This window comes from Lynx canadensis, chromosome F2 (assembly GCF_007474595.2).
Source record: "Lynx canadensis isolate LIC74 chromosome F2, mLynCan4.pri.v2, whole genome shotgun sequence".
Classification (NCBI taxonomy): domain Eukaryota; kingdom Metazoa; phylum Chordata; class Mammalia; order Carnivora; family Felidae; genus Lynx; species Lynx canadensis.
This window is the reverse complement of record NC_044320.2, coordinates 19,035,483-19,597,469: the sequence shown is the minus strand read 5'-3', so window position 1 is coordinate 19,597,469 and position 561,987 is coordinate 19,035,483. Positions and strand designations below refer to the sequence as shown.

The 561,987-nt window shown below is 39.7% G+C and overlaps 5 protein-coding genes and 1 long non-coding RNA gene across 11 annotated transcripts; 3 read left to right on the top strand and 3 right to left on the bottom strand.

Moving 5' to 3' along the window:
- The first annotated feature begins 3,065 nt into the window (after nucleotides 1-3,065).
- On the top strand, nucleotides 3,066-140,257 carry DEPTOR (DEP domain containing MTOR interacting protein). 2 transcript variants are annotated; one of them, XM_030304582.2, is made up of 9 exons: nucleotides 3,067-3,362; nucleotides 46,000-46,178; nucleotides 47,419-47,542; nucleotides 72,693-72,871; nucleotides 95,346-95,531; nucleotides 97,681-97,815; nucleotides 103,358-103,428; nucleotides 105,439-105,543; nucleotides 135,227-140,257. In XM_030304582.2, the coding sequence occupies exons 1-9, from the start codon at nucleotides 3,235-3,237 to the stop codon at nucleotides 135,353-135,355; spliced, it is 1,236 nt and encodes a 411-aa protein (XP_030160442.1). In that variant the 5' UTR covers nucleotides 3,067-3,234; the 3' UTR covers nucleotides 135,356-140,257. The 2 variants fall into 2 exon arrangements, with proteins under 2 accessions (XP_030160443.1, XP_030160442.1); XM_030304583.2 differs by lacking the exon at nucleotides 97,681-97,815 and having other exon boundaries at nucleotides 3,066-3,362; nucleotides 135,227-136,675.
- LOC115506562 lies at nucleotides 135,675-144,554 on the bottom strand. The gene is made up of 4 exons (XR_003966420.1): nucleotides 144,489-144,554; nucleotides 143,970-144,147; nucleotides 141,472-141,536; nucleotides 135,675-135,738 (listed from the first exon to the last, which is right to left on the bottom strand). It is a non-coding gene; the product is annotated as an uncharacterized LOC115506562 (long non-coding RNA).
- A 45,623-nt stretch (nucleotides 144,555-190,177) lies between these two features.
- Nucleotides 190,178-402,483, top strand: COL14A1 (collagen type XIV alpha 1 chain). 4 transcript variants are annotated; one of them, XM_030304294.1, is made up of 48 exons: nucleotides 190,178-190,255; nucleotides 206,699-206,821; nucleotides 212,465-212,581; nucleotides 215,927-216,070; nucleotides 221,165-221,254; nucleotides 243,016-243,171; nucleotides 244,008-244,127; nucleotides 245,226-245,390; nucleotides 248,413-248,574; nucleotides 255,227-255,378; nucleotides 256,785-256,914; nucleotides 257,830-257,975; nucleotides 260,510-260,639; nucleotides 262,992-263,131; nucleotides 269,354-269,480; nucleotides 271,531-271,670; nucleotides 272,161-272,293; nucleotides 273,607-273,666; nucleotides 275,471-275,622; nucleotides 282,105-282,234; nucleotides 285,964-286,086; nucleotides 290,233-290,382; nucleotides 293,098-293,214; nucleotides 300,968-301,114; nucleotides 304,983-305,039; nucleotides 306,416-306,555; nucleotides 310,131-310,254; nucleotides 310,466-310,609; nucleotides 311,963-312,127; nucleotides 312,712-312,750; nucleotides 312,885-313,023; nucleotides 317,215-317,357; nucleotides 320,605-320,714; nucleotides 322,801-322,959; nucleotides 333,049-333,126; nucleotides 336,239-336,325; nucleotides 346,743-346,796; nucleotides 350,145-350,240; nucleotides 351,410-351,463; nucleotides 351,855-351,908; nucleotides 366,053-366,106; nucleotides 366,572-366,643; nucleotides 376,109-376,144; nucleotides 377,171-377,237; nucleotides 380,815-381,003; nucleotides 398,100-398,177; nucleotides 399,814-399,969; nucleotides 401,618-402,483. In XM_030304294.1, the coding sequence occupies exons 2-48, from the start codon at nucleotides 206,734-206,736 to the stop codon at nucleotides 401,695-401,697; spliced, it is 5,394 nt and encodes a 1,797-aa protein (XP_030160154.1). In that variant the 5' UTR covers nucleotides 190,178-190,255; nucleotides 206,699-206,733; the 3' UTR covers nucleotides 401,698-402,483. The 4 variants fall into 4 exon arrangements, with proteins under 4 accessions (XP_030160154.1, XP_030160156.1, XP_030160153.1 ...); XM_030304296.1 differs by lacking the exon at nucleotides 190,178-190,255 and adding an exon at nucleotides 190,289-190,473 and having other exon boundaries at nucleotides 275,471-275,613; XM_030304293.1 differs by lacking the exon at nucleotides 190,178-190,255 and adding an exon at nucleotides 190,289-190,473.
- Nucleotides 402,484-410,114: 7,631 nt separating this feature from the next.
- Nucleotides 410,115-413,042, bottom strand: LOC115506019 (phosphatidylinositol 3-kinase catalytic subunit type 3-like). Its single transcript, XM_032591894.1, has 3 exons — nucleotides 412,973-413,042; nucleotides 412,317-412,473; nucleotides 410,115-411,542 (listed from the first exon to the last, which is right to left on the bottom strand). The coding sequence occupies exons 1-3, from the start codon at nucleotides 413,040-413,042 to the stop codon at nucleotides 410,453-410,455; spliced, it is 1,317 nt and encodes a 438-aa protein (XP_032447785.1). The 3' UTR covers nucleotides 410,115-410,452.
- A 13,226-nt stretch (nucleotides 413,043-426,268) lies between these two features.
- Nucleotides 426,269-475,666, bottom strand: MRPL13 (mitochondrial ribosomal protein L13). 2 transcript variants are annotated; one of them, XM_030304288.1, is made up of 7 exons: nucleotides 475,580-475,666; nucleotides 472,359-472,482; nucleotides 460,442-460,535; nucleotides 454,169-454,229; nucleotides 446,883-446,969; nucleotides 440,893-441,014; nucleotides 426,269-426,545 (listed from the first exon to the last, which is right to left on the bottom strand). In XM_030304288.1, exons 1-7 carry the CDS (start codon nucleotides 475,604-475,606, stop codon nucleotides 426,524-426,526), a joined length of 537 nt encoding a protein of 178 aa, XP_030160148.1. In that variant the 5' UTR covers nucleotides 475,607-475,666; the 3' UTR covers nucleotides 426,269-426,523. The 2 variants fall into 2 exon arrangements, with proteins under 2 accessions (XP_030160148.1, XP_030160150.1); XM_030304290.1 differs by lacking the exon at nucleotides 475,580-475,666 and adding an exon at nucleotides 474,122-474,533.
- Nucleotides 475,667-475,957: 291 nt separating this feature from the next.
- Nucleotides 475,958-554,456, top strand: LOC115506163 (MDM2 binding protein). Its single transcript, XM_030304031.1, has 22 exons — nucleotides 475,958-476,101; nucleotides 476,908-476,988; nucleotides 481,434-481,507; nucleotides 481,604-481,752; nucleotides 484,029-484,087; nucleotides 485,528-485,672; nucleotides 486,851-486,968; nucleotides 489,298-489,432; nucleotides 491,228-491,322; nucleotides 492,127-492,199; nucleotides 497,509-497,626; nucleotides 511,888-512,061; nucleotides 513,478-513,585; nucleotides 526,541-526,702; nucleotides 532,627-532,744; nucleotides 537,591-537,746; nucleotides 540,524-540,619; nucleotides 547,364-547,630; nucleotides 549,551-549,800; nucleotides 550,367-550,480; nucleotides 553,626-553,691; nucleotides 554,246-554,456. Exons 1-22 carry the CDS (start codon nucleotides 475,984-475,986, stop codon nucleotides 554,282-554,284), a joined length of 2,715 nt encoding a protein of 904 aa, XP_030159891.1. The 5' UTR covers nucleotides 475,958-475,983; the 3' UTR covers nucleotides 554,285-554,456.
- Nucleotides 554,457-561,987: the final 7,531 nt, after the last annotated feature.

The following is a 561,987-nucleotide window of genomic DNA, read 5'->3' as shown; positions in this document are numbered from 1 at the left end:
TCACAGACTCAGCACTGGTGCTCACATGTCCTCAGGAGCAGGACCAATCTTTTCCTAAGTTAGGAAAAACGGTTTGTCGTCTAGCCCAATAGAGCACGGTATAGCCCATATGTCAAAAGAAAGGTTGAAACAATGATAGCAAACCAGTTCCCACTTCCCGTAGACATGTACACACACACACACAAACACACCCACACACACACACACACACACAGAAAACCCTTCTCATTGAGCAAAAGAAATAAATTCTGCTGTATCTCACTGGAGTGGTGTGAGGTATTTTCCTGACTTGAATTTTTTCCCCCTTATGTCAAGGTGTTTTTCTAATCATAAACTTTCATGATAAAAGGTTTTTATCATAATTTTTATCATAAATCATTAAACAATAAAGTATTTTACAAAAATATACTTCTTTTAATTTTTAATTTTTGGATAAAGAAAGTTGCCTGAATTTAAATGAAAACACAACTAGATTTATAGGAAGAAAAAACAAAAGACAATCACAATAGTGATACAATTTACAACACAGAGTCAGAGTTTTTGGATAAAACAGTGTTGAACACTCGATACTTAGAAATGTGTAATAATTTTTTCCATTTTGCACTTTCAAAAAGATTAAAAACATTATATAAAAACAGATTTAGGGAGGTCAGTTCTGCACTTCTCTTTTCTTCATTTTTTTTTTTAAGATTCATTTTACTTTTTGAGAGAGAGACAGCACACATGTGTGTGAGCCAGGGAGGACAGAAGGAGAGAGAGAAGAGAAAGAGAGAGAGAGAGAGAGAGAAGTTTAAACAGGCTCCACACTCAGAAAGGAGTCCAACATGGGGCTTGATCCCATAACGCTAGGATCATGACTTGAGCAGAAATCAAGAGTTGGAAGGATGCTCAACCAACTGAGCCGCCCAGGAGCCCCACTTTTCTTCATTTTAAAGGCCCACTAAGAATTAAAAACAATAATTACAGATGACTTGAGAAAAAGTGTTTTGCCTTGTACCAAAAACTCCTCATGGAAAGTATCTGGTAAGAATATCTTCTCCTTCCTCTTTCCTCCTCCTCCTTCTTTTTCCTCTTATTATTAAAAGCAGTAAAGACATTAAAAAGAACAGCTATTGAACACACATCATGTACATGAAAACCTTACATAATGTTATTAATAAGGCACACAACATCCCCATAAGGTAAGAATTATTATTCTTGTTGGGAAATTGAGGCCCAGAGAAGTAAGTAACTAGTTACTAGCATAAAGTTGCAGAGTCAATAAATGACAGAATCAGTATAGAAACCGCATGTTCGAGTGTGAAGTCCATGCAAACTCTTGATATTCTATAATATAGGATTAAAACATGAGTGACAGCCAGCTGTTAAACTCATTAATTCTGCGACTACTGCTGATGTTAAGTTATTTTTATAGTTTATGCAAAATGAAGCTCTTAGAATCACATTCACTTAGAACTATGTCTTGCTTGGTCTACATTTTTGTCATGGTCTATTTAAAAAGTTAAGAAAATTAGATAATTTCTTTTGGTGAAAGAATTACCTAATACCTTGGTGTTGAATGCACAAGGTGGTGGGATAATTGTTCTTTTTCTGGAGTACGGCTCAGCATAACCTTGAGGATCTACAGACCCAGGGTTCAAGGGCTGCCTAACTGACTTTCCAGGTATGAAATTTAGGCAAATTACTTTACCTTTCTATGCTTAAGCTTTTCCACTTGTAAGTTGACGATAAGAATACCCAACTCTCAGGGGTCAATTAAATAATATAAACAAAGTGCTTAGCACCATGTAAAGCACAGAATAAATGTTCAGTGAATTGTGTAAGTTAGGTAATGAACTTGCAGAATATTGGAAAATGCTACAATTATCTTCTTTAAAAACAAACGACAAGAAAACAGAACAATAAAATATAATAAACCTGCAGGATTGTGAGTATAAATATTCTTGAATAGCAGAATTGGTATAAAATGTACAAAGAAGAGAATTTGTTATTCGACAGACCTCTCATTTTCATTTTTATTCTGTAAACTTACTACAAATCTTCAGTTGAAAGATTGTCTTTCCATACAGTATTCACTAAAAAAAAAAATTCACAGTAAGGGCGCAGAGACCTGTATATATGCAAAAATTGTAAAAAGTTGCAAAAACCGCCAACAAGCAATATCCCTTTAGTACAATGACCACTACCATTAGCATTACTGTTTTCCTCCAGACCGGGCTCTGACCTTGCATGAGACTGAATAACAGGACATTTATTTGGTATTAGTCAAAGTTCCTTCCATCCTCCCTGTAGACAATGCCATCATATCCTCGTTTTAAGAAGCAATCTTTTAAGAACACAACTCTGAAGCTAGAGTGTCCTGGGTTTGATTCTTCTTGCATTTATTACCTGCTTGCCTTGGACAAGTTACCCCATCTCTCTCAGCCTGCTTCCTGATACAAAATGAGGACAATACCCATTTTATGATTTGTTGCAAAAATTAAAGAATTTCTTCCTCTCTTTCCTCTGAGGCATCTTTAATGCAGTAGAGGTCAACAAGTGGTAGCCATAATTATTTTTATTTTGTAAAGGAAGAAACTGAGGATTAAGCACATTTCGGTAGGAATTTATAGGCGTGGAGCTGGACCCTAGCTCTGCGATTCCCTGGCCAGCGTTCTTTAGTGATTACACCATAAGGTAAATAAGCTATCTTCGGTGAAGGGCATTGGGACGAGAAGAACGCCTAATTTCACCAACCCCTGCAGTGACGTGTATATCAGTATATCCTTCATTGTTCACTGTCGAGCTATTTCATTATTATTTTTACTCTGCCAATTTGGAGCACAGGCGGTATAATAAACATACCTTTACACTTGTTCGGTAACCTCCTAACCTTTCCCCAAGGTCCCAGGGCATGAGCTCTGTGGGTAACGAAAAATGAGGTCACCTATCTAACCTCCACCAGCACACACGACGCAGAACCGGCGCCCCGCCCAGATGTTTATATTTTCCTCCCTTGGCCCCGCCCCCCGACCACGCGGGGCTCCAGCCGCCGCCCCAAGCTGGAGTTCCTGGAGCGGACTTGCCCAGCGCCTCAACCTACCCACAGGGATTCCCTCTCTAGCCAATCGCATTTGAGCAACGGGACTGCCCCTGACAAAGATGGCGGGGGAGGCCTCCGTGAGGGCAGGCTGATTTAACACCCAAACCCACGGCGTCTAGGGAAGACAGTGGTAGTAGCGGCGCGGCCCGACCATGGAGGAGGGCAGCAGCGGTAGCGGTGGCAGCGGTGGCAGCGACAGCAGCACCGGTGGGAGTGGTGGAGCGCAGCAAAGGGAGCTGGAGCGCATGGCTGAGGTCCTGGTCACTGGGGAGCAGCTACGGTAAGGCGTGGGGCAGTGCCGGTGGGCGCGCGGTGGCACTGCCAGCCTGTGTCCGCAGCAGTCCCGCGCTCACACGCTTGTGCCTCGTGCCTGGGAACTCGCGCTGGGCTCCCGGACCGCTGCGGGCGCGTGGGCGGTCGGCATTGCGCCCTTGCTTAGCTGCTGCTGCAGCCGGGCGTCCGGCGACGCGGGACTGGCGCGAGGCTCCCCAGGCGGACGCATGGGAGCCGGTGGTGCGCTCTGCGCCCCGGCCCCGCAGCTGCAGCCCTGCGCTCGGCAGACGCGCAGGCACCCGCCGCGGGCTCCCTCTTCCTGGGCACCTGGGCACTACCAAGGCCTGCTGGCTGCCAGCCGACCCCTAGTCTATCCAGTGAGCGAGGGGTGGGCGGCCCCAAGCCGTTTGCAGCCCCAGACTCTTTAAGATGAAAGGGCCAACCCAGTGATCGCCTTCACTTGAGGTTTTCCTTTTTGCTGGCAAGTCCTGCTTCACTCCCCTGACCCTCCGCGTTTTCATCTGTAAAATGAGGCCGAACACCGGATCCCCCTTGAAGGGGTCTTGTGGGGGCTAAACCCCAGTTTCTGAAAAACTACCTATCACTGAATTGGCACATCCTTATCAATCGTCATTCGGGTCCGCAAGGGGGCGTGGAGGCACCTTGCTCCGATGCCCTGCTGCTGTGCCAACTCCCCTAGCGCGCACATTTTGGAGAACAGAGTCCACCGGCCCTAGGCTGCTGCAAGAATTAGGAATTGACGGGTCTCATCGCGCCGAGGACAGGCAGTGAACCCCAGATCTCCCCCTTAACATTCGCATCCCATCCAGGTCCTTGGATTCATGTTTGAGTAATGTACTTACACGGTCTGATCGGTTCCGCAGTTGCCCGTGGTGTGGTCATAAATCAGTTTGCCAGGGGAAAAAAAAAAACCTGGCTCTGAAACGTTGTGGCCACAACTTGCGTGCCTGCCCCTGGCCCAGCTGGAATGAGGCGCTCACCTCTTCCTTCTAATGCTTGGCCTGAATCTCTAGGCTCATTTTGGTTTGAAAAAGCTGTGTTTCAGGACCTGAAGGAGAGAGATTCTTGCAAAGATCCCTGAAGGTTTTTAGTAACCACCCTGCTTGCAGCCTTAGATTGAGGAAGTAAAATTTTGGAAGTCAGTTTGAGTTTAACGTTACAAAAGGCAAACTGCACATTTCTGTCCCTTGATGATTTTTTAATATGTAGTCAAAATTCAAGGGAATAAAAGCTTGTTTTTCCTTCATCAAGAGCATTTTCTAATTGAAAAAATTAAAGCTTTTCAGATTCAATCTGAAACACTTGCTTTTGAATAATTTGCTCCTCATTATTATATCACCTTTTTAAAAGTCCTCAATTTCATTTCTTTTTAAATAATAAATTGCAGGGTGCCTCTCTTTGTCCAGGAAGCACCGTCTCCTTCAGGATGCAGCTTAAATGCCCCTTCCCTGGGGTCTCCAGAGCAGTTGTTACTCCCCTCTTCCTAACACCCCTCTGCACCGCAACAGGTTTGAGAGCCATGCTTAGCCTGTTGGAAAAAAGATAGAAGGCACTGTCTCCCGGAGCCTGGGTCAGTGGGTTAAGTGTGGGAGTTCTGCTTAGTTCATGATCTTGAGGTTCTTGAGTTCAGCATAGAGTCCGCCTACTTCAGATCCTGTATCTCCCTCTGTCTCTACCCCTCCCCCACTCGCACTCTCTGTCTCTCTTTCTCTCAAAATGAATAAACATTTAAAAAAAAAAAAAAAAGACCGTCTTTCACTCTCACTCAGGAGGTGAGCCTGGGTTTGAATTTCTGCTCAGCCACTTTGTAGCCAATAACTACCCTGAAGTTTTGAGGCTGACATTTAGAGTGAATCTTGAGTTTGCCATTTACTAGTGGGAGATCTTGAACCAGTTACTTAACTAAGAATGGTGGGTAATAATGGAGCCTACCTTATAGAGTGTTGTGAGGGTTAGATGAGTTAGTGCTTAGAACACTGCCTGGTACATAGTAAGCACCATGTCAGCATGGACTATGGTAGCTCTGTGACCTTGGACAAGTTAATTCACTTCTTTTTTTTTTTTAATTTTAATTTTTTGTTTTTATTTTATTTTTAAGAGAGAGAGAGAAAGAGACAGTGAGAGGGGCAGAGAGAGAGATGGAGACAGAATCTGAAGCAGGCTCCAGGCTCTGAGCTGTCAGCGCAGAGCCTGACATGGGCCTTGAACTCACAGACCGCGAGATCATGACCTGAGCCGAAGTCGGACGCCCAACTGACTGAGCCACCCAGGCGCCCCAGTTCACTTCCCTTGAGCCTCTGTTTCCTCATCTATTAAGTGGAAATGAAGAGAAGCACTTAATGGGTTGTTGGGAGAATTTGCCCCTGAGCTTGTGTTAATGAGCATTCAACAAATGGCTGCTGGAATTAATCTGTATTGTTGGTCTCTGTGCGTCACCAGAGTCACCACGTAAGACTTGGAGCCAAGCAAGATCTGGCAGGAAGGGTTGGGTGGTGGTTAAGGACACAGCGTATAGAATCAGGCTGCCTTGATTCTTATTCTGCCTCCACCATCTAATAGTTTTGTGACTTTGGGGTCAGTTCACTCTCTGGGCCTGTTTCCACATCTCTTACAAGAATTTTGTGAGGTTTAAATGAGATGCCACATGTGAAAGGCTTTGAAAATGTTCACTTTTAATTTTACTTTGGAAAAGCGTAATCACTGCTTTTTAGAAGTCTCAACCATGTTAGTACTGTGTCTAGCACGTAGTAATTACTCAGTAAGTATTAGAATGACCAGTGCATATGACTATTCTACTGTAAGTACAGATGATATATTCAGAATTTAGGGATTTTTTTTTTTTAAGTTTATTTCTTTTGGGCACGCCTGGGTGGCCCAGTTGGTGAAGCATTTGACTCTTGGTTTTGGCTCAGGTCATATTCTCATGGCTTCATGGGTTGGAGCCCTGCTTCCAGCCCTGAGGCTCTGAGCTGACAGTGTGGAGCTTGCTTGGGATTCCTTCTCTTTCTGCTCCTCCCCTACTCACGCCGTCTCTGTCTTTCTCAAAATAAATAAATAAACTTAAAAAAAAAAAGTTTATTTATTTTGAGAGAGAGAGAGAGAGAGATAGTGCTGGGGGGGGGGGCGCAGAGTGAGTGGGGGAGGGGCAGAGAGAAAGAGAGAATCCCAGGCAGGCTCCACACCATCAGTGCAGAGCCCCATGCGGAGCTTGAACTCTGGAACCACGAGGTCATGACCTGACCGGAAGTCAGGTGCTTAACCAACTGAGTCATCCTGGTGCCCCCAGAATTTAGGGATTTAAGTATACCCTGGCTTCTTCATTACTGGAGGGACCTCTCATGAAGGGGTGGGAATGCCATCCTTGCTGTCACTGTCACAACATGTTCATGCATCCCTAGCTGCCTTTTCACAGTCTGATTGTGGGGACTTTACGATGTGCAGGCTTCCTGCCTCTAACTGCTTCACAGACATGCAACTCCCTTTTGCCTTCTCTTGCTTTTCCACTGCTTTTTTGGTCATCAGCAATAAGGCAGTAAGGAAAGCGGACACCAAGGATTGGGATTTGAGATAAAAAACTCGGGTTCCAGGCCCAGCTCTATGCATCTTACTTATTTAATATTTACGAAATATTATAATATTTAATGTTTATTAGACACATATGTATGTATATATTTAAACTTCTATTCCCTTGGTCAAGTCAGCCGCTCTGGGCCTCTGTGCTCTTACCTGCAGAATGGGAACAATAATACCCTTCCACATAAAATTTGTGTTGGTGGATCAAATGGGCTACAATATGGGAGGGAACTTTGTAAAATAAACCATAAACCAAGATTAGTTATCATTGTTATGATTATTATAAGCTCCAGATGTGAAATTGAGGGCTGACTCCTCAATCCTGACACTTTGAAAGGCAGTTGGTTGCATAAGGACCTGAAATGAATTAAAACTTCCTTTTCCAGCCTGACTGCGGTGTCCTTTCCCTATTGTCTTCATTCTTTCCCTTTTCATAAAAGATTTACTTCTGTGTTCAATGTACTTTTATGGTTTTGCATCTTTTTTTTTTTAAACATTTATTTATTTTTGAGACAGAGAGAGGCAGAGCATGAACGGGGGAGGGGCAGAGAGAGAGGGAGACACAGAATCTGAAACAGTCTCCCGGCTCTGAGCTGTCAGCACAGAGCCTGACGCGGGGCTCGAACTCACGGACCGTGAGATCATGACCTGAGCTGAAGTCGGCCGCTTACCCGACTGCGCCACCCAGGCGCCCCTGGTTTTGCATCTTAAAAATGCATTCAGATACCACTTCATGCCAACAGGATGGCTGTAGTGAAATAGTAACAAGTGTTGGCAAAGACACGGAGAAATTGGAACCTTGAAACACTGCTGGTGGACAAGTAAGATGATACAGCCACTTTGGAAAACAGTCTGGCGTTTCCTCAAAGATAAAACATGGAGTTAACATACGACCCAGCAATTTTACTCCTAGGCATATATTCAAAAGAAATGAAAACGTATGTTCACATAAAAATTTATACACAACTGTTCACAGCAGCATTATTCACAGTCGCTGAAAACAACAACTCAAGTGCCCATCCACCGACGGATGGATTAACAGTGTATGGTGTATCCATGCAATGGAATGTTATTCGGCATAAGAAGGAATAAAGTACTGATACATGTTACAGCATGGATAAACTTTGAAAATATGCTGAGTGAAGGCAGACACAAAAGGCCACATATTGTATGACTCCTTTTATATGAAATGTCCACAAGAGGCAAATCTATGGAGGTAGAAGGTGGTTGCCAGCAGCAGTGGCGAGGTCGAGAACGGAAGATGAGTGCTGAGGGTTCTAGAGTTTCTTTTGGGGAGGAGGAACATGTTCTACACTTGATGGTGGTTATGATTTCATACCTCTGGGGATATACTTAAGACGATCTCATTATATACATTAAATGGATGAACTATGTGGTGTGTCACTTATATCTCAATAAAACGATTACAAAATAGATTTGGATGAAAATTTTTATCAAAGAATGATAAAAGGCAAAATATTAGATGTATTTACACAAACTTTTGCTTTTCTGATTGACCAAAGAATGTAGTGATATTTATCACTAACTCAATAACACATTATTACCACACCAGATAGAACTGATATTTTACATATATATTTTTATAGTATTTTTCTTGATACAAAACAGAAAAGGTGCCATAGTCAAGAAAATCTTAGAACATTCCTAACTTGAAGATAATTAACCATATGTAAGTCATTCATGAGTAAGGTTTCATATTATGAATTTTCAAATCATTTGTTATTTTTATGTGTTCTATTTATGTCTTTTGTCTTGAAATTTGTCCGTGCAGTCATAACTGTGACACTAATTAAGACATCCAAAATACACCTCATGTTTCTTCTCTAGGATAATCGCAGAGATACTTAACAAGAAAGTAGTTTGTGATAGAGCGTTTAAATAAAGAATCCCCAATAATATTACTGTCCTCTTTGTGGTAATGGTAGGTGTGGTAATAATAACAATAATACTCATTTATATGCCATTTATTACCTACCAAGGAGATGGAGAGATATCTACATATCTGTAGACATTTATATGCCATATATATATATATATATGTATATATATGTGCCTTTAATCTTTATAGCAGCTCTATGTAGAAGATATGCATCACCCACATTTTACAAATTTGAAAACTAAGAAACCAAACATTTAAACCAACTGGCTATAGGTTATCCAGCCATAAAGTGGGAGAACTGAAAGTACCTGTTCTTAGGCAGGATGCTAGACTACAATTTAATGATGTCCTCAACTAGTAATTTAGAGGGTTGCAAAGTGTAATGATGAGACAAATGTAAAACGGAATCATGTGTATAAGACTTGTCACATTCTAGCATGACTACTTTTTGCAAACACATAAGCAGACAAATGATTTCTTTTCCATTCTGTTGGGAAAAATTCGATGTATTTCTAGAAGTGTTTATGTTTTCACAAGATAGAGTGGTCACTTCCTCTACTATTGAACCGGGTCTTCCTTGCCATGTGGTTTTGAAAACTTAATTAGAACTCCATTCTGAATCTGTAATCATTTTAACGGGAAGATGAATTGCAGTTCACTACTTTGCCAGCTGTGAGGATGCAGGTGGGGTGGGGAGGAGAGTTAAGAAGGTGATGAGGAATGCTTAATTAAGAGAGAAAACGTTTCAAGCATTCCAGTTATGCTCCTCTACCTAGACTAAATATGCTAATTACAGCGATCTCATCCAATCACTAAATGCTGGTTCCCTACAAGCAATTTGCTAAGCAATGAATTTTAGCCAAATTGTAGGAAATTGTAGTTCTTTCAGATTGTTGGATGTATTTGCCTTTTTGCTATAACAGACTGTCTTTCCAGACTCTCACGGCCTTGCTATTTATTGCCTTTTTCAAAAAAACACGTTCAATAAGTGTTGAACTGCTTCCTGAATTTGCTTGGCAAACGTTAATGCAGTGTGCAGGTATGAAGTAAAAATCAGCTCATCGAACAAAAATCAAGCTATAATAGGGGCGCCTGGGTGGCGCAGTCGGTTAAGCGTCCGACTTCAGCCAGGTCACGATCTCGCGGTCCGTGAGTTCGAGCCCGCGTCAGGCTCTGGGCTGATGGCTCGGAGCCTGGAGCCTGTTTCCGATTCTGTGTCTCCCTCTCTCTCTGCCCCTCCCCCGTTCATGCTCTGTCTCTCTCTGTCCCAAAAATAAATAAACGTTGAAAAAAAAAATTAAAAAAAAAATCAAGCTATAATAAAGTAAACAAGAGGTGAGGAATTTAGAGCATGCCGAATAGAAAAAGGACAAAGTGTCCATTTCATTGCATTTGAACACAAAGAATTTTAAGGTTGGCCTGGAGATTTTCTTAGGGGGTAGCCCTACTGGAAGCCATTACTATGGAAGCTTAGCTCTAGCAGACACTGTAGATGAAGGGAATAGCCGGAAACTACCCCCCAGACGCTACTACTGAAGTCTAGAGATCCAAAAAGAAGGAGAACACTTGTTTTCTTGTATTCTTCAAAACAGCAGAGATATCCTGGAGTCAGGAAATTATTGCCTGTTTGCATAAAAAAAAGGGGGAGGGGGTTGTAGGAAACAGAGTCACTGTATTTGGAATCAATGCAGAGAAGCCTAGTGTAGGGTGTTAAATTGCCTTTGAATCAGAGGCTCCTCCAACATACAGACCCTGTTCCTGTGAACCTCTTTTCCGCTTCACAAACGGGATGTGAGGGCAGGGAGCAGAACCCTGGTACATAGCAAACCCTTGGTAATGATTCGTTTCGTAACCTGGAGAGAGCACATGAAGGGACTTTGTCACTTGCAAAAAACATCATGCAAATAGAAGGCATTTAGTAAGTGCTCAATAAATGATTATGGAATTATTTTATATCTTTATGCACTTATTCATATGTAAACCTTTTTCTGAAATGACTGCTGTTAGCTGTGTTTGAGTAATATATTTGTGTTCCTCAAAAGCCAGTGATGATATTTCAGTTATGGCTTCCGTCTTTTGGAACCAATAAACCTGAAAGTAAGTTAAATACATCTCCAAAGAAGTGAATGGAAGGGGAAGGAAGATCGTTCTCTCCTCTTATTTCCAGTATTCATTTGTATCAGGAATTCACTTCCCTTTAGTAAGTAGTGGCTCTTAAATGATTGGTTTCTAGGAGTTTAGTGATTAGGAAAAGACTGAGAAAAACGACGATCAGCCCTCTTTATACACAGTGGGTCATCGCACTTTTCTATCCCCCTCATTGTCTACTACAGACAAGTGGAGTCTAGATCCGAGATCCTTGTGCCAGTATTTATCAGCCTTAACCAAACTTGGAAGCTTATGTCAGTGATTCTTTTTGTGGATCATTATATACTTGAGGGACAATAGTGGAGACAGATTGGGGGCAGAGGACTTAGTAGGCCAGACGGCGTGCTTGCACACAGCTGTTCCTGGTGGCAATGCCAGCAGGGGCCATGGGAGCTATTTTTTCAGGGCTGGCTGCGATGGTTCCATCTTGGAAGAGTTCAGAGAGAACACTGACCTACCTACTCAGGTCTGCACAAAGAATCACTTTTTTTTTTTTTTTTTTGGTGGCTTTTGGAATAATTTTAAAGGTGGATGGGAGAGATGAGATGAAACAAGAGAAAACACACCCAGCAGTGTGGGACAAGATGTTCTTTTGTATCTGTGGTTTTCAGATTAACAGCTGTTGCTAGGGTGTGGCAAGTGGGGACACATGCCAGGGCTCTCCAGCTCAGGGAAGCCCATGGCAGCTGCAGAGGAGGTAAGAAGAGGAGGGAGTTAGCAGCTAGTGTCACCAGAGAAAGTCTCAAATCTCTCCACTCTTACCCCTCAGCTGTGACTTGTGGCTCTCTGTTACTGGCAGTGGTGGTGGTTCGCTTACTCGTTTTAATGCTGACGACACAGTCTCCTGGGGATACTTGTATCTACCCACTTCTGATTCTGATATTTACCCGGAGATTATTTTTTTTTTAACAAATTAAAAAAATTTTTTTTTCAATTTTATTTTTGAGGGAGAGACAGCGCTAGTGGGGGAGGGGCAGAGAGTGAGGGAGACACAGAATCCAAAGCAGGCTCCAGGCTCTGAGCTGTCAGCACAGAGCCTGATTCGGGGCTCGAACCCATGAACTGTGAGATCATGACCTGAGCCGAAGTTGGACGCTCAACCGACTGAGCCACCCATGAGCCCCCAGAGATCCCTTTCACTGAGAAAGCTGTGGCCCAGCACCCGCCTCCATGTTGGCCCGATTAGATCATCCAGCTCTGAGGTGGCAAAACCATCACTGCCACAGAGAACTGAGCCTGGAGCTTTGTGGGGAGATCAGGCAGGATTCAGAGGACCAGTCCCAGCACAGCAGCTACTCTCATCTTGCCTTAAAGAGTGAGAAACAAATGAGCATTCTGATGAGCACTCTCTCCTTACGAGGGAAAGTCTCGTTTCATGCTATCCTGTTTTCATTAGGGTTGGGTTAGTCACTGCATTTTATTATGTGTGAAGCTTGGCCATTTCTAACAAGCTGTGAAATTTTGAAAGGCTATTCTGTGAGTGGTGTCTTGACAGAAAAAGCGAGGGGGATTCGGAAGGGGACGGTGTAGAGATACAGAATTATGTGCCGCTCTTAAGGTGGTCTTAGGCTTACCCATCTGTGATACTTGTGGCAAGAAAGATGCCATTACCCTGCCTGCCTTGGGTCCCCTTGGGAAGAGGGGAGATCACAGCTGTTGTACTTTGGAGAAAGGTTCATTGAGTGTTCTGGAGATAAGCTCCACGTCCTCTGCAAAAGGATATTATCTTGTTCTTCATACGAGAATATATGAAGGTTCATATATACGTGTTTTTTTTCACGTTAAAGAAGAGTTTAGCACATATTTCTTTTGTGTATCCTGAGTTAGTTTGCTATTTAAAATGCAATCCTCTTATAAGATTTGCACACTTATTTTCAGGCACATACATTGAATGCACTAAAGTGTGAATTACTTAGATTGTAGAAGTGCTGTTTTCCTTCCCGATTCCTTTTCTCTTCCCTAGGAGAAAAGAAGAATGGAGTAAACTTGGATCTTCTTTTCACCGAGTTGTTTTTAAAGTTCTACTTACCTTTTTACTTTCTAACTTTTCCATAAATGAAAGTGACTTTCACAGAATATAGTCACTGAAAAAAGCAACGAGTTAGTCCTGTGATGACATAGGACTGTTTTACACTGAGGTGTAGAGAGCGCCTTATATTACATTTAGCTAAACTACAATAAGGTAGATAAAGCAAGACTTTACCAAAGCTCCCACTTATTGTACTATTTTTTTTTTCTTGAGAACTGACTACAAAAAGCAGTTGAGGGGATGAGGTTTTAAGGCAGTATGATCTAATGCATAAGCATGATTCATTTTCCTTCACATTTATTAGAGTTGATTTTTAAAAAAAAATTTTAATGTTTATTTTTGAGAGAGAGAAACAAAGAACAAGCAGGGAAGGGGCAGAGAGAGAGACACAGAATCCGAAGTGGGCTCCAGGCTCTAAGCTGACAGCACAGAGCCTGATGTGGGACTCGAACTTACAAACTGCGAGATCATGACCTGAGCCGAATCGGACGCTTAACCGACTGAGCCCCCAGGTGCCCCAGAACTGATTTTGTTAATGACTGGGTTGTAGAATCTGGCAGTCAAATGTAACAGTGGGTAGAACTGAAGCTATCGTGGGGGAGGATGCACAGACCTTGGCTGCCACAATAAAGGACACTTGTCCTGCTGCCATTCTTCTAAGAGCTAAAAGATATCACAAAAGTATTTTAAGAATATCCAAACATAAAGAACAAGACTCAACTAAAGCTTTTTCCTGCCAACTATTTATCATGAAAAGTTTCAAACATACAGGAAAGTTTAAAGAATTTTACACCTTATCTCCACCACTTTGATTCCACAATTCACATTTTACCACGCTTGCTTTATCACTTAACTGTCCTTCTGTCCGTCTTTCTGTCCAACCATCAATTCATCTTATTGTTCTTAGGCACTTTGGACTAAGTTTCAGACAATAATATACTTCCCCTAAAATCCTCAACATGCAGTTTACTAATATTCAGTATTTCCTGAACAAACGAAGACTGGATTTGGCTGCCATCAACTACCAGCAAACGTCTTGAGCTTGGATGAGTTGGTACCATCTTAACTCACAGACTCACAAGATATTACAACAGAGCAAAGCTCTTCACTGGTGGTCTTGGGCTTACCCATCTGTGATACTGTGGCAAGGAGGATGCTTTTACCCTGCCTGCCTTGGGTCCCCTTGCGGGGAGAGGGGAGATCACAGCTGTTGTACTTTGGAGAAAGGTTCATTGAGTGTTGGGGAGATAAGCGCAATGTCTTCTGCAAAAAGTAATTTGGGCTCGATGAAAAATCAGTGAAAATTTTTTGAGTAGAGTACAATGTGATTAAGCCATAATTTTAGAAGAAATAAAGTTCAGAGAGGGAGCTTATACAGAGAAGAAGAAAGTGTCTACAGAAAAGCCACAAGAAAGACACAGCATAGGAGAGGTTAGGAGACATTGGTATGCATCTTGGACTCTGCTCCTTTCTACATAATTCCTCCCGAAAACCTCCCCATAATGGTGGTTACATGTTCTGTATCGATACTTCCTCCTTCATCTCCTACCCCTCACCACCCTCTGATTTGGAAGATATGCCTCTGGTGTTCAGGATTCCTTCAGTGATAGAGTAAAATAGAACTCTCAAGATACGATTGAAATGGCAAGTTTAGGTTCAAATTGCAAAGAATGATTTCTGTATCACTTGGATTTTGATGACTTTCCAAGGAACACCTCCATCCACAGATAGCCAAAGCTGTATAAAAGTCATCTCTTTGTTTAAGCAAAGCTGTTTTCGGGATAATTAAGAGGCAGCCTTTTGGAAAAGTTGCAAAGCATTTTGTACTTACATAGCTCAACTAAAAAATATCTTTCATGTCACATGTTCAGTACATTTTGTCAATTTTCCCCCTCCGTTCTCCATAAATTGGAAATGGGAGCTACCTTTGGTTATCAAGAAGGCAGGTGTTCTCACACTGGTAATATGGTTTAAGTTTATATTTCAGGGCATGCTGTGTTGACTTTACAATAGTGACTCGGGCATTGATTTCATACTGCATCTTACCATAAAGATAACTAATAGGAATAAATCCAAATAAAAGTTGGTTTTATTCTCAGATAACGTAGCATGAATTTAGTCTTTTATTCTTCAAAATGGGTGGCACATGTGCAAATGCAGCAAAACTTTTGTACTCAAGTATCGATAAGAAACTGTGATATCAAAATGCGACTTTTCTCTTTCGCCTGTGTTGACTACAAAAGAGAGCAGCTCCAGTTAAACCCATTGAGAAGCATCCGTGAAATCTAAGAAGCTGGGCCTGGAGCCAACACATTTGTCTACTTGCTTGCCACTTGCTGACTATGCACTAATGAGGGCGTGAAGCCAAGGAGGGCAGAGTCTGATTACTCAGGGCCTCATTATAATTTCTAATTACACCTTTCAAGGGAAGGTGTAGCGGTTAGGGCCAGGAATTCCTTACAAACCACCGTTCCGATGCACCAGGGTTTGTTGAGCCATTTTGTTTATTATGGGACAGAACGATTTGATTGTTTCCATGGTTAATTAACCAGAGAGAATCTCTTCAATTGTCTTCCTGTTCGCTCCATTTTGGGTGTTTTGCTGCTAGATAATGTCATTTCCAAAAGGGGAACACAGAGAAGGAGAGGAAGTTGGTTTGGCTATTTGTCAGCAGTTCTGGGAGAATGTTTACTCAGGGAGGAGTTTGAAAACTGTGAGAATTTGGGGGTTTATCTGGACATTTTTGGTTCTTTTATGTATCTGTCCCATCTATAGTCTAAGGTTTCCTGACTGAAGCCAGGCCTCTGGAGGGTCCCTGGGAAGGTTTTTGGAGAGTGGGAGTGACCTCTTAAAGGTCTTCTCTCTCCCAGTTCTTGAGATTCGAAACATCTCTCACAACTTGTAACTGTTCCACGTCACCAGTGTTCCTCCGTTGAGCATATGGACAAATGTGTTCGCCTCTGCCAGAGAAAACTTCTAGTAGCCAAGAGTCAGTGTGTTCTTTATGAGCCTCTAGATGTATGGATAGGGGAGGGGGGCTGGGAGGAACCCTAGCATCAGCAAAGCAACCATACTCGTAGAATCTAGGATACGTTTGGGGAGACCCTTGCAATCTTTATTGGTAGCTTATGTGAACGGAAATTTCATCATAAAACTTAGCCTGGCGGTCCTTAAAAGGACATCCACCTATATAATATGACAATTTGTTTAGCTTTGTAGCAAAAACTGCTCTTCTTGATAGAGCCTAGCAACAGTTATTCAATTACATTGTCTGGGGGTTCCTGGGAGAGGGACCTTCATGGGGATGATAGTACAACTGGTAGCAAAGAGAACACTTACTTAAAACGATACTGTAGTCTATTCAGACAATTGTTCCAAGGTTACTTTTGGCCAATTCAGTTAGTCACTTAAAACCACATCTGCAAGAAGGCGGACATTTTACGGTATTAGACCATGAGTCCTTTGAGAATCGCATCTTACCTATGTGGCCTAAAATGCCTCTCATGGCAGAAGGGATTGTTAATGTGAAGTATGTGTTTCTCATAGGGCAGGTGTTTTCTTCTCTGAGGGCCCTATGTCCTAGTGTGATAATAATTTTTCTGGAGAAGGGTCAAGGTGATTGATGGCAGGCCTGTCTTCCCTTCCCGTCCAGAATTTTGGGAATGGGAGGTGTAAGCAAAAGCTGGCACCTTCTAAAGGGAAGGTCCAACTGCTAAACTTCTTCTTCCAGTGACTTAAAAAAACGGCTCCTTGTCTTGCTTGGAGCCTTCCCTCATCTTACACGCTTCCAGCAAGGCCTCTACAGCCCTTTCTGTTTTTGTCTCTCTGGTGTGGTGAGGGAGGTGAAGGTGAATCCCAAGTATGGGTTAAGGAACACTTTTACTAGAGACCCATAGGTGGGAAGGGCCAGCAAGAAGGTACAGGGCCTTCCATTCCTCATTATCCTACAAGTTGGGCACGAGCATGAAGCTGCCTGACATGTAGGATGTTTCTATTCCATAGGGTGGGCCCTGTCCCCAGGCCACTCGGCCTTTCTATAATGCACACATACTGTGAAGTCAGGCACCGACGAGACCAAGCTGGGAAACAGCAGGTGCGCAGCACCTGGAGACCTTGGGGCCTTGTTTGAAGTTGTGGCCAGGAAGGGCCACAGTCCTGGTGATGGCTGGGTTTGGGTGAAGCCACTCCTGCTGGGGAAAGGCCAGGCTCCCGGTCTTAGCCAGCTCACTGCCTGGCAAGTCAAGCTGGGCCTCTGAGGTCACCTCCACACATCCTGCGTGGCCCTCCACAGGTGACTCATCTGCGTTCTTCGGGGTGAGGTATGGTGCCTTATTTATTCCTAGGTCCAGAACTTCCATGCCTCAGTCCAGGAAGAGGCATACCATATTTTAATGCTGCAAGTGCATTTTGATTTACTCTGAAGTTTGGAAACCACCATTTTAAATTTTTTTTTTTCAACGTTTATTTGTTTTTGGGACAGAGAGAGACAGAGCATGAACAGGGGAGGGGCAGAGAGAGAGGGAGACACAGAATCGGAAACAGGCTCCAGGCTCTGAGCCATTAGCCCAGAGCCTGACACGGGGCTCGAACTCACGGACCGCGAGATCGTGACCTGGCTGAAGTCGGACGCTTAACCGACTGCGCCACCCAGGCGCCCCTGGAAACCACCATTTTAAATGTTACCTTATTTTATAAGCGAGGGTGTTTAGTTCAAAGGTTAAACTAGGTTATGTCTTCTAACCTCTGAGTCCTTTTAGTTGCTTAACATTGAACTTCCATCTGTTTTCCTTCTGCCAAGATAGATGGATAAATCATCCCTTGGCAGTGGATTTTAAGTTTCATTGCTGTGCTATTTACCGTGATGTTCATTGGTTTTGTATTATTCTGATTTTCTTTTAGCCTCCCCAATAAATAACAACAAGAGTAATAACAGTAATAATAACCAGTATTTACTGAACCCTACTGTGTGCCAAATAGTGTGGTAAGCATTTTACATGAATTATATCATTTAATCTTCCAGTAGATATCATTAGTTCCATTTTAGAGATGGAGACACAAAGCCTTAGAAACAAGTTAAGAAACTTGCCCAGGATCACAAGACCAGCCAAATGAAAGAGCTGGGCTTTGTAACACACTAGTGTTCCATCAAAAGCCAGACCCTTAGAGTTTGTGGGTTGAAGACACAGTTGGACTCAGCCTGAAGCCATTGGAGCCTGAAGGTCAGGGGCAGAGAATGCCTCAGCTGTTGTGGATGTGGAGCCTGGACCTTTGAAATTGGACTTGTTTCAGGACATTTGCATCTGTGTTGAGTAAACATTAAACGTTCATACACAATAAGAATTATATCAACTATGTACATGCAACTGATGAATAGCAATGTTAGTATCTGTAAAATTAAAAAAAAATTTTAATGTTCATATTTGAGAGAGACAGAGAGACAGAGCATGAGTGGGGGAGGGGCAGAGAGAGAGGGAGACACAGAATCCGAATGAAGCAGGCTCCAGGCTCTGACCTGTCAGCACAGAGCCCGACGCGGGGCTCGAACTCACAAACTGTGAGATCATGACCTGAGCCGAAGTCCGATGCTTAACTGACTGAACCATCCAGGTGCCCCAATACCTTTAAAATTAATGAAGGACTATTTAAAGCGACAAAAACTTGGCTTAGTTGTGTGAATAATCCGCTATGTACACTACGCCATATGCCTAAATACCAGAAGTATACTGATGAAATACGTCAGATTGACTTTTGTGTGTTTTATCCTAAGATAATAGTAAATATGCTTCACCTATGGATTGTTTATTAACCAGAAATGAAAGTTCTGGAATGTGAATCCAGCTGGTCATATTTTAGGCTGTGGGAGGAAACTTATTTATTGATGCTTTTTTGTGGCATGGAACTCTAGGAAAATGCATATCCCTAGGCTTATGTTTTACACATAAGGAATAGATTAGTCAGTAGAATCTCATGCAAGCAACATTTGAAATGTTCCAAATATTATTTGGTACATTGTAGCCTGAGAGCTCTTCAAGGTATTGCTCAATTTCTGTTGAGAGCCAGAATAAATTTTTACTTAGTTAACTATAGATCTTTACTTTAGACCCTTATATAGAGCCTTTGATTCTTGTTCTCAGAGTGTAAGTTGAAATAGCAAAATAAGCCTGGGCATTTGGTTCCAGACCCTCTCTTGCTTCCTTTGTAGGAATGGAGAGGACAATAATTTTATGATCGTAACTGATTTTTTCACACTAGACATTGAGATTTGGTGGAAGAAGGGTCTTGTAGTTTAGATGTTGATTTTAGGATTAGAAGAATGCAGAACTCTAAGGGTTGGGGAATCTTGGATTCAAGACAGAGTAAGTAGAAAGATTTTCTATGCTATCAGGGGATATGTAGGCTTAATGCTAGAATTTTCAAGTATCCTGAGACAAGACTTGCTTTAGCAGAAGACTAAGGATAAGGGATAAGGACTATTTAAAGGGGATTATGCAATCTTGGCATGGTTTCTTGAATAAATGGACTCTCAGGAGATTCAGGGGCTCTAACTCAGTGCTCTTGTTGACTAAATCAGTTTAAAGTTCTGTTTCCTGCGGTGCCTGGGTGGCTCGGTCAGTTAAGCCTTTGACTCTTGACTTCAGCTCAGGTCATGATCTCATGGTTGTGAGATCCAGCCCCACATTGGGCTCCACACTCAGTGCAGAGCCTGCTTGGGAATCTCTCTCTGCCCCTCCCCCACTGGCATACGGTCAGTCTCTCTCTCTCTCTCTCTCTCTCTCTCTCTCTCTCTCTCAAAATAAATAAATAAACATTAAAAAAAACACTTCTGTTTCCTTTTCTATAAAATGGGAAGATAAATAGTGTCCTTGAGGTAACATGCATGTAGAGTACTTAGAATAAAGCCTGGCACATAGGGTAATAGTAATAGTAAATAGGTCAACATGACTTGGAGTTAATGTTCTGGAAGCACATTTTCTTCAGTTATGAAATGCGAGTGTACACATTTATTCGTGATGTCAAAAACATGAAATTTTATTTTATTAAAAAAAATTTGTTTTAGAGAGAGAAGGGGGGTAGGGTCAGGGGAGAGAGAGAGAGAATCTCAAGCACGCTCCACACTCAGCTTGAAGCCGATTGTAGGGCTTGATCTTGCCACCGTGAGATCATGACCTGAGCCAAAATCGAGAGTCACTCAAGCAACTAAGCTACCCAGGTGTCCTGAAAACATGAATTTTTTTTAATGTTTATTTTTGAGCAGGGGGTAGGGGCACAGAGTGAGGGAAACGAGGATCAGAAGCTGGCTCTGCACTGACAGCAGACAGCCCCACGTGGGGCTGGAACTCACAAACTGGGAGATCATGACCTGAGCTGAAGTCGGACGCTTAACCAGCTGAACCACCCAGGTGCCCCCCAAAATACGTGGATTTTTAAATGATGCATGAAAATCAATCGCATATGTTGGGAACAGGCAAAAACTATGGCTAGTGGGCCATCTCTGGGCCGCTGCATGTTTTTGGAAATAAAGTTTTATTAGAACACAGCCATGCCCCTTCATTTACTGCTTTTGTACTGTAACAGCAGAGTTATTACAATTGAGACTGTCTGATCTCCAAAGCCAAAAAATATTTACTGTTTGGTCCTTTATAGAAGAAGTTTGCCAACTCTTAATGTATATCTAAGAGAGAGAAAGTGTGTGTGTTGGGGGGGGGGGGCGTGGGGGATGTGCATGGTTGTATTAAGGAGCACCTACTAGAAGCTGGTAACATTCTTCCAAATGAGAGATGAGCATTTTGCAAATTTATAAATTGACTTTGAGAAGCTTTGGTGTTTATTACTTTTGTTTACATTTTTTATGAGAATGATTTTTTTTAACGTCTATTTATTTTTGAGGGGGGGGGAGGGTAGAGAGAGGGGGAGACACAGAATCCAAAGCAGCCTCCAGGCTCTGAGCTGTTCGCACAGAGCCCGACACGGGGCTTGAACTCACGAACCATGAGATCATGACCTCAGCAGAAGTCGGACACTTAACCGACTGAGCCATCCAGGTGCCCCTCTTTTGTTTACATTTTAAAATACTTACATTTTATAGTAGGAAACTAAGTTTAGAAACATTGCGATAATTTTGATCAAGTGTAGAGAATTGAATAGCCATATGGAATCCTAAACCACTTGTTTTCTGATCATTTTCCCCCCATGATGAAGGCCTAATACCTGTTGCACAGAACATGACATTAATAATGTATATGCAGTTGTAGACTAATGGGTGTTCTCTGTGCAATCTTCCTTTTGGTAAAACCCATATCAAGACTGCATGTTGCTATTTTTAACCAAATGTGAAAAGCTGGCTTTATTTTCCCCTATCTTTTTAAAAATCTTCACCTCGCCCTCTGTCAGTCACTATAAATTTAAAAATAACGTTGTAGGTATAAAGTCATATTATTTTTTAATTCCTCCTTATCTTGTGATATAATGCTTTCTTCATTTTGTCACACATTGAGTCGCTCCTTGTTTGTATTTATGTATTCACGCTTCTTCCTGTCACTAGAAATGTTATTACTTAGCTGATTGACACTTTAGCTACGTACCTGGGAGTCTCTTCCCCCTCTGTTAGTTCTTGCTCGTGGTCTCAGGACCTAATCTGGAGCTGAATGAAGCCTGAGGAAGGAATGACCTACTCTGTTCATTCATTTCCATGTCTTCTCCTAATGAGAGAAGTTGTCTATCAGGTGGACAAAGAAGACTGCATGCACATATTCAGACACTTCACAGAGCCTGAAAGCAGTTAATGCTTTAAATCTATGCACAAATCTGTACGTATTTAAACAGTTGAGAATCTCAGTTCAATGTGTCTTTGGTCATTGGCAATTGGAATGGCTTATGCTTTTTTTAAATGACAAATCTGTTATGAAACAACCATAGTTTGTACCTACTGAATCACTATATGGCTCTTGGAAGGTTACTAGCCTGCTTCGAGAGCACTGTTCAGAAGTTCTTGGAAGTCTCTGGGAATCTCCTGCCTATCTAATTTTAAATGCTTTTGGTAGTTTCCTGATTCCTCAATGAGACTCCAGAGCATATTCCCAGAGGTACACAGTTCCTACATTTTCCAAGCTTCCTACTTCAACCTTCCCTTGCATTTGTGGTAGCCTCTATCTGTATCCTTTCAGTGAAATCCTCTTTTTCCTAAATTAGCCAGAATTAGTTGCTGTTTCTTATAGCCATTATTGACATAGAAATTAATACTAGGAATGAGGTATATAAATACTATGTGATAAAAATTACAGATATCTATTATACTCTTTTTAGTTTTTGCTCAAAGCACAGAATTGGGGATATTAACATAAAATTTTTGCCGGCTTTAGAGTGTAAACAAAGGCTTATACTGCTTGGTATAGAAAATCATCTTATGATCAAAACAATCATCTTATGATTTGCTTGCATTTGTATAGGCTTTAATACGTAAAAATATGTTGGATTTCTAACAACATTTGTTATATAGATGGCTGTCTGTTACTGTTTTGATGGCTCTCATTGTATCTCCACTGTTCTAAGGATAGGGTAAGACTATAAACAAAGGCTTATTGATTGATCCCTTATAGAAAGTGAAATGCTTTTAGTTTCCAAGTAATGAAATTTCATTCTCCCCTTTCTTACTTTAAAAATAGAGAACTCCCCCCCCCAAAAAAAAGAAAATAAATAAATAAATAAATAAATAAATAAATAAATAAATAAATAAAAATAGAGAAACCCTCAGGTTGTAGGAATTGGACTTCTCTGTGCTTTGGAGTAAGAAGCAGAAAGTATTTTATTTCATTGATTTCATTTGGTTGTTTTCAGTTTTCGATATTTTCATGGATAAGGACACTTGTGCAATTCTATTGTGAACCAGTTAACATTTTTAGATCTTTTTATATTTAGTCTGTCACTTCGGTACACTGTTAAAATTGCTAAATATTTAGGTGCAGACATAAAATCTCATTTCAGAGTCTGCTGATTGATTGTGTCATTGCAGGTTAGATGACATGCAAACGTATGAATATTTGTAGCTTTCACAGGTGCTATTAGAAAGATATGGTGAGCTTGGCCTCATGAATTTACAGCAGTTATTAGTTGATGGTCAGATGCCTTCAGAAAAAATTGGCGTGGGTCACACTGGGAGCCTTTGGTCTGTAGAGTCACATAGACATTTTCTGGGTGCCATAAATATATAAAGAAATTCTATTATTTCTATAACAATTTTTCTTTCCCTTTGTATAAGCTTTGTGATGAGTTTTTGTGATACAAATTATGAACGCCAGCTAACCTTTAAACAGATGCAATGAAATTTTATATTTAGAAAGAGGTAGGGGCGCCTGGGTGGCTCAGTCGGTTGGGCGTCCAGCTTCGGCTCAGGTCATGATCTCGCGGTCCGTGAGTTCGAGCCCCGCATCGGGCTCTGTGCTATCGGTTCAGAGCCTGGAGCCTGCTTCGGATTCTGTGTCTCCCTCTCTCTCTGCCCCTCCCCCACTCACGCTCTGTCTCTGTCAAAAAATGAATAAACATTAAAAAAATTTTAGAAAGGTATTATTTTTTATTTTTTTAAATTTTTTATTAAAGTATAGTTGACATATAATATTATATTAGTTTTGGGTGTACAACACAGTCATTTAAAAAGTTTTTTGTTTTTTTTTTAACGTTTATTTATTTTTGAGACAGAGAGAGACAGAGCATGAACAGGGGAGGGTCAGAGAGAGGGAGACACAGAATCTGAAACAGGCTCCAGGCTCTGAGCTGGCAGCACAGAGCCCGACGCGGGGCTCGAACTCACAGACCACGAGATCATGACCTGAGCCGAAGTCGGCCGCTTAACCGACTGAGCCACCCAGGTGCCCCACAACACAGTCATTTAACAATTATATACATTTCAAGATGCTCACCATAAGTATAGTTACCATCTCTTGCCATATAAAGTTATTACACTATTTATTGACTATGTTCCCTCTATAGTCATTTTCATCCCTGTGGCTTACTTACTTTATAACTGGAACTTTGTATCTCTTGACCCTCTTCACTTATTTTGTCCATCTCCCCATCCCCTTCCCCTCTGGCAACCACTGGTTTGTCCTATATTTATGAGTCCGTTTCTCTTTTTTGGTATTATTGTTTGTTCAGTTGTTTTGCTTTTTAGATTCCACGTATAAGTGAAATCATATGATATTTATCTTTTACTGTCTGACTGACTTCACTTAGCATAATATTCTCTAGCTCCATCCATGTTGTTGCAAATGGCAAGATCTCATTCTTTTTCATGGTTGAGTAATATTTCATTGGATATATATACCACGTCTTCTTTACTACTCATCTATCAATGGACAATTCGGTTGCTCCCATGTCTTAGCTATTAATAGTAAATAATGTGCGATAAACATAGGGGTGCATGTATCTTTTCAAATCAGTGTTTTTGTTTCCTTCAGGTGAATGTCCAGAAGTGGAATTACTGGGTGCTTCTGTTTTTAGTGTTTTGAGGAAACTCTGTACTATTTTCTAGAGTGGCTTCACCAATTTACATTTCTACCAGAGGTGCACAAGGATTCCTGTACAAAGAGGTATTATTGATTCTTAACATTGTAGTGATCCTTAGCCTGTGAGATGAGAACATGAGTGATTATTTTGATTCCAATTGCGAGGTGAGGTGGTTGGCATGAAGTCCTGTCAGGCTTCCTTGTTCATTGCCATGTCCAAAACGTTCAGCCCAGAGATGGGTACCTAGTTGACACGGAGTGAAAATTCGCAAAGTGGCAAAATAAATGTAGCTCGGAGAGATAGTCTGTGGCTTGGCCACAGGACGTACGGTTACTAAGTGATGGAGGCAGAGCTCAGATTTAGGGCTTTTCATTCCTCTCCAGGTGGGGTCCAGAAAACTGGAGTAGTTGCACCACGCACACCTAAGCCAAGGTCTTCCTGAAAGGTTGACCATACCACAGTTGGCCGACACTTCGGCTCCAGGGCATCGACATAATCAAGTTGTTGAACCTCAGGCTGGAGGGACCTTGGTGGTAATCTAATTCAGCACTTGTAAATGACTGTTTCTCAGCCATTTGACTCTGTGCCAGAGCAAGAAAGGAACTGATGGTCTTGGCTCCCCTCCCCATTCTCTGCTTCCTCGTGCAAACCCGGAAAGTCTTTGTGGGGAGTCAAGACAGTCTCCTTCTCTGGAGACCGAGAGGCTCTGAGGTAGTTAGTATCTGCAGAGCTGACCCAGGACACGAGGCTCTCACTTAGTCCTGACCACCTTTCCTCTGTCCCAGAGGTGTCTTCGCGGGATTCCTCCACCCGCACGCAGCGTGTTGCCGCATTTCTGATTTGTTCTGCTCAGACTTAGAAGTCTTTGGTCCCCATTTTTACCTGAACACTGAGACCTCCCAGACCTCACTGGTTTAAAACGTATAGCTTTCTCACATCCCAGCTCTACATTTTCTGGTAGCGGCAGTAGTCATGCCTTGAACATGATCACCTCTCCCCAACCTCGAAGCCCCTCTGCCCCATCCGCAAGGAGAGAAAGGAGGAAGTACAATGGACTCTGATGGCCCACGTGAAATCCTGTCGTCTTCAAGTCCATTGCGACTAGCAAGAAAAAAATGATGAGGACACTCTTCACCTAAGTGAATACATTTCTCGGATGAATTGTGGGTGTCTCTTGCATGCCAGACATTGTGCTAGCTCTTAAGAAAAATAGGTGAATTATCCCAACCCTGCCCTCAAGGAGCTCACCACCAGTGAGTCCAGCCAGCGAGTGCAGAGATGGAAGTGTGGACAGTCCCGCTGCAGCATGGTGATCTCTGCAGTAGAAGGGTGTGTAAGGTGCGATGGGAGCCGTGGGTGGAAGGACCCGGCTCTCCCTGGTGGAGGGGGTAATGATTTCCTTGAGCAGGTACGCACGGAGCTGGGTTTTGAAGTTTAACTCAGGATATAGTGAGGGAGAGGAGGTTCATTTGAGGAAGAGAAAATAGCAAGTGGAAAGACTTGAAGATGAAAAATGTCATGGCATGTTCAGGAAAGTCCAAAGAGTCTTGCTGTCTGTTGGTTTTCAAATGTTTCTGCTTGCCCATCCCAATCTGTAAAAATGGTTTGATTATAGGGGCGTCTGGGTGGCTCACTTGGTTGGGTGTCCGACTTCGGCTCAGGTCACGATCTCACAGTTTGTGGATTCAAGCCCCGTGTCGGGCTCTGTGCTGACAGCTCAGAGCCTGGAGCCTGCTTCGGATTCTGTGTCTCCCTCTCTCTGCCCCTCCCCTACTTATGGTCTGTCTGTCTCTCCCTCTCAAAAATGAATAAATATTAACAAATTTTTTAAAATGTTTTGATCATAGAACCCCCCCAATATGAGCATATTAACAGCTATATACATGCCCTACTTCACTAATGCGTTATGTGTGTCATAAGCATACACAAAAACAGAAACTGCAATACTTTTAAATTTTTTTAATGTGTCTTTATTTTTGAGAAAGAGAGAGAGACACACAGAGCATGAGTGGGGGAGGAGCAGAGAGAGAGGGACACAGAACACGAAGCAGGCTCCAGGCTCTGAGCTGTCAGCACAGAGCCCGACACGGGGCTCAAACTCAAGAACTGTGAGATCATGACCTGAGCTGAAGTCAGATGCTTCATGTACATTTAGGGTGCCCCTAAATTGCAATACTTTTAAAGGTGAGATAAAATAAATGTAGACATTCTCATATTTAAAAAAAATTTTTTTTTCAATGTTCATTTATTTTGAGACAGACCATGAGCAGGGGAGGGGCAGAGAGAGAGGGAGAGAGAGGGAGAGAGAGAATCCCAAGCAGGCTCTGCACTATCAGCCCAGAGCCTGACGCAGGGCTTGAACTCACGAACCTGTGAGATCGCAACCTGAGCCTAAGTCAAGAGTCAGACCCTTAAACAACTGAACCACCCAGGCACCCCTGCATTCTCATATTTTTGTAGCTGCATCCAACAGATTGTCTTAGGCCCCTCCTTTGTAAGCCACTCTCTACAAGGGTGTCATATTCACTGCTGTATCCGTGTGTCTGGCACAGTTTCTAATTACTAGGCACCAGTAAATATTTGCTGCATTGAGTTGATTTTTAGCATTGCCGGAGTCAGCCTAAAGTAGTGGGCTGGTGACAAGTGTGTTTCAGCTTTTCTGAAGAAAGACCTTGCTAGGTTTCTCCAGGGCCCCAAGCAGGATACTAGAGCTTTGAGTTCAAACTCTGATTCTCACTGTTTATCTCAGGGCGGTCAAGGCCCTTACATAACTTTTCTGTGTCTTAAGAGGGCATTTATGCTGTTCAACAGGGGCAACAATATTCCCGCACATCACATGGCGCTTCTGCTGAGTGACTAATAAAAGTGATATTGTGAAGCACGTGGCACTGATGAAAAGCTTATCAGAATGGTAATTGGCACCAGTGTGAACAGGGGGAGAGAAAGAGAGCCATTCTTCCTCCTACTGCTCTTTCTGCTTAATGATAACAACATCAAAAGCAGATTTTTCAGTTTGACTTCTGAATCCAGAAGTCGATGACGCTATAGTAACAGAATGTCTTTTCCACATGGCAACGAACAAAACAGAAAGTCTGTCCCAGTGCCTTGTGATTAATAGAGAGGTTTGAAAAGATTTCAGGCAGTGTATGTGAACTCTTTGTTAAAAGTGCATGGGGTGCCTGGGTGGCTCAGTTGGTTAGGCATCGGACTCTTGATTTCAGCTCAGGTCATGATCCCATGGTTCGTGGGTTTGAGCCCCACATCCGGCTCTGCACTGACAGTGTGGAGACTGCTTGGGATTCTTCCTCTCCGTCTTTCTCTCTGCCCCTCCCCTGCTTATGCCCCCCCCCAAATAAATAAATAAAAAAATAAAAGTTCAGTTAATATTTTATTAGAGATCAGTTAAGATTATATACCTTTAGGTGTATGTAGAGCACAGATTTCTTCAGCAAATTTCAGAGAAACCTGGATGTATCCCTTTTTCATCTTTTCCTCCCAGAATAATTTGCTTATACATACGCTGCTGACAGTATTTTATCTCTAGTTACTCAGCCTATAAATATTTATTGGGAGCCCCTGGGACCAGCTTTTGTTTGTATCACAAGATATCGAGAAATAAACAGCATGATTCCTGCTCTCAGGAAGACGACTTTAGGTAGAGAAACAGTAAGAATCCATGAATAAATGGAGAGCAATTGAACAAAATATTGCAAACAACCCTGGAGAATTAAAGCAACAGTTTTAGAAAAGAGAAATCCTTGTGACCCATGAAAGGAGGAGATGGCTTCCTGGTGAGGTGGGACATGGGCAAAGATGATTAGGTTTTGTAAAAGTTGTAGGGAGGAAGGACGGAATTCCTAGCAGTAGGAATGCCGTGGCAAAGACACACGAAGTAGGATAGACATAGGACGTGTGCTTGATTGGAGCAGGAGCCTTTGTTTGGGAACAGGGGTCAATGTGGTTGATAAAGGGGAGAGGCAGAGTGAGGAAGGGTCACAGAGAGCTTTTATTGCTACACAGAGGACTCAGGACCTGTACCATGTCAAAAGTGAAAGAGAGCCTCTGAATGTCCTTATGTAGATGTGAGTCCACTGGAAGAGTGGAGTTCTAGAAACTGAATGGGGAGACTCTGGACTAGAAAAGTAGCCATGGATTGAAGGCAAATCAAGGGATATTTCCGGGATGTCAACAGCAGAATTTAGTAACAGGTTTAGCACAGAGGATGAAAGAAATGTGAGTACAAGGAACATTTACTGACCTCCTGTCAGCACTACAACGAGTGCTGGGATTACAAGAAGGGACTAAGTCCTCATTTCTGTCCTTGAAGGAATTCTTAGTCCACGGTAGCTAGGAATATTGCCTTGGTGGCTGGACTATTTGGGGACTCATTCCTAGAAATCAGATGTTTGGGAAAAGGAACTAATTTAGTAGGGAAGGATGATAAGAGAGAATGTGTGTGTTTATGGGTGGAGGTAGGGTAGGGACATGCTGAAATGATGAAGAATTTGTGTCTACCATGTCTTGTGTATGTTGAGTTTGGAGGGAGGTACTAGGCTCTGGAGACACAACAGTGAATGCCATGGCTTGAAAGGCCTGTCCTCATGTTGTTCCCTGGATCAAGAGAAGTATCAGAAGCACTGATGTTTAATAATCTAGGAAGGACTGTGAAGTATTGTGATTCTCTGAACATAGACATGCCGTTTAATTTTATTTATTCGATAGCTTATGTTCACTGATCAACTATGTGACAGTAAAGGGAGGTTTGAAAGTACCATGGAGTATAAAGTAATATTGAAGAATATGCCAAAGAAAACATGCGTATCCCCAAGTGCAAGTAATGTTTTAATATCTGGATTTGAATGTATCACTACTGATTCCTTAATTTAAGATTTTGATCTTTCTTTTAATTCTAATGGTCACCTCCTGATCCTTAGCTCATATATTCAAGAAATGCAGAATAAACATTAAGGTAAATTTCAACAAATCTGCTACAATATAGAACTCTGATGAAGTGATGTATTGCAAAAACAAATGGAATTTATTCTCAGGTATGATAGTCTCAACGTGACCGTATGTAATACAACTAATTGTGCCTCCAAGAGGTACCTGGACTTAAGTTATTCGTGTATGAATAATTGGTTGTGTGTTTTAGGTAAGAACTTTGCCATCCTTCAGGTTAAATGTTCAGAGAAGATTTAGGGAACTTAACTGCAGCACATTCTTGCAACAAATGAAAGAAAATAAATTAAAAATAAATTTTAAAAAACAGGAGGAAGAAAGTTTTTTGATGGAAAATAGTTTTAGAAATAACCATAATAATCTAGGAAGGACTTTTAAAGTATTGTGATTCTCTGAACATAGACATGCTGTTTAATTTTATTTATTCAATAGCTTATGATCACCCACTAACTGCATCGATTCCATTCAGATCATTGTTTTTCTATTATCAAACTAATGCAAACCCCTATTTGGTTTATGCCCCTTTATTAAAATGCAGGTTTCATCATTGTTTTCGTCTGAACACCTCTTGTTCTGGGCTGGCTCCACTTTCTGTCTGCAACTCCTCCCTCCAAACAAAGAAGTTGAGAACTTGACTTGCTATTGAAGCAAATAGCAATCAAATGACATGTAGTCAAATATTTATTCCTTCATTGTGTAACCAGAGGGAAAGTTACAAGTCTGATAAATGGAGACTGATTTGCAGGGCATTTTAAGTGTTCTCAAGAAACTAACTAGATAGTTAACTTGTTAGCGGCCCAGGGAAGATGTAATTGTGGTGTAAATCAAAGTCCCCTCAGAGCAGACCTCAGGCTTACACAGATGCCAAGGCTTCATTAAAAACCAGTACAGACAGCTCACCAACTCACAGAACACAAGTATCATTTACTTTTTGGTACCTAGAGTGAGAATTTGTCAAGTTTGCTTTGTTTCCTACCCTCTTGCACACACGAAAACAAATGTTGGGTTGGATGGATATGGGAGACAGGTGCAGGCGCATGGTCACACTCAACTGAGAGCAGTCTTTCAAAAGCCGTCTAGAATCTTAATGACTTCCGAGGAGTCTGCTCTCACCTTCCCTACCCTGCCTCTGCTAGCCTAATTAATAGAGTGTGACTTTTTAGCTGTTGCCAAGTGCCACTACCATTCAAGCAACAGCTGTCAGGAGAATGCGGCCAAGAGCCGATGAGATCTTTAGTTATCTAGCTGTCTTTAGAGAATACAGTCCTGGGTTTAAAAAGTGCTATGGTTCATAAGCAGCCTCAGGTATTTGGAGCCATGCTAGGCGTCCAGGGCTCTTTAATAGAAATTGGTTAAGTTTTCAGATTCTTTGTATAATCATCAGCGTGGTTTTAAATACCAACTCATCCACCATAACAAAATGGGGACTTAAGAGAGAAAATGGAGGTTTTTAGTGTGCTTATCAAATAATGGAAGACCCATGAAAAGCATAAATATGCAAATAACACTCCAGGTTCAACCACTGATATCACCAACTATAATTATGCAGAAATATTCTTATTGATGAGGTTGGATATACTCTTTCAAGTGCAGAGTCTTGGTAAGTGAGAAATCTGAAATTCTAGATGCTATGTGAGGCTCTGCCACTTGTAAACTATTACGGTGACAATTCCAGGCACTGTAGAAAACCTCCTTCCCATCATCTAGAGACAGGGGTTAACCATCTGTCCCCCAAGTACCGTACAAGGCTGTTTGCAAAAATCAAATGAGATTAAGTGTATGGAAGTGACTTATAAGCCATATTGTGCTATAGGCACATGAAATGTGGCATTGTCATCATGTCAGATGTCAGCGGGACTCAGATATATAGAAAACTGGATACTCCAGAGTTACCATCTAGACTCTTTCACGTTCAGTGTAATTCCTTCTTGGCTGGTGATGGTGGCTTTTGCTTCTGCTTTGGCCCCTCTTCTCTCTGCTCCTCAGTCTGAGTGACCTGGGATGCAGGCAAGTGTCGGTCTAGATGTTTGAGGTTATATGCACCAAAGCCTCCTTAAAGGGGCAAGCATATACACCATGAGTATTCAGTGACTACATTGGTACACACATAGTCTGGAAATTTAGCTGTAAGTGTATTGAGTTCCTGCAAGGGTCACAGTAACTATGTTAAGAAAGGGAAAATGCAAACCTGGAATAAGCCAATAACTAGATTGCTAGTAGTTTCTTCTCACTACCTGAGTTTCTGACAGGTCTGCGAAGATTTCCTTGAAAGTGCTATTAGATACCTGTGATAGCATTTTATTATGTAGCTCAGAGAAGTCTTTCTATTTTCTACTAGTCATAAGTGAAATACAGAGTTTTAGGTTGAGTTCCTCCCAGGGTTTCACTTTTATTTTCTTTTTTGAGCATAGTTGACGCACAACATTACATTAGTTTCAGGTGTACGACATAGTGATTCGAGAGGGTTACACATGACGCTGTGTTCACCACCAGTGTGGTTACCATCTGTGACCGTACAAGTCTATTATAGTATGATTGACTATATTCCTATGCTGTGCCTTTTATTCCCAGGACTTATTCATTCTCCTAGGGTTTCATTTTACTTGCATTCTGTTAGTCACAAACAAACAAATAAAATCACAATACCAATGGATTTGGTGTCTACACTAGGTATGAAAGGTGGCCTAAACATTTGGACATAAGTGTATTGAGTACCTAAAAGGGACTACTAACCCCTGAAAGTGCTTCTTTTAGTTTGCATATTTCTCAACAGCCCTTCTTGTGATCCTTCTTGCCTTCCAGTGTTGTGTGTGTGTGTGTGTGTGTGTGTGTGCGCGCGCGCGCGTGCGCGTGTGTGTGTGTGTATCACTGTCCTGAGACTCTCAGCATTCTCTTTTTGTGTTTACTTTGTCACCTTTCCCCCACAGCACAGCTGTGTCTGGTCCATCACTTCACAAAACTGCAGTGAACACAGTACCTTCAGATTCAGCTCTGTGTCCTTGGGGCTGACCAGGTACCATAGCCTTCTCACAATTTGCCTCCTCTCTGGTGGTCTGGCTTCTTTGCTGAGCTGTCAGTGGATTCCTGGAGGGCCCCGTCCACCAGCCTGAGCCATATCTGTCAAGACCTGCCTGGATCTTGACAGACACACCTTCAGCTAAAGCTCAGACACCTGCTATCTACACATTCTGTGAAGAATCAATAGTGTGGGGGTCTTTCTGAAGGAGGAGTCATTTAACATAATTTATCTGGCGAAACCAAACACACAAATGTGGTCCAAATACTCCTTCGTGTTAATAGAAGAAATGCTTTGAAGTGTTGCCTGGATGGGTGCACAGCCACCAAAGGGCCCAAGACGAGAGGTGCAAATTTGCATTCTGTGCTGAGCTAAGGCTTCTTTATATCAGTCTGAAAACAAAGATGAAAACCCAGACCCTGACACCGAGTGCCATTTACCATTGCCCTGTCCCAGATGCTTTGGGAAATAAGCAAGAAGAATGAAATAGTTCTGTCAGCATAGAATTTGTAGTGTAGTTGAAGAGAATTAATGCAAATAAGAGTAAAAAAAATAATATGTGGGTAGACATGAGCATCATAGAAAATGTATCAGAGGAGTCAGGGGAATGAGGTAGTATTTGGCTGGATGAGAGAAGACATCGTGGAAGAAGGTGGAGATAAGCTAGACTTTCCTGGATGGATAGGAAAGGAGGGGGGGAATTTCCTGGAAAAAAAATAGCATAAATATAGGGACAGAGGCAGAAATGAAGGTGATGCATTTGGCTACAAAAGAGGAAATAGAAGAAAAGGAAAGTAATTGGACAGATTCAGGTTTAACATATGATGGAGACTTTGATGTGTGTGTGTGTGTGTGTGTGTGTGTGTACGTGCACACCCTATATACATAGAATAAAACACTTCCGTTTTGAAGAAACAACACCTGTTTCACTTACGTGGTCCCTGAACTAGTTTGCCATGAGCAGTTTTTCCAGCTACGCCTGGTATGCAGTTGGGGCTCAATAAATGCATACTGGTTGAGAAATCTTCTACAAGCCCCTTAACTGAAAGCAGCCTCCACAACAGCTGCAGACATCCCTGAAAACACCTTTGAGGGCCTTTGAAAATACTTTAAACCCAGAGAAACTTTCTATTCTCACCTCACAGACCTGCATACCCAAAGCCTATGGCGCTTTGACATCTGCCTTGTGAGCTGAAAATAGACGATCGTAACCCTAGACAGTGTTTGTACAGCATGCTTAGCACAAGATTCGTTTTGATACATTCATCCTTGTTTGGAAACCCAAAGGAAATGAAATTGCTGTTTGTGCTCCCAGGCCTTGTGGTTTGTGGTAGATCTTTTCAGTACAAAATGTGCCCCAAACGGCCTGTTCTATTTTGATCTCGTTAGTGAGGATTTACCCTGGAGGCTCTTCAGGGTGTCCATAAAAAAAAGCAGAGAAGTAAGAGTTGAAAGAGATTTTAGAAAGAACCTAATCAGTTTCCTCATTTTCCAGATTAGGAACCTCAGGTCCGCATTCGGTAAGAGCCCTCCTCTGGGGCCACATTACCTGGACAGAGACTCCACACACTTTGGGTGCCCTGACTCCTCCCACAGAAAACACAGCACCTGGGCTCTGTTGCTCCCCTCATACTGCGAGCAAGGACTGTGAGGTCTACTTTCTGAGCCCAGCTTCCGCTTTGGGCACCCTTCCACCAGCCAGACCAATTCTTTCCTCTTCTTCCCTCAAAGCCCTACACCTTCCTACTTTAAACTTCCTCTGCATCAAAATGGGAAGAGATACCATGTCATCATTTATACTTGCTGCTTAACTGATTCCATTTAATATGAGTGGGTTGTCACCTGCTCCTCAGCCCAAGGTCTGTCTTAAAAAAGAAGAAGAAAAAGACTTTTATGCCTTCTCATTGGACAGAGAGCCACCCTCTTCCTCAAGGAGGAATGAGCATCAGGGAGCAGGTGGGGAGATACATTTAAAGGGAGGGGGGGTCCCTAAGAATCACACCATAGGGTGGCCCTGGGGGCAGTTCACTTGTCTGCCTTTTAAAGGTTTTTGGCAAAGTGTGGGCTGTAGACTCACAGGGTTCCGATTTCCGGTGCCTGGAAAACAGACGCCCTGAGAGGAAGTCCCACCTGGACCACACTCTGCCCCTCGCAGGTCTCCTGGCTCAGTGCTCATCTCATGGGCCGCTCTCCCCCCTGATTTCTCCCCTTACTCTTTTCTTCTTTTTGTTCCACAACACAATGTTGACTGTTTCACTCCAGTCCGGTGGTTCGTAATGTGTGCTCCCTAAAAAACAGCATCAGCATCGTCTGGGCCTTTGTTAGATACGCAGATTCTTGGGCCCACCTCCAGGCCTGCTAAATTAGGAACTTTGGAGATGGGGCCCAGCCCTCTGTGGTTAGGAGGCCCTCCTGGTGATCTTACTGAAGGCTCTCTTTGAGCATCTCTGCCTTCACCTTTTCTAACCTGAATCTCTGCCCCTGTCCACAGAAGAGCTGGCAGGTATTTTTCAGATTCCACTGGGGAGGGGGGGAGGGGTCCAGTGAACAGTATTTAGTTATTATTTCATGATCTGTGTAGTTCAAGTTTTTATTTTTTTCATTGTTTAAAATAGGCCCTGAGACCGTTTCTTCTCCAGGAAAGAGTGGTGGTGGAATGCAGTGTCTTTCTCAAGAGGGGGTACGGGCTGCGTGTGACGAACAATGACTTGAGAAGCTGTCCCAGACAGAGTCTACTAGGCCAGCTCGCTCATCAGTGGGCCACTCCTCCATAAAGGCTAGAGTGAGTTCAGCAGGTCGTCAGATTGGATTCAGGAGGCCAAGTTGAAGTTCCAGTGGGCTGAACACGGGCAAGTCGCCCACCTTCTCAGTGTCAGCTTTCCCACCCGTGCAGCAGTGATGTAGTCAGGAGGGCTTGGCTGGATAGGCTCAAGGTTGTTTCCTATGAAAACAAGTCAGTGATCTTAATTCTCGGTTTGGTTGACACCACAGAAGGGGTGAGATTTGTTCTAGTAATCTTGCAGGGGGAGAGGCCTCCGTGTGTTTTTAGGGAGTGACGGAGCATTCTCTCCCCTTTTCTCTGCTTTTACCTGCCACCCGCCTGCAGGGCTTTTTTCTCCTCCTTGAACAAAGAAGAACAGCTAAGTCTCTCCAGGAGTTGCTAACTCACCTTAGTTCCCTGATTTGCTCCCAGAGATATTAATTAAATTTAATGCAAAGTTCTGCACCCATACTGGAAAACAATGGTCAGCAACTTAAGGGCTGCATTTGTTCTATAAAGTAACTCAAATGCATAGTTAGTGGCCTCTTGATGGTGCTTCTGGCAGAATCTGACAGTGAAATATGTATTGCATAAGAACGGCAGTAAGGGTTGACATTTATTGAGAGCTTATTATGTGCTAAGCACTTGACACAGTTTCTTGTTTCATCCTCACAATATGAGACCTACGTTGTTATTCCTATTTTGTAGATGAGAAAGCTGAGGTACTGAGAAGTTGAATGTTTTGTCCAAAGTCACACAGCAAATGATGGATGGAACTTGGATTTAAGCCCCAGTCGTTCTGGCTCCACAGCTCTGCTATGAGTGAATGACTAGTAGAGAATGAGGATACTGACGAATGCAGCCGAGTCCCTGTTCCTACCTGAAAGCTATACTTTCTTATTCCCCACTTGCTGCCACCTATTCAGTTGACTCAGTAACCAGAACTGGTCCGTGAGTCACTCTGTGTCCTCAGTGAGTTCCGTGAACCAATCTGGACTTGTTTCTTCACCTGTAAAATGGCAATTAGAAGCCTGATACGCCTGGGTGTGGTGTAAACAAATAATGGCCTACTTGAAAAAAAAAATCGCGGAGCTTCTTGGAAAGGCGCTTTGTAAGCAGGAAGAACACTGTCCTTCTGACTTATCAGGGAAGAGATCAGAGCTGGGGATTGCTGATGCAGTTGCTCTTGGCTCCTCAGAGCAGGAGACCTCTTAGGAAAAAGCCACAGGAGAAAGAAGACAGTGAACATCTCAGGTCTGATGAGATAAGGAAGGCAGACTTAGGGGCCTCCCCGTCTTGACCCTGTATTTACCTCTTATCGCCAGGATGAGATGAAGGGTTTGAAAGGGCCTCTTGAGCTCTTATGCACTGTCATTAAAAGTGTTTGTTACATGTGCTGCGTGAACGGATGCTGACTCTCTGAGATGGTGTAACTCACCAGCTCCAGCCCCTCCCCCCTGGAGTGTCACCTGAATTCTACAACATTGGCTCAACACAGGCATGAAGACAATGTGATGACTTTTGTGGGCACTTCTGTGAGCCCTGTCTGTATTTATATTGGTAGCATCTGGGTGATGTATAAATTGCATAAACTCTCACCTTTCCATGGCCATTGAGCATGTTTTCTCTTTCTTTGTCTACGTGAGCAAACCACAGGCAGAAGACAGGTGCTTCTGCCATTTAAAGGGTGATGGCACAGAACGCTTTTTTTTGAAATTTTTATTTATTTTTGAGAAAGAGACAGAGAGTGAGTGGGGGAGGGGCAGAGGGAGGAGACAGAATCCCAAGCAGGCTCCACACTGCCAGCACAGAGCCTGACACAGGGCTCGAACTCACAAACCGCAAGATCATGACTTGAACTGACACCAAAAGTCAGACACTTAACCAACTGAGCCACTCAGGTGCCCCACGGAACTCTTTCTAAACACGGAAGTCAGAAAATCTGGGTTCAAGTGCTGACCCTGCCCCTGGTTGAAATGTGACTTGAGCATGTCACTTTAATTTTTCTGAACTCGCTTCTCTATCTGTCAGTGAATATGACAATGCCTTCCTGATCACAGGGATGTCATTGGGTTCAGTTCTGAGCGTGTGGCTGTGTTCAGATGTCAAGTATAAATGACTTACTATTTTTGCTTATACTCCTCATCAAGATCTCAAATATAGTGAATGATAAATGGGACTCAGAATCAAACATGCTTCCCTCCTGGGTGTGTTTACCATCTCAATTTGTTGTGGTGACAAGATACCCAGCATATACAGGACTTTTCTTTGCACTGACTTGACCCATGCCCTGGAAGGGCTCTGTATAGAACTTATGGCTCTGACCTTGTTCCTGATTCACAGAGCCATTTCTTATGACCCTCCTGAAAAGGGGTCTTGCTGGTGGAATATTTGACATCACGTGCTCACTGCAGCTTTCTGTACAGCGTGCCTGTGGGGGGGGGGGGGGGGGGGGATGGGGGTGTGTGAGACCAGTTCCCTCTGGCTTTCCAGAATCACATGTGCTCTGTTTACATTAACCAGTTTCATGCTCTTTCCTTCCTATCACTGTCTGTTGTTCTGATCAGGTTGGGAGAATTCAAGCATCTTCTTGAAGCAAAACCTCATGAAATGTGTATTATGATCCTATTTCACATAAATATATATACATAAACATAGCCATACATGTGTACATAAGAAAATACATAAGAAACTATTAATGTTGGGTTCTTTTGAACAGTGGGGGTCAAGAAAAATTTTGAACACACCCCAAAGTAACTACAGTAGTGAACCCCATGCACCTGTCTCCCAGCTTTGACAGTTAGCATCATCAGTACCCAGTGTCGTGTTATACATATTGAGCTTCTTTTTATCTACTGTGAGCATATATTATTTTGATAATTTGAAATATTAATTACAAAGTAAATTCAAACATTAAAAGGAAATGCAGTAGGTTAGATTTCATTTGTTCCTGTCTTTTTTCTCATCCTTTTAGATTCGGGTCCTTTCAGGGGTAGGTGATCAAGAGTGATTTTCTCTGAGTTCTCTGATCCCCAATGACAGATATGAGCTGGTGCTGAACATCTGGCAAAGACAAGAGCTTTGGTTTACAGCACATCTATGTCAGGGCTATTGCTCAAGTCACAAGGCTCACACTGTCAGCCTCACTGTTTGGCTTGCTGTGTTTTTTAATTAAAGTGTTTACTTTGGCTGAGATTTATGACGCTGTTTTTAAATGAGAATATGTGCTTTCTGTCCCCCCCCCCTTTGTTCCCTGGGCCCCACAACCTGTGCGGTTCCCTGCAAGCTATTTTTCAAAAAACAATTTCTGCATTTCTTATCAGATGGACGGTAATTTTGCAGGGATTATTAACGCCCTGCGCTCAGTAGTGTTTGTTCTCCTGGGGCTGGGAGAGGAAATTGTCTGATGCAAGTCCCACAGCTGGTTTGCTGGACAGGAATAGAATCTTACAAAATCACCTTGAATCTAAAGCCTGTGAATGAACCAGCTGTGTCAGATGAACGTCGGGAAGGTGGTTTTTGTATTTAAATTTCTTGGCCAGTGGTATTGAAAATGCAGCTAAAATAGGGATGGTTATTCTTCCCAGTGGTTCAATGTGGAGTGATTTGGACTCTGTTAGTCAGAAGACTATTCTGCTCTATGCCTTCTCCGTGCTGAGCGCATTGTATGAGCAAATTGATTTTTCATGTCAACAAGGATCTATCCCCTATTATGCAGTAGGCACTAGAATTACAAAAATAAATAAGCAACTCTCCCTTTGTATCCTTCTCATCTAAGTGGAATGCAGCGAGATGAATGTTTTCCTACCGGCACTAAAATAGTGTGGGAGAAGGGAGGGAAGAAGGTGTTGTGGCTTTTGGAGGCTGGGGAAATGTTCACAGAGGAGGTGCCTTTTAAGCTGAAGAGCAAATAACATTTTTTGAATTATTGAAGGCAGAAGAATGATCTGTGTCTTGAGCAGAGGCATGGAAGGTGATGGCATGTGCGGGGGATGGAGAAGAGCCCAGTGTATCCAGACTTTAGGGCAGGTGCATTCGTGGTTAGGAGGTGAGAAAGGTGAGGAAGTTTGGAAGAGGCCTCTGGCCAGGATGGAAGGACCTTAGTAAGACTGGGTAGCTGTGGTTCTTTTTGATTCGGGGAATCGAGGCTTATTCAGTCACCTGAAGGGATTGGTACTGTTCTGCTTATTATTAAGGTGGGCACAGCTTGGAAGAAGAACTGGAAAACTCTAAGGGACCGACGCACTCCAGGGACAGGCATCTCTTGCTGTCCCTCTTTTGTGACTTAGGGGCTCTTTCTCCTGCCCTCGTAGCTTCGCTCTGCTTGCTTCTCATTCCTGGTTGGCCAGTTTCTTCAGTATCTTCCAGTCTTGGGAATTTTTCACCTTTGCTCTAGGAATTCCGTGCAGACTGTGTTGGGGATGTGGAGGGTGTATGTGGGAGAACCGAATGGGAAAACAAGGAAATACTCTGGACCTGGCAGCCCTTTAGCTAGAATGCCCCACGTTGCTCCGTCTTAACACAATTACACCTGGGTAATTTGCGCTCGAAGAAAGTGTTCCTTGGCACGAATAGAGTTTGAAAACTTCAGCTCCAGTTTAAATCTTGGGAGGGAGCCGTTCTGCTCGGATAGCTGATTACTGTCACTTGGGTAGGATCTTGTGCCTCTGGTCGCCTCACTGAATTGCCTCGGGGCATGTATGTGCAGATGCCACCTTAGGTCAAGGGCTCTTTCAGTCAGGAACTGCCCCAGGCATAGGAAACAGGTCTAGGGTCATGAACTCTGCCTGAACTGAGGTGGGTAAGGTGTGGAAGGCAGTTTTAATTTTTTTTTTTCAACGTTTTTTTATTTATTTTTGGGACAGAGAGAGACACAGAGCATGAACGGGCAAGGGGCAGAGAGAGAGGGAGACACAGAATCGGAAACAGGCTCCAGGCTCTGAGACATCAGCCCAGAGCCCGATGCGGGGCTCGAACTCACGGACCGCGAGATCGTGACCTGGCTGAAGTCGGACGCTTAACCGACTGCGCCACCCAGGCGCCCCTGGAAGGCAGTTTTAAATGGAAGGGGATGTTGGACATGGCAAACAGTGTGACCAATGTGTCCAGGAAACATGGTTTAAAAGTGTGGCTTTTAGGAGGCACCTGGCTTGCTCAGATGGTTGGGTGTGTGGCTCTTGATCTCAGGGTTGTGAATTTGAGCCCCATGTTGGGTATGGAGATTACTTTAAAAATGTGGCTTTTAGGCCCTTGCTCATCATTTTATGAAGTCGTTGTATTCCGTGAGAGGCTTAGCTACTCAAAATTTTCATTTTTCCGTAAGACTTTGAAATACTCCTTACTCTAATCCGTTTTTGGAGATCTCCATGCATATTAGCATATTAAAAGTTGTGAAAACCAGGGGCACCTGGGTGGCTCAGTGGGCCAAGCGTTTGACTTCAGCTCAGGTCATGATCTCACGACTCATGAGTTCGAGCCAATGTGGGATTCTGTGCTGACAGCTCAGAGCCTGGAGCCTGCTTCAGATTCTGTGTCTCCCTCTCTCTCTGCCCCTCCCCTGCTCGTGCTCTGTCTGTCTGTCTGTCTCTCTCTCAAATATAAATAAACATTAAAAAAAAAAAAGTTGTGAAAACCTGTAAGGGGTAAAGTTTAGTTCAGGTAAAAGGAAAATTTTTTTTGGAAAACACTCATACATGTACAATAGGGATTAAAACTTTGGAAATTGATTACCCGGGAATTGAAAGCATAGTTTTGTAATAATAGATGTTTACTACTAAGTTGTGGAGTGGGACTCCTATTAAGTTACTTGAGAAGCCTCCTTACCTTTTTGAAAATGGCGTCATTTCTGTTAGTGTCCTTGGACATTCATTTGTTCAGCAAACATTACGTGCCCACAATGCTACATGGAAACACTTGGTTATGTGTTGGCAGTGTGAAAATTCTTATCTTTTTATTGGGGTAGTTTTTCTGGCATGAACAATTTGTCTTACAATTTTATTTTAGACAGAGAGCACAAGCAGGGAAGGGGCAGAGGGAGAGAGAGAATCTTAAACAGGTTCCACACTCAGCTTGACCTGGGGCTCCATCTTACGACCCTGAAATCATGACGTGAGCCAAAAATCAAGAGTCGATGCTCAACAGACTGAGCCACCTAGGCGCCCCTGGAATGTATAATTCTTAATGCTCGTTCTTAGAATTCTGTATTTCTGGCTATGAAATAAAAAAAGATGGTTGGGGCGCCTGGGTGGCTTGGTCGGTTAAGCATCTGACTTCGGCTCAGGTCATGATCTCACGGTCTGTGAGTTCGAGCCCCGCGTCGGGCTCTGTGCTGACGGCTCAGAGCCTGGAGCCTGTTTCAGATTCTGTGTCTCCCTCTCTCTCTGCCCCTCCCCTGTTCATGCTCTGTCTCTCTCTGTCTCAAAAATAAATGAACGTTAAAAAAAAATTAAAAAAAAAAAAAAAGATGGTAGCACGATTATTGACCCCGGTAACCTGTCTAAAAATATCAGTATCTCCTGGATCCAGAGTTCTTTCCCCTCCATCATCTGTCTGCTCAGGTTTCTAAACATGGAAATGTACCAGGCCCCGGTAGAGCTGAAGAGGCAGGGGCTTCTCCCCTCTGTGCAGGGTGAGGATCGGCGGGAATCAAAAATGCTCGAGAATTAGCCCCACTCTCAGGGTTCAAGAAAGGATAGTAACCAAAAGGTTCTATTTTGTAGTATTTAAAGATAAATATTACCTAATAATTTTTTTTTAATTGGAAAGTTTATAGGAGCTGAATCTCCTCTCTTGGCTCATAACATATTCCTCCTCCACCAAATTAGATGGTAGCTTGTTCCACGTTTCAATTTCTAAATAAATTGGTCTTCATTATTCTTGGATTCCTGACAGACATCGTGTCTAAGAATTAATGTTTCACATTCTGCCACTTTGAGCATGTTAAACAAATTACTCAGTGTCATTGCCACTGAATTAATTAGAAGGATTCATGTGAGGCTTTAGCACCCCTATGTGAACATGTTTTTTATTAAGCTTCATTTATTTTTTATCAATAATTACAACTCCGTTGGTATTGCAGTTTTAGCATTACCTGCGTCAGAGGGTTGTCATGAGGATTGATGGCCAATAAAGCAGGTAAAACAGTGCCTAACAAATAGTAAGGGCTCAAATGCTGTCTTTATCTTTGTTAATGAACTTTGTAACTGTGTGATGAAGTAATCATCATGGATATAATTGTCCCCATTTTCCCAGTGAAGATTCTGGTGCTCAGAAGTGTAATCGTCTGGAATTACTGGCGGTGTCAGGACGAGAGCCTAGTGTTCATATTCCTAGTCTTGTTTCTGACTGCCCTCGTAACTGACATTTTGAGGTTTAGGATTTTGATATATGAACTTGGGGAGCATGCAACGTTCAGGCCATAGAAGTTAAATTAGCATATGTGTCGGGGCGCCTGGGTGGCTCAGTCGGTTAAGCGTCCAACTTCAGCCCAGGTCACGATCTCACAGTTCGTGAGTTCAAGCCCGGCGTCGGGCTCTGTGCTGACAGCTCAGAGCCTGGAGCCTGCTTCGGATTCTGTGTCTCCCTCTCTCTCTGCCCCTCCCCTGCTTGTGCTCTGTCTCTCTCTCAAGAATAAATAAAACACTTAAAAAATGAGCATATGTGAAAATGTTTAGTATAATATGGAGCATATAGTAGGAGCTCAATTAAAATGTTTTTTTTTTGTAATTTATTTTGAGAGAGAGCAAGGGGGGAGGGGCAGAGAGAGAGGGAGAGAGAGAATCCCAGGCAGGCTTTGCACCATCAGTGCAGAGCCTGATGTGGGGCCCAATCTCACGAACCACAAGATCGTGACCTGAGCCGAAGTCAGACAGTTAACTGCCTGAGCCACCCAGGTGCCCTGGTTTTTCTCTTTCTGTTCAGCTTACAGGAGTTAGGACCCTCATTTCTCTCCTCCTCTCCCTTCTCCGTGCTGATGTCCCAGCCGAGCACTTCATTTCCGGACCACTCAGGTGCCTCCGGTCTTAAGTACTTTGTGGTTGTCTTAGCTTAGGCCACCATTACAGGGAATCACAGACTGAGCAGCTTAAACAACAGAAATGTATGGGGGCTAGAAATCTGAGATCCAGGTGCTGGCAGGGCTGGCTTTTCTGAAGTCTCACTCCTTGGCTTGGAGGTGGCCACCTTCTCTGTGTATCTTCACATGGTTTCCTCTCTGTACATGAGCGAGTCCTAATTTCCTCTTTTTATGAGGATGCTAGTCATATGATATTAGGGCCACCCTCATGACTTTGTTTTAATTACCTTTTAGTTTATTTTTAATGTTTATTTTTGAGAGAGAGAGAGACAGCATGAGTGGGGGAAACACAGAATCCAAAGCAGGCTCCAGGATCTGAGCTGTCAGTGCAGAGCCCGACATGGGGCTTGAACTCATGAACCATGAGATCATGACCTGAGCCGAAGTTGGACCCTTAATGGACTGAGTCACCCAGGTGCCCCTAATTTAATTACCTTAAAACATTTTTTTTTAATTTTCTTTATTTATTTTTGAGAGGGAGAGACAGAGAGTGTGAGAGAGGTAGGGGCAGGGAGGGAGGGAGACAGAATCTGAAGCAGGCTCCAGGCTCTGAGCTGTCAGCACAGAGCCTGACGTGGGGCTGGAACTTGCAACCTGCGAGATCATGACCTGAGCCAAAGTCAGATGCTTAACCGACTGAGCTACACAGGTGCCCCTAATTTAATTGCCTTTTAAAAGAGCCCCATCTCCAAATATAGTCATATTCTGAAGTACTGGGGTTTAGGGCCTCAACATATGAATTTTAAGGGAACATACTTCAGCCTAGAACAGTGGTCTAGCAAGAAAGAGATCTAAGCCTCAGAGTTCTCCCAACATATACTATAACCCCTGGGGTATCAAAACCCGTTAAATTTCATTAGGTGAGCTCTTTTCAAAAAGCAGGCAAGAGTATCATCTACTTTTTTCCTTAGGGAGTAGAAGAAAGGAGGTCAGGACCTGTTCTGTGCCAGGCACTATGCTGGGTGCTGGTACTTAATAGACATTATGTCGCCCAGTCTCAACGTGGCCAAGGATAGGCTGAGCATAACTGCCTTCATTTTACAGAGGAAGAAAGAGACATTAAGCCACTTGCCAAGCTCATACAGTTATTGTGCGACTTACTGATGTGGCAGTTAAGAAAATGAGGTTAGGGGCATAGGATGATGGGGGTGAAACAGGAAGAAAACTGATCTTGTGTTTCACCCAACTCAAGAATTAAAAAGTAAATGCAAGGATGATAAGAGAAGGAAAAACAAATGGAAGAAACTGTTTTTCTTTTTTAAAGGCAGGTTTAAGACTCCTTTGGAGGGGCACCGGGGTGGCTCAGTCGGTTGAGCATCTGACTTTGGCTCAGGTCATGATCTCACGGTTCGTGGGTTCGAGCCCTGCATTGGGCTCTGTGCTGACAACTCAGAGCGTAGAGCCTGCTTCAGATTCTGTCTCCCCCTCTCTCTGCCCCACCCCCCCAAATTAAATATTTTTTTTAACCTTTATTTATTTTTGAGACAGAGAGAGACAGAGCATGAACGGGGGAGGGGCAGAGAGAGGGAGACACAGAATCCGAAACAGGCTCCGCTTTGAGCTGTGAGCACAAAGCCCGACGTGGGGCTCGAACTCACGGACCGTGAGATCCGAAGTCGGACGCTTAACCGACCAAGCCACCCAGGCGCCCCATCTAAATTAAATAAACATTAAAAAAAAGACTCTTTTGGAATAAAGCCACTGAGTTCTGAAGGGAGTAAGGGAAGGTTCTGTGTCAACCACTTTTCTCCACACTAATCCATCAGCCTGTAAATAAATTGTGTTTGTCCAACAGCTTTAATCTATCTCTCCTGGATTTTTTGTTTATCCCTCCCTGGCTAAAATCAGCAGGATGTGACACTTGGGAAGTTGGACTCTGAAGGGAGACCAACAGGTTCAAATCTAATTTTCATCACTTTTTAGCTGTGTGGCAAGTCACTTAATCTCTCTGGGGCCTCAGTTCTCTCTGCTGTAAAAAAAAAAAGAAAAAAAAAAGGAGATGGTAATAGTAACTTCTGATGAGGTTGTTGCAGACACTAGTGCATCTGTGGAAAGTGCTCAAATAAGCATCTGGAACCTGGTAAGCGTCACGTAAGGATAAGCTATTGCCCCTGTAGAAAGTGGGACAGGCGAAGGCCAGGATCCCTGTGCACTTTCCCACATAGGTCTCTGATTCCTGGAAGTGCATAGTAGCAGAGGTCGGAACACTCATTTGTTACGTACGTGAACGAATGCAGACGTGGTGACCTTGAGCAATCTGTGATGAAGAGGAAGTACCTGGTTGCAGCAAGTTCCTAGAGTTTTTGTTTGCTGTTTGGTCGAAGCCATAAGCCCACTGGTGGAGGAATAAAGAGAAGGCAGTGAGAGCAGGGGTGAGAAAGCTTTTCTCGGTTTCCAGGCTGGCAAGAGAGCTCTAGCTTCTCCATGGTTGTTTTCCCCTCCATTTGCTTGCATCATCTCTAGATCTGGGGGTGCAATCACTGTCTGGGGCCTCTGGGCCCTGACCGTGTAGAACCTCCCCGCCCCCTCCCCCACTGACATACAGGGATGTGAACGGCACTCGAATGCATTTAGAGCTTCCACTTGTTACTGAGCTCTGCAATCGGCTGACTGATCTGTGTTGTCATTAAAATTCCTGAAGTGATTGCCAAACTTTCTTTCCAGGCTCAGGCTGCATGAAGAAAAGGTTATTAAAGATAGGCGACATCATCTCAAAACCTACCCAAACTGCTTTGTTGCCAAAGAACTGATTGACTGGCTGATTGAGCACAAAGAGGCTTCTGACAGAGAGACAGCAATCAAACTCATGCAGAAGTTAGCAGACCGGGGCATCATTCATCACGGTGAGTGAGGTGGCCACCGACCGTCAAGGTAGCTTGGGAGGAAGACACGGGCTGCGTCTTCTATTCCAGATACAAACCTACCCATTTAAGAGATAAAACACTTGGTCTCCTGTGCACCTCTCGCTGGTGGCATTCCCTTCTTTCCTCCGAGAGGCATTTGGGCTTATTTCCATTTACTGCTTCATACTTTTTCCTTTCTGTAGATGCATCTCTTAGCAAAGTATCATACTGTTGCAAGTGCTTTAAATCATTATAAAAATGCATGATTATTCTTGTACAACTTGATGAACATGCTGTTTGTGAGATTCATCCATGTTTGCTCATTTTCACTGCTGCGTATACCATGTATAATTATGCCTTTGTGCCTTTACCCGTTCTCCTGCTGATGGACATTTAAGGGGTTTCCAAATTTTTGCTGTTACTCTCGACATCTCTACGAACATTCATGAACATGTCTCCTTGAAATCTCTAAAACTGACCAAGACCTTTCATATGTTGATGTTCTCTTGGGCTGAAATGCCCTTTCTCTTCACTTTTGCCCATTTTCTATCCATTCTTCAGGTCTCTAACTACATGCGAGCTCTTCAGAGAAGTGTCCATTCCTTGCAGCTAGGCGACGGGGGTTCTTTGGTCTGTCACTTCAGTATCGCCTCACCTCTTTCATTGCCCTGTTGTACCGTATATATATATTTTTAATGTGTATTTATTTTTGAGAGAGACAGAGACATAGTGTGAGCAGGGGAGGGGCAGAGAGAAAGGGAGACAGAATCCGGAACAGGCTCTAGGCTCTGAGCTGTCAGCACAGAGCCCGACGCGGGGCTCGAACCCACAGACTGCGAGATCATGACCTGAGCCGAAGTTGGACTCTCAACCGACCGAGCCACCCAGGCGCCCCATGTTGTACCATATTTTTATTACATGCTGACATTGCTCTTTATTTCACTAGCCTTCACATTCTTTGAGGCTGATACCTCCCCCATTGTGCTCAAGAAGAGTTTGTGGAATGAATGATGAATTGAATTTTGTGACCCTTTTACTAGACAGTGAGGTGATGGTGATGGTGATAGACTCACTCTATTCCAGGTACTGTGTTAAATACCTGTATTAAATCATAGAGGAGTGTGCTTGAGAAATGAGGCAGTGAAACAAGTCTTAATTAGCATCTCACTGCATGTGAGGAATTAAATGAGTTTTGTTTTGTTTTTTTCTTATGGGCCTCTCTGTGTATATTGTGTTTCAGTGTGTGATGAACATAAGGAATTCAAGGACGTCAAACTCTTCTACCGCTTTCGGAAGGATGACGGCACCTTCCCGCTGGACAATGAAGTGAAGGCCTTCATGAGAGGACAGAGGCTGTATGAGAAGTATGTTGCTCGTGGAATCCCCCGTGTGATCTTAACTTGTGGAGAGAAGCAGGGCTATTTCGGGCTTTTATCATTCTGACTTCAGCCTGGCTCTTCACGCGAGATGGTTACATAACTGTTCCCTTTAATATGGGAAGACTCCATCACTCATTTGCTTTTCTCTTTGCCAGGGATAAAGTCGATTTCATAAGATTCTTAATAAAGATTCTATTTAAATATAAAATATTTAAATACTTATTTTCTACGTGTAAGTCGATGTGACAAAATTCCAACATAAAAAAAAAAAAACACAAACCCTGCAAAGTTGCAGCTTGCTGTTTGCCCTCAAGTCATGCAGTTGCCTATTTTCTCTTTTGAACACCGTTGTGTAACTTGGAGGTTTGATCTTGTCAATGGCTGGAGAAGCAGTGTCAATTACAGGGGAAGTTCAAGTTCAGGTTAAGAGCTGAGTCGTGAGAGGACTTCAGGAGGCAGGATGGTGTAAGAGGAATAATCTCTCAGCTCTTTGAAGAGGGGAATGCATTGTAGTCAGGAGGATTCAGAGGCTGGATCTCAGATCTCCCTGGCGGTCCAGTCCGTGTCTGGGCAGATCTGCTGTTCCTGTGGTCCCTTTTCCATCCTGCCTTGTTTTGTTTTGGTTTTTTTTTCCAGGGCAGCCATTAGAGCAGACACTACCTCCTTAACTCTGGCTGCCTTTCAAGGCTTGAGGGAGTTGGAAATATGTATTTATCGCACAAAAGAGCCTTCTCTGTGATGGGTGGGTTGGTGCATGGGGAGGTAGGTCAGGGGGGTCGGATCAAGCAGCATGATGGCTAGGAGCCAGACGAGTTTGATTCTAGCCCTGTCACCTTACCTCTGTAAACCTCCTCTTTTATGACATAGGAGTGGTGATGGCACTTACCTCCTAGGTGTTTAGTGCTATTGTGGGAATTAGAATAAATTGTGTCAATTACTTAAATATTTAGCTCAGTAGCTCGGTGTGTCAGGCCCCAGAGATGACAGTCGTTTCAGATATTAGCCTGACAGCGATGGCCACCCTGGAGTCTGTCTCTCCTGTGTTCTGCCTCCATCCCAGTTCTGTTCACCTGTTTCTGGTGCTGGTATTGTCCAACACATGCCCCATGTGCGCTACTTCTCTCGTCTCTTGCTTTCTATACCGAGGTATACAAAACCCCTCATCTCCTGGACTCACATGAACTTGAATGGAAGGGATCCATTAGCACCTTTGTTTGTACATCTGAGTATATGTATATGTGTTGTTGCTGTTTTCTTTTACTTTCTTAGCTCCTTTCGGAAAATTCTAGCAGGTGGTAAGTAATTTGATCACTATGATGGTCCTTTCAAATCGTAAGATTCTATGTTGTCAAAAACATGTCATTTCCACGGATCAATATTGCTATATCTTTTTTTCTGTGTGCAATTAGTGTTCAGTATCTCAATTTCCCAGTAAATTTATTCCTCAAAATGCTCGTGAAATTAGTAATAGGAAAAGTTGTTTATTTATTTATTTTTAATAAAAAAAATGTTTATTTTTAAGAGAGAGAGACAGAGTGCAAGCAGGGGAGGGGTAGAGAGAGGGAGTTACAGAATTCGAAGTAGGCTCCAGGCTCTGAGCTGTCAGCACAGAGCCTGAGGTGGGGCTCAAACTCAGGAAACATAAGATCATGACCTGAGCCGAAGTCCACTTACCCAAATGAGCCACCCAGGTGCTGATGCTAGGAAAAGTAATTTAATCAGTACTTAACCTTGGGTGAACTAGCTGCTGCCTCTCAGTCTTGGCCCCTATTGTTGGTTGCTGGAACATACATGGAACAACCTTTAGGGCCTTTGGAATTGATGGCTCAGTGTACCTACATGATCAGTTTTGTTTACCGTACCTTTAATCATTTTTATTGTATTTCTCATGTCTCCCTGGATATCTTTTCTATGAATGTCAGCATGTATATTCTTTTGTAAGTTTTGGGTACTTTAAAAAATAATGTGAAGAAGTAAATAGTTTTGTGCACAGCTCACCTCTTCAAGGATTTTATTTATTTTACTATTGAAGTTTTTTTTCCTATATTTTTAAAAGCCAGAATACTTGTATTAGGATATCTCTAACATTTATGAAAGAAGGCCTTGCAAAATATATGTTCCTTTTTTTCTTTGCCTTTTAAAATAATAACAATTGATAATATTTGTTGGTTGATAACTATGTATCAGACATCCTGACTAGCCCATTTTTTTTATTATCATAATGAACCTGATTTAGAAGAATTGTATCCATTTTATGGACGAGGAAAATGTGGTAGGGAGAGATTCAAGCTCTTATTCAAGGTCCCTTCACTAGTAAAAACATCTGGGATTCGAACCTAGGAGCCCACAGCCCAAACTTATTGCTACTAGGTTGTTAATAAATTTTAGAAAACATTTTTATTATTAGGAAAGATGTATCATTATTTATCACTTACGGAAATTAAATTAATGAAATCAGTGTTTTCTTCAAAATTTTAGAAAACATTTTTATTAGGAAAGATGTATCATTATTATTTGTGGAGATTAAATTAATGAAATCAATGTTTTCTTCAAAATGTAGTTTATAGTAAAATATAACATGGAGTTTGTAAATATCTGGGTATGGAATTTTCTGTAAAAAGTAACTGAAATAATTCTAAGTAGACATTGGAAAAGAAGAGTAAAGCAATTTTCCTTCAACACAAATCTACCTATAGATTTAGGGACTAAAGAACACAGGGAATATAGTAAACAGTATTGTAAGAAAAAAAAAGAGATACATTTTTTTTAAAGAATTTATTAAGAAAAAATTTTTTTAACATTCATTCATTTTTTTGAGAGACAGAGAGAGGGTGTGAGCAGGGGAGGGACAGAGAGAGGGAGACACAGAACCTGAAGCAGGCTCCAGGCTCTGAGCTGTCAGCACGGAGCCCAGCGTGGGACTCGAACTCACTAAGCGTGAGATCATGACCTGAGCCAAAGTCGGACGCTTAACCGACCGAGCCACCCAGGCGCCCCTTAAAGAATTTATTTTTAAGTAATCTCTACACCCAACATGGGGCTCGAACCCACAACCCTGAGACCAAGAGTCCCACAGTCCACTGACTGAGCCTGCCAGGCACCCCCAAAAAAGAGATGAATCTACATGGTATGCTAAAAGTGTGATAGAAACACCTTTTATTTGTAAATTAAGCTCTTCAAAACACTTCTACTAGATTATTTTATTTGAACTCTCTTAATGGAGTAATAAGAGAATAGTAAATGATAATAGAAATAATAGCGTAGTAAATAATACTATAAAATACAATATAAATTAAATGGGACGTTACATTATCACCCTGGTTTTCGGGAGGAGCATTTGGGACCTGAGGCAATAAAATCATTTCTGTGTGATGGCGATATGGCTCAAGAGGGACACCTGAACCCAGGCAGCAGGTGCACAGGCCGCTGCTCTCCACACACTCCCACCAGCTCTGGAGGGGGCTGGCTGTGTTGTCAGTACATCCTTTTTGCCCTCCTCTTGCTTGCTTGTTCTGGGTTATTAATAGAACGTTGTGAAACTGGGTGGTTTCTGCCTGGGGTTTTGGTGAACCGGGCTGATTTCTGGGCACCTTGATTTCCTATCCATAGAGACGTTTCTCAGTATGCTATTTTGTAGGACACAGCTGTGTTTCAAAACTCACAGTGACTCTGCTACCTCTTAGTATCCATCTTGCTCCAGTTAATTCAACTCAGAGGTACTCAAACGAACACCAGTTAAGGGGCAAAAGCTGGCCTTTTCAGGGTGTCCCACCATGAGGAAGGTTATGGGAGAGCTGGTGACCGGAGTCCTCTGCATAGTGAGTGACAGTGGGTGTGGGTTTTCGGAGTCACCCAGCCCTGCTCTCCAGTCCTGGCCTCCGACTAGCTTGCTCTGCGACCTTGAGCAGGCTGCTGAAACTCTCTGATCTGGGGTCATAAATGGAGGCAAGGCTGAGACCCACTTGGAAAGGCTGTTGGGAGGAATTTACAATCTGTGCATTGCTGAACACAGTGCTAGGCACAGAGTGAGAGCCCAAGAAATGTTAGCAGCTGCTATTAGAGTAGTAAATCAGTATATAAATGAACGGTATCTATTCTTATTATCATATTCTTTTAAGATTTAGCCTAGCCTAGAAGTTAAGAGCCGGGAGCCAGGCTGCCTGGGTGTGGATCCTGGCTCTGTGCCTTGTTGGCAAGTGGCTTCACCTCTCTGTGCCTGCCGTTGCCGTCCTGGTATATGGAAATATTGATTGTATTGACCTCGTAGACTTCTTGTGGGGCTTAAATGAACTAACATGATGTATGAGCACACAGGTCAGGGCCTACCTCAGGGTATGAGCGTATCTTGCTGACCATCTACTGCTGCCAGCTGGACAGAAGTGTGAGGAGGATGTGTGCCCCTGGATCAATGCCCAGAATTTGTCATTTTGAGCAATTCATCTGAGAACATTCAGGTCCCACTGCACTTCCATCAACAGGCGTTCATCAGACCTTCACTATGGACTGAAGGTGCATAGGATAGGGCACGCCGTCTCCAGGAGGGGCATACCGTTTCCCACTTAATTTTGCATGGGCCCAGATACCTCAGACATGCAATGCATGAACAAAACTCACGTTGTCCCAAATAGTGCAATTTTTAGTTTTCATATGAAACCTGCATCATCAGGATAGAAATACCTGTGACTTAAAAGAACAACGGTGGATCTGTGTACTCAGCCTTCACGTGGCAGAAGATATTTAAGATATTTCAGGTGCATATTCCAAACGACGAAGATTGATTATCATCTAGCAGTTGGCAAAATAGATCTCTTTAAGGAAAAAGGTGAACTCAGGATTATCAAGTGTTCTCTCTATATATTGATAAATAGAGTTAGCTATAAAAGAGAATATAAGTTCGAGGTACAATCTGGACTTTCCTTACTAAAACCAATATTTGAAATGTGCATTTTAAAAACTAATTTTTTTTTTATCTTAGAGCATGAGCAGGGGAGAAGGGTAAGGAGAGAGAGAGAGAGAGAGAGAGAGAGAGAGAGAGAGAGATAGAAAGAGAGGGAATCTTAAGCAGGCTCCACACTCAGCACAGAGCCCAACACAGGGCTTGATCCCATGACCCTGGGATCATGACCTGAACCGAAATCAAGAGTAAGAAGCTCAACCAACTGAGCCACCTAGGCGCTCCTAAATGCACATTTTAAACTAACCCTGATTTTCATCTTGAGACCTAGAGGAGACTTCTCAATTCTAATTTAACCTCAGTCTTAACATGGAGGTAGGTCCCTTCTAGGTCTGGTTCATAAAGACGTTAGTTTAGTTTTTCACCTAAAGGGCCTTTGGTCTGTTCAGCAGCAGGAATTTCTCTCTCCAGCCACTCATGGTCTATTTAGTTTGCTTAGGAGTATAAACCTGAGTGAAGAACTGGTTTACAGTGCCTGCATGCCATTAGATTTCTGTTGAAGTCCCACGGCTTCCTTTATATTCTCTCCTCCATAGGACTGAAGGGAAATATAAGGGAGAAACTGTATCCAAAGGGGAAAAGCCCTTTTGTGTGTTTTATCTTATCAGAGGTTTCTCTCCCATGTGCCCCTGGGATCTTTTTCCTGTTCCCTCCCAGTGCCTGGCACAATAAATATTTATTGAATGAACAAAGGACTCCGCGTGCTATGATCGCTGTGAGCTGCTGAACTTGTTCCATGAAAGCGCTACAGAGAACTTGCTTTTAATGGCAAACAACACTAGCCAGAGGTTCACCTTGTCTTGCCTCTTTAGGGTTTAAAAAGCATCTTACGCATTATCATATTTGGCCCCCTGCCCAATGCTGGGAGTTATTACACAATTAATCCCACTGTAGAGATGAGGAAGATGAGCTAGAGAGAGGTTTAATGACTGATGTAACCCTAAAGCATGGAGCTGGAGGAAAAAAAAAAGTCTTTAAAAGTTTTTAAGCTTTTGACTCCATCTTGTTCCATTTCTGGGATAGAAGTGCTTTTCAAACTGAGATACTGAGTCCTATGAATTGATTCCAATTTTGTGTTCAAAATACATTTTAATTATTTTGCAAACTTTAATAAAAATACTTCCTAATAGGCTATGTATAACATTTTCACAGTTTACATGTGCTGCTCAGTTTGATAGTGATTCATACAATCTTGGAGTGAACACTTCCTGTCTTCTTGGTTTATTTGAAGAGTGTCCTAAGATTGCAATGTAAGTAGGTTAAAAGTTGTTTCCTTTCACAACTGCTTGTCTGAGTGACAAGAAATGATTTCCATGCTGTATAACTAGTGTCAAGAACTGTTAAGAATCTTGGATTTTATTTTATTTGCAAGCTAACAAGTTTGCGTGCCATCACTTCCTGGATGCCGGCAGAAGACAGGAGACCCCTGGGTCAGAGACAAAGGACAGTTTGTTACTCTCAGCAATAGTAATAACCAGAGTATCGTCATTTTCTGGAATGAGTTCTGCAAGCTTTGGTCCCTATAGCGGAGCACAATGAGTGCCAGATGACACCTGCCAGGGTTGGGTTACAGAAGAGGATCGAAAGCATGAGGAACCTGAATTTTTTGTAATAGTCTTAAAGCAAACTGCTCTCTAGCACAGAGGGAGACATTATCTTTATTATACAGGACAGTAAACCAGTCTGCCCTTTTGCTTCAGAGAGAGACACTATCTTCCAAGTCTGCTCATTAGGCAAACATTGAAAAGATAGTTTAGAACATGGGCTGTCAGTGCTTCTGCTTGCAAGATATGAGGAGATGTGCACAATCCACGGATAATTATACCCTGGCAACTGAAACAAAATGCACAAATTAATTGGATTTTGTAGCTGATTCTTGAGGGAGCAATAAATATCACCACTTCTCATATTTTTGTATTTTTGTGTGTATGGTAATCAAAGCTACCATACAGGTTTCATTGCTTAACGTTTGTAAGTATATGTTGTGTTACAAACATGAAATTTTTAAAAAAGGGATTTTCTGTAAAATTTTACTTGAAAAAAGAGATTACTGCTTTAAAAAGTTTTAAAATGATGCTATTTTTAAAGGACTTTGTCTTTAAAGTCTTCTCACAGGGTGTTTAACAACAATTTTAGAAATTTAAGGGGTTTTATTATATGTGCAGCTGTATGTGGAGTCATGGGAAACTTTTGATCTAGAACTGCATCCTTGTTAGGTGCTCCTAACCATCTATTCTTTCTTTTCATTTATTTATTTTTTAATGTTTATTTATTTATTTTGAGAGAGAGCGCACATAAGCCAAGGAGGGGCAGAGAGAGAGAGAGAGGGAGAGAGAGAATCCCAAGAAGTCTCTGTGCTGTCAGTGCAGAGCCCCACGTGGGGCTCGATTCCACAAACCATGAGATCATGACCTGAGCCCAAACCAAGAACCAGACGCTTAACTGACCAAGCCACCCAGGCGCCCCTCTTTCCTTTCTTTTTAAAAAAAGTTTCTATATAACAGGCCATGCAAAATTGTGGGCTTCACCTGACAGGTTATTAAAATGTTTAATAATTTGCCTGTCAGGGACCTTGGACTGGAGAGACTATATAAAACAAACTCATTGTTTTATCATTTTCAATATCTACAAAAATTTTATACTGCAGTTATTTTCAAACATTTTCTCTGTCTAAACATTCCCTTATAAGTTCTAAGTGTAAAGTATGGAAAAGAGTGTGTATGTATGTTGAAAACATCCAGCCCTGGTTCACCTAATTTTGTGGGTTTTCTAATTTTTTTACAGCTTGCAGCTTCAGCCTGCCAGAGAAGGGCCATCTAGGAGCCAACCTCATGGCCAGTTTGGTCATGTAGCTGAGCTCATGCCTGTTCTCTGGGAACAGAACTAGCCAGGGTCTATACTTTTGGTTATGCCCCAAGACTGGGAAGTAGGGGTAGTGAAATGCATCTGGGAACACAGATCCATTGGAAACACAAAAAGTGATGATGTGGTCACTTCATACTCATCGGGGTGGTGATCACAAAAACAAACAACAAATAATAAGTAACAGTGTTGGTGAGGATGTGGGGGAGATGAACCCTTGTGCATTGCTGGTGGGAATTGTGTAGCCACTATGAAAAATGGTATGGGGGGGTCCTCAAAAATTAAACGTAATATTACCATATGATCCAGCAATTCCACTTTTGCATATGTACCCAAAGTAATTGAAATTAGGGACTTGACCACATATTTGTACAACCCTATTCATAGCAACATTATTTACATTAACCAAAAGGTCAAAGTAACCAATGTCCACTGATGGATGAATAGATAAACAAAATGTGGTACATATGTACAATGGAATATTATTTAGCTTTAAAAAGGAAGGAGATTCTGAGGCACCTGGCTGGCTCAGTCGGAAGAGCACTGGTTCTTGATCTCAGGGTCGTGAGTTCGAGCCCATGTTGGGTGTAAAGATAAATAAAATAAGTAAACTTTAAAAAGGGAGGATATTCTGACACGTGCCACAACGTGGATGACAGCATCATGCTAATAAGCCAGTCATAAATGGACAAATGTTGTATTATCCAACTTATGTGAGGTCCCTAGAGTAGGCAAATTCATAAAGACAAAAAGTAGGTTGCCGAGGACCGGGGGGAAGAAGGAACAGGGAGTTATTATTTAGTGGATATAGAGTTCCGCTTTGGGAAGATGAAAACGTTCTCAAGATGGATGGTGATGATGATTGCATAGTCAGGTGAATGTACTTAATGCTACTAAGCTATATCCTAAAAATGGCTAAAATGGTAAAATATTATGTTTATTGACCACAATTATAAAGTAGATAAGATAAGTTACAATATTGTAAATCACTAAAAAAGCTGGTGGGAGGTGGGCAGGAAGCATCAGGCTTAACGTAGAGTACCAGCAAGCACGAGAGTGACAGAGCAAGGTAACATCCATGCTGTTAGGGCCAGATGTTGACCAGAGGAATTGGAGAGACAGTGGTGTGTGCCCTGCAGATTCGGACGATAACGATGAACTGGATACCAAGCACTTCACCAAGTTCACCAAGGTGAACTACCAGAAAGCATGGGGACCATCCCAACCTGGGTTTCCAGCTCCAGAGCCCGTGATCGTAACTGCTTTTCCGTCTGCAGTTTCCACTTTGCAAAATTTCTGTAACTTCAAGCCAGGGTGGTAGCGATAATGAACGCCACTAGATGATAGTAAACAGTATGCAGCTGAACAGATTTTTAAATGGGGCTGAGAAACATCTCTGGGTCTGGTCTTGGAAATCACATTCCCCTTACTGTTTCTTGGCAATGCTATCCCCATATAACGTATGGCAGTAATATTCAAGCTTTGTTAACATGCGGAACAGGCAGCAAGCCAGCTGTGCCTGTCAGAAGCCATCAGCCCTAGCTTGTCATCTACAGATTTCTAGCTCTAGGTGTCATTTAGAGCTGATTTAAAGGTAAACACATTGCTGCTTCAACGGCAGACTGGGTTCACTGACGGTGGAGGTTGACTGTGCTGGTTATTTCTGCCATGTTTTCCTGATCCCGCGGAACTGCTGGGCGGTGAACCTTGTCGTTGTAACATTCACTTTGCCAATCTGTCTCTGTTGTTACTTTTCAACTGGTAAAATGAAAGAGCCATTTGAGATTTCTAGAGTTGGGGAAGCATGTGCCAGAGCTCTTCTCCTGTCTCTCATCAAAACATGCAACCTTTCTGAGCCTGTTTTTCATCTCTAAAATTGCAAGAAAATGCATAATTCACCGATTTGTTGTGCAGACTGAGGTAAAGCCCAGCAGAGCCTCGTCTAATGCAGAGTGTCAAAATGCATATAGTCCAAAGTATCCTTGTGTTACCCCGGATTACCTCTCTACACTAGAATTGCATCCAGCATGCTGAGATGTCCAGCTTGTACGTGAGACATTTCTGTTCGTCCTCCAGATCCATTCTCTCCCCATTCCCAGCCCTCCGTGTTCCCCAGAGACTGACCTACAGGGACTGACTGCATTACTAGGCTGCATTGCCATTGCCTCAGTCAGTGGGAGGCATGAGCAGGAAGTAAGTGGGAGGGAGGAGCGTGAGGTCAGGATTTTATTTCTCTGTTCCCTCCCCCCCATTGGAGGCTCCAGCTGATGTCAGGCAGCCCTGTCCTTTCCCACATCTCTTTTAGGCTTTGGAAACTTCCCTCCCTCTAGAATCCTCAGACCGAGAGTTGTTAATGATCACTGCTGTTGCCAGTCTGGGAGCTTTACATTGTCATTTCCTTTAACCCTGCCCATAGATCAGTAGTTCTTTTATTATAAACTACCTTTCACTACCCATGTACACATTCCTGTAGTTTCCTGCTAGGACCTGGATTTATAAGCCCTGGAGACCCACCTGGGAACTGAAATGAGTGATCTTGTATCTCCTTGAGTGGACAGGCAGGCAGAATTGCCCACACTCGGTCAGTGGAAAATTGACTTGCTCTTTCTGTTGTCGCTGAGAGTGTACCATGTATGATGTGATGGTCGGAATTGGCACAGGGTTCTTTCAGTCCCCACTGTTGTGCAAGTACGGAGTGTGGTTGAATCGTAATGGGTTATTCTGGCTCCCTTTCTGCACCTGTTTCATCCTGGGTTCTAGCCCAGTAACTACAGCAGCCATCTCTCCAAGGTGATTGTGTTTCATTTCTCCAACTTGGCCAGAAGCTCTTTGAGGTCATGGACCTTGGTCATTCTTATTTAGGAAAGAAGTCAATGGTTAGCCCCTTTCCCTTTTTCCTAACCTGTGGAATGTTCAAATTTGAGTAAAACCAGTAATAGATATTTGATAATCTTAGATCACTCTATTTGTATTTTCTCATTGTAGGTTCTTATCATAAACATTCAAAGAATAAGAATACTAATCAGCCATCATTTACTGAACACTCCTTGCTCTAGGCAACATCATGAGTATTTTTCACACATTATTTCATTTAATTCTTCCTATACCCTAAGAGGGAGAGATTTCCACCATTATTTTACAAGTAAGGCAAGTGAATTTGCGATGGGCTAAGTAATAAGCATTAAACCTCCAGTTCGAGAAGAGTGCTCCTACAGAAGTTTCTCACAGTGTATACTCTTCACTTTCCCACAATAAGCATTAAAAGTTAAAAATTTTAATTCCCTGAATGAACCTATAGAGATTGAATACCATCTCCAATATGCTTTGAATCCAATGACTCTCACTTACATCAACTGTCAAGTTTATTCCATCTGGAAGAGATTAAGAACTCAGAGTCTTTTCTAGAGGAAATAGCTTGTTTGTTTTTAAGTGCTGAGATTCTAGAGTGAATGGATCAAGAGGGATAGGGCATGATGAGGCTGTGCCAGACATTCTGCAGCAAAGAGGAAAAAGAACACACACAGAGTAGAAGAGGGGGCAGGACCTTCTGAGAGAAGAGGCACATATTGGAGCAAAGTAAAAGTGGATTTTTTTAAGAGTGATACCAGGGGAAGGCATGGCTGGGACTTTTTCAGGAAGGAGGGTGTTCTTCCATCATTAGAGGCTTTGTGTGGAACTCCCTCCCCACTGTAGGTGGCTTTGTCTTGAAATGTAGAGATGAGTCCAAGAGGTGTAGTTGCTGTGCTGTTTTTCTTGCTTATTTACTAAATGGAAACATCCCTACTTAATTATAGTCTCTTCACACAGAGCTGAGGAGTGTAAGCAAAGGCATTGTTCCGCCAAATGAAAACAGCACTGAATTGACAGAAAGCATTTATTAATTTCAGAGCCCCTGACAAAAGAGTCTTTCAGACCAGAAAGAAAGAAAATCCAGATATTTTTAACTGTATTAAAGTTCAATTTGTAGTTAAACTTTTGAAGTTTAATACACATAAAATACACATATCCTGAGTGTGCAGCTCAATAAATTTTCACAAGCTTCACACACTTAGGGAAACCACCACCACCCAAATAGTACTTTTCAAAGATTGTCCTCTGTAGCCTACTATAATTTAACACCCTAAACAAAATTGATTTTTATCAGTGTTAGCATTCGTTAGAATATAACATTTCTTTTGAAGAAATTAAACTTCTTTGGCTTTTATGTGTTTCACCTGTCACCTGAATGTCACCTCCTGTCCCCAGATACTCGGAATTGGTTCTTCTGGTTAGTTTGAACTGTTGCCCAACCTGATGAGGATTGACAAGAGTCAACAAGGGTCTACTCTCATGGTGCGTGTATGTACCTATGTGTATTGCTTGTTCACTGCTACTTGGTGCCAGGCTATTTGCTAGATGCTTTTATAGATTAGCTCTAATTTTTATGACCCCATTGACGTAAGCATTATTATCTTTATGACCTGCAAGAGGAAATTTAGGATCGTAGAGCCCAACCACAGCTTGGAAATCACAGTTCAGAGATTCAAACTCAGGGTTGCTTCTCATTGCCACTGTCTCTGGAACCATTTGTGTTCATAGGCAGGAACAGAGGAGGAGGTGATCAACTGGATCACTCCTAGATGCCTTTCTTCCCTTTCATTATCTATATACTTCTACTAACTTTTTTTTGGTATTTATCTACCTTGCATATAGGTTTTAATTTAATTTTAATAAGCTTCCCACTGACAAGCAATTTAAGGTCAAGGGCTGTGTCTTTTCATTTCTGCATCTCCTGGGACATAGAAGATGCTCAATAAATATTTATTGAACTAATGAATGAATAAGTGAAATGACCAAAGTAGTGATTTTTTAACAGCTCTATTGAGATGTAACTCGCCTACTATACAAATGACCCATTTAAAGTATACAAGTTAATAGCTTTTAGTATATTCACAGATATGTGCAACCGTAACCACAATTTTAGAACATTTTCATCACTTCATTAACTCTTAGCTGTCATTTCCCTGGCCTTTCATCTATCCCTACGCAACCACTGGTTTACTTTCTGTCCCTGTAGCTTTTTCTGTTCTGAACATCTCATGTGAGTGGAATGATACAGTACGTGGTCTTCTGTGACTGGCCTCTTTCATTTGTCATGTTTTCAAGGTTCATCCCTATCGTAGCATGTATCAATATGTCCTTCCTTTCTGTAGCCAAATAGTATTCCATTGTGTCCACGTATGACGTTTTCAGTTCTATGAGTTGACAGATATTTGGTTTGTTTCTGCTTTTTGACAGTAATGAATAATGCTGCTGTGAACATTTGTGTAACAAGTTTTTCTGTGGACATATGTTTTCATTTCTCCCGGACATAGAGAGAGAAGTAGAAGGCTGGATCGCGTAGTAGCTTTGTGTAGAATGGCTGGATCGCATAGTAGCTTTGTGTCTAGTGGTTTGAGGAACTGAGATGTTTTCTGAAGTGGCCGCACCATCTTCCATTCCCACCAACAGCTTATGAGGCCTCCAGTTTCCCCACATCCTTGCAAACAACTTATCATTATCTGACTTTTTGATTCTTGCCAACTAGAGGGTATGAAGTGGTAGCTCATTGTGGTTTTGTTTGCAGTTCCTGATGACCAATGATGCCTAGCATCTTTCTATATGCTTATTGACCATTTGTGTATCTTTTTTTGTCTATGAAGATCATTAGTCCACTTTGAAATTGGGTTATTTGTCTTTTTATTATTGAGCTTGAAGTCAAGTTTTTATTTGGATTCAAGTTAGCTAACGTATAGTGTAGTATTGATTTCAGGAATTGAATTTAGTGATTCATCACTTACTTACAATACCCAATGCTCATCCCAACAAGGGCCCTCCTTAATGCCCATTACTCATTTAGCCCACCCCTCCCCACCTCCCCTAAGTGTTCTTTATGTATTCTGGATGCAAATGCATTGTCAGTCATATGCTTTGCAAATATTTTCTCCCATTCTGTGAGTTATCTTTTCACATGCTGGCTGGTGTCTTTGAAGCACAAGAGTTGTAAATGTTAATGTCCAGTTCATCTATTTTTTCTTTTGTCACTGGTGCTTTGGTATCCTAAGAATCCTTTGCCCAATCCCAAGTCACGAAGATTTACCCTTATGTTTTCTTATAAAAATTTTATGGTTTTAACTCTTCTACTTAGGTCTTTAATATACTTTGAGTTATATTTTTCTACAGAGTATGGGGTAAGGGTCCAGCCTCTTTTTTTTTTGCACGTGGCTGTCTAATCATCTCAGCATAATTTGTTGGGAAAATGATTCTTTCTGATTGGGTGGCCTTGGAACCCTTGTTAAAAATCAGTTGACCACAAATTTAAGGAGAAAAATAGATGAACATAGGGAAAAGGGAGGGAAAAAAAAAAAGAGAAAGAGCCAAAATGTAAGAGACTCTTAACTGTAGAGAACAAACAGGGTTGATGGAGGGAGGTGGATGGGGGGGATGGGCTAGACAGGTGATGGGCATCAAGGAGGGCACTTGTGATGAGCACTGGGTGTTGTATGTAGGTGATGAATCACTATATTCTACTCCTGAAACTGGTATTACACTATATGTTAACTACAATTTACATAAAAACTTGAAGCAACAACAACAAAATCAGTTGACCACAGGTGTATTAAAGCAGTGATTTTTAAATCTGTTTCAAGAGTGGAGTCTTACGATTGTCCAATGTAAGATCTTGCTTGAAAAAAGAGAGCAGAGACTGTTTTTCCTCCTCTTTCACACCACTTCCACAAATGTACAGGACAACGTTGTCCTACTGTCACCTGGCTCATTAACCTGCACAAAAGTAGTATCCACTTCTCATTGTGTTCAGTTTTTTTTTTATCACTTTCTTACTTTTGTACAGTATATTTATTTTCCCTAGTTGGTATTGTCCTCAATTTTTCTTCACTACTTCATCTGCTTCCCCTAAACTTCTTTCTTTACCCCTTTTCTTTCTTTGTCTTTGGCCTCAAATGCTTCTATTTTCCAATAATTATGGAAGCATCCAAACTAAATAATAACCATTCCTTTAAAAGGAGCCTTTATGGTATGTTTTAGAACTAAGCTTCCCCTGACAGTTGTTTCAAAAGGCTCACAGAAGTTGGAATTGTTTTGAATTCATTGTAAAAGTGCTCAGTTTCTCTCCTTCTTGTGTAATTTTGCAGTTATGAAACCATGGCTGAATGTGGCCATTTAGGACTGTGGTCTTGCAGTTGCATTCGTATTCTGTCTAAAGCTGACTTAAGTTCTGAAAATGTTTACTGCAGTAACACTAAAAACCATGGGCAATGTGAAAATTACAACTCAGGTTCCAGAATATCAGTCTCTTCAGAGCATAAAATCATCACGAAAAAGTTCTAGTTTTTCTTCCATCAGATTTTAGGATAGCAAGTGAAGAGGAAGGGATTTCACCTTTCAAAGGCAAATAACTTTCTCTATTTCTGTCGCTTGTGATATTTTTAGTTTTTAGTCGGTTGAATAACAAACATTTGTTGAGCGCTTAATGTATATATGCCTTCCCTAGGCTCAGTTTGGTTTTTGTTTGTTTGTTTTTTTCTTTTTTAAGAAATAAAAGCATTTAAGACATGGTGTCTTATCTTTCAGAAGCTTCTAGCTTATCTTGAGTGCATTAAAAATCCAATGGATATATAAACCATGGTATTGACTTTAAGTTCAAATCAGAGAGAGATCTGCCTGGATTGTGCTTTAGTTGGGATACTTTCAAAGAAGGGTTAGTATTTAATCCAGCCCTTTAAAAGAGCCCCACTGTGTCATTTAGCCCCTAGTGCAAATGACAACCAGTGACCTTTTTGTCCTGTCCTTCAGGTTGGTGTAGTCCCTCATCTGTGCACAGGACTGCTCCTGAGGAATCGGGGCTGGACTTTAACCCTCCTTTTTACCTGAAGCCAGGCTTCCTTGTACCTGAACAAAGTACAAGTGATGCAAGTGAATGACCTGTTCACTGTATCACTGTGCAATGAACACCTCCCCTGCCTCCTTTTGAAGAGTAGAGAATGGAGAAATAGATTTCTCCAGAGAAAGAGAGCAGGGGAGATGTCAGGGAATAGCATGAGTAAGAAAAAAGATGAGAATCAGTATGTTTAATTCAGTGTGTAATATGGAGACAAGTTAAGGATGGTAAAAGGTAATGTGTTGGCAAAGAATGGGAAATGCTGCTTTTCCTTTCTTTCCCTCACCCTTTCTAATAGGTAATGTTTTCACTCAAAAATATTAACTGAACAGCTTTCTGTTTACTCGTTCCAAACCTAATTATTATGAAAACGATGTCAATTTGTCTGTATGACATCTGTTCTATAGATAATAGCATAGCACATAAGAATACCAATGCTCATGGAAGCATTTCTTCCTTATTAATATGTTCTTGCTAATCACAGAAGTCAATGTTATACATTCAAACTAAATGTTGGGAGAATACATCTAAGTATATTATTGATACATTGGGAACTACTTTATTATATTAGATATTAATATAAGCATTTTGTCAGAAACAAGCCATCTGGTTAAACAAGACTTAACCTCAATATAATTTCTTTATTGATAACATTTTTCCCCAGTTACAAAAATAGTGTATACTCTTTGGGGAATAATTTGAGTAATAGAGAATTCCATTAAGAAAAGGAAAATCATTCACAAACTACCCCCAGGAGTCTTAATATTTGGGTGAGTTAATTTTTAATCTTTAATGGTTATCATGTGTATAGAGTTACATATTTTGCCTTTCAAAGTAATTTATCATTATATTAACACACGCCTTTTTAAAAAGCTATCTCTCTATCCCTCTAAATCCTGAAGCACCTTTTTGGCCACATAATGCATATGGGTCGTTGTGAATCTCCCTAGCTTGTCCCCTTGAGCACCATTTACGTGTGTTCTCATGTTATAGAGGGCCTTCTCAACTATTTTGATTTTTTTTTTTTCCGTACACAAGGAGATCGTTATCAACTTATTTCTATTTCTGTACTGGCCCCTAAATGTAGCAGTTCCTTCCATTGTAATGCTGCCTTCCCCCTGGCTTAAAGTCAGTCTGGGAAATCTGACTCAGATATATATCCAGGAAAGGTGGAAATCAAACTCACATGCACGATCAAAATCTGTTGAGTGCATGCTTACGGGAGGCAAGTATTGTTGGTGCCTAGCACCATATTTGGTATATGGCTTTATGTCATGATTACAGGCCATAACGGGACAATTTTGACTAAAAAATGAATATGTTCTATAAAATGTAAGTTTCTGAGCATCGTATACACTCCTGATTACTTATTAAAATAGAGTTGTTATTCTTGTCTGGAGAAATGCACACAGAATCTTAATTCATTTTGTCACAAAGGGGTTTGATTATATCAAATAGTGGCTTCTTCTAGAAAACTTTTATCATCATCACCATCACCACCATCATCATCACCATCATCATCATCATCATCATCATCATCATGGCTAAAATGTATTCAGTGTTTAGGGGGCAGCTGGCACAATGACTGAAGTATTTATGCATTATCACACTCATATTGCACAACTCCCCAAGTTGTCACTGTTATTACCCCCAGTATACACATGGGGAAGCAGGGTCATGCGGCTAACACGTATGCAGAGTTAGGATTTAAGGCTGGATTTGCCTTTAATCTCATGCTTTCAAAACTACCCTACACTTTAAGTAAAGTAAAAACTAATAAATAAACGAGGAAGAGAGAAGACAAAACCATGAATGAGCTACAAATATTGAAATTGCCTTTCAGCTAGTAAATAAAAATAAACCAGTGTGGTACCTACTCTCCAAGATGGTTCCAAATATACGTGCATGTTGCTCTTCCCATGAAGGGGTGCTGCATGTATCCCCTCCCCTTGAGTCTGGCCTGAATCTGATGACGTTATAAATATAATTCAGGGCAGTTGACATTCTGTGACTTCAGAACCTAGGCATGAAGAAGGCCCGGCAGGGTTGATTGATTTTTGATGAGTGCCAACGTAATTCAACAGGGAACAAATGATCTTTCAACAAATAGTGTTGGAATGACTGGAGAGCCACATGCAAAAGAATGAAGTTGGACCCCAGCCCCATGCCTTATAGAAGAATGAACTCAGAATGGATTATGGAACTAGATGTAAGGACTCACACTGTAAAACTCTTAGAAGACATAGAAACATAAATATTCACAGGCTTGGGCTGGGCAGTGGTTTCTTAGTCATGACACCCAACACACAAGTGACAAAAAGAGAAAAAGGGATAATTTGGACTCCTTCAAAATTAAAAGCTTTTGGTTACAGATAATACCATCGAGAAAATGCAAAGACAACCCACAGAATGGGAGAAAACATTTGCAAATCACCTGTCTGATAATGGACTTGCATCCAGAGTATAAAAAAGACACTTAACATTCAATAATAAAAAGACAAGCTAATTTTCAAAATGAACAAAGGGTTTGAATAGACATTTTCCCTGAGAATATATACAAATGGACAATAAGCACATGCAAACGTGCTTAATACCATTAATCATCAGGGAAATGCAAATCAAAACCACAGCGAGACACAACACCCACTAGGATGGTCCTAATGAAAAAGAATGGATGATAACAAATGTTAGCCAGGAGGTAGAGAAATTGGACCCCTCGCACGTTACTGGTGGGAATGAAAGCGGTGCAGCCACTAGGACAACAGTCGGGCAGTTTTCCAGAAAGTGAAACGGAGCTACCACCTGACTCAGCGACTCCACTGCTAGATGTGTATCCAAGAGAAATGAAGACATGTCTCTGCACAAAAACTTGTGTGTGGATGTTCACAGTAGCATTATTCATAAGAACCCAAAATGGAACCAATCCAGATTCCATCAACTGATGAATGGATAAACAGAATATAGTCTATCCAAAAAAAAAAAAAAAGAAGAAGAAGAATATAGTCTATCCATACAATGGAATATTATTTGGCAATAGTAATTGTGGAAGGGATGGAAATACTAATACATGCTACAGCATGCATGAACCTCGAAAACATTATATTAAATGAAATATAATTGGGGGATAGCTTGCTATCTAGCAAAACATCATCGGAATAAGTGGTAAGCCAAACTCTTGCCTTAACACTAGGACAACGTATTAGTAGTAAAATCAGGGCGCCTGGCTGGCTCATCCAGTTAAGCCGCTGACTCTTGATTTCAGCTCAGGTCATGATCTCACAGTTCATGAGTTCCAGCCCTGCATTGGGCTCTGTGCTGACAGTGTGGAACCTGCTTGGGATTCTCTCGTCCTCTAGCTCTGCCCTTCCCCTGCTCATTCTCTCTCTCTCTCTCTCTCTCTCTCTCTCTCTCTCTCTCTCTCAAAATGAACAGTAAAAAAAATCCCATGAAAGGCTTTATCTTAAAGAGAGGAACCTGTATAGGGACATTAGTTGATTTTAAAGAGAAATGAGGAAGAACTAAGGCTGGTGGGGTATGTTTTAAATGGCAAGCTGAACCAGTGCGGGCAGACCAGCCAACAGTCTCTTTTCTAAAGCTCATATTGGCGACAGCGGCTCACCAGTCACTTGTCCAGAGGCCACTGGCTACTTAGCAGGAGCTCTAGAGGCCTGGCAGGTCATGTTTCTGGTTACAAGAAGTGACACAAGTAAACCCTATCCACTTGTCCTCTCCACACCCTGAAAGGAAAATTGTGGAGCTAAAAGGGGACAGAGTGGTATAAAGAGAGAGAAGAGCCAGGCATCTGCAGATGTGTCATAAATGGAGAGTATTGGTAGGGCAGGAACTCTAGATTCACCTCATCTCCACACAGGTTTTATAGGTTAGTTTTTGTTGTTGGTGGTGGTCTGTATTTCTTTTCATAGTTTGACTAGAGTCAGGGATTATATGGTCATATTCCACAGAATTTAGGAATCCATGCTAAATCAAACCTTCTGTATCAGATAATGGCTTGGCAAGAATTATATTTAATCTAGATTATGTCTTTTTTTAAGTTTATTTATTTATTTTTGAGAGAGAGAGAGCAGGGGAGGGGCAGAGAGATAGGGAGACAGAGGATTGGAAGCAGGCTCTGCACTGACAGCAGAGAATTTGACATGGGGCTTGAACCCATGAACTGAGATCATGACCTGAGCCGAAGTCTGACGCTTAACCTGACTGAGTCACCCAGGTGCCCCTAGATTAGGTCTTTTTTATTTTTTTATTTTTTATTTTTTTTTAGATTAGGTATTTTTTAAAAAAATAAATATGACAGGTAATATTGTGCTAATTTAAAGTGTGTAGTGTGTTACTTTAGTACATTTATATATCATAATATGATTACAGACATAGTGATATTTGTCATACTACATAATTCTAGTATAATATTATTGTCTATATTCATTATACAGTGCATTAGCTCTCTATGACTTATTTACTACTTGTTACAAGTTTGTACCCTTAAATAGCATCAGTCTTATCCATCTCCCCCCACCCAATCCCCTGGTGAACCACCCTTTTATGCTGTCTTTTTTATAGATTTCACTTTTTAGATTCCACATACAAGTTATATTATTCAATGCTTGTCTTCCTCTGTCTGACTTACCTCACTTAGCATAATGTACTAAAGGTCCATCCTTGAGTACATTGTTGTTGCAAATGGGAGGATATCTACCTTTCTCATAGCTAAATACTATTCCATTGTATATATGTACCCCATCTTTTTTATCTGTTCATGTCTTGTTGGTCATTTGGGTTGTTTTCATAACTTAGCTATTGTAAATAATGCTGTGGTAAACATGAGAGGGAAGGTATTTGTTCAAACTCCTGTTTTCATTTCCTTTGAATATATACCCAGAAGTGGAATTGATGAATTATAACGTTGATCTATTTTTAATTTTTTGAGGAACCTCCATATTGTTTTCCATACCAGCTGGACCCATTTACATTCCCACCAACAATATAAAAGGGTTCCCTTTTCATCACATCCTCACTACCACCTGTTGTCTCCTGTCTCTTTGGCGATAGCTAAAGGGGTCATTTTTAATAGTCTAGGGTAAAGATGTACAGTAAGGGAATGCATAGAAATGAGCTTTATTTATTCACTCAGCATATACTTTTTGAGGATCTTTTATATTAGGAAACAACCATGAACCACATAGACAAGGACACTCATCTCAAAAAACTTAGGTGAGTGGATGACTACCCTAGGGCTCGAAAGGCCTTGCAGGGAATTATGGGAGTCTTTCACAGTGGCACATGGTCCAGATCTGTGGGATCAGAGAAGACTTCTTAGAGGAAATGATGTCTAAAACTGGAAAACTGAGGAGACTAGCTTTCCTCTATTTTCATGCCACAATATCTTATTTGAGAGCCAAAATAAATGAAGAAATGGTGGCATTCCCAATTTGGAATGCACGTGAGCCCTTCAGGGATCTTTTCTAAATTCTCATCTGTCCTTTTTTCATCTTCTTCGAAGGGCTTGGTCATTAAAATATTAGACATATTTCTTATTGCTCATCCCAACTCAGCTGTTACTAACTCTGGGAAGGCAGCCCAGGAGCTTTTTCTAAGGATGGATTGAAACACAGAAGAGGATTGACTTGGAAAAAGGTCTAAATAAAAAGATTTTTTCAAGATTTTGTTACATGCTGAGCAAGAAGGTTTTTTTTATGAGTTCTGTTAGATGATAATAGCTTTTATAAATACTCTTAATATAAAAGCATACACTTATATACGTGGAACTTCTCTTTCCAAAGATTTTTGATGATGATAGCAATTCAAGGAGGGATGTAGAACAGGCATTATCTTCCTCATTTAATATGGGGACACAGAAGCAGTGAGAAACTACGTCATTAGTTTGTGGCAGAGCTGTGCGGGGCCTCCCAATCCTGTGCCCTGCCATGGCTTTCATATGATAGGACTCTGAAGAATCTGCTGCAAAGACTGGAGGGGGCACCAAGGAGTTTCCCTTGTCATTTCATAGCTGTGGGGCACAAGTTCATCCTGCGTGGAGTAGGCATGTAGGCACAGTGATTGGTTAAGTAGTGTAACCCTTGGGATATACCTTGCCTTTTTGTACTATAAAACTGTTTTATTCACACTCATATATGATTCTCACAGTCATGGGTGAAGATAGCATTATACTCTCGAGGAAAAGGAGGCTGAAACCAAGCAAAGTGGCTTGTTTTACGTCTTACAGCTAAGTGATTTTGAATAAACTGACGTCTTCAAATTGCTAGCCTGGTGTCCTTTCCACAGCAGATCGGGGCTCCAAGTCTGAAAAGCATGGAAAATGCACATCCTATGAATGGACATTCAGGTATGGAGGTTCAGTTACCCCCAAAGGAAATGATTTATAAACATGTATCATGAGCTTCTTTGCATGACCTTAATCAAATTTCCTACCCACAACACTGAATGCTGCCATACAATTTTTTCTCATTTGGATGCAAATTATGTTTTGTAAATTCAGATATAATTGACACATAATATTGTATTAGAGAATTACATTTTTCTCGAGTGGATGAAGAAGGGGTTGGATTACAGTGGTCTCTAAGGTTTCTTCCTGCTCTAGAATGAAATGGTACAATTTGTGTTGCATATTATTGTTAGTTTGAAAAGAAATGAGGATTTTTGAAAGAAAGATGTAGAAGACAGGAAATTTATCAGAAATGGTTTTAAAGAGGAAAATGACCCAATGATTTTGGCATTTTATGGAGTTCCATTTTTCATTGAACAAAGTGTTATGGGCAAACATGGACCCTACCCTATTGGACCTTATAGTTGAATAGGGGAGGTAGTCTTGAATCTGGTAATCACATAGACTTTACAGGGAATGATGAGATGACCTAACGGAGACCTGAGAATAGCCGAGATACAAAGGATAAGGAGTCAAACAAGCTTAAGGAGTAGAAGAGTGACAGGGAAAAGTAGCGGAGAGCATTCCAACTGCAAGAATAACATATTCAAAGGTCCTGTGGTAGATGGAGTATGATATGTTTGAGGAGCTATAATAAGACTCTCTCTGAAGCAGACAGAGGTCAGAGGTGAAAATGGTCTGAAGGGCGTACACGGGAAGGATCGGGCATGCATTAGAGACCATATAAACGATTTCAATCTTTAATTTAAAAGCAACGAGAAACCTTTGAAGTGTGTCTTCAACAGCAGTAGGACATTATCAGGTTTGAGTTTTAAAAAGATAATTTTAATTGCTGTGTTTGGACTTAGATGCTTGAGGCTGGGTTGAGAACAAGAGTGAGTACATAGTAGAGTCTAATTAAAAAACGACTTAATTAGGTTAAAGGTGTTGGTGTTTGGGCTAAGGAAATGGCAGCGTCAGAGAAGGGAAGAGCTAGACATACACGAGCACGATTTGGGACATAAAATTCACAATTTATACTGACTGGGTGGGTGGATGCCACCTTTTTTCCTGGTGGGATGACGGAAGCACCACTGGCACAGGACCAGGTTTGGGAGAAGAACAGGAGTTCAGTTCTGGGCTTGTTGGTTTTGAGGTATCTTTGAAAGGTCTGTGTGGGTACAAAGGTCTGGAGTTGGGAATGTCGGCCTGATCTAGAGACATAAATTTGGGAATCCTGGGGGGCGTGGATGGCAGTTAAAGCCTTTCCCTGAGTGACTATGGAATGAGAAAAGAGGTATTTGGAGGAACTGAATCTCAAGATATTCCAGCCTTCAAAGTCCAGGGAGATGAGGAGCCAACACAAAGGTAGCTGAGAAAGAGGTAAGAGCTGAGAAAGAGGTAAAGAGCTGAGAAAGAGCTGAGAACAGAGGGACGGGACAGGAGGGAAAGCAGGAGAGCGTGATGCCCTTCTGGACGAGGGAAATGGTCAGTAGCATCTAATGCCATGCTATTAACATCAACCAAAATGGGGACCTACAAGGTGCCCATCATGTGTGGACGCAAGGGAGAATGCTGTGGCCCCGTGGGAGCTATTTCGGAGTGTAGTGAGGACAGAAGCGGGGGGAGTTGGAGGATGCTGGAGAAGGAGGTGTGAGAAGCAGTTTCTGTGGGGAGGGGGTGTTGTGAAGGAATGGCTGACGTCAGTTCGGTCTACTGTAACAAAAACCGTAGACTGGGTGACTTAATAGACTCTCATGTCTCACAGCTGGGAGGCAGGGAAGCCCAAGACCAAGGCACCAGCAGTTCTGCTGTCTGGTGAGAGTCCGCTCCTTGGTGTGCAGACGGTCTCCTGTTGCCTCACCAAGAAAGAAGGGGGAAGCAAACTCTGTCTCTTCTTGCAAGGGCAGTAGTCCCATCATGGGGGCTCCACCCTCATGAAATAATGACTTCCCAAAGTTTCCAGCTCCCAGTGCCATCACACTGGGCATTATCGTGTCAATATGTGAATTTTGAGGGAACACAAATGTTCGGTCTCCAGCGGTCATCTTATTGGCTCAATGATTTGGGAAACCGAATACTTGCTTTAGGAAAGAAATACTAGCCTTTTTAGAAAGGTGGGATGGGGCTTGGTCAGTAAATTATAACTCCTTTTCAAGGTGGCTAAACTGCATGCCATGTGCTAATGTGGGCTTTAGATTACATATCCAGTTTTTTCCGGTTTTTCTTTTTTTTTTTTTAATATATTTTTTAAGTAATCTCTACACCCAACTTGGGGCTTGAACTTACAAGCCTGAGGTCAAGAGTCAGCATGCTCTACTAATGCAGCCAGCCAGGCACACCACCGGTCTATTTTTTTTTTAAATTTTTTTTTCAACGTTTATTTATTTTTGGGACAGAGAGAGACAGAGCATGAACAGGCGAGGGGCAGAGAGAGAGGGAGACACAGAATCGGAAACAGGCTCCAGGCTCTGAGCCATCAGCCCAGAGCCCGACGCGGGGCTCGAACTCACGGACCGCGAGATCGTGACCTGAGCTGAAGTCGGACGCTTAACCGACTGCGCCACCCAGGCGCCCCAAGTCTATTTTTTTTTTAAGAGAGAAAGAGAGTGTGTGCATGAGTAAGGGAGGGGCAGAGAGAGAGAGAGAGAGGGAGAATCCCAAACAGGCCCCACACCCAGCAAGGAGCCCAACACGGGGCCCGATCCTGCCACCCTGGGATCATGACCTAAGCTAAAATCAAAAGTCAGAGGCTCAACCAACTGAGCCACTCGGCATCCCCCCCACCTTTTTTTTTTTTCTTAATTACCAAGAGACAATGCACCTTATTCAGTCCTGAAGCAGAACCTTCTCTTAGAAGTTATATCTGTAACAGCACACGACAGCCACATCTGTCTGTCTAATAACTTTGCTGTGATACGTCACAGAAGCCTGTGATACAGGATTTCAAATGAACTACTTTCCTTCCGTGTAGGTTTATTTTTCTTCCCTTCCTTCCTCCCAGGCTGATGAGCCCTGAAAACACACTCCTGCAACCCAGGGAAGAGGAAGGGGTCAAGTATGAGCGCACCTTCATGGCGTCTGAATTCCTGGACTGGCTGGTGCAGGAAGGCGAGGCCACCACAAGGAAGGAGGCCGAGCAGCTGTGTCACCGGCTCATGGAGCACGGCATCATACAGCATGGTGAGCACATGGGTCAGCTCTTGCCGAGGTAACAGACAACCCGGAGACCTTGTGACTTTTACAACAACAAGCATTTATTTCTCACTCGTGGGTCTGTAAGTCAGCTGTGCCTCTGCATGGGGTTGGGGTCGGCTCGGCTTGTCTCCAAACTGGGCTCAAGTTCAGCTGGGTTGGCCTTGCGTTCTCATTCTGGGACCCCGGCTGAAGGAACATCTACTCTTTGGGATATATTGTTTTCATAGAGGAGGGCAGAAGCTAAAGAGAGGAGGCAGATTCTTACAGTGTCTCCAAAAACTTCTGTTCGGATGTGATTTGACATCCCCAACTCCCACATCCAGTCGGCTACAGCAAGCCATCTGGTCCAGTCCAGATGGGAAGTTGATGCTTCTCACAAAGTTGGTTGCGAGGGGAGAATGAATATTTGCTGAACCACAGTACAAGCTGTGACAATGAAGAGGTGATCCAAAAGGCCTCGTAAAAGTTTCACTTTCTGTTTAGGGCTGAATCATAATGATGCCATATAACCTGTTGGTTAAGAACTGTATTAGGTATCTATTGCTCCATAAGAAATTACTCCAGAAATTAAAGGTATAAAACAATAATAAGTGTTTGTTACCTCGTAGAGTTCCTTTGGGTCAGGAAGTCGGGAGAGGCTTAGCTGGGTGGTTCTGGGTTGGGAGTCTCTTGTGAGGTTCTGGTCAAGATGTTGGTCAAGGGTTACGGTCGTCTGAAGGTTTGACAGGCTACAGGTTGGCTTCCACGGTGGCTCACATGTGTGCCTAGCAAGTTGGTGCGGGAAGTTGGCAGAAAGTTCCAGTCCAATGTGTATGGACTTCTTCATGAGGCTGCTTGAAAATTCTCATGACATGGCAGCCCGGGTTCTTGCAGAAGGAGTGACCTAAGAGAGTGTAAGACAGAAACCACAGTGCCTTCCAAGTGAGCCTTGGAAGTCACACACTGTCATTTCTTCAGTGCTCTGCTGGTTACCAGGTTAGCCCTATTCGGTGTGAGAGAAGACTGTCTAAGGGTGTGAATCTCAGGAGGCCAGGATCACTAGAGCCATCCTGGAGGCTGTCTCTCACAAAAACATAGGCTCTGGAATCCCAGCTGCACTAGTTACAGCTACTTGCCTTCTCTCATCTGTAAGATGGGGATATCTACACAGGCGATTGTAGGAGTAAATGGGGTAGATGTAAAGCACTCAGTTCAGTGTCCTGTTCTTAATAAGCACTCATTTAATGTATTAGCATAAAGTATAAGCTTTAAACAGTGAGGACAGGGCTAGGAACCAGACAGGCACATCAGCCTCCAACTTGCTATGAAAGGCAATACTTGAGTTATTCCTGCTGTGAACTCCCCTAGCCCTGCTTCTGCATAGGCCTAGGATTTCTATCCCAAGGTTAGGAATATAATAATGGAATTATAGAGATGAAAGGCACTTTCAAACTTAATTGGAGCAGGGTTTTACAACTGCAGATTGCAACCCTTTAGTGGGATGTGAGATAAACTTAGCCATTCCCAGCATTACTTCTACTTAAAGTATGGTCTGGGGACCCACAGTGTCACCCGGGAGCATGGTAGAAACACGGAATCTCTGATTCTACCAAGTGCTGCTGAATCTACATTTTCACATGATCCCCAGGTGGTTTGAATGCACATTAATGTTTGAGATGCAGTGGACTGGATTTAACTAGAACAGAAAATATCAGAGCCTGTTTTATCTAGTGAGGTTATGCATTGCTTTGTAAAACTTTGATTTCAGCTAGATAGTTGTATAAACATATGGACATATTCATGTGTGTATTGATTTGCCACGTAAAAATTGTCACTGCGCACTGGCGTCAAGTATTTTGAAAGCCACTGACCTAGAGGCATTCCTTAGAGAGGCCCTCAAGCCACTGTTTTCCAGGATGGTTTCTCCTTGCAATGCTGCCACGATTGAACTCATAGCTGTTTGTTGATGGCCTCATATGTCTGTTGATGTGCTAAGCTCACTGACAGTAAGAAGCTGAATAGAGGGAAGAGTGCCAGTGTGGCCTCTGGCTTTAGACAACTCAGTCTTGTTTGAACTAAAAGATGGATCTAAAAGCAATTAGCAAACAATAGAAGGTGTACTTTTTATTTGTCTATTTTATACTCTGTGCTGGGCACTATTCTAATGATGTCACAAATATTAACTTATTTAAACAGGCAGATATTCTTTTTGTTATTTAAAAAAAATCTTTTTTAACATTTTAATTTATTTTTTATTTTTAAAAAAAAAATTTTTTTTTTAACATTTATTTTATTTTTGAGACAGAGACAGAGCATGAACAGGGGAGGGGCAGAGAGAGAGGGAGACACAGAATCGGAAGCAGGCTCCAGGCTCTGAGCCGTCAGCCCAGAGCCCGACGTGGGCTCGAACTCACGGACCGTGAGATCGTGACCTGAGCTGAAGTCGGACGCTTAACCGACTGAGCCACCCAGGCGCCCCATTTTAATTTATTTTTGAGAGACAGAGAGACAGAGCGTGAGCTGGGGAGGGACAGAGAGAGCGGGAGACACAGAATCCGAACCAGGCTCCAGGCTCTGAGCTGTCGGCACAGAGTCCCACATGGGGCTGGAACCCACCAACTGTGAGATCATGACTTGAGGTGAAGTCGGACGCCTAACCGACTGAGCCACCCAGGTGCCCCAGATATTCTTTTTGTTATTGTTGCTAAGTGTATTTTATTGTGGAAAGAACACCTAACATGAAATCAATCTTGTTAACAAACTTCTAAGTGCACAATATAATATTGTTGACCATATGGCAGGTGTTCTTATTTTCTCCATTTTACAGGAAAGGAAACCAAACCACCAATAGATTAAATAGTTTGTCTGAGGCCACTCAGATAGTAAGGTCCAAATGGGTATTTGCCAATAAGTGTGAACTCAGAGTTTTAGTTGGAGTGTGGGGCTTTCCACAGTGAAAAACAGTGCATTTGGGTTAGAGTTAGTTCTGTTGTCTTTGCTACAGACAGAAAACTTGGTGATACCAAGTTCCATACACAAATAGCCTCTTACACTACAGTTCACTGGCTGATACTATAACATCTTCAGAGAGAGGACAGAGGATGCCACACATTGTTTCCAAATGATTCCAAAGAGTGAGCATTACACTTCAACTACGGTGTAATTTTGTGATGCTATAAACACAAACACCCTGAAGTTGCAATGTGAAGGATAAAATAAGGCATCACTGTTGGCAAATCTTAACCCCCAAAGTTTGCTTTCCGTGGTTTCAGGAGGATTGCATATTCTCTGTCTGTAGACATCAGAGTTTCCAAGGAAGCTCTAGTTTTCCTAATACAGCAATTCATTGCTAGATTACAGGTCCTAACTTTGAGTTATGAAAATATGGCTACCACGTATGTGTATGTTAGAGCTAATCACAAATGCCAGTTGGTGTCTTAAGCAAAGCTCTGAATTCTCTAGCTAATAATTAACTTCACAGGTTAAACATTAAAGAAGGTCAGACGTTAGGCTTTGAGCAGAAGGTTTCTAGATAAAGGTGGTTCCCTAGACTGAAACCAGTAGGCATAAAAATCAGGCCCACTTACGAAATTCTAACCATTTATGAAGGGTGAATGATGCTGTGTAATCCAGAAGGAACTTGTTAGATGCGTCATTAGCTTACAAGCATATGTATGTGTGTATATGTGTCTGTGTTTATATACACACATGCAGGCATATATTTCCATATTTATACAAATGTATGTAAGTTGACCACATAGCTACATATTTATCCAGCTTTTCCATTTATTAAGGTTTACCGTATATCAGGCACTGGGCTAAATACTTTATAGATTTTAATATGTTGTATACTTAATATGTATGTGTTTCACACACAGGACACACATATATATATATAATCTTATTAAAATCTAGCAGCAATTCTGTGACATTGTTGTTATTAATATTATAGTTTTCCAGGAAAAAAAAGCGTAAGTTCAAAGCCTTTAAGGTATTTTCCCAAGGCTGCATAGCTAACGAGTAGCTACTAGGTGTTGTGCCTTATTCAGATGTTTTCCTTGGCCCCGGAGGTAGTAACTGGGTGTGGCCACCTACAGTGGGATGAACACTGTCTTGGGAGGGAGACAGACAGGAATTAGATCCCAGTTCCTCCATCTACTGAGTAGCCATGTTGACATCTCAATTCTTCCATTCTTTAGGTTTTTAGATTTGTGAAATTAGAATTCTATACCATTGAAAGCTATGTTTTCATTTTGGGTGGGGGGGAGATCATATGACCACCCACATGTTCCAAAAGGACTCAACGTATAGTTGGATTCATGGCTAAAACTTATCAGAATGAAAGGACACAGAGAAGGATCATCCAGGGAAAAAAGACACATCAGATGTTATCGGGAGAAATCCAGACACAGCTTTCCTGTCCTCCCTCCCAGGGCCACACAGACCTGGCTCCTTCCTCCAGCAGGGACATATACTAACACATGTGCAGTGTCTCTGCCCAGGGGAGCCCATTTGAGACACAGAGTACGAGGTTTTTGTTGGGGGTTGCTCACGGAGGTACACTCTGCCTGCTTGGCCAGCCACAACTCTCAGCATTGCAGACTCCCAGTAGGAAAACACGTATTCTCCATAAATCATAGTGTTTGTACAAACAATGTAGGCAGGCTGGCAGAGCAGAATTCAGGTCCCCAGGTGGGTGAAGTTGCCTTATCGTGAAGTTACCTAGGGAACCTTCCAAAAGGCAAGTTCCCAGATGCTAGTCACAGGCCAGGCCCCCAGGCGAGCCCTTCTGTATCAGGGCTGCTATGGTAACCCTCCACCCCGCACAGAGCCGCCGTGGAGGTTACATAATAGCAGTTGGCCAAAGCTTTCCACAGGACGTCTACTTCTTATGGCCCCCAAATGCCTGCTATGGTAGGCGATCTGATCCATTGTAAATAACAGTTAGCATTTATAGAGCCCCTACCACATGCCAGCCACTGTTGTAAACACTCTACTCATTTACTTACTCCTCTCGAGTTAGGTATCATAATTATTCTCCTTTTAAAGATAAGGTTAAGAAACTTGCTGAAGACAAGAGCTAGTAAATGGTAGACTCAGCATTCAAATCCAGGCAATCTGGCTCTTCATCAGCAACGACGACTGAACGCCGGTTATAAGCTCCACTAGGTGAGGGAGAAAATTCCTCGACTTGTATTGCGTCAGCTCACACGGCCTGGCACATGTCGTAACCATAAAAATTGCTGGTTCATAAAATACACGATTCCCATGCCCCAAACAATGACCAGGTGCCTGGAGATGTTTGTATGACCTTCGCAAAATGCCGCGAACACGTTTCTCTACTCGCATAAAGTATCTCCCTCAACTGCCTTAGCTGCTCTCCAGCTCTCTTTTCCTTACGTGGAGGGGGATAGAAAGCAGATAATCACACGGGTAAATTGTTCACAGCTGCAGCAGTTGACCCTGGATAATCAGGCTACTGCTGTTCTGTCCAGGCGTATAATTTCCTCTTTTAAAGATTTAGTCAGAGCTCTTCAACAATTTCAACACTTCATCAAGCCCTCTTTCTTTTTCTTTTGTTTTAAGAATATATTTATATAACATTTTGCAATTCCCAAAGTGGTTTTATGTATATTAGCCTTTTAATCCTCCCAGCTGCTCGGGGGGTAGTTGTGATTATCCCATTCTGCAGCGGAAGACAGTAGCTGAGACGTTCGGTCTGACAGCCATGGAGAGAGAGCTTGGAACCTGCCACCCGGGAAGCTAGATGCCAGAGCCAGACAGGAATTAGCCCCATCTTACCAGTAATTACGATCACTGACAAGAGTTCAGCCTGAGCCTGGAATAGCCTGCCTAAGAAAGGATGAGAGAGAGAGAGAGAGAGGATGGGAGGAAGGGAAGAAAAATGGCCCTGATGATTGAGGCTGAAGGCAAGATTGCGACTGGCCCAAGACTGAGTGATACTGCGGAAAAGAAAAGTATTCTGACAGTTAGAACACTAAGGAGGACTTGCCCCAAGACTGTTTGCAATAGGAGTATTGCAGTGGTGAAGGGAGATGGGGCCAAACTCTGAATACTGCGAGGACAGAACGAAGGGGTCAGGAGATGGAAATTTATTAATAGGAAGACATCAAGCATAGAGGGATTCTTTTCTTCTTTTTTCTCTTTTCATTTCTTTTCTTTTCTTTTGAGAGAGAGAGGGAAAGAGATGGGGAGAGGCAGAGGAGGAGAGAGAATCTTAAGCAGGCTCCATGCCCAGTGCGGAGGCTGACACGGGGCTCGATCTCCTAACAGTGAGATGATGACCTGAGCTGAAATCAGGAGTCAGACGCTTAATCGACTGAGCCACCCAGGCAGGCGCCCCTAAGGGGATTCTTGCTAAACCAGTTTAAGAGAATTCTTAAGGAAGGTAGGCCAAGGACTTACAAGCAAAGATGGAAGAGGAGAAATTTGGTCAAATATCAAGAGTGATTGAATATCAAGGGTGGGAGGGGGTGGTTCTCACCAGACTGACTTAGGGGGATTCTTTAAGACTGGGCTGGGCAAGCCAAAGACAGGATGGGGGCCAAGATCAAGGCCTAATAGAAAAGAGGGTTCAGGAGAATCTGACTATAGAGTCAGAAAAGGAGAGAGTCTCTGTCAATAGCAACCTACCGTTGCTGGCCTACCCTCCCTTCCTGTCCATCAAGACTCTCCTACTCACGTTCTCTTACTTTTGGCCTTTGGTAACTTCTTGCTACCAACAAGAAGATTTTTATATTACAGATGGCATCCAGTCAGTATCTTCATTTTTCTTTACCCTTAACTAGAATGTTCAGTGCTTTGAGTACAGAGAATTGGTTTTCTCTCTCTGTGTCCCCAGTGGCTTGGCATTGGTATATTGACTATTCAGAAAAAAAAGAAAGAAAGAAAGAAAGAAAGAAAGAAAGAAAGAAAGAAAGAAAGAAAGAAAGAAAGAAAGAAAGAAAAGTGTTAAATGAATGGATGGATGGCGGTAGTGACCACTTATTGAAACCTTACCATTTGCTGGGCACAGTGCTGAGTATTTATACCAGCTAGCGTTCTTTCAGTATAAGCAGCCCCAATCATTATTTGCTTTAAACATAGGCAGAGCTAGCTGACAGTTAAAGGAAACATTGAAAAACCAGATGCCTGGAGAAGTACTAGAGCAGCTCTTGGGAATCCACTTGCCAGGAACTAGTGACGAAAGGGCCATCTCTTCCAGCCACCTAGAGCCAGGAAATTAGCTCCGTGCTAAACCCTAGGGAGTGACTCTGATTGGCTGAACCCGGGTCACCTGCCCACGTCTTGACCCTAGATGGGCAGAACCCTTTGACTGACAGACTCACCAGGTAGGGGAGGGATGCTTTAGGTAGGCACAAGTGATAGACTGTTCTTTACTGGTGTTAGTTCATTTCATCCTCTACCCTCAGATCAGTGCACTTGGTATTGTTATTCCTGTTGTTTTAGATGACAGTATACAGTATTTGGCACTAGTATAATCATTCTTAGCTCTTTTATGTTAAACTTTGAATAGGAACAAAAGTACTGCTTGGAGAGACTATTTTCTCAGTCCACTTTCAATAATTATTTCAAGCACAATCTTTATCAACAGCCATCGTCTAATAAAATTGTTTTACCTTCTCAATTTAGAATCTCTGGGAATTATCCCACTGTGCCTTCTGATATGCTTTGGCTCCGTTTCACTTTTTATTGTAGCTGAATCCAAAGCAAGAAGAAACGTGTACACAGCCATAATGTTGTTGCAGTGTAAACATAAGCGAGCAAGGTTGCTTGGGAAAGTCAAGGGCTGATGCATTGGCACACATTGAAGTGTTGATTTTGGTTAAAGGAAAACAGGTCTTGTAGCTACACATAAGAGATACCTTAGCTCATGTAATCTTCCAAAAGAGTGCAATGCATAAGGAACAGAGGCCTTTTGTCGACAGTGTCGGAAATGTAAATATTTCAGTCTTTAGTTGACATTAGTATAACTTGTCAGGTCTACAGACACTGATCTAGCTACAGACAGCATTTGGCTCTGAAACGTGCACTCCTACCAACTCCTGCCTTGCTCCTGACGGCTTGTTGTCCAGTGTCCCAGCTGTACATAGTCCTCAGTTTATCCAAATGCAGCATTTCTTTAACAACACGAGGAAGTCTTAAAACAGAGGCACACAATCTCTGTGCAGTTGAAGTATATGGAAACTATGCAGTCTTGTATTAAGTACTACTCAGTTAGGTGTTGTGTGGCAGTTTAAGGACTCAGCTGGTTTTCAGTGGTCATTTTTAGTGGGACGTGTAGACGAGCGTCTCAGGTATAGTAGAAACACGTATCAGGGTGGAATGGACAATTCAGATTTTGGATCAGGATATGACTCTTCTCTCTCCCACTGGTCAGGAAACTGTGGTGTTAAGTCCTGGCTACTGATGGACACAAGTTTGACCACAGCCCTCCAGGCAGGGTGGAGGCAGGTGGGACAGAAAGTTAAGAGGCTCTCCTTTAAGGAGTGAAATCTCTCCATTCTCTTTTACATCACAGACCATTCTTGTAGCTCTAGAAAGTCCCCAACTTGCCGCCTCTCGTTCTAGATTCTCAGCCACTCACGTGAACTCACTTCTCTTAGCTGAGGGTCCCCTCTCAGACAGTCTGTCTGGATTGTCTTTTGTGTTCGGACCTATAGCTCCTCCTCCTCGCTCCCTCCTCCCCTCTTCCACCAGGATTGGCCAAACAAGCTGAAGCATATTAGTACCCTGGAGTGATTGCTAGGTGTAAAACTGACCATATGGTCAACTCTGATCGGTGTGACTATGCAACAGGATTAAGTTAAAAATTAAAGAAGGAGTTACACACACACACACACACACACACACACACACCACATACATATCCAGATTACAGTTGGGAAAATATGTGTTAATTAATATTCATAACCAATTTTAATCTAATTTGGAGAATAATGTTTTTATAGAGTTATTTAAAAAGTTATTTTATTTTATTTAATGTTTATTTTTGAGAGAGAGTGCGAGTGGGGGAGGGACAAAGAGAGAGGGGGGAGATGCAGAATCTGAAGCAGGCTCCAGGCTCTGAGCTGTCAGCATAGACCCCGATGCAGGGCTCAAACCCATGAACCGTGAGATCACTACCTGAGCCGAAGTCAGATGCTTAACTGACTGAGCCACCCAGGTGCCCCTATATAAGTTATTTTAAAACTGACATAAAATTCTAAAGTCTCTAACATTTTATCTAGCTTTTTTCTCTAAAAAGCTCTCCTTCACTTTCTTCTCTGTCCCAGTGATGACATTGGACCCAGTAAGGAGGCCCCCCCCAACCCCTCACCACTTCTTCTATCCATTTTATTATAGCCACTCCTTTGGCTCCTGCCCAGGTTTCAGTGTGGTTGGAAATTACCAAAGCCACCATGTCCAGGGAGAAGGGGAAGGTGCTGGTTTTTAACCACTGGCCTATTCCCGTCTCTCTGAGGTCCTCTTTTTTTTTTTTTAATATAATTTATTGTCAAATTGGCTTCCATACAACACCCAGTGCTCATTCCAACAAGTGCCCTCCTCAATGCCCGTTGCCCACTTTCCCCTTTCCCCCACCCCCCATCCACCCTCAGTTTGTTCTCTGTATTTAACAGTCTCTTATGGTTTGCCTCCCACCCTCTCTGTTTGTAACCTTTTTTTCCCCCTTCCCTTCCCCCATGGTCTTCTGTTAAGTTTCTCAAGATCCATATATGAGTGAAAACATATGCTATCTGTTTTTGTCTGACTGACTTATTTCACTTAGCATAATACCCTCCAGTTCCATCCACGTTGCTACATATGGCAGGACTTCTGAAGTCCTCTTTGACAGTTGCTGAGAGCATAATCTCGAGCAGGGATTCCTATCAAGTCGGAACATAATGTGCTTCCTCATCAAAATGAAGGAAATAGGATGGGGGACATAGCGTGAAGGGGAAAAAGACTGCGGTAAGAACAACCCTCGATTCTTTGGCTATCAGAAGCTCGGGATAAGAGTTACCTTCTATGACAGATAGCTCTCAAAGTGTTACACTTAAAGGGATGAACTTGTTCGGTGCTTAGCTGGTCTGTTCCTATGGAAAACCAGCCCCTACTCTAGACCCATCGTGCTTCCAATGGAAACATGATGTGAGCCACAAATGCAAACCATAGATATACTTTTAACTTTTCTCATGGCCACAGTAAAAACAGTAGAGGCGGGTGAAATTCATCTCAGTAATATATTAACTCACTGTCTCCAAAATACCACTTCAAAATGTAATCAACATGAAAAATACCAATCAGCTATTTTATGTTCTTATTTTTCATACTCAATATTTTAAGATCCAGTGCAGATTTTACACTTACAGCTCATCTCAATTCAGACTCGCCACCCCTCAAGGCTTGGCAGCCACATGTGACCTGTGGCTGCTATTCTGGAGAGCCTCCCTCTAGACCTTTTTGAAACCAGTGCAGGGCAGGGTGATATCCTGGTGAGTGTGTATGTCATTTTTCAGTCCCTCATCTCAGAGATCTTTGTCTGTGGCTAAATTCCTGAATGTTTGTGTTAAAGAAGCACCTTGTTACCTATACTTTGCAGTGTTGGTTTGGACACCCCCATAAAGCTGGGTGCCAGCGACACAAATTTCTGGAATGGTGACGACAATTCTCCCTTCCCCAGCACACTGATTTCACAATCATATTTTCTTTCACCTCTGTTTTTTTAATATTCCCTTTGATTTTTAAATATTTCCACAAGTCAGAAATTGTTGACTGCCATCACTTAGACTGGTTCTCTCATTACTCAGAAAGGGCTTATCCAGTATATAACCCAAAGTTCTGGAGCACTTTCTTAAATTTCTGCTCTTCATTGTGGGATCCTTTGGATTTTCGCTGACAGCAGAACAATATTATTAATGGTGCATTGGCGTTATTGTGACCTTTCAGACATCTATGTGTCCCTGTATGTTTATTAACTTCACTTGTGTTGGTTAAAAGATGAAGTTATTGTAATTTCTTTTCCACAAATGTAAAAATTGAGGCCGAGGGACTGTCCATAACCAGTTCAATCACAGGGGAGTCAGAGATGAGTTGCTGGAAGGCATATCTTTTGTCTGTGTGACTTTATGTCTTATCCCTCTTGGCCTCTGAATCAAGCATAGTTTGTTACAAGGTGTGGGCTGCAAATAAACAGAAAGCATTTGTTTTTTGAGCTTTTAATTTCATGTCTCTAAGCCTGGGTTTGGAACAGCATCAGGATTCTGTTTTGCCGCAAATAATGGCAAATGTAGTAATGACGGGCTTGAATAGAGCAGTTCCTGGAACAGCTCAGGCAGCAAGCTGTTCCAGGTGGAGAATCCTGGGCTGGTAAGAGGTGGATATAGCCCCATCCATCTCTGTGTGGCCCTTCCTAATGGATGCCAGGCCTCAAGTCTGCACTGTGGGCAGGAAGAAGATAGAATGGCCGAGAGCTGTCACCTAGCAAGACTTTGCTTTTCTTTAGGAGAGGTTGCCTTTCCCAGGGAATTATACCTATATCACATGGGCCAGAACTATGTCACATGGTCACCCCTTGGTGGAAGGCAATCAGTGAACTAATGCTTTTACCCAGGCACACTGCTACCCTGAGCAAATAATAAAGGCGGAAGAAAGAGAGAATGTGTTTTGGACAGCAGCCAGCATTGTCATCCACAAGGACAAATGTCTTTATCATTAAGTGACTGTGGGATCTTCCCTGTGAAACATGGGCTTCCAAGGAATAGTTTTCTTCTTTTGTCCACACACGGAGTTCCTTATCGCTCTAAATGATACTTGAAATAGAAGGGAACCAAGGTTAATGTCTTAGTTTGGACCACTGCACCATGATTATCTTTTTTTTTTTTTTAATTTTTTTTTTTTCCAACGTTTTTATTTATTTTTGGGACAGAGAGAGACAGAGCATGAACGGGGGAGGGGCAGAGAGAGAGGGAGACACAGAATCAGAAACAGGCTCCAGGCTCCGAGCCATCCGCCCAGAGCCTGACGCGGGGCTCGAACTCACGGACCGCGAGATCGTGACCTGGCTGAAGTCGGACGCTTAACCGACTGCGCCACCCAGGCGCCCCGCACCATGATTATCTTAACATTAGGGGGCTTCTGGGGTGAATGGGAATTGTCTGTGTTATGTTTTGCTGCCTTTCTATGAATCTAAAATGATTTCAAAATATCAAGTTTATCTTTTAAAAAGTAGGCAAGGATTTTCCAATATCTATATCCCTTTTTGGTATAAGAAAAGGTGAATACAGATATAAATGATATAGAAAATATAGGAAGACAGTTTGTTTTTTTTTTTTTTATTTTTTTTTCAACGTTTATTTATTTTTGGGACAGAGAGAGACAGAGCATGAACGGGGGAGGGGCAGAGAGAGAGGGAGACACAGAATCGGAAACAGGCTCCAGGCTCTGAGCCATCAGCCCAGAGCCCGACGCGGGGCTCGAACTCCCGGACCGCGAGATCGTGACCTGGCTGAAGTCGGACGCTTAACCGACTGCGCCACCCAGGCGCCCCAAGACAGTTTTTAAAAAAAAAAAAAAAAAAACAACCTAAATCTCACCACTGATTTCTTTCTTTTTTGAATATCTTCTTTTTCCTATTTTGAATGTACCATACTCTTCAGTCTGGTAGGAGCAGACTGATAAATTGCTCTACAGTAAAGTTACAGCACGTTCTGTGGTAACCTTTCTGGGAAGAGTTAGAAATTGCCATCTGGGTGGCATAACGACAGACACTCAGATCAATAGAACAGAATAGGGAACCCAGAAATGGACCCACAAACGTACGGCCAACTGATTTTTGACAAAGCAGGAAAGAATATCCAATGGAATAAAGACAGTCTTTTCAGCAAGTGGGGCTGGGAAAACTGGACAGCGACATGCAGAAGAATGAACCTGGACCACACAAAAACAAACTCAAAATGGATGAAAGACCTAAATGTAAGATAGGAAGCCATGAAAATCCTCAAGGAGAAAGCAGGCAAAAACCTCTTTGATCTTGGCCGCAGCAACTTCTTACTCAACACATCTCCACAGGCAAAGGAAACAAAAGCAAAAATGAACTACTGGGACCTCATCAAAATAAAAAGCTTCTGCACAGTGAAGGAAACAAGCAGCAAAACTAAAAGGCAACCGACAGAATGGGAGAAGATATTTGCAAACAACATATCAGATAAAGGGTTAGTATCCAAAATCTATAAAGAACTTATCAAACTCAACACCCAAAAAAAAAAACAAATAATCCAGTGAAGAAATGGGCAAAAGACATGAATAGACACTTCTCCAAAGAAGACATCCAGATGGGCAACCGACACATGAAAAAATGCTCAACATCTCTCATCATCAGGGAAATACAAATCAAAACCACAATGAGATACCACCTCACACCTGTCAGAATGGCTAACATTAACAACTCAGGAAACAACAGGTGTTGGCGAGGATGCGGAGAAAGAGGATCTCTTGCATTGTCGGTGGTAATGCAAGCTGGTGCAGCCACTCTGGAAACCAGTATGGAGATTTCTCAAAAAATTAAAATAGAACTACCTACGACCCAGCAATTGCACTAGTAGGTATTTATCCAAGGGATACAAGTATGCTGTTTCGAAGGGACACATGCACCTCGATGTTTATGGCAGCACTACCAACAATAGCCAAAGTACGGAAAGAGCCCAAATGTCCATCGATGGATGAATGGATAAAGAAGATGTGGTATATATATACAATGGAGTATTATGTGGAAATCAAAAAGAATGAAATCTTGCCATTTGCAACTACGTGGATGGAACTAGAGGATATTATGCTAAGCGAAATTAGTCAGAGAAAGACAAATATCATATGGCTTCACTCATATGAGGACTTTAAGACACAGAACAAATGAACATAAGGAAGGGAAGCAAAAATAATATGAAAACAGGGAGGGGGACAAAACATAAGAGACTCTTAAATATGGAGAACAGAGGGTTACTAGAGGGGTTGTAGAAGGGGGATGGGCTAAATGGTAAGGGGCATTAAGGAACCTACTCCTGAAATCATTGTTGCACTAAATGCTAATTTGGATGTAAATTAAGAAAATTAAACTAAAAAAAAGAAAGAAACTCAGCACCATGGCCACCAAAAAAAAAAAAATGCCATCTGGGAATCGGGCTTTGGTGGGTTTTCACCTGCCATGGTTCCTGGGTACCTCTAGCATCACACTGGATATCCTTCTCCATGTTGTTGGCCCAGCTGAATTGATCTGGTGTAGGTTGGATGCCTCCTTTTCTTCCAGAACACCTAAAGTTGCTTCCAGATTCTTCCCCTACATGGGTGATGTCTGCAAAGTCTTATACCTTGGAAAGGTATCTTTTGGGTACTGATACCTTGGGCCCTCAAGGAGACCCACACATGGCCAACATTAATGGAGTGCCTGTAAGGACCAGAAACTATAATGGGCTTTTTTACCTATGTTATGCAATTAGTTCTTCAACTCATATTACAGATGAATATAATTGAAGCTCAGGGCAGTTAAGTAACTTAGTAAAGACTAGGCATTCAGCACTGAACAAAACATGAGTATCAAAGATGAATAATCTTGAGGATTCTGCCAGTGTTTTCTCAGGCTGAGTAAAATGGAAAGTGAAAAAAATCATCTGTATAATTTGGACAAATACAATGCAGTTCATCATTTAAAAACAAAACAAAACAATACAACAGAGTGAAGCTGGTGTTCAACCCAGGGCCATCTGAGACCGTCATCGTTCTGTTCTTTCAATAAGCAATTCCAAGGTAATAAATGTTTTGGCCTGGTGAAGAGTTTTGTGGAAATCTGCCCATCCAAATTGCCTTCTGTAAACTATAGACAGGAATAAATGAGAGAAAAGCAAATTCTGTTTTGTGTGTGTGTGTGTGTGTGTGTGTGTGTGTGTGTGTGTGTGTGTGTTTGTAAGCTTATTCACTTCCTCATTTGGCATTGTTATATCTTTGGTTGGGAGACAGTCTAGCCAGGAGATTACAAGATGGGGTTCCAGAGTCAACCTGTCAGTGTTTCTGTCTTGGACCTTCCAGTTAATAACTATGGAACCTTGGGTAAGTTTACCTTGTGTAATCCTGTTTTCTCATCTGTAAAATGGGAATAATCATAATAGCTCTCCCATAGTGCTGCTATGAGAACTGAATGATATAATCATGCATGTGCTATTAAGCATAGGACCTGGCACAGAGTGTCACTCAACAAATGCTAGCCGATTCTTACTCTCATTATTGTTATCAATATTCTCAGCATCAGATGCCTTGGTGGGGTAGAGCTTAATATAAGTGTGATGGCTTCATCCATGCTGGCCTTACACAGTATGTTATACACACTCCGTGATGAATGTATACATGTGAAATAAATCAACACTGAGGTGCTTTCATTAGGCCTTTGGATTTACTCCAAGAAGCCCAAAAGATCTAGAACAGAGTTACAGAGTTTTTTCATTGACTTTTGTATGTGAGATACTCCATTTCCTGGACAAAATAAATTTGGTTTTAGACCTCTTTGTGCTCTTGGTATGATTTAGTCTCTGAAAAACATACCCTTTGTTCTGAGTTTTGTCACTAACAAAGGTTCTAGTCCTTGGAAGGCACCTGGCTATTATTTAATGATGCATAGTGAAGAATAAAACATACTTTGACCTGCCATCTGTTTATTACCTTTACATTTCTGGCTGTAAGACATGGAGGCTGCAGAAACCTACACAATCACAATACTATGTTTTGATTTTCTTCTTTTCTGCCATCTTTACTAGACTCACTTTGATCCTGGTTCCTCACCTCCTTTCAATCAATTAAATTGGTGTAATTGGGTTCTGGCTTTGTGACTGTGTTTTGTTTTAGTATTGTCAGCTAATAGGACTTTATACTCTAAAACCAATTTCCTGTTTTCATATCCTCTTATTACTGTTGTCAGTGCTCAGGAAGTAATTATTTTAGTTCTCTGACTCACTGTTGTTATTGCCTTTTGAAGAGTTTTATATTCCAGGCACCTAGCACTGTCCTTACATGGCATAGGCACTTAAATACAATTGCTCAATGTTCTTGAATCAAGGACTTTTGCTCCTTTGGGAAGCAGGGCTCTTTCAACTCCTGCATCCCCTTTAGGATGGTTTGAGATGGGTGGCTACAGCCTTCAGTATATCTCAGATTAAAAAAAAAATAGCTTTGACCTTCTGTTGTATTTCATTCTCAGTTCTGGTTTTCCACCAAACACATTAATAAAAAGCATTATATTAGTATTTTTTTTTTTTTTTAGTCTTGACAGTCTGTCTGTAAAATCTGCAATATACTAAGTGACCTGAGATGCTTGGACTCTGAAGGACTAGTCTGAAGGACTGTGTATTAGCAAGAGCAGGGAGACCAAAGCGTGCAAAGACTTCCCTGGATGCGTGAAACAGCAGAAAGCCTTGGTCTTATTGGCAGAGAGGGTGCAATATTTTCATACAGAGAACTGATTAGCCTTTTAGAAGTGCTAAGTCTGAGGACTAGATCAGCCATCTGTTTATCCTTGAGGTTTGTCAATACTGTTAGGCAAGGTCTGCAGGTGCTAAGTGGTCCTTTGGGGAGGAGGTACAGGGATGTATGAGGTAAGAAAGCAGGTGAGGAGTGGGATAGAGTGACAGCCCTGATGGCCCAGAATGATCTTTCACCCACCACTGTACCCTGGGGGAAGGGTGAGCCACACCCACCTGTGCCACTGTGGAGGACGATGATGATGAAGATGCCAGTCAGGCAGCTGGTGAGGGTTTCCTCTCTTTCAGGTGACCTTGAAGACCTTTTAGGTTTGACACCAGTTTACATGTGTAGTATGGTCCCCCCATCCTCATCCTTGCTGATCTTTCTTCTTAACCTCGACAGCCATTATCCTTATCTCCCCTCTGCTTAAGCCCTCTTTTTACACTGCTAAATTGCTTACGTGATCCCAGATCCAAGACCACCCTTTATTTTGTTGTTGTTGTTTATTTATTTATTTTGTGTGTGAGTGAGAGAGAGAGGGCACAGGAGAGGGGCAGAGAGAGAGAGAGAGAGAGAGAGGGAGAGAGAGAATATCCCAAGCAGGCTCTGCACTAACAGCTCTGCACTAACTCCACAGTGTTAATGCAGAGCCCGACACGGGGCTTGAACCCACGAACCATGAGATCATGACCTGAGCTGAAATCAAGAGTCAGATGCTTAACTAACTGAGCTACCCAGGTGCCCCGAGACCATCCTATAAAAAGATTTGATGAAGTGCATCCGGGGAGCAGTTGGTGTCTGTGCATACTCTCCCCTCACTCCCGTCCATCTCCCCTTATCACACGGCCGGATTCAGTTCACTTACTTCACGATGCCTGTTGTGTTAGGTCATTTGCCAGCAGACATTTCAAGGATAGATGAAAGTATGTGACCTTCCTCCCTTCAACTAGATAAGTAGCTTAAAATGTCTTCTATATTCAGCTGAGTTTGTAGGTTTCAAGATGATAAATGTTTATATTCATCCTTAGATTATATGTGTCAGTAGAGTAGAAGCCAATTTCCCCTCTTGTAGATAATCACTTTTTTTAAAAAAGTTTATTTTCAGAAAGAGAGAGAATGAGTGGAGGAAGCAGAGAGAGAGAGAGAGAGAGAGAGAGAGAGAGAGAATCCCCAGCAGCCCCACGCTGAGAGTGCAGAGCCTGATACGGGGCTCCAAGTCATGAATCGAGAGATCATGACTTGAGCCAAAATCAAGAATTGGACACTTACCCAACTGAGCCACCCAGGTGTCCCGATAATCACTTTTAAAAATCTCTTTGTGTTTGTTAAAGTCATCCTAACAACTTATAAGAGAAAAACATAGCCACATTATCCACAAAAAGTCAACTATGTCACTTTGTTATTTTGGTAGATTACATGCCATTTCCTTCATGCTTTCTGAAAAGTAAAGGCACACTGTGAATCAGGATCTATTTTCTCTTACCAAATATCAACAACATTGTGAGCTTAGTGCTTCTAGAACCCCCGCTTTCATAAGCAATTAGACCCTCTTGTATTTAATGGCTTTAGCTTTCTGGCTGTGGCTGCTTTTTCTCCTGTTTTATATCTATTTTGATACCAAGCCAAGTCAAGTCCTTTGGGAATGCCACCAGTATAAAAGGGAAGTCTTCATAAGTCCCAGGAATATAAATTGAATGAGTCAATAATTATCACTTTTTAATTACAACTGTAATTATAAGAGCACAACCAGAATATTGCAGGATTATTATTTTTTTTTTTACCTCAATACCCAGGATTTGTGGTCTCACTGCTTTGAAGAATAAAGAGGTGGATGCAAAATATAATGAGCAGTAGGCAAAAGTTTATTAGAGTATAAGATCAGGGTATGAAAGCTCTCTGTACTGAGGGGGGAACCTCTGAAAGTGAATGCTCATGGCAATAGGCAAGGGTCTTTGTTTTCCAAGGTTCTGGTCAGCACCCCAACCCTTCCCCCTTGTTCCTTCACAGGTCCTACCCTTATTGGCTTGATAGCTCTGGGTGCTGAGTTGTCCATTCCTGATGGGCTCGATTCCATTATATGAGGGGTGGTCTATGGCCATACCTTCCTTGTAGGTCATACTTTAATGGTCTACTAGTTATTTTTAGTTAGGTCTTTTTTTCAAATTCCTGAGAGGAACCTGAGGGGGAGAAGTGGTGTCTGTTACATTCTTAAGATGAACCTTACCCCTGAGGGGGTTTGCTGTGGTCAGACACTCCCAGCATTGTTCCAAAATAGGTGTTTTTCCCCACCCAGGGACCTCAGGTCCTATCCTTTCCCTCTCTACCTACTGAATCCTATCTTTTCCCATAATAATACTAGATCTTGAATGTTCACTTTGAATATTCTCTCTTCTTACTTATTCCTGTTTACAGCTTCATATTCTCAAGGAGCAAAGAATGAAGTTTATTGAATTGTTCGTGACACCACATTTACTCTAAATAAAAGTCCCGTATAGTGTTGAGATCTGAGAAGTGAAGGACTGGAACAGTCTCCAGATTTAGAGACACCAGTCACAGTCTGCCAATTGATTTGTCTTTCCTTCCCTTTAATTTTTCCCCCATAGTTTAGGTAATTTCTTCTGTGTTTAGCAAAAAGCAAGACTCCTATGTAGCAAATGGTTTTGTATTTAATATAGAGAATGTCATGTTAAAGTATGGAGAGAACCAATTCCTTTTTCTTTCCAGAATACGAACTATATGTCATTTAGCCATTGTGTATTTCTTGAGACTCTACGTATGTAATTTATGGCTATAAAAATGGCTTTCTTCATCTAGTTACTTCCTAAAACGTCCTGTGTCTTAACTCACTCCCTACTTCTTGTTTTTGTCTCTTCTGAGATTTAAACATCTCCCATTGGGATAGTTGCCAATCTAGATCTGGATATCTGGTTAAGATTCCGTATTTTTCATGAGTGAAAAGGTGACAGACCTGTGTGTGGGAGATGGGTGAAGTGTTCTTCGAAAGAAGGGCAGAAAAGGCAGAAGAAACAGGTTCTGTGCAGAAACTTAAATGACCAAAGACTGCAGTCAATCTTTATGAGTCTAAGAACAAGAAGATTTAAACCACTAGATTTCAGTAGATTCCAGATGACATTCCGAATCTCTCACACCAGTTATTCCATTTCTTCTTCACAGCAAAGCCGTACAAACTTAAAATGTTTAATAAACTGCCCAAATCACTCTGCCAGTCAAGTTGGTGAACTGGGATCAAAACTGACGTCATCGGATTCTAGAACAATTGCTTTTTATTGCATGCTACTCATTTCTAGAAGTTATTCGGCATAAGAAAATGTTGAGTAAAGTCCCAGCTTACTTGTTTTGTTATTATTTGAAACAGGGTATGGGCTTGAAAGGATGAACAGAACAGGTGTCGCATTGCAGTCACCACGCTAAGATAGATGGCTGGGATAGCGTGTGCCACTTAGCAGGTGCTCACATTGTCGGATACATGAATGATGCCTTGTGTGACTGGTTGATGCTATAGTATGGCTTCTACCTGTGCTCTTTAAGCTTTTGTAACTATGATTATCTGTTTTATACCTAAGGCTACACTCACAAACAAAGCAAGTGCGCGGTATTCAGTGTTCATGTCATTAAACTTTTAATAAGAGAGAGAGAAAAAGAACCCTTTTAGAAGCAGCATAATTCATTGAAAACAATGCGAGTGACACATGCAATTGTCATTTTTCTATTCTGAGAGGAGAATTGGACTCCAGCTATGCCAGCCACACAGCTGGGGGATGAACACATGGAGATACTCAGTTCACAGTGTGGCTGCTCCTCACACACTAAAATCCAAATAAGTCCTTGAAACTTGCAGTGGGGTGTTAAATATGGTGCATCATAAAATTGAATTCCCAGAAGCCAAATGGCAATATATCATCAGTACATGCTGGTAACTTTAAAAACAACAGTGGTTATGAAATAATAAATGTATAATTGTTTGAGTTCTTACAATCTGCTTGCATTATGTTAAACAGGTATGGTCTACTATCGAATCCAATTTTTCTTTTCTGTGATTTGGTCACGGTTAAGGTCATTTACACTATTGGAGAGAGAATGTGATGAATAAGGATTATTTAAATTTAACCCTTTTATCTTATCTTAGGTGCTCAGTTTATCCTCTGAGCCATAGGTAGTGGAGATCTGGGGAGGTGGAGAATGGAGAATGGGTATGACTTTAACCCTTGGTCAGTATTTAAAGCCTGAGGAGATTAAATTGATAGTCATATTTCCGCTTCAATTAAAAACACTTTTTAGGGGCACCAGGGTGGCTCAGTCCGTTAAGCATCTGACTTCAGCTCAGGAGGTGATCTCATGGTCCATGGGTTTGAGTCCCACGTCAGGCTGTATGCTAACAGCTCAGATCCTAGAACCTGCTTTGGATCCTGTGTCTCCCTCTCTCTCTGCCCCTCCCCCACTCATGTTCTATCTCTCTGTCTCTCTCAAAAATAAATAAACACTAAAAAAATACTTTCTAAGGTACTTTTAGCCATTATGGAATTTGTTTGGATTCAGAATTTTTTTCTGGATTTATTTATTAGCAGGGCTAATGTTTCATATAATTCACAGTCCAAAGAGAAAACAGTAGATGTCAATAGATGTATATAGAACTGTGTATTTTCAGGTTGTAATTTAAGATACTGTTGCCAAGGTCAACTTGAGGATTCAAAGAATCTTAATAAACTCAGAAAAGTCTGCCAGAAATAAATAACTTACCTACAAAATTTTATTATAGTATTTTCGAATGTAGTGATGTAGTAAATTTCTATAAAAATTTGACTATCCAAAAAAGAACCACTTTGTGTAGATATCATATCAAAGTGTAATTGGCTTATCTCTTGGTTCAGGATGCATTCAGCATCTCCCAAATCCAAGGATGCATTATTTATTAAGAACATGCAGAACTACCCCTGAATTAAGTATATTTGTCTTTGGGGCCAACATCATTCACTTCACCAAAGTGACTAGTTTATCACCATTTGAAGAGTGTGAAACACCCATATGAATCATTAAGTTAAACGTTGGCAGTGGACTCTCTTAATAGGGACCCACCTTTTTGAGATTCTGATATCCATGTAACCAGAAGAATTACTCATAACAAGTGTGCACAATAAATACAGCTACACCCCAAGCTTGCATTTGCTGACCCAGCACGGTCATACCACGAGCCCACAGATTGGTTTAGGGGGAAGTGGTATAGACTAGCCGCTAAACAGTTTAAAGTTAGGTTGTGTTCTGGATATGCTGCTTATCTACCTGTCACAGACTATTCACTTCCAGCCTTTTATGGAGTACCTACTCTGAGCCAAACACATGGTAGTCTAGGATTTCAAGATGCCGGAATGATTAACGGTCTGGGCCCTTAAGCAGAGTGACTTAGTTGGGAGAAAAAGATGTGCTCTCCCCACCACCAAAACAAACAAGCAAACAAACGGTATGGAGTCTCTATTATTTTTGCAACTCCCTGAGTCTTTAATTATTTCCAAATAAAAAAGTTAAAAAGTAATTGGATGTGTTGCTATGGGACTAGCACTTTGCTGCGTACTGGGGACACAGGGCTAAATGAAGCCGTGATCACTGCCCCAGAGAGCCTAGAGTTGAGTGGGAAAGGCAGGGAAGTGAATGGATAATGCAGGTGCAGTGTGGTAAGTGCTCAGATGGAGGGAGGTTCAGTAGGGGCTGGGGCAACACCAGGAAGAGTCTGACTTAGATCAGGGTTGAGATCAGGCAGAGCTCCCCTGGAGGAATTGATTAGTAAATTTCTAAAGTGCACGGTACAGAAGGAATTTGGGACCATGTGTGGATTACAAGCTCATGGCGGCATCTGTAGAATTAAACTCTTTCTTAAGACTTTTGTCCCCATTGGGTGGAATCTTCTGGCTGCAGTGCTCAGTGGCCAGGATGCCAGTCATGCTTGTCTGTTCTTTCTCCTCAGTGTCCAACAAGCACCCATTTGTGGACAGCAACCTTCTCTACCAGTTCAGAATGAACTTCCGGCGGAGGCGCAGACTGATGGAGCTGCTCAATGAGAAGTCCCCCTCTTCCCAGGAAACTCACGACAGTCCCTTCTGCCTGAGGAAGCAGAGCCACGACAATCGGAAATCCACCAGTTTTATGTCCGGTATGTCAGTTTCACCATGTAACTGATCACATGCATTTGTCTTTTGAGAAGTATTAGGGTAGTAACTCAGCATTGTGAAATTAGTTTCTCCAGCACATTTTTTTTTTAATTTTTTTTTTCAACGTTTATTTATTTTTGGGACAGAGAGAGACAGAGCATGAACGGGGGAGGGGCAGAGAGAGAGGGAGACACAGGAATCGGAAACAGGCTCCAGGCTCTGAGCCATCAGCCCAGAGCCCGACGCGGGGCTCGAACTCACGGACCGCGAGATCGTGACCTGGCTGAAGTCGGACGCTTAACCGACTGCGCCACCCAGGCGCCCCTCTCCAGCACATTTTTATTTATTCATAACCAAGAAGTATGGGGTGGGGGGCAGGGAAACCCAGCATTACCAAATTGTTCCTGGGCTGTCAACTTAGATGTCATGAAGATCGTTTTATAAAATAAGTATTTACATTATACAAGACCTCTTAACCTCTCATTTTGCCTTACTTGCTTTTCATTGATAAACAGTTCTTATATGTCATTAATTATCCAGTTTTCTAAATCACAGCACTGAAAAACTGTGTGCTTTAATGGTAAATAAAGACTTCTGAGGGCATAGACAAGTCAAAGGCAACTGATTGTCAACCTGTCAGGAAGGGGTGACCCAGAACAAAGAAAAATTGTGAAAAGCAAACAGAGGAGCTCGTAAAGCCTTGGACGTTACATGGAAGGTCAAACAGTCCCATATTTACAATGAACCTTGACAGAAATGATGCTGACAGATGTTCACAAAGATAACCCCACTCGTCCGGAAAAGGTTAACTTGATGTGTCATTTGAAGAAGAGGGGTACTTAAAGGGATATCTTCAACTCCTCTGAAAACTTGGCATTGACTCAAGGAACTGGTTGTCCTAAGGTTTGGAAATTCTGGGCTTCACCTGAAACTCGGGGCACAATGAAAATGTGTGTCTTGAAAATGTGGTTATTTGTGGGAGGTGCAAGAGTACTTGTAGCTATATCGAGTCCTTTCTGTGCCCCTGGCACTGAGCTAGGCTTATGTGCCTGAATTTTATTAATTCTCACAACATCCTAAAGAGAAAGGACTTTTCTTATCCCCATTTTATGCATGGAGAAACTGAGGCTTGGAACAATGGAGGGGCTTACCCAAGGTCACACCATTAGAAAGTGGTGGACAGAGCTGGATCTCACACCGGTTCTGTCTTAACTCTCTCTATTTCTGCTCTCTCCTCCCCAATCTCCCTCGCCCTGGAGCTCCTCGGACACAGCCAGGGTGGAAGAAAGAATGAAGCAAGAGGAGAGAGTAAGCACTAGAGGGTCAGGTGTGTGCACACACACATCACGTGTTCCTCAGGGTCGCAGGTCGCAGTCTCCCGCAAATGCCGAGTACCTGTTCACGTTCTTACTAGCGCTAAGGTTTGCCGGTTTCTTGTGGACCCAATAGACCCGAAAAGTGACACTGATGAGAAAGAGGATATAGTGGCCATGGTCACCATAAAAGCCAGTAGTTATTTTGTGCTTTCCATGTTCCAGGCGCTAAGCGGGATGCTCTCTACCTACGGCTTCTTTCGTTTGAACACACACCTTCTCCTCTCCCTGTTGAGAGCCACCGGCTCTGTGGCAAAGAGAACCAGATCAGATCACAAAACTGCTGCCTCACATACACTTCCAAAGCCGAAATGTTAATGTGTGTTAATCTCCTCCTTCCACAGCTCTGGGTGATTCATGACTTGCTATTAGATCGGGAGGCATTTATTATTACTGTTAATCCATTAAGTGTATAGCCAGCAGTTAATTTACCCCCTTCCAGGGACTGCCTAGCATGGATGGGCTCGGTCCTTCTTGAAATAACGTTTTATATGGCTGCGTACTTTCACGTATATTATATAACCCACTCCTTGTACCGATCGTGTTGCATTATACCCACTTCACAGCTGGGGAAATTGAGGCTCAGAGAACTGAGGCGAGTGGCCCCAGGTGATGCTATTAGCGAGTGGAAGGCTGCAAGTCGGATTCTTGCTCCTCTGACTCCGAGGCCAGGGTGCCTTTTTCTGGCACGCGTGACGCGCCTGCTGTGTCTCATGGCTGAAAACCCCTGTGTCTCATGGCCGCCGCCCTCCTGACTGTGTGTTTCTGGCCCGCACAGTCAGCCCCAGCAAGGAGATCAAGATCGTGTCTGCGGTGCGGAGAAGCAGCATGAGCAGCTGTGGCAGCAGTGGCTACTTTAGCAGCAGCCCCACCCTCAGCAGCAGCCCCCCTGTGCTCTGCAACCCCAAGTCCGGTGAGTGGCCGAAAGGCAGCCCCGTTTCTGGCTGGGGCTGTGGGGCACTTGGGACACGTGCGGGCTGCGTTCCCCGGAAGCAGATTCTCAGACGGGGGAGGCTAGTGCGTGGGAATCTTGTGACAGCATGCTCGTGGAGCCAAGGCCTGTCGAGAGGAAGGGAAGCACGTGGATGTGGGCACAGGGAGAATCGGGCTGCAGTGTAGCGTCAGGGAAGGCTGCACTGACCCCAAGGGGAGCCCTGGAGGTGGGATGGCCCTTCACAATTGTCCCAAATTGGGACTCAACTCTGTTAAACCCTCATGTTAACCAGTCATTTGATGTTGGCTGCCCCGGGAGGAGGGCCTGACCGTGGGCAAGGCAGCTGTCTTCAGAGGTCGTTCCAAAGACAGTTGAAGGTATCAGCTGGGAGATGCCCCTCGGTCCTGAAGAGAGTTTGAACAGATGCAGAGGTCTTTGGGTCCTTAGCACCCCCAAGGAAGAAGCACAGATCTGTGCAAAACCCAACTATCCCCAGAAATGACTCTTGGTGCCTTGCAGTTTCAAAATCTACTGATCAAACTGCATGGCCTTTACATTCCAGGAAAAAAAAAATCTAGGTACAAAGATTGTCGATGAGCTTGTGCTTAGACACAATTCCTCCTTGACCCAATCAGTTCTTCAGCCCACAGGAACCTGTAACTCACAGATACGACCACCTTCTCAAAGTCTGTTACCCACCTCTTTCCTAGGATTAGATTGCGTGGTCTCTGATGGTAATAATCACTGCCTTGAAAACACCCCCGACTCCATTTGTTCAGTGCCCTGTTCACCCTCAGTTCAGTATATCACCTTCAGGGAAGGGAATTCATTCCTTTTGCTCTTGTTCCCTCATCGCCAGATTTGGGGGTACAAAGATGGAAGGTCATGACCGGTTCCCTCAGTGAACGTATCCTCTCTTTGGGGCCGGGGAGCATGTGTTAGAATAAGGACCAATAGATGTTGTTCAAAGGGTTTTAAGAGAAAACTCTGTTAGGCAAGTGGTATTTTACTTAATCTAACGTTTTGCTGCGTTCTGGAGGATTAGCTAAAGAATAGAGTTGTAACCTGCAGCAAATGAATGAAGAAACTTGTTTCCACACTGACTCTGGCTGGAAATCATTGAGCACCCATATGCTACCAGGTTTTCAATTAATGAAACACTGGTGATAAGGCAGAATGAGAAAGGAGGGCTATATTCTTAGAACTAGGCTTTTTGAAGCCCTGATCGAAATCTGATAGGTGTATCTAAAGTTAGAAGCAAAAGAATTCAGCTTCCGGAAGGGGTCAGCTATGCTAAAGCCATTTTGCATGCTTTCCACTGCATACAATAGTAGAATGAGAACAGAGTGTTAATTGCTTAAATGAACTACACATCTGCATTCCCTGAGGTGGGTTTGTATTGTTTCCTCTTTCTCCTTATGCCTAGTCACAAAGGGAAACGTTTACTGATAAGCAGGCAGCAAAGAAAGGTCAGGTTGCCTTTTCTGGGACTCTGCTGTGGTTGTCTCTATTGTTTTGTGGTTTGTAAGTCCTACCTCTTACCTATATTCTGACAAGCTTCTCCCTCACTCTTAAGAGGGTTCCCAAGGTACAGTGAGCTTATGTGTGATTATTTTTCTCAAGCAGATAAACAGACCTTCACAGTAAGGCATTTAAAATTAATCATTATATTTATATCTGGATGTATTTTTTAGAACTATGTATAAAAGCCCTAAACCAGACCAAAAAAAAAAAAAAAAAAAGTACTAGAGATATTACCATAATTGGTGTCCTTGTGATGAGTAAATAACTTCCCAAGGATTCAGAAAGAGAAAGCTAACACATAATTCCCTGGGCTTCAGGGTTTCTATCTTTTTTCAACAGAAGAAGGAGAAAGTGTATTAAAATAAATACTTTTATTTATAATTTATTTTATTTTATTGGTATAGTGATCAAATATTACAGTATAGTGTGATTCAAAACCATGATAAAATATCATCTCACACCTGTTAGAATGGCTATTATCAAAAAGACAAAAGATAACAAGTGCTGGCAAGGGTGTGGAGGAAGAGGGACTCTCATGCACTGTTGCTGGGAATGCAAACTGATGCAGCCACCATGGGAAACAGTATGGGGCTCCTCAAAAAATTAAAAATAGAACTACCATATGATCTAGCCATTCCATTTCTGGGTACTTATCCAAAGGAAAGGAAGTTACTCAAAATGTTATCTGCACCCCATGTTCCTTGCAGCATTATTTACAATAGCCAAGACATGGAAACAAACTAAGGGTCCATTGATCGATGAATGCATAAAGAAAATGAGGTGTATTTATACACAATGGAATATTACTCAGCCATAAGAAGAAGGAAATCCTGCTGTTCGCAACACCATGGATGGAATTTGAGGGCATTATGCTATGTGAAATAAGTGAAACAGACAAATATGTGGTCTCACTAATATGTGGAATCTAAAAAGAAGAAAAACAAACTTACACAGAGAACAGATTGATTGTTGCCAGAGGAATGGGTGAGGGTGGTCAAATGGTACAAACTTCCAGTTATAAAATAAACAAGTCCTGGGGCTCCTGGGTGGCTCAGTCGGTTAAGCCTCGGACTCTTGGTCTTGACTCACATCATGATCTGGCGGTTTGTGAGTTCGAGACCCGCATCAGGCTCTGCGCTGACCATGCAGAGCCTGTTTGGGATTCTCTCTGTCTGCCCCTCTTCTGTTCTTGCTCTCTCTCTCTCTCTCTCTCTCTCTCTCTCTAAATAAATAAATAAAGCTTTAAAAATAAAATAAATAAGTCCCGGGGGTGTAATATACAGCATGGTCACTATAGATAATCGTACTGTGTTGTGTATTTGAAAGTTGCTAAGAAGATAAATCTTAAAAGTTCTCATCACAAGAAAAGAATGTTGTAGCTATGTGAGGTGAGGGGTGTTAACTAGACTTATTGTGGTGATCACTGCACAAAACATATACATATATTGAATAATTATGTTAAAACCTGAAACTAATATAATTTTATATGTCAGTTATATCTAAGTAACAGGAAAGAGAATGTGTATTAAGGTAGGTGGTCACTACTGTCAGATATTACAGTACGTGTGATTTCTATACCCGAATTCATTCACCCAGACAGGATTATCTTGGGTAGGGAGAGAATTGTGTGACAGGGAATTGAAAGGTCTCAGTCCTCAACCAGGGACCTCTTCTCTTACATCCTGTTTATCTAAGAGGTTCTTTTCTTGGTTTTGACCTACTCCCTCTTTTTGGGGGGGAACATAAATTCATTTTCTCTTTTATGAGCTACCTGAAAGCAAAAGTAAGCATCTGGCCACCTGTCATCTCAACAAGAAGCATGTCATTGCCTTTAACTGAGAGGGTGTTCGTTAGGGCCAGACTACCTGGTGGCTCATCTGGGTCTCACCCCATGCTGCCTTTTCTTTTTCTGCTGCGCACGTGTTCTGGGACTGACATCTGACCTCTGAGTGCTGCCGGCAAAGGGAATTGGAGGCTCACACTTCGCTGGGTTAGGGGCCTGGCCATGGCCCCTCCAGTTTCTTTGTGATACCCAAGTTCATGATCTCTGAATAACTGGATTAGTATGGTCCCCGGCTCCCCATTCGCTGGCTTTTCTAGACCACCGAAGCAGTCCCCTCTCCAGTGCTTAATGAGCACAGGATGGTTGGAGAAGTTCATTACATGGTCCCTCTTTTCCCTTTCCGTGGGGTCAGTCACCCAAGTCAACCGCAACCCAGAAACGGATGATCCTCCTTCTAATACAGTGTCAGAAGGTCAATAGTGGCCTCAGGCTCTGTCACTTACCTTACTTTGTCTCATCACATAAGCATTTTATGATCTCACATCATCACAGGAAGGGTGAGTACAGGACAATACGATATTTTGAGAGACAGACTACTTCACATGACTTTTATTACCATGTATTATTATAATTGTTCTATTTTATTGCTAGTTATTGGTACTGATCTCTTACTGCGACTAATTTATAAATTAAGCTTTATCATAGGTATGTATGTATAGGAAAAAAAGTAGTATATGTAGGGTTCAGTACTGTCCACGGTTTCAGGCACCCACTGGGGATCTTGGAACGTATCCCCGTAGGTAAGAAGGGACCACCATATTGGCAGGTTTTTAGGCAGCCAGCAAGTCCAGAATTGGCTGCTGTCTTTGCTGCCTTGGTGGGCAACAGCAGTCAGCTGATAAGAACAGATGTCTGAGGAGGACAACACATTACTACCTTCCAGAGATTTTGAGTCCTTTCTTCTGCTTACAGAGAGGGCAGAGCATGGGAGGAACCATATTGTACTGTGGCTGATGGGTGCTGGCATCTAATGCCTGAGTTGGAATCCTGATTCTGCTAATTAGGTTGAGACCTTGAACCAAGCTATTTAACTTTTCTTTCTTTTAAACATTTTTTAAAGTTTATTTTTGAAAGAAAGAGAGAGCGCACAGGAGGGGAAGGGCAGAGAGAGACAGAGACAGAGACAGGATCCCAAGCAGGCTCTGTGCTGTCAGCATGGAGCCCAATGCAGGGCCAGATCTCATTAACTGTGCAGTCATGACCTGAGGCAAAATCAAGAGTCAGATGCTTAACCCAATGAGCCACCCAGGCATCCCGAAGCTATTTAACTTTTCTAAACTCATGTTTTCCCACGAATAAAATAGGGACAACCAAGAGCCTAATAAAATAGGGACAATAAAGAGCCTAACTAAACAGTACTCGTGATGATTAAATGACATAATATATTTGAAGTCTCTGGCATAGTACCTAGCACATGCTGCATATGTGGAACATTTCTCTAATATCACTACTGAGGGAAAAAGGCAGTGAATGTGTACACGCAGCCTGGATATTGATCAGAAAATAAGTGAAGCTTGGGTGAGTGGTTGTGTGCAGTATGTTGTGTGGGGTTAGCTCTTGAAACGTGGCTATCAGACTGCTAGAGGCAGATTTTTCTCTTAACTTTGACCTGTTGAATACGTATCAGGATTCCAAAGAAAGAAATGTGAGAACTAGAAAACCTTTTCTTTTTTTTTTTAATTTATTTATTTTTGAGAGAGAAAGAGCATTTGCAAGTGGGGGAGGGGCAGAGGAAGGGGGACAGAGGATCCAAAGTGGGCTCTGTACTGAGAGAACTATGCGGGCTTCGAACTCATGAGCCATGAGATCATGACCTGAGTCGAAGTCGGTCGCTCAACCAACTGAGCCACTCAGGGCCCTGAAAACTTTCTCTTTATAGAAAAATAGCATCCCACTCCTTATCCCCACCGTTGGCATCTGGCTTCCCTTCACCCTGTGCTGTTTCTTCTTTCTGTGGTTCTGTAAGTTAGGCTTAGGGTTTTTCACGTTTGCTAATATTTTGTCTGTATTCAGCCAGAGTATAAACTGTGAGGCAGGGATCTTTGCCACATGTGCTCAGTGATGGTCATAGATGAGGCAATCAGTAAATATCTGCTGAATGAATGATCAAGGGACCAGAAGGGTTTGCACCTTGACCTTGTGTCTGTCTTACAGTGTTGAAGAGACCCGTAACTTCAGAGGAACTCCTGACTCCCGGGGCTCCATATGCAAGGAAGACATTCACGGTAGGCTCATCATCTGGGTTTTTTCTCCTGCTCGTGCCATGTCAGCATGTCAGTGTCTGAATGTGTAGCTGAGGGACAGAATTGAAAACCTTCTAATTTTCCTTTTGTTTTGGGGCATAATTATAACAATGGATTTTCTTGACCCTTAGGCACTAAAATGCATTAGGACCTGACATGAGTTATGATTCATACAGCATTTTAAACTCCTTTTGCTGAGGCCTAAAGAAAAAATTTCCATTACTTAGTCTAATATAATTACAGACTTTAAGGCGAATGGTGGTGCAAATCATGCCAATAATCCCTTCTGTGTTGCAGTTAATCCTAACAATCATTTAAGATATTAGAGGAGTCTTTAGGGGAAAAAAGAAAACCAAGAGACAGTTTGTTCTGCCATAAGGAATGTTGCTTCTGACGATGCTAAGCATGTCTTGAGTTATATAAACAAGCACAGGATTTTGGAACACTGTGTACCTGTGAGCTCCTCTTGGCCACCTGCTGCTTCTCGGAGGTTCTCCAGCCTTCTTTCTACAACTACCTGCCCCAGTGGCTTCCTTCAAATGGAATCGGAGGGCTCTGCTTGACAGCATCTTGCCCTCTCTCCTTGCTCAGCCTCTTTCTCTCAGTCTCTACCCAAAACCACATCAACATCCTCTTTAAAACACTTCTCCTTTTCCTCCAGCTTTCTAACTTTTGTTTTATTTCCCCAGGGACCAAAAAAAAAAAAAAAAAAAAAAAACCAAAAAAAACCTTCCCACACCCATTCGGGCTGCAAACATTCATCGTGGACACTGAGGAGTTTAGATAGGATGGGCCCAGTCATAGCCAGCGAGTATGAAGAAAGCACCAGAAATATGTCTGTACCAGGGGAAACGATAAACGATACCTTTGGAAGTGAAATTAGGTATAATGAACTAATAGCAGTAAACCCTTAAGCCGGTGAAGGGCCTAAACATCTTTTTGAGATTGTTTACAAAAATTGCATTTGCTGGGGTGCCTGGGTGGCTCAGTCGGTTAAACAGCCAGCTCTTGATTTCGGCTCAGGTCATGATCTCACAGTTCGTGAGATCGAGCCCCTCATCGGGAGCCTGCTTGGGATTCTCTCTCTCCTTCTCTCTCTGTCCCTCCCCCACTCGTGCTCTCCCCATGTCTGTCTCTCTCTCAAAATAAATAAACATTTTTAAAAAATTGCAATTTCTTCCCTGCCTTGCCCTCAGTCTCCAGCAATTGAGAAACAGTTGATTATAGTTTTAAGTATTTTGGGGGGGGGGAGGGTCTTAAATTTAAATGCCAGCATTGCTAGTGATTGTGAACGTGTGTCATCTGTATTTCAGTTGGGGTGTATATTAAAGACACGTCTGAGAGCTGCACAGGGAATGTAACTGCCAATTCTAATGATTCTCTAGGGAAAGGCACCCTTCAGTTTCAAACAGCTTTTGGACTAGTACCCACTTGTAAATTGTGGACTTTATGTACTTTACTCACTTTCTTTTCTTGGTAGAGGTTGTGTTTCAAGAAAGCCCAAACTTTTCCTGTTTCCCACTGTTAAGTAATATAAATGGTTTCTTCGGACTCGAAGGATGTAGCAAGAACATCAAGAAAGTATCTTTTGGACCCTGGGGAAAAGAATAAACTTGGAACAGAAATTGGGTCTGGAGAGAAATTTCAACCATATTTTCATAGTCTTCTAAATTTTCCATTTGAGCCTGATATTAAATTGCATAGCAGCCTAAGAAGAAGGCAATCTGCCAGTTATTTACTGAGTAGTGCCCTCGCAGAGGAAGCTTCTTTCTGCCTAACAGGTGCCCCCTGACCACCTTTTCTGCATAGATATGCCTGTGTTTGTGATAGAAACAAAGTGTTCTGTTCTCCTGACAAGCTACAGATGGAGTTGAGGAGAAGAGATATGCCAGCGCATATACTTAACCCTGGGCTGGTTTTCTTTCTCTTGGAAGGACAGGCAAATTGCCAGGGACCGTCTTCTAGATTGCTAATTGTGGTTTTCCTCTCCAGATTGTTGGTGACGCCGTTGGTTGGGGCTTTGTGGTGCGAGGAAGTAAGCCATGCCACATTCAGGCCGTGGACCCCAGCGGCCCTGCGGCAGCGGCGGGAATGAAGGTACCAACAATCCAGCAATGTCTAAGTACCTCTAGCCTCATTTTCTTGCTCTCTTGATCTCCCTGAGTGTTTTGGTCTCATTTTGGACCAGTTTCCTTTTCCCTTTCTGGAGAGGGTTGAAATGAAGCCAAGAGTGTGTCATGTAGCAACTAGGAGGAAAAGGTTTCCTATTGCTCTGATGGTACATCATTGGTCTCCAGCCCTTCCTTGGTTTTTCACATCTCTCCCCTTAACCAATACTGAGTTTGAACATAAAATAGTTGCTTTTTGCTGAAGTCTTATATAATAACTCTACTGCTTCGATTATATACAAAGTGTATTCCTGGAGGATTTATACAGCCAGTGGAACATGCTTAGACCATATGAGATGGCAAATAGTGCGAAAAAGAAGGCAGAGGTGATTGAATTTGGAAGAGGAGATCTGGAGTCCCATTTTGGTTCTGCTAATTTCTAGCTCTTTGACTTTGCACGAGTTCTGGAACTATCTCAGAGCCTGTTTCCTCCTCTCTGAAACAATAATCATATTTCCTTCTGCTGTTGTGTGGATTAAATATGTGGAAACACTTTATAATGCACAAAGCAAGACACAAACATCAGAAGAGTTGAATGAATTGTGAGAGATTTTTGAAAATAACTTTTAGATATTTTTTGGTGCTAAAATAATGCATATAGAGTTAAGATTTAGAAAATACAGACCAGCAGAAAAAAAATTATAATTGCTTATAAATCTTTCATAAGTAAGAGATAACCACTGTTAACATTAAGCAGCTTTACTGAGTATAATTGACATGTGTATCTCTGTTGACACTTTGATTTATATTCTTCCAGACTACTTATACATACATATACATACGTACATGTATAAATATATATGTATTTATATCTATGCATTGGTTTCTTAAGCTTTTTTAATTGAAACGTAATTAACATATACATGTACACAATAAGTGTACACGCAGTGATTTGACAATCCTATAGATTACTCAGTGCTCACCAGCGTAAGTGTAGTCACCATCTGTCACGTTGTTTTTATTTATACAAAAATATGATATGCTATGAGAGGATGTTGAGAGCATTGGTTTTCTGCTTCAAAAGACCTCTACCTACCCCAGTTTTGTTGTGTCATCTGTAAAACAGTTCACAGAGTACGCTTGATGTCTTAATTATCTGGGCCCTTGGGAGGACGCACAAGGCTAGAAAGCAACAGATCGTTCCTCTGCTCATGTCTTCTACACCCTCCACCTCTCCCATCAGTCCTTTTCCTGGAGCAGTAAACCAGTAAAGCAATAGGCATGACTTGGTTCTGCACAGCTCTGATTTCTAGCACTTACCCTCTGGCACCGGATTACCCAGTGGCAGAGAAAGGGGGGCGGCAGAGACCAGCTCAAGGGTGCACAGAGCACAGATTACAGCCAGTCTGGGTAATCAGTGCTGTGTGATGAGGGGTTCACTCTGCCCCCTGATTTGAACACGTCATTCATGCAGAGAGCCAGAGGCTCACCGGGTCCTGTGCTCTGGACCAGCTGCAGAAGCCTTGTTGGCCCTGTGTGTCTGTGTGACAGGCCCTTCCTTCCTACCTCCTTGGTCTGCAGTGGGCACAGCACCAAAGATAGTCAGAGCAGGAAAGTTGGCCGGGAGCATAAAGGGCGGGCATTTGTATCTGTGCCGAGGCTGAATTTATCATTTTCTAATGGAACTCTTGGCCAGGGGAAGAGTTTTATGCTTTATTTCCATAGTAAAGCACCTAGTATAAATTATTTTTGGCAGACTCTGCTTTACTGCTGAGCATATGCACTCACTCTCATGGGTCTCTAACTTAAAGCATGTTTGCTTTCGGGAAAGCAGTGGATTTCTACTGCAGCTGAAGACCTTGTTTTGTTTGGCCATGTACCTGATTTTAGCCCATCTTTATTGATCAATATGAATAACTTGTAGGTATTGTCAGTCAGTCGGTCAATTAACTCCTTAATGTATTTACTCTGATAGGTGGGTAACCTGGTATAATTTTTTCAATTTCTCAAGCCAGTACTTCACAAGGTTTATATTCTTAGTTTCTCAAGGGGTACAGTGGTCTCCATATGTTTTAGAGAAGTACAGAATTTTTTTTTTAACGTTTTATTTATTTTTGAGACAGGGAGAGACAGAGCATGAACGGGGGAGGGTCAGAGAGAGAGAGAGGGAGACACAGAATCTGAAACAGGCTCCAGGCTCTGAGCTGTCAGCACAGAGCCCGACGCGGGGCTCGAACTCACGGACCGCGAGATCATGACCTGAGACGAAGTCGGCCGCTCAACCGACTGAGCCACCCAGGCGCCCCGAGAAGTACAGAATTTCTTAGAGCAGTCTTTCCTAAAGTTGTATTTTACAGTTCTCTGGTCCAGCAAAATACCCTGACCTGCGTTTCTGTGATCAAAGCAGTTTTTAACTACTGTTAAAAACTTTACCCCCTCTTTGAAAATTCACAAAGCACATTAGCATGTTGAAAATTCTGGTAAGGCCAGCAAGCAAAAAAAGAAAAATGTGTTTAAATTGTCTACCATAACATTTAATCACTTAATAGAGACACTCAAATGGAATCTTAGGATTGTTAAGATTACTGCATCAAGACTGTTCCGAGAAGCTCCTATTGGCCAAAGTCTTGTATTGGGTTGAATGTATAGAGATAGATTTTTGAACTGTACTGCTGGTTGAATGAAAGTGACAGAGAATACCATGCTCTTCCCTATAATTTAACTGTGTAATATACTCATTTAAATTACTTAGTACATTATTTTCTCCTAGAAAACACTAAATTGTTTCCTAGTTTACCATATCGATTTGCCATGGAATAACTCCACTTATGTAAAACTCCATTTGTATAATCCAGTCCTAGAGGCTTCTTGCCACGGACCTGTCACATTGCTGTTGCCCTTTGCACCTGTCCAGGAGAACTGCAGGGTGGTGTGTGTGTGTGTGGCCGCGCAGCACTCTGGGAGGGTGGGAGCAGGGAAACCACCCCACGGGAGGGGCTTGCCTGCTGACCTGGGCAATGATTGACCTGCTTGGTCGGGCTGGGAGAAATGATCCAGAATTCTGGCCAGAATCCTTCTTGTAGCGCCTGTGACTGGCAGGAGCCACCCCAGCAAAGTGTCAAGTGCCTCACTTTGTCTTCAATGCCGTTCTCTCTGTGGAATGCCAGGCTCACCCCTCAGGTCACCGTCCTGGTTTTCTCCTGCTTTCTGATGTGGACAAAGCCTTGTGCCTGAGCCTTTGTGACTGTGGCTGCGGAATGTCACTACTTTACTTGCCAAAACAGAGATCATTTTGTGGCTAAGTTTCTCATGTGTACCGTGTATCTCTCTTATTTCGCCTTTTTACGGGGATTGGAAAGTTTTAAGATGTGGGCCACCAGCCTGTGGACAGGACAGACCCCCAGACCGAAGAGACTCAGGACCATTTTCCCCTATGAACATTTCTAGACTTTCCCAGTCCCAAAGGAGAGCTCCTTGCCCCGTTTAAATAGAATCCTTAATCCATAATGAGAGGAGACCCTCACTTGTATTAAAATTTACTTCTGGAAGAATTTCAGAGATTATGTGTCCTCTGGGGGTGTGATAAGGTCTGCCTTCACACCCTTTTCTAGACTGAGGTAGAGTAATCTAGGATCTTTGTGCCTGGGCCACCTAGCCCGCTGGCCCCACGTGTCTTCACCCCGTCCCTCTGCACTGCTGACTGAGGCAGGTGGGGCTGATCAGGCGGCTAGGCTGCGGGGTGGGACTGCTGAGATGCAGGGCAGGGGATCTAAAAATATGTAGAACAGGGAGGGTTCCACTCTGACCTCAGTTGTAAATGGAATTGAGTTTTAGATGTTTTGGTCAGTTATTAGACTTTTATATGATCTCAAGCTTGTTTGAAAAGTTTGTCTTGGGCGCCTGGGTGGTTCAGTCGTTAAGCATCTGGATTCGGCTCGGGTCATGATTTCACAGTTCGTGAGTTCGAGTCCCACATCGGGTGAGCTCCAGCCCTGCTTTGGATGAGCTTGAGCCCCTAGTGAGCCCCATTTCTCTCTCTTTCTGTCTGTCCCTCGCTCACTTGTGCCCTCTCTCTCTAAAACAGACAAACAAAAAACAACAAAAAAACCAGTTTGTCTTTACTCCAGTACGTTCCTCGCCTTCCCTTCTGATTACCTGCTCTCCCTGCAGTGGGAACATGCTTATTCTTGGAGACTTAAACAAACAGGGATGTTACAAGAGACCCCAAACTATGACTTTATTTCTACTTTTGTCTGAATCCAGACCCTTATAAAAAGAGAACAATGAGTCACATCTTTTCTAATCAGGTTGCTGCGTTGTCTCATAACCACACTCCTCGCTTCCGTGCCTACAAAACAACAGCTGTGGTGTCATCAGAATCCTCACCTGTCATGACATCTTTGGATCTGGAGCTGTTTTTCTTTAGATGGTTCTTTTGCTTAGAAGATGAAATCTGTAAACCTCCAGCTCAGGGGACCTTTCATCGCACATTACAACCCTAGAAAGGAGCACGAAATACAGCAGCCCTCAAAGTTCAGTCATCGAATGCATTTTCGATTAGGGGAGGTTGTTTGCTGTACTCTCTCTTTGGCAACTCTTCACTCATCCATTAGGCATTCCATAGCAGTAGACTGTGGTTCATTTCAAGGCAAAGGGGGAAGGAGGAAAGAAGAGAAGGAACCAGAGTTTATTGTCTTCTGTGTGCCTGACCTTGCACCATGCTAGGCCCTTTCTGTGCATAAGGCCATTTAATATCAGCATCTGAACACTAAAATCCTGGAGGAAGGGACTGCTCCAGGAGGAATAATTCTATTTCTTACCTCTTTTCTTCTACTTTGAAAAGAAATAGTTTCTTCTGCAGGACCACAGGCTACAGTCTAATGACTGTCACTTAGTTTTTTTTTTTCTAATGTGTATTTATTTTTGAGAGAGAGAAAGAGAGAGCTCGAGTAGGGGAGGGGCAGAGAGAGAGGGAGACACAGAATCTGAAGCAGGCTAATGACTCTCACTTAAACATGGCTTCACGTCACAACCTTGAATGACACCACCCCTTTTTTTGTTAATCCTGTCAAGTTGAAACCCATTTCTGGACCACATGATCTATCAGAACTTCATTTTACATGATCCTCTAGTAGCTGTCCTCCACTATAGTCAGGGAAGAATTTTTACATTTCACAAATACATCATAATTGTATTTATGTCTGCCCTCAAATAAATCGAATTAAGCAACTCTGGCACTTAAAATCCTCTAATGGCTTCCCATTACAATGAGAATAAGTTCCAGATGCCTTCCCATGGACTACAGTGTCCATGATCTGGACCCTACTGTGAATAACATTATCTCCTACCCTGTTTTGCTGAAAGCTCCATTGGCCTTGCCTCTGTCCCTCCCAAATACCAAGTTTTCCTGCCTAAGGCTGGATGACTGGTCCCACCGTTGTCACTCGAGTCTCAGATTAAATGTCAGTTTTTCAGAGGAGCCTTCCTTAAATACCCTGTGATATTCTCTGTATCTTCTCCCAGTTAGTCTTTATCATATTACCCTGTCTTATGTTTTCAAGACATAATATTTATCAGAATCTGAACATAGTACTTAAATGTTTATTAGCTATCTGTCTCTAGTGGCTCCGTCAATGTAACAGACCTTGTCTGTTTTAAATACTATATTCCCAGTACTTAGCACAATTCCTGACAATTTAGGCCATGCTGGAAACAAATTTGTTGAATGATCCAGTGAATCGGTGCTCTCATAGAAAGGCTGAGGAATTCACCCATTGAACACCTGCATTGTGTCCTCACACATTTCACGTGCGTTCCCTCTTTTGTTGTTCTTCTCACTTTTGAAGGGGGATTGGGTTGTGTTCTTCTGACATGGCAAATGAGGAAACTGAGACCCAGTTAATCTCTTTCCGGAAGCCACCCCGTTTACAAACGTCAGAACTAGATACAAACCCGGTTTCTCTGCCCCAAAGCCCTACTAATGCTTCATATTGCATTATTTCAGAAAATACAAACCCATGAGGCAGAGCCCAATAGATGATATATCCCAATAAAACCTTGAACCCCTCTAAACTGCTCATGGATGTATGACCTTTGATGCCTCTTGTGGGAAAAAATTTGTATTTAATTCAAAATGAATTGTTTGGGTGGTCACATGTTCACCTGTGTTGGCTTGAAGATCAAATAAGTAATTTTTATCCTTGGCACCAACCTCTCACTTGGGTCAGCACTAGCTCTTACAAGGTCACCAAAGTGATACAGAATATTCACTTTTGTTAGTTGAATCAAATACTTGTCAGAGCAAACCATTCAGCCTTCACACTGTGAAGGAATTTGAGCCATATTTACAAATAAGGAACAAAAGATATCCTTGCTCTTTTCTGGAGAGTTTGTTTTTTTCTGGTGGGAATAATTAAATCGTGCGAGAAACAGTGTTCAAGTTTTCATGCAACCGGTGCCAACTCTGGGAGGGATTTCAAGACTCCTGGCTTCTTCTCTTGTTTCCTGCTGTGATGAATTGATGGATGTGGACTTATGGGGCCTCTTTTCTCTTTGTTTGTTTCTTTGCATGTTTATATAGAAACAGAACTATCTGAGTCAGAGCAAGACGTTAGTGATCATTGTGTTCTCTTTTTACCCCGTTCAAAAATTCTTATTTCTTACATGGAGGAAAAAAGTAACGGTTCTGCTTTTGGACTTTCTTCCTTATAGCAACAAACCTGTACATCCCATGGAATTTTCCTTCTGAACTGAGAGAGGCCAGGCTGGGCAAATCATCTGAAGTTCCTAATTAATTTAGCCAAGACAGTTTGGGCATGGCAGCAGCAACCTGTGGGATGATGATCAACACAGATGAAAAAATGCATCTGTTAACTGTATTAAACGTGGTTCCTTTCCAGTTGAGTTCAGCAAAGTCATGGGTGGAAATAAAAGGTGATGTCTTACGTCCCGTGCTGCACCTCTGGCCATGTCGTCCCTTAGTTGACAGAAAGCAGTAGGGTCAGTGTCCCTTTGTTCACCACTGGGTGTGACTGGGGAGGGAAGAGAAAAGGCCACTCTGCCGGGGGGGGGGGGCAACCCTGCCTGCACGAGAGGGGCCTCATCTCAGACCTCTTAGCTGCTCTGTGCCCTTCCTGAGGAGGGAGCTGTCTTCGTGTCAGGCTCTGACCGCCCTCCAGAAGACAGGGCAACTCCACACCTTTGTTCTGTCAGTATTTCCTCACCTTTGTTCCGTCAGTATTTCCTGACCACCTACCATGCACCAGACCCCATTTCAGGCCTTCAAGAGATCTTCAGTGTAGAGAAAGAGAGACATTAATCAAACAATTCCACTCTTAAATATATAACTATGAACAGATGAGCGCAACGAAGAAAAGGACAGGAGTTTCTGATTTTTGTACAACAGTAGGAGGAATGACAGGGAACACTTACCCCAGGAAAGATGCTTGAGCTGAGATCTGAGATCTAAAGAATGGAGAGAAATCAACTGAGCCTGAGTGTGTCTGTGTACTCTGTGTGTGTGTGTGTGTGTGTGTAGGCATTGTGTACACATGTATGTACATGTGTGTTTACAGGGTTGCAATTCGTTCACGTGTGTAGGTGCGTGCACACACACACACACACACACACAAACACAAACATACATGCAGGGCATATTCCATATACAAGAAATCTAGAAAAGCAACATGGTTCCTTGGAAGAAAAGAATGGAAGCCATGACCAGACTGTAGTGTGAAGAGAATTTTGGAAGGAGGGGTAGCAATGAGTTAGGGCAGAGTGTTTCTTTCTTTTTTTTTTTTTTAATGTTTATTTATTTTTGAGAAAGAGAGGGCGAGTGGGGGAGGGGCAGAAAGAGAGAGAGGGAGACACAATCTGAAGCAGGCTCCAGGCTCCAAGCTGTCATCACAGAGCCCGACGTGGGGGCTCAAACCCATGAACCGTGAGATCATGACCTGAGCTGAAGTCGGACGCTTAACAGACTCAACCACCCAGGCACCCAGGGCAGAGTGTTTCCTAACCTGTATATTATTATCTTTCCCTTAAGGAGCCTTTTTAAGACATTTTCCCCCCCTTAATCATCCCTCCCATGAGATTTGGATAACACAGATACCCTATATACCTGTTTATATACTCTGTGTATGTGTGTGTAGTGTATGCTTTATACATAGAAAGAGGAATATTTTTTCACACTCCATCGGGGAATTTTTCCCCTTTGGGAGAATGCATGAGTTAGGGAGAGAAGCTCAAAAGCTTTATAAAATTGTGTTAAATTCAGGTGCCTGGGTGGTTCAGCTGTTCATATGACCACATATACAGCTTTTAGGTATATAGTTTAACAAGCTTTGTCAAATGTACACACCTGTGTAACTACCATCAGAACATAGAACATTTCCAGCGCTCCAGAAAGTCCCCTCCTGTCTCTTTCCAGTCAGGCCCCTCCCACCAGAGGCAACCACTGTTACGATTTCTGTCACCAAAAACTGGTTTAGGTTTTTAGAGTCAGACAGAATCCTGGAATCCTGGATGTACACGTCATGCTTCTGTGATGTTTGGCCAATTATTTCATTTCTTTGGACTTTTTTATCATGTGGTAAATGAGGATATATGTGGAGTCTCACAGGGTTGGTGAGGGAGGCATGCTTCCTTCCCCACTTTCCCACAGTATGAACACATGGGCACCTCTAAGAGGCATCCAGCGGTATTGGGCTTGTAGAATAAGCCTGAGGATTACTTCAGGACTGGAAATGGTCTGAGTTCCCTGAATGCTGGCCTTCCCAGTCTGCATTGCCCTTTGCTTTGTGACCCACGAAACCTGCCTGCTTCTCCCATTTCCCATATGTTTCTGTTTCTGTGCTCTTCTAGAAAGCTGCTGCCATACTGGGGACATAAGTCCTTTCTCACTGGTTTCCGCCAATGACTCTACACAAGCATCCTGTTCCCCCCCCCCCCCACTTCTAGAATCTCCCAGAAGCATATCTGACTTACCTTGGCCTGTCATTCTCCTTCTTTCCATCTGACCCATCCCATTCCTTATCTTGTGGCCCATCCCATGTTTCCCTGAGCGCTTGAGTTTCCTGTTGGTCCTATGGTGAAGAGCCAGGCTTCAGTGCCAAACAGCAGGTGTCTGAGTCCCAACTTCACCACTTCTACAGGACCCAGGATAACTACTAAAGCTCCAATCTAAGCTTCAAGTACTTCACCTTTAAAATGACACTTATAATAGTCACAAGTGACAATGAAATGTGTCCTAGCACAGTAGCTGGCTCATAATAAACAATAAATGCTTGTAGGTGTCATTGATTACATTGCTTGTTGCAATTATTGTTTACATCCTGAGTCTTATGGTTAATTTTTGCTTAAATAAGTTTATATTTGCAAACATGTAACAAAGCAGTAGCCAAAATGGGATACCGTGGGGCGCATGGTCTATGTAATGGTCTGTTCCTGCCATGTTGCAGCATGCTACTGTGATTTCCTCACTTTCTTAGAAGTGCCAGACCTCCTCCATTTCTCATCTTAAAATGGCAATGATTATTGCTTTGTGGTATAACTGCGCAGGCAGATAAGAAAATGTGTGTGTGATATCAAGCCCATAGTAGACATTCAGTGAGTGAAATATTAAGCCAATAGTAGACATTCAGTGAGCATCATCTAACGTATTTCATCAAATATAAGATGCCTTGATTGAAAGATGGGATCTGATTTCAGAGTTGTTAAAATGTGAATCTTAGAATCAGCAATTACGGGCGTTATATCAAGTTCTGGCCACTGATTACTATACTTGTATCAGTGGGTGTGTTTTTGCTTACTGCTAAACTTGTTTAACCTTGAATTGAAAATAAATGCATTTATTCAGAACTGTTGAAAAAGTAATCTTTGCTTGATAAAGGAAAGACATGTCAAGTTTTAGAAATGTCTTGGTACCATTCTGAACTGTTCCTAAATTGACCTACTGTGGGCTCTAATATTCCCTTTCTTTGTGCTGAATCCCTGGAGATGGAGGAAAGCTAAGTACCAAGAAGTGAAAGCCTTGAGATCCTTCAGGCCTCTATGAACGGGATGGTACCCTATTTTTCTGGGTCACACCTGAATAGTTATGTGAGGCCAAATCCTGTCAACCTTCTGAAGGACTCCTCAATATCCGATAACCCTAAGACTGCCTCCAAGTATAAAGTCAGGGACCCCTCCCTGCCAAGACTCACCTATACCTGGAAGAAATTAAAAACTATCACACTGGGTGTTGTATATAAGTGACTGAATTCTACTCCTGAAACCAATATTGCATTGCATGTTAACTAACTAGAATTTATATTAAAAAAAAAAAAAAGACCCTTACCAAGGCTGAGCATCTCTTTATAAAGCCACACTCCTGAATTTCTCCATGACCAATGCAAGTATCTTGAGAAGTAAAGATAAATATAATACTGTCTTCACTGTCTCCACTGGTATATGATTTACAGAAGATTCCACAGGTTGGGGCTTTAGATCAGTTTCAATTAGGTTTCTTTATGAGTGACATAAAACTCTTCAAAACAGTGGTTAAGACTAGTATTTCTTTTTGTTTGTTTATTCATTTATTTTGAGAGAGACAGCACAAGTGGGGGAGGGCAGAGAGAGAGAGAGAGAGAGAGAGAGAGAGAGAATGAATCCCAAGAAGGCTCCCTGCTCCCAGAGCCTGATGTGGGGCTCAAACCCATGAAGCCATGAGATCATGACCTGAGTAGAAACCAAGAATCTGACACTCAACTGACTGAGCCTCCCAGGCTAGCCACCAAGACTAGTATTTCTTTGTCATATAAAAGCTAAAAGGAAGTCAGTCCAAGGCTGAGATATGTCTCTGTGGTCTCTGATTCCTATTTTGTATTTTCACTTTGCTCGGTTTCCATTGCCAAGGTCACTTGAAGGTCTAGGATGGCTACTGGGACTTTAACCATTAGGTTTGCATTCCAGCCATCCATAAAGGAAAAAGGGAAGGAGAATGGCACTATTCCTCCTTTCAGGATATTTCTTGGAGGTTATTCTGTTTATATCCCTTTGGCTAGAACATAACCACACATGGCTGCACTTAGATACAAGGAAATCTGGGAAATGTTGTTTATTCTGAATGACTATAAGGGGTTGAATTGTCCCCCCCAAAAAGATACATTAAAGTCCTAGTCCTCAGTACCTGAGAATGTGACCTTATTTGGAAATAGAGTCTTGACAGAAGTAATTGAGTTAAGATGAAATCATTAGGTTGGGCCATAGTCCATGATTGGTGTCCTTATAAAAAGGAGACATTTGGAGATAGGGACTCATATGCACAGAAGAAATACAGAATGAAGAAATACAAGGAGAAGGTGTTCATGTGACTGGATGATGCGTCTATAAGCCCGTGGATGTCAACGATTTTCAGCAACCACCAGAGGTTAGAAGATGCAAAGAAGAATTTTCCCCTGGAGCCATTGGCAAGAGCATGGCTTTGCTGGTACCTTAATTTCATACTTCTAGACTCCAGAACTATGAGACAATGAATTTCTGTTGTTTTAAACCACCTAGTTTTTGGTATTTGTTATGGTAGCCCTAAGAAACTAATAGTGGTCATGTGCCCAAGAAAAACTGGAGGTTCTATTAAGAAAGAGGGAAGGGACAATGGATACTGGAGGACAACTAATAGTGTCTGTCATTGACCAGAAAAAATCTGTACAAATGTCCTTCAGCAAATGTTTACTGAGTGCCTACTGCATATGGTGCCCTTTGGGGATCCAGTGGTGAGCAAAACCAGTGAGGTTTTGGCCTCGTACAGCTTCAGGTCTAGTGACAAGGAAGATACTAATGATTCACACAAATATTTAATTTAAACTGTGATGCAAGACTTGAGGTCTCAGATGCAAATTTTTACACATTTCGTTCCTTTTCAGAATTTCATGGTGAACTCTGGAAAGTCATGTGCTGAGTCCCTCATTTTGCCTTTAGCTTCAGAGTCTCTTAATTCCACCCACTAGTGGAATTCATCTCCCAGATGAAATCAGATGTTGCTAGTGTTACAGCTTGTGGTTCTCAGGGGAGAGCCTGTGAAAGTAAAATGATGGAGAGCAAAATGGGAAAACATCCGTTTGGCAGAGGGTCGTATCACTGAAACAAGAATTATGGATGTTGAGTTGATGGAATGCTTTGTTTTGCACATTCCTATTCCTCCTCCAGTCTCTTCCATCTCAGTAAATATCATTGCCATCCACCCAACTGCTTGGGCCAGAAACCTACAAGTCATGCTTGCTTTTCTCTTCTTCCTCCAATTCAAGATACTTCCAAAATGTATTTCAGATGCATCTGTTTGTCTTCATGTCCCCAAATCCCAACCATTGTCATCTCTCACCAGGACTACTGTGGCCCTAATTGGTCTCCTTACATGTATTCTTGCAGCCTTATCATCTGTTCCCCGTCTAGCAACCAAAGAAAATCTGGTTCTGCCACTCTCTTTCTTGAGATCCTTGAAGCAATTGCTTCTGCATTGCTTTCAGTATGAAATCTAAAAGACTTACTGTGGCTGACACAGTCCCACATGATCTGACCCCCACCTGTCTTTCAAATCTTACCTCCTTGCTCACCTCCATTATCCCCTTTTAGTTCCTCAAACCGGTGATTGTTTTCTCTGTATTGGAGCTTTTGCATTTGCCATTCTTTCCTCCTAGAATTCTCTTATAGCTTTTCACAGGATCCCTCTTTATCATTTATTTATTTATTTATTTGTTTGTTTGTTTGTTTGTTTATTTATTTTTAATTTATTTTTTTAGTTGACATGCAGTGCAATACTGATTTCAGGCCTATAATTCAGTGATTCATCACTTACATAATATACCCAGTGTTCATCACAAGTGCCTTCCTTAGTATTCATCACCCATCTAGCCCTCCTTATCTTTTTACACTTGACCTTACATGTCTCCTTCTCTTTAGTTATGATGGAAAGTCTTTGCAGCATTTTTACCCACATCTCAATGACTGGAATTGTGTGGCTTGATTGTTCCCGGGGGTGCTGAGAATTTGAGTATTTTAACTTTTATAGGGCAAGAGAAAGAGAGGTAGGGAGGGTGAAACCCACAGAGCCCCTCATTTCTCCCTTCTTACCTCCCTACTTATTTTCTTCACAGATATGTATTTGTCTTCTTTTAACCCTCCTCTAGGATACATGCTCTATGAGTGCGGGGATAGCATCTAATTTTTTTTTTTTTTATGGCATGCCCAATAAAACTGACTATTTTTTGAGTCAATAAATTAATTTCTGTGGCCAGGGACAGTGGAGACTCTGATCTAGGCACTGTCTCTGCTTTCCTAGAATAAAAAAATCTTTTTTAGAGTGGCAGGTAGCCAGTGGGATTTCATTCTAGCACTTAGCTCACCATATGATCCCTAATAGGCGCTGAAAGTAATTTTTAAAAATCTCAGTTAATTGGATTTCATTTATTCAACTCCTACTATTTCTAAGATACTAAATAGAATTCTTGGAAATTGATTACCAGAGACCCATCTTTATATTCTACAATAGAAGGACAAACATAAAATGTACTACAGACCAGCAGCAACAAGTTAAATCATGTGAAAATCCCTAGCATCTTGCCTGATACTAAGTTGGTACTCATTTTTATTTTTTAAAAGAATTTGAGCATATCGGTGGATGTCTAGACAATATATTATTTCAGTCAGATACTGAGGCAGTCAGCACTGAACATATTTGCATGAGAAAATATTTTTCCATTTAACATTTTTGGGCACATGTCCCACCCTTTCAGTAGATTTAATGGAGAAAAGTGAAAACAGCTCTAAGATAAATTAAAGCAATATTTGTTGAGTGACCATACATGCTAGGCCCCATGCTAGGTGCATGATCTCTGCTCTATCTTGTATAATTACAGTCCTAGGACAGAGGTATTGTCTTCATTTTTGTAGATAGGAACAAATGAGGTTTTGAGGGATTAAGAATTTTGCCTGTGGTGAATACTTGTATTTGAATTCAGATATGCCCAGATGTAGATCATATGCCTTGGAATCGTTATCGTACATGTGTGGAACTGGTTACATCCAGAGAAGATATAAGCCAGAAATACCCTTAATAACACAGGGCTTTAGGGGCGCCTGGGTGGCGCAGTCGGTTAAGCGTCCGACTTCAGCCAGGTCACGATCTCGCGGTTTGTGAGTTCGAGCCCCGCGTCGGGCTCTGGGCTGACGGCTCAGAGCCTGGAGCCTGTTTCCGATTCTGTGTCTCCCTCTCTCTCTGCCTCTCCCCCGTTCATGCTCTGTCTCTCTCTGTCCCAAAAAAATAAATAAACGTTGAAAAAAAAAAATAACACAGGGCTTTAGATAATCCTGTGGACAGAAGCATAATATTGCATGTGGGGCCACTCTGCCTTGGTTCTTACTGAATAGCTGTGTCATCCAGTACCATGATACTGATAGACGGCATTCTTGCCAAGTAAGAAATTCAAATCACTAAAATGTTGAAAAGTGAAAGGGCTGAGCTTCGGGAACTAGGCAAAAAACCATGTCCTCCTCTCGGAACTTTCTGTATCCCAAGGATTTGAGCAGCCCAAATCTGTTGGTCTTTAGGATATCGTCTGACACTGAATTTGAGCTGGGCTCCTGAATGAATGTTTTCTGTCAGCAGGAAGCCCCAGAGCATGAACACTGGTGTCTCATGATAGCAAGCATAGTCCCTAATGATGTGACTGCAGATAGCCTCCAGCAAGGTCTGTTCTGAGCCTCATTAGACACCTTGTTCCACTCAGGGCTTTAGTATCTGGTTTTTCCTCATTCTGGGTTTTGTGTGACACTGGTTCAAGTGCTTGTTCTAGTCAAGTTCCAAAATTTAGACGTGTCTCTCTCTGCCCTAAGACTTTAGTCTCTGCTCCGCCTGTCCTCCAGCCCCCATGTAAATACAGATTTCTTTCATCAGTACCACACAGGATCTGCAGAGCCTTTGACTGGCAGAGACCAAGGATGCTCGGACCCCACAGGACCTCTCTAGGCCAGTGCTCGTTTTATGGGTCTTCTGTGATTGATAACATCTTCAAATCAGTTTGACTTCTGGGAGGTGACAAAAGCGATTGGCAACGATTACTGCTTATTGATTCATCTTTTATTCTTGGCTCTCTTAAAGGATTTCCATTGAGTAGCTTTGTAGATGAAATGTGTTTGAAATTCAACATTATGTAAATGTCTGTTGAATTTCCAACACCAATGGTAGGTATTATTTTCTCTATTAGTAATTAGAAACTTAGAGCTGGAAAGATTTCTGCTTATTCTTAACATTATCTTGGGGTCATATGCCTCTTTGAGAATTCAGTGACAGCTATGGGATTCTCTTCCCAGAAAAATAATGGTGTCTGTGTGTGTGTGTGTGTGTGTGTGTGTGTGTGAGAGAGAGAGAGAGAGAGAGAGAGAGAGAGATTTGTACATAGTTTGTTGTTGTTCACAGATTGTCTAAAACTTGTTCATGGACCCCAGGATAAGAATCTCCCAGTCTAACCTTCTCATTATATAATTAAGGCCCAACTAAATGAAGTGACTTACCCAGGGTTAAGTGAGATAACCTGAACTAGGAACTGATCACACCAATAAATGTGTGAGGTGTATCAACGTCACCCAATTAATACTATTTCTAGGGGGCGCCTGGGTGGCTCGGTCGGTTGAGCGTCCGACTTCGGCTCAGGTCATGATCTCACGGTCCGTGAGTTTGAGCCCCGCGTCGGGCTCTGTGCTGACTGCTCAGAGCCTGGAGCCTGTTTCAGATTCTGTGTCTCCCTCTCTCTCTGACCCTGCCCTGTTCATGCTCTGTCTCTCTCTGTCTCAAAAATAAATAAACGTTAAAAAAAATTAAAAAAAAAATACTATTTCTATCCCTCCTGCTCCCCACCCCTACCATCATAGTCATTTTAGTAGCTAAAATGATTTGGGCTGTTTGAGTTTATCCTATGGTCAACTACATTTAATAATGCTGATTATAATAATAGTGCTTAGCTTTTGTAAAACGTGTACCAGAAACTTACTTTTCTCATTGGACTCTCACAACTTCCTGAAATAGAAGTGAGGATGTGTTATAACCTCCATTTTACATGTAAAAAGATCGAGACCCAAGCAAGCTGTTCATGGCCAAGTGAGAAGTGAATTGCTGCTCTTCGTGTACCATGAATTCCATTTCGGGGAGCTGGGCTTGCATAGAATCCTCTTGTTTAAAACAAGCCATAGGCAAGGACACAAAGATCCTTGAATTAATGCCCAGACCAGTGTTTCTCCAGCCTCACTGTACATCAGAATCACCTGGGAAACTCCTCGAAAAATACCCAAAGATATGGACACAGTTGGTGTGGGGAGAGGCCCAGACATCGGCGCTTTTTGGAAACTCCCAAGTGACTTTAATATGTAACAGCCAAGGGTGAGAACTATCACCCAGACTCCATAAAAGATGGATATAATGCTTCATAATTCCTTCATGTGTTTAGATAAGGGGCTGCCGTGATTTTCACGCCTCAAATTCAAAGGAAGACAGTGTTCCGTAGTTTGTTTTGCAATACGCTGCGAAGGCATTTGGATGGTGTACTTTGGGTATTGAGGTATTGCCTTGCAGTGTATCAGTTACAAGCACATTTGGAAATGGATTAGCTCCACTTGATACCAGAATTTGCCCAAAGCAAAACAAGCCAAGAAGCAGTCCCCAAACCTCAGTTAACGCTTTTTCGAGCACTTATTCTTCATGCTGTCTTCTTAGCTGCTTCGAATCATTACAGCGGTGCCGTGTGGCATCCAAGAAACCCAGCTTCCCCTCCCTGTCAGGCTAAAACACGGCTCTTGTTGCATGTCCCATACCTAGGGTGGAATTTCAGGATGGGGCTTTAGCCCCATTTGATGGCAAGGATGCCAGTGAACAGCTGTGGCCTTTTACCACGGGAAGATTCTGCTGTGTTTTGCTCTCTGTGAGCAGTAGAGGCTTTTTGAAAGAAAAGGAAAATATATTGCACACTGTCCCAAGGAAAGGTTAAGGTGGTGGAGGTTAATTTCTTTTTAATTCAAATATACTTTGAGTCTTTAGTTTTTTTATTTTTAATTTAAAAAAAAAATTTTTTTTAACGTTTATTTATTTTTGAGACAGAGAGAGACAGAGCATGAACGGGGGAGGGGCAGAGAGAGAGGGAGACACAGAACCGGAAGCAGGCTCCAGGCTCTGAGCCATCAGCCCAGAGCCCGACGCGGGGCTCAAACTCACGATCGGTGAGATCGTTACCTGAGCTGAAGTCGGACGCTCAACCGACTGAGCCACCCAGGCGCTCCGAGTCTTTAGTTTTAAAAGATGGGTGTTTCTCTGCTGAGGAGAAAATGTTTACTCCCCCCCCCCCACCTTCTCTTCACCTAGAAGAGCCACCCAGATTTGGCAGAAGTGTGTGCTGAGGAGAAGTTCACAAAGCAGGGTTTTTGAATGGGGCTTTTTTGCTGGGGTGGAGAAAGCCAGAGATCTGCATAAGGAGGGCCCACAGAGCCCCTCTGCACCTCAAAGGAAAAGGCGGCCTTTGTCATGGCTACGTGTGACCAGCTGTGTTACCACAGTGGGATCATGGTACCCTAACTAAACTGTGTTCTGGGTGGGGTGGCCACCTGCCCATACCCACAGCTGGAGTTGAGGAGGTCAAACTCCACTTCACCGAGCCAGAGTAATCGGGACCAGGCACACACCATATCTTTGTCATGATTGTCTCCTGCCTTAGCTAGCTAAGGAAGAAGCAGAGTGACCAGGGTCCCCATTTCTGTGAATGCCGGAATCCTGGGCTACAGGCCCATGTTTGGAACACAACTTACCTGTCTCAGACCCTGTGGAGAGTTTGAAGTCATTCTTGTCAGGGACTTCTGATCTTGTGGAAATAGGATATATACAGAGAAATTGCTGGGAAAAAAATATGTTTTCCGTATGTATTCCCTCAGCACATACCTCAGTGAGGTATGGTTCCCAAACCTTTATTTCTGGTTGGGTGGCCTGAACTTTCATTTCTAAAGGTTCTAGAATGAGGCTGTTTTCAGGAAGCTGGTGATGAAATCTCTGGAAGGCTATGACCTCGTCGGCTGGTGGGGGGATGCCCTCAAGGACTTGTACCTGGTCCTTACTACTGCGTATAGAGTTGAATTATGTACAGAGAGAGTGAGGTTGTTTCTACCATGGCCTCCGTGAGCAAAAATGATCTCTTTCTTCCCTCTGGTTCCTTGGGGGCAGGGAACCAAGGCAGAGGAAGTGTTTAAAATAGGAGTCCTGTGTTTGGTCTCCGCCCTCCAGCCTTAAAAAACAAACCAACAAACACCTTGTTCTAGCAAACTCTGCTTTGGTACATCACATGGCTCATTGCAGGGACTTTATGAAAGACAGAAGGAATATGACCAAACTGGCCACGGCCATCTGGAACGCTTTCCTGGACCATTTCTGAATGCTCAGAATCCAAGTCCATTTTCCAGGGTTAACCTATAAATTAATCACTTTCTTGCATAAAGACTTAGCAGAGGAGTTTAGTCCCGGCTCAGAATCCAGTAGTTTGGCATTAGAGTGAAGACGCACAGGGGTAGGAGGTGGCACAAGAGCGTAGACCATGAAATGTAATGTAATGTCTAGTATGTTCTTTAGAGATAAGAGGAGGAAGGAACCCATTTTTGTTGGGCATCGTGCTGGGCACAGTGATAATTGCTTCATATGTATCATCTCTCTGATCTTTGTCACATCCCCATAAGCTGGAGATTAGCTATGTTTTATAGCTGACACTGTCAGAGTTTGCATCCTAGCCTCTGGTTGTGCAAGAAAATGGCCAAAAGCCAAACTAACCCAGGTCTGTTTGGTTCCAGAACTCTTGGTCTTTCCATTATATCATGGTGCCTTTCTTTTTTTTTTTTTTCCTTCTAGGTTTTTTTTTTAACTTTTTGTTTTAAATATATGAAATGTATTGTCAGATTGGTTTCCATACAACACCCAGTGCTCATCCCAAAAGATGCCCTCTTCAATACCCATCACTCACCCTCCCCGCCCTCTCACCCCCCCATCAACCCCCAGTTTATTCTCAGTTTTTAAGAGTCTCTTATGCTTTGGCTGTCTCCCACTCTAACCTCTTTTTATCATGGTGCCTTTCACATGTGTTGAGATTATTTTACTTTTCTGGTGTTCAATTTCTCCAACTGGCTAATCTTGGCAAAGGCTGTTGCCTACTCTGCCAGGGATTAGGTGTTTCTCCAGGGATGGAGATACTAGAGGGAACCCCAGTCTTCAAATCCAGACAGTTCTATTATGAGCCAGAGTATAACACACAGGCCACGCCTCCTGTTTATTGCTAGACCATGGGAGGCGGGAGGCAGGGGGGCTTTACTCCCAAACTTTAGCCAAATTAGCGTGGAACCTCCCTAGATCCTTCAGCACAAGTTCCTAAACTGAGACAGTCCTGAGCAGGCTGACTGGCACCCCTTCCCCTGGCCCACAGATTGCTTGGTCCCATCTATAGCCCCAGGGACTGGTAGAATAAGGAAGACATTCTAGAGTAGAAACCGGAAGCATAGTTCCCTTCCCTGGGGGTGCTCAGCTCCCATTCGCCATGACAAAGAAGGTCTCAGGTTACTTAGTCCAGATAACACATGCAAAAAGAGGTTGTCCATCTAAGTCCTCCTTATAACGCTTTTACTTTTCCCACCAAAACACTACCAACTAGATGGCAACCTGTGTTGTCTCTGCAAAGTACACACACACACACACACACACACGCACAATTTTGTTCTTAGCTCAGATCATAGCAGCACCACCTTGGAGATAGAATAAAAAGAATGAAACTGTGGGTCACTCTTCAAGGTTAGATAATGCCCCCAAGACACTACAGGTCACCCCCTAGGAGTGAAACAATGTATTATTGCATTTGTGGAAACAAAGTTGTAATGTAATTATTTGCCTGATGAATAATCTTAGTGCGTACTGCCTCTCATTTAGTAATCTGTCTTCTAAAACCTTTCTATCAATTTTGCTTTTTAGCATAATCCAGAAAAAAACATAATAATTTCTGGGTGTAAGTGCCTAATAGTTAAAAAACCTAAGGGCAAACAGCTAATTGGGTAAAAGTTTCCTGTGTAGGAAAGAATTTGGGGTCAGGGAGGAAGTCTGACCTTCTGGAGCCTCTTTCCTTTTAGCCATGAGCTCCCGTGGGAGTTAGTACATGCACTGAAAGTGTGTCTGCTGCTGCTGAAAGCCCCAGTTCACAGTTACGTGGAATTCTAAGGAACTTTCTGTACCTACAGTATAAGCCAACTTTGTAAGAAGGGGGTAGGAGTGATAATTTGCATACCCCCTATGGTACGAAGGCTCCCGGATGACAGATTGCTTTCCTTCAGTAGTAAAGGAAGTCCAGGGGATCTTGTGGTTGTGATGTGTGTATGTCGCTTCTCATCAGTGCCTGAAAACGTCCTATAGCCTTGGGGAAACACCAGGTGAAGAGTGTGCTGTCTGTCCTCAGCACAAGCAGATCTTGGAAGTGGTCCCAGTGCAATCAAGAGCTGCATGTGGGAAAGTGACGGAAGCCACCAGGGCAGGTCACAAATCCTCCATTGATCGTTATCCCCATCTCTGAAGGGAACCCCCCGGAAGGCAAATTTTTGTCCTAACTTTTGGAATCTAAGTTCTGTGGAATGAACCCGAGCTCCCCATATCTCTCCCTCCTTTAATTCTTTCTCTTTTAGTTTATTTATTTATTTTGAGAGAGAGAGAGAAAGAGGGGGAAGAGAGCGCATGAGCGAGGAGGGGCAGAGAGAGAGAGAATCCCAGGAAGGCTCTGAGCCATCAGTGCAGAGGCAGATGGGGGGGGCTTGAACCACAAACCGTGAGATCATGACCTGAACTGAAATCAAGAGTCTGACACTTAACCGACTGAACCACCTAGGCGCCCCTCCCCCTCCAGTAAGGACACCATAGTCCCCCTTGACTGACCCCTCCCCCGCACACTGAGCAAAGTGGACTAAGGGCGAGCCTGCATCTGAAGCTGACCTTTGGTCCATTTGGGCTGGAAGGGGGCAGATTCTGTGTGAAACCAGCAGGCACTTTGAACTTCTCAATTTGAAACACACATTCTCAAGTGTTGCTTTTTGTTGTTGTTGTTTTATTACGAAAGTCATTCTTATACACGGTTGATTTTTCTTCAAGGCTAATAGCACAGTGTGTTCTTTGGGGACACCCCATAGCCAGCGGTATAGCTTACTGAAAATTCATAAAGCTTAGAGGAAAACTCATTCTCTGGAGAGAGAATCCAGTGTTTGTCCAGCAACTGGATCTCTGCCTCCTCCTACACCACTCACTCTCCAGCCAGTTGCATACTTGGTGGAGAGATTTATGAGACTGAACATACAGCTGCAAATCTTTTTTTTTTTCCCCCAAGAACAATGTTCTGCTTTCAAGGCTATTATGCACTAACTACAGACACACAACTTACTGACTATGGCAGCATCTAAAACTCCCAAGTTTTATCCTTGCTGAATGTGAATATTTTTGTAAACCTAAAGCATTCTATGGACGGAAGGAATTCATTCTGTAGAAGTAACTAGCAAATCTTGAGTCAGCTTACTGTAGTTCTGAAGCAACTGTGTTAAAGTGAACATCCTATGGATAGGACCAGGGATTCCTTAACCGAATTACGCACTCGATTTACCTTAAAATCATGCTGATTGTTTACGGTGGTTTCTGGATTCTCTATTCTTGTGACATTCTCTTAGATTGGGAAAAATCTCTCTTGGCACCTTGTATTTATTTTTATTTTTCATATTTCTTTTTTTAATTTTTTTTAACGTTTTTATTTATTTTTGAGACAGAGAAGACAGAGCATGAACGGGGGAGGGGCAGAGAGAGAGGGAGACCCAGAATCCGAAGCAGGCTCCAGGCTCTGAGCCATCAGCCCAGAGCCCGACGCGGGGCTCGAACTCACAGACCGTGAGATCGTGACCTGAGCCGAAGTCGGACGCTTAACCGACTGAGCCACCCAGGCGCCCCTTTATTTTTCATATTTCATCTCAATAAATAATGCCAGCTCAACGTCTACTTCTGTCCCCCAGACCAGAACCCACAGTGGGCTTTCCTGGGTGTGTGCCATGCCGTGGTTAGTTTGTCTTCAGCAATCTGCATTCATTGAGCTGTTTAGGGGGAGAGACTGTGTGGGAAGAGGGAAAGAAGAGAAAACCCAATTATTTATTTAATGTTTCACTGATACTAAACACTGGGCTTAGTTCTTAATCAGATTTGATTCTCATCATAAACTTGATCCCCACTTTACAGACGAGTAAAGTATAACTCAGAGAATTTGCAACTTGCCCAAAGTCACATGACTAGTAAACTAGGTAAGCGGTGAAACAATTTTATTGCATTGTAGAGAAAATGAACAAATTATTTATGCTCATCTCAATTGATCACAAAATGAACTACTCGTGAAACTACTGGCCAGGAATTCTAAGACCACGGGTTAGTTGTCTACTTTTGAAATTGATATAAATTAATCATATTATAATCATAGTATTGAGACTTTATCTCTTTTGGTCCCTGCCTTGCTAAATGTTTTGTTATTTTGAGGTAAACCCTGAAGCAGTCTTACCCTCCAATCCTTTCTACGTCAAGAACACAAAGAAAACAAGAGAGAAAAGCTAGAGTGGCTTTCACATGAATGGAGTCATTTCACGGATGCAAGTGTCTTGGTGAATACAGATTTCCGTGGCAGCAGGGAGACACTTATGTAATCACAGGTGTAGTGTTTCTTTCCAACCACACCCCCTCTTTGGATAACAATTGAATAATTGTGATGGAACTCTTGCCGTGCAAGGACTAGTGTGCAATTGCACAATCCCATGGGCACGCGAGTCATCTGTAAGGTGATCATACATCTACCAGGACAGGCACAGCGTAGGAATCAGAGGCAAAATTATTTAGTTGGTTTGGCTCCTTATCAAGAGAGAAGCTGGAGTCCAGCGTAGGTATTCACCCCAACCTGATCACACCCTGAAATGTGCTGAGTCCCTACCTCTGTCTTCCTGCTAACTCTTATCGGACCTATGGTGATTTTTAAGACTTTTCCCCACTGCCCTCAATCTCAGAAATGACTTACCTGTGACTTATGAAGGCGTTGTTCAACTTCTTCATTAAGGATAATGTCCTTCATATATCCCTTCTTTATAAAGTCAAGGTTTGTACGTATGTGCTTTTTAATACAGAAGAGAAATAATTTCCCTAGGCTGTATGCTTCCTGGTGTTACTTGTAATGTGTGTTGATTTGCAAAACACAGTGTACCATTGATGCTAATTCGAAGTCTGTTATAACTGAATACGTTACACAATTCCACCTGCATTTCTGAATCATTCTGTACGTTTTTAGTAACAGGACATTGGAACTGCTGGAACCACAGCAGTTGTTGGGACCACTTAGGGAGAGATGACGTTTTTACTAACAGCCTGATTCCAAAAATATTCCCTTGAGTACAAGCATGATAAATGTTTGGAAGGCTTTTATTTCCCCCTCATCATTCAAGGAAAAAAATGTTGAAGTAAATATCTACATTCACATACTGTTCGGGATTTTAAGGAAACAAAGAGAGTTATTCAGTGTTAACTGAGTGAAAACCTTCTTTCGAGGTTGGGGGAGCCTAAACATCAATATCACAGATGTCTGAGTGGACCTAGGCTGTTTAATTAGCAGTTAAAGCGAAGAGAAAAACATGTTTGTCTTCTACTCTTCTCTGCATTTCCCAAACTTGCATCTATACATTGTACTTTATAAACCTGTAAGTCAAATGGAGTTCAAATTCCAGATGTGGCACTTAGTTGTGTGACCTTGAGCAAATAATTTAACCTCTCTGAGACTCCATTTGTTTATAAGGATTGTATTGGTGATCGTGGGTGGCCAGTGACAGAAACCAGCTATCATACTAGAAATTGGATAAGGATATAAAGGATGTAAGGGAATGAAATTCAGGTCTAGAGAATCAAACTTGATCAAGGTAGCAACCAGGGCAGATCTGGGGATTTAAGCACCAGAGCAGACAAACTTTCTCTCCTGTGTGACTCAGCTCCAGCTTCAATGGTCCAGGAGAGAGAATCTGGTCATATTGGAGTCAGGTGACCCAATGGATAGGGGAGGACACTGTGGTTGGCATTCCCATCCACATCACCTACAGCAGGGGAACATGATACTCGAAAAGTATTATCAAGTTTCTTTTGGCAGAATTGATACCTGGATGGCCTAAACCCAAACTATGTCACCCGTAGCTATTAGGAGAATTTTTTATAAAGTATGTGAAGTACTTAGATTGCTAGTTTGATTTAAAAAAAAAAAGATTTCAATAAATGACAGAACTTACTGAGAAGTTGCCTGCTTTGAAACTTACCTTGCCAATAATAATCTCCTCCCAAACTAAATTGTAAGCTTTGTGAAGGCAAAGGCTCAGGTATTTAAATTTTTATTTCATTTAAGTTCTCCAGACACACTAGTTGGTACAAGATGTCTTAGAATTTCCTCCCATCACCCTGTGACAGAAGATCTTCACATAATCTTATGTTCTTAAGAGGTGCTCAGGTGACCGCACAGGTCAGAGGGTTAATCGGCTATGAATGATTCCTGGTGCCCTTGTTCTGTCCCCACTCCTGCCCTCCACTACTCTGGAGAGCATGTGGGGATGCAGGGGATGAGATTGCCTTTATGCCTAGGGTAGCCCTGAATCAGCCTTCTTTTATAAAAGAACATACCAAAGTTTGTGACTTATTAGTCACAAACTTTGGTATTTTAAAAATGTGTGTGTGTGACTAAATGCTAAATTAAAGGTGATCCCTGGTGATACACACATGTGCATGCGTGCATGAGCACACGCACGGACATACACACGCATCCCCAAAACGAAATGACCTGCTTCTAAACTTAAGTGCAGTTCAAGTCACCAAGGACGGAGGTTGATAACAGGACCAGTATAAAATTGTTTTGGTGCCCCTTGCCCCAGGCCCTTCCCCTTTCGGATTATAGGTTCCCCCACCCCATCCCGGGGTTTAGCCAGTCCAATAACATGGGCTTTGACCGTTGTGTTGCCAGTGGTCCTTGCCCGGCGGGCCCTGATGGCTGCCCTTTTTCTACCCCTAAACTCCTAGGCATAGGTCCTGAGCAGAGGCCACTGAATGCTCATCCCCCCAATCACACAGCCCCCACCATTCAAGTTCTGTAGCCTCCAAGAGCCCCTGCAATCAGGAGGTCCAAAAGACTTCATCTTCGAACTGATCCTGCAGCCGCCCTCTCCAGTCCACAGAGATCTCTGCACTGCTGATATCAGCCCCCTTTCCCTCCAGTTCTTCTTTTGAATAACAGTGTTACTGAGATAGAATTTGCCTTCTTTGTCAAGTGTATATCTCACTTACTTTTGGCATATTCACAGAGTTATGCAACTGTTTCCACAATCAATTTTAGAATATTTTCACCACACCTAAAAGAAACCCCATGCTTTTTTAAAAATAAAATATTTATTTCTTGTCCACATTACATGAGGACTGCAAGTTGGTTACAGTTTGGGCTAGAAATCCTGTACTTCTTAGCAGCCACTGCCATACCTGCCCCAGCCCCAAGCGACCACTAATCTACTTTCTGTCTCTGTGGGTTTGTCTATTCTGGACTTAGAATATAAATGGACTTGCACAAGATGTGGTCAGCTGTGACTGACTTCTTTCACTTAGCATAATGATTCCGAGGTTCGTCCATGTTGTAGCATGTAACTGGTTCCATCTGATTGCTCAATAATATTCCATTATACGGATATACCAAATTTTATTTCTCTTTTCATTAGTTGGTGGACGTTTGGCATCTTTCAGTTCTTGAAGCACTAAGTCCCCCTGTCTTCAGCTCTTTCCCTCTGGCCCCAGATCAGGGATTGCGGACTCAAATGTCTGTCTGCTAGGTGGAAGGAAAAGAGGAAGCGGTGAGGACACATGGCAGATGTGCCCATCTAGAGAACGTGTGCCCATCTCGTATGGGTAGCCCCTACTTCACCATTGCCAAGTGGCCATTCTGACCTAGTGCTTTTGGAGCTGTAGGTTGCTCCAGAGGGGCTGGATTCTGGATTTTTATGTGGAAATCTCCTGTGTTTTTAGTAGGAAACAAACCTCATGGGAGAGAGACGGAATACAATTCTGCTTGAGACTAAATGCTAAATTAAAGGTGATCCCTGGTGATACAGAGACACATCTCACCTTCAGGAGCCCATGAAGAGTTAGCTGGAGTGTGGGCTCACCTGGAAACTACTGCCTTCCCATTTGGCAACACAAAACAGCTATTCATCCTTTTGGAGGAAACAAGGACCCAGGTCGAAAATCAGTACTGTGCATCGGGAGGGAGTGGAATTTCTCTCATTCTTTGGCTCATCAGTAGGCTGGGGCAGGAAAAACAAAGCACCACTAATGTCAACATTAAATTAGTGCTCGGTTGCCCTGCAAATTACTTGTGGCCTACTTCAGGATGGATTATAACCTGCTGGCATGACTTTGATTATGATTATGACTTCAACCATGGTTGAGAACTGCTGATTCTGCACAAGCTGTGCCCTGAATCCATAAGGACAGATTTATGGAACCGGGAAGGAAAAAACAGTAATGGTGTGGTCTCCTCATATACAAAGATGCCATGGTAATATATGTTGGGGTGTGGAAAATACTGAGGTTCGTGACAACAGCCAAGTGTTTATTGAGGAAATAACCACTCTGCTTGCCACAGTCCGTTTTCCATTTTGTTTTGCATGTGACTACAAAGGAAGTGGGTATTTAAAAAAATTTTGTCTTTAAGTTTACTTATTTATTTTGAGAGAGACAGAGACAGTGTGAGTGGGGGAGGGGCAGAGAGAGAGGAGGAGAGAGAGAATCCCCAGCAAGCTCTGTGCCATTAGAGCAGAGCTGGACACGGGGCTCAAACCCACGAGCTATGAGATCCTGACCTGAGCTGAAACCACGAGTCGGACGCTTAACCCACTCAGTCACCCAGGTGCCCCAGAAGTGGGTATTTTTAAAGGGAAAGAAGTGAATAAAAACCAGCAGTCTAGTGCCTGACATTGGCAAAGAGGTTTTAACTTCATTACCTAATTTGAGCCTGTGGGGATAAGCGTTTTTACCTAACCCTGTTTTATAAATTGAGACATGATAGAGGAGAAATGACATGATTAAGGCCATCAAACAAAGGAGCCAAAGACTTACATCCTTATCATTAGACTCCAAATCCCCTATCTTTTCCATAAATATATAGCTGCCCTTCTAATACTTTCCAATTTTGGTTTAAGTAACAGGTATAGATATTTTTACACCTAATAATATAGTGTTTTAAGGGCGCTTGTGTGGCTCAGTTGGTTGAGCATCCGACTCTTGATTTTGGCTCAGGTCATGATCCCAGGGCTGTGGGATCAAGCCCCATGTCAGGCCCCATGCTGAGCATGGAGCCTGCTTAGGATTCTCTGCCTCTGTCTCTCTCTCTCTCTCTCTCTCTCTCTCTCTCTCTCTCTCTCTCCTGCCCCTCTTCCCCACTCATGCTCTCTCTGTCTAAAATAAAACATAATAATAAAAATAAAAATAGTGTTTTATTGTATATTTATTTTACATATTTTATTTTATTGATATATTTTAGATATAAAATATTTACTATAATTTGTATTATATTAATAGTGTTTGAGTTTATATTGTTATTACCCACTCAGAAAGGAAATGGGGATTTTCAAAATGTTTTAATATTTTTTATTCTTTGAGTTATCAACATTAAATTAACTATATAATAAATAATGGGGATCAGGTGTACATCTCATTTACCCAGGCATTATAAAGAAATTTGATGATAATAACAGATATGGGAGACATTAATCAGTCTCAGCCAGTCTCCTTTGCTTTCCCTCTCCTCACCTTCTCTCCCTTCTTTCCTCCTTTTTATTTTCTTATTTTCCCAGTCAGTGAGGTGATAATTTATAAGAAGCAAGAAGTCCTTCAGACTCAAGAAAAATTGGTGCTTTTTTGCTTAATGCATTTATACATTCAATTCATTCAACAGTGAATATTTATAAAGTTACTACATTGGTTTCCTATTGCTGCTGTAACAAATTAACACAAACTTGGCAGCATAAAACAAAGAAATGTTATTGCCTTAGTTCTGGAGGCAGCAGTCTACAGGTGTCACAGGTCTGCATTCCTTCTGGGGCTTCAAAGGGAAGAAGCCACTGCCTTGCCTTTTTCAGCTAATAGAGGCCACCTGCATTCCTTGGCTCCTGGCCCCTTCCTCTTTTCTCTCCAACTTCTTGCTTCTCTTGTGCCTTTACTTTCATGTCTCTCTCTCATAAAGAACCTTGTGGTTACCTTGGGCCCACCTGAATAACTCAGGATAATCTCCTGATGTTAAAATCAGATGATTAGCAACCCGTTCTATCTGTAGCCCTAACTCCCCATTGCCGTGTAAACTATGCACAGGTTCTAGGGATGAGGACATAGACCTCTTTGAGGACTGGGGATATTGTATCTACTGTGTACCGGGTACCATATGGACTTATATTCTGTTGGATTCAGTTTTGCTAATTAGATGTACTTATCACTGACAGCTGGAGAGCTGTGTGTCCATTTTTCTGTTGGAGTGCTCATATGTCCAATGTCTGCCTCTTCAGACACACAACAGATATACCATAATGCCCAGCATCTGATGTCACCACTAACCTCAAGAGAAGTACCTCCATTTGAGGCTGTGCCTGTGGATCACTATCAAGCTCACTACGACATATCCAGAGAGGCCTCTCGTTACTGAATGATGCTTTTTGTTAGAATTCTCTCACCTATCACAGGTTAACTAATACTGAGTGTAAAAGTTGATCTTTGTTGGTCTCATCCACTTTCACAAGGATGGGAAACAGGGTAATGTGTGGAATTTAGCATCTCAATGGGGCACCTTGGCAAGTGAAAGGAGGCATTATTAATATTCATGCAGGGGGCACCTAGGTGGCTCAGTCAGTTGAGCATAGACTTTGGCTCAGGTCGTGATCTCATAGTTTGTGAGTGCAGTGCAGAGCCTGCTTTAGATCCTCTGTCCCCTCTCTCTCTGCCCCTCCCCTGCTTGCACTCTCTCTCTCTCAAAAATAAATAAAACATTAAAAAAACATAATCACGCAGGAACAGTTGGTGTAAAAGAGGACTATCTTGGGAATAGTGGGCCATAGGGTCTCCCTAAATATCGAGCCCAAATGAATAGCAGCCATAAACACTGGCTGTAAAAGCATATTGCATACTCCGTTGGTTCAGAGCGCTGCGATACAAGCTTGATGTCCTTTGCTTCATTTAATTCTTACAACAATCTTATAAGGTAGGCATTATTATTATTATTATTAATCCCTAGTTTAGAGTTGAGGGAAACAAAGCTCAGAAATTTAAATACCTAGGTTAAACTAGTAAGTTGCTAAGTTAGGATTTAAACCTAATTTTGTAAAACACTAAGCCAAATGCTTTTTTCTATTATCCTGCCTTCCAGAAAAAGTATAGATTCTTGGAAATTGTTGTTGCCAGCTGGGTAAGGTTGGGTATTTTAAGAGAGGTTAGATATTAGAGATACACAGTGCCTTTATTAGAGGTCTATGAAAAACCAGGAGCTATAATAGATACTTTTTCTTTGTCTTTCCTTTAGGTCTGTCAGTTTGTTGTCTCTGTAAATGGGCTCAATGTGCTGCATGTAGACTACCGGACGGTGAGCAATCTGATTCTGACGGGTCCTCGGACGATCGTCATGGAAGTCATGGAAGAGTTAGAATGCTGAGCAGGTGGACATCCTGGCCCTTAAGTGGCCTGAGGATGATCAAAGCCAGGACAACACAAAGCAATGCAATGACAAGACTTCCATACAAATGGATGGTTTTGGACACACAAATTTTTTCTCCCTACATACACATCTTGATTTGAGTTTCGTACACTGTTTGAATGTGGAAGAACCGGGTAGATCATCTTTAAAACAAAACAAAACAAAACAAAACAATTTATGTCAGTATAGAAAAACATTGAGAAATGGAATTTTCTTACATAGTAGAATTGCCTTACTTGATTTCCATGTGTTGGTCTCACCTGTTGTTTTTTTAATCTTAGTTTGCAGAAAGTTGTTGAAATGCTTCTCTGGCCAAAATAGCAATGTGCTAAAATCCCCTCCTAGGAATCAATAGAGTAGTTATTACAGATTTTAAATGGTTCTCTTACCAAAATGATTATGGAACTGTTTATTAAAGGATCTGAATCTCACCAACCTTCAAATAATGCAGCATCCAAAGGAATATTACCTGTTAACTAGCATTTTGAAGAAGGTTCTAAAGCATTCAAGTGCTTAAAAGCCATTGAAAAAATGGCTTTTTAATTCCTGCCTTTAGTATCAACTTGTAACATATGATCTCAATTATGGCATTAGTTAGAAAACAAAAACCACGTGATAATATGGGTGAGAGAAATAGGGAGATAATACAATTTTGTGCTCTGACTTCTTTCTGACCCTAAATAATTTTGTTCTGTCAATCAGCTACAGAAGCCTTCTAGAGTTAATCCAGAATATGTTGAATGTCAAAACAGAGGAATTTGTATATATACATATCAAGCCTCTGGCAAGATTTCACTTTGAAGTTGTCCCTTTTTAAGTGAAGTGTTCTAGGACTTGGCCCATATGTGATAAAACTTGAAATTAAATTGCTTCATTGGCCTGAATTTTTACTAGCTTTCTAAGCATGACATATTCTAGGGACATAACATGTCTTGCTTATTTGGTGGGATTATTTTTCACCCAAACATCGTCTTGCATTGTAATTTTTCAACTCACTGTGTATACGCACATTTCTTCTTTTGTTTTAGAAAGGAATGCACTTGGGAATTTGGTGTGTAGAGGAAATTCCTCAAAGTGCCAAATTAGGTAGTCAGGGAACGCAAAATTCCATTCTGAACAACCAGGTTTCTTTCTTATCATGTATTCACAAAATAAAGTACGAATGCTGTACCTCGGCCATTCTTTTTGTGATAGGTTATCATAATGTATTGGTACTGGTAGGATGGACATGCCATGCTAAAGATGTTACGTATATATGTTTCCGGTAATCCAACTTTTCTGATCTGTAGCGCTAGTCAGAGAGCAGGATTTTGAAGTAACATAAAAGGTCTAACAATAGTCCCGTCGATCTACGTTTGGGAACTAGTATCGTCTGTGTGTGTGTATGTGTGTTTATACTGTATGCCAGGCTTTGTGCTACGGCACTTAACATATGTGATCTCTTTGAATCTTCATCAAACCCTGCAAGATAGGTATTATCACCCTCATTTTTCAAGTGTGGAAACTAAGTCTGAGCAAACTTAAAAATAGTCTCTATGTTCACACAGCTGCAAGAACTCGTAAGATTCAAACGTGGGCTTATTCAATGCTAACGCCCGTGTTACCGTCCCTCCCCGAGCGTCTCCCCATTTAGGGACCTAATGTTGTGGGCTTCTTTTGTATCCAGTGCTGTGCTAAAACTATACGTCACTTATTCCTCCTGACCTGTGAGGTCAATATCGTCATTTTCTCCATTTTACATCTGAGGAAAGGACTCATAGACAGCTTAGTCATGTACCTAAGGCCACACAGCTAATAAATGGGAGACCTTATGGTTCAGCTTTAAAAGTTTTTAGAACATCTTTAAAAGATGAGTCTTAAACGCTTTCTGTGACCAGGGGTTCGTTAAGCGACAAAAGAGGAAGAATGGCTTCTTCTTGCCAGCCGTCTGTACTTTGTACTCATGTCCCAGTGTGCATCATCTCAGGCCCTGGCATACACCATCCCTTCCCTTTAACCAGTCTAAGCACCAGAGAAGCATCTGCCTGTCTGTCTTCCACACAGCCTCCTTCCTGCAGGTAGACTTTCTTTGACTCGGAGAGTGTTATTGATATCTTTGGTCAAATGAATACTGAGGGAAGGAGAGAAGGAAAGAAAGGGAGGAACTATTTCTCCCTTTGGCTCTCATAGCCTTCAGTTTAAAGGCCAAATGACGGATAATTCAACCGAAGGCCAAGAGAGCTTTACCCTAGCTGTTCTTCAGCCCATTTTTGACATCCTTACAATGTGATTAAATGAATGATCCCATTCCTGTAGGGGCACTAGTTAGCTCCCTCCTGCCTTTGCACAATTTCTCCTCTCCGAAATATTATTTCACCTTCTTTGCCTGGGAAAATCTGTCTAATTAACCCCCCTTAGATATTATCTTCTCTGAGAAACCTTTGCCCACTCTGTAGTTCTGGGATTGACTCCCCTTCTCTAAATTCCCATGGACCCTTATGCATCAACACCCTCTAATTACAGCATTGGTATTTGCTTTGAGGTGGTCCATCAAGTGTCTGTCTCCCTAACTGCACTCTGAGTATCTGCAGAATGTTCCCTTCACCTAGCCCAGTTTGTGACACAGTAGTGTATCAGCTATCCACGCTGCCCAACAAACCACCCGCAAACATGGCTTATAACATTCTATGTGCTCATGATCCTGTGGATTGGCAGTTTGGGCAGAGCTCTGCTGGGATGGCCAGCCATTACTCAGTGTGGTGCTGGTTGGGTTCCCACAAACGTTTGTGGTCTGGGATGGCCCAGCGCATGTGTCTTGCAGCTGGCTGAGGTGCCTCCATTCTACCCCGTGTGGCCTTTCCCCACAGCTGCCCGGCCTTCCACGTTAGGCCTCATGAGTTCAAAGAAGGTGAAAATGAAAACTGTGGGACCTTTTGTGGACTCGCCTGGAAAGTCACAGTGTTACTTCTGTAGCATGTTGTTGGTCAAAGCACGTTCGCAAAACTAGCTCCGAGTCAAGAGGTGGGAAATAGATCTACCTTTAATGGGAGGAGCTGCAGAGAATTTGTGGCTACTTTTAATCCACCAAGAGTAGGCACTCCCCATTCATGGAATAAAGGACCTAAGAAGTTACCTAGTTATTGAAAGGCGAGACGCAGATAACTGACCAAACACTGGGTAGAAGTTTGATAGGAAGTTGTAAAGAAAGCCCAGTGCCTAATGAAAACTTCAAAGTTGGAAAATCCTGAAATGATAGTGCCTCACGGAGCCACGGACAGCAGTTTAATCTTCTGCTGATGGGGAACTGCCGTATGGAATGATCAGGGGCCACGCCCAACTCATGAGGCTTGTTGAGGCTGGAGCCTGGGCTAGACATCAGTCTTCTGCCCTCCCATGACATGTCCTTTACAAGATAGCTTTCTGTGGTGGATGCAAGTATGGCGAAGCTAGGTCTTTGGCTCTGGGGTATTCATAAAATGCAAGGGGCACCATGTACCCATGAAGGTGAAGGGCATACATTTTAACTGACTCAGGCCTTGGGTTGTTAAATCGTATCATTAAAAAAAGTATTTTGTGTGATATTTTAACAGATGAATTGCTTTAAAATTTAGGAACTTCATTCCTGAATATAACACCAAGAATTATTCTAAATTAACAGTAAACAATATTTCTAAGAGCTTTTATTTCCTGTGTGTTTGTGTGTGTGTGTGTGTGTGTGCGTGTGTGTGTGTGTGTGTGTGTGTGTTTATCAGTGTGTGTGGTTTCACTCACTGAGAATCCCTGAAATGGCTTTCTTTGTTCCCAGAGAAAACACTTTGATTTTTCAGGTGTTTGTATAATGTGTTCATGTTTCTGTGATGGAGGTGGAAATCTTTTTTGTTTCCTCATTAGCATAATATGTGCTATCAGTGCAAATTTCAAAGCCATGTTTGTTATTTCTGCTGTAGAGAGAAAAATGCAGTTGCCTTTTGGGTTGGTCCTATTGTGTGGTGTTTTATTATTAATCTCTGATAAATAATTGCATAAACTGATAGGGGGACTAGTTGAGTAATGATGGGTGACAGGAAGAAGATATCCACGTTTGAGTAGATGAGATGCAGTCAGCTTCATATCATCTTATAAAAGGTGAATGCACTGGGGTGGTGGCAATTAGCAACTAAAAATCATTGCTTTCAGTTCAAAATGGAGTCTCACATTTCCAAATACTCTTTTCAAATATTTGTGACAATAACCTACTTTCAAGACCCATTTTAAACTGACATTAACTATTCTCTCCTGTTGAGTATTAATCCTGTTTCATTTTTGATCAGTATAACTCTGGAATGTTTCAGTTTTGCCAACTGGTTAGAGTCCATTGATACCATTGTTTTAGCCATTTATGGTAGGATTTCAGGTGTCATATGCTTTTCCTCAGTTCAACACCAAAAGGACAAATCTACAGCGTACCAAAATGAAATTCATCATCAAAGTTACCTATGATATTGTTAAATGCATTAATATATGTACTTAATATATATGTTTATTTTTAAATTAGGTTGAATTTATGTTTTCCTTTCTTAAGAATTATAGCAGAATACTTAAAATTGAAATATGAAAATAGATTGTATAGAGTGAAATAAATGTTAAATTTTTAAAACAATGACTTTACGTTTATAGCATTTCCTGTCTTTTAGCACAAATTAGCCACTTTTTATCCTAAGAAAGGGTTGCATTATAAAGTTGCTCTACTAGTAACCTATCAGAGAAAACACATGGGATTCATATCTACTTCTCTAATGTAGCCAAAAGTGCCATTTGTAACACTACTTAATGATGGATGTTTTCTGAAGCTCTTTTGCCTGAAAAAAGTGCATTAAAAAGCTTTTTCCGTACTGTATTCAATTTGGAATCATTTTCTGCCTGGTATTTCATCCTGGTATTGCTGAGTATTATGGAATAGTCTATATGGAAAAATGTTATATAGTTATTTACTACTCTGGGAGAATGTTAGTTCTTTTTCTATTTTCAACTAATTAGGAAATGGATTACATAATTCAGTATGTGTAAGGGCAGGGTAAAATATGAGGGTAAGTGATTATTTGGATTGCACTCAGTATTAACCAAAAGAACTTTACATTTTTCTCTCGTGTATTCCTTCCTTCCTTCCTTCCTTCCTTCCTTCCTTCCTTCCTTCCTTCCAGGAATCTTGCTGAAACTATGTTTTATTAAACACTGAATATAGGCCCTGGGTCTACAAAACTGAGTAGGTATGACCTTGAATCCATCCTTTGAGTCACTTTTAGGCCTGCCTCCTAAAAGTGTTCTCTCCATGGAGGAGTGGGGGATATGAAATCATGATGTTCAAGCAGATGGTTTCATGTGCCAGAAACCACCATCTGACCCAAGAACCAGAACACTGACAATAACTTACATTTAACTGTATCTTCCTTCACAACCATGTCCCCCACTTGCCCTTACTCAAGGTAACCACAGTGGTGAGTGTTGAGTTTACCATTCTTTTGTTCTTGATAATTGTTAAGATTTTTTTTAATGAACTTTATTAAAAGAGCGTCAAGTTTTATATAATATTCTGAGATTTACCTGTTTTCATTCAGGATTATATTACTAAGATTCTTCTAGATTTTTTTGTATGTGGTCGTAATTAATTCGTTTTTCACAGCTTCATAAATTTCTAGGGCACAAGTTGTCTATTTTCTTGTCGTTAGGCATTTGGTTTGTTTCCACTGCCGTCGTCATCATCACTAATGGGGCTGTTATGAACGTTCTTCCACCATCTCCTGGGAATAAGTGAAGGAGTTTATCTTAGGTATTTACTTGGGAGAAGAACTGCTTAGTCATGGGAAACGTGAGTGCTGACTTTACCAGATCACATCTAACTAGTTCCTGAAGTGGTGAACAGATGTACACTCCCATCCAAAATATCAAAGTGATATGTGTTGTCAATACCTTCTCCAACACTTGATATTCAGAGACGTAATTTTTGTCAAATAAATGCCTATTTGGTCAATGACAATGAGAGTCTGAATTTGCTGCAAAGCTCATAAATAAATTTAAAGCACAGAAAATGCAATTAGTAGTTTGTAATACTAACTTACTATATCAATGTCTTCATGATGCCCGGATGTCTTGAAACTTTTTATCCTTTAACAACTCTGTGATTCTGATGAAGCAAGGATTATTGGAAGTTTGTAAGACATACTTAAGAACATCCAACAAATAATTATTAAGCACCTACTATGGGTCTGTCTCTAAGTCTTTGGCAAACAACTATAAATAAGACAGGTCCTCATCCATACGAAGTTTACATATTCTTGGGAGCCACAGACAATAAGTAAGTTACATAAAGAAAATAGTTCATTTTTGGGGCACCTGGATGGCTCAGTCGGTTGAGCATCTGACTTTGGTTCATGTCATGATCTCGCTGTCTGTGAGTTCAAGCCCCGCGTCGGGCTCTGTGCTGACAGCTCAGAGCCTGGAGCCTGCTTTGGATTCTGTGTCTCCCCTTTCTCTCTGCCCCTCCCCCTCTCCTGCTCTGTCTCTCTCTCTCTCTGTCAAAAACAAATAAACATTAAAAAAAAAATTAAAGAAAAAAAAGAAACTAGTTCATTTTAGATAAGGGTAAGTGCTAAGAATTAACTGAAACCAGATGGGGTGATGGGAAATGACTAGGATTCCAACGATGTAGTCTGTAAAAACCATGTTACTCCGTTCCAGTGAGGCACCAGTCACGTTACAGTCTATGCGAACAGTGCCCTCTGAAGTTATGCAGTGCAACAGCCCTTTACAAAAGCCTCTGCAAACCTCTTTCCAAACCTGACTGAGTTACTACCTGAAGGATGGGATTGAGCCAGCCTTAGGGAAATCTGGAAGAAGAGTATTGCCGGCAAAGGAAACAGCAAGTCCAAAGATACTAAGGCTAGAAAGGTCAGAGGGGTTAAGAGCATGGGATCTGGAGACATACAGACCTAGATTCAGATTCCAATTCTCAGGCTTGAGAGCCCATTCAGTTGCTCAACCTTTGTAGGTATCAGTTTCCTTATCTCTATAATGGAGATTACAGCACTGACTCCATTTGACCACTGTGAGGATTAAATGGAATAATGCATGTAAAATCTTATCCTGGTACCTGATCCAGAATAAGTAAGCAATAATTGAATGCTTCTCTTTCTTTTCTGCCCACAAAACAGGAAAGAAAATGAACTCTGGAGAAGTTATGACTTGCCCCAAACTCATGCCAACTAAGGTATACATGGGACTGAAACCCAGGCCCCAGAATGTTCAGTCAGTGCTCTTCTCAGTGCATCTTTCTTTTCTTTTCAAGATTTTATTTTAAGTAATCTCTACACCCAATGTGGGTCTCAAATTTACAACCCCAAGATCAAGAGTCAAAGGCTCCACCAACTGAGCCAGCCAGGCACCCCTGGTGTATCTTTTTGTGTCCTGGTTTTCTCATTTTTAAGTGATATAATCATCTTAGAAAGCTATCGTGAAGATAAATTAGTAATATATTTGAAGGTCTTAGTACAGTGCCTGGTACATAGTACTTTAAACATAACTATTGATAGCTATGACTATTATTATTATTACCATGTCATGCTAATTATCAGTCATGTTGAAAGACCCACACTAATTCATAAGATTGTCTATACATAGATATCTTCATCACTAACCATATACATTTTAGTTGTTTTTGTCATAAACGAGATAACAGAAGGGTTAGAAAACACATACATGAGGGGCACCTAGGTGGCTCAGTTAGTTAAGCGTCCGACTTCGGCTCAGGTCATGATCTCACAGCTTGTGGGTTCAAACCCAGTGTCGAGCTCTGTGCTGAGAGCTCAGAGCTGGAGCTGCTTCGGATTCTGTGTCTCCCTCTTTCTCTGCCCCTCTCCCGCTCACATTCTGTCTCTCTTTCAAAAATAAACATTAAAAATTTTTAAGAAAAAAATACATGATCATCACTATATTCAACTGAGTACATTAAAAGAAGTCACCCGCTCTGTAACTTTTTTTGTTTTTTGAGAAAGAGAGAGAGCACACGTGCTGGGGGTGGGGGGGGGGGGGCAGAGGGAGGGAGAGAGAGAGTATCTTAAGCAAGCTCCAAGGTCAGTGAGGAGTCCAACTTGGAGCTTGATCCCAAGACTGCGAGATCATGACCTGAGATGAAATCAAGAGTTGAACACTCAAGAGACTGAGCCACCCAGGTGCCCCTGTCACTTTTGCTATGCTCCTCAGGTACTGAGGAGCAAGGAGATTCACAGGTTGTGTAGAAAACATAGCTCTAGATTCGTGGCTGTAAGTTGGGAGAGAGCAAAAATCATTTCACTTTGGATCTTTACTCAGCCACCTCACTTTGAAACTAAAAATGTAAATAACTTACCAAACACAATCTTTAAAACTCAAGATCTCATAAAAGTAATTTCACAAAACTGCATATTATCTCTTTACTACCTGATGCATTTCCCCAGTGGTCTTATAGCCTGTTAGGAAAACAATGGATGTAGTCAGCTGTCCCAAGGCAAACATTATTTCAGGGTTATACCGGTAACTTAGTCTTGATTATAAAGAAGTTGCAAATGTTTCCTGGGCAAACCTTAATGGAGACATCATTCTGTTTCTCTTCTGTGGGCAGCTTCTGGAGTCCAGAGGCTTAGGAGAGTCATGCTGGAATTATGTAAGCGAAACCACCACTCTGGGCTTCTGTTAGCACCAGCTCTCCGCAGGCAGTGGAGGCACAGGCTGCTGCTTGCCTGCTGTATCTGACGAACGCACTGGAGGAAAAGAAAGGAGCTCTCTGTAAAGAACTTGGCAAAGAGTCTCATGTTCTTACATCCTGGATTTGACAGCTACCCTTTCCTTTGCCTGTCATTCTTCTGCCTCTATGACTTTCTCTTTGCCTCCTGGGACTCCATATCTTATTCTAAATGCCCCCTTGCTCCCTTGGGATTAAATGTTAAACTTGTTTCCCTCTGAAGCCTGAAATGCCTGGGTTCACAAAGGCTGATTCATAATACAAACTTTATGGAAGAGGGTAGTGACACCTCTTGAGTCCAGCTTGAGGGGCTGGGTGGAGAAAAAGGAAGAGAGAAGAAAGAAACGTTTGATCTGTTACCTCAACTTTGAAAATGTCTGTATGGGGGGCGCCTGGGTGGCTCAGTCGGTAAAGCATCCAACTTTGGCTCAGGTCATGATGTCGCGGTTTCATTAGTTTGAGCCCCGCATCAGGCTCTGTGCTGACCGCGCCAAGCCTGGAGCCTGCTTCAGATGCTGTCTCTCTCCCTCCTGCCCCTCCCCCGCTCATACAGTCTCTCTCTCTCTTTCAAAAATAAGTAACACATTAAAAAATATTGAAAACGTCTATATGAGTGTAGCCAAAACTGAGATGAACTCAAATTTTGAAAGATCTGGATGTTCCTGCCACTGAAAGGTGACGAAGTACAATAGTGCCCTTAGTCTTGAACCTGGGGAAAACTTGGAGCATGTGACATGGGAGCATGAAGGTTAGTTAATTATGAAGCAGGTGTGGAGTTTAACAGCAGAAAGCGAGGAAACCAGGGCTGTGAGCTCTAAGGAAGATGGGAGTCCGTGAACGCCAGCCCAGCCAGCGTGTTAAACAAAGAACCCCTGTTTTTTGTTTTGTTTTGTTTTGTTTTGTTTCCAGATTTTCTCTCAGCCAGTCTGAGCCACATAACATATGAAAAAACTGCTTCTAGGGCTTTTCTTGCTTGAAGTGGAATGGGAGGAGGTAGGACCCTGTCTTACTTTTAAAGTACAGTTTGTCTCTCACTGAAAGCACATGGTCATCCGCTCATTTGCATCTCCGCGTACCAGTCCACCTTTTTTGCTTTCCTCCTTCTTGCGTAAGAAAACTGGCTTACCTGTATGCACTCTACACACTCCCATCTCGGGACATAAATGGAAACAAAAGTGTGAAAGCAGAATCTTTTTTTTTTTTTTAATCTGTAGGAGGCCTTGTAAATTTGCTGGTTTCCTCTGTCATTATATGGTTGGAGAGACAGTCCTAGTAAAACCAATAACAATAATAGCTAATATTTATTTCACTCTGAAAATAGGCCAGCTACTCTGATAAATGTTCTCTATGGATGATCTCAATCCTCACATGACTCCATGATGTAGGTTCTAGTAAGATCCTCATTTTGTAGACAAGGAACCTGGCTCTCTAGGGAGGTGAAGTCATTGGCACAAGGCCGGACTGGAACCCAGTCATTCTGACTACTGACAGTATCTGCCTCCCATGGCCACCCAGTTTGTCCAAGAGCATAAGATCACATGTGCACGTGGTGGCAGAGAACCATCTAGAGCCAGATTTTGCTCCTCGAGAGCATTCCATTCTAGATGTTGCTGTCGGGACCACACAAGGCCCCCTCCTGAGCAGCCATGATCCAGGGCTCGCCCCTCTTGCCTGGTGGCTGCCTTAAGGCTCTCTTTCCTCTTGCGGACATGAGAGACTCCTCTTCCTCTTCTCTTTCCTCTCCACATCACTACCTATCATTTGGTTCAGTCCTATGATTTCCTTTGCTCCAAAACTGGGGGTATAGTGGCTATTTCTCCAGCCCCTTTCTTAAATGCTTTCTGGGGCACAAATACCCGGACACTTTTGTTTTCATGCACCCATTTCATTTCATTCATTCAATACCTAATAATATGTGCCTCCTATGCTATCTAGTTTAAGTGCAAATCACAACAGGTGGGCAGCCAAAAAGTAACTTGGCAGCTCCAGAGGGTAGGAAGGAGCTACAATGAGTCCTGTATCTCTAGGACCTAATACCGTACCCCGCACACAGTAATCTCTTCATTAATGTCTCCTTAACAAAGTATGTGTTTGTAAAAATCTCTTCAAATTCATAGTGTACTTTCCCAAAATGGAAATTGGCCCAGATGTCTTCTTGATGCCTCCTTTCTTAGATGACCTGTGAAATGCACCCCACCCTCCTTTTCTTCATTCCTGGAGGCAGTCTGGCGTACCCTGGTTTCCCTAGGTCCTCCAATAAGGCCAGACTGACATCTGCTGGAGCACAGGAGACCTTCAATCTGGCCTCTTTCTTGGAGCTTAGTAGGAGAAAGTGGTCTTACAGCAAGGACCAAGGAGAGGCAAAGAGACTTCCCTCTTTTAGAAAGAGAGACATTTAAGGTCAAAAACCCATCATGAAAGGAATCAAAGCAAATCCCTGTGATTCTGGATTTCCAGAAAGAGTTTCTCAATGATTGAGAAAGTATGTGCTACGCACATGCTAAGTGTTTTATGTACCTTATTGTTTGATTTACTTTATGCACATTGTCCCAAGTAACCACTTTACAATGCATCTCTTCACAGTGTTTCCTGAACTCCAACTTCACGTTTGAGCTTCTAACCTTCCCTACAACCACCACTGTGCAGAACAACTAGGTTATAAGGCCAGGGCTCCATGATATAGCTGGACTTTGTACTCAAGCCTGCACACATGAGCGCACATACACACACACACACACACACACACACACACACACATGTTTGAAGGAAAAAAATTGGATGAGGTCTGTGAGAGTTGTTGTCTTTTAATTCCTGAGAAACTCTTCATTCTTAGAGGTGCTGTGCTTTTCTCATGTGAATTACAGGTCAAGAAAAGTGTGTTCAAGTTTTCCCTTAGAAATGGGAACACGTTGGGGCACCTGGGTGGCTCAGTTGGTTGAGTGTCCAACTTCAGCTCAGGTCGTGATCTCACAGTGTGTGAGTTCGAGCCCCACGTCCGGCTCTGTGCTGACAGCTCAGAGCCTGGAGCCTGCTTCGGATTCTGTGTCTCCCTCTCTCTCTCTGCCCCTCCCCCACTCATGCTCTGTCTCTCTCTCTCTCTCTGTCAAAAATAAATAAACATTAAAAATATTAAAAAAAAAAAAGAAATGGGAACATGTTGGGGTGCCTGGGTGGCTCAGTCCATTAAACGTTTGACTTCAGCTCAGGGCATGATCTTGTGGTCCGTCTGTGGGTTCGAGCCCTACGTCGGGCTCTGTGCTGACAGCTCAGAGCCCAGAGCCTGCTTCGGATTCTGTGTCTCCCTCTCTGCTCCTCCCCTGCTTATGCTCTGTCTCTCAAAAATGAATAAATTTAAAAAAATTAAAAAAAAAAAAAGAAATATGAACATTTCAGAGCCTGCTTTTGAAGGCTACCTCGAGTGGCACCTGGTGGCTCATGGGTTAAGTGTCTGACTCTTGGTTTCAGCTCAGGTCATGATCTCAGTTTGTGGGTTCAAGCCCCACATCAGGCTCTGTGTGGGCAGTACAGAACCTGCTTGGGGTTCTCTCACTCTCCTTCTCCTTATGCCCCTCCCCTGATCATTCTCTCTCTCTCTCTCTCTCTCTCTCGCTCTCTCAAAATAAGTAAATCAATTAAAAAAAAAAAGTTTGAAGGCTCCATCGATATTCTACCTGAGTTACTGACTACAGCAGAGGTTCGTCCGGAGAGAAAGTGTCTATTAACAACTCAAGATCATTAATGCCCAGAACAAGAAAAGCTCAATGGCTATGCATTTTTATGGTTGCTTAACACAATGCGGGTAACTGTTAGGGGGCTTCCTGACTTCAGGTCCCCACCATGTGCAGGAAGGACAGCATACACACATCCCCCTTCAGCCATGTTCAACCATGGGATGAAGTACCTCTTTCTTACTCTTTGGAAATAGCTTCTGTTCACATCAACTACATTGTGGATGCCTTGGGATGATGTCAGCCTCTTACTATGAAAAAGAGCAAGTCCGGAAACAAAGCACGCATTGGTTTGTTTGGCAGGTCTGGTGGGGTCAGACAATCGGAGGGTTCTGTGAGGGCTGAGACCACCCATTGCATGAACAGACACTGTCTCTCATTTGACAACTGGAGTCTTCCCCTGGTAGTCCAAAGGGAATTCTATAAAAAGTAAAAATAGTGCACATACAGCTTCTCATTTAATACTGTTCTTTTTTTATTTTTTATTTTTTGGTAAAAATTTCCTTTACGGTTAGCGTCTAGACTCTAAAATCAGGTAAAGCTTCCCTTTTTAAAATTTTTGCGGATGTAAGTTAAGAGTACAAGCCATTTCCTTTTGATGCTCCTTGCCTTTTGTTCCCGTAACCACCAACTGCCTTTCCCTCTCTCCTACTCTTTTCTTCCCCATTTTGACTTCAAACCTGGTATGTCTCCTTATCAGCTTCTAGCAGCCTCTTCTACCACTTACTGAATGTTGAACCCTACCTGAGGGAGGCTGGCTGGAACAGGGCAAGCATAGACCTGAGAGTGGGTGCAAAACCATGTGATGGAAAATGCAATGGAGCATCTCTGTGGAGAGGCTATGTCTGTTGGTAGGTCCACATAGGATGACGTATAGGAACAGAGCCAAAGATCAGCACCTAGGCAACAAACAGAAAGATCTGTTGCTGTCGCAGGATCTGAAATAGGAGACAAAATAAGAATGGAGACAAAAGTCATAATCTAGACAAGGCAGAAATGTGTTAGGAAGACAAAAACTAAAGCCAGAAAGAGAGCCCTAGAACTTTAGTCATGAGCAACAGCATCCAGAACTTTCTTCTAGTCTGTATCAGCCAGGTGATGATCAATCCCAGTTCAATTAAATCGAGAATGCAAGTAGACTTCTCTTTATGCTCTTATGATTTTCTGCCTCATATTAACTGTATTTATACAGTTGTCTTAACTTCGAAGACCCTAGTCCACTCGTCTTGGTGTGATCCACAGTCCCTAGCATGTAACTCTGTAACAAAATGATTCATCCGCAAACATATGCATTAAAGACAGTGCCAGGACACTGGTTTAACATCCTAACTTAGGCAGTTGCCATGTGGAATATAAAAGACACACAAAAAATGAAATGAATAATTACCAGCACCAGCTGTTTCCACCAGCTATTTCCACACCAGCCATCTGGAACCTCATAAAGTTGTTGTGAGAATTCAGTTAAATGAGATAACCCGTGTAAAGAGCTTATTATATGCTTGGCATGTAAGTGCTTAATATCATTATACTTATCATAATAGGTAATATCATCATGCAGTTTTATTTTCAGCACACACCAACTAGGAAATGTGATTGTGGTAGAGTGACTAGAGGCTTACTTGCCAATCCTGCTTCCTCTTCCTGGATACACAGGAAGTCTACATTTTCCAGCCCACCGTGCATTTGGGTGGGACAATGTGACTCGATTCTGGTCAATGGCATGTGGGTAGAAGTTATATACACCACTTCTGAGGCTGGCTATAAAAATCTCCTGTGAAATCTTACACTCCCTCTTACATGGGGCCAAAAGAGAAGGATTCTGTGATAGAGAAGCCACATAGTGGAAAGATCCTGGATCCCTAAGGTGTCTGTGGAAGACAGCATCCTGACTCAAATCACGCTATGATGTGAGCAGGAGACAAACTTGTATTGTTTAAGCCCCTGAGATTTGGGAGCTTATTTGTTATTGTAGCATAAATGGCCTTGTTCTAATACAATGGTATTGGAGAAAAGAAAAAAGAATGCTTTAAATTAGTTATTTGAAAGCAAGCAACTAATTACCAAAAAAAAAAAGGCAGAAAAAAAGATTTACCCATGAAACCAATCTGCAAAATGGTATGGAGGTTTTGGAAAGCTACAAGGCACCATTGTCTGCTATGAGGTAGTCCCAGGCTTTCACACTGACATAATGGCAGAGCTGGGACGTGAATCAGGTGTGTCCAACTCCAGGACCAGTACTTTTTATTTTTATTTTATTTTTTAACTACATCCTTCATCACTTTGGAATTAACCAGCAGAAGTGCCTCCTGCAAGTTAATGATAACATACAGGATCTCAGTGGCCAAACTACATTAAATGATGAGTTAGCCAAAGGCTTTGGCAGGTGGTAGAAAGGATGGTGGAAAAGAAAGAACCAAAATGTTACGCAGTGCAGAAAGTTCAGCATGGAGATGTGCCACGAGCAGGAAAATGTGTCACAAAGCCAGAAGCTAAAGGAGGGGAACAGGGCAGAAGTGTGGAGGGATGGAATCAAGAAGAAAGGCTCAAGCTGGATACTGAATCATAGGGGGTTGTTGGAAAGTGGCTGTAATGTGATTTTGCCAAAGGGAACAGTCCTGATGGACAAGGCTCAGCAGGATGGACTTGAGGCATGAGAATGAGTACAGCAGGAAACTTCCGCCAAACCCCCTTCAAATACCAGCCCAAACTGTGTCATGACTATGGAATGTAGAGACACACAGTATGTAAAGACTAGCTCCATTATCACTCAGGGTGGTCAGATTTGAGGTTCACAGTTATTCCAGGAAGGTCGATGATCTCATCTCCAAGTTTCCTTAATACCAGTCACATATGTTTGAAGAGCTCACTTAGCTCTCATTGGCATAGACATACAAATAGCTGGCAAAACTATTGAGTAGCATCATTAAAGGCACATTTTCGACTGTGTTTTTGGTCTCCTGGCATCCACTACCACTTTTTCTTTGCTAACAGCACCTGTATTTTGGTGGTGAACTTGCCTCTCCCTCATTTTCTATAGTTGTCATGAGATGTCTATCATGGTGCCCTAGTCTCTCCGAATGAAAGAATGGGCTCCAGACCCAAGATAAATCAATACTATCTTCGAGGGATTTTGAGCAGAATGCAAGGATGGGGAAAAAAATAGTTGAATTTCATTAACCCAGGTGGTCCCTCAGGCCCACCCTGGATCTTTTCTTCTGTAAGCCTGATTCTCAGAGCCTTCTGATGAAATCTGTAAATTCTACTGGTCTTTGGTGAGGTGTGGAGTAAATGGACCCAAAATCAGGACAAAGTGGTTGGGTAGGCTTGGAAGAGTACAAGGTGTCAATTCCGCAGAACAAATGGAAACCAAGAAGCAGATACAGAAGCAGGTATCTGCTGAGGAATTCAAGCATGTGGAAATGATCAGCTTTAGGGGTTATGCTGTGAAAATATTTCTCAATTAATTTAGAAAAGAGGGAAGATCAGTCAGCATGGTTTTTGTTTGTTTTGGTTTTGGTTTTGGTTTTGGTTGCAAGTGACAGAAAACCAGCTTGAACTAACTTACAGGGAAAAAAAGACTTTACTGCTTTATTTAACCACATTGCAATAGGAACAATGATTATATAATTTATCATTCACCTGGAACACTTCTGAGACTGTAAGAGGGAGCTATTAATGATTAAGCCGGAACAGCAGGTGTAAACCGGGACTGCTTAGGCAAATTGGGAACTGGCAAAACTCCATGCGTGTTAGGAAATCAGGATGAGTAAAACCTAAAAGACTGCCAGGGATCTCACTCTCTGTGTAGCTGTTACTTTTCTCTACTTTCTACTTCTCTTGTGTGGGCTTTACTCACATAAGCTTATATCACAATGGGCATAAATTCTTACAGCTTACCAATCAGAGAGGAATGGATGTTTGTCCATTGGCTTCAGTATGAAATACCCTGCCCCGGAATTCCAACTCGGTTGGCCTGTGTCACATGACCATCCCTGGACCAACCTTTATGAACAAAGGGATAGATTCCCACTACTGGTTCACCTTGGGTCATATGCCCTTCCTGTGTCAAAGACATAGGAGTACTATGAACCAATAGTCCCGATAGTCTGAAGAGCATTTTTCCAAAGAGAAGACCTTTTCTGGGAGAAAAAAGCCATACATGTCCACTATAATGGCCTTTTGTAGCGTGCCTACTGCCACATCTATTGGCAGTGTGGAAACATAAAACACAGCTGTTGGGTAAAATACATGCCATATAAACCACAGCTGCTGATGCTGGGACTACCTGGGAAGAGTGTTAAACCATGAACTCTGTAACCCTGGAAACTGTTGGATTGCTCTATCCCTTTATAATCTAATATGTAATAGTCCATTAAGCGACATGTAAGGAAGGCCCCAGGACTCAGTGTTCCTATGAGCCTCTAGCACCCCTCAAGTGAAGTGAGCTTACCCCCCAAAAGCCTTTGGCAGTGGACACTGGACACCTCAAGTTTCCAGCGGGGATTTGGGGAACAGAAAGGAAAATGAAGTTCCCATAGAAAAGGATTGAGAAGGATCATGTTAGGGGTGGACTTCCTTTTCACCCTAGCTTGGCCATACTCCCAGTTCTGCTGCTCTAGCCCCTGTTCCAGCCCCGTTGTTGGAAAGCACAACCATTTATGATGAAACTTGGAAGAGATATTATCTTCTACCTACCTTGCAGAGGACCTCTTGGTGGCTAAAGCTCACCAGTAGTGTGCTTTTCCCTGGCCTAGCCCTCCCCAGGGAGAAAAAGAGATGGATGAATGTGTGGAAGGCTGACTGGGTGACCATGGACTCCCATCCAAAGAAGCAATTCAGCCAAAGGGCAGGGTAGAGAGTTGGCCCAGTGGAATTCGATTTCACTCCAGAGGACACAGTGTTTACTGGAGAGAGCTATTCAACCTCAAAGTTGTGCCTTCCAGAAAACTGCAGCTTTTACTCTAATAAATAACCAATGAACTCAACCCAAGCCCTGTTGGAGTGGGTAGGACTATCCTTACCACGGTGTTGATCAGCAGGAATGTCACCTGTAAGCCCTGCACTTTGGAAACAGTTGGCAAGATTGAAAATGCTGGAAGCTGTAACCATTCTTTGGAACTTCACATAATAAATGGGATGGGGCGCCTGGGTGGCGCAGTCGGTTAAGCGTCCGACTTCAGCCAGGTCACGATCTCGCGGTCCGTGAGTTCGAGCCCCGCGTCGGGCTCTGGGCTGATGGCTCAGAGCCTGGAGCCTGTTTCCGATTCTGTGTCTCCCTCTCTCTCTGCCCCTCGCCCGTTCATGCTCTGTCTCTCTCTGTCCCAAAAATAAATAAACGTTGAAAAAAAAAATTAAAAAAATAAAATAAAATAAAAATAAATGGGAGATTCCACAACAGGCTACTAATAGGTAAATTCTCCCTTGCTGAGCTGCAAGTATATGAGCAATTCACAGGAAATTCTTCTTAGAGCTAAACAGTATAAATAAATAAACACGCACTAGCATCTGGTTCAGGATAAGTAGCTAATGAAACATGTCATAGTTCACCCTGGCTCAGAGTTCAGGAACATCAAACAAATTACTGGAAGTTGATATGATCATTTCAGCGCTGGTCTTTGGTCAGTGTACCTATTGCCTGTCCTATTTTGCTCATTTGTTCTTTCAAATGTTTCTTCTCTCTTCTTTCACCGTCCAAGATGGAGTATTTCTTTTTTAACTTTTTGTTCAAGTATGTAGTGGTTTTGTGGTCCTGTTCTAGACTGAGGCAGTCATTAGCCTGGCTGCTGGGAGGGCTGGTGACCAGTAGTGCTTGGCTGGACCTCCTTTAGTCCAAGCCCTCTGCTAATGAGAGCTACCTCACATTATTCACAATAGCCAAGCTATGAAAACAACCTAAGTGTCTGTCATTGGATGAATGGATCAAGAACATGTAGTATAGGGGTGTGTGGGTGGCTCAGTGGGTTAAGCGTCAGACTCTTGGTTTTGGCTTAGGTCATGATCTCACATGAGTTCTAGCCCTGCATCAGGCTCTGTGCTGACCACACAGAGCCTGCTTGGGATTCTCTCACTCCCCCTCTCGCTGCCCCTCCCCTGCTCATGCTGTCTCTCTCTCTCTCAAAAATATATAAACTTAAAAAAAATGTGGTATATATGTATAGTGTGGTATATATGTATAGTGGAGTATTATTCATCCTTAAAAAAGAAGGAAATCCCTAATTTGTGACAACATGGAAGAACGTGGAGGATATTATGCTAAGGAAATTAAGCCAGACCAAGGAAGACAAGTACTTTACAGTATCACTTACATGTGGAATCTAAAAAGGAAAATTGAACTCATAGAAATGGAGAGTGGAAAAATGGTTATCAGGGTGTGGGGTTGGGGAAAATAGGGAGAGATGGGTCAAGGGTACAAACTTTCAGCTCTAAGATGAATATGGTCTGGCAGTCTAATGTATAATATGCTGACTATAGTTGATAACACTGTCTTGTATAATTGAAATTTGCTAAGAGGGAAGCACTTGTGTGGCTCAGTCAGTTGAGCGTCTGATTTCAGCTCAGGTCATGATCTCACTGTTCATGAGTTTGAGCCCCACGTCAGGCTTGCTGCTGTCAGCCTGTTGGCACAGAGCCAGCTTTGGGTCCTCTGTCCTGCTCTCAGTGCCCCTCCCTGGCTTGCGTTCTCCCAAAAATAAATAAATATTTGAAATTTGCTAAGAGAGTAGAACTTAAGTGCTCTCACCAAAAGCATTGGGAGGGGGAGGGGAGGAAAGAGAGAGAGAGAGAGAGCTGCCTCATTCAAAGTCATGCCCCCTTCCCCGGAGGCAGTCCATGTCTTTGAAGAAAGAACCAACTTGCTGAACAGAAAACCCACACACACTTAAAAGAACACTTCTAAAAAGAGACTATGTGCTCAGTTCAGGCATAAAAAGGCCTGACCCCTCACTCTAATTTGGGGTGACTCTGAAGGGCCATTTAATTCCTAAACTCCTTATAGGACTGGCTGAGGCCTTAGTTTGCACTGTTTTCCTGTCATTCGCTCCCTCTGCTCCATCATGCCTTGACTGTCACAGATACTGTTTCTGAAAGCACCCACCCCAAAAACTTACTGTATGTAAGTCTCCATCCTGGAGTCTGCTTCCAGGCAACCTGACCCCTGGTAACATATAACATAAACAGAAAAATGCATTGATCATAATTGTACAGTTTCATAAATACTTACAAAATGAACACACCCATATAACCAGCTCCCAAATCAAGAGACATGCCACGTGCTCTCTTCCCATCACTAATGGTAACTATTGTCACTTCTAATAGCGTACATTTGCTTAGTCTATTTTAGTGCTTTATCTGAGTAGTATCATATGGTGCATACAGTTTTCATGTCTGGTATCTATTGCTCAACATTCTGTGTGATTCATTCGTGCTGTTGTATGAGGTTATACATAATTCATTCCCAGTGCTTATTGCAGTGTGAGATTGGAATTCAATGAACTTTTCTACTCTTGGGTTTATGGACATTTGGATTGTTCCAGTTTGAGGCAATTAAGAATAGCACCACAATGAATATTCTAGAACATGTATTTAGAGGGGCATAAAGACTCATTGCTGTAGGGGATGGCATATATTTAGTTTTAGTAGATACTGTGTAACCGTATTCCCAAGTGGTTGTACCAAGTTACACTGCTGCTTACAGTGTATGAGTTTGAAGACCCACACTTGGTGTTTTCCGTCCTCAGTCACTGTGGTGAGTCTATGGTAGGAATATGTTGTGGTTTTAATTTGTATTTCCCTGGGGGCCAATGAAGCACATTTTCATATGTTTATTGGCCATTTGGATATTCTTCTTTGAGAATGTTCTTTCAAGTCTTTGCCCATTTTCTGTTGGGCAGAAGAGAGAAGATAACCCTCTCTTTGCTGTTTTGGGAGATTCTTACAGAGACCATCTTTGGTAGAGAGGAAAAGGGAAATGTTTTTGTTCGAAGGACGAGTAAGAGACAGATGAAGAAAGCATGCAGGGAGGTATGTAAGAGATGATAAACATGGGCTTCAAAGCTGCTGGATGAGATTCATCCATGGCAGCAAGGCCACAGACGCATGTAGGGAAAAGTAAACTGAGGTGGGGTCAAGGAAGCCATGGACACAGATGGGGTCCAGCTGTTGGATGCAGGAAAGTCAAAGTGGTGGCTTGAATGGGTGCCAGGAGGAACCACAAGAATCTGCTCAAATGATGCATGAGAAATAGTATTCACAATTGCCAGAAAAGTTGGAAAAGGCTGTGTTTCCAAAAAGAGGTTAGAACGAAACAGAACGGTTATTGTTAGTCTTGTGTATCCAGGCAGAATCTCAAGACCGTCAAGTGGCTCACGTGGTTGTAGACCAGAAGGGAGGATGCGCGCTTTTTTCCAGGTTCACCCAACCACCACATGTGAGAAATAACAAGGGCAGAGTGACCTTGGACACAGAAAACATGATCAAGGCAGCTCTGTTTCCGGGAGTAGCCCACAACCTCAAATAGCAGGAGGGGCTGGAGTCAGATCCACTGTGACTTTGTCACCTCTTCCTGCATGTCGGCAGAATGCTCCCTCCCCAACATCCCAGTTCCAGTGCCAGACCTGTTGTTCCCTTTACTGCGGGAAATTTTGAAACAATTCTGGATCCTACTTTTCTGTCAGTTTGACCTGAAAGGGGTTCATTGTGCTGTCTCTTGAGTCCCCATGGCTGACCCTAAAAACTGGGACCCTGTTTTACCCTTTTAAGATCTGCATCTGAAGACTTGTTCCTTGAAAAAGACTTTATTATTTTTCAAGAATAGGCTTTCTTTAGGGAATTTTTATTTTAGAGATGGGGCAAAGCTGGAGAAAGGAGATACTTTCCGCAAGTCTACCCTATTGATCCTGTGGGAACCTTGTTTCTGCTGTTAGTAGATAGGGAATGCAGGAAAAAATAATGTCATTGCTTTCACTCAGTGTTGTTTTTATTTTTTATTTTTTTTAAATGTTTATTTATTTTTGAGAGACAGAGACTGAGCACGAGCAGGGGAGGGACAGAGAAAGAGAGGGAGCACAGAATCCAAAGCAAGCTCCAGGCTCCGTGCTGTCAGGATACAGCCTGATGCGGGGCTCGAACTCGCAAACAGTGAGATCATGACCTGAGCCAAAGATGGATGCCCAACTGACTGAGCTACCCAGGCGCCCCTCAGTGACATTTTATTAAGCATCTGCTCTGTGCTTGGTGATATGTGCTATGTGTACCCTAGAGACAGAGCAGGAAACTAGGCACATACAGTGCCTTCATGGAGCATTTATTCTCGTATGTCAGATAGACGTTAAGCAGATAATGCCAATAAAGTACAACAATAGGGAAGCCCATCGTTTGCAGCAACGTGGATGGAACTGGAGGGTACTATGCCTAGTGAAATAAGTCAGTCAGAGAAAGACAGATACAGTATGTTTTCACTGATGTGTGGATCTTGAAAAACTTAACAGAAGACAGGGGGAGGAGAAGGGGAAAAAATAAGTTACAAACAGAGAGGGAGGGAGGAAAACCATAAGAGACTCTTGAATACAGAAAACAAACTGAGGGTTGATGGGGGTGGGGGACAGGAGAAAGTGGGTGATGGACACTGAGAAGGGCACTTGTTGGGATGAGCACTGGGTGTTGTATTGTCAAACCAATTTGACAATGAATTGTATATACACACACACACACACACACACACACACACACACACACACACATATAAAGAATAGGGAACCCCAGAGACCTTTCTCTCAGCATAGTTGACCTTCTTTCAGGTTTTATCTGTTTACTACGGAGAAGTCATTGAAAAACCTGTGCAACAGTCATTTTCAACTGGCACTGATTTTGCCTCCAGGGGACATTTAGCAATGTCTGAAAATGTATTTGTTATCCCAACTGGGTGCTACTAGAATCCAGTAGGTAGAGACCAGGGATGCTTCTAAACACCCTCCAGGACCCATGACAGCCCTCTACAAAACGAAGAACTATCAAGCTCAAAATATCAATAACGCAAAGGTTTAGAAACTCTGACTCATACCATCTGGCTAATATTTCGATATCTTTCCTAAACATCCTACTGTGCACAGGGCAGCCCCCCATAGCAAAGAATTATCTGGCCCCAAATTTCAATAGTGTTGCAGTTGAGAAATAGTGCTTGTTCTGCTCTAAATCCTGGCTCTTTCGAAGCACAGGAGTGGCTTTCTTCTACCTTTTTTTTAAAGCCAAATTCTTTGGTATTATATTTACTACAAATATAGTATCAGCATTTATTATGGGCCAGGCACTGTGCTAAGAACTTGTGTTGAAAGCTTAGGGACGCCTGGGTGGCTCAGTTGGTTAAGCATCTGACTTTGGCTCAGGTCATGATCTTATGGTTCGTGTGTTCAAGCCCCACATAGGGCTATCCCAGAGCCCGCTTCAGATCTCCTGTCTCCCTTTCTCTCTGCCCCTCCCCAGCTCACATGCTCTCTCTCTCTCTCTCTCTCTCTCTCTCTGTCAAAATAAAATAAACATTAAAAAAAAGAACTTGTGTTAAACACTACATTATCTCATTTACTCATCAGGAAAATACGAGATAAGTAAGGTTATTCTCACTTTATAAATAAGGAAAAAGAGGTTCAAAGAGATTAAATTGTGTCTTCAAGGTCACACAGCTAATAAGTGAAGAGTTAGCATTTAAAACCAGGTTTACAAAAGCTAGGCCCTTAACCACCTCATTCCCCTGGTCTCTTGTGATAATGTCATTACTTTGCATTTTTATGAGGTTTGGTAGTTTTCAAGGCACTTGTATAAGATTATCCCTGAAGTGTGGTTTATGGTAAAGTGCTGGCTTGAAGTCTTATGTGTGTCTGAGTCCTTACTTTGTGATCTCAGATAAATTACTTGACCTCTTTTGGCTTCAGTATTCATTGAACTAGTTGATTTCTTCATGCCCTTCCAGTTCTAATCTTTTTGCTGATAAATGATACAAGGGAACACTGCCATCTATACCACTGGCTATCAGACTTCTTATTCATAACACATAGCAAGAGATTCGTTTTGCATCATGGCTCATTACACATACATACACATATGACTGAAATACAGGTTTTAAGGAGCGTGCTGAAATGGTCAGACCGAAGAGGTTATACTGCAGTAGTGAAAAATCGCCGAATGACAAAACCACAGAGATTTTGTTGGCTTATGTCACGTGCATCACGAGGCAGCTGGGGATCCTGCTCCACTTCGTCTTCATTCCAGGACTCAGGCTGACAGAACAGCCCCCATCCCAGAGGCCACCAGTCACCGCAGCGGAGGGAAAGAGCGTGGGAAATCCCACACCGGCACTCAACACCCCCACCTGGAGCAGCACATCGCTTCTCATGTTTCTTTGGCCAAATTCACCTGGCCATACCTAATTTCAAGGGTGTCGGCAAATGTCATTCCATCATGTGCCTGGGAAAAGTACCAAAAATACCTGGTGAACATTATGGGTGACTACCACACATATGGTTAACTTTATGTGTCAACTTGGCAAAGCCATGGTGCTTAGATATTTGATCAAACATTATTTCTGTGAGGGTGTTTTTGGATAAGATTTACATTTATCTTTTTTTTAAGTTTCTTTATTTTTGAGAGAGAGAGCATGAGCAGGGGAGGGGCAGACAGAGAGGAAGAGAGAGAGAATCCGAAGCAGGCTCCACGATGTGAGCGCAGAGCCCGATATGGGGCTCGAGCTCATGAACTGTGAGATCATGACCTGAGCTGAAACCAAGAGTCAGACCCTTAACCGACTAAGCCACTGAGGTGCCCTAAGATTTACGTTTACGTTAGTGGACCTCAAGTAAAGCAGACTGCCCTCTACAGTGTGGATGGATGTCATCCAATCAGTTGAAGGTCTGAGTAGAACCAAATACTGACCATCCCTGAACAAGAGGGAATTCTGCCAAGAGACAGCCTTTGGATTTGAAATGCAACATTGGCTTTTCCTGTGTCTCTAGCCTGCTGGCCCATTCTGCAGATTTTGGACTTGCTAACCTCTATATAAGCTTATTCCTTAAAATAATTCTCTTTATACATATATATTATATATATAGAATGATTATATATATTCTCTATATGTCATATATACTATACAAAATTATTAATATATATTCTACATATATTATCTCTTCTAAGTATGTATCTTATATAGCCTTAAAATAACTCTACATATTCTATATATACTACTTTTGTTAAGATAAATATATCATATTCTATTCTATTCTATTCTATTCTATTCTATTCTATATACATCCTAATTCTGTTACTTTGAACAACCCTGACTAATACATATACCCATACTATGTAGGATGCAATCTCTTGTTTTTTCTTTTTAACTTTTTTTAACATTTATTTATTTATTTATCTATTTATTTGTTTATCTATTTATTTATTTATATTTTTTTAATATTTATTCATTTTTGAGAAACAGAGAGAGAGCATGAGCGGGGAAGGGGCAGAGAGAAAGGGAGACACAGAATCCGAAGCAGGCTCCAGGCTCTGAGCCATCAGCACAGAGCCTGACATGGGGCTCGAACTCACGAACCGTGAGATCATGACCTGAGCGGAAGTCGGACACCCAACCGACTGAGCCACCCAGGCGGCCCAACATTTATTTACTTTTGAGAGACAGAGAGAGAGCATAAGCAGGGGAGGAGTAGAGAGGGAAACCCAGAATCTGAAGCAGGCTCCAGGCTCCAAGCTGTCAGCACAGAGCCCGACGTGGGGCTCGAACCCATGAACTGTGAGATCATGACCTGAGCTGAAGTCAGATGCTTAATTAAGCCACCCAGGAGCCCCCTTTCTCTTTCAATTTAATTGAGTTCTATTCTATCCAACCTTATTCTATTATATTTCATTTTTTAAAAATGCTACTTACAATCCAATAAACCTATTTCAAACTTGATCACAATCATAAACTTAAAAAATATTGTTTTATATCCAATCAGAAGTCAACAAGCTAAAGGTAAGCCCTAATTTTAGCCAATCAGAGATTATTTTACTAGTTTTACATAGGAAATGTCATAGTGTCCATGGTTCTGCTTGAAGGGAAAAGATAACAAAACAGAACACTGTTTTATTTTAGCACAATCAGCGAGGCTCTCTTCTCATCAGAAGAAGCGGACTCTAGTCATGTTCATTTATACAGCAGGAGCAGATTATTGATCTGGCAGAACCCATGCAAACCCCCACTGATTTAAATGAGCACATGCTCAGGGTCAGATTATAATATTTAGCAAACATAGAAATGTCATCCCTAAGATAATGGATGTTGTGGGTTGATTGTTAGAAAATCCCCAGTACTTCAGAATTTATGAAACAATACTAGAATCCATAGGGGCAGAATTAACCCACATTCTAGAATGAGAATTATATATACCTTACTATACAATTAACATTCCATAATTATATAGCTCAAAATTCAGTTACTGTACAATGGTATTCTACCAAAGAATACCAATTGCTTCTCACCAAGGAACTGCTGGAAATCATTAGTTTGTGTAAGTATGTCCCAACAAATTCTATTGTCATTTTATAAAGTCCTGAGTTAAACTCAGTAGGAATTATGATTATAGTTATTGTTTTTTTTTTGGAAGAGAGCGCATGATCAAGGGAGGGCTAGAGACGGGGAGAGAGAGAATCCTAAGCATGGCATGGCACGCAGGGCTCGATCTCACCACTGTGAGATCACGGCCAGAGCCAAAATCAACAGTTGGACGCTTAACCGACTGAGCCACCCAGGCACCGTGAACTTAGTAGAAATTATTAAAAATATATATATGTGGAATGGACAGACTTTATCATTTTTTAAATTTTTTATTAAAATTTTTTTTAATGTTTTTTTATTTTTGGGAGACAGACAGACAGACAGACAGAATCTGAAGCAGGCTCCAGGCTCTGAGCTGTCAGCACAGAGCCCCACTCAGGGCTCAAACTCATGAACCACAAGATCATGTCCTGAGCCAAAGTCAGCTGTTTAACCGACTGAGCCACCCAGGCGCCTCTGTACTTTATCTATTTAAAATAGATATATTTAGGTACAAAATAGGTAAGACCATGTTTTATAGAGCCCATGCTTATTGCATTGTGCACAAAAGTAGGAGACAGATTCACACCAACTTTGAGGGATCGCGCCTCCTGGTGTTGTACAAGATGGCGTTGTTGGCCAGATAAGCAGTCTTCCATGTAGAATGTGTGTTCTAGGGCTTTACCCCTTTGGCTCTACGAGGTAAGCAAAGCTCTCAGCATAAGGTGATGGACTAAAAACATCACTTATCTCCACTTGAAAGGAAATGAGGCTTTGTGAAACTGTGGTGGGGACACCACCAAAGTGTCACAGCTGATAAGAGGCAAATCCATTATGTAATTATACCAGTGTTCTTCTGTCTGCTCCTCTACGATATTTCACTCCTTCTGAATGAAGAGCAAAAAACAAAAAAACACAAACCAAAACAAACAAACAAAAAAAACAAATGGCAATCTTTGAGACAACATAGGTATATAAAGATGGAAGAAGTGTCTAAAGTCTCAGTGAACATAGCAGTTCAGTTTCTGGGAACTTAGCTTATGATGCACCTGAGTACGGGAAATGAAAACAGTGCCATCAAGAGCTCCTGCTTGCTATGAAGAAACATGGAAGCAAGAAAAGGAATCCTGGAAAATCTGGAAGCTTCTCCTACCTAGCCGGAAGCTTGGAGTTGTCTTTGCACTTACAACTTCCCAAGTGAGTCAGAAGATACCTGAAGGTTGCCTTGTGGTTTACTAAGGATAAATCAGAGCCAAGAGTCCCATCATTTAAAAACTGAAAAGAAACAAGTAATTCAGCTTGCCTGTTAAAAAGGTGAGAAACATTGAAAAGACTAAAAGAGCCTTCTCTCTTCTGTTGAATGTGGGTAGGAAGGACAAAAGTGGTGAGAAAGGGAGACAGGGACAGACAGCCCCAGATTCGAGTCTGTGGGTCGCTGCTGTGTGTGGATTCTGCGTTTGGGAGAGAAGACACATGACAGTCATTCTGCAGTGAGAAGGTGAGATGTTCAAATACCTAAATGACAGGTGGGTAGTGGCCATATGTGGAGAGACTGGGACTAAGATGAGAGTGTGTGGTGGGCTGTGGTTGGTGCAGCATGTGTGCTCCTCCTAAAGTGTGTAACTCCTGTCACTGGTTGAAAACAAAATGGAACACGTCCACCGCCCTAACAAACCAAAACGCCTCTGTAGGCCCTGAGCTCCCCGCAACCCACACGTTTGTGTGTCGTCCCTGATTGAAAGAGGCCAGAAGCTGGCCAGAGCTGCACCTCCGTGTTCTGAAGGTCACAGTTCTGCCACTCAGTGTTCCTTTCATGGGCCACCTCAGGCTTGCTGTAAGTTCAGTCTTGCTCAGGCAATTCGCCCAAGCACATGGTGATAATTCTTCCTGGAAACAAATGTACAGTGAATCATATTAATTATATTCAGGTGTGGCTATTTAGAAGGTTAGGGTTTAGAATCAGTCAGTATAAATGAAAGATGATTTTGTATTGATCAGTACAATCTGGGTGTGAAAATGTGTTCATTTCTGGAGTATTTAAACTTTGTCTTAGCAAGCAAAACCATTAAGCCAATAATAAATAACAGGTAACATTTGTTGTGCTCCCTATGAGTCAGACACCATACGCTTACGTAGGTTATCTCATTCTGTCTTATTAAATGTTGGCAATGACTCTCTAAGGTAGGTGTTGATGTTACCCTAATTTTCCAGGTGAGAATGCTAGGTTACAAGGAGGTTAAGCAACTTTCGCAAAGACACGCTGTAAGTGGCAGAGATGGGATTTGAATCCAGGGGGGTGTGGTCAAGTCACCACCCTTAATTCTAAGTAACCAACGTGACATCTCTTGCCCCACCCCCCACTGGACTCCACCAATTCTTTTGAGTTTTTGCCCAGGGCAACGGAGGGAGACACTTCAGAGCCTTAGACCTGCAGCCATCCCCACTCTCACTGCCCGGCGGAAAGAGATTCATGAACGATGTTCTTTGTAGTCCCCTGAATTCTTTTTCTTTTTTTTTAAAAAAAGTTTTAACGTTTATTCATTAAAAAAATTTTTTTTAACGTTTATTTATTTTTGAGAGGGAGAGAGACAGAGAGCAAGGGAGGGACAGAGAAAGAGGGAGACACGGGATCCAAAGCAAGCTCCAGGCTCTGGACTGTCAGCATAGAGTTTGATGCAGGGCTTGAACCCATAAACCATGAGATCATGATCTGAGCCGAAGTTGGATGCTTAATGCACTGAGCCACCCAGGTGCCCCAACGTTCATTCATTTTTGAGAGACAGAGAGAGACAGAGCATGAGTTAGGGAGGGGCAGAGAGAGAGGGAGACACAGAATCTGAAGCAGACTCCAGCTGTGAGCTGTCAGCACAGACCCTGATGTGGAGCTCGAACCCACAGACCACAAAATCATGACCTGAGCTAAAGTCTGATGCTTAACCAACTGAGCCACTCAGGTGCGCTAGTGAATTCTGTTTCTAATTGGAACATCATTATCTTTGTTGAAATTCCTCAGAACAACGGCGAGAACCTCAGAGTGTAGCTGCATATTTATGGCCAATTGGAGCATGGAAGAGAATGTCCAGCATGGGCTGGCAATTGAGAGTTCTACCAGCATGAAAGTTTGATGCATCCTAGGTGCAGGAGTTATAACTGATGTCTGGTCCCTAGGGCTAAGACTCCCCAAACTGGTTTCCTCTGATCTCCCAGGCACTGTGCCAGATATGGAAGGCATGCTCCCTGAAAAGTAAATGTGTTTTGGGGTACAGAAGCTTGGGACACTTGCTGGGGATTAACAAAGAGGGGTTTTTAAATTCAGTGCCATTCAAGTTGTTTTCTGCTTCAATACCGCAGAGATTTGGTGTAAGTTCCTTAGAGAAATAGGGAGATAAAGGGATTATTAATGAATCAAATAGCAAAGGAGAGCGGAGCTAATATGCACCCTGAGGACATGGAGGGATCAAAGCCATCTTGCTTGTGACTTAATAAAGGAGTTTGGCCCCAGTAGGAGGACATTTCAATTATCTTCAGCCTCTAACAGACTGTAGCCATAGTAATTTGTAATCTGCTTTTTCTCTGGCTGGCTGGCGCCCAGGCTCCTTCTTGCCTTAGTCTCACTTTGGCTCCTTCTGGCCCTCTAGATCACCTGAGCCTCTGCCATGTCTTCTGCCTTGCCCTCTGGCTCTGCCCATCCACCCCCAGGCTCGGCCTCAGAGCACCCCCATCCTTTGCCACGGTGGGCGTGTGTTAGGTTGGCAAGCTCTTCACTCTGCTGCCTTCCAAGGTTTCCTGGAGCTGCAAGAACTCCTGGACCCTTGGACAGGGAACTACCCGGAGAAGCTCAAGTCAAGGCTTCCCTCTACTAACCACAATGGATCACCAGGCTTACTTTGACGTGGCTGTTGCCAAATCAGGAGGCCTGGGAAGTGGCAGTCACTTTCCAGGGTCTTAACTGAGAAGGAAGTAGACATCTTCTTCCAATTGGCTTTCTTCTCCAGGTTTTAGCCTTTATCCCAAACAGGAGAAAACAGGACACACGCTGTGAGCAGTTCATCTTCCTTCTCCGTCCCACAGCCCCTTCTGTTAGAAGAGGTGAGCTTCAGTCTTATTTTCCTGACATCGTAGTCCCCTTCAACATGGAACTGCAAGCCTTCTGTTCTGGGTGGCAGAAAGGGTGGCTTTTCTATATGATGAGGGAGTCTGTGAGTTAGTCCTAACCTTGATATAGTAATGGGCTCTATAGCTAAAAGCTACAGCAAACTCTCATTTTCTCTCCGTATAAAGTCTGATTTTACTGTCCTGATAAAGAAGACAAGCACCTTACATCTACCACCCTGAGGTTTAATAATACTTCTCGTAAGAAGTCAGAGAATGCAATAAAACATGATTTGAGGGTGTAACTAAAATGCACATCTTTAACATTTGCAAACCATATTTTAAAAACTATCACTGTCTAACCATTCCCTCGAGGTCTCCTTTCTGTTGAAGATTAGCACATAATTAAACTGGAAGCCTATTTCTGCTCTGGACGTTGATTCATGTTTTATTCAAATTGAACTACTCATTCCTCATCTTTAGGAACAGGCGCCAGGCAGCTATGCCCTAATCTGTGTCCACAATCAATGGAGACCTTGTCCATGGGCCTTTTGGTGAGAAGTCAACCATTTTCAGCATGCACCAAGTGATCTCGAAGCCAGAAAGAACAGTTGAATGATGTGAGTTTTGGAAAAGGGTCCACCATCGGGAAACATAAGTGGTGATGCTTGTGTTGCTGTTTTTGACCTCTGGTGATTTAAAGGAACTTAAGGTAACCCACTTAATAACCTATTTGGACTTTAGTTTCCTCACTCAGTAAGACGCTCTCGCTAGGCTCCCTTCTCAAACTCTGGATCTTTACTAAAAACACTTGGTCAACATTCTTTATAACGTTATGAAATGCTGCCCTCTTGTGTTTTTCAGGGTCCATCCAGTTTAAATAAAAAAAAAAAAATCTGAATTTTAAATGAAGCCTGATTAAAAATTCCTGATTTGAAAATTGACCCATTAGGCTCAGCTCCCGTTGTATCAAATATTACAGACGCATGGCTTCAAGAAAAAAAAAATCCTCTTCTAAATGCCAACCCCATCCCATTAAGTCGGTCATCCTTTCATTTGGAATGAACTGATCCAGACACAAATTCCAGTGCTTAAGAGCACTTAAGGAATTTAAAACGATTGCAGTTTTTCTCAGTGAGACTCGGCATAAACCATATTCTTTAAATAAATGTTTTAACACAAGTATAACATGCACAAAGGAAACACAAGCCGTAAGTGTATAGCTCGATCAGTTATCAAAAAATGAACCCAACTGTATAACCAACACCTGAGTGAGGAAAAGGAGCCTTGCTGGGGCCCCAGAAATCTCCCCAGGCCCCTTCCGAATCACTACTCAATTCTTTCTCCTGACTTTTCAGGCTAACCACTCTCCTGACTGCTGATACGGATTCATGAGGTGAAGGTGAGGCAGGCATTCTATACTTTGATCTGAGTTGGGTGTGTTGGGGGTGTCACATCTTATATATCACATGCATAAAAATACATTGAGCTCTATACTTAAGATTTGTGCATTTGGCTGCATGAAGATTATGCCTCAGTAATCTATCCTAGCTTTTCTGATTGTTCTCAATGGTAGAGCTAGCCCCAAATAACCTTCCTTTTCTGTTAACACCTTACATAACCATAGGACAGTGATCAAAACCAGGGGATTAAAATCGGTATTCTGCTATTAACTAACATGCAGATGTTATTCCCATCTCATCAGTTTTCAACTATTGTCCTTTTTCTATTCCAGGATCCCACCCAAATTCCCATTTACTTGTTATTTCTCCTTCATCTCCTCCAGTCTGTTTCAATTCCAACTGGAAGCAGAACTTTCCAGTTGGAATTGAAACAGACACACAAATCCAATCACACCTGGAATTTTGTGATGCTCAACAGCTTCTCTGGAGGTTGGACTCTAGATTTCCACCATTTCAGTAGGGCCTCTCTTCAAGTTTTTCTTTGTCCCAATACGATAACTATCACCAAGAAAATGTGGTTCCGTCCCCTTGTCTCATTACTCCTCTCAAGGAGTAGCTGTGTCACTGGACTCACCTCCTGGAATGCTAGTAAGTAACACTGTCTCTATCTTTTGAGCTTAGAAATTCAAGAGACATCTTTACTGTCACTTGAAGGCTGGCTCAGGGGTGGCACTGATATACTGATAGCTGCACCCCTGCTTACCTGTATCAGTTTCGTTGACATGTCACAGGATATGGTGAGCTTAGACATCATTGTTGGAGCTAGAAACCATCCAGTTGTGTATGGCCAGATAAACAGGATGGTGGGAAGGATGTACAGTTGTGTGGGGGGGGGGGGGAGAGAGAGCAAGAGAGAAAGAAAGAGAAAGAGAGAGAGAGAGAGAGAGAGAGAGAGAGAGAGAGAGAGAATGCTGAATATAGAGCAGGGCAAAGGGTAAAATAGGAAAAGCAGCAGCTTAGACAGAAATCCAGCAACATGGTGAACACTATGTGTCAGGCACTCTATACGCCCTATCTCATTTAACCTTCACATCAACTCCATATAGTTAGGTATTTTGCTATCCATTTAGTAATGAGTAATCTGAGAGAGACTATATAATTTGCTTAAGTCAGACAGCTAATAAGTGTCAGAACTTGGGATCGAAGATGTGTGTGTACAAATTCCCCACTATATGTTTGCACCTCTAGGCCACCATGAGAATTACAATATGATATGATATGATATGATATGATACATGATATGATATAACTAGGAATAAGAAGCAGAGATTGCTGATGTTCCCAGGAACACTTACTATGTGTCACCCAATTGATGTGTGTTATCTTACTTAGTTCTCATAATGATGCTGTAAATTAAAGACTACCATTTTGACTATTTCATAGACAATGGAATTGGGGCTCAAAGGGTGATGTTATTTCCCCAAGGGCACATATTTTTTAGTAGAGCAAGAATTCAGATTAAGTCAACTGATGGCTGAGTCATTTTCTCCCACTTCCAGGATGGCATCCAGCCCTGGAGAGGCCCTAATGTAGATGCCAGAGGGTAACAGCGGAGCAGTGTCCTCTGTACATGGAACAGGAAAGGAAAGATGCACTACCAATGCACCTGCTTAAACAAGCAGTTAAAGGCAATACTTAATTGCAAAAGGTTGAGAAGACTATCTGAATGAGGAGCTTATTAAAAATGTAGAAAACCACAGAACAAACACTCTTACCTTTTTATAGTGATGGTGCACTGTTGGAGAGTATTGGCAGAAGATAATTTTGTATGGAAAATAAACCCATGAAAATTAAGGGTTAGTTTCGGAAAAAAAATGCTTGAAGCAGCTTGTGTAAATGAGGTAGGTAGGATTTGATCCCTTATTGGGTTGTGAAACACATTGAGTGGGTTGAAACCAGCATGGAAGAAGAAACAGAGTATACTATAGATGATCTATTGGCACACAGCAAAAATGTGTATTATTTCACGAGGCTCTTCTTTGTAAGTGTATGTATTAGAGTGTGTGTGTGTGTAAGGGATCATGATATAAGTTTTCTCGTTGCAGTGAAGAATGTTTTAAAAATACTAAGATATTTAATGAAAGTATTGCATAGTTTAGAAAACAAAACAAAGAAAACATGTTTTTGGAGCCGGAGACATCTAGGTTCAAATAGCTGCCCAGCTATAATTTTTGTAAGAACCTAAGTCTAGTCTGCATGCTCACTTGCTGCTTTCCATTGTGAGAGTCTTGTGGAAAAGGTTTAGAGAATCTCCTATATTTTCTTTTCATGAAAAGCCCATCTCTCTTACTGCTTACAAAACATCACTGAAATGCATTTCTTGGGGGCTCTGCTCCAAACATGCTTCTGCACATGATGGACTGGACCCCACAGACCTTTGCACGTGCTTCTCACACATCATCCATCATGGCATCTTTTTCACTTTCTCTACACCTGGGAGAATCTAACCATTGTTGAGGGGTCAGGGCTAACACTTGACTCAGAGAGTCCGACATTGTTGGTGTAGAAAGGTTTTATTTTCAGAATAATTTCTTTCCAGATGGTTTATACCTGAGACCTACGTGCCCAAATTTTAGGGAGATTCTTAGGAAGGAGAAGACCAGGAGGTCATCTAGCTATGGAGAAATGGAAAATGATTAAACTCTGAAGGAATTTGAACTCCCTTTTGGCAAGTACCCTCCATTTTTCCAGGCTCTCTGCCCAAACATGGATTCACTCCACCCCTTGCAGGTGTCTACATGACGCAGTGGGAGTCGTTTCATGGCAGGAGTGTGGGCTGCAGAAGACCTGGCTTAATATCGGGACAGATAGTCTGAGGAAGGGGAGGGGACTCAACTTCTTGATGTTTCCCCAACTCTCCCCTTTGCAACTAGATTCCTCCTCCCTGGAATTCAATTTCTAGAGCAAAGAACATTACTAAGTGTTTTCAAAGTCAGAAAAGAACCATACCCAAAATTAAAAAAAATAAAAATAACCTCTGTGAAAATTACAAGAACAAGGCATAATAACGATAGAAAACATTAACAATAGAGAACAACAGAAAGAAGAAATTATTTTAATGTTTATGTTTGAGAGAGAGAGAGAGAGAGACAGAGAGAGACAGAGAGAGACAGAGAGAGAGAATGTAGAGGGAGACCTAAAGCAGGCTCTGCACTGATAGCACAGGGCCCGACACGAGGCTGGAATTGACAAACCAAGAGATCATGACCTGAGCCGAAGTCGGACGTTCAACTGACTGAGCCACCCAGATTCCCCAAAAGAAGAAAATTTATATTGTCTAGTATCTCATGACCCAAGAAAAACCCCGGTTTGCACCTTGGTATATATTCTTCCAGACCTTCTTTATGCCTATGAGACACGGTTGTCTGCTTTGTGATTATCCTTGTCACTTAAACTTCACATAGAGCCATTATCATTCCTTAGGTCAATTTCTACAAGTAATTGCTGCATTGCCTAAGTCAAACGGTACACAGAGTTTGAAGGTCCTCTCTTTCAGAACCAGTTTTCATACACATTCCTGTCCTGCCCCTGCCCTGTAACATTCCTATGCAACCTGGACACATGTTAACACTCATAGCAGTGTTACTGTTCTGCTGTAGTCCATAATATCCCCATTTGCTCGGAAATTATTTGATAAAAGACAGTGTCTGGTATGAAAAAATGCTCAACATTAATCATCATCAGGGAAATACAAATCAAAACCACAATGAGATACTACCTCACACCTGTCAGAATGGCTAACATTAACAACTCAGGCAACAACAGATGCTGGCGAGGATGCAGAGAAAGAGGATCTCTTTTGCATTGTTGGTGGGAATGCAAGCTGGTGCAGCCACTCTGGAAAACCTCGTATGGAGGTTCCTCAAAAAACTAAAAATAGAACTACCCTATGACCCAGCAATTGCACTACTAGGTATTTATCCAAGGGATAGAGGTGGGCTGTTTCAGAGAGGCACAAGCACCCCAATGTTTATAGCAGAGCTATCAACAATAACCAAAGTATGGAAAGAGCCCAAATGTTCATCAATGGATGAATGGATCAAGAAGATGTGGTATATATACACAATGGAGTATTACTCGGCAATCAAAAAGAATGAAATCTTGCCACTTGCAGCAACGTGGATGGAACTAGAGGATATTATGCTAAGCAAAATTAGTCAGTCAGAGAAAGACAAATATCATATGACTTCACTCATATATGGAATTTAAGATATAAAACAGATGAACATAAGGGAAGAGAAGCAAAAATAATGTAAAAACAGGGAGGGGGATAAAACACAAGAGACTTAAATATTGAGAACAAATAGAGGGTTGCTGGAGGGGTTGTGGGTGGGTGGATGGGCTAAATGGCCAAGGGGCATTAAGGAAGACACTTGTTGGGATGAGCACTGGATGTTATACATAGGGGCTGAATCACCGGACTCTACTCCTGAAATCATTATTGCACTATATGTTAACTAACTTGGGTGTAAATTATAAATAAATAAATAAATAAATAAATAAATAAAAAGACAGTCTGGTTATTCCTGTGAAGGGTATCAGAATATGCCACCCTCAAATATGCCACTTTGGTACGAGGATTATTTTGAACTAAAAGCTATCGAGAAGTAGACACAAGAAAAACTCTCTGCCTTCCCCCGATTTGTCTAAACCCAGGACATAAATTGATAAAGCACCCCCCGCCCCAACCTCTCTCTTCTAGGAAGGACAGAAGTCAATCACCAGAGACAATTCTAGATCCCTATCAGTCTAGAGACGGCACCGAAGGAACCTATATACCAACCCTTGCGAAAGTTAGCCCTTATCCACCATTCGTTTTCGCATATATTTGCCTTCCCATAATTTGCTGGCCTTAGAAGCTCAAAGCTTTTCCTTTGGCTTGACACCTCTAAACACGTATTGTTCTTTTGTTAAGATGCTATGAAAGCCCACGTTCAAATCACCCCTTTGAGTTCCTCATCACTGGGTACTCCCACGTGTATAAACAATGCACAGGTTAATAGACTTCTGTTTGTGTTTCTCTTCTTAATCTTTTATTAACCTGTTAGAGCCCCAGCTGAAGAACAGAAGACAGGTAGAGAAAAAAAAAAAAAAGATTCTTTTTTCCTCCCTGAGACCTCCAAATGCAAATATTTTTATCCATCTACTATATGATTAAAATGAGTTCAGGGGACAACCTTGATAAATCTTAGATATAATTGAAGGTCATGGGTACAAGTGCTTGGAAGTGTAAGTATAACCAGGCAGCACAGAGGAGTTAGCTTTTTATGGCATGCAACGGGGACCAACAGTGAAAAAGAGACAGGGGAGTTTGTCTTCTAAGAGGTATCCCTAAAAGGCAGCATTGCAGCAAAAAACAAACAAAAAGTTACAAGATAGGAGAGGTGATTGATTTGCACAGTAATACTTATCAAATTTCACATGACAAACCCAAGTCATTATACTTGGAGGTACACTTTCATTTCCTTGGTGGAGCCTTCTGTATCAGTCAGGGTGCAAAGAGGCAGAAGCCTGAGGAAGTAAACACGCCTGTAAGAGCTAGTTAAACAGCCTTTGTGACACTATCGTCTGGATAGAGAGGGCCATTTTGCATACCTATCAGCAATGTGTGAGACTACTAGTGACCCTACAGCTTTGCCAACAGAATACATCATCATACCTATTAACTGGTAACTGCTCTGTGGTGTTTCTCCTTTTAATTTGAATTTGTGGTGAGGTTGAAGTTCTTTTTTTTTTTTAAGTTTATTTATTTATTTTGAGAGATAGGGTGTGATCAGGGGGAGAGGGGCATAGAGTGAGACAGAGAGAGAGAGAGACAGAGACAGAGACAGAGAGAGAATCCCAAGCCGGCTCCATGCTCAGCATGGAAACCGACGCTCAGGGCTCAATCTCATGACGGGGAGATCATGACCTGAGCCGAAATCAAGAGTTGGTCACTTAACCAGTTGAGCCACCTAGGCACCCCTGAAGTTCTTTTAATAGTGTAAGGAATATTTTATATCTTTTTAGGGGGCTATTTTCTTTAAAAAATTTTTTTTAACGTTTATTCATTTTTGAGAGACAGAGAGTGATGGAGCACAAGCAGGGGCAGGGCAGAGAGAGGGAGACACAAAATCCGAGGCAGGCTCCGGGCTCTGAGCTGTCAGCACAGAGTCCAACGCTGGGCTCAAACTCACAAACTGTGAGATCATGACCTGAGCCAAAGTCTGATGCTTAGCTGACTGAGTCACCCAGGCGCCCCTAGGGGGCTATTTTCTGCGTCACATGTTTTGCCCCTGGGTTTTATTTAGTCTTTTCTCATTTGATGTCTAAGAGTTCTTCACCTATTAGCGATACTAGTTCTGTATCTATAAGACATACTACAAATACTGTCTTCCATTTTGGAATTTGTCTTTTGACTTTGTTCATAGAGCTTTGTACCATGCAAAGCTTCCTTTAATTTGTTTTTTATTTTTATCTAGTTGAACTGATGAATCTTCTATTGTATCTGAATTTTTAAACATATTTAGTTAGCATTTCCTTACAGGATTCAAAAAAAAAATTCTACATGTTCTGTTAGTACTTGCATGGCTTCTTTTTTGTAATTAGGCTTCTTATCCACTTGGTCTTTTCTGGGTTTTTTTTCCCCCTGTGTATAGTATGAGTTAGGGATGCAATTTTACCTCTAAGTAGATTTCCAGTTGTCCCAAGCCAAGTTTGGTCTCAGTGCCTAGAGATGCCAAGATGCCAACTTTATCACACATTACATTTCCATATGTATTTTTCTAGTCTATTCCATGATCTATGTGTCTATTCATGAACTAGTGCAACACTCCTGTACTTATAACAGCTTTCTGACATATTTGACTGATAGAGATTTCTTTTTCCCTCACTCGTTAATGGTTCTTGTTCAGTGTTTCCCTGGCTATTCTTGCATGTTTATTTTTTCACGTGACTTTTTTTTTTTTTTTTTGGGGGGGACAGAGAGAGACAGAGCATGAACGGGGGAGGGGCAGAGAGAGAGGGAGACACAGAATCGGAAACAGGCTCCAGGCTCCGAGCCATCAGCCCAGAGCCTGACGCGGGGCTCGAACTCACGGACCGCGAGATCGTGACCTGGCTGAAGTCGGACGCCTAACTGACTGCGCCACCCAGGCGCCCCTTCACGTGACTTTTAATATTAACTTATCTCATTTTAAGATAAAAGCTTCTTGGTATTTTTATGGAGGCTATATGATTAACGTATGGAAAACTGACATCTTTATAATGTTGAGTCATTTTATTCAAGAACAAGGGAAGTCTGTCCATTTGTTTAAGTTCATAGGTCTTTTAGAAGTATTTTGACATTTTTCCCATATAGATTTGGCAAATTTCATGTCAGCTTATTTCTAAGTATTTAGTCTTTTTTATTGCTACTGTAAATGGAATTTCACTCTTCTATGATTTCATGTATATGAAGGATATTGATTTTTATATGTTAATTTTACATTTTGCTACCTTTCAGATTTTATTGTTTGTATGTGTTTTAGTATTGGTTCTCTAGATTTGAGTTTTTAATTTTTCAAGTATTAGGATTTTCTTTTCTGTTCTTTTTTTAAAAACATTTATTTATTTATTTATTTATTTATTTAGAGAAAGAGCACACAAGCTGGGAAGGGATGGAGAGAAAAGGAGACACAGAATCTGAAGCAGGCACCAGGCTCTGAGCTGTCAGCACAGAGCACAACGTGGGTCTGGAACCCACAAACCATGAGATCATGACTTGAGCCGAAGTGGGACACTTAAGCAACTGAGCCATCCAGGTGCCCCTAGGATTTTCTTTCCTAAAAGCTCCCTTTTCTTTCCAAATCTACTTAGCCATTTTTATAATTCCTTTTTCTTATCATATTCTCAATTCCATGTCTTATTTTCTTGAACATAACTTCTTTTGTGCTTATTAATTTCACCATCTAAAGTTTTTGCAGATCTGGTTCTATTGTCTGTTTTATTTCTGCTGTCTGTTGCTCATGATCTCTTATTTCCTGATGTATTATGAGATTTTTTTTAATGCATATTCATATTCATTGGAACCTTATCAGTGGAATTATTTGAGGTCCGTGTTTAAAGTGAGTTCCTCCAGAGAGGATCAAATTTATTTCTGCTGGATGTTTGGGGATAACATCAACATGTGACCAATTCAAAATAACTCTTAGCCTTGGGCTTTTTAATTCCATGGAGAGTGTGAATTCAGGCCATAAACTTTGATGACTATCTTTGGGCTATAGTTTCTCAGAGAATCTCTTTCTCCATCCATTCACTCATTTCCAAGATTAAAAAAAAAAAAAAATCTTTACTGTCGGCTTCTCAGAGTGGGTGTATTTCTGGATCTCCCTTTCATTGGTGGTGCAGCCATTAAGATTTCCAGCTGTATGTGGGAGTCACCTAGAAGAATTCTCCCTTGAGAGGCCCTGGCCTTGAGCTTGAGAGACTGTAAAAATAGATCAGTCTCCAGGAGTTGGCAGATGTGCTAGGACAAAAGCATGCTTAAGTGCTTGCTCACCTCTGGATTCCTGCCTTTTATTAATTTTTGGCTTCTAAGGATTTTTTTTTTTACTTTCTTACTAGCTTAACAATGTATTTTAATAGATCTTATTTAGATATGTTTATATAGCTTTTGAGGTTTTTTCAATGGAAACGTTGTTAAGAGTACCCAGGCTGCCAAACTTCCACAAGACTTGGAGGCTGCAGGTGATTTTAAAAATATCAAATACATTTTAAATTAATTAAAATTATGATAAAGATATCTGTTTAAAACATGGAAAGATGGTAGTAGTATGATCAGTGAGAAGAAAGAGTTACAAAAGTGTAAAAAGCATGAGCTCATTGTAAAATATTCTCAGAGATCCTTACATACAGAGGAAATAGTTTTTATTTTATTTATTTATTTATTTATTTATTTATTTATATGTTTATTTTTGAGATAGAGACAGAGAGTGAGTGGGGGACGGGCAGAGAGAGAGGGAGACAGAATCCGAAGCAGGCTCCAGGCTCTGAGCTGTCAGCGCAGAGTCAGATGTGGGGCTTGAACCTATAAACCACAAGATCATGACCGGAGCCAAAGTCGAATGCTTAACCGACAGAGCTACCCGGCCGCCCCTAATTTATTTACTTTTTAATTTACATCCAAGTTAGTTAGCATATAGTGCAACCATGATTTCAGGAGTAGATTCCTTAATGCCCCTTACCCATTTAGCCCATCCCCCCTCCCACCACCCCTCCAGCAACCCTCTGTTCTCTATATTTAAGAGTCTCTTATGTTTTGTCCCCCTCCCTGTTTTTATATTATTTTTTGCTTCTCTTCCCTTATGTTCATCTGTTTTGTATCTTAAAGTCTTCATATGAGTGAAGTCATATATTTGTCTTTCTCTGACTAATTTTGCTTAGGATAATACCCTCTAGTTCCATCCACAAAGTTGCAAATGGCAAGATTTCATTTTTTTTAACATTTATTTATTTTTGAGACAGAGAGAGACAGAGCATGAACAGGGGACGGTCAGAGAGAGGGAGACACAGAATCTGAAACAGGCTCCAGGTTCTGAGCTGTCAGCACAGAGCCCGACGTGGGGCTCGAACCCACAGACCGCGAGATCGTGACCTGAGCCAAAGTCGGCTGCTTAACTGACTGAGCCACCCAGGTGCCCCAAGATTTCCTTATTTTTGATTGCCGAGTAATACTCCATTGTATATATATGCCACACCTTCCTTATCCATTCATCCATTGATGGACTTTTGGGCTCTTTCCATACTTTGGCTATTGTTGATAGTGCTGCTATAAACATTGGGGTGCATGTGACCCTTCGAAACAGCATACCTGTATCCCTTGGATAAATACCTAGGAGTGCAATTGCTGGGTTGTAAGGTAGTTCTATTTTTAATTTTTTGAGAAATCTCCATACTGTTTTCCAGAGTGGCTGCACCAGCTTGCATTCCCACCAACAATGCAAAAGAGATCCTCTTTCTCCGCATCCTCGCCAACATCTGTTGTTACCTGAGTCGTTAATGTTAGCCATTCTGATAGGTGTAAGGTGGTATCTCATTGTGGTTTTGACTTGTATTTCCCTGATGATGAGTGATGTTGAGCATTTTTTCATGTGTCAGTTGGCCATCTGGATGTCTTCTTTGGAGAAGTGTCTATTCATGTCTTTTGCCCATTTCTTCACTGGATTGTTTTTTGGGTGTTGGGTTTGATAAGTTCTTTATAGATTTTGGACTCTGACCTTTTATCTGATATGTCATTTGCAAATATTTTCTCCCATTCTGTCAATTGCCTTTTAGTTTTGCTGATTGTTTCCTTCACTGTGCAGAAGCTTTTTATTTTGATGAGGTCCCAATATTTCATTTTTGCTCTTGTTTCCCTTGCCTGTGGAGACGTGTTGAGTAAGAAGTTGCTGCAGCTGAGGTCAAAGAGGTTTTTGCCTGCTTCCTCCTCGAGGATTTTGATGGCTTCCAGTCTTACATTAAGGTCTTTCATCCATTTTCAGTTTATTTTTGTGTATGGTGTAAGAAAGTGGCCCAGGTTCATTTTTCTGCATGTAGCTGTCCAGTTTTCCCAGCCCCACTTGCTGAAGAGACTGTCTTCATTCCATTGGATATTCTTTCCTGCTTTGTCAAAGATTAGTTAGCCATACATACGTTTGTGAGTCAATTTCTGGGTTCTCTACTCTGTTCTATTGATCTGAGTGTCTGTGCCAGTGCCATACTGTCTTGATGATTACAGCTTTGTAATACAGCTTGAAGTCTGGGATTGTGATGCCTCTAGCTTTGGTTTTCTTTTTCAAGATTGCTTTGGATATTGGGGGTCTTTTCTGGTTCCATACAAATTTTAGAATTGTTTGTTCTAGCTATGCAGAGTTAATAGTTTTAAGCAGTGGCTATTAACAGTAGCTGTTTTGGGGCACCTGGGTGGCTCAGTCGGTTAAGTATCTGACTGTTGATTTTGGCTCAGGTCATGATCTCAAGGTTTGTTGAGTTCGAGCCCCACACTGGGCTCTGTGCTGGCAGTGCAAAGCCTCTTTGGGATTCTCTCTCTCCCTCTCTGTCTTTGCCCCTTCCCTACTGGTTCTATCTCCCTCAACATTAAAAAAAATCCTGTAATAATAAAAAAAAAAGCAGTAGCTGTTTCAAGGAGGTTGAATTTTAGGATATTCTTTTATTTTTTTTTCTTCTTATATAGTTTTTCATAATGAACAGGAATTATTTCACTAAAAAGATATTAAAAAACTATTTTAAAAATTATATAAATCAGGGCCCCTGGGTGGCTCAGTCAGTTAGGCATCCGACTTTGGTTCAGGTAATGATCTTAAGGTTCGTGAGTTCAAGTCCCACCTTGGGCTCTGTGCTGACAGCTCGGAGCCTGGAGCCTGCTTCGGATTCTGTGTCTCCCTCTCTCTCTCCTCTTCCTTTACTCCCACTGTGTCTCTTTGTCTCTCAAAAGTAAATAAACATTAAAAAAATGTTTTAATAAAAAATTTTTAAAAATATATAAATTTGAACCAAAGCATTTCAGTATGAAGCAGGAATGGTGTTAGTTTTTTTTTCATAGAGATTTTGGAGTATCTTACAACTTATTAGCTTCGACTTAAAGTCTCTCTCTTTCTCTCTCTCTGGATGTAGATGTAGATGTAGATGTAGATGTAGATGTAGATGTAGATGTAGATATACACACGTGTTTCTGTTTGTTTTCACCCTCTCTGGGAAAAATCCCTTGAGTGTAGGTTTCTATCTTCTGGAGAGCTATTTAGTATCTAGGAATGAAAAACTTTCCCCCAAATGAGGATGTCAGTACAAAGGGAGGAGATGAGGGTGATTTGCCTTCACTAAAGTCTTAGCAAAAGTATGAGGGTAGTTTGAGGAGTTGAAATGACTTAGATGATTTCTTCCCTGAAAGCAGAAAATGGAGGAGATAATCCCACAAATCCTTCCAGCGGATGATTCTTTTTTTCTGTATGAGTGTTCCCCGGCTGGAATGATTTCTCATCCCCCCACCCCCATCCCACACTACCTCATTTAACTAACTCCAGATGAAGACTCTTACAGCTTTCAACTCTTTAAGAGTCTATGCTTTTAATGGGTCTTTCTAGAATTGATTAGAAAGTCTATAGACAGAAACTTATTATGGAAATCAGTAGATCATGAACTCCAAGGACACTGTAACAGACTTTTTTCTGGGCAAATACACAAGAAAATGCCACTCCAACGAGATCAACTGTGCATAAAAGCAGCTGCTGTAATACAATGAAAAAGTTTGGGAAAAACAAAAAGAATACACTTGAGACTCCAGGAAAATTCCACTTGCATGCATCACACAATTAGATTAAAAAAAAAAAAAAAAGGAAGACTGTGTAAGGCCATCCAAGTCAATTCTTGTGTTTCAGTTTAGCCCCACAGACTTGGTGATGACCGACAGTCATTTGAATTGTGAAGTTCAAACATAAAAACTATATTCACAAGTTTTAAAGGGAACTGCTTTTTGAGACATGCTTCACGTTTACCAGAATTTCACACCTTCACCAACAGAATTTTTGCTTCTTCTAGATGTGGCTGGGTTTCAGTATCAAATAAAATTCCTGAAGCTCTTACAACGTTATAAATGAATATAAATGGTATCCCAGGAGCAAACCAACCATGCTGCATCTAGTTATTTCAAAGGTTCGATGGATATGTTCATTCTGATCGTTGATTTGAAACCTCTTAGATGAGAATGCATTTTTGTCCTATGTAGTTAAGAACATATTTTGAAATCTTGATCAGTGCTATCATCACAGGCAGTCAAAAATTACTCCATTATCACAAGTGCTGACAGATCAGACTTGGCAAGTTCCCTTCGCAAGAGGTTCAGAATGAACTGAAGGTTTGTGAGCATTTCTTCCCCAGTTTAAGGTTGGGTCTCTGTGCCAGACACCTCCTCTAGGCAAGGAATATATGTAACCCTTTATGGTCTTGGAGCCTCCTTTGAGTCTCTAAACAGAAGTGTTTTTGTGGTGTTTGAGAATTTGAATGAATTATGCAGTGAGTTGAACCCCATCCTAAAGTGGTAGTTCTTCCTGGAAATCTGCCATGGCCTACAAGAAACATTTTTCTGGGGCGTCTGGGTGGCTCAGTTAGTTAAGTGTCTGACTTCGGTTCAGGTCATGATCTCATGATCTCATGGTTCGTGAGTTCGAACCCCACATTGGGCTTTGTGCTGATAGCTCAGAGCCTGGAGCCTGCTTTAGATTCTGTGTGTGTGTGTGTGTGTGTGTGTGTGTGTGTGTGTGTGTATCTGCCCCTCCCTGGCTTGTGCTCTGTCACTCTCTCAAAAATAAATAGATGATACCATGTGCTCTTTCTATAACAATAGCTTTGTGGTGAGGATCATACATAATTGTTTATTTCAAGAAGTTTTGAAAGCAAAATGGCTATCCTATAAAATTCTTCTTGTCATCATTCTCAAAAACAAGATTTTCAGGGGTGCCAGGGTGGCTCAGTTGATTAAGCGTCAGACTCTTGATTTTGGCTCAGGTCATGATCTCATGGTTTGTGAGTTTGAGCCCCACATCAGGCTCTGCACTGAGAGAGCAGAACCTGGTTGGGATTCTCTCTCTCCCTCTCTCTTTGTCCTTCTCTTGCTCTGTCTCTCTCTCTCTCTCTCTCTCTCTCAGAATAAGTAAATAAACTTTAAAAAATGGATACCTTATTTTAAAAAAAGCAAGATTTTCAGATAAGGTAAGCAAGTGAGAAAGACACATCTGGATGCTGAATGGTCTTGGTAGTTAAATCCAACCATATCACTCATATGTTTAAGACTCCCCTTCTCACGCAGAGTAAAAACCCAAAGCCTTTGCCTGTGGGCTTTATGCTATGTGGACCCAGCAGCCTCTCTGATCTCATCCCTCAACCATGTCTATCTTTCTTACTCCTCTTCTCTCTCAGAGGCATCCTGCCAGTCCCTCCAACCTCACAGGCTTTGCACTTTTGCTTTTCTCTGCCCTCCAGCTAGTTCCACAGTGGGCTCCCTGCCTCCATTCAGTCTCTGCTCAAATGCTCTGTGCCGGGGCTCATCCCTGAGCCTCCATCTAAAAGGGCAGCTTTTGTCCATTTCCATCCCCATCTTTTTAATTTAAAAAAAAATATATATATATATCAATTTGTTTGAGAGAGGAGGGGCAGAGAGAGAGTGAGAGAGAGAATCCCAAGCAGGTTCCATGCTATCAGCACACAGCCGGATGCCGGGCTTGATCTCATGAACTGTGAGACCATGACCTGAGCCAAAATCAAGAGCTGGATGCTTAACTGACTGGGCCACCCGGACACCTCTCCACCCCTGTCCTATTCTTCTTTCTAGCACTTACCAATGACAATATGTTATATATTTATTGGTTTATGTGTTTTCTGTCTCTCCCCATCAAGGGTAAGTTCTAAGAAGCAGGCACTTCTTTTCTTTACTCTGTATCCCCAATACCTTGAATATTGCCTGGAAGGTCACAGGTGATGAATAAGTATTTACTGATTAAATGAATATATAAATAAGTGGATGGCTCCTGAAGTTTCTATCACCTACCCTCTTAGTCAGACAGTCACCATGTGCTATGCATATGGATTTAGGTGGATGACTTAAAACTGATGATAGCCGTATGGGAAGAATTGAGGAGGCATAATTGATTAATTTCATTCAATGCAATGTAGCAAACCCTTATCAAGCCCCTATTAAGAGTAAGGCCCTATGTTGTTGTTGATATTAGCACATCTGCTTCTCCACAGAGGCCTTGTAATTGATAGTTTTTACACAGGAAGAATCAAAGCAAAAAGACTTCCTCAACCAGTTGGAACCCTGCTTCTGATTCCTGTTGAAATAACTTACACTGACAAGTCTTTGTTGAATCCCTACTATAAGCAAAGTGAGAGGCTATGGGTTATCCCACTGATGCACTTCACAGTGGTGTCAGTCTTTAAGGTTTAAACCATAGCAAACCTAGTACTCAGGAAAAAGAATTTGGTCCAGCAATACAGCACACGATTCTAGACTTTTGCAGGGCTGCATTACCCTGAATGCTCCTAGCAGTGCCAGTATTAAAGCAATTACAATTCTATTAGGGTATTGCTCCCACACTGCTCACTGAAGTGAATTTTTGACCAAGACAAAAGTACGTATTACAAATTAAAAAAAGTACATATTACAAATTAGTAAAAAAATATATTTTTTTCTAATTATTGTCTGAACATTTAGGACTAATTTTTTGTGCAAATAGGTATAGAGTTTATTTCTGGCATATTTTATCTATATAATTTTCTAATAGTAAATTTTAAATGCACACATATATATTAAGACCTCATTGTACAAAAAGATGGAATAAAAAGAGTGGATGATACAAAGAGGTATCTGGTGCAGTTAATATCAGTTAGCAGTGAGGAACTTACTAGGTGCCTGACACACTTCTTAGGTTTTTCATGGATTAATTAAGTTGGATAGATTAATTCATTTAATAGTTACAATATATCCATGAGGTACATACCCTTACTGTTCCTGTTTTAGAAATTAGGAAATGGGAACAAAGAGCTTCAGTAACTTATCCAAGGTTACTAGTGGTGCCAGAACTCTGCTAGAATCCATGCTTTTTTGTATTGCCCTATTTTATTGTCTCCCAGAAAGCAGACATTCTACCTGGGCAGGTAAGAAAGAAATATATTAAATATCACCCAGAGTTGACAGCAATAGAAGAGCTCTCTTAAAGTAAGTTTTTTTTTTTTTGCAAAAATATACAATAATTACAATAATAGTTTAAAGGTTAGGTCTGCTTGGAATGGAGTTGATTAAAAGTCAGAAATGGCTTCTTCATTATACCAGCAATGCTAGAAGCAAGAAATAAGGGAGAAATGTCTTCAAAATTTTGAAGGGAAATTACTTCTAAGCTAAAATTCTCTGCATAGCCAAACTAGTAATGAAATTTAAAAGTAAATACAAACAAAATCTCAAAAGTCTCTCTTCCCTCCTCATGTACCCATGTTATGATACCACTAGAGGATGTCCTTCTTCAAAACAACAGAGTAAAATTAGCTCTAGGAAGATGTGCAACATGGAAAACAGTATATTCCGCATAGGAGAGAAATAAAGAGAACCCCCAGGATAATACTTGGGCTTCATGTGCATAGGGCAGCCATTCAGATCGAAATAGCATGATTCAAGAGACAAACTATCATCACCATGGCTGCTACTGCTGAACCATCTTTTCACCTGGAGAAAACTCCTGGAGGATGTAATCAACCAAAACAAGAAAATATACTTGAAGAAGACATGATTTCCAGAAAATCAGGAAGCCAATCTTGGAGAAAGACCAAGGGAATTCCAAGTAGTTAAGCAAAGGCCAGGATGACACTGAACAGCAGGTCTAAAGAGAAATCTGCCTGGAGAAGGAGGGATGTTTAAATTTTTTTCTTACCCAATATATGTGGCTTTATGAAACTGTACTAAGATGTTATTGGAAATAGTTGGAAAGATCAGCAAAAAAGCAAAAAGAAAATGTAGCAGATGAAAATCAAGGCAATAATTAACTCCTGGAAAAACTAAAAGTAAAAAGGGAAAATAATCATAATGCATTATGATGATTTTATATGAATAATATTTGCAAAGCATATGAATGGAAACACTGAATACGGATTTAATAAAAAAATGTAATCTACTCATATTGGAAAGATAGAGGAGAAGAGAGGATGGAAGCCTAGAAGACTACACCCTCTTCTACCATAATAGGAAACATAAGAATGATGCTTAAAATTGATTAATAAACATATAGCAGTACATGTGTTTTATCTAGAAATATGGAGATTTGAAAATGTCAGAAAAAAACTGCTAAGAGTTAAAAGTGACTACTTCTGGAAAGCAAGACAATATTTTAAAATAAGCTGTTAGTATTATTTGAGTTTTTAAATTACATGTATGAATTACTTTACCAAAATAATAATTTAAATAATTAAAATTGTCCCTTTGAGTCTTCTCAAATATTTGGTATCCAAAAGACTCTCAGTAAAGTCTTTTCTTATTATTACGGTGTTACTATTATTGGAAAGAGTCGTGGCTTATTGTCAGATGATACTAAATCTAGTAATATCTGCCACTGACTCTTTCTGGGGATTTGGACAGTGGATTTGATTCACTGAACCTCAGTTTCTTCATTCGTAAAGGGGAGGGGTTAGCACACATATATAATCCCTTAGGCTTGCTCCAACCCTATTATGCCATGAATAGAACCTTTTATGCAGCACACATACATTGACAGGGTGCTGTCACCCATGAAAAACTTGGCTGCTTTTAAAGTCCTGACTTTGATCTGGGCCATGGAGATGAGAAGAGGAGGAATGTCTTAATCACTGGTTCAGGAATATGAAAGGTGTTTGTGTGGAGCTGGGGTGACTCCAGCCCCACAAAGGACAGAATAAGACAGTATGATTTTAACCTTTGGAATGATTCTTGCCTTGCAGAGCCGATGTATTAAAATAGGATGAGATACTTGAATGTACTTCATAAAGCAAAAAGCCTATATATGCATAGGAGGTATCACCAGTATTGCTTGGAAAAGGGTCAGTGCACTCTGGTGGGGAAAAGCTCTGGTCTAGGAGTTAAGACATTTAGGAATTCTAGTGTTGACTTTGCTATTAATCCTCTAGGGAAGGTTGGATGTGCTCTCTTCTTTGTCTCAGCTTCAGGGTTGGTAAAATGAAGATTGACTCCATTGGAGTTCTTTAGTTAGCAGGAAAAAAAAGCAGATTTAGAAAAAATGGGGTAGCTCACAGAACTGAACAAGAACTTCAGGAAGTACAGAAACCAAAGATATTCTGGAGTTCTGTGCTGATATTTAAAAAATTGAACAACAATATGGCGCAGGCACAGCCCAGTCTGAAGGGGTGCCAGTGGCCACACTTGAGCAGAGACCCAGAGGCCCTTAGCTGATGTAGGGTGTTTTATCCCTTCCTTTTGGGCTGCTATAACAATATGCCATGGACTGCACAGCCAATAAACAACGGAAATTTATTTCTTACAGTTCTGGACACCGGAAGTCTGAGCTCAGGGTGCCAGTACGGTGGGATGAGGGTCCCCTTCTGGGTTGCAGACTTCTGCTTGTAACCTCACATGGTGGAAAAGGCTAGGGATTCCCCTAGAGCATTTTTTAGAAGAGTGCAAATCTCATTCATGAGGGTTCCAGACTCATGATTTAAACAACTTTCAAAGCCTCCATCTCTTTTTTTTAAACACTATTTTTTTTTTTAAATTTTTTTTTTTTCAACGTTTATTTATTTTTGGGACAGAGAGAGACAGAGCATGAACGGGGGAGGGGCAGAGAGAGAGGGAGACACAGAATCGGAAACAGGCTCCAGGCTCTGAGCCATCAGCCCAGAGCCTGACGCGGGGCTCGAACTCCCGGACCGCGAGATCGTGACCTGGCTGAAGTCGGACGCTTAACCGACTGCGCCACCCAGGCGCCCCCAAAGCCTCCATCTCTTAATACCACTACATTTGGGGGTTAGGATTTCAACATGTGAATTTTGAGGAGACACAAACATTCAGACAATAGTATAAGGGTTAATTCTACTGTTGTTGGATCAAAGGGAGACCTGGGATAATGGTCCCGGGAAAGGGATGGTGAAGAAGACATTCAGGGGTGAGGGAAGGCAGTTATCTACTAATTGCTATGGAAGTATTTCAATAGTTTGGCAACAGGCACAGCTGTATCGGTGAGTTTCTACTGGATGTTAGAACTATGTCTAGGTGTATTTATTAGTACCTCAGGCCTCACTGCTAGGATGATTTGAGATAAAAATTTAGTAAACACTTTTTTTCTGCCCTGTGTCCCACCACTTTCTACTCACATTTTAGGGACAAAGCATCTGGTTGGCCTAGTTTAGAGTTTATGCCCACACTTGGCTAGAGGAGACTAGAGAACTCTGCATGACAGCCCATCACAACTACATCCAATGGAGTAGAAGCAATTTCCTGAAAAGAACTCAGAGCTCTGTTACTCTAGGGTGAGATGCAATATTGATGGCAGGGACATCCATCAATTAGAAGGTACATCAGCCCTTGACTATGGGGCAGGGTCGTAAAGGTTCCCTGCTGTGCAGGAGGTTAATTCTCTCTTACTAGCTGTGCTGATGCAAGATCATGACAAACACTGGGAGTCTCAAGAGCAGGGATGGGATAGTCAGCATGGAAAGGGGGAATATGGGAGCAGGGGCGTGGGCCATGGGTATGGTTTGAAGGCATGGTGTATTGTCAGCTGGTGCCTGCCTACTGGCTGAGGGTGAACGCTCTGTTAACAAAAGAAGGGGAAATGGATGCTAGGCTGAGGAAAAAAAAAATCATAGCTGCCTGTTACCGGGGGGTTGGAGAAGAATTGCAAATAACTCATGAAGCTGGAAACTGTGGTTTGCTACAGAGTGTATGAGAAAATGCATGGTGGTATTTTGGGTTTTCATAGTGACTAGGTGAAGAGGAGAGTGCTACTGGAAATTGGTGATGGAGTCAGAAATAATTAATATCCTGCCATGATGGGGGCAGTCATGCTGTCCTACCAAAATGCCAATAGCACTTCTGTTGAGAAACATAGCAAGGAGAATTTTCTGGAAGGGGCTGCTGAAGAGGGTATAGCCATATGCAATGGGCAGAAGAGGGACAGCCCTGGTTTGGGTGATACAGCTACCATTTATTATTATCATGGATAGGTCCATAAACCCATGTGTCCTTTAATCCACATGGCCATGCCCTGAGATGCAATTAATGACTCCCTTCTTATACACAAGGAGTTAGGCTCAGAGAGGCAAAGTAACTTCACCAAAGTGACACAAGCAAGAGACAGAGGCCCTTCAATTCAAGTTTGGATGCATAGTCTTCTTGTAAGTTTTCAGGTGATTGGCGGGAGAAGGGAAACAGTGTGTGTGGGGTCCTTAGGGAGAAACAACGTCACGGTCATGTCAAGCTCAGGATGAGAGTCTAAGAAGAGTTGCTGAGTCCTGAAATCAATTACTGTGGGAAGCTGATGTTTTTTGGATATCTTTGGGAAGGCCCAGATGTTCACATGTTCATTCAGATATAGTTTTTTCTAGATTGAGAGAGGAGACCATCTAGTCTTGTTTCTATGATTCTGTTCTCAGTACTCTACCAGGTTCTGAGGGCTGACCTTAAGATAAATGTTGAATAAACACCCCTTTGAAGGGGCTAGAAATTTACACACAACTGCAACCTAATGGACAGCTGATTAAAACCAGTCATTCTGATTCAACATTAACTGAAATTTGTTTACATTCAAAGCGAAATGCCACAAGTCAAAAGTTAAAGAGATGAAGGTAGGATGAGTTAAACTTTTAAAAATAACATTTTGTACCATTACAAAATCAATATTCATTATTGTATAGGATTTTTACCAAATAGTATGCTCCTCTATTTGCTGCATATGGATTCTTGTGCACATATTTCACATTTAAAAATCATTTCTACTTTTCTATAGTTTTATCCTAAATACTTTTTTCTCCCTCTGCCTAAAACTTTGTGCTAATATGCCACTACCTCTCCCAGTGGAATTGCAGGAGAAGCTGATTTTACACCAGTCATCTACATCTTGGTAAAAATGAAAGACATGAGTAGATTTTTTAATGTTTATTTATTTTTGAGAGAGAGAGAGAGAGAGTGTGTGTGTGTGTTTGTGTATGTGTGTGTGCGTGAGTGGGGGAGGGGCAGAGAGAGGTAGGGGACAAAGGATGCTAAGTAGACTCTGCACTGACAGCAGCGAGCCCAATGTGGGGCTCCAACTCAGGAGTAGTGAGATCATGACCTGAGCCGAAGTTGGATGCTTAACCAACTGAGCCCCCCAGGCACCCCAACATGAATAGATTTTATTTAAAAACAGAAATATCATACAATCATGATCCCAAGGCTCTTGAGTTTGAACCAAGCGTCGGGCTTTGTGCTGACAGCTCAGAGCCTGGAGCCTGCTTCAGATTCTGGATGTCCCTCTCTCTCTGCACCTCCCCTGCTCACGCTCCGTCTCTGTCTCTCTCAAAAATAAACAAACATAAAAAAATATCATACAATCCAGTAATTCCACCACTGGGTATTTACCCAAAGAAAATAAAAACACGAATTCAAAAAGATATGTGTACCCCTACATTTACCGCAGCATTACTTACAAAAGCCAAATTATAGAAGCAAATTAAGTGTCCACTGATAGATGAATGGATGAAGAAAGTGTCACACACACACACACACACACACACACACACACTGGAATATTACTCAGCTGTAAACAAGAACGAGATCCTGCCATTGTGACAATATGGATGGACTGAGAGGGTATTATACTAAGTGAAATAAGTCAGAGAAAGACAAATGCCATATGATTTCACTTATGTGTGGAATTTGAAAAACAAAATGAAGCAGAAACAGGCCCATAAACACAGAGAACAAATTGTTGGTTGCCAGAGTGGAGGGGGTAGAGGGATGGGCAAAATGGGTGAAGGGGAGTGGGAAATAGCGGTTTCCAGGTATGGAATGAATAAGTCCCAGGGATGAAAGGCACGGCATAGGGAATATAGTCAATGATACTGTAATCGCATTGCATGGTGACAGATGGTAGCGACACCTGGGGTGAGCTTAGCATAAGCTAAATCACTATGTTGTACACCTGAAACTAATGTAATATTGTGAGTCAGCTATACTTAAATTTTACAAAAGAGATTTTATTAGTGAAAAGAGGGAACCGGCACTTGCATGGGGAGGTGGGGCAGAGGAGCAACCAAAGTGGTAGTTGTCTCCAGGAGTAAATTTTGCATTTCAGGAATTCTGGTCTCTTCAAGGCAAGGTGGATGGCTATCTTTGCAGTTCCCGCCCTCTCCCAAACTCCCAGACGGAACCACCAGGTGGCGCTCGCACCCTTGCAGTCTATCTGGAGCGCTCGGACGCGGTCGGCCTCCTTCAAAGTTGCACCCGTTGCCTGACCCCCGAGAAATGAAGCCCAGTTTGCAAAACCGCGCATAGCTTGGGCCCCGCCCTGTGGCAGAGCCAAGGCCAATTTGAAAAGGCACCAATGGAGGCAGAGCGTCGGTGCGCAGGACCAGCGAGGAAGTTCAGAGCACTGACAAGGAGATAAAACAGCACGCAAAATCGGGGAAAGGGGAGTTGGTGGCTGACAGCGGTTGGGCCGGTTAGAATGTCCAAGGGACCTCCCTCTAAAGGTTTCAAACGCCCCTCTTTCTGTATTCTCAGCTGGGCTTATGGGAAGTAGGTTAAGAAGACCGCTTGCCCTTTCTCTTCTATCATGAGCCCTTAGCTGTTTTCCAACGTGAGAGAGCTTTTTCCTGCACAAATGAGTTCTTGCTAAATTGTTTCTGTAACTCCCTCCCCAACGTTTGTGTGCACACAAGCTGGAATGTAAAGAACGCCGAAGGGGACTTGTGCACGGTTCAAAAATGGGTAACGATGATGACTTTTTTAGGGGGCCCAGAGGGTGACTGCGCAGCCCCAGTCCCTTGACACTGGACACGGGGTCTTCATATCTCAGGGTAGAGACCCTCACAGGGTGGCCTGCATGCATCAGAACCACCAGGGCGTTTGAGAAATGCAGAGTCCCGGCCTCAGCCCAGACCTGTTGAAACAGGATCTTTGCGAGTGGGAATCTGCAGTTCGGGAAGTTGCAGCTGTGGACACTGCCGACATTCGTCCTCATAAGCCTACAAAAACATCCCTTTCAACACCCTCAGATGATTCTCCTGCACGTCACGATTTGAACGTCGCTGCGTTGGCAGCCCCCGGTTCGGACAAGGAAGCGAGAAGAGGGGAGGAAGGGTACCTTCCGCGCTCAGTGGGTGCGCGCTCCCAAGCTCAAAGTCCTTGACGCGGGAAGACAAGCCGGGTTTGGGGGACGGGTAGTGGGCGCACAGTAGCTGAGTCCTGGAGGGGGTGCCACACCTCGCAAAGCGGCCGCAGGGCCTGGCTCAGCAGCCCCACACTAGCCACGGTCCGAGGGGGCTCACGACACCCGGCTGCGGCGCGCACCTGGGGCCGCAGCCAGGTCCGGGGCGGCGCAGGGGAGGCGCGCGGGCGGGCTCCTCTAGTGGGGAGGGGTGGGGAGAGGAGGAGGAGATAAGGTAGGGGGCGTTTGAGACTTAGGCCTGCCTCCCACCTCCCCAACCTCCGCCCCCGCGGCCACCTTCCGCTCTATAATTGGCCGCCCGTTGGCCTTCCTTTCCTCTTATCTGATCCTGGGCGCCTGGCAGGAGGGAAGCGCCGGAGAGGAGGTAGCTCCGGGTTGCCGAGTGGGAGCTGGAGTGGGAGAGGGAGACGGGGAGAGGGAGTAGGGAAGAGGGAAAGGGAGAGCGAGAGGCTAATTAAAAGGGGCACAAGGCGGGAAGCGAGTGAGAGCAGTGCGCCGCCAAGAACCAACTCTCGGCGGAACTTGGATCCTACCTAGGCATCGAGAGGTCCCCAACCTGGGCTAGAACATTACCCTGCACAGGTCAGTTCTGATGTTTCTCTGCCCTACTTCGGGTCGGCCTTGAAAAATCTATTCGTGAGGAAGGAAAAGTGGAGAGAGAGGGTGAGCCACCTGCAGACGCAGCGCAATTCCATGGACCTTATCAGAGCGGGCTCCCCGGATGGCCGGGGACCTCTGGGGTGGGATGGGCTGGTGCACCCAGATGCCTCCTAGCGGGGTTCGCTGGGCAGGGAGTTTGGAGGTGCTACGTGCTGCGAATGCAAAGCCAGTGTGATGCCTTGTGTTGCCCCCGGGAACTTTGCCCTGTACGTGGGTGCCTTGAGCGCGCGGCGGCAAGAAGAGGTTTTGGCTTGGAGACACGGGCAATTCCAGCATTTCCAAGTGGAAGCGGCTTAGTCAAGGCGACAGTCTGGTGAGAAAGGGGTTTAGGAATTTGTCTTGGAGGGCTGTATATAAATAGACAGCACGGTCTTTTTATTTAGATTGTATTTGGGGGCTCTTGGAAGAGCAGTCGATGGAGGTCATGGGAGACCAAATTTACCCAGCCGCAGATCAGCGCTGGGGTCAGGCGCTAGACGCAAAGAGGAGCAAAAAGAGCGCATAGATGGAGGACGTTGGCGGTAGCTGCTCTTCTGTGTCTGCGCCAGGAAACCCGGATGCTGCGGGCTTTTTTTTCTCGCAGGAGGTTGCGGCTTTGACACGCACCGCCAGGCTGTGGTGTCGGAGGGTCTTCTCCGCCCTGGCTTTTCCGCCCCTCATCTTCTCCAGGTTTATCCCTCTGCACCCCTTCCCTGCTTGAAGCCTCCGGGTACGCACGCTGCCCCCGGGCAGGGATGCATCCAGGAGAGCTGGGCTTTGGCGTGCTGCGCGCACCGGCAGGGCAGGGTTAGGGAAGGGCCAGGAGGAACCAGCGTGGGGCCACAGGAGTGCCTTCTGTCCTAGGCGAGTCTGGACGCCGCCCGCAAGTCCAGGACTAGAGGCACTCGGACTGTAGTAGTGGGTTCTTGGGTCCTCTGTGTGAAGCACGCCCTGTGGCACACGAGCTCAGGGTTGACTGGGGGTCTCCCTTCCTACGTAGGCCCAGGCTTTGGACTTGTCTTTAGGGAAGATGCCCAAATGGAGCCCGTGTGCAGCTCTCACCGGGGGCCAGGATTTCCCCCCTGAAAATTGCTTCTGGAGCTGCTACTGAAAGCCTCATTCCCTCTGGAAGTTTTGGACTCCCTTTTGGAAGTTTTAGAGAGTCTGCTGGGCAGAGGCTGAAGGGGGAGGAACAGGGAGAGGGAGGAGCAGAGAAAGATAATGGGATAAGACTTGGTGGCAAAAATGCAAACAGATGTTCCTGAAACTCCCCTTTAAAGACTTTGGGGCCCCTCACCTAGGAAGGGCTTAGGAGGGCACTTCCTAGTTTCAGCCCGTGATAAAGGGGTTGTATTCAAATCCAGCAAGCAGACTCGTTCTGGGTGCCATTAGGAAAATTGGTGTTCTGTTTCTGATAAGGTGGTCCAGTTGTGCACACAGAGAACTCACTGGTAAATTTAGAATGAGTGAATGAAGGAGTGACTGAATGAAGGGATAACATTTGGACTTTTGCTTATTCCAAAAGGGCAACTTGGATGGATTTGCTCTGAATCTGGCCCTAATGGCTTGGTTACTGTAATAGGCTTCAGGATTTTTTTTTTTTAAACAGCTTTATTGAGATATTAATTCTTATACTATACAAGTATACAATTCCATGGTTTTTATATTCAGAGAGTACATTCACAGAGTGGTGCAGCCATCCCCACAATCAATTTTAGAACATTTTTATCATACTTATCATATTCCATACTTCTTAGCAGTAACTTCCCATTTCTTCTCAATCTGACCATCCCCCACCCCTCAGCCCCTGGCAACCACTGACCTATACTTTCTGTGGACATTTCATGTAAATGGAGGCATACGATATGCACGTGGTCCTTGTGACTGGCTTCTTTCACCTGGCAAAATGTTTTCAAGGTTTATCCATGTACAATATACACACTCACTAAACACTGGGCATCTCTGCTTCTGCCTGGAGAGCCCTGTGCCAGGATGGACCTGAGCCTCCACTGCAGCCCTGGCCTCCTGGGGGTCCCTTTGGAAGGACGGGAGCCACACTGGTGAGGCCTCTCAGTAAATCCCCGAGAAGGCTTTCTTGGAACCCATCAGAATTCCTGGAACAATTTTGGGCAGGTCCCAGGCTTCAGGATTGATGGGAGGAGCCCCTTGGCCCTTTTCCTGCTGCTAACGGTCCAGCTGAGGATTTCGGAGAACTCTTGGGGCCTTCCACGTGCGCGTCTTGGTTTTCCAGATCAGCCAGGGCTGCCTGAAGAATGGGCTGAGCAAAGCGGTATGACTTAAGGGGCACTAGGTCAAGCCCCAGACCACACACCAAAAAAAAAAAAATTCCTTGGGGTGTGTGCCCTTTGGCCCTTAAATACTTCCTAATGTCACCTAGTAAAGCACAAAAATCTTTTGCCTGTTTTAAGCTGACAGACAATTTTAGCAGTTATGTGACTCCAGAGCCACATTTGCTGTCATTTTTATCCAAACTCAGCCAAATGACTGCTGTTTTCCTGGCCTGTTGTGTGTAACCCAAGATTCCTTTAAAGGACAAAGGCCTTCCTGAATTGCCGCAGGCTGAGGTGGTATTATTTGAGTACCGCTGAGCTAACAAATTATCTGAGATGAGGACAGTTTATATAGAACAAGGTTGTTGTTAAATGAGACACTAGATGGTGCCCCCAAGGTACAGAGGAGACAGCTGGAGTCCGGGGTGGGGATTGGAGAGCTTAAAGGAAAATGACAAAAACAAACTTCCTCCTTGGCAGTTTTGCCCTTGATAGTGCTGGGTGTCGGGAAAACAATCCCTTCTTGCTTCTTCTATAACTAAATACAAAGTGGCAGGGATCCAGTTACTCTTCTGTATACAATAAGCCTTGAGTGGAGACCAACCTGTTCCAGCGGAGGTGGTGAGTGTGTGTGTGTGTGTGTGTGTGTGTGTGTGTGTGTGTGTGAGTGTGAGAGAGAGAGAGAGAGAGAGAGTACTGGCATTTTTTTTTTTTGAATACCTATTGAATACCTGCTTTTTTGTCTTTCAGAAACACATTTAAGTCTCTCAAATACTTGCAGAAGTAAATATTATTCTTCTTTTAGAGTTCACATCACTGAGCTCCCAGGATAGAACTACCTTGCCTGGGGTCACAAAACAGACACACGGTTAAGGAAAGTCTGTATAAGATTTGAATGGGAATGCCTGGGTGGCTCAGCTGGTTGAGTGTCAGACTCTTGATTTTGGCTAGGGTCATATTCCTAAGGTTGTGGGATTGAGCCCTGCATGGGGCTTCATGCTGGGCATGGGTCCTGTTTGAGATTCTCTCTCTCTCTCTCTCTCTCTCTCTCTCTCTCTCCCCCCCGTTCCCTCTCCCCTGTCCCTGGCTTGCTTTCTGTCTCTGTCTCTCTCTCTCAATCTCTAAAAATTAAAAAAAAAAAAAAAATTGAACCCAGATCCCACTGGATATATTCTTCATCAGCTTCTTTGATGGGGTTGGGGAGGGGTGTGTGAATGACATGGATGATGTCAACTGAGGCCATACAATCTCGTAGCTGAAACAGGGGATGGAACTTGCTCCTCTGTGCCCCTGTCCATGTTTCTTAACCTCTCTGAGCTTTATTTTCGTCATCTAGAAAACAGGGAAAACAATAGCCACACTGGAGAGTCAAGATCTATGATCCAGTACAGAGCCTGAAAGACAAAAATGGCTGCTCTCATTCCTTATTCTCCCTTCTTCCTACTTTCCCCCTTCTCTCTTTCTTTTCTCCATTTTTGAGAGGGTGGTGACTAGAAAGGCCATGGGAATTTCTAAGAGTTGAGGGTCTAAGTCAGGACTTGGAGACTAGACTCCCCATTTCTTCAAGGTGATTTTTTTAATCTATGCTCTTGGCGAACTTAGCCATCAGTGGGCCTTTGTTGGATCTATCCAGGCAGGTGTCTCTAACTTTCAATTTTAGGGAGCAGCGCTTGGTCTCTTTCTTCCCAGAAATTACCTGGATTGTTTATGAAAATTGATCTAGAGGGAGGCTGGGCTTTGCTGAGTCCGTCGATTGTCTTAGGATGTGTCTATAACTAGGGGCACTAAGGGGACACTATTAGACAACTGTCTGTTCCTTCCTGGGTGGCTCTCTGTCTGTTTTTATAGACAGATTGATAATCTACATTGAAATGAATTGATACCTAAAAAGAGTTTACTGCAGGTTTTTGGCTTCCATTCTTCCTCGACTTCCCTGAGCTGCCCTCTGCCATGTACCAAAATTGTGCCAACCATTCAAAATACAATACGCGTTGGTAGGTAGAAATGCAAATAGCCAATTACAGTACAGTGTTAGGTGCTTCAGAGTGCAATATAAAGATTACTACCATAGGAACCATGGTGGAACATGTGACCCACACCTGGGAGATCAGGGAAGCCTTCCTAAAGGATGAGATACCTACACTGAGATGTGCAGCTACCCTTTATACTGCTTATAGTATAGAGTTTAAAGACAACCCTCCATTTCTTTGACCAAGGAGTTATGTCAGTCCTTAAAAAAAGAAGGAGGTAAAAAGAAAGAGCCAGCTCACGGATCATTCCTGAATCAAGGAGCTGTCACTCTAATTTGTCATGCTTTGGGGATGGCTGTGCCTTCTATCCTGTAGAACTTACAGCACCTAGTTTAAGATTGAGCGGTCTTCTGAGGTCAATTTGCAGTCAAGTCCCTTGCATTTGAGTCACTCACAGGACTGCTGTTAATCTACATAGGGTCTTTCTATGAATTAGAAAAAGGTGGTCTCTCTGGGCATACCCATGCCATTGGAAGAAGAAAATAGTACCCTTTCCTCTGAATAACACAGCTTTGCATTCAACTCGGAAAGCAGAGTGCCAGTTTCAAGCATCGCTCACTCTCGGCCAAGTGCAAATTGTACAGTGCATCAACTGTAACCTATACACATCAGCCCTGATCATTCAGTCATCTATTAATCAATCTACACTTATTCATGACCTGTTATGCACTTTGAACCTTTCTTATTATGGGCTAAGCTGCCATCTAGATGTCTTATAGTATCCAAAACCCAGAAGGTAAAAATAGTTACCAAGGCTCTGTGGTTTGCTGGAGAGTTACGGTGGACAGAGGGGCAGATGCAATCCGTTGGGAGGTCTGCAGTGAGGGATCTAAGCCAGTGCTAGGCAAATTATAGTCTGCTGATTGGTGTCTATCCACAAACTGTTACTTCTGCCTGCTGAGATAAAACTGTACCAGGATGTAAATCAAATATGTCAGTAAGCAAACTGTTAGTTCAGCAGAGATATTTTTTTTTCATAGCAAAGCTTTCTTGAAGAAGAAAGCAAACCAATGCATTGATTTACATTTTGGCATAATTTCCTTATCTCATAGTTTATAGACTGAACTATTTTGAGGTTATTTTGAGGACTACCAATCTAGGCAACACTGGCCCATATTTGGCCAGGAAGGTGATCTTGGATCCTTTCTGTCTCTCTCTCTTTTTTTTAATGTTTATTTACTTTTGAGAGAGAGGGGGAGAGAGAGCGAGCAGGGGAGGGGCAGAAAGAGAGGGAGACACAGAATCTGAAGTAGGCTCCAGGCTCCGAGCTGTCAGCACAGAGCCCAACGTGGGGCTTGAAATCATGAACTGTGAGATTATTACCTGAACTGAAGTCTGATGCTTAACCCACTGAGCCACCCAGGCATCCCCTTTTTGTCTTTATACTATGTATGAGTGTGTGTGTGTGTGTGTGTGTGTGTGTGTGTGTAGAAGTACTGCCTTTTTTCTTTTTTTGAGTACCTGCCTTTTTGTCTTTCAGAAACACATTTAAGTCTCTCAAATACTTGCAGAAGTAAATATTATTCTTCTTTTAGAGTTTAGATTGCTGAGCTCCCAGGACAGAAACTACCTTGCCTGGGGTCACAAAACCAGCAAGTGACAGACACACTATTAAGAAAAGTCTGTATAAGATTTGAACACGGGGCAGTATGTACTGTCTTCCTCTTTCCCTTGTTTTTTTTCTGTATTTTTACTACCTTCTTATCTTGTCTTTATAATTTTTCCTCTCCTCCCTGTTTCCTTATTTCTAGCTTATTGCTTCTTTTCCTTCTACTTTGATGTTGTGAATTTGATACAGTTTTTTTAATTTTTTTTTTTGTAATTTAAGAAGCAAAGTGAGAGGAGCCCAAATGTTTAAGTAATGAAAATAGAAAACAATCACAAAATTACAGGAATTTATAAGAATTGAATACTAATTACAATTATTGTATGTCGATAAATTAGAAAACAAGGATGAAATGGATTACTTTTAAGCAAAGTACAAATTAGTAAAACATCCTAGGTTTATAGAAATTATAAATAAGACAACAGGCATAAAAAATTTGAAAAAGTTGTTGAAAAGTAGCCTCCCCCTTGGGGCACCCAGGTGGCTCAGTCTGTTGAGCATCTGACTTCGGTCCAGGTCATGATCTCACAGTTCGTGAGTTCGAGCCCCGTGTCGGGCTCTGTGCTGACAGCTCAGAGCCTGGAGCCTGCTTCAGATTCTGTCTCCCTCTCTCTCTGCCCCATCCCCACTCATGCTCTGTCTCTCTCTGTCTTAAAAATAAATAAAACATTAAAAACAATTAAAAGAAAAAAGTAGCCTCCCCCAAATGCCAAGCTTCCATGATTTTGTAATTAAATGGTTAACAAAAATGTACAAGAAATCAATAATACCGATACTGTTATAACTGTTCCAAAGGACCATTTACAGAAAGAAAGGAAAAATCAAAATTAAATTTATGAAATCAGAAAAATAATGCTGATATACACACTTGACACAGCATAAAAAGAAAGCTACAAACTAATCTCACTTATTAATATTAGTGTATTTATTCATATGAAAATTTTATTAGCAAATTTTATCAAAGAATAATCTGCCTCTCTATTGTCATTGCAGTTGCTTTTATAGTAAGGCTTGTTATCAGGAATTATGAGTCATCTGACTTTGTCCTCCTTTTCAAAGATTGTTTTGATTGTTCTAAGTCCTTTGCATTTCCCTGCAAATTTTTTGAATCAATTAGTTAATTTCTATAAAAAATGACCTGAAATTTTGATTAAACTTGCTTTGAACATATAGATTAATTTGAAGACATTTTAACAATTGGGTTTTCAATCCATGAACATAGTATACTGGGTTTTTCAATCCCAGCATAGTACTACTCGATGTATTTAAGCCTTTTTAAATTTCTCTCAGGAATTCAGTTTTGTATTTTTATAGTTTTTACATCAAAGAGTGTAGAGCATACCATGTCTTAATTGATTTTTAAGTATTTTGTGTTTTTTGATGTTATCATATATGGAATTTTAAAAACTATTTTCTTTTCCATTTGTTTGTTGCTATAAGAATATGATTAATTTTCGCCTATTGATCTGTGTTCTGCAGACTTCCTAAATTTACTTATTAGTTCAAGTAGGTCTTTTTTTTCTTTGATATGTTCTTTAGGGTTTTCTGTGCAAAAAATCATGTTGGTTTTATTTTTTTATTTTTTTTTTTTTTTAAATTTTTTTTTTCAACCTTTATTTATTATTTTTGGGACAGAGAGAGACAGAGCATGAACGGGGGAGGGGCAGAGAGAGAGGGAGACACAGAATCGGAAACAGGCTCCAGGCTCTGAGCCATCAGCCCAGAGCCCGACGCGGGGCTCGAACTCACGGACCGTGAGATCGTGACCTGAGTTGAAGTCGGACGCTTAACCGACTGCGCCACCCAGGCGCCCCGTCATGTTGGTTTTAAATAAAGATACTTTTACTTTTGCCTTCCCATTCTTTCTGCCTTTTCTTTTTTTTTTTTTTTTTTTTCCCACCTTATTGCCCTGGTTAAGACCTCTAGTACAATGTTGAATGAAATGGTAAACATGTTACAATGCTGACATCCATTTCCTTTTTTTTTTTTTGTTTCATTCAGAAGGAAATTTTTTTAATTTCTTTTTTCAATTAATTTATTTTTTATTTTACATCCAAGTTAGTATATAATGCAACAATGATTTCAGGAGTAGATTCCTTAATGCCCCTTACCCATTTAGCCCATCCTCCCTCCCACAACCCCTCGAGGAACCCTGTTTGTTCTCTATATTTAAGAGTCTCTTATGTTTTGTCCCCCTCCCTGTTTTTATATTATTTTTGCTTGCCTTCCCTTATGTTCATCTGTTTTGTATCTTAAAGTCCTCGTATGAGTGAAGTCATATGATATTTGTCTTTCTCTGACTAATTTCGATTAGCATAATACCCTCTAGTTCCATCCACATAGCTGCAAATGGCAAGATTTCATTCTTTTTGATTGCTGAGTAATACTCCAATATATATATATATATATATATATATATATATATATATGTACACATACACACCACATCTCCTCTTTCCATTCATCCATCGATGGACATTTGGGCTCTTTCCATACTTTGGCTATTGTTGATAGCTCTGCTATAAACATTGGGGTGCATGTGACCCTTCGAAACAACACACCTGTATACCCTGGATAAATACCTAGTAGTGCAATTGCTGGGTCATAGGGTAGTTCTAGTTTTACTTTTTTGAGGAAACTCCCTACTATTTTCCAGAGTGGCTTCACCAGTTTGCATTCCCATCCATTTCCTATTCTTGATCTTAGGAGAAAAGCATTCAATATTTCTCCACTATATATGATTTTTTTTCATAGATGCCCTTTGTCAGATTAATAAAGTTCCCCTCTATTCTTAGTTTGCTAGGTTTCTTTTAAATCATGAATGGGTAGTGAATTTTCTCAAGTGTTTTCTCTGTTTCTATTGAGAGGATATGTATATTTATTTATATATTGTCTAACATGCTGAGTGATATTGATTTTAAAATATTAAACTAGTCATAACATTTCTAGAATATACCCCATTTGGTAATGATTTTTATATATATTGGTGAATGGATTTTTGTATCTATGTTCATGAAGGACATCCTGTAATTTAAATTTTTTGTAATGACATCGGTTTTTGATAAAAAGATGCTAGTTCACCTCTGTTTTCTGAAAAGGTTTGTGTGGAATTGATATTATATCTCCCTTAAATATTTGATAGAATTCACTAGTGAAACCATCTCTAACTTTGCTTAACATATGTATACATATATATACATATATATTCATAAAAAGAAAAAATATATATATATTTGAGTATAATTGACACACAATGTTACATTAGTCTCAGATTTACAACAGGTGTGATTCAACAAGTTTATACATTATACATTATATTATGTTATCTTATGTTCACCACAAGTGTAGCCACCATCTGTCCTGATACATTACCATTATAATGTCACTGACATATTCTTTATGCTGTGTCTTTTATTCTCATGACCTATTCATTCCATAACCACAAGCCTGTATATCTCACTCCCCTTCACCCATTTTGCCCAATTCCCATTCCCCTCCCCTCTGGCAACCATTAGGTTGTGAATATTTTTAATAACAAATTTAATCTCTATAATACATATAGGGCTGTTTGGATTTTCTGTTTCTTCATATGTCTGTTTTAGCAAGTTCAGTGTTTCAAAGATTTTTTCCAATTAAACTAAATTCTTGGACTTACTGGCATAAAGTTATTAATGTTTTTCCTTTTTATCATTTGTTGGTTTGTGAAATATGTAGTGATATAATTTCTTTTATTCCTGGTATTGTTAGTTGTGTTCCCTATCTTTGTTTCTTGATCACTCTTTCTTAAGATCTTTCATGTTTATTAATATTTCAGAGAAGCAAATTTTGGCTTTGTTAATTTTCACTAATATTAGTTTATGTAGTTCCTTGGTTTGTACTCTTCATTAATCCCTTTCTTCAATTTAATTTGGATTTAATTTGCTCTTCTTTTCCTGGCTTTTTTAGGTAGAACATTAGATCATTGATTTTAAATGTTTTTTCTTTTTTATATAAATATTTTAACTTAGAGATTTCTCTCTAATCCCTCAACTGCATTCCACAGATGTTCATGTGTTGTCTTTTTATTTTTATTGACTTCCAAATATTTTTGATTTCCATTGTGATTTCTTCTTTGACCTATGGATTAATTAGAAACATGTTCAATCTCTAGACACTTTGAATTTTTAAAGATATTGTAATATTTTTGATTAAAAAATTTTTGTTTTAAATGTTTATTTACTTTTGAGAGAAAGAGACAGAGACAGAATGTGAGCGGGGGTGGGCAGAGAGCCAGGGAGACACAGAATCCGAAGCAGGCTCCAGGCTCTGAGCTGTCAGCACAAAGCCCTATGCAGGGCTCGAACTTCTGAGCCATGAAATCATGACCTGAGCTGAAGTTAGACACTTAACCAGCTGAGCCACCCAGGTGCCCCTGATATTGTTGGCTTGTAATTTAATTCTGTTACTGTCAGAAACCATACTCTGTAAACTTTCAAGCTTTTGAAATTTTTTTGAATCCCATTTTATTGTCCAGTATATGGCCCGTTTTATAAAACTTTCTGTGTACACTTAAAAAACAGAAGTACATTCTGCAGTTGTTGGATGTAATGATCATTACGGATTAATTTGTTGATAGAGTTATTCACATCTGCTGTGTTGTTATTGATATTTTGTCTAGTTTTTCAGTCAGTTTCTGAGAGAAGTGTTAACATCTGTAATTTTGCTTATTATTCCTTTCTTTAGTTTATCATATTTTGCTTCATGTATTTTGAAGCTCTACTATTAAATGCACACACATTTATGATGGCTAAGTTTTCTTGATTATTTGACTCTTTATCATTCTGAAGTATCCAGGATTTGAGGAGAGTTTTTATGCTGATTTTATTTCTCCTCATTGTGGCACACTCGTCTCTGACATGTCCCTTCTCAATTTGCAGTTTCTAGAGTTCCTGAACTCTTTTTGCCCTTTGATACTTTATGCTAATAAGACTATGGCTTTCCACTTGATTTCTGGTCACAATGCCATGCGCAATGGTGAGTTCACTGGGGGCAGGGGTGGGGGGTGGGAAAGGCTAATCACCAAGCTAATAGCATCAAAGCTAGGTCTTCTTTATTCCTAACTTAGAGTTGCTTTCTACTATGTCATGGTGCTCACAGATAAGAGTAATAATCACTAACTTCCTCTGGGGCTTAAGTCAACCTCATTAGCCAATCCTGGAAACTTCTTTGGTTATTCTGGATGTGAGGAGGGTGGTATTTTCACTGTAGAGAAGAAATAAAGAATGCTAAACGATGTTAACACACTGGACCAAAGCAATGGATCTAAAAACTATAGACCTGTTTTTAGTCTTTGCTTTTTTATCTGCAAATCTGTATGACCTAGATCATCAGTTGACTATAAAATTGTCCTTTTATAAAGTGAACATTAAAGTATAAACAGTAGAGGGTTGGAGAAAGCATCTTAGAGGTCATTTTGTCCAGTTCCCTTTCCCTTCTATAGTATCTCTTATAGGCTACTGCCTCAGAACTTCTAGTAAAAGAGAAGACCCAGTTCTAAGTTAGAGAATTTTTACATCTAAATCCACATCTCTTTGGGTTGGTTCATTGATTCAACTTCGATTTGCAGGAGTTGCACAAAATAGCTTGTTTTATTTTCTACGTGAAATCTCTTCAAGTATTTGAAGACATTCATCAGATGCCTCTGATTCTTATTTTTCCTAGGCTTAAAACATGCTTCAACATCCCCATTTTTTTTCACATCCTCATTTCTTTTAAATCTTTGCATGAACTTGTCAACTAGAACTGCTAAGTCTTTTTTTTTTTTGAAGTCTATGAGTTGCTCTTAAGTCAAATTTTTCACATGCTCGTATGGTTGATGATTTTCAATCTATATAGAGCTGTCATGTAGGAAATGATAAAACATGGATAGGAGCATATTTTGAAAAGTTTAAAGCAGTTCACTCATGCGAATAATTGTGTCTCTGTCATTATCTGGGTCTTCGGTTTTTACCTAAGCCTTTTGCCAAGTTAGTCCTACAACCGTAACATGATGGGATAGATAAAGACATCCTGCATTTCCTTCCTCCTTTAGTGTCTACTCCAGTAGCAAAATTTATTGATTCTATCATTCCCTTGTCCTTCATGTTCTTAGAACGTGTTGCTAACTTGGAACTAGTTAGAACTTTCTGAGAGCTACCTTTGTTCTAAATACATTATCTGCATTATCTCAATCACTGTATCAGATAGATGCTAATTTGCACATTTTGTATGAAGAAACCAAGTCAGAGTGGTTACACCAGTTAGCCAAGGACCCCTAACAGATTATTGGCAGAATTGTCTTCCTAACTCCCAGTTTTCTATTTATATTACCACTTTGTGCTAAGTCTTTCTTCTATTTCATACTTACTCTCATTAAGCTTTGCAATGTATTTGCTCGTGATCTTTCTTTTCAATAAAATTGTGAGATCGCTGAGGGCAGGGATTGTATAGTATAAAGTTTTGTATTTTCCTTAGTAGCAAGTAGAGAGCTTTGGTTATATAGTGGGACTCTCAACAAGAGATTGTTGGAATGGAAATCTCAATACTACAAATAACAAACTCTCTCAAGACCAAATGCCAGATAGCTAGCAAAGATTTTGTTGAAGTTCATGGTTTGTTTGGTTGGGTTTTTTTTGTAAGTCAGCACTGATTGAAGAGAACATTATGCAAGATTGGAATGTACATGTGTGTGTAAGTCTGTACAAGTGTTTGTGTGTATGTACGTTTGTGTGTGTATCAGTGGTTTACAAAACCTTTAGAATAAATATTTTAAGGAATTTTGATAAAACTGGCTATACTCAGGGCCTTTGCTCCTTATTAATCTCAACTCTACAAATGAGATTAAATAAAACGGAACACATGAAGTAGAAGGGCAAATTAACCCTAATTGGGATAGTTTTAAATTATGGACCACAAAATTGTGACAGTGTTTTGAGAAAACTTATACTAAACATTATCAACTTTCCCAGAATTGGGTGTATACCTTCTGAACTTAGAACTAAGTACCCATTTTTAATATGATGTTTTTAAACCAACAAAACAAAATGAACGAACAAACAAAAAAAAAACCAAGGCAGAGTTATTTGTGTTGGGCAGGATTTTGGGCAAAGTTTCAACAAATTAGGCTTTGACATTTTGGTAAATGTTAAAGTGTCTCATGGCACTTTAATAGGAATTGGGATTCTTCTTGCCCCTATTTTACTGTCCAAAAATTTGGAGACTTGGCAGAAAACCTTGGGAAAACTAAAATTCCACTTCTCTCAATATGGTATTACTCATCCTAATTTAAAGTAAACAACAAAAAGGAAGATTTAAAGATAAGCTATGGCACAATTTTTTCCATCTAAATAATACTGTTTGTTTTTAAATTACCAAGAGTAGGGTAGAATAGTTGATTAGTTAATTAATTAATTAAAATTAAATTTTGTGAAATGCAAATTAGCTTCCATTGTGTTGCGTTAATTATTGCTTCAAAACACCTGGACACTGGACTTGTGTTTTGAAGAGAACAGAGAAAGTTTTTTGGCTTATGGTTTGTAAAAGGATCGTTTTCTCCTATGTTAAAATCCTATCGTGTGGTATCTAACCAAAAGTCCCCTGATCTTAAAATGTATGCCAGAAACACAAATGTGGCCTATTTCCTTACCTTTCTTCCCCTTGCCTGGTTCTGGTTGAAACCTACAGTTATAATGTTGGGGTACAAAATCTTAGAATATTTTGTTTGAGTTGAGAGGGTGATTCTGCTGGTATGGTTTTTTGGGGGCTGTACAGGACAGCTGTCTGGGTGACTGGCAGATTTATTGATTTCTTGGTTGTGTTAGGGCTGAAGCCCACTCCCATATCTTTTGAAATCCTCTGTATTCATGCCTTCTGTCTACATAAGTGCCACTCATATCTCTTTGGATAATCCATCTAATCTTATTCTTGCCTTTGTAGAGTGAGGGTTCTATATATGCCCCAAGGTCTTTGCTCCTTTAATTTATCAAAATTTGCTCACTGTTTATTCAATTTCCTTTGTGTTCTGACAAATGGTTGGTTTACTAATCTGTGGTGAATCAACCCATGCTAAAATGCTAAATATATATATAATAAATACATATATTAGTCACTTAATGTGTTGCTTATTCTTTTAGAATAGGCACTTAATGTATTGCCTTTCCATTTGGAATTTTAAGGAGCCTCCAGTATGTGAATATTTCAGTCCAAGGAAATATTCTTTGAAAAAAAATTTTTTAATGTTTATTTTTGAGAGAGAGAGAGAGAGAGAGAGTGTGTGAGCAGGGTGGAGCAGAGAGAGAGGGAGACACAGAATCCGAAGCAGGCTCCAGGCTCTGAGCTGTCAGCACAGAGCTCAATGCAGGGCTCGAACCTACGAACCACGAGATCGTGACCTGAACCGAAGTTGGACGCTTAACCAACTGAGCCACCCAGGTGCCCCAAAGAAATATTCTTTTGTAATTAGTATTTTGGAACTATGGTAGGATGATAGGAGAAGATATTTTTTGGGTCTCTAGGCACAATTGAGCACATTTTAAAATTTTTATTACAGGATCTTAGCTTGTTTATTTACATGAATATCAAAGCTTACAGATTTCCCTTTTATTGGCAACACAAAAGAGTTGTACACAAGACTATCATTGGGTATTATACAAAAAGTACTTGACCCCCAATTTGTTTTTGAATGATTGCCTGAGGGAAATACAATTTATTCCTCTGAATATACACTGTATTACTCTGGAATTACACCAGAATTTCAGAGGTTTAAATGCATTAGTCCTATTGCTTTCTCTGTTCATAGACTTTTAGGCTTTACTACATTCACTGAAATAATTCTTCAGTTAAAAAGGAAGTTGAAGCTTATATGATGTGGCCAAAGCATATTCAGAGGAAAATTAATGGCCTCAAATAAAGAATAATATTACATTAAGATTTGACAAAAAACAAAATCACAAAGAAAAACAAAAAGCAAATAAAACAATAAGAGAAAAGCAAAAAGAAGCAATTCCTGATGATACGCACAGAAATAAATCAGAAAACAAAACATAGCATTGATGAGTAAACAAAACAAAACAAAACAAAAACTTGTTCTCAAAAAAACCCCCCGCAAAGTGGAAAAATATATAGATTCTCTATTCTGGAGGGAGAAGAGAAGTCAGAAACACACCCCTTGAATACTGATAAGGGAGCAAGAACCAAGAAAGATAAGGTTTAAGCTGAGAGATCACACAATTTTGCTAATAAATTGTGTAATTAAATATGTTCTAAATATCACAGTGGACATACTAAAAACATTATTTGCTGTTTATCTGAAATTTGCCTCAGATCTTTTGTGAAACAATATTGGAGAATGAATGAATGAATACATGAATGAAAAAATGCCCTAGGTAGAAGAAAACTTTTCAGACGTCTTTTTATCCTTTGAGGAAATTTCTTGGAATTTCTCCTTTGTAGTGGCTTATAAAATAATTATGGTCAACAATTTGTAGACTGCGCTCGTAAATTGACGAGTCACTCTTGCTTCTTCTCTCTTCACACTTCTTCTTTCCCTCCCTCCCTCTTTTCTTCCTTATGTACCTTCTTCTGCCCCTTTTCATTTCTCTTTTTCTTAGAGTTTTTCTTTCATTGATTTCCTCGTGAAAAAGAAAACCTTGGAAGAGTTTTTAGATTTACACGTAGGACAAAAAAAGTTAAAAGAAAAGGTGAAAGGATTATAGATTTTTCAGCCCAGTGAAATAGAGGCAGAACAGTGATTTAGTATTAGCACAAAGTAGTTTTTCAAATTCTCTTTAATTACCAGAAGAAAGGTCCTATATATCTTTACTTTGTAGGCAAATAGAAGGACTTTTGACTTTATGTGAAAAATCCTGGAGGAACACATTCCTGTCAAGGAAATTGTGATTGTCTCATTTATAATGCTCATTTCACATAAACTTTTGGAATTTAACCATTTGGAAAATTCACTGTGCAATTTATGCCTTACAAGGAGTCACAAAGTACTTTCTGAACTTCTTTCCCAAATCTTTCAGATCATTCTCTCCATTTACAGCATCTTCTCAAAAGGTTTTCTTTTATCAGTTCATATTTCAGAGTGAAGTATACGGTGCCCGGGAGAATGAATTACTTCCTGACATTACTAATCCATGTTGGGTGCTTGGCCCGTCTTAGAGGATGCATATACATTATTTTCAGGCTTCTCAAAACATTCCTGTGCTCTTTATTTCCAGGATTGCTGCATCTCATGTGAAAAGCAGAGGATAAAATGAAGATTTTTCAGTGCGACATGCAATACTGGTTGTTTCCAGCTTTTCTGGCAATTGCTTATTTTTGCACCATTGTCCAGGGTCAAGGTAACGCAAAACTTTAAGATAATCATTAGGGCTGGGACTCTAGCTGCACTGGTTCCGATTATTATTTTTTATTTTACCTACCCTAATAGTGTTTCACTGGTTCTACTGTGTTTCTAGGCAGGGTCATATGTTGGCTTTTACTCAGTTTTACCAACTGTTTGCCTTGTAGAAACGTGCCACACAACTTTGATGATGGTTAAGACCTCACCAGTGACTGAGCATAGTCATTTTGTGGTGGTTTGTTAAATAGCTCATTCTTCACTTGCTTCTTTCTGAAAAGGCTGTGCAGATTTAATCGGCAGAAGCCAAATTTGCATGCTACCAAATCAGTTCCATTAATGAGGAGCTATAATGTGTGTATGTAGGTACCTGAGTCATGCCTTGTCTCTTAAATAGAAGGTCTACAAAATATTTCTACCACTTGATACCTGGTCCTTATTTTGTTCCTTTCCTTAAAAATTGAGCACACAATGTAGAGTTTCCTAAGAGTCTGACACAAACTGCTGATACACCATTTTAAGCATTTCCGGCTATTTCTAGCTTCGTTTTCATCGAACTTCATTTTTGAAATCTACTGTTTGTATTACTGGGATCTGCACCTTTATTTTTGGTTTCGACTCATTTTTCTAAAGTATGTTAAGAGGGGGTAAACTACCACTCATGGGCCAAATAACAGAAGACTGCTTGCTTTTGTCATTAACGTTTTATTGGAATGCAGCTATCTGTTTACATATGTCTGTGGCTGCTTCACATTGAGAATTTGAGTAGTTGTGACAGAAACTGTATAGCCCCCAAGGCCTAAAATATTTATTATCTGGCCTTTTGCAGAAGAAGTGTGCTAACCTCCGGAGTAAGTGCACAACGCGTATAAATGAGCAAAACTACCTTACTGGGTAAACACGATAATCTTGCAGAAACAGAAATGTTGGTACAGAGATCGTCATTCATCAGCTTAGCAAGGAAATGTAAATGAGATAAAGAAAGTTGTTTTAGGAGTGTTTATGTCTAATGCTTGGAATTTACAGTCGTAGAAAAGTCAAATGTTAAGAACCACCACACCCTGCTTCCTTAAAGTGAGGCGTGCTTGTTTGCAAAGGCATGGAACGTGACCCTTGGCAGGCTCGAACAGTGTTCAAACACTGAGCAAAAGACCGTATTTCTGACTACTTCATGCAACACACAGGGAACAGTTAGACAAATTCTGCTTACCCTGTTTACATTAATGTAAGAACACTTTCCGCAGTGGTACTAGAAATCTCAGGTAACTCACCATCGAAACTGTGGGATACAAGCACAGGTCCTTAGGAACAAAGAGCAGGCAAATCGCAAAGCCCTTCAGAGCCACTATCTTAGTCTAACTTAATTCAGAAATGGTCACTGGTGGAGTAACTGATCGCACAGAGACCCTTCTGGGGTGCTTTCAGGGATGCCGTCAGTTAGGCAGATAACTCACAATATAAGTTCTGTGTGTGGGGTGGGGGTGTAGCAAAAGACAAAGCTGGAAAGGCAGATTGGAGCCAAATTGTGGAGGATTTTAAACAGCTCTGTTTTTAGAGACACTGATAGCAATTTCGCTGCTACTCATATTTGTGACCCATAGTGGCTTGGGGAATAAGAATTAAGTAGGAGAGACCATTGGAAGATTATACTAACGTGTCTGGGAAGTAGAGGTTGAGTATCTGAGCCAGGTGGGGGAACAGAGAGAAGAAGTGAATCCAAGAACCATTTCAGAGGTAGAAGAGAGAAGACTTCCTTCCTGATTAGATATGGAGGGAGGTGTAAAAGGGAAATATCAAAGAGGACTGTAAGGCTTTTTGCTTAGTAGACGGGACCTTTAATTTCAACTCACGTGTTATTATTGCTTCTGTACCTTTGCGTCATAATTGCTTGTTTACCTATACTTCAGTACTTCTCTTATTGGTGTCTATATCTCTGATGCAGACCAATGCCTTAGTCATAGTAGACATTTGTTGAAGAGATTAATAAAAGAATAGGGGTGACTGAGTAGCTCATTCAGTTAAGCGTCTGACTCTTGATTTCAGCTCAGTTCATGATCTCACGGTTCATGGATTGGCCCCGCGTCAGGTTCTGTGCTGACAGGGCAGAACCTGCTTGGGATTCTCTCTTTCCCTCTCTCTCTACCTCTCTCTGTCTCTCTCTCTCTCAATATTAAAACAAAACTTGAAAAAGAATAAATGATGAAGCAAGTTTAATCTGAAGATGATGTCAGTCTCAGACACATATGTGGAGCTTCCACTGTTTGTGGAACAATCCAGGACAAGATGTCTGGTGGGTAGTGGGTGGTCTGGAGCTTAGGTGAAAGGGATGAGACAGGGGATATATCTGAACTGTTTTGTGCTTGGAGGTTATCTGATGGGGACCTTTGAGGTCTCAGAGGTGAATTGAAAAGGCATGGTCCAGTGGAGAAACTTTCTAGAAGGAAGATGGTGGGCACCTGCTGGAGGAAATCCCAGTAAGAAAAGACTTCAGATGTCATTGGCTTCTTTGGCTTTTAGGAAAGTACGTGAGATGTTTGAGAAACTGAATCTTATTTCTATCTACCATGACACCATTTATTTATGTGATTGATTTTGAGCAGAGAATAGATAATTGGAGTTGCTTAAAAAAATTTACTTTAAGTTTTATCTATTTGAAAGGGAGAGAGAGTGTAATTATCACTGGAAGTTAAGTGTACGTATAGAAGGACCTCCTTGGGGCTGCAGAAAGAAAAAGGATGGGTCTGGCATTAAAGATCCACAACTTTTTGTTCCATGAGACATTTATTTGTGCACTGGATTTACAGTGTTTCTGTCAGTCTTGCTACCCTTGCTCTGGCACAAGTCCCAGTGTCTTCCATACAGAGAAAAAGGAGTTAATTTTGAAGTTTGATACTATGACCTCATGCCTTCTTCTTTCTTAACTAGCATTTTTTCTGTTCACTGTTTTTCCCCGATAGGCAAAAACCTAAAGGAAATGTGAACTCTGTGTCTACCCAAGATTTTCTTTTAATGATTGAGAGAGTATTTTTGCATATATAGGCAATAGGTGTGGTCTGTTGATGAAAGAAAATGGTGGTATTGCTTGTTGCTAGCAGTTGTAATGGGACTGTAGTCATCCGCATCATTTATAAATTGTTTAAAAAGTTGAACGTGGATGGATATTGTTGTTGCAGTTGCTTCACATTGTATTTCTTTGAGCAGTTCAAAGGAAGCCAGTGCCCTCTGGGTCTGGAGCACCCTCTGTATTTTCTGGGCATGGAATCAGAGCATGGCCATTGTTATCCTAATCACTTTCTCCTGGAGGTTCAGAAGGCTGTGGCTGTTGACTAAAAAAACGTGTCAGGCTATAAACTCAGACCACATTTGAAGAACAGTGGCCTGGCCAGAGAATGCTGTAAAGATTTCTACTCTTTAACCTAGGAATCCTGGGTTGACTTATTTGCCCTCCTTGAGAAGTCCGCACACCTGGGGTACCAACAGAATGGGTTGATCCTCTTGCAACTGCCTAGACCTGAGGCCCTCATCCTATTTACTGTACTTTTCCACTTGACGATTCCCAGGCATGTCAGCTGTCTTTCACCAGGGTGTTCAGGCAGAACTCTGTCATGAGCTTGGCCCATGATGTCTAGCAGCCCACTGGCAAGATTTGGTGGAGACACTTGATATATTGTTTAAAATGGTTTAATTCTTATTTTAAATTTTCTTCCATAAGTAATAAGAGCCTACCTATGAATACATTATTCTCCCCAAGTTCCAGACTGAGCAAAATAGTAATAGTTTTTCTGTTCATCCAAATGTTGGGTTCAGCTATCTTCCTCTTGAATTGCAGTGTAGTTGTTCTTATGATAAATCCATATTATCCCATAAACCAGAGAAATGTAAACTCTTCCATTCATGTATGGTAAGCTAATGTTTTTGTTTTGTATGGCTAGCAATCTCTGCTAAGAGGCAGTAAAGGACAACAGGAAGAGAATAATTATTCTTTTTAAAAAAATTTTAATGGTTTTATTTATTTTCAAGAGAGAGACAGAGCATGAGTGGGGCAGGGGCAGAGAGAGAGGGAGACACAGAATCTGAAACAGGCTCCAGGCTCTGAGCTGTCAGCACAGAGCCCGACGTGGGGCTTGAACTCGTGAACCGTGAGATCATGATCTGAGCTGAAGTTGGACACTTAACCAACTGAGCCACCCAGGCACCCCAGAGAATAACTATTCTTGATTGTGTCCTTCACTGCTCATTGATTTTGAATGAGTGGATAGTTTGTAGAGAGGTAAATCACTCATTCACCTAGCTCAGTAAAGGGTGCCTTCTTACTATGGCTCTTCTGCCAAAGAAACAGAGCATTTTGCTTGGGGTCAGAGCTTGTCATTCACCAGTATGTAAACTTGGACACATCTCTAGCTTCTCTTTGGTTCCTTTATATGTAAAGTTGGGATAGCTGTGTATTTTTTGTGAGAATCCAGTGAGCTTTTGAGATCACCCATTAGTTGAAGTGAGGGCAAGAGGAGCAAACATTTACTGACCACCTATTATAATACATTGTATCCATTATCCTATTGTCTATTGCCGTCTATGTTGTGCAGAAAGTATTGCTGTCACCTTTTCTAAAAATAAGGCTTTGGAAGAAACAATCACTTACTCAAGGTTCTTTATCTAATAAGTGACAGAACTAGAATCAAATTTGTGTCCAAACTCCATGTCATGCTACATCCCTGTGAAAGAGAATGTTTATTTCCTCCCCCTCTCTGTGTTTTCTCAAGCGAGAAAGAAAAGCAGGGCATAAAAATGGGTAGAACGTGCTAACTTTTGTGTTACACATTAGCTTTTCTTTTTTGACAAACTAATTTCGATATTATATCATTAAAATCTTCTTCTTAAAGGATTTCTTTTGAAATTCTGGGACACTGATAGTAGGGTTCCAAAAACATGTTTTGAAGTTTGAATGACATACGTAAAAAGTAATATAGACGTACCCATTGTGTGAACTCTCAGAAAAGATTAAATATACTGGGATGAGTCATGACCATGTGCTATGGATCTTGCCAAATGATACAAATCAGCCAAATTTCAAGAATGGATCAAAGTTTATAAAACATAATTATCTTTTATTGGTCTTTTTTATTTTGGTCCCTTTTAATCTCTTTCTCAGATGTTTTTAAATGAAGATCTTATTACTCTAATATGTCCATGATAGCCTTCTTAAATGACCTTATCATAAAATATATTGGATTACTAAAGTAAAAAACCTGAAGGCATAAAACAGGCCCCAGGAGAGTAGATTATAAAAGCTCACATGTTCCAAGTAGGGACACACACACACACACAATGTTTGTAACATAATGAACACATTTTGCAAGATTGCCTTCAGTTTAAAGTCGACCAGATTATTAAATTTTAACCCTAAGTCACAGTTTTTTGTCATAAGGTCAATACTATTTGACAAATGCTTATCTCTTAAGAAACAGATACTCTTGGGTTTGTATCATTGTGCAAACTGATCAATTCATTAATGGGGTTATAGAAAGAGCATATTTTGAGGTTGATGAAGTCATATATTTTGATTTCATTACTTTGACTCTTCAGTTTAACTAATGGAAACTTAAATGTTTCAATCCTTAAGCAATTTTTTGTTTTTCTTTTTCAGTGGCTCCACCCACAAGGTTACGATATAATGTATTATCTCAGGACAGTATACAGATTTCATGGAAGGCTCCAAGGGGAAAATTTGGTGGATACAAACTTCTTGTGACTCCAGCTTCAGGTAAAATAGAGCTGTTTGTATTTTGTGGAGTATTAGCAACTTTTTACACATAGGTAACTAAAAATGTGAAATACTGAGTGTTGCTTTAAAATCATTTGTAAGAGGATTTTTTGAAAGTTTTCTTTTTAAGTTAATATTTGAACTTGAAATCTCACCCTCTAATCAAGGAAATAATGTTCCTAATAATGTTCCTAAAGTCTAAAGAGTCACTATTGAGCTCACCATAATTCTCCGCAGGAGAAGTTTCCAGATTAAAATCTTCACCACTTCTGTTTTGACATAGGATGAATATTTTTGGTGTGTTGACACTTAAAAAAAAATCCAATACATCTGGAAGGCCGATGGTTGTGACCAGCTGAGCAAATTATGATTAATTAACTTGATAGTATATTATTCAGCAATTACACGTTAAAATTATAAAAACTAAGTATACATTATAAAAATAAGTGATAAGTTAAAACAGGAAAGACAAAAGTTAAATTTATTGATCATGAAGATAAAGTAGTTATGTACATTTTTATACATTAAATTTTGGTTGAATTTTTTCTTCTATTTTATGTTTTTACTGTACACATCGATCAACTAAAATAATACAGAGTATGTGGAAGAATCTCCACTGTCACATGGTGGTCATGGAGACAAAGAAGGGATCAAGAAAACAGACTGCTTGCTTTTAGAACTTGGTTCTGTGGGGCGTAAGATGTCATGTGGGCAAGTTATTCAGTCTCTCAGTTCCTCAGTTTCTTCTTACACAAGATGCACAAACAGCACTAGTACCCACCTCATGGAGTTGTTGTAAGGCTTAGAACTCAAAATGTGGTCTGGGAATCAGCAGCAGAAGCATCAGTTGAGAGCAAATGCAGACTATTGGTCCCCACCCCCCACTTACTGAACTGGCATCTAATTTTTACCAAGACTCACAGAGGATTCCTATGCGTATTAAATTTGGGAAGCACTTGTTGTAAGGACTAAATTAATTTATAAATGCCAAGCACTTAAAAGAGTGACTGCCAAATGGTAGGAGCTCAATCATATTAACCCATGATTGATTTAAAGATGATCTTGAGTACGTCTCTCAGACCTCAGTTCCTTTCCTAGGATACATTTTCACATAGTACGTAACAAATATTTCATATAACACATCTGTATAATATATATTTACATAAGTATAATTTTTTCCTCTTTATTGGTGATAAAGAGATTTATAAGAACCTGGACTCTTTGCTGTTAGACACCTTTCTGCAACTCATTTAATGGGTCAACAGATGCTCTGTTGTTCATAGTTGTGGACATTTTACCTAGTGGTGGATTTAAAACAAGCAGATGAAACACCTGGTTTCTTGCTCGGCCACTACTAAAAAAGAACCTTCTTCTATTAACAAATATTACCCATAGGCTCCTTAGAATGATTCTTGGTTCAGTGTTACCGATGCCAGCTTTTCCCATGGTGGCCCACAGAAGTGACTCACTTGCAGAAAACGGTATTTCATTCTCAAGCCTGGTTCAGAATTTTCATTTTGAAGCATGGCCCACTTTTGAAATAACTTTGACTTCTGAAAATGCAGTTTACATTCTAAAATAAGTCCTCATAGGAAATTCAAGTTAAAGAGATTCTTAAACATCATGACTTTAAAGGTCAAAATACAAATTTCCAATTTGTGGTACCTCTGAGAATTCCCCATATTGGATCTTGAAAAGTTATTCTTTTTTTTTTGTTTGTTTCCTTCAGGTTATCAGTGTTTTAACTACCTGATTAATTGCTGATAATACTAAACTATTGAGTACCTCACGTAGGTGTCATAAAGGAATCAGGGAGTCTTAGAAGTGACTCGTGTAGCTTTGGAACCAAAGCTCAGCCAGATCTTTCAATCCCCTCCACCACAACATACCCACAAAGCAGACCTCCAGCTCTTGCTTAAACACCTCCAGAGACAAACTAAAAATTGAGAATGAAAGCAAATGATTTCTTCATGAATACTCGTTACATTTTTTCCAGTGACCCCATGTCCTTGCTGCCGTGACCCAAGCCAATAACACAGTGTCAACACTCTGGTATCTCTTTGATAAAACATAAACAGAGTAAATAAAGAGAGTAATAAACGTGTCTAGACACAAAATGTAGACATTTGAACACTGCAAGAGATGTTCCAAGTATTGTTTATATCAGTCTTTCCCAAAGCATGGTCCATGGTAATCTGAAAGATGCTACAGCTCTTAATACAACCTAATGGTTTAATGGTCAAATAAAGTTAAGAACTCCTGTCTTAAAGAGTTTAAAGCTTTTTTATTGTAAGATTCTCAAGGCCTTTAGTAAAATAATACACCCTATGCCTCTCAGAGTGGGGCTCTAATACAAAGTATCCTAAGACACTTTTTTTTTTTTTTTAGTGATGCACACATTAAGAAAGATTTATTTGTAAGTATTTGTAGGAGATGAGTTTTAAGCAATAGAACTTTGTGAAACCAGGTTTAACATCTCGGACATAAATGCATTTAAAGAAATGGGTTTTGGCAAGAGAAAGGTTTCAGATTTCAGACATAACATCATTAATTTTATGAGAATATGATTAAAATTTATTATAATCTGTGTTATGTTTAATTCATTCAGCAAATTTCAGATGCTTTTTGCTATTAGTGTTAGTGAGGCAGAGGTTTTAAATTTCTCCTTTCTCAGACTTAGTAAGTGCTATTAGAAATCAGAAAAGAAATCTGTCTTTGGAATTTTTCATAAAAGTTGAATATTTAATCAACAGTATTTCCAAGAAAGCCTTAGATGTTAGTCTAATTTGATGGAGAGATCATGGAGGTTTGAAATCTTTTCATGAACCAAGCTAACTTTTAAGTAGCCAGGCAATGATTGGTTCCATCAACATCCTGAGCCAGTTATGCTCAGATTTGAGATAATTAAATTGCTAGTGCTTCAGGGATGCTCTGACTCAGTTTAGAGAGACCATAGCAAAAATTCCACTGTAGACAATGACATTCAGTCTGCCCATACCTTTCCCTGCACTCTTAAGTGGAATTCTTTCCTTGAAGAATATATCTGATGGGAAGGGCTTACTGTCTTCTGATCCTGTACTATGACTTTCCCTAGCATATAAAAGCAATAATGCATTGTGATGAATGATTTTTCTGAATGTGTTTTGTCCTATTTAGACAACTGTTTAAGTTATACAAAGAGTAGAGCTAAGAATGAGAAGGAACAATATATTAAAGTTAAGTGCAACGTACGTATGCACCATCGTATATATTTTTAAATGTCTTGATTGCTTGATTAATACATTTTCTTAATGTATACAGTTAACCTGTTTCTTAGTACTGATTTATCTTTCTGTTTTATTATAGGTGGAAAAACCAATCAATTGAATCTCCAGAACACTGCAACTAAAGCAATTATTCAAGGTCTTATGCCAGACCAGAATTATACGGTTCAAATTATTGCATACAATAAAGACAAAGAAAGCAAGCCAGCCCAAGGCCAATTCAGAAGTACGTATTTACAGTTCTGAAAGTGTCAGCATGGGACTCTGTTCCAGCTCTGAGTTTGCCTGTAGTAAACATTGTAACAGGTTAAAATTGGATTGTTTCAATTTGAGGAGATCTTGAAAAGCATTTAGTACAATCTTCCATGAGTTCCTTCTGTCACTGATGCACCTCTGCTTCTCCCTTTACCCATTTCACTGCACGCCTACTTAAATCCGTTAATTTTTACTTTTTTTAAAGTTACATCACACTTTTTTTTAATGTTTGTTTATTTTTGAGAGAGAGAGAGAGAGAGAACACGAGCAGGAGAGGGGCAGAGAGAGAGGGAGACACAGAATCCAAAGCAGGCTCCAGGCTCTGAGCTGTCAGCACAGAGCCCGAGGTGGGGCTCGAACCCATGAACCACGAGATCATGACCTGAGCCAAAGTCAGACACTTAAGCAACTGAGCCACCCAGGTGCCCCTAATTTTTACTTTTCAAATGCTCTTCCTAACACTGTTCCCTGAACCTTACCCAGGCAACTCATCTACCCAGCACGTAGCAGGTGCTCAATAAATACTTGCTGAGTGACTCAATAGATGATGCCTGTACCTTCTTTATAGTATCCCTAGCAAATGCCAGTCCAGCCTCTATGTAAACAGTCTATACAATAAGGAATTTAACTTTTTCTAATAATTAATCAGCTGATTTTTATCATCGGCCTGTTATGTGCCAAGTCCTATGACAAACAGATTTGTGAATATGGTAAGTATTGGCTAGAGACATACATTCAGGGCTCTGTGAAGGGAGGTGATCTCTCTGCCCCAATAATGGGCTAGGATGAGAATGGACGGGGGATGGCTTCGTATTTGAGACAGTTCTCAAATAGTAAGTTGGGCAGCCAGGGAAAGGCAGGGCCTGCAGAGATATTCTAAGCAGGAGAGAAAGCTCCGAGGTAGCCCAATCCGTGTCTGCATTAGAAAGCCTTTCCTTATACTGAGTTTAAAAGTTGTTCATACAGACAGTGATTCTTCTTTCAGGAAGATACTCATTCATTCATTCATTCATTCATTCACTGTTTTTTTTTATTTACCAAATATATACTGCATGACTACTAAGTGTCAGGCCCTATTTTAGGCACTGGGAACATGGCAGATCCCTTCCCCTGTGACCTTATCTTCTCATGATCAGAGACCACAGCAACTCCCTCTTCCTGGGAGGGGCCGTTTAAATGTGGACGGGAAAGTTTTGTGTATCGTGAATGAAAACAGAAGAGGCCTGTCCTAGTTAACTTTCTGTGTTACTTCATTGTTAATATAGACTCTTTAAAAAATCCAACTTATTAAAGGATAATTTTAAACATTTTAAAAATCAGGATAGTTATAATAAATCCCTAAGTATCCGTCCGTCAGTCACTTCAGCAGTGAGCCATTCATGGCCAGTCTTGTTTCATGTATTATCCCCCCTCCACCACTCTGCCCTAATTTTGAAGCAAATCTAGACATTTCAAATAACAATAGCTTTTAAAATCATGCCATTAGATTAATCCACAAATCTGGGAGGCTGTGGTTTCTAAAACTCTGTGTGTAGCAGTGTTCTATCTGGATTTTCTGCCCCTCTTTCCTTTTTTTTTTTTCTTCCTCTTCTAAGTAATGGTTTAGGACATGTATTTTGTGATTTTTTTTTTAATTAAAAAAAAACTTTTTAAACCAGCTACCTGTTAAAACTTCTGAATAAAGACATTTGGTAAATCCACCTGTCAATAGGACAGGGAGATGTTTCAACATGCCATTCTTTTGAGATTCACATTGTCTGGAGCCTCTGGAAAAGGTTTTTATGTTATTCCATATAAATCAGCCTCTGTCTCCCTTTATGGCACTGTACTTCAGTTTCTGGCCTTGGACATTCCGAGTAAGCAAAATAACACTTCTTAAAATTTGTGAGAAGCAGTAAAAAGACAAGGAGACATTCATTTTAGGCTGAAGTTTTTGCAATTGATTATTTCAGGTAGTTCACTGATTGAGCAGCGTAAGAAACAGGTGACCTTAAAAAGCTTTCCCAATAGCTATTTACTCAAAACACAAAAGGAAATGCAGTTAGGGGTCCCTGGATTACTCAGTCAGTTGAGTGTCTGACTCCTGATTTTGGCTCAGATCATGATCTCAAGATTCTGGGATCGAGCCCCACATCAGGCTCAGCACTGACAGCACAGAACCTGCTTGAGATTCTCTCTCTCCCTCTCTTTCTGCTCCTTGCCTGCTCATGCACTCAATCTCTCTGTCTCTCTCTCTCTCTCTCTCAAAATAAATAAACATTTAAAAAAAATTTTTTTTTTCAACGTTTATTTATTTTTGGGACAGAGAGAGACAGAGCATGAACGGGGGAGGGGCAGAGAGAGAGGGAGACACAGAATCGGAAGTTGGCTCCAGGGTCTGAGCCATCAGCCCAGAGCCCGACGCGGGGCTCAAACTCACGGACCGCGAGATCGTGACCTGGCTGAAGTCGGATGCTTAACCGACTGCGCCACCCAGGCGCCCCTCAAAATAAATAAACATTTTAAAAGAAGGAAATGTAGTTTTCAGCTTGCTTAAACTGAAATAATCTTAGTGAGACAGTCTAACTAAGACTAGTGGGATAACTTATATGTAAGCATATATATTTCTTAGCTGCATTGTTTTTATTGTCAAGCTGGAGGGATTAGTTCTTCCCAAATAAAAGTGTGTAACAATGAAATTAAAATAACTTTGGTTGGTTTTCTTTTTTGTTTTGCTCCTTGTGAAATGGATCTATCAGTCTGGTCTCCCCTCCCTGGAAGACTTTCATGGCTGGGTCCAAGAAAATGATGATCCAGACAAATGCTGTGCATATGGGTTTATAATTAGTGTAGAGACTTGAGGTCCTCATGAGTCCATCTTCTGAACACAGGGAAGCATGAGAAACAATATTTGGAGTTTGAAGATAGAAAAGCATGTCTGATTTGGTGTGTATATTTGGCCAAGCAAATTAAGCATGGCCTCAGTTTTCAGCAAATGGGAGTAATGATATATGCCTATTACTGTGTGGATTAACTCACTTCAGCACATACTAGGGGCAAGGTTGCTGTTGTTATGATTAATGCCACTTTGCTTATGACAGTCTGTTTTCCAATTTAGTCTGCCTGCTGCATGAGGAAGACAGCAGCTTGGTATGACATATGTATTACATCTTATATGTAACCTAAGGGCAAAATTGAAAGATGACTGCTGTAGATAGATAGATAGATAGATAGATAGATAGATAGATAGATAGATATAGATGATATAGATATAGATATAGATATAGATATAGATATAGATATAGATCAGAATGGTTTATGGCTCTATTTGGCAAACTTTCTTTTTGGCTACCATTTTCCTGTCATTTTGGAATGACATTTTGTTAATCTCTGCCTACAAAATTGTGTTCATCTTTTCATCTTTCCAAGTCTGGCTTAAATGTCACCTTCTCTGTGAAGTTTCCATGAGTCTCCACCTCTGGAATTATTCTTTGCCAGATCTATTTCTGCTTCTATCACTACTCGGCACAATTGTTCTCACATTAAAGTTGCAGCCTTCTTTTACAGAATGTAAGCAATTTGAGGCCATGGCCTATGGGTGGGTGGGGTTGAAGATGTAGCTTTGGAAAATTTCCACAAGAGGGTGAGCATTACACTTGTGGGATGATAAAAGTGTAGGCGGGCTGTATGGAGATGCAAGGCAACTTTAGTATATGATCATGTTTCAGGAATGGAAAACAGAAAAAGGAGCCAAAAAATGAGAATGTAAAGGAGGGGTCTGAGGAGTACAAGAAAATCCAGGATAGTGCCTTTGTAAAAACTCGCAAGGAGAAGAGGCAAGAGTCACTTAGAAGTCACTTAGAAATGACTTCTTAGAAGTGGCCAAGACTCATAAAAAAGCCAGAGAGTGAGGTCTAAAAACAAAAAAAAAAGGATTTAGAAAATTAAAGGTTCAGTGGGAATAGCAGGATCAAGGCATCTTATACTGTTATTTTTATTTATTTTTTATTTTTTTATTTTTAATCTTGGAATTTAACCTCTAGGGTACCAGAAAGCCAAGGAAGGTTTATAAGGAAACAAATAACAGAACTAGAGCAACATGACTTTGGCAGTTGGCATGTCTCAGACTCTTTCAGCAAAGGGATCGAAGCCAGTAGAAAGAAGAGGAGGAGAGGAGGGAATGATAGCGATAGCATTAATGGAAGAACACCTTAGAGAAAGCAGGAATAATGGTTTGGAGAAAATCATTCCTTCCCCTCCATAGTCCACGGTGCAATAAATTTGCTGATTTCTTTGAAGTGAATGCAACAATTAAATGAAGTATCTCATCATAAGATAGCTTCTGCCTTTTCGTGGGGGTTTTATTTGTGCAGAAACCATCGCCATTAGTGGTGGTCTTGACTGACTCAAGCAAGTGAACGTGCCAAGCAATAGCGGGAAATGGCTGTGGAGTTTCAAGTAGTGGAAAGTGAAGCTATGAGGGAGTAGATTGGTACAGATGTATTAATTAATTCAGTATTAATTTTATACTGAAATTGACAAAGAAATACTACTATTTATTAGTAGGGACCCTTTTTTTTTTTAAGTTTGAAAGAAAATTATTTTGGATTCTCCACCTTCTATCGCAGATAGCCCGACTCCAAATGAAGATATTTCTGGACATGATCTTCCTAGAACAAAGGCCAACTCACTGACCTTGTTCAGAGACCAGAAGACTTGGCTTGAATCCTGAGCCAACACTTTCTGGTTTTATGAAATATGTTTTAATTACTTAGTCCTTTGTTCCCTCATGTACAAAATGGGAATAATCATGCTGATTTCATAGCAGTTGATGAAAGGTTGAATTTATTAGATACAGCTGCCCATAATGAGTCCTTGACCAAAGTAATTCCTTAGGTGTTTTCCACACCTTCCCATGACAAGGTTAAAATAAAATAGCAGTTCTAATCTTTGGGAGTGGAATTCTACCATGGAGCTAATTTCTACTTAATACTCTCAATACTTGCAAAGGTTTTAGTAAAACTCACTGAATATTTTCTTTCAGACATTAACATAACATGTTGCTGTGTTTCTACTTTCCTTCCAGTTAAAGATTTGGAAAAAAGAAAGGATCCAAAACCCAGAGTCAAGATTGTGGATAAAGGAAATGGGAACAAACCATCTCCACCAGAAGAAGGTCAGATTATTTTTTTTGCTTGCTTATTTGGCAGTTGAGTTTTAATAACACAAGCAATACACACATACCTGGCCGTCACCCCATCAGAAGAGTGCAGATCTAGTATGGAACTCTACTTCATCCCCATGTCACTCCTGCCTTCCTCACTTGTAGAAACTGTCAGCACTTTTCTCTCACTTCCTCTCCATCTTTAATACATCACCAGGTTCTTGTGGATTTTTTTTTTTTATGAAATACTGACAGAATCTGTTCATTTCTTTCCATGTCAATTGCCATTTCTTTTCTGGTGTACAGGATTATTTAGCAAAATCTCTATTTGTTTTCTACCCAGAAGTTTGAGCAATCTTTTCAAAAACAAATCTGAACTTATGCTCTCCCCACACACATCTTAAAACCCATTCAGTGGCTTCCAACTGCTCTTAGGATACAGGCCAGAATTTTTAACTAGACCTCCAAGCCCTGCCTACCCTTGGAACCTACCTGTATCTTCCTCTCCTTCCTCATCTAACAGCTCACTGCTTTCTAGCCCTGCCGGCTCTCTTTCAGATCCTTTAAAGATCTGGTCTCTCTCTGCTGCACTGTCTGCATGAGATACTCTCCCCATCACTATGCTGCTTAAATACGTTCTCTTCTTCCTGCAAAGCTCAGTTCGATCTCCTCCTTCACATGCCCTCATACAACAACTAGCTTTCCTTCATAGCATTTTATATTTACTTATAATTTGTTTTTTTTTAATATTTACTTATAATTTGAATGTCTTTTCCACTAGACTGTAAGATCTGAGAGAACAACGATTTGTCTGTTTTTGCTCGTCACTCACTCCTCAGTATCTAGAACTGAGTATCTAGTAATTTCTGATACATAACAGGCATCTAAGTAAAGATTCACTGAATGCAAAGATACGTAAATGGTCTACTAAAAATGTAGAATACTAATGGATAAAAAATATTGTCACCCAGCAATAAACACTCAGTGTTTATTTTCATGCTTTGGCATATGACTTTTCAGTCACTTTTCTGTGAATATACAGACACATATGCAGAGCCTGCCATATTGTATTTCTTATTCTGTGCATTGACAAAACTTTCCATGTGACTGCATATAGGAGGTATGACAGCCTAGTGGCAAATTGCATCAGCATGCCATTTACCTGCCTGAATTCAAAGCCTGCCTTTGCCTTAAGTTTGAGTGATTCATACTGGTTATACTAAATTCTTTCCTTTTTTTTTTTAATGTTTATTGATTTTTGAGAGAGAGAGAGAGAGAGAGCAAGCAGGAGAGGGGCAGAGAGAGAGGGAGACACAGAATCTGAAGCAGGCTCCAGACTCTGAGCCGTCAGCACAGAGCTCAACATGGGGCTCGAACTCACAAACTATGAGATCATGACCGGAACTGAAATCGAGTTGGACACTCAATTGACAGAGCCACCCGAGTGCCCCCAATTTTTTTTTCTTGTTTTTTTTAAATACATTTTTCCCCTCTGCTGGACTTAAAGTCCTTTTGTATTTTTTGTATGGTTATAATTAAATTTTAACATACATATAAATCAAAAGCTAAAACTAATCCATATCTTTACTCTTTCCTAACCAATACAAAATTCTGTAATACTTTAACTTCCAACTATCCATCTCCTGTATTTTACACCACTCAAGGCAGATACATTAAATTTAGCTTCTTTTTTTGCCTCATGAAGTATGCAGTTTAAAATAATTATTATTTTAACAGTCAGGGTTTGTCCAGATATCAAGATTTCCCATGTTTATGAATTTATTTGCTCATCATTCCATCTTGTATCTCTGATACAGAGAGAGGATCTCTGTTGGTAAACTCAATTTTATTCATACAAAAATATGTTCACCTGCCACTTGGTGTTGAAAGATTAGCTGTCGTCTCCGGTTATTTAGAAGATGTGTCACTATCTTCTGGCTCCTGTTTTTGACAAGCCTGTTGTTAGTCTAAATATTATTCCTTTTCAGGTAGTTTCTCTTTTCTCTCCAGATGACTTTCAGACATTCTGCCCTTTTTCTTTGGTGTTCTCTTGTTTCACTATAATAACCTAGTTACAGATTTCTTTGTGCTCCCAGAACTAAGAGCTCTATCTTTCACCAGCTTTGAAAACTACTTAACGTTTAGCGCTTCAAATATTTTTTTCTCAGTTATCTATTCCTTTTTCTCTCCTCTCTTTCTCTGTATTTAAATTAGATTTATCATAAATAGTCTCCTCCAATGATCTATATCTCTTCATTTTCATATTTTCTACCTCTGTGACTTTATCAGTGACATTTTGGATAACTTCCTTTGCCTTTCTATTAGTGCACTAATTATCTCTTTTCCTTTTTCAAATCTGCTTTTTAATGTGTACTTTCCAATGAATAAATCTTTCATTTCTAGAAATTGTATTTAGTTCTTTAATAAATTTGCTAATAATTTTCATGGTACTTTGTTCTATTTTAGTGCTTTAAAATTATTACAATATTTCTTTAAAAATTTTTTTGTAAGTTTATTTATTTTGAGACAGAGAGAGAGCATGAGCAGGGGAGGGGCAGAGACAGAGGGAAAGAGAGAATCCCAAGCAGGCTCTGCACCACCAGCCCAGAGCCCAATGCAGGGCTTGAACCCATGAATCATGAGATCATGACCTGAGCTGAAACCAACTGTCAGACTCTTAACTGACTGAACCACCCAGGCACCCCGAATTATTACAACATTTCAAAAATATTTCTTTTATATTCTGAGCCCAATAATTATATTATCTAAAGTATTTTGGAGCTAAATTCTTCTTTTCTTTTTTTATGCTGGTTTTCATTCCTGGTGCTTGTTTTCTTGTTTGATGTGTCACATTGGTTTGTGAGCTCATTTGTGGGAATTCTTCACAGTATGGTTTAGGGGTGTGCCTTTCCAGAGAGGTACCCTTAGGTAGTAACTATTTATGTTTATTTCTTGTCTTAGAACACTCAGAATTTGTCCATGGTTACAAATTCATAGGAGAGACACTTTTCTTCCACATAGAGCTTAGGCCAATACAAACTCTTTGTTATTGCCCTTGCTGGAAAGTAGATATTTTTCTAGTCCATCATTTCACTAAGTGTATAGCCTTTTGAGGGTGCTTCCTTTACTTGGGAAGTATCAATTTCAACCGCCCACATAGAATGCATGCAAGGTCTTGTTCTTATATGAGTATTAAAGCTAAACTTCTTGACTTGCAAATTCCTGGTTGATATGAAATCTATCAGATATATATTTCTCATTACAATAAATAATTTGTGAGAAGAGATTTTTGAGACTATGCATATGTTGCTTTTCTCATTAAATTTTTACCCACTTGTTTTAACATTCATTGATGATTCTTGCCTCAATCAGTTACTACTATAGTGTTTATAAAAATGGTAATTTTCTGCACTCCATTGTTTATGTGTATTAACTGGCTTTCTACTGTAAGGGCTATCTTTCCCTTTGCCCACATATATTTGTCTATTTGTATCAAAATGGACTCATGGATTCTTATTTTTTGGGATGGATTAAAATCCATTACTATCATTATTTATTTTGATGCTCAAATTCTTCCAGATTTGTTCAGTGGGAGCTATTTCAAGCTGTGCTCTATGCCTATCATTCTTTAAGCTTTTCTTACTTTATGGCACCAACCTTACATTGCAGAGTCTTCTTGTATTTTTTCTGTCCTGCTCTGAAATCAATCAGTAATTCAAGAAATTCTGGTTTCTTTTCATAGAATGGTATTTAGATACCAAGATGTGGGCACTAGATGTGCTCATTGCTTCTAGGTTGTTATTGTTTCTAGGTCCTCTTAGCTGAGAGTACACATGCACTGCACGCACACACTCCTCTGTTTATCTATCATCTGTCTTAAAGCTACAACTTGTATCTACTTTAGACTGATATCATGGGGTTCATTCTAGCCCCTCCCCTTTCCATATTTATAATCCCTTTGCAAGGGATTTGGGAAACATGGCTCCCAAAATCTTAAATATATCTGCTTATATGCTCAGTCATAAAAGTCATTTTAGGATTTCTAATCTATACACACTGTAAAAAATATCTGTTAATTAGAGTTCAATATTTGCCTTTAGTGTGGGTCTACAATAAAACAAACATCTGTGTTCAAAAGGATCTTAGGTTAGTTCTTTTCTTCCCTATTCACTGTGGTTTTGTTATTCATTTTTAATACAGCTAGGTTAATTTATGAGTATGTAAAACACTAATGTGGTTCCAAGAGCAAAAAAAAAAATTATACAAAAGGTAACACTCAAAAGAAGTATCAGTCCCCTTTTTTCATCTACCTAGCTTTACTCACCCATTCTAAGTAACCAAACTCATTAGTTTTGGATTTGTCTTTCCTATTCATTTTTGAAAAGATAGATTTGTAAATATTTTTATGGAGGATTCTACATGTAAGCTCTTAGCCGAGTTTTAGCTTAGCATTCTTCACCATGCAGTGTTTAAAGAATGGCACTCAAGGTGAGATCTATCTTCCATCCATGGATTAGAGTTGGTCCCAGAATTTAGGTATATCTAGATATTACTAAATATCCTAAGTTCTTCATTTTTTCCCCTGATTCCCCTTCCTCCTGCCCTTCTAAAATCAAGGATTAAATGAAGTGAATTAAATACAGGAAAATGGACAATGAAACAGTAAGAGTAATGTGGACACATGTTTTGATAACTGTAAATGAACATCTGGAGGACTGGTCCTTCAGCAAAGCATTTGCTTTACTCACTAAACATGATTATGGAAGGACCTTCCCTTAGCCCACTGTCAGGCAGAAGCTGTTTCAAGGTCTTTATTGCAGTGATCAGGACGTGGGCTAAGGCAAACACTCTCAGCAGTTTTGTGGAAACAAAGATGGCTTCCTCTTTTAGGCAGGGGCTCCTGTGAGGTGTGTGCAGAGACAGTGTGGATTCTGAGGGCACTGGCTGTGGAGAATTGTCTTAAGACATAAATTGTAAACAGTGGTGACAGTCCAGGCCAGAGTTAGGGCTCCCAGGAGATTGAGGAGGAGCGTTCATGGGGCCCACTGGCAACCAGAAGGCCTTCCCCACCCAAGTGTTAATGTACCACTTGCCATAGCCCCTCTTCTAAATGTGCTAGCCCCAGAATTCACGTTGAACCGTGTTGCTGTTTGTTCTATTTATGGTCTACAATTTTTGGTACAAGAGTTGACATTGATAGTGGCTGAGATACAATCAGACATATTTCACATAATTTAGAATTTTAGTTTCAAAGGTTAAGAGCCTTAACAGAAGTTGCTGTGCAGTGAAATAGTTACGTGTTTTCAATCTACTGTACGTTTCTTCAATAATCCAAAGCAAACTCCCAAACAAAAGTGGTATTTGCCTTTAAGCATAATATTGGCATTTTTGCCTCAACAGCTATTTCTCCATTGTCCAAACAGCTTTCTTCAGTTATTTTTGGTGTTTTGAACAAGAATGCAGAGCCCAACTGAAAAAGATTATGAAACAGATAGGAAAAGTCACATAAAGTTTTCCCCCCCTCTTAATGGTTTTTAAAGGATCTGACCCTCTTTGTTTTCTTTTAATAAAAAAAAATTATTTTAAGTTTTTTACAATGAGAAGATAAAGGTAAAGTCTTTTTTTTTCTTAGGAAAAAATATGAGCTGAGCACAAGTTACTCTTCCAACGATTGGCAAACTGTGGCTCGCAGTCCAAGTGCATCCTCTGTTTTCTTACACCGTATAAGGGTTTATTGGCATACAGCTATGCTCAATCTTTTACATACGGTCTATAGCTGCTTTCCTGCAAAACCAGAGTTGAGCAGATAGAACAAGTATCATAGGACCTGCAAAGACTAAAAGATTTTCTACCCTGCCCTTTTCATAAAATGATCGCTGTTCCTTGCTTTTGAATGTGCTGGAACAGAATCACTTGATGAACTGAGTAATTTATCGCTTTTCTGAGGAGTGCTGGTCTGTGTTGGTATTTTCAATAAGAATTGCATAGGATGGGGTACCTGGGTGGCTCAGCTGGTTAAGCGTCTGACTCTTGATCTTGGCTCAGGTCATGTTTGTGAGATAGAGCCCCACATCGAGCTCTGTACTGACAGGGCAGAGCTGCTTGGGATTCTCTCTCTCCCTTTCTCTCTGCCCTTCCCCCACTCTTTCTCTCATGCATGCTCTCTTTCTCTCTCTCAAAATAAATAAATAAACTTAAAAAAAAAGAATTGCATAGGATGTGCTCTTATATATAAACCTTCAGTGGATCCTACTTCTCCTACAATCACATTTGACCTCTTAAAATCTGAAACATGACAACTCCCAAAATTTAGTTGTGAGGACTAAATTTGTTAGCATGCGTGAAGTGCCTAGAACATAGTAAGTGCTACATAAGTATTTGCTACTGATATTGCCATGTATAATTTGCATGAATCAATATAATCACAGACCAAACTTTTATGTTATTGATTTAACAATAAATGCATAGAGGAGGTTTGGTGATTGCCCCTTAGTGCTGAGCACTGAGTTAGGCACTGAGACTTAACTAGTGATCACAGTTGAAAGGATTCTACCCTCAGTCCACTCATGTAGTCTGGCAGGGACTCAGCACTCTTGGAGAAGAGTCAGTTTTGCCTTGGGTATCATCATTATGGTTGAACAATAGCCAGGGCTCACGATTGTTCTGAAGGTATGTTATTACTAGGACCACCTATTTCCCGTTAATAGTTTCATGATTTCTGGGCTCACTGTTAAGAGATAAATTTGAAATGTTAACACCTTTTCCACCAGTTATTCTGGGTCTTAGATCTGCCAAACCCAGGATTCTGAGTTCGGTTCAACAGGAGTGGGGATGTGAATTTTGGTAAGGCAGGAGTGAGAAGATCAGCCACAGTATGGGAGAATGGGTGGGGTGTGTAGGCTAATGCTGGCTACATCTTTACTCTTAGAGATTAGAGGGAATGGGTTGGGTCCATTCATAAACCGGACACTGGAGTTAGGTTGTGGGCTGGAATTCATGCGTTAAAGTATTTAGGAGGGTGCCTGACCCCCAGAGCATGCTCTGTAGATATTCCTCTTCCTCTTCCTTTTCCTTCTTGTGCTTCACTATTCTCTGACTCCTTTTCATTTTCCTCGTTATTGTTATAATTACTGTTATCTAGACAGTGGATACCAGCAACAGCACTAGGGTGGACTGGAATATCTCTGCTCATAAGCATAGAGAGAATTTGAGGAAGCACCTCTGTCTATCTGTGCCTGTGCCGAGTGGGGGGAAATGTCTTGAGAATTCATAACGATGGGCCCATACCGTGTTCAAATTAAGCATTCAAATTTACCTTCCTCACATGCTCTGGGAACCTTCCATTCAAGAGATTAATGTAAAAAGTTGCTCAGCGTTAGTAAAAGTAGGGTACCTGGCAGAAGTAAACACAAAATCACATTTGAGGCACATATGTATGACTCAAATTCCAGAGATTGCCACAGATACAGCAATGCCAAGAAAGAGCTCAGAATCCAAACTTGTGAAGCATAGAAGTAAACCATGTGCTATGAATAACAATCAGAAGACACAGAAAGGGTGGTCTCAGAATCCCAGGGGTTTCAATTGTGGAACGATTACATACAGACTATGAAATAAACAATATTATTAAAGTCATAGAAATATTCATTTAAAAAATGAGAGAAGAAGAGATTGAGAGACTATGAAAAAGAGAATATCTGGATTTGAGAAGTGATCAAATAGAAGATAAAGAATTGTGAAGAGCATAAATGGGTAGCCATACCCTGAATCGTGTTGGGGAATCTTTGACCAGAGTCAAAGATAAGACTTTGAGAGACAAAATCGGAATGAGGAGGGGTGAAGGGACTGGTTGAAGCCATTTCTAAATGACAGAGAGCTAGCTGCGTGCTGTGGTATGTTCTTCAGGGTTTTTTGTATATTAGATACACCACTCTTTTTAAAAAATGATGTTAAGTAATTTTATTTATTAATTCATTCAGAAAAAGGTTGAGAAGTTTAGCAAGTTCAGCTTGCTCAATAAACTGGTGACCTGTGTTTGAGGAAGAAAAGAATTACTGTGTTAATTTTAAAATAAATCCTGATCTGTTACAACTGTGTCATAGAAAAGCTGTGATATAATTATGGCCCTGTTTCTCCTCACTTCGCTCTAAGCATTTCGTAGCATTTCATGGAAGCACAGAACAAGCAAAGATAGTCTATGAAGCATGAGGCATTAGACACATCATAGGTTTCTGGAGTCTGTGTAACATGCTCAGAGGAGACGTCAGAAGGTGATATGAATTGCTTCCCAGCCTGAGGTTTCAGAGAAGAAATAAAAAACATTTTCATCAGAATACTTTTTTCTTCCCATACTGAACCTTCCTTTTTCCATCTTGCTTTCCTTTTTACTTACTGAGATCACTATGACTTAGAATACAGCACAAAAGCTTTGTGGTCAAACATCTCTTGATGTAAAATCTTCCCTGGCTTGTTACCTAGGTCTGCAGCCTTAGGCACACAGCAGTGCGCCCTTATCTGCAGGAGACGCGTTCCAATACCCCCAGTGGGTGCCTGAAAGCACAGACAGTACCAAACTCTCTACATCTGATGCTTTTTCCTATATATGTACACCTATGATAAAGTTTAATTTGTAAATTAGGCACAGTAAGAGATCAACAACAATAACTACTAATAAAAGAGAACAATTATAACAACATATTGTCATAAAAGTGCTGTGAATGTGGTCTCTCTTTCTCTCTCCAAATTACCCTGGTGTCCTGTTCTCATTTTCTTCCTGGGACGATGTGTGATGATAGCATGGCCGCCCACGTGGTGAGATGAAGGGAAGGGGATGACGTGTAATGAAGTGATAGGCTGTTGTTGACCTTCTGATGATACCTCAGAGGGATGATCATCTTCTCCTAGACCGAGTTGACCTCAGGGATAAAGGAGGACCATGGATAAGGGAGGACTACTCCATTAACCTCCCTATGCCCTAGTTTCTTCACTGGAAAAAGCAGCATAGTAGTCAAAATAAGCATATGCCTAGTTGTGAGAATGAAATGCTAGCACATATATGACATGCCTGGGCACTTAAGGAATGTCAGGTTCTACCCCATTTTCCATTTCCTTTTTTAAAAAGTGTATTTATTTATTTGGAGAGTAGAGAAAGAGAGAGAAAGAGAGAATGAGAAGGGGTAGGGAAGAGAGAGAGGGAGAGAGAGAATCCTTAACAGGCTCCCCTCTGTCAGCACAGAGCCCAACTCGGGACTCAGTCCCACAAACCATGAGATCATGGCCTGAGCCAAAATCAAGAGTCGGACGCTTAGCCAACTGAGCCACCCAGGTACCTTTCCGTTTATTTTTATTATTATTATTTTAATGTCTTGATTTCAAGGAGAAAATAGCATACAGAATTCAACAGATTATCTTACATGATCAACAACTATTTGTTGAACATTTGGATGTGGCTTCTTTGAGACTCGAGGAGAGAGTCACAATTCTGTGGAGAAGATTAAGAAAAACTGCGTTAATGAAAAGAATGTTTTTATCACAAAAAAGGCAGAAAGTTGATTTCTGTTTTTCTCCTTGATGTGAAGCATTACAATTCATGTTTTCAGGAATTCAGAGAGACACGAGGCAGAATCGGTCACTCAGAAAATAATCATTGAACACCTGCAAAGTACGTTATACCTGTACATGAAATGACAAGATTTCCTGAGGGCAAGGGGATGAGCTTCACCTCTCAATATACTTCAAGTTTTCTTAGTCTTCCCCTCCCCAGTACTTAATGAGCCATTTTAGAAGGATTTTGACACCTTGTCTGTGGGCTGTTGGCCTCCAGCAACTTTTACCATTCTTAGCCTGTGAATTCTCCAGTGGTAAGAAATCATAGTTTTTCCTTAAATAAGTTTTCAAATGTCCTCATTTTTAAGAGCTAGTAATGTGTGTGTGTGTATGTGTGTGTATACACACACATACACACACACATATAAATATATATACACACAATTTATACACACACACACACACACACACACACACAGACAATTTTTCCATCGGGCACCACTATGGGCATTGCTATAGATTTTGGCAGTCTGTCCCCCTTAGGAATGCTTGGACTCATGTGATCGATACCTTCCTTCTTGTCTAAGGATTTTGTGTTAAACATCTTATTTCTATACCTGCAGTCCTGTTGAGCAGGTGTTTCGACCTTAGAAATTGCAAGATGTCAGGATCTGTTCTTTATGGATGAATCGGAATTACAGGGATGATTGAGTTATTGCAATTTTTCAGAAAAGCAACAACCAAAGTAAACACATACCCAAATCATGTCGTACTATCTACAGAGGTGAAAATAAAAGAGAAGGTAATACACTGGCTTCTGAGGTTGAGCAAGTTTTATTTTTAAACCAAGATAGTAAGGTGAAATAGCCTCTCTTGGGTCAGTATTATCTTGGAAAAATCAGGAAATAACCAGGTAATTGTACAAATAAGTTTTAGAGTAAACTCTATATAAAAGTATTTTAAAAGGACCATATATTTTCACTGGAAGTAAAACCTATTTTAAGTATTTTGCATTGGGGTAAGTAAAGCTTGGAGAAGGTAGTGGGAAGAAATGGTGGGGGGCAAGTGGAGAGATAAAAATTGAGGCAAAAGTCTCAGAGATGCAACTGTTTTGTGGGGAAAGAAGGGTAATTTTATTGGGATGAAGAGTGAGATAAATATGGATAGGTCAAGTGGATTTGAATTATGGAAGGTTTTGAAGAGTACAATGAATAGTTTAGGTTTAATTTGGTAGGTGAGGGAGGGAAGAAATAATCTTAAAATTTAGAATTGGGAGGTACTTTGAGAGTTATTTAGGTCAATCAGTTGAGAGGTTGGTTGAGACTCCTCGGTCATGCCTTTGAAGGTTGACCTGCACCTGCTTTTATTGACAGAGATCTGTGGAGGATCTCTGTCTTTCCCAAGGCAGTATCTATGGAAATCTTGACCGTTAAAAAGTGTTTTCTTTCTTTTTTTTTAAGTTCATTTATTTATTTTTGAGGTGTGTGTGTGTGTGGGGGGGAGGATGAACAATCGGAGGAGGGACAGAGAGAGAGAGGGAGACACAGAATCCGAAGCAGGTTCCAGGCTCTGAGCTGTCAGCACAGAGCCTGATGCGGGGCTTGAACTCACGAACCACGAGATCATGACCTGAGCCGAAGTTGGACGCTCAACCGACTGAGCCACCCAGGCGCCCCTATTTAAAATTTTTTTTAACGTTTATTTATTTTTGAATGACAGAGACAGAGCACAAATGCAAGAGAGGCAGAGAGAGAGGGAGATACAGAATCCGAAGCAGGCTCCAGGCTCTCAGCCGTCAGCACAGAGCCTGACACAGGGCTCAAACCCATGGACCGTGAGATCATGATCTGGGCTGAAGCCAGACCCTTAACCGACTGAGCCACCCAGGCACCCCAAAAGTTCTTTCTTGAATTGAGTTGAATCTGTCTCCTGTGGGCATACAGAGCACTCCTAATCCCCCTTTTGTATGTCAGTCATTTAAATAGTTGAAGACAGCTGTAGTGTCTTCTGGTCTCTTACAGCTTTTGAGCAGAGAAGAAATGTAATGAATGTGATGTTTATGGGATTGTCAGTAACTGTTAAGATGCAGGGCTCTGAATGACAGCTGAAATGCTCTTTTGGCTCTGGTTCAGGGATTGGGCTTTACATACCTGCAAATTGTCATGGTATCATTCATCCCAGGTTGGATATAGGACAAGTCAGTATGACTTTGATGTCATGTTCTTTTTAGTGGCAAGGCTTGACATTCTTTCCCGCCCTCCCTCCCTCCCTCCCTTCCTTCCTTTGTCCTCCCTTCCTTTCCCCCTTCCTTCCTTGCAAATACTTCTTCTCTTCTGTGAAAGGAGTTGCATAGCACAATGGCTAAGTGGTTCAGCCCTTGGAGTTGGTCCTGGATTTTAATTTCAGCTTTCCCAGCTGCTCAATGTGTGATGATGGGCAAATTATTTAACTTTCCTAAGTTTCTAACATTTCTTTTTCAATGGAGTGAGAACACCTACCTTGTAGTATGAATATCAGGCTTAAATGGAAAAGACACAAAGAAAGCATCTGATGAAAGTGGTCACTAAATGGCAAGTCTTTTTATTATTGTAAAAAAAGGAAACCATGACAACTGTTTGCCTCAGTCGATAAATAAATAACTATATATATTTAAGCTTAATAACTAAATAACTATATATCTATATCAATGCCTATCGAGATCTATATCTCTCTCTCCCTCTTTATCTCTATAGATAAATAGATGGATAGATAGATAGATATAAAGATATATTTATATCTATATATCTCCTTATATTTATTTTTATTTTATTTTATTTATTTTTTTTTTAAAAAAAATTTTTTTTTCAACGTTTTTTTTATTTATTTTTGGGACAGAGAGAGACAGAGCATGAACAGGGGAGGGGCAGAGAGAGAGGGAGACACAGAATCGGCGGAAACAGGCTCCAGGCTCTGAGCCATCAGCCCAGAGCCCGACGCGGGGCTCGAACTCACGGACCGCGAGATCGTGACCTGGCTGAAGTCGGACGCTTTAACCGACTGCGCCACCCAGGCGCCCCACCTTATATTTATTATAAGGAGTTGGTTCACATGATTAGGGAGGCTAAGAAGTCCCTAGGTCTGCAGTCAGCAAGCTGGAGACACAGGAGAGCTGATAATGTAGGTTTTAGTAGAGAAACTGTTAGGTTCCAGGTCCCAAAAGAGCCAGTGTTGCGGTTTGAGTCCACCCCGTTGTTCCCTTTCACTTAGTCTTCTGTTCTGTTCAGGTCTTCAGTGCATTGGATGAGGACCACCCACATTGGGGAGGGCAAGGTACTTTACGCAGGCTGTAGATTCAAATGGTAATCTCATCCTGAAACACCCTTACAGACACACTCCGAATGACATTCGGTTCCATTCAACCAAATGTCTGGGCATCCTGCGGACCCATCAGGCTGACCCATAAAATTAACCATTCCACTAAATAACAGACTTCTAGGAAGTAAGAGGTTCCGCAAACAAATAATAAAAACAGAATAAAGGAAGAGAATGATGGAGGGGTGCTGTCGTAGATAGGGCAGACATCTGTAAGGGATGCTCTGAAAGGTAAGCCTCTGCCAAGACTGGACTAAATGAGTGCTAAGCTCACTCTGATTAATGTGAACAAACACAGCTGACAGGAGGCTTCTGTTGCTCACCTGCTAGAGGGACAACTTGTAACATTAATGTGACAGGTAACCAGTGGCCATCCATGTTGCCTTAGGTGAGCACATTTTCTATGGTGGTGGTAGCATGGACCAAACCTTTGGAAGACCTGGAAGCCAGCCCTGGCTGTGCAGAAACCACTGATTCATTCGCTTGTCTCTCTGAACCTCAATTTCTCTTCTGAAAAATGAGGATGACAATGGCACCCCCAAGAGTATTGCCAGAATCAGAATGTGCCTATGTACTGAAAAGCCCTTTTTAGAACCATTGGTAAAATAATGTTAACTCTTAAAAAAAAAAAAAATCTTCAGTGATGCAGCTGAAGCCAGTCTTGGAAATGAGCTCTTGGTTTGGAAATCTGAACTTAACCTCATGAGAGACTTAAGTGAAAAATTGTTCTGTGACCACAGTTTTCCTTCAGATGTCTTGGTTAATGAATGGCCTCGCTATGTATTTTGCTAGTGGCAGAGAAAAAATAATTTGAAGCCACTAAATGAATCTGAATCTGATCAGTTGTAGCGAAAATCATCATGAGAGTTTTTTGAGTGCATACTCAAATAATATGAGTAAAAATAGTACAAGCTCTCCTTTCATTCGGCCTCCAGCATTGGAAAAATAGCAAGTCAGGCAAACCTGATACAATATCCCTGATCCCTAAGTAACTTTCCCAGCGTGATAGAGCACCAGGGTGGGAGGAGAGACCATGTTTGGGCTGTCGTCGTTCATTTTTTTCTAGTGCTTTGCCAGAGGTATAAATTATGTGAGAAGAGGTATTCCTTTTTAACAACACAATTCAATGTAGTTCCCATTCACTGATGTACTTCATGCCAAAAGCGGAGCCAGACAAAGGAGATGGAAAGATAAGATGCAAATTTCTCATCTCTCAATGAGTTCAGTCACATCGGAGAGGCAGAAATGGAAACAAATCGTTTGAGTCCAGCACTGTGAATACAGCAAAGCATGTGCAAATGCAGAGACAGTGAAGAGGGGCAGATAATGAGTCCTATCTGAGGACTGTTGGAAAAGCTGCATGAAGTAGTGACGTGTGACCTGGGTTTTGAAGGATGAATAGGAGTTTATCTGGCAGAAAAAGGCGGTTTCTGGCAATTCTCTCTTTTTTATTTTCATTAACTATGTTGGTGAATACTTTTATCCGTAAATACATTGTACCTATTTCTATATAAAGCATACTTAGGTCACTAATTTGAATGCTATTAGAACAAAAAGAATAATATGATATAAAAGGAAGAGTTTTAACTTGTAATTTCCTGTCATTTTAACCAGAGTAGTACCTCCCCCCCCCACACACACATACACAACTCTCTTTATATCATTCTGTTTATTTTGTTGTTGTTTTATTTTGTTTTTATGAGTAAGTGCCATACCCAGTGCAGAGCCTGGTGTGGGACTTGAACTCACAACCCTGAAATCAAGACCTGAGCTGAGATCAAGAGTCAGATGCTTAACTGACTGAGCCACTCAGGTGCCCCCTGATTCTGTTTATTATTATAAAGCACTTTAAAAAAAATCTGAATTCGGGGTGCCTGGGTGGCTCAGTCAGTTAGGTGTCTGACTTTGGCTCAGGATGTGATCTCATGGTCCATGAGTTCAAGCCCCGCATCGGGCTCTATGCTGACAGCTGAGAACCTGGGGCCTGCTTTGGATTCTGTGTCTCCCTCTCTCTCTGCCCCTCCCCTGCTCATGCCCTGTTTCTCTCTCTCTCTCTCTCTCTCTCTCTCTCTCTCAAAAATAAAGATTTTAAAAAATCTGAATTTATGTTATCTTGTTAGATTTTTTTTTCCCCTCACTGAGAAATTAAGCAGCTGGAAGGCAAGAACGTTATATGTTCCTGGTTGCCCGGAACAGCGCCTGATATGTAGTAAATATTAAATACATTTTTAATAAGTAAATACATTTTATCCAGAAAATTAGTCTCATAATACCAAATTAATAAACAAGTTTAGACTAGACTGATTTATACTAATTCAGGGTTGTTGGGGTTTTGTTTGTGATCCACTGAAAAGCTTTTATTAAGCACTCTGGGGCAGTGGTGGAGGGGGAAGGTTCAGTTCTGCACCTTGTCTGGAGCAGCTGGCCTGGAGCACAGCCCCTGCAGACAGGTAGGGGTGCTTGAATTAACTTTGATTTTCAACACAGAGTTCTACCATGATGTCAGTAGCACAGTAAAATTGGGATAAAATTATTGTTAAAGAGACACTTTTCAAAAGGGGTGTTTAGGTCCTAAATGCATTTACAGTTGGAAGGGAAAAAGTTTTAGAGGGACAATTGGAAATGTTTGCAAATGGCACATACTAGCTGTGGATGTCACAGCAGGGGGAAGTTCTGTGGGGACACTGCTCCATTTTGGAGACTTTTTCCCCTACTTTCTAAATTTATGTAATGTTGAGTACCTCACAGAAGTCTGTATAGCCCTGTGGCTAAAGCTCAGATTTTATAATTTTTTTAATGTTTGTTTTTATTTTCAGAGAGACAGAATACGAGTGGGGGGGAGGAGCAGAGAGAGAGGGAGAGAGAGAATCCTAAGCAGGCTCCACACTGTCAGCAGAGAGCCTGATGTGGGGTTTGGACCCACAAACTGTGAGATCATGACCTGAGCTGAAATCAAGAGTTGGATGCTTGGGGCGCCTGGGTGGCGCAGTCGGTTAAGCGTCCGACTTCAGCCAGGTCACGATCTCGCGGTCCGTGAGTTCGAGCCCCGCGTCAGGCTCTGAGCTGATGGCTCAGAGCCTGGAGCCTGCTTCTGATTCTGTGTCTCCCTCTCTCTCTGCCTCTCCCCCGTTCATGCTCTGTCTCTCTCTGTCCCAAAAATAAATAAGCGTTGAAAAAAAAAATTTAAAAAAAAAAAAAAAAAAAGAGTTGGATGCTTAACCGACTGAGCCACCTGGGTGCCCCTAAGAGCTTAGATTTTAAAGACATGTTACTAGGGTTTGCCACTCCTTCACTGTGTGACCTCCCCTGAGAAAATCACTCAGCTGCGTGTATCGTACTTTTCGTCCTGGAGTGGGACTGAGAATAATTATATGTGTCTCATAGAGCTGTTATGACGTACATCACTAGACGAGAATAGAGGGCTTAACGTTTAGTATCGTGATGTACCTGTCAGATAGGGAGTTGTCATTTTCTCCTGGGGCCCCTTGTCATGCACATCCAGAAGCTGTAGGACCTAAAGGGAATTGCTCCTTTGGATGCTATCTGTGACCTCAGTGTTATGTTTGTGACCTAGCCCATATATTGGGTGCTTTCCTTTTTTTTCTTTTTTCTATGTTTATTTGTTTACCGAGAGGGAGAGAGAGAGGGAGGGAACAAGTAGGGGAGGGGCAGAAAGAGGGAGAGAGAGAATCCCGAGCAGGCTTTGGGCTCTCAGCACAAAGCCTGATGCAGGGCTCCAACTTTGAAATGTGAGACCATGACCTGAGCAGAAACCAAGAGTTGGTGGCTTAACCCACTGAGCCACCCAGGCACCCCTGGGTGCTTTCCTTTGATTGCAGTTAGCTGCTTGTTTGTTTGTTTTTCTTTTTTCTTTTTACACTCCCTGCATTTTCAGAATTGCATTTAGACAAAGACCATGTTAAGCCAAGAGCGGAATTAAAATACATTCAAGAAACCATTTTCCCTGCCCCTTTTCTTTAACTTTAAATACAGTGTAAATTTAAATACTTTAAATGAGAGCAAAAAGGATTTATTTTACTAAAATAACTAATTATAGAATAATGTTTTAACAATAAAATGATATGTACTTACCTCTTTTAAATGCTGTTTTAAATTACATTTGACCGCAGAGTTTTACACAATTATTTACCTGGGCTCCCAAGTGTGTCTGGTTTTCCACCACTTGATTCCTTAACACATTTTAAGATGCTTAATTTTTGTGTTTTTTTTTTTTTCTGATTGGTCTCTCTCCATTTGAGAATGCTGACATCGGTCACATATTTTCCAGTGGAAGGAGATATCATTTGTCATCAGTGCTGAATCTGGGCTGTTATTTTTTATTTTTTATTAAAAAAATTTTGTTTTTAACGTTTATTTATTTTTGAGACAGAGAGAGACAGAGCATGAATGGGGGAGGGTCAGAGAGAGGGAGACACAGAGTCCAAAACAGGCTCCCGGCTCTGAGCTGTCAGCACAGAGCCCGACGCGGGGCTTGAATTCACGGACCACGGGATCATGACCTGAGCCGAAGTCGGCCGCTTAACCGACTGAGCCACCCAGGCCCCCCTGGGCTGTTATTTTTAATAAGATTTGAACATATTCAAAATTTAATAAAATTTGAATATAGTTTGAATATAGTTTTTAAAAGATTCACTGCAACAGCTGGAGTTATGTTTGAGATGTGTGATTGTTTTTAAAAACATTTTTTCAGTTATCCATTTATTTATTTTGAGAGAGACAGAGACAGTGTGAGTGGGGAAGAGGCAGAGAGAGGGAGACAGAGAATCCCAAGCAGGCTCTGCACTGTCAGCACAGAGCCCGATGCCAAACTGTGGGGCGCCTGGGTGGCTCAGTCGGTTGAGCTTCCAACTCTTGATTTCAGCTCAGGTCATGATCTCACAGTTTGTGAGTTTGAGCCCCACATTGAGCTCTGTGCTAAGAACACAGAGCTTGCTTCAGATTCTCTCTCTCCCTCTCTTCATCCCTTCCCTGTTTGCATGTTCTCTGTCTCTCAAAATAAGCAAACTGAAAAAAAAACTAAGAAAAAATAAAAGAAACTGCCAAACTGTTTTCAGAATCGTTATAACATTTTATATTCCCATGACACAATGTATGTGATCAGTTTCTACACATCCTTGTCAGCATTTATTATTATCACTGTGTTTTATTTTAGCCATTTGATAGGTATGCATAGTGAAATCTCATTGTGGTTTTAATTTGCATTGCCCTGATGGCTGATGATGTTGAATATCTTTTCATGTCCTTACTTGCCATCAGTATATTCTCTTTGGTGAAGTATCTGTTCAAGTATTTTACCAATATTTTAATTGGCTTGCTTGGTTGTATTTACTAGTGAGTTTTGAGAGTTCTTTATGTATTCTAGAAACTAATCCTTTGTCAGGTGTGGTTTGCAAATATTTTCTCTGTCCGTAGTTTCTCTTTTACTCTTATTTCCATGGGCTTTCACAGAGTACAAATATTTTATTTTGATGAAGTCAAATTTATTGACTTTTCTTTTTATGGATTTGTACTTTTGGTATCAACTCTAAACATTCTTTTTTGTTTGTTTGTTTTTAATGTATTTATTGTCAAGTTGGCTTCCATACAACACCCAGTGCTCATCCCAACAAGTGCCCTCCTCAATGCCCATCACCCACTTCCCCTCTCCCCCGCCCCCCATCAACCCTCAGTTTGTTCTTTGTATTTAAGAGTCTCTTAACTCTAAGAATTATCTTGCTCTACATTCTATTTTGTTCCTGAGTTCTGTAATTTTTACTTTTTACATTTAAGTTGATAATCTACTTTGAATTTTGATGTAAGTTATGAAGTTTAGGTTAAGTTTTATCTATCTATCTATCTATCTATCTATCCATCTTTCTATCATCTATCTATCATTTGTCTATCATCATCATCTATCTGTTGCATGGATGTCCAATCGCTTGAGCACCATCTGTTGAAGTAGTTTTGCACATTTGTATAAAATCATATTTAGATTTAAAATCATAGAGTTGTGGGGCGCCTGGGTGGCGCAGTCGGTTAAACGTCCGACTTCAGCCAGGTCACGATCTCGCGGTCCGTGAGTTCGAGCCCCGCCTTGGGCTCTGGGCTGATGGCTCAGAGCCTGGAGCCTGTTTCCGATTCTGTGTCTCCCTCTCTCTCTGCCCCTCCCCCGTTCATGCTCTGTCTCTCTCTGTCCCAAAAATAAATAAACGTTGAAAAAAAAATTAAAAAAAAAATAAAATCATAGAGTTGAGCATATGTGTATGAGTCTATTTTTGGCTTTTCTGTCCATTTCATTGACATATGTGTCTATCCCTCTCAAATATCACATGTACTGATTACTATAGCTGTATAGACAATAGGCTCAATATCTGGTAAAATGGTTTCTTCCACCCTCTTCTTTTCTTCATGATTGTTTCAGCTATTCTAGGGTCTATGACTTCCCATGTAAATTTTAGAATAAGCTTGTCTATTTCTAAAACAAACAAACAAAACTTTTCTGGGATTTTGGTAGGAATCACATTAAGCCTGTAGATCAATTTGAGGATAATTGACATCTCTACTATGTTCAGTTTTTTAGTCCATGAACACGGTAAACCTCTTCATTTATTTATATCTTCTTTTATTTCTTCAATCAGTAGTATAATTTTCAGCACACATATTTTGCAAATGCTTTATGTGCAAATATTTCATTATCTTTGGAGAAATTCTAAATGGTATTTAATTTATTATTTTTTCCCACTGAATGAGCACAAATTATATCCCATTGTGATCTTGATTTTTTAATTACTGTGATCACTAATGTAGTTAAATATTTTCTTCATTCATTTATTGTTCATATATATTTCTTATTCTCTATTCTTATTGTCTATTCATGATTTATTTGTTCTCAGTACTGATTCTTTTCCAGTTTCCTATACTGTACTTGTCTACTCCCAGTTGTAACTTGTCTTTTTATTTTCTTTAAGGTGTTTTTGATGAACCACTTTAAAAATTTTAATATCATTAAATTTATCAATCTTCTAACGTATAGTCAATTAATTTTTTTGCTTGCTTTGGATCCATATAGAATTTATATCTCCAGGTCAAAAAGACCTGAATGAGCTAAATAAATAGAAAATTTTTATTGAAAATAATTGTAAGATAGAAAATACCAGTTTTCATCATCCTCTTCTAAATGAGCAGGGGGAAATTGTTCCTTTTTAAGAAAGACCCAATGTACCCAAACAATTAATTAAAAAGTAAAACAGTATCCACCAATAGTTTTGGAAATTAAAGAAAAAGACTCTCCATTTGAAGTTCCCCCATAAAAACTGAGAGAAAGAGATTCTTAAAGCTTCAAAAGATTTTAATTTTCCTTGATTATTTCCAAAAACTAAATTAATTTTTATTCCATGACTTCTGGCAATACTACTATAATATTTCAGTGTAGTAGCTTTGTATTTGGTTATTAAGGAAGGGAGATTTGGTGCCCCAAAATGTAATATATAAACTTTGGATTGAGCTGTTCTGTTGAGCTTTCATAATGAGTATCTGATTATTTCATTGGCAAATACATTTTTTTCCCCTTCTAGTAAAAGGATCTAGGTATTCCATGCATATTTATGTCTGGGGGGAAAAGAAAAACAAGATTTTTTTTTTTTTTTAGCATAATGTAGCCTGGTAGGCCTAGGGACATATACTGAATTGCCTACTCCAACCATATAGGTTGATTATGTTTCCTCTGGGGGAAAATATATTCAATTTATTCATAATCACTTCTGTGTTTTGGTTTTCATTATATGAATGTATTTCAAATATTTTTTTATTGTCATTTTAATGTTAGATTACAAACAAAATAGGGATTTACTGGACAATTTCAAGAAGTTGACATGGTCACAAAGAAACATGCACCCACTATTCGTGATTGCCAGTCTTAATATGAACATTGAGCAAAGTTATGCAGCCCATTTGAAAGCACAAACTAGGGTATGAATCAATGCCGCTGAAGGTACTACCAATACTGAAGAACTCTAAGGGTTCTGAAATACACTAAAGATATGTTAGTATCTTGGCTCTGTGTGACGGTTAAGTGGTGGTTTTCACCTAGTCAAGCACAGACCACCCTCCATCAGACAGCTCTTGCTTTGTCGCAAAGATCACTGCCAGCTGAGAGTTTCCCTGAGTGTAAAGCTCAGAGTGTAGCACTCTGGCCGCAGGGCATCCTTTCCTGGCTCCTTATTCTAAAGCCTGATTGAGCTATTTAAAAAGATAAATTACGAAGTGATTTTTAGGGACAAAATCTTACCGTTACATAGAGACAATATACGAAAGAATTTGAATTTGGGTAAACTCCTGGGCCCTTTCCCAATTTTCTTCTTCCACAAACCCTCCCTGTGTATCTTTCTTAGATTAAATGCATGGCTGCGACTTTTCCGTGGACTCAGGAAGCCCGTGTTTCTCTTCTATCACTTCCGCCAGCACACTTATCCGCCCAGGAGAGTCGCCTCTCTGCTTTCTGGCCATCTTCCCATCTGTGCTGACTCTCCCACACTGGTTGCTAAGACCTTTCCTGGAAAGAATCTACAGGCTAAAACCCAAATCTGGATGATTTTTCACAGACAGTACTTTCTAAAATACACAGAAGTCTTGAGTTGCCAGGACGGTGTGAACCTGCCAGTGTTTTGCTAACTATTTCCAGAACATTGGCCCTGCTGCCAGCTGTAACCACAAGTTTTCCTAGTAAGAATGCACTTAAGGGAAGAGTTGTAAAAACATGGTTGCTTTCATAGGAACTTTATTGTGTTCTTAGCACTAAGTTATCTGAAAGGTGTAAAATAGAATCACTCTTTTCAAAGTTCCAGCAGTGATATACTTCTCTGGTTTGTGCTGTGCAGAAGTGAAGTTTTTCTGTGAAACGCCAGCTATCGCTGACATTGTAATCCTGGTTGATGGTTCCTGGAGCATTGGAAGATTCAACTTCAGACTGGTTCGGCTTTTCTTGGAGAACCTGGTTACAGCATTCAATGTGGGCTCAGAGAAGACACGGATTGGTATATGTTCCATTATTAGCAGAATAATGTGTAAATGTGCTAGGAAGCGTCATAAGAGATTTCAAAAATTTTTTACAGAGCAGCTTCCAGAATTCCAGGATCAACTATCATGATATTCCCAAGAGCGCAAGTTTGGATCAATTAATATTTATTCTCACTAATTTATGCTGAATGATGCTGTCATTCAGTTAATCATTAAACACATTTTAATTTCCTAAAAAGTCAAAATCTTCTCTGCCTAATAATAATAACTTTTAAAGTTGCAGCTGGTTTAAGAATTTATCAGGTATAAGCTTTCTTTTTATTTAAAAGAATCAGCTGAATCCAGTGGAATTTTGAACTAAGAAAATTGGAAATTGGAAATAGTCTTATAGTACAAACTAATCTTTGCCAAGTTAATTCCAGCCAAGATAAAAAAAGAAACACAAGAAATGTTATGAATCTTTGAGCAATATGTCTACTTTATCGTATACAGTCTTATAGTTCCACTTTTAAATAGCCATTAAGGAAAGCCATTCCTTTGAGAATAAAAATGAACCAATAAATCTAGATCGTTTATCTACAAATACAATCAGATTTGTTTTTTAAATACCAAGTGCCTAATTAGGTGCTCACTTCTAAATGGCTAGAAAATATGTACATTCCTCCTGCCCCAAGATATGTCCAAACTAATTCCTTAAATTGATGCCAAGAATTCTCTTTGAAAATACATAGTGAGGCAGAGCAAAAAATTGTTACAAAGATCAGGCCCTTTATTATGCTAGTTTCACGAACAGTCCACTAGATCTTTGAATAACTCATCATTTCTGGGTGGGCTTTCTCGTCTTTTTTACCAGGTCTTGCACAGTATAGTGGTGACCCCAGAATAGAATGGCACCTGAATGCCTTTAGCACAAAAGATGAGGTCATCGAAGCTGTCCGGAATCTACCATACAAGGGAGGAAATACATTAACAGGTATGTTCTGTTCAGTTCATGTTTTAGCAACATACCTTGCCAAAGATTAGTTTCATTATTTCTTTCTGCCACTTTGTAAGTCTTGGCATAGTGCTTCTAAATCAAACTAAAATCTAAACTTCTTAAATGGCTCTTTTCTCAAACTCAGCATTAAGAATTAAAACCCAGACACCCCATTATTTATGCTTTATGAATATAATATCCCCAGAATGGTTTGGCTGGGCCAGAAGGAGACAGAATGATCCTGAAGGCTGACAGTCTTTGCCAGCTGTTCTGGCTTTTGCCATTCATTCGCTTCTTTTCACCTGTTTTCTCCTCCAGCCACCCCTTCATTTAAACAAAAACACATTTCTACCTTATTTTCAAGGAAGGTATTTTCTTTGGCCTTGTTTTGCCATAAGTAGTTATCATAAAAATATTTGTGAATCTTTGGCTCACTGGTATTTTTGATATAAAAGGAGTGTAAGAATATTGAGATTATAATTATTCCAGCCACAGAGGTTGTCACAGGTTTTAACCTTGGTACATGCTATTTTCTTCTATAGACGCACAACGTACATGATTGTTTTAAACAGTATTGATGCTGTCAGTGGCTTTTAAGTAAACTGTTGAAATCTTGATAATTTCTTTGCCAATCTGAGGCATAATCTTTTTGTTAATACAACAGAAAACTTTATGAAACATAAATCTTATAATAATATTGCAGTATTTCTTTTTTTTTTCTGGATGAAAAGTGTCCCACTCAAAAGTCAGGAATTCAATGATCATTTTGGATCTGTCCCCACTATTCCTAAAAAAAGAGAGAAAGAGAATCTTTGGTTCTTCAGCCCAACGTGTATTGGCCATGGATTTAATATTCTTTATAAATGCTAGTTACTGAAATGATGGAGTATTCAGTTATTTGTCTTACCTCTATTCTGGTGTTATATTTTTCATCAGATCTGTTGAGTAAAGAGTCATTGTAAACGGGAAGATGAAAGTTCATACCTAGTAAAATATTCTTGTAGCTCAATAAGTTATTCATCTTATTGTTATATTTTGCAGAATTGGAAGGCTTTTTATTAGAGATGGTTGGTGTGTGTTTATTTTTTCCCCCAGGTCTTGCTTTGAACTACATTTTTGAGAACAGCTTTAAACCAGAAGCAGGAGCAAGGACTGGAGTGTCCAAAATTGGCATTTTAATCACAGATGGCAAATCCCAAGATGACATTATCCCACCATCCAGAAACCTTCGTGAATCCGGTGTAGAACTGTTTGCCATAGGTATGTGCTATTCATGGTCCTGTTTCCACCATGGCCACAGACACACAACCACTTAAAACAATATATAATGCAAAGTGCACTTCACTGAAAGCCAGAAGACCTGGCTAGTTTCTACTCCTGGCTCTAGGGGGAGCCAGTCTTGTGATCTGAGCCCAGTTTGATTCCATGTAAGATGGAAGTGGTGGGAACTTTCATGCGCCCTACAGTGCGAGGCTCTCTGGGTGAGATACCGTCGATACAGTGTTGTGAAAAGCAGCAAGTGGAATGCAAAAGTTAGGCACATGTTTGTTAGCTTTTAGTTAGTGACGGCTTTATCTTTAATACCGCTTGATGCAGGTCTTTTCTCTGGTAGTATAGGGAGAAACCAGTTCACTGTTTTCGCGGAATTAAAGTCCCACAGCTCTTTAGAAAGCAGGAAGTTCTAGCTACGCAGTATTATTTCTTTATAAGGTATCATTCTCATGGAAAAGGAGACGTATGGCACACATTCAGAATAACTGCAAAACATTTAGATGATGTCACTGCTCTTGATTAAAATGTTTACGTTCTCTTTGGCAGCAGCAAGGTCTTTTACTAAGTAGAGACCAAACAAAACAAAGCAAAATAAAATACAGTAAAACAAGGCAAAACAAAATCCCCAAACAAGCAACAATTCCTCTGACCCATTCCTAGATTTTCTACTGGAAATGTGGTTTAAAGAGTGTTCCATTCAAGAAGTTTGTGTATCAGCCATTGTGGTGGGTGCTGGGGCGCAGAGATGAGCTGCGCAAAATCCTTACAAGACAAATTCCTTCCAAGTCATCATGACCTTTTCTTCTGTTTTCCAAGCTGTTTGCAACAAACTATTTAGTTTGGAAAGGTGAGAGAGAGAAGAGATGTGGGGCTATCTTCCCCAGAATATACATGTTGTTGTTGTCAGGGTTTTCTTTTTTCCTAGAATATTCTTTTTCTTTCCTTTTTTTTTTGTTTTGAGAGAGAGGGAGAGAGAGAATGTGCACACATGCATGAGCGAGCAAGGACCAGAGACAGGGAGAGAGAGAATCCCAAGCAGACTCCATGCTGTCAGCACAGAGCCCTACATGGGGTTCAAGCTCATGAAGGAACTGTGAGATTGTGACCTGAGCCCGACACCAAGAGTCAGATACTTAACCACTGAGCCACCCAGGCGCCCCTCCCTAAAATATTCTTATATAAATACAAACTTGTTGGTTTTACCTAAATGCCATCAAAAGCATTATTGACATGAAGCTCATTGTCTCTTCATGCACTCAGTGTTATTGTGCTCCTGTGGACACAGATCCAACTGTACAGTTTTTAAACATTTTTGTTAATTTTTTTTAATGCTTACTTATTTTTGAGAGAGAGGGGCGGGGAGGGGCAGAGATAGGGGGAAAGAGAGAATCCCAAGCAGGCCCCACACTGTCAGTGCAGAGCCTGACATGGGGCTCGAACACACAAACCGTGAGATCATGACCTGAGCTGAAACCAAGAATCAGACGCTTAATATGCTGAGCCACCCAGGTACCCCAGCTATACATTTTAGAAGCTTTTGTTGAAGTCCTTCAGGCAAGAAACATCAGAGAAATTTACTTAGTTTTTATTTTTTATTTTATCCTTTTGTCCAACAGAGGAAATCCTTTTGGATGACCAACTAATGGGGTTAATTTATGTGTTTAGTCTCCATCCTGTTGTCTTATTGGTAATGAATGCATGAGTTTTTAAACAAAACTTTCAGTGACCTCATACAGATGTGATTTGGGCTTTTTCTCTGGAAATTACCTGGAAATCATTAGTATTTATTATCTTATAACCCCCTGAAGCAAATAGCTTGGAGACAGCCAGCACTTTGTCACTTAATATGCCGAGGTTGGAGAATAAATTACATGGTACAGCCAGGCATCTAAGAAGTAATTCATGCTGCCCTAGGTAATCTCTCTTCCTTGCTTCCACAGTACCTTTTTTTAAAGAAAGTACACTTAGATGATTACAGTGACAGGGATTTATAAAGAAAGGCTCCTTGTTTGCTGAAGACTGGGGAAGAGAAATCTGCCTCCGCACCCATAAGACCCAACCCTGTGCCCACCTTTTCTATTTATGCTTCCACTTACTCATTTTAATGTGTCGTCTTCTGAGAAGCAGCATGAGGAAGTGGTTACGGGCACATGACTTTGGATCTAGACTACCTGGGAATCCCAACTGTCCACTGACTGGTGTGTTTCCTTGAGCAAGCTAATTAACCCCTCTGGGTGTCAGTTTACTGATTCATACAATGGGAGAAACAATAGTGCCAGACTCCTAGGGTTGGTTGTGGGGATTAAATATGTTCATGTAAATGAAACACTGCAGTTCCCAGGACAGAGCAGGTACACTCGAAGTGTTAGCATCCGCTGCTAAGAAAGACTGGAAAAGTGGCATGGGGGCTGAGGATTTTCTGTCCCCCTCTGTTCCCTGCTGCATTCTAAACACCCAGCACTGGGCTTGACTTGTAGCAATGGAATTTCACAAACACTGTGGGAGAACCAGAGCTTCCCTATTTGCATTAGCAAAATTGCAGTGGTTTCTAGTCAGCCAGTTGTACTTAAATATGTTAAAAAATTGTTTTGCCCCCCAAGCTTTCCTTTAATGCTATATAATAATACTATAAATAATCAGAACGGTTCCTTTATGTATATAATTTTTATTCCAATAGTAGCTCTCAATTTAAGTAAACTTATTTTATAGAAATTTAAACCTAAGGTTTTGATAGTTCACAAAGCTGCCTTAATTACTTGTTGCTTTGGCAATATTCATGCAAGACAAATGTTAATTTCACTAATACATCTTCTTGCTAAGATATACCGAACAAAATTAGGATATAATCATTTAAAAGAGATTCTGAAGGTGACTTTTACAAAACACTCTAACATAAGATGCACCTCTTTAAAGTAGCAGATGCTTTGATTGAAGCAGTGGGGGGCACTGATGGCTGGTGTTTCAAATGGGGCATGAATGTCACGACCCTCCCTGTTGTCTTCCACACAAGGGGTGAAAAACGCAGATGAGAATGAACTGCGGGAGATTGCCTCTGAACCAGACAGCACTCATGTGTACAATGTCGCTGAATTTGACCTGATGCACACAGTTGTGGAGAGCCTGACGAGGACAGTCTGCTCCCGGGTAGAAGAACAGGACAGGGAGATCAAAGGTAAAACAAGGAACAGAGGGCGGTCATTCTATGCATGTGGATATTACCCTGTGCAACAGTCTATCATGGATTATGAAAATTTTTACCATTTTTTTATGTTGACTTTCTAAAAGAGTCCTTTATTCCCCTAAGACGTGAATCATCAGAGTAGAAAAGGGAATATACTGACATCCCACTGAGAGAGGAATAGTTTAACCACTAGATAATTTTCTCCATGGTGTTGCATTTAGACCATCATGTGTGTTTGCTTTTTTTAACTAAGCTTTGGGTTTTGAGATAATTGTACATTTATATAAAGTTTTAAGAAAGAATGTAGAGAGAGATCACGTATACTTTACCATTTCCCCTTATGGTAACGTAACAAAAGTACAATACAATATCCCAGTCAGGATACTAGCATTGATAGCCACAACACAGAACATTTCCATCACCATGGAGATCATTCCTGTTGTCCTTTTATGGCCACATTCACTTATCCCTCCCCACAACCTCTCCCTCACCCCTGACAACCACTAATCGGTTCTCCATCTCTAAATGTTTTCCATTTTGAAATTACATAAATGGAGTTATGTGGTATATAATCTTTGGGGACTGGCTTTTTTCCTTCAGGATAATTCCTGGCCATTCATCTTTCTTGTTGCATGTATCAGTAGCTCTTTCCTTTTTACTGTTGTGTCATATTCCAGGGTACAGATGGACCACAGTCTGTTTAACCATGAACACATTGAAAGACATCTGAGTGGTCTCTATTTTTGGCTGTTAGAAACAGAGCTGCTATGAACATTCATGTATAGGTTCTTGTATGAACATAAGTTTTCTTTTCTGTGGGATAGTGCCCAGGACTGCATTTGCTGCACCATATTGTAGAACCATGTTTAGTTTAGCTTAGTTTTAGTTAAGAAACTGCCAAACTATTTTCCAGAGTGGCCGCAGCATTCTACATTCCCACCAGCAATATATGAGTGATTATGTTTCTGTGCATTGTCACCAATATTTGCTGTTGTTACTATATTTTATTTTGGGCATTCTGATAGGTGTGTAGTGATATTTCACTGTGGTTTTCACTTGCATTCCCCCGATGACTAATGAAGTTGGACATCTTTCCACATGCTTATTTTGCATCTGTATTTGCTCTTTGCTTGTTCATGTCTTTTGCCCATTTTCTAGTTAGACGTGTGAATGTGTGTGCATGTGTATGTCTAGTTTTTAACTGTTGAGTTTTGAGAATTCTTCATTTATATTTTAGGTACTTATCCTTTGTTAGATATGTGGTTTGTTAACTATTTTCCCCCAATCTGTAGCTTGTCCTTTCATCCTTTTAACAAGGTCTTTTGCAGAGCAAAAGTTTTAAATTTTAATGACGTCCAGTTTATCAATTTTTCATTTTATGGTTATTGCTTTTGGTATCAAACCTAAGGATTCTTGGCCATAAATTGTAAAAATCCCCCTTTGTATTTTTATTCTAAAAGTTTAATGTTTTACATTTAAGTCCATGATCTGAGTTAAATTTTGTAAAAGATTTGAAGTTTAGTTCAAGGCTTTTTTTTTTTTTTTTTTTTTTTTGCCTATCAACGTGCAATTACTCCAGCACTACTTACTGAAAATGCTCCATTTCTGCTGCTGAATTGCTTTATACCTTTGTCAAGTATCAGTTAGGCAGATCTGTGTGGGTTATATCTGGGTTCTCTAATCTGCTCGTTTGAATCTATGAGTCTAAACCTTTTCTAATATCATACAATCTTGATGTACTGGAGCTCCAGAAGTCTTGAGATTGAACAGACTGTGTTCTCCCTCTCGATTCTTCTGTTTCAAAATTGTTTTCACTGTTTTACTTTCTTTACCTTTCTATATAAGTGTGAGAAGAATCTTTTTTTTTAGTTAAAAACATTTTTTTACTGCTTATTTATTTTTGAGAGACAGAGACACAGTGTGAGTGGGGGAGGGGCAGAGAGAGAGAGAGAGAGGGAAACACAGAATCTGAAGCATGCTTCAGGCCCTGAGCTGTCAGCACAGAGCCCGAGGCAGGGCTTGAACCCACCAATGGTGAGATCATGACCTGAGCCAAAGTCAGAGATTTAACCAACTGAGCCACCCAGGTGCTCCAAATGTGAGAAAAATCTTTATCCTACAAAAAATCTTGTTGGGATTTTGTTTGGAATTGCATTAAATCAATTCTCAATTATCAAATATTAATATGAGAAGAATTGACATCCTTCCTGTGTTGATTCTTCCAGTCCTCAAACTTGGTAAGTCCTTCCATTTGTTTAGATGTTCTTTGATTTCTTCATCAGCATTTTATAATTCTCAGAATACAGGTTCTATACAGATTTTGGTCTATGTACATCTAAGTGTTTCAGTTTATTTTGAGTGATTTTTATTGTATTTTATTTTTTAATTTGGTATCCACATGTTCATTGCCAGTATATACAGATCCAGTTATATTTTTGTATGTTTATTTTGTATCCTATGACCTTGTTATTTGAACATGCTAATTAATCCTAGGTTTTTTTTTTTCCTCTAGATTTTCAGGAATTGTCTATTTAGGAAATAAATCATACCCTTCACAAATAGGGATAGTTTTATTTCCGTGGTTTTTATCTCTGTGCTTTTTATTTTCTTGCCTTATTTCACTGGCTAAAATTTCCAGCACTGTGATGACTAGGAGTGATGAGATGAACATCTTTGCCTTATTCCTCATCTGGGGAGGAGAATTTCTGCTTTTCAAGGAATTAGTTCATTCCATAGAATTTATAGAATGTAGGTGTGGAGAGTTATTCATAGTATTCCCTTATTATTTATGTCTGCAGGGTCTATAGTTTTTCCCCCGATATAGGTAATTTTTGTGTTCTCTCTCTCACTCATTTTTTCCTTTTTCAGGCTTGCTAGAAGTTTGTTCTTAAATGAAAAAACAAGAACTTTTCAGAGAACTGGCTCTTGGTTTCATTGATTTTCTCTGTTTTTCTTCTGTTTTTAATTTCATTGATCTTCTCTTATTTTTCTTATTTTCTTTCTTTTACTGGTTTTGAGTTCATCTTGCTCATACTTTTCTAGATCGTTGAGGTGAGAACTTAAATTACTGATTTGAGACGTTTCCTCTTTTCTAATGTAATTACTTACATGGGATAATTTTCCTTCTCAGCACTGCTTTAGAAGAGCTCTACAAATTTCAATATTTTGTATTTTCATTTTCATTCATTTCAAAATATTTTTTGATCTTCTTTGACATGTCCTCTCTGACTCATTGATTATTTAGAAGTGGTTGTTTATAGTTTCACAGTGCTTGCATGTGAACTATTCTATTACCTGTCTGTGATTAGTTTCTAGTTTGATTTCATTGTCATTAGAGAACATTCTCTATGTGATTTTTACTGTTTTAAATTTTCCGATGTGTGTTTTATGGCCTAGAATGTGGTTTATCTTGGTACATGCTCTGTGGGTACGTGAAAAGGGTGTGTATTCTGCTGTTGTCATGTACAATGTTCTATAAGTTTTGACTGGATCCCGTTGGTTGATGGTCTTGTTGAGTTCTATATCCATGTTAATTTTTCTGTCTAGTCATCTTATCAATGGTTGAGGGAGAGATGTTGAAGTCTCCATCTATAATTATGGATTTGTCTATTTCTTCTTTCAGTTCTATGAGTTTTACTTTATATATATTGCAGCTTGTTGTTTGTTGCACACATATTTAGGATGCTATGTTTTCTTGGTGGATTAGCCATTTATCATTATGTAATGTCCCTCTTGCCTTTACTAATTTTCTTTGTTCTGAAGTCTGATATTAATATATTTGTCTGATATTAACATAGCCATGCCTATTTCCTTTTGATTAATGTTTACATGATACAACATTTAAAATCTATTTATGTTCAACCTACCTATATCATATTTGAAGTGAATTTCATGTAGACATATGGTCATATGTTTTAATCCACTCTGATAACCTCTTCCTTTTAATTGGTATGTTTAGGCAGTTTCCATTAATGTAATTACTGATATATTTGGGTTTAGGCCTGATATTTATTTGTTGGGTTTTTTTTTTTTTTCTTATTTTTTCTCTCTGGTTTTCATTTCTCTGTGATCCTTATCTTTTTTTTCCTTTGGGTTTCTTATAGTTCTTAGAACTCTGTTTTTGTGTATTCATAGTGTTTTTTTTTTTTTCTGGAATTTCTTCGTATGGCTTTTTTAGTGGTTGTTCTGGGTATAATGTTATATATACATATAAATTATTCTAGTCTGCCTGTGTTGACATTTGGCATTTTGAGTGAGGTGTAGTTATTACCTCTTTTCAAGTTCCTTTATCACACCTGTGTATAATATAATTGGCTTAAATGTTTCCTCTCTATATCTTCAGAACGCATCAGAAAATATTATAATTCTTTAACTATAAAACATAACTTAGGAAACTCAAAAAGGGAAGTAAAATATATTTATCCATATTTTTATGCCCTCATTCTTTCTTCCTTTCTGTGGCTGCAGGGTTCTTTCTTTTCATTATTGGGTTTGTTTTTTTTCTATTTAAAGAACTTCCTTTACTCATTCTTTTAGGATAGGTCTGTTGGTGGAAAATCCTCTGATTATTAATTTTATTTCATCTGAGAATGCGTTGATTTTCTCTTCATCCTTGAAAGCTATTTGTGCTAGATATAAAGTTTGGGATGGACAGCTCTTTTGTTTTAATACTTGAACAATGTGCCACTTTCTTCTGGCCTGCATGGTTTCTGATGAGGAATCTGCTGTGACTAGAATTTCCCACCACCATAGATAAGGTGTCATTTTGCCCCTGTGGCTCCTAAGATTTTTCTTTTGAGTTTAGTTTTCAGAAGTTTGGTTGTGGTATGCCTTGGTGTCAGTTTCAATGGTCATTTTTGGGGGTACCCTTATTTCCTTGAATCTATAGTTTATGTATTTATTTATTTTGCCAAATTTGGGAAATTTTCAGGCATTATTTCTTCAAGTACTGATTCACCGCTAGGTGTCCTCTGACACCATCCCAGAGGGGACAGGGAGTGGTGTTTCAATACTAGTAGGTGGGGTTGGAAGTCCAGGCTTTTCATATGGTCTCCACTGATATCACAGATGGGGGTGTGGTGGAAAGATTTGTTACCACCTGTCAGGGGTGATTATCTCTCTTCCCTACTTGACCTTTTCTCACACGGCTCTGGCTGTGGGCTGGGAGGGGGAGAATGTTGGGGCATGCCATTACAGCCAAGAAAGTTGGAAGTGTTGGCTACCCACTTAGTAGCCTTTGCTGACATGAATAGGGGTGGGGCCACAGGTTTTTTTGTGTAGTATTTGTCGAGAATAGAACAGTTATTGCCTGAAATTTTTCTGTCTTGGCAGGCTGACCCTTTTCTTGTCCTTTGGCTGGAGAGAGCAGGCTTTGTTGGGGCTTTTTTTTTTTTTTTTTTTTTTTTTTGGTCTGTATCTATTGGTGTTTCTAGGTTGCTGGATTCTTTAGTTCCATGTGCAGGACATATGAGGTGAAAGGAAAACTCAGGAACTCATCACTGTAGTATTCCTTGGGTCCTGCCATCCCTTATTTGCCATCCCACATACAAGGTTGTGATCTGAGAAGAGGGTGATATCCATATCCTCCTGTGAGAATTTGGTTTTATATCCTGCTTTCATTGTATCCAGGGTGTGGAATGATTCTATTTGGCTACATGTCTTCCATCATTCCTCTTTCCCTGGACCAGATCTCTTGGGACTAGGTTGGACAGCCAAGTGGTAGTTTCTTGAACACATTTTTCTGAGTATCTTAATGAGACTACTTTAGAGACTGACTTTTCCCACAAAAAAAACTCTGCATGTGGTTCTCGATAAAGCGTAGAATATAGTTCCTAACCACAGTTAAGTATTCAATAACTATGGTTTCCTCCCCCCCCCCCCATCATTATTCTGGTTACTAAAGTCCCTAGATGGTAAGAAATCCTAAAGGTCAAGGACTTTTAAATTTACATGTCCCAAATCTTTTATAGAATCATTTGTTTTAACATGTATATAATACACACAAAATGCTAATATAGTGTCTAGCTCATACTGAGCTATTCAGTATATGTTAGTTGCCTTTTCTTCTCTTTTTACTTTCAGATACTGATCATTTGTTGAATTGAACTCTTCGGAAAAGACTGTACCCCTTGATGCTTAAAAATATAGACACTTAGGTCAAAAACTCAAGTACCAATCTCAGCTCTGATATTTACTAATTGTGAGAGTTGGTCATTATTTAACTTCATTGTACCTTGGTTTTCTCTTGTACCAAATGGAAACAATAATAGTAACTATTAGAGTTAAATAAAATAATACTTCTAAAGAACTCAAGAGAGTACCTTTAGATACACACATGCTCAATCAATGTTGTGTTTTTTTTTTTAATTGTTACATAGCAATGTCTTTAAGAAAGTATTTTGGAGTCAAGGCCTGGCTTATTTACGTCCATATCCTCAGAACCTAGCATAGTGATTGGTATATAACAGGCACTTAAATGTTTCAGTGTTTCAAATGTCAGAATGAATAATTGAATCAACTTGGCTAGAAATGAAATATTAGAGGTAGCATGAAACCAAGAGGCATTTCTAACTAATGGGGTTTCCTGGGTACATAAGAAGTAACTTTGGGAAAGAGGTTCACTTTATGTGTTTCTCTACTCTAGCGTCAGCCCTTGCCACCATTGGGCCGCCTACACAGCTGATTACTTCTGAAGTCACTGCCAGGAGCTTTATGGTTAACTGGACTCATGCCCCAGGAAAAGTGGAAAAATACAGAGTCGTGTATTATCCTGCCAGGGGCGGAAAACCAGACGAGGTAATAAGGAGACGATATTTTCAAACCATTATTTTCATTCCCTCTAGTCTTCCACTGTAGTGAGGACAAGACAGAAATGCATATATGAGGAGATGATTCTGTCACAAACATTTAAAATTCTTTGGACTGAAGTACATTTGCATGTGTCCACTTTGTTCTCCCATCTCTCTGGTTATGGCATTTATACCTTCTCCTCCCACCTCTGTCAAATAACCCTCGGGGCTGGTCATGTGTTCATTTCTAACATGACTTATTTTGACTTTTCTTCTTTGTAAAATCAATACGTTCTAAAGCAGAAGGAATCAGTAGTTAATTATGTGGCCAGAGCCCCTTTTTGCTATTCATGTATTCTTTCTACTTTGGGAGTGGTCTGAACTTTCTGCCTTAATGAAGTATGCACGTTCCAAATTATGTGGTCATATCGTCCTCCAGGGTTCGGGATTTCCTAGACATTTGTGGAGAGATTAGTGCCATAGAGAAGCCACAGTAAAGTATCTGTAGCCAGCTTTTTTCATGGTTCGACCATCACAGGAGAGAATACCTATTGCCAGATGACTGGGTCTTTCCCATTTCCTACCTTTGACACAGTAGTCACAGGGAATATGTTAAAATGTGATGAAATTTCCCTTTCTTGCTTTCTTTTTGAAGTGCTGACCTTAACCTTTTGTTGTTCCAACCTCTGATTGACCTCAACATGTCTCACAATTTTTTATGTATTATGGCAGGATTTTTAATTTTTTTCTTGAATGTTAGAGAAGTAGATCTGGGAGATTTAAATCATCTGGACCCCCCCCCCCCCAAAAAAAAAAAGTGCTTCCAGTGGTTCTTTTTCATGACTACTAAATCACTTAAATGCTTCCCAAAACTCCATGGAAAAATATCACACGTCAACTGTTTTAAGTAGAGGTGGTTAGGGTAACAGTTAGCCAGGGAAAGACACTCTCCTTCAGGTATGGATTACTAAGGGACTTTTGGATATATTCCATGAAAGGTGCCTCGCTTCACATAGGAATTCAAGGAGAATTAACTGCCACAGTGGAAAAGAGGATGTGGCACAAGTAAGAAAATATTTAATGAGGGGCGCCTGGGTGTCTTAGTCAGTTAAGGGTCCAACTTCGGCTCAGGCCACGATATTGCGATTTGTGAGTTTGAGCCCCACGTCAGGCTCTGTGCTGACAGCTCGGAATTTGGAGCCTGCCTCGGATTCTGTGTCTCCGTCTCTCTCTGCCCCTCGCCTGCTTGCACTCTGTCTCTCTCTGTCTCCAAAATAAATAAACCTTTAAAAAAAATTTAAAAAAAATTTAATGAAACATTCTTGCTAGAGATATTTTGCTGTTTGGTTTCAATTCTGCATGTCAATTCAATGCAATTTCATATTCTCATTCCTTGAACTGTTCTTTGATCAGGTGGTGGTGGATGGAAGCGTATCTTCTACGGTGTTGAAAAATTTAATGTCTTTAACTGAATATCAGATAGCAGTCTTCGCAATATATGCTCACACGGCTAGTGAAGGCCTGCGGGGAACTGAAACCACACGTATGTATTGAACGTCTGACTTTGTTTTTTTTTTTTTTTCAACGTTTATTTATTTTTGGGACAGAGAGAGACAGAGCATGAACGGGGGAGGGGCAGAGAGAGAGGGAGACACAGAATCGGAAACAGGCTCCAGGCTCTGAGCCATGAGCCCAGAGCCTGACGCGGGGCTCGAACTCACGGACCGCGAGATCGCGACCTGGCTGAAGTCGGACGCTTAACCGACTGCGCCACCCAGGCGCCCCGAACGTCTGACTTTGTATGGCGTTGCTTCAGTGGCCTTTCCTAAACTGGAATTCCTCTCAGGTTGTCCTGATGGCCATCCTGAATCAAAGTCATAGAAAATAATAGCGGTGCCATACGTGGTATTGGCCCATCCTGTAATTGCACTTGGCAGGTGCTGCCTATTGAGAGGGATATCATAAAACTTGGGTATGTTTAGGTGGTTAAGGGTGCAATACATGTATTAACTCAACAAATGTTTGGTGAATGTGTATTATGAACTAATTTAACTGCTGACTCATTCACGTCTCCTCACTGTCTCTGATTGAATGCGTTGTTTACGGGTATCTGTTCACTCATATATTTGTTCATTCAACCACCCATTCTGTCATTTACTAAGTGACATGACTGTTTTTAATTGCTGCTTTATGTCAGACTCTATGCTTGGTGATGGGTATAAAATAATGGTCAGAAGAGTCTCCTTGCTCTTGACTGGCTCCCAGAGAAATGTGCCCATCACTGTAGTGGGTTATAAGAAACTAGAAAATGTTGTTTCTGCTTTTAAACATTCACTGTGTTTTCCCTCTCAGAAGGGGTTTGCATGGCTGTACGAACATATTTAAGGATGAATATCATCTGAAAAATAAGCAAGCACGCTGATAAATGGCAGAGGATTAAAAAAAAATTATCTTGCAGTTGCTTTACCCATGGCTTCTGACCTTGAACTGTACGATGTGACTGAGAATAGTCTGAGGGTAAAATGGAATGCAGTGCCCGGAGCCTCAGGATACCTGATCCTCTATGCTCCTCTCACAGAAGGTCTGGCTGGGGATGAAAAAGAGGTAAACACCTGCTGTCTACTAGAGTCCCAGAATCTTTGACTTCCTGAAAATGAATTTTTTAATTATAAAAATTTAATGTATAATACTTAGAAAATTCACATTAGTAAAAAGGGGAAAAAAATCACCTGTAATCCTGCCACCTAGAAATCGCTATTGTTAACATTTACTTAAGTCCTTTTCAATGCATTTTTAAACACAGCAAATGGGAATGGTTTTGTAGTCTTCTGTTTTCATTTTGTTTATTGTGAATACATTTTCTTACCATTAGAGAATATTTTATATGTTCCTTTTAAACAGTTGGTTCGTTGGTTTGTACCAGGTCATGTTTAATTAATTGCATGTTATTGGACATTTAGATAATGTGTTGTATAAATATGCTTTTGTGATCATTCTTAACATGTAACTTCGCAAGGTTGTCAGATTATTTCCTTAGGATACATTTGTAGAAACGGAGTTTCTTTTTTCAAATGGCATGCAAATTATTAAGGCTTATGCTAAGCATTAGCAAATGATTCTAGAGAAATTTGTTATAATTTATATTGCTATATGCAATTCACAAATGGCTATTTCCCTCTATGTTCACTGACTTAGAAACTTTTTCTTACCAATTTGAGAAGTAGAAAATGTATTGCATTGGTATGGATTATTTTTTTTGCATGTATTCTATTTTAAATGTTGAATCTTTGACTTTCAAATGATTTCATCTTTGTTTTTAATTTATAGGGAATGATGAGTATAATATAGATATTCAAGGAATAAAGAGGAAATGTCTGTAACACTTGGGAGTGTGAGACCAGGCAGATAGAGTGATTAATAGGGGGGAGTTCAGAACTCAAGTCTTTGATATTGTCTAACCATTGTCTTTAACATTGCCTCTGGCGACAGAAATGTTTAGGACGAAAAATGTGGTGAATCTGAGTATCAGGAACAGAGCATTGGTGACATGTGGGTTTTTTCTTATTTCCAGGGCTTAGACAGCTTTACTTCATTTGGATTTAATGTTGATCTGAATTATTTTGGCAGAAGGGAGACTTCAAAAATGATGCTAGAAAGATGATCAGCTTCACCAAGAAGGAAAAAAATAAGAAAGAAAGGAAATACCAGTTCACACCCAGTAGATTAGCAAACAGTTTTTAAAGTCTAATAATAACTGCACATTAGTGAGTGTACAGGAAACAGAATCATTCATGTAAATTGGTATGCAAATTGGTACAGCTGCTTGGAGAATAATTTGAAATAATATCATCAAGTTGAAGATGTGTACCATTTTTTTTAGGAATATATCTTAAGGAAACCTCCTGCAAGGCTTTTTTTGGATGCAAGCACTTGGTCAGAACAGAATGTTGCAAACGACCAACATGTTCATCAATAGAGGAATGGAAAATAGCAACATATTTATACAAACAAATACCATAAAAAATATAAATATCATCTCTGTCCCCTTATATCAATGTGGATAAACATAGCATTGACAGAGAAAAAAATTGCAAAAAATTATGTTCACATGGTTCCATTTATGTACATAGTTAAACATACAGAACTATATATTATTTACAGATATAAACACAGTAGAAGTAAAAAACTGGATCAGTAAGATGCATCTCATCCCTAGGGTGGAGGTAGTGAACAGAAAGAACGAGACAGAACTTTGGTTTTATCTGAATATATTAGCTCTTTTTAAAATAAGATCGGAAGTCAATATGACAAAATGTTCCTATCTATTAAATTTGAGTGGTGGGTGGAGGGTGAATTATATTCTTTTCTCCACATTTATTTTCTATATGTTGAAATACTTCGACATTAAAATTTCTAATTTGACAATAACATTGGCAGTTGTGTGGCTGGAGACTATGGAGATATTTTTCTTTCTTCCAAAACAAAAATAAAACCATGCTGTGATGCACTTGTCACACTGCTGAGAATGTTGGCTAGTTTCTTTGACTTCAAGGGTCAGAAAAATCATTCTGGAATCAAAAAGCAAATTGCAACATTGGAGGTCAAGGTGGGTTGATTGTTGATCTCTTCTGAATCCTGGGAGAAAACTGCGATCCCAAGTGCACGGGCCCCTTTGTTGAATGGAGTGACAAAACTGGTCCAGTTCAATCAGGCTTGAGGCAAACACTGGGCACCCAGCCTAGGGAGTGGTTAGAATTAGCCAGTGGTGAGAGGTGCCCACTTGGCTGTGTCCCCAGCTTGCTTAGAGCTTATACTCTTTCTAGACAACATTTGTGACTCAGTTCCACCCACACTCCTTTGAGGACTAAATTTTTGACACTGTTATCCTTTCTGAGATTACTACTTGTCCAGATGTAAAGAGTTATCCTAAAACAGCACGTGTGGTACATTCATTTTTGTATGGTCCCATGGCATCTGTTCCTAATATAAAGTGACACAAGACAGTGAAAAATTATGACTGAAGCCTGTCTGAATAAGGGGTTGCAAGGAGACAAAATTCTCACCTTAACTCAGTTGCACTCTGATCACCAGGAGTGGTGCACACTGGCAAATGATCTGATAACGTGTGTTCTTTTCAGATGAAAATTGGAGAGACCCACACAGATATTGAATTGAGTGGGTTGTTGCCCAATACGGAATACACAGTTACAGTTTATGCTATGTTTGGAGAAGAGGCCAGCGATCCTGTTACGGGCCAAGAAACGACATGTGAGCAATTCAATTGTTCAGAAGAAATGCTGTAATAAAAACCCAAATAAATGTTGGGATTCTAAATTGGAAATACTGGTTTAAGTTGAAACTTCTTAAGAGCTAATTGTAACTTTAGAAAATGTAAATTTTATTTAGGGGAAGGAAATGTACTAGTTGATTAAAAGAAAGGAGGGGGCAGTCCTAAAAAGTGATGTCCCTGGGTACCTGTTCCTAGGACGGGCATTGTTTTTTTGCTTGTTATCAAAAAAAATTTTTTTTAACATTTATTTATTTTTGAAAGACAGAGAGACAGAGTATGAGTAGGGGAGGGCCAGAAAGAGAGGGAAACACAGAATCTGAAGCAGGCTCCAGGCTCTGAGCTGTCAGCACAGAGCCTGTTGCAGGTCTCAAACTCACAAACCGTGAGATCATGACCTGAGCAGAAGTTGGATGTTCAACCAACTGAGCCACCCAGGCACCCTGAGGACTGGCATTTTTAATGCAGTAAGGAAACTAGACATTGTTCCACCATGCTGTTGTATTTAACTGGACTCCAGAAAATTTTAGAGCAAAGTGTGCACAATTCTTGAAATCATTCTATTGCTTTTCTCTCTCCTATACTTTCTCTCCAGCCCCTTAAGTATTAAGAGAGTCACTAAGTTCTATAGGCTCTTTAATGACAAATAATCAACGTGTATTGAATTAATGAAAGTAATCGGCCTTTGGGGTGAGGAAGCATTATACTTTGTGGCTATGGCTGACAACCATGGTTATTTGTCTTCTAGGTTTTTTTTCTGCTGGCCCTTTCAGCACTATGTCACAGGCTCTCACATCAATGATCGATTGCCTGGGTTAAACTCTAATTGCTCTTCTGCTCCAACTGCGACTTTGGCCAAGTTACCTCAATCTTATGACCTATATAATGGGGATGTTGTAATCTCTTTGCAGTCTATTGTCAGGGTTTAATGAGATACATGAGTTATTATAATGATCAGTTCCAGATCTTCTCGGATTCATACAGAGCACGTGATAGACCTTCACAATTGTTTTTACTGTAAACCTGTAAAAGCTCACGAAACTGTCAAAGATTATTGATAAATTTTAATCTGTTGAATTGGAAGGGGGGCCTTGAAGAAGTACAAAAAGCTGTGGAATTGATGGTCAAGAATCTGCAGAAATACCATTACCTCTTTAAATAGTTTTAAAGCAACAGCAAAGTGTTTTTTTTATTTTTTTTATTTATTTATTTAAAAAAAATTTTTTTTTTCAACGTTTTTTATTTTTTATTTTTGGGACAGAGAGAGACAGAGCATGAACGGGGGAGGGGCAGAGAGAGAGGGAGACACAGAACCGGAAACAGGCTCCAGGCTCCGAGCCATCAGCCCAGAGCCCGACGCGGGGCTCGAACTCACGGACCGCGAGATCGTGACCTGGCTGAAGTCGGACGCTTAACCGACTGCGCCACCCAGGCGCCCCAAAGTGTTTGTTTTTATTTAGTTTCACAAATCCACTGGGATTTATCCAGGGCAGGACTCCTACTCATTGAGTCAACAAATATATATTGAGAACCTGCTATATTGGGGATAAAGCCAAGAACAAAATTAATCCCTAATCCTCTAAAATTACAGTATATTGAGTGAGAGATATAGTAGACCAATAAAAGTGCAATATAAAAAATAAACCAGGGGTAAAAGGTAGCATTGGAGTGGAAGGATTACTTTACATACAGTGATCATGGAATACTTCAGTGAGAAGGTGACATGTTCAGAAACCTGAATCTTCGATGACTCAAAGGTTTCTGGCCTAAGCAGTGGGAAGAATGGAATTTCTATTTGCTCAGAGGGAGAGATTGAGAGAAGATTGGAAGAGATGGCTGAGTCAGTGGTTCAGTTTTGGACAAGTTAAGTTGGAAGTGCCTAATGGATACCTAGATGGAAAGGACAGAGGCCATCAACCTCATTTTACACATGGGAAATTGCAGAGAGGAGGAGTAGAGTGACTTTGCCAGAATCATATGACAGTTGAATGAAATAGCTAAGATTTAATTTCAGGTGCTCTGGTTTTTGATCCATTAGGTTTCTTATTTACAGCAGGTCTTAATAATAGCCTTGATTGGAGAAGAAGGGCACAAAGAATTTATCTAAATCTTACTTATTTCTTAGCATGTATAATTTATCAATACTATTCATTCTTTACAAGGAAATTTTTTTTCTTTGTTAATTTGTTAATTTTCTTTGTTATAAGTTATTATCTGGGTGAAATTTTTCATATGTAAGTAGTTGAGAAGTCAAAGATACTGGGGGTTTTGTGGCTTTTTAACATATATGTTATTTAACATTTTAATTATGTTCTATTCCTCTTACTGCAAAGTGCCTTTAAGTCCACCAAGAAACCTGAGAATCTCCAATGTTGGCTCTAACAGTGCTCGGTTAGCCTGGGACCCAGCTTCAAGAAAGGTCACTGGTTATCGAATTGTGTATAACAACGCAGATGGGACTGAAATTAATGAGGTAAACTGTGGATCACAATGTCTTTTTTTTTAAATTTTTTGAAATGTTTATTTATTTTTGAGAGAGAGAGAGAAAGAGAGAGTGGCAGAGTGCAAGCGGGGGAGGGGCAGAGAGTGAGGGAGACACAGAATCTAAAGCAGCGTCCAGGCTCCGAGCTGTCAGCACAGAGCCCAACATGGGGCCCGAACCCATGAACTATGAGATCACGACCTGAACCGAAGTTGGAGGCTTAACCGACTGAGCCGTCCAGGCACCCCACAATGTCTTTTCTTTTGGTGGTTGTATATTAGTTTTTAATGGCTGCAGAACCGAATCATCCCAAACTATAATGGCTTAAAACAATACTAATTGTTTATTTTATCTCATGGTTTCTGTGTGTCAGGAATTAATGTGTCAACTACTTGGACATGTAGTTCTGGCTTGGGGTCACTCATGAGATGGTAGCCAGAGAGTGGCTGGAGCTGGTGTCATCATAATGGCTCCTTCATTCACATGTCTGGTGCCTGGTCTGGGAAGACTGAATCAGCCGGGAGCCAGCGCAGCTCTCTGTATCTCTAAGTAGCCTCTTCACATGATCCCTCCAGCATGGCAGCTGTAGGGGAACTAGACTTTTTGCATGTTTGCTCAGGAGTCCCTAGACATGTGTCCAGAGAGACAGGGAGAGAGACAGAGAGAGAGAGAGAGAGAGAGTGCAAACATGTGCTAGGTGGAAGCTGTGTCACCTTCTGCCACACTCCACTGGTAGGAGATATCACAAGTCTCTACATGGATTCAACATAGGGAGGAACACAGGTCCCTCCTATGGTGGGAGGCAGGAGGGATGGGAGACATATGTTGATGTGGCCATCTTTGAAGTATATAGTCTGCCCCCGTGGAAGGAGGTGGAGAAGTAGGTGTCTTCCTAGATGTTGTAAACGAGAAATAATGACAGTGTTATCCAGAGTATCCTTCTGCTGTTGAGTAAACTAACATCTGAAAGATGCAAGTCAGATGAGTTAAATACAAAACTGAAGAATTCAAGTTTTGTGTAGGAAGATGCTTTGAAATAACAGAACTTATTAAAACTCATGATGATGCAGTATCTTATACTCAGTGACTAATACTTTTCATTAATTCTTTCCTTGGGAATATATTTTAACAGGATTGATAGCAGAGTTATTATTATTTTTCCTCAGCTTGGTCCAAGAAATTAAGACCAAGAGGGAAGTATGTTGGATTACATCACTTCTAGTTTCTGACCAAGTAAAGAAACTATTTTCATTTGCAGAGACAAACTGTTTCCTACAATTAAATCCAAACAGTAGTTTGCAGAATGGCCCCTCATACAGGACATTGGGTAATGAATGGACAATACTGCACATTTGCTGTTATTTGATATTTGTATATATTGTAAAATGATCAGCACAAGAAATCTACTTAACATCCACTTAAAAAATATATAGCTGTTGTGGCCTCTTATGATATTTTATTTATTTGCCTTAATGAAGAATGACCCCAGGCTATATATTTGTTGAGAGCTACATATGCTTTTTTGGTAGGGTTTTCAATCTTGGAGATGCCTTTGGCACTTATCTACTTTGTGTTGTGCTGGAAAACTAGAAAACTGTATTTAGTAAAACTGAATTTAAAACATGAGAAAATGGACTACAAATGAAAATCTGAGAAAACATTGTTTGAGTAAAATACATAAACAATGTGTGGTTTTGTAACATTTCCATCTTAACTGGTGTGTGTGTGTGTGGGTGTGTGTGTGTGGGTGGGTGTGTGTGTTCTTATTTCTTAATTCTTAACCATGCAATTGAGATTAGATGTGGCTAGACAAATATCTTTTGTTTACATGTAATATTACTTTGCCTAATTTGTAATATTACTGATTTGCCTAATATATGATTTTAAGGGTGAGTATTCCTACCATATTTTAATAACTTTAACTTTAACTTCTATTAATTAAGCTTTTACTTATAGGTAATACTACAATTAGGCTTTTAGGAAATTTCCAATACATTCTGAAAGGAACTTTAAAATGTCCCAAATAAAATCTACTTCTATGTAACATGCAATTGATTGTAAGCTTTTGTTTACATGTTATATATCTGTGCTTTACCTCCTGTTCCTCCCAACTTCCTTCCTTCACTTCCTCTTCCTTGTATCCTTTCTGCATTACCTGTCTCCCCGACTGCTTGGAGACCAAGGAAGAAAAATAAAACAGAGCACCCAAATGTCAGTGATGATGATGATGATGGTGGTGGTGCTGGTGGCTCACAGGTGTTGAGCACTTACCTTGAGCCAGCCACTGTTCCGAGAGCCCCCTCATGCAATCCTTAGAGAAACGTGCTGAAAACATGTTGTCAAACGGAAGACAGAGCCGTCTTAGATAGCATGTGATAGGAGGGTATTTGGGGAAACGTACAAGCATGATGGAAAACTAAAGTGCTGCCATTTGAGTTTTATACACGAAAGGCCAGTTTTCAGACTCCAAGGCAAGTCCAGTTCCCGACAGCTATGACTCAACAACAGAGCCCAAAGTGGAGCCCAGTCCCTCTTTCCTCATCAAGGGCTCTATCTTCATCCCTCCCAGAATTAGGCTGAAATTAAGCTTTTAAGCCAGACTGTTTGAAAAATTTTCAAAACTGGTTGCATAACCGTGAGATCATGGTCATTTGTTACCATTTTCCCAAATTCTTCTACATCTTGAAAGTCCTACCAACAGAATCAGTTCCAGAACTTAGTCTAAAACATAATATAACTAACAAAAATATATGACGCCTTAAAGGTTTCATTTGGTCAAATAAAATAATCAATAGTTAATGCATAAAATATGGTCTGTTCAGAGTCAAATAAAATGCTTTAATAAATAAAATAGATCTTTTCAACAGATACAAGGATATATGTAGAAACATATTGAAAAGGTATACACTTACACATATATGCTTTTATATATATAAATACGTATATAAAGGGGCAAAACTGTGTGTGTATATACACACTATTCCCCTTTTCATCTCTTGGTGTACCTGAGAAACTTTAATTTTTAACTGCTTTTGTGGATGTTTGATATCCTCACTAAATTGCTATTGGTCACAGATTTGAGACTTAGAGGTCAAGGCATAAGTATCCATTCCAGTTAATAGTTTTGTATCTGGAAAGCTAGTTAAAGATCTTTGGGCCTCCTATTCCTTCTTTGTGAAATAGCTATTATAAATACCCAGGGTTTGGTGGGGGGAGGAGGAGGCTAAATAAGACAATGAATGTAAAGTTCTTGACACATCGTGAGTGCTCAGTAGATAGACTCAGCTATTATTTTTTTAAGTTTTTTTTTTTTTAATATTTGTTTTTCAGAGAGAGAGAGGAGAGAGTGCGAGCAGGGGAGGGGCAAAGAAAGAGGGAGACACAGAATCCAAAGCAGGCTCCAGGCTCTGAGCTGTCAGCACAGAGCCCCACGCGGGGCTGGAACCCACGAACCACAAGATCATGACCTAAGCCAAAGTCGGATGCTTAACCGAATGAGCCACTCAGGTGCCCCTAAACTCAGCTATTATAATCCAAAACAACAGAAGCAATATGCAAATATAACTTAGAAGAACATGTCTTGAACTCATATTTTAAATATGCATTTGTCTTTTCTGTGAGTTGAAGTAATGAAGCCATACTGTAAATAGTGTTTACAAGCATAGGATTTAGAATCTGAAACATTTGTGTGGAGGTACTAGGTACTAGCTGGTTTTCCACTGGACAAGGTCCTTAACTTTTCAGAGTCTCAAGTTTACTGTCTTCAAATTAAGCATAAAGATTAGCTAGACTACAAGACTGTGGGCTAATGATTAAGTGAACTAATACACGTGAACCATACAGACAATACCCGAACCAAAGTAAACATTAAATGCTAAGGATGACCTATAATATTATCAGGCCCAGACTCAGAAGAAGATAACCCCGTATCTTCAGTTAACTCCTGCTGTGTAACTAACACCCCAGCTGAAAATGACAACCCATGATTATGTAACCTGGGCAGAGCTCAGCAAGGACAGCTTGGCTCTGCTGCTCCTTGTAGTGTCAGCCGAGGTGACTCCTGCATTCGTGTGGGAGCTTGACTGGGCCAGACCTTCCAGGATGACTTCACTTCTGCGTCTGGTGTCTCAGCTGGGGTAGCTGAGAAGGCTGGGGACGGTTGGCCCTCTCTGGCAGAGTGGCTCAGGGCTCCGATTGTGTGAAAATGGAAGCTCCTCCTCCAGAGCTGACCCTCTCCTTTTTGACCTGTGGTTGATTTCTTAGTGATGCATATGGTTTCTGGATTGGTTCTTAGTTCAGATGAGCCCTTTATTATCTCTCTTAAAAAGGAGATTTGGTGTCTCCTCTATGTACTCAAAAGCAAATATAATTCAACACACAGTACTGAAGGAGCAAAGCGAGGTCCTGCCCTGAGGGGGCTTACACTCAATGCATAGGATATAAAATAACTTCAGGCTGTGTTTAGTAGTGGGGAGGAAACAAAAAAGGACGATGTTAGGGGGTAACACTATGAGACAGGTGGAAAGAGAAACCCCCTGTGAGGAGGTAAAAGTTAAGCACAGTCCTGAGAGATGACATAAGTCTAGTTTTGAAAAGAGCTAGGGAGAGAGGGTCCCAGACAGAATGAATTGTGCATGCAAAGGCCCTGAGGTGGGAAAGACATGGACCTGACAGGTCAGTGTGACTGGGGCTCAGCAGGTGATTAGAACTTCGGCAAGAAGGGTGCCTGGGTGGCTCACTTGGTTAAGCGTCCAACTCTTGATTTCCGCTCAGGTCATGATCTCATGGTTTATGTGATTGATCCCTACATCGGGCTTTATGCTGACAGCAGAAGAGCCTGCTTGGGATTCTCTCTGTCTCTGTCTCTCTCTCTCTCTCTGCCCCTCCCCCTACTCACGTGTGCTCTCTCTCTCTCTCTCTCTCTCTCTCTCTCAAAAATAAAGAAATGATTTTTTTTTTAAAAAAAGAACTATGGCAAGAAAAAGGATCACTGCTCCAGATAATGCAAAGCCCAGGCTGCGGGATGCTCTGTTTTGGTTTGGAAGGCAATTGATAGCCAAGGAAGGTTTTAGGTAGGAAAATGGCTCATTTTAGATTTTGATAAAGGTCACATTGACTGCTATGAGCAAATCCCTACAGGAAGCTTAGTCACTTTCCCCTTAACTTCAGGTACTCTCAAGGTTAGTCATCGTTAGTATCATAAATAACAGATCTCACTGACATTGCTCTGAATGTCTCTTGAAAATATTTTAAGTGGGATCTTTTTTTTTTTTTTTTTTTTTTTTTTTTGGGCAGAGTCTGCTTTCAGGTAAATAGATTCATTTCTTCAATTCCCCAGAGTCTCTTTATAGCTAGAGTGAGTGTCTTATTGTTAGTACCTCTCTTATAGGGGTTTTGTGAGGGTTAAATGAGAGAATGTATACAAAGTGCTTAAGCGGGACACCACTTACTCGGTCTATAATATGCCCTCATTGCAACATACGTCAGAGGCCCAAGATCCAACCTTTCAGTGATAAAGCTGCATCTATTTTTTCTCTTAGTCGAGGATGGTTTTGCTCAGGGTTCTGTATTCTAGATCCTGCTTCCATTTCTTCTTACTTTATGGTTTCTTTCTTCATTTTTTGCTGTTCCTATTTCTAATCCTTCCCTTTCCTATACCCTAGGTCCTTATCGTTGGGCTTCATCCCTTATGCCCTCTAAAGAGATCGGTACATATCTTTCCCAAATATGTCTTTCTGTGACATAAAGATAAAGGAATATTTCACATATTTACTATTATCTTTGTATGGATATCCCCTGCATGGCTGCTCATCTGTGCAGCTTGTATAGAAGTTATTGTGTGTTACTTAATCACAAGTTAGTGGAGACCAGGCTGTGAAGCCAAAAACTGGCCACCCCTAGCTGATCAGGCTGGACACATTAGATTTATTTCTAGTAGCACTGTAAATTGTGTGCACTTTCCTTTCTATGTCTTTAACGGGTTGGGAATAATATTGGTTGCAAAGACATCCTGAGAATTAACTGATAGATAACCTATTTAAAGTTGAAGATTAGAAATGTGTAATATAGAAGTTGTTTGTAAAATTCAGTAATTTTTGAAGTATTTAGAGCTCAGCTGCCAGGCCAAATAAACTACAGACAATAATAAAATGCCTATACTTCTTGTGTCTAGAGAGTATCCTGTATAGCTATTATGACTTCTCTCTTTTGCAGGTTGAAGTCGACCCTGTTACCACCTTCCCTCTGAAGGGCCTAACGCCACTCACCGAGTACACGGTCGCCATTTTCTCTATCTATGATGAAGGGCAGTCAGAGCCCCTGACTGGAATTTTTACCACAGGTAAGTCTTATTACGGTTTGAAATTTTATAAGAGAAACTATATAGAAACCAGAAGCTGGAGCATCTTCTTCAATTGTGATTTTGAAGAGACTGCATTTTAATCTTTGTTTGCATTGTATTATTGTTAACAAATGAACAATTGGGCGACTAGAATGTGTACTGGCTAATTATTTTCTGTCAAAGCAAGGGAAAAAGAGGAAAGATTATCTGAATTCCAAAGGTCCCAGTTAAGTAAATGCATGTTCTTTTGTTTCATGGATCTAAAAATTTCACAGCTTGTATTTTCATGTGTGTGTATTAAGTTGAACTTCTAAAATTGCTGATAACCAATAATGTTTTGACCTGCAGAAATGTTAGTTTCATACTATTTAATGTTTTATTTATTTTTAAGACAGAGAGAGACAGAGCATGAGTGGGGATGGGGCAGAGAGAGAGGGAGACACAGAATCCGAAGCAGGCTCCAGGCTCTGAGCTGTCAGTGCAGAGCCTGACGTTGGGCTCAAACTCACAAGCCATGAGATCATGATCTGAGCCGAAGTCAGACACTTAACCAACTGAGCCACCCCAGCGCCTTTTTTTTTTTTATTAAATTGTTTAAAAATGTTTATTTATTTTTGAGACACAGAGAGACAGAGCATGAATGGAGGAGGGTCAGAGAGAGAGGGAGACACAGAATCCGAAGCAGGCTCCAGGCTCTGAGCTGTCAGCACAGAGCCTGAAGTGGGACTCGAACCCACGGACCGTGATATCATGACCTGGGACAAAGTGGGACACTTCACTGACTGAGCCACCCAGGCGCCCCAGTTTCATACTATTTAACCTGAAACATCAATCTATAGCCAATAATGTATTTTCATGCAGACTGAAATACTAATGCAACAATATGGGGTCTTTTAAATACTAAAATAAAAAAAATAAGGCATGACTGCATGAGTTTCCTTTTTGATATATACCCTGGAGTCAATAAATATAAAGCTTTTTTGCCTCTTGGTGGCAACAATTCTGTTGTTTGCTTTCTGAGCTTAACATTGATTGCACTTGGGAAACAGGTGAGTGCTATACTGAGGAGATGAGAAGCTATTTTGGGGACATAAGAAATATGCCCCACTGAGAAATAATGTTCACAGAAAAAAGTTCAGTAAGTTCACAAAATCTCCTGAGGGCTAATTCCAGTTGGGATTTTCCTGGTATCCTGTGAAAGAGTTTTAAAATCTCTGATTTCAGAGGTGCCTGGGTGGCTCGGTTGAGCATCTGACTCTTGATTTCAGCTCCAGTCACAATCACCCAGTTTTATGAGTTCAAGCCCTGCATCGGGGAGAGAGAGCCTGCTTGGGCTTCTGTCTCCCCACCCCTCTCTCTCTCTGCCCCTCCCCCGCTTATTCTCTGTTTCTCTCTAATAAATAAACTTAAAAATTTTTTTAAATAAATAAAATCTCTGATTTCATGTCATAAAAATCAAAATGACTGACAATGACTGATAATGGTTGGATGCTGTGCTCTAGCCGTACATCCCAGAAGTGTGAAACTGTGGAAGGTCTGGTAAATCATTTTTCACTTCCGATGACACCCATATATACAAGATTAAAAGGATGAAGGTTCTTCTTTAATTTATCACTAGTGCATGAGTTAGGCATAAAAGCAAATAAAACTAAAAGGGGCATATCTCAGGCCTCAGGGGCACCAATTTGTTAATTTCGTCAACATATTAAGAAAATAATGCTTTTGGAAAATAATGAATACAGCACTCTCACTGTTTTTTTTACAGTTAGTGAAAAGAACCAATAGAGAATCTAAGAGTTCTGGAAATTAGTGGAAGACTTAAAAAATGTGCTGTGTCCATGGTCTTCCTAATTATACTGTGGGTAAATGCTGGCAAAAGAAACTTAAGGCCACACCGGACTGATGGGCGATGCTTTCTCGGCTCCCATGTGTTTTCCTAATGCTAGAGGTTCTTCAGAGACTCTTTTCTTCTTGCGGTCCCGGGAGCTGCTTGAGTTTGGCTTTCCTGCCTTCTCTATTCCCTGACAAAGTGTCCTTCCTTGGCTCACAGAGGAAGTTCCAGCCCAGCAATACTTGGAAATTGATGAGGTGACGACAGATAGTTTCAGAGTGACCTGGCATCCCCTCTCAGCTGATGAAGGGCAACACAAGTTGATGTGGATTCCAGTCTATGGAGGGAACACCGAAGAAGTGAGTTGTCTGAAACAGACTGAAAAGTAATCCGGAGCATTTTCTCTGGAAGTGAATACCACTGCTCCATTTGAGGTGGTCTCCACTTTAAAAGAGATTGAGAATCCCAGAAGTAATTAACATTTTGCCTGGCATCGAGTTTTAGAAATGTCAAATTATATGATTTTTGTAAGATTAAAATGGCTTTTCTAAGATTAAAATGGCTTAAGCCTGTATTTTATATATTTTTCACATTCTTTGACTTTCATAAATGTGAATAAAACTTCAAAATGGCACTTTTACAATACTAATACCTTATTTGTTGAGGGAATTGAAAGGAATGAAGTCTCTGGTTTGACTTTAAAATTGAATTCAATGACCCTGGAGTTCTTTATGCTCAGTTGAATCTTGCTTATGTTTAGGATGACATTTTTCCTTTTTATTATTTTTTCTTAAATTTCACCTCTGTTTTTCAAGTAAATCCAGTTACTGAGCGCCAAATGCTTTCCAGGTCATCCTAAAAGAAGACCAAGACTCACATGTAATTGAAGGCCTGGAGCCCGGCACTGAATATGAAGTCTCGTTGTTGGCTGTACTGGATGATGGAAGCGAGAGTGAGGTGGTGACCGCTGTAGGGACCACGCGTAAGTCTCGGTCTGGCTGAGATGGACTTCATCAATTCTCATACCCTCCCTCCTCCGAGGTTCCCTTCCCATCCACCTCATCCGGGGCTACAGAGGCTTCCATTTCTCTGTGTCCCCCAGAATTCTTCCTGTGTCTCCACTTTTTGTGAAACTGATACGTGAAGCATAGTAGAATCTTGGCTATTATCACCATAAAAGCAGAGGTCATATCTGTCTTGTTCACCATTATGTCCCCAGTACTGAGCACAGTACTTGTGATATTTTGACTGTGTAATAAACACTTATTGAATGGATGGAGGGATGGGTAAAATAATTTATAAATGAATAAATGAGTGAACGAATAAACCTAGGGCAAGCATGTCCAAGAGCTTTTGGAATTTCCCGAGTCAATCTTGGTTCCAAGAATCTTGTATGAAATGCACTTACTGATTCATTCATGCCTTCATTTTTTAAATATGAGGTATTAACCACATATTAAATTTTCTTTGATTGGGTTCCCTGGAATCAGATTCTGAAACAGCAAATTGCATCCAGAAGGTTAATTGGAGAGTGTAATTGGGAGGTACATCTGTAAGGAAGTAAGGATGGCAGGATGAGGCACAGGGAGAAGCTAAAACTGAGCGTTTGGCTAATTCTATTAGGACTTCTGGACCTGGGATGACCCTCCCGAGTTGTCCAAACTGAGTCAAAGGCGGTGAGCCTTTGTGCCCCTGCGTCCCCAGTCACTGGAGATAGGCCATCCCCTGACAGAGCCTGTGACCTCAGACGAGGCAGTTCCCAGAGCTCTGAGCCATTGGCAGCCAGTATTTCAGAAGCTGGTGATGAGTGTGTTGACCCCAAAGAGGGGCTCTGGGTGGAGAACCACACAACTGCTCCATTCCACTGGTTGTCCAGGGTGAATACAAGGAATAGAAAACGTGCTTATTTTCCTTCTTGGTGGTCTTGTTTGAAAGCCCTTCCCCAAGGTGATCTTCAGCACTGTTTATCTCCCCTTAATTACCATGGTTATGCCCCATTTCACAGTAACTGGGAGGTTTCACAGTTTTATATGTGTAATTCAGATGTTTATATGAAGGCTGGTGTCTGTGATTAGAAATGTTATTTCTTTGGGTTTTAGTTTCCTTAGCAGCAGAATAGGTATCATGTCTGCCTTATTTACAGCTCATGTCTTCATGCTTGCAACCATCGTCAAGGTGGAGGGAAGAAGCAAGTGAGATAATATAGGTGAAATTTTCCTCAAAAATTATAAAATGCTATAAAAAATATGTAGTTGCTATTATTACAGAATTTTAAAGTAATGAGTATTTTTTTAGTTGACAGTATTTGGACAGAACCAGCTACGACCATCATCCCCACCAGACCCGTGACAACAGGTAAGGAGAAATAGAAGTCCATTTCCCCATGAGAAAAGTTTGATTAGAAGTCACGTTATCCCAGTTTTATTGATATGATATGATATAATATGTTTATATTATTATCATTTTTTTGGTATTCCAGTTCAAATTTTACCCCCTCAGAACCTCTCAACATCTTCTTAGCTCTAAATGCCAATGAGTCTTCTCACCTCATTGTTACATCTCTCTACATTTTCCATCTTTGTTTTGGGTTCCTATTTAGTCTTTCAGAGGATGTTAGCACAACAAGCCCCAAGAGTTTCTCCCTTCTCTTGATCTCAGTGACTTGTATTGCTGTCTGTTGAGAATCACTCACATCATGGCCTCCTTGCATTTCTGTGGGTAACAGAGACCTGGCTGGTCTAATGGGCTTCCTACCTCTGCTGTTTTCTCCTTCAGCTTAACTTTTCCCCTGCCTTTATAATACACCTTTCAACTAGCTGTCAAAGTCAACTAAGTAAAACACAAGTTCAGTTATACCATTTATTTCCCTACCTAAAACCCTTCAGTGGCTCTCCATTGCCCATTCATTCATTCATTCATTCACGGATTCATTCATGTTCCAGTTAATCTTTATTGAGCCCTTCTTTATCACAGTGCCCCACAATCTCTTTCCATAACATCCAAGATCCTTCTGCTTTTCTTCTTGGACTCTACCATATTTTTCAAGCTCTCCCATTTCCTGCTGCCATCCAGAACTTCTAGCCCTCTGAAGGTGAGACCTTGTCTCCCATTCCCACTGCCTGAAACCTCCCCCAGTTTTTCCTGCTACATGTCCTGCCTCTTCTGTGACATTTTTAATATTTTTATCAAGTGTTAATCACTGTGTATCCTAAGGCCTAACATGATCTGACATACAAGAAAAGCTCAATGAATGTTTACGGGAACAGCTCAATGAATGTTTGCTGGATGAATAAATGAATGAATGAAGAGAAGAAAGAGTCACTGGAGCTGGATAGAATGACAGGAAGTCAGATGGGATAAATGAGGGAGCCGGCATCTTGGGAGATGAGAAAGAATGTGTCAGAGAGCACAGGTGAAGGAGTTTGGTCAGATATCAGAGAATGGATAATGTCCACGTGGGCTGAGTGGATAGAGGCAGCCATGGTGAGAGATGCGTGGTTTGAGTGATGAGCGTTGAAATAGAAATGGGGGAACAGGGGAATAGGATGTATGTTGGATGGCGAATCGTACACTGAGGCTGACCACATCTGCCCCCCCCCCCATTTCTGCTTCTCCAGTGGAATGGTGAGAGGGCATGCTGCCCTGTAGGCTTCCCTAGTCTAAGGGTTTCTCCCCTGTTCCCTTTACTGGCTATATACAGAGCTGATAGTTTTGAGGGGTCCATAGTCTCACCTTGTAAGCATCATTCAAACTAATTTCTTTTTAACATTTATTTATTTTTGAGAGAGAGAGAGAGACAGAGCATGAGTGGTGGAGGGGCAGAGAGAGAAAGAGAGATAGAATCTGAGGCAGGGTCCAGGCTCTGAGCTATCAGCCCAGAGCCCAACATGGGCTCAAACTCATGAACTGCGATCATGACCTGAGCCAAAGTCAGATACTTAACTGAGCCACCCGGGTGCTCCCAAACTCATTTCTATTTGCTAACAGGAAGTATGATGGCCCCCCATTAACCACTAAAGCTGAGTTGTTCTTCATATGGCTCTACATTAGAGAAATACATTCAGTGATATTTGTTGCCATGCCCACCAATGGTGTCTGGAGCTCATTTTTGAATATGATGAGTTAAAAGTTCTTTAATCCTTGGTTGTGCTTATTCCAGTTTTCCGGACAGGAATCAGAAACCTGGTTGTAGATGATGAAACCACTTCTAGCCTGCGGGTAAAATGGGACATTTCAGACAGCAGTGTGCAGCAGTTCAGGGTGACCTACCTGACTGCTCAAGGGGACCACGCGGAAGAAGTGGTAGGAACGGTCTGTATTCAAACAGCTGGCTGGAAACCACACAATTTCCCGATTAACAGACCTAACAAGGCTATCTCCAGAGATCAGTGCAAGCTTTTCTGCTCATTTATTTCTTGGTGACTCTACCGTCTCCAGAAACTAATGTTTTCTGTTAATCCAAACTTTACTGGTTTCTTGATGACCTTTCCATCTCTGAAACGTGATCCACATGCAACTTACTTCAAACAGATAAAGCTTCTGAACCTCGTTTCCTGTGCTGCTTCTGTGGCCTTGATGGCTCGTTAGAGCACCGAAGCTGAGTCCATTGCACACTTGTCTCTATGTATAAATATGGTTCACCCTTGAACAACACGGGCTTGAACTGCACAGACCCACTTACATGTGGATTTTTTTGATAAATATAGTACTGTGTATGTATTTTCTCTTCTTTCTGATTTTCTTTAAAAAATTTTTTTTTCAGTGTATTTTCAGAGAGAGTGTGTGCATGTACAGGTGTGCACGAGTGAGCTGGGGGGGTGGGGGTTGTGGTGCAGAGAGACAGGGGGAGAGAGAATCCCAAGCAGGCTCTAAAGTGTCAGTGCTAGCCGATGAGGGGATTGAATTCCTTGTCATTTTCTTAATAACATTTTATTTTCTCTAGCGTACTTTATAGCAAGAATACAGTATGTATGCATATGTAATATATATATAACATACGTATATATATATGTAATATATATATAACATACGTATATATATATGTATATATATATAACATACGTAAATATATAACATATGTATGTGTTAATTGACTGTTTATGTTATTGATAAGGCTTCTGGTTAAAAGAAGGCTATTGGTAGTTATGTTTTGGGGGAATCAAAGGTTATACATGGATTTTGGACTGTGCAGAAGGGTCTCCAGCCATAACGCCCATGTTGTTCAAGATCAACCATATATAATAAATAAATAAATAAATAAATAAATAAGCTTTATATATACGTTAAATATATATATTTAATTAAATATGTATATATATATATATATTTTAAACTTCTGCTCTTGGGAATATGATTACAAGTTTCTAAGCAAAACATGCATGAAAGGTCATCTTTATGCGGTTGAAATGTTCCTAATAAAATAGCCTCCATTAACACATATTTACATTTTTCACTGACATCAACTCATTTTGAACAGCTTTATAGTAATTTCTAACTTATTCTTAAATATGAATATCTCCCTTAGGGGATCTGGATTTTTATATGCTGAGTTTTCTTTGTTTTATCTAATTTGTTTTTCTGCATTAGAAATCTGGGTACACTTTTAGTCATGGCCTTCCTGTATTTTCTTTATTTATATATATTTTATTTATTTTTGAGAGAGAGAGAGAGAGCAAGCGAGCATGAGTGGGGGAGGGGCAGAGAGAGAGGGAACAGAATTCAAAGCAGGCTCCAGACTCTGACCTGTCAGCACAGAGCCCTACCTGGTGCTTGAACTCATGAACCATGAGATCCTGACCTGAGCTGAAGTCAGAGTCTTAACCGAGTGAGCCACCACGCGACCCCTGTATTTTCTTACTTTACACCATATCATTCCTTTTACTCAAGAACCTGAAAATTGTTTCCTAGACATGCTTCCTATCAGACCAGATAACTCCAGTTTTCATTGAAATGAATTTTTTCTTTTTCATCATGGAATATGCTTTAGTTAGCCTCATTACTTGCATTTCTTGCCCTCTGGTGCATTATTTGAGACACTCTAGGAAAGGTGTCTCCAAATTCATTATTGCTCAAGAATAACATTATTGTCCTTTCTTCCTCCTCCTTACTTATAAAGCCTTTGATGGTAAATTATTTATGTGCTTACATAAACAATTATTTGAGCCCAAATTCTCTCAGCAAAGTACTTAATTTCAGGCTGATAGAGGAATGACTGCAGAACACAGTGATAACCCTGAGAATAGACACATCCAGTGTGAATAGCCAGAAGGTCCATGAAATTGGTCTGGGAGGACTTTTAGAAAGTTAATGGACACTTAAAATAAATTGTGTTATAAATTCACTCAGATCATACATTTCAAATGACCCATGATTGAAAAATTCAAAAAAGGGGCGCCTGGGTGGCGCAGTCGGTTGAGCGTCCGACTTCAGCCAGGTCACGATCTCGCGGTCCGCGAGTTCGAGCCCCGCGTCAGGCTCTGGGCTGATGGCTCGGAGCCTGGAGCCTGTTTCTGATTCTGTGTCTCCCTCTCTCTCTGCCCCTCCCCCGTTCATGCTCTGTCTCTCTCTGTCCCAAAAATAAATAAACGTTGAAAAAAAAAAAATTAAAAAAAAAAAAAAAAAAAAAGAAAAATTCAAAATAAAATTGTACCTAACAATGGGAACTAGGGACATAATTTAGATGTTTTATTTTCCCTGTCACTGTCCCATATTTCAATTTAGTTCCTAAAAATGAGATCCTTAAAAACTTCCCAGAATAAAAGTTTTATTTTTTATTTTTTGTTTCTACTCTTTCCAAGAAACACATTAAACATCTTGCTAAATTATTCTTGCTAATTTGGAAAGAGTAACAATTTAATCTCATGCATGCACTTGTAAGCTATGCAAGGTAAAATAATAATAATATTTAGTTTGGGTTGTCTCTAGATAATTTTCCCTTTGCTAGTTTCTTTCATTTCACACTGTTTATTTTGAAACACTTGGACACCTACATGCAGGGAAAAAAAAAGATCAAAAGTCTGAAACACCCATGTGCCCCAGTTAAGCAAACCCTTCATAAAAATGAAAAATATTGATAAATTTGGTGGTGATTATTTACTGCATAGAAATGTTTTTGCTAAACAGAAGAAAGTACTGTAGAATTCTTTAAATATCATGCCCCCTTCCAGTCAAATTGGATTTGTGCACACTTAATTTACAGGCATATTTTCAGGGACCCAGTTGAGGATTAATTGAGAATTTATATCTCAGTGTTTTAGGAACTGTTACTTCTACATAAGTGTATTATTATTGGAGACAGAAAGTGGGTGCATCTAGATTTAGATTGTAAAACAAAAGTAAGGCAGACAGCTACAGATCTCTATCAAAATCCAAGGGCCTTGAACTCCTACCAAATGAATATCTTGAAATAATAATGCATGTCAGGGAAAAGAAGATAGCCAAAGCCCATTATATATATATATTTTTTATATATATATGAAATTTATTGACAAATTGGTTTCCATACAACACCCAGTGCTCATCCCAAAAGGTGCCCTCCTCAATACCCATCACCCACCCTCCCCTCCCTCCCACCCCCCATCAACCCTCAGTTTGTTCTCAGTTTTTAACAGTCTCTTATGCCAAAGCCCATTATAAAAGTGAGAAAGGAGATATGTCCAGATGAGAGAAATGCCTCTTATCATCTTTCCAAATTTTCCTTAACTATAAAAGCTAATTAGATTTGTTTCAGGAAATGATGGATCAAATGAGAGAATGGTTGGTGTATATAACATTTGTAAACCAAAGTAAAGCTTCGGTACATGTAAAACAAGAAGAATTCAACTTATTTTTCCAGTTGAGTAAGTGAAGTATTAATATATTTTCTCCACACAATCCAACCTACCAAGTCTTTCCAATGAAAAGATTTTGAACTATTAGAAAGTAAAGCTACCCGTCCAGTATTTAGTAAGGATTGACTTCTAACTCTGCTTTGAAATACAGAGGAGTGGCAATGACTTTGCCCTGAGTTTGTTGTCAGGGTCTGGAAGTCTCACATTTCTTTATTTGTGAAAGGCTGATCAGGATTTCAGACTTTTCTAGAGCCCACATGTCAGCATCCATAACCATGACCTGAGTTCTGAGTTGCAAGAAATGTTCCAGAACACGTATGCTCAGAGTGTGGCTCTGTCTCCTATAAGACAAGTTTAGTTCTTAAAATTAAGCTTTTAGAAACATTTACAGCAACTTGGCATTGTGCAGCATCCAATAACATAATCATTTTTTTCTAGCAATTTTGTTTTATTGTATTTTATAAAAATATTAGTCTTCAATACTTTGGAATTAAAACAGCAACACCAACACTACCTAGTTCTCTACTGCAGATAGAATGAGAATCACTATTTAGACACAGAACTTTATAACATGGGACCACAATGAGATGCAGGGAACCCTATTTCTACTGATGGGATCCAGGCTGCTCTGACAGCTTTGGGCAATATGGAGCCAGACATGAAGTTCCATTTCTTTTTTTTTTTTTTTTTTTTTTATTTATTTTATTTTTGGGGACAGAGAGAGACAGAGCATGAACGGGGAAGGGGCAGAGAGAGAGGGAGACACAGAATCGGAAGCAGGCTCCAGGCTCCGAGCCATCAGCCCAGAGCCTGACGCGGGGCTCGAACTCACGGACCGTGAGATCGTGACCTGAGCTGAAGTCGGATGCTTAACCGACTGCGCCACCCAGGCGCCCATGAGGTTCCATTTCTAAAATAAAAAACTTAAAACGTGGAAGTTCACGGGTTAGATTTGCATCTCATTTAACCATAAGCATCTTTTACAGCATTGTTTTATAAACAAAACCACCATCTGCAATGATCTATGGCATCTGTTTTTAGTAAGAGCCCATCTTTACCCTGCTTTGTGCAAACAAGCAGAAGCCAAGTAGAAGGAACTTTGCATTCCCAAGAGGAGATTTACATTTTATTCTTGGAACTGAATATCATTAGTGTAAAAAGGTTCAAGCGGTGTAGTCACACTGAACAGAGTGCAGCCTTTAAAGCAAGGCTCAGACCAGATATCCAGGATTTCCATATGGCTTCTTTACTCACAAGCTGTGGGCCTCAGTTTCCCCATATGTAAAATTAATGTAATGTTCCTCCTTACCTGAAAGGGTTGTGGTGAAGAGTAAGTGACTTACTGTATTAAAATTCTTAGGGTAGCACCTGGTGCATAATAATTGCTAGGTAAATGATGACTGTTACTATAAACCATAGCAACTATTTCCTGGCAAGCTGAGGGATTCCTCCAAAATGGCCCTACCACTTTTCAGAATTCCACAGTCTAGATGTGATAGGTTCCAAGCCCATGTATTTCTCAGCTTGAGTGATGATGACCTTATTGAAGGAGTATCAACATGGGTGGTTTGCTAAACAGACAGCCTGGACTGAATGACCGGCTCTGTACTCCGAAGGAGTTACATTTACAAGCAGTGCCCTGAAAGAAGCTACATTGACAGGGCAATGCAAGTTAGGGCAACCACTGTTCTTCCTTTACCTGTCTTTAATGCCCTGGTTATCGAATTTATTATAAAGCAGAGCTCTTTTTAAAAAACCTCCCTCCCAGGTCCACATCAACACGTCCCCTAGTGTATTTCAATGTCCCTTTCATATAAGGAGTAAAATCATACTCATTCAATGTAAATCACCTGATTCAGACTTCCTTTTTAACAATATCATTTAGAAAATTGCTTCTAGAGCTTAGCAGTATCTTAGCAACAGCTGCTTCTGGGTTCAACTCGAGGCTTCCGAGGGCTTATTCCATGATTTATAGGTCTCTTCCCTGATCCAGAAGTAGACAGCACAGCCCTTTGCCTGCTGGCATTTTATCCAGCCCTTGAATCAAAAAGCATCTCCAGCTGTCCCAGTCTTGTGACTCCTTTAAACGCGTTTGAGTCAGTGCTTAGATCTTACATAGCATTTTTCCAGCCATGATTAAATTCCTTAAATGGCCCAGAGGTGTGCCAGCATCTGACTGCTGAAGCAGAGGCAGAAAGTTTTGTGGTTTTAACATTGAGAACATGTGGCTTCCCTAGTCCATATGTTCTTTGAGGGATGACAGAATTTGCACCGTGGAGCCACATGGCACATTATGCCATGGTGTGGACCTCACCACTGCATTTCAGTTTGTGCAGCCTTGAGAGGTAGAGTGATGATGATTTTAGACTGAGGAAGACCTCTCCTTTCAAAAAAAAAAAAAAAAAACCAAGCTGCCACATTTTTTAGTGGTAGTGGTAAATCTGTTTCTCTCTGGAAAACTTGGATTTAATCTGTGGTTAATCTGTCGTTCTTGGCTGGCTTTCAGTCTTTTCTAAGATGCTGGGAGTAGATTATCTCTGAAAGGATAAAGAATGGAAGGCTGAATTTTCAAGAGGATACTTAAGTAGAATAAAAAATCATAAGCAGGCTGTGTTAGAGAATGGACACTCCTAAGCTATAAACACCCACTTTCCAAAGCAATGATTATTCTCACTCCTGAATACTTTGCAAAAGCTGAAAAGCTGTGAGCAGACTATTCCTCAGAACCTACATGCTTCAAAGTTAAACCTGCATTAGAGATTCAAAGCTGAGGGCTGCTGTGAGGGGAATTTCAGGGAGAGATGATTTTGCATGGATGCCTATTTTTCTGTCCTATTTCACTGTCCAAGCGCATCGCCTTGCTTCTGATGATTTCAAAGTGCCCCGTAGTAGTCCTGCTCCATTGGTTGACCAAAAGGAACAAAGGTCTTAATTAAGACCATCCTCCTTTGCTTTTCCGTTCAGGTGATGGTGGCTGGAAGCCAGAACAATCTCCTTCTGAAGCCTCTGCTTCCCAATACCGAGTACAAAGTCACGGTGACTCCCATCTATGATGATGGAGAAGGCGTCAGCGTCTCTGCCCCTGGAAAAACCTGTGAGTGAAGCTTTCTCCCTGTGCATACTAGCTGGCCAATTAATTGAAAATGCTCACCCCCTGCAATGTGCCCTGAATGCCACGGTGTAGTGTAGTGAGAAGAGCGAAAGAGATCGGGAGACAGGAAATCTGTGTCTGAATCCAGGGAAGCTGTGTGGCTTTGAGCAAGGTGAACTAGCTGCTCTGGGCTTACGTTTTCTTCCGCATAAAAGCTAAGACTTAAGAAACAACTATGTCTTCCTCAGCAGCATCTGATTCATCACAAGTCCTGCTGACTACCCAAAATGTGTTCTGCAGACCAGCCCTCTCTGTCTTCGTCTGTCTGCTCCGCCCTGATCTACGCCTCACTCTCCGTCACTAAAATGAGTGCACCAGCCTCCTCCGGAGGCTTCCTGCTGACACTCTTGAATCCTCTATTCTCCTCCCTGCAGCCCAAGAAGCTTCTGAAAATATAAATGATCTCATGTCAGGCCTGTTTCAAGTCTCCCAGTGGCTTCCCACTGTGCTCAGGATAAAACCCAACATCCCTCCCATAGCCCTACAAGGCCCTCCAAGACCTGGACCCTGCCGATTTCCTTAATCTCACCCGCTAACAGGTGCCCCAGCCATCCTTCCTTTCCTGCTCTTCACATTTAAGCTTGTCCCTGCCTTAGGACTGATGTACTCGCTGTTCCTTCCATATGGAATATCCTTCCCAGATATTTGCCTTTCTGGCTTTTTCTTGTCATGTTGGCTGCAGCTCAAAGCTGCCTCCTCAGACTTTGCCAACCACTCCATGCAAAATAGCTCCCAATCTCTGTGCTATCAACCTGTTTTTTGGTTGTTGTGTTGTTGTTGTTGTTGTTGTTGTCGTCTTATCATGTTACGGCACTAATTACCATCTGATATTTTCTTATGTACTCATGTATTTGTTCATCGTCTGTCTCCCTTCCTTGGAGAGCAGCATCACGAGAGCCCAGGACCTCATCCGTACTGTTTGCCTCTCCATGCAAAGCTCCTCCGGTACTGTGTGGCACAGAGGGGGCACCACTCAATGTTTGTTTGGGGCGAATTGGCCCTGATGATCAAGCGAGGAGCACGCACCAAGGAGAAAACGCTTGGTCAAAGCACCACAGAGTCCTTACCGTGCGGTTATCTGTACTTGCATGAACTACCTCAGAACCTAGTGGCTTAAAGTAGGAGCTATTTTATTATATTGCATGATTTTATAGATCAGGAAATTAGGCAGGGCTTGTTGGGAGATTCTTCTGCCCCACAGGGTATGGATTAAGGTCACCTGGCAAGTGGGTTGGTCTAGGGCGTCCAAGACAACTTTATCCACATGTCTGGCATGTTGGTGGGGACACCTGGAAGGCTGGACTCAGCTGATCCTGTCTCTCTCCATGTCGGGTCGGAGCCTCTCCATGCGCTCTTTCCAGCGGTATAGTCATACTTCGGACATGAATACTTGTTTCGAAGACAAGAGTTCCAGGAGGTGGAAAGCGGAAACTGTCAGGACACTTAAGGGCTATGCTTGGAACTGGAATGGTGTCATTTCTGCTATAGTCTGTTGGGTGAGGGGGTCATAGAACCCACCCAGATTTAAAGGGAGGGCCATAGCCTCCACCACTCAATGCGAGGAGGGTTAAAAACCTGCACCCATCTTTCGTCTACCACAATTACCAAACAGTCATGTGCGATTAGGAACAGAATGGTGGCAAGGGCTGAATGAATTCTGTACCTGGGCACTTAAGTGTGGAATTTTCAAGTAAGTGTACACGTCATTAAATTTCCGTAGCTGCAGCCCCAAGACCTGACTCTGCTCTGCTGAGAAAGTGGATATTATTTCCTTAGTTAACAGTGCTGGCACCTCTCTCTCTTCCTGGTGCCCATGCTGTGAGTGCCTCCACCCAGACTCCCACCAAACTTGCACATTTTGTTACAGATCATCCAGAGTATTAGGAGCCCCGGGATCTGCTACAGTTATTTCCTCTGGGGTCATGTGGAAGGAGGGAGGAAAAGGGGGGGAAGAGCAGAGCAGTGGGAGAACACTGAGCCTTTCTTCCACTCTTACCAGGACGCTGGCATCTTGATCTTGACTTGATCTGCACGTTCAAACTTTGAGCAAACTTTGATATTTTGCTGCTACACAAATATTTGGGAACCAAAGACTTAAAGAACAATTAAAGAAGAAAGTCAAGTAGTAGATAGTATGGAGCACCTATACCGTATGCTTTTGTTTGTCTCAAATCCAGGTTATTAGGAGAAAAAGAAAAAGCAAGCCAGAATGGTTTATTTTTATTTAGTTTTTTAAACACTTTTTTTAAAAGTTCCTTTATTTATTTTGAGAGAGAGAGAGAGCAAGAGCAGGGAAGGGGCAGGGAGGGAGAATCCCAAGCAGGCTCTCCACCACCAAGCACAGAGCCTGATGTGGGGTCACAGGAACCGCAAGATCATGACCTGAGCTGAAATCAAAAGTCAGACGCTTAACTGGCTGAGCCACCCAGGTGCCCCAAGAATGGGTTCAAATAAGCATAGTGAATTCTGCTCTGCTGAGTTGGTTTGGGATTGTTTTTAACTGTCTAATGTTTCATAAAGTTACCATAAACCCTGCCGCTGTGGGGAGAGGTAGGAAAGGGAGGAAAGGGGGTGATGGGGAGGCCGAGGGGCTCCATCTAACTACTGCTGACCTGGGCTTAAAGATCTCCTTTTAACTTTCACATGTTAGAAATTAGCATAATATGTAAAAGGCTTCCATGATAAACAAATATATATACACTTACACAAAACCCATTTAAAGACTTTTACTCTAGAAATATGACTTAAATCTCATTGCAGAGATACCACCACATGTAACAAAATCCATGTAGTAACATTACTTTGAAGTGTTAGTGGATGGTCTCTTTATTTTATTTAAAAAAAAATTTTTTTTTAACGTTTATTTATTTTTGGGACAGAGAGAGACAGAGCATGAACAGGGGAGGGGCAGAGAGAGAGGGAGACACAGAATCGGAAGCAGGCTCCAGGCTCTGAGCCATCAGCCCAGAGCCCGTCGCGGGGCTCGAACTCACAAACCGCGAGATCGTGACCTGGCTGAAGTCGGACGCTTAACCGACTGAGCCACCCAGGCGCCCCGAGGTCTCTTTATTTTAAACAGTGGTCAGCACAACTACATTCTATCAACAATAACAAAAGTGGTAACGATAATATATATCAGTATGCACAATGGTTTACAAAGGTTCTCTATATAAATGGCTTAATGTTGTGATAGAAAATAGGTGAACAATAATATAAAATTTCAAACAATATAGGCAACATGAAGATGAAAGAAAAAAAAAATTACCAGAATCTAACCTCCTAGAATTACCATCGGTACCCTGGTGTGAGCCCCCTCGATATTGCTGTACAAATATACTTTGATAGTGGAACATGGTGTGTAGACAGAAATTTTTGATCAACACGATTCAATCCAACTTTACTCAAAATAAGTTAAAGAAAAAGGAACCGGAACAACCGTGAATGAACAACTGATCTTCAGATGAATGTGTTTCACCAGAAGAGCAGTAATTTCCTGTACATTCCATTTTTAAAACAACCATAGACTCTCCAAAGATTCTCACTGTGTGTTATAATGCATTTTTTCTTGTAAATACTTTAACGTTATGGGAAGATAGCTTAGATTTTGTTAACAGCGTAGTTTGTAAAACTAGAAACCACACCAAATCACTGTTTTTCCTTTTCTCTGCTCAGTGCCACCCTCTGGTCCCCAAAACTTCCGGGTCTCAGAAGAATGGTATAACAGGTTGCGCATTACATGGGATCCCCCGTCTTCCCCCGCAAAGGGCTATAGGATTGTCTACAAACCTGTTAGTGGTAAGTAACGCTTTTAAAAAAAATATTGTTACCATGATTAGACATCTAAAATGGTTTCTTTTTAAAAACATTTTTTTAACGTTTATTTAAACAGAGAGAGACAGAGCATGAGTGGGGGAGGGGCAGAGAGAGAGAGAATCGCAGAATCCGAAGCAGGCTCCAATCTCTGAGCTGTCAGCACAGAGCCCAATGCGGGGCTTGAACTCAGGAGCAGTGAGGTCATGACCTGAGCGGAAGTCGGACGCTTAACTGACCGAGCCACCCAGGCGCCCCTAAAATGGTTTCTTTGTTTTAAAGTTTATTATTTATTTTGAGAGAAAATAAAGTGAGATCACTCGTATGAAGAGGGAAGGGGCAGAGAGAAAGAAAGAATCCCAAGCAGTCTCTGTGCTGTCAGTGCAGAGCCCTACATGGGGCTTGACCTCACAGATTGCAAGATCCTGACCTGAGCCTAAATCAAAAGTCAGATGCTTACCTGACTGAGCCCCTCAGGTGCACCTAAAATCGATTTTAAGATGTTATTTTTGTTTTGTTTTTCCATCTATCTTTGATTTCATCTTTAGTTTTGAGAAGTGGGAAGAGTCCCACCTTTTATGAAAAAAACTTTTTTTCCTTGTATGATCATTGTTAGGATAGATATTATCATAACGTTAAAGTTATGACCCCACCTAAAAAATGACTGGGACCCGAAAAACAAATAATCCAGTGAAGAAATGGGCAGAAGACATGAATAGACACTTCTCTAAGGAAGACATCCAGATGGCCAACAGGCACATGAAAAGATGCTCAACGTCACTCCACATCAGGGAAATACAAATCAAAACCACACTCAGATATCATCTCATACCAGTCAGAGTGGCTAAAATGAACAAATCAGTAGACTATAGATGCTGGAGAGGATGTGGAGAAATGGGAACCCTCTTGCACTGCTGGTAGGAATGCAAACTGGTGCAGCCACTCTGGAAAACAGTGTGGAGTTTCCTCAAAAAATTAAAAATAGACCTACCCTATGACCCAGCAGTAGCACTGCTAGGAATTTACCCAAGTGATACAGGAGTGCTGATGCATAGGGGCACTCGTACCCCAATGTTTATAGCAGCACTCTCAACAATAGCCAAATTATGGAAAGAGCCTAAATATCCATCACCTGATGAAAGGATAAAGAAATTGTGGTTTATGTACCCAATGGAGTACTACATGGCAATGAGAAAGAATGAAATCTGGCCTTTTGTAGCAACGTGGATGGAACTGGAGAGTGTGATGCTAAGTGAAATAAGTCATACAGAGAAAGACAGATACCATATGTTTTCACTTTTATGTGGATCCTGAGAAACTTAACAGAAGTCCATGGGGGAGGGGAAGAAAAAAAGAAAAGAAAAAAAAAGAGGTTAGAGAGGGAGAGAGCCAAAGCATAAGAGACTCTTAAAAACTGAGAACAAACTGAGGGTAGATGGGGGGTGTGAGGGAGGGGAGGGTGGGTGATGGGTATTGAGGAGGGCACCTTTTGGGATGCGCACTGTGTGTTGTATGGAAACCAATTTGACAATAAATTTTATATTAAAAAAAAACAAAACAAAACAAAACAAAAATGACTGGGCACGTTTATGAGCAGAATACATACTTGTTATGCACCTAACCTAGGCACATCCCAGACAAGGAACCAGCTGAAGGAAACCTTGACTTGGTAGGAGTAGGAAGCTTCCATGGCTCAGTGGATATATAAACCCTAAACACTTAGAATCTCTAATTTCTAATTCCTCCTCTACCTTTTACTTCTTGGATTAGTAGGAAAAGTTTGACTTACCAACTTCTTAGTCTCTTCATTTTGGAAGCTGTGTTGGGGTATAAAATTCCTTGGGGCGCCTGGGTGGCGCAGTCGGTTAAGCGTCCGACTTCAACCAGGTCACGATCTCGCGGTCCGTGAGTTCGAGCCCCGCGTCGGGCTCTGGGCTGATGGCTCAGAGCCTGGAGCCTGTTTCCGATTCTGTGTCTCCCTCTCTCTCTGCCCCTCCCCCATTCATGCTCTGTCTCTCTCTGTCCCAAAAATAAATAAACGTTGAAAAAAAAAAAAATTAAAAAAAAAAAAATTCCTCAAAGCCCTGAGGTCCTGGTAGTAAAAGGCTTTTCCATTAGCCCCTTAGCCACCTTGATGAGGAGATCCCTCCCTCCTTACCTGCCACATCTTTACATCCTGAAAACAGGAGAATGGTGCAAACGGGGGCGGTTGTACCCTGGATCCACACGTCTGTGGAGATGAGGCCATGAATGACTTCACCTGTTACAGTATCAGCGCCCGACACTTAGCACTTGTGTGAAGTTTAAACAGGAGACTAAATATAGATACTAGAGGGATTTTGTCCATTTTCTGGACCTGGGCCTTCATACTCTGATTATTCATAAGAAAGATCTTCTCTCCTTATGTTTACTTATTTGGCAAGAAAACGTAAAGAGTATTTTGGGCCATTAAAAAACTTTCTGCCCTCAAAGAGCACATTAGGCTCGATGTGTCCTCTGAGCTGTTGCTCTTGCCTCTGTAACACTTTTCAGCTTTTTCTATTGTGTCCTATTATCCAGGTCCATACAAGTAAAATACCTGCCCCCCTCCAATTTCTCCGGACAAACATCTCTATGAACCATGAAGGTGAAATAGCAAGAATATACCATGGGTGAATTAGCCTGATTAAGACTGGTTCTTTAGGATCCATCACAGTTTTTTGGTTTCTTTTCTTTAGGCTCGAGGCATGTGTTAATTTGTAAAACAGCGTTGCTGGATTTGTTCTTGGACCATTTTGTAGATGTCTATCAGATTTTCTGAGGGAAAGTAGCTTTGTGTTGAGCCAGTGGTTCTCAATTGATGGAGTTTTGCTGCCCAACAGAGATGTTTTGGGTTGCTACAACTTGGGGGGGGTAGGGGGTTGCTATTGGCATCTGGTGGGTACTGTTAAGCATCCTACGAGTCACAGTACCTGCCCCCCGCTGCCCCAGAGTTAAGAATTATCCAGCCCAAAATGTCAGTAGCACTGAGGCTGAGACATCTTGCTCTAAATCAAGTGGAATGTGGTATGTGGTCATTTGAATGGAGAGTTTGGTTCCTGAGAAAATCTCTATGGAGATAACATGTACGTACAGAAATATATAAATGCGTTGTTGGAAGGGGGTTCTGAAGTAAAGTCAGAAGTATTTTAGGAACTTGTTACTAACTCAAAACTCTTAAAGAATGAGTACAGATGGGAAAAGGCAGGAGGTAAATAAGTTTGTAGAGGACTTATCAAGGAATGTTTTTAATGCTAAAGACTCCACTGGGCTGAAAAAGAGGGGAAAAAGGTAAAGGCTCAACAAAGCTAACTGGTCAAGGGCCTTGGAATAGTAGTAGTGTCATCTGTCTATTCTTAAAAATGCTAGGAGAGGGGTGCCTGGGTGGCTCAGTAGGTTGAGCCTCCAACTCTTGAATTCGCTCAGGGTGTGAGCTCATGGTTTGTGGGATCGAGCCCCACATCGGTCTGTACACCGACAGCACAGAGCCTGCTTGGGATTCTCTTTCTCCCTCTTTATCTGCCCTTCTCCCACTCATACTCTTGCGCGCTCTCTCTCTCTCTCTCTCTCTCTCTCTCAAAGTAAATAAATAAACTTAAAAAAAATGTTAAGGGGAGGGGATAGAACTAATAGTGGCAACATATAGGCTGAACCCCCATGTGGCAAAGTATAGCATAGCGTCTGTGACAAATTTGCTGCTACTGCCACTTGCATGCCTCCTGGAGACAAGGGGTGTCTCAAAGGGGCAATTGAGAACGGCTTCTTTAGTTTGGCAAGTGCCCCAAAGCCTATGACTAGACAGTAGCTCCACTGTGAAGGCTGCACAGTATGGCGGATGGTGGATTGTGAGGTGGACCCGCTTCTCTGAGTAAGCACTAGGGAAAGAACTATATTTGAGAAGAAGGAGTAGGTTCCTAAAAAGAGCCCTAGCATGGTAGTCAGGTATGTAAGTTCCAGAGCCACATGGGGCTAGGTTCAAACCCCCAGCTCTGCTGTTTATCTTCTATGTAATTCCGAGCAACTGTAACACAGTCGAATAAGTACAATTCCTGTCAAGAGTGTTTCCATTTTTCCATCTTCTGGTGTAACTGAAATATACTCTTTCTCCCCTAGTTGCTGGCCCAACCCTGGAGACGTTTGTGGGATCTGGCATTAACACCATTCTTATCACAAACCTCCTCAGCGGAATGGACTACAATGTGAAAATATTTGCCTCCCAGGCCTCAGGCTTCAGCGACGCTCTGACAGGCGTGGTGAAAACACGTAAGACCGATGTCCCATTGCCTCAGCCCCTGCATGTGGTTTTGCTGCTTTGTTTTCACTGTAACTCAACCCCTGCTTTAACTTGGCGGTTGTTTTTTATTTTCCTCAGCATTGCCCTTTCTGGATGGTGTTTCATGGAAAGAAAGGTGTGCTCCTTACTCAGGGCTGTAGTTCAGAGTCCTGGTTGGCAGGCGGAATGTCAGAACCTGGCATGCAAATATACTTGATGGTGGCGGATAGGATTTCCTTCTGGAAAGTCTTTGTTGGCATTTTTCACATTAGGTGAAATTTTCCAACCAGTCTGTAGCGACATGGCCAACACCAGTCAAAGTTGGACCAAAGTTTGGCTTTTCTCAAAGTCTTTGCCCCTCCCCACTTATGTGAACACACACACACACACACACACACACACACACACACACCATCCGTAAAAGATACAAAAAGGACTTCCTTCTGTACCTTTTAAGGGTTTTCACGCAGTCTGCATACCATCTGGGACTCCTCGTTGGCCACGCCATCTGTTTAATGTATTTCTTTAAATCGACTTACATTTTTTTACTTAAATACTTTTCAAAACCCACATAATTACTCTAAACAGAAGACCAGGATTTTCAATACACACGAAAGATGATACATAAATGACAAAAATAAAAATGGTGTGGCTGTGTGCTAGTTGACATCATCCTTAGTGCTATCAGCTCCACCTGCCCCACACTGGAGAATGATACTTACGGTATAATCAAAAGTAGAAACCTTAAATTTGCTACTTAATAGCTGTGACCTTGAGCAGATTACTAAACTTCTCTGAGCTCAAGTTCCCTCAACTCTAAAATGAAGACAATATCCTGATTGTGAGGCCTCCAGAAATAATGTGTAAAAATGATGTGCCATATGGCAAGCACTAGTGAGTAACCATTATTATTATTGTAATAATTGTGCTTTACACCTTTGGCCCATATGTCATTGTCATCCCTAACCAAATAATTAATCAATGAATGGAACAATCAAGAATGAGGCATATATTAAACCAGACCCCAAGCCACCTCTATTTGGCCACCTAAAGTTTAGATAGGTCCAGGCTTTTCGTTAGAGGAGGCTTCCTGAACCTTTTTTAATGGAATACCTTAAGACCTTAAAGGCTAGATTACAGAATCAATTTAATCTCAAAAGAAATAGTCTATCTTCAACAGATCTAGGAAGGCCTTGGTCTATGGTTCTGATCTTGTACTTGGCTGGTAAAGTAATGCCATTCTGGGCATTACAGTAACCTCCAAGTGCTTTCCCTCTGTTGTTCTATTACAGCAATCCCATTCCTTAGGAGCACCCTAGAATCCCCTGTGCACTTTCCCACTCAGCTTCTCCCCTTCACTAGCTGATTTTAATTTCCTCCTCTAGACTAATTACCCTTTCTGTCTGGGCCACCTTTTCTGTCTCTGTGATTTTTTTTATTGACCTCTCTTCTCCCTGCTCTGTCTTGTTTCCATTTATCTTCCTTTCTTTGCATCTTTCTTTCTTCTGTTCCATCCCTCTTCTCTTCTTCAAGAAGTATGTTGGGTATTCCAAATATATTTTAAGACATTAAGAGTATTGAATTGTTTTATATTCTGTCTTTAAAGGAAAAGTTAGATGGGCTTATTATTTGTTTTCTCTCTTTCTCCCAAGCAAAATAAAAGCCCATACAATGGCAAATAAGTTAATTTAAGGTTTCTTTAAAATTTGGTGTGGTTACATAAATCAATAACAATTTCCTTTTTTTTTATGGAACAACAGGGCTCATTTATTTGGCCTTTGGAAAAGAGGTCTTCTCTCTCTGGTCTAACAGAAAAGAACAATGTGAAAATGTAAATTTTGATTAGATAAGATTTTTTTTTACCATTTTTAAAAATAATTTTAAACTATTTTTATTATAAAGGTAGCTAAGAGAGAGGGAAAAGTAAGAAAATGATGTGGATGAAAGTCAGAGGTCATTGGAGAATATACATATTAATTTTTAATTGTGTTCTTTTTGAGTCTAAATGATAAATGCCAGATACTCCTTTGTTGTATTGGAGAAATACTATTTTTAGTGCTTCCCAAAATAACCTTTCTGTGAATCATTTTTGTATATCACAGTATTCTAAAATTAATAGGAATCTTTGTGTTTGATTTTTATAATTTTTTATCTGTGTTAAATCTTGCATTTTTTTACATTTTCAAAAATATGTTCATTTCCCTTCAATCATGTTTTGAAGGCCGGTCCTTATGAAACTCCTGTTTGAGTAAGACTTCCCTTTGTCTATTTTGCTTTCCTTTTTATTTAAGCCAAGGCTATCCTTCAATGGTTGACAAGTGCATATTGTATTTGATTTTTTGTTATAAAAGTATTATATATTAATTGTGGAATATTTAGAAAGCATAAATAAATAAAGAGAGATTAAAAATCAGATAAAAAAACAGAATTTCACCATCTATTACATCTGGTCTTTTTTCTGTGACTATTTCCCTTTTTGTTTACAAGTGTAAAACAGACCATATTTGTACATGTTTTGCAACTTCTCTCTCAAGTAATAAAATAGTTATCTTTTGTGCACTAATTTATTGTGAGTTCATGGATTTCCCACCACTGGCTATGGGAACTTTGAATTAGAATGTTATTGGGTTAAAGTTAATTTCAGACTTGGGGACATTTGTGGCGTTGTCTGTAGTGTGACATAGGTGTGTTTCTTTTGATTATAGTGTTTTTGGGTGTGACCAATCTTCAAGCAGAGCAGGTTCAAATGACCAGCTTGTGTGCCCGGTGGCAGGTGCATCGCCATGCCACTGCCTACAGAGTGGTCATCGAATCGCTCCAGGGTAAGTGCCACCTATCACGGATGATTTTGTCAAGCGCTCACGTACTTAGTTCTGTGCAAATCTCTGTGGACAACATGCAAGTAACAGACTAGAGCTCTCTTCTTGAGGAGCCAATGTTATATGATGGATCATGCGGGGTATGGAGTCAGAATGGCTAGGTAATCCGATTATTTAACCTCTCCAAATGATTGTTTTCTCATCTGTTAATGGGTATAACCACAGTGCTGATCTTGTGGCATTCTGGAGGATTACGTGGCGATAACTCTGCGTGCAACATGTGCAACAGTGCTTTGCCCACCTTAACCTCCAGAGAGTGCAAGCTGCTATTGGCAATAGGAGACAAATAGCCATGACTAACGTACGTTAAAATGATATGGTGTTATTATTTTAGTGTTACTCCATGGGGATCTCATTTTGATTTTAATGGTTTTCTTACTGACTGACTCTCTTTATCTTGGAGGATAAATGGTGAACAATAAACTCTCATTTAAGAGATGGTTTAAGATCTATGCCATCATAGGCAGGTTTTTCAGCATTACTGTTCTCAAGAACATCTAAATTTGGAACTTTGTTTCAAAGTTGAAAAACTAGAAATGTCTGCCTATTTTCATTAAAAGTTTGAAGAACAACAACAAAAGGCTGATTCCCAAAAAGTAAGTTTGTAGGGACTATTATCAGCTTGCATAATATTCAGAAGATGAGATCAAATAATGAAAATTACTTTAATCTGATTTATCAGATTAAATACTGTATTATCGGTGCAAAAGATAGATCTTGTTATTTGGGGGAGACTCTAGAAGACGCTGGAGAATTCCAAGTGATTCTTTTAATCTTTCAAAATTGGTAATAAAATTGTTAAAAAATTTTCTTTCTGGACAAATAATCATGGTTTCCCCATGATTATTTCTTATTCATTCTTGTTTAATTGAAAAAAGCAGGCTTTTTTTTTTTTTTTGGCTCAGTCCATTGAGCATCTGACTCTTGATTTCAGCTCAGGTCATGATCCCAGGGTTGTGGGATCAAGCCCCACATTGGGCTCCACTCTGAGCGTGGAACCTGCTTGGGATTCTCTTTCTCCTTCTGTCCCTCGCTTGTTTGCATTCTCTCTCTTAAAAAAAGCAGGAAAGTGGAAAGCACAGGTTAGTGGAGAGGTGAGAGCATTTGGAAATATGTTGAGAATATGAGAATAGAATACGAGTGACACAAAAAGAGACTTCTGCCAACCCCAGCCAAGGCATTGTCTCAATCGACATGCTAAGCCACTAATTCCTTGATTCCCTGTGTGTGATACTTCAAGGATCCCTTTAGCCTGGCATGACTAAACATATAGGAGTGGCTTTATGCTGAAATAAACACTGAGTGAGGAAATGTCAGGACAAGTCATATGGATTTTGTGGTTGTATTTAATATGATTTATGAGATGTTTAAGCAGAAGTACATGAAAGGTATGCTACTGTTTGAGAAATGACTACAAAATCTCGAGGAGTCATGTTTCACATATCTTTATAAGACAGGCTAAATCACATTTTCATAGAGAAGGGTTGACATTTAGTGGTATTTGTTAAGCTTTAAAAAATTACTAATGATAAAAATCACACTCCTAAACTGCCCCACAATACTTTTATCCTTTTGTGTCATTTAAGAAGTTGACATGAAGGTACATAGGCTCCTATGGATATTCACTGGCTTTCATAAAAATTTTAGTTATATAGACTGACATAAACATACATTGAAACTGACTTTGTCAATGGAATTAGTAAGCTCTATAAGTATATTTTTTATTTAAATGTTTTCATCGTAGCATATTTGCAAAATAGCACTGGGATTGTCATCAGAGGACATGATAGATGTGTGTGATAGCATTGATCTGGTAGTCTAAAACCTCACAAAGCTCTTTTTTGAAGCCAAGATCTTTGTTAACAAACAAACAAACAAACAAATGAGTCCACATTTCCTTCTGTCTTCAAGTGAAGTTAACTTGTCCTCCCTTGGTATTATCTCCAGGCTGCCAAAAACCTCTTCAACTGAGCCTTACATTCAAGGCTCAATTAAACAAGAATGAGCAAAGTGTTGCTCAATTGGTTTTTCATCAACATTTATAGCTGGGAGATTTATGAGCCCAATTAGCTTACATCTCATTCATCCAGTTGTCTAACTGAAGAATATTAATTAGTGGGCAGCAACAGTTTCTAACTGACAGTCTACCTCAAAGAGGACTGTTGGGAGTGGGGAGGGAGTATGGGGATAGCAGTAGGGAATATGTTTAAATGGTTTAACATATTGTTTATTTAGATCAAGGGATAGTCTTCCTACTTTAGAGTAGGGGAAAATTCAGTTGCGTTTCTTTTTTTCTTTCTTTCTTTCTTTCTTTCTTTCTTTCTTTCTTTCTTTCTTTCTCTCTCTCTCTAACATTTTTTAACTTCCTTCACCCATTTCTCCTACCCCCCCCCCCAACACCTGCCTCTGGCCACCATGAGTCTGTTCTCTGTATCTAGGAGCTTGATTTGAGGTGGAGTTTGTTTATTTTACAGAGAAATAAAATCATTATCCTGATTGGTGCCTTTGAAGGACTTGTGGTCAGATGCAGATTCTTCCATGGGGAGATGAGTTTCAGGGCCCCCTCTGTTTTAACTTTGTAATGTCTCCCATTGGCTACATATGCTACCTGTGCAGAATGTTTAGTCCTTCTATCCCAGAAGAGATACTAGAGAGAAATGGGATCTGATTCCTCCATGTGATGGAGAAAAGCTTTATCCCAGAGTGACGTATTTTTTAATGTTTCTGATAAATTCTTACTGTTTGACAGGTAATTTTTTCCAGTTTTTTAAAAAATATAATCCCCATCGTCTGGTCACATGCACTTGTATTCTGAGATGAAGTCAGTGGAGAGGCCCTCGGCTTTGACCATAATTGCTGGTCAACTCTCTGGGCTTCAGTTTCTCTAAAATTGAGGCTTTTTTTGAGGCTTTTATCTAAGGTAATACCTACAAATTTCCAAGATTTTTGTGAATAAAGTGGCCAGGCTGTATCATTCAGGTTTGTTTGTAAATGGTAGGGATGCAGATAAAAGGAGCTTAAACAAAAGGGTCAATTTATTGACTACTGAGAAGTTTAGAAGTGTCCGGCACCAGGCACATCTGGATATAAGTGTTCAAACAATGCCATCAAGATGAAGTCTTGCTCCCTTCTCTTGCTCTGTACTCATCCTCGGCCAGATTCTCTGAGTTGGCCCCAGTCGGATCCAGAATGACACCTCCCAGTTTACAGCTTAACCAGCCTGAGTAAAAAAAGAGCTTTTCTTTCTCAATAATTCCAACAAAAGTCCAGGAACTGAGTCATACTGGCTTGGCTTGGGTCACATTCCCCTAAATCTGTCATTGAGTTCAAGGGCATGAAATAAACTGACTGGCCGGACCTGGTTGCCTCCCACCTCTGTATCTGGAGGGGAGAAGGGTTGTTACTCAGTTTTTTCCCAAATCATAAAGACCAAGAGTGGGGAAAAATAGATTCAAAGAAAGGGAGAATGGTTGCAAGACAGGCAAAAACAACAGATGTCCTCTACCCATTTGATATTATGACATTTTTTTGTAGCCAAGAAGGAAAAAAAAAAAAGAAAGAAAGATTACCAGAAGGATGAGGTCCTCTCAGGAGAGACTGAAATAAATCTGTGTTTGAGTCACTCATCCATTTGCCAAATTAAATTGTAGGCTTTTGGTTAATGATAGGACAGACCAAGTCAGAGACTTTTGGTTGGTCTTAGGTAGCTCAGAACTCCAAGAGAGTTTCCGTTAGTTCTGTGGATGCTCTGGAATTCTGTCTCGTTCTCCAAGCTATTTTTGAGTTGACTCAAAGGTTGAGTATATCATTTGGGTTGGGTATATCATTTCCCTTTAAGTTCATATATTTAGACACCACATGATCCCAAATACTTTATTCCCTTTGTAGTCCCCATAACTTGGTGAATTTCTTGTTAGACTGCTTAAGGAAGATTTCAAAGAATGCTCAACTTGTCTTCTGTCACTGAATGTTGAAATGCCAATTTTGCAGTATCATCAACAGAATCGCAGCATAGTAGAGAGCCTGCCTTACCAGACACCAGATCCAAAACAAAAGATCACATGAAACAAAACATAGTCTCAAGATTAAGCTTTTTGAGGCAGTGACATTATGACCATTTTATTTATTTTTCAATGTTTATTTATTTTTGAGAGAGAGAGAGCGAGTGAGCATGCAAATTGGGGAGGGGCAGTGACAGGAGGACAGAGGATCTCAAGTGGGCCTTTCCCTGGCAGCAGCCAGCCTAGGATGGGGCTCAAACTCAGAAACCACGAGATCATAACCTAAGCCAAAGTCAGACGCTTAACTGACTGAGCTACCCAGGTGCCCCGGCAGTGACATTATGATTGTGTGTCAGGATATTTGAGAGACCTAGGGATTGGAAGCATTTATGTCATAAAATTCCAGCAGAGTATCCTGGATCCTAGATATTCTTTGCTTGTGCATCTCAGTAACTACTCATAGGACATTTTGGTGAGTCAAGCTGGTGGCATCGTTTTCAGCACAATAACCCAGAGAATGTATTTAGCCATGGTTCATAAGAATGAATGCACAAAGACAGAATTTCTTCTCCTGTTCCAAAAAAATAAATTAACTCCTTGCTTTTGGCACAAAGAGTTGAGGAAATCAGTCATCATTTGATCAGTTTAAATGTTTTCTTTTAAGGCTAAGCCATTAGACCTAAATCACACATGCCAAAAGCAACATGGGTACATCCCCATTCATGTAACCCCTCTTTGTTATTATTGGGAATTAAAGTAATATCATTTCCCAAAATTTTACAGTGCCTGTTCCAGTTTTGCCATGGCTTTGAGGTTTTTATGTTGTTGCTTAATAGTAAAATCAATTTATATTCTATTGTTGAGGGTTGATAAAGTGCATGAACATCCATGAGAAATAGAGATGACAGAAAAGCACTTTTCTAGAATTGATTCCTGTAGAGTTCCTGGAAGCTTTTATGGAAATGGATAAATATCCATGCCATAAGTGTTTAGAAAATTTTTGTTTTATAGGTGACTCACAAAAGCTTGCAAGAGGCTCCAAAGTTGTGGGTAAGGGTTAGAAAGAAACAGCTCATGTGGGGTCCTGAACCTGGGAACCACAGACTGAACTGGGACAGCAACAAAACAGAGTGCAGGGTTTATGAACATTTCCTTACTATCAAATTCCTGTCACAGCAAGATGTAATCTGACAAACACCTGGGAAAATTTTTAAGTCATTTTAAAAATTTTATTTTGAGAGAGACAGAAAAAGAGAGAGAGAGAGAGAACCAGCGGGGGAGAAGCAGAGACGAGGGGGCTTACAGAGGATCTGAAGCGGTCTCTGTGCTGACAACAGAGAGCCTGATGAGGGCTCAAACTCATGAACTGTAGATCATGACCTGAGCCAAAGTCAGATGCTTATCCAACTGAGCCAACCCGGTGCCCCAACAATTTTTTATTTCATCATTTTGTCACATAGATAAGAAAATTTTTGAAGTAGACCTTAAGTCACTCTGAACAAATATATTACTAAAGATTATATGAAGTTCACTTTTGAAACTCCTTTATATTATCAATCATAAAAATAAAAAAATAAATTTCATGTTCCATTTAATAAGTGGCTTTAATTTACTTATAGTTTTAAAAATCTTATTTGTATTTTTCAAAGAAGGATTTTGTCCATGGACAAGTTTTAAATGACATATATCATGTCTGTTCTAATAAATGTATGTTATAACACATGTATGTTTTGTTCCATTATATATTAAATTACAGATTGAAATTTAATAGTTATTATTCTTTCAAAATAGAAAAATTAACATTTTTATATTTTGTACTGTTCTGTTTTTGTTTTCTATATTTTATTTATATTTAATAAACTTCAATTAACAGTTTGAAGGAGTTCTTTTTTAACCAGCAAATAATATGTGTAATGTGTTTAATCAATGCAGTTTTTTAACACTGGATTTTTAAATTCCTAGAAATAAAGTTATATAAGGCATTAAGTAGATGGATACAACTTATGGGTAAAACTAAGATCAATCTAGATCTTTTTAAGCAATTGTCCTTTTCATGGTAGCATCAATTCTTCCTCTTAACCAATTAACTATGTAGTATAAAATAATAAATGCTCTATGCCAATGAAGAAAACCCATTTGGGACTCTTCAGTAATTAAAGCCACCAAGGTAGGCAGCTTTGTCCAATGGAGTGATAAAGCCCCGACTCGTAAGGGGTCCTCATCTGATCTCTGCAAGCTATCATGTTTGCTCATTTCATATGCACTCAGCCTCTCTGAAACTTTTATTTAGAAAAACCATTTAACTTAAATTATTTTATGATATATTAATGGAAATTAAAGCAGTGTCCTCTGAGACTGTGATTTAGAGTTCTGAATTTAATTTCAGTTCTGCTACTTAGCCATATGGACTTGATTAAGTTACTAACTTTTCTGGCCTTCGGTTTCTTGTCTCTAGATTGGAGCAATTATAACTATTATAAGGATCAAATGAGCCGATACATGTAAAATCTTTAGGATAGTGCCTGGCACATGGTCAGTGCTCATTAAATGCTGGCTAATATTATCTTTCTGGTTATTGTATCACTAAATACAAAGCACAGAACCTGGCACATAGTAAGCCCTCAGAAAATGATGAGTATAATAAATCCAACTACCCTAGACTCCAGACCCAAGGGCCAGCACTAATTTCTCCAGAAAGGTGAAGCAATCTTGCTGTGAGTATGGGAATAAAGAAAGTAGCCAACAGTTAATCAGGTCTGCTAGGTTCTTTGTGCTTCTGACATGGTGAAGTCAAGAAAGAGAAGGTTCTTTGTGGAGATGGCTGTATACTGCTGTCTTCTTCATAGAACAAAAAGAACTTTGGAACTAGGGCCTTGAGCCACTGAAGCACCATGGTTTACTTACTCAGTTGTGATTTTGAAAGAATAGAAAATGATTTTCAGAGTAGAGGCAGCTTTCTCCAAGCTTCCTAGGAGTCTTTATTGCAGTTGAAAGAAATCATGAGTGTTGGTTAAAAATTAAGGCTGAGAGGTAGGAAATCGGACATTCTGAGGACTTCCTGGCTGTCTCAGTGACGCTCTAAGCTCTTGCCTGCATTTGTAGCAGTTCTGAAAATAATCTGGACCTGTGGATGAAGTTCTGGAAACCCTGGAGGAGCACCTCTTCATCCACAGGCATAAGGATTGCCTAGCATCCTATAATTTCTAACTCCATACCTATATTTTTAGGCCACTGCCAAGAAGGGCATCTTTTTGCATGGTAGTAAGTTGTATGGGGCCAAAAGGATGTATCTTTTTGTCGATTTGTAACTGGTTGACTGTATTCTGGAGAATCATGTTTGTAAAAGAATATTCTAATTTCTAAAAAATACACTCACCTCCACACCAAGAGATCCAAGAGATCAATTACGATGTGCACACACAATTATATGCATTAATAATTTTCCATTAAAGGGTTGATCTCTGGAGTCTTTTATTCTCATTTTTTTTTTAACATAGAAAATGTGATTTTCAATTACAAAAAAATCAGTGGATGTATTAACTCTTTAGGAAAAGATACAGCACCTAAACAAGTGTAATTCGTTCTGAAGTTATCTGATTAGGCCATGCATAGTAAGTGTTTCAGAAGCAAGTTATCTACTGGTAGCTGTTTTTAAAAATTTCATGCATGTACATTTTGTTCTACTTTTATTTTAGATACAAAAAAGCAAGAATCCACTGTGGGCGGAGGGACAACCAGGCATTGCTTCTACGGACTTCAGCCTGATTCAGAATATAAAATCAGTGTTTACACAAAACTTCAGGAGATTGAGGGACCCAGTGTCAGCATAATGGAAAAAACACGTAAGTTAAGTGTGTCCTCTCCTGATCCCTGTCTCTGTGAACAAACAGTATTTTAGGCATCCTGTTTTGATTCAAAAACCTTATTCCATTTAGAAAAATGTTAGCTATTGCTGCCCAGGAATATCTGTAATACAAGTTTTTGGTCCTCTTCTCCAGTCCCATAATTCACCGCATGTGGCCCACTGATGTCATCTGTATGGGTTTTTTCCATCCTCCATATGCTTCACAAGGGACTATAAGGCCATATGATAGCAAAGTGCCTGAAACAATGACCTATATTGTGATCTATATCCATAAGAAACTTTTGTGGTATGTGGAGTGTGAAATGAAGTTTAAGGACCGGGTCCTGACATTCAAACAATGGCATATTACCACAGCTATGAGGTGGGAATGGAGCCAAGATGTTCCAAATGGCTGACCCTCGAGTTATTGCCTACTTAAGAGGCTCTTGCACTTTTTCCAAGTTGGCTGCAGATCTGATGTACTGAAGGGAAAGGCAAAGTATAAAATTAAAACAAAGCACTTTTTACATGTTCTAAAGACCAAGGAGAGTGTCAACTTCTTGGAATGGCTTTTAATAAAGGATTCCTGACGTAAAGGCCACAAACATGAGAATGGTTTTAATTGTAGTGAATTCTGGGAAAACGTTTGTGGGCTAACTCAGTATCTTGAACTTAGGCTCGAAGTCTCTGACGATTTAGGTCTGAATAGGTGGAAGGCGATGGGTTTTCTTGGTAGCCCCTCTATCATGTATCTGACATTTGGAAAGTTCTATTGTCTATGTGGTCTGGCATAAGCAGGAAGAAATCATCAACAATGCGTGACCTTCAAATGAAAGCGTAATAAATGGAATCATCCATTTTTTTTTCAAATATAAAGACTTCATTTCATAACTCTAAAATAGAGTTTGCATGTGCACTATATATGCATTTTATATTGCGTATGTAGTTTTGAGGTGTAACCTATATATCATAAAAGTCACCCATTTTAAGTGTACAATTCAGTGATTTTTAGTACATTCCAAGAGTTGTATAGTCAATACTACAATCCAGTTTTAGAACATTTCTGTCCACCCAAAGAGATCTTTCATACCCATTCACAGACAATCCTCTGTGTTTAACCTCAGGCAACTTGCTTTCTTTTCTTACACATTTGCGTTTTCTGGACATTTTATTTAAATGGAAATAAGGAATATATAGTCTTTTGCATCTGACATCTTTCACTTAGCGTGTGTTTTTGAGGTTTATTCATGTTGTAGGATGTATCAGTAGTATGTTTCTCTTCATTGCTGATTAGAGTTCTGTTTTTTGGATAGAGAGGATCATATAATTTTAAAGTTATTAGGGTCCTGGTAGTGCACAAGATTTAGAGTCAAACAGGCTTGATTGGGACTCTTTCTCACATTTACAGCCTTGGGCATTTGTACATCACTGAGCTTCTCTTTGCTCGGCAGTAAAATTTAATACCTACTATCTCATGTCATATGGTGGTGAAGATCCAAGAGAACATGTTGAGGAAATTTTCTACCTGTATCTTATTGAACAAGTATTTGTTATCACCATGACTTTCTTCTTAGAAATCACAAACTGATACTCATGGGTCAGATATCACCATCAGATATGTTTTCTCTGAGCCATACTTCCCTGCCCCCTGCCCCCCCCCCCCAAGCTTTAAAGTATTTGTTGAAGGTTCAAAAGATTTGACAACACAGGACAGGCATATATCCTCATGGTGCTAATCTGCTGAGACCAACTGCTGTCTCTTTTTACACAGTAAATGTGCTCTCGAGTTTGCCACTCAATGTTTAGGCTAGTTCTTTGCTCATATTCATTACTTGCACGACCTCTACAAATTTTTGAGTTTGCGATCCCTGGTCTATTTCAACTCCCCCTAACCCTAACTCCACAACTGTTAACTACCAACCCAGGTTAATTTGGATAGCTCTGTGTGATGTAAATGTTTTCCTTATATTGGGGATGTCTATCTTCTTGGAGCTTCTACCCACTGGTTCTAGTTCAACCTTTGGAAGCAATGCAGATCAAGACTGCTCTGTCTTCTATGTGGCAACTGCTCACATACTGAAGTCAAGGGCCATCTGTATGCCACACAGAGAATATAAATATGTGTTAATAGTTCGTTGTGGTTCTTCCCACCCAAAGGATTATTTGGCCAGATGTTCTGCCCAAACATATTGATCTGTCTGCCATTGCTTCTCATTGATTTGGTTCTTAGGATTTAGAACTTAGGATATGCCTCAATTTTCCACATTAAAGAAGATGGACAATTATAAAGATGACCCATTACTTCCACAGATTTTAAGATAAATAAATCTGGCTATGGAAGCATTTTACGGTGTTTTCAAGAGAGCTTTACAATCCTAGTTTTGGTATTAAGATATCTCAATTTGTATTTTATTTTTGAAATGTTTTAGCTTCAAAAATTGTCTCTAAAAGCTAAAAATGATGTGTGTGTATATATATAGACATATATATGTATATACATATATACATATATATACATATACATATATATATGTGTATATATATATATATATATATATATCCATAATAATGCAACAAAGGTATAAAGCACTTTGTTGACCTCCCTCTTTCCCCATTTTTCTTCCCAGCTTGGTCTCCTTCAAGAAATTCTACCTGATAGATTCTATCCAATCTACATCTATATAGACATATATAGATATATTGATATATATCAGATATATATATATATATATATATCAGATTTTTTTATGTTTCACAAATGGGATCATACCATGGTATTATATGTCTTGCTTCATTTCACATACTAATTAATCTCAGTTTCCATGTTAGTAATATACAGTTATCTCATTTTTTAATGTTGATTTTACTTAAATAATTTCATTTGATTGTCTCTTAGAATTGGAAAAGACCTTAAAATTAAAATTCATCTCTTCCAACCTTCCTGCCAGTGAAGGAATTCTGTTTACAACCATCCTGAAAAATAATCAGTCTGCCTGAACTCAAATCTTTCCCGCTGTTTGGTGCTTACTATCTCCAGAGTGAATGGCTATGCTTAGTTGAGAGATTTCCCTCAAATTAAACTAAGATAATAAAAAGACATTTCTCAGTTTTCCTTAAACTTTTAGTGTCAGATGAGAATAAGAAAAGAATATAGTAACATTTAGGATGTTTACCTAATGATGCCATAATTTTCTTGCCCTTTGCCACATGAACGGCTATGATAGGCACCGCTCTCACTGAACTTTCCTCTGTTCCTTTCGCTAACCACACTTTGCATATTACATGAACTTCTCATCCCTCCTCATCCAGGTTAAACTGATGTGGCCACACGGTAGTCTCCCAATGTCCTGCCATTTGGTCCTCAGAACTGAAAGTTTTCCAGATTCAGTCTGAGCAGAACAGAGAGCAAATTAGATTCCACTGGGGACCATATCTGGGGGATGCAGGGTGAGAAAGGAGAGAGGGCTATTGAGCGAGGATTGATGGTCAGTCCTTAGTTAGGCAGAATGGAAATGACATTTATTATATGTGTGAAAGCAGCCAGAGACTAATCTGAAATAGGTTGGCAAGATTCTTGCCTTAAATCAGCATTAGAACCACTTTGTAGTTGACAGTTTGATTGCATTGACTCCTGCTGGGTAAACTGAATTGTGGCAAAATGGTATTTCAAGCTTTCAGTCTGAGTTTTAGGGGATGGAGGGAGCCAGTTTTCACAGGCTGAGGCTGATTTATAGTAGTCGCTAAATTCTCCAAGAAGACAATAGTCAAAATCATTGACTTTCCTGAAGAACTATGACTCCATGACCTCCCTCTCTTCGCCACAGATGTGATGGCTAATTGATGTTCTCTTGCCCTCTCCTTTACAGAATCACTTCCTACTCAACCACCTACTTTTCCTCCGACCATTCCACCAGCAAAAGAAGGTAAAAGAATAACATGATAATGCTGTGATTTTAGGTTTAGGGTTTCTGTTGGGTTTGTTTATTAAACAAACATTAAAAAGTAGAAAAGAGTACAAAGAAGAAAATTAAAAACACAATTTCATATCCCAGAGGTAATTCCTTCGTGCATTTTGGTGTATTTGTGCCCTCTGATTAAGTAAAATTTTCATTTTGAGTATATTTTCAAATAGATTTTGCTCTCATTTCAAAGTTGGAATCTAATCTTGATTTAATTTTTCCTTGGAAACAGAGGACGGGGTTTTCTTTAATAAGCTTATAATTAGCATATCTTGGGATCCTTTTTAGCTTTAAATTCAAACCATAAATTTATAAAATTTTATTAATCTCAGAATTTAAGAGAACAACCACACCAGATCCTGGAGTATTACCTCACCTGGAGATGGTTTATTCTATATTATAAATAGCTTTAAGGGAATAAAGTTGCACTTAATAAAATAAAAACCCAGTATGTTTTTTTCTCCCTAAAGAAAGGAGAAAGGCACATTATCTCATAGAATATTTGTGTGCAGCTGGCCTAAGATTAAAAGATTCAGATTATTGAAGATTAAATTGTTTGTTTCATCATAAAACAGAGTTAGCCACAATGATCCATACTAATAAGGGGAAGAGAGGCATAGATAATCTGAAACAACACAGGATACCAACAAAGGACTACTAAAAAATGCTTTCAGTAGAGTAGGTTTTTCTTGGTGTGTTTTTTGCTTGTTATGTTGAAATCAGTAATACCCACTGATAATAGTTTCCCTGGGCTAGCGTTAGGGTACATTTCTTGACATGTACCTATGGGTGGCAGGAAAGTATAGAGAGAATTGTAGAGCAAGGCTGAAATCTTGCTTATGGCCTCAGCCCAAATGCATACCACGTTGTAGATTAATCTGCTTCCAATGTGTCCCACGGTTTTCTTCTGAATTTGAATCTCTCTGAAGTTACTGACTCAATAAGCAGAGGACAGGGTGCTCAGAGTAATAGTTTGGGCTTTCTTTTAATAAGTGAGCACTATAGAGCAGTTGTTGATACTTCTGTCTCTAAATTGCTTTAGTCCCTCATTTTTCTATTCTTTCATTTTCTGTTTTTGGGGACTGAGATTGGTGGATTTTTTTTTTCCTCTCCTGATTCCACCTGTTTGATAAAAGCTTCTCAGTCATGAATAGGAAGTTGACCATAGGAAAGAAATGATTGTCAGGAAGTGTAATGATTAAAAGCTTAGAATATTATTTATACCTTTTCTGTGGGAATGGGCTCTAGTTACCAGAAGGAAAAGATCGTCTACTTTGTTGATTTGACAACTACTATGTTTTCTCCTTATCTCTGATTCAAAATTCATTCTTGGTCTTTAGTATGTAGAGCTGCCAAGGCAGACCTGGTGTTTATGGTGGATGGATCCTGGAGTATTGGAGATGAAAATTTCAATAAGATCATTAACTTTCTGTATAGCACTGTTGGAGCCCTGAACAAGATCGGTGCAGATGGAACTCAAGTAAGGCTAATAGAACAATCTTTTTTTTTTTAATAAATTTTTTATTAAGCTTATTTATTTATTTTGAGAGAGAGGGAGAGAAAGAGCAAGTGAGCATGAGTGGGGGAGGGGCAGAGAGAGAAGGAGAGAGAGAGAATTCCAAGCAGGCTCCGCACTGTCAGTGAAGAGCCCAACATGGGGCTTGAACTCACAAACTGTGAGATCATGACCTGGCCCAAAATCAAGCGCCAGATACTCAACCAACTGAGCCACCGAGGCACCCCCATAGAAGAATCTTTAACTCATTCTATGTATTAAAAAAAAGTATCCCAAGCTATTGTTAGGGCTAGTTGATATGGGTAATATAATGATCGGATTTGACCTTGAATGAGAGAATAGACAAGTCTGAGTTTGGAAGCAGCTTACTCATGCCTGACAGAGCTTGGGAAGATGCTAATCCTTAAAAGCTATTGAATTCAGCAAACTAAGACAGGTTGGAATGGCCACATCAGTAGATGTTTATGTACACAACAAAGTAGCTCCTCTAAGGATATACCCAATATTTTCCCTGCCCTCTCAAATTACATTAAAATCTTGAAAGAGAGGGTTATGGCCACAAATTACTGTAGATCAAGTAACACATAAAGCAAATCAAATTTATTCATTCAATCAAATAAATATTTATTGAGGATTTATTCTGGTCAGGTATACTGTCACAATGGTCATGACAACATCCCCAGTTTCAGAGTGCTCATCTTCTTAAAGGCAGGAAGAGGATGAGGATGAGAGGCAGATGTAAAACAGGAAACAAACAAATTCATAAAGTAGGGATGCAAGCGGGGTGCCTGGGTGGCTCAGTTGGTTGAGCGTCCGACTTCAGCTCAGGTCATGATCTCACAGTCCGAGAGTTCGAGCCCCACGTCGGGCTCTGTGCTGACAGCTCGGAGCCTGGAGCCTGCTTTGGATTCTCTGTCTCCCTCTCTCTCTGCCCCTCCCCCACTCACACTCTGACTCTCCTTCAAAAATAAATAAACATGAAAAAAAATTTAAAAATAGGGATGCAAGCTATGAAAACAGTTATATGATTTAAGTTCACTGAAGATTCTCTTAAACTGCGTGGTCAGCAAAGACCTCTTTGAAAGGTGGCCTCCAAACTGAGATGTGGATGATGTGAGGAGGAGCCCGAAAGTAGAATTTCCAGAAAGGGAAGGTAGGAAGTACAAAGGGCCCAAGATGAAAATGAGTTTTGGGGCTTCAGATGCTAAAACTTGTGGCTAGAACATAGTGGGTAGGCATGTAGGGGGTAGGAAACAAGATGGAAGGAAAAGGGAAAGCCAGATCATCTTAATTCTTGTGAAACATTGAAGGAATTGATGTCATCACAAATGCGGTGGGAAGCCACTGGAAAGCTTTAAGGAGACATCCGATGTGCCTTTTTTTTTTTTTTTTTTTAATGTTTATTTACTTTTGAGAGATAGGGAAGAGCACGAGCAGGGGAGGGGCAGAGAGACACAGAATCCGAGGCAGGCTCCAGGCTCTGAGCTGTCAGCACAGAGTCCGACGCGGGGCTCGAACTCACCAACTGTGAGATCATGACCTGAGCCGAAGCCAGACGCTCAACCGAGTGAGCCACCCAGGCACCCCCGGTGTGCTTTTTCAAAAAAGGTCATTTTTGGCTTTTGTGGAGGGAATAGTCACACGGGTAAGAGTAAGAGTGGAAGCGCCAAGACCGTTTGGGATGCTGCTCTCATGGTCCAGCGCAGAGATGAGGGAGGCCTGGGGGTGGGTGGTAGCAAGGAGATGCATGGATAGGAACAGATTTGGAATAGATTATGAAGGAATGGCTGAGGAACGTGGGATGTAAGGGGAACCATAAGAGAGAAATAGATAAAGTGCTGAGGCATTTCGGGGAAGAAGAAACTTGTTGGGAAAAGCAGAGACAGGGCCAGTTCTCTAGAGATGGTGGCCTCCTCGGCTGTGGACCTTGATAAGCTGGTGGCAACTGAAGTCTCACACGATCAAAGAAAGCACTTTGAAGATGCTGTATTTACTCCCTCCATCATCATTCTGAAAAACAAACAAAACCCCAATAAATTAAAAATGGCTCCAGAGTTCCACTGGAATAAAAGCAAACTGTAAGAAATGAAGCCAGGGAGGTTTTATTGCAGTGTTTAAGAACACAGATTTTGAAGTAGGATTTATCTGGCTTTGACTGTGGGTTCTGCCAGTGGCCGCTTTTGGGATTTGGGGTAAGGTAAGGGGCTTTGAGTGCCTCCATCTCCTCGTGTGTAAAACAGTGGGAGAGTAGTAATTACTTTACAGGTTTGCTTCATGAGGAAAGCCTTGTAAATAATCCACCTCCAATTATCTGACATTTGTCCAATTACAGGGGTGCTTTTTTTCCATCTGTCAAATGACATAGCAAAAGGCCTACATACTATAGAGAGAGTTTTGTGAGCCCAAGGGAGATTTTAAAAGATTAACTGCTTCCACAGGGCGCCTGGTTGGCTCAGTCAGTTAAGCATCTGACTTTGGCTCAGGTAATGCTCTCACGGCTCTGGAGTTCAAACCCCATGTCAGGATCTGTGCTGACAGCTCAGAGCCTGGAGCCTGCATCAGATTCTGTATCTCCCTCTCTCTCTGCCCCTCCCCTGCTGACAGTCTGTCTCCCTCTGAAAAATAAACATTAAAAAATTTAAAAATAAAATAAAATAAATTGCTTCCATGGAATATTACTCGGTGATCAAAAAAGAATGAAATCTTGCCATTTGGAACAACATGGATGGAACTAGATTAGAGTGTATTATACTAAGTGAAATAAGTCAGAGAAAGACAAATCTAAGATTTCATGCATGTGTGGAATTTAAGAAACAAAACATATGAACACAGGGGAAGGGAAGGAAAAATAAGATAAAGACAGAGAGGGAAACAAACCATAAAAGACTCTTAAATACAGAGAACAAACTGAGGGTTGATGGAGGGGAGGTGGGTGGGGGGATGAGCTAATGGGTGATGGGCATTAAGAAGGGTACTTCTTGGGATGAGCACTGGGTGTTATATATAAGTGATGAATCACTAAATTCTATTCCCGAAATCACTATTACACTATATGTTAACTAACTTGGATTTAAATTAAAAAATAATAATAATAAAATAAAATAAAACAAAATAGACTGTTTCCTGGGGCGTCTGGGTGGCTCAGTTGTAAAGTGTCTGATTATTGATTTCAGCTCAGGTCATGATCTCACAATTCGTGGGCTTGAACCCTGTGTAGGGCTCAGCGCTGACAGCGTGGAGCCTGCTTGGGATTCTCTCTCTCCTCTATGCCCTTCCCCCACTCTTTCTCTCTTTCTCTCTCTCAAAATAAATAAATAAACTTAAAAAAACTGCTTCTTGAAAAATACTTAGAGAACAAACATGCTCTTTAATGTGTTGTCAGATTTGGTATGTAACCTGTGTAAAATTTTAAGCCAAGGAAATTGTGTTTGGGTTAAAAAGGAAATTAAAATTATAGGTGAATCATGCCATTGTGTGTGCTCTTTGGCCCAGGGAAAGTTCTTTATATATGTGAAAACAAATACATCTTCTCTCTCCAGGTTGCAATCGTTCAGTTCACTGATGACCCCAGAACAGAATTTAAACTAAACGCCTACCAAACCAAAGAGACCCTTCTTGATGCAATTAAACATATTTCATACAAAGGAGGAAATACCAAAACAGGTAAGAACAACAACAACAACAAAAACTCAGCAAAGACCCAAAGTAATTAATTACTAGTAATTACTGATATGACAATTTTGGAGGCATAGTAATAAAGATTTTTTTGAAAAAGATTTTTCACTCATCTAAGAATTTCCTTCCCACCCTTCCCTCCCCAGTAAAACAAAAGTGGGAAGGAATAAAATTGAACTGTTGTCTTCCTTTGTTTCAGGAAAAGCAATCAAGCATGTCCGAGATAGTCTGTTTACTGCAGAGTCAGGTACCAGGAGAGGCATCCCAAAGGTCATCGTGGTCATAACTGATGGCAGGTCACAAGATGATGTGAACAAAATCTCTGGGGAGATGCAATCAAATGGTAAGTTTTACACAGATAAATAGTAGTGGCCACCAGTCATGTTGCCATTGTTTTGTGAGTACAAATTTATAGGCTACATCGGAATGACTTTAATGTTTCTAAATCTTTCTTTTTTTTTTTTTTTTTTTTTTTTTTTTTTTAATTTTTTTTTTCAATGTTTATTTATTTTTGGGACAGAGAGAGACAGAGCATGAACGGGGGAGGGGCAGAGAGAGAGGGAGACACAGAATCAGAAACAGGCTCCAGGCTCTGAGCCATCAGCCCAGAGCCCGACGCGGGGCTCGAACTCACGGACCGCGAGATCGTGACCTGGCTGAAGTCGGACGCTTAACCGACTGCGCCACCCAGGCGCCCCTCTAAATCTTTCTTAATATTTAATCTAAACCTTTCTTAATGTTAACTGGACAATGTAGGTTTTAAAAACTTTCCAGGTTATAAATCTATTATTTTGCTGTATTTTCACTAATACTTTATTTACATACAGGACACCCTATATAAGAAATTATAGCAATTAAGTGCATTACTGTGAAAAGGCCCATTATAAAGGGCCAGGGAGGGACCCTGATCACAGGAACTCCTCAAGCCTCCTCATCTGTAAAATGGAAATTCTCCTTGGATTATCATGAAGATTACATTATTTTTTTAAATTTCTTTTTTAATGTTTATTTTTGAGAGAGAGAGAGAGAGAAAGAGAGACAGAGACAGAGCATGAGCCGGGAGGGGCAGAGAGAGAGGGAGACACAGAACCCGAAGCAGGCTCCAGGCTCTGAGCTGTCAGCACAGAACCCAATGTGGGGCTCAAACTAACAAACCATGAGATCATGACTTGAGCTGAAGTAGGACGCTTAACCGACTGAGCCACCCAGGCGCCCTGAAGATTACGTTATTTAAGACATGCCTGGCAAATAGTAGGTTAATATTTATTTGCATTGAAGCATGACCCATTTCAGGCTGCTAAACCTATTAATATCTGGGCTTTTACATGGAAAAAAGAAAACTAAGATAAAGTTTCTCTGTTTCAACTCCATTTCATCCCATAAATCTTAAAATAATTATTATATATATGTAGAATAAAGATGTTCCTCCAATGGCAACGATATTGTCTCAAGCACTAATTGGGGCATTGACCACCCTGGGTTTCTTTAAGATGGAAAACTGCCTCAGGGATGATGGAGTCATCATCATGTAGTGAAATATGTGCATGCAGAATTCTGGTGGACTGTGGAAAATGACTTTTCCACCCCCCATCCGGCCTCCTTCATAAACACATTTTAAATATTGGAACGTGTCTTATATTGCATTATTTGTATCTTGTACAGTTTGAAGTCATCGAAATCCCTTCCCCTTCCCCAGGCTACAGCATCTTTGCTGTTGGTGTGGCTGATGCGGATTACTCAGAGCTGGTTAGCATTGGCAGCAAGCCCAGCTCACGGCATGTCTTCTTCGTGGATGACTTTGACGCCTTTAAGAAAATTGAAGATGAGTTGATTACTTTTGTCTGTGAAACCGCATCAGCAAGTTAGTTCTTTGGAATTTGTACTTCACTCATGTTGCTTAATGGTTGAAATATTTAATACTGGTTAAATCATGAGTCCTGTCTTGATCCAAGGAAAGGGTATTGACTCGCAAGCTGTTTATTATGCGGACATGAAGTTTTGTGGTTTTGAGCATTGGGAAGTAAACCTCCCCTCTCCCTGTTTTCGGGTTTTAGGTAAAGACTTTTCCTAATGAGGGGAGAGTCTGTGCCTAAAAACAGCCCTGCTTAAAAGCTGCAGCAAATGGTTTCAAATGTATTAAGACTGCTCATCAGGGAAGCACATTAGAAGTGAGACTTCTCCCAACACGTGCTCTCAAGAGACCACCAGAGATTTTAATAGACGCGTGAGAGGAGAAGGAAGCCTTGTCCTTTTGGTTGTAATGGGCCAAGCGAGAGCATTTCTGTCTTTAGGAATCCACAGAAAACCATAGCCACATCTGGTTTGGATTCCCTTCACAGTTGACTTCCGCAAAGATTATGTTAGCTTCCTGTTCTCAGGATGGGGAAAGAATATGTTTGGAAAATATCTAAATTAGTGTTTTATATTGTTTGTTTCGTTTCCTAGCCTGCCCACTGGTGTTCAAGGATGGCATTGATCTTGCAGGTATGCATTATCACAATTTTTCCAAAAGCAAACACATTAGCTCTCATTTGGGGTCCAGAATTTTTTCATAGACTAATTTTGAAATTTAAAATCCTTAAATGCCTGTGTTTTTCTTTCTTTCTCTCTCTTTTTAGGATTTAAGATGATGGAAATGTTTGGTTTGGTTGAAAAGGATTTTTCATCTGTGGAAGGGGTTTCTATGGAGCCTGGTACCTTCAATGTGTATCCCTGTTACCGAATTCATAAAGATGCCTTGGTTTCCCAGCCAACCAAGTACGTTTCCATTGCAAGATGTTAAAGCCAATCATTTGTTACTATAGCTCAATGTGAAAATTGTGTCAACTTGAAATACGCTATAATAGTTCCCAGTAGGATTTTCCATGATGATAAAAACAGGTGATGTTCAGATTGCTTTGTTTAGAAACCTCAGACTCATGCATAATGCTGGTTGAATTTTAATATCTGTTAGTCTGAGGAAATGTATATAGATAGTTTACACTTACCTAGTGCTGCTGTATACCAGGCATCGTTCTAAGTGATTATGTATATTAACTCACTCAAAGCTCCAAACATTTCTATGGATTAGATTCAGTTATTGTCTCAATTCTGCAAATAATAAAACTGAAGCACAAAGAAGCTAAAAGACTTGAATGAGATCACATGGTTTGTTTACTGAAAATACTGGGATTTGCACTTGGCAATCAGGCCCCAGGGCCCACACCCTGAGCCATTTCATGCCAGTGCCGTGAATTCAGCTGATTTTTAATCTTTGAGAGATCACAACAGCAACTCCATATAGTTGAAAAGTAGTGTCGGGATTATGTAAAAATCACATTATCTACTCGCTTTACAGTTTGTGATGCACCTACAGATTCTTGCCCATTTATAGCAATTCTGCATACTCTGGGGGTACTTGAGATTGCAGGTTGGGAATTCCTGGTTCAAGGAACCATCTCGCAAGATGTTGGATATTTTACATTCCATATCAACATTTGTTTTTGTCTCCAAATGCCTTCTGTATTGTAATGTGAAACATTTTCAAAGTCCAGATTTTGATGTAGTGCACACGTGTGCATGAAAAAATGGGAGAGAACGTATTAGAGTATTAAACTCATCTATCCAATTTATCCACAAGTTGCTTTTCCATCTTCTTCAAAATATTATTTATTAAATTCTAGCCTATTACAGTAGTATCCAAATTATTGTGTTGTGCTTCATTTGGGGGAATAATATTTGAAATGAGATCTCTATTAGTAATTTAAACTATTTACTGTTAAAAGTATAGCTTCATTTTCTAGAAAATTGTTATAAATGCCTTTGACCTATATAGAATATATGTGGTTTTTGTTTTTTGTTTTCTTTTTTTACGTAGTCTAGGAATGAATATCAAATTTGTTTTTACATTTATTTATTTTTGAGAGACAGAGAGAAACAGAGCACAAGTGGGGGAGGGGCAGAGAGAGAGGGTGACCCAGAATCCGAAGCAGGCTCCAGGCTCTGAGCCGTCAGCCCAGAGCCTGATGCGGGGCTTGAACTCACGAACCGTGAGATCATGACCTGAGCCGAAGTCGGACGCTCAACCAACTGAGCCACCCAGGAGCCCCTAGGAATGAATAGTAAAATGGATATTTGAAAAGTTCTTCCTGGAAGCCTAGCCAAAAATGAGAATTGTCAAAGGGAAGATCCTCTGCCCCACTGAAATGGCTCATCCAGTGGGCAATGCCGTCCAGTTGCTAAATCCATTCAATGGCTCCCAGCCCTCATCTCACTCCACCTGTCACCAGCATTTGACAATTTCTCACTTCCTCCTCCAGGTTTCACTCTCCTCATTGGACTTCTGGGACACACTCTCTTGAGCTTCTGTCTACATTACTGGCTGTTCCATTTCAGTGCTGCCTCTTCTTGCCTCCACTTCTTCATGTTGGAGGGATTAGGCCTGGATCCTTGTTTTCCCTGTCTATACCCTGATGATCTTTTGAATAGTACTCAGCATTGTTTATATGCCAATGACTCCTAAGTTTGTATTTCCATTCTAGACCTATTTCCCCAATTTAGACCTGTGTGTGTAATGGTGTACTAGACATCTTGCTTGGATATCTAAATGGGCATTTCAAACTTTGCATGGTCAAGACCACATCCCTGACCCTCACTCCAGAACCAGCTTCACTTACTACCTTTTTCATCTTAATGACAACTACATCTAATTAGTTTCTCATGCAAAATATTTGACACTTGCTCTCATGCTCTATATCCATTCTACCGAGGAATCCTATTGTCTGTGCCTTCTCATCACCTCCATTGCCTTCACCCCATATGAGGCACTGTCATCTCTTCCCTAGATCACTGCAGCAGGCTTTTAATGCTTCCTGCTCCTACCTTTGCTTTCCCAGAGTCTGTTCCCCAAGAAGCAGTCAGAGTGATTCTTTTAAAATGTAAATCATGCCATTCCAAAATCTGAAATTGATTCTCCATTCCCCTTGAATTAAAAGTCAAAGCTCTTGGGGCGCCTGGGTGGCTCAGTCGGTTAAGCGTCCGACTTCAGCTCAGGTCACAATCTCGTGGTCCGTGAGTTCGAGCCCCGCGTCAGGCTCTGGGCTGATGGCTCAGAGCCTGGAGCCTGCTTCCCATTCTGTGTCTCCCTCTCTCTCTGTCCCTCCCCCATTCATGCTCTGTCTCTCTCTGTCTCAAAAATAAATAAACGTTAAAAAAAAAATTTAAAAAAAAAGTCAAAGCTCTTGAATGGCCCATCTGGCTCAACCTTATTTGGGTACCTATCACCTCTTTGACTTTACTTCCTTCTTACCTGTCTCCTTCAGTCCATTCTCCAGACACATAAGGCACACTCCGTTTTGGTGTCTTTGTACTAGGTGGATGCCTTTGTCTTTGAGTTTTTCTTCAGATATAACCTTTTCAATGAACCTTTGCTCAAATGTAACCTTCTCAATGAGGCTTTGAAGTGAAACCGGCAGTGAGGACTTCAATTAACATTGCAAAATAGTACATTCCAGCATTCCCAATCCCTATTAAACGGCTCTATTGTTCTTGTTTTGTTTTTTGTATGGCATGTTTGCCTTCTAATACACTGTTTAATCCATGCTGCTGGAATTTAATGTTTCTATAAAGAGAGGAACATTATTGGTTTTATTCATTGACATAGCTTAAGTGCCTATTACAATGTCTGGCACATAGTAGGCACACAATAAATGTTAGATGAATGAATGAACTAATATATAAACAAAATGAATGAAATGAAACATTTTTATTTATTCAAATCAAACTTTCATTTTCAAATTCATGCTAAATTCCCATATTCTCAAATTTATCCACCGTTATGGGGCTCCTACATGTGGAAAGGGCTATATTTGTTGCTTCAAGGAAAAAGTTTAAAATATATAAGAGATCCACTTAATTGTTAGAGAGAGATAAGCTGGCGTTGCAGGTGTGGTTTCCTGGAGGCAGATCCAGAGGTGGAGACAAGTATGCAAGGAAGTTGACGTGGGTATACTCTCCTGCAAGGGAACAGAAAGAGGTGAGATGAGACAAAAGAGAGAAATGAAGCTATGAAGCAATATCAGTGAGACTCTCAGTTGCTCCACATACAGGAGTTCTGAAAATGGAGCTACCTCGATTGGAATGAGAGGCTCTGGTCTTCATATGCCCTCAAACACCAGCTATTGAAACAGCTGCCAAAAAAAAGTTGGCATGACTTTGGGGGAGGCTTTTCTTCTGCTGAGGCAATTTTAGAAGCAAGTTGGTATTTGAGAGTTGTCTACACACATCACTCCCAGAAGCAGGAGTTACATATTCTCAATTCTTGAAGGTAGATCTGGAATGGTACATCCCAGCACGAAGCATGGACAAGAATGCAACTAACTACAACTTACAGTAGAAAGTGCAAATGTCTTTATAAAACGACTGTAGTTGAGATGAGCACTAGGTGTTATATGTAAGTGATGAATCACCGAATTCTACTCCTGAAACCATTATTACATGATATGATAACTAACTTGGACTTAAATAAAATGAAAAATAAATAAATAAAAAGTCTGTACATAAACATTATTTATAATACCAAAACTTTTGAAATGACTTAAATGTTTGATAAGAAGTGACCAGTTAGATAAATTACAGAACAGCCAGACAAGAAAAGATTGTACAGACGTTAAACATCATACTTTAAAAAAAAAAAAAAATTGAAGGAAATACGAACGGTGTAGTAATTGCTGCTAAGAAGAAAGAAGGGGTAGCATTATATAGATTGGAGAAATACTTACAGACATTCTTTAAAAACTGGAGGGAAATGTACTGCATCAAAACAGTGGTCACCTCCATGGGATTAATGGTGATCTGTTTTTTGTTTTTTTTTTTCTGTTTTTCCTAAATGTTTTAAGTGTATTTGCTTTTATAAACAGATAAATAACTTTTTTTAAAGGAATGCAATAAATGTTTTTTTCCCATTTTCAGGTATTTGCATCCAGAAGGATTGCCCTCTGACTACACAATGAGTTTTCTATTCCGGATTCTTCCTGACACTCCAGAAGAGCCATTTGCTCTTTGGGAGATTTTAAATAAAAATTCTGACCCATTGGTTGGAGTCATTTTGGATAGTAAGTGTATCTATTTACATATTTGCACCCACATGTGTGAGTACTGTGTATAACATACCATGCTGTCTTGCCTGTTTTGTGTACGATTGGCCTTGAAGAGCATGGGTTTGAACTGCCTGAGTCCACTTCCACAAGGATATTTTTTGGTAAATGTAGCGCAATATTGTAAGTACATTTTCTCTTCCTTATAATTTTCTTCATAACATTTTATTTTCTCTAGCTTCCTTTATTGTAGGAATACAATATATAATACCTAGAACATACAGAATATGTGTTGATGGACTGTTTGTGTTAGAAGTAAGGCTTCTGGCCAACAGTAGGCCATGTGTAGTGACGTTCGGGGGAGTCAAAAGTTACATGTAGATTTTCTGCTACTTGGGGTGTTGGTGGCCTTAACCCTCACATTATTCAAGGGTCAATTATATATTGTAGAGTAACTCATTTATCTTAAACCCTGAGTAAATACTGACAACAAATTATGTGCCAGTTGATTCATTCACTGATCCACTCATTCTTTCAACAAACATTCATTGAATTTCTACTATGTGCCAGTGCTAGGCTCTGGGATTCGGTAGTGGGCAAGGTAGAGAGAGAGAGACAATTACTGAGATAGTAAAGGTTTTAGGAAGAGCAAAGTTGATGGTGGGGGAATGGGGAAGGCCAGTGGGAGGGGAGAAACCAGAATCATTTTTTGTACATGGATATGATAAGTGGAAGATTCTTCTTTTGGGGTTTCTTGACCCAGTTCCAGTGTGTGTGTGGGAGGGGTGTCGGGAGGGTGGAGAGTTTTGCACACAACATCAAACAGTTCTCAGATACCAGCAGGATGTCTGAGAATTCAGCTCAATTCTAGTACTGTCAACCCAGACATAGCATCAGATTCCGTACGTTAACGGTTCAGTCCCATAAGACTGTATCCTGCCACCCCTCTTTCAGACTCCAGTTGCAAGCCAGGCTGTTACCTGTGTTTCTGGTTGGCTACAAATCAGAAGTTTTCCCGCAACACGCTCCCCACCCCCTGCCCAAAGAAAATCAATCAGTCAATCAATCCCATGAGCTTGTCCTTGGATTTGATTAATTTGCTAGAGTGGCTCATGGAACTCAGAGAAATATTTTGCCTGCTAGATTACTGCTTTATTATGAAACGATATAGCTCAGGGACAGCCAGGTGAAACAGATGCATAAGGCCAGGTATGTGGGAAGAGGCACAGAGGTTCTATGCCCTCTCCAGGCATGCCACTTTCCTTAGTCTCCATGTAGTCAGCAACCTAAAAGCTCTCTGAACCCTGTTGTTTGGGTTTTTATGAGGTTTCATTAAACAGGCGTGATTTATTAAATCATTGGCCATTGGCAATTGAACTCAATTTCTAGCAACTCTCCACTCCCAAGAGGTGGGGGAAGAAGTGGGATTGAAGGTTCCAACTGTAATCACAGGATTGGTTCTCTTGGCAATCAGCCTTCCATCCTTAGGTTGCCTAAGGGCTTTCCAAAAGTTACCTCATTAATGTAACAAAAGACATCTTTGTAGCTCTTATCACAGAAAATTCCAAGTGCTTTAGGAGCTGTGAGCCAGGCACCATGGACCAAGACCAAATACATATGAGAAATACTTACTTGTTCATCTGAATGACCAAATATATATCACAGTGCCTATTTCATATCCCAGAAAAAAATGCCACATTTGCAGCAACATATTTGGGGAAGAATTCTGGGATGGGGATATAAATTTGCAAGTTGTATATGTGTGGCATATAAGCCATGATACTGTGTGAGATCATCTAGAGAGTGAGTGGGAAGAGAAGAGGTCTGAAGACAGGGGCATCCCATTGTTTGGAGGTTAGAAAGTTGAGGGGAGCCAGTGAAAGAAGCTTCTCAATCACATGCTCTTGGATGTCAATGTCACCCATGATGATCATTTAAGAGGATCATCAGGTTTTCGGTTAATGTCACTAAGTTTTCTAAAGACGTTTTTAGTTTAGGATTCCAATCAAGCTAGGAACCAAAATTTGGTGGCTATTGTTAGGTGCTAACTCACAGCCAAATATGATATTGTGAAAGCATTTTGCATGCATACTGAAACTAAGGGAAAGCTGTAGATTAAAGGGGTATAAATAATTAGCTCCCTATGCACATGAAACTTAAAAATCAAGAAATCTCTCAAAATGATTAAGACTAGCTCATTCCCTTTGATATCACAATGAATAATTACCGTGTAACCTAGGAATTAATTAGTGAAAAAAAATGCCTTTTTAAATTTTTTGTAATATAGTATTCCTTGTAACATGAAATCCTGAAGATTAGGAAGATTTCATTTGTTTGTGGATTTAGTTTGTTCATAATAAAAGGCATACTGGAATATCACTCTTCTGGAACAGTATAAATTGCATGTCCTAGAAAAGCTGGTTGCTCCAGTGGGTCAATAAAGCAAAGGGTCTGGTTTCTAGGTCTTAAGATATGATTAGCTTTATTCTCCCTTTTTGTCTGCCTCTAGTCCCAGCTTCAGACAACCGTCTCTGAGCAAGGTGTTGGGGATGAAAGTACAGGGAAGAAAGTACAGAGGAAGAGTATATGTAGGGGCCCAGCCTCACCATCATCACCACATGGTTAACTGGCCAGCTGAAAGCCTGGGGCAACCCAAGGACTATAGATCATTTCCGTACTTACTCATCACTCTGTTCTAAACACAGCCTTAAGGGACGCCTGGGTGCCTCTGTCGGGGCTCAGGTTGTGATCTCACAGTTTATGTGTTCAAGTCCTGCGTCGGGCTCTGTGCTGACAGCTCAGAGCCTGGAGCCTACTTCAGATTCTGTATCTCCCTCTCTCTCTCCTCCTTCTCCTCTCCTGCTCATGCTCTGTCTGTCTGTCTCTCTCTCTCTCTCAAAAATAAATAAGCATTAAAAAAATTTTTTTTAAATACAGCCTCAAAACAAAGGATGCATTATTTTCAGTCTTGAATTTTTTGTAAAAAAATTAAAATTTTTATGTGTTTATTTTATTACTTATTTTTGAGAGAGAGATAGAGTGTGAGTGGGGGAGTAGCAGAGAGGGAGACACAGAATCTGAGGCAGGCTCCAGGCTCTGAGCTGTCAGCACAGAGCCCGACGTGGGGCTCGAACCTACCAACCACAAGATCATGACCTGAGCCAAAGTAGGATGCTTAACTGACTGAGCCACCCAGGCAACTTGAATTTTAGAAAAATTATTTACCCATTATAATACTTTCTAAACTTTATTTTTCTTTGATTAGATGGTGGTAAAACCTTAACATATTTCAACTATGACTACAGTGGGGATTTTCAAACGGTTACTTTTGAAGGACCTGAAATTAGGAAAATTTTCCATGGCAGCTTTCACAAGGTGAGTAATGCTTTGTACACATATTTTATTTGTTTGCTGTGTGCAAAGCAACAGAGACGTATATTCTTTATTCTATTTATTGTGGACCACCAAGCAGCAGAGAAGTGTAAAAAAAAAAAATCCCACGGAGCTTTAGATCTCATATTTTCATTGGAGTAAGAATTATCTGTGGGCTATTCTGGTTTGGTGGTTCTAAGATGCGACCCCAAGCTGTGCATTTTTATCAGGTACCCAAAAAGTGGTCCAGGCTCACACTTGGAGGAACAATTACAGGGTACTGTATTACTAGGAGGACAATTGTTAATTTGCTACATGATGTGTGATGTGGAGAGGATTGCTGGTCTACCCAGCCACCAGTGTAGATGAAAGCCCAGTCAGCTAAATCATGTTAAAACGTGAAGATAGTTTGTACTGATATTTTTACACATACACAGATAACCCCTCACCTCCATTATAAAAGTTATTGTGAGGAAGAATTTTGTAAAACCTGACTGACTGTAGTTCTCATTTCTACCTGGTATTTGTGATAGAACTCTGCCCCTTACCACTTCGTATCTCTGAAACACTTAGTTTTGGGGTTGCAAGAGTGGATCCCACATTTACTGTTTCCTTTGTGCTTAGCAAATGACCCCACTGATCTCTGGGCTGTGAAGGAATGCAGTCTGCCAAGACCACAGGGAGAGCAGCATTTAGAGGTGGTGCTGCAAAAAGCCTTGCCTCTTGACCCTCCTTCTTGTGTGTTCAGTGAAGGAAGGGATGTTGCAAGCAGTCTTCCTCTTGGCTTCTGTCTCCTGACCTAGATCACGGTCAAGTCCTAACTGACACAACTTTGCTACTTTTTGGAGTTTCAATTACCATAGCTGCATAAGAACAACTGCATACCAACGTTCTTAATCGTCTTTGCACAAAAAAAGTTGCATACAAAAAACTGTTTATGTTTAAAAGAACTGTACAACCGGAAGTAAAGTATCTTAAAAACATGAGATGCAGGTAGAGATTTATTAGTTCATGATTGAAAATAGTTCCATTAGCATCTCTTTGGATTTATTGTCATTTACTCACCACATTCCTCTGGGTATGATTTGTTCTTGGTTAAGAAGAGTCTATTGCAAAGCGGTCAAGAAAAATTATAAGGGAGATGAAAGCATGTGAGATCCGTGAGTATTAAAAACCACATGGCCGGGGGTTCTTGAGACTGCTGCTTTGGATTCTGTGTCTCCCCCTCTCTCTGTTCCTCCCCTGCTTGCTCTCTCTCTCTCTCTCTCTCTCAAAAATAAAAAAGATAACACATATTTTTACAAATCCTTACAAAGAATGTATACGCTCCTGAATATATTACTATAGACCTGAAAATTCTAGAAATTTCACTTTGAGAAAATTGTGCCACACATTAAGCCAAAAGGCTTTATTTCTTTTGGTCCTGGAGTCACCAGAAAGAATTCCTCCTTCCTCTTTAGATTCTAGATCTCCTCTCTTCATCTTAAATTAAATAAGTATTATGAAAATGAGGTTTGCGAACAACTGGAAAGTACCATAGATAACTTTTGCTGGTAAATCAGTTAGCATTTTTTATTTTAATATTTTCATGTTCATTTCCACGTGCATTCAGAAAAGGTATAACTAGTGCACCCATCCTGTCATTTCAGGATATTGCTGCTTTAAACATGTTTTTAAAATTTTTTAATGTTTATTTTATTTCTGAGGGAGAGAGAGAGAGAGAGAGGGAGGGAGGGAGAGAGAGAAACAGCATGAGTGGGGAAAGGCAGAGAGAGAGGGAGACACAGAATCTGAAGCAGGCTCCCAGGCACCCCAGGATATTGCTGCTTTAAAGAAACACTAGATTGGGAACGCTTTTGAAGTCATTTTGAAAGAAAATGTTAATTAAATAAAGATAGAAGTGCTACCTGAATGTGGGACAGTCATGGTGGTAGTAAAAGTAGAACCTTTCTCTTGTAGCAAAATGCATAGTGCCAGAATTCCTTCCCTTCCCTTTCCTACTTTTTAATGATGAATCATGCAGTTATGTAAGTTTGGTTGATATTTCTTCCTGCCTCTTACCTCCTGAAACATCTTTACTTTTACCCAGATACACATTGTTGTCAGCAAGACTTTGGTCCAAGTGGTTATTGACTGCAAGCACGTGGCTGAGAAGGCAATAAATGCCTCAGCTAATATCACGTTGGATGGTGTTGAAGTCCTGGGAAGAATGGTCAGATCAAGGGGACCAAATGGAAATTCTGCACCAGTAAGTGGATAAACAAGTGAAGCTGTGCTGTTATAGGGGGAAAACAAGGGTTTTCCAGGGGGGAAATTTGGTAAGAGGATGGATGGATGGATGGATGGATGGATGGATGGATGGATAGATGGATGGATGGATGGGTGGATGGATAGATGGATGGATGGATGGATGGATAGATGGATGGTTGGGTAAATAGATCACAGCCTCTTTAAATGAATGAAAATATACATTCAAAGTTCTTGGCAGTAAACCTCTGCTATATTGTAATAAGGATAATGTTCCAGGAATTAGACTAGTGTGTTTTCTAAAGGCATTTTAAAATGCATATGGTAAAATATTCATCAAATGGTTTATGGCATAAATGGTTTGTTAATGAGAATCGAAACTGTAAATCAGACCTCTAAATAAGCAAATATAAATTCGTACAAAATATATGACTATAATACACAGGAGATTTATGTAAATTTCTCATTTGGGTTAGATTTGGACATTTTTAAATGAGATTTTTATTATTGGTAATGTGAAGTTTACCCTTTAATCATTAAGTTATTTAAGTAACAAATCATTTTAAGACAATATATTTTCATCATATAGCATAGAATTTAAGACTAGGAGACTTCCAATTGGCAAAGAAATCACATTCCTTTCTTTCACTACCCACAAAAAAGAATAGTGTACATAAGCTTTTGTTTTTACACCTTGTGTTCACAGCCAATTAGCGACATTCTCTCATTTGAGTCATTCTATAATTAGAACCAATTAGCCTAGAAGGCATTTTATTCTTGGAAGCAATTCCAACTATTTTAATGAACATTTCTATGTAACAGAATAATCAAGTTAATTATGAGTCACTATTATTGTCTTCTGCTTTCTAGATTTGTAGAACTAGCCAGCAATATGGAACTGGAGAATGCCTTGATGGTTTTCAAAGTCTTTCTAAGCTGAAGATCACTTTATACAAATGAAATCTTCTAGTATGTCAAATAAATAAATAAGATTAAAACAGTCTCATGCTAATTGAAGGGGAGAGAGGACATGGAGGAGCACGTGTCCCCACGCTTCAAAGCAGTTCTGTTCAAAACAGTTTCAGAGTGGTCAAGTGATTTCCTCCCAGACACTTCGCTATTTAGTGGCATTTCTCTTTGTAACAATACAAAGGAAATCTTTGTGTATATAGGGAAACCTTAATGCTTTCAGACCTTGAGAGATGTGTGCTGATTAGCTTAACAATTAGTGTTGATGTGTCTTTAAAAATACTTTTGTTTCTACTTTCCTTTGGAGAAGCATGGATTAGATGTTCAGAAAGAGAGACTATGAAAGCTATGGAAGGCTCTCTTATTTTCGGTTATGGTAAGGGACTTTTAAGAATGTTCACATTAGTGCAATTGTTGGGTCATAGGGTAATTCTATTTTTAATTTTTTGAGGAACCTCCATATTGATGGGCAGTAAGGAGGGCACTTGTTGGGATGAGCACTGGGTGTCATATGTAAGTGATGAATCACTGGGTTCTACTCTTGAAACCATTACTACACTGTATGTTAACTAACTTGAATTTAAGTAAATAAATTTTTAAAAAGTATGTTTACATTATAACCTTTTGCAAGGATAGTGCCTAAAGTGAAGAAGGAAGCCCCGTGCTCCTCCCAAAGCCGAAGTCAAAACAAAGGCTTTGAGGGGCAAGAAAGCAGTGCTGAAAGGCATCCACAAACACATCCACACACATACACACACACTTCCTAACCTTCTGAGGGTCCAAGACATTGTGTCTCCAAAGGCAGCCCAAATATCCTCAAAAGAGTGCCCCCATGAGAAACAGGCTTGACCAATATGCCATCCTCAAGTTCCCCCTGACCACCAAGTCAGCTATCAAGAAAATAAAAGTCAACAACACACTTGTGTTCATTGTGGACATCAAGGCCAACAAGCACCAGATCAAACACACTGAAGAAGCCATATGGCATTGTCTTGGCCAAAGTCGACACCCTCATCAGGTCCAATGGAGAGAAGAAGGCATATGTTTGAATGACTCCTGATTATAATGCTTTCAATGTCGCCAACAAAATTGGGAACATCTAAACTGAGTCCAGCTGGCTAAATCTAAATACAGGTTTTTTTTACCATAAAAATAAGAATGTTTACATTATATTGAGGAATTATCAACTCTTAATGTTTTGTATTTCATACTGATTAAGAAACACACCATCTTCTGCTTCATAGAAGATACCTTTTGTTAGCACACTCCAGAATTTATAAGTCTCCATAATTAGCAAACTAAGGATATCTTGTGGGGATAAATGGATGTCTACAGATAGATGCTTGGATGGGTGAACGAATAGACTGCAATTTAAGAAAGAGAAATAATGCTAGCTGTTTGAGATTCTGGACCCAAGTCACTTAGTACTATTATTTTTTTTTCATTTTAGAATAATGCATATAAAATCCCTGACACACAGTGCCATTCAATGAAGAGCAGTAGTTATTATTAATGTCAATATTACCTCCTCCACCTTACCTTTTCTAAACCTCTAGTGCTTGTTTAACACTAAATTATTTGTAGCCATCTATTATGTTCTTGCACTTCTATTTATATACATTTTGCCCCTCTAGCCAGAGTATAAATCCCTTAAAAGAGATACCATGCCATGGTCTTCATTTACAACTACCACCTTCTACCCCACATCACAGTATCTATTAAATTCAGATCAAAGGAGTAAGCTCTCAAGACATACTTGATAGACATTAAGTAGAATGTCATCTATTTGAATTGTATCGTGTCTTTTCTTAAAATGTTGTTTCATATATATTGTATTCCATATGTGGCATTGACGGTAGTCTAGTTATATATATATATCCTACCTGCTTCTAATTTGTATTTTACAATTACAGTTTTATAATTATAATTACAATAATTACATTTCAAATTAAGCTCTCTGTAATAATTGTACTCCAAGTATATGACCAATTATATATCAAAGAATTTATTTCTGAAAGCAAACATGCCTGTAGGTTTTAAATCTACGGGCAATAAATCTTTACTTTTGGGCACGAAAGAAAAGCAATTAAACTGAGCACTCTCTGTGGTAACTTCCAGCCAGTAGCAGACAAAGGGGAATTTATAGAAGTCAATAATTAAAGAGTTCTTTGTAAGGCTCCCAAGGAAAAAGTTGTGGCTTTTGTTAGAATCTGGAAGTCTACAAAGGATCACTAAATAGATTTTCAGTGTGCCCACTTATTAAAGAATTTGATTACGTTGAAATGGATAATATTAGATTAGATCTCAAGAATGTGATCGGAAACTCACTTGTTCTTTTGGGTGATTACTTCATTGTTTCAGTGCAAAGCAAAAAGAGGTTTCAGTCTGCAGCTTTCAACTTAGAAGTCACAAATTAGTAACAATTTTGATAGATATCTGTACCCCAGTACTCAGCAAAAGGGAACATGTAATGTGCAAGTACTGGATTATTCCAGGTGGAGTAATTGTCATATAAGAGAGATGAGTAGTTTATAGGCCAGCATTCGCTAGCAAATTCCGCAGTGATTAAAAAAATGCCAGATGATGGGAAAACTATAATATTCAGTCTTTAAAGAAAATAGATTCTTCTTAAACCAAAGTTGAGTGGAAGAGAGATGAGTGGATTTAGGGATACAGTAACTACTGTATTAAAATTGCTCACATTCGTAATAAAAACAGCTTGTGTTCAGTAATGTGAGATTTTATAGTTCCTAGTGGGACTAAGCTAAGAAGCTGGCTTAACTAAGCTGTCAAAACACATGTGGGAAGAAACCTAACAACTGTGCTTCTCCTTTCTGTTCTCTCTCCTAAGAAGTTTCTTCTTTTTTGATACCTGATAAAATTATAATGCTGCCAGATGATCCTAGAAATATTTTCAGCTTCCTGGCATGTGATCATGTTCTTTGTGCCTTTCTTGCCCCCTTTCCAAATCTAACATATATAACTATCCAATTGACATTTCTTTAGTCCTCTGCTATATAAATAAACACGAGTACAAGTTATGTTATGGAGTTTTTTTATAACATAATTTACTGAGTTAAAGCTTTTATGTGGGAATCAACAGTAGACTAGTCAATGATGGTATAGAAACAAGTGTTTTAATTTTTTTTAAAAAAAATTTTTTTTTCAACGTTTATTTATTTTTGGGACAGAGAGAGACAGAGCATGAACAGGGGAGGGGCAGAGAGAGAGGGAGACACAGAATCGGAAACAGGCTCCAGGCTCTGAGCCATCAGCCCAGAGCCTGACGCGGGGCTCGAACTCACAGACCGCGAGATCGTGACCTGGCTGAAGTCGGACGCTTAACCGACTGCGCCACCCAGGCGCCCCTTAATTTTTTTAATGTGTATTTATTTTTGAAAGAGAGAGAGAGAGAGAGAGAGACCGAGTGTGAGTGGGGGAGGGGCAGACAGAGAGGGAGACACAGAATCCGAAGCAAGCTCCAGGCTCTGAGCTGTCAGCACAGAGCCTGATGCAGGACTTGAACTCACCATGAGATCATGACCTGAGCCAAAGATGGACGCTTAACTAACTGAGCCACCCAGGCACCCCGAAACAAGTGTTTTTAAATTACAAGAAAATGATCATGTTTTCATATGAATTATGTATTTTAATCCTTAAAATAATAGTAGCTCATATTTATTGCATGCCTGCTATGGACCAGGGAGTGTGTGCTTTTCTGAGATTATCTTGTTTAATCCTCCAATAACTGTAGGAAGAGATCCTTATATTATACCCACTTTATAGGTTCAGAAACTGAGACTTCAAGAAGTTAGAGAGAGATCCCCTTTCAAAAAGTGAGGAAAGCAAGATATGAGACTGTATGTGACTTGCCCAAGATTACCTGCCTGCCTTGGTAAGCTCTCTACCACTGGGTCAGACTGATTCTTATAGAATTTAAAGCATAGGAGGGAGTCTGGTCTGTGCCTATGCCCTGTCTGTTCACGAACATGTTCAAAGACTCGTCATTATTTAAATTCTGACCCTGAAAGTAAATGCAGTCAAGATGTCCTCCCGAAGGGATGCCTACACCTAAACATTTTAATTACAACCAATAGGTACAACAGCTGTTAATTTTCATCTCCTCATTTAATTAGTGCCATTATGGTTTCCCTTAAATTCAATAAATTGACTGAGACCAAGTAAGACAACCATGCTCAATAGCTGAGAAGGGGTCAGTGCTTAATAAATCTTAGCTTTGAGATGGAGTCTGTAAAAGTTAAACACCAGCTTAAAGCAGAAGATGACTGAGGTCCTCAGTTGCTCTTTCCCTAGTATTCCTGTGCAGTGTAAATCTCTCTAAGTATTTGTATAATTTCAGGTACAGCTTGACTTCAAGTTATAAGCTTAGTTATGCGATGCTGGAGAAAAATCAGAGGATAAAATCTGGTTATCAGTGGAAAGTTGAGCCAGGCTACATTTTCATTCCCATTCACATCACAATGACTCAACCGATGAGAAATATTTTATTCTCATTTTCGTGTTAACTTTTGACCCCAAATGACTTGCCTTTTGTGTTACACCCAGACCAAAATGTCCAATAATGAAAAAAGAGCATTTGTAATTGACTAAGCATTCCCCTGGAAGGTATTATAACAAATGAAAGTAGGAGCTTATGCACCCCTGTCTCTTTTCTCTCTTTTTTCACACATATATTTTTTATAATGTTCAGTTAGTTACAAAAGCAAAAAGAGGCTGACTCTTGCGTTAGTTGCTTAAAGTATGATTGATTTTGAACCACATTGTCTTGTATTTTCAGGCACTCAAATATAAGATCTTTTGACATACTATGTTTGTACCGTTCCCTACACAATTTCTACAAATATGTATGTCATTGCTTTTGGAATAAAATTCAGAGGGTTTTTTTTTAATCAATCTTCAGAAATGTGCCTTGGAAAAGAAGTCCCTAAATAAAGGCTGAGGAATCCAAGCAATTACAAATACAAAACAATTATGAATAAATTTGTTGTACTCACAAAAAAAGGCTGCTGACTTCATCAAACTTGAAAAAGAAAAGACAGCCCACAGCATTCCACAAATGATAGTATTGGCTTCATTCAGCACTTAGTAGGCATTAAACCCCTTGAATAAATAAAGTAAACTCCTAAGGATCCCAATAGCTCAATGGGACAGAAGGTTAGCTAAAGCTTTGTTTGTAGACATCATCCTGTTAAAGGTGATTAGGTAGTGAATGTTTATTTGAAAAACATCAAGAAAGCCTGGTCCTTACTGGGGTTCATGACCCTTCTTTCTTTTACTTACATCTTTCCATTCACTAAAAAGCTTTTACACTGTGGGCTCTATTCAGAAATGGGGAATTTCTTAATGGATGAATGACTAACAGACTGAACTGAATCTAATACTGTCATAATGGGGTCCATTTAATAAATGCCCCAGACAAATAGCATTGTAAAGTTAGGCTGGGGTGTCTGCATTTTAAACATGGGACCAAAGATCCTTTCACTGCAAAATGAAGCACAAGAAAATGAAATGTGCTGTTCACATCCCAACCAGAACTCTGCTTTCAGCTCGTGCTTACGTTTCTTAGGCTCTTTCTTCCCAGGTCCTGATCAGCAGAATGGGGTTGGCATTGCTATTATACCTCACAGTGGTGAGCTGAGGATTAAAAGATACATGCAGGGGCGCCTGGGTGGCTCAGTCGGTTAGACGTCCGACTTCAGCCCAGGTCACGATCTTGCGGTCCGTGAGTTCGAGCCCCGCGTCTGAGCCTGGAGCCTGCTTCTGATTCTGTGTCTCCCTCTCTCTCTGCCCCTCCTCTGTTCATGCTCTGTCTCTCTGTGTCTCAAAAATAACTAAATGTTAAAAAAAATTTAAAATAAAAAAAAAAGATACATGCAAATTCCTTAGGATAGTGCCTGGCACATAGTAGGTTTTCAGCAAATGTCCACTGCTATTGTCATTATTTGCTTAGATTTTTCTCAATCGAAGTGTTAAACAGATATGATTAATGTGGAAACAGACTACTGTTATATTTCTGTCCTTGATAATACCACTTTCATTTTGATTCCATTCTTTTGGCCTTTGTATGATAGACTCCTAAACCTTAAATAATTCAGTTATGAAAGGGCTGTACATGCTTCATTAAAATAATATGTATTATTTATAATGACTGTATTCTAGGCACTGTTAGAAATATTTCACTACATTAACTCATGTTATTGTTTTTTTTTTTCAATTTTATTTAAATCTAAGTTAGTGACCATACAGTGTAATGATGATTTCAAGAGTAGAATTTAGTAATTCATCACTTACATATAACACCCAGTGCTCATCCCAAAAAGTGCCCTCTTCAATACCCATCATCCATTTAGCCAATCCCCCCATCCACCACCCTTCCAGCAACCCCAGTTTGTTCTCTGTCTTTAAGAGTCTCTTATGGTTTATCTCCCTCTCTGTTTTATATTATTTTTGCTTCCCTTCCCTTATGTTCATCTGTTTTGTTTCTTAAATTTCACTTATGAGTGAAATCCTAGGATATTTGTCTTTCTCTGACTGACTTATTTTGCTTAGCATAATACACTCTAGATCCATCCACGTTGTTGCAAATGGCAAGATTTCATTCTTTTTGATCGCCGAGTAATATTCCATTGTTTATTATACACCACATCTACTTTATCCATTCATTAGTCAATGGAAATTTGGGCTCTTTCCATAATTTGGCTATTGTTGATAGTACTGATATAAACAATGGGGTGCATGTGCCCCTTCAAATCAGAATTTTTGTATTCTTTGAATAAATACCTAGCAGTGCAATTGCTGAATCATAAGGTAGCTCTATTTTTAATTTTTTGAGGAACCTCCATATCATTTTCCAAAGTGGCTGCACTGCTGGTGGGAACTCACTTTATTGTTATAGCTATTATTATTATTACACTAATGTCTAACTATAATTAAAGAGCTACTATTATTACATTAACTTTACAGATGAGGGAACTTGAGACTTGAACACATTACATCATCATTCAAAATGACTTTGTGAGTGATTCAAGGACTACACCCAGGCAGTTTAGCTCCATAGCCTCCTAACGTCTATGGTCCTTGAAATCTCTTTGTTGCTATTAATCATAAAAATCAGCATCCGTGTTCCTTAAAAATGTTTTAATTTTAAAAACCTATTTTTTCTTGGTTTGAAAATCTTAAAAGCCTAATTTTTTTTAAACGTGAAATTTATTGTCAAATTGGTTTCCATACAACACCCAGTGCTCATCCCAACAGGTGCCCTCCTCAATGTCCATCACCCACCATCCCTTCCCTCCCAACCCCCATCCACCCTCAGTTTATTCTCAGTTTTTAAGAGTCTCTTATGGTTTGGCTCCCTCCCTCTCTTAACTGTTTTTTTTCCGTCCCCTCCCCCATGGTCTTCTGTTAAGTTTCTCAGGAACCACATAAGAGTGAAAACATCTGGTATCTGTCTTTCTCTGTATGACTTATTTCACTTAGCATAACACTCTCCAGTTCCATCCATGTTGCTACAAAAGGCCATATTTCATTCTTTCTCATTGCCAAGTAGTATTCCATTGTGTATATGAACCACAATTTCTTTATCCATTCATCAGTTGATGGATATTTAGGCTCTTTCCATAATTTGAAAAGCCTAATTTTTAAATGATCATTATTTTGCTGTATGGTTGCCCTCCACAGACTCGGATATCATACCCATTGGGAATTTTTTTTAATATGGAGAAAAATGAGCAGTGAGCCATGCACATATTTCTTCAAACAACTCAACAGTTGTATATAGAAACAAACAAACAAAAACCCTGTGATGCTTTGATTCATGAATGTGCTTTCAATATTTAAGCTTTATTTTATTAATCTTGCAAAACTCTTGGGAAAGGATATTTACAGCAAAGCACAGTTCTTTCATATTACAAAAGAAAGCCTGATTTTATTTTCTGTACTGTCAGAGCAGGCTCTTCTGCGATGCTGTATGCATTGTTAACAACCTATTTCAGGAGTACTGTCTTTTCGGGCATTCTCATTCTCATCCAGAGGACCCCTGACAGAGACAAGTAGTATTCCTTGGGAGAAAATAAGGCACCAAAAGAGTTTCTAGAACTTGCTGAAAACACCACTCCCTCAAGGAAGGTTGTAGATATAAAATGAAAAGATTTCGCCCTTCTCCCAGCTCTGTAATTGGTGACACTTCTAATACTTGAAAATAATATGGGAAGAAATATATTAGAAATGATTAGGTCATGAAGCTAATGTTAGCCCTCCATAATGTTATAGTGATATTTCTGTATATTTCAAAATGAACACTGAGTTTCACCAACATACATGAGTAGAACAAGACTAAATATTTATGGCATGATCAATGGCTTACATAAAAATAGACTTAGCACGGATTCTCACAATTCCATTTGTGAATTTGTCATGACATTTACAATGTTGTATACAGTATTCCTGTGCCTACCTGTCACTCCCAGTAAGATCTTTGAGGGCAAGATTTTGATTTTGTTCATTTTCATATTCTAAAGGTTGATGTAATATCTGGTTTTCATTATACACTAAAGAAAAATCTGTTGAACGTATGCGTAAGTGATTGAAGTCAGAATTCATTTGACAAGGCTTTGTGAATACCTACTACATATCACATATTATGATGGGGACACAAAGATGAATTAGTGGTTCTCTGTTCCTTGAAGAGCTCACAGTCTAAGGAGGAGCTAATATAAATAATCATACTGTATGGTGGGTGATATGCTGTGAAAGAAACATGTGGAATGTTGTAGGATTACAGAGACCCTGGTTGTAACCATGAAGACAGTACTGGCCGACTTTTAACTGAGGTACTAAGCTTCTTTGGGCAGAAATGAGAGGTGAAGTTGTGATAAATAAGGGAATTTTTGATGGATTAATTATACATGAAATCTTAAGTCACTGTGTGCTTGAGGAACAAAATTAGTTTTATATTTTGGAATGACTTTCTTATTTATTTACTGTAATGTTACGTTACAAACATATCAGTGTTCTATTATGTGATGCAGAATATGAAATCATAATTCTAGACACAGTGTGTCTATTTTTAATTAAATGACAATTTCATTTTAAATTGCAGTTCCAGTTACAGATGTTTGATATTATTTGTTCCACATCATGGGCCAATAAAGACAAATGCTGTGAACTTCCAGGCCTGGTAAGAATTCTTCTTTTATTAGTAGGCCTGTTCTTTATTGAAAAGTTCTAAAATTATATTTAATTTTCTCTGAAAGTTAAATGTGATTTCATAACATTCATAACAAGATAATTCATTGTGATGATCACAATGAAAAGCCGAAGAGATTGAGAAGGAGGCGTGTCTGACATCAGCAGGATATACTGACTTACATGATGGGGACTGCCCAGATCCAGGCGTGCAATTTACCCATAGTCCAGAGGTTCTCAAATTTCCTGGTTCACGAAACCTTTAGTGTTGCAATCATTTTGTTCATGGCACCCCTAAGCCAAAGGAAATGCCTAACAAATCTCTATATGAAGGAATTAGGTCCAAAAATCTTAAACATTGATGCTCTAAACTCAGTAGCTGCATAAAAAAAAAAAAAACACATGAATTGAAAGCAAAAAATGGTATTTTCATTTTATTCTTAAAAAACCACATTACTTACTAATGGGATGCACATGCCTATCAAGAGTGCATGATTTTTCATATGTTAGAATCTGATTGGATGTCGCCACCCTCACTTCTTTTTTTACATTGATGTTTCCCATGGTACTTGCTTTCCATCATAGCAACTGCCAAAACCCCAGATTTGCAAGTATCTGACGTCATCAAAAAGAGTATTTCAGTATCTGATGTTAAGACTGTGAACTACCTTGAGCTAGTTGTTCATATGAAGTCCTATGGGTGCCGAATATTGCTATTTCTCTTGAGTTTTTAAAAACATTCACCGTGCCCCTGTGAGTTTGCTAAGGTGCCTCAGAGAATCTTGACACAGTTCTGAAATCACAGTCATAATCTGTTCGACATATGCGATGCTACTAGAAAATCAAATGTTTTTCACATTATTAATAGCAAGTGTGGTTCATGGGGTTATACCTGTATGTATAAAACCAGATTCATATTTTAGGATCCTTGAAGACAGCGAGCCGAAATGGATGACCCTGTAGTGGTTGGGTAATAGTCATGTCTTAATAATTAAACTTGGAGAATGTGCATGGAGTAACCTTCATGAAGTCTAGAGATTTGCCTTCTTAACTACTTCCTCCAGATCACATCCTCTGTTGCAAGCATTACATTCATGGTGACTATGTTTGAGAAGGAAATACAGTTGGCCTTGAACAGTGTGGGGGTTGGAGTCATCAGCTCTCCTCCCCACTCAGGAAAACGTCTGCATATGACCTTGGACTTGCCCAAAACTTAACTACTACTAGTCTTACTGATAACAGAAACAGTTGATTAACACATATTTTGTATGTTATATGCATTATATACTATATTCTTACAGTAAAGTAAGCTAGAGAAAAGATGTTATTAAGACAATCACAAGGAAGAAAAAATATATTTACAGCATTGCACTGTATTTATTGAAAAACCAATCCACAGGTAAGTGGACTAGTGCAGTTCAAACACGTTGTTCAAGAGTTAACTGATGGGGCGCCTGTGTGGCTCAGTTGGTTGAGCATCGGACTTTGGCTCAGGTCATGATCTCGCAGTTCATGGGTTTGAGCCTCGTGTCCGGCTCTGGGCTGACAGCTCAGAGCCTGGAACCTCCTTTGGATTCTGTGTCTCCCTCTCTATCTGCCCCTCTCCTCCTTGCACTCTGTCTCTCTCTTCAAAAATAAATAAACATTTAAAAAAATTAAAGGGTTAACTCTAACTTGCTCTTTCTTCATCAAAATTAATTTCCAAGTAAACTCTGGTGAAGAATTAAATCAGAGACACCGTGATATCACGCTTAAGCACAGATGGATTGGAAATTAGAAGCAGAAACACTCAGAATCCTATGCTGTCTCTAGCCAAATGCAATCACCACTTTTCCTAGGAAGGACTCAGGCCTGATGAGAGCTTTTCTTTTCATTTCTATCACTGAAGATAGGCCAATTCCATAGTAGGAAGGCATGTATAGTCAGCAACAGTGGCAAAACCATTATGGCCTCTGGTCACAAGAGGCCTGGTATCAGCCTTGTTAGGGGGCTCTTTCTGGATACTTAAGTTTGTATTTCACTCTAGCTGCCCATATGTCAGGCCGGATGTGGTAGCAGTGGGGTTTCCTGTAATGAGCTGAAAGCTTTGACTATTGTCCAACATTTAGAGAAAAGTATATACAGTATATATAGATCCCCTGCTCAACCTTTTTTGGGTTTCTGTTGTGAACATTTTAGATACTGAGATTATTTTCAACTTGATCACTTAATTATCATCTGTGTTCTATTCAGTCCCAGCTTTGTTTTTCCCCAGTCTTAAATAATGATGTTTATTTTCTCTCTATCCAATGGGACTGATGAACCCTATGAAGTTCTGTAGTGTCTTATCCCAGTGCAGACTTCATTTTTGGCTGGTGCTTCAAATGAGATATTCATAAATTTTTCGATAGCTGTTAGCAGGTACTCTGTCTTCATACCCCGGTAACTCATCCAGAGATGTTCAACCAGGCATTCATAATCTATCTTTAATGTCATGTGGCAACAAAACTGTGCTAGAGAAGCAAAATGAGCCTCTGTCCCAAAGCTTTAGATTGATGCTATGATGTTTCCTAATTTCAACCACAGAATGTGAGTCGTAATTAAAGTTGCTGTGGGGAATTGACAATACATTTAAGCACTGTTTTTACTTTGTTTTGTGTGTTTTAGTGTAGATGCAGTTCCGAGTGACTATTCCAACACATTTTTTTTATCCTTTTGAAAGGAAAAAAAATATCCTTTGAAATAGAAAAAAGAAAATTTTCAAGACCTGTAGTTCATAGAGTACTCCTACTCAAACTGAAGGAAATAGTAACCAGGAATTTTTTCTGCACCCACTTCTGCCTTTCTTTCTTCGCCTGCATTTCATTTTTCTTCACCTCCAAGCTCATTTTATCAACATCCTTTGGTAAGGGTGATGATCAGTGACTCACTAGACACTCATTCATTTTTCTTTAAGGAAAATATTTTGTGAGCAGGAGAGAATATTCTTTGCCTTTCCACACCAATGTTCACTTAAAAGTTTTTTTTAAGTGTCTTAAATCAAAGTGTTTTCCTTGATCCATAAAGCCATTTGTATTGTCTTGTTAACAGTTATGGTTTGGTTTTTTTTTTTTTTTTCCTCTCAGAGGGATGAGGAGACCTGCCCGGAGCTACCACATTCCTGCTCCTGTTCTGAAGTCACTACAGGGACTCTGGGACCAGCAGGCCCACCAGTAAGTCTTGCCTAATTTAGACTTAAATGTTCTTTAGCAATATTTATAGCTATTATCTATTGTGTGCCTAGTATGTGTTTGCCGCTGTGCTAATAAACATATACTTAATTCTGTGAGCAAACTGAAGCACAGAGATGTTAAGTAACTTGCCTAAAGAACACATCTTTTCTTCAAATCCAGGTCTCCATGACTCCTACAGATGACCCTCTTTAACCTCTATAGCATACTTATCTCTCAAATGGTTATGCATTTCAAAATCTCCCCTTTAAACTCCTGTGGTTCATTTTCAGTGTGAATGTTTCAAAGATTGGCCCTCTACTTGTAACTTTAAGATTTGCATACCCTCCCTTTGCTCATTCTGTATTACAATTGATCCGTGAGGAAAATTCAGCAGGAAAATTACCCTATCTGAATATGAAGTTCCCCACCACTGATGGGAACTTCCTGCAAAAAGGAGAGAGAGGGAGGCACGTGGGTGGCTTAGTCGGTTAAATGTCTGACTTCGGCTCAAGTCACGATCTCACAGTTTGTGAGTTTGAGCCCCACGTTGGGTTCTGTGCTGACAGTTCAGATGGCCTGGAGCCTGCTTCAGATTCTGTGTCTCCCTCTCTCTCTACCCCTCCCCCACTCGCACTCTGTCTCTCTCTCAAATATAAAAAAAATTTTTAAAGAAGAAAAAAAAGGAGAGAGAAGGAGATTGGCCAGGGTGAGGGTGAGGGGGGAGGAGGAGGAAGGAAGGAGGGAGACACAGAAAACATCATTGTAAAACATAAAATGTATGTAATTGCACTGTGTGGGTCTTCAGATTTGCCATGATGAATTTTTCCATATAATGTGTTTAAGTGCTCATTTTATGTCTAATCGCCTAAACTGGGGTTATCGGTGTTTCCTTGAGGTGAGGATGATATAGTCGGTCTGTGGCTAGGAAGTAGCTAATGGATCAAGGCAGAAAGACAAAGGAAGCAGGGAGAAGAATCCCAAGCAAATAAGGAAATCCAGACCTTGCAGGAGGAATGTTCTGATGCCCGAGCAGCCCTTGCACGCTGGCCTTCCAGAGGAGGCGGCCCCACCAAGATGCGTGCAGGAGATCACGCAGACCGACCACTGTCTCACAGCGTGAAGGTTCACTCCAGTGTGGCCCCACCACCATGGTTTTCCTTCATCTGTGCGCCACATTTCCTGAACTGAACAAAAAGGAAGAGAGCCTACTGAACGTATCTGAAATATATCCCAGCAGTTTCTCCTTTACCTTTGGCACAGAGAACATTCTTTCAAGTGCAGATGTGGAACCCAAGTCCCCCCCCCTTTTTTTTTGGAACAGGAGACTCTTTATCCCAAAGAAGCAAATGTGGAGTGATGGTAAAAGCATTAAGTTTAAATCATAAAACTGGGCAAATCTTGGGGCACCTGGGGGACTCAGTCGGTTAAGTGTCTGACTCTTGGTTTCAGCTCAGGTCATGATCTCACAGTTGTGTGTTCAAGCCTGGTGTCTGGATTCTCTCTCTCCCTCTCTCTGTCTCTGTCCTTCCCCCCCACCTCAAAGTAAATAAATAAACTTTTAAGAAAAGGCCAGGCAAATCTTTGAACTACAGTGAATCTCCATTTCCTCATATGTCAAATAGCACCCTTCTGTGATGTTATGAGGAATACGTGAGAAAAAGTGTATGTAAGTATTCTGTGCATTACAAAATTTAAATCAAATGAGGGGCCTGGGTGGCTCAGTTGGATACGCGTCTGTCTTCAGCTCAGGTCATGATCTCAAGGTTCATGGGTTCGAACCCCGCATTGGGCTCTGTGCTGTCAGATCCTCTTCCCCTGTCTCTCTCTGCCTCTCCCCCGCTCATTCTGTCTCTCTCTCTCTCTCTCAAAATAAACACATAAACTAAAATAAAACTTAAATATAAGGAGTGGTCTTTAGTTTAATCTTGGAATTAGAAACACAGATTTATTTTCAACTGTGTAGCTTGCTTTTTTCTTAACCCAAAAGCATGTCTTTGAACTTTATCAAGGGTAATACACATTGTTCCATTATATAAACTACAGTTTATTGACCCACTACAGTGGAGTATTTGCCTACTGAACATCCTTTGTGTGTCTCTGCAAACATAAGTCGAGTGCTCTTACAATAACACTTAGAATCAGATTTGTTGGAGAATAGGGATGGTGTACCTTCAGCTTCATGAAGAAGCCACTAATTGCCTTTCAGGGTGGTTGTCCCAATATCTTTTCCCACAAAATCTAGAAGAGTTCTGGCTTTTAAGCATCTCACCAGCACTGTCTGTTGTTGCCAAACATGAGAACTTTTGCTTATCTGATGACTGTAAAACCCTGTGTGGCTGTTATTTGAAATAAGACTTGCCCTCTCTGCTAGTGACATGGGGCAGTTGTTCATTTGTGTCTGAGCCATTTGGATTCCTTTTTTTTTTTTTTTAATGTTTGTTTGTTTGTTTATTTATTTGTGTGTGTGTGTGTGTGAGAGAGAGAGAGAGAGAGAGAGAGCGCGAGCCAGCAGGGGAGGGGCCGAGAGAAAGGGAGAGTCCCAAGGAGGCTCCATACTCAGTGCAGAGCCAGACGTGGGGCTCAATCCCACAAACTGTGACATCATGACATGAGTCGAAATCAAGAGTTAGATGCTCAACTGACTGAACCACCCAGGTGCCTCAGATTTCTTTCTATATAAATACCTGTTTATAAACTTTTTTCTTGGTTTTGTCATGCAGGTTTTTTGCTCATTAGTATCTAAGAGATTTTATGTATTCTGGACACTAATCTTTATTAATGAAATGGTTTGCAAATATCGTTTCATGGTCTATGGCTTTCTTGTTGTTTATGGGACTTTTTATTGTCTGTACATTTTAATTACAGTGTAGTGAAACTTAAGATTTCTGTGAGCTATCATCCTTTATGTCTTTTTTTTATTCCTCTTTTAGCCATGATTTACTTAAAAGTGTCTTTTTAAATTTCCAATTGTATGTGCACTTTTTACTGTTTTCTTGGCGGATTAATTTTATTGTACCTTATCATGGGAGATAGTCTATATAGTACCAATTTTTTGACATTTGTTGATTCTTTGACATTGCCTTGTGGCCTTGGTCAGGTTTTACAGATGTTCCATGCATGCTCTAGTAGAATGTGTGTGTTCTAATTGTGGAGTTCAGAATTCTAAATATAAATACCCAGTAAATCAAATTGTAAATTGTGTTGTTAGAATCTCCTTTGTCTGCATTATTTTTTTATCTTTCAATTAGTGACATAAGTGTTTAAAGTCTTCTACTTCAGTGTCCTTCTGTCAAATTTTGTTTGTAATTCTGCATTGTATATCTTGAGTTTGTATTACAGTGTGCAAAAAACTGAGAACAACTTGCTATATCAACATTTCTTGCTTGACTTATTTTCCTGGTAGGTATTTTCTCCAGCCTCTTAGTTTCAGCCTTTCCATGTCTTTATGTTTGAGATGTGTTCTCTTTAAATAGCATATGGTTAGATTTTGTTTTCAATCTGGTTTTGCAATCTTTCTTTTTAGAGTTTAGTCCATTCTGTTGTTTTTGATCATTAACCTCTTGGGGCAAATATTCCTATATCCATCTATCACTGCAATTTTTGCTATTTGTCCCACATGATATATGTGTGGATTTCTTGGTTTGTTGAAGTTTTATCTACTTTTTGACTTTTTGTTATTATTCTCATTCTTTTCTCCCCTCCACTAATTCAGAAATTATTCTCTCTATAGCTGTTTTTTCAGTAGTTAACCAAGAGATTTTAACAAACATATTTAATGTGACAAAGTCCAAAATGAACCATAATTTCTACCCTTATTTCAACCAACACAATATTCTTGGAATTTTTTTTCTCTTGGATCATCCTTTTTATAATTTATATGCTGTTGCTATCTGGTATTTTAGTACTTTTTTAACATCACAAATTAGACATTTTATTATTATTTGTTATAAATTAATATGTGGTAAGACTTGCTCCATATTTGCTATTTCTTGGCTTACAATATCTTCTAGTATCATTTTTATTTCTCCTGGAAGACACCCCTTGGGTATTCCTTTAATGAGAGACTATTGGTAGTAAATTTTCATTTTTTGTTCATCTTAAAATGTTTTTATTCCCCATATTATCAAAAGATAGTTTTGCTGGTCGTTACAGAGATTGTTAATTGCACCCCCCCCAACCCCGTATTCATTGCCATGGCTTCTTTTTCATAGTAGAATTCCCTGAGTTTTAGCTAAGTACATGGCCATTCAGCTAGTGACTTGATTTCCTAGCATCTATTCAAGTAGGTATGACCTTATGACTAGGTGCTGGTAGCGAGAGGAAAGGTGTATGTAATCACCCTAGACATTGTTCTTAAATGAAAATGAAGGGCCCTCCTTATCCATGCTTACCTTTCTCAACAGACTACTGTGGGAACTTGTGGTAGGGAGTTCACTTTGGTAAGCAGTGTCCTGGAACATAGCAGAGCAATAAAAGGAAAGCAACAAAGCTTCCACATTGTCTTACACGGTAAGGCTTCTCTACTATACTGAACCATTATCAGCTCAGATGTTAATATAAGAGAATAATAAGCCTCCTGTCTTGCTTAAAATTTTTAATATTGACCTCAATTAAAGCAGTCAGACAACTTTCCAAACTAATAAACAGGAAGATCTTGGTTTCAAGATCCCTTTGTCTTTAGTGATCTGAAGTTTCACCACAGTTATGTTTGGTGTGGGGTTTTCATGTTATTATTCTGCCATTTTGGAAAATTTATGACTTCATGGCTTGAATACCAGTGTTCTCATTAAATTTGGAGTTTTCTTAGTCGTTATCTCTTTGAAGATTGCCTCTCTCCTGTCATCTCTATTATGTTTTTCTGAAACTCAATTAGAAGTACATTGTAACTTCTCATTTTACTGTCATGTCTCTTAACCTTTTTTACTTATTTCTCCTTGTGTTTCCAGGATTCATTCTGTGTAGTTTCTTCAAATCTACCTTCTGGTGTACTCTATGTTTAGCTATATGTAATATGCTATTTAACCTATCCATTGTATTTCTGATCTTGATGGTAATATTTAGCATATCTAGAAGTTCTGTTTGGTTCCTTTTCAAAACTTCTGGGCATTTCTTTTTGGTTGTTGTTTGTTTGTTTCAGGAGTATAATTTAGTGATTCATTACTTACATATAACACCCAGTGCTCATCACAAGTGCCTTCCTTACCACTCATCACAAGTGCCTTCCTTACCACTCATCACCAATTTAGCCCATCCCCCACCCACCTCCCTCCATCAATTCCCAGTTTGTTCTTTATTGTTAAGAGTCTCTTATGGTTTGCTTCCCTCTTTTTCCCCTCGTCCCATATGTTCATCTGTTTTGTTTCCTAAATTCCACATTTGAGTGAAATCATACGGTATTTGTTCTTTTCTGGCTCACTTATTTCACTTAGCATAATACACTCTAACTCTATCAGCATTGTTGCAAATGGCAAGATTTCATTTTTTCATGACTGAGCAATATTCCATTGTGTGTGTGTGTGTGTGTGTGTGTGTGTGTGTGTGTGTATAAAATCTTTATTCATCAGTTGATGGACACTTGGGCTCTGTCTATAGTTTGGCTATTGTTATAATGCTGCTGTAAACATTGTTGTGCATGTACTCCTTTGAATCTGTATTTTTGTATCCTTTGGGTAAATATCTAGTAGTGCAATTGCTGGGTTGTAGAGTAGTTCTATTTTTAACTTTTTGAGGAACCTCCATACTGTTTTCTAGAATGGCTGCACCAGTTTGTGTTCCCACTAACAATGTAAGAGGGTTCCCCTTTCTCTGCCTCCCTGCCAACATCTGTTGTTTTCTGAGTTGTTAATTTTAGCCATTCTGACAGGTGTGAGGTGGTATCTTATTGTGGTTTTGATTTGTATTTCCATGATGATGAGTGATGTTGAGCATCTTTTCATGTGTCTTTCAGCCATCTGTATGTCTTCTTTGGAAAAATGTCTATTCATGTTTTCTTCAAACCTTGTGGGCATTTCTGTAGTATTTCTTCTTTTGTAACACATCAAAACTATTTTTTTCTTTCAGTATTTTAAATACAGTTTATTTTTTTAATCTGATCATTTCAATATCTGCATTGTATGTGGTTCTGATTCTGCCATTTTTTTTCTGCTGATGTTATTCATGTTATCTTGTTTTCACATGTATTTTGAGAATTTTTGGGGGGTGGGGGGTGTATATTGGAGTTTTGTTAGATCCTGACAGGCAATATGAATTCTGTCTCTAGATTGTATGAGAATCAGCTTCTGTGTAATATTCTTTAGTAGAAATGTTTCTTACTCCTCCAATAGCTAAATTGGAAACAACATCTTTGTCATCCACCTGCTAGTTTTTTGGGTTTTTTTCCTAGCTGATTCACAGTGCAGCCTTACAAGTTCCTCAGCTTTAAAGAACATTTAATTTTCCACCCTGCCCCCACTTATCTTTGGCCCTAGTTCACATTTCTGTGCTTTGTGTGAGCTTTAAAATACAAACTTTGCAGCAAACCTGAACCATTTTCCCCATGCTCCCCCAGGGCGATCTCCGTGCACATGTCTGCTTCTCTGTTTTTGTTTGTTTGTTTGTTTCTTCTTCATTCCTAGTGCTTATGCATTCAGTTCTTAATTATAATAATGTTTATTTTATTTTAAGCAACATTAATAAGCTTTTTTAGCTGGAGGGTTTTCACATTTTTTTCATCTGTGATACTGCTGGAACAAGTTATAAAATATTTACATATGACTTAGAGTCAAACTTTGTAATGAGAAAAAAGCAGCAGAGAAGCAAAAGGGAAGAGTTGAGTTCTGACTTGGAGAGAAAGATGTAAATTAGGAGAAAAACTATTGAAATATTTGAAGGTTTAAAGTATAATAAACTATACTTTTATAGTTTATAATATAACTTATAAACTATTCAAGAGATAGTATCCCAAACAATGTGCAATAAGCCCATCTAATGATTTAACATAGTTGTGATTATTTTCTCATTCAAGAATTTCCACAATGGTGTTTTGTGCCAGGAAAGCTATAAGAGAGCTACAAGAAGGCAAGGGTGAAAGAACCACATTTCCTTGGCCTAGACTAATAACCCTTTTTTATTAAAAGGATAGAAATTAACATCCAAAAAAATATGTTGAATTCTTATGTGCTCAGTGATGAAGGTTAGGGAGAAGGTACAAAGTAAGTTCGAAATATAAAAAGGTTTGGGGCGCCAGGGTGGCTCAGTTGATTAAGTGCCAGACTTCAGCTCAGGTCATGATCTTATGGTTTGTGGGTTCGACCCCCACGTCAGGCTCTGTGCTGACAGGTCAGAGCCTGGAGCCTGCTTCGGATTCTGTGTCTCCCTCTCTCTCTGCCCCTCCCCTGCTTGTGCTCTCTCTCTCTCAAAAAATAAATAAACATTAAAAAATTTTTAAAAAAAGAAAAGAAATATAAAAAGGTTCTAGGCTTTTAGACGTGGTGCCTTTGGTGTGAATATCCATGAGTCACTGGAACAAAACCTGTAGTTAAAAACCAATCATTGAAAATGCGCAGACAAGAAGAGTGGTGCCAGAATGGTATATTAATTGGGGTGCATTGGGCTTGCTGCAAGGAACATACGATATGACTGACACAGTGGTGTAAACCATTGGGACATTGAGACATTTATCGTTCTCACAGCAAAAGCTGTAGAGGTGGATGATCCCAAAGCAAATGTGGCTGCTCAACAAATTCATCAAGGACCCAAGCTTGTCCCAGCTCCCCAGTTTCCTTTTGATAGGCCTGTGGCCTCTTCATCAAATTGGCCCAAAGTGTTTAATGTGCCCATTCTTGGGTGCAGAAAGGGGGCTGGGCAAGCAAATCTATCTTCTTTAGCCCTTAAAGTAGGAGAAATAAAATGGAGAAGGGAGTCAGGAAAGATTCTTTGGTAGCCAATCAACAGTCTGCCACTCTGGGGAAAAAAGATTTGCGTCTCATAACAGTGAAAGGTGTGGTATCCAAATATATGAAAAATTTCTGCACAATAAAAAGAAGAAGACACTCAGCCCATTAGAGTATATATAATAGGAAAAGAATATAAATAGGGAGTCGCACTGAGATAAAATGCAAATGGACAAATGTTATGAAAAGATGTTCTGTGACAGTAGTTTCAAGGGAAGTGAAAATTCAAATAAGAGTAAAATATTATTTTTACCTTAGTTTGGTCAAAATGTAAAGTTTGACAATATTATAGGAGAGGAAAAATAATTTTTCCTCTATCCTTCTGGGTTCTTGGCTAAGATACCCCTGTTATAAAAAGACAGACGAACAGGAGAAAAACAGTCAAGAGTTTAATAAGACATATATCTCTTGAATACATGGGAGATACCCAGGAAAGCTGAGGAGCCACCCAGTGTGGCTGAAGCCATCACTTTCAATGTCCTCTTCAGCTAAAGACACAAAAAGGTGTTGGGGGTGGGGATTATTACCAGGAATGGCATAGCAAATGAGGGTGAGGCTGATGTGCAGACCCAAGTCTCTGCTTTCTTCGTAAGTAAGTTTCTAGAGATTTAGAGGCATCCCTTCCTTCCTGGTAAAAAAAAAAGAGAAATGGAAATTTCCCTTACAAATGCAAATGCATAAATATAAATGTCTCTTATCAAACTTTTACTAGGTTTTTGGTTTTCAGGGTTTCTCCTGAGTTTCTTAAGTAATCAGACTAAAATAATCCTTATGCCAGAGAGGCATACTGTGAAGTACCAAATCCCACTCCCCTTCAGTATCAAGTGGTGACTAAGGTTTAGAGAAGCAGGAACTCTCTTAAACTCTTGGTCGATGAATCAAGTAGCACAGCTCTTTTGGAGCACAGCTGGACAATATATCTGCTGATCTGCACATTTCATTTATAATCCTACTTGTTGATATACTAAATATTAACATTTGTTCTTAAATATTGAGGTTTATATTTAAGGGATATATAGGGATGTTAATTATAGAACTGTTTAAACAGCAAAAAAAAAAAATGTGCAAAAAACCCCTACATTTCCCATAAAGAAGAATGGTTAGACAAACAATTATATAATCCAAGGTTTGGAAAACTATGCAAGTCATTCAGAATGAGCTAAATCATATGTTATGTCATGGGAAAAATCTCCAAAATACATGAAGTTAAAATATGTAAGTAAGAGTAAAATATGAGAAATATGTAAAAAGTGTGATATCATGTATGTAAATTCTATTACATCATGTAATAGCACAAAAATACTATAGGCAATATTCTCTATAGATACATGTACACATAAAATGCAATTTTATAATTGTATTTTAAAAGTCTGGAAAATAAGCAACCTGATGTTATTGGGGAGGGAAGTGAATTTAAGTGGTGAAAACAAGTTGGAAGAAACCTTGAAAGGTCTCCTGATCATTCTTTCCCCACGTGCTGTAAGCGTTCCACTGATGGTAACAAAACGCTTTCTGGTAGTCGCATACGTAGCAGGAAATGAATTAGAATCACACACTGAGAAAGTTATTCCATTTTTAATGAGCTTTTAACCCTTCTGCTCAGGTGAAAGAGATATTCTGTATTCTTACTCACCTCCCTTTTTAACAGAGCAAGTCCATGGCTCGCAGACTTCAATAGGAACAAAATCTAGCTAAATTTAATAGCATTATTTATAGTATATTTTTAAGGTTACCTTCTATTCTTAATAAGTAATACGTTTTCCCCTTAACTTTAGAACTATAATGTTTGCTTTTAAGATCAGATTTAAGTGAAATAGTGAGTCAGTTGGAAAATAGAGTATAAATGCCCATATGTATTTATGCACATATATACAAAGACTGTGTTCACAAAGAATACATATACACATACTTACATATGTATATATTATGTATGTACATATATATCTAGATAAAGAAAATGCTATTAAGTAATTGTGCAGATGATACATTAATAGGGCAAAAATATTAGGGAAATTCAAATAACTGAAGTTTCAGTAACACTAATTAGCCTTTTACGGTGTAAATAAAATTAAATTGTTACTATTTTTATAGTATATAATAATGTATGGTATATATATCTTTTATAATTTAATTGAAGAATCTCAAAGTTGTGGTATAAGACACACGCAATTTTAGATTAGCAGTGTACTTTATTATTTGCATCCATTAATAGCAGTAGTCTTACACACTAAAGTCCCAAATACTGTAAGTTTTTTTAATTTGAAAGGATTTGGCATTGAAAGCTTTCTCAAAGTATGAGATCATCAGCAGGAAGAGGGGAGTCTGGCAGGTTTTCAGTAAAAGATCATAATGAACATATACCATTACACAATGAGCTGGCCTTTATTCAAAATAAGAATTACATAATCCATATTATTGAGGAAAATGGATGAAATATGCTACTTTAAGACTTGTCTTTGTGCTAATAGTTAACATCTGTTTGCCAGGGTGGTCCAGGACTCCGAGGACCAAAGGGCCAACGAGGTGACCAGGGTCCAAAGGTAATGTTCTTTCTGTCTCTCTGCATCTCTGTCTCTCATAACTGACAATAATGTAATTTTGGAGCCTAGTACCATCTACCCTTTGTGATCCAAAACTCATTATATTTTTATGAAAGTTGTATCTAAGTCTTTTCCCTTATTCTTAAAGACTTCATTTTTTTCATAAAAATATTTAATAACTTAGTAAAAGAAAGGTTTGTTTCTGGGTCAAAAATCGGATGTCGATGTTCTGAGTGGTTTAGTTTCCAAGGTAGTATTCCCTCGTGTGTGTTCTGCTCTTCCTCGACCTGCAACAAAGTAAGGAGAAAACTGAATCACAACTAGGGAGCACTGCATCCCAGGTGATTTCTCAAGCTTTAGAGTCCTCCTCCCTCCCCACTATGTATAATCAAACACACAGCTCTATTTTCCTTTCTGGCTGCCCAGGGCCTCCAACTGTGCTGGTTTAGGCCATGCACTGTACAAAGGCACCAGCTAAGAAGGCCAAACCATGCCAAGCCATGTCCAGGGACACGTTTTACTACTTTGCACAAAGGTGCCCTAAAGGATGGGCAGGAGCCCAGTCAGTAATTGAATTCAGGCCTCACCATCTTCTACCTGGCTTTTGGCAAATCTTAAAACTGGTCTCCTGGCTCCAGTAATTTTGATTTTCTGACTGATTCTTCACATCTGCCCCCAGATTTATTTCTTTAAATTTCTGATAGGTCATATCATACTTTTAAACTTGTAGTCATATGTTATTGCCTTGAGAATACAATTCACCTTCCTTGGCACAGCATTCAAGGCCCTCTATTATTTGACTCCTTGTTTCATTTTCACCCTGTCGCCCCACATGATCTCCCCTCCACCCACCTTGCTTGACTCACTGACTTGTTTGGTCACTTACTAAATTTGCATGGTATTTATTCATGGTGAAGAGAACATTGCAAAAATGTTTACTATAAAATTGGAAACAAATGAAGCAAGGTGAGAGATAATATGGGGTGGGGGTGGGGGGAGAAGTAAATGAAAGAAGACTGAGAATAATCAAGCACTAGTCAACTCAAAACTCAGACCATGAGATATCTCCTTTTTTGTTTGTTTAAATTTCTGAGATTGTGACACATATCTTAGGCATAGACTTGATGTTTCTTATGGTGCTACAAAGAAGGCCAGTGATTTGAGGGCCTCTTCTCAGACAGCAATACAGTGGGTCTTCCTTGGTTCCATCCCAGGGCACTGCCCAAGAGCCCATGTACATTCTGGCTTCCTGTTCCCATTAGGATCCCAGCACAATCCCATTGTCTTTCCAATGTTCCCTCTGGATGGTGTTTCTGATCATGAAGACACATTAGGAGTTCAAAGATGTTTGATGATCCCAACATTTACCCCTTACCTCTAATAATCCATTTATTAGACCACTGGACCACTACTGATGTGGCTATTTTTATATAATGATATTGATGAATCACAGATACAAATATGAAGTGGTTTTAGGAAAAGATCTTGTTGGACAAAGGATGCTCACATGTCCACCAATGTGGTAGTGGAGGAACAGATAAAGTATACCTCCCACATGGAAAGCCCCACTCTGTATTATTTTCCATTTTGTGGCTCCGTATTTCAGTTGTAGCAAGCAGATAAAAAGAATTTAGAACCGCAAAGCAGCCATGCTGTTGATCTCTCTGAGTTATCTTTGTCTCCTACCATCCAGAATGAAATGAGACCCTTATTTGCTGCCTTCCTGCTCCATTCTCCATTCCTCAATATATTTAAGTGACATATGATTAAATGATTGCAAGTCTTAACTAATATTTGTCAATTACCAGCTTGTCTCTTCCATATTTTTAAATCTAGCTACCTTGGTCTCCCCTCCTGTTATATACTGTGTTTCTTTTAAGAATAGTTTTCATTCAGTTTCTGCATTCTACTTATAAAATAGTTCTTTTTTTTTTTTTTTTTTTTTTGGTGCATAAATGTTCATAGCGCCTTTATTCACAATAGCAAAAAACTGAAAACAATTCAAGTATTCACCTGCAGGTGAATGAACAATTTTCTATATTCATGCAGTGGATACTACTCACAAATCAAAAGGAACAGACTATGGAAACATGCAATGAAATGTATGAACCTCAACAACACTCTGCCACACAAAAGAGGCAAGAACCAATGAAGTGTATAGTGTATAATTCCATTTCTGTACAACCAGCATCATACTTAACCTGCAGATGATTTCTGTTCCTATAAGAATTCTGTAAAATTGTCATGAAGGCCACCAATTACCTCCTTGTAATCCAATCCACAGGCTATGGTTTAATTCCTGTCTTACTTGAGATCTCTACAGCATCCGGCATGGTTGAACACCTCTCTCTTTGAAATGTTCTCCCCCTTTGGCCTTTCCTACACTGCTCTTTCCTCTTCTCCCTCCTACCCACTTTTCATCTCATAACCTCACCTACAAACACACCCTGAACTACTCCAAAATCCAATCCGGCTCAGATCTCTCTTGATCCCCAGACTACTGGACATGTCCCCATGGCTATTCCCCTGCACCTAGAACTTAGACTGCGCTCGTTATTTATCCCCACTTCTGTATTGCTTGTCTCAAGTGATGGAATCGTCAGTCTCCCATTTAATACAATACCCAGGTGTTGGAAGTCTTAACTTATACTAGTTTTCCCTGGAGTCACAGAACCAGAGAGGGGAAGGAAGAGGTTGAGGTAGTTTTTCTGGATCGGAGATTACAGAGGTGGTATAGCTTTAGCTAAACCACAAGGTCCAAACTACAGAAATAAGAGTTGCTGATGTGAAGGAGTGCCTGATCCCGAGAAGAAAGAAAATCAAGTAATATTGCGCTGAGGACAGGTCATTAAGCAGACAGTCAAGAGGCACAGAGCGGTGGTACGATCAAGGTGAGGAAGAAAGGGACTAGGTGCAAAGTCTTCAGTAGTGCAGGCGTGCCCCTGAGATGAGTGGCTGACAGCTGTGGAGGTGGAGAGAATGTAGGTCAGCTAGATGGTATGAACCTGCACAGACCAGGAGGGTGGTCTTGAAACACTTTTGTCTTTTGGATTTGTTATGGAGTATGGGGGGTCTAGTTACTCACATAGTTGGCACAGCTTTCTTATTTATGGAAGCAAACAATTAAAGTTGCAGCAACCCCTGTGTGTTTACTCTTTTGGTTTCCTGATGACATCTTACCTGGGAGGTGCACCCTTTGAAGCATGTTGTCTTACCATCCTATCAGTGTCCTGTGTCTTAGGGAAATTTATTTAAGGAAATAAATCATAAGTGCTCTAAGCAGAAATATCTTTTGAGTACTGAGAATCTAACTTACCTCTGGAATGACTTTTTTCTCTTGTGTTCCAGGGACCAGAGGGCCCTCGGGGTGAAATAGGCCTTCCGGGACCTCAGGGTCCCCCTGGACCCCAAGGACCAAGTGGTCTGTCCATTCAGGGAATGCCTGTGAGTTGTGTGTAGACATTTGGGTGGATTGTATTGTGATCACTTTTTCATGAGTCACAGATGAACTTTTGTCTTCTATACCCTTTATAATGAGCCTCAGTTCCTTCCTACTCCTAAAAATAAAAATTGAGAAATGGAAGTAGTTACTGAGAGTTCATTCATCAGCCAGTTTTGTTGTTATTGTTGTTAAATGATGAGTGTCTTTTACAAATAGATGCCTCCACTCAGAGTAAGCATATCCATAAGCAATTTGTCTATAGAAGAGAATCAGGGCTGTGACATGTATTGTCCTTTTTCGTGTTGGATCAAGTCCTTAACAGATGTAATAAAATCTAGAAAGTAACAAATGCTACACAAATTTAGGCTGTTCATTATGTCTTTGTAGTAATCATGGATACAGATTCATCATTTATTTATGATTTTTATCTCAGTGGGCATCAAAGTACAACACACTTAGTCGAAGTTTTAGATTATAGACAGTGTACTTTATATAGGCACTTTGTAAAAGCTGTTCATATCACTGAAAGCAAATTTAATGCAACTTACTGGTTTTCATTAATCTTGCTAGGATCTAGGTTTAAAGAATAAAACCAACTTCTATCAATTAAAATTAATATTTGAAGCCAACAAGCCTTTTAAGCACACGTTTCACAATCTTTCTGGGCATACGATTGTATCTCCCTAGCTGAGAAGTTTTCTGCTCCAGGGTTATTTTCACATGTTAGAAAGCATTAGCATGCCAGATATGTAATTACTACTACTACTAAGCCTTTGGTAAGGTCTTGCTATGTGCCAGAGTCTATGTTTGCTTCTCCATTTTTATAAATTTCTAGCCAAAACGAAGCCAAAACTCTATAGATACGAACTTTAAAAATCTAAACCATAAATGGTATTGAACTGTCCAATCTCTCCTCCACCTATCTCCAGGATGGGCTTAGCCGTAGCAGACTGTATGTTCTGTGTTTGAACTGCTCTGCTGTATAAACGTTCAACTCCATAGGAATGCTTACATACTTGGGGTAGTGGATGTGAGAAGTGAAACATGCTGTATTGGATGCTAACATCAAAGCAAGTTAGTGGTAAAAACGTTAGAACAGTCCGTGGAGAAGATGAAGAGACTAAGAACTTACCCTATGTGAACTTAACCCTGTGTAATTTTGGATATTCAGGGAATGCCCGGTGCCAAAGGAGAAAAAGGAGAAACTGGCCTTCCTGGTCCACAGGTATTATTACTGTTATTATTATTATTATTATTATCGTCATCTGCTAAAAAATGCTCTTAGGTCTAGAGCATTGCAAAGGGGCAAAATAAAGGCTGTCGCTTCTGAAGTCAGCTTTGATTTTAGCAATAGGTGGTTTCTATATTAAAGACTGTTAGCCTGTATTCATTTATGTTAGCCCCCACTGAGCATCATACTGATGCTCTTGAGGACAAGCCCGGGGCGGGGGGGGGGGGTACATTTCTTTCCCATAAATAACTTCAGGGTTCTTCATTTGCCTTTATGCTATTAGGTGTGTTTGGAGGCCTTACTCTATTTCAGGGAAGCTGGGTGGAAAGGGACTTGATTGCCAATTTCCGTAGCTCTGACTTTTTTTGGTCCTTGCTCTACCTAGGGTATTCCAGGAGGCATTGGTTCACCAGGACGTGATGGCTCTCCAGGCCAGAGGGTAAGGACCTGCCCGAGGTTGTTAGCACAGTAGATTCCTTACCAAGGCATTCTTTTCTATGCAACAAAATCAAACAAGGTTGTTTTTTCCCCCTTATTATCCCTTCTGTCTATCTATATCCTACTATCCTGTGTCTATTTCCCTATCTTCTATGTCCGTTAGTTTCATCAAAACCTGAGAACTTTTATCAAACCTTTCCAAATGAGCAACACCTTTTTCTGAATGTTCCCATAACCTGAATATAATTTGCACTGAATTGTGTGCATTGGCTTAGCAGATTTTCCAGTTCTTTTCAAATTCTCAAGGCATAAACATAAAGGAAGGATCATATAGGTTCATATGGACCATATAGGTTGGAATTTAAGTACTATGCTATCTACAGTATTTTTTATTTATTTAATAGTTGTCACTTATCTCTTCTTTTAACCTGTTCACATGGACAGCAGCAAAAGAAATTATAAGGATGGTCAGGAGAGGAATGAGTTAACACCCAGTGTTTGTTTAGCCAGCACATTTTCACTGAGCCAGGTTTAAGGTTCTTATCCTCAAAGAGTTTATAGTTCAGTGGAAGAAAATATCACCAAATAAGAAACTGTAATACATGCAATAATGGGGGTATTTGCAGAGCCTGATGAGAGTATTTACAAAGAATAGATAACTAAGCCAGACTTGGAGGGTTGGGGAAAGCTTCCTGGGGGAGACACCATCAGGGCTGAGCCTCAAATGAGAGCTAGAAATTAACCAGGTGCATGAGGATAGGAAAGCTACTGCAAGCAGAGAACAGCATGCACAAAGGTGTGGTGATGAAGAGAAGGCGGGGCATTTCCAGTATTGCACAGAGCTCAGTGTGGCTGGAGAGTAGAGTACAGTGTGTGTATGTGTGCGTGCGTATCATGTACGTACACACTCAGATCTGGGCAGATTGTCAAGAAATGAAGCTGTAGAAGTAAACACAAATCCAAGTAAATATTTTATTTTTAGGCTGAGAATTGTGTGCTTTATCAGGAAGGCAATAGGAAGTCATTAAATTTTCAGCAATGGCTAGTCTTTCTTAAATGGTCTCTGATTTAGGATTTGGGTAGCTCCACAAATTCTGTCAAGACTGAATTATATGGAGTGGCAACTACTTGGATCTGATCCAATGAAGGACAACACATTTGGCATGCCCTGGTTATTGTTGGTACAACTTACCCACTGGGTTGGCAAATGACCGGCTGAAAGACTCACTTCTCTACTCAAACAAGATCCGCCTTTAGCTCAGGATAGTTATACGGCTCAAGAATAAGGAAATTGTTTTTTCTATAGACATGTAGGTGTGGGGCCTTAAATTCCTTCCATGTTCTTTTTTTTTTATTACGTCAAACTTTCATTTGCTTAAAATCTGTTTAGTCTCTGCCCATTAAATGGAACTACTCAGTCTGTAAATCATATCCAAGTAACCGTATCTAAAGGAGGCATTTTCTAAAAGTTAGATTTATGTAGGTTTCTTGTGAATGTACAAAGAGTGTCTAGAAGTATTTATATGTTTTGGCAAAGGGCTTAGGCTAAGATCCTGCTCCGTTGCACATCTAGGTTCTTTCATGATTCCTGAAGCTCTGAAAATGGCAATTCTAAAGATTTGGTGCAGAGAATTTACTTGGTTTATCTATGCAGGGAGATGAGTCTTGGCAAAGAACTCCCAAATCAAACGTATCGTATTGGTGTTTGGATCATTTGGTTTGGGAATACTTTCTTTTAAAAATTCACTTTTTTTTTCTTTTAAAGCTACTTTTTTTTTCTTTTCATACCAACACAGGCTTTTAATAAAAATTTTGCTATTCCTTCAAACATGTTTTCTTTTAGAGAATGAACAGCCTTAGAGCTGTAATAAAGTGATAAAATATCTACATGTGGATTTTATTGTCCTCCCGCCTTCAATCTGGAGGCAAAACTTTCAGAATGCATCCCATTCCTATTTTGAAAAATTCTTGGATAGAAATGGACTTATTCCTAAGTAATCCGCTTTTCGGGAGGTACTCATTCTTATAGGGTCATGTTTTAAAAATATTACACAAATTCTGTGACAATTGTTTTAGAAAAGGACAATGCTGTTTCAGCGTATAATTTGAGGGGGTGCCATTCACACAGAATAGAATATGCTGGTGCCTCCTGGAATTGTGTAACATCGTTGCCCTGCTTGCAGGGCTGGGGGCACTGCCTATATCTTATTTAATAAGATATTACTTGAGCACACATCTTACCTGAGGACATGCTATGTGCCACGTGCTGTGCTCAGCCTAGAGAGGGTTGTCCATTACTGCGACCAAAGGGGAAGGATCCAGAAGAGGAGAAACTTTTAATAGCTAAAGGAGGCAATTCCTAGACCATCCACCTAGAGGTCAGGGAAGGATATGGTGGCGTCAGGGGCATGACACTTACCCTGGGCCGGGAAAACAAATGGGTGTTCCTCAGAGACAGTTGGAGAAGGAAGGGCAAGTGGGTGAAAACAGTTACTTAGGTGGCTCTGATGTGTTTAGTCAAATATCTGGGAGCTTAAGGAAAGTGAAACGTCCAAAACGATGAGATAGTTACTTCGCAGCACTGCAAAGGAGGAGGTCCGGAACCAGTGTTCACGGCCATCGTGGCAGATCCGGACACAGAGCACCTTCATGAAGCGCCGAGTCTCTCTGGAGCAGCAGCAGTATCTAGGTCTCTGTGGCTCGGCAGTGAGAGAGGGTGTTGCTGAGAGCACTAAGGACAAAACTTGAGGATTATTCCTGCTCTGCTGTTGGCCATCTTCAAAGGCAAAGCTGCAATCAGAAAAAAGTAAAATAAACAATAACAACCATGGTGTAGAACAGACTGAAAGCAAACACCGGATGATGAAACTTCCCATTAAAATGCCTGGAAAGCCACTTGCAGAAAACTGCCCAGTTAGAACTCAGGGAGGCAGAGTTATTTTGTCTTTTCTTCTCACTACCCCCTTAAATCACTTCCTATTACTGTACCTTCATTGCCCCTGATCCTGAGTGAGGAAAGCACACTCGAGACAGAGGAGGAAGCAGCTGGGATAAATCTGTGTGATGACGTCCAGTTTGTGCTTCTACATCCTTGGAGAGCCTCGGCAGGAAGGGGAGTGAGTGGGATTTGCTCTAAGAGTGGTAGGCTACTCATTACTGCCCATTCGTCTTCCTTTTCAATCTTTGTCTTCTCTTATTAACAGATAAGAACTCCCAGCCCAAAGCTAGCACCAGCACCTTGACTATCGGCTTACAGGACAGTTAGCACTTCTTCCCTGGGGCCAGTGTCAATGTTGCCCCTTAGTTTAGCTGGAAAGAGGGAAAGGTGAGCAAAAATAAAAAGGAGAAGATTAAACCTCTCCTCTTTAAGCAAGGAACATGTTTTCTAATGTTTCTAGCTTATTCTGGCTTTTCCCGTGAGGAATCTTTGACTCTTAGAGGCAACTCACATTCAGCTCTGGGCCTGGGGCCATAAGCAAGTCCAGCAAAAGTTGGACTTCCTCACTGAACAAGTCTCAGCCTCCTGCTGGCAAGTGATGGAGCGCAGTGCAGAACCACAGTTGATTTGATTTTACTTTTTTATTTTATTATTATTATTTTTAAATACCTGAATTGTTTTTATGAAGTGTAATGGATGCATCTGGAATTAGGAGCATACTTAGCTCCTAAAGAATAACAAGAAACAACTTATTTATACAACATGTGGCAAAAATGCAGCTCCATTAGAAATAACATCTTTAAAAACACAGCATAAAGGTGATACATTATTTTAGCATCTAACAGTCACTCTAATTGTGTTGTCCAATTCTATCACTGAGGTTGGAAACATATTTTCATAGAATGTTTCCCATGTGTACATTTAATCTTTCCACTTATTACGCACACTTAGTTGCGTAATAAGAATATAGCTTATTTTTTCTTTATTTTTAATTTTTTTTTTTTAATTTTTTTTTTTTAACGTTTATTTATTTTTGAGACAGAGAGAGACAGAGCATGAGCGGGGGAGGGGCAGAGAGAGAGGGAGACACAGAATCGGAAGCCGGCTCCAGGCTCTGAGCCGGCAGCCCAGAACCCGACGCGGGGCTCGAACTCACGGACCGCGAGATCGTGACCTGGCTGAAGTCGGACGCTTCACCGGCTGCGCCACCCAGGCGCCCCTATTTTTAATTTTTTTTAATTTGCATCCAAATTAGCATATAGTGCAACAATGTTTTCAGGAGTAGATTCCTTAGTGCCCCTTACCCATTTAGCCCATCCCCCCTCCCACAACCCCTCCAGTAACCCGCTGTTTGTTCTCCATATTTATGAGTCTCTTCTCTTTTGTCCCCCTCCCTGGTTTTATATTATTTTTGTTTCCCTTCCCTTATGTTCATATGTTTTGTCTCTTAAAGTCCTCATATGAGTGAAGTCAGATGATATTTGTCTTTCTCTGACTAATTTTGCTTAGCAGAATTCCTTCCAGTTCCATCCATGTAGTTGCAAATGGCAAGATTTCATTCTTTTTGATTGCCAAGTAATACTCCATTGTGTATGTGTGTGTGTGTGTGTATATATATATATATATATGTGTCCCTTCAAAACAGCCTACCTGTATCCCTTGGATAAATACCTAGTAGTGCAATTGCTGGGTCGTAGGGTACTTCTATTTTTAGTTTTTTGAGGAACCTCCATACCATTTTCCAGAGTGGCTGCACCAGCTTGCATTCCCACCAACACTGCAAAAGAGATCCTCTTTCTCCGCATCCTCACCAACATCGGTTGTTGCCTGAGTTGTTAATGTTAGCCATTCTGACAGGTGCGAGGCAGTATCTCATTGTGGTTTTGATTTGTATTTCCCTGATGATGAGTGAAGTTGAGCATTTTTTCATGTGTTGGTTGGCCATCTGGATGTCTTCTTTGGAGAAGTGTCTATTCATGTCTTTTGCCCATTTCTTCACTGGATTATTTGTTTTTTGGATGTTGAGTTTGATAAGTTCTTTATAGATTTTGGATACTAACCCTTTATCTGATATGTCGTTTGCAAATACCTTCTCCCATTCCGTTGGTTGCCTTTTAGTTTTGCTGATTGTTTCCTTCGCTATTCAGAAGCTTTTTATTTTGATGAGGTCCAGGACCACATTTTAAAAGGCAGCTTTAGCTAAGGGAGTAGGTCCCAAATGTTCATACCACAAAAAATAAGTGGTCATTGTGTGATGGGATGGAGGCGGTAGCTGAAGCTATGGAGGCAATCACTGTGCACTATATAAATGCATCAAATCAACAACAAGTTGACACCTCAGACTTACACAGTGTTATATGTCAATTATATTTCAGTATGGCTGAGAAAAAAATTGTGTCTTCAAAAAATTAGAATTTAAGAAAGTAAAAATCAAAGCAACAGTGCACGTCCACAGTGGAATGCGTTCAGCTTCATTCTGAGCTTTTCCCACCAATAGCATTCAGGTCTCATCTTCCTCTCTCACTGTGTATCCTGCCACTTCCCTCTGGCTCCTTCCTCTTCTTTCCTTGGTGTCTGTGACCTGAGGGCCTTCCTGTGATCTTTGAGCTCTTCTGATGTAGAGTGGGTCTCTCAGCCCCCACCCTGGGCGTCAGGTGATCCTTAGCGAAACTACAAAGAACAGGCAAGATGTGGATGATAAATATAAGAAGTGAGAGAAAGAATTTGAAAAGGGAAGAAAGAAAAGAAAACACAACCTCTTTTCCAGTTCGGGGCTCACTTACTTCCAAGAGCATGATCTTTCTGTCAAACACTCCAAATAGAAATAGTAAAAATTATTTTTATTTTCCAGTTCTTAATATGGTTATATAAAAAGTCGGAGAGACAAGAAACAAAAATGACAAGGAGATAGATACTTTATGGCACCTGGTGGATAGTAATTCCTCCTTAGTACGGAGGGTATTCATCTTTAAATTCCAAGTGAACTTCATTTGGAATGCGTCCTTTGCCCCAGGTTACTGGTCCTCCCATATCCATGCCATAACCACAGCTTCCCTTTCTCAGCTGGAAAAGATCGAATAGTAGAAAAAAAATCTTCTACACATGAATTCTGCTGAACTTGCGAGGTTATGAGAAGCAGGGCCAGTGGTGAATATTGTAGATTTGGTCTGTTCGCCAGACCTGAGTTTGAACCCCCGCTGTAATGACATTGGGCCAGTTACTTGCTATCTCCAAGCCTCACTTTACTCATCTGTGAAGTGGAAAAAATATTTGACTCCATAGAGTTACTGTGGGAATTGATTCATATAAAGAATTTCTATATAAAAATTTAATTTTAGCTAATATTAGTATTAACTATTTTCAATGTAACCTAATAAGTCAGGACAGTATATTTTATAATGCCTGTGCTTGCCATATCAAGATGCCTTGGAGGATTTTAAAGAACTCTAAAAAGGAGTCTAAAGAAAAAGCAAGTGGTTTGTTGCTGTTGTTTAACTTTCTTGGGTTCCACATTGAAAGTACACTGGGAACGTGCTTCCTTTTGATGTGGCTTTGATGTATATAAAGGCCATTTTTGTGATGAATGTTCCATTTCATCGAAGTGAATTAGATTTAAAATATTATTGACAAATGGAACTTGAGTCAGTTATCTGGATTTAATTCCTATCATAAATGCTAAGCAGTGATAAGAGATTTATCCAAGGAACATTTTCTTAAATACGAAGATTCATGACACTATCCCCCTTGAGTATTTTTCCTCCTTCAGAAGAAGAAATGTAAAAAGCCATCACAAAGCCAGTGGAGAGGATGATTTGGTTTTCTTTTTTGTGGGTCTAGATGGGTTGTTATAAAACCCAGGGAAACATTCTCACAGTCAGCCACAGTGATGATAGTACTTGCCGTTAGGACTTGGCAGCTTATCTGAATAAAAATAACAGGAATCACTATTACTAATTATTGACTAAGTGCAGGTGCTTTATGATGTTAGTTCTATAATCCTCAGAAAACCCACAAATGCTGAGCACTTTTACCCCCATTTTACAGAGGAAGACTCTGGAGCTTAGAAAATGGAAGTCTTTGAACAATGCCACACAGCTAGTAAGTGTTGGAACCAGGATTATAATCCATCCCTGTGGCTCCAACACTGAGCTCTTTATTTCTAAACGTTATGTTTAATAAAGGTCACTATGGGATCATGTTCATGTAGGAAAGTCTTGCATTAAGGATATTTAATAAACAGGACTGAAGATACCTCGCCTAGAATTTTTGGGCTGTAAGAACCCAGTTTGGGTTACTTTCTTGGTGAAGTAGAAGTTGATAGTTCACACATAGGAATATGTTTCAATTAGTTTTCACCTTCATTTGGATAGTGGCACATCTGGGACACATTTGAGAACAGTTAGGGGATTTGTTGTATGTTATTACTGGCTTTACAGATCCTTCTGTTGGAGCATGGGGTGCAGATCATATCTGCCTTGCACTCTGTTTCCAAGGCCATCCTTCAGGGCCAGGCCAGACATTTCATATTCATAAACCAGCAGTTCTACAGCTTAAGGGATCAGGTTGTTATTTCAAGTTTTGCTTTGTTTTTAAATACACTGATTCCTGGGCTTAGACCTCAAGATTCCAATACACAAGTTCTTGTGTGTGACTTTGGAATCGATCGTTTTAAAAAGCTTAATGATTCTGATAATCAGCTAGGTTTTTAGAAACACTGGATAGTGTAGTGGGTTGCTATACTATTACGCCTACTGTATAAGTAATTTCTTTCATAGAATTTTACTGCTGTTTCAATTCACTGAATTTTTAGGTTATTGAAAATATGTTTATATATGTGTATATATATGTTTATATATGTGTATATGTATGTGGAAATTTACATACATTTAAATTTATGTAAATGTAGGGGCAGCTGGGTGGCTCAGTTAGTTAAGTGTTCAATTCTTGATTTCGGCTCGGGTCATCATCTCACATCTCATGGGATTGAGCCCCACATTGGGCTCTGTGCTGACAACGTGGAGCCTGCTTGGGATACTTTCACTCCCTCTATCTCTGCCCCTCTCCCCTGCTCACTCACTCTCTCTTTCAAAATAAATAAACATTAAACAATTCTTTAAATTACATATGTAATATATACATATATGACTATAGTAAAAGGTATATTGTGTATATATATGTAAATATATGCACATGTTTATATATACATTTATACACACATAGATTGTGTGTGTGTGTGTGTGTGTGTGTGTGTGTGTCTGAAAATTCCCCAGTGTGACTCAACGTGGTACCAACACTTAATGACTGATCTAACCTGGGCCAGTATTTACAGAGTCTGTGGCTTTTTGGTGCTTGGCCTCTTAATCTGGTGGTTGGTCTTAATCCTTTGCTGCAAGTAGCAACCTTATTTCCCATGGCTGACTGCCATGCTGGTACATTGGCTGGTGCTCACAGCAGTCCAGAGCCATGCCACAGGGTTGAAATTGTGCAGCAAGAATGTCTTCAAGTTTTTCTCTAGGCCTCACTAGAGAGGTTTGGTTCCTCTAAACAAACCCATCGGATGCCTGTTGCTTAAAGATCCCCACTGTACCTGAGGGTGTAGTGTAAGAGGACCTTAACAATTGGCATGTTGCAGAATCTTAAGGTTAATATTTGTGACTCACCATTTAAGTCTTCAAAAAAGGCATGGGTGGTGTGTATCAGGATTGAGTCACCAGTTCTGAACACTGATAGCTACCTAAACATAAATATTCTAGCTTCTGACTTTAATTTTAGTTACAACACTCTTTGTGGGCACATTGGTTTCATCCTTTAAATTTCATAGACACAGAACTTAGAAACTACAGACTTTTTAAGACTCCATAGGAAATTCTTGCCACCTCAATATGTGTATATATGCTCCAGAACATGGAAAAGAAAACAGTGAAATGGAAATGAATGAATGGTTAATTAAATGTCTATAAAACAGTACACTTTGCCAATTTCAGCCATAAGTAAATTTAGTATTCATTCAAGTATCAGTGATTTTGAAAGCAAATGTAGGGGGAGAGTTCCTTTTGCTGACAAATCATAGCCAACCATAACTTAACAGCTTGCTCATAGCCGACTGTTTTCAAAAACAAATTATAAAAATCCTTTCAAGCTTTTATAGCAAAACTTACTTTTAATGTGGGTTGTGGGTGCATATTAATATTTTAAGGTGGGAATCTCAGGAAAAGAAAAATGCCTGGATCTATTCATGTCATAAAACATCCCTGTTTGTGGGTGGCTGATTTCATGCACTTGAAAAAATATATTTGTCGGCTTCAGTGAATGTCTATATTATGCTTATCACTTAATCTTCTATTCCTTACTCTTCATTCTTCATTGCTTAATTAGGGGCTTCTGCTTTTTCTGGGAGTGCTTAATTCACAAACATACGTCTTCTCAGATTGGCTACCTAACATGAAATGGAAAACGTATAGACATAGAAATGTTCTGGAAAATGCAAACACATTTTTAGTTGGTAAGGGTTGATGGCCATTCATTCGATGAGCTTTGATTTAGATTAAGCTGAATCCCAAGGCTAGGATTTGCCAATTATTTTGCCTTGTAACATGCGGACATTTTACAGAGTTTTTCTCTTCACCAGGTTTATTGCTCTTATATAGAAAAGGTCCTGCCCTTGCTCCTCACCCTGAGGTGAAGGGATGAGAGGCAGGATCTGAGCCCTGGCTGTATGTTGCCTGGTTTGCAAAGATGAGCCATAATGTGGTGTCATGGCGGCCCACAAGCAGGGAAACTAATGCAGTGGCCCAGTCATCCTAGGTCCCTTGATTCAAATGTCTCTCCAGTCAAGCCCTCTCTCCATTCCCTTGCCAGGATACTGTGTTCTTCCTACATGTTTCCATGGAACTCTTCTCATCCATCATCATAGCACATTGTCATTTTCTTTCAATCATTGACTTTGCTCAAAACTGGAAACTTCTTGGAAAGACTGTGTTGTTCCTCATTAGCTATCCAAATTCTACCAGAAAGCACAGCACAGAGTAGCTCTGCAAATAATTTTCTAATGTGACAAATGTGAGGCTTCCAAGTAAAAAAACATGTTTACTCATGTGATTAAAAAATTAAACTGCAAATCATATTTACATGATGAAAAATGTGAACTTTTTATTTTCTAGGGTTAGGAAGAAAATTTGGGGAAAATGGGTTGGATAATGATTCTAAAATGGTATTAATTTTAATATCATCTTAGTTATAACAATATGGAACGAGTGCGTTTTATTTTGGAATCAGAGAAGCCGGTAACCCACGGTAACCTTAAGAATGCTTTTATTCTTGAACTGTCATATCCAAACATGCTCGATTCAGAATTGGCCCTTCGATTCAGATTCATGCTTGGTTCAGAATTGGCCCTTCCACAGAGAATTGCCCTTGGAAATGCCACCTTGGTCCCGGTTAATGACTAACTGATAGGAATGAATAACACCTTACCATAGGTTATATCTGGGCTATAACTCCCACTCCAGCTCTCCTCATGGGATAAGCTGAGGCCAGACTTCAGTGATAGCCAATTCTTATGCCTCTTCCCAGGCCCTCTCCTGCCTCCTTTCCTCCCTAGCAGGTGCCTCCCAAGTACAGTCCCTCTAGATATCAAAGGCATAATATCCAGGTCTGCTTCTAGAAAATTACCCCTAAGATATTCACTGAAATGAAATTTCAGCTTCTGAAAGTCCCTGACTCCTGATGCCTTTCTCCTGCGTTGTGGACAGCTCAGCAGCAAGGGCGATGACACTGGCATTTCCTCCCTGCCCTACACACATTTCCAGACTAATTGTGCTTGAGATTAATACTTATTTAGTCAACCCGGTAATCAGAACACTTCTTCCAGCATCCTCAATTTTATTCGAATTCTAACTAACATTTTGCTAGTGCCTAGTTTTGTGCCAGCAATGTGCTAGGAAAATATTAGGAATGGAACAATGAGTAAAACTTAATGTCTGCCCTCTCAGCTTCTGGCAGGTAGAATGACACAGAGTAAGCAAACATCTTGTCTAGCATCCTTTTTTTTAATATGAAATTTATTGTCAAATTAGTTCCTATACAACACCTAGTGCTCATCCCGACAGGTGCCCTCCTCAGTACCCCTCACCCACCCTCCCCTCCCTCCCACCCCCCATCAACCCTCAGTTTGTTCTCAGTTTTTAGGAGTCTCTTATGTTTTGGCTCTCTCTAGCATCCTCTTTTGATCACACTCAACCATGAGCCCCTCCGCCAAATTTAGCTCCTGTGATGTAGGAACATTGCTCTGTCTTCCCTTCCAGATGAGTCACATGTGGGGGTCCAGAAATCAGGAGAATTCAGAACTGTTCACAAGAACATCCTTCAGTGCCGCTGTGGAGGACAGAACTGATGTGTCTCTTTTTCAGCTCCTTCCTCTTGATTGGGAGGGGGGCGTAAATGTGTTATTTCCTGCAGATCTTCCTTGGAATCATGCAGTTTTCTTATTTTTTTTTTAGGGTTTATTTATTTTTGAGAGAGAGACAGAGTGTGAGCAGGGGAGGGGCAGGAGAGGGAGTTACAGAATCCAAAGCAGGCTCCAGGCTCTGAGCTGTCAGCACAGAGCCCAACACGGGGCTCGAACTCACCGGCTGTGAGATGATGAGCCAAGGTCGGAGGCTTAACCAACTGATCCACCCAGGTGCCCCTGATGCACTTTTCTTTTAAGAAAATATGCCATGGCTTGCCTCCCTCTGTGAATAAACTTACCCCTGCTTGTTTTGGGGAAGGCCTCCTGCAGCAACGCTACGGTGTTGATTGCTGGGCGTTGTGTTGACGGTGTGTCATGTGTGGGTTACACACGGGTCCGTGTTTGCTTCCCATCCACTGCTGGAAGAGTTTTACGGCAGGAAGCAAAAAATTTTCTTTTTAAAATGTCTTCTTAAATTATCGAATACGTGCCCAGAGTCCATTTTTTTCTTATGTGAACTTCATTGAGAAAATAACACATTTTTTAAAATTCCTTTTTATTTTTAATTATAAGGTCTCCTAACTTCTCTTGGTCTCATGTTTTCTCACTTACACCATAGAGGATTGAACTGAAGGAGCTCTTAGGTCCTGTTCATCTCTCACATATTCTGATCTTTTATGCTATATTTAAACAACATGCAAAATAATTTCTTTCAGACTATGTCAGCATTAATTTTTGCTATTTAGTTAACAAATCCCCAAAAGGGTGTGTGCATGTGTGTGTGTGTGTGTGTGTGTGTAACTTAATCTGTATCGGGGTCTATTACTGCAGCTTTTTGAATTAATTTTTTTTAAGTAAGTTCTAAACCCAACATGGGGCTTGAACTCATGACCCTGAGATCAAGAGCCATGCTCTAGTGACTGAGCCAGCCAGGTGCCCCCTGACTTAATATTTTTGACTGAATGTCTTAACTGAAAAAACAGAAATAGTAGTAAAAAAACCCACAACTAGCGGCAGGTATATTAGTGTAGGATAACTGATGTCACAAACAACCCTAAAATCTCAGTGGTTTAATGCAATGCAATGCAATGCAATGCAATGCAATGCAATAAAATAAAATAAAATAAAATAAAATAAAATAAAATAAAATAAAGTCTATTGTTGGCTCACAACTCAATGCTATCAACAAGATAGACAGGAGTGGGGAGGTCTAGTCTCTACTCCATATGGTCATTTAGAAACTCGGGGTCTTTCCATCCTGGGACACTTTAATCTTTAACATGTGGGCTCTGAAGTTGCTACAAAAGGGGAAAAGAGAGTGGAGGATTACCCACAGGAAATTTTCATAAGCCAGAACTGGAACTGGCCCCTTTCCATTGGCCAGAATTCAGCACTGTGGCTCCAACATGATTCCTGGAACCGGAGCCTGGGAATTTAGCCTCACAATGTGCCTGGGCAGAAAAGGAAAATCACAAATATCGGTGAGCTCTAGAATCATCAACCTTATCTAGTTTTCAGAGTGCCAGTATTTGAGCTTGAGAGCATGAAAGGGCCTTGCTGGCCCTCCAGTGCTGTTCCTACATACTTATCCCACCCCCTCATCATGCCCCCTTTGGTTCCTTTCTTCCCAGTCACACCCCGTATCCTTTTGTCCAGTCTCATCTTTACTCTTCTATTTGATACCTTGAAGTAGGGAGAGAGAATGGGAATGTGGACAGGAACCCCTAAGAAGATGATTTTCATGGACAAGACAAAGTGGGAAAAAACAGCTCACTGGAAAAGTGGCACAGATTTCAGAAAAGGAATTGGGAGAGACAACAAGTGAGCCAAGAGAGGTTGATTTGACTTGGGTTGAGTTGGTTTGAGATGGAAATGGATTTTATTCCGAAGAGAGACAAATCTCAAGACAAAAAGTTCACTTCTCCATGTAGAAGGACACGATGTTTTGATTAATATTTTATTAACCTGTTATAAAATTCAGACTGAAGATCCTTTTTCCTGTCTTTAACTGGATTGGAAGGACCGGCATCCACAGTTTAGAACCATAACCATTCAAGAATCACTCATGCCGACGGTTATATTTTTCACATAAAACCAACACACACTTACCCACATTAAATCATTTAGGAAGATACTTTCAGAAAGAATATCATTTGCCTTCTGCCTTAAGCCCTTCCAACATGGAATGGGAAGCCAACATGCACTCATTTGTAAGCTCGTGATGACACATTGAACAAGTTGGCCCAGCAGTCAAAACCATATCATTGCAACAGGAAACCTACCCCACTGTTCTCCAGGCTGCTCCTGAAGAGTTGCAGTTTCAGATATTATAGTAATTTTGTAATGTCGATTTCTTTGATAGTCCTTGCCCCAAATGCTCTCTGACTTCAGATCATGAAGGATACTGACTCGTCTTTTTGTCTTTTTGTCTGATTGATTACCAAAACTTCATCTCCCTTTTCATTTGTTATGCTTGGTTTAAGAAAAACACTTTCTGGAAACAAGTTCCTGTGTAAGTTTGTAAGTGGCATGTCTTACTTAGACCTAAAATTCTTGTGCTAGACAATTTCACAGAGCCAACAGACACAAAAGTCTTGCCAAGAACAATTCTTATGAAGGGTTTAGAAGCGGTGAATCCTTAGAAGTCCAGAGTAAGCAACAGCACTTTCCCCCTCCAAATATTAAATGGGATTAAGTACATCTATCTGAAAACCATATAAAGCAATTGCATAGTTAACACACTGTTTCTTTTCCCCAGGGCTTTCCTGGAAAAGATGGGTCCTCTGGCCCTCCAGGACCACCTGGGCCAATTGTAAGTATTTCCGGAAACTACTAGGATATTTTCTGCTTTAGAGCATTTCACTTCTTTTGAGAAATTTTCTTTTGCTCAACCTTCACCTTGGCAGCCATCTTTGCTCTGGGTTAACAACTCACTCCTTGGTACAGAGCTCTACCTAATATATCCATGTTGCTTGATAATTCTATCAGAGCCCCTTTGCCTATACAACCCCCTGCATTGATTTAGTTTTCCTTAAACATAGCTAAGGCTCAAATTGGAACAAACTACGCCTAATAGTGTGGCTTCTGAAAAATATCTCCCCTACTTTTATGGTAGTTGGAAACAGGAATGAGCAATGGATATTGCTCCAAGTCTTGGTGTTGAGGGAGAAGGAAGCTATCTCTGTGTGTGTTTGTTACTCCTTCTTGAGAACTGGCTGTCTTCGATGAGAATGTATGAGTACTCACCTTTGTTCCATTCTCCTCTCTCTCTATTCAGGGCATTCCCGGTGCCCCCGGAGTCCCAGGGATCACAGGAAGCATGGGGCCTCAAGGTGCCCTGGGGCCACCTGTGAGTATGCAGCAGTAGCAGTTGCTCAGTCATCCCTTGGTTTATGTATGTGTTTAAATTTACCAGCATCTGTGTTGGCCAAAAATGTTTCTTCAGTATTGGACTCTGTGGGAATGTATGAAGGAAACCAGAGAAGCTTCTGGGGGAAAGAGGAAGATCAGACTGTGCATATATCATGGCTAGAGACAGATGGTCCCCATAGGGAATAATCAGCTATGCTTCTGCTTATGTATATTTCCATTGTTTGCAATTCTCTGTTTGTCTAGGTGAGTTCAGTGTCATCTTTACAGGGATTGGGTGTAATAGCTATGTGTTAATTAGGCCTGTCTCCTGGGGAAAAAATACAAAGTTGAGAAATTCAAGCATTAATAAGAATGGGAATAGATTTTTCTTTCGAAATCCTGCAAGAAAGACAAGATTTCTCGTCGGAACACACACTCACACGTAAGCAAATAAGTGAAAGCCAGTAAGTGGACCTAATTACCTCCCATTTTTGTGCTTCTAGTTTCTGAGGGTTTTTAAGTGTGATCAACGGGAGGGATAGAGATAGACTCAAGGAGAGAGAGAGATAGGAGAGAAAGAAATGAGCACATCTGGGTCGGTTTCCTCATCTGTAGGCTGAGGTGGTTACATTTAATGGCCTCCAAAACCACATATGGCATCTTCTGTGACTTTTCAAGTTGTTCCTTCTACGTGTCGGTATTAGTCAGCTTTCTGACATTATCTGTGACACACTAAATCTGTATCCGTAAACTGAAGTAATTGGAGATGCGTAAATGTATGCAGTACCGCAAACAGGTGAAGAAGTTGTGGAAGAGTGAAATCTGAAGGGTGAGGGCGGAGACGTTAACGAGCTAAGATTCTATGGCTGCCATAACAGATTACTGCAATCTTGGTGGCTTAAAACTACACAAATTTATTAATTTATAGTTCTTTAGGTCAGAAGTCTGACATGGTCTCATTGGGTTAAAATCAAGGTGTTGGCATTTCCTTTCTGGAGCTTCTAGGGGAGAATCTATTTCTTTGTCTTTTCTAGTGTCCAAAGACCCCCACATTCCTTGGCTTATGGCCTACTTCCATCTCCAAAGTCGGCAGTGTTTCAGCTCTCTGGCCATTCTTCCCTAATCACATCTCCCTCTGAGCACAGTCTAGAAAGGTTTTTTGCCTTGAGGACCTACATGATTATATCTGGGCCACCGGATAATCCTAGAGAGTGTCCCTAGATAACCTCAAAATGCTTGACTAAGTCACATTTGCAGAGTCTCTCTTGCCACATAAGGTAATATATTTACAGGCCTGGGGATTAGGACATGGACACTCAGGGGGATGCTTTTTCTGCCTACCACAGTCAACAAAACATTACAGAAACATTGGTTCTCATTTGGAAAGACACCACTCTCCCTCTGGCTACCCAGACTGCCATACTACTTTTTGTTCTCTAAACTTATTTCAGTATAATTATTTCATCCTCAGAGTTCTTTCCCAAGCTAAGATTTACATGACACATATGCAGGTGTATACACACACACACACACACACACACACAAGATATGAACATAAAAAATGCCTCCAGATTTTAGCAAGCACATCCTCATTTGCACACCCAAATGAATGCTCTTCTCAGCAGTTACTTTACAAAGCCATATACTCATTCCAAATACAATGTCATTGTTCAAACGCTTTTATATCTCCTCTTTTCAAATCCAGCTGTAATGGGTCACAGAAGAAAATTTGATTGCTTTCTCTTCACACATATAGTTTTAATCAAAATGGTATTACTAATTATGGTCATGCATGTGGAAACATACTCTAACACTCACCTTCATGGTCATGCACAAGCACACATGCAGGCACATGTGCATAGACACACACACACACACACACACACACACACACACACTCCTGTCTCTACCATCCTTTCACTGTAAACTTTTCCGTTCATTTGGTCCTAGTCTATTCCTCACCAGAAAAGAGATTTGAAAACATTATCTCTCCTACCAGGCTTTAGTCTGCTTCCCAAACTGTTCTTGGGAACAAGAGTTCTGGAATATGTCAGTGGGGCTCGGAGAGTAAGGGGTGCTGGTTAAAGCAGTGTCAGAGACTGTGCATACTAAATCTGTTTCTCAGAAAGTCATGAGGGATTTCAGGACATCAAAGACTTTGAGGCATCCTGAAATGAAATGAGAAAAAGCAAGAGCCGGTTAATTTGGTTAATAAAATCACGTGTGCACGAGCTGATCTTTTTGTTCCTTGAACTTTTGCTGACACCTCCTAGAACTAGTTTCCCTTAACCTGAGCCTGGTTCATATGATCTATGAGAGATGGGATAGGAGAGAAGAACCAGCTCCAGGATCCTACGGAGAAGAAAATGGGGTGTACGAAGGGTGGAGAATGTGTTAGGTAAGCAGAACCCCACTCTGCTTATCCACCTGGCCTGTTGTAGCTCTTGAATATGGCCATACAGAAATGCCAACAAACTATCTCCCGGAAAGAAAGCACTCGTTAATAATATTGTCTTCGATCATTGTAAATCAACAGAAAAGGGCCCCCGTGGCCCTGGAATTTTTATCCAAGACAGAAACCATTTAGTGTATAGGCACTGGGCGGGGACGCCACAGTGGTAGGCTGTGGGTATTCTGTCAAAAGCCAGTTGTTCTCTGAACTGTCCCGCCCAGACTTTTCCTCGTGCTCCGTGCTCCGGGAGGTAAGCAGCCAGATGCCTGCTGGCTGCCAGACTGGCGTGACTAGTAAAGCAGGCTCGGTGTCGTGGTGTTAAGGCCTTGATTGATTTCCCATGGATGTCTGTCTAGGAAGGCAGGAGGGAAAGAGACCAAGAAAGACAGACTGCCCTACTGAAAATAGCAACGTGTTTCCTAGGCCGGTGCCAGGAACGTGTGCTTTCATGCACTCTGCCTGCAGCCACCGACTTCCCTGGGTGGACCGTGCTTTGCTGCGGCTGCCGGCGTAGCTCCTACCTGAGGTTTAAGACTCGGCTAAAATACAGTGCCTCCCCTGCAGGGGAGCACACAGAGATGAAGCTCATGTAAGAAGGGGCCATGAGTTTAGCTTGAGGCCAATATAGGGAGACAGGTCCACTACATCATTTAAAGAGCGCTGCATTAGAAGTCAGGATTCCTGGGTTCTAGATGTGGCCCTGACATGACCTTAACTAGCTGTGCGAGCCACATCACTGAAGCCATTTATCTAGACTCTCAGGACGTCAGTTTCCTAAGTCACTCATGTAAAAATATTTGCTGGGTAGTCACAATATATACAAGAGACTTGGGGAAGAGGGGTTCCGAGGGGTACAAAAGATGACCAAGGAATTTTCCCACATTCATGGAAAGTCTAGAGAGTGATTTTGTTTTAAGATTTTTTTTAAGGGACTCCTGGGTGGCTCTGTCAGTTAAATGTCTGACTTCAGCTCAGGTCATGATCTCCCAGTCCATGAGTTCAAGCCCCGCGTTGGCCCCTGTGCTGACAGCTCAGAGCCTGGAGCCTGCTTCAGATTCTGTGTCTCCCTCTCTCTCTGCCCCTTCCCTGCTTGTGCTCTGTTCTCTCTCTCTCTCTCTCTCTCTCTCTCTCTCTCTCTCTCTCAAAAATAAATAAACATTAAAATAAATTTAAAAAAATACATAAATAAATGATTTTTAAAGTGTATTTATTTATTCTAAGAGGGAGAGAAAGCACGAGTGGGGGGAGGGGCAGAAAGAGAAAGAGGGAGACAGAGGATCCCAAGCAGGCTCCACACTGTGCGCACAGAGCCCAACTCGAGGCTCGAACTCACAAAACTGTACGATCATGACCTGAGCCCAAACCAAGAGTCGGATGCTCAACCGACTAAGCCACCTAGGTACCCCAAGAGTGATTTTTTTTAAATGTAAGTAGGTATAATAAAAGGCAAAAAATGAGAAATGGTTTAAGGGAAAGACAACAAAATTGCTGTGAAAGTCCCATTGAGAGACAGAGAGACCTACAGAAAGACAGAGAGGAAGAGGCAGAGAGGGAGCTATCCTCTGAACTGATGCGATGGGGAGAATAGCTCCTGAAGGAGGCAGCATTTCCTTTGGATCTTGAAAGGAGGGTGTGCTTTGCTTCCACAAAGGCAGGGAGTTGGCATTGTTTCAATGGGGATTGCGGTAAAACATAAAGCCAACACAAAGCACTGCATCTTTTGTACCTTTTATCTTTTTCGACTCTTTCTCTTGCTTCTTGGCACCTGCCACAATTATATTTTGCACCCTTGTTGTTTCTCACCGAGTTTATCACAGGAAGCTCTAACCTGCTCCCTGGCCTCTGCTCTAGCCCCGATCTCATCCATTCCCCAGTTGCTGGACGATCCTTCTAGTATATCTTTGATGTGTCATTCCCTGGCTTGAATCTCCTCACCAGATCCTGTTACCAGAGGATGGGTCCCACATATTCAGCCAGGTATATGTGGCCCTTCATGATGAGCCCTTCCTTTCCCTTCGAACTGACCTCCCACTATCCCTTCATCTGCAGTTGAGTCATTCCAAGTTATGTAAAGCTCTCCCAATCAGTCTTAATCAGTCTTTGTTAAAAGGAAGAAAGAATAAGGATCAGTGTTTATTCTAGTTAGGCTGATGTGCAGGGGAGTCTAGGAGATTATTCTTAGACATGGAGGGTCAGACCATGGAAGACCTTTAGAGCTGAGTGAGGATGTTTTGATTCGTGTTAACAGACATCTTTAATGTGTGGGACTTGGACCATGATGAGATCATTCCTCTTCCCTCAGCACTAAACTTCTGTGAACCTATGAATGTAACTACTGTAGTTTCTTTTCTTTACATTTCAGCGATTCCTAAAATTATAGGAAAATGTGCCACTTTTTCTTGCCTACGTTTACAGGGAATATGTGTTTTCCCTCAAAGCATACTTTGGTGGAGTTATGGACCTTCCCTTGCTCAGGAATTTTTATTTTGTTTTTGTTTTACTTTGCAAAAATCAAAGGAAAAGATGTCAGAGACGTTGGAATAACAAATAACTTCTTGCCATACAGATATTCTACTAAATGGATCTTTTACTGAAATTGCCTAGCTGTGCCCTGTAGCTACTTAATAACCTGCATCGTGAGGCTGAGTTTGAGGGATTTCAGGCCGGATTAAACATATCCATCCCTATGTACCAGAAGGGGCTGACCTGTCAGGTTTTGTTATCAGTCAGGTTGGCCCTCTAATTCCTAAGTTTTAAACATTTGGAGGAAGCCAATTTAATAAACAATAGCTAGCAATGGAGATGTCAAATAGTGTATTGGTTCAAAAATAAATATATTCTAGACCAACTGGTTTTTAAGAAATGACTCAAGTTAGGGGTGCCTGGGTAGCTCAGCCAGTTAAGTGTCCAACTTCAGCTCTGGTCATGATCTCACAGCTTGTGGGTTTGAGCCCCACATCGGGCTCTGTGCTGACAGCTCAGAGCCTGGAGCCTGCTTCAGATTCTGTGTCTTCCTCTCTCTCTGCCCCTCCCCCACTCACAATCTCTCTCTCTCTCTCTCTCTCTCTCTCTCAAAAATAAATAAACATTAAAAATTTTTTTTTAAAAAAAGAAAGAAATGACCCAAGTTAACACTGAATTCTGAATTGTGAGGGTTAAGTTGGAGGGATGCATGATTGCTTTTTTATTATTGTGTAATTAGGAAATGGAATGGAAGACACTGGCTGGCAAATTGTCGAATAGTGTTCTCATTCACTTTGCTGAAAGCACACTTTGCTGGGGAGGCAACAGACTCCGGAGACTGGCTGATGGGGTTCTGGTCCCAGCTTTTCCATTTTCTCACTGTGTGACCATGGGCGAGTTGAGTTGTTCAACCTCTTCCTGCATTACTTTTCTTATATGCAAAATGGAAATAATCTCTCCTAGGTCTGCGACAAAGAATAAATTAGTCTACTTTCTAGGAGTCTTACAAGGATTAAATAAATGAGTTAATCTTACAAGCCTGTTATAGGGTTAAATAGGTTAACACGCCGAGAACAATCTGGTATTTGCAGATGGTGTCTGAATATATTTAAAAAGCGGAATATTTACTTTTTTTTTTTGCTAATTTTTGGCTTTTGTTGTACATTTAATGCTTGAAAAGCTGGTTCCATTGAAGTTTTATTTTATGGTAACATAAGTAGCTCTTTTCTCCAGTTAGACCTATAAGGGGACATTGCTGCATCTTTGGGGACTTGGCCATTTGTGGAGTCTAAGAAATGAAGAGGACAACACCAGTACATCTATAAGAATCTGAAAAGAATTGTGAGGGAAGGATGCCTTGTAAATCTTTCTTAAGCCAAAAAAAAAAAAAAAAGTTTTATAAAGGAAATTGGATACTTCTAACAGAATCAACTCTTTTTCTAATGGTCTAGGAGCTCAATGCCTGAGAATGTCTTAAGTATTTTTTTTTTTTAATCAAGGAAGTTAAAATGAAGCTGCCATCCAGATTTGAAGTAAAATTCAGCCATTTGTTCATTCAGTTAACATATTTTTGAGCACCTGCTATGTCCCAAGCATAGTCCCAAGAAACGGGGAGACAGGAGTTTGGGAACTAGACACAGACTGAGTATGGAACCTACATGTGGAGAGAGGTTATAGTGAGGATATGCTTTCTTTGTAGAGTCTGAGATTCTGCCCTGGCAAGCCCAGCTTGTATTTTTCATAAATCCTGTTCCTTGAGCTACCTCATTCCAAATAATGACGACCTTGTGAGATGCTAGCACGTTAGCCTTGTAAGGAACCCCAGAGACCATTTAATTTACTGGCCTGATACTACAAAGAAAGAAGCTCAGAGAGTTTAAGTGGCTTACAGATCCCATGTCTCATCTATTTTTTTCCAAAAATACTAGTATGAAAAATTTCAAACAATCACAAAGTGGTAAGAATTTAGAGTGAGCACCCATGTACCCAGAACTAATGTTCATTATGTGTATGAGTGTGTGTATGTTTTTAAATAAAGTTCTCTCGGGCTTTGTTTTTTTTTTTTTTTAATATTTTTTAAATGTTTATTTTTGAGAGAGAGAGACAGACAGAATGTGAGCAGGGGAGGGACAGAGAGGGAGGCACAGAATCCAAAGCAGGCTTCAGGCTCTGAGCTGTCGCACAGAACTCAACGCGGGGCTCAAACTCAAGCTATGAGATGATGACCTCAACCGAAGTCGGCCGCTCAACTGACAGAGCCACCCGGGTTCCCCATCTTGGGCTTTGTTGATTGTAATCTTGAAAAATTATCATATGGTACACTAAAGGGTAGGTTTATTTTTATGGTTGAAGTCACTTAATATTTTTCTTCTCACTTTATTAACATAACAAAAGGAAACTCAAGGTCAGAGGAAGCAGACAAAAGTCCTAGATTTATAATAAATGTTTCAGTTTAATATTGGACTTAGTTGAATGTTTGAGCAACTCTTTTATGCAGGAAACAGGCTAGGTGGTTTTAGAAATATAAATAGGGGTGCCTGGATGGCTCAATCGGTTGAGCATCTGACTCTTGATTTCAGCTCAGGTCATGGTCTCGCGGTTTGTGGGATCAAACCCGCTGTTGGGCTCCACACTGATGGTGCACAGAGCCTGCTTCTGATTCTCTCTTTTCCTCTCTGTCTGCTTCTCCCCAGCTCATGCTCTCTCTCTCAAAATAAAAACTTTAAAAAAAGAAATATAAAGTAATGTAAGTTATGGTTTCCAGTTTGGGAGATCCTACCATCTACAGAGAGACAAGAAATCCATAAGCTGATTTGCAGTTAAGTAAATAGGACAAGAAAACATGCAGTGTCAAATAACTGATATTAGAATATTCCTACCGTTGATACTTCACCCATAAGATTTATGTTTCTAAATAATATTTTTCTTACATTTCAAATGTTTTCATGCACTGGGTAGGTCAGGTCTGTGAGAATGAGAAAGTGTAATTTTGAGGAGTAGCAGATAGGGAGGCTGGAGGTAGATAACAAAAGACTGAAGAACCAACTTTGTCTCATGGGTGTCTAAGAACCAATGAGTGATTCTGAATAGAGGAGGAGCTGCCATCATTCAGTGGTCTCTGAGCTTTGTGAGTTGTATGCTGGTGGTATCTGAGGAAGGACTAGTGGTTATGTGGGGGAGGGTTTGGAAGGGGGGTCTTTAGTTAGGAAGTCAGTTAGAAGGAAGTTGCAAATGGCCTGGTGTGAGATTGTGACATGGTAAGGGTAGCACTTGGGTCGTGGAATAGAAGGAATGGCTATGAGAAATTGCAATGCAAAAGTGTGTGTGTGTGTGTGTGTGTGTGTGTGTGTGTGTGTGTGTGCTGAATAGACATGCGAGATGCAAGGGGAGAGAGGAGAAAAGACAACCAGTGGTGGGCTCCAACTGCTTGCAGCTGCTCAGGAGAGTAGGTTACGTGCTTCTCTTCCCATCTCATTTCCGTCTTGAGTGACAGCACATTTGTAGCTTGAAATCAACCACAGTAGATGGATTTACACCTCCAAAAACGGCTAACACTACAATTCAGGGCATCTTATTTTTCCAGAAAGTCAATATCCCTGCACACCATGGGGTGAACCACAATTTTGAAGGTGACTGTTGATCCAGTAGAGATTCTGGAGAAGATACTTGGGTAGGACCTGTTGAGATTATTGTAACAACTCCAACAGTCTGACCATGTGGGTACATTCCATCTGTAAATGCCATTTACTATCCTTTTGGTAGAGACTATAAAAATGTTGTTCAGTGAATTCTACTACGTTGTTTTAGAGTCGAAACAATAGGTGGAATGCTCTGAAGACAGATGTTTTGCTTATTAGTGTCACTTCATTACAGATACCTTGAAAACTCCCTTATCTTTTCAGTAAAAATGTGTGCCGTAATAATAGTTTCTTATGGGTCAAAGAGTAGCTAAGCTACGGAACAAAATAATAATTTAACTGAGAATTCATGTTAATATGAGTTCCCGTTATCAGGGAGAACTGTGGGGAAGGAATTGTGTGCTGTGACGCCAGACGGAAAGCGGAGTCGGGTTATGGGGTTTCACAAATGTCATCTCTTACCCTGAACTCTTACGGTCGAAGATCTTTTACTTCCTTCTTTAAAAAATGGAAACAATTTAGCTATTCAGCAGAGGTTTGTAAGATAAATCAGGAAGCATCGGTAGAGTACAATCTGTGGGCGGGAGGTGTTTAGTGTGAAAAGATGTGAGCGATCTATTCAGTGAAACTACATGGCAAAACAGCATTGCCCCATGATCCCAATTTTGTGTTAAAAAAAAAATGCTCTCTCTACCTATTCAAAGGCTGGGGGAGCAAAATGTTTCAAAGAGCTACTTCTGTTTGCTGGGTTTACAGGTCGCTGTTTGTTTATTCCTGTTGTGTACCTGTTTGTGCTGCACAATCGCTAGAGCTAAGAAAAACATCTTAACAAAATAAGAAAAGATGCATCCTCATTATGCCCAGCTGAATGCAGTGTGATAAGTAACTTGACAATTTACGTTTTTTACAGGGTATCCCTGGAGCAAAGGGGGAACGAGGAGAAAGAGTAAGTACCCTCCGGCTCTGTTTATCACACACAGCTGGCTGCACACCTTTCATCACCAAAGCCTGATAAAGGATGACCATTTATACTGTCATGATTATTCATTGCTCTTATTTCATTCCCTCCCTCCTCGCTCTCCTCAACTCATTGGACTGTGAGCACATTGTCAGGTGGAAAAACACCCTGTGGGCTAGAAGTCAGGAGAGCAGGTTTCTAGTTGTATATCTGCTGCCATTCAGCTAAATGACCTCAGGCCCATTTCTTTAAGGATCAGAGGGAGAGAATCAAACTCCTCTGAACTCCAGAGTGAATTTGAGGACAGACTTATACAATGGATGTAAAAAGGCATCAGAGAAACAAAAGCCCTGTACATTTGCCAAGTAGTAGAAATGGGGCTTGTGTCTTGCCTGATGGGCCAATATTAACAGCCAATGGCAGACATACATCAACGAACTGGCTGTGTCATGTAAGTCAGTTTGTTTTAGGGACCTTCTCTCCCTTTTGAGAAACTGTGCAGCTGCTGATAGAATTGTGCTGTTGCCTGATAGAACTGGGCTGGGTAGTAGAAACAGCAGCGGCTTTGGGCTCATCCAGTCAGTTACCTTTGTGAAACTTTGGGCAACGTGTTTAACTCTGTTCATCTATAAAATGGGTTTAATGCCTTTCCTTTGAGTTGTAATTGATAGTAAATAAGCCACGGCCTGAAAAAGTGCTATATTTTATAAGCTCTAAATAACTATAAAGGAGGCATTAAATACATATGGGTTTGTTTCAAAAATTAAATTTTTTAGAATCTGGGAACAGAAATAAGTACTTGGGCCTTTACATTTAATATAGACTCCCAGGAACCTGACACCATGAGTGTCAAATTGCATGACCTTCTCTGCACATGGTGGTCAATCCTGTCTGTCGAGGGAGCCACAGGGACCAGGCGGGAACAGCTAATGAAGCCAGGTCTGCATCCTGGAAGTATTGCCGTGCAGCTGGGCTTGGGCCTGAGAGTCAGGAAGATGCTTCTTTTTCATCCAGGGCGATCTGCAGTCTCAGGCCATGGTCCGAGCAGTGGCGCGTCAGGTGTGCGAGCAGCTGATCCAAAGTAAGTGCGTGACACGGGGCGCCTGGGTGGCTCAGTCGGTTAAGTGGCCGACTTCAGCTCGGGTCATGATCTCGTGGTCCATGAGTTCGAGCCCCGCGTCAGGCTCTGTGCTGACCGCTCAGAGCCTGGAGCCTGTTTCAGATTCTGTGTCTCCCTCTCTCTGATCCTCCCCTGTTCATCCTCTGTCTCTCTCTCTCTCTCTCAAAAATAAATAAACGTTAAAAAAAAATTAAAAAAAAAAAAACAAAGTAAGTGCATGACAGTTTCGGATATTGTTCTCTGTGGTTCGTCCAGATGGGAATCTGCCCCTCCCAAGAGTTAGTGGCTCAAGAGAACACCTCCAAAGCTTTGTCTTGGTGCAGATGGGTAAGCTTTACAGATGGCCATAACTAACCCATTACAGAGGTCATTACAGATCACCCTTGAGTTCTGTGTCGATGTCACAGATAACTAATTCCTCTGTGGCATCAGTCCAAGAGCTCTCCTTTTGCCCATATAGATCTAACTTGACTGCCCCGATCAGATCTTTTGTTCTTTCTTCATCTTCAAGTGGATAGATTTTTTTTCCTCAAGTACTCAGCACTTGAAATCTGCCGGACGAAGGAATCCGAAGCTGCTTTCGAAGAGATGATTCATGGTGTTGATTTCTATCAACTCGCTAGATTTAAATCAATACCTCCTTTTTGTCCTTTTCTTTGGACTGGCCTAAGGCCCTTCACTTTATTCTGTAACATTTATGTAAATACAACATAATAATGCCCCTACACGCACACAAGGGCGGCCTTCACGTGACATTTTTGACGTGACACTGGTGCTCATGCCAAAAATTACACCGGAACATGCTTTATATGACACCCAACTTTCCCACAGCACAGTATTCCAATTACTGATTCGTGTTCATTCACTTGTATATCTACCCGTTTTGTGTTTCTCCCAGGCCCTCTGACGTTTTGTCTCAATAATCTAACCAGAGGGTTACTAGTGTGGGCCCTTCCTTCTGCCAATGATTTGTTCGATTCCAGGAAGATCTAAGGCCTTGTAGAGACGAAATATTCAAACCCAGCCATCTCTGGCTTAGCTCTAGCTGTCAAGCCCCCTACTCTTGTGCGTGCTACACACGCCCCTCCCATGAGCTGAGTGGCTGCCTCAGCTCTGAAAGGTTACATTTTTTTTGACCCAAGGACGTCTAGGAGTCTCATAAGCATCCAGGTAGGCCTTTTGGCTGGTAGCAGATATCCCAAATTCCATCTGTAGTAGAGAAACCCAGACCCATCTTTGGGAAGGCATGGAGTTACTGTCCACACCATCTTGGGAGCGTTTTCATTAAGACATAAATCATGCAGACCATGTACAAAGCTACAGTCTTCAGGCATAGGAGTAATGCTTCCTATATTATAACTTTATTTCATTTTATACATTGCCCAAACTAAATGTGTGTGTGTGAGTTTACCAGTTTTATTTTTTTTATTTAAATTTATTTATTCTGAGAGAGAGAGGGAGAGGGAGAGACAGAGAGTGTGTGTGTGGAAGGGGCAGAGAGGGAGGGAGAGAAAGGGAATCCCAAGCAGGCTCTGCACTGTCAGCACAGAGCCCGATGTGGGACTCGAACGCACAAACCGTGAGATCATGACCTGAGTGGAGATCAAGAGTCAGATGCTTAACCGACTGAGCCACCCAGACGCCCTGAGAATTTACTAGTTTTAAACGAAACTATTAAAGTTTAATGCCACCATAAGATCATTAAAAACATAGTAAATTATAAAAGCTAAATGGAACATTAAGTGGAATATGTCCAAAGCTAACCTGTACCTTGGATTATCTTGTAGGTTTCTCATTTCAAGTAAATGAAAGTAAATGAGAAGGTAATTATTTTAAGGAAGCCTAAGGGTTAAATCCAAATAGGACTCACTGACCACAAAATGTGGAAGATTTCACAATAGTTGTTGTCATATTCCATGGTAGAATAAAAATCTTTTAAAAGTATATGATTATTTATGACGTGCCCTACAAACTCAGAGTTCAAAATGGAGTTTTTTCCCTCAGGAAATCTTAGATTCTTGTGAATGACTTAGAGGAAATGAAAGCCAGCAGGGAGTTATACGAGAAAGCTGAAATGAGCCCGTAGAATAGGGAGGCCCTGCCTGTGAGTGCCGTTGTGAGAGAAGAAATAGAAAAGATGGCGTGCAACTTTATGAGCAAGCCCCGACCTGCCCAGAGGCTGTTTCTGGCACCTCAGCCGTCTTCCCACATCCCGCCTCAGGTCCTTCCCACGTGCCGCCTCAGGTTCCTCTGGGCTCCTTACTTCATGGCTTAGGTTTCTGCTCAGAACTTCATTCATCAGTTAGCTTCTAAGTATAATAAAACCATGAGTTATCTGGTTTTTGGTCCAGAGCTGGTCAGAAGAATGACTCGAGGAAAGGTTATGTGGGGAACTGTGTGAGGTCAAAGTGATGACAGGTAGAGAAAGTGATGAAGGATGGCCCCTTGTCAAAAGAGAAAGGTGGAAAAGCACACGCCTACAGGTGGCCCCTGAGTCACCAGGAAGCCAATCCTAGTTGCGGTCATGGTCCTATGCTTAGGAATGCATTGAATGTATTCTAGAAATAATCCCTCTAAAAATGGTTACTATTCTTTATTTAGATTTGAATGTTTGAAAAGGGTGAGGTTTTCATCTAGGAAATTCACTTATGTGGGAAATCTTACCTTCTGATGTTACCGGAAAACTGAATGAAGCATTATGGTAGCAAGCTCTTTATCAATCTATACTTCTGATTATTAAGATACATTCTTCCAGGGGCGCCCAACTCTTGATTTTGGCTCAGGTCATGATCTCGCGGTTCATGGGTTCGAGCCCCACATGGGCCTCTGCGCTGACAGGACGGAGCCCGCTTAGGATTCTCTCTCTCTCCCTCTCTCCCTGCCTCTCCCTCGTTCACGCTCACTCACTTGCTCTCAAAATAAATAAATAAACTTAAAAATAAATAAAATAAAATACATTCTTGCAGCCATAACTGAGTTAAGGGATTATAGGAGAGAGCGCCAGATTTTCTTTCTTTTTTTTAATAAAGCTCGTGGGAGTTTCTGCAGCTGGGACCCAAGTAAAGGTTCCTGCAAAAAGGCTTGGCGACGAAGAGACGAATTGAAACAGAACACTTGTCTGGGGATTTGTGAGCAAGAGGGTGGAGCAGTCTTTGTGGGTTTGGAAAAAAGGCAAATAAATTGGTGGGGTTGTTGCTAGAGAAAAGGGGCAGCTGGGTGAGGGTTTGGGGGTCAGATAAATGTAGGGGGCGAAGATCAAATTTATGACTTCTGCCCATTGATGTTTACTGGGATGCTGATGTGAGCTGTAGGATTCCAAACTATTGAGATGTGTCTTGAATACAGTCCAGCTGTTCATATCATCCAGAGTAAAATGTAATAATTTTTAACTTGGAAAGCAACATATTTCAGAGGGGTGTGCTTTTCCTCTTGTGGTTATCTGACAGAATCGTTTGGAACCTTGACAAATAAAACCACTTGTCTCCCCTTTCTGTGTGTGACAGTTCATTGAATGTTGTCTTTGCCCTTTGTGTCTCAGGTCACATGGCCAGGTACACAGCCATCCTCAACCAGATTCCCAGCCACTCCTCATCAGTGCGGACCATCCAGGGGCCTCCCGGGGAGCCTGGCAGACCAGGCTCACCTGGAGCCCCTGGTGAACAAGGGCCCCCCGGGACCCCAGGTTTCCCAGGAAATGCAGGTGTGCCGGGGACCCCAGGAGAACGAGGTAAGCTGGGGCACCTCTCTCGTTGGAACACCACTGAGGTGTGTACAGTGAAGCAGAGTGGAACAGTGGTGCTCATGCAATGACGAAGTCCAAAATAATGAATGTAAATTCGTTTCACCCCATCTATTCTCTAGTTTCTTATTTATCCATCTCCAAGATTGAGAAATTGAGTAATCTACAAAGCATTTCATCAAAAGCCACGTCTGCTCGTATGAAAAAGGAGGATCAGGACCCTCAACTCACCTCTAAGAGGCTTTTGAGCTAATGAGAGGAAGGTATCCCCTCTTAGATGGAGGAATTGAGAACAGGTGCCCCTTCCAGGTAGAAGAATTAGAAAATGGTGCCCTCCTCTGATGTGGCATCACACATATGTCATGCTAAGCCAAGAGTTCACTTCGTAGGTCTGGTGCCTTTTTTGTGCAGTGCCCATACCGGGCAACAGTTGGTGGCATCCCTCGAGTGAGTCATGAGTTGTATCGACCTATGATTTACATATGTCTATGTAGACCATGCCAACTATAAACTTCGGATGAAAATACTGTTCGTGGTTCCTCTTTCTATAATATAAGGCAGCATTTTATTTAATAGTTTCACGGGCCAATGTTTTGTCTTTCCTACTAAAGTTTCTTGAAAATAGAAATACTACTTAGCCTTTGCTGTTATCCTCTACAGGTTTTAGCAGTGTCGTGTAATACAATAATAAGACTGGCTGAATTTCACCCAACTCTATAACTGGCCAAGGTCTCCCACTCCAGAAGCAGATTAAAGAGATGTGGGAAATTGGAGTTCCATATTAACCACAAAGAAAGCAATGGGGAGAAAGACAACCGATACAAGTATTTTCTAAGACACAATTTTATAGAATGTGGGTCTGGGGAAGAGCTAAGTATTATGTTTGCCCTGTGAATCCTACTACTTTTGTGAGATGGATAGGATATATTCCTTTTGTAACATCGGAGATGTAAAATGCGGATGACAAAGGTGATACTTTATGTTCATTCTTGATCCGTGCCAACAGGCCACGTGCGTTCTGCCTCTGCGCTTTCGTACGCATTGCCCCCCGCTTTGGAAATGTCCTTTTCTTTGCCTGTCTTGTGCGTGTCTTACTCTTAGCTCAGGGCCCGACTTCCCTTCTGTTTCAGGAATGAGGTTGTTGTCGATCACCCCAGACCACAAACGGCTTCACCCCCTGAGCACCTGCCACACCAACTGTCTCTCCCACCCATTTGAGCACTCATCAGGGGTGGGCGAACAGCTAGACTGCCAAGACAGGGTCAGGTCTGAATTGTATTGCACACTCAGTAGCTGTTGCTCTAATGGGAACCCAGCTCTGGGTTTCCTTTCTGAAGGTTTTTCCTGGGCCAGGGCGCTAAATCAGCACATGTAGAGAGGGGCATAATTCCCTCACAGCACATGGAAGATCTGGCAGCTAGGAAGGTGGCCACCTCTGTCAGCCGGGCACCCTCTAACGGTGTCAGTGGTGGATCACCTGTGACTCAGGGGGCACAGGGCCAGCGCCTGAGTCACTCTCAGCAAGTCACAAGTTGTGTTTGTTCTTTTTGGAAGTCCTGTTCTTGTTCTTGCCAGACTGAGTCTCTCCTGCCCTGCAAGAGGACGCGAATGCTTAGACTGGAGGAAAATCATCCAGGAATTCTCAGTGACCCAGACAAACTTCGAAATAAGAATTTCCATGATGTAATTTTCCTACCTACCTATAGCTGTACAGGTATTCCTAAAGAGTGTAGAAGACAAAGCAAAATCCTGTCCTGCAATTCACAAATACGTGGAGGATGACAGTAGGACAAGAAAGTGAGAAATGCCCTTTGCACATGAGGGAAAGTGATTTTGGCTTATTACCGATTGAGGGGAATGGGTTGGGGCTTAAGGTTAGGGTTTATTGACCAACGCCTAAGGACTTTTTATTCCTAGCAAAGTATTTCAGTCTCGTTGCGCTCGGGATTTGTTGCTGCAAGGAAGAGAGTGATTTTTTTTTTTTTTATCTTGTGGTCCAAATGCCCAGAAAGTATTGAGAGAGACAAGTATCTACTTTTCCACTAAATCAAAACAATAGAATTTTAAAACTGAAGACACTTCAGCCATCATTTCTCCTAACACTCTCATTTTGTGTAAAACAAAACATATGAAGATATTGAAGCCCAAAGAGTCTTGAAATCAGCCAACATCAAGACTAGAGAGAAAACCCAGACATCATGGAATTTCTTTGTTGTTGTTATTGTTCCTTGCTATATAAAATATGATTATCATGGTACTCCCTATAATGTAATTTTAAAAGGACACTATGTTATAGTAAGTAAAAATAAGTATTGTTACTCAGGAGTGTATTTAGCCAAATACTGAGCTACAAAAGCAAGGCAAAAAGCACGATGCAGTATGTACGTGCTTGTGTATGCATGCACACATGGGTAACTGAGGCAAAAAGAAATACTACTGACCCTTACTATCATTTCTGTTCTCTTCTAGTGTTAAAAGGCCAAGGGGCAACCTTGGATTTTATGTCCTCTTCGAAATACACTGTTCTAGTACAAACGTGTACTTTGATTAATCCAATCATTATCATTGAACTAGCCAAAGAGTATGCATTTTGGAAAACAGAAAAGAAGTGACACTCTCCCCATATTTGCAGTGTAGACATTGTTCATGACTTTCCTGACATTTCCATCACCTAACAGAAGCCTATGTTTTGCCTCCATTTGAATAGCTACCTCCCTCTCATTAACCCTTTGTCTCCTTTAACTTAAACAAAGTATTTTTCATGAGTTTGTGTGGAGCAGTCTTTTTAGCTACGTTCTCACATGGATTGCAATATATACGGAATCCTTAGAATTTAAGGATTCGTTCGAAGGATTCCTGCAGCTCCCATTGTTCTCTAAAGAACATTGACTCCAACTCAGGCTTGTCTAATTATTAGCACCCAGAAGTGAAGAGGTCCCATTTCCATAGCATAAGCAAAATATCATGTAGCCCAATTTCTCACCCACTTTTCTCTTCTTGTCACTGACACTACGTGGCTCATTGGCAGCAAAGAAAAGCTATCCCTCCATTGGCTACGGTTTCGTGGCTTCTCCCCATTAAACGCTGTGCTGTTTTCAGGTAAATGGCTCTGTACCCTGGCTTCCAAAGTTCACCAGAGCTCTACAGTTCCCCGTTAGTCCCCAGAACTGAAACAACAGCGTCCTGACTTTTCTGACGTGAACTCACTCTCCAGTCACAGCCTTGCTTCTAACTAGACCCCTAGATCATCTCTCCAGTGCTAATTCTGATCTTCGTGTACCATTCCCAGAGGATGCACCTGTTACTTCCTCATTCCATTTAGTTAAATAATGTTTGTATTCCACGTTGGTGTCTCGAACCATATATTAACCCAAGTCAAAAATAAGTTCGTTGGTCTGTAGTTGGCAAAATTAAATTTCTTTATTTGAAAAGAACTGGGAGCGTTTTCTGATTTCAGTCTTTAGGCTTCAGTTTGTGTCATTACCCAGAAAGTATTGGATCACAGGAATCATCCAACTGAAGATTTTCATGTTCAGGTTGTACACCCGTAAAGCTGGAATTTAATCTGGTTTATTTTGTACAATAAATCAGTAAACATTTATTGAATTCAGGGTTCACAAAAGCTTGACAGTGTGTGAGATAATACTATTATTTACGGCTTTCACTTATTAGGCACTAAACATATCTGCCAATGTTGTGCTTATACTATATACACAGTCTCTCATTTGGATAAAATAGAAGACATGGTTTGGGTAAGGAAGGAACACGGAACATTAGTGGATGCGCCAGTTAGGAGAGAAGATAGATGCTAAGTGAGTTATGTAGAGAGTACATGCTGTCAGAGTTTAGAGGAAGACATCACGCAGCCGTTGAAAAGAAAAGGTGCCAGCACTGATTAAGCAACTACTGTTGTGGAGCGACTGTTAGCTGCTTCGCACCTTATTAGTGCTCATAGAAGTCTTACGAGGTCAGTATTAGCTCCATTTTTAAGTGGGGAAACAGAGGCTTAGCTAGTTTGTCAGTTGTCCGAGGTCACACCGCTGGACGGGGGTGGGGGGGGGACTAGAATTCAAGTGCACATCCGCATGGTTCCAGATTATCTGTGCTTGCTCCTTTCCACCCTCTTGCCACCTTTGAGTTCATTGTGTAGCAGGGGAATCACGTGGGAGAGGCCAGTACCGTGCAGCGTCTGGTGGACCCCTGTTTCCTGATGGCTTCTAATCACCACAGTTCACAGCTCAGTTCACAAAAACCAGTCAACTGCCAGACTGACCAGAAGGCAGAAGCGGGTCATGGTTGTACTATTTGCAAGCTCTTTGCACACTCCGTTCTGTATTTGGAGAGCCTTGGGACACCCGTGACCCAGCAAGTGACCAGCTTGGAGGTGAAGCCAGGTGATTTGTAGGATAAATATGAATGTGAATAAATTATTTTCCATGATTATACATTTTGACACTTGAGGAGTTTTTCTAGGATTTTAACATGTTCCCAGGCTATATAAGAATCCAAATAGGGAAATTGCCTGAAGGAAAACTGGCCATGGGTCTGGCAATAGAATTATACTTCTATTATAACTTCTCACCCTAGGGGACATAGAGAAGAAACCTAGAGCAAGGCAATTCAGTCTTGTTTCACTTGTGATATTTTAGGTGAGACACCAATTTCACTTCACTATTTGTGATGCTGCTTTAGCCAGAAACATGTGATGAGATGTGGTTTGGGGCATCAATCATATATATGTCAGGATCTGAGCTTTGCCACTTGCTACCCGTGTAAGCTTGGCTGCTTAGTCGTACAACTTGATTGTTTGGGGATCTTTATTCATTCATCTAACCAGCATTTACTGAGCATCTACACCACATCGGGCATGGTGCTGGGTGTTAATGACATAGTGGTTAACCGGGCTTATATTTCCTACCTTTCATGTACCTAACATGGAGACAGATATTAAAGAGACTAATAAAAAAATACATGAATGGTTTCATTGCGTTACCATCAGTGTAAGTGCCATGAAAAAATACATGATGCTATGCAACCTAGAAGAGGGGACTCTGACTTACTTTGTCAAGTCAGGGATGTTTTAGCTGAGACCTGAAAGTTTAGCAGTTTGGCATATCAAGAAGAGAGTCAGAGGAGAGCATTCTAGGCAGAGACAGCAATAACGTGTATAAAGGTCCTGAGGTGGAAAAAGGCTTGAAACCTTTAAAGCCATGATTCTCAACACCAGTAAACATATCATCTCTTTTTCTTTTTTTAAAATTTTTTAATGTTTTATTTATTTTTGACACAGAGAGAGACAGAGCATGAGCAGGGGAGGGGCAGAGAGAGGGCAAGACAGAATCTGAAGCAGGCTCCAGGCTCTGAGCTGTCAGCACAGAGCCCGACATGGGGCTTGAACTCATGAACCATGAGATCATGACCAGAGCCGAAGTTGGAGCTGAGCCGAAGTTGGACTTCAGACATATATATATTTTTTTAAAAAAACGAGAGTGCCATCTAGTGTAATAGAAAGAAGTAAAAAGAAAATAATGTATAGTTAAATCATTTATTCTAATAGGCAAATTCTCAGCATGACTACACTGGAAACATAATGAAGAAGTCAAAATGTATTTATATTAAAGAACTACTGGGAATACAACAGCTATAAATTCAGGCTGATGTAGCTGACCTTTATCAATAACATGTCTTTCTGGGGCGCCTGGATGGCTCAGTTAGTTAAGCATCTGGCTTTGGCTCAGGTCATGATCTCATGGTTTGTGACCTCAAGCCCCACTTCAGGTGAAAACACTAGCCCTGCATATCTCTCTCTCTCTCTCTCCCTCTCTCTCTCTCTCTCTCTCTCTTTCTCCCTCTTTCTCTCTCCCCCCCCAACCCCTGCCCTCGTGGGAGTCTCTCTCTCTCTCTCCCCCTCTCTCTCTGCCCCTCGCTCACTTGCGTACCCCTCCTCAAAAAAATTGCCTTTCTGTATTGGTCTCTGTTGTGTTCACAGTGAAGATCGTTTGATAGTAAATACATCATTGGCACTGTGCAAATAAATGTAAATTCTATTCTATTTTTTTTAAGTTTTCCATTATATTTTGTTTTCCAATGTGGGCAGAGAAGCCTTATACTACCCACTATCTCCTCCTACCCATCGACAGTGTCACTGTCTTTATCCATGTTAGTGCCTGGCAAAAGCTGAGTGGAAATGAATGGGAGGTATCATTCCAAAGATTTTCCCCACTGGAACTCGTTAGTTTCTTTAAGTGTCATTAGCACTTGTACCCACTCTGTGGGATCCAATATTTTGGGTGCAATCTTACTATTGAGGCTCAAAAAAATAACAGTGTTGGGATGTCATCTTTAATCACAACAAAATTGCATGTCTTTGTGTAGAGCTTGATGCCAGGGCAATTCTCCCCTCTGTTTGTTACCCAGGTTAATTTTTTATAGTCCTTTGAGGATAAAATCCCTGAATGGCTTTTGAAGTTGGAAAATTATCCCCCTCGAACGTTCCCTGCCACAGGAGACTGAATTTCTAAGGATTGAATGTAAAGAAAGACAAGATTTAAGGATCAATTTTGACCCGTCCTGAGGTTCTGTGGTTAATTTGAAAAAGATGGACTTTGTTCCAGAAAATGAGAAAGGGGGAATGTGAAAAGAAGATGCAACCCAACCAAGTTCCCCCGAGCAAACACAGGTAGGAAAGGAGTCCGCCACTCTCCAGTTGCTGAAAGTCCATGATAGCGCCGCTCAGGGACGTAGAAATGGCAGTCAGAGCAGAGAAATGTTTGCGGACACACAAAAGCTAAATCCGAGTCCCTAATGCTCATGCCCATTTCCTGTGAATCAACAAGCCTGAGAAACCTGGAGAGAAAACTGGGTCCCAGGTTGGTTCAAAGCTGGGAGAGAGAAGTAGGGTCCTTGTGTTCAATATTTCTGTGGTTGAGAAGAGCTGTTGGCACTGAAGATACATCTGACTGAAAACTTTGGCCACAAATTCAGAATAAAAGTGTAGCAGTTGTGAGACAGGAGTGCCTCAGTGGTAAGTGTCCGTAGAACTTCTTAATGTCCCTTTTCTCCTGGTTTATTCCTGGAAAAATGATCTTTATGGGACAGGTCAACTTGATTAAAGATAGAGGGTTGGCAGGGCTCTGGTAATAATTTTCTGGCTGATACTTAAATATTTACAGGTCTTCTCTGTGATGTTGTATTATATTTGATATTCAGTTGCATGAGGCATAGCCTTTTCATTGCTGTCAAAATCTGCTGAAATGCATGTTTCTTTTCTCATCTCCTGCTTCCCCATTCCCTGCCTCTCATCTCCTGAGAGGTAAACTCTGGATAAATAAAGGTAGTTTTCTCTTTCCTCACCCCATAATTATCTGATAAAGTCCAATGCGAATGTCCTTTGGAACAAGACTCTGTTCTCTGAAGGGTTGGTGGATTGTTTTCTCCTAACGTATAGTAACCTTAGTGCATTGGAAAGGAATGCTCTTTTTTTTTCTTGTATCATCTTTTATTTTGTAAGCGTTTTTTTTCCCCTATTACAAAGTGACTCTGTACATTCAACATGACTGCAAAGAGAAGCTCTATGTGTTAGTCATTTATTACTATATAATAAGCTACTGTAGAATTTAGCAGCTTAAAACAATGAAACATATATGCTCATGGTTTTTATGGGTGAGGGATTCAAGAAGGGTCTAGCTGTGTGCTTCTGACTCAGGGTCTTTCACGAGCTTGAGTCAAGATGTCAGCAAGGCTGTGGTCTGTTTTGTCTTTTTTTTTTTTTTTTTTTTGCCGTGAAAGCTATTATAATTGTTTCTGTGGCTTAAAATATTTTGAAACCCTTAATTGGAGGGTCTGTATAGTAGATCTTATCAGATTCTTGCATTGGATTTCAGTCTCTGTCTGGGGTAATGGGTATCATGTTAGAAATATCACTCTGATATTGGAAGGTTAATGCCATCTCAGTTAAGATGTCTTTATATGGTCCCGGTTTATATTTTCTGCTTCACTTCAAGTATGTACTTTTCCCTTTGGCCAAACTGAACTGCTCAGTGCTCTCAGTATTGGTCAGCTCTTGCTGCATAACAAACCACAAAAATCTCAGTAGGATACAACAATAAATATTTTTTTCACCACATATCTGTGGGAAACAGGGGCAGTTCTGCTCTGCTGGGGCCATGGCTGGAGGAGCTAATAGTTTCCTAGAGGATGTAATCCTTATGGCAGTGGCAGAAACAAAACAGGGCAACCCATCCACCTAATCATATTTCAAGCCTCTGTTCCTGACATCGCCACCAACGCCCCATTGGTCAAAGCAGGTCACATGACTGAGCCCAACTCCAAGAAGTCAGGAAATACATGGACCTGAAGTAAGAGAATGCGGGGGCGTATAAGTCTTTTGCAGAGTAATGAGGAGTCGAGACCACTAATTCGGCTTACCGCATTCTTCATACGTGTCTTTTCCCTTCCTACAGCCCTCAGTGCTAATCCCTGTTGTGCCCTGTTCTTGTACCATTTCATGGATTTTTTCACCTGCTCTTCTCACTCCCCAGAACCCTCTTTTTTCCTCTGGCTCATTCATACTCAAACTTCAAAACTCATCCTAAGACTCACGTCTGCCAGACCACTCATTCCTCCCCATGGTTTATTTGTTTGGCCAGTGTATTGGTTGTTGCTACCCTGCTCGATTCCAGCTGAGCCCGACTGAGTAAGATCTCCCTGGTTTGTGCTCCCCAAGCACATGTCTCCACCACAGAAGTTTCTCATTAAACCGTAATCGGCGATGTACTTGTTTGTCTTCCCACTGGACTGCGAGTTCCTTGAATGGGGCTGTGCCTTTCATCTTTACATACCACCCTGCAAGAAGCCTGAGCAAATATTTGATAAATGAATAGACACCTACCTCATTAGACCATGAAACATATCATTTAGCACCCAGGTAGAATATACTTTCTTGAATTGTCTTTTAATGATATCACTTCTGTTAATCCTGTCTCACCAGTAAGGCCACATGCTCCCCAAAGACCAAACTTGATGTCTATTTTCCTTTTGTTTTTCATCGTACCTGAAGTACAATAGTCATTTCATGAATCATAAGTGATTTATGGTGTTGATTACTACTTGGCTAGCTTTTTTGGCTGCCATTTGTCCTTCACCCTAAAGTCATGATAAAAACAGAAGTCCATGTGGCTATAGTACATCAATCCTAAGACATCCTGTTAATAGCCAGTTACTGCCAACTTGACAATGTCAGCATTTTCTTCAAGTCATTATCGTGTAAATTCAGCCAGAAAAACAGGGTGAGATTTTTAAATAGGAGGTTTGGTTTTACTGGATAGGAAATACATATAAAATAGCAAATACATTGGACATTTCAGTGCCCAAATTTTGGTGTGTCTAATTTAGATGTCTGTAGTCAAAAGATCAAGGGACCTCCTGCTTATAATGCCTGTGTGTGTGTGTGTGTGTGTGTGTGTGTGTGTGTGTGTATGTGTGCTTTATGTGTATCTATCCTTTGAGAGACAGAGACACAGAGACAGAGGCAGAGATATTTCTTTTATTTTTTTATTTTTTGTAATTTTTATTTATTTTTGAGAGGGAGATAGACTACGAGTAGGGGAGGAAGAAAGGGAGAGGGAGACACAGAATCCAAAGCAGGCTCCAGGCCTTGAGCTGTCAGACAGAGCCCAATATGAAGGCTCAAACTCACGAACAGTGAGATCATGACCTGAGCTGAAGTCGGATGCTTAACTGCCTGAGCCACCCAGGGGCCCCAGAGGTATTTTCTTTTAAATGTAGGATTGTGCTTTGCCATTTTCTAAATTTCTGGCCTTGTACACAAACAAGTAAAATGGAAATAAAACATATGCTTACTTAGATGATAAAATTAAAGCTGTTTATATTAGCTATGATAAACCATTTTCTGTGGATTTTTTAACATGGCTTTTAAAACAATAAATACATTACAACCAATAAATATACCAAAACATATTTGTATAGCTGGGCAAAACATATATAGAAATGACATATTCATTAATTCTTTTCATTTTGATTGGTTCTAGATTTAATTAGATAGGAGATGTATTTATCTTAATAGTGGACTCTTCATGCTTATTATGAAGGGCTGTTGGTCATAACACATTTTGTTTTACACTCTGCAGACTCTGGCCTTATCCCAATGCCTGACAGAGCTTTCTTCTTTTCCAAGAGCAGAGAGCATCATAGCACTTTTCATTTCTGCAAGGAATAAAAACTAGACTGGGCACTAATTTAAATATCATCAACTGGTTGAATATTCATACCGAACCCAGAAAGTTCATTTTTGAACCCATAGAAATTGGCTCATTTTTCTTTGAATTATTTATCATTTTCCAAACAGTCCATGCTAGAAATAACATAATAGCATTTATGGGGGATCAGTCAAAACTTCGGAGCTGAAACTGATAGATGGGTATTTGGTCTGATAGTCTTATTATAGACCATCGTATCGGTTTGCAAAACTATGGGGACAAAAATCCAGGATTTCTGGTGCTCGATTTAATCCCTGTTCGTTTTTACCATGCACCTGCAGGTGTGAACAGTTAACCTGCACATGACAACATGGGGTTGGTATGCACTGATGAGGGGTGCTCCTCATCTTCTTTCCTGTCTTTTCCCTTTTTCCTTTACAACCTCCATCCTACCCCTTTCCCCTCCCCCCTCCCTGCTGCACTCCCTTCCCCTCTCTCACTGGCCAGATGTCAGTGTGTCTAATTTAGACATGTGTGATCAGAAGACCAAAGGACCTCCTGACAATGTTACCATGCCTCTAACTGATAGGAAAGCCTAAAGTGCAAATATCTTATTGCCTTGATCTTGATCTGGTAGTGGTTCCTTTGGCCACTGGGTAGCCCTACTTAATGATTCAACATGTTTTCCTCTGGCTTTTCTGTGGGATTAGCTCAGTGTAGAGTTGGGCTCTGCAGGATTTTCCAGTCCACCTGAACGAATTTTATTGCTTTGTAGCACCCCACGGGGCGGACCCAGGTTTTATGAGGCCCGGGGTTTAAATGATAGGGGGTTCCTCTTTCAGAAAAAGAGTATGAAGTTACAAAAAATTAGGTAGATGGTATTGAAGGATTTTTTTTCTTTTTGCAGTGGAATAGCTATCCATTTGGGCCATATCCAAACTCCTTAGCATGTCATGACCTGGCCTAGACTGCCTGCTTACTCTACCAGTCCCCAACCTGCAGCTGTAAAAGTCATAGGAAACCACTTGGAGTTGCCCTTGCACACCTGCCTTTGAAGACTTAACTTCAAGGGTCAGCTCTATCGGAAAGCTTCCTGTGATTTCCCACAGATGCCTCTGTTCTGTACTTTCATATCTTGTCGTAGCTATTCTCACACCATGTGTTATAGTTGTCCGTTTGTCTGTTTCCCTGCTACGTGGTGACCTGCTACAGACAGGAAGGTGCCTTCTTCTCTGAATACTCAGAGCCTGATATTGGGATAGACCAGGCGGTTTGCTTTCAGTCTGCTCTTCCCCTTCCATTAGCTCTGCCTCACTGTCTTTCCAGGCTCCCTTGGCCTCTGCTCCTGAGAAGGTTCAGCCAATAGGAAGCATTGAGGAGGATTAGAGAATTTGAAGAGGGGAGAAGCCAGGATATTTCTCTCCTCACCCCAATCCCTGCCTCCCCTGGAATTCCTGTTGTGGTGATGACTTTTACGTGGCTCTTGTTTCCACTGGAAGTCTTTCCCTCTGGTTCTAGATCCTATCAGAAGGCTCTGGGCTCTGGGCTCCAGTCACACCATTTCTTCCCGTTGTCCCTGTGCTCCTAAAGGTGAGAGTGACTTCCTGCTGTTACTACTTTATGAATTGCCTCATCATCTTTCATTGGCTGCTCAGTCCTTCCATCACCCATGTAAACAAGTCCCTGCATTAAATTCTCTCTGCCTGAACCATCTGGAGGGCTTTATCTTTCCCTAAGTCCTGAATTATATAGTCATAGTAGATGGGCAGTTGTTGTATATAAAAAAAAAATACAATAAGGAGCAACTCTTAGCAATGATTTGCGAAGTTTGTTTACATTTGAAAACAATCATGTATTTTCCAATCTTGGCCCCCTTAGCCGAGACCTTAGCCAAAACATGGAGTCCCACATGCTGGTACTAATCCCACAGGCCAAAAATGTAGCAATAGCAGACTCTGGAAAAGTGCACAAAATACTTAGTGAATTAAATCCAATTATTCTGCCATCTTGTAGCTAGGTGCCTCTCCAGTGCCTTGCACTTGCATCTAGGAGGCATTCAAACATATTTTGAATGGAAAACAGACTGTGCTTGCCATTCATTGTCAGCATTTCCTAGGCAACAGACAATATAATAACATAACTGAAGCTTTGTCTCCCAGTTTCTGTGACTTTTTGGTACAGTTACAATGAAAGCATTGCCCAGGCTTTGCATATGTGCCCGGGCATAAATCCTGGGAGTTGCTCAAAATGTCTGGGATCAAGAGAATAACTGTGCTCCCTGGAAATAGCATGAGACTCTAGCGTGGAGTGCTTGGTATGGTTGGGGGAGGGGGGGGGTGCAGAGAAATGAGTAAAATCTCTCTATTCAGAGACCAACGGGCCAAAGAAAATAGGAAGTAGACAACCAAGGGCCCAATCCTGGACATGCAGTCAGTGTGAGCAGGATAAATCCTCCAAATAGCAATGCTGAATCTCGCTCAGAGCAGAGGACAAGTATGCAAACTAAGGGAAATAAGCTGAGGAAATGTGATAACCACAGGGTTGATTTCTGAGCATGGGACCAGAGAAACCGTGCACACTGACTCAGCAGGCAGTTCCGGAGCCTCACCTGCAGTGAACAGGGCAAAAATGCAGCCTGCCTTTTGGGATGAAAAGGCAGGGAGGGCAGTGGTTCAGTGTATAGGCTTCAGCGCCAACCTGCTTGGCTTGAAATCTTGGCTCAGGGACTTATTAGGGCAGGTATCACAGCCTTCTCTTGCATTAATAGTAGTGCCCGCCCTCTTGGTTCTTGTAAAGACTGAATGAGTTTATACATGTCAAGCATCTAGCATTCAAAAATCTACCAAAGTAATTTATAGGCCTAGTTGATAAACTGACTAGCCACATTTTTTGGTTTGTCAAAGTCTGCCCTTGAACTTAGGATTTCATTCATTCATCCATTTGTTTGACACATATTTCTTGAGTGCCTTAATAGGTGACTGGAACTAGGAATATAATGAAAAACTAAAACAAACGGGTCTCTGTCTTAGTAGACCTGTAAAAAAATATATATATATATATATAATAAACATAAAATATAAAAAATAATAAATATAATATATGAAATATAAATAAATATAAAATATAAAAAAGTATAATAAATACATGTATATTGCAGGGTCAGTGTTAGGTTAGTGGTAAAAGAGAATCAGGTAACCCTGAAATGGTTTCTAATGAGACTCTTAAAAAAGAATGAATATGACAAAGGTACCTCTCTACTGGGGGATGTTGCTAATGTATGTGTAGGGGCAGTAGATACATGGGAAATCTCTGTACTTTGTACTCAATATTGCTGTGAACCTAAAAACAACCTAAAAAAATAAATGTTTTAAAATATTTTGAAAAGAAAGAACAAATGAATGAATGAATGAATGATAATCATCTCTCTGATTCTCCTAAATATTTTTGGTAACTCAAAAGAAAACTAAAGATATTTTAATCTTACTTAAATCATATTTTTGGTAAGCTGTGCTCGGTTTTTAGAAATGGCAGAAACTTAAACTTAATTGTAATCTATTATATTCATCTCTTAAGAAGCACTGGCAGTTGATATTGTCAAACAAAGAACTTGTTACAAAAAGCTGTGTTCCCGGAAGCCAGGCATGTGAAAGTAAAAAGCAAAGCTCCAGCGTAAAGCATTTTATTTGTTGATCCTTCAGAGGTCAGGCTTGCTTATAAGAGTCAGCTACATGTTGGTGTAGACATTGTCATTCAGTTAGTCTTCTAGTATTTACTGGGCCACCTACTCTGTGTGAGGTTCTGCTTGGATCTGACACTAACAATAAATATGACACAATCCCTGCAGTCAGTAGGCTCCTGGGCTCAGGCTAGATGAACAGGAGAACAAGCAATGCAATGAGGTAGGTGCCAGAGGAGGCGTGGACAATACGGAAGCAGAGAATTTATTCATTCATGCATTCGTTCACTCAGTCAGTATGTAAGTTCCATACAAGGTGAAAGGTGCTCTAGCGGTGTCAGGGATATAGCCATGAATCAGATAGACAATCCTTGGCGTCTGGAATCCATTGTGCATCTGCTCATTATTGTTGCAGAGAAGCCTTGAGTTGGGTCTTGAAGAATGAGAAGTATTTATGAAGACGGCCAGTGTGAAAAGGGTATTCCAGAAGGAGGGGCTATACTGTGCACTCAGGAGTCCCAGTGCCCTTTGAGGAAAGGATGATGGCACATGACTCTGGTGACTACATCTCAACACCAAGTGGCTTCACATTCAGTCCTCATAAAGAAGGATAGGCTGACATTTGATTTCTTTCCTTTTAATCATACATGGCTTATAAGGCTTATCAAAAGTATATGTGGATCTATTTTTTAGAGATCTGAGGTCTCTAAGCTTAGTCTTTAATTTCAATCCTCATCTTAGGTACTTAATTATTGATTTTTAACATGAGTTTTTCATTCCAAGAAAAAGATTTACAACCAAATTCAGTTGTCATGGGCATGAATATTCCTTCAGTCTCAGAACCATAAGTGAATACATGGACGAATATTAATATATTAGCCTACATGTAGTTGGAACATATCTTTACTTCAAGGATAATAAAATCTAAAATTCTCTGTTCATATCATTATATCCTTAGAATTTTTTCAAGGCATTTTGAGGGGCTGGACTATTTTTGTGAGACTCTTCCTCTCTTACCTTGATTTGTAGTACAGATAATATCAAATGCCATTTGTTTTTCCTTACATAACTAGAAAATTAAAACAACTAGGCTTTCTACTGCCCAATCTTTCCCACCTTTCACTTTTCTTAATGAAGAAGCAAAGGATAAATCAAGAAACTCTTATCAGAGAGTTACTCCTGAGAATACTTTCCTGGATGTGCTGTTCAGCCTCAACTGCATTTCCCACTTTGGAGAATCATTGAGAAGCCATGTTGTTAATGTTGATCCTTGAGTACCGTAAGGTCATGGGAGGCCTCTGAGTCACCACACACTTAATCATGAGCAGCCTGCCATTAGTCATCTGTATATGTGTTCTAATTCTTGAAAAATTAGTGGTTCCCTGTGGGGAAAGTGACTCTCATTCAAAGAGAAGAAGAGGCAGTTTCTGCTCAATTCCCAGATGCACATTAGGACACATTTGCATCTGAGAGAACACCTACCAGCTAAAAAGTACTTCTTTCAATTAGCTACTAAACTAAGAGCTAAACTGGGGGCTAATTGGGTGATATCTAGTAGATGCACCCAGTGTGGTTTTCTGTCTAAACAACTTGATAGCAACTGAGTATTACATGTTGGTTAGTCTGAGTACATTGTGTGCTTTTTGAACTCAGATGCAACTGTATTTTTACTTTTTAGAAATTACCATCTTCCTTATGGGCTCCTAAGAGAAGAGTCAGACCCAAAACAAGAGGTCGTAACAGGCTCAGTGGTCAGTGTCCTGCTCTCTCCCTGCTGTGCTGGTCTCTCCTGAGCTCAGAAAATACCACTAAGGCCACGTGTGATAGGCCTGGGTGCTGGGGAGGCATAGCAGTGGGTGAAGGAGCCCTGATGACCACTAACAAAGAAGGAGCACTTAAATGCCAGGTATACCTTGACCCCAAAAGGTGGTCCCAAGGAACACAGCAGACACCGAAGCTTCAAATCAAGGGACAGTCATCATGTGTGCAGTATAAAAAAAAGCTGTTAGTTGCTCACTGATCTTTCTCTCTCTCTCTCTCTCTCTCTCTCTCTCTCTCTCTGCCAACTATTCCCAGAGCAAATACTACATGAATGCCTTTATTTCTGGAAGTTATAAACCAAGATGTTAAAAGTGATTCTTTTCAAGGGCTGAAGTCCTTGCTTGTGGTGTCTTTTAATTTGTCTACAGTGAATACGCGTTGCCTTTAGTAAAAGGGAAAAGTTATTTGTAATTTTTAAACATTCTAAATCACTTGCATGCCTGCCCTATCAAATTGGTTATTGTCATTTGTTTATGTTTCCTTCTTGGCTTTGCCAATTCATACATAATTTCTCTGTAAGTGTAATTACATACAGATGCAATTCTGCATTCTGCTACTTCAAAGCATTGTTGTACATGAAAAACAGACACCAGAGACCTTCTGTGATGTGAGCCTGGGTAACCCGGCCCTCATCTGATGCAACTCTGTCTCTCGGACTGGTGGTCCTCAATATGGCATGTTCTCACCTGTCCAGCAACCTTGTGATAGAAGCTGTTGGGATGATGAGGTGTCAGAGTATATGTTTCTTTGTTTTTCCCCTGTGAAAATGTATAGTTTTGTTAATAGCACTGTAAATTATTTGGAATAAGGAGTCAGCTCAGTGGAAAAGAGACATGAATAGGTTTAGACTTTTATGGGGCTGAATCAGCCAAATCAAACACAGGCTTTCCTGAAGCTTCCAAGTTTTTAATGGAAACTCACGCTCTTCAGAACTTTGCTGCCTAATTATAATTCATGCCTTTTGCAGATACATTACAGAGTGGACCAAAAGGAAAATGTTAGACATGTCCACTTGTGATTTCTATTGTGTTACTCTGGAGTGCCAACTGCATACGTCGAATGGCCTGGTGCGTGCAAAGACACGGGCCGGTTCCTGGCAGGCTGACCCACTTCAGTAGGAAGGAGGAAAATAAACTTGCAGTACCACAGATACGGACAGCATGCTCAGCCACAGAACCGGGCTCCCCTCTATGACTGTACATGATTCACAGTGTCAGAATTTAATCTCAAAGTCCCCTGGTAACCATCACCCCCAACCAACCCACACCATTCTCTTTACCAGAGAGGTAATTTTGAAGCCTGGAAACGTGGAACTACCTAGATTTTTGTCTTAAGGACTTTCCCCTCTTTTCTTTTTTCCTTCTCAACAGGTCTAACTGGCATCAAAGGAGAAAAAGGAAACCCAGGCATTGGAACCCAAGGTCCAAGAGGCCCCCCTGGACCAGCAGGTAAATCTTTCTACCTAACAGGAAGCTGCACAATCGGTGTCCTAAATCTTTATATTTCCCTTGACATCACTGGTGAAGAAAATGGCCGTGTTACATCCTTGCATCTAACTGGAATGGCTGTATTTCTCATTCACTTTGTTAGAAGGCCCATTTGTTAAGTGATGATTCTCCCAGAAGCTTATAGCATATTCTGGGATCCAGTTGGCTTCATGAGTTAGGCTATGCTAGGCTATCCTGAGGTAACAAATCAATCCCAAATGCTTAGTAGATATACATAAAGTTTGAGGTGAGTAAGGTGGCTTTCCCCCATTTTGGAACAAAAGGCTTTTAGGAGAAAGATAAGGAGGCACATCAGCCTTCACCTTCCTACATGGAGAAGGCCATATGTCACAGCCATGCATATTTCACTGGCTGGTACTAGCCACACTCTCAGTTGAACTGCACGGCAGGCTCCAAATATAGAGGAACACATGGGTATTTGATAAACACTCAGAGTCTCTGCCACCATGGCATTCTTACTGAACGACTTTTGTGTAAGTTTTGTGCACATTACTATGTGCTTTGACAATGGTCTCTAGATTATCATCCTCATTATTAGAATTACAAGTTTGCAGTTCTATTGGACGTTTATAATCCAGTTTTAGCCACATTGAATCAAATGCTTTACAGATTTTTCTTTCCAGTCTAATGATGATTTTGGAAAGTGCTTTTTCTAGGAGGGATTCCTAATGGAATAAATCGACTGAGCATAAATGCTCCTAGCATTAGAGCCTGCGTGAGAGGCTGATCTAGGATCATGTGTTCCACAAAAACAGTGATTGGTGAATGTTGACTGGATGGAATTGAATGTATCTAAGAGCCGCAGCACTTTTCAAATATAAGGGGATATTTGTTCCTAATTTCCATTTAAGTTTTAGTTGAAAGAATGTCATTCTTGGTTGAAGAATGCCTTTGAAGCACTATTGGAATCCGGGCCTGAAAGCAAACATAAAAACAAACAAAAACACTCAGCTCAATACACTTCCTAATATCAGAAAACTTTTAGTCTCTCTCCCATTTTCACTCAATCTAAGTTCTCAGTTGATATAAGGTAGCCTCAAAGAAATTTTGGATTAGTATTTTAGGCCCGGTTTCAGACTTTTCCTTCTTCTCCTGCAGGATAATTTCTTTCACACTCAGGCTAATTTATTTCGATGATCTGAGGCCATAAAGCAGTATAGATTATGAGGCTGAGATTGAGTGTGTTTGTGTGTGTGCATGTGTGCACGTGTTCATGTATGCACGTATGCTGGATTCCCACTGAACTGCACTGGGAAACAGGAATTCTGTAATGAAAACCAGGTCGAAAGCGGTATGTTCCTTTCCCTTTAATATCCAAGAGGTGATAGAAAAGAATACATCCATTTTGCTTTCCAGTTTCCTGAGCTGATTGAAAGCACTGACCTCCAGGAGAATGTATGATTACAGTATGATCCAGTTTAGGAATAAAAACTCAATGAGCAGGGAGAGGCAGACTATCCTAATTGTTAAAATGTGTGAGGTGGCTTTTCTTAAGAGTTAGTTTACTTCTTGGGAGTCTCAAAACTCACTCTGTGATGGTGAAGACCAACTGTTTTCATTTGTTGGTGCTTCTTAGGACCTTCGGGGGAGAGTCGGCCAGGAAGCCCTGGGCCCCCTGGCTCTCCCGGGCCCAGGGGTCCACCTGGTCACCTGGGGGTGCCTGGACCACAAGGTCCTTCTGGCCAGCCTGGATACTGCGACCCCTCTTCGTGTTCTGCCTACGGGGTAGGAGGTAAGTGCCGGCCTCTCGTGGGCTTTGAGCAGTGTTTTGCTACGGTTAGAACTATATGATGGGGGTACAATGAAAAGTAGACCAATTAATGGGAGGGAGGCAGAAGTTGGTCTCCTCACTACCTTAAATTATTGAGAGATATCTTCTATGAAGTGCTAATGACTCTAGAGGCTACCCCTTTAAAAACCTTAAGAGGAAAATGAAAATAACATCATGTGTAAATCTTTCTTGTTTACAAATGGCAGTCCACACCTTCTTGGCCTCCGACCTCACGTTTGGTCATTGCGGGGCATGTCTGAACTTTCTTTGGGGGCCCTAATTCTGTGTTACTGCTGTGGTGTGGTCGTGATGCCCTGTAATTTTTTACTCTTGTTTTGGATAAACCTCAAACTTAGAGCTTTCCCTAGTGAGGAGGGCCCCCTAGATTCTTTTGGGTGACCTTCTGCGCACCACATGCATGTTACGTGACCAAAGATAGTTTTAAGAAGAAACAAGAGTGGCCATGCTGTCCTTGCCTCGTTACTAACGACTGGACCGAGACTCTGAAAGATAATGCTTCCTAAAAACATCTGCAGCCTGCATGTCGGCGAGTTGTGCAATGGGACATTTTCTGACATAGTCACTCTTGGAAGCATCAAGAGACATGTTCACAGACTGCTTTGGGGCAATAAACTTATTAGTCAAAGAATTTTAAGTTTTCTGCTTTAGGAGAAATTTAACCTTATTTGCCAGAGGAACTGGTCAGAGTTTTGCTGATGTGTTTTTCTCTGTTCATCTCTTCCCTCCTTGTTCTCTCAAATCTCCCTGTCCCTTGTTAAGATCTGATCCCTTACAATGATTACCAGCACTGAGGTGCATCTCCTCCACTCTGATTACATTGGCCTGGGCAATTGGCTACGGATACAGAACTGTCCTGTTGACTACCACCACCCAGCCCCTGCCCCTAACAATGGGCACCCTGCTTTCCTGCCTCACCTGCTTCCCTCCCTGCCCACTGTCACATCTTTTGCCCTCCCTACTCGAAACACGTACGCTGAGAATACTGAAACTTCACCAAATCCCGTGGGTCAATTGTATTAGCAACCGACCGCTCTGTATCAGCCTGGGTAAGGGTGTATGATTGTGTACCAAGGATTTATCCCTAACTTTTCTATGTGAAGGCTCAGTAGTAGTTGTTGAATGAAGCGTGCCTTCTCCTCTTTCCTGTCCCCGCACAAGACTGATGGGCATCTTCCTCCCTGACCATCCTACTCTCCATTCTCCTCTGACCCCCTCCCTTCCTGACTGTCTCCTGGTGATGGGTTTCTAACCTGAGATGGGTTTTGGTAAGATTTATTGTTCTGTTACAATTCTGCTGAGATTCAGGGTTCCTTTTGTAAATAAAACACATAATATTTAAGCAGCTGGCTGTGATCTGGTTTTCTAACAATTTCTGCCATGTATCCGTCCCTTCCTTCACTAACCATCTGAAACCTCCTGGGGAAGGCGCAAGCAGCGTGGTGGGTCAACGTGGCTACTGCTTTCTACCCAAGCAGGATATCTCTGTAGTTTAGTGACCAAATCTGCCTCTTACGGACCCACACGAGGAGAGAATATCAGTTTATGGTTCCTGGGTCCTATCAAGTCCCACCCCACTCTTCCTCTCTAGCTCCTCATCCTGATCAACCAGAATTCACTCCTGTCCAAGACGAGCTGGAAGCCATGGAACTGTGGGGCTCGGGGATCTGATAGCCTCCGGACAAATATGAAGACCAGCTACAAGAACTGTTAGAGAAACTTATTCAAGAAGAATGTTGCGATGTGGTTTGTATGCTACCTTTTGGGGGCTCATTTCATCACCCTAAGTCTCCTTGGGTATTGTTAATATTGCTATCATTAACAAAAAATTGTATTTAAAAAACTCCCTTCATCTATGACACCACAGGATTTACTTCTCTCTGCTATTTTAATGGCATGTCAGATTATTTGTTTGTCCAAAGAAGAGTGCTCAAAGAAAAATTGGCAAGAAAAAAAAAAATTGAACACTGGACTCTTTTCTGTGTTAGACGATCTCAAGTTCTAAAATGTATCAAGACAGCTATGATTGTATTCAAAGGAAACAGAGTAAAAATTTAAAGAGATTCAAAGATTATGCCATTTATCTCTATCTCCTATAGCCTTGCTAAAAAGAAAAAGGGATATTATTAGAGAAACTACCTCTTGATTAACTGATCTGCCCGCCTCTGAGATCACTTGGTAACTCGTTTCACTGGTATCTAAGAATATGTTTTAGACTATAACCTTTCTGAAGTTGGTGACTTTAAAAATAGATTCAGTGTTTCAGTGGTTTTGACATGTAAAATAATGACTGCCACCAGTTCTGATGCAAGGAAGTCCAATTTTGATGAACAATTTATCCAGCAGTATTCCAAGGCTTGCCCTCTTTATGTACATGGATTACTTTGTACATGCAGATAAGTTTTTGCAAACCCATTTCCATTCTCTTTTATAAGCAAATAAAATTTTAAAATAACATCTGTGGGTTCTTTTTACTGCATTTCTAAATGCCACCTTAAACTTTTAGTAGTCTTAGCTGAATTTTAACCAGAAAAACAACAGTTGGCTTCCTTTAGACAGGCATTCAAATTTTCATTCATTCATTCATTCATTCATTCATTCATTCTCCACGCATCCATTCTGACTGTAGTTAGAAGCTAAACAGAAGAAGCAATTGACGTGGGCCTAAGGTAGAATTTTATCATTCATTTATAATCTACCCGAAAATTCAAGATTGGTGCTAAATAATTGTTTACCAATAGTTGACTGAAGAGTTGTCTTTTTTCTGATATTAAGAAGAGTCTGAAAAACTCCAGAAAGGAAGAAAGGAAATGAGGGTGAATCTAACCGACTTAACGCCTAAACCATAATATGTCTTTTGCTCACAAAGGAAAAATCTAGATATTTGAGAGATATTTAGGTTCTATTATCTGCTTGTTGAAAATAAAATGAAAGAGAATTATAAACTTAGCGTATGCTCCTTTTCCAGTGGCATCTCCCTAGTAGCAGCTAATTTAAAAGGTAGAGGTGGGGTCATTTATAACCAGAAGTTGGATTCTTCCAAGATCAATGAGGTCTTCTGACCTTCTTCGGTTTCCCTCACCAAACGGATCTGATCCAAGACCTTTCCAGCCAAAGGATTCAAAGGTCTACTTATGTGCCTTTGGGGATCCAGGCAAAGACATTTTTGGTGCCTTTTCGGGAAATGAAAGAAGAGAGTGAGCAGATGCCCAACAGCACTTCCCTTCTAGTTATGGCAAATCATTCCACATGTAAGAAGCAGGACTGATGAGGAGGAGAGGTTGCACAAGGGTGAGCAGGATGACTTCACCCAGAATCACGTAAGAGACTAGGGCGTGTCGTTAGTTACATCCGACCTAAGAGAGCCCTCCTTAAATGACTAGGGCATGTTCGTAGTTACATCAGACCTTTGTATCGGATTTCTTAATCTTTTAACGAGCGAGTAGAGAGAAGAATATTCTGTGTGTTTGGCTCTTGGAAATGCATAGTCTAGTGTCATGTCCCTAAGAAGACTCTCAAAGTCGGTTATAAACAGTGAAGTATAAGCCACTGTGGGTTCTACTCCATTCATACCATTCTTGAGTTGTTCAGTTACACTTGGATTTGATTTTACTTGGTGGTCTAAATTTGTTTATTTATGCTACAGAAAAGTTTCATTAGTTTGGAAGGTGTCATCACCTAGACCCAGTATATCAGATTTCTGTTGAGTGAAATGTTCAAAATAAAAGGTATAATTCAGATGTAGGACTTTTGTGTTTATAATACATTGCCTTGTTAAAAGCTGGTTTAGAATTGCATTTAAAAAAATTTCTTTTAATGTTTATTTTTGAGAGAGCGAGCGAGAGTGAGCACAAGTCGGGGAGGGACACAGAGAAATGGAGACACAGAATCCGAAGCAGGCTCCAGGCTCTGAGCTGTCAGCACAGAGCCCTATGTGGGGCTCGAATTCATGAACCATGAGAACATGACCTGAGCCGAAGTCAGATACTTAACCATCCGAGCCATCCAGGTGCCCCTAGATTTTAAAGTTTTATTTATTTATTTTTGAGAGAGAGAGAGTGAGAGCAAGCAAGGGAAGGACAGAGAGAAAGGGAAAGAGAATCCCAAGCAGACTCCACACTGCCAGCATAGAGCCTGATGTGGGGCTCGAACTCATGAAACCGAGATCATGACCTGAGCAGAAACCAAGAGTCGGACACTCAACCGATTGAGCCACCCAGGCGCTGCTTGAATTGCATTTTTATTGACTTGCCTATTTTGGCAGGAATATATTTACATCTTAGTTTATAGTTTATACCATTTATGAAAGTGTATCTTCTCATATACAGAAAAACATTAGTTTTCAGAATTTTCATCACTTTTGTTAGAAACTCTCAATTTCTTTTGGGAATAATCATTTAAAGGTAGTATTTCGTATTCAGTAAATACTCGATTTAACTCCAGGACAACTCTCCCTCTTTCATTTCAATCTCCTCTGCTCCACTCCGTCCTCCCATAACCAGTCCTGCTGTGTACCAGGAACTGTTCTAGTTTTTAGGATAAATGTATGAATGAGAGAGATGTGGTCTTGTCCTCATGGAGCTTCCTGTCTAGTGCTAGAAAAAGATGGGAAATGAGTGAATAAATGAGCGAAATTTATCTCAAATTGTGATGAATAGTTTAAAAGACACAGGAAAAATGCTGAGAAAGGACTAAAACGAGAATGTAAAAAAGCATTTGCTCCCACCTGGGTGAACAGAGATGACCTCCCTGAGGAGCTCAGATTTCAGTTGACACATGAAGATAAAAAAAGACGAGGAAGGAGGATTCAGGCTCAGATCTTGTCAAATATAAAGTCCCTTTGTCAGGAAGGTGCTTGTTCATGTTCAAGGAGCTAAAAGGCCAGTATGGCAGGAGAGTGAACAAGATATGGCTGGCAACCAAAGCAATTTAGGCAGTGTGCCAGTTAGTGATTTTGGTTTTATTTTAAATTCCATGAGAAATGATTGATGGTTTCAACAGAGGAGCGACATGAGCAGTTAGTGAAGGGAAAATTGCTTTTCCATTGAACTATATTGTTGAGCTTGTCTAAAGCTGTCATTGAGCAGTTACTCTAGGCCAGGCCTACTCCAAGGGCTTTAAAGTTGAACCAGTGAGGTTGGGTGTTGGGTGATAACTACGCTGTGGTAACAACAGTTCCTAATGTCTCAAGAGCTTAGCACAATATGCATCTATTTCTTGGTTACACAAGAGAGCAGGGAAATGGGCCTTCATGTCTTGGCTCTTTGTTCCACACTGCTTCTGTCTTAGACATTTCCGTATCAACATGTACCTCCATGATTGCCCTGAGAAGGAAGAGAAGAGAAGAGAAACCCTGGAGAATCATCTATCTCAGCTTTCTCCAGAAGTGACACATGTTACTTCCACTCACATTTTGTTGGTCTATGTAAATCACATGAACCTATTTAACTTCATAGGGGTGGGGAAGTACAATCTCCCCACCTGCTAGGAAGCAGAAGAGAGCCAGAAATATTGCTGAGAAGTAATAAAAGCTATCACTTAGGTTTTAATTCATTTGATCATCACAGAAACTCAAGAGCTAGTTCACTGTTATCTTAATTGTCCTGGTGAAGAGACAGAAGCACAGAAAAGTTAAGTTACCTGCCCGAGAACACACAGCTAGAAATCAAATGTAGGCATTCTGACTCAAGGTATCCACTCTTTTTTTTTTATTTTATTTTTTTAATTTGTATCCAAATTAGTTAGCATATAGTGCAACAGTGATTTCAGGAGTAGATTCCTTAATGCCCCTTACCCATTTAGCCCATCCCCCCTCCCACAACCCCTCCTGTAACCCTCTGTTTGTTCTCCTTATTTAAGAGTCTCTTATGTTTTGACCCCCTCCCTGTTATTATATTATTTTTGCTTCCCTTCCCTTATGTTATCTGTTCTGTGTCTTAAAGTCCTCATATGAGTGAAGTCATATAATACTTGTCTTTCTCTGACTGACTAATTTCACTTAGCATAATATCCTCCAGTTCCATCCACGTAGCTGCAAATGGCAAGATTTCATTCTTTTTGATTGCCGAGTAATACTCCATTGTGTGTGTGTGTGTGTGTGTGTGTGTGTGTGTGTGTGTGTGATCTTCTTTATCCATTCATCTGTTGATGGACATTTGGGCTCTTTCCATACTTTGGCTATTGTTGACGGTGCTGCTATAAACATTGAGGTGTGCATGTGTCCCTTCGAAATGGCATGCCTGTATCCCTTGGATAAATACCTAGTAGTGCAATTGCTGGACTGTAGGGTAGTTCTATTTTTAATTTTTGGAGGAACCTCCATACTGCTTCCCAGAGTGGCTGCACTAGCTTGCAACCCCACCAGCAGTGCAAAAGAGATCCTCTCTCCCCGCATCCTCGCCAACATTTGTTGTTGCCTGAGTTGTTAATGTTAGCCATTCTGACAGGTGTGAGGTGGTATCTCATTGTGGTTTTGATTTGTATTTCCCTGATGATGAGTGATGTTTAGCATTTTTTCATGTGTCAGTTGGTGATCTGGATGTCTTCTTTGGAGAAGCGTCTATTCATGTCTTTTGCCCATTACTTCACTGGATTATTTGTTCTTTGGGTGTTGAGTTTGATCAGTTCTTTATAGATTTTGGATACTAACCCTTTATCTGATATGTCGTTTGCAAATATCTTCTCCCATTCTGTCAGTTGCCTTTTAGTTTTGCTGCTTGTTTCCTTCTCTGTGCAGAAGATTTTTATTTTGATGAGGTCCCAATAGTTCATTTTTGCTTTTGTCTCCCTTGCCTCTGGAGACGTGTTGAGTAAGAAGCTGCTGTGGCCAAGATCAAAGAGGTTTTTGCCTGCTTTCTCCTCAAGGATTTTGATGGCTTCCTGTCTTACATTTAGATCTGTCATCCATTTTGAGTTTGTTTTTGTGTGTGGTGTAAGAGAGTGGTCCAGGTTCATTCTTCTGCATGTCGCTGTCCAGTTTTCCCAGCACCACTTGCTGAAGAGACTATCTTTATTCCATTGGATATTCTTTCCTGCTTTGTCAAAATTAGTTGGCCATATATTTGTGGGTCTCTTTCTGGGTTCTCTATTATGTTCCACTGATCTGAGTGTCTGTTCTTGTGCCATCAAGGTATCTACTCTTAACCTCTAGATTACTCTGCCTCACATATTGGTAATTCTTACATTTTAATGGCAAAAAGAGGTGGAGATTGGGCTTATCCAAGTATAGATGCCTGAACCTTGAGGAATCCCCAAAGATTCTGCTTCCATTGTCTGGGTTGGAAACTCTGCTTTTTTTTTTTTTTTTTTTTTTTTTTTTTTTTTTTTTTTTTTTTTAGACGAGCACTTCAGGTGATCAGTGGACTACAGTTTGAGAAACACTATTTTCAGATCATCTGGTTGCACAGTTGAGAATGGGTTGGAGGGGATTATAGTAGATGAGGGAACATTAATAACACCATTGTCGGGGTCTAATGAAAGCTTGTGGAAGACTGAACCAAGAAGCTGGAATTGACAGGACTCATTAGAAATGGAGACGAGGAGAGGAACATAAGTAGGATAACCCAGGTGTCTGGCATAAGCAACTGGGTGATGGAGACACATAGATCCCTTTGGGAATCACAGAGTTGGGGCAGGGAGGTAGAAGAGTTCAGTTTAGGAGAGTGTGAGTTGCTAAGTAGGTGATTCGGAGCTTCAGAGAATATTCAGGATTAGAGACATAAATTTAAGGGTCCTATGCATTAGGTAACACTTAAAGGCCACAGGAATGAACGAGATCACCCGGAGAGTTTCCAGCTTCCTACTCTCTCATTTTTTGTTTCCATAGATTCTTTAACCTGTTTTTTTCTATTCTATTTTGAATTGTTATCTTTCAGCCAAGTAGTCTCCAAACTGTAGCCACAAATAACTAATTGCAAAATGCTTGATGCATGCTCTCTCTTGTTTCTCTATCTTTGACATGCTTTTTTTTCCTACTTGGAAAGCTCTTCTTTTCTCCCCCACCTCAGTTTAAATGACCTACTTATATTTATACTCAACCTTCAGAACTCAGCCAGGCTCCTCTTCCTGTTTGAAGCCTTCCCTGAAACCCACCATGACCACCCGGACAGCCTTGACAACCATGGTATCACAGTCCCCTTTTCTAGGTAGTTCTTTAACCCTTATGTCATACTTTAGGAGGTCTCCAGCTGCCCACGGTGTGCTCAGCACTTGACAGCTGGTCAGTAGATGTTTGTAGAATAATTTCATCCTAGCACAGTTTCATTTATAACCTGTCTTCAGTAGGAAGAATTTTCTCTAGATATAAGCCATGATGTTTGGGAGACAGAAATAATGCCTAGGAACAAATGATCAGCTTCTATAGCGACTTGCAAATTGAAATCTATTAAGTATTTCAGGATTTGAGGAAGAAATATTTAAGTCACGTCTTCCTATAAATTTGGTCATTTATGGGTTCAGGTACTCATCCAGCTCTGTGAATGCATCCATCCATCAATCAGATTTTTGACCCATATCTGCCATGGGTTTAGCCATGGATTGGGGTGATGGAGAAGAAAAGATGAACACAGAGTCATAGGAGCTTCCTCACTTCCTGCTGTAATCTGAAGCAGGTAAGGTAATTTGTACCAGATTAGTGGATAGATTAGCCTATCCCAGGCTAAAATGTTCAGATTTCTGCCTGAAGACACTAGGAAATTAGTGGGTGTCTAAGCAAATGAGCAACTTGACTGGTCTTATCTTTTGGAGGCACAATTTTGATACAATGTATATGATAGACGGGTGTTGGATAAGATCAAGGAAGGAAAAAAAGGCATTTAATGAAGCCTTCCCATTTGCTAGCTTCTGTTCTGGATACCTTAGATTCAGTTGACTTTCACAAGTTAAGGTATTTCCTTTTTACAAAGGATCAAACACATAAGGTAAGTAACACGTCCAATGTTTACACACCTACAAGAAAGGATTCTAATTCTGGTTGCTCCCATAGCTCATGGCCCCTTCCCTGGGTATAACCATGCTGCCTGTTGCAGTAGATCAGATGGCGAGGGCGTGCGCCACAGCAGTGCAGTGGGGAATAGGAGGAGGGGTTGGCTTTGAGAACACAGGAAGAAGTACAATGAGCAGAAGTTGATGACTGATGGGATAAGGGGGGAGGGGTCACAGGCAGAAGGTAAGAATGGCTTCAAGATTTCAAGTTTGGGAGGGAAAGCAAATGATAATTTCACTAAGGGAGATAGAAAGTTGAGGAGGAAGAGAGAAGGGCTTCAGGGTAGCATATTGGTTTTGAGGTTTTCCTGCCTTTTTTCCAAAGTACAATATTAGTAGATAAATAGGGACTTAGAAGGATGTTACAGGGTGGGGTGGCTTGGGATGACACATTTAAACTATAACAGCCTGGCAGGACTTAATCTCTTTAGGCTGTCCCCAACAGAAGTGCGGTTCAGGTGCAGAGTGGAGGTTTCCAAGGTGTGAACCAAAATACTTAGTTAAAAAAAAATCATAACTTTTTATTCTGATTTGATGTGGCGTTGGAAACACTGACATTAAAGGTTCATTTGTGCTAGACAAGCTCAGAGTTCAGAGAACTCCTTTGCTACAAAATCCTGGTTCTTCTAGACTCTTTAGAATAACTCAGTCACCATGAAAAATGAACTGCATGAATAAATTTGCAGTAATTTTATATTATTTGTCAGATTAAATAATTTTATTATCCATGTGGCTGATACAAGATATTCAGCTGTATTGTTAAATGAAGGAAAGCCAATTGCTGAACGGTACGCATGATATTTATCTATTATTCTGTTCGTCTATCCATAACGAGAGATTGGGGTGAATAAACTCCAGACACTTAACTATGGTCATCTCCTGTATACGAGATTGTAGGGAACTTTCCATTTTTTAAGTAAAGTGTTGATTTCACTGAAATGCTGATGTTTTAACATTCTGTATTGTGTGAAAAATATTGTGCAATAAGCATGTGCTCTCAGAAGCTTGATACTTTACAGGAAACTCACAAACAATTTTAGAATAAAATTCTGTTTGACAAAAGATTACCTTTTTTTTTTTTTTTTTTTTTTTTTTTTTTTTTTTTTCAGAGACTAAAATGTTTTACTATTTCAACATAAAATTCTTCCAGAACTCTCAAAGTATATACATGATCCTGGAATAAATTTTTCACTTCTTAGCTTATTAACAATGTGTACATTTGAAAATAAATATATACAATATTTCAAAACAAACCCTTCAAGACAATATTTAGACAGGGACATCCAAGGAAATTGAATTCAGGCACCATGTAACATTTAGGATATATGGTATCTTGAAGATTAAATGTTCTCTTCCTTGTTACTCTGAAGTCTTCCTTATACAGAGGTTGCTTCTAAAGGAGTTCTCTTACAGAGCCAAACATTTTGAGGTGCCAAACCCAGTTTCATTTTCTCCAGTACTGGGCAAACTTGTGAATCTGTTCTACCACTGCAGCAAAAAGAGCATGGACACTTTCATCAATTAGACTCTGCATGTAATGCACGGCCTCTTCATCAGATAGGTCTAGTCGGAATTTATCCTGAACCTTTTTCACAGTTTTATCTGGTTCAAGAGCAATATCTGGAATGTTTGCATCCACCATCAAGGAAAACAAGTTCAATATCAGGTTAGAATACCTTCGAAGGTGGAGGAAAGCCGTGTAACACTGTTTACGAAACTCTTGGTACTGCTCACTCTGGGTGCCCCCCATTCCTTCTACCATTTCTTTATTCAGCTTCATTGGAGGAGGAAGAGGCTTTGGATCCCGACCCAAAATATATCCGAAGTCTATGTGGAAGAGTTTGCCTGTTTTTGTTAGCAAAAGGTTATCCAGGTGTCTGTCTCCAACTCCAAGTATGTATGTAATCACGCAATATCCAGCACAGCTTTTAACATAAGTGTCCATAACTTCAGCACTGATTCCATTTGGTCCATTCTCACTCGGTGCATATTTTCTAAAGAAGTTCTGAATGCTTCCTTCTGTATCAAGAACTTCTGCAACAGGAACTGACTGGATAAACTGCATGAAGCCATGTTTTGTACTTGTGGCTAATACCTTGTAGGGTGTCAACTTCAAATCCAGATTTTCTTTCCGTAGCAGCTTGTCCATGAGTGAAATGATTTGAAGAATAAGTTGATCTTGGCGTAAATCATCCCCATGCTTAAATATAACTGGGTATTTGCCCCCATCTTCTGTCTTAAAAAATAACTGTGCAGGCATAAGAGCACTCTTAAATAGTGTAGCTGTTTCTGGGATTATTCCTCTAATTTTCACCTGGGGTTCTAAAGGCAATGGGATAAGTTCCACATCTGACAAATTCATCTTTTCATTGTCTCCAAGCAATGCCTGTAGTCTCTCGTTCTTTTTCTTACGATTTCCGCTTTCACGCTGCACTGCCTTCATTAGATGCACCAAACGATCTACAAACGTTTGCTGAGCAGCCAGTAAAGAACGCATAACTCTGACAGACTTATCACCCTTCAACAATGCTTGGCTGAAAAGATTACCTTTTTAATATCATCATCATTACTAATGACTTGGCATAAGTGAAGAAAAATGAGAGAAATATGGTAGGCAATGATTTTTATTTTATTTTATTTTATTTTATTTTATTTTATTTTATTTTATATTTTATTTATTTTTTATTCTCAAGTTAGTTAACTTACAGTATAGTCTTGGCCTCAGGAGTAGAACCCAGTGATTCATCACTTACATATAACCTCCAGTGCTCATCCCAACAAGTGCCCTCTTTAATGCCCGTCACCCACTTACCCCCCACCCCCATCAACCCCTAGTTTGTTCTCTGTATTTAAGAGTGTCTTATGGTTTGTCTCCCTCCCTGTTTTTATCTTATTTTTCCTTCCCTTTCCCTGTGATCATTGGTTAAGTTTCTAGAAGCAGAATAAAAGGGGCAGGAGGCTGAATGCATTATCAAGAGGGGTGGAATGATCTGCTTGTTTTCGTAGCATTTGTAGATGCATAAACGTTAGTCGTGACACATTTTTTCTCTGTATGTTGCTAAGTAATAAAAAGCATACCCTGGCACAAGTAACCGTATTCTGTTATTTGTTTGTTTCTTGGTTTACTTGCATTTTATCTTACTGATTAGAAAATGTCCTACGTGGTGAAATTCAGCTTCATTAAGTTAAAAGAAGTTTCATAATGCATTCCAGAGAGATAAAAATGTCTTTTTTCTGGGTCTAAAATGAATGTTATATGGTAACAAAGAGAACTAATGGAGCAGGACAGAAAAGAGGAGTGTAATTACTGAAGACATCTATCTCCATTTTTCACCCTCCTGTCATCTGGCCCAAATTCAGTGAATCCTGATGAAACGGTACCCCTGGTATGCTCTAAAAACCACGTCACAAAATCATCGACCCGCTCAGCTTTCACTACGAGAAATCCTCTTCCTTTGAATGTTCCTGAATAGATCCGTTGAAGAGAATCCGGTGATTAGGACATCCGTGTGTTTCCACTTTACCTGTCCTTTCTCATGTACTGCTCACATTATGCCTGTGAACTGGCAAGTGGAGAGGCCAAAAGGATTAGACTTCACAAATGGAGTTCTTTTTCTACACGTTCCATCTATCAGATTTGGACACCCTGAGAAGCCCTGATGACTAGATCTCCATTGTCAACTGGCTGCCTGCTCGTGTCCTTGGAGTGCTGCCAGCAGGTTCTATCTCGGATTCAACTCTCAAGTGTAAGCATGTTTTATCAAACCAGGAGAGAGCCACAGTTCTCCTGACTGAGAGCAACAGAAAAGCTAGGGGGGAAAATGGATACAGTTCAAAAGCTGACTGTGCAGGGAGCAGGAGCCGTCTGTCCACATTCTGCAGCTTTGGGGATGTTTACTTTTCTTCTCCTGAAAGGTCTACCATTCTGTGTCTGGTGTGTTTTCCAATGGAATTGGAAACATACCTGCGTGGCTAAAGGTAGCGTTCGAGGATGGGGAGTGATCAAAGTGGCCATGAACCTGGAAGCTTGGCATTGTGGAAATAAAATGATGGCTTCTATCGTCATTTTTCTAGATAGCTGAACAGTGATATTTATGATTATCAGAAGGTTGTGGTTTGGACACCCGTTTTGAATCTTGACACTTACTTGGTTTTTGAATTTTTATTCCTGTCAAAGCAAGCACTTGACGACAGCAAAAGCAAGTGTGTTTGAAAACAATCGCCTGCTTTGTTACTTGTTAGGGACTGTATTATCTTGGACGTCTTGTCCATACATTCTTTCCTTAACTGATTAAAGTCTTGATTTCTTTTATTTTTATTTTTTATTTTTGAGAGAAAGAGAGCAGGGGAGGGACAGAACAGGGGATAGAGAATCTGAAGCAGGCTCTGCGCTGACAGTGGTGAGCCCGACGTGGGGCTCAAACTCACGGACCATGAGGTCATGACCTGAGCTGAGGTCGGACGCTCAACCGACTGAGCCACCCAGGGGCCCTAAAATCTAGATTTGATACCTTCCTAACTCTGGTATCACCAACGAGACACTTAACATCTCATGTACAGATAATTTCCTCTTGGCTTCTGTGTTAGAGACTGGCTTGCTTCAGCCAAAATTGTATTCTCTTCTTTTTTAAAAAAAATTTTTTTTAACGTTTATTCATTTTTGAAAGACAGAGCATGAACGGGGAAGAGGCAGAGAGAGGGAGACACAGAATCTGAAACAGGCTCCAGGCTCTGAACTGTCAGCACAGAGCCCCACGCGGGGCTCAAACTCACAAACTGAGAGATCCTGACCTGAGCCACAGTCCGACGCTCAACCGACTGAGCCACCCAGGCGCCCCATATTCTCTTATTCTTGAATACAAATTAGATTTTTATTGCTCAGTATGGCCATATGGCGTGTCATCAACCAATGAAATACATATGTGACTTCTGAGTTAAGGGAGTTAAGATTTGTGTGTGTGTCTTGTCTACCTGCTTCTTTACCGTTTGCTACCTGAATGCAGAGGACTCCAAGGTCTTTTAGGAGGCTGGAGTCATAAGATGGAAGGGGTTTGGGTTCCAGAATGACTTTGTGGAAGGCCAGTGACTGATTTGGAACATCTGTGTTACATTACCAAAAAATAAACTTTTATAGAGTAACAACAGCCCAGAAATATGTGTGTGTGTGTTATATTAGCTAGTATTACCATAGCTAATATAGCTGCTGTTACTCATGCAACAAATATTTATTAGACTATGAGTCTATGTTCCAGACACTCTTTCAGTGGTTTCCGTGAGCCACACACTGTGTGAGGTGCTGGGGACACACAAAAGAAAAGATGCATTCTCTGCCTTCAATAAGCTCAACTTGTCAGTGGAGACGTAAGCAATTATAACACAATAAAATATTGGTTAAATTGGATGCCTTATAGGGGACAGAGACAGCAAGGGAGAAGAAATACTTCAGAATGCTTGGAAAGAACAGATGTATGAGCATTGGTGGAAATAGGATTGGTAGAGGATAACTGAACAGGGTTTGTTCCATGGCATAGAGGCATGAGGACATGCTTGTTTGGCAATTACCAATATTGAAGAAGGACTGAAATGTAAAGTCCAATAATAGGAGTGGATGGAGGTGAGAATGGAGTGGTGGGCTTACAAAAATCTGACGGGAGTGGCGCCTGCGTGGCTCAGTCGGTTAACCATCATCTGACTCTTGATTTCGGCTCAGATTATAATCTCATGGTCATGAGATCGGGCCCCACATAGGGCTCTGCACTGGGCGTGGAACCTGCTTAAGATGCTAACTTCTGTGCCCCTCCCCCTCACACCTCTCTTTAAAAAAAAAAAAAAAATTCTGAGGTTTTATAGGCCTTACTAAGATGTGTGGGTTTTAAGCCAGGTGACAGGGAATCACCGAAGTATTTTGGTTTGGGGGGGTGAGTGAAACGAAGAAACCTCTATGTTACAAGTGTCTCCTTGGCTTCAATGCCAGGATGGATTTCAGTATGTGTTGGCTTGAGTTCTTTTGGACGAAACACAGATTTCGGGGCAGGTAGTTTATGTGGGAGGCGCTGTAAAGAAACAGCAGTGAAGAGCAGGGCAAATGAGACGGGAACAAGGGAGAGCCAATGTGAAGAGATATAATCAGGGCTGTCGGCACCTGTAGGCCATGGGGATTCGGTTCCTTCATGCCCTCTGAGGAATGAGAGATTGCTTCTTACAATTGTCTCCAGAGGGTGGGAGGCTGACGCTTTCCTTCTCTGACCTTTGTCTCCCACTGGTTGAGCCTTGCTTTCTGGCGTATTCACTGCTAACCTTGGGGACTGCCTGCATGAGTGTATTATGAGGCAGAAAGTAGAAGTTCCTAGCACATGCGTGAGACACGACACTGCCGGCAGGGTTGAGTCTGAGCTGGCAGAACTATCCACCATAACTCCAGAGAAGCCGTAGGTGAGCCGAAGGGATATGCAGCATAAGGGTAGGAATGTGAATCCAGGAGACTAGTTAGGAACCATTGCAATTTGCCCAAGTTATCACATACATTTGAAATACTGGAATGTGCTTAAGGAGCAACAACTATATATCCCTGGCGTGTTTCAGACCTTTGGAATATATCAGCAAGCACGGCACCCACAAATCTCTATCTCATTGAGCTTATATTCTAGTGGGAATGACAGAAAATAAATAATCAACCTAATAAGTATGTAAATGACACACACACATAGGAAGAACGTGTTATGGAAAAATAAAGGTAAGAGGATTAAAGAAGCTGAAGATGAGAAGGGAGAGGGCTACAGCTTTTTTTAACTTTTTTTATTTCATTTTATTTTTTTAATGTTTATTTATTTTTGAGAGACAGAGTGTGAGCAGAGAGGGGAGGGGCAGAGAGAGAGGGAGATATAGAATGCCAAGCAGGCTCCAGGCTCTGAGCTGTCTGCACAGAGCCTGAGATGGGGCTCGAACCCACCAACGGTGAGATCGAGACCTGAGCAGAAGTCAGACGCTAAGCCAACTGAGCCACCCAGGTGCCTCCTCCTTTTTTTTTTTTCTTAATGTTAATTTATTTTGAGAAAGAGAGCATGCCCACAAGCAGGGGAGGGGCAGAGAGAGGGAGAAAGAGAATCCCAAGCAGGCTCCACACTGTTAGCACAGAGCCTGCATGGGACTCAGTCTTGTGAACCAGGAGATCTGAGATCTGAGATCATGATCTCAGATGACCTGAGCCGAAATCAAGAGTCAACACTTAACTGACTGAACCACCCAGGCACACTGAAGGCTGTAATTATATATATATAATTACATTATATTATTATATTAATAATATTATATTAATAATATTAATTAATTATATTAATTATATATTATATTAATTATATTAATTAATATATTATATTAATAATATTATATTAATAATAATTATATTATTATATATAATTATATATATATAATTACAGCCTTCAGTGTGCCTGGGTGAAGCAACACCATCCATGTTGCTACAAATGACCAGATTTCATTCTTTTTCTCATTGCCAAGTAGTATTCCATTGTGTATATAAACCACATTTTCTTTATCTATTCATCAGTTGATGGACATTTAGGCTCTTCCCATAATTTGGCTATTGTTGAAAGTCCTGCTATAAACACTGGGGTACAAGTGCCCCTATGCATCAGTACTCCTGTATCCCTTGGGTAAATTCCTAGCAGTGCTATTGCTGGGTCATAGGGTAGGTCTATTTTTAATTTTTTTGTGGAACCTCCACACTGTTTTCCAGAGTGGCTGCACCACTTTGCATTCCCACCAACAGTGCAAGAGGGTTCCCCTTTCTTCACATCCTCGCCAGCATTTATAGTCTCCTGATTTGTTCATTTTAGCCACTCTGGCGTGAGGTGGTATCTGAGTGTGGTTTTGATTTGTATTTCCCTGATGAGGAGTGACACTGAGCACCTTTTCATGTGCCTATTGGCCATCTGGATGTCTTCTTTAGAAAAGTGTCTATTCATGTCTTCTGCCCATTTCTTCACTGGATTATTTGTTTTTTGGGTGTGGAGTTTGGTGAGTTCTTCATAGATTTTTGGATACTAGCCCTTTATCCGATATGTCATTTGCAAATATCTTTTCCCATTCCTTCGTTGCCTTTTAGTTTTGTTGATTGTTTCCTTTGCAGTGCAGAAGCTTTTTATCTTGATGAGGTTCCAGTAGTTCATTTTTGCTTTTAATTCCCTTGCCTTTGGAGGTGTGTTGAGTAAGAAATTGCTGCAGCTGAGGTCAGAGAGGTTTTTTTTTCCTGCTTTGTCCTCTGGGTTTTGATGGTTTCCTGTCTCACATTCAGGTCCTTCATCCATTTTGAGTTTATTTTTGTGAATGGTGTAAGAAAGTGGTCTGGTTTCATTCTTCTGCATGTTGCTGTCGAGTTCTTTCAGCACCATTTGTTAAAGAGACTGCTTTTTTTCCATTGGATATTCTTTCCTGCTTTGTCAAAGATTAGTTAGCCATACTTTTGTGTGTCCAATTCTGGAGTCTGTATTCTATTCCATTGGTCTATGTGTCTGTTTTTGTGCCTATACCATACTGTGTTGATGATTACAGCTTTGTAGTAGAGGCTAAAGTCTGGGATTGTGATGCCTCCTGCTTTGGTCTTCTTCAAAATTACTTTGGCTATTCGGGGTCTTTTGTGGTTCCATACAAATTTTAGGATTGCTTGTTCTAGCTTCGAGAAGAATGCTGGTACCATTTTGATTGGGATTGCATTGAATGTGTAGATTGCTTTGGGTAATATTGACATTTTAACAATATTTATTCTTCCAATCCATGAGCATGGAATATTTTTCCATTTCTTTGTATCTTCTTCAATTTCCTTCATAAGTTTTCCATAGTTTTCAGCATACAGATCTTTTACATCTTTGGTTAGGTTTATTCCTAGGTGTTTTATGATTCTTGGTGCAATTGTGAATGGGATCAGTTTCTTTATTTGTCTTTGTTGCTTCATTATTGGTGTATAAAAATGCAATTGATTTCTGTACATTGATTTTGTATCCTGCAACTTTGCTGAATTCATGTATCAGTTCTAGCAGACTTTTGTTGGAGTCTGTTGGGTGTTCCATGTAGAATATCATGTCATCTGTGAAAAGTGAAAGTTTGACTTCTTCTTTGCCACTTTTGATGCCTTTTATTTCATTTTGTTGTCTGCTGATGCTAATACTTCCAACACTGTGTTAAACAACAGAGGTGAAAGTGGACATCCCTGTCGTGTTCCTGATCTCAGGGGGAAAGCTCTCAGTTTTTCTCCATTAAGGATGATATTAGCTGTGGGCTTTTCATAAATGGCTTTTATGATGTTTAAGTATGTTCCTTCTATGCTGACTTTCTCGAGGGTCTTTATTAAGAAAGGATGCTGTATTTTGTCAAATGCGTTTTCTGCATCGATTCACAGGATCATATGGTGCTTATCTTTTCTTTTATTAATGTGATGTATCACATTGATTGATTTGCGAATATTGAACCAGCCCTGCAGCCCAGGAATGAATCCCACTTGATCATGGTAAATAATTCTTTTTATATGCTGTTGAATTCAATTTGCTAGTATCTTGTTGGGAATTTTTGCATCCATATTCATCAGGGATATTGGCCTGTAGTTCTCTTTTTTTTGCCAAAGGCTATAATTTTAAATAAGATCGTCAGAATAGGCTTTTTGAATAGTGATATTTGGGAGCAAAGACTTGAAGGAGGGAAAGAATTAGCCATGGGGATAGCATTCCTGGTAGGGGGAATGGTGAGAGCATAGGCCCTTGATGAGAAGGTGCCCGGTATTCCAGAAGCAACAAGGAGTTAGCATGGCCAAGCAGGAGGAGTAGAAGAAAGTTGTAGGAGATGAGATTAGAGTGGTCACTGAGGGCCAGATTATATATTGGCCTACGAGCCATGGTATAAAATGTTGGCTTTTATTCTGAGGTAAGTGGAAAGTGTGGAGGTCATTTGAGACCTTCAAGAAGCAGTTTTGGTAGAATGGAGAGGGCGAAAGTTTGAGAGAATTGAGGAGAAGAAGAGGGGCTAAAAAATGGAGATAGCAAATAATATTCCGGTCTTTGGCTGACAAAAGGGGCAAAGAAATAGGAGTGTATGGTGTGAAAAGCAGGGTCAAGAAAAACTTTTTTTTTTACTCCCCTAAGAGGATTCAAATTTGTTTCCTTTTCCTCTTTATGTCACCCATTGGCACACTTGGGAGAGGGAAGCTCCAGGTGAGTGCCCAGAGGGTTGGTTAAAGGATGAAGGTGGATCACCTCTTTATTTCCCATGCTATTCAGTCAAAAATCCTACTGGCTCTGGCTTAAAAACAGAATCCAACCTCTTCTTCCCACTGCACTTTGGGTAAATTATATGTCGAACATAAATATAAAAAATATCCACTTCCCTGCCCTTTACCTCTAAGGGAGCAAAGTCCCTCCCAAGCCCTTGACTTTGTCTCGGAAGACATCAGCCAGCAGGGCACACAAGCATGACGTGCACTGGCCTATAGGATGTCCCTGCACATAACAGAACCAGAGGTTTGACATTTGCTTGCATGCTTAGGCTTGGTTTCTTGTGTTTCTGCCTTTCACCATGAGAATGTGCCTCAGGTAGTCACTGGCCCAAAGATAGCCACAGACATGTGGAACAGACCTGGGCCCAAACTGTGGCTTGAAGGCAAGCCCAGTCCAAGTTGGCTGAACCCCAGGCATCTTGCACACACATGAGAGAGAGATAGAGACAGAGACAGACACACACACACACACACACACACACACAGAGAGAGAGAGAGAGAGAGAGAGAGAGAGAGAGAGAGAGAGAGAGAAAAGATGATTGCTTTGGAGTGGTGCTATCCAAGATGGTTGTAGCGGTAGATGAGAGATCGCATACTTAACACCAACACTTATAACTTGTAAATAACCTATATGTATGTAACACATTATGTTTGCTTTCTGCATCGCTTTCTAGAATGTAGACTCTGATATGAAGCTGACACCAGTCCAACATGTGTTTTTTTCTTTAACACCTCAAGTAATTCACTCAATTCTCTGTGGACACTGATCAACGTCCCACAGATTCAATGCGGTTCTGACACTTTCCTGGAGATAGTCAGATCCTACAGGCTAAGGGTTCAGTCCCACAAAACTGCCCCCACTTCAATGCCAGTCACAAATCCAGGTTGTCACCTGTGCTTTCTGACTGGTTATAAATCAGAGGTTCCCATGACCCCCTGCTTGGATTGGAATAATTTGCTAAAGCGGCTCACAAAACTCAGGAAGCCCATTTACTTGCTAGGTTACCAGCTTATTACAAAGGGTTTTAAAGGCTATGAATCAACAGCTAGTGAAGTGACACATAGGGGTAGGTCCCAAACACAAGAGCTTCTGTCCCCATGGAGTTTGGGGCCCAGCAGGTGCACATGTAGATGTGTTTTGGTTCACCAATCTGGAAGCTCTCAGAACACTGACCTTTGGGGTATTTTACAGAGGTTTTATTACAGAGGCATGATTGGTTAACTCATTGGTCATTGGTGATTTATTCAACTTCCAGTCCCTCTCTCCTCCCTGGAGGTCCGAGGGTGGGGCTGAAAGGTCCAATCTGATCATGTGGTTGGTTCTTCCGGCAACCAATCCCCATCCTTAGGTGTGGTCCCAAAGTCATCTCATTAACATAACAAAATACATCATTACCACTCTCAGCACTGAGGAAATTCCAAGTTTTCACCCTGTGCCAGGAACAGGACGAAGACCAAATATGTACATTTCTTATTGTAAATCACAGCAGCACACCATGATAGCAGGAAACTTAATTCACATCTCTATTTCAAGAACCTAGAATAGTTTCTGGAACGTAAATATTGGTTGAATGAATGAAATATAGCAGCTGATCCTTTGTTAATACAGACTGGAGAGTTGGCTGATTAATCACCGCTTCCAAGGTTTAGACTTCTGGGTCCAATTTTCTGAAGGATACACACATTCACATTTCTCCATGACTTACTGGCTCTACATATACACGGTGCTGGTAACGGCACATAGTAATGAAATAACTGGTAATATTTTTCTCACAAGTTATAAAAATATTTTATTTGGATTTTGTGAATTTGCCAAAAAGTCAAAGGTAGTTGATTTTACTCAGAATTCTCTCTAAATATCAAGACCCTCTTTAGTTCTGTGATTGCTAAAGAAGATGTCAGATGACATTATAATTTCAGAGTGTTAATTGAATATAGGTTGATGAGCTAGAGCCCCACAACAGCAACCTATAAAGCACAGGTGTTACCCGTGAAACACTAGTCTTCTAGCAGCCACCGTTTGCAAGGCTTTAATAAGTATTAACTTTGGAATTGAAAAGTGAGCGCAGTAAAAGCAAAGTTAAGCCTTGAAGCAAAAATCTGTTTGAAATCAAAGGGTCTCTCGTGGACCAAATGGCACTGATACAAATGTGTGTCTCCTTCTGAGGTCCTGTTTACACTGTCTTCGTGTGGAAAACGAATCCTAAACTTCTTGGCAGCCGCCTGATAGAAGTTTGGGCTCAGGTGGAGCAACCATCTGTTTTACCAGTAGCTGATCCCAGCTTTACATCCTTGTAAGGTGAGGCCCCGAGCAGCCGCGAGGCTGCAAAACTACTCAACTCTCTTATTTCAGCGTTTGGGGCAGAAAGGGAAATACCATTTCTCTGTAAGAGCCTGTATTTAAGTTGAAATGTAGCCTTAATGTCTGTCTTGGAAAGATCAGACCTTCTTACATAGGGTTTTATCCAATTCAAACTCAGCCTTGTAGAGCCTGGCAGCAGAACCCCTCCTGGGGCTCTAAGGCTTTGCAGACTCAGAACTTGCTACCTGTTCCATGGGGGAGTTTTCAGCCAGGAGAGACATGGACTTTTCATGTTGTTCTTGGCTGCATGTGGTACTAACCCCCTTCTGCAGGGGAAGGTCAGAAAACAAATCATGCAGCGTAGAAAAAAGATGGGGCACAAGCATAGCGCCGGTGTCTGCATCCAGGAGGGAATTCGTCGTAAAGGAATAAAGGAACCATTGTGGGGATCTGATAACAGCAATTTGCGTGTGTGTGTGTGTGTGTGTGTGTGCGTTTTTTAAGTCTTCTTCATCTAAGTCAAACCTTACAAGTAAAACAAAATTCTGCTCTTCACTTTTAAATTTTTTTTTTTTTTTTCAATGTTTATTTATTTTTGGGACAGAGAGAGACAGAGCATGAACGGGGGAGGGGCAGAGAGAGAGGGAGACACAGAATCGGAAACAGGCTCCAGGCTCTGAGCCATCAGCCCGGAGCCTGACGCGGGGCTCGAACTCACGGACCGCGAGATCGTGACCTGGCTGAAGTCGGACGCTTAACCGACTGCGCCACCCAGGCGCCCCAAGCTCTTCACTTTTAAAGATGGCGGCATAGCTTCATTACCACAACCCTTGCCTCTGGGTCAGTGCATGGCCCAGTCTGTCCAAATCAAGAGACATTATCAGTCTCACCGAGAACAGTTCTTTGTATTCAATTAGTACATGTAGAATGGTAATTAGGACAGGAACGGAAAGGATTGCATTCTGGGCAATGACGGCTTAAAAGACCTGCTTTAGAACTAGTTTATCTTGACCCACCTACGAGATGCAGATTGAATCCCGGAGAGAGCCCATGCCTGGAGATGAGGGCAGGCTGTGGCAACAGCACCACTGTGCCCCAGTGAGAAGGCCTTCCAGCGAGGTGCTCTCTATGTCAGCTCAGACATGACAAGGGGATGGCACTGGACTTTTGTGCAGTATTTCCCATGTGGTCACTTCTGCTGGAGCTGGGGGAGACTGTGAGTTCTTAGCACCCTGCAAGGGTCAGTCCGACAGGAGGATGTGCCAAACCAGCAATTACAGTGAGTACAGCCATCGGCCCTACGGCATGGCATATGCATTCCTAAACAAATAATCCCTGCCTGGTGGAATTCTGCACTCCCCAAAAATAACGGGGCTTTTGGGAAAAAGGGGAGCTGGGGCAGAAAGCTCACACCTTGCACTGTCTTGTGATATAAGAAAACAACCACAATTTTAAACATAAGCTCCTGGGGCGCCTAGGTGGCCGAGTCAGTTACGCGCCTCACTTTGGCTCAGGTCATAATCTCACAGTTCCTGAGTTCAAGCCCTGCGTAGGGATCTGTGCTGCCAGCTCAGAGCCTAGAGGCTGCTTCGGATTGTGTGTCTCCCTCTCTGCCCCTCCCGCACTTGTGTTTTTTTTTTTTCCCCCTCTCTCAAAAATAATCATTAAAAAAAAAAAAAAAGTTCCTAATAGAGAAACATTATAGTAAATATAGAATGTTATTTTGGCAACACATGAAGTTTGTTTAGTGGAGGTGTTTATAGTGAGGAGTGGTAGCTTTTGAAATATAGAAAATAGGGAAGAGGAAGAATACAGTTTTTCAAGTGAAATGGGGTACCAGAGGTACACGGCTCCGGCTTGTTGTGTTTTTCGTTCCTCTGTATTAGCTTAAGACAGAAACCCAAGTTTTATTCTTTTGTTAGTCTTGCCTTCTCGCGAAGAAGCGGTTCGTGTGGCTCCAAATGAGACGAGGTGACAAGGTGCTCTCCTGCTCCATCAGATTTGGGGTGATCTTCAACCTACAGCACATGAGTGCTTCTCAGCTTTCAGTTTCCCCGAAAGCAGGGGATTCGTGGGAAGATGAAGCTCCTGCTTCTTTTGTTCTCAGCGTTGGCACCTGTGTTCGTCAGTGTGCTTCAGGCCGCCTGGCTCCTGCAGTATCACACTTTCTCTCGTTTCAGGGCTTTGCCACACTTAGGCTTTTCCCTGTTCCTTTGCTACTTATAACCTGGACACTTGTGTTTTACAGAGAAAATACACTAGGCAACGCACTTGGGTAAAACCGAGAGAGGAGGTGTTTTGTGTTATTCGACCGCAGGCCATTCTGCTCAGCTGGATGGTGTTTCTCATGTTTGCCTGGTATTAGCCGTTGGTCCGAAACTGCATATGAACAAATATAATTTTGGTTTTAGTGATTTGATTCCTTATTTATGTGCACTGATTTGCACATTACAGATGCACATAGCTATTATATATGTATCAGCTTCCTTGTCCTTCCCAGATTCTTGAGAGCATTATGGTTTCCTTCTTGTTTTGTAAGAACTCTTCTTTTTTAAAGTTCTCTTTTGTTTCCTCCATTCATCTCACTCATGACTTCAATAGCACCCACGATTCCAGGGGTCCGGCTTGTCTTTCTCCCTAGTAACCTAGGTTACTGGGTCCCTTACAGCGAGGTGTGACTTTTGTTGGACTACTTGTGGTCATGCTCTCGTAGGATATGAACAAGTCAGGCTGTCAAACTCTCGAGCGACGGCAAACGGGCAGGCAGTGCAAAGTCTGACAGATTCTGCTTTGGAAGGCCATTTCCTCAGTGCAAAATCCTCTGCCCTGGTTCTCTGCATGCAAAATGGAGTCAGTGTCCAACAGCAAGGAGGAGCAACCCAGTCCACCAGCTAGCCTTTGTTTACATCTGCATGGTCCTGCAGGGTGAGGCAGCCCCTCCCCCACCGAAGGGGCTCTCCCACAGCAAGTGAGGGTGAGGTTTGCGGGGATTGGTGTCCATATTCTCTCTTTTTTTTGATGGTTAGCATTTGTTTATTTATTTATTTTTTTAATATATGAAATTTATTGTCAAATTGGTTTCCATACAATACCCAGTGCTCATCTCAAAAGATGCCCTCTTCAATACCCATCACCCACCCTCCCCTCCCTCCCACCCCCCATCAGCCCTCAGTTTGTTCTCAGTTTTTAAGAGTCTCTTATGCTTTGGCTCTCTCCCATGGTGTCCATATTCTCACTGGGTACTTAATATGCTGACTGGGCTCAATGTTATTGTAGAGCATGTTGCTAAGACCTCACCTCTTGAAATTTGCAGTTTTGTTAGAAACAAGGGCTTTCTTCAGTGAGCCCTCTCAACCACGAAATAGGTACCAGACATTGTTTTAGGTGTTCGGGGTACACCAGAAATTTCCTATTAAAGCTGCTGCATCAGGAGCCGGAGGCTTATTTCATACTGACTCACGCTTACGTTACCACATCAAAAGTAAGGAGGGAGCTTCTTTTTGGTCCAAAAGCTTAAAATATAGCTGCCACTTCCTTGCAAATGGCAGCTGTTGACCTGTACCAGGTTATGCTTGCTTTCTTACAGAATTTGTGATTCACAAACACTCACTTTTTCTCAGTTAGCAGTGGCTAAGTTCATGGGCTTCCGAACCAGACTGCCTGGATTCAGATCTTGATTACCACTCAGCAGTTCCGTGATCTTGGCCAAGTTCCTTCACTTATTGCTACTTTGGCAGGTCTATTTTTAAATGGGGAGGATTACATTATATATATTATAGGGTTGACGGATGAACTAAATGAATTAATTTCTATAAAGCTGCTGTGTTTGGCACACTGGCAGATGCTCACTAGCAATACTTCATATTTAATTTTAGTTACTATTTTCCCCTACACATACTTACATCGCAGCTCATGCATAGTTAATACCTGTGCCTCTGACACCCAAGTGCACATATTCGTAAGTTTATCCACAGCATCTTTCCACTCTGCAGTAGACTGCATGCTCTTTGGTGGGGCGAGGATGTGCTGGGGCAAGACACGTGTGATTTCTGTTTTCCCAACACCCAGCACTGTGCCTGCCAATACATGTTTGCGGAATGACTGGGAAAGGTGCCTGAAACTCACTCCTTGATTGGCTAGGGCAAGAGGAGGAAAACAAAAACAAAGAACTACCACACAAACGCCCAAATACAATGGCTCAGCATCTTAATTTCTAAAGAAGAGATTTTGCTAGGGATCTTTATCTCAGCAGTCCAATCTAAGTGCCCAGCACAAAAGTGAATAGGAGCCAGCAGGAGGAAGCCTGGAGACACAGTGCAGGGGTCTGCAAACGGCATCACAGGCAAGTCAGTGAGATTTCCACCGCGTAGACAGGCATCAGTTCATTTTGGTGTCATGGAGACCAAGAGGCTATATGGGAAAGAGGTGATTGCACTTTGTAAATACCTCAGGGCAAACCTTACCCTTCTGAGCTGGAAGGATGAATGTAGATGGGTGGGAGGTTAGATAAAATAATCACTGAGAGGAAAAGTAAAGGTGGGGTTTGTTTTCCCGGTGGCCAGAACAGCGATCTGGAACCTGAGGGAATTTGCACGGACAGGTACTTGTTGGCAATGTTAACCGCAGCGCTATCTAGGTTTGTTTTTTCCATTAAGTAAAAAACTGGAGAGTTAAACAAGTAAGCAATTTTATTCTTTATCATCACTTACAACATTCAAATCGGACTACATAATAATTCCTTAAAATAATGTACTTTATTGCAATTTCCTATTGAAGGGCTATCACCCCCTGACCTTTCTCCACAAGCTTTCAGCTCCCATGACAAGTCTCTTGTCAAAATGCAGTGGAAGTTTCACTCTGCCTGTAGGTTAGGAGAGACTCATCAGGAAGAAGTTTTAATCACCGCATGGATATTTTCTGCAATTTTCATTTTCCTATAGTCGATAATCTTCCGGTCTGAAAGACAAGAATCAACATTTATTTCGTCAGGAATCATTATATCATTTTCTCCTGCCTGACGAAGGAAGACTATTTTTCAATTTAAAATGAAAGTAATATTCATTGATAAATTACCTACAAATGTTAGATTTTTGGTGAAAAACACTAAAGCCAAATCATCACAAAATGACAATCCCCAAGCTCTTTTGAGAATATAAATATAGGCCACCTTATGCCTATGCGTGAATGTATTTAGTAACTTAAAAACTTGAATTTAACATCTGTTCCAATTTTAAATATACTTTCTTAAAGCCCTTTTCAGAGAAAGGATTGCTATGATCTTTAAGATCATATAAGCATATGGATTTACCTAATCAAGGCAATTTTTGAATGAGTAATTTCCCTATTTATATTATTTTATCATGCTAAATTTATTTTCAAATAGATATTGTTTATTTATTTATTGTTTATTTTTATATTACATATAATTTATTGTCAAATTGGTTCCCATACAACACCCAGTGCTCATCCGATATTGCCTTTTAAAGAGACAGAGAGACAGAGCATGAGCAGGGAAGGAGCGGAGAGAGAGAGGGAGACACAGAATCCGAAGTAGACTCCAGGCTCTAAACTGTCAGCACAGAGCCTGATGTGAGGCTCGAACTCACAAACTGTGAGATCACGACCTGAGCCGAAGTGGGACGCTTAACCAACTGAGCCACCCAGGTGCCCCTACGTTGTCTTTTTTTTAAAAACGTTTATTCATTTTTGAGAGAGAGCACCTGTGAGCGGGGGAGAGGCAGAGAGAGAGAGGGGGACAGAGGATCTGAAGTGGGCTCTGAGCTGACAGCAGCGACCCCGATGTGGGGCTTGAACTCATAAACTGTGAGATCATGACGTGAGCTGAAGTCAGAGGCGCAACTGACTGAGCCACCCAGGTGTCCCTCAATTTATTTTTCATTATGATACATATACCAAATAAATGTATAAACACCAGACCTTTGATATTTTAACTAAAACTGGTAAAACTGGTCTTTTCGTCATTTATACATTTATAGGATCAATCATACTTGAAAGTTACTTCCAGCAGTAAATTAAAACAAAAAAAATATTTTTTAAGGTAAATGTTAAATCATAAATAGTGGACAAAATGAAGAACAGGAAATTACAAAATGCAAAAAATTTTGAAGTGTTCTTTTATCTTTTACATAGGTGTATTTGTAGATGTTGAGCTCATATGGAGTTTTCAGAAGGAAATTCGTAATCAGTAAACTAAATAGATATTTTTGAAACAGCTGTAAAAATATTCGACAGTTTGAGTTCCTTTAATGAGTAGATGAACTCTGTTTGCCCCTACATAACTTATCTAGTCCCTTTCTACATTTACAGCATGTTTTCTTAAACAGAATACTCACAAGATACCAGATAGCTCAGCTATGAAGACCAACAGTCTAGTGGCTGAGTAAACAAACTGTATTACAATTCAGAGTTATTATTTAGCTCTGAGGAACACAGGCTCTGATCTGGGAAACCAGCCAAATATGCTTCACCATATCAGCTGTTCTGTAACAACAAGAAGAGAAACTGTGGAATTTTGTCACTGTGTTTGAAATCTCTTTCCAAATGTAAAAACTGCATCCAAAGCCTCGGGAAAGACAGTGTGGTCTGATAGCTGAATGTGGCTCCAAAGTGCACCCATGTAATCTCTGGCATATGACTCACTACAATCGAAGCGGTTCCCAGTCAAGAGACAGCAGCACATTTAAAGAAACAACTTATTGTCCTCTCGAGCTGGTTCATATAATTACTAAAGGGTGGTGGTGATGCCATTAGAAAGAAATCTTGAGGGGTCAGTCCCTGGTGGTTCAGTCGGTTGCACCTCGGACTCTTGATCTAGGCTCAGGTCACGATCCCAGGACGGTGGAATGGAGCCTTGTATCAGGCTCTGCTCTGAGCGTGGAGTCTGCTTAAGAATCTTTCTTTCTCTCTGCCCCTCTCCCCGCCTTGTGCTCTCTCTCTCTCTCTAAAATAACAACAATAATAATAATAATTTGGAAAGAAATTGTTTAATCTAATGTCCTAACAAGAACTCTGCAACTCAATAAAACTAAATGTGCTTAGTCACAGTCTAGTTGTTTCCACACCAAAGGTTAACTTATTAAATAACAATGAGATGAGAAAAGCATCTTTTAGTGGGCATTATAAGTAAAATGGGAAATGTGTGTGAAGGGTGTAATCTGTGATGTACGGAATGTAGGTAGTGACCTGAAGGCTACAGGGGGCTAATAAAGCCCAGACTTGTTTCCAGATTTGGTAGAAGTGAGGAGGATAAAGAGGGCTGTAGTCGTAATGAGTGAGAAGAAAGGGCAGGTTCAGGATTTAAGAGGCAGTACCATGTTGCTGGGGAGAGGGTGGAAAGGGAGCGGGGAAGGGGCTAGGGAGGTGGAGGAGGAAGGCCCTACTAGAAAAGGATGATTCAGGGAGGATTCCTGATTTTCAGCTTGAAGACCTCCGTCAATGGCAACACTGTTGACTTTTTCAGGACAGGGAATACAGGCAGAAGAACAAATTGGAAGGGAAGGATCCTGGTTTCGATTATGATGAGATCTGGACACGACAGGCAGCCAACAATTGGGATTTGGAGTTTAGGAGAGAGAGAAGACATGTCAGAGTCTCTACAACAGGCTCCTTCTTTTCCATCCCACTTCTGCATTATCAAGTAGCCCTGCTTAAAACATCTTCAGTAGTCCTCCACTGCTTTGTCAGAATTCAAATACCTTGGAATTCAATATATAACCCTCCATGACATGGCCTCAGCTAACATTTCTGAGTTATTCTTTGTATACCCCATCCCTTTACATTCTGGTCCCATTACATTACTTGCTATTGCCCAGATAAACACTTTCACACCTCTGGACTTGGGTACTTGAGCTTTTCTCTGCCTGGAAGACTTGACTAATCCTTCAAAATCCTCCTCAAAAATCACATCACCTGGGAAGCCCTCTATAAACTTCCTTTCTAACTTAGGGGTCCTTTCTCTGAGATTGCCAGAGAATAGCATGCATACTTCTAGTATAGTGTTTTTCAAATTATAATTGCCCTTACTTATTTAAATAAGTTTTGTTGTTTATGTAAGATGTACTGAATGCTTATTAGATGCTATGAAGTATACTAACGACTTCACATGCATTATCTCATTTTACTCTCACAACTACATTGTGGGAAAGACACTTTTATCAATCCCATCTTATAGTTGACAATACTGAGGCTCAGGGAGGCCAGGCAACTAGCCCAACAACACAGAGCTAGGAAGTGGATGGTAGGGACCTAGGGCAGACCTTCTGACTCCCAGGGCCTGCTTGCACCATTTCATTCTATATGACTCCTATTAGGCTGTTGGTTCCTTTGAAGGCAGGGTCCCAATATAACTGACCTCATGCCTCCAGCAATTAGCACAGTGCCCGGCATATAGGGGATACCTGTAACATATTTGTTATTACAGTGCAGTGACTACCTTGAAAATGCTACTTTTACAAACCCCTTTCCTTTTTTAATGAAAGTCATCAGGATCTTTTATGGATGGTTAATTTGCTTCCAGGAGGGGAAAACAGTTATCATGGCCAAGGGACCAGATATTTCAGATGTTGGCGTAGCCAGAAACATCAACTCATACTGAGGCACTTAATGATATTACATGGTGTTCAGGAGATACCCTCGTGAGGAAAAGTGAGGTTTTTACACTAAATAGTTTTATTTCTACACACACACACACACACAAAAGCAGGCACACATACAATGCACTTACATTGCTTACTCCCTTCCACTAAAAGAAATCCAAGATAAGAAAGCGGAGGGGAGGACTATTTACCTGAGTGCTTCTCAACCTTCACTGGGCAAACACATCACTTGGGCTCTTGTGAAGATGCAGATTCAGATTCAGTTAATCTGTAGAGGGGCTCAGATTCTGCATTTCCAACAAGCTCCCACGTGATGCAATGCTGGTCCATGGACCACATGATGACTTAGCAAGGCTTTACCTCAGAAAGAGCTATTCATAAGACAGAGGAGATTACTATTTGAAGATGCTAAAGAGCAAATGAAGCACCTTAAGAGAAGGTAACACACTTCTTCCTTAGCTAGAGGTGATTCCATCTGCTATACAGTATCCTTCTTGGCTTTTTACCATGAGAGGACTTTATTAACAGGAAGTTTTATGCTTTTCTGATACAAGAATAAATAATTTAAGTTATAATAACATGTACTGAGGCTGGATACTGAAATTCCTATGGGATCTATCATCAAAGAAAGATTAAATTGTAGCTCATGTAGCATTAGTAATTTGAGTTAAATGTCATATTTGGTTCTTTAAGTGTTGCTAATCCATATATGACAACATTAATATGACTATATTCATCAGAATTAAAATCTTGGATTATGTTGTTTACATACTTACCCTACTTTATGTGTATATCTACCTAATGTCCTTATTAAATAATTTTTAAAAGCAAGACACCTGGCATCTAGTATGTTGCTTTTGATAGTATGGATGCTTAAATGTTTTGAACTTAAATGAGATGGCTTAATCCTTGGTAAGAAGGATGATGAGTGAATTTATATTCTGCATCTGTTTGCCTTAGTTCTTGGTGACTGTTTCAGTGCAAAAATATTATAAAGTTTTAAAATAAAAAGTACTATTATATAAGGTTAATATTTTTGTAAATAACAGCATTTTACAATAATCTCAGGAAATCTTTGAAGAGACAGTACAAATGCTGTTACAGAAAGCTAATCTCTATTAGTTTTTTTTCCATAGAAATTTACTCCTTGGCAGAAATGTTACATTTTAACAAAATTACCAATCTTTTCTTTATATATGTAATACAAAGTATCCAAAATTAAGTATATCAGAATTACACTAAAGCAGACTCTTAAGAAAAATTTCTATTTAAAAATTGTTTTTTTAATCTTTATTTATTTTTGAGAGAGAGACAGAGTGTGAGCAGGGGAGGAGCCGAGAGAGAGGGAGACACAGAATCTGAAGCAGGCTCTAGGCCCCGAGCTCTCAGCACTGAGCCTGACGCCGGGCTTGAACCCATGAACCGTGAGATCATGACCTGAGCTGAAGTCAGACGCTCAACTGACTGAGCCACCTAGGCACCCCTGAAAATTTTCTATTTTAGCTATAGCCATTAAGCAAACTTTAAAGCAAAGGCCAAAATATGAATTTACCATACTTCATAAAATAAAAGTCAATTTCTCTTTCAGGGAAATAAGATTCTGATCATTTGTTCATTCAACAAAGATTACTGAGGGTCAGGTCCAGGCACGGACACTGGGAACACAGCAGTAAGCAAGACAAAGTTCTGTCTTTAGTACATTTTCTTTTTTTTTAATTATAATCTTTAAAAATGTTTATTTTTGAGAGTGAGAGACAAAGTGTGAGGGGGGAGAGGCAGAGAGAGAGACAGAGAGAGGGAGACACAGAATCTGAAGCAGGTTCCAGGCTCTGAGCTGTCAGCACAGAGCCCGATGCGGGGCTCAAACTCAACGAATCGCGAGATCATGACCTGAGATGAAGTTAGACGTTTAACAGACTGAGCCACCCAGGCGAGTACATTTTCTAATAGAAGGAGATGCACCATGGACACACACACACACACACACACACACACGTACACTTTGACCTCTGAGGTGAAAGCTTAAAGTTCTAAGCTTTCATATACATGCTTAGGATAATTTGGGAGATTAATGAATCTTCAAAGAATTAGCCAACATAAAACTTTCTTTAATTCATTTTCTAAACTGTGCTAAATTACACAGCTACTAAATGTTCTATAGCAATAATTCATTTTGCGCTTAATACTTGTCACTAGCAACAAACTGCCTTCAAACACTATTGCTTTAAAAAAAATCACTTTTTTGAATAAAGAAACAGAACTTACAAAAAGGTCTGTATGAGCTATATAGGAAGTATTCTGTGGTGCCTGTGACTGCTCAAAAACCTTAAAGTTAAAATCACACCACATCTCACAAAATTATCAATTTTCTATAGCAAATTCTTGATCACTGACATCCTTATGCAAAATGTTGCCAGCCACTCATTAAATGAAACAGGCAAAATACTGCCACTCATTAAAATGAAACAAATACATCTTAGAAATTCAGATTAAAATTCAGGACAAAAAAATGATAGAGACCAACACATTTAAATTAACTTGAAAATGAGGACATTTCTATAAAAGAATTTATCTTTTGACTTTAGAAAAAAATCTTCAGGGAGATTTTAGTTTTCACTGTAAAATGATGGGAAAAATCCATTTGGTCTATGGATAATGAAACATAAAGCTATAAAACACACAGTTTACATGATAGTTCAGTTAGAGACACTTAGTATTATTTATCCCATTAAGATGATTTATTTTCCAGAAGAAAAAAGCATTTGAATTTCAGTTGTAAATCCATGAAATTGGGTATAACTTAAGTGTAATAAATCTCAAAAAACATTTTATTCCCCCTTAGGTCTTATGTCTTTTCACTCATAAATAATATTTGTCAGTATAATACTCCAACAAAAAATATTTAAAAGATGAGAATAAAATTTGGACAATGGAGTAATCTTAAGAACAATAAAGGTCAGTTTGAGTTTTATGTCACTGCCATTGTATTGATGAAATTATTTAGAATAAGACATTACAAGAAATCTGGTGACATCACATATTCCTTGAAATACAATCCTCTCAACTAAAGATGTTAGCTGTACAGGAGATGGTGAGGCAGAATAATGGTGCCTCTATACTCACTTTTCTAGGCACTTGTACCATGTACCAAATCCTGATAAGAAAAATTTCAATACTGCTTAAAAAAAAAAAAACTAAAGTAAACTCATAGGATTGTTTAAAATTTTTTTTAAATCAATTTACTGTTTTTTTCAATTAAAATAAATAGGAATTGCTGTTACATTTAATTACCACTTTTAGGTCATAAGCTCTATTGGCTAGGAATGATTTGATTTGGTTGTTCAAGTAGAGATTATTTTTAATTTTAACAACCAGTCCTAATCTGTTCATATCCAAAAGAACAGCAAAGTTTAGAATGTCTAATTTGAGCAAATTCAGCCCTGGAAATACTGAGGTCTACAGTTGATGCCAATGCTGAGCTGGTTGAAATAACGGGAAAATTGGAATGTAACCCTGCTCCTGAAGTCCAGCTAATAACTTCTGCCTGTGAAGAGCAGCAAATTAAGTTAAATCTTGTAGGAAAATGCCATTATGACTAGACGAGCATAAAATTGTGGAAAATCTTGAAGATGTCTAGATCCCAATTCCTTATGGGTTTTGAAAAGGTAAAATTCCTTCTTTAACGTCTTTATATTAAGTCTCTGATGTGAAGCACATTTTATAAAAAAGACATAGGTAAAAAATTTTTTTTCTGGGTATTCATTTAACTAAGACTGAAAATCTGTACATTATTAGGATTTATAGGTTTCATATCAGAGGGCATGTACTAAGCTGAAATCACTGCTCTCCTCTAGAGCTACAGACTAGCCAGGATGCTCACCGCGGCCCCTTCCCAGTGCCAATGTGCCCACACCTGTTTTCCTTCTACAGAGCAGGAGGTGCCACCCAGAAAACAGTCTAAACTGAATCCTGCTTTCAGCAAAGACAATTAGGGCCAATCACGAGTGTCCTCCTACTTCCCCACTTTTATTCTGGCCATCCTCTCCTTTGCAGGCACACTTCTAACAGCACACTCTAAAGTACACGAACCACCAAGGACATGGGTTTTCATTATAAACATCTCCTTTCAAGATTTATTGAAGCTGAATTTTTCACACTTCATTTGTATACAAAGGTGAGGGTTTTGCTTAAAATAGAGCAATACAGATTTAATGAGTTAGGATAAAATATCTATTTCTTTTTTGGTATTGTTTCATCACTCACTCTGTGGGTGAAGCAAAACAATTCAAGTTGAAATTTTCCACATACCTTGATTTTCCTAAGAAAAGCTCTCCTACAGAATTTTGTAAAAATGAAAATAAAAAACGTTTAAAGTGATCCAAGTTTTATTTTTATCATACATAATGAAAAGTTTCCATTACAGTGATAGCATGACAATTTCCATGATTACTGTGGTTTTGTAATGTGTTGGCAAAACTATAATGATTATGGAAATAACTATTGATGCTATTAAAATAAGTTGACCATTTGAAAGCTATAATCCCAGGCCACAGAACTGTGAAGAAAGAACAGTGCTACTGCTTCTTCTTTGACAAATGAATTTAAGTGCATACCCTACAATCACCACTAGTACATGGCAATCATACATCTATTCTGTACCATCAAGAAATAAAATATAACTTCATAACATATTCTAACATAATTTACGTACCCATGAGATACAGAAGTGACTAATATACCAAGTATATCCACTAACTTAAGAAGTGGAGTGTATAGGCAATACTTCTCATATAAGAAAATGACTTCTAGTTATTAAAAATATTCCATTTTCTCATAAAGATCAGTTTCTTTCCTCCTTGTCTAAAATTGTTTTAAAAATGATCACGCCACTAGCCTAAGAAAATCTGACATAAACTGAAATTAGGCCTGAGAGAACACAATGTTCATGATTTAAAATAATTTAAATGAAATCTCAACAACAGAGCTTTTAATTGAGATTAAAACAAATTTTGCCAATCACCTACTGGGTTCAAAGCTTAGTTTTGACTATTGTTATTATGTGTTGTTCAAAAGCTTTTGCCTCTAATAGAAAAGCTAATAAACTTTCATTTAACCAAAAGCTAGTAACAGTTCCAAGTTTAAAATGCACATTTCTACACTATATGCATATTTTAAGTTTTATTGCTCAGGAAACAACAACCAAAGCAAGCTATTTTTGTCTCTATTTATTTAGGTGCAATCTAAGTACATCTGTTTCAGTGAGGTCTCTGCAGATTCACCATCAGATCTATCTTGAATAAGTTCCAATTACTACATTCCAAAGGAAGACTATATTGTTGGCTTAGCTATTTTGGGTGGAACCAGAGCATATTTTAAGCAGTCTCCTTCTCCAAAAGGAGAAAAAAAAAATTCTCATGAAAGCAAACCCACCAGTAATGAGAAACCCCATTTTCAATGGATTGCACTGCATAGTATGTTACATATTTTAATTTTAATTCTAACATATAATATTTAATACTAGAACTTTGTGAAATGGCAAACAACTAAAATGGCAATGTTCATTAAGGTGGTCACTAGCTACATGAGGCTACTGAAATTTAACTTAATTAAATTACATAAAACTAAAAATTCAGTTCCTCAGTCACACTAGCTACAGTGTAAGTACTCAGGAGCCACTATATTATTAGATAGCTCAGATATAGAGTTTTTCATCATCGTGGAAAGTTCTATTAGACAGCTCCAAACTAAAAGATCATCTATTTCTCTGACAAGAAGCATTTTGGATAATCCAAAAATGCCTGTTTTTTCCTGGTTATATGTATTCCACGGTAATAAAAACTAACTGAACTTGATGTCAGCTCTTGTGCAGAAGAATAAAGTGTTGAATGGTTTATGTTAAATGACTAGTACACCTATATCATGATACAGTCTTTAAAAAAAATTTTTTTTTTTTCAACGTTTTATTTATTTTTGGGACAGAGAGAGACAGAGCATGAACGGGGGAGGGGCAGAGAGAGAGGGAGACACAGAATCGGAAACAGGCTCCAGGCTCTGAGCCATCAGCCCAGAGCCTGACGCGGGGCTCGAACTCACGGACCGCGAGATCGTGACCTGGCTGAAGTCGGACGCTTAACCGACTGCGCCACCCAGGCGCCCCCCCAAAATTTTTTTTTTTAATGTTTATTTATTTTTGAGACAGAGAGAGACAGAGCCTGAACGGGGGAGGGTCAGAGAGAGACGGAGACACAGAATCTGAAACAGGCTTCAGGCTCTGAGCTGTCAGCACAGAGCCCGACATGGGGCTCGAACTCACGAACCTTGAGATCATGACCTGAGCCAAAGTCGAATGCTTAACTGACTGAGCCACTCAGGCGTCCTGATGATATATTCTTAAATTGTAACTGTATACCCATATTATTTTTTTATTTTACTTTATTTGAGAGAGAGAGAGAGCGCGAGAGCAAGCGCGTACATGAGCAGGGGAGAGAGGCAAAGGCAGAGGGAGAGAGGATCCCAAGCAGGCTCCGTGTTGAGCACGGAGACTCATGTGGGGCTCAATCCCATGAACTGTTAAGATCAACTCCAAGTGCAGAATCTATGTTTGGTCACATACTTGATTACGTAGCATCTTTGGTATTTCTATTTTTAAAAAAAGTACCATACCCCTCTGGGTTAGGAATATAAATTGATTTATGGTGGTGTTTCTATAAGAAAATCTGATATGACACTCTTTTTAAAAAAAATTTTTTTTAATGTTTACTTATTTTTGAGATAGAGACAGAGTGTGAGCAGAGGTGGGGCAGAGAGAGAGGGAGACACAGAATCCAAAGTAGGTTCCGGGCTCTGAGCTGTTAGCATAGAGCCCAACATGGGGCTCGAACTCATGAACCTGGAGATCATGACCTAAGCCAAAGTCGGATGCTTAACCGACTAAGCCACCAGGTGCTCTCTGATAAGACATTCTTAGACTTATAGAACTTAATACAGCACGGTAACCTACCAAAATACTTTTTCTGGATATAACTTTCCAGAGCATAATACTGGAGAACTATATACAACTTAAGCACCCTTATATAAGATGCTACAAGAGGCAACAAGAGGCACTCCAGCAGAGTGGTTAGGACCATGACCCAGAAGCCAGTCACCTTAGGTTTAAATCCCTAAGCCACCACTTACACTCGTGTGATCTCAGGCAAATTATTTTTCTTTCTATGCCACACATTTTCTTATTTATGAAAAAAATGGGGATTAAAAAGTCCAAAGACAAACACACATGAGCACAAAGAAACAGTGGAAGGTAACACACCAAAATGTTAACTACAGTGAGATTATTTACTTCCTTAAGTTTGTATTGCATTCACAGTTTCTATTAAATGAACATTTAATACTTTTTAAATGCCCCAAAGTGAAAGTTTTTAATTGAATGCCTGAATTTACTTGCAAGAGTATTTTATTTGTAAATGTTGTCTGTATTATGCAAAGCCTGTATTATGTGAATTCTTAGTAAAGACAAAATTCCAGGGTGTAAATTTAAGCTAATAAGTGTTTTCCATAAATTAGAAATTAATTTCAATTTGTAGCAAATTGCACATCTCTTTAAAATAATTTTAGGGGCACCTGGATGGCTCAGTCAGTTAAGCATCCAACTTGATTTCAACTCAAGTCACGATCTCATGGTTTGTGGGATTGAGGCCTGCGTCAGGCTCTGTGCTAACATTATGGAGTCTGCTTGGGATTCTCTCTCTTCCTCTCCCCTGCTTGTGCTCTTTCTCTCTCTTTTATGAAATAAATAACATTAAAAAAAAAAAGAATTAAAAAAATGTTTACATCTTCCTAGAAAAATATTCCATATATGAGGGTTCAGTTTTGAAGATACATTTAAGTTCTATGTAGTTTAAGTAGGAAAAGGCCCATTGAGTGTCTTGAATAAATGACCATGTAAGTCTCTAAGAAGCAAGTTAAATTAATTCTGAAAGTATAAAAATTTTCCAAGTATAGAAGTCTCATCTCTCAGATGTCAAAGGGGAAAACTGTAAATATCAAAGCATGTAAAACAAATTGTACAACCCTTATTTTCACAAACTACTGATTTATCTAAATAAACCACTACATAACCTAGGTTAAAAAAATGAATTTAAATGAAAAGAATTTAAAACAGAGTCGAGTTTTGACAAGAAAGCAAACTATTAAATAGGTATTTAAAAAGGTCAAAAGAAGAGAGACAATCACTTAACCTAGTTGTTAGAATCAAATCACGTCACATAATGTATAGTTTCTGGTCCATGACATTGTCATCGTCAAGCAATGAAAACCAGAATCTAAGGAGTGATGAGAAATGCACTTCTTTATTTTAGAAAGAAATACTTATCATGAGAATGTATCCTGATAACTAGCTGGTAATAGTATCAGATACCAATAAAATCAATTTTTTCAATTTTTTACATAGTTTGTTAATCATTCATTTGATATCAACTGAAAATTGATTAATTCAGAGGATACAATGAAGAGAAACAAAAGAAATAAAACAAGGTGTTTTCAAAGATAGTCGATTTCATCGATTGTAGCATGAAGAATTAGTATTAAATTGGAGCATTTTATTACCTTCACTTTATATCTTCTAGAGATTCTTTCCTAACTTCATTTATAAAAGCTGATACAAGGGTATTTGATTTCTTCATGTATTCACTAAGTAATTGCTGAGTGCTTACTTAATGTGCCAGATGCTACTATGCTCAGCTAAGGAAGACAACATGCAGTTCCCTCATGGAGTCTAGTTAGAGAAAGACAGTCAACAAAAAAAATCACCCTGATATTTTGTTACATTAGAATAAATGCAGTAAATGAAAAGGAAGTGTACAATGAGACCCTATTAAGGGGGGGCTAATCCAGTTTAAGGAGTATAGGAAGGACTTCTGGAGGAGGTTACATTTAAATGCTTCACCATCTGTATATCCTAGACATGTATCAAAAGGTCTGGCACATAGCATAAACTTGGTAGAAGTTTGTGCACCTGAATTAAATAATTGTTTTAATGCTGTTTCTCCATGTGTCTTAGTGCCTATGATGGTATCTTATACAGAAGAGGTAGCTGAAATATATTTGTTGAGAAATTAAATTAATGAAGCGGTTTACTTCTATGGAAAGAAAATAGGTTTTGGAATCAGACACAGTTGGGTTCAAATGCAGGCTATATACAAACCTGATGACCCTTGCCTTACACTTAAAAATAGGAATAATATATCTATGTTATAGGCCTGTGGAGAGAATTAAATGCAATGCACGTAAAATACCTAGCACAGTGTTGGGCAATTGGTAAAGTGTCCAATAAATAGTTACTATAATAAATGTCACTAATAATTACATTATTTTGTTTATCTGCAGATTTAGTAAAGGAGTACCTTGATACAAGTCGGTAAAGTTAAAAAGATTCAAATAGAGTATCCTAAAGACTTCTGTGTGGAAAGACTCTGAAGATTATATACATGTAATAACAAGAGTCCAAGATTAGATTGCTGTGCATACTGACAATCCTGGGAAGGCTTATATTTTCACAAGTATGTGATTTCACCTATATTTCACAAACCTATCTGAGTAAAGAGCCAATAAAGGGATATGAATTTTCAGAGCACAGAGGGTAGTATCTGTGGGAAGATGAGCTGTCTTGTGTAGGTCGAGCAATAAGGATGTGTGGTTCTCTTTTAGACCTACTGTATATATTCTGTAAATGTCCCCAAGACTTCATTATATGAAGTACTATTCTACGCACTGGGGAGGCAATGACGAACAAGACACAGCCCTTGCTCTTGAAGAGCTAAGTGTGGTAATGACAGAGTTACACAGCAGGTAATATGGCAGAAGATGGCTGAGCACATAGTCTGGTCTTGATGTTTAGGCAAGACTTCTTATTGGTGGTGATATTTGAACTAAGGTCGAAAGAATGAGTTAGGGTTATTGCAGAGGATGAGGCGAGGGGCATGTTGTTTCAGGCAAAGTAATAGAACAAAAGCAAGAAAGAATTAAATTGCATGAAAAGGGTGACAATCTTAAGCTGCTATTATTAGACTAGTGAAGTGGGAAGAACGTAAGCTTCAGAGACAGACAGGAGCCAGGTCACGGACAGCCTGGAAGGCCAGATAAGGAAACCTGGAAACAATCAGATGGGAAATAGTATGTCAAAACTCAGCAGCTTTCTGGACCATAGAGAGAGGAAATTGTGGAGAGGATACCAAAAAGTGTTTTATTATTTTGTTTTTCTATTTGGATCAAGGTTATTAATTATCCAGAATTGACGACTTTGCATTAGATGATATTCTCAGGTTAGTGAAGCAATCTGGAAAATGAAGAATCGCTTTGTTTTAAGAAATGATAATTCATTTATCATTCCAAGAGACTACAGTCGATCCACGTAATGCTATCCCAAACAAACTATCTAGCAATCATAGGCACCTATGAACACCCCTGCAAGTACTGAGCAAGGTTTAAAGACTTCGAGACTTTTGGTTCTAACATCTACATGTAAAGTTTATTTGCTGTAGAAGATGCAAAGAGTATCCGAGGGAGTAAAAAATAAAAGTTTACTCTTCCCACCCTCAAGGATCTTGTCATTTGGTTAAGGAAACAGGGGATACTAAACTCAGCTTAAAAAAATAGAGAAACAGAAACAAAGACAGGAAAGAGAGAAGACTTACGGAGACCACACTCTTGGGAAAGCCTCGATTTCTTCCCTTGTGTACTCATCGAGGCGTCGGGGCACTTTCCGTGGCTGAGGAAGCTCCTCGACTAAATTCTCACGAATATCTTCTGGTATATCCTAGGTTAAATACAATTTAGGTTTACGTTTCTTAAAATATATCCCTTACTAACAAATTAGTAACACTTAGGAAGTATTAAAAAACAAACAAAAAAATATTTACAATGAAGAAAACAGTATCATCTTTAAAACACCATGAAAATCCCCGAGAAGTACATTAATGATAAAAGTAATCTCGTTATAATAATGTACCTTATATTTTAATCTTGACAAACCTATTTCTCATGACAAATTAGACATCTTCGGTTTTAAGGACTATCAAGTCACTAAGTCTTATCTATTTCTTTTAAACCGTTTCATTTATTTCCCTCCTTTCAACTGAAAAAAGGCACTGCCTTGGCTGATTCTCACGATTTTTCACCTGATGAGTGAATGCACTGGGTCTGTGGCTTCCAGTGCCACAACCTTTCAGTTCACACTCCATGTTGTTGACAGAAAAAAACTTTGGAAAATGAAAGTCTGCTGGATCTTTGAGTCATTTAGCCAAAAAACATTTACTGAACTCCTTCTATGAACCAGAAATTGTGCTAGGTGCTCAGAATATAAAAGAAAATAAAAAGATGGGCGCCTGGGTGGCTCAGTCAGTTAAGTGTCCCAACTTTCAGCTCAGGTCATGATCTTGTGGTTCGTGAGTTCGAGCCCTGCGTTGGGCTCTGTGCTGACAGCTCAGAGCCTGGAGCCTGCTTTGGATTCTGTGTTTCCCTCTCTGCCCCTCCCCCACTCGCACTCTGTCTCTCTCTTTCTCTCAAAAATAAGTAAAACATTAAAAAAAAATTTAAAAAGAAAATAAAAAGATGATGGCCTCCAAAGGCTTACAATTTCAAAAGGTCATTCCTCAAACCCATGTCCTCACTCCAAGGCCACTTCTGATACTTCAGCCCTTCACACACACCCATCCATGGCTTTGAAGTTGTATTTTGAAAGAAAAACAGAAATTGAACAAAATAAAGGAAATGATAAAATAAAGAGCATGAGTAACCAAAAGAACTTACATTTATATTGTGCTCATGATACAGAAATAGGGAAAGGGAATTGTCTTGTGAGTGTGGATGGCTAGGTTAATTTTGGAGACTCTACTTAAATAATGGTTGGATATCAATATGAAAATTGTCCTATGAGTATTTCTTCAGGGATAGTAAATATATTTCCCTTTTTCCATAATAGCATGTTCCTAAACATTTCTTTTTAATTTTTTTTAACGTTTATTTATTTTTGAGACAGAGAGAGACACAGCATGAACGGGGGAGGGTCAGAGAGAGGGAGACACAGAATCTGAAACAGGCTCCAGGCTCTGAGCTGTCAGCACAGAGCCTGACGCGGGGCTCGAACTCACGGACCGCGAGATCATGACCTGAGCCGAAGTCGGCCGCTCAACCGACTGAGCCACCCAGACTCCCCGAAAACATTTCTTAAAAAAAGATTACTATAAAGTATAATTCTCTGCAAAGAGCATATCATAATTGGGAATCAAATGTGGGCAAGGACACGGCATCAAAATAGTTACTGTTTCCTATTCAATATCTTAAGAATCAAAATACAATTTTGAAACAGCTTCAAAGAATCACAGAGCTCTATGGCATTATAAACTTGTTCTAAAACCTAATATGGCATGATTTTTATAATATTAAAAAAAACTTAAGTTGGCTTTTTAAAGTTATGGTTTGTATAGGGTAAGTCACTATCAATGTATACAAAATACAACAAATACTACTGACAATATGTTTCTTCATTGAGAAGCATTGTAAAAATATTTAACATCCCTTCCCCAGTGTATTCAAGTCCGTAAGTTTAATTACATGGCACTGGTAAGCAGAGGATGCCTGGACATATTACATTGCTTTAATTTTTCACTTCCTGAAAAAGTCTACTTGCCAGTTTGATATTTATAAAAATTTATGAGTATTTCACACTCCATTAAAAAAATCCCTATATTATTTGCAAAGACAATTTCAAAAGTTGCCAAGTGCTTACACAGCAGAGGGTGTGGAACATAGTGGGTTAGTAAATGTTTGCTGAATTGAAGAGAATTTTGACTAAAACGAACTTACAAACTTTCCCCATTATTTGAACAGTTTACTGAAAGAATGCATTGAAACAGTGCAAAACGAGGAGTGAAAGTTGTTGATCAGGCATTACACATGAAATCTGAAAGAGAGGAAAGTCCCTCCTTTAATCCGTACACACAGAAGGTAACCCAGCCATAATGACTGATGTGTTCAAGATTTAAGAGTTCTCTACACAGACTGAAAGATTAACCTAAATGAGGAATAAGGAAACGGATGAGTGGAATAAACAGGGGGTAAGGTGATAATATTTGCCTTATTACTTTTTTCAGTTTTTAAAGAAATTTCACATGTATAGAAAAGTTGTGAGAATACAGTGAACACTTCTCTAACCTTCACCTAAATTCACCAATTGTCAAAATAGGACATGTTTGCTTTCCTCCTTTTCACTATATACAAACACACATACACAACTTTTCTTTTTGGCTGAACCATTTGAGAGCAATCTGCAGATATTTCACCCCTAAATATTTCATTGTCTATTTCCTAAGTTTAAGGATTGTCTCCTATATCACATTACAAATTCATGTCTAGGAAAATTAATATTGATGAAATATTTCCTACCTGATAATACAAGTGTGTATCCAAACCTCCCAAACTGATCAAATATTGTTTCATATATCTTTTTTTCAGAGTAAAATCCAGTCAAGGGTCACATGCTACACTTAGTTATTTACGCTGTTACTATGTTGTTGAACACACATAATAAATTCTTCAGCCTAGTCTCTTTTAATACAAAGACTATCCCTGCTTTTTCTTTCATGAAATTAATACTTTTGAAGAGTTCAGGCCAATTATGTTGTAGAATGTCCTTTTATTTGGATTTGTAGGATTGTTTCCTCATGATTAGACTTAGGTTAAACATTTTTGGCAGAACGCTAAATAGTCTTCAGTGCTTCATTCAAAGCAGGAAGTACATGATGTTGGTCTGTTCCATATTAATGTTAATGTTTGATCTCTTGGTTATGGTTGGTGTCCACCAGGTATCCTTAACATAAAAAAGTATCTTTCTCCTTTCAAACAGTAAGTACTCTATGGCCTGATGTTCTGACATTGTGTGAATATCTTGTTGTACAATAATCTTTTACCCAGTGACTACAGAATATGCTGATAATGGTAGCTTTTCTAATTCGGCATTATTTCTACATTTTTTAGGTGACGTTCTTCTCTAAAGAAAAGCTTTTTCTTCTCCAGAAAGGAAAAGGGAAATTATAACAATTAAAAATGATTTTTGGACTATCACCATGGACTCATAGATTTTTGTTTTCTTTCTTTTTTCTTTTTTTTTAATGCTTATTTATTTTTGAAGGAGAGAGAGGTAGAGCATGAGTGGGGGAAGTGCAGAGAGAGAGGGAGACACAGAATCCAAAGCAGGCTCCAGGCTCTGAGCTGTCAGCACAGAGCCCAACGTGGGGCTTGAACCCACGAACCGTGAGATCATGACCCGAGCTGAAGTCGGACACCCAACCGACTGAGCCACCCATGTGCCCCTAGATTTTTGTTTTCTATTCAACGTAATCCATTATTTTAACCATTCATTTTGAGGCTCACATCACACAGTCCCATACTTGGTCAGTGGGCACCAATTCAAAATGCCTCCTATGTTCTCTTGGTATTTCCCCATCCATTTTGAGCACTGCCTTACTTTCTGTGACTTATTATTTTTCCAGTATAAACAATGAAGATAATAATAATTGCGTGTGCATGTGTGTACTCCATAATAACTTTGGTCTTTCTCTGCTCCAGACCTAGAATCAACCATTTCTCCAAGATGAACCAGGTTCTTTTTAATCAGAAATAGCACTTAGAAAACAAGATCTGGGCACTAGTTGTGCTTACTTCTGCTACTGCTGTCATTTTATTTTTGAATAAAATCTTAACATGATAACAAAGTTAAAATAAAAAAATAAATAATCTATAAGGCATACTCCAAAAACCTTATTCTCTTCCCTATTCCTTTTGTCTTTTTGTGCCCATGATTCAGTAAGTAGCCATCTTTATTTTCTCATTTATTCTTCCTGTGTTTCTTTATACAGTAAGCAGCAGTTATAGTATGTATGTGTGTGTAAACATATGTATGTGTATATGCATACAAAAGGTAGTATGCTATTTATATTTTTTCACTTACCAATATATCCTAGAAAGCATTAGTTATCAAATTATAAGAATATTTGGCGTTCTTTTTTTATAACTGCATAGTACCCGACTGAATGGATATAACATAGTTTATCCAATTTCCTCTGAATAAATACTAGTTTCTATTATTGTACTATTATAAATAATGTGAAACAATAATTTTGTGTATCTTCAGAGAAAATAGAATGCTGGATCAAGCCTGACTTTCCTTATGTATGTATTCTGTGTAACGTTACCTAATTCTCTGATTCCTTATGGGTTGCACCATTTTGTACTTCCTAGCAATCTGAGTGCCTACTTCCCTATGGCCTGGACAACAAACTGTGTAGCAAGCTTCTGAATATTTGACAATTTTTTTGGGGGGGAAGCGGACTCATTAATTTTATAGTCTAAAATTATTTAAGTAATTTGTTGTAGTTGAACTACCATGAATACTTAAAACATCCACATTCAAACTTGACTGCCTAATAACTAAGATTTTATATCTACATTATCATTTTTTGTTTTTTTAGAAATTATGGTTTCTAAAAAAATGGGAGAGTACAATCAGAAATCGGAGTTTTAGGGGGGCCTGGTTGGCTCAGTCAGTTAGCAGCTGACTCTTGATTTCAGCTCAGGTCATGATCCCAGGGTCATGGGATTGAGTCCTCAGTCAGGCTTCATGAGGAATGTGGAACCTGCTTGAGTGCTTGAGATTCTCATTCTCTCTCTCTCTCTCTCTCTCTCTCTCTCCCCCCTCCCCCTCCCTCTCTGCCCATCTCCCTGGCTTGCATGTGCTCTTTCTCTCAAATAAGAAAAAAATAAATTAAAAAAAAGAATTAGGAGTTTTAAAACTGTGCTTTCATGAAGGTCATTTATCCTTAGATGATGACACTACTCCCATACTTGTTATTTCAGAGGTAAAGTGAATACTGGAAAATTCTACTCATTCATGCAAAGCAAAAGTAATACATTAACCATTTTGATAAAAGCACAAATAATTTACTCATGCATTGCTTAAGCTAAGTAAATAGAGCACACAGTGATTTAAATCACTGATATAACTTGATAGTCTGGAATTCATTTCCACATTATTCCTGTAGTAGGAACTCTAAGGACAACAATCACAACCATGGTAATGACAGCAAATAGCACTTACTGTGTCAGGCCCTGTTCTAAGCATTCCACAAATGTTATCTCATTTAACTCTTACCACAACCTTAGCAAGTAGGTACCATTATTTCCATTATACTGATGAGAAAACAGATAATGACATCAGCAAATGGTGATCATGAATTCTAATCCAGATACCTGATTCCAGAGCTTGGACTCAACTATTTTATTATAGAACTTCTAGTGTTTCATTACAGTATACTAAAGAGAAAAGCTCAAGTACTTAAAATAGTTTAACAGTGATAAATAAAAATGTTTTTTTTTTCAAGTACATTTTTAACCGAATACATTTTGAATAGGAACAAGTATTCTAAAATTAAATCAAGGAAAATAAATTAGCAACCAAACCTAAGCTATTAATTCACGATTCATGCAAATTTTGCTACTAGTCACATGAAATGTAAATGAAATTCACACGTTTTTTGTAGCTGATGAAATCAACGAGTACCCTCAATTTAACAGGTACTCTGGCCATGGTTCCTTGTTGAAGCATCATAACTAACAACCACTGACTTACCTCATCTGGGAAAAGATGCAACCTCTGCATCAGAGTTCTTCTGTGAAGGTTTTTTGGCAGCATGCCATAAATAGCTAGTTTCACAATCTGAAAAACAGACATATATAGGATTCACTAAGAAAAATCTGACATTTACAGATAGTGATGAAAACAAGTGGGCTCAGACTCAAGTGAAATGAAAGGAATTGAGACCTAAGTAGACCTGTGGCAGCAACAGCAAAAGAATCATTATTTTGTACATTACTATTTTCTTTAGGCTCTATTTGACTTAATTTATTTTAAAGGAAAAGCACAAAACGAGATTATTTTTAATCTCCTATGTGCCAATTATAGCTAGAATAAGAAAAAAAGCTTGTACAAGCTTTCTCTAAGATTATACAAAAACCTATGACTCAAATAATCTGTTACATACTGACTTGAGCAGAACCCAGGGAGGCCTTACTCCTGTTTTCTCCAGGTAGGTGATCAGGAAGTTTCCAATTCATAAAGTTAGCCTGACCCTACAGTTATGAGACTGACTCTAAGTCACAAATCCACAACAATGGTAAGGTTATCATTCACTGAAAAATTACTGTGTATGGTGGTTAGTTGCATTATATTTGTTATCTTGTTTAGGATGCTGAGTCTCATTCCACAGGTGAGGAAACAGATTTAGTGAGGTAAAAGAACTCCCCCAACTTCATATATCTAGTAAGTGGCAGTGCTGGAATTCAAACCAGGCAGTCTTACTTCCAGAATAGACACATATTACAAGCAATCACATCTATAATGTGTTTCTCTCTGTAACTTCTCAAGAAGACAAAAAATCCTTTCTCTCTACCATACCTATTTTCAAGATGGCAAACTAACCTTTCCATGATTGACATTTCCCCTTTTCAACGTTTTTTATTTATTTTTGGGACAGAGAGAGAGACAGAGCATGAACGGGGGAGGGGCAGAGAGAGAGGGAGACACAGAATCGGAAACAGGCTCCAGGCTCTGAGCCATCAGCCCAGAGCCTGACGCGGGGCTCGAACTCACGGACCGCGAGATCGTGACCTGGCTGATGTCGGACGCTTAACTGACTGCGCCACCCAGGCGCCCCTACATTTCCCCTTTTAAGATTATCCTCATTGTTGGTCTGAATGTGATTTGATGTATGCTTTGTCAAGAGAAGGCCACAGAGTGTCATTCTGTGTTCCATAACCTCCTGGGGGCCTGCTGGTATATAGGACCTACAAATATACTGCAAGGTCCTCATAAAACTGCTGATAGGGACATCTGAAGGGTTGCATCAATTTTTACCATCTGTGCTCATATTCCAAGGATGTAATTTGACACTTATTAGAGCTAATTCGCTAAATTAGACATGATAGAACAGGGTTGTCCTATAAGAGGATTTCCTATTCCTTTAATTTTCTCATCAAATCAGACCACAAAACCTAACTACATACAAAAGCTAGTGGTATCTCTTAATACATTTTCCAATTTAGTGCTGTTAATACTCTGTGTTCTGGAGATTTTAATAGAGACTTACATTGTTAAAATTAAAGGCAATAAAAAATTCAGTTAGTCACACAAGCCACATTTCATGTGGTCAACTGCCACATGCACCTAGTGGTTACCATATTTATCAGCACAGACAGAAGAACATTTTCATCATGACAGAAATTTCTATTAGCACTGATCTAGATATTAGTCTTTACAATTTTAAATAAAAAAAATTAATGTTTATTTATTTTTGAGGTGGGGGGAGGGGGCAGAGAAAGAGGAAACACAGAATCCAAAGCAGCTCCAGGCTCTGAACTGTCAGCACAGAGCTCGACGTGGGGCTTGAACTCATGAACTGTGAGACCACGACCTGAGCCAAAGTCAGATGCTTAACCAACTGAGCCACCTGGGCGCCCCTAAGATTTTTAATTTTTAAAAGTCTTAAACAGAAACTGACAATATTAACATTATGCAGCACCTTATCTGGACAAGCCAGCCATTATATCCTCTGAATATCATCCTAGCAGCAATTTTATCATTTTGGTAGGGTTACATGCCATTTAGGTTTCATGTTCTTAACAAAATTTAACTGTAGTCACTTAAACTAACAAGTTGGTTTTTGAAAAACTCTCCCTATTAAAAAAATGCACCGTAACACCCAAATTAGTGGCAGCCACAAAGTGTAGAAAGGTTATAAGCTGACAGGGGAGAGAAAAAGACAGACATACAAACAATATACTCCCCCAAATAATAACACAACACGTGCATGCAATCAATCAATCAATTATAGCTGTACAGACTTATGTATAAGTTCTAAGGAATTCAAAAAGTGAGAAAGAGTAGAAGTGAGGTTAATAAATACTCAAGACCTTCCACATACAACCTGTAAACTAGGGCATATGCCATTTGTTTCACTCAAAATAACTTTACTAACTACAGGAGGGGGGGAAAACAAGAAAGGAACCATGTTAGAAAACAATACAAGGACAAAAACTCTTAAACTATAACTATGGTAGGGATAAGGAAAAGCTCAATCAACATATTTACTTGAGTTTATAATTAATGACATATATGATTATAATATTTTGAAATATTTAATTTTTTTTAATGTTTATTCATTTTTAAAAGATAGAGACAGAGCACAAGCAGGGATGGGGCAGAGAGAGAGGGGGACACAAAATCTGAAGCAGACTCCAGGCCCTGAGCTGTCAGCACAGAGCCCAACACAGGGCTCGAACTCATGAACCACGAGATCATGACCTGAGCCGAAGTCAGACACTCGACAGACTGAGCCACCCAGGCGCCCCAATATTTTGAAATATTTAATAACCTACTAATAACTATTTAAGTGTACTATTTAATGTATTTTACAAATAATATTCCAGGGCTGTACTAATAATCAGAAGGACGCATTATGAAACAAACTCTCTTACAAGCCCATATACCGAGTACTGATTAGCAAATTATGTCTGCTGGCAGAAGACCTACTGTTCCAGGCAGACACTTAAGTATTTGATTTGGAAGTAAAATAACTGACCTCTTCCTTAGCAAGTTGTTCCTTTTCAAAACACAAAGTTAAAATTAATACTTAAAAAAAGAATTAACATAATTTAAATGAGGTAATAATTCAAATGGTTTTAATTCTGAACTATTTTCCAGGACTTCATCAAACATTTTGTAATGTATTCTAATATTTGTTTACAAAACATAAGTTGGAACAGTTTCTACAAATGGTATCAAATGCCAAATTCTTATAAAAAAGTAGGACTCTACTGCCTCCTAGTGTACAGTGAGCATGCCAGAATAACAAAGAAACTTAAATTTTAAAAATATTTATTAAATAGTAAAACTACAATTTATTGTAGCACCTACAGTACACACTATCAGCAGCCCTTACAAGTTTTTAATACCATATATACAATCCATGTAGTCAAAATAGGATATTTTATTGATCTGTAATAGCCCCAAAACACATCTTGAAATAGAACATTAAATATTTCTTAAGGAATCTCTGAGCATAGTTTTGTAAAATACGCATAAATGATAAGAAGTAAAATGTCCCCCTTTCCCTCACCCCCAAGAAAATTGTAGGCAGTATTACACCGAACAAATGGTTGCATCCTAACAATACGTATTTATTTTTATTCGCTATTATAGGGAAATACAAAAGAATGTCTTCACGGCACACTTTGTTCATTTATAAATGTATTTAGGTAAAAAGCTAAAATAGTTCCTAATGAGGAAAATGTTATCTATCTTATGTGTATATTTCAAAGACTGGGTTGTGAAGTGGAAAGGAAGGAAATATAAAATTGTGAAATGGCAACAGGAGACTTCGCTTCTAGCAATACTGAAAGGTAATATTTAGGTTAAAACTTTCTCCTAGTATATTACTCAAATAATAAGTAAATGTTAATCAAGTTAATAATATGTTTTTAAAGATCTTTTCTAAAGCATGGAAACAACTGGAGGCCAGAAGTAGGACAAAGTACTACCAAAAAAAAAAAAAAAAAAAAAAAGAGTCCTGAGGCTGGCATTTGCCCAGAGGGCATCAGCTTAGTGCGGGGTTTGGGTTTCAAAGGACTACCTCTTTTTGGTCAGGAAGTAGGATCAAAGACTTCCTCATAAACCTAGGTTTTCAACAGAAAGCCAACATCCAGGATGTACAGTGGAGAAATTAAAAAATTCAAATCTTTCCTGATAGGAAACAGATAACTATGAGCCTTACTGCACAAGGCTTCAAGGCCTAAAATTCACCCTTGGGATCAAAACCCAGAAGTCTAGAGTATAGCCTAAACAGGTCTTAGGTTGGTATAGCTTCATGCACCTGCCAGAAGCTAAGTCAATCTTTTGTGAATAAATCCACTTTGAAGACACAGGTCTCAAAGAATTCTCAGTGATGAAGTTTCAAGGTCCATGAGTTTATCAAGTGTCCTGAGCAGAAACAATAAATTGCAAAGCCACAAAGAACACAAATATTAGAATCAGATATAAACACTAAGAATTAGGTTTACAATGCTTAAAAAATATAAGGAACCAAAGAATGACAAAGAAACAGAAAGACTGTCAAAACTGACCAGCAAACTTGAAAAAGAAACAAGTAGTAAAACTTCATGGGAAAAAAAAATTCAAATTAGAAACTCACTAAAAGGGGGTGGGTGGTTGGGTGGCTCAGTCAGTTAGACAGCCAACTCTTGATTTTGGCTCAAGTCATGATCTCATGGTTTGTGGGATTGAGCCCCGCCCACGTTGAGCTCTGCATTGACAGTGTGGAGCCTGCTTGGGATTCTCTCTCTCCCTCTCTCTCTCTGCCCCTCCCCTGCCCACATGCTCTCTCCCTCTCTCAAAATAAATAAACATTAAAAAAAAAAAAGGAAACTCAATAAAAGGGTTGATTGGATTAGATATAGGTAAAAAAGATAATTAGAGAAAGTAGAACATTAAGAAATTATTGACAAGGGGCGCCTAGGTGGCTCAGTCTGTTAAGTGTCCGACTTTGGCTCAGGTCATGATCTCACAGTTTGTGGGTTAAAGCCTTGCATCAGGGTCTGTGCTGACAGCTCAGAGCCTGGAGCTGCTTCAGATTCTGTGTCTGCCTCTCTCTCTGCCCCTCCCCTGCTTGTGCGGTCTCAAAAAATAAATAAATGTTAAAAAAATTAAAAAGAAATTATTGACAATGCAGCACAATGTCAGACAGGGAGACATAAAATATGGAAGAGAGCTAATGATTCATGTACAATGAGACAGTCAACTGCAAATGTAATCAGATTTCCAAAGGGAAAGAACAGATAGAGAATAAAGGGAATAAAAGAACACATAAGAGCTGACAAATTTTCAGCACTGAAGATGCCAGTCCTTAAGCAAAATAAGTAAGACTTGAAAAGAAACAGGAAAACTAAAATCAAAGGAAAGATCTCAGAAGGATCCCCCCACCCCTGCAAAAGAGACAGAATACATACAAAGAAACAGTTCAACTGACATCTAACATATCAATAGCAATAACAGAAGCTAAAATCTGCTTGTACAGTAGCTTCAAACAGGTGAGAGAGAAAAATGGTTATCCTAGAATTGCATATACTAAATAAGCAAAACTATCTTTCAAGAAGAAAGCAAAAATAAAGACAGTTTCAGACAAAAATAAAAAGCTTATTATTAAAAGAATGTTATGATAGGAATGTCAAAAGAAGTATTTCAAGAAGGAAATTAATCCCAAAGGAAGACTGTTATGGGAAAAGGATTTGTAAGCAAAGAAAATAATAAAAAATCAGTTAACTGTATAAAACAGTAACAAGAATGTTGAATTGGAAGGGTTTTAAAAATTGTTGACTGTGTGAGGGACAGTAGGTGTTAAAAATCGTCTAAGGACCTTGTTTTGATCTGGAAGAAAGTAAAGATTGATTACTCTTAGACTTCTAATAAATAAACTCAATCCAAAAGAAGGCAAGAAAGAAGGAGAGGAAAAAATTAAATAAAATCTCCTTTCTTGCCTTCTTTCGGATTGAGTTTATTTATTAGAAGTGTAAGATTAATCAATTATCTTTACTTTCCTCCAGATCAAAACAAGGTCCTTAGAAAATTTTTGTGGTTTATACATACAATGGAATACTACTTGGCAAGCAATGAGAGAGAATGAAATTTTGCCATTTGCAACAATGTGGATGTAAGTGGAGAGTATTATGCTAAGTGAAATAAGTCAGTCAGAGAAAGATATCATATGTTTTCACTCATATATGGAACTTGAGAAACTTAACAGAAGACCATGGGGGAAAGGAAGGGGAAAAAAATAGTTCCAAACAGAGAGGGATGCAAACCATAAGAGACTCTAAATACAAAGAACAAACTGAGGATTGATGGTGGCGGGGGTGGGAGGGGGAGGGGAAAACAGGTGTGATGGGTATTGAGGAAGGCACTTGTTGGGATGAGTACTGGGTATTGTATGTAAGCATAGGAAGCTTAGGAATCTACCCCCGAAGCCAAGAGCCACTGTATATACTATATATTAGCTAACTTGACAATAAATTATGTTTAAAAAAATCATATAAAGCGCATAGTACTATGCTTAGGATGTTAACGATCAATAAATATGACCTCTGTGACAGAAAAATAAATAAGTAAATAAATAAAATAAACAAACAAATAAATAAATAGATTTAAAGTAGAATGATTTATTGGGCAAACACTATCAAAAGAAGGCTGATATAGTTTACTAAAAAAACAAAAAGACCTCGAGATAAAAAGTATAATTAGAGACAAAAATGGCTGTTGGTACCATGATTAATTCTTAGGAAGAATGTAATTCCAAACTTAAATTCATCTAACACTAAATCTTCAAAACATACAAAACAAAAACTGACAGAAATACAGGGGAAAAATAAATCCACAATTGAGTTCGTAACAGAACTCCTTCAGGTAATCAATAAATCAAATAAACAAAAAAAAAGTCAGTAAGACTTTTTTTGATTGGAATGTACTTTGCATTTTTGATATAATGGATGTATAATCATACATAGATATATACATCTCTCTCTCCAAGACATTTTCAGCAAACATATCCTAGATAATCACGCAAGTATCAAGTAATTAAAAAGAAAAGCAACGAAACTGGCTAAATGCAAAACACAGTAAACAGTAATTAGAAAACATATACAATTGAATGATAGGAAATAATGCTTATCAAAACTTGTGTGATACAGTTAAAGTGCAGAATTTATAGCCTTGAATGATAGCTACATTAGAAGAGGAGCTAGACTGGAAAAACAGTTCTTGAACCAGTCTTCCCACAGATGATTAATAAATAAAAAATACAATAAACTTACTGCTACTGGATCCTTCTGGTGAAGTTGAGCAGCTGTTACTTGTCTAAATCCACCTGGATAGCTGTTAAAAGAAGCAAAGACATTAAAACTGGGAGTAGGCTATGATATACTATTTCTTGAAATGCATATGGTTTTATAATATGAAAACTATTTTTATTATGAAGCTATTCTTGTTTCTGGGAACTATGATTTTCATTAGTGTCTTAAAAATTAAGTGGTAACCTATGCTATTCGAAATATTTTTCTTTTTAAGTGGTCAACTGTCTTCATTTCATAAAAATTGCACATCTTGGAAAATTCTTAGCATAACTATTGTTTTCATTCATTCTGAAGTAGTTGTTCATGCTTGAATTTAAGAAAGGAAAAGCAGTGAGCCAACATGCTTCACATTCCCTGCCATATCAGAATGTCTGTATAACCTAGGGGTCGGGTTTGGGGAAAACAGGGGTAGCCACTTTGGGTCTAAGTCCAGTTCATACTCAAAACAGGGAATGATCCTGTTTCCTGTTAATAGTTGGTAAAAGACCACCAAGAGTTATATGTTGGTCCTAAGTGATACAATACTGTGTTCATATCAAATTTATACATAAAATAGATAAATTGGAGATTTAAAATATATATAAATATTTGGGATAGTATTGATGGCAGCTTAGTAACTTGGATGCCCCAGATCTCAGTCTGGAATCTAGGTTTGCCAGTGGCTACCAGTTTAATAGTAGGTAACTTGCTTTACTTCTTTATTAGAGTTTACTCATATGAGAAAATGTTTGTGAAAGTGCTTAAGAAATTAAAAACAATATACAGATGTAAGGTTTCATTATGTTGAATGGATAAAGCCTAAATGATTTTTGAGGAAGGGGAAAAGAAAACATAAACTCAGTGGACTCTGCAAGAAGTTAAAGATTACCTAAATATAATTCCTTTCATAAGTTTCAATCAGACTTAAAAACATTTGAAAGAACCACATTTCAGGAATAAAATTTAAAAAAGCAGATTTAGAAGTTTGCTGAGAAAGATGGATAATATTCAAAGTGATACTTTCATTTGTTTCAAGGGATTTCAGTTTCAGAAAAAGAAATACCTGTCTAGACTTCAATTCCTGTATTCTTTCTCTCTGTGGAAAAAAAGTACTTTACAACTTCTATGCTAAAGATCACCTTTCTGTTTTTAACATTGGGATGCCAAGTTCTAAAGTATAATACCATTTACATTTTATTTCATGAGTTTGGACTTTATTCTGAAGAATCTGGAAAGGTGGCATAAAATTCTGCGTAGAGGAATGATTTGAATAATGTAATAAATACTCAGTTGATTTTTACTGGTGACAAAGTAACTATACTTCTTCCTCCAGTGTGGGATAGCCTAAATGGAAGAGAAGAAACTTTGTTTAAAATGTTCATCATTTTTTTTCCAATGCAAATTAATTCAGTAAATACTTACTGTGTGCCTACTGTGCTGGGTGCTGGGGATATGTCGACAAATATGACAGTATCCCGTCCACAAAAAAATGACTCCGTGAATTCTACTGAGGCATCTAACAGTAAGCTATATTTCTAATCCTACCAATACATTTATATGACTGAACAGTTAGATGTCAAAGTTCAGGGTGCACACATACATATCTCACCTGACCTCCAAAATAATGAGAAGTGAGTGTTTATGAAATATTTGGACAAGAAAACATTTTCTGAGACTAGAAAACATAGAACAAATTATAAGGGAAAAGAGAGATTTAATTACATAAAAGTTAAATAACCATACAACAAAGGACATCATAAAGAAAATTTGTAAAAAGTAAACTATATAATAGTGGACTAATATTCTTAATAGATAAAATGTTCAGAGAACATGCTAAGGAAAGCATTGATACCTTATAATAATGCAAATGTAAACAATCAGATGTCCATCAAAGTAGCACAATCTTATTATTAAATCATTATTAATGATGTGCTGTGGCAGCAGTTTTATAAAACCAGGCATTCTTTTTTTTTTTTTTTTCAACGTTTATTTATTTTTGGGACAGAGAGAGACAGAGCATGAACGGGGGAGGGGCAGAGAGAGAGGGAGACACAGAATCGGAAACAGGCTCCAGGCTCTGAGCCATCAGCCCAGAGCCTGACGCGGGGCTCGAACTCACGGACCGCGAGATCGTGACCTGGCTGAAGTCGGACGCTTAACCGACTGCGCCACCCAGGCGCCCCTAAAACCAGGCATTCTTATGCACTACTAGTACAAAATTAAAGTGATGTTTGGAAATACCTATTAAAAGATCAATTATCATCCCTTTCATCTTGAAATTCATTACATTTCCAGTTTTATTTTAAATTATCCTATATGTTGAAAAAGCCTCATGTATAAAGATGTTTTTCAGCTCTTTATGAAACTAAAAATTTTAATTAAAAAAAGGATATTATGTATGCAAATCATATTCTGTATTACTACACAGTGACAAACTATTTATAAAAAGGCTTTCTGATAATTTTATATAAAGTGAAAAAAAGATGTAAACTTGTATATGTATTAAAATGTTTAGTCCACAGGATGAAAAATGATTTTTAGTTCCTTCTTTAAACTTTTCTGCATTTCCTAAAATTATCATATATTAAAATTTTTATAACTAGAAAGTTAAAATTTGAATATATAATGTAATAATGTTCTCAGCATAAAAAAAGTGGTACATCCAGTGAAATGAAGTAACAAAGTAAGTGAAGAGTCAACAGAAACTGAGAAACAAAACAGTTATTTACCATACGGGGTTGAGACAATAGGGAAGGTATTCAAGAAGAGGTTGAATGAGCCAGGTTTTAATGGATAAATATGAGTTCTTGAGAAACACTCCTGTGAAGGAGAATAACACACGCAAAGGCAGAAAGGCAAGAAATAGCAATATGTTGGCTAAAATGAAGGATTCTGAAGCAGTAGTGGTAATTGGGTACCGATAATGTACAAGTTTAGAGTTTCAACCTTAGATAAGACAGCTCTACTGAAGGGGACACTACCAGCAGAGGGTATGTTATACTAGCTGTTCGCTATTAGCTGTGCTATTATTTTCCACAGATATTACTGCTACAATAATTATTACAGCATTTTGTGCCAATACTTCCCCCTTTATGCTTTTATCGCATTGTTACCCTGACTTTTCATATTTCTTCCCCCGTTACCTCTAAATTTTATAGAATTTGGTTTATCTGTACAGATTTCCTAATAGCAGAAACTACTGAAGCTGGATGTGAATTTATTTTGGTTATGTTAAATAACAATTTCATGAATAAGTTTAAGGAGAATGGGCAAAGTCTGGCTAATGGAAGCAAAAAAGTTATTCTGAGTGGGTCACTTGGGTGGTTCAGTTGGTTAAGCGTCCAACTTTGACTCAGGGCAGGATCTCATGGTTTGCAAATTCAAGTCCCACTGTCTGCTGTCAGCAAAGAGCTCACTTTGGATCCTCTGTCTTCCTTTCTCTCTGCTCCTCCTCTGCTTGTACGTGCTCTCTTTCTCTCTCTCAAAAATAAACATTAAAAAAAATAAAATAAAGTCTTTAAAAAAAAAAAGTTATTCCTAGCATTGCCTAAGACCCACTTAGGCAAGAGATGAAAAGAAACAGATGGAGACATTAAAGTCTGCTTGTCTAAGATGAAGGTGCAATTGGAAATAAACAATTTTAATCAAGAATGAAAGTTCAACATTTCTAACCGTATCTTGCATGACAGTATAGGAGGTATTTAATTAAATTTGTATATGACCTGAAGCAGAGGGCTTAACACATTACATGACGCAATCAAGATCTCAGAAGATTTAAAAAAAAAATTTTTTTTTGACGTTTATTTATTTTTGAGACAGAGAGAGACAGAGCATGAACGGGGGAGGGGCAGAGAGAGAGGGAGACACAGAATCGGAAACAGGCTCCAGGCTCTGAGCCATCAGCCCAGAGCCTGACGCGGGGCTCGAACTCACGGACCGCGAGATCGTGACCTGAGCCGAAGTCGGACGCTCAACCGACCGAGCCACCCAGGCGCCCCAAGATCTCAGAAGATTTTAAAAGGCTGGAGGTAAAATTTAACTTAAGGTATTGTAGTTGGGTTAACATGGGTTAAAACATGGTTAAACAGCAGCATGTTTAAGAAAGACTTGGGAGTTTTGGCTGATAGTGAACTCCATGTACCACCCAATAGAGGATTACATAACTGAAAGATGGACGACTCCCATTATACTAGGAAGCCATCAGAACATAGCCAGTTGAGTGTATTTAGTTAAGAAAGACACTAGAGAGTGACCAAGATATAAGGGGATAGTCAAAGGGACACCATATAAAGAACTCTGAAGTAACTACAGATGTTTAGCTTAGGGAAAAGACAAATCAAGGGGCTCTTATTGATTTCTATCTCAAAATGATCTGAAGGATGTCATGTGGAGAGATATGATTATTTTACACTGTCCAAAGAGGAGAACTAAGACTAATATGAAAGCTAAAGAAAAACAGATTATGATTCAACAGCATAAAGATCTTTCTAAAATTTAAACCATTTCAAAGATGGAATGAATGGGCTGCCTTACAAGCCATGAGATCACTATTATTCAAACACAGGCAGAGAGACCTGGACGTTGAGAGGTATGTTGTGGAGATTTTAGGTATTTTCCAAACTTGGGATTTTGTTCACCATTCCTTAAACATCTCATGTATTTTCAGAAGTTTAAGATAGTTCAAGAAACAGTGACATGAATTACAGGAAATCAGAAATAAATGAGAAGATTGATTTAAAAATGAGAATAATCTAGATCAGAGAGGTTATGTGAAAAGCTTCTAGAAAAAACAAATACTGTTAATAATAACTAGTATTTGGTGTAGTTCTGTGGGTTATTTTTGGTTGAGTAAATTATATACGCAGCATGTGCAAAATTAGTATTTCCTTAAATGCCAATTTTTGAAAATAGCTTTTTCTTTTAAGTAAGATCAATTATTCTTTTCTGTTTTTTTTTTTTTTTTTAAAGGATGGTTACTTATTTAATATATTTTTTGTGGAACTTGAACTCATAACCCCAAGATCAAGAGTTGCATGCTCTTTCAACTGAGCCAGCCAGGTACCCATAGTAAGATCAATAGTATTTTTTTTTTTTTTTAATGTTTATTTATTTTTGAGAGAGAGACAGTGAGAGCCAGGGAGGGGCAGAGAGAGAGAGAGGGAGACACAGAATCCGAAACAGGCTCCAGGCTCTGAGCTGTCAGCACAGAGCCCGATGCGGCGCCCGAACCCACGAAGTGCAAGATCATGACCTGAGCCAAAGCTGGGTGCTCAAGTGGCTGAGCCAACCAGGCGCCCCAATAGTATTTTTAAAGTAATATATTTCAACTGCCTATATTCTTTGACAATGGCAGTATCATTTTTTTTTTTATTTGAGTAGTTGATACTTGATGTTACATTAGTTTTAGGTGTACAACTTAGTGATTCAACAACTCTCTATTATGCTATGCTCACCACAAGTGTAGCTACCTTCTGTCATCATACAAGGCTATTGTAACACCAGTGAGTATAGTCCCTATGCTGTACCTTTTATCCCTGTGACTTATTCATTCCATAACTGAAAGCCTGTATCTCCCACTCCCCTTCGCCCTCCCTTCCACTCTTACCCTCTTTGGCAACCATCAATCTGTTCTCTGTATTTATAGGTCTGATTCTGCTTTTTTGTGTGTTCATTTGTTTTTTTAGATTCCACACATAAGTGAAAGCATATGGTATTTGTCTTTCTCTGACACATTTCACTTTGCGCTATATATTCTAGGTCCATCCATGTTGTTGCAAATGGCCAGACTGCATCCTTCTTTATGGCTGAGTAATATTCCAGTGCACATGCACACATGTACATCATTATCCATTCATGTATCAATGGACACGTGGGTTGCTTCTCTATCCTGGCTATTATAAAGAATGCTGTAATAAACATAGAGGTATATGTATCTTTACAAATTAGTATTTTTGTTTTCTTTGGGTAATAACCTAGTAGTGGAACTACTGGATCATATGGTATTTCTATTTTTAGTTTTTTGAGGAACCTCCACACTGTTTTCCACAGTGGCCATACCAATTTACATTCCCGCCAACAGTGCATGAAGGTTCGTTTTTCTCCACATTCTTACCAACACTTATTATTTACTGTCTTAGCGGCCACACTGACAGATGTTAAGGTGACACCTCATTGTGGTTTTGATTTGCACTTCCCTGATGGTTAGATATGTTGAGCATTTTTTCATATGTCTGTTGGACAATGGTGTTATCTTACCCAGTATGTGAGGAGTACACTTTTTGTTCCCATTTATTTCCAGAAAATGCAATGTGCCTTGTGTTCATTATGACAACATGATCCCCACAGTCACCTAGATTTAAAAAGAACAAAGAAGAAAAGATTTTATATGAAAGTCATGATTTTAAGAAAAAGTGGTCTTGGTTATTTATAAAGCTTTTCAAAGTCTAAACAACACATTAAAAAACATAAAGCAAGTCACAGTGCAACACCAAAATCCTTGAACAGGATTTTGCTATTCTGTTCCTCTTTTACATAACATCTAAGTATAGAAAGAGTGAAAGAGTTGGCCAGACATTTGGAAAATCTCAACACTGGAAGATAAAAGAGGATATTATTAAAGATGCCAATAACAACAACACATCTTTTAAAGGCAAACTAATGTTATTCCTATGGTCTTTTCCCGTTAAAAATTACACTTTGCTAAAATGTTTATATTAACATACCTTTAAATGTCTAATATAAACTTCCCCTTAAAAATAGAAGAGAAAATGAAAACAATACGCATATAGATGTAAAAAGGTATGTTTTACCAATAGGCAAATTGAAAACAAATGTAAAATGTCACAATTGATTTTTCTCCTTAAATTCAGAGAACAATAGAGTATTATGATCTTATGCTTAACTACTAATCCAAGGCTTTTTCCAACCACATTTAACTAGCTACATCTAAACTGCCACTTTCAACTATGACAACATGCATATTTGATATGCCAGATGACCTGAAAATTAAAATATATGTATTAGATTAATTTTCCATAAAATTAATAAAAAAAACCCTAAAAAGTCAACATGCAGTTTTCCCATGAGTCATGATACATCACAAAATCAAATAATCAAAAACATTTTTAAATGCCTAATCTACTAATATGAAAACTTAAAAAGATTTTAATTTATTTAAAAACACTGAAAAAATAAGTATAAATAAATACCACATATGAAAACTAACAGTTACATTATAAGATAATGAGCTTTGAATTTCAATGACAGCATTTTAAGAGAGAAGTATATAGTCTACATGGAATGAGGGTAAAAGAAAGAGAAAACAGCAGGTAGGTTTTCTTTATCACAGTGAAAGGGAATCGAGAAGTGTAAACGAAAGCTTTACCTGGGAAGCTTTGCTGTCAGTGGGTTGAAAAGACAGCTTGACTGTATTTGGCAAATTGATCAAAGTTCCTAAAAGTAACCCACAATGGGCTAGTAAGGCAACTGGACAAATGAACCAGGAAAATAAATAAAGAGGGTGAGAAGATATCTATGTCATCTCAGAGAATGCTGAAGTTACCTTAGTTTTCAACCAGACTTTTACAGTTGAAGACACTAACGCCTGCTAAGATCAAGTGATTTGCCAAAGCTCACACACCATGTTATTTAATTCCCAGTTCAGGCTCTTTCCGTGACACTTAGGCTGAGGAAAAATGGAATCCTTAGCTTTACACAAGAGCTGAATTTATTTTTTAAATGTTATTTAAGCTTTAAATATGGAAAAACCAGGGCACCTAGGTGGCTCAGTCAGTTAAGCGTCCCTTGATTTTGGCTCAGGTTATGATCTTATGTTTTGTGAGTTCGAGCTCCATATCGGGTTCATAGTGAAGAGCCTGCTTGGGGATTTTCTCCCCCTCTCTCTCTCTCTCTCTCTCTCTCTCTCTCTCTCTCTGCCCCTCCCCAACTCTCTCTGTCTATCTCTCTCTAAATACTTAAAACAAACAAACAAACAAACAAACAAACAAAAAGCATCTTGAGCTATTCCAAACAAACCTACTGTCTTTGTAGAGATCAAAAGGATCTCTCAAAGGACATTCAAAAGAATATCACAGATCAGATGAAAATCATTTTCTTTCATCTGTAAGGTACTAACATCTAATCTGGGAAAAATTACTCTCCCTCAATAACATGCCTCTGGCATAAGTTATTGAGGGAGAATATATATTCTTAGAATATATTCTTAGAAAGACTTCTCTAACTCTAAATCAAACTAACCAGGAATTAAATATTTTTTAACTGCATTACATATTAAAACAAAAGCCAATATTGTTAAAGGCTGAAACCCTGAATATAGTACAATTATTTCTGTCTCAATTTCTACATACAATAGATTTCATTGTAAAGTTTTCATTAAACAATTATGCTTTATAATATGCAGCAAATGTATATAAATTAGAACTCTACTGCCTGATCAAGAGATATTCCAAGAGAAATTAATTTCTTTCAGATTAAAAAAACTAAAGTAATAAGTAATTTTTAGAAAAAGGATTTTTGTAATACAAATCAAAAACATTTTTAAATGTTACAAAAAGTATTTGTAAAAACTCTCACCTTAGATGTGTAACCTTGACTCCTTTTTATAATATTTGGTGTGTGTGTGTACACATGTGTGCATGAGTGAATGAATGAATGAATGAATGAAATTAGGTGCCAAATAAATTCAGATAAATTCAATCAAAGTGGAAACTCAAAAGTGTCATGTCAGGGAACTGAAGTTCTAATGATGAGTCACACTATCAGGGGTGCTTCTCAGTCCTACAGCTTCAGTGTTTTGGCTCATTTTCTCCCCTAAACCAGAACTCATATTTTTTCCTCAAAATTCCCTGGGAGGAAGAGATATAACATTCATTCTGGAGGCAGGAATATCAGTCGCTAATTGATCATGCACCCTTTTCTACTAGGTTCTGAGGACAGCTCCGAAATTCTTTTTAACATACCAACCCTAGGTTAAAGTTATTTGTCACCTTCGTACCTCAACACGTACCAACTCCCCAGGTAAGGTATTCAAGGATACCTACAGTTTAGGCTCAAACTTTCTAGCCTTATTTACCAGTTCTTTCCCATCCCAAACCATACTACTTGCTATTCTCTGAAGCATTATCCCATTATTTCTGTTTAAAACACACACACATACATACAGAAGATCATATACACAGATCCCCTGATCTTTCCTTTGTTCCTTCCAGTAGAAATACTCTCCTGATTTATCTCCACTTGCTAAATTTTATCCATAAAATTTAAGTTCCACATAAATATCAAGTTCCAAAAGTAATACCAGTCCTTTCATAAAGCCTTTCCTAATACCAAACCCAACTTCCCTTGATTCCACAAGGATGCCTGAATTTCTCTTATGATACCAATTTAACTCTATCTTGTCCTATCATTTGTACAATTTTACTTTCTCCACCTAAATTATAAGCTCCCTTCTGAAGACTCTTAATGTAGACCTCTTATATAATGGGAATTACAAGTCACAATAAGTGTTAAAAAAAAATTCCTGGTGTTCACTTTAATGTAAATAGGGCTTGTTCTATCATGTCTGTTCGCATTCAATTCCTCTCTTGGATTTCATGGGAGATGCACTCGTAGTTCTTAGAAATTGGACCAATCAAAACTGTCTGAGCTGCTCAGATTCCATAGGAGGATGGATTCAGATGGAGATATCTGGTAAGTTTGGTGGGAATCTCTTCCAAAATCTGCTTTGTAGTTCTTTGCCACTGATTAATAAATTAATCCACTTACTACTTACTCATGTCAGGTACTGTTCTTGATGCTGAGAATTGAGCAATGAATGCAACTGAAATCCCTGGTCATAATAAATCCTACATTCTAGTGCAATGAGCTAGACAATAAACAAGTAAACATACAATACGTCAGAGGCTGATAAATATATGGGGATAAAGAGCAATGCAGTGGAAGTATTATTAATTGATACAGGTTTTTGTGCTTTAGTTTCCCTGGGAGAAATGTCCAAAAGTGCAATTGTTGTATGGCAAGCTCATGTTTAGTTTTATAAGAAACTGCCATATTCTTTTCCAGACTGGCTGTACCATTTTATACTCCTACAAACAATGTGGGAGCAATCCAGTTTCTTTGCGTCATCACCAGCATTTGCCACTTTTTATTTTAGCTATTCTGACAGATATGCAGTGATGTCTCACTGTGGGTTTAATCTGTTTTTCCCTAATGGCTAATAATGTTGAATCATTTTATGTATTTATTTACCATCTGGTCATGATATTTTGCTCATTTTCTAATTAAGTGTTAGTTTGTTTCTTGTTGACTATATGGTTTGCAAATATTTCCCTTCAGTCTGTAGCTTGTCTTGAAAGATAAATGTCCAAATGCCTTCTTCAGTGTTTTTTTCGGCATCCCTGAATTTGTGCATAGCTAATATAACAGACAATCACATCAGTTACCACAAAATCTACTGAGTATAAAGACACTGTGATAGGAACAAGGTATGTTGTTCAAATTTATTGATAATATCTAAGTATTCACTTTTAAAGGAGTTAAGTATTCAAGATATGATCTAAAGCAAAACTCTCCTTCACTGCTTTGTACGATGATATTCTAGGAGTTGAAGAATAAATGTGCAATTAAGATTGCAAAATTAAAATGATGCAGTAATTTATATTTGAAATAAACTGACACTGAACTTAAATAGTAAAAGAGAAAAATGTGTTAGCTTGGTAACTTTAAAAAGAGCATCCTAAACTTTTCTTTTCCCTAACAAGTCTTTAAAAGATTAAATAAATAATATAAGGCAGAATGTTAGAGATTAGATCTAATCTTTGTTGAACTGCCTGGTGTGCTAGAGTTTATAACATTAAGAACTGTGTGCAACTTCTGTTTCCTTTCATGTAGATTAGGAGTATTTTAGGATAATCTAACAATAACTTTAGAAAATGCTAAAGGAAGGTTTCTCTCTGCTTCTTTTATTTATTTTTTAAATTAATTAATTAATTAATTAATTTAAAATGCTTGTTTATTTTGAGAGAGAGAGAGAGAGAGAGAGAGAGAGAGAGAACGTGTGTAAGCAAGGGAGGGGCAGAGAGAAGGAGAGACAGAATCTTAAGCAGGCTCCGTGCTGTCAGCACACAGCCCAACATGGGACTCAATTTCACCAACTGTGAGATCATGACCTGAGCCAAAATCTAGAGTGGAACAGTTAACTGACTGAGCCACCCAGGTGCCCTTCTGCTTCTTTTAAACGTTCACACTGTCCTCAATTTATTAATCTGTGGGCAATGAAAAGAATGGAGTCCTCATGAAGAGTAAGTATAATCTAAAAATTACCATGTGCCCTTTCTTTTTATTATCAGTGACAAACATGTTCAAAGAGCTCCCAGGTCCCAAATTCAGAAGGGCAGCTCTGATTAGAAAGAGAAGGGAGGGGCGCCTGGGTGGCGCAGTCGGTTAAGCGTCCGGCTTCAGCCAGGTCACGATCTCGCGGTCCGTGAGTTCGAGCCCCGCGTCGGGCTCTGGGCTGATGGCTCAGAGCCTGGAGCCTGCTTCCGATTCTGTGTCTCCCTCTCTCTCTGCGCCTCCCCCGTTCATGCTCTGTCTCTCTCTGTCCCAAAAATAAATAAACGTTGAAAAACAAAAAAATTTAGAAAGAGAAGGGAACTTTTCCTAGTTCTACATCATTTCCAGCTTGACTCAGACCACATTTTCCATAAAAAATAACCTTATAAGTGGAAAGCTGGTTTTCTATAAAACTTCACAAAGTCTACTGGACCTGTAAAGTAGTTCAAATACAGTATACATTATGTTTGGATATATTATCGGCTAACTTTTATAGCTACTCCTGGATATATGACCATCATTTATAGTATTATTTATCTGGGAAATTGTATGTCAATTTTCAAACAAACATGTTTACAGCGATTGTGAGAACATAATACATGCTTGATAAATGCTTATTTAACCAATGAATGTTAGAAATAAACTTACGACAGACATGTTTGTAAGCTGAAAATTGCTTGCAATTTAAGTTTTGACTTTAGTGACATCTTGTGGACATAAAAAGTCTTGCTGATATAAGTTCCATATTAAATTATATAGTGAAACAAAAATACAGCTCAGTCTTTAAAACGTTAATTTTTAATTTCATAGAAAAGCTATTGTCCTTTACTAGAAAAGGATGACATGATAGGTAGCTACCAAAGCTCTTTTGGTGTGCTACCAAGTATTTTCATTAGTACTTAAAGAATACTTTTGCAATAATGACCTGCTTGTAGGAAAGCAGAACTTTAATTCAGTGAACAGATAAGTGCTATACTTTAAGAAAGAAATTACATTACTACGAATTCTACTTTTTTCCCAAATTTTGTATTGTTTGTATTTCTACAAAAACAACCTAAGGCGCCTGGGTGGTTCAGTCGGTTAAACATCCAACTTCAGCTCAGGTTATGATCTCACATATCGTGAGTCTGAGTCCCTCGACAGGCTCTGTGCTGACAGCTCAGAGCCTGGAAAGCCTGCTTTGGATTCTGTGTCTCCCTCTCTCTGCCCTTCCCCCACTCACTCTCTGTCTCTCAAAAATAAATAAATGTTAAAAAAAAAATTTTTTTTAAAGGGGCGCCTGGGTGGCTCAATCGATTAAGCGTCTGACTTCGGCTCAGGTCATGATCTCGTGGTCTGTGAGTTCGAGCCTGGCGTCGGGCTCTGTGCTGACAGCTCAGAGCCTGGAGCTGCTTCAGATTCTGGGTCTCCCTCTCTCTCTGCCCCTCCCTAGCTCACACTCCCACTGTCTCTCTCTGTCAAAAATAGATAAACTTAAAAAAATTTTTTTAAAAAAACAACCTAAAAGATCTTGTATATATTACCTTGTTGATAACACTGCCAAGAAAGAAAAAAAAAAAACATAGTTTAAGTGGCTAAGAATCACCACACTGATGTGGAATGGGTAATTTACTATCTGATGAAACAGGTGCCTGGGTTCTGGTCCAAGTTCTATTATAATATAGCTGAGTGACAGGGAGAAAGTCATTTTATTCTTCTGATTTTACTTCTCACGTATATCAATGAGGCAATTAAAATATCTAAAGTCCTAAGGAATTCATTCTATTACTTGGTAATTCTAAGACTATAACATTCTCCTTGTCTGCCAAAAACCACAGATACTGTTTTTAAGTTTATTTCTTTATCTTGAGAGACAGACACAGTGCTTGTGGGGGGGGGGGGTTGGGTAGGGTCAGAGAGGGAGAGAGAGAATCCCAAGCAGGCTCAGCACTTCCAGCACAGAACCTGACATGGGGCTCAAACCCACAAACTGTGAGATCATGACCTGAGCCAAAACCAAGAGTCAGACACTCAACCGACTGAGCCACCCAGCGCCCCACAAAAACCCGAGATTTTTAAAGCAAACAGATTTATAATTAGTCAAGCGTAGGTCTGCTGACCACTATTTTACTTTCAAGGTGTGGTTGCTCCTCACTATTCATGTATTCTGTATTACAAATTTGCCTATTCTCTTAAAATTTATTGATAATCTCAAAACTTGCAGTGCTTTCCCAGTCATTTGCAGACATGTGCACGGCAGTGAAAAATCTGAGTAGCTTGATGCGTAAGCTGAGGTCAAATATGGTAATGCACTGTCTTTTGTTTTGGCTCTTTTACTATAAACCAGTGTCCTTTTGTGGTCTATTTAGTGCTAGGTTTTTGGCATTATTGTGCTTTTTATTTTTTTTTTTTAATTTTTTTTTTTTTCCAACGTTTATTTATTTTTGGGACAGAGAGAGACAGAGCATGAATGGGGGAGGGGCAGAGAGAGAGGGACACACAGAATCGGAAACAGGCTCCAGGCTCTGAGCCATCAGCCCAGAGCCCGACGCGGGGCTCGAACTCACGGACCGCGAGATCGTGACCTGGCTGAAGTCGGACGCTTAACCGACTGCGCCACCCAGGCGCCCCATTATTGTGCTTTTTATAAGTGACTTTGCTGTTTAAAATATCCCTCGAGTCTGATGCTGAAGTGCTGTGTAGTATTCCTAAGTGCAAGAAGCCTGCAGTGTGTCTTACAGAGAAATCCTGTGTTAGATAAGCATCGTTCAGGCATGAGTTACTGTGTGGTTAGCCGTGAGTTCAACGCTAAAGAAGCAACAATATGTATATTAAACAAGCTGTCTTTAAACAGAAACACACATAAAACAAAGCTATTTATTGCCTGGCTGACAAATGAATGTTGTGACTAGAGGCTCATTGGAACCTAACCATATCTTTAAAGCCATGGTTCAGTGTTCGCTCTCTTTCAGCATTCATGGTGACTTTAAAGAACGTAACTACGGTGAATAATGAAAACTGACTGTGCTCATTAAAACATTTTCTTAAAAGTGTCATTCCACAAAACATTTTTGATAAGCATCTCTGAAGGACCAGATGTTGTACTAAGTGCTTGAAAAACTAACACTGACATGACAAAATCCTTACATTCATATTCCATACTTAAAGATTTCACAGGTTGTGGGCTGACTTTGAAATTTTCATTAAGTGAAGAAAAAGAGGGGCGCCTGGGTGGCTCAGTCAGTTGAGCGTCCGACTTCCGCTCAGGTCATGATCTCACTCTTCCTGAGTTCGAGCCTCGCATCAGGCTCTGTGCTGACAGCTTGTAGCCTGGAGCCTGCTTCGGATTCTGTCTCTCTCTCTCTCTCTCTCAAAAATAAATAAACATTAAAAAAATTTTTTTAAAAAGTGCAGAAAAAGATTAGAGCAGCAAGTATGAGAAATGGACGAACTCATGAGTTCTTGCGTTTACCCAAATCAACCCATCTGCAGTACTTTCCCTGCTAGCTCCACAGATCCAAAATCTAACTTAGCTAAATGCCAGAGCCCCGATTAAAAGTAATTTCTTCATTCTCAAAACTCGTATTCATGAATGCATATATTCACTCAAAAAACATTTTATGTAGTCCAACTATGTGTCAAACACTATTCTAGACACTGGGCATATAGCTGTGAAAAATTTAGGCAAAGTTCCTACCCTCTTAGAACTTAGTGTGGTGGAGGTGTGGATAATACATATTTATATATGTCAGGTGATCAGAGAATGCTAATTAAAAAAATTTTTTTTTAATGTTTATATTTAGGAGAGAGAGTGTGAGCAAGGGGGTAGGGGGTGGGAAGTGGGGGGAGGGCAGAAAGACAGGAAGACACAGAATCTGAAGCAGGCTCCAGGCTCTGAGCTGTCAGCACAGAGCCCGATGTGGGGCTCGAACTCACGAACCATGAGATCATGACCTGAGCCAAAGTCGGATGCTTAACCAACTGAGCCACCCAGGTGCCCCTAAAGGCAAGGTAAAGTATAGAGTGAAAGGGTGAGATGACAGAGGAACTGGGGAAGCCCTCTCTCAGAATACAAATGAGCAGAAATCTGAAAGATGTGAAGAATTAAGCCATAAATCTGGAAAACCCCATCCAGGCAGAGGGAACAAAATATGAAAAGGCCCTAAGGCAAAAATGTGCTGACAGGCACATTAAGGAAAGAGCAGCAAGCCTTAGTGGATTACCCTAGGAGGTAGGAAGCAAACTCAGCAAGGTAAAAGGGACCACACCGTGTAGGTCCTTGTAGGGACTGGCAAATGTTGGCTTTTACTTTCTCATTTGGAAGAGACATCTGCAACTCATCTGTAGAGAAAAGACCCTATTGGGGCAAGAGTAGGAGCAGCGAGATCAGTGAGGAGGCTTTTGGAATAATCCCAACTAGAGAGCAAAGTGGTTTAAAATTACAGTAGAAGAGTTAATGAGAAGTAGCTAGATTTCAGATACATATATTTTTTCAGATATATATACCCATATATATGAGTTGAACAAAGAGAAGTCACAAATGAAGCAAACACTTCTGACTAGCCCAACTAAAAGAATACAGATGCTGTTAACTAAGATGGGGAAACCAGAAGTAACAGGTTGGTTTTGGGTGGGGGAAATCAGGAAGTAGGACATCTCCGAGTTAAACACACATTAAAATGTTGCAGATGCCCACTGGACACCTAAGGTTTATTGAGTAGAAATGTGGTTATGGGAGTCTGGAATACAGGGAAAAGGTAAAAAATGAAGATATGAATTTGGGAGCTTAGCCTAACAGAAAATATTTAGAGACCTGAACCTGAATGTGATTGCCTAAGGAATGTGAAGGGGTCCAAAGACCAGGCTTCAGGGCACTCCTATTTTTTTTTTTTAAGTGTATTTATTTATTTTGAGAGACAGAGAGAGAGTGAGCAAGGGAGGGGCAGAGAGACAGAGAGGGAGAGAGAATCTCAAGTAGGTTCTGCACTGTCAGTGCAGGGCCCAACACAAGGGTCAAAACCAGGAACGATGAGATCATGAGCTGAGCTGAGCTGAAACCTAGAACCAGAGGTTTAACCAACTGAACCATCCAGGTGCCCTCCATGCCCCTCCCCCTCCTAATTTTTAATGAGAGAAGATTGGGAGTTTGGAAAGTTGAAAAAAACAAAGGGGACTGGGAAGGAGGAGTTAGTAAGAGAACGCATCCAAAAACAAGTAAAGAATGTGTTTAAGAAGAAAGTTCTTTATATGACAACTAGCCTGGACTCCTCAAAAGGTTAATGGCAGGAAAAAATAAAAGAGAAGGATTCTTCTACATTTAAAAAGACTAAAGGAACATAACAATTAAAGGCAATAATACATAAAGCTTGGTTGGGTCCTGGTTTTAAAAAAGTAACAGCTATAAAAAATATGCTTGAAACTACTAGGCAAATGTGAAAATGCACTGGACATTAAACTGTACAATTAAATTATGTTTATTTTGTTACGTATGATAATGGCATTTTGGTTACATAGGGGAATATACTTATTCTAGGAGACACATGCTAAATTCAGGGGGATTTATTGAGACATCTGCAACTTATTTTCAAATGACTGAGTAAAAAATTACATGTTAAATTATACATAAAAGTTAGAAAAACGTAGAGGACAAATAACTCAGTGGAAATATGGCAAAAGACACGCACAGATATTTCACAGAAGAAGAAATGATAAAAGGCCATTAAATAGTGAAGAGATACTTAATTCCATTTGCAATGAGGAAAATGAAAATTAAAACCACCACGAGAATGCATTCCACATTTATGAGAGTAGTCAAACTTAAAAAGAATGAAAACATCAACTGTTATTGAAGATGATGGCTAATAAAAACTCTGGTAGGAGAGGACATTAGCATAAAGACTACCTAGTTTCCCATGCACCTTTGAACCCAGTAATTCCTGTCCTATAGACAGATCTGGGAGAAACTCTTCCACCTGCGCCCTGGAAAAAAGGTATAAGAATACCAACAGGGATATTGTTTGTAATGGCAAAAAAATTGGAAATAACGCAAATGTTGAGTGTATGGGTATTTATTTCATCATCATTGTAACTGTTAATTTTCTTTAAAATATTACTTATATTTAAAAATAGATTTGTCTACATACTGTATCTACATACTGTGTATATCTTTGTGTATTTCATGTATCAAAAAGTTAACACTATGATCAGCTGCACAAAATGTTGCTGACAGGTCAAGACAAAGAGTAAGAATTGACACCTAGATCTCGTTGGGTGTGCACTGAAGTGCCTAGGTAAGTGAAGTCAATCAGAATTACCTACAATAAGCTGAAGACCTTAAGTCTCAAAACAACTTTTTTCCTTTGTTTTGGAAAAAGGTTACAGAAAATCAAATCTATCAATTCAAAACAGTAAAAAGTAAACTTTCCATGTTCCACTAGCTCTATCCATCTTTCTAGGGGAAAGGGTTTTAGAAGACAAGACAAACTTATTTTTTCATTTTCAAAAACTCCCTATTCAAATGTTCATTGCCATGTGAAGACACACGTGTAAGAGTGAACATTTGATTTCTAGTCCCACTCAGGATATGTGAGAGTGAAAGGAAGGCTACTGAGAATTTTGCTGGGGTAATGACATAAAATGGGGGTATTTCAGGCAAACTGGTCTGTATGGTTTTCCTGTGAATAAACCAAATTCATTTCAGTGCCCTAGTAGGTTTTTTGTAAGAATGGAACAAGGGATCCCAAGAAAAAAAGAGGTACTTAGAAGTAGTTCAGCCAGACTTTTCAACATTCTATTCTGGCATGAAAATTATGGATACTCGTGACAGATATAAAATGATACTCACTCAGTTGATGGTATACAGGTTTATGCAATCCTTGAAGTCTGATTGATGCCAAAGCAGCCAGTTTGCCAGGGGGCTGCATTTTCCCATCTAAGAGATACCAAACCCGAGCAAAAGTGGCCCATTGCTTGGGGAAAAAAAAGACAGAGAGAGAGAGACAGAGACAGAGAAAACAATAAAGAAAGTTCTAATTAAAATGGAAATAATTGAGATTATTATATACCATCATGTATATTCTACTGTTAATATCAATAATTACTTTGAAAAAAGATCCTGTCACTAAATAATCGTTTTGGTTTTGTTTTCATTTGTTTCTGGAAAAGGAGGGTCTTTTTACATTCTACAAAGATTAACACAGTAATTTTTCTTGCCTGCCTTCCTATTAGCAGTGTGGATGATATTTTATTTAAAACATTTCAAAGATATATTTTCCTTTATATTATGACAATTTTTGATATCATACAGAATAGAATCTGGAAGAGTAATGGGAACTCTTATGAAGAGTTTATAAGGTCTTCAAAAATACTTTGAAGACTAATATGTATTAAATTGAAAAATGAGTAGCTAATTGGGAACTGAAAACTATTCAGCAGTTCAATTCCATGGAAGAGGTAAGTAACAGAATATAGCTAGACAAGTATAGATGGAGGATGTTGAATAAACTTAAATTTTACATAGCTGCCTTACACAGATATCTTTAGGCTGCGTCAGGCATAAACCATTGTCTTTGTAGTATCCATCAGTACCTTCAAGCTCTCAGAAAATTCCAGCCCATAGAGATGTCAACCAGATGCTTTCTGTATGCATATACACAGGTTGCTAAACAATGCTGGAAAAAATACAATCAGGCTAATTGGGTTTATTTTAAATTTTATTATTACAAACCTCATATCAGCTTCTAAACTGCTCACCATTTTTTTTTCCTTTCTTACTTTTCTAGTTTCTACTTGTTCTCCTCTCTTTTGTCAGATTTCTCGCTTAAGTATTTCACATATTTTGATGCCATTGTAAATAGTATTGTATTTTTAATTTAAATTTCTGTCCGTTGCTAGTATATAGAAATACACCTCATTTTTTGCATTTTGGTCTTGTACCCTGCAACTTTGCTAAACTTATTTATCAGTTTTAGGAGCTTTTCTTAGATTCCATCTGATTTTTCACAAAGACAATCATGTCTTCTGCAAATAAAGACAGCCTCTAGCCCATATCTTTTCCCTAGTACTCTCAGCTTATGACTAACTAAAAAAATAAAAATAAAAATAAAAAAGGATTCAAACAGTGGGAAGTCTACAGGACAATCTTTTGTCTTCAATAAATTGCAAAGGAAAAAAATAGGAAAAAGAACTTAAGAGAGAATTAAAAAACATGAAATTATTACATTCTAAATCCTAAACCAAAGGAACAAACAGTAAAAATTTATGTATTTCTATAACATAAATGAGAAAATTGGGGATTTGAACATATACTAGATATCTGATATTAAGGAATCATGATTACTTTTTGTCTTTGATAAATGGTATTGGGATTATATTTCCAAAAAGAATCCTTATAGAGAACATACTGAAATATTTATTTATGAAATAACAGGAATCTGAGATTCATCTCAGATTCATAGGGGGAAGAAGTGAATGGGGGGTACAGATGAAAAAATATTGGCTATGAGGTTTTTGAAACTGGGCTGTACCTTCATTTATATAGGATTGAAATTCTCCATAATAAAGTTAAACAAAACAAAACAAAAAACAAACCCTCTCTACCTCACTTACCCACTGCCTCCTTTGTGGCAAATTCTCCCAAAGAGTTGTCTTTACTCCAATTTGTCCTCATGCTGACTTCAGCCTGCGCCACCCTGGCTTTTCTTCTCCCACACCCATCACCCTCTCTCTATTGCCTGTCAAAGTTACCAGGACCTTCATGTCACTGAATCCCTTGGTCAATTCTAAGTCTTCAATACAGGTGATCATTTCCTTCTCCTGGATATTCTTTCCTCACTTGATTTCCAGGACACCACCCTCTGTTGGTTTTTTCCCTACTTTGCTTGTTTTCCTATCTCTTGCCACTGAAATGTTGAAATGTTCCAGAATTCAGTTCTTGGTCCTTCTCTCTTTTCTATACACACCTTCTCAATGACTACATCCAGACTCGTATGTTTACATGTCATTTCCATACTTATGACTCCCAAGTGTAGAAATTTACATCTCTAGCCTTGACCTCTTTCCTGAACTCTACAATTGTACCAATTGCCCATTTGGTAGCTGCACTACAGTGCTTTTTAAACCATCTCCTAAAGACTAGTTTGTCCCCATTCCATTGCAGATCAATATTTTGATAAAAAAAAAACAACAAACCTTGTTCAAAAACCATTAAAATACCGCCATATCATCAAACTGCTGTAAAGTTTTCAAATTTTTAATTTTACTTCTTAAATTTGCTTCATCCAGGAGAGGTAACAAACAGTTCAAGGAAGGAATCACTCCTGGAGCAGGACTGGGCTAAGAAGCATCTCAGGTCAACACACCCAAAGCTGAACTCCAGCTCTTCTACCTGAAACCTGCTTCAATTTCAGTCTTCCCTATCTCAGCTGATGGCACACGCTTCCGGTTTCAGAAACAAAAAACCTTAGAGCAATCCTTGTTCTTTCGTTGTCAGCTCACATTCAATCCTTCAGGAAATCCTTTTGACTCCACCTTCAAACAAAACCTGACCACTTTTCAACCCTATACTGTCTAGTTCGGTTTGTGCCACCATCGTGTTTAGCCTGGATCACTGCAGTTGGCCTCTAAACCGACTCTTTGTTTCTACCTTCCACCAATCCCCACCTCTGAACAGTCTATTCTTAACTCAGCTGCCAGAGAGCTCCTTCTAACACTTTTAAGTGAGATCACTGTCACTTCCTGGCTCCAAACCCTTCACTAACTAGATCCTCATTTTATTCAGTAATAAGCAAATCCTTAAAATGGTCTACAGTGCCCTATCTGAATACTCTTTCCTTAGAAAAAAAAGTCATGAAAAGAGCTAACTGAAAAGAGGAGACGAATACCAAAGAGAACAACAGCAAGCGGCGGCCAGAATCACGATTCTCATTAAGTGCTTTCCCGAGGCATCATCTCCTGGCCCAGGAACTCCTCTTTCCTGCCCACTCAGCATCACTAAATCCACCGAAGCCACTGACTTCCTTCTGCCAGCGTAATGAACTCCATCAAGCCACAAGAGTTCGAGCTCACCTGGGGCGCCCTAGAGAAACTCGACATTTTCTCCACTTGCAGGACCGTCCTATTCCCAGGGTCCACGGCCAGACCTCAGCATTAATGGCCCGGTGGGAAACATATATAGGCAAGCATGACAGTTCCTAGGCCAGCCAGCCGTCGTCAGTTTCTCTGCTTTTTCTGGGTCTCCTCCAATCTTCCCATGGTAGCACTTTCATCCTGACAGGAGGAAATAATGCAGTCATTGACAGAATAACTCCCCCAAAGAACCCGCCGGCTGGAAAAGCTGAGGCAAACCGACCCAGCGCGCACAATTTCCAGCCGACCTAAATTTGGTGGATGGAAACCGGAAGTGCCTAAGCAGCGCGCGACTATTTGGATGTGGAAACCAAGATCTGAAATAGGAGCTCGGCTCGAAGGAGATGGATCGGTACCTGCTCCTTGTGATCTGGGGGGAAGCAAAAGTCCCGTCAGCAGCGGGTGGGGAAGTGGATCATGGGCCTGCGAAGTCGTCCGTTGAGGGTACCGAGAAACAGCCGGGTAAGCGCAGGGCTGAGAAAGAGCGGGAACCGCTGGCGGGGAGGGGAAGAAATTTAAGTTTGAGATCAAGTTCTGCCGGTGAGGGAGGGGGGCTATCTCGAGTTGTCCCGAGAATCTGAGACTCTATGGGATCGGCCCAATAAGGGCTGAAAAATGTCATTATCTTCGTGGAGAAATAGGGACAAATTTGTGGATGCACAATTCCAGTGCTCAGAAGTTCTTGGCACAGTAAAAATTTAACTGATTTATTCTCTGTGCCTTCGGAATGGAATGTCTTCTTGTTAGAAATATATGCATTCAACAGGCGATTCCGTCAACTCTATGTTCCAAATACAAGTAATACAGAAAGGAACAAGATGGACAAGGATCTTACTCTCCTAGAGTCTATATCCTAATGGGAGGAGATATCCTACATATAAAAATAAGATTTAAAAAAATGGTAAATTTAAAACAATCGTGACCGTTTGAAATTACACTCCTTTTTGGTGTTTCTGTCTATAATCCGCACTGCATTTTATTTATTTGTTTGTTTTGATTGAGCAGGCATCTTGAGGAGAAAATATATGTGGTTGTGTATAGAGTATTGTGACAGAGTTTCCCTTCTCTGCTTAAAATTATCCTTTGGGGGGAATTTTGAATATTTAACTGGCTAGCGTGTATAAACCAGAGGAGCCTTTTGGGTTTTCTCTGTGTAGCTCTTTTATGTACAACATGTTTTTCTGGAGAGTCTCTGATGGTGAAATTGGAATAGGCCTAGATTATGTAACTCTTGTGCCCATTGAGTTAGTTTGCCTTTTCTTTTTCAGATTTAACAGCAGCAAATGTTTATCACTTCCTGAAAAGAAGCATTAGTGCTTCAATGAATCCAGAAGATAGTACTTTTCCTGGTAAGTATAACACGAACCCCTTTTTTCTCTGGCCCTGTATTTGTATTGGAAATAAATTTAATTAATTTGGTCACTTAAAAGTATGAAAGATACTTGTTGACTGCACACATCACTGGGATAGGGAGATAAGTAAGGAAATACAAAACTGAAAAAGATGCTAATTCCCTCTTCCTGCTGCTTGAATGTCATTAAATTGTTTGAAAATTATTATGAAAATTATTCTAGGTTCTCAGCTTGACTTTTGTTCCCTTTGTGGTATTTCCTTGCCCATCTTTAGCTCCATATATAATAGGGTAATGTGGTATTATAAGGAGGATTTATGATTTGTCCTGAGTACAAATACATTATTAATGCTCTTACACATTTCTTACCATTTTTTCCCACCGTTATCGCTTATTGATTTTCTTAAAAGCACTTCATAATTGTTAAACACAGTAATCTTGTCTCCACTCTTGTCTGTTTTACCTTTTTCAAAGTATTTGGCTAATTTGACGAGCCTTTGCTTTGTAAAAATCTCTTCTCCTTTGGTTTCTATTGGCATTATACAAATCCATCTACTTATTTTTTTTTTTTTTTATAGTTATCTTCTCTTTTACTTCCTCTTCTTGGCCTCTGAGAGTGTCTTTCAAGGGCTCAGAAAAAGGAGATAACCAAAACAGACCAAATTAAAAGCTGAAGGAAGTTTCTGGAGATGCTCCGGGTAGGGTGCTCACTCATGCTGCCCTAGTCTGTTTTGGTTATAAATGTTCATGCTGCCCTAGTCTGTTTGCCAAGTTGTGGTAGTACTCATTACTTTTTCAAGTTGGTATAATTTAAGTCAATACTACTGGTATTGCAAGAAAGCTTTTCTTTCGCTTATGCCTTGAAAGTATACATTGAAGAAATATTGGGAACATTATAGGAATTCTTGGGATAACTTTTGCTTCCTGTTTGGGTAGATAGAAGTTTCTTGTCCAAGGGGCGCCTGGGTGCCTCAATCTGTTGAGCATCCGACTTCAGCTCAGGTCATGATCTCTTGGTTCCTGAGTTCAAACCCCACATTGGGTTCTCTCTTTCACAGCAGCTATTTTTAGAATCCATTTACATTAGATTTGAATGTCACTTTTGGTGTTAATCACTTTTTGCTTCTTTGCTGTGCCTTTATCTTTTTTTTTTTTCCTTTTGCCAATTTCCTCTTCCTGTTACCCATTTTTGTAAAATATGTAAATTTATCACTGGGAGACAAGAAGGAAACACAATTACATATTTGTCATCTATTCATATGAACTGAATAACAGCTATGCAGTGACCAATCAGCAACAAACTTTGAAAAGTAGTAATGTGATTGGTCACTGATCATGATACACATCTTTGATTTATGTAGTGATTTGCGGTATGAGAAGCTAGCAGTGAAGTTTTGCTTTAGGCAATTACAGTTGATTAGTAAACCATGATAGCTGCAGTTTGAACCCTGTTTTGGGGGACCAGGTGTTATTTAAATCATGGGACCTGAAATCTGCATATCAGAACCATGCAAAGAGATTGAATTTCTTACCCTGTGAACATTATTGCTTTCAGTAATATGGCAAGTCTGAGAAACTAGAAGTATAATATGATTATAATGGAGATAAGGCTGGAGAGATAGGCATAGCAATGTGGAGGACTTTGTAAATTATGTCAGGGCTCTTGGACTTCTTCATAATGATAATTAGCCATTAAAGGCCTTAGTGAAGGAAGAGATCTGGTGACATCTGTGTTGTTGAAGTGTTCTGGCTACAGTCTAGTGGACAAATTGGAGGAAAGTATAGGCATGAGGGGGCTGCTGCAGAAGACCAGCTAAGAAATAAGAGAGGTAGCTGAGGTAGAGGAAAATGGATCTGAAAGAAATTATGGAGGTAGAATCCACCTGACCTAGTGTTGCATTGGTGTGATTCAGGAGAAGGGTAGTGTGAAGAAGCAATGAAGAATGACATTAGATTTCTGGCTTGGGTATAGTATAAGTGGTGGCATGTAGCAAGATAGGAGAATTAGAGTTTGAGGCATGGTAGATGAGGGGCCATAAGACAAGCTGAGTGAGAGCCCAGCACAAGCTAGCACAACCCCCCCCCCCCCCCCGCCCCGGTGGAATATGTGTAATATTTCTCAGGCACTCCTGGCTGCCCAAGAACAAAGGAAAGGACAGAAAACAAATGGTTAAACTGATAGAGTCTCCATTAGTTTACAAATATCTTAGTAATATTACAAGAAAAAACAATCTTATTAATAGCCTAATCTTCAGGAACTCCCTACCATCTTAATGCTAATGCTTTGTTAGAGGGAAAAACAACCTTAGCTTGATAATAGCTAGGCCTCCAGTAATCTGTGAGTCCTCTTTAGCATATGGAAATCTCTTCAAGAAACTCCCTCTTGACTTTATCTCCCCCAACTCCTTGGTATATAAGTAGTCACAACCCCAGTGCTGCTCTTTCTGCCCACAGGTCCTGTCTCCTTGCTTTAATAAAATCATCTTTTTGCACCAAAGGACATCTTCAAGAATTCTTTCTTGGCTGTCAGCTCTGAACCCCACTATCACCCCAAGACCTCATCAAATGACATGTTCAATTCGGAACATGTATTTAGTTGCCCCGTAAGATGTCAAATTGAAAATGTTTTGCAAAAGTTGGATACGTGTGTCCAGAACTCAAAAGGCAAAGTAAGGCTGGAGATACAGATAATAGAATCATCAATATGTAGATGTCAGTCCAAACTATGAGAAAGGATGGGATTGTTTATGGATAGTGAGAAGAGCAGAAAATCTTGAACTGAATCCCAATATTTAAAGGAACTGAACACCAGTTTTTGTTTGATTGTTTTTTTTAACGTTTATTTATTTTTGAGACAGAGAGAGACAGAGCATGAACGGGGGAGGGTCAGAGAGAGGGAGACACAGAATCTCAAACAGGCTCCAGGCTCCAAGCCGTCAGCACAGAGCCCGACGCGGGGCTCGAACTCATGGACCGCGAGATCATGACCTGAGCCGAAGTCGGACGCTTAACCGACTGAGCCACCCAGGCGCCCCTGAACACCAGTTTTTAAAGGCATGAGGAGTAGCTGGAAAGATAGGTTCCACAGAAATCAAGTGTTTTAAGGAGAAAGTAGTCAACTGTGTCATCTTTCATTCCTTTCTTATTCTTATGTTGAGAGGTCAAGTAACAACAGTGGTAAGAGCTATCAGATTTTATAACGTTAGTTATTGGTGCCTTTAATGAATGTAGTTATGATGAAGTTTTGGGGTGATGCTGGGGTGGTCTGGAGCCGAAGGCCAAGAAAGAATTCTTGAAGACCTCTTTGGTGCGAAAAGGTGATTTTATTAAAGCATGGAGACAGGACCCAGGGGTAGGGAGAGCTGCATGGGGTCATGACAGGTAAACTCATTATATACCCTCAGGTTGGGAGGGGGTCAGGGATAGAGTAAGTCTCCAAGGAATTTTGGAAGCAAGGTTTTCAGGACCTTTAGGGGCTACCTGTTGCTAGGGAAACATCATTTATTACCGTTTAATAAAACCTCAGTCTGGAGACCCTTCAGTTGTATATCAGGGCCATAAGCTTGGAGTATGATTGCTAGCATATATCTTGGGGCAGTTGAGATAATGGAAGTAGATTTACAGGATCCTCGAAGTTGGGATAATGTTAAGCTAAGATTCTCTTTTGCCCCTAGCAAAGTGTCATCCTCCAGGCAGCTGAGCTCCTAGAGGGAGGTCACTCTGCTGGTTTCAAGGACTTGTCATTGGGCTATAGGCAGGAAGGGGATTTAATTTTTCATTTGCCTTAGTTTCCCACATTACCATGGCAAGTACTTAAACCCCTTTCCTTTGTTCTTGGGTAGCCAGGAGTGTCCAAACAATATTCCACTGGGCCGAGGGAGGGAGGGTACCCACCTGTATTATGCCCTCAACTTGCCCCACACTCCCCCATCAGTTACAGTTGCATGTTGGATACACAACAACATTTTGAAATGGCTTTAGAGGGGAGTAGAAAATGTCATGAGGCTATTGTTTTATCTCCTCTCTCTCTTTCTGGCCAGGCTGAACCAGACCTTCGTTGTCTTTGAAGAGGGAACTAGATCTCTTACCATCACTTATGCAGTTATGCATGACTCAGTAGTAATTAAGTGGGTGTTGGGGTTTTTTTCTTGGTAGGTTTTAGTGTTTGAAATGACGATTAAAATAGTATGGATTTTGAGTTGTGACAAAATAAAAGTATTCATTGTGAGTGAATAATTTTGCTCTTTGGGCAGATTGTTCTATTTAAATTTTTAGAGATTTTAAAAAGATCCATGTAATATATATGTATATGCATATACACACGTATATCTTGAAGAACTATATACTGTAATAAAAATTATATAATTCTCTAAGTATAGATACTGTAGCATCTGCTTATTTGTGATACGCCTTTCTTCTAATAAGCACGATTTTGTTTTCAAGCATGTTCGGTAGGCGGCATACCTTCTCCCAAGAAGTGGTTCTTTGCAGTGCAGGCAATATGTGGATTTTATCAGGTAATAGAAATGAAAAAAATAGGCATTAGTGAATGTCTTTGCCAATGTAAGTAATTTCAGAAACCCATTATTTAATGCAATCTTTTGATATATTAGTTTTGCAGTTCTCACTGGGAAGAGATACATTTTGGTACAGAAAAAGATGAAATTGAAGATGTTCTTCAAACAAATATTGAAGAATGTTTGAGCGCTGAGTGTTTTGAGGAAGAAGATAGTAATAGCAGAGAATCATTATCCTTGGCTGAGTATGCTTATATGCTTTCTATAATATCTTTAAAATATTTTAACAGTACACAGTATTTCAGCCACAAGAGTGAAAATGAGATTTTTTTAGCAGCCATAGGAAGGAAATTTTAGTTATTGAAATTTTCAACTCTATTTTGGGAGATGGGCAATTTGGGCCTGTTATTTGAATAAAACTGTAAAATGGAAAAATTGGTATCTGAAAATATCTAGCTTCTTAAGCTTACACAATTGCATTAATCATAAAAAGTGACATTCTACCTAATATGTCACTTTTTTTTAAAAATTTTTTTAACGTTTATCTATTTTTGAGACAGAGAGAGACAGAGCATGAACGGGGGAGGGGCAGAGAGAGAGGGAGACACAGAATCGGAAGCAGGCTCCAGGCTCTGAGCCATCAGCCCAGAGCCCGACGAGGGGCTCAAACTCACGGACCGTGAGATTGTGACCTGAGCTGAAGTCGGACGCTCAACCGACTGAGCCACCCAGGCACCCCAATATGTCACTTTCTTGAAGATGAATTCTGTCTGATTATGAATTTTAAGAGCTTGAAGAGAAACTTGAATGTAATGGAGCGCCTGGGTGGCTCAGTTGGTTAAACGTCCAACTGTTGGTTTGGGCTCAGGTCATGATCTCACAGTTCCTGAGTTTGAGCCCTGATAGCACAGAGCCTGCTTGGGGTTCTTTCTCTCCCTCCCTGTCCCTCTCTGCCCCTCCCCCACTCAGGCTTGCTCGCTCGCTTTCAAAATAAAATAATAAATAAACATTAAAAAAAATAATAAAGTAATTGAATTGTTAAAAAATTTTCCCACTATCAAACTCTAGGCCAGTATGACTTCACCAAATTATTCTCCCAAATATTTAAGGACTAGCATCCATTTTAGATAAATTCTTTCAGAGATGAAAAGAGAGGGAAAACAACTCATTTGTAGGTGTTGGCATGATCTTGGTTCTATCTCTCTCTCTCTCTCTCCTCAAAATAAATACACTTTTAAAAAAACAAACTTGAATTTGAGGTTAATAACTGGCATTCAAACTCAAATTATGATTATCATTTTGCTATTTGAGGTTGATATATATGATTTATTCAATTTATGTATATCTTGAGCATAGAGTTTCTGCGGATTATATAGATGATTGGCTTCACTTTTAGGTTTTTTGAATTGTGGTATAATATATAAGTTGGTCCAGGTGATATAAGTTGTGATTATTTTTCTCTTCATGAAATATCCCTTCTTCGACTCATAATTAATACCTTTTATTTTAGTCTTCCATAATATTTCATTACAAAAACTACTTTTGTTTACTGTAGTAATCATATATTATAATACTTCTATAAATTACTGCAGACTTTAAAAATTCTGTTTTCCTGTTTTTTATTTATATTTGTTTGTACTGATTAATGAAAGGATACATTGTAGAACCAAGGAAAGGGTATAAACCCAGGGCTCAGTAGAGGTAGTTTCTAGTTACTTGATTGTGGACCAGTCACTTCATTTCTCTGGTCCTTTATTATCTTGTCTATACAGTGTTGAGATCCTTTTAGGTGATTTCTAAGGTGCCTTCTAGCCTTAGAGTTCTTAGCATCTGTGTTTTCCCACCATTATTAAAAGATAAGGAGCGTAAAAGTAATTATTTCTAGTAAGTGACCTAATAGTTATTTCCACAAGAGGGAGCTTGAAAACTATGCTTTATCATAAGATGCCTTAAGTTTTCTAGATAATGGCAGGTTTCTAATAAAGGGTTTAAGTAATTTTATGTTATACAATAGATTTTTGAAAAAGAAAAATTCATCATTTGGATAAAATGAAAAGATTTTGAAGAATTGGAGGACATCATCCTATTTTCCAGTCATGGCTATTGTATGCCATTCAGAGAAAAGCAGTATCCTTCTTTTTTAAACACTTAGCAATACTGTACTTTTAGGGTTCAGAAAAATGTTTGGTTTATTAGTTATGATTTATATTTAATGTACTAGATATAATTTAGGGAGTTTTTTTCCCTTTTTATTGTTTGTTTTTTGGGGATGTGGCTAATAACTTGGACTCTGAATCCTACTTTCTACACCTGCTAGTTATGTGACTGTAGGCAAATTATTTAAAGTAAGGATAATAATATTATAGTAGTGCCTCGTGGGTTGTCCTGAAGATCAAGATAATGTATCTAACATACTTCATAGTATCTGGCACATAGATTCATTTAGTTAATATTAACTGTTATGATTATATGTAATGTGTATGTGTATGTGTGTGTTTTCTAACTTACCCTTTTGTTTTAGCCTGTATGAAGAATCTGCAGAAAATTTGCATCAATTGTCTGACAAACTTCCTGCTCCTGGTAATATTTTATGACTACTTTTGGGAATATGTCTTATCTTATACTTCCTATGAATGAGTGATGAATTCAACCTTTATGCTTATGTTCTCACTTCTAATTTTGAAACTCAAAATGAAAAATAATTTCTTAATTGAAGTTGATATCAAACATACTTCACTGCTTTAATAAAGTATATTACTGAGCCACTAAAGTTCTCTTTTTATTTAGTTAGAAAAAAATTAAAACTTAGAAAATTAAATACCAGTCTCCATTTCCTTATTTAGTTATTACTGAAGAATCTTTCCACGATATACCATTGTTTTACATAGTACATTCTGTAGAACATGAGTCCTATAACAATTCCTGGAAAAACAAGTTCTTTAACCTAGATCATTTTGGCAACATCTTTTAAGGTGTGGGGTCACTGTATACTTTATCAAATAGAAAATTCTACGGTAAAAGAAGCCCTTCACTCAGCATTTGTTTACAGAGCCCCCCACCCCCTTTTTTTTTTTACAATAATGACAAGTATATTTTATGAAATACTGTATCATGCTATTCTTAAAGCGTAGCCTCTCTGAAATTTATCTTTCCTTGTGTCAATCAAGTAGCTGGCATCTAAAACCTGGTACAATTTGGCATCTGTAATTGAAGAGCTTTTCTTGAATATTTTTCATTATTGAAAGTCATTTATTAAGCACACATTTGTTGCATCTATCATAGATCATGTATTGTACTAGGAGCTGAGTATGTAATGATGAGTAAAGCAAATGTGATTACCATGAGGGACTTGAAAGCTCACAGTTTGATCCTTATATTCAAAATCCTATCTTAGTATAAAAGATTCTATGTGGGAAATAACTGAATACATAGATAAATAAACATACCAATTTTTTAAATAAAATGTGTCAAATTCAGAATATGCGTTGAAATATGCAATTGCTGTTTTAGCAAAATAGAAAGCTTTCATTATCAAATTTCTGTTTGGTTCGGTTTTGTTAACATTTTCTAGGTTTTTTGGTACATTTATAAATTTATAAAATGTGAAGTTTCATGAAGTTATACTTTTTTCTTAGGAACCAATGATATTGTCCATATAATTGAGTTTTCTGAGTGTTTTATTGTCCTATAAAAAGAAATAATTTATTTGACCATTACAATTTTATATTAATTCATTCCTTTTTGTATAAATTAAGTATAGAAAAATATACTGAAATTGCACAGATTTTTTTTCTCTGTTTCTCTGTTCAGTACAACAATAGCATTGATGATCTCAAGAGCAATGTGTATAATTAAGCATTGGTACATAACTGGCAAGTAATTATGATAGAGTTCATTGTTTTCTGTTATGTTAGCTATTTCAAGATAACATGGCTTTAAATCAAATGATGAACATTTAGAAATTTTGAACGTCTAAATGTGTATTTTTTTAATTATGAAAATGCCTTATTCTCTTTCTAGGTAGAGCAATGATAGATGTAATACTGTTGCCTTCTGACAAAGATCCTCCCAAGTTGAAAGACTGTTTACCTACTATAGGAGCATTAAAACATTTAAAGGAATGGTATTCAGCAAAAATAACTATAGCAGGAAATAATTGTGTAATGTAAGCTTCTTTGTTCATATTTGGTTGCTGTCTGTGTAATCTGTTTTCACAATTAACATGCCATCCTAATTTTAATAACTTATCACTTGAAGATTTTGTTTAATGTTTATTTTTTAGAGAGAGAGAGAGAGAGAGAGAGAGAGAGAGAGCAAGCGAGCATGAGTGGGGGAGGGGCAGAGAGAGAGGGAGACACAGAATCTGAAGCAGGCTCCAGGCTCTGAGCTGTCAGCACAGAGCCCAAGGCGGGTCTCAAACTCACGAACCGTGAGATCATGATCTGAGCCGAAGTTGGACAACCAACCAACTGAGCCACTCAGGCATCCTGATGACTTTTTTAATGTGATAAGATAGTTTTATGTCATACTGTTATTACAGGTTTATTGAGAAAATCTGGATTTTTCTTATTTCATATTTAATATTTCTGAGATATTTAAGTGTTTAGTAAGTGTCATCAATGCAGTTTTATAATCATTATTGAGCATTAATTATCTAAACACACTGTGTGCTCTTAAATAGGTTTGTATTGTCCATTGAGCACCATGATGAATACCATGGATACACTGGATTTGTGATGTTGTATTTGTTTTTTTGTTTTATGTGCAATGTAGAAATAGATATATATTGTTGTGATTTATATTTTAGTAAGGATCAATTGTATATTACTGTTTTGATCTTTAAGTATTCCATTGGATTTATTAACTTTGTGATTTTCTTCATTTAACAAGTGTGTATTGAGTACTGACTTTATGCCAAGCACAGCGATAGGTGCTGTTGAGTTAAGAAGGTGCCATTTGATCTTGTTCATTGAAATACAGGGAGAAATAGGAATGCTGATAGTTATGATAGTCTGTGATAAGTACTATTATGGATTCCATACAAGATGTATGGGGAAAAATTAGGAGAGCAGTTCTCCCTTTGAACATAAAGGACTAATATTAAATCTGTGTATGTGTATATACATGTATGTATCTATCTGACACACTTAAGCCAATATTAAATGGACATGTGATAGAGACTCCCTCAGAGAGTGACTTAAGGAACGTTCTACAATATTAGTACATAAAAGCAGCGGTAGAAACTTTGCATTTTTGCCTGTTAGGATTGTAGTTAACCATAACCATTAAATCTAAGTAGGATATGAAACCCTGTATTTAACTATCATAATCCTTTATTTATAGAAATTATCAGAAAATTGCAGAATACCTTTCTGCTAATGTCATATCTTTAGAAGATCTCAAAAATGCTATTGACTCAAAGGAATTATGGAGGGGAAAGATTCAGATATGGGAAAGAAAGGTAAGTGGATTTCTCAGTTATCACCATTTGCAAAGCAGGGCTTTCAACTTTATTTACAACGCAGATAGTTTAAATGAATCTGAATGAAAATGTACCTTATAAAGATGTTCTAGAATAGCAACATCTGAGAAGAATTTTCTTTTTTTTTTTTTTTTAATTTTTTTTTTCAACGTTTTTATTTATTTTTGGGACAGAGAGAGACAGAGCATGAACGGGGGAGGGGCAGAGAGAGGGAGACACAGAATCGGAAACAGGCTCCAGGCTCCGAGCCATCAGCCCAGAGCCTGACGCGGGGCTCGAACTCACGGACCGCGAGATCGTGACCTGGCTGAAGTCGGACACTTAACCGACTGCGCCACCCAGGCGCCCCTGATATGTTGTTTTCAAATATCTTCTCCCATTCTGTTGGTTGCCTTTTAGTTTTGCTGATTGTTTCCTTTACTGTGCAGAAGCTTTTTATTTTGATGAGGTCCCAGTAGTTCATTTTTGCTTTTGTTTTCCTTGCCTCCAGAGACGTATTGAGTAAGAAATTGCTGCTGGAAAGATCAAAGAGGCTTTTGCCTGCTTTCTCCTTGAGGATTTTGATGGCTTCCTGTCTTACATTTAGGTCTTTCTTTCATCTATTTTGAGTTTATTTTTGTGTATGGTGTAAGAAAGTTCATTTTTCTGCTTGTCGCTGTCTAGTTTCCCCAGCACCATTTGCTGAAGGACTCTATTCCATTGGATATTCTTTCCTGCTTTGTCAAAGATTAGTTGACCATACGTTTGTGGGTCCATTCTGGGTTCTCTATTCTTTTCCATTGATCTGAGTGTCTGTTATTGTGCCAGTACCATACTGTCTTGATGATTATAGCTTTGTAATACAGCTTGAAGTCCAGGATTGTGATGCCTCCTGCTTTGGTTTTCTCTTTCAAGATTACTTTGCCAGCTCTCTAATTTGAGCACTTTTTTGTAACCTTACAAGATCCCAGATTTCTCAACTACAAGATGAAACTGATTAGTTCAGCCCCACTAATCTTAACTTTCTGTGAGGCTCCAATGTTATTTTGCTATCTCTTACGATGAATGAATATGTTTGGTGGCTTTTGTAAATTATGTCCATGTTAAAATAAATATATTTCTAGTATTGTATACATTTTTGAAGATAGGCAAAACCAAAGAAAGTTTCTTAATGTTCAGGGTGACATGGGAGCATGAGTTGGGCCTTGCATTTCTATGAAGATTTATTGCACTAATTAGTAGATTTTTTTTTCCTTTTCAATTCACCCTTAATTATGGCTTAGTAAAACTTGTGCTAAGAAAATAGGAATTAATGTGATTGGGTCCTTCTTGCTGATTTTCATGCTGCCTCATCCTTACCTTGGAAATTTAAACCTACAGGCAAACCTCTGCAAATGATTTTAACATAAACAAGCCACACAGTAAGCTGGAAGAGTGTAAGATAAAATTAACGATGAGAATTGGTTTTGTATACATTTTTTGAAACTGCATGTTTGCATACAGACAAATAATGGCAGGGTTCTTTTCATGCAATTCTTCTATTGTTTTATGAATAGGAAATTAAATGTTCATACCCCACAGGATGCATTTACAACTTGAAATCACTTGCTTTGGTGGAGAATAGCTTTTAATGTAGGTGCATGGTAATGATCAAAGACATAGATTCTAGAGTTAGATCGTCAGCATTCAAATCCCTACTCTATTTCTTGCTAATTTTGTGTGACCTACAGGGCAATATTTAGCCATTTGGTGCCACAGTTGTCTTCATCTGTAAGATAAGTGTAATAATAGTTCCTACCTCATAGATTTTTGTAAAGGTTAAATTATGTAAAGTACAAAGTAACCACTCATTAAATATTAGCTCTCATTGTTACCGTTACTATTAACACCTCTACTATTACTACTTCTGTAGGAATTGGTCTTTTCATCAACTTATTTTGAAAGCAAACTATGTGTGAGGCGTTGTCCTAAGGATTTGTGGTGAATAAGACAGACAGGCTTGTGTTTTGCAGAGCTTACAGACTGGTAGGAAGCCAGATATTGAACAAGTATATGTAAAGGAGGTTGTTTGGTTCTGTGGTTGCATGGAATGGCCTTAATAGACTCTTGTGGGCTGCTGTAGGGCCAATGAGAGCTTTTCATAAAAAGATCCATGTGTAAGTTGAAACAGGAAGGATGTGTTCATAAATGGAGGAATCACATTTTGAGCTGAGGAATCAAAAATATATTTACATGTGGTTTTCTTAACTTTTACATTGCATTAAGATGTATTGATCTTTGTAACTTTATTCATGATATTTGTAACTGTGTTCTCTTGGTTTCTTTTCAGTTTGGATCTGAAATTATTTTTCCTGAATTTTGTTTAAAGGGAGTCACTCCTACGAATTTTAGTACATCTACTTTAAATCCTTACATTCTTGCCAAAAAGACATTACCATCGAAGGATAAGAATATTTTACCAAAGGTAATCTATATTTAATTCATTTTCCAATCATCCATTCAGGCATATTTTTGTTCTTATAAGATATCTTTGAATCTTGAAATTAACATTCCTAGTATATGTGCTTAAATGTGCTCACTTGCATAATTTTTATTATAACTGTAATTAAGTGCTTAAATTACACTATGTTATTAACAAAAGAATCACTACTTTAAGTTATTTTTAAAATGGAATGATCCTAACCTTAGATCAATATAGGCCTGAAACTTCCTTTGGTTAGGACTTTGCTATGAGACCTTTAAGACTCAGTTCGGGGGGAATGTGATACACTGGAAAAAGAACAGGCCTTGATGTTGGGTAGACCGGGGTTTGAAACCTGGCTCTGTTACCTGTAAGTTGTGGTAACCTGGGTAGATTGATTAATTCATTTGTGAAATGGAGACAAAACACACTTACCTTACAAAGTTATTACAAAGTTTAAATGAGGTAAGGGATTCCAGTACCATACGTTTGCTTCTTTCACGGTTTAAGACGTGTTAGTTTGTGTCCCATATCTCCATAGATTTATTCTTAAAATGCAGGTAATTATAAAGTAAAACAATTTTAAAAGGGTTTAGTTGACCTTTTTTTTATATTAGAAAAATAACATAAGATGTGTTTATGTAGAAATATTTTAGAAATTCACTTTGAAAGACCGAATTCAAGAATGTACAAAACAACAGTCATGAAGTTACAATGATGTCAGATTGATGGGTAATATTTTCTGATCAAAGGGTAGTATAAAAGGGGCATATTTCTGATGTGAACACATTTCCCAATATTTGTTCAGAATGGTTACTTTAAGTAAACTACCATGGCCATCTTTCACAGGACTGTTAAATTTTTTTTTTAATATTATGAATATTGTATTCATTATTCATTCATTCATTATTCAAATATGAATAATGTATTTAAATTTTGCTGCTATCGATGGAAATCTTAGGGTAAAACCTCTTTAATAAATGTCTCTGTTTCTCTCTCTCTCTCTATACATGTGTATATATGCACACATACACATATACTCTGTAAGTATATGTGTGTCTTTATGTGTATATATATGCATAATTGTATATGGTGAAATTACTCAGCTTTCTGCAAGTTTAAAACTTTGTGTAGTCTCCTCAAGATATGTTTGCTTTTCTTTGTCCTTCCAGTGACATACTCTCATCTCAACTCTTAAAATACCTGTCCTCCTTCACTGTTAGGTTCTGCCCAAAGAAATACTGCAAGTTTATTTTTCCAAGTGGAGCTATCTTTGCTAATTAGGACTAATGGCTTCACTGGTTCTCTTAATTTCTTCAGCATTTCTTTGAAGAATCTTATTTTATTTTTATTTTTATTTTATTTTATTAATCTCAACATACCACTCAATCTAAGTTCATACCAGAGAATCTTCTCTTTCTCTCTCTCAGTCTTGCAGACCCTCTAAATTTGTTTCTTCAACATCCTAGCCTCTTGGGTCATCTGTCTGTCTTACTGAAAATAAACACGAAAAGTTGAGAACTCCTGTCTTCTATTGCTTGCCTCTTTCTAGACTCATTTTCCCTCTGTTAAAACTCTTCAGTTACTAAGAAATCTCTATGTCTGTCTCTACTCTGAAAGGTAAAATTAGAATGGAAGAAACTCTTGTCTGCTATAGAGGATCTAATGTTTGGCTTGCATAATGTGTAAATACTTGCTTTTAAATATCCATTTTAGTGTTAAGCCCTAATTGCTAATTTATTTACTTTTATTTTATTTATAGAATTTAAAGTATTACATAATCTTATTTCTTTCCTAGGTTTTCCATTATTATGGCTCTGCTTTAGAATTTGTGCAGATAATAAAATTATCAGATCTGCCCTCCTGCTATATGTCGGACATTGAATTTGAATTGTATCCTTTTATTTACGTATTCATTTTAGATTATATTTGCTGTGTCACGTAGAACGTTTCCTTCACTTTTAGATATTGGACCATGATGGATTTTTTTTTCTTTAATAATATTCAGTATATTTTTCATTGCCATTGTTTTAAGAGATATTCTGCAACTTCCAAAAACAAAAAAATCTTCCTTCAAGTACTAGATTTATGCGTCTAGAATAGGCAAAAGACTTTCTGGTATTGCTACTCATCATTAATGGGGTAGGGAGAATGGAGAAATGTTAGGAATCTGTGGAGAAAAACAGAGTAACTTACATACTCCTGAAATGTTCAGATGTGTCTCTCGCCTTCGGCAGGAGGGGTATATAAGCACCAGTCCACTGTATCTTTGTATGCATACTAAGGTAAATATAAATGCCATCTCACATACCTGCAAATATTCAACATATCTTAGACTCTCTTTTAAGAAAAGAGTTTTTAGAAATATACCTAAGAACAGAACATTTTGTATAAAAAGAAATTGTTGCCTGGAAATGGAACATTAGCATGGTGTTCTTAAATTTTTGTGCAGAAACATAATTTTTACAAATCTCTTTTTCTCATAGTGTATGGGAATGCTTTTCATAGAAGCATTATTTCTTGGTATATTTTCAGTATTATAAAAATAATTTTCCTTAAGGAAAGGAGTAATTGTGAATTCTTACCGTTAAAATTTTTAATAATTTAAGCACCTTGTGAATTAGAGAATCAAACTTGTTTTAGGGAGTTGAATTATTTCTCAGTTACCATTGTATCATTTCTTTAACTTTAATGCAGAGGGTTGACACAAAACAATACCAAACAAAATTCCATGTTGCTATGGGAGCAGATTTCTTCTCTGCGTGGCAAGGTATGGTGGTGTTTTGTTTTGTTTTGTTTTAAGGATGTGCTGGAAAAGGAAATGTAGGGCCCCTGAGTGGCTCAGTCGGTTGAGTGTATGACTCTCGGTTTTGGCTCGGGTCATGATACCAGTGTCATGGGATCGAGCCCCGTGTTGGGCCCTGTGCTGATCATGGAGCCTGCTTGGGTGTCTCTCTCTCTCTCTCTCTCTCTCTCTTTCTCTCTTTCTCTCCTTCTCTCCCTCTGCCCCTATCCCCTGCTTGCTCGCTCGCTTTCTCTCTCTCTCTTTCTCTCTTTCTCTCCTTCTCTCCCTCTGCCCCTATCCCCTGCTTGCTCGCTCGCTTTCTCTCTCTCTCTAAAATATATTTAAAAAAAAAAAAAGAAAGAATAAAAGAGAATATAGTTTGTTAATCTGTTTTTGCATAATGATTTTGCTTCTTGAACATAACATGATTTTGGTCCTAACAGATATTAAAATATTTTGGACTTCCCATAATAATACCAAAGTCCTCTGCAGACAGGAAATGATGTTGTGTTTTTAGATTTTCAAAGATAAGCTTCATGACTGGTGATTTTGTTACTTTTAAAATTTGAGACCATATTATATTATTGATAATCTACTTCAACAATCTAATCCTTCAACATGTGATTTCAGTTAGGTGAGGAGATACTCATATGCTTGCATTGTCTTTTTCATGGTAGGACAGGTGGGTGGAAGTGAGAAAAGTTTCTAAAGCCTCACTGAATTATCATTTGTAAATTTTCAGTTTTTCTTTCTTAATTCTAGTGATGGTTATAAGATTTGTGGCTATTTTGTAGTTATTTATATAATGTAGTTATTAATAATTTATAGTTATTTAGATACACGTGTATATTAAACTCATCTATTTAAAGTCAACTACAGTGTTTAATGGGAAAAACCAGAAGTTTGTTTTTCTTTCTGGTTATTTGTTTCACTACTGTGTTTCTTTGAAAACAATTTTTGATTCACAGAATATTCATTGGCAATATTTATATAACATTAACTGTTTTAACAATGAAGTATTTCAAACAGAGTTGCATGGAGAAAAATTATAATTATAGTTTCCCTATAGCACTATAATCAAATATTGGTTATAGTTCCCTTAGAAAATTGATATGGTAACAGAAATATGATTTTGGCCTTAAGATGCTTGACTGTACAGTAATTTCAAATTTTGACTTGCAGCCTCTTTTTCCAGGAAATTAAAATTTTGAGTAGTGCCCCAAAGTATTTGTTAGATGAAGTAGCCTTTGAAGGAACAGCCTGAAGTGTGATATTAGCCTGTGTTTTCATCCTCTAAAGAATACCTAATACGCTAAAATTTGAAATTTTAAAACTTATCTTTTCTTATTTATCCAACATATATCCTATTATGTGCTAGACGCTGTGGTAGATATTAGGGATCTAGTGATGGATTGCACAGATGAAGACTCTCCTCATGGAATTTACATTTTGGTGGGAAAAACAGAAAACAAATAATAAGAATTATGAAGAAAATAAGCCGACTGCAATTAGAGTAATAGGGTGGAGGACCTACTTTAAACATCTTTACAAAAATATGCACACAGAAGTCTTGTGAAGTGGCATAGTAGAAAAGAAAGAAAGAAAAAAGAAGAAAGCATGAAGAATAAAAAAAAAAATCTTCCTTTTTTTTTCTTTTCTTTTTTTTAACAGAGAGAGTGTGAGCAGGGGTGGGTGGGGTGGGGTGGGGCAGGGGCAGAGGGAAAGAGAGACCACCTTAAGCAGGCTCTGAGCTCAGTGTGGAGCCCAGCATAGGGCTCCATCCCACAGCCCTGGGATCATGACGTGAGCCAAAAGTGAGAGTCAGATGCTGAACCAACTGAGCCACCCAGGCAGGCACCCCATTTTGTTTTTGTTTTAACCCAAGTAACTAAATAGTTCTCTGTGTAACCTTATCTAGTTCATCTAATTGGGGGGGGGGGCTCTTCATTCTAGGAAATGAGAATATCATTTATCATTAATAATCTCACCTGTTACTGAATAAGGGAGGGGAAGACCATGGTAGGGTAGAAAGTCTCAAGTGAAAGAGTATGTACTTTAGAAAACTTGGGTTTAAGTCCTAGCTCTGCCACTCTCTGGCTTATAGCTTTTAAAATTGTAAACTGTAAATAATAATCCCTGTTTTACCTATTTCAAAAGTTGTAATGAAAACCAAATTGGAAGATATTTTATAAGCTGTGAAGTATGACATAAATGATGGTTGCTAATTTTTATGTCTTTTTAAAAAAAAATTTTTAATGTTTATTTACTTTTTGAGAGACAGAGATGTGAGTGGGGGAGGGGCAGAGAGAGGGAGACACAGAATCGGAAGCAGGCTCCAGGCTCTGAGCTGTCAGCACAGCTCGAATCCACAGACCCCGAGATCACGACCTGAGCTGAAGTCGGACACTTAACCGACCGAGCCACCTAGGTGCCCCAATTTTTATGGTCTTTGAAGTTTATCTGGCCCAAAAGATAGACAGGCATATATGAAATATTTTCCTGAAAAGGATATAAAGACCAAATATCCTCTAGATGTTTTGAAGATAAGATGAAACTTTTAGGAATTAGTTTTATAGATAATTTTTCAAGTCAAGATCAGACACAGACCTGTAATTTAACACAGGTATAAAATAATCCTTAATCCATCAAGTTATTGAAGATAGACAACACTAATACTATAAGCAAAAGAAACTATTGATATTTATATCGTGTTTTCAATTTTCTAAATTTGGTATATTAGATTGTCATTTTTATTGCTTCTTGGACAACGACTGTGAAATATTCTTTATCAGTAAGGGACAAATAAATGATGGAACTTTGTATATATGTTCCTACTTTAATGCAGCAAAAGGGATATTTTTTTGAAACATAATTTAGCTGACATACCTCTAAATGTGAAGCACTGTATTTTCCTTTTATATTGGGTCTTTTACATTTTTGAAAAAATTAGTTTTCATTTGCATGCTCATTCTTTGAAATAATTCTTTTGCTTCATAACTTGGTTTTCATTTGTTTATTCAACAATTTGCATGTGGGGGCTGGGGAGAGACTGCCTGCTGTGTGCCGGCTGCTTGTTTCAGGTACTGGAGAGAATAAAATGGACAAAGCCCCTCCTTAGGAAGCATTCATCGTACTTAAATTCTAGTGATTTATATGATCTTAAAAATTTTTTAAGTTTATTTATTTTGAGAGAGACCAAGACAGCACAAGGTGGGAGGGGCAGAGAGAGAGAGGGAGAGAGATCGGATCCTAAGCAGGTTCCGCACTGCCAGCGCAGAGCCTGATGTGGGACTCAAACCCATGAAGCCTTGAGATCATGGCCTGAGCTGAAACCGAGAGTCGACGCTTAACCAAGCCACTGAGGCACCGCATAGTGATTTATATGATCTTAAGTCAACTTCTGACTTAAAAAAAAAAAAAAAAAGTTAGATTAGCTCCAGAATAAAAATAAAAACCTTTTATAGTAAAGCTAATGTTATTAGATTAGTAAAAGATACGAGGATTGTTAGGGAACCATGATATCTACTAATCACATAGGCAGGAAATCTTTTTTTTAAGAGGAGAATTTTTCAAGGTTAAAAACAGGATTGCCATAGTGCCTGTTTGTTCAGGGGATGCCTACTGAAAAGACTGAATCATGGTTTTGAGACACAGGTTTGAAATGTTATTTGGTTTTTAAATTCTGGAGATAGAATGATAACCTAGAAGCACCATCCTCTGGTCTCAGAGCATATCTAATGATTAGTGCATGAGGGAGAACGGGTTATCAGAATCCAGGTTTGTTATGGACACAGTATAAGCAATTGACATACATGTATTTTGTAGCAAATTATAGTTTATGGGATTTAGAAATATTTATTTTCATATTTGTAATGAATGTGTATTCAAGAATAAGCTGTTTCAAACATAGGGCTACTTTGGCTGGGTGGGACATATAATAATATAAAATAAATAATACGGTATTTAAGTTGTACATTGAAACACATTTAACATCTCTAATTTATTAAGCTATAACTATAATATCAAATAATGAAGGTGTTAACTGGGCTCTGCTCTAGCATACTCAAGTTACAACTTTGTCTATCTTTTGGGCCAGTTTTGGGCTATCTAATCGTATTTATTTATGTAAGTATGAAGAACTAGGATTTAGTGTTTCAAAAGTTAAATATACATCTTTTATACTTAATGATTATTTTCTATTGGTAATATTTTCATTTTTAGTGTCTAATAATTATGTGAAATACATTTGACTTAGAATAAAAAAAGATTTGTCTGTAATAACAAAAATAAACATTTAATTTTTTCTTTCTTAATTGCTCCTAATATACTTATTTGTATATCTAAGAATACATAACTAAAGATAATAAATAGTAAAGAAACTAATACATAAAAGTATTCACTTAGTATCACATGTCATCTGATTCATCCATCTACAAAGGACAGTTAAAAGTGACTTTTCATTAGATTTGAGATCTATGGCAAATGTCTTGCTTAGATTTCCCCAGAGTTAAAAACAAAACAAAACAAAACATATTTATTGGGATATACTGATTGTTGTAGCTTATATTTCTAGAATAATGGGCAAAATGTAGCTTTCAGAGTTGCAGTTTGTTTTATTCAGTACTTAATCAAATTGAGAATTTACCTAAATATAACAAGTTGGTTTGGGGGGAACAAATATTTAATAAACATCTGTATGCTCAGCCCTGGGAATACAAAGATGAATAAGCTGAGTTTTCTCATAAATCAGACAGAAGCTGCTGTATGTTTTCTGGCATATGATTTGGGGTTTCTTTGCATTTTATACCCTATTAGCATTAAATTTCTGATTTCTCGGATCAAAAGTTTTGAAATTACCTACAGATATATTGTAATTTTGAAACCAGAACAATAATCCATCCAGTCAAAAGGTTGTAAAATTATGGCCAAGTATGACAAAAATCTTTTGATGATAGAATTCAATTCCCAGCCTCTCACGGGTTTGCAGATACACAAAGAAATGACACGACAACCTGAACTTGAAGCAAATATTGTGAATAACAAGGTTTCAGAGATATATAACTGAGTGGAAAAGGGAGCCTATGTTTGACTACCTTTGTCTGGTTTTTGACTTTTTTTTAAAAACAGTTTGGGCATTGTTTTTGTTCTTCTAGTTTTTTTAGTGGAGTTGTTGTGAGAGAGCATTACAGAGTACATGCTATATCGGTGAAATTAGAGTGGAAATTTATCAGATGACACTATTTAAGAATTAATGTCATTGTGCAGGCACTAATAATATGTTATGTTTTATCCAGGTTGGTGCTCTTTTTGTATTGCCATGTACTATTAGTAACATACTTATTCCACCTCCCAGCCAACTCAGTTCAAGAAAATGGAGAGAATATATAGCTAAAAAGCCTAAGACAATCAGTGGTAAGTAGTAAATCTTTTTTAAGTTGTTTTATGAAATGGATATAACATTCTTTATGAGAAAATAATATTTATTACTCCTGATTAAGACAAACCCACATCATTTAAGATTTCTTATTATATCTAATAATCTACTGTATCACAAAGTATATACTACCTTATTAAAAAAATATCAGTGATCTAAAGGCAGGAATTTTGGTTAAGTAGAAACCAATTATATTGCATGTTGGTATCTTAGAGACATTTCAGGAATGACATTTATGAAAATAAAGTGATTAGTCTATTATATGGTACATTAAAAAAACGTGTGATTACAGTTTTCTGAAGAAACCAGAAGTATTTAAAAATTATATGTTCTACAGTATTCTATGTAATTTAGAAATATTGGCTCATTTAATTCTTATAATAGCCCTATAAACTTATTTTTATATCCATTTAACAGATTAGGAAATTGAGGCTTGGAAAAGTTACAGAGCTATTAATTGGCAGAATCTTGGTTCAAATCCTGGTTCTGACAGTAATAGCTCTATAACTTCTCCAAGGATTTGAACCCAGGCTCTGTGCTCTTAACCACTGCACTGTGTTGCTTCTAGTAATTTACTACATTCAAAATGTCATTATAAAAATGAAATCTTAATTTCTGTTGTAAAATCAGATCATTTATATCCAAACTCTTGTATATCATGAGGTAATTGTCGTTCAAAATGTTAGTTATTTGCCCAAAGTCATATAGATAAAGAGTGTCTCTTTGTACTTTGCTTATATGTAGGTGGTTTTTTTTTTTTTATTGGACAATAATTTGGTTAAATTATTTCTGAGGTTACAGTTAGTTTTTGTGACCCATGATATGATGGGACTAAGAAATGGAATTGGAACATATCCATCTGGGTTGTTATAGAAGAAATCTGTAGAGATACTCCAGAGCCAAAGAATCCTGAGGAATACAAACTTAAAATCAGCAGCCTACACAGTATTAGATAGGAAATAGGTGAGATACTGAAATCCATTTTAGCAAATGTTGAATTTGAAATGCAGTTGATATCTATATGGAAATTTAAATTTAGAGTTTGAAATTAGGTCTGTTATCTCTAGAGAGTGGTCAGGGCTAGAGATTAGATTTTGAATTTACTAGCTGTTTTATCTATTTTATGACATACCAGCCTAAAACTAAGTGGCTTCAAAGAGCAAATGCTTTAATTACTCATAGTTCTGCAATTTGAACTAGGTTCATCCAGGTGGTTCTTCTGTTGGTTTCACTGGTGGCCATTGATGTGGCCGCACTGAGCTTGTGGGTTGTTCAGAAGTTGGGCTTAGCCTGGGATGCAGGGACAGCTATCTTTCTCCATGTAGTCTCAGAGCCTTTTCCTTGCTCCACGGTTTCTTTATGTGATCTCTCTAGCAGGTTAGCAAGAATTTTTATGTGGTGGCCCAAGACTCCAACAAAACATACAAAAATCAAATCTGCCAGGACTCTTAATGTTTAGTCTAGAACTGGCTCAGTGTCACTTCTGCTGTATTCTTTTATTTAAAGCTTCTCCCAAGAATGGTCTAAATTCAAAAGGGAGGTAACTAGACAAGGGTATGAATACTGAAAAGCCTCCAGTGTAAAAGCCTACCATGGCTAGCTACTGGTAATAGTTGTAGCCTTAGGAGTGATTGAACAAAACCACATAGACAGCATGACTAGAGAAGAGAGCGTAGGCTGGGATCTTTAGAAATACCTGAATTTAAGGTAAAAGTAGAAGAAGAGTTGGGAAGAGATTTAGTAAATGGTAGTTGGAAGACCCTAGAGAGCTATAATCATTAATGTCAACATGAAAATACCATTTATTGCATGATACCGGTGTGGGAAATAAAGGGAGTCAAACTGGGCCCTTAACACTTGAGGAAATAGTTGCATGGCCCTTTTCTTCATGAAATTTATAGTCAAGTGATGAAGGCACTTTGAAAAATCATTATAAATCTGTTTAGTCAACAGTGTGAAGGTGAAGTGGAGGATATGTCCAGAGTGTATGACAACATAGTCGTAGGAATCAGAAAGACTCCCTGGAGGAAGAGACATTGTTAATATAGTTTGCTGCACTGTACTAGCACATAAAGAAGTGTAGATTTGACCCTTCTCAACTCCTCACAGAGAATAGATATGTATACATGGTGATTTTTTCAGATGCTAAAACAAAATCAGAAATAGATTTGCCAGGTGGCAGTAAAATCAATTTCACTTATTCATTAAATCGTAGGATGATATTTACCCATTTCTCAACATTGCATATGTTTAAAGGCTTATTAGTATGAGTTGAATATTAATATATCCTAACTAAACTTGAGTATATTCTGCGCAACCCATTATTTATTTTTTCTTTGTAACTTTTTCTAAGGTAATTTATTGATTTAGAATTTATTCTTAAGTGGGTTTTTCATGATTTTTATTGCAACTTTAAGGAAATACCTTATCATGTGACTTGATCTGATTTCTTTAAAGTTAATCATCTTTTGAAATTTAGAGATCAATATTGATAACTTCTGAATAATAAAACATATATCACATGGCAGTCTTCAAGGCCAGATTGTTGATTACTGATTAAGCTATATCAGTAAGTGCTGATTAAGCTGATACTCTGCAGTATTTTTTTTATCTTAGAAGTACAAACAGTCAAATTGAATAGTTGATTATTAAGTTCTATTCTACCCATAACCCTTTCTGTAGGAGAAATTATCTCATTGACAGAACTCCTTTTGTAATAAAAGAGGAGCCAAGTTTTGGCTAGTGGAAAATTTTAATAGCTCTTACTTAGGAAAACATCATATGCTATTCATATCCCAGTAGCCCCTCTCACTATTCCAAATAAGATATCAACTAACAGATCAGCCTCTTAAGTCAATGTTCTGTTTCACCATAACTTATTGCATTATGCCCAACTGTTCTCTGCTGTTGCCAGGCATGTCCCCTGTCCTCCAAGCTAAACTTTATACTGTTTCCTTAAGTTATTCTCTGATTTTAATCCTTTATGACCTTTGTTATTCATTCATTCATTCATTCATTCATTCATTCCTTTTTTGAAGATTGACAGAATATTATGTATCAGGCAGGGTGTAATCTGGAGATTGGTGATGAGCAAGACAGACTTGGCTCCTAGTCTCCTAGAATTTAAACTGTAACAGAAAATAGATATTGAGAAGTTATTATAAGTCTTACTTAATTATAACTACATTCAGTGGCAACCAACTATGAATAATCCACAAGAGATAGTACATGAAAACAGATGTGGAAAGGCTATTGGTTATCAGTTGTGGTAAAAACAATTTGGAGTGTGTGTGTTTAAGCACTTATATGTATTTGTTTATATAAATATAAATACAAGTTTTGCATTAACTAGCTTTTCAGCAGATATTCTGTTGAGTGTCCACAATACAATAGGAACCATTATACATGCTGGACTGGCAGTACAATAATTTAGAACAAAGTCCTTGTCCTCAGGGAGCTTATGACAGTGGAGGTAACAAGTTTAGATTTTACCCCAGATACCTATATGGCTAGGTCTCTCAGTTTTGAGGGTCCTTTAGTCCAGTCATTTTCTCATTCAGGACCTAATTTGCCATCCCATCTAAAATTGCACGTACACTCTTCACCTGACATTATATCCATTTCCCCAGCTTTATTTTTTCTCCTTAGTATTTATCACTACCTAATATAGTAAGTGTGTGTCTTTTTCTCTCACTTGAAGTGAGAGGAGATAAGATGGAATTTTTTACTTTTATTCATTGCTTTATTTTCAGTGCCTGGAAGAGTGCCTGATACTTATTAGGTACTCAAAAGTATCTTTTAAATAATACGTGAAATATATATTTCCAGGTAGTAGTAACTTGTCTGGAAAAATAAAGAAGACTTTGAATGGATTCCATTCATGCAGTGAATCAAAATTTGTGCCCCAGTTTTTATCAGTTCCTTAGGCTTAACAAATCATCTCTGATGAAATAAAATACATACATATGTATTAGTTTGAACCATATGGTATTGCTGTCTTTGTATATCAGAAAATTGTTAAGTATCAGGAGTTTCATATGGTTTGACCTAAAATAGAAAAACAATGTCCCATTTGAATTATGCTTAAATTAAGTGTAGCCAAAGAATGATTTTTAAAAGTGATTTTTAGTGAAATACCCAGAAAGTATTATGATACTAGGAAAAATGCAAAAGAACTATGTGAACAAATACAACTGAGCTAAACCCAGTTACTCTGAATGCTCTGTATTTAAAACTTGTATTGAAAAGCCAGTTGTATAATGAAAAGTGCCTCGCTTACCATATGTTCGCAGAGAAGTTTTATGAAATTGTCAAAAAACTGGATGTTGATCATTGCCTAACTGTACATTACAAATGAATAAGCTAAAGTGTAGGAAAATCAAGAAACTTGTCTAATATCACAGAGTGAAATCAGAATTTTCACCAAAGTCTGAACATATCTACAGACCATCCATAAGTTTACAATCTTGAGTTCTATTGTGGCCTCATTTTTTTAAATTGGAATTCTTTTGAAAGGTACTTTTAAAGGTACTCTTGAAAAGAGGTTATTGTTGACAGGCAAATCTTCTAATAAAAATATTTTTGTAATTTTTTTAATGTTAATTCATTTTTTGAGAAAGAGAGAGCGCAAGCAGGGGAGGGGCAGAGAGAGAGAGAGGGAGACACAGAATCCGAAGCACTCTGAGTTGCCAGCACAGCGGGCTCGGACTCACTAACCGCGAGATCATGACCTTAGCCGAGGTCAGTTGCTTAACAGACTGAGCCACCCAGGCGCCCCTCTAATAGAAATATTTTTAAGGGACTAGATTAATAATGACTTATGAAATGTTTTGAATTGATGAAGCATGTGCCTTCTTGATTCTCAAATCCATGTGATAAATATGTTTCAAAATAGTGAGCTGAAACTAATAAGGTTAAAATGACACCATGTAACTGATCTATAAATAATTTCTGTCTTGAGAAAAGGTGAAGGATGCAGTTAAAGATTTTGAAAGAGACTTCAGTGGCGAAGACAAAGTAATCTTTCAATCAGCAACTAATTTATTATGTGCCTTTTGGGTTCAGGGCATTATTCTAGGTGGTAGGAATTCAGTAGTGAACACTATCAACCGTCTTTACTAACTTTTATTGAATACACCATTCACTAGCCTACTTGTTCTCTTCAAGTGCATATGGAACATTCTTCAGGATAGACCATATATGTGTTAGGCCATTAAATGAGCCTAATAAATTTAAAAGGGTAGAAATAACACTCAGTATGTTCTTCAGTTACAGTAAAATTAAGTTAGAAGTCAACAGCACAAATGTGAGGAATACTTTAAATATTTGGAGATTAAATAACCCACAGGTTAAATAACTTTTTAAATAACCCACAGGTCAAAGATGAAATCAAAGGGGAAATTAGAAAAGGTTTTTAACTATAAATAAAATCAAAACACATCAAATTTATGGAAAGCAGTTAAGGCAGTACTAAGAGGTTTGTAAATGCTTATCTTATCATGGAAGAAATATCTAAAATCAGTAATCAAATTACAATCTCAAGAAGCTAGAAGACTAAATCCAAGTTAAGTAGAAGAAAAGAATTAGGAACTAGACCAAAAGTCAGTGAATAAAATACTGAGGACTCCCATCTAACAAAGGAAGTGCAAGACCTATACACAGAGAACTATAAAACTTACTGAGAGTAATTAAAGACAATATAAGTAAATGGAGAGATACACCATGTTTGTAGATTGGAACACTCAGTACTATTAAGATGGTACTTACCTCCAAATTGACTCATAGATTTAATTCAGTCTCTAACAAAATCCCAAGAGGACTTTTCATAGACATTGACAAACTGATACTGAATTTATATGGGATTGTAAAGGCCCTAGAATGGCCAAAACAATTTTGAAAAGGCAAAACAACTTTTGAGAACTTACACTATCTGATTCACAACTTCACAACTATAAAGCCACAGTATTCAAGACAATGTAGTGTTAGATTAAGAATATACATGTATCGGTGGAACAAAATAGAGACAAGATGCCAATAGAAAAGATAGTCTCTTTAACACAGTGCTGGAAGAACTGGATATCCATATGTAAAATATGGATTATACAAAAATTATATAAAAATTATATAAAATTTAATACAAATTAATTCAAAATAGATTATATACTTAATTATATACTTAATGTAAGCACTAAAACTATAACACCTCTGTAAGAAAATATATTTACCAAAAAGAGGATCTATAAAGGGGCGCCTGGGTGGCTCAGTCGGTTGAGTGTCCAACTTCAGCTCAGGTCATGATCTCGCGGTCTGTGAGTTCGAGCCCCGCGTCGGGCTCTGTGCTGACAGCTCAGAGCCTGGGTCCTGCTTCGGATTCTGTGTCTCCCTCTCTCTCTGCCCCTCCCCCGCTCATGCTCTGTCTGTCTCTGTGTCAAAAATAAATATTAAAAAAAAATTTTTTTTTAAAGATCTATAGAAAGAAAACAAATCTATAAATTCACCAGATTTAAAAATGGCCACTTTTTGAGAACACTAGAAAAAAATTTTAAAGGCTACTAAGAGAAAACATTTCCAATCATGTCTAACAATGGAGAAATATATATAAAAAAATTCTTACAGCTCAATAGTAAGGAGACAACCCAATTAATAAGTAGGTAAGAGACTTCAATAGACATTTCATTAAAGATACATGAATAGCTAATAAAGCACGTGAAAGATGCTCAACATCATTAGTCTTTTGGGAAATGCAAATTAAAACCACAATGTTTTAATATACTAGAATGGCTGTTATTAAAATAGTGACTATCAGGGGTGCCTGGGTGGCTGTCAGTTGAGCGTCCAACTTCGGCTCAGGTCATGACCTCACAGCTCAGTTTGTGAGCCACTCTCCCCCACTCTCTCTCACTCCGGATATATAAATAAAAACTTAAAAAAGAAAAACAGTGACTATCAAATGTTGATGAGAATGTGAAGAAACTAAATGTCACACATTGGTGGTATTAGTATAAAATGGCGTAGATACTCTGGAAAACAGTTGGGCAGTTAGACTTACACTTAACTGCAATCCAGTATTTCCATTCCTAGGTATTTATCCAGGAGAAATGAGAACATATGTTCACACAAACACTTGCAAGGAACTGTTAATAAAAGCCATATTTATAGCAGCTAAGAATTGGAAACTGTGCAAACATCCATCAGCCAGTGAATGGATAAACACAGTTTGTTTTGTCCATACAGTGGAATAGTGCTCAACATATTGAGGCATGAGAAGTTTTGGGTGTACCTAAATATGGTATGTTTATAAAGCCAGATTTAAAAGACTATTCATTACATGATTTCATTTATATGGAATTTCTATAAAAAGCTAAAGGACTGGAAAGCAGATCAGTGGTTGCCTGAGGCCAGGAATAGGAGAGGAGATTGACTGCAGAGAGATAATGGAAGTTTTCTCAAACTGGATTCTAGTGATGGATGCATAATTGTATTAATTCTTAAGTTAATCACATTTATACTCTGATATATGTATATAAGTATGTGTAAATTATACCTCACATATACCTTTTTGTGACAGAGAGAAGGAAGGAAGGAAGGAAAGAAAGTCAAAAAGGAAGAAAGCCAAATGGGGCCCTACCTGAGAACAATTAAATACAAATCTCTGGGGAAGAGACCAGGCCAGGACCCCAGTAGTTTGTAATAGCACCCAATGGCTCAGTCGGTTAGGTGTCCAACTTCGACTCAATGCATAATCTCACCTCTTCTGGGTTCGAGCCCTGCGTCAGGGTCTGGGCTGATAGCGCAGAGCCTGGAGCCTGCTTCGGATTCTGTGTCTCCCCTCTCTCTGCCCATCCCCCACTTGTTTTCTCTCTCTCTCTCTCTCTCTCTCTCCCTCTCAAAATAAATAAACATTAAAAAAAATTATTAAAGCACCCAAGTGTTTCAAGTGCATCCAGTATTAAGAACTTCTGCCCTAGATGTGTTCTTCTCAGCCCTAGGCTAGAGAATGACTGTTGCTAAAGAGAAAGTCCTTCAGATGCTCTGAAGCAAAAAAAAAAAAAAAAAAAAATGTGTGTGGAGGGGAGAAACACTATTTTAGGCTTTAGAATTGTTTGAACAATGATATCTCTGTTGGAAAGTGTGTAGCCTTGCAAAATGCCTATTGAAGACTAGATTTTTATTCTGTTGTTTAATTTTTAGTGTGGCTGTCATATAATGGGTATTTTATTTTTCTTATATACATACATATATACACATATATACATATATATACATATATATATACACACACACATATATATGTGTGTGTGTATATATGTGTGTATATATATATATATATATACATACATATATATATATACTTGTCATTAAGTTAGAAGATTTACTTAACCAGAATATCTTACTACCCTAATCATCCTGAGATATTTTTCATTATATCAAGTGGAATATTATTTCCTCTTTACATTCATATGATTTTGTATTTTATATTGTTAAACTGTTTTATTGTTTTATTTTTATTTTTAATTTTTTTAATGTTTATTTTTGAGAGAGAGAGAGAGAGAGAGACAGAGCATGAGTGGTGGAGGGGCAGACAGAGAGAGGGAGACACAGAATCAGAAGCAGGCTCCCAGCCGGCAGCAGAGCCTAATGCAGGGCTCAAACCCACAAACTGTGAGATCATGACCTGAGCTGAAGTTGGATGCTTAACCCACTGAGCCACTCAGGCGCCCCCGTTAAACTGTTTACAGGACAGAGAAAACCACTGAGAAACTTACTGATACAAAATATGACTTGATTTTTATTTTACTAGAATTTTGTTTGCTAAAGAAATCAATATATCTCTTCGTTAAAGTGTGTATGTTACCTGTAAACTTTGATACAATTAAAGGGCACTTGTAGTTTTGGCCTCTTTCATTTTCCCTGTATAATAGATCCAAAATGGATGTTTGTTTTTGTGGAGAGAGGGCATGCAAGCCAATCAATCTCTTCAGAGTTAACAGTGTAAAAGTAACTGATGAAAACAGAAATTTTCTGTTGTAATCATTTCCCCTTATTTCTTTAGGAAGAGCTATGGGAATTGAATAACAAAGCTAATTGTAAATCTGTTACTCTCTGTGGTCTTTACATAAAAGTTATTTAATAAGCCTTCAATTAACACCTACCAAATCTGGAACAACATTTTTTAAATGACTGCATAATCATGGTCAGGGGAGTTCTTTAAAATAAATATTTTTCTTTTGAGGAAAATAAGATTGTTGTAATTACAGGCCTCTGTGATTAAAATGCTAATAAAGGTGATGGAATTTACAATCAATGTGGAAAGGATGTCATGGGTTGAAGAGATACACATAACTTGAATTGGCAAAGTGCTGAGTTGGTAAATGAATTAAAAGTCACTATAAAAAAAAAGTCACTATAACTCTTGGCAAATCTTAGTTTCAAATGCAACTGGTAACAAGTGTTTTATCTTTCTAATAACCTTTATTTAAATTTCTTTTCTAAAATTGATGTTTATGAATGGTATTAATGTCTGTGTTGCACACTAATTGCATAAATTTATTTTTGTACTTCCTGCATGTTTTGGAGGATAAGCTTTAAGCCACAGTATGTTCATCTGTGAAATGAACTGTTGTAATAAAATTACAGTAGTTTTGGAGCACATGGGTGGCTCAGTTGGTTAAGCATCCAATTATTGATTTCGTCTCAGGTCATGGTCTCATGAGTCGTGAGGTGGAGCTCCATGTCGGGCTCCGTGCTGACATCACAGAGCCTGCTTGGGAATCTCTCTTTCTCACTCTCTGCCCCTCCCCTGCTCAAGCTCTCTCTCACTCTCTCACAAAACAAATAAAACCTAAAAAAATTTTTTTTAATTACACAAATTTCTTTTTCCTGTGTGTGTGTGTGTGTGTACACACATATAGCATAATATTTTTAAGGTTAATCTTTGTTGTACTTCATACCAATACTTCATTCCCTTTTATTGCTGAATACTACTCTGTCATTTGGATGTATCACTCATTATTTATTCACACATCAGTTGACGGACACTTTAGCTGTTAATTCTTTTGAGCTCTTGTAAATAATGCTGCCATGAATATTTGTGTACATGTTTTTGCGTGAACACATATGTTTAAAATTATTTTGGATATAAACCTGAGAGTGGAATTGCTGAGTTATGTGTTAATTATATGTTTAGCTTTTGAGGAATTGCCTAACTTTTAAAGTAGCTGTACCATTTTATATTCCCACCAGCAGTCTATAAGAGTTCCATTTTCTCTGCATCCTTATCAATACCTGGTATTGTCTATATTTTTTGTTATATTCATCCAAGGGAGGTAAAGTGGTATCTCTTTGTGGTTTTGATTTACAGGACCTTGTTGGTTAATGGCGTTGAACATCTTTATGTGCTTATTGGCCATTTGTATATATCTTTGGAGGAATGTCTATGCAGATCCTTTACTCGGTTTTTAATTGAGTTAGTTGTCTTTTTATTATTGTAGTTGTGGAGCTATTTACATATCCTAGATATAAATCCCTTATAAGATATATGATTTACAAATACTTTCTTCTATTCTGCAGATTGACTTTTTTTATTAATTAGTAATATTTACTGAATAATTAGGATATATCAATGATCTAAGCACTTTCCACATAGCATCTCGCATTTAATCATCTTCACAGCAGCCTTGCCATATGAGTACTTCTTTTTTAAATTAATAATCTTTATTTTTTAGAGCAGTTTTCAATACTCCACAAAATTAAGCAGAAAGTACAGTTTCCATATAGCCCATGTCCTCACAAACATGTAACCTCCCCTGTTTCCAACGTTCCACCCCAATTGTACATTTGTTACAAATGACAAGCCTGCATTGACATATCATTATTATCCCAGGTCCATAGTGGCTTGACTCTTCATTATCTTGATGATGTACTTTGAAGCACAAAAGTTCTTAATTTTGGTGAAATTCAACTTTTTATTTTTTTTTCTTTTGTTTTTTGTGCTTTGGGTCTCTTGTTTAACAAACCATTGCCTAATCCAAGGTCGTGAAGATTGATGCCTTTTTTTATGGTAAGAGTTTTAAAATTTAGCTCTTAAATGTATATCTATGATCCATTTTGAATTAATTTTTGTATAATTTTTTGTATATTAATCCACTGAGAGGTGGATGGGTAGGAGTTCAACTTTGTTCTTTTGCATATTGGACGTTCATGTGTTCCAAGAGCATTTGTTGAAAAGACTGTTCCTTCTCCTTCAACTTGTTTTGGCACTTTTGTTGAAAATCATTTGACTGTATGGGCGCCTGGGTGGCTCAGTTGGTTAAACGTCCAGCTTTGGCTCAGGTTAGGATCTCAGTTAGTGGGTTCCAGCCCTGCATCTGGCTCTGCACTGACATTGTGGAGCCTGCTCGGGACTCTCCCTCTCTCTGCCCCTCCCCCTCTCGCACTTTCTCTCTCTCTCTCTCTCTCTCTCTCTCTCTCTCTCAAAAATAAATAAATAAAAATCATTTGACTCTAAATGTGAGAGTATATTTCTGGCCTCTGAATTCTGTTAATCTGTATGTCTGTCCTTATACCAGTGCCTCAGTGTCTTCTGTACTGTAGCTTTGTAGTAAGTTTTCAAACAGGGAAGTATGATTCCTCTAAGTTTCTTCACCCCTACCACACACTCACATTCTTCTCACTTCCCTATCCTCCCAGTAATTGTAAATTAATATTCATAGTTTTAATTATTATGAGTATGTAATCACTCTTCACAGTTGAGCCATGTAATATATCTTATTTTCCTGTCCTGTGCATTATTCTGTTTTACCTAGAGTCAATGATTCTTTTTTTTCTACCCAGTCACAAAGCCTTCCTCCAGTGGTAAAACTGAGTTCAGTACCTTTGAGCACATTAAGTATCCCATCAATCATGTATATGTAAGACATCTCTTCCAGATCTATATAACCTGCCTAATCCAGATTGGTTGGTTTTACTCTCTGGATTTATTCCATAGGTTTGGGTTTAAAAGACTATTTTTTCATCATCATAGAAATTTCTTTTGCCCTTTCTTTTTTGGTGCCTGGATCCTTTAATCTTCCTGTTTCTTTCTTTTCTCCCCCATTTTGGTGGAGCATATTTTCTAAAATCTTCCTGAAATTTTGAAGGTATTGCTCCATTATGTTCCAGCTTTTAGTGCTGTTGTTTAGAATTCTAGTGCTGTTCTCATTCTTGATTTTTTTTTTTAACAGGAAGCCCATATTTTCACTGGAATTTTGTAGAACCTACTTGTTCTTAGTCTTCTGAATTTTCATGATGATGCACTTTAGTGGGTCTGTTTTTGTTCTTTTTTGGGCTCTCAGCATGCCTGGAAGCTTGTCTTTTTACTGGGGAAAATGTTCTTAAAATTATTTTGTTGATAATTTCCTTTCCTCTGTTTTTTTTTTTTTTTTTCTCACTCTGTTACTCTTGTTTAGATGTTATTCCTTGTTTGTGTGTCTGTCTCTTTTTCTCTTCCTCTACTATTTTCCATTTCTTTGTCTTTTTACTCTACATTCTGTAGATTCACTGAACTTTTTCTTCTAACCTTTTAGGTGAAATATAGGTCTGTGCTTTCTTATTTTTCATTTCCACAAGCTCTTTATTATTTAATGTTCTTACAATTTTCTGTTCTTATTTAATGGATACAGTATCTATTCTGAGGATTCTAGTGACCTGATTGGATGTTTGGTTTAGGTGTGTGTGTGTGTGTGTGTGTGTGTGTGTGTGTGTGTGTGTGTATGGTTTCTTTTTACTGCATATTCTTTGTTTCCTGCAAGTCACTTGTTTTCTGTTTATTTTGGCATCTGGTTTTCATACTAACAACTTTCCTTGAGGTCCTATGATGTTTGGCTGCCTCCTCACATTTAAGAGATAGTACCAGAAAACTAATGGGAAAATTTGGATGCATGGCTGTAGCTTGTTGACTGTGATCTTCATTTTAGGGTGATCTCAACTGGGAACCTAGCTGACACCAACATTGGCATTCTTTAGTCTTTCCTCTAGGACTGACCATATTTCCAAAAGAAAGCTCAATTCTGTTATCTAGCTTCCAAAATTCTAGAAGTCAGGTAGATAGAGAAGGGTAAAAGGTCTCAATATTCAGTATACAAGTACTTACTTAATGCACTGATAATTAACTCTAACCATACTCTCTGTCCAGTAGCTCTCAGGCCAGAGGCAGCTTGTGTTACTTTCTCCAGGGAGTAAACCACTAGACTTCTGGGCTGGGGACAGGACAGTCATGTGCCTCAATAGAGTACAGAGTGGTCAGGATGCCAAACTGCTTCTCACAGACTTCGACCTGTTTTCCTGTTTCACCTTCACGTTGCTTCCAGTGCCATCTGGGACCATCATCCCAGAGTCTTGTCAGGGTTTGTGGTATAAATTATGTTGCTTCTAAGCTTTCTCCACTGTTTATCTTTTCTCAGCTTCCTCAGTAGTCTGTTACCAATTATTCATCTGCTTTCCTGCTTTTAAAATCAGTTGTTGTCTCTTCTATCAAATATTAGTCCTTGTAGATTTGTGCTATTTAAAAAATCTCTTTATTCTCATTTTGTGGAATTTCAGGAGACGGTGAAAATAAATGCTTATTTCTAATTCACCATCTTCAACAAAAAGGGACTCTACTTCTATTTTTAATCTCAAAGGCTTCGCAGTTTTTCTTTGACCTTCGCTATAACCCTCACTTGATTTGTTTTTAAAATATACAAGAAGCTGTCTTAACTGACCTTCACATAACTGGCGGGCCAGATTAATGAATGCTCTCCATTCCCTCTGTAAAATACATTATGGATGCCCACTGCAAGGAGCAAAAAGCTACCCTGAAGTGTATCTGTGCACTTCTGCTCCCACCACCTGAATTGTGTGTGCTCGCAGGGGTCAGTTTATTCCATTTTAAAGAAATAGAAACTGGAAATAGTAGTTGATACATTATAGTGGGGTCATAGAAGAAACATACCATGGAACTCTAGTAGGCCATATCAAAAGCTAATGAATGAGTACAGAGTTTAATTTAAAGTACAGTGTTTATGCTTTGCATCCTTTTTGTTACGATTCTCTGCTTTCATTTTTCTGAGTTAAATGGGCAAGTGCTACCCGAAATGTATTGCATAACGGCTTGTTTTCAAATAACATAGAAAGTCATTATACCCTATGGGTCAAATGTATGCTTCTGTGGTGTTGCATGCTGAATTTTCACATACTTCACAAGATGGTTGTTTTTGCTTAGTTCCAGATGTTGAAGTGAAAGGTGAGTGCTCCAGCTATTATCTCCTGTTACAAGGTGCTGGCAAGAGAAAATGTAAAGCCACCTTGATTCACTCGGCCAACCAGATCAATGGCTCATTTGCACTCCGTTTCATTCATGGAAAGATGAAAGCAAAGACAGAAGAAGCCAAACTGAGTAAGTGTTGATTTCAGGTGGAAAACGTTTTATATTTGTTTGTATATGTAGTTAAACCTTATGTGCTTTTTAGGGGGCGCCTGGGTGGCTCAGTCGGTTAAGCGTCCGACTTCAGCCAGGTCACGATCTCGCGGTCCGTGAGTTCGAGCCCCGCGTCGGGCTCTGGGCTGATGGCTTGGAGCCTGGAGCCTGCTTTAGGTTCTGTGTCTCCCTCTCTCTCTGCCCCTCCCCCCTTTCATGCTCTGTCTCTCTCTGTCTCAAAAATAAATAAAAGTTAAAAAAAAAAATTTTTTTTTTAAACAAAAAAAAACCTTATGTGGTTTTTAATGAACTTATTTTCCCCAAACTCCATTTTGCTCTCAATTTACCTTTTATTTCAAACATACAATAGCATATTTGAACAATTTAGAGTCTGTACTCTAAATTAAGCCCCTTTTCATTCTACCTAGTAAAATTTAGTAGGTCAGACCTCAGTGCTAAATAGGAAATTTTCAGTGTTTTCCACTTTACACACATATTATTTTTCTACAATTTATACTTCATTTTTACTTCCTCTCAAGAATCTTAGTCTGTTTTATTGCCCATCTTTTTTTTTTCTTTTCATTTTCTACATTTCGATTATCCATCCCTGTATGACAAACCACTCCAAGTGTAGCTTCAAAATGCCTATTTATTATTATGTTTTGTAGTCCTGTGGGTTGACTGGGCACAGCCAGGTGGTTCTATTTTGAAGTCCCACTTAGAGCTGAGACTCCATCCACTTGAAGACTTTGTGCAGCTTGTTGTATAAGACAGCTTCTTCAGCCACACGTTTGGCTCCTGGATTAGGATGATGGAGAGCAGATGAGATGGGTTAGGATGATGTTCTCTTCACAGGCCCTTTTCTCATAGCCAGTGAGCTTCCTCACGACACCTTAGTCTCAGGGTAGTCTGATTTCTTACATGGTTGCCAACTTTTCTTAGAGCAGTTGTTCTAAGAAGCCTCAGGGTTTTTTGACCTAGCCTAGAAGTCATTCACTGTCCCTTTTACCATAGTACCTTACTGATTTCATAGGGTTGGCCTGGATTCACTGTGGAAATCACTGCTGTTACACAGCAGGTAAACAGGAGTAGTTTGTTGGGAGCATCTTTAGAGACTGGCTGGCTTGAGTAGCTGACCTGTAAAAGAAAATGTGATGGAAGAAATTCTATTCTGCTACCTAAATTCCTCAATTTAAGAGGTTGGTTAGAGTTTAAAATGTAAAATAATTTAGTATGCTTAATTTCTGCATCTTAATTATTATTTATTTTGAAATAAGCAAGACAGAGATGAGTAATTGACTTGTTTTTTAAAATTATGTAATAACACTTTCCTGGGAACTCAATATTATTATTGTCATAGAACATCTTTAATACTGACTTTTTTTTATTTCTCAGGCTTTCCTTTTGACTTCTTGTCACTTCCACATTTTTCTGGGGAGCAACTTATACAGAGAGAGAAACAGTTAGCTAATGTCCAGGCTTTGGCTTTGAAAGAATGTCTGAGTAAGTAATGGTTTGTACATTTCATTAAATGTTTACTTGTTCAGAAATAATGCATTGTTATTGCTGTACTTTTTTTTAATTTCATTTTTAAAGTTTATTTAATTTATTTATCTTGAGAGAGTTAGAGACAGCATGACTGCGGGAGGGAGGGAGAGAGAGAATCCCAAGTATCTCTGCACTGTCAGCACACAGCCTGATGCAGGGCTTGCACCCATGAAGCCGTGAGATCATGACTTCAGCCAAAACCAAGAGTCGGACACTTAACCGACTGGGCCACCCAGGCACCCTTCACACTTTTTCTCACATTCTTTGCCTTTTAGGTATAATGCTCATTTGTAGAACTACTCTTGGTAGGGTAATGCAGAGTAGAAATGGTCTGCAACTTTTTTCCCACCAGACTTAGAATCTTTGTATTTTATTCGTACATCTCTGTTAACATTCATAAAAACGTTTCTTGAAAATTTTATATCTCATTCCCTTTAGCTATATATTGGAAAGATACCTAACTTTTATCCTGATTGCTATAGACCTTCATTTTTATTTTACATCCAAGTTAGTTAGCATATAGTGCAATACTGATTTCAGGAATAGAATCTGGTGATTCGTCCCCTACATATAACACCCAGTGCTCATCCCAACAAGTGTCTTCCCTCATGCCCCTTGCCCATTTAGCCCATCCCCACACCCACAACCCCTCCAGCAACCCTCTGTTCTCTATATTTAAGAGTCTGTTATGTTTTGTCCCCCTCCCTGTTTTTATATTATTTTTGCCTCCCTTCCCTTATATTCATCTGCATGGTATCTTAAGTACCACATATAAGTGAAGTTATATGATATTTGTCTTTCTCTGACTACTTTCGCTGAGCATAATAGCCTCTAGTTCCATCCACATAGTTGCAAATGGCAAGATTTCATTCTTTTTGATTGCCGAGTAATACTGTATGTATACACACACACACACACACACACACACACACACACACAGACTACATCTTTAGCCATTCAGCTGTCAATGGACATTTGGGCTCTTTCCATAATTTGGCTATTGTCAATAGCACTGCTATAAACATTAGGGTGCATGTATCCCTTCAAAACAGCACACCTGTATCCTTTGGATAAATACCCAATAATGTAACTGCTGGGTCATAGGATAGTTTTAGTTTTAATTTTTTGAGGAACCTCCATACTGTTTTCCAGAGTGGCTGCACCAGTTTGCATTCCCTCCAGCAACGCAAAAGAGATCCTCTTTCTCTGCATCCTCGCCAACATCTGTTGTTGCCTGAGTTGTTAATGTTAGCCATTCTGACAGGTGTGGGGTGGTATCATTGTGGTTTTGATTTGTATTTCCCTGACGATGAGTGATGTTGAGCATTTTTTCATGTATCTATTAGCCATCTTGATGTCTTCTTTTGAAAAGTGTCTCTTCATGTCTTTTGCCCATTTCTTCACTGGATTATTTGTTTTTTGGGTGTTGATTTTGATAAGTTCTTTATAGATTTTGGATACCTACCCTTTATCTGATATGTCATTTGCAGATATCTTCTCCTGTTCCTTCGGTTGCCTTTTAGTTTTGCTAATTGTTTCCTTCACTGTGCAGAAACTTTCTATCTTAATTAGGTCCCAGTAGTTTGTTTTTGCTTTTCTTTTCCTTGCCTCCAGAGACATGTTGAGTAAGAACTTGCTGTGGCCGAGGTCAAAGAGGTTTTTGCCTGCTTTCTCCTCCAGGATTTTGATGGCTTTCTGTCTTACATTTAGGTTTTTCATCCATTTTGAGTTTATTTTTGTATATGGTGTAAGAAAGTGGTCCAGGTTCATTCTTCTGCATGTCGCTATCCAGTTTTCCCAACATCATTTGCTGAAGAGACTGTCTTTATTACACTGGATATTCTTTCCTACGTTGTCAAAGATTAGTTGGCCATACGTTTGTGGGTCCATTTCTGGATTCTCTATTCTGTTTCATTGATCTAAGTATCTATTTTTGTGCCAGTACCATACTGTCTTGATGATTACAGCTTTGTAATACATCTTGAAGTCCGAGATTGCCTCCAGCTTTGCTTTTCTTTTGCAGGATTGCTTTGGCTATTTAGGGTCTTTTCTGGTTCCATACAAATTTTAGGATTGTTTGTTCTAGCCTTATGAAGAATGCAGGTATTATTTTGATAGGGATTCCATTCAATATGTAGACTGCTTTGGGTACTATCGACATTTTAACAATATTTGTTCTTCTAGTCTGTGAGCATGAAGTATTTTTCCATTTTTTTGTGTGTCTTCTTCAATTTCTTTCTTAAGCTTTCTATCGTTTTCAGTGTATAGATTCTTCTCCTCTTTGGTTAGGTTTATTCCTAGGTATTTTTATGGTTTGGTGCAATTATAAATGGGATCCATTCCTTGATTTCTCTTTCTGTTGCTTCACTATTGGTGTATAGAAATGCAGCTGATTTCTGTGCGTTGATTTTATTTTATTTTATTTATTTTTTTTTTCAACGTTTATTTATTTTTGGGACAGAGAGAGACAGAGCATGAACGGGGGAGGGGCAGAGAGAGAGGGAGACACAGAATCGGAAACAGGCTCCAGGCTCTGAGCCGTCAGCACAGAGCCCGACACGGGGCTCGAACTCACGGACCGCGAGATCGTGACCTGGCTGAAGTCGGACGCTTAACCGACTGCGCCACCCAGGCGCCCCTGTGCGTTGATTTTATATCCTGCAACTTTGCTGAATTCATGGATCAGTTCTAGCAGTTTTTTGGTGGAATCTTTTGGGTTTTACATATAGAGTATCGTGTCATCTGTGAAGAGTAAAAGTTTGACCTCCTCCTGGCCAATTTGGATGTCTTTTATTCCTTTATGTTGTCTGATTGCAGAGGCTAGGACTTCCAATACTATGTTGAATATTGGTGGCGAGAGTGGACATCTGTGTCATGTTCTTGACCTTAGGTAGAAAGCTCTCAGTTGTTCATCATTGAGGATGATATTAGCAGTGGGTCTTTTGTATATGGCTTTTATGATCTTGAGGTACCCTTCTATCCCTACTTTCTTGAGGGCTTTTATCAAGAAAGGATGTTGTATTTTGTCAAATGCTTTCTTTGCATCTATTGAGAGGATCATATGGTTCTTGTCCTTTCTTTTATTGATGTGATGTATCACATTGATTGACTTGTGGATATTGAACCAGCCCTGCATCCCAGGTACCATGGTGAATAATGCTTTTAATATATTATTGGATCCGGTTGGCTAATATCTTGTTGAGAATTTTTGCATCCATGTTCATCAGGGAAATTGGTCTGTAGTTCTCCTTTTTAATGGGGTCTTTGTCTGGTTTTGGAATCAAGGTAATGCTGGCCTCATAGAATGATTTTTGAGGTTTTCCTTCCATTTCTATTTTTTGGAACAGCTTCAGAAGAGTGTTAATTGGATTCTTGTTTTGGGGAGATTTTTTATTACTAATTCAATTTCTTTACTTGTTATGGGTCTGTTCAAATTTTCTGTTTCTTCCTGTTTCAGTTTTAGTAGTTTATATGTTTCTAGGAATTTGTCCATTTCTTCCAGATTGCCCAATTTATTGGCATATAATTGCTCATAATATTCTCTTATTATTGTTTGTATTTCTGCAGTGTTGGTTGTGGTCTCTTCTCTTTTGTTCTTGATTTTATTTATTAATTTATTTTCCTTTTTTTTTTTTTTTTTTTGATCAGACTGGCTAGGGGTTTATCAATTTTGTTAATTCTTTCAAAGAATCAGCTTCTGGTTTCATTGATCTGTTGTACTGTTTTTTTGGTTTTGATAGCATTGATTTCTGCTCTAATCTTTATTGTCTCCTGTCTTCTGCTGGCTTGGGTTTTATTTGCTGTTCTTTTTCCAGCCCTTTAAGGTGTAAGCTTAGGTTGTGTATCTGAGACCTTTTTTCCTTCTTTAGGAAGGCATGGATTATTATATACTTCCCTCTTTTGATGCCTTTGTTGCGTCCCAGAGGTTTTGGGCTGTGGTGTTATCATTTTCATTGGCTTCCATGTACTTTTTAATTTCCTCTTTAACTTCTTGGTTAACCCATTCTTTATTCTTTAGTACAATATTCTTTATTCTTCAAGTATTTGTTGTCTTTCTAAAGTTTTTCTTGTGGTTGACTTCAAGTTTTATAGCATTGTGGTCTGTAAATATGCATGCTATGATCTTGATCTTTTTGTACTTGCTGAGAGGGCTGATTTGTGTCCTGGTATGTGATCTATTCTGGAGAATATTCCATGTGCACTGGAAAAGAATGTGTATTCTGCTGCTTTAGAATGAAATATTCTGAATATATCTGTTAAGTCCATCTGGTCCAGTGTGTCATTCAAAGCCATTGTTTCCTTATTGATTTTCTGCTTAGATGATCTGTCCATTGTTATAAGTGGGGTGTTGAAGTCCCCTACTATTATGATATTCTTGTCAATGAGTTTCTTTATGTTTCTGATTAATTGATTTATATATTTGGGTGTTCCACATTGGGAACACAAATGTTTACAATTGTTAGATCTTCTTGGTGGATAGACCCCTTAATTATGATATAATGCCCTTCTTCATCTCTTGTTACAGTCTTTATTTTAAAATCTAGGTTTTCTGGTATAAGGATGGTTACTCCAGCTTTCTTTTGGCAACCAGTAGCATGATAGATGGCTCTTCATCCTCTTATTTTCATTCTGAAGGCGTCGTTAGATCTAAAATGGGTCTCTTGTAAACAGCATATAGATGGATCTTGTTTTCTTATCAATTCTGTTACCCTGTATCTTTTGATTGAAGTGTTTGATTGGAGTTTTTAGTCCATTGACATTTAGAGTGAGTACTGAAAGATTTGAACTTCTTGCCATTGTGTTAGGCACTCCTATAGAGTTAGGAGTTTCTGGTGGTGTTTTCTGGTACTTTCTAGTCGTTGTTGCTTTTGGTCTTTTTTGTTTTCTTTCGTCTTTTCCCTCAGAGAGTCCCCGTTAAAACTTCTTGCAGGTCTGGTTTACTGGTTACCAACTCCTTTAGTTTTTGTTTGTCTGGGAAACCCTTTATCTCTCCTTCTATTTTGAATGACAGCCTTGCTAGATAAAGAATTCTTGCCTGCATATTTTTCTGGTTTAGCACGTTGAATATATTCTGCCACTCCTTTCTGGCCTGCCAAGTTTCTGTGGATAGGTCTGCTGTGAACCTGATCTGTCTTACCTTACAGGTTAAGGACTTTTTTCCCTTGCTACTTTCATAATTCTTTCCTTGTCTGTGTATTTTGTGAATTTGACTGATATCCCTTGCTGATGGTCGTTTTTTGTTGATTTTGATGTCCGTGTCTTTCTCCGTGTTAGGGAACTTTTCTGCTATGATTTGCCCACATAAAACTTCTACCCCTTTTTCTCTCTCTTCATCCCTCCAGGACCTCTATGATTCAGATGTTATTCCTTTTTAAATTTTTTTTTTCAACGTTTTTTTTTTATTTTTGGGACAGAGAGAGACAGAGCATGAACGGGGGAGGGGCAGAGAGAGAGGGAGACACAGAATCGGAAACAGGCTCCAGGCTCCGAGCCTGACGCGGGGCTCGAACTCACGGACCGCGAGATCGTGACCTGGCTGAAGTCGGACGCTTAACCAACTGCGCCACCCAGGCGCCCCAGATGTTATTCCTTTTTAATGAGTCACTGAGTTTTCTAATTCTCATATCGTGCTCTGTTGCCTTAATTTCCCTGTTTTTTTCTGTTTCACTGTTCTCCATAAGTTTGTCTTCTATATCGCTGATTTGATGCTCTGCTTCATCCATCCTTGCTGCCATGGCAACCATTCAAGATTGCACCTCAGTATCGCATTTTAAATTTTGTCCTGACTAGATTTTACTTCTTTTATGTCCAGAAAGGGACATATGATTCTATGCTTTTTCAACCCCAGCTGGTATTCTTATTATCGTGATTCTAAATTCAGGTTCAGACATCTTTCTTATATCTGTGTTGATTAAGTCCCTGGCTGTCATTTCTTCCTGTTCTTTGTTTTGGGTAAATTCCTGCCGAGTTCTGTGGCTCAAGTTAATGCAGATTGTTGTGTTAATCCTCAGATCAATTTTCTAGGTGTGCAAAATGGTTTCGTGATGATTTGGCTGCATTTCAGGGATGAGAGAAACAGAACTTCCATGCTGCTCTGCCATCTTACCTAACTTTAACTTTTGTCTCTAGACCTTTTTATAAAATTTCTTGTTAGATATTTTTGGTTGTAACAGGAGGATAGAGACTGCAAATAGAAAGAAATGCAACTACAGAGAAATTACTGTTATCTTGAGCATTGATTCTTTAACCATTGAGACTTTAACCATGACTGTTAATAAAAATTCATTTCATATACTGAGTGAAGTTAGCTTTATGGATTTTTCTTATTCAGGAAAGTAACACTTTTTCCAATGGTCATAGTTTAAGGTTTTACTTCTATTAATAAATGTTAACTTAATATCAGTGTTAACATTCATTAGTCATCTATCAGTCTTATTCATTAGTACCTAAAGGAACTTATTTTAAACTAATTGATAAAGAATTTTTAAGAAGTTGACTCAAATTGTGAGGCCTCATTAGTTGCAGATAGAAAAAATGTGATATTAGGATTAAGTGGATATGGTATAAAATAAAAAGTATCCATTCTTTTCTTTAAAAGCATTTAAAAAACATCTTGAATTCAGTAGGCTGTTTTATTCAATGAAAATTAATTTTAGAATACTTCGTCTCAATTATTCTGTAAGAGTTACCTACTTTTTCAGTTCGACAAATCAGGGTAATTCTGTAGTCTTAAACTCCAACCACTGATTTATTTTTTTAATTGTATAAATGATATTAGCTCAAGGAAAATATAGTTAGAAAGGCAAATCAGTTTCAATAAAAAGTAGTACATGTTACAACCAAGGGAAAAAAAATACTGGAATAGTATTGTTGTGGCTGGAAAACCCCTATTTCAAACATCAGCCTACAGTATTACTCACTTCTTAACTTTGTTCTGCCCCTGCTAAATCCCTCTTCAGGCCCTACTTTCTTACCATGGGCCTTCTGCAGCTCTTTAAAATTCTTTTCCCTCCATATCTCCCCTCTCCATCGTTGCGTCTCTTCCTTACCCTTCCAACCAGAAAGATTGCCAGAGTGGAATAGGCAGCTCTCTGAAGCTGATGCATTTCTCCTTTGGGTAGGAAGAGTTAACCCCCCTGTTTGGGCCAGAAGGGAAATACTAAAAGCTATACCTAGACTGCTGCCTGCAGGTGTGATTGGAAGCTCTGGGTGGGGGTGGGGGGAAGAGCAGACAGAAGTACGGAATAAATGCTGAAAATATAGAAGGGCCACGGGCAGCTGAGCTGTGCCAGCCATAACTGTAAAGATGCCACAGCTTTGGGTGAAGCGCGAGGATGGTGGGGAGCCTGAAGCTGAAGGAAGCCATATAGCTAGTAGCTGCTAGAGAAACCAGCTCAGAGCATATCCAGGAAATGACCAATTTGCAATCCAAAGCATGAAATCGATGAATATTAATGATCCAGTTAATTTATGATGGAAATACTTGCTGAACCAATCTCTCCTGTACCCAGAGTCAATACTGGATTAAAAATTTGGGGTAAAGTTGCATCTTTTCAGAACTCCTGTATCTCTAAAGACAAGAAAATGACAGCAAAACAAAGTTTCTAATGTAAAATGTCTGAGTGTATTTCAGTGACTTTCAAAGAAGTGAAATATAAATATAAAAGTAAAGTAGTATAGTTAATTAATTTACACATGGTGAAAACTAACGTAATAGGAGCAGCTTTCTTTGGGAAAAAATCAACAATTCAGTATCAATACAAAGATTATAGCCTTTGCTGAAAAACAAAAAGTTGTTCTGGAAGATTTTTTCAAAATTATCAACAAGTCATAGAGTAGACTTATAACATCCCCAGTGGTTCTTTGATTAGTACTGAATCAGAGAGGGTAACTGGAAGAGTTTACATAAAAATACACATGCAGGGGCGCCTGGGTGGCGCAGTCGGTTAAGCGTCCGACTTCAGCCAGGTCACGATCTCGCGGTCCGTGAGTTCGAGCCCCGCGTCGGGCTCTGGGCTGATGGCTCAGAGCCTGGAGCCTGTTTCCGATTCTGTGTCTCCCTCTCTCTCTGCCCCTCGCCCGTTCATGCTCTGTCTCTCTCTGTCCCAGAAATAAATAAACGTTGAAAAAAAAAATACACATGCATTAATTGAGACACTTTGTTTTTTACAATAACACAAAAGTCAAATAAAATTTCTGTTTTAGTTTAGTTTTTTAATAATTACTTCAGTAATTTTATTTATTTTTAAAATTATACTTAATACTATTAGAATACTTACAATTTTATAATTCATGTTTACTTGATTTTTTGTAACATAGCTTCTTGCATTGGGAAGTATTAAATATCTTATTTCACTGATTTTTAAAGAAGCAATTTAGGAATGCTGGACAATTTTTAAATAAGATTGTTCAGTATGATACAAGACAAATGCCAAAACAGCAACAGTCTTGTCATTTTGCTCCAGTACTGCAGCCATTACTTTGAGTTTCCCACTTCTTTTTTAAATTTATAGAACCTAGTAGAAACCTGATTAACACTCAGTCTCTGGTACTTTGGAATATTCTGGTCTATATTTTTTCTTTAGTAAATACTAAGTTATTGCTATCTTTTTTTATGAATAGCATTCTTTTGCTGATTCATTTTTAGGCTTCAGTCCAATGTTTTTCTCCCTAAACTTTTGACACTTGTGTGCAAACTCATTTATGCAGAGGTTTTTTGTATAGGTAAATTATGCTGCTCATAATCCTGTTAAATTTCATCTGTTCCCTCTTTCTATTTCTCAGTCCTCAAGGCCAGAAGGAGTTCTACCCTGCTCTCAAGATAGCCCAATGTTGTAACGTAATTGACTGTTTTAATAAGCATGGGTCAGGTTCATGATTTAAGTTTATTTTTAATGTCAATAAAAATGTAGAGCTAAATTCTGAAGCATATTACCTATTGTGCATCTTTCATGTGCAAACAAACCACTGATAACTTTTAATTTTAGAATGACTCCCAGCAGATTGTGCAAAAAATAAAAAGAAATGAAGCTTTTTATTTCTCACTAAGAAGTTGTAATAACAGCAGCATATTTTATAATCTTACTTTACCATTACTAATGTTCTTGAGTGCAGGAACCACCTTGGATCATAACTGGAATGATCCTAGCAATATCCACGTTGGTAGGGTGGGATTTTGCAGAGACATTGTTGTAAAGCTGATGTTCTCAAGTAGAATCTCTAGACCGGCTACTTTCTTCTCAGCCTACTCTCTTACATTATTTATGTGTCGACCTCATGTGATAATGTTCTGGACTTTAATCCTCTGTGTCCAAGAGCACAGCACAGTGCTTTGTAGACAACAAACTCCATAAATGTTGAGTTGAATTCTATGAATTTACAATTTACTATTATAGAAGAAAATGCTATTAGTTCAGAAGTGTTTTAAAAATGTAATATTTTGGGTGCGCCTGGGTGGCTCAGTCAGTTAAGTGTCCAACTGTTATTTTGGCTCAGGTCGTGATCTCATGGTTCAGGAGACCGAGCCCTTCATTGGGCTCTGAATTGATAGCACGGAGTCTGCTTGAGATTCTCTCTCTCCCTCTTTCTGTGCCCTTTCCCCACTCACCCTCTCTCTCTCAAAAGAAATAAACCTTAAAAAAATGTAATGTTTTGACAAAAGTAATACATGGGTATCGTTTAAAATGCAAATGGTATTGAAAACTTCATGTAGAAACCAGCAATACTCTCCCTTTTCCTCCCCATCTTTCAGTCTTTGTCTGTAGACAGCTACCCTCAACTCTGCCAACTGGTTTTCCTAACATTTCCTCTAGTTTTTTAAGTAATGTGTGTATGCTATTTTTTGATTTGCCAGTTTCAGACATTATCTTGGCATCTAACACAGAAGATAAAGACTTAGCTTTCTCCTATCACCTTCGCTTTCTCTTTCCACCCTTTACAGTGAAGTCATGAATTTTGGTCAGTGTTTAGTTTTAACATTATTATCACTATATAAATAAGTTTACCACTGAGTCTTGCAATATATGATGATAATTACCTCTCTTGTATAATCTTTGTTTTTCTTATGATGTGGATGATCATTTTTATTTGCCCATTCTTTTGTACAGGCAAAATATTGTTACTTTTCCAGAGGCTCCAACATTTTTCTACCTACTTAATAAGTTCATTATATGTTCAAACACAGTTCCTTTTTATTTCTCTTCATTTTTTTTTCCAGAGTGTTTACTATTTTTCTCTGTTGTGTTCAGGTTGCTTCTTAGACCTCTTGACTTCTTAGAGACTTCTCTTTTCTTCTTTTCTTCTTTTGGAGTCTCCTTTTATCCAGACCCCTTGTCTTCCTTCTTGGATTACTCCCTTGTTTGGTTGGTGACTATCTTTTAGTAACTACTTGAATAAAAGTTCATGGGTCATAATTTTTTTTGAGTTCTTGCTTACCTGAAAATATCTTTACTTGATTGACAAGTCATAAATACTTCTAGGTTGAAAACTATCTACCTTCGGAATTTTGAAGATGTTACTTTATTGTCTTCTACATGGTCGTGTTCCTATTGAGAAATCTGATGCCTATTTTTATCCTTTGTAGTGCTTTATTTTTGGTTTATTTGATTTTACTCTGTTCTGGAATCTTTATCTCCAGAAGCTTTACTCTGAATCATAGTGTGTATGTATTTGCTGTTCTCTCGCTCTGCCCCCAGTTTTTTAAGTTGTCCATTCAATGAGCCATTTCAATATAAGATTCACATTCTTACATCTGAAAATTTTTATCTCTTTAAGAATTTCTTTCCCTTTCTCTTTTTTTCTCTTTCTAGAACTTTTTTTTTTTAATTTTTTTTTTTCAACGTTTATTTATTTTTGGGACAGAGAGAGACAGAGCATGAACGGGGGAGGGACAGAGAGAGAGGGAGACACAGAATCGGAAACAGGCTCCAGGCTCTGAGCCATCAGCCCAGAGCCCAACGCGGGGCTCGATCTCACGGACCGCGAGATTGTGACCTGGCTGAAGTCGGACGCTTAACCGACTGCGCCACCCAGGCGCCCCTCTAGAACTTTTTTTAATTATATATTGGTTTTTCTGGACAGAATACCCAATTTTCTTTCCTATTTCCATATTGTTTTTTGTTCTAGTTTCTGGAAAATATCTGGCATTTTATTTTAAGCCCTTTTATGGTATGTTTAAAATTTGAGTTCTCATGTACTTAATTTTAAAAAGTCTTTTTCTTGTTCATCAATTGTTCCTTTATCAAAGCATTGATTATTTCTATGAGAATATTAATGACAGCAAGCTTTCTTTTGTTCTCTGCAATGTTTTTTTGTTTTTTGTTTTTTGTTTGTTTGTTTTTTCCTGCTGGGCTCTTTTTTCTTCTTTGCTTGCGTTAGTCTTTCTTTTCATCTTAGATTTTTTCCTATTTTGAGGGTTGCAATAAATAAACCTCCTTACCCACCCAGTTGAGAAATAAACGTAAAAACACACAGATGGAAATAAATAACAGGTAAAAGCTTGATTGAAGGATATGACTTTTTAGATCTATGGCCAGGTGAGTTTTCTGATACATAACCCAGAATTGAATTTCCCCCTCTTGAATGAAGAGCTAGGCAACTGAAAAGCTAGGCCCTGTTGGGGCAGGGCCCTTATCACATTGCAGAGAGCATAAATTCTGAGAACCTGCCAGCTCAGAGGAAGGTTGGGGAGAAGGATCTGATCAACGAATGCCTTGTTTCTTCTCCAGACTAGCTCAAAGAGTGACAGCTGGGAGAAGGGAGCTACAGGTGTTACTGAATTAAAGTCTTACATGTGTAAACATAAGACCGTGGAAATGCAGAGTCCCTGCTCTCCTCAACACCTTTTCTTAAATGTCTGGTTACTCGTTTCTGTATGTCCTGTTTTAAATGGGAAGCTTTGTGGACTTTAGTCTAATATACTGTCTGGCAAGCTGTACTTGTAAAGTGGTGGAGTGACAAGTCAACATTTTGCTTGTGAGCTCCTGTCCCTACCTCTGCCTCAATATCAGGACCAAGCTCTTTTCTCTGGGGGCATTCAGTTTTTCAAAAGCGGAATCCTTTCATCTTTCTTGGGAAGCATTTATACCTCCTAGCTTTCTGGCTACAGCACTTGGAGTTGGACCTTTCAGTATATAGACCTCTATTTAATCCCCCAGTTTTAGCCCCAGCTTCAGTGCTACCTTTCGGTGTGCCTGATGACACCAGTAGGCTGGGACTCTTTTTCAGCTTCCTCCCCCCAAAATGAGAACAGCCTCCTGGCTGTGAGGGGCGGAGGGTGGGGTGAAGACCTTTATTTAGTTGTCTCCTCCTTTTCTAAACATCCATGCGTCCAGTCCTAGTTTACCCTGGATCTCACCGTCGTCTTCTAATACCACATAATAGTGCTTTTGCAGGCACCCAGTGGACCCTTCCTGTCCTGTCCCAACTCAGTTACTGTTCCACCATCGTCTCTTCTTCTAAAATGTCAAAAACTGTCATTATTAATTGTTTCTGCTTTTGTTGACCTTTTTTTATTCCTTTGTTGTAGATTTAGGTTTTAGGAAGGAGAAGAAATAGATGGAATTGGTCAAGTGACCACATGTAACTGAGAGTCTTACAGGTTTTATTTTCACATAAACACCAACGTCCTTAGTGGTCTGCAATATATTCTGAAAACTTGTAAACTGTATATTTACCATTTATCACTTGTTGGCATTAACAGATTATTCTAGTTTTGTTTATCTCACATAACTGGAAATTCTGTCATTACCTACAAATGGGATTAAAAGGAAAATAGGCATGTTGATTTGCTGGAGAAATTCAACTGTTTTACTTTTGAAAACATTTCCCATGAAAGAGTAGTGGATGTACTTCTAGAGAGGCTTTAAAATAATAGGCATATGGTTAATTATATTGTTTTGTTGTCTTACAGAAAGGAGAAAGTTGGCAAAGCAGCCTGAAGTAGTTTCTGTTGATGAACTCAAAAATCTGTTAGTACTCACAAGGGAACACTTTGTAGATCATTTTGATGCTTTTCTTCCTAAAACAATTTCAATAAAGACAGACAAAATTAAAACCTCCGATATGTCAAATGGTAAGTTTTTTGTTGGTTTAAATATTGGTTCTTTTTGTATGTTTGGCATTTATTATAGTGATTTATCATTAAAACTAATAAAATGTTGGTCAAATCAAGATGTATCTTATAAATTTAATTAGTGATATATATTTGCCTAGTCAAGTATGGTGTGTATATATGATGAACTACTTCTCATCATTTGAATATTAAAAAGTTTCTGATCACTCCTTTTTTTTTCTAAGTTTGTTTGAGAGAGAAAGAGCTCATGCATGTGTGTGTGTGGCGAGCAGGGGAGGAGCAGAGAGAGGGAGAGAGAGAAAATCCCAAGCAGGCTCCATGCCGTCAGCACTGAGCCCGACACGGGGCTTGATCTCACAAATGGTGAGATCATGACCTGAGCTGAGTTAAGAGTCAGATACTTAACTGACTGAGCCACCCAGGCATCCCAGTCACTCCTTTCTTTAAGGAGGTTTTTGAGCAGAGGGAGAAGCATTTTAAGGTGGTTCCTCTTACTGCTTTTACGAAGCTACTAGAAGGGGTGGATTTCTATTAAGTTACGTTTTTATAAGATAAGAATAGTAGGACCTACGCAGTAAATTTACTATAGTTAAAACTATATACAGTAAGATGCTCTACATTTGCCATTCATTGTAGCAGGAACAGTCACCAGACTTCACTGAAGGAGCAGGATATCATTTCTGTATTCATTTGCATTTTTTTCCTATTTTCCTGGTTCCTATTCTTGTGATGAATTTGAATGGAGTGAAGCTTTACAGGATCTAACAAGAAAGCATTTGGTGATTGCCTAGCCTTTTAAAAGTCCAGGATAATTTTTTGTTTTTATTCCATGAGAATCCTTTTTTATTCCATAGGTTAATAAGAAAATGACCAAAGAATCAAGTTAACCGTAATGTTTGTTGAATGAGTTTTCTGTTTTTGACACCATAAAGGTACACAAAAACTTTATGGCTTATGATCTGTTTTGAAAGCAAAATGCAAATACAGCATGCTGTGACATTTCAAGAGCCCAGGCCCTGGAGCTAGAGTGCCAGGGCTCAAATCTGAGTTTTGTCGCTTGTTAGCTGAATGTCTTTGGGCAGTTTTTCTGCCTCCTCCTGCTTCTGTTTCCTCATGTTTGAAATGGGATTAATATCACCCACTTACTAGGGTTATTGCGAGGAGTAGACGAGTTGATGCATAAGCAACACAATGGATGCCAAAAACCTGTGAGCTGTTATTTGTATTATCATTATCATCATCATTACGTATCAGTAACAAAGTTCAATAGCAATGCAGAGTAATGTCAAAGATGTTGGAGACAGTGTAAGGTTCCTTGTAAATGGGGGATATGTTCAATAAAGAGACATAGCTTCTTGGTTGCATCATGGACTCTGGAACCAGACTAACAAGGTGGAAGCCGCTCTGCAGCTTACTTGCTATATGACTTTGGGCAAGTTTTCTAACCTCTCTGAGCTTCAAGTTATTTTTAATATTTAAATTGGAAATGACGGGGGCGCCTGGGTGGCTCAGTCGGTTGAGCAGCTGACTTTGGCTCAGGTCACGATCTCGCGTTCCGTGAGTTCGAGCCCCGCGTCGGGCTCTGTGCTGACAGCTCAGAGCCCGGAGCCCGTTTCAGATTTTGTGTCTCCCTCTCTCTCTGCCCCTCCCCCATTCATGCTCTGTCTCTCTCTGTCTCAAAAATAAATAAACATTAAAAAAAATTAAAAAACAAATAAATTGGAAATGACAAAGGTTGTTATGAGGATTAAATGAATTATTTATAAATTGCTTAGAAAGTTGCCTGGTATGCATATATTTTCACTCTTATGTGGATCCTGAGAAACTTAACAGAAACCCATGGGGGAGGGGAAGGGAAAAAAAAAAAAAAGAGGTTAGAGTGGAAGAGAGCCAAAGCATAAGAGACTCTTAAAAACTGAGAACAAACTGAGGGTTGATGGGGGGTGGGAGGGAGGGGAGGGTGGGTGATGGGTATTGAGGAGGGCACCTTTTGGGATGAGCACTGGGTGTTGTATGGAAACCAATTTGACAATACATTTCATATATTGAAAAAAATAAAAAAATAGACAAAAAAAAAAAAAAAAAAAGAAAGTTGCCTGGTATGAAGTGCCATATATTAGTTTTTAAGTTAATGAATGTGAGTTTAGAGGAAAGGAATATAACAAGGGTAGGATAGTCACAGAACACTTTGTTAGGAGCCAAGGGACTCTGATGTAGGTCTTGAGTGATTCATGGGCTCTAGAGAGAGCGGAGAAGATTGGATTTTCCAGGGAGAAGAAGTAATATACCCAGAGTCATGGAGGTAAGAAAGGGCAAACTGAGACCAAGAGAGAAGTTGGCCTAATCAGAGGATTTGTACAGGAGATAACAGTTGGAAGGTAGGAAGGGCTGAAATAATTGTTTTTTTGTAAGTAAGGATATGTATCTTCTAGTTACCCATACAAAGTCACGTTCTAGGACACTATTAACACACTGAGTTATGGGGTGCTCATCTTAAAATGTAAATCAGATTATATCACTCCTTTGCTCAAACTTTGCCATTACTTTCCATTATACATAGAATGTGTCATCCTTAACATGGCTTACAAAAGCCCTACATGATGTCTGCCCTCATACTAGCTTCTAGAATTCTAGCTTCCTCCTGTGTCACATTTCTGTTTCCTTAGTACCACAGAGAGTCTTTCCGTTCCTTGAGCACATCACATCCCTTTCCATCTCGGGAACTATATACATGCAGTATCCTCTTTCTGGAATACTTTTCTCCCAGTCTTTTCCTGATAAACTGACAGTCATTCTTCAGACTTTGACTTAAATGTTAACTTCCTGAAAAAGGTTTTCCCAGACCTTCCTCACTTTAAGTTGATTCCTTTTGTACTCATTTTCTGTATCTTTCTTTGAATTATTTTTTACATTTTAAATTATATACTATGTATGTAATTTTTTATTAATTGTGTGTCTTTATTCTGAACCATATGTTCTTTGAGAATAAGGAGTGTGCCTGCTTACTGTCTCCAATACCCTAGAGCTTAGTACAGTACCTGGCACATAGGAATTCATTTCTCCCCAAATAATGTTGATCAAATGAAAGAAACCTTGAAGTTTGTTTTTTTGTTTTGTTTTTTTTTTTTTGGAGCCCGAACTGAAATTTGACAGGTTATATATTTGAACATGACTCCTCTAAGAATGAAGTTTTGATTTTTAACATTCTTTGTAGCTTTTGTTTCAGTAAATACATCTATATGTGAATTATACAGCAAAGGAAGCAATAAGGTCAATCATGTTTCATATTGTGACCCATTGTTTAACAACCACGCTCATTAGGAATTATTGACAATCGTTAGAGTTATTGATCTGCTTTCTTTTTCTTTCTTCTTTCTTTCTTTCTTTTTTTTTTTTTTTTTTTTTTTATAAAATCTCTAGCATATATAACAAATAAAAATCAGCATGGAGAAAATGTCTTGATCTAACCATTTTATATAATCATTGCCACAGAGTTGCTAAAAACTTCCAGTGCCAAATGTGATATCTGAACTCCAAAATGCAGTAACTGTCTCCTTCACCTCAGACCACTGGGGACATAAACACACTGTATAAATGGGTTTTCTAGGTAATTTTATAAGATCACAGTTTTATAATTTCAAATATTTTAGTAAGAATCTCCTAGTATGTGTTTATAATTCTTGCTTTATTAAACAGAATATGCCAATTACAATATAACCTTTTCTTTGTGATCTATTCATATTTATGTATGTCAGGTTATAATGGCCTATATTACTATCCACATATTATCATCTGCAGTATTACTTCCTTTTTGTTTGCTGTGATTTGTGTAGGGAAGGTTTTGAATCCCTATTTCCCTATAGAATCACTTTTATTTCTTTGTTTCTCCTGTAAAGTAAAACACTTTTTTTTTTTAAAGAAGCAATGTTCTTGGTTTCTCGGAGGCCCTTTTTGTGCTTTTTGGTTGTCAGCATGTCCTGGTGTCCTGACTGCCACAAAGATAAAATATTGTGTCTTATTTTACTGTAAGAATTCAATTAGATTATTCCCCAAAAGTGCATCTGAATGTTTGTTTCGCCTCTGTCATTTATATTTATGTAAATTGTGTAGCTGGAGTGAACAATTAATTATATTGTAATATTTAGGAACAATAATGTTTACTTTTATTTAACATTCTTGTATTCTTTTGTGAACTCAGCATGTAAATGTTCAGATCTGCTAATGATATTTTCTTTATACTTTTAGTGGAAAGCCATGTCAACATTAAAAAGTAGATTATTTCATTATAAAGCTACTGCTGTATAAAATATTTCAGTACCCTTAAGAAATGAGAAGTGGTATTTTTGGATGGTGTTTGCTGGGAACCATCCACTGTAGTAATTAAAGATATTTTGAAATGTTCAAGGTTAAATAGCTTAATAAATAAAGGGAAAAGAACATGTAATTGGCTTCTATTTTCATTTATGTTTATTTTTTTTCTTTCTCGTATGTAAAAACTCCTTTACTAAATCATCATTTTGTAAGACCCCCAAAGTATAAAATGGGTATTTTTGTCAGAGCTGATGGTTAGTCAAACAACTGATGTCCATTAATTTTCAGTTAATTTATTAGAACAGTGTGTAATAGTTCAAAAAAAATTTTTAAAATAAGATAGTTTTGGAATCCCAAAAGTAGTACAGTTAGTAATTTTTCCAGTGTTAAATAGTTTCGATGTACTAATAATTTATCATTTGAATGGAAGCTGTCTCTTTAGGTTTTTGATGAGAATTGTGATGTTTTAGCAATCTCTGTGTTGGTTCATTGTAACATAGTAACTAGAAAGATAAGCACACTCTTACATAAAATATTTTACTAGTGGTGAAATAACACTTAATGTTAGCAATTTACTTGAAGATGTATATGTTAAGGCATCTTACGTTAATGGATAAGTGAGAATTCTTTCTAAGGTAACCTTTATCTGAGAACATCATATGTTATTTACTATATTATCATACTTTTGAGAATGAAGTAATCTCTTTTCAAGATATGAAATTTTCCAAATAATGCTATTAATTCCTGTTCCTGGAATGAAAATCACATAGTATATCCAGTATATTCTCCATACAGTTGCCTCCTTTTCATTTAGTTTCACAAAAAAATAACAAAGTTACGCTTTTATTCACAGGAGTCCTCATAGTGCTAATTCGTTTTCTGAATTCTAGGGCATAACTTTTTTCTTTCTTTCTTTTGTAAGTTTATTTATTTTGGAAGAGACAGAGACATGGGTGAGTGGGGAAGGGACACAGTGAGAGGGAGACAGAGAATCCCAAGTAGGCTTTGCACTGCTATTGCAGAGCCTGATGTCAAACCCAGGGATCTGTGAGATCATGACCTGAGATGAAACCAAGAATCGATGTCAACCGACTGAGCCACCCAGGTCCCCCTAGTGCATAACTTTTCTTATGAGGAAACAGTGAAGTAGGCAAAGCTTAACAGTGGGTTTTTTTTTTCATTTCCAAAAAACTTTTTTTTTAATGTTTATTTTATTTTTGAGAGACAAACAGGAAGTGGGGGGGGAGGTGCAGAGAGAGGGAGACACAGAATGCAAACAGGCTCCAGGCTCTGAGCTGTTAGCACAGAACTGGCTGCGGGGCTTGAACTCATGAACTGTAAGATCATGACCTGAGCTGAAGTAGTACGTTTAACCGACTGAGCCACCCAGGCGCCCCCCAAAAACTTTTCAATGGCATTTTGCTTGGGCCATCAGAGATATCCTTAATGAATGCCTGAGATAAGTACTATGCAATTAACCCAACATGGCTTTATATATATACATGTACACATGCACATGGATGGATGGATGGATCTACATGTATGCATTTTTATATAACAAAATTTAATATGTTAATCACTTTCAGTACTTATGTATGTTTCTTTTGCTTTAGACATCAGTTCAGTGGAACCTGGTTCTTCAAGTCTAATGGAAACCAATCCCCTGGAATGGCCAGAAAGGCATGTTCTTCAAAATTTGGAAAGTTTTGAAAAAGCTAAACAAAAAATGAGGTAATATTTAAATAGCTCAGTATTTTTAAATGAACATTTTTTTTTCTTAATCCTTAAGTTTAGTGTTTATGAAATACAGGTAGTTTCTAGTTTTATTAAAAGGAAATATATGCAGGGGCGCCTGGGTGGCTCAGTTGGTTAAACATCTGACCAACTCAGGTCATGATGACACAGTTTGTGGGCTCAAGCTCTGCGTCAGGTTCTGTGCTGACAGCTCAGAGCCTAGAGCCTGCTTTGGATTTTGTGTGTGTCTCTCTCTCTGCCTCTCTCCCCTGCTCACACCTTCTGTCTCTCTCTGTCTCTCAAAAAGTGAATAAAAATGTTTAAAAAATTAAAAAAAAAAAAGAAGGAAATCTGTGCATTCTATAAGCAGTAGGTAGAGTATTTACAGAGTAGAATGTTCAGAAAGTAACTGTTCTTCCTGACCTTCTACTTGTACCTTCTGGATGTACATAATCATAGTTAACATTTTAGTGGATGCCTTTCCAGACCATATGGGTGTTAGAAAGTAGACTAGAGACAGTAAAGTATCCCCTAAACTGAGAAGGCACTTTGAGATGGAAAAACAAAGCAAGCCACTCCATACCTTCTACACAGTTTTGTTCAGCGTAACTCACTGACAGGGTTTCAGGCTGATGACAATCCAGTGCTTAGCTATTCTCCACAAAGTCTGGACCTTAATCCACAGATTTTGTAGAGTGAGGGGATAGGCAGAGGTCATTGTAAGAGGTCAAAGTGTTTAACATTTAGCAGACCTCATGGAGCCATCTGTGTGCCAGAGGTCGAGAGAGGGGAAGAAACTCTGCTATCTCTACTAGTTGTCTGAACAACTTTAGGGAAGATCAGAACAAGCCTTTCCACATTCTGGTCGGGGCATACGTTAACCTCTGAGAGGCTTGAAACACGAGAGAAGTCGTCGCATGAACTAGATGGAGCCAAAGATGGGTCAGTATTCTCAGAACTCCTACATCTGGGATACTTTCTTGACCTTTGCTTTCATCTTTTTTGTTGTTGTTGTTTTTTTGATAGCCCTGTTTTAAATTCCTAATAATTCTTTTTTGTTCTCAGCTCCCATTTTTTTCATTAGCAACCTCTTCTTTTATTAATAATGAGAATTCAGGAGATACTAACGGGATATTAATTGGAGTCTTCTTTTAATTTGTTATATCTGCTCCTTGGATATCTCTTTATCCTTTGGATCCGTTCTGTTTGTTCCTCTGGTGTTTTTCTCTTATGTGTATCTTTCCTCCAGTGCCTGTCTGGTGGTCCTTGATTGTTTCTAGCTTGGAATCGAGTACCAAGCTGCTTTATATAGGTAGTTGGTGTTTATTTTCTCTAAGTGTAGACCTGTTGCCTGCCTGCTGTCACCTGAATGTTGGGGGTGGGGAGATGCAGGGGGGAGCATCCCTGGTAGACTTCACTGTAGGGCACCTGTGAGGGTTCCAAAAGGGAGGCAGCCTTGGTCCTTCACTCAACACTGCAATAACAGGGCTTTATTCTAGGGGCATTGACACTGAGACTGGGACAGACACAGTTCTGGATCTTCGAAGAGAACAGTTTCTCTGTTTTTCACTTGGAGATAAAATTGCAAGGGTAAAGGGAGGTGTGAGAGGGTGGTACTTGAACAACTGTTCTAGTAGGGTTCTTAAAATACATTGCCTGATTTCTGCCCGTTGCCACTCAGCCCAAGTGTAGTCTCACCATGGCTTTGTGGGATGGGAGGAAGACAGATTCTACGTTTTTTTGTAGACTTCTCTCTAGCTCTCATTTACATGCTTGCTCTAGTTTATTCCTTTTGTTTGGCCCACCATTTTTTCACCTTTCATTTCTTAACCTTCTTATGAATTTAGTGACTGGCACTTCATCATTGTGATTTCCATTTGTTTTGAGTGGGGAGGTTAACATGTATGTTTAATGCACCATCATCTTGAACTAGAAGCCTGTTTGTCATTCAAGATCTAGATCAAATACCACCTTTCTCTTAAGTCGTTCATAAATGTTGCAACTCAGTGTTCTCTTTCTTCATTAAGCACCCAAGGACTATATCATTACTTCCTTCATGAAACTTGTTTTATTGTACTTTTTATACCTCATTATGCATTGGTGTATCTGTCTCCTTTCACTGCCCTCACCTCCTTCCTCCTACTCAAGGCATACCTGTATACTAAATTACAAGCAGTGATTATGAGTCTATACATTATCATCAGTGAACTCTTTTTAGTATCTCATGATGATATTTACAAAGTCATTGCTCAAAATTGCTCAAATACTTATGAGTGTATCACCATATGGGTAGATATCATCGAATTCTTGGTTAGGAACAAAAGTTATGTTGCAGATATTCAGATTTGTATTTTGTTAAAACAGGCTTAACTGGATCATTAAGGAATATCCCGTAGTGAAATTCCCGTAGTAGAATTTGGCTTTGGACAAACTCACCTGTTGTGTGACTTTGTTGCCTCATCTTTAAGATAAGAATAACAATCCCAGTTCTGCTTCAAAGTTGTCAGTGTTTAATGAGATAATGTGTGAAAAAATACTTTGTAACCTTGAAAACACTGAACAAAATAAAATGCTATTATTTAATTTATTTATTTAGTTATTTTAACCTAAGTCCTATCCTGTGTATATTTTAGCTATATCTTGGTGGTGTAATTTATCATAAACTGGACTTTTAAATTGCTTTGGGAGGCACCTGAACGGTTCATTTGGTTGAGCATTTGGCTCCTGATTTTGGCTCAGGTCATGACCTCGTGGTCCAGGGTATTGAGCTCCCCATAGGGCTCTGTGCTGATAGCATGGAGCCTGCTTGCGATTCTCTCTCTCTCCCTCTCTCTCTCTGCCCCTTCCTTGCTCATGTATGTGTGTGTGTGTGTGTGTGTGTGTGTGTGTGTGTGCATGTGTGCGTATGCATGCATGCTCTATCTCTCAAAAAAAAAAACTTAAAAAAAATTTAAAATATTGCTTTGATATCCTTGTGTCCAGGGTTCTATGTAAATGCAAATTATACACATCCCCATTGCATCTAGCCTATAAGATGACTGGGAGTTATATTCATTAAGAAACCTTTGTGAGTCACTGTTAGAGAATAGCTATGTAGAAATTAAATTAAACTCATAATGTAGCTCCTGCCCTCCTAGGGAATGAAGTTTAGAGAAAATATTTGTGTATTTTCTTGTTTCACTCTTTTTATTAGATTTATATTTTCAATTTAAAAATAAAGGGGATAGTAGGGGGAGAGGGGCACTGTTGGTAGATTATTGATCTTTAATGTATAGAAATAGGAGTCTAAAACCATAATGTCAACATTTTAATCATATAATCGCCACTAAAAATGCTGGATTGGAGTAATAAAATAATCAGGGAATAGGTGAATTACTATGAAGTCAGGAAATTAATTTTCTGTACAGGTATTGAAAGATTTGCACTTTGGTGACAGAGCAGTAGCATGATCTGTGATAGTGCTTGATAAAACCGTTAGCATTCTCTGGAACTACAGTATTTTCCTTTTTCTAGTTTTTAAACTTCTGTGAGTTTTGGGGTCCTTCGCAGAGTGATAGAGTAGAAAAAGTACCTAATCAGAGTCACTCTAGTTCTGTCATTTTATTTTATTTTTAATTTTTTTTTAACGTTTATTTATTTTTGAGTCAGAGAGAGACAGAGCATGAACGGGGGAGGGGCAGAGAGAGAGGGAGACACAGAATCTGAAACAGGCTGCAGGCTCTGAGCAGTCAGCACAGAGCCGACGCGGGGCTCGAACTCACGGACTATGAGATCATGACCTGAGCCGAAGTCGGACGCTTAACCGACTGAGCCACCCAGACGCCCCCTGACTGTCATTTTATTTTTAATTTCTTTTTAACGTTTATTTATTTTTGAGACAGAGAGAGACAGAGCATGAACGGGGGAGGGGCAGAGAGAGAGGGAGATACAGAATCGGAAGCAGGCTCCAGGCTCTGAGCCATCAGCCCAGAGCCCGACGCGGGGCTCGAACTCACGGACCGCAAGATCGTGACCTGAGCCGAAGTCGGACGCTCAACCGACTGAGCCACCCAGGCGCCCCCTGACTGTCATTTTAAATGGCTGTGTCACCCTGGGCTTATGGCTTGTAATGCAAACCAATGTGTGTTAGTATCTTTATCTGAAAATTAGTAATGATGATTGTTTTCTGGGCTTGGTATGCTGACTTTCACTTTAGAAAGTACTTATTTTCAGGTGGTAACTTCATTTTGAGAGAAGAACTATTCTGTCTTTGTTAAGGAAATTTGTGAGGATTAAGAACATATTGTATGTAAAGTAGTTTGAGAAGTATAAACTCTTGTATATATTTCAACTGTAATAATGATTCAGTGCTTATTCATAATGTTATAATCATGGCTAAGAGAAACCTTGGGGAGATTTCTGATTACTGTCTCATTTCATGGTTGTGCCTCAGGTAATCTTTCAAATTCATAGAAAATTGGAACATTTAGTCCCTACTGTCAAAATTTACGAGATTATGGGGTTTCCGAACGTACAAAAAAGTTTAGATTTAAGTTTTATAGAATTGATAACTTCACACTCCTAAATAATCATGCCATCACTTATAAAGAATAGAATTATGTTTATATTAGTTAAGTAGTAGCATTATTGCTGTGGTAACTGCAAGTTTCACCGTGACCTACAGGTTTTTAAAAATATACTTGTATACTAAATGATTCACAAAGATTTTACATTATTTTCTTTCCTAAATAATAATTCTGTAGTTTTCTTTGTCTGTTGTTCTTGTTTCTGCTCACATCACCTTTTCCTGACTACGGTGAATTCTAATCCATTTTTAATTAATCTACATAACACTATTTCTCAGAACTGGTTCATTACCTCGTTCATCTGAACAGTTGCTGGGCCACAAAGAGGGTCCACGGGATTCAGTCACCTTATTGGATGCTAAGGAATTGCTGAAATTCTTTACTTCAGATGGATTACCAGTTGGAGATCTTCAACCTTTACAGATTCAAAAGGGGTAAGTTATAAACTTGTAATTGCCAGTTAACTTCTTAAAAATCATTTGTAAAGCACATTGCATCTCATTTCTTTAGTCAGTTGATGCCCTCTGCTGCTTAGGCAAAATTCTCAAGGATGATCCCAGTGTTCCTCACATTTTACCTTAGCCAATATGCTACTGTTTTGTGGTATTGGATATAGGGAAAACAAGAAAGCAACCTCTGTTTACTCCCTGTAGAAGTCAGTAGCTTCTACTTTGTATACAAAGGACAATGCTTATTTAGAAAGAATTATAATTTGACTTGTAAAAAAGTTTTAATTCTTTTTTCTGCGTTATTCTTTGGTTTTGATTTTGCCATTACCTGTCATGACACTGTCAGTCATGCCCAATATTAGCAAAAAGCACAGCCTTTCAACTGAAGAGAATGGAAAAGCACAATAAAAATGTTTTTGAAACTGTAATATTACTAAGAACTCAGTGTCTATATGAATAGTTTATAACTGATTTGACTTCCAAGACAACTTCCATTAAGTTACTAGCTAATATAATACTGGATGTTGCTAAAGTTGACTTAATGAATAGGTAAAATTGTGACATCGGTTAATCATGAGATTTGAATCATTTGTTCACCATCCTGATTTCTTTTTAATGTTAATCCATTATTTTGAAAACCTCCCAGAGGACCTTAAAAATTATAGATCACTTTAATCACTTTTACAAAACTTGTTTTGGCAAATATTGATTTTAAAGGTAAATTTTGGAAGGCATTTCTTTCAAGGTAGTTATATTTCACAAATAATCCCGGAGCTCATTGCCTTTATGTGCATGTTTATGAGAGGGAGGCAGGGAGGGAGAGAGAGGGAGAGAGAAAAGGAACAACTTTGAAAACTTGAGGATCTTAATAATTCTGGGTCTTAATGACTTAATGATCTTAGTGACGTAAAAATTGTGTGATTTTTCCTTCCTCATAACTTTGAGAGGTTGATAATCTTTTTCATGGGAATCAAGAAAGTGAAGAATTATATACACATTTTCATTTATTTAGCTATTGGATTATTGTCCTTCCGGATCATTAAATGTGAATTGACAAAGTCAGATGGATTTGCCAAAACTGAATTATATAGATTTTGCTCTTTTGAACAGAATGTCTTTCTAAATGCACTGATGGAGCATATACTCATAGTGGAGATTTTTTTTTTTTTTTTTTTTTTTTTTTGGTAATTTTCGGGCAATTTACTTAGGAAAATTTGATATGGTTCCTTAGTGTTAGAATGACATCATTATCCAATATATCTTCTATTAATTGTTAAAGTCGAACCATGAGCTTTCATAACAATGAATCAAGAACCTGTGGATTCTTACTAAAATGTCTGCGTATGCAAGGAGCTGTTGAAATGTTAAAGTATAGGCATGACTCCTGTGTGTATACCAAAGAAATATTAAACACTGACAAAATACGTATTTATTGAAACATTTCTTTTAGAAAGAACAAGTTCTGAGTAAAATTAAAGAAAAACACATAAAGTTGCTAAGAGGGTTGAAATAAGAAATGAGACACATGGGTAAAGGGAAGAAGTGAAATGCTAGGTGCCTGAATTGTTTTATATCAAGAAGTCATTCGTTTAATAATGAGTCATCAAAATACTGGGGTCATTAAATTAGTGTTACTAATTAGTGTTACTTTTTGTGGAACACTTTAAATGGACGCGTTAGAATATAATTCTGTTTTTAGGGCTCATTACTTAGCATATGCCTTACATTTTAATGTAATAATTTCAAATGCTTATTAATAGCAACCTAGGTAATTTTCAGTGGCAAGCGGGCAGTTTTTATTACTAAAGCCATAGGGGGGGAAATGTGAGAGAGCACAAGTATTTATGGTACTGTACAACCTGCTTGCCTTTCTATGTGCCATTTCCAAGTTTTCATTCTATTGACTATGTAAAGGCCACCACTGCATTGTTCTCCCATTCCCATATAACCTATTCTCCATCAGGAACATGATCCTGAGCATTGGAACAGTGCCTCTCAGCTCAGGCAGAGAAGCAGGGGTTGGTGGGAGTGGGCACCTACCAGAATAATCAGAAGAGCTTAACCTAATTGCAGTGACCTTTTTCTTCCTGAGATTTTGATACACCCCTGCAGGTCTGCATGTGGATGGGGTTGAGCATGAATATTTTATGTAAGCTCACCATATGATTAGTTCTCACCTACCTGCTGATTGAAAAACTACTTCAGAAGCAGAATTGAAGTCAGCAGTCTCTGTATCCTCTGGTATTTAACAGGATGCTAACTCTTAACGTAGGTGTCAAGATGACTGCATTTCCAGGCAAAGAAAAATCTGGATCCCTTATAGTAGGAAGTAAATACTTTGTTACCAAAAATTTCAAATTAACTTTATTCCTCCACAAAAAAGAATTTAACTAAATGCATAAACATTACGTGACTACACCAGGAAAAAAAATCCTTCAGAAATAATGCAGCTTCTCAAATTTCCACTATAAATCATTTTTCATTCTTGATTTATCCATTTCTCAAAATAGTTTTGTGAAGTAAATAATAAAGAACATCATGACTTCAGAAACTTGAGGCACAGAAAATGCAAGTGACAAACCCACTTAAGGCTTAACTTTGTTTGATTTCCTTCTTAAGCTTTCTGATGTTGCTTACACTTTATCCCATAGAAGATTCAATTATGGAGAAGGAAGTCAGATTTCTTCCTTTAGGTACCTTCTTGAACTTTCTCTTTGTCACTAAATAAACGTTAAATACAAATGAAAAACTTTTTGTTTTAGGGAAAAGACTTTTGTTCTGACACCGGAACTTAGTCCTCGGAAACTTCAGGGTTTACCTTTTGAAAAAGCCTCAGTATGTCATTATCATGGAATTGAGTAAGTTTTTATTTACACCTTACTCTTCTGTGTGTTGCTGATGAAGCTTTTCTTATGTGAGTGTAAAAGGTATCTGTACCAAAATGGTATAAATTGAGATACAGAGTCAAAGAGAAAGTCTATCAAAAAGCGTTATAAAGCAAAACATTGCATACACAAATTAAGAAATTGTCTTCGATTGTAAAAAAAAAAAAGTTATGTGTGATGATTAATCAGTTTTTATAGCATTTAAACATTCTGTTATTAATTACCAGATATTTTAATCAAAATTATTGTGGTCCCTGTGTTATAAATGTGTATTTATACTAGTGGTCACATTAATATTCCCTGTTCACTAATTACATTGTAATTGCTCAGTAACTATTAGATGAAATGTGTTCCCATTTGTAACACATTAATTGTGTATAAATTTTTATAGTATTTTAATTGACCAGTCCGAATAAAATTTCAAAGGATTCTTTTGCATAAAGGTATTAAAAGTTTCTGAGCTAATGTGCACATCTACCATTTTCACAAGAACAAGAACTGGAATAATGATGATAAAATATTTTATGATAAATTTTCAAGCCTTGATGATTCATTTTGCAAAATATTTTACGTGCATAAAGCAAAACTTATTTTCTATTGGTTTTCCATAAGTGAATAAGGACTTGATTTTACCTTAACGTTTAAGAAGCAACTTTATCAGTGATCACCTGAAGCATGCTATTTTGATTGGCTTCTAAACTTTTTTTTTTTTATTTTTCTTTCAATGTTTGTGTGAGAGCAAGGGAGAGACAAGTGAGTGGGAGAGGGGCAGAGAAAGAGGGAGGCAGGGAAACCGAAAGAGGCTCCAGACTCTGAGCTGTCAGCAGAGCCCAATGCAAGCTATGCAGGGCTCGAACCCACGAACCGGAAGATCATGACCTGAGCCAAAGTTGGACGCTTACCCGACTAAGCCAGCCAGGTGCCCTGGCTTGTAAACTTAATGTTTATTTCACATAAACTTTAAAAATACTTTTCTGAAGGTCATTCACTCAGGGGCTAAAGATAACAAAAGATAATTATTTCCCTAAGAAGCATATACTCTGTAGAGGAGAAAGAAAAAAAACACGTAAGGTTAGTAGAATATAAGTAGTGTTAAAATACAGATGTCTGCTGAGTGGATGGAAGAAATAAATGGCAGGAAGTATTTGAGAGTATTTCAAAGAGGAAATCTGAACTAAATTTTAAAGAATGAATAGGAGATTACCTGACAAAAAAGGCAATGTCTGGGTAGCAGCAAAGTGCAGAGGTACAGATTCTAGGAAGTGAAACCACATTTTTGTTTCTGACTAAGAGAGATAAACATATTGTTCTGTAATGAGACCAAATCATGACGTCTGAAGGTCACTAGTGACATGGGAGGAAAGTTGATCTTTACTTTTGAGGAGTAAAAAACCTTTATTTTTATTTTTAAAGCATGAGGTTATATGCTTGGGTTTGTGCCATTGGAAGAAATCTCACTGGCTTTTGATAAATTGAGTTGAAGTATTTCAAGCAGGAGATGTTGAAGGACTAAAATACTATCCAGGCAGTGAAAATAGAAAGGAGATTTACAAACTTAAAGCTCTCTAAAGAACTTTAGGCCAAGTAGATGGTGGGGATGAGAAGGAAGGAGATAACAAGAATTTCTTTAGGGTTTCTAGCTTAGACACACTGGAAGGATGTTGGTGCAACTGAGAAAATACAGATGGTTACCCAACACGTCATTCTAGGCATATTTAGGTTCCATGCTATATTTGAATAAGATTTATTTCATTTAAAGAGTACGTATGTAAGTTTGACACTAGAGGCAAAATATCCAGTTATTTTCAAGCATCAAAATTAAACTCCCCATTAAAGTCAGGTGCCAGAAAAAGATACCGCCCTCACTGGTTTTTTTTTTTTTTCCTGTGTCAACCATTGTTCTGAATGTTTCTGTTTTAATCATTGTTTGGGCCAATCAATTAAAATAAGGAAAACAAGGAAGGTTAAAGAAGTTGTATGTATTGGAAAGGAGACCATAAGAAGTTTTTGTTTTTGTTTTTTGTTTGACAGAGAAGAGACCTGAAAAATTATTAGAAGTGATAGAATTTGAAAAGTGGCCAGTGATGAAACATTTACAAGTCTAGTTTACCTCTCAACCAACCATTTCCCATTTTAAACACTCCAAAAAAAGATCTCATTCAAAATAGCAAATAAAACCATAAATATTAGAAGTATTTTTGCAAGACATATAGAATGGAAAAAATTGCAAATACTCTATATTAGGGGACCTAAAAGCAACGTTGATTACTTAGGGGAAACATCCTTGTTTCCCTATGCACAGATTCCATATTCTAAAGGCATCAGTTCTTCTGGAATACATGTAAATATTTAATATAATTCTTAACCTTGAACCTTTGGATGAAATAATTCTTTAATTTATCTGGTAAGCTTCCTCCCTTTTATTTAAAGAATGAGATACATTTTATCATATAACCAGAAAATTTTATTGTAAAGCTAGACCTAAATAGGAAGTCCAAGGAAAAAAGCAAGTACACATTGGAATTTGATCTAATAGAGGAAGAATTTCAAATCAGAGAGCAAAAAGTGAAATATTCAGTAGATAATAGTGAGAACATGATTAAATACACAAATAAAAATAAATTAATTTAAAATGATTCTTAATTCACACCAAATATCAAAATAAATCCCAGATGTATTCAGAATTAAAAGTGAAAAATTGTGAAAGGAAAGAACTAGCATAAAATGTAGGGGAACATCTGTCCTAAATACAGGGAAGACTTTTTTATTCATTCTTCTAAAAAAGAAAAGAATGATGTCTCCGAATTTTAAAACAGTGGTGTCAGTAATCAACAGAAACAAAAGAAATCCTTAAAGTAAGGATTAAACTGAGGAAAATATTGTTGAACATAAATGAGAAGGTATTTTCTTTTGTGGTTACAGAATGCTTTCAAACCAGTGAGAAAATAAAATAAATGCCCCTGTGGAAAAGCTGGCAAAATCTTGAGCTATGTGTTTATCAAAGAGGAAATACAAATGACTGATACACATGGCAAATTGTTTTTATCAACTCTTCTTTTATTTGCTTTTCAATTGACATCCTTAATGTAAATAGAAACAACGGGGAGGGTGCTTTTCCCTTACAAAGTCCCGGTAGTAGTTAAGGAACAGGAAGGAGTAAGCCGGCTTCTAGAAGTGTAATTGTTACACCCTGTGTGGAGGGCTGCTCAGTAATTTAGCAAAACCCACGCAAATGTTTATAACATCAGGTTGATTCATTTAGCCTAATGGAAAAAAAAGTGATGTACACTGAAAGTTGTTATGCAAGGGTATTTTCCACAAGGTTACTTAAAACAAGAAACATTGGAAATGTCTAACTGTAGGGGCTTGGTCCAATACATTATAGTCTATCCATAAAATAAAATTCTGTGCAGCCACCAAAGTGGCTAACATTAAAGAAGACTGATGAATATTGACAACTATATGGAACAATCAGAACTGTCATACGTTGCTGGTGGGGGTATGAAATGATGGATCTACTCCAGAGAAGGATCTGGCAGGTTCGTTATAAAACTAAACATACTCAGATCCTATGGCTCAGCAGTTCCAACACTAGGCATTTTCCTAAGAGAAAGAAATCACAACTCCACAGGAAGACTTGAACAAGATGGTACAGAGCAGTTTTATCCGTAATGGCCCCAGATTGGAAACAGCCTAGGGGTAGGGCAGTACAATGGATAAAAAAGCTGGTGTACGTATGGAAAGCAATACTACAAAAACAACATGCTGTTACATGCAATAACATTGCACTTTTGTCTGTGTGTGGAAAAACAGTTGAAGTAAGAAGTTGAGGACTTTAAAACGAGCAATAGGGAGCTACCCACTCCCATAAACAAACAAATCTTTCTGTGACTCAGTTTCCTTTACATTTGTGGTCCTTAATCTGAGGACGTGGAGATCACACTAATGAAGTTGTTGTAGGAGGTGGGCACAATGAATCCAGAAGATTTGGGTATATAGTGTGGGGGGCCTATTATGTTCAACATGGGTAATGTATCTGCTTGGAACAAAATTCCAGTGGAATTTTAACGTAAACATGAAGCTGAAAGGAGAGTTCTCTCTTTCTCATGTTGCTATAAACTTCTAGACTCCTTGAGCTCTTCTATACCGAGACATAAGGAATATTTGGAAAAAATGCATATAAACTGTTCAAGTACAAATCAATGTTTTCTTAAGGCAAAATGAAATCTATCCTCTGTTGGCTCATTTGTCTGCTTTTTCACCTATTTTATCCTGGAGTGTTAGGTACCACTGATTGTAAGATGCACTGTTTTCTTTAACAACAAATTAAACTCTGCTGTCAAACTGTGACAGTTGGCCACACCAGCCTCCTGTTGCTTTCAGATTTCTTTCAGCTACCCCAAGAGATCTGGCAGTTTCTCCTGCCTTCATTGACATTGCTTGGTGTGTGCTAGGCAGTACCTTGCCTGTTATGTAGTTACCAAACAAAAATAGCCTCGTCTTCTTGGAGGTATTTTTCTTTCTTTGGATGCATAAAAGCATTTGGTTATGGTTTTGCAAGAAAATATTAGAAGTGTAAGTCATTCATCCAACTCTGAATATTCACTTCACTAATATCAAATGTGCACCCTGCTATTCTGTTTCTGTTCCTTTCTTATTTACAAAGTACTTTTTGTTTCAGTACCGGATCATTGTATAATCATTTGAAGACATTTTAAATGGCACAGTCCACAGGCACAGTACACATAATTCAGTTGAAGGAATGACATTATGAACAGCTGTGATCAAGAGATGTTAAAACTGGAAGGAAAATATCTGCATGTTAGAATTAAAATCTCAGAGTAGAAAAAAATACTCATTTGTATCTTTTTTCTCAAAAATTTTCTCTGGGCTCATCAGGCATTACATTACCTCTTGCCTACAACCTTTCTTAACACTCATGGTTCTTAATTTTGTTCTAGATTCTGTTGGTTGCCCAGAATAGAAATAGGACTCATCAGCGATCATGAGGGTTACTGCTGATTTTTAATGAAATGTGTTTTATTAAACAAGAGACTGGAGAAAGATGTTACAGAACCGAGAGACCCGTTGGGCCCCCAACTTCACATTCTGACTTGGGAGCTCAGTGTTCTCCCCTGTGAAAGCAAACTACTGGGTTAGATCAGAGATTTTCAGTCCTAGCTATGCCTTACAGTGACCAGGACGGCTTTTGAAAAAACGCGCATGACTGGGTTTCACCCCAGACCAGTTAAATCAGAAACCTGGGCATGTAGATCTGGTATCTATCTCGTAAAAGCTCTTCTGGTGATTTTAATGGTCAGCCATGGATTGGCCGATCCCCAGGCGTGATGATTCTTCCAACTTACATAAGATACTACACTAAATTGGTTAAAGTCAGGTTCTGAACTCACCAACCGGGGTCTGAAATCCTGGCGAGGCTGCATATTATCAGCACACTGTAAGGTTTGCTGTGGTAGAAAGTAAACCTGCTGCTGCTGCTGCTGATGATGATGACGATGATAGGAGCAAGAGCAGCCTACATTTATTCACTGCTTTGCTTGCATGTTCTAGGCACTGATTCTGAGTGCTTACATGTTCCTGTTCAAGGAATCCTCGCAGTGGCTCTTGGAGATGACTGGTGTCAATCTCATTTTGCAAATGAGGCAGCAGAAGCATAGATAAAAGTTAAGCAATTTGGCCAAGTCCAAACAGCTAATCAGTGGTGGAGCCAGATTTAAATAAATCCAGGGAGTCCGGCTCTTCAAAATCAAATATGAAAGTGTCACAAGGGATAGAAAAAGTCCTTAAAGCCTCTGTCAGGCAATCAGATGTTAGGGTAATGATATACTCCCTGGGAGTTGAACTAAAAGCTTATGGACCCAAAGTTCTGATTTTAGGGAACGTCTTAGAATTTTATAAGCCAAGAGGACGGATTGTAAAGAAAGGTTTTAATTTTTATGGTCCACCCATTATGTATGTGAAGCCATTTGTGTTTCCCTGATGCAGCTGTAGCAGGGGAGAAAGGGAAGAAAGAGTATTCCAAGGCCGCATACCTCATAGGTGACTTTCCTGATATGCTCATTTGTTGTACTTAACAACATGTAATTTCTTTATGTCCAGAAGCATTCACTGAGCTAACTTCTCATTGATTCCTTGAATCAGATTTGGCTAGAAACCAGATGCACAGGGACAGTTGAAGTTGTTTGAAGAAAAATCTGTCAATCAGCAGTAAAGGGGGGAAGTGAGTTTCAAAGAAAAATTTTAAATGTTCTGAGCTGTGTTTGGTGAGCCAGTTAGAATACCTTTATACCCTTTTCATCTTTGTGTTGAAAATAAACTTGCCCTTTCTAACAAAAGTCAGTATTTCGTGTTGTTACATATCAACCATACTGAGGAATCAGAGGTTGGTAGAGATTTAAAGAGTATTAAGACAGCAACTCTATTATTTTGAAAATAAGCCAGAGGATTAGCTTAATCTGTTGCCCAGAAATAGTCAAAGAGGAATCAGATCGTACTTCAAAATTTTTAATCTTTTGCCACGTCATCTAGCAGACTTGAAAAAACTGAACTTGTGAGGGAAGTCAGCCGTTTGCTCAACAATTATTAGGAATTTAAAGTAAGAGGTTTTCAAGTGAATGTTCCGCCGTTTCCTAATTGGCAGGGGAAGGCCGTTGCCATCCTGGAGACTGTGGTTTTAATGGTCTTTCTCTTGTTCAGATATTGTTTGGATGACCGAAAAGCACTAGAAAGAGACGGGGGATTTTCTGAACTTCAGTCTCGTCTTATTCGTTATGAAACCCAGACCACCTGCACCAGAGAGGGTTTTCCGGTGCCCACGGTGTTGAGCCCTCTTCCATCACCTGCAGTCTTGTCAGAGCCTGGAAGCATCCCTGACGGAGAAGCTCCACAAAGTGAGCTCCGAACTGAAGTGTCTCGATTGAAAAGGAGATCAAAAGATCTAAATTGCCTTTATCCCCCCAAAAGGTGATATGTTAAGTACATAAAAATAGTCTCTTGACAGAAAGTGTTAGTGCCTAGAGTACTCTTTTATTTATTTATTTATTTGACTTTTATTTTTAAAAATTTTTTTGACAGAGAGAGAGCAAGAGTGTGAGCGGGGAAGGGGGGCAGAGGGAGGCGGGGGAGAGAGAGGGAGGGGAGAGAGAGAGAGAGAGAGGATCCCAAGCAAGTTCCATACTCAGTGTGGAGCCAGACACAGGGCTCAGCTCCATCCCGCAGCTCCAGGATCATGACCTGAACCGAAGAGTTGGATGCTCAACTGACTGAGCCATATTAGTCCTTCCTATTTTTAAGTAGCTTTCTGCATAGATCTTAGATTAATTCCTTCATATCAGGAATTTTGTTTTCATCGTGAGCAGTTGTATTTACGCTTGTAAGTTATAAAAAGACTTGACTTGGAATTTCTTGCTTTCTATGCTAATATACAGTCTGTTAGCATGATGGACCCTAAAGTGGTCAAGCCATGCAACACTCGAGAGCTTACCCAGAAGCAGCAGAACTGCTTTGTGGAAGAGGGGGTTTGGGGATGGCAGCTTTCCTACTGTCTGCCTGCCTCCTCCCACTGCTTTCTGCCTGCCCCGGCCCCTTCAACAGGGACTTCCATTGTTTCACGTAAAATATAGCTTAAAACACTGCATAATATTATACGAAACTTTTCCAGACCCTTTTTTTGCTAGCTAAGGAAAATGTCCAAATACTGGAACAGAAGTTTTCGTAAACACTCTGAATTCTGTTGGATTCGTAGATCTTTAGTACCTTTGTCAAATTTAGGTCTTTGGCATCTACAGCAAGCTTTAAATTTTTATCATATGTATGTAAATCTTTGAAAAATTAGGAAATATGTTAAAGTGAGACTTTCAGATCCTTTTTTTTTTTTGCAGCAGTTAGAAATATTAGAATACTATTTCCCTGATATGGAATAACCAAATTATCATTTTTTTAATTAAAACATTTTTTCTAATGTTATTTATTTTTGAGAGAGAGACAGAGCATGAGAGGGGGAGGGGCAGAGAGAGAGACACACACACACAAAATCTGAAGCAGGCTCCAGGCTCTGAGCTGTCAGCACAGAATATGATGTGGGGCTGGAACCCACGAACCTTGAGATCATGACCTGAACTGAAGTCAGATGCTTAACCAACTGAGCCACTCAGATGCCCATGTAATAACTAAATTATTTTTATGAGGACTTTATAAATTCATGGTACTTTTTATACATGATAAACCTAAAAAGCAAATCTGTTAACATTTCCTATACTGTATTTTGTAGCGATGTTTTTTATTCTGACTTGAGACTAATAATAAGATATGTGTTCTGGAAAAGAAAGAACACTGTGGTCTGTGGGTTAGCAGAATTGAAGGATATGAGACCCTATCTTGTAAAAGGAAATTTAAACATTTTAGAGAGATGGAACCATGATCCAATTTTAGTTTCATTTGTATTTAACACTTATTTTGCCCAGGTAATTGCATGGGTACAATAAGTATAGGTTATGGTTTCTTTGTCAAAATTATCTTTATAGAAAAGCGTAAGTACTTATGCTGATTATTAAATTTACAAATATCATCACCTGGAGTTCCAGAGCTGATTGAGGTGAGAAGTTGTAAATTGATAGGACTGGCAACAGCATACTCCTCGTTGCTTTTCCTCCTAGCTGAAATTCTCGTTTGTTGTTCCTTGCTTTGTATGTTTTAGTCACTCATTTGAAGAACTAAGAGAGCAACTGTATAGTTGTCAGTTACTTAAGGCAGTAGCAGCAAGAAATCTTGTTTGCTTTTCTTAGGTTTATGTTTCAGTGGATATAGTTGTCACATTTAGGACAGAAAACGGGCCTCATTGTTGATTCACTTCATTTGTGTTTTTGATATATTTCTCCACAATAGACTTGTGAAGTCTGAAAGTTCAGATTCTCTTCTTTCTCAGACAAGTGGCAGCACTAATCCTCATCATCATGCAGTGACGTCCAGAAAACCACGAGCAGAGCGATCATTATCTGTGACCTGTCCATCTGTTCCAGTTCTTAGCAATGAAACTTCAAAAGTCACTACAAAAGCCAGTTCTGGTCAAAAAAGTGTGCATGGATCAAAAACATCAAGGCAAATTAAGGAATCAAGATCACAGAAACACACACGGGTAAAGATTTCTCTCCTGTCTCTTAGTTCTACATGGGAAGAAATTCCTGTACTTAGTTCATTTAAAATGTATGTCTAAAAATTTTATGAATGGAATAACATGGTATCTGTAATGTACTTTAAAATAATCCAACATAAGAAAGATAATGGATAAGTGGGCAGAGGTATAAATGAAATTAGCCACAAATTGATCCTTATTGAAACTGATATATTGAAATAAGGATTCATTATAAAATGTTCTACTTTTCAGTGTTTGAAATGTTCCATAATAAAAAATAAATACACTTATGTACATCTCTACTGTATGTAGCCTTTACACTCAGATTTTGTTTGAGAATTCATGATATGAATTCCTCTTAATATACTCCAGTCGTTTATTCCTGACAGATATCTTATGATATGTGTGACCATATAAATATTACAGACCTCTTTTTTTTCCTCAGTTGTTTTGTCTTGATAAACTTATCTTTCACAGTTACAGGAGTGTGTAATTCACACAAATCTAAAGAAGCAATACATTTGTACCTTTTCCAAGAAATATTAGTCATATGTTATGTTCTATTCAAGATACTGAAAGAAGTAGTTACGGAAACCCTGAAGAAACACAGCATTACTGAAGCTCATGGATGTTTCACTGCATGCAGCCAACGTCTCTTTGAGATCTCCAAGTTCTATCTGAAGGTACAGTGTCTTTCATAACAGCAAAATTGAGGTCCTGATATTCCTATTTGACAAAGTACATTTTAGCTTAAAACTTGTTACCAGATTTTTTTTTTTTTTTTTTTTTTTAAGTGGAGATAGAAAAACTGGAGCCAGTGGGTGCCTGGGTGGCTCAGTCCATTGAGCATCAACTCTTGATTTTGGCTCAGGTCATGATCTCATGGTTGTGGGATCGAGCCTCATGTTGGGCTCCACACTGAGCTTGGAGCCTACTTAGGACCCTGTCTCTCTCCCTCTGCCCCTCTCCTCTCTCTCTTTAAAAAAAAAAAAGAGAGAGAGAAAAATTGCAGCCAAAATATTTTATATTGAGTTTTGTCTTCATATATAGAAAACTACATTTTAACTGGTATCCTCAGTATCTCCCTAACAAGTCTTTGACTTTAAAGCTTTAAAACATGTTTAATTAGTAATTTTAGTATAGAGTGAAAAAGGCAACTGGGATGAGTGTCAGAACACCCTGTTCCTAATTTTGGATCCACTGTCAGCTAGTTGTAAGACATTGGACAGATCAGCCACGCAGATGATGCTTCTGTAAAACTTGGATGCTGTTGGATTATCTCCAGTTTTTAGAGTTTCGGACTCAAATCAGAGTTGTGCGTGAGTTCCTGGTTAAAACTACAGATTGACCATGTGCATTTAATTCGCCTTCTTTTTAAAATCTCTCAAGAAAGATGGTATTAAAGTACAAAAACAAAGAAACAAAGAGAGAAAAAAAGTGTAGAAGTATGGTTAGTACGTTGTTGAACAAGACAGAGACCACAGAAGCATGGTATCATGGAGAAGCCCGTGCCCCGCGGAGCACCAGTGAGGAACAAACCACTTCATGTAACAGGTCTCCGAGGTACTCAGGGTTTGAAGACACCGAGTATCATGGAGGAAAGGAGCGTGGTGCCAGGCGGAAGATAAGGGGATTGAATAAAGATCTACAAAGGGAACTGGGGAACCTTGCTCTACAGGTCCTTCTGCCACAAGGGTAACTTCACGGTACACTGCACGTACTCTCCCCCCCAGCTCTGTGACAGTGCAGACAGTAGTCTCTGGAGAAAAAAGATTTAAAGGCCACAAGGAAAAAACCAGCTGGCCTCCTAATAACCCTACTTTGTAACGCCTCCAGACAGAGCTTCCAATATAATTTTATGTCTCATTTTTAAATATGATTGGGCCTCCAAGGATTAGCAGACTTTTGAGGGTTTTCCAGTAAAGAGATACCAAAATGTAAAGGAATGAAGGGAACTCTTAAGGAGCAGAAAGCTGTAGAAAACTTCATAAAAACTAAAATTCTCTCAGAGAGAAGATAATTGCATCCGTAAAACTAGAACAGGATGCTGTTTCCAGAAACTGTATAGAACATGAAAGCTTCTTGAAATTAAAAATGTGATAAAATCAATCCAACAGAAAGGCTGAACAGTTGAGATGAAGAAATTTACCAGAAATTAGAATCAAATGATAAAATCAGGAAACATAGGATAAGAATATGGGAGGTTCCTCAAAAAACTAAAAATAGAACTACTCTACACCCCAGCCGTTGCACTACTAGGAATTTATCCAAAGGATACAAAAATGCTGATTTGAAGGGGCACATGTACCCCAATGTTTATAGCAGCACCATCAACAGTAGCTAAATTATGTAAAGAACCCAAATGTCCATTGACTGATGAATGGGTAAAGAAGATGGGGTGTGTATATATAATGGAATACTACTAGACAATGAAAAGGAATGAAATCTTGCCATTTGCAACAACGTGGATGGAACTAGAGGGTATTATGCTAAGTGAAATAAGTCAGTCAGAGGAAGACAAATATATGCTTTCACTGATATATGGACTTTGAGGAACTCAACAGATGAACATAGGGGAGCAGAAGGTGCTTCAAAGCATCTGCAAAGAGGATGAAGTTTAGCAGAAGAAGGGACTGAGTCAAAAACCAAGAGCTGACCTAAGGAGCAGTTAGACCAAATCAGAGCAGATTTTGGGAGAAAGATTGCCAGGTGAAAAAATAAGAATAAGAATAAAAATCAGATTTTTATAAAACCTTAACTGAGAGATTATCCAGTGTATTTGAGTATTTGAAACAACTTTGCTGTTTGTACATTGAATCAGTCTATTGCAGCATTTGGCGGGGCGGCGGGGGGGGGGGGGGGGTACCTAGATTTACACACATGGCAAACTAAGCAAATGTAATTTAACTACAGGATAGACAAAATGCTACACGAGAGGATAATTATAATACATACTTAGCTCAAGACCGAACTGTATTTACGGAGGTATAATAATGCAAACACACTATTTATTAATAAAAAATGTGGCCCAACAGTTATTGAGAGGAAGGGGAGGGGCTGGCAGGATTCAGACACCTGAACCCACTACTTGAACCCATAACAGTGTTCATTGCCTCTAATTCCTAAATCAAAAAGTAGCAGCATGAGCATATTATTCAGAAACCTGAAGGTATAAATAAGAGAAACAGCTAAAAGAACTGAAAGTGGCCATCTGTCTTCTGGGAAGCATAACTTAGAGGTACAGCAGAGGACTGCCTTTTTTTTTTTTTTTAATACATTTTTTTTTTTTTTTACTTTGTAATCTAATTTGATATAATCCCATTTTTTTAAAGTCAAGAGATTTCAGTTTCCTTTCCTGTCAACAAAGAGTCATTCCCTCTTTTTTGTAGAATGAAATAAACGAAAAGAAGAGAAAAAAGAGATTTTATCTAAAAAATAAATACAAATGCTGTGTATTCATTTCCTGAGTACCAAAGCATTAGTGGATACTCATAGTCAAAGATGAAGCTTAGATTTGGTCAGTGCTGCTGCGAATATGAGGTTAGAATGACATAGATTTATATATATATATATATAATATATATATAGTACACTTATATATATTTATATGTATTTTCCTGTTGTTACAGATGTTAAAGTATCTTGATACTTCAGGGTAGAGCTAATTATAATCTTTTACTTTGATTTTTTTTTTTTTGTAATATTTCCTGAGTCCCACTGATACTTGTACAATGTTTTAAGATAATCTCAAGTTTATTTGATTAATAATGACTTGTTCTCCGTAATTTAATGTACAAATCATGAAATGCTCTATTTTGTTATATTTAGGATCTTAAAACTTCAAGGGGTTTATTTGAAGAAATGAAGAAAACAGCAAACAACAATGCTGTACAGGTAAATAGCTTATTCCCAAGAAACTACATTCAATTAAATTGCTATTTTATTTTAGGGTAGCTCCGATGCTGTTACATATGCTGTAAGAATTCTCTTTAAAATAATAATAGCTAATGCAAACAGAGCATTTTGAAGTATTTAATAGGTTGCTCTACTAACAAAAGAGTTTCTAGAAATGATGTTAAGAAAGAAAAATATTTTTAAATCCAAAGAGCTGGAAAAATTAATCCATTTTGATTAGTTGTTTTCAGAGTTTGGTTTAATTTCTTTCCAGTGACCCTTTGAAAACGTTTTTTTTAAAAAGGTGAAAAAATAGAGCAGAATCTTTATTGTGTTCAGTGAGGACAATTCCTGTACTCTGCAGTCGAAATCTACCTTCAGTTTTCTTTCCTTCAGTTAGAAAATAAAATGTGCTTTTAAGATAAAATGCGTTTTAAGATTTTGACGTGCTACTTCTAATTTCAAATTTCTATGATACTGTTTGAACTTTATCTTTTGCTATCCCTTGTGTTTTCAGTAGAAACAAACAATAATCACATTTTTTCTCCTCCTAGGTGATTGAATGGGTATTAGAAAAGACAAGCAAGAAATAACACAGAATCTTTCTCTTTGGACAGTTATAAATTGGCCAGAGCTGTTATTTCCTATTTGTTTCTTTAGTTTGAAAATTATAAGCAAATTTCAAACTTTATTCATAGAATAGATGTTTTGTCTCTAAATAATTTTATAAATATCCAATATTTATATAGTTTTGAGGATGCTCAATTAATGTGCTTTTTTAATTGTATACTTATTTTACAGTTTCACTATATTTTAATTTTTAAGGTTAATATTTTAAAATATGTTTTTAAATCTTTACTCTTGGTTATTTATTTCAATAAATAGAAAAAGTTACTTCTTTTCTTCTTGGTAAATGTCTTTGTTGTTAGGCCAGATAAAATGACTGAATCTCAAGTAAGACATTGCCAGTGGCTTTTCTCATGTGACCCAACAGCATACTTTATTGGGAAGTTCCTGGTTTAGAAAATATTGGTAAAAACATTTACACAGGTAGCTGTCTTCCCTTAGCCCTGCCTCGGGGCCAGCGCTGTTGGAGCTATTCATGTTTATTTGGGATTAGAAATGAAGAAAGGGCAGAAATTGTGAAAATAAGATATAGTGAAAATGACTAAGTAGAGACTCCCAGAAAACAAGATCTTTTCTCATGGTAGAAAATCTGGAAAATGCAGAAAATACAAAACAGAGTAAAAAAAATTCCAACATTGCCCCACTATCTCTAGGTAAACACTGGTAATATTTTTAAAATATATATGTAATTATTTTTAAAATATTTTAAAAGTTGGGGCCATACATGTGTGTATATGTGTGTATGTGTGTTCATCTGTGTCTGTGTATTAACTTAATAGCCTGTTTTCCACTTAACATATCATGAAATATATATATATATATATATATATAATTTTAATAACTGTGTAATATCAAGGAACCACAATTTGTTTAACCAGTCCCCACTGTTAGACATAATAGGCTCAATTTTTCCCTATTATAAATAAAACTGTAATGAATCTTCCTAACGCATCACTGATTATTTTCTCTGTATAACTTTTTAGGAGTGGAATTTGTGAGTCTTAAGACTGATGGTAATATTTCCAAATTGCCTTTCTGAGAAATCAGTTTGCATACCCACCAGCAGAGTCCCTGTTTCCTTTTTTGGTGACTAAAAATAGTGAGGGTGAGCATTTTATTTACAGTATATAAAGAACCAAAGAACCCTTACAGCTTAATAAGACATAACCTAGAGGGTTTTTTTTAATAGGCAAGGAGTTGAAAAAACATTCCACAAAATGTTACAAAAGAAGATATAGGAATGGCAGTAAACACATGAAAGATATTACAAGAAGATATTACAAAAGAAGATATAGGAATGGCAATAAACACATGAAAAGATGTTCAGTGTCCTCACTCGTCAAGAGAATATAAATTAATGAGATGCCTCTAAACACCAACTAGAATGTGTAAAACTTTAAAACTGATGACACCATGTCTTGGTGACTATGTGGAGCATTTGGAAATCTCCTGCACTGATGTTGGGAATGGAAAATGCAATAATCATTTTGGAAAATATTTGAGTTTCTTATAAAATTCAGTTTACACTCCGCATATGACTCAGCCATCCCCGCGTTTATCCAAGGTAAATAAAAGCCTGTGTCGTGCAAAAAATTGTACTAAATACTCATAGCCACTTAATGCTTAGTAGCACCAAACTAGAAACAACCAAGATGTCCATCAATAAGTGAATGGATAAGCAAATCATAAAATAACCATGGGGCGCCTGGGTGGCTCAGTCGGTTGAGCATCCGACTCTTGATTTCAGCTCAGATCATTATCTCACAATTGTGAGATTGAGCCCCATGTCCGGCTCTGCACTGAGCATGGAGCCTGCTTAAGATTCACTCTCTCCCTCTCCCTCTGCCCCTCCTTCCCTCCACCAAAAATAATAATAAAATAAAATATCCACATAATGAAATACTACTTATCAATATAATAGAACAAACTAAAAATATGCAGCAACATATGGATGACTCTCAAAACGCGCTCAGAAGAAAATGGCAGAAATATGAAATTCTAGAAGAGGAAATACAGAGTCACAGAAAGCAAAATTGGTTTCCTGGGGTCAGATGTTGGAGTGACCGGAAAGTGACATGAGGAAACTTTGTGGTAATATAAATGTTCTATGTCATGGTTGTGATGGTAGGTACACTGGCTGCACATTTCTCAAAACTCATCAAACCGTATACTTGGAATTGTTGCATGCTGTGTAACATGGGTACTAGAGTGTTCACCTAGGTACTTAGGCAAATCACTCTGTCTTGATTTCCTTCTAAAAGCCCATTGTCCTATCAGAGTCTCCACTGTGTTCATATTCCCAGATAGTTGATAGAGAAAGCCCAGATCCAATCTGCTTAAATTTGTACATTCTCTGTTGTATTCGGTTGAACTATATGAAACTGATACCCAACCTTGTTTGCCCCAGAAAGAGTCATCAAATACAGTTTCCAAAAACACTGCACCTTTGCTGCATCCTTGTTTGCCGCATGAGGCCAATGAGCCTTGGGAGGTGACTGGGTGGTGGGGTTAGGTCAGGCTGTGCGGAGAGAGGGAGGGGAGACCGGATATATCCTTGCCAAGGGAACACAGTAACCCCATGTGTTTTGTAGGTTTTGTTTTGTTGAAGTTATATCTCCAAAGTGAACCAATAATTATGACTTGGAGAACTCTTTCAGTCAATTCAACTGGCCAAAGAAATTGGTTCCTAAATTTTTAGATGCCTTACTGGGATTCCAAAGCTCATTCCACGTTGTCTACCTCAGAGGCTGGATTCTCAAGTAAAAAGTGGTTAAAGATAAAAGCAGGCACAAAGGAGAGACCTAAAAGGCCCAGAAACTTCAGGTCAGCATCTGCTCCTCCAAGGGCATCGAGCAAGGAACTTCTGGCAAATAGCACTTCGTGTAAACTACCACTCACGGAAGGAGAGGTGGCAGGGCTGAAGTACAGATGCACACACTTTGGAGCTATGCTCCCTGGGAGGAACCCAGCCGAGCAGGTGCTCTGCCTTTATATAGGGTGAGCATGACAGGGCCCTTCAAAGGTATATGGGCAAGAGTGCAGGGACTGAGCTTAAGATGTCAGCTGTTCTGGAGAGTTATTTACCCATGCTGGGAAAAATGCTGAAAGCTCACCCTCTTTAAAATGCCAAATGACAGGGCCCCTGTATGAGGGAAAGAGGGAGACACGGGGCCCGACCAGCTCACTGTGTTATGTAGAGATGGTACATTTGGCAAAACTGTTGCCTGAAGAACCTGGAAAAGAGTTGTGCCTGATGCGCTCATGGAGTATTTGGGTTATTTCTAGGCAGAATGTTAAAAAAAAAAAAAAAAAAAAGTGTCAGTAGGCCATTTGTTAATTTAGCTGCATCTGGTAAGATGCAGGAAAAGATAGATGAGCCAAAGGAGGAACCGTGTGGTTTTCCAGCATTTCGAGGAGATACTGAAGTCTCAGGACATTGTGAGTCAGAGAAGTGAAATGGTTTCTCACTTCCAGTTATTTCCAATGGCAAAAGATTCTCCAAGGAAAAAGATCAAACCTAAGGTGTGGTTATATGATCCTTTATTAAGACCTTAGAAATATTTAGGGTGAATGATTTAAAAGTAGACCCTGTCAGCTAGACAAAAGGGTTTTTAAGAATCTTAAGGGTGTTGTCCCCCAGGGACTCAGACACGAAAGTGAGGAGAGACCTGTCCTGAAGAGAATGGTGAGTGTGACCATCATCTAACGGACTAGACGAGAACTTGGTAAACCACGCCCACAACATATATTTTTGAGACATAATTCACATATCATAAAAGTCACCCTGTAAAGTGTATAATACAGTGGGTTTAGTACATTCACAAAGTTGTGCAGTCAGCACCACTACCTAATTCCAGAACATTTCCATCACCCCAAACAGAAACGCCATTATCTACAAGCAGTCATTTTGTATTCTCCCTCCTCCCAGCCCCTGGCAAACAGTAATCTACTTTCTGTCTCTATGGATTTGCCCCTTCTGGACATTTTGTGTACGTTGACTCATAACAGTTTATGGCTTTTTGTGTCTGGCTTCTTTTTCTTAGCATGAGGTTTTCAGGGTTCATCCCATGTTGTAACATGTCAGTATTTCATTCTTTTTTATAGCCGAATGTTTTATCATTAATTATTGGACATTTGGGCTGGTTGCACGTTTTGGCTGTCATGAATAATGCTGTGGACGTTTGTGTGCAAGTTTTTTGCATAGACGTAAGTTTTCCATTATCTTGGGCATACGCTTATGAGTAGAATTGCTCGACTATATGGTAACTCCACGTTTTAACTTTTTTGTTTTAACTGTTTTCCAAAGCAGCTGTACCCTCTGGCATTCCACCAGCCAATAATGTAGTAGCGTTCCAAATTCTTGGGGCGCCTGGGTGGCGCAGTCGGTTAAGCGTCCGACTTCAGCCAGGTCACGATCTCGCGGTCTGTGAGTTCGAGCCCCGCGTCAGGCTCTGGGCTGATGGCTCAGAGCCTGGAGCCTGTTTCCGATTCTGTGTCTCCCTCTCTCTCTGCCCCTCCCCCGTTCATGCTCTGTCTCTCTCTGTCCCAAAAATAAATAAAAACGTTGAAAAAAAAAAATTAAAAAAAAAAAAAAAACAAATTCTCAACATCCTTCCCAATACTTGTAATTATTTGCCTTCTTGACGAGTGATGTGAAGTAGGAGGTGGTATCTCATTGCAGTTCTGATTTGCATTTTCCAGATGACTACTGATGTTCAGCATTTTTTCATGTGCCTGTTGCCCATTTACAGATCTTTGGATCTGTCCACTCAGATCCTTTGACCACTTTTAATTGGATTGTTTGTCCTGTTATTGTTGAGTTGTAAGAGGTCTTTATATATTCTGGATTCTAGCCCCTGATCAGATACGTGACTTACGGATATTTTCTCCCATTCTGTGGGTTATCTTTTCTCTTGCTTTATAGTTTTATTTCTTATATTTAGGTCTGTGATCTATTTTGAGTTAATTTTTGTGTGGGATATGATTAGGTGCTGATGCCGTATTTGGAATGTTCAATTCCAGGGCTGTGAGAGTAAAGCAGAAAGGGGAAAAGAGGTGGGGAAGGCAGGAGAGCAAAGCAGGTGATACATTATTCAGTGGCCACTGCTTCATGAGGCCCAAAGAAACACATCCAGTCCCCCAGCAGGTGTCTTCTCAGTCACAGGGATTGTCTTAGGATATAAGGTGTGTGGAGAAACCCTGTCACAGGGATGTACCCAAGAAAAAGGAAGAGGATTCTTTTTCTGCTTGGCTCCTTCCTATTACTATCTCCTGTTTGGCCCCACAAAGATTTAAATCCTGTACAGTTCTGGATTGCTCAGGTCATTAGTGGCTGCTCAGGACACAGTTTTTTTGTTTTTGTTTTTAATTGTTTTAATGTTTATTTATTTTTGAGAGAGAGACAGAGTGAGGGCAGGGGAGGGGCAGAGAGAGAGAGAGAGAGAGAGAGACAGAATCCAAAGCAGGCTCCAGCCTCTGAGCTGTCAGCACAGAGCCCGGCGCGGGGCTCAAACTCTTGAACTGCAAGATCATGACATGAGCCGAAGTCGGATGCGTAACTGACTGAGCCGCCCAGGTGCGCCAGGACACCAGTTTTTATACCCTACAGTGTGTGGCCTTTCACCCAAGTCTGGAATTGATGACAAAACTCGGGAACTCCAGGATGCATCTCCTTAGCTTGGCTGTGGTGGTGCCTATGGTTAAGCAAGCAGCTGAGAGTCTAGGCCACCGAATGATGGCATCGAGGGAATTTGAGGAGATGAATAGGATGTATCTACCGCAGTAACATAACCTACATGCACTCAGGATTGTTTAAAAAAAATTTTTTTTAATGTTTATTTATTTTTGAGAGAGAGAGAGAGAGTGCAAGTGTGAGCAGGGAAGGGGCAGAGAGAAAGGGAGACCCAAAATCTGAAGCACACTCCAGGCTCTGAGCCATCAGCACGGAACCCAACTCGGGACTGAACCTCATGAGCTGTGAGATCATGACCTGAGTTGAAGTCAGATGCTTAACCGATGGAGCCGCCCAGGCGCCCCAGGATTTTTTTAAAGTTGATATCCCCTAGCGGCGCCTGGGTGGCACCATCAGCTAAGCATCTGACTTGGGCTCAGGTCATGATCTCATGGTTTGTGAGATCAAGCCTCGCACTGGGCTCTGCGCTGACAGTGCGGAGCCTGCTTGGGATTCTCTGTCTCCCCCTCTCTCTCTGCCCCTCCCCCACTTGCACGCACGCTCCCTCTCACTCTCGACTGGTGCCTCTCTCTCTCAAAATAAATAAGTAAACTTAAAAAAAAAAAAGATTGAGATCCCCTAACTGTAAGGTAAAGAAGTTTTAGAAAAGGACAATAATGACAGTAAGATAATAATGCATTTCAATATGGAGATGCTGGGGTACAACTCCACTAAAAGATAAAAGTAGTTGACTATTTTTGCCTAGATTCAGTGTGAATGAGGCACATCCAAGTAGCCAGGTGTTCTGTGTTGATGATTCTAGTCCCATGTACGTATGCACTTGGCTAAGGGTGAGTTGTTTTTATAAAACATTTTATAAAATACCCTGAACCAAACAAAAACACAGTCTTCCTTCCATGTGCATGGTAGCTGCACACCTAGAAAATTCAGAATATATTGAACCAGTCAAAAAGTGTTCTTGTATGTAAAATGTAGTCAGGGTCTAGGCTCAGATAATTATGTTTTTCACCTACATGAACATCTCAGAGGACAAAACAATTCCACTGGATGTGGGGACTGTCATCACCTGGCAGGAAGTCTACCAGCCACCGTTCTTGTTCAGTAAATACTGTGTCCCCCCATCCCCCACCCCCGCATCGTTGTGATGACAAAACCACACCAGCACAGATTTCCAAAATGCCCTGGCAGGTGCCACTCTTCCTGAGAAACACTTTAAAAAAAAGGATGGACTGTATATCTATGTATCTGTGGTTTTATCTACATTTTGCAGAACTTGCATTTAGCCATTTTGTCCACGTTAGCACTTAGAGACAGATCAGTCTTCTAATACATCAGTGTGCCAAGATTTATTTAGCTTATTCATTGACCTTTTTAGCTTCTTGTTCCAAACATGCTGCAAAGATGATCCTTCTATGTTAGTCTACTTACATCTCTAGAATAAATCTTAAAATCAAAAGGTATGTGTATTTTAAAATTTTTATAGATTTTGCCAAATGCCTTCCAAATTACTGCCAAATGTACACCTACTAATGGGCTTATAAATACCCGTTTTCCCATCACTCTCCACCACTAGGTTATTATGGAGAGTTTTAATCTTGGCCAATTGATTCTTTAGGGATAAAAACAAGGCATTTAAGTGTCCTATTTAAAGCCATTTTCAGATAATTTTATATTGCCTAGCAACCCCCCAGCCTTGATTTGTCTTTTTACTATATATAGGACATTCATGTGGAAAAGAGATCAGACTTCAGTGTTTTCTAGGGTATAACAGATTCATGACTGAAAGTCAGGCGGATCTAAGTTTTGGCTCTAAAAATGAAAGGACTTTCCAACAACTCTAGTCATCCAGCAGTGGAATGACCTGCCTCAGGAGAGCGGGAGCCCCCATCCCATAGCTGAACACTTCCAATTTCAGGCAGAATGAACACTGCAAGGGATGTTCAGGAAGAGTCACCTGAGTTTAGTGGATTATGCACG

Coding starts and splice junctions, on each gene's coding strand:
- COL14A1 (XM_030304294.1), top strand. CDS start 206,734: ATGAAGATTTTTCAGTGCGACATGCAATACTGGTTGTTTCCAGCTTTT. Junction 269,481..271,530: donor GACTGGAATTTTTACCACAG/GTAAGTCTTATT, acceptor CTTGGCTCACAG/AGGAAGTTCCAGCCCAGCAA. Junction 346,797..350,144: donor GAGGTGACCAGGGTCCAAAG/GTAATGTTCTTT, acceptor CTTGTGTTCCAG/GGACCAGAGGGCCCTCGGGG.
- DEPTOR (XM_030304582.2), top strand. CDS start 3,235: ATGGAGGAGGGCAGCAGCGGTAGCGGTGGCAGCGGTGGCAGCGACAGC. Junction 3,363..45,999: donor GTCACTGGGGAGCAGCTACG/GTAAGGCGTGGG, acceptor CTTTCTTTCCAG/GCTCAGGCTGCATGAAGAAA. Junction 46,179..47,418: donor CCGGGGCATCATTCATCACG/GTGAGTGAGGTG, acceptor ATTGTGTTTCAG/TGTGTGATGAACATAAGGAA.
- LOC115506163 (XM_030304031.1), top strand. CDS start 475,984: ATGGATCGGTACCTGCTCCTTGTGATCTGGGGGGAAGCAAAAGTCCCG. Junction 484,088..485,527: donor TGACAAACTTCCTGCTCCTG/GTAATATTTTAT, acceptor TTCTCTTTCTAG/GTAGAGCAATGATAGATGTA. Junction 485,673..486,850: donor GCAGGAAATAATTGTGTAAT/GTAAGCTTCTTT, acceptor CTTTATTTATAG/AAATTATCAGAAAATTGCAG.
- LOC115506019 (XM_032591894.1), bottom strand. CDS start 413,042: ATGCCAAGCTTCCAGGTTCATGGCCACTTTGATCACTCCCCATCCTCG. Junction 412,474..412,972: donor CGCTACCTTTAGCCACGCAG/GTATGTTTCCAA, acceptor GGATCTATTCAG/GAACATTCAAAGGAAGAGGA. Junction 411,543..412,316: donor AATGGAGATAGATGTCTTCA/GTAATTACACTC, acceptor TAATCTTTTCAG/CCAAGCATTGTTGAAGGGTG.
- MRPL13 (XM_030304288.1), bottom strand. CDS start 475,606: ATGTCGAGTTTCTCTAGGGCGCCCCAG. Junction 446,970..454,168: donor ACCAGAAGGATCCAGTAGCA/GTAAGTTTATTG, acceptor TCTGTTTTTCAG/ATTGTGAAACTAGCTATTTA. Junction 441,015..446,882: donor TGCATCTTTTCCCAGATGAG/GTAAGTCAGTGG, acceptor TATTTAACCTAG/GATATACCAGAAGATATTCG.